Source organism: Podarcis pityusensis, assembly GCF_964106645.2.
Source record: "Podarcis pityusensis genome assembly, chromosome: 10".
Taxonomy (NCBI): Eukaryota; Metazoa; Chordata; class Lepidosauria; order Squamata; family Lacertidae; genus Podarcis; species Podarcis pityusensis.
In genome coordinates, this window is record NC_138035.1 from 51537750 (window position 1) to 52114465 (window position 576716).

General features: G+C 41.7%; 3 protein-coding genes and 2 long non-coding RNA genes across 11 annotated transcripts in view; 3 read left to right on the plus strand and 2 right to left on the minus strand.

Annotated features, from left to right (window-relative positions):
- Positions 1 to 130765: 130765 nt before the first annotated feature.
- On the plus strand, positions 130766 to 211254 carry LOC308486084. Its single transcript, XR_013990932.1, has 5 exons — positions 130766 to 130825; positions 139345 to 139443; positions 167158 to 167284; positions 210429 to 210875; positions 211150 to 211254. It is a non-coding gene; the product is annotated as an uncharacterized lncRNA (long non-coding RNA).
- On the minus strand, positions 203213 to 454317 carry PDZRN4 (PDZ domain containing ring finger 4; the record flags this gene model as incomplete). 5 transcript variants are annotated; one of them, XM_081022321.1, is made up of 10 exons in its annotated part: positions 203213 to 205399; positions 211309 to 211425; positions 215529 to 215630; positions 222732 to 222794; positions 225381 to 225479; positions 246242 to 246344; positions 247638 to 247891; positions 427008 to 427100; positions 429258 to 429344; positions 454184 to 454317. In XM_081022321.1, 10 exons carry the CDS (start codon positions 454286 to 454288, stop codon positions 203873 to 203875), a joined length of 2550 nt encoding a protein of 849 aa, XP_080878447.1. In that variant the 3' UTR covers positions 203213 to 203872. The 5 variants fall into 5 exon arrangements, with proteins under 5 accessions (XP_080878447.1, XP_080878446.1, XP_080878450.1 ...); XM_081022320.1 differs by lacking the exon at positions 454184 to 454317 and adding an exon at positions 433923 to 434567; XM_081022324.1 differs by lacking the exons at positions 429258 to 429344; positions 454184 to 454317 and adding an exon at positions 428329 to 428522.
- On the plus strand, positions 222079 to 237080 carry LOC308486096. The gene is made up of 4 exons (XR_013990948.1): positions 222079 to 222296; positions 222955 to 223069; positions 226212 to 226353; positions 236865 to 237080. It is a non-coding gene; the product is annotated as an uncharacterized lncRNA (long non-coding RNA).
- A 10417-nt stretch (positions 454318 to 464734) lies between the features above and the next one.
- Positions 464735 to 576716, minus strand: part of CNTN1 (contactin 1) — a 172544-nt gene continuing 60562 nt past the window's right edge. For 2 of the 3 annotated variants that reach the window (XM_081022319.1, XM_081022318.1), the window contains exons 2-25: positions 518277 to 518391; positions 516433 to 516465; positions 515491 to 515526; positions 509305 to 509431; positions 506871 to 507049; positions 503624 to 503719; positions 501622 to 501828; positions 500594 to 500690; positions 498096 to 498277; positions 497569 to 497693; positions 495627 to 495744; positions 494755 to 494905; positions 493290 to 493417; positions 491559 to 491734; positions 486297 to 486417; positions 484595 to 484753; positions 483053 to 483202; positions 479753 to 479823; positions 475664 to 475898; positions 472650 to 472753; positions 471688 to 471874; positions 471133 to 471245; positions 469382 to 469538; positions 464735 to 467776 (exon numbers count right to left, since the gene is read on the minus strand). In XM_081022319.1, the coding sequence (XP_080878445.1) occupies positions 467697 to 467776; positions 469382 to 469538; positions 471133 to 471245; positions 471688 to 471874; positions 472650 to 472753; positions 475664 to 475898; positions 479753 to 479823; positions 483053 to 483202; positions 484595 to 484753; positions 486297 to 486417; positions 491559 to 491734; positions 493290 to 493417; positions 494755 to 494905; positions 495627 to 495744; positions 497569 to 497693; positions 498096 to 498277; positions 500594 to 500690; positions 501622 to 501828; positions 503624 to 503719; positions 506871 to 507049; positions 509305 to 509431; positions 515491 to 515526; positions 516433 to 516465; positions 518277 to 518337 (3093 nt within the window). In that variant the 5' untranslated portion in view covers positions 518338 to 518391 and the 3' untranslated portion in view covers positions 464735 to 467696. Of the gene's footprint in view, positions 467777 to 469381; positions 469539 to 471132; positions 471246 to 471687; positions 471875 to 472649; positions 472754 to 475663; positions 475899 to 479752; positions 479824 to 483052; positions 483203 to 484594; positions 484754 to 486296; positions 486418 to 491558; positions 491735 to 493289; positions 493418 to 494754; positions 494906 to 495626; positions 495745 to 497568; positions 497694 to 498095; positions 498278 to 500593; positions 500691 to 501621; positions 501829 to 503623; positions 503720 to 506870; positions 507050 to 509304; positions 509432 to 515490; positions 515527 to 516432; positions 516466 to 518276; positions 518392 to 556078; positions 556485 to 576716 lie in introns of those variants that run through there. The other variant, XM_081022317.1, reaches the window with a different exon arrangement.
- On the plus strand, positions 525853 to 530893 carry LOC308486058 (uncharacterized protein). Its single transcript, XM_081022403.1, has 2 exons — positions 525853 to 526536; positions 529921 to 530893. Exons 1-2 carry the CDS (start codon positions 525867 to 525869, stop codon positions 530493 to 530495), a joined length of 1245 nt encoding a protein of 414 aa, XP_080878529.1. The 5' UTR covers positions 525853 to 525866; the 3' UTR covers positions 530496 to 530893.

A 576716-nucleotide genomic window follows, 5' to 3' on the forward strand; every position in this document is an offset into this window, starting at 1 on the left:
TCCCTTGGCCAGTAAAGCGAGATGAGCGCTGCAACCCCAGAGTCGTCCGCGACTGGACCTAATGGTCAGGGTTCCCTTTAACTTTATAATGCAATAAGGTTGCATTTTCAGTAGCTGTGTTGTTGGAAATGATTGGACATCCCCGTGTCAGAAAAAAACACACTCTGAAAGCACCTATGTCTGGAAAGAAGGAGTTTCTCTCACCCCACCCCACACTGCATAGTACTCAAGGCTAAGATACTTTGACACCTGAGGCAACAAGCAAGCAAGCAAACAAACAAACCCCAAGCACTTTTCTCCCTTCCTGGTAGTAGAAATACAATAATAAAAATTTTAAAAATCTAAGTTTCCTGCCCTTTCATGACTTTCATAAGCAGCTGCCTGAGATAGCTGCCGAATGATAGGGCTGGCCATTCAACTCACTTTACTCCTAATTTATATCATATGTGTGGGTGGCCCTTACCATGATAGTTCACAGGAAGGGCATAATATATGTACTTTGTAAAGGTAAAGGTAAAGGGACCCCTGACAGTTAAGTCCAGTCGAGAACGACTCTGGGGTTGCGGCGCTCATCTCGCTTTACAGGCCGAGGGAGCCAGCATTTGTCTGCTTCTGCAGACAGTTTTTCCAGGTCATGTGGCCAGCATGACTAAGCCACTTCTGGCGAAACCAGAGCAGTGCATGGAAATGCTGTTTACCTTCCTGTTGGAGTGGTACCTATTAATCTACTTGCACTGCATGCTTTCGAACTGCTAGGTTGGCAGGAGCTGGGACCGAACAACAGGAGCTCACCCTGTCACGGGGATTCAAACCGCCAACCTTTCGATCGGCAAAAGGGACATGAGGGACAGCGCCACCCGCGTCCCTCGTGTACTTTGTACCACCATTGTTTTCCTTTGTTTCTCCCCCTTTGCAAATTGAAGCAATTGTTGATTTCTACTATGTCATAAGTGTAAATGATCTCAACTGCTTTCATTTTGTGAAGTGTTAAGATCACCTGTGATAGATTTGCTGAAATCACCTGCGCCATTGATTGCCCTTTAATTAGAAGCTATTGTTAGTGCCCAAACCACATGGAAGCATAGGATGCAACCAGGCTTTGTCAATACTTCAGCTATTGTTTTGGTGACCATATAACTACTGCAGAAACATACATCAAAATGCTTCTAAATTAGAGAAAGGCGATGAAGCACAATGTGATTATGATGCAGTCCTCTTGAAAATGGCTGACCAATGTAATACGCAATTTGATGTCCTGAAATGGTCTCTATTTCTTGAACTGTATAAAAATTGATGCCCTGATTCCAAAGGCATTAGAAACTTTGCTTTGGGTATTTGCTGCTGCATGCTGGCACTGAAAGCATCAATTGGCTTGCTTCCATATCAAAATGAAATTTATGCAATTAGTTCTGTACAGCCAACAGCACAATAGAGATTCCTTCATCCCACCATAAATGTACCGTGCACTTTACACACCACTTGCTGAACATGGGCAGCAGATGGCACCATTCCTCCCTGTCTTTCAGGGCTGAGAATAAATCCATATTGTATTAGCAGAGCTTTTCAAACCAACACTACAGACCTTTCAATAGTGCTTCCTAAGCTAGTGGAACAATTGAAGTCACACATTTGGAATAACACTTTGTTAACTGTTCTCGTTTGCTTTATGGGACATAAAATCTGCACAATCCTTCTGCAAATGAAGGTGACTTTTTCAATGCAGCCAGAATCTCCATCAATTGAATATTTGATTTTCTGGATTTACAATTTTACTCTTGTAGTTTCAGTAATAATTCTGGGATGTAACAACCACCTTTGGTTTAAGAGCAGAGTCAAGGATATTACATATTCTCCTGTACTCCAAACGGTGTAGAAATTGTGCAGTAATGCTCCAGCCACAGCCTGCATACCATTATGAGCAAAGGTGTCTGTACACTGTCGAAGGCTATGCACACACCCCTGTTTGTTTTGCATCCAGTGTGCTCCCACTCCTGTACACTGGTTTGGGGCATTAGGCACAATCTATATCTATCCTGTTATTTCTTGTGAAATTCTGCATTTTGCTGTGTTCCCCCCTAATCTAGCTTCCATCTGAATTGAGAAAAAGAATAACCTAGATGCATTTTAAGCCAGCAATGTGAAAATGCCCTTTGCAGTGCTCACTTACAACCTTCGGCTTTGTATATCCAATTTTGCCATGGCCTTCCAGCCTCCATTTTCTTCTGCAAGATGAGGGTGGCAGTGAAGTTCTCAGGGACGGCCCTACCAATAAGCAGAGAGAGGCAGCTGCCTCAGGTGGCAGATGATCCAGGGCAGGGAGTGGCAGGAAAGTACTGGAAGAGAGAGTTGTGTGTGTCTTTTTTGGCATTTAATGGCAGGAATGAATGGGTTAGCAGCTGCATCTTATTCATATTACTGTGGTTTATTGCTTTACTATTTTAACATGTCCACTGACTTGAGATTAATTGTAATAGAAAGTCTGTAGATGCAGTAGTAGCAGTAGCAGTAGTAGTAGTAGTAGTAGTAGTAGTAGTACCCTCCAACCTAGCTTGCTGTTCCCAGATGCACCATTAAATGCTATTGTTATTGTTGTAAAATTCACATTTTAGTCCTGTTGACTTCAGGATATGAAATTGGCGTGGACATCATCTTATCCTTTGTCTCAGATTGCAAAATGCTTTGGGTTGGCTCTTAATATTTTGCACATATTTCTTTAATAAAACTTGCCTGCAGTGGCATGGCTTGCTCTTTGGAGGAAAGAATGCAAGAGCCGGGCAGATGCGACCCCCTCATCGCAATTCAGTGACTCCAATATTAAGCGGCTGTATCAATATGACGGAGTTGCTTCTTTGAGATTGGTGAAGGGGCAAGAAATTGTGAAACATTGAGGTGGCAAAATGAATAATAAGTCAGGGAAGAGATTGGATACAGCAGTTAGGAACTGGATCGAATGAAAAGATAAAATCCACAACTAATTGGTATAATGACCAGTTTTTGGATGAAGGGAGTCGGGAATAGACTCTGAAGAGGGTGGTAGAAACATGGTGAGCACTGGGATTCCTGCATCTTCTACCTGTCACTGCGTTTCTGTTTCACTGTGCATTGCATCCTTGCTCCACTGGGCAGCCTGATTTTATCAGATAATGCCATTTCACCAACAAACTCAGTTACATCTACCACACAGCTGCCACTGAATATGTGGGATGTGACCTAAGTTGTAGCAAGTGCTGATTCTTACAGGTTTGTGGTGGCTGCCTTCACGTCCTTGCCCGGATCTGCGCTTGTTATTAGTGCCTGGGTTGGATATAGCTGTTGCAGGATTGTCTTGATTGTTAGCTGTATGTTTTATTCCTTCTGTCTGAAGTACTCTTCATTTTTTAAAAATTGTGTCCTACAATCGGATCACCTAGCAATGAAGGGCAGCTGAAATAATAATAATAATAATAATAATAATAATAATAATAATAATATATACCCCACCCATCTGGCTGGGTCCCCCCAGCCACTCTGGGAAGCTCCCAACAGAATTTTAAAAACATGATAAAAGATCAAACATTTAAAATTTCCCTAAACAGGGTTGCCTTCAAATGTCTTCTAAAAGTCAGATAGTTGTTTATTTCCTTGACATCTGATGGGAGGGCATTCCACAGGGCGGGCTCCGCTACCAAGAAGGCCCTCTGCCTGGTTCCCTGTAACCTCACTTCTCACAGGGAGAGAACAGCCAGAAGGCCCTCAGCGTTGGACCTCAGTGTCTGGGCTGAACGATGGGAGTGGAGACGCTCCTTCAGGTATACTGGGCCGAGGCCATTTAGGGCTTTAAAGGTCAGCACCAAGACATTCTATCTCCATTTGTCCCCACTATGACATTAAAGGAACCAGTTCTGTGCAATCCTGAGGCTCAAAGGAGAAACATGCAGTGTCCAGTCCAAGTCAACACAGAGAGAAGAAAAGAACGGGACAAAGGACAGCTCCAAGGAGGCTTTGCTGGCTAAAGCCATCTCCTCTGAAGGCAGATTCAAAAAATATCTTCTCTGCAGGAAGCTAGACCCAATTGTAACTTTATGTAGGCTGGCCAGACCTAGTGTGTAGTAAATGTCACTCTTCTGGAGAAGCTGAATGTGTAGTGAAAGGCCCTCATTTTATTTTGCAGTGCTCTGCTCCTGTGTGGTTGGCAGATCCTCTGAGTCAGAGGATGGCGATGGAGCTGAGTCCTCTGTCTGGAAGGGCTCCATAAAAGACACTAGCAGTTCTCCCCACAAGAAAGTACCTTGGCTCTCATTCTCCTTGGATTCCTCCATCATGCACCAGAAGCCACACACCCTCTCCAGGTTGTGGTTCATGACAAGGGGTATTCAAACCGATTCAAAAGCACCCCTCAGTTGCAAATTCGCTTTAAAAAGAAGAAGACGTACCACTTCCAGAACAATAGGTTTAAACAGAAAACCTCACTAAATGACAAGGAAAACCTCACATCTCCCTTCAAATCAGAAACAGGTATGATGCACACCGAAATTTGGCTAACTTGTGTTCATCCTCTAAGAGTGTCTCCATACTGGGATCACAAATCAGTATACATTTTATAAGCAATTGAATTTTCACAGATATAAGTGGTGCTTCATGATTTCTTTGTACTGAGTGCTAACAGTGTTGCAAAATGAAACGTGCACAGTTAAAAAAATTATTTTATAGATGTCTGCCTAAAGTTGTTGATGGCAGCATGCCTTTATCATAATTTTCTTGGTCAAGGAGTGTCTGGAATCCTCTTTTGGCATTTTTGACTTAGATAAGAAAGCGAGAGGTAGCACAACATTTCCGAAGCTCTTCACCATTTTTTCAAATTAATACACAAAGCTACAAAATAGCATACATAAATATATAATACATTACATGCATATGTAATACACATCTTGTGAATATTTCCCAGGAAAAAATAAATAAGTAAAGAAGCAAGAACTACATAATATCACCATCCATTATAATCCCTTTGATCTACAACATCAAGCTAAGTTGCCAATTATTTATTAATATTCATTAGATTCATTAATTGTAAACAGTGAATAAGGGCAAATATTGTGTTGGAACTTGTCACTTCACAACATGACAAAAGCTCGCAAAATCTTACTTTTGACTAACAAACCTAAGAATAATTTGCTAAGCCAATAAACCTAAGCACCCAACAACAGCCCCATGGTACAGCTTTTCTAGTGAATTGGGGCTGCAGGGGAAGAAGGATGCTGGTATTTGTAAACAGCGTGAGCTTTCCAAAAAATCATATTCCATTATCACCAAGGCATAAAACATCTAACAAAAAAAAGATGAAGTGGAATCTATGGAATCCAAAGCACAGCTCAGCTCTTTTTGAATTCACTTATACGAAGAGGAGGCATGGCTTTTATATTGCGAAGACATGGTTCTGAAGGCAACATTCTGTTTCAGAATACGGAATATTCTGAAACAGACTTTCTTGCTGAATTCATTGTATTTCAAGCAACAGATGCCATTTAACAATATAAAGAACAACACCCCCAAAACATATAAAGCAGGCAGGAGGGAGCCAGTAACAAAGAGGAGGCAATAGATACTGGAGCCAGTGACTGATTAAGATGAAGTTGCAAAGAGAACGCCAGCAGAGTATAGGCAACTGGAAGCAAGACTAATGGGAATTACTGTATTTTTCTCTCTATAGGATGCACCAGAACATAAGACGCACCTAGTTTTTGGAGGAGGAAAACAAGAAAAAAAATATTCTGAATTTCAGAAGCTAGAACAACAAGAGGGATTGCTGCGCAGCGAAAGCAGTGATCCTTCTTGCTGTTCTGGCTTCTGGGATAGCTGCGCAGCCTGCATTCGCTCCATAAGACGCGCACACATTTCCCCTTACTTTTTAGGAGGGAAAATGTGAGTCTTATAGAGCAAAACATATGGTATTCCTGTAGCAACCCTCCAGCCCTCTCTAGCTGGACCTTGGAACTTTCCCAAGGCCGCACTATCTCCTAAAGCCTCAGAACGTTTTCCTAGGCCATGATCCTCACCGGCCCTTCTCCATGCTCTCCTCAAGCACTTTTACTTGATTAGAATGTGTCCCTGAACCCACGGGCAGAGGAAGAGGGGGGCAGGGGGAGCGCACTGCCCCAGGAAGCGTGATCCCAGTGGGGTTCCATCATGACTAACCCCTGCCCATGCTGGGCGCCCCGCCCCCACAGGTGGTGCACCACGCCCCCAGAACGCAATGCCCTGCCCCTGCAGGTGGCACGCAACGCCCCCGGGACGCACGCCATGCCCCTTTGGGTGGCGCACCCCACCCCGGGACGCACGCCAGCCCCGTCCCTGCCTGCTCTCCGCCCCCGGTGCTGGAGCATGAAGCTCCACCACTGCCTGAGCCGCCATCATGCCACTTGCTTGCCTGAATGGAGAATGTGTCTGTAAAAGCCTCTGGCTTTTGCCTGGCTAGAATGCAACTACAAAGGTAAGAGTTGCACATATTACCCTGCCCACTTTTGCCTTTGGCCCTGCCCAGTGTCCACTGCCAGCAGGCTGCCCATGGGGGTAGGGGGCTCTTGAGCTGCAAAATGTCCCCAACCCCTGCTACTTGGCCTTAGCATCATTGCTTTTCCTGTCTGCTCCATCTCCAGTCCCCCCTCCCCCCTTTCTACTTGTTTGGGAGTTTCCCCTCAGCGAGCACCGCACAGTGTCAGAATGAATGTTCGTTTTGGAAATCAAACCGCAAGCAAGCGTTTCCTTCCCTCATCGTAAGCATAAAAGGGGTGGTTTTATAATCTAGGAACACACATGCTTGATAGCAACTTTTAAATTATATCAGCAGCATTCACACTGTATTAGCAAAACCCCTGTCATTAGAAAATTGTATTTTGTAAGAGGGTTGGTAATAGGATACAAAAGATACTAATATGATTAGGGGATGATAATAGGATTTTTTGTTCATACCAATGGTTTTATTCTGCCCCAGCAAAGTTGATTTCCCTAATATGATATGATAGAATGGTAAACAGGCACAGACCCTTCAGTATGCTGTGTCAAAACTGGGGTTAGGAAAGTTAGCAAGCTTGTACTTTTTAAATTCACTCTAAAACTCTCCATGATTATAGCGCTTCTTTATGCCCACAACACAGTTTGCCCTATGACATTCAGCAGATATATGTCATGCCTAGCTCTGACCAGGTACCAGGGGATGAACCAGACACCCCACATGTGGAGAACCTTAAGCATCAGGCAGGGTCCCCTGAAACAAGTGCTGAGGACCCCTTTTCAGTAAGCATCACTGTCCCCATCTGTGCTGCCTCACCGGCTACATACGACCACTCTTGTGTATTTTAACCATTCTCATTTTATAAACCTGAGCTGACTGACTTCTGTGCTTCATTGCCTGCATTCCAGATTGGCTGGCACTTCCTCATAGCTAGAGTTGATGATAAAAGCAAAAGCAGAAACTACTGGATGTACTGTGGACTCCTTTGGTTATTACATTTCCCTGTCCTTGGGATTGAAAACCTGGCTAGGGCCATAGTCCACAATATGCCCATAGATGCCTCAACTGGTATTGTAAGACGGGTTTTCTGCCTATACAAATTTTCAAAGTGTGAGCAGAAAAACGTAACACTGGGGGGAAATTCCTATTAAAAAAGTAAGCCTGACTATACTGAATCTAATCTCAGGTGTGAATAAATATGCGTATTCATCGAATGTCAGAATTATGAGCAGTGAGGGAAAACATGCCAAGAATGTCATTCTAATAAGTTAAACTCAGTAGAATCCTTCTATCACTTTTTTTTACTCTTCTGGTAGTGATGATATGATATGAAATATACTGTTGCCAATACTGTATCTTGTCAGTCTCTCTGTTTTCTTATAAATTATGATGCTACTCTGTAAAAATTGCTAATCAGACCCCTGTCTGATGTGACAAACATTACAATTTTACCTGTCAGCAACTATTTGCAGCGATGGCTTCAAATTTTACTTGAGTGGGAGAACATGCAGTCTGATGAAAACTGAAATAGAGTAGAAATATATTAGAAAATGTCAAAATCTCTACTCCAAGGGGAGCCCTCAGATACCCAGAATAACCCTTACACCAGAGCACATCTTCTTGTCACAGTGACTCCTGTTTAGTGTATTTAGATCTCCTTTAGTTCTGTCTTCGCTTAAAATTGCTCTCTCCCAAACCAACTTTTCCTAGTGGAAAAAAGAGGACTGTTTACTTACTTGCATTTGTGTGTAATGTGAACTGAGGCCCGAAAACAGTTTGGGAGCATTTTCCACAGTGTGTAAAATGTACTTTGCTTAGCCTGGGTAAAATTATTTGCGGTTGTTGTTTTCACTTTATTTTCACCTGTTAGCTGGACATTTTTGAGTGGGGCCTTTCGGATACTCTTAGACTACCGTTTCTGTAATCACTGTCCATTGAGAAGGCTAGCTAGAGGTGATGGAAGTAGCTGAACAACTTCTGGAAGACTTGAGGTTCTCAACCCATGGTATACAGCAAGTAACCATAGCTCTCCAGAGGTAACTCTCATTATCTGCTGCCTGGTTCTTTTAACCAGGGACTTCTGCATGCAAACGTGGGATTTGTCACCAGGCATCCAACATAGCCGGCAGATCATCCCTTCTCACAGGAGTTGTGGTTACTCCCTAACATTTTGAAGTGAGTGCTGTTCAGCTACAGAGTGTTTACCTCCTCTGAATGTTTTTAACTTTTCCACAAAGCCCATGAAGAATATAGTGTCTCGACTGGCAGCAACGATAATCATGATGATGTGGAGGCTGTAAATTTTGACTCAACTAGAAAATGGTATTGTTATTACATCTTCCTTGGATATTATTCATACCCATGGTTTATGCAATTAGAATTTTAACCGTCTGTCCTGATGATGTAATAAACCAGGGAAAAAAGCTTAACTGGCTTATGACTTCATTAACGCAAAGAGCTATAATAGCAACTTTGCAATCAGAATACTTATTTTTCCCCCCTGTTGGTGATTGTTAGACAGAAGAAAGCTACTTGCAGTGTTTTCTGCCTATTTTTCATAGCTTATTGTCAATACATCCCAGCTAATGCTTTGCTTTGGAAAATCTAAAAAAAAAAACAGTAACAAAATTGGAGTTTTAAAATATCAGATCCCCCTTTAATTCGTTTTTAAATGCTCCTTAACAACAGCTTAGGCCCTAAAGAGGGAAACGGGCAAACAAAAAATTTACCTGTCAAACCAGTGTCTGCACATGGATGACATGGTAGAAAACTGTCACTGATTTCTGGGAAATAACTGACCGCCTCCAGATGACAAACCCATCATTGACTGATTAATATGTCCTGGTGCAATCTGAAATGTCAAAATGGGAAACAGCACTGGGATATTCTATTACTTCATTGACAAAAGTTCAGATGAACACTATTACGACGATGCTCACAGAGAATTATGTAGGGTTTCAGGGAGTATCGGTCGTGCTGTTTTTCATTCCCCCCCCCCCATGCAGTTGCTGATACACTGATTCTGTCTTTTGCTATTAAAAGTGAATGCTAAAAGAATTTACTTTCTGTAGACTTAAAAAGAAAATGACGGGGTAATTTCTGAGTACCACCCACTGAAATCAATGGACTTAAGTTAGTCATGTACATTGATTTCAGCGGGTCTGCTCTTGAGCATGACAAACATTGGATGAAAACCATTATACTTTATTATAACATAATAATATATGGAGTACAGATATTCAAAAGTTATATAGAGAAACATTAATGCAACCGAGTACAAAAATATTTGGAAAATAGGTGCACTAAGAGCAATATCAATGAACACAAAGGCAATCAATGTGAAAAAAACACACTTCAAAATCCTTTTTTGGGAAAGCACTAGAAAGATGCTCAATGTATTTTTCCCCTCCCAATCACTTTACACATACTGTATAATGTCCAAAGCACAGCTAAACAATGTGATGAGAGATTTGCATTATTTTGTCTGGTCATCTGACCAATCACTTGGAAAGAAACATCACTATTTCTCAGATTTCACAATGTGGGAAATGAGAACGATGCATTTACCAGGCTGACAATGTTTCTTCTTCAGATCGTTGCAGAATCAAGTGATGACCTGAATGTGTGAATGCACTAGGATAGGTAGAACTTTAAAAACACTTTTGAATATTGCATCACTGCAGGCACAATAGCCAGGAGCCAAATGACTGCAACAAAACCCATGTACCTAGGTGATTTGGGGGTTTGAGTTTCTTGAACAGCAGCCTCCACACCATGTTGTGACTATCATTATTAAGAAACCTCATGAAAATCCATCAGCATTTTACCTGAAATTTCTTCATATAAAAACTTTTTGGGTATGCAGTTTTGGATAATACACACCTTTTTTCCAAGCAATTTCCCCAAATTCAATGCATTTTTATAGCTTCTTTTCACAGCTATTTTTCTAGAAAAAGAGGTGCCAGAACACACCATTAAAGCCTTCCTTGTTCTCTTATAATTGCAATGGCACCCATCTGATAGGTGCCGGAAACTGAGTTCTGGTGAGTTCTGGCTGGAAAAAAAAAAGCCCTGGTTATTTTCACTATTAATTTTTTATTCACACTTCCTCTAATATATGCATTTTTGTAGATATCGGTTGGAGAAGTGCACCACAAAGTTCAGAGAAGTCTGAATTTCAAAGGATGGCTATTTTTAGGTTCTTGTATTTTTCTGGAAAGTGCGAATTCGATAGAGTCGACTTTAAATGCCAACTAAATCAAATTTCTCTCCTACCCCTTCTCTTGTCAGATGCTGCCCCAAGATTCTCTTTGTTAGTGAGATCTGTAATCAGAAATCACAAACTAGAAATTTGCAACAGGAAGAAGAAACGTTCTTGTAAAGCAGAGGTGTATTTAAGTATTTTATAAATCAGCTGGAAAACACTACGCTTTATTTATTGTCATTTTAGAATATATCTGAATGTTTCATTATAGATATTTCTCTAAAGATCAAGGCACTTCAACCCATCCTGGGGGGGGGGGGGACACACCCCTCAAAGGGTTTCCATGAATGTCCTGATTAACAGGAGAAGAGAAATGTAAGTTTGCAATCATCTGCTTGAGTTGGGTCTCTAAGGATGGGATTGGGAGTCGAACTGGAACACGATTTTAAAGTTTCTCCTTGGGAATAGCCACACATATTTTGTAGGAGGTTTACAAAAGTGAATAAATTAGGCATAATCTTTTCTGAAGAAGAGACTAGTCAAGAAAAGAGCATAGGTTTGCAGTGGTGTCATGGTAACATAAGTATATTCAGCTCAGAATGTTTTAAACAAAAGCCAATGTATTCTCCATGGCTTAAAACTCTAACTTTCAAATTTACTTATGGTTGTTGGGTAGCCATTTCAGCTAGGGCAGGGGTCTGCAACCAGCGGCTCCGGAGCCGCATGTGGCTCTTTTACACCTTTGCCGCGGCTCTGGGGCGGATACCAGCAAGGGGAGGAGGCGCATTGTGCGCCCTGACACTCCCCACTGTGGCGGGCGCTGTACTGGCTGTGACATCGCATGAGGGCGGTGCGTGCGTTAGTCACGCACCGTTCCGACGTCACCTTCCCGCCCGCCCGCCTGCTACATTGTAAGGGGCATGTACGCTGGTCACTGCATTGAAAGGGGGCATGTACGCTGGTCACTGTTTTGAAGGGGAGTGAAGAACACACACACACACAAAGGTAACTTGTTAATTTAACGTTTATTTCTAAGAGGAGTAGTAATTCTGAGGGGTCAAACAAAGAAATAATAAAAAAGTTACAAAAAAGTTATTTTTATAATGACGAGTTTTGCGGCTCCCAGTTTTTTTTCCCTTCGGAAACGGGTCCAAGTGGCTCTTTTTGTCTTAAAGGTTGCAGACCCCTGAGCTAGGGAATCATCACCACACCCACAGAGTGCTCAGATAATTTCACATACAATTTAGTACAATGCATCGTTATAATAAATCAGTAATTTTTATGGTAACCCTGTAAAGTGTGTCCACATTACAGAGGGTGGTCTGAAAGACAGTGGTTTGCCTAAAGCCCCTAGGCTGTGATTTTAATCAAACATACATGGGAGCTCACCCAATTGAACATAGTAGGGACTTGTTTTAAGTAAACATGCTAACTTGATTGATAACACTGTCTGGCTGAAATCCTATCCACACTCACATGGCAGCATGGTTTAGACTACCATGTCAATGAAGTACTCTTTCAAGACTTTGTGGAATACGGCAGGTGAACAGAAAGTCATGGTTCTAAAAGTCCTGTTGTTATATCTGACTTACTGGTATGATCAGCAGAATTAACATACTGAAAATTCCAACCATCCTTTCCATTTCTAGTCAAAGCTATGCTCTGAGCAATGGTTGGAATAATTCTGAGGAATGGGTAACTATTGGAGAGAGAGGTTTGGAAGAGAGATTCTTACTCTCTTGTAGCAGAGTTAGCACAAAGGAGATTGCTCCAAGCACATTTAAACTTGGTTAGATTTACATCTACCCTCACCCACCTTTAAACAAACGTTCCTCTTGAAAATACTTAGGCTAGAATAAATCACAGATACTTAGCTTTGCAAATAAGTGAATATTTTACTCACAGTTTTGACAGATGTTACAGCAATCAAGTCTCCATCCACTGACAGTAAAACAAAGATGGAAAAAAGGTTCCAAATGACATAAAAAGAAAATTACTTTGTTTCTTTACAAAAAGGAACATGCAGTCTTTGGGTTAGCAAAAATGCAGGCTATAAAACCTCCCTTTTGGAGAGATTCAGTTCCCTTGGTTTTTAATATGAATTTAATGCTACACTGTACTATGGGGATAGGGCAGGATGGTCTAGAAATATGAAAGAAATAACAGTTATATTCAATAATCATTTTCTTGTTATCCAGAAATAATTAAATTTGTGAAAGCAACCTTAATGTTCTTCAGATTATACAAGAGCATAAACAATGTAAATTCTCTAAGGCCCCATCAATCAAATTTGTGTTATGGCTTTCTTTCCTTTTTACCCCTTGGAGTCCAAGTGCCTTCTCTCCCACCTCGTTTTATCTGTCACAAGTGATACAAGTTACAAGGTGACCTGTAAGAATTGAACAGGACGTGGAAGAGATAGCTTAGGACAAACTAAGGATCATAATGGAATTACTCTACATGCTTTGTATGTGGCACACCTGAATCCAATTAGGACCGAGAGGTGGTGAGAAACATGGAGCCACAATCCTTGCTGGCTAACTAAACAGTAACAACAAACATTCATGCTGCAAAGCTTCTTGATCTTTCAAGGAGGTAGAAAACTGTGTTCCACCTTTCCAAGCAGGAGGCAGCTAGTTGTCAGAAACAATTCTGCAATGGGCAATGTTTCCTGCAAATGTTTAATTACAATGGGATGGGGCCTAAATTGTCCTTATTAACAGGAACCTCTCTTAAGAGTTCAAGGCAGCCAAGACTTTTTCATACTGGCGAATCACTCTCTTTGAAATACTCTGTACTTAGAGAGCAGGGGAAACGGCTATTAGAAATCACTGTAATAGCTTTTATGAAAGCTATGGCTAATTTAGAGCCCAATTAAATCCAGAAATCCAATTATTTCTGAATAACATAATTACAAGAAAGTAAGTAGCATTGTAAGTACCAAGCAGCTATTATGGGAGACGCTTTAATCTGTTGTGAACTGGTATGGGGATGTGTGTGCAATTGCGTGAATAGTCCTTGCACATTTTGGGTTGCTTCCCCATGGTGCATCAAAGGAATGAAAACCCCTTGTTTTGTTCTTCTGCATATGTCGTTAATGCTTTCTTGAAAGCAAATGGAAAGTAAATAAAGCAAATGACTTTGGAATAAATAATCCTTAAAGCAAGCCCTGAAGGATAAGAACCAATGAAGATGGAGGTGTAATAACAATGAGGAATAATAAAAATGGGTAATATCCCCACATACAAAAGGTTAATTGCCATAGAAAAAATGTACTGGTCTCTTTTGACTCCCTCAGGCATTCAATATTATGCAGATAGGAGAAGCATAATGTTGTTGTACAATTGAAACCTTCTCTGCCAAACAGCCACTGCAAGGAATAATGCAGGGAAAAATCATCCGGTAATACTAGAATGCGTCTGTACATTTTTAGCATTTGGAAATAGATATTTGCAGTGATCACAACTGGAACCATAGCTAATGACCAACAGAGGCAAATAACTAGACAAAAAGTTTGCATATACTTGTACATACACCTTGTACACAACTACAAGAAGAACCTGAATGGGCAAGTAGGTCATGAATGGCTTACAGGGGATATGAAATCACACCCCCTCTTTCTCCCAGACACATGAATTGGAAGATATTCTGTAAATAGAAAACACATGTAGCTTACCAGCTGTTCTAGAAGCTGGCTTACCATAATATTGGCTGACTGATTAAGTTCTGGCTGAACCTAAACTCAGCCTATGGGATTTGCCCCTGCTGAATGAAGTGGGGAAATCAGAATTTGATCCTTAATGACCAGGTTGTTTTTTTTAAATACTCTTATTGGGTTTTAGTCACCAAATCTTAGGTTCTTTTGAGGGTTGTAAGATAATATTCAAAACACAGGAAAAGGAAAATAGCACTCAGAATTAATATAATTATTAAAAGAGTAAGATCTCATACATTATAACTTAAATGGAGCAGGTTTCACACATATTGCCATTTATGTCCTAGTTTCCTCTCTAATTCAGAACTTTATGTTTTGTAGATGAGGGACAGTGACTTACCAGAGTGTTGCGGATCGAGGGGATTTGAGTTTGGGTCACTTAGATCCAAATCAAATCAGTTTATCATGCAGCGGTTGACTCTTGCCCAGCCAAGACTTGTCACAAGAACAGATCGGGTTGAAATAAGAACATGGGTGCTGCAAGGTTATCTCTGTAATGTGTCTCTCAACTAGACTTCTATCTCCACACCGCTTGATGAAGCCCAAGGTCATCGAAGCTAAAAGATTTTGTCTGTTTCTTAAAAGAGATCTGAATTATGAGCACTTTAAAAGCTATCTGTACAGAGTTGACAGGAGGAATTTACGATTTCAATTCTCAAAACATGATAAAAGAAATGAAATAAAGTTGGAACTTTGAAGTATAAATTAAGCAAAGAAAGTGCTTATCTCCTGGAAGGATATAAGGGGCTATCTATTTGGCATGCTTGGGCATACCGTCTTTTGTTTTATATGTGTTGAGAAATAATTGCCCTGGAGGGACTCCGACATGTGAAATGTAGGCATTGGTTAGACATATTGATTATTAGAATGGCAGTCAACAGTAAAAAAAATTAGAAGAATAACCTGCTAAGGTCTGTTTAGGAACACAAGTCATGACACTAATTGGAAACAATTTAATCACTAGAAAGATATTTCCGAGTCTTGACAGCCACCTCTGACCATATCAGAAAGGTCAATAAATGACTGAAGAAAAGAGTCAAAGAAAAGTTTGCACAAATGAAATGAATGAATTGTCTCACAGTCATGTGGCAAGGATCACCAGCTTAGATGGTTTTGAAAGTCATCGACACCATCCCTTCTGAGTGTCCTCACCAGCGCTGTAGACCTCAGGATGTCCCCTGGTATTCAGGGGAAGTAGGGGCAATGAAACAGTCTGGGCAGGTAACCAGAGCACATATGGAAGTTTATCATGAACCTGACCAAATACAGTGGTACCTTGGTTCTCGAACGGCTTAGTTGTTGAACAAATCAGCTCCTGAACGCTGCAAACCCAGAATTAAATGTTCTGGTTTATGAAAGTTTTTCAGAAGCCAAACATCGGAGCGGCTTCCGCTTGAGTGCAGGAAACTCCTGCAGCCAATTTGAAGCCACACCTTGATTTTCAAACAGTTTCGGGAGTCGAACCATGGTACCACTGTATACATTTTTAATAAGGTAAAAGGTAAAGGACCCCTGGATGGTTAAGTCCAGTCAAAGGCAACTATGGGGTTGCGGTGCTCATCTCGCTTTCAGGCTGAGGGAGCTGGTGTTTGTTCACAGACAGTTTTCCGGGTCATGTGGCCAGCATGACTAAATTGCTACTGGCACACGGAGGACCATGACGAATGCCAAAGCGGATGGAAACATCGTTTACCTTCCCACCGCAGCGGTACCTATTTATCTACTTGCACTGCTTTCGAACTGCTAGGTCGGCAGGAGCTGGGACAGAGCAACGGGAGCTCACCCCGTCGTAGGGATTCGAACCGCTAACCTTTCAATCAGCAAGGCCAAGAAGCTCAGTGGTTTAGACCACAGCGCCACCCACGTCCCTAACATTTTTAATAATACCATGCCTCATGTGTATTGGTGAGAGCAGAAAAGAAGGCTCACTTTGCTGACTCGATTGCAACCTCAAGCAACTCTCTGGCATAGATGTTCGTACGGTTTGCTAATGTATGCCCCAGTGACGGGCACATCTATGCCCCCCCCGAGGAATGAAACATTCTCAGCCACCACACCTGCTCAGCCAATCAGTATCTAAGGCTTTGCCACCACAAATGCAATACAGTAAATATTAATTTGGCAATGGCATGGCAATTAAAATATTTAAGGTATAATCAAACCTTGTCTGATTACAAAAAACGTGTCTATAAAAATACAAATTAACATAGATTAGCTAGCGTTGAAGTGAATACTAACTGGTATAAAACTGATTTAAATGCAAAATATATAAAACCACATCATAACACTTCCTGTCCCAGCAAGGAGTATTTTGGTTTCAGTTGTATCAATCATAGCTCACTTTTTAGCTAAAGCTTGGCTACAGCACCATTTTAAACAGGTTCTCTTGCCCTATATGTGCCCATTTCACTACTTCAGCCTGTGATACAGTGTGACAGCACCTATTCTCTGGGGATCCCTCAGGATGAATACCCAGGCATGTAATTTTATTATGTATATTTATCTTTTAAAGTAATGAATACTTTCTGCTATTATTCAAACTGCTCAGATACTTTTATTAATATTATTAAGTGGCGAACATATAGACTAACCCTACCAAAGAAAAGTTGTTTCTTTCAAGGCATATTCTGAGTGCCTGGGACAAATTTACTGCCTCCCTCTTCCCCAACAACTGTCTCAAAATCAAGTTGTAAGAACTAATTTTGGTGTGAAGTACAACTCGACAGTCAGTGCTTTAGTAAATCAAACCTGCTTGTAAAACATCCACAACAGCCTAAAAATGATGTCCTTTTCCACATGACTGCTACTGCCATGGAGTCTCCAGGGCAAGGATGAAAGAAGCTAGATTTGAATTTAAGCAAGCAAATCAAGCCAATTGGCTTAGAATTATGATGGTTGATCTTCTAATGCATATTCAGAATATGCTGAAAAGAAAGAATGAAATTTAATTGTACCATAAAGCTGTTGGGAGAAAATATATTGTTGAATTTCAAATAGGATAACACTACTTCAGCGCAGATAATCTGCAGAGGGCTTTTATTTTATTTTAGAAACTTGTGTTTCATCTTAATGGTATATAACTGTACAAAAATGGGGGGGGGGGGAGAGGAGAAACCCTGGAACTGAAAAGAAAGTTGAGCTGCAGTTAATAATAAATAATTGCAGGCCAAATTAATTTCAGGCAGAGGTGGCCAACCTCTCTTTTTTGGGCCCAAGGACTGCATTTACCCTGCAGAAGCTGCTTGTCTGTGGTAGATGTGACCACCTCACACACGCACCCATCCTTTTACATGTGGAAACACATAGCCCTTTCCCCTTTTGCAGATCTATGCAGTTCAGCTGACGATGGAGGTTATCGCTGCCTTGCAGTGTAGTGAATGTGGCTTGTCTTTTTATGAGATGTGCCTGGTCTGTAATAGAAATGCTCCCCTCCTCTTCTTGGGTGTGGCTCCCTTTATGGTTCAATAAGAACTAGTGAAATATACTTGGAGTCAAGAGTGGATTTCATGCTCTTTGCTCAGCTCATAGTGGTGAGGAGGAATGGAAGTTCCTCCAGAATGTCTGCTTTATATACATTATTTACACAATGGGCCCCACGTGATTGGCTAATTCCGGGATTCACCTGTAGGCCAATCAGGTTGCGGATTCACTTCCACCTGGAGCTGAATTGGGTGGCTCCTGTGGACCACTCAGACTGCTGAATTCTGGACCCTATTGTTCTAGGACCAATCAGACTGCTGCATTCTGAATTCTATTGTTCTAGGACCAATCAGACTGCTGCATTCTGAATCCTATTGTTCTAGGACCAATCAGGCTGCTGCCTTTTGGATCCTATTCAACTCAGTACATAACATAGCTGGAACCTTATTCTTACCTCTACAGAAAGCTCTAGCTACTATGCTGAGTTGTTGATCTGTTGTCCACAAATTAATGAAGCCATTGAAGTTTTCCTGACTTCTGCTGCTTCCTGATATTAGGGCACAATGCGAGCACCCTTAAGCATACTACACTTTACAAAGAACATTTGAGGAAGTTGGGTTTGTTTGGCCTGGAGAAGTTTGGGTCCTATCATCTGGAGCAGAAGAAAACATACTTGCTTCATCTTCCATGACAAAGCCCTTCAGATATTTGAAGATGGCTATCGTATTACCTCTCAGTCTTCTCCAGGCTAAACATGCTCCTTCAAGCATTCCTCACAAGACTTGGTTTCCAGACCCTTTGTCATACTGGCCGCCCCCCATATGGAAGGCCCACAACTCTTCTCTACCTCAGTAGAAAGAGGACATCTAATAATAATAATAATAAATAATAAAATTTTATTTATAGCCTGCCCTCCCCAGCCGAAGCTGGGCTCAGAGTGGCTAACAACAATAAAAGTAACACAGTTAACATAAAATCACAATCAGTTAATTGAAATGCATTGTAAAATCAATTCATTCAAAAATCAATTCAAAATCAATTTAACGGCAACCATTGGGCTAGAGTTCTGTGAGGATTACCAAAGGAGGGGGTCAGACTGTGCCTTGGCCAAAGGCCTGGTGGAACAGCTCTGTCTTACAGGCCCTGCGGAAAGATGTCAAATCCCGCAGAGCCCTAGTCTCTTGTGACAGAGCATTCCACCGAAAAAGCCCTGGCTCTGATTGAGGCCAGCCTAACCTCCCTGTGGCCTGGGATCTCCAAGATGTTTTTATTTGAAGACCGTAAGGTCCTCCATGGGACATACCAGGAGAGGCGGTCCTGTAGGTACGAGGGTCCTAGGCCTACAGTCTTTAGAAAGGAGCACAGAAACCTGTGCCATCCAAGCACAAACTAAACACCTGAGACGAATGCTTAGCATCTGTTGCTACCAAGCATGCTTAAAGCTTCAGTAGTTTGCAATTTAGAACTGCACCCTGAGGCTAAAAAATGTTTACAGTGGGAAAACAAGGCACAGTATTTGTAAAACAACTCCAAGCCTGCTGCAGAGTGAAAAACGCCATGGCAGAGTTGAGGCAATTCATCAAAAACAAAAGCACTACCTCAGTCATAAAATGGGGGAGGAGGGTGACAAAAGAAAGTTAACCCCTTCCCCAAAAGAAAGGGTTGGAAAATGCAGTGGTACAAAGAGGATGGCTGCAAAATTATCCTGTGTTTTCTAGCAAAGCAGCTATCTTGCTGGAACTTGCTACATACCTGGCTGGACATCAGGGAATATAAAATCTTGCAGGTGGTAATGGGAGTCTGTCAAAATGTGTAACCTTTCACTAGTAGTAACCATGAGTTGCAAAATTCAAGAAGGTTAGTTGCGTATAAAAGGGATGGAGCTATCTTTCAGGGTTTTTTTTGGGGGGGGACACAATGTTCCATGGGTGCCCACAACACCAAAAATGTACTTGATTCCTCGTCCGGTGTATATACTGTGACTACCCTCTTCCCCCTATTCCCACCACTTCCTGGCTTGAGTCTTACTGTACATCCCAGGGGTATATTTAGTCCTTGATTTTGCATTAATCCCAGCCTGTCCCATAGGCTTCTCTTACAGATGGGCATTCATTGCAGGGCCTGTTGATTTAATCATTGTGGTTTTTCTTGCTCACAACACCGAGCTGAAGGCAGAAGGCCAGACATGTCCGTTCAACTGTTTGCTTGCATGCAGGTCGATATGTTGGAATTCAGATATGTTTCAAGAAAGGCAAAAACTCCTGCTGTGGCAACTGGTTGGATTAAGGAGGCATAAAAGGCACAAATGCAAGCTTCCATTGGCCAGTGTGCTGATGGCAGAAACATTCAGACATGACTGCTTCAATCTTTTCCAAAGGAGAATGGGTTAAGGTTTAGTCTAAGATCTTCCTTCACAAGAAATGGAAGTCTAATGGAAAGATACCCAAAGTGAACAGTCTTGATGTCAAGCCACCTCTTTTCATCTCCCTCAGCGAAGAAAACACCTGCAATCCACATTTCTCTTGATGTTCGCCAAATTCCCACCAGGCTAAGGGTCAGTAGAAAATGGCATGTGTCAGCCATGATCTATAGAAGATATATCAAAGGCATGCCTGCAGAAGAGGAATAACCTGCTGAGCAGGAGAATAACTTAACCAGCCGTGTTTTGAAGGCTGCCTATATACAGAGCTCATATTAAATATCCTTTTCAGTGCCGATCAGAATTATATGCTTTTTCTTTGATCCGCTTTGAAACTCTTAAATGGACATTGCATATGTTGGGCTTGAGTTAGTAAGTGAGAGTGCAGAGTCCCATATAGTCTGTGCTGACAGGAGTGCATAGCCATGTACGCAGGAGCATAAGGAGACACGGGAAGGAATGGAAGATCTGTACAGGTTCCCCACTTCGGATGCACACAGCCTGTTTGCTTCTCCAGAGTTTCTTCCATTCATTACACAATGTGCATCCTAATTGACTAATGCTTATAGAACAAAGCTATCTAATTTTGAGCTGAAAAGTTCAAGGCACTGTATTGAGAATCCCCCCCTGACTTTTCCAGTGGTTAATTACTTGCATTGAAAAATGCTTTCCACATTTCTCAGTTGGTTTGAGGGGGTCCAGGCTGCATTCATGGGTTCACTGGCACCCCGTCAGATTAGACAGAACCATAGGAATCCATTAATTTTCTTAATAAAAGGCTTTTCTCTTGAGGAAGGCACTAGGATATTTTAGAAATAAACGCTCCCCACAATATGCCATGCAGTTTTTTTAAATGAAATGTTGTGACATTCAATAATTTTCTCTTTGCTATTGAACTCACTGATGTATTGGAAACATCCAGACTGGTTAAACTGCTCAGTACAAAGAGTGGCTTAGAATAATATCACGAACAGGAAGTTGGTAATAAATCTACATATTATTGTTTAATATGGTGTTTGCAAGTCTTCAAACTCATTGGCTGTGCTACAGCTGCTTGATCTTTGTAGAAAGGTTCAGATGGCTATTACTCTTTCCTCACACATTGTCCCAGTTTGCACATAGTGCTAAAAATGTATATATATTACAACAAACTTTATGTACATACCTCTAACAGTTTATGAAACATATCTGTTTCTTCCTTTGTGAAACTGAGATTCACAATGCAATCATTTTCTGTTTATTTTTGAAAGATGCTTCCTTGCATAAGAGATCAATTCTATTTAGTTTTATTTGGTAACTGGCTGAAATTGTACTTAAGCAAATGGTACCATTGAAATTTCCTATTATCCTTTAAAGACCAGGACAAGGTCTCACTCCCTGGCACAAAGCACTATTCATTATTTTACCCACCCTCCAAAAAAGAGAACGAGAGAGAATAAAAGTGTTTGTTATAAAAGAGAGGTTAGTCCATTCTGATCACCTTTTAAATGCAAAGCATATTAATGGGAAATTAGAGGTTAAATTTCTAGACTATCTTGCTAAGCTTCTTATTTTTTTAATCTACTGTCAAGAAGATTACTGACCTCCCATTTGATTCAGCCCAAAAGTTAGAACATTGAATAATAAAATTTCAGACCTCTTAGTCACACATGAAGCTTTTTATTCAGAGAGGAGAGCTGGTGCAAGCATGTGCTTAGCCTAAGAAATGAAGAGCTTTATTAAGCAGCAAGCGGGTTGTAACTTGGCTTCTCTAAATGAAGAAATCTGGCTATGCAAATGATGACACTGGCTGAAAATGTAATTTATTTAACTCTGACGGAGGCAGGCAAGTTATGCCGGGGAAATAGGAGGGAATGACTAATATAGAGGGGTAGAAGCCAAGCAGAAAGCCATGATGTAACAACTATCACAAGGACTGCAAGCAATATTGCTCATACCCAGACAACTCTTAGACTTGTGGACACTCCAAATACCTCTATTTTCCAGGGAAAGTCCCGGATTTATATAAGTAGTCCCGGTTTCTGATTTGATCCCGGAATGTCCCGCTTTTCCTTAGGATGTCCCTATTTCCATTGGACAAATTATGGAGGGTATGGAGTTATGCAACCCCTTAGCCAAGGAGATAAATAATTATACAACCTTTAGAAGACATCTGAAGGCAGCCCTGTATAGGGATTAAAAAAAAAAGTTTAAGATTTTATTATGTTTCTATGTATGTTGGAGATGCGGGTGGCGCTGTGGGTTAAACCACTGAGCCTAGGACTTGCCGATCAGAAGGTGGGCGGTTCGAATCCCTGCGACGGGGTGAGCTCCCATTGCTCGGTCCCTGCTCCTGCCAACCTAGCAGTTCGAAAGCATGTCAAAGTGCAAGTAGCTAAATAGGTACTGCTCCGGCGGGAAGGTAAACAGTGTTTCCATGCGCTGCTCTGGTTTGCCAGAAGAGGCTTAGTCATGCTGGCCACATGACCCGGAAGCTGTACGCTGGCTCCCTCGGCCAATAAAGTGAGATGAGCACCGCAACCCCAGAGTTGGTCACGACTGGACCTAATGGTCAGGGGTCCCTTTACCTTTTATGTATGTTGGAAGCCACCAAGAGTGGCTGGGGCAACCCAGTCAGATGGGAGGGCATAACAACAACAGCAACAACAACAACAACATCCCTATTTTCATCAGAGAAATGTTGGAGGGTATGAATTTGCTTGCCCTGAGACACCACACCCTTTGCTGTCTGCTGTACCTCTGCCTTCATCAGGGCATGGCAGCCTGGAAAGAAGGAATAAAAAAACGCTTCATCCCCCATTCTAGCAGGCCAACATACCACAAGCAGATTGGTCCAGAGACAGTGGCTCTATAAAGTCTTGGGGTTTACTCAGACTGGGGCGTTTAAATTCTAAAGGGTTTGTTTTATCATTATTGGGAAAGTGAAAAACAAAGTGAAGTATATCTCTGTTTGTAGTTAGCAGTTGGAAGTGGCTGACATGGTACCACAGAGTTCCCCACCACCCCAAACTTTGGTGTCGCTGTCGCTCACCTGGATTGAGTGGGGCAGGGCAGGAGTGTGGTCAGAGCTGCGCCCCAGTGGACCCAATAGAGCACTCCTGGTGGTGTGCTCGTACCGTCCCAACCTTGCTACCACCCTGTCTTGTTTGCACCTTTTATGGTGGTGGTAGTGGTGGGAATGTTCTTATAAGGCAGCTTCCAATAATATATTCCTAAAACCAATTTATAAAGATATACAGTTAAAAACTAAAAACACCCAGCCGTGATAAAAGTGAACCATGGCAGGCAGCAATACCATCGAAACATTAAATTTGCACTCAGCCCAATAAAACAGCAACACAGTAACAGCCCAATTAAAACCCTTGAAATTATGAAAAAGAGGCAGTAAACAATGTTTTCAGTGCCCACATAAAAGACCTGTTACTTTATGCTACTTGTTTAATAAATTTAAATAAACCAATGGCCAATCTTTAAGCAGGCACTTATATATAAAATCTTGCTGGCTTCTTAATCTGTTATGTACTAGATATGGCTGTGACGATTATGTGAGTAAATTGTTATACAGGTTGGTCATTGACCTGGTCTTAGTGGAATAACAGAGTTGGTCAGACTCTTAACATTTTCTTTCAATGTATGTATGTTGGCAGGACCACGTTTCCTCAGAAGTAATCCATCGAGGCCTGGATATCAGTAGTGGCAGGCTGAAAGAAAAAGTGGGAAGCATTGGAACCAAAAGTAGATAGGGCTGGAACCAAAGTTGGGGGCACCCCCTTTAATCTCTCTGAGGAGGCTCAGCAAACTCTTGGGTTGGGGTGTTGTTTAGCGGGTTGTGAGAGGGCGGGTGTTGCTGCTATTGGTATTATTATTTTTGAATATTTTAGATCTTATGATGTATGTGGAAATGGTTCAGTTTGGTTGTATGCTGTTTGATGTTTTATGTATTGCTTATGACTGTTTTTGTTATGTAATCCCCCCCCCCCCCATGTTGCAAGCCGCCTCGAGCATGGTTTCAACTATGGAAAGGCGGCACACAAATATAAACGATGCATGTATGTATTTATTCTTACAGGACCTCTGTTCATGCATCAGAGCACACATGGAATTTGCAGTGTAAATCCAAAGAAGTAAGAAAGACTTAATTGATCTGAGATATTATGAACAGTGCAATTTCCATCAGGGATGCATATCTGTGTTTCATAGAGGGGAGTTATGCTTAGTTGAAAACACATCATATATCACCTTTTGTTCTATGTCTAAAGTAAAAACATAAAAATCTAACCTTGATGTGCGGTGCAATTACAGTTGCCCCATGTACTTTCAGAAATGGTCCTGAGTGTTGTGCCCATAAATATAGACTATATTATTGCAGCCAGAGGTTTTATTTTAGGGTACTTTGGGTGCTGTGTGTATTATAGCTTCCTGAGAAGCTTCCATTTATGAAAGGTGGTGTCAAACCCCCTGTATTTTTCAAATTAAAGCAAATCCTTCCCTTGCCAGCAACTCTATTAACTGATCTTTATGAGTCTCTGAGGTGTTCCATGGCTTTCACAGCTTTGATGCAAAAGATGAATCTGAAAAGTGTATTAAGGACAAGGAGAACAAGTGAGAGATACTTTGGCGAGACCAATCAGATCACTGACTCTACAGAGCTAGTGCTTGCCCCTCTGAGACATTACCGCATAAATGCTTGGAGACAGAACTGAAGTTTTACAACATAACTCTCTGCATATCCCACAGATATCAATGGGAAATGCTCCCTGATAAGTTTGCATAGGTTGACAGCCTTGCAGCATACTCATATGAGAAGACTCTTCTCAGAAATAAGACCCACTGAGAACAACAGGTCTTATACCCAAGTAAGTGGGTCTAGGATTGTAGTCTTAATGGCCCAAGTTTATTAACCATTCTTTCTTGAGTTGCATTGAGCTAATATTCACATCTCACCCCTTGTGGTAAAAAAGGTAAAAGACCCCTGGATGGTTAAGTCCAGTCAAAAGCCACTATGGGGTTGTGGCGTTTATCTTGTTTTCAGGCTGAGGGAGCCAGCATTTGTCCACAAACAGCTTTCCAGGTCATGTGGCCAGCATGACTAAACTGCTTCTGGTGCAACGGAACACCGTGACAGAAGCCAGAGCACATGGAAACGCCGTTTACTTTCCCGCTGCAGTGGTGCCTATTTAACTACTTGCACTGGCGTGCTTTCAAACTGCTAGGTTGGCAGGAGCTGGGACAGAGCAACGGGAGCTCACTCTGTCATGGGGATTTGAACCGCCAACCTTCTGATCAGCAAGCCCAAGAGGCTCCATGGTTTAGACCACAGCGTCACCCGTGTCCCTCCCCTGTGGAATATGTAGAGAGCCTTGTGAGATTTCACTGGAACCAGCTGCTTCTCGCTTCTCTGGTGGCAGTGGGGGCCAGGGGCAGGCAGTGCCCATCCCAGCGAGATCAGTGAGATCTCACAAAGCTCTTACGAGAGCTTGCTGGAAGCCACAACAGCTTCTCCCCGCTTCTCCAGCAGCGGCAAGCAAGTGGCACTGCCCAGAACTCAATCATTCCATACCACCAAAGCATGCACAATCCTAACTGGACTGTTTTGGAGAGGTTTATTTTCTAAATATCTTTCCTATTTTTGCATAGCTTGCTGTTATCCCAAGCATGCTGGCACCTCCTTCTTGTCTATGGGCGTCCGAGGAAAAAGCAGGTATTTTCCTTCCCAGGATCCCCTTGTTACATGGCCTGCAGACTGAACATTTCTCTATTGGCGTGTTGACAGTTCCCTGTCAGCCTGAAGGGCGAGGATAATCTGAGGCACACTCTGGTACCGCTGGTCTGCAAAATTGAAAACGAGCTCCTGGAACATACTAAGAAAAGAATTTGTCACTAAGTTTGAAAATAATTTCAAATTCAATTAAATTTTTAAAAAGGCCATTCTGTTTAGAATTTCATCTTTGTGAGGTTATCAGTGTTTACTTTGGATCTTTTAAAATAATTGAAGGGCTAGATGAATCCCTCTTGTCATTAACTGTTGGGTTTTTATGCACATTAAGTGCATTTAGCTAAATTGAAATATATCTTTTAAACTGCTGAGTGGTTTATATTTGGAAACAGCTGCCAAGCATGGCTCAAAATCTCCTTTTCCTCGCATTTTATGATCTTGACAATGTTGGTAATGGAGATTCTTTGTACTGCCACTGACATCTTAATGGGTGCAGTAACAGGACCGCTGCTGGAGGAAGTATATGGGCCTGACTTTCACATCTGTAATGATATGGTAATGTGAGCCATTACAACGTCAGCCATAGTTTATTGACATAACGGCTGATGATTATGAGAGCTTTACAATAGCCTTGCAAGCATGATAACTCTGTTTCTTGAAATAAAGTAAAACATACCCCAGAGAAATAGCAAAAGTTCTGGCATCTTAAAGCTTCACCTAAGGCAATTAAGCCAATCACAGCTCCCAGAATTCACCAGCAGTCTCCATCACTGAGGCTCTTTCTGGTATAACAGATTGATCAAGGGGTCATGGTAATAAGCAATTGAACATTCCCAACAATGTATTATTATCCACCCTAGAAATAACATAGTAGTAGTAGTAGTAGTAGTAGTAGTAGTAGTAGTAGTAATATTTATACCCTGCCCATCCGGCTGGGTTTCCCCAGGCACTCTGGGCAGCTCCCAACAAAATATTAAAAACATGATAAAACATCAAACATTAAAAAATTCCCTATACAGGGTTGCTTTCAGATGTCTTCTAAAAGTCAGATAATTGTTTATTTCTTTGACATCTGATGGGAGGGTGTTCCACAGGGTGGGTGCCACTACTGAGAAGGCCCTCAGTAACCTCACTTCTCACAGGGAGAGAACTGCCAGAAGGCCCTCGGAGCTGGACCTCAATGTCCGGGCTGAATGAAGGAGGTGGAGACGCTCCTTCAGGTATACTGGGCCAAGGCCGTTTAGGGCTTTAATGGTCAGCACCAACACTTTAAATTGTGCTCAGAATTGTACTGCCATAGGAATCTGCTTATGCCAAATAAGTCCATTGATAAATCTAGCTCAATACTGTTGACACTGATGGACTGAAACTCTTTCAGATTTAAGAAAGGGGTCAGCAAACTTTTTCAGCAGGGGGCTGGTCCACTGTCCCTCAGACCTTGTGGGGGGCTGGACTATATTTTGAAAAAAATATATGAATGAATTCCTATGCCCCACAAATAACCGAGATATGCATTTAAAATAAAAGCACACATTCTACTCATGTAAAAGCACGCTGTTTCCCGGACCACCTGTGGGCCAGATTTAGAAGGCGATTGGGTCGGATCCAGCCCTCGGACCTTAGTTTGCCTACCCATGATTTAAGAGATGGGACACTCCCATCTCGGACTCTTGCATGCAAAACAGATACTCTACCCCTGAGCTATGACCAGGAAATCCCCCCCCCCAGCTGGAACCCACCAGAACTCCATTGCAGCACCTCTCAGGTGGGCACCATTGCCATTATAAGAGAACAAGAGTTCATAGTGAGTTCCGGCACCTCTTTTTCTAGAAAAATAGCACTGGATATGACCCTTTCCAAAGAGCAGGATCGTAGAAATAATAAGGCAAGATTTGGTTTAAGAACATTCACATTCATCAAGGGGATTATGTCTATTGACTGGGAAATGTGCACATTTCCCCTCTGTGGAAGGATTGTGAGCACATTCTTAATGTGACCAGGTGAATTTGCAATGGTTGGTTACTAGGCACATGAACCACTCAACTTGCACTCCCCTTAATAGGCTTGCCAACTCTAGGGGGCCGAGGTGTCATTGGCCCCCTTGATATTTATTTGAAGGGGGCCTGGCCTCCTCGATGCAGACGGGCCCCTGTGTGCATTATGCTCATCATGCATTGCACGTCGCAGCTTCAGTGTCTGGCTCTGCCAGAGTCCTCAGCCTCCTCCTCTGCGTCCCAGGCTCCCTCAATCTTGGGAGCAGCCTGCCACCTTAATCTATATGCGGTGGGGAATCTCTTTGTGTTACAGCAAAAGAAGAGACATTAAGATTCTTTTTAGCAGACATTTTTTAAAAGAGAGGGGATGGAGGGAATGTGAGCTAAGGGGGAGTTTGAAGGGGAGTAGATTGTGAACAAAAGCACATATGTTTTGTGGGTAATGGCTTTAAGGGGAAGATATACAGTGGTACCTCGGGTTAAGTACTTAATTCATTCCGGAGGTCCGTTCTTAACCTGAAACTGTTCTTAACCTGAAGACCACTTTAGCTAATGGGGCCTCCTGTTGCTGCTGCGCCACCGGAGCACGATTTCTGTTCTCATCCTGAAGCAAAGTTCTTAACCTGAGGTACTATTTCTGGGTTAGCGGAATCTGTAACCTGAAGCGTATGTAATCCAAGGTACCACTGTAGTACTAGTATCTTAGGGCCAGACACCGTTCAAGTGAAGAAGCATAGTAATCAAGACCAGCCAATTATTTGGGCACCTGTGGCAGAAAATCCACAAGTGCCTCTTGCTCTCCCTCATAGTAAAAGGGCAACAATAGTGAATAATTAAATAATGAATAACTAGCTGTGCTTTCTAACACTGAAATCACCTGTCTGAGGCAGTTCCCTCACTCTGCTTAGGGGTTAGGGTAGCCCTGCACCCCCCCTCACACCCCTCAATCAAGGACAATCCCATCAGTGCAAGTTTATTATCCTTAATTTCCCTAGTGCTGTGGAGCTATTAGACAGATAAGAACCAATAGCCCTGATATTGTGACCAAATTTTGCATGATGGTTCCTGAGATCAAGGAGCAGATTTTCATCTATGGTTGGAACAGTTGGATGCCATTTTGAATCAAAGTGGCAGACTTGACTCCAAACTACACTCATTTTTTTGGTTTCTGAGAATTCCCAAGAAACACTGGGTATGAGGCAACCACTATAATATAAAATGTGGCTTATAAATCTTCGGAGAGAAATAGTCTTCTTCTTCACAATCCTTAGCTGTCCATCTGTACAATCAGAAATGATTCTACAGCTTTACATTTTCTTACAAGGATCAAAATGAAATACGAACAGACACTGTTACGAAGGACTATCCTGTATGGATTTTGTAAGAGTTAATTAATGGTCATGACATCAAAATATCTACCCTCAAATCCCTCTCTTGAGCATATTAAGTTCAGGAGCACTATTTAAAGACAGCTTATTTCTTCTTCTTTAAGTATGGAGTTACCCACTGGAACGGGACGTGGGTGGCGCTGTGGGTTAAACCACAGAGCCTAGGACTTGCTGATCAGAAGGTTGGCGGTTCGAATCCCCACGACGGGGTGAGCTCCCGTTGCTCGGTCCCTGCTCCTGCCAACCTAGCAGTTCGAAAGCACGTTAAAGTGCAAGTAGATAAGTAGGCACCGCTCCGGCAGGAAGGTAAACGGCGTTTCCATGCGCTGCTCTGGCTCGCCAGAAGTGGCTTAGCCATGCTGGCCACACGACCCGGAAGCTGTACGCCGGCTCCCTCAGCCAATAAAGCGAGATGAACACCGCAACCCCAGATTCGGTCACGACTGGACCTAATGGTCAGGGGTCCCTTTACCTTTTTACCCACTGGAAAGATGCTCAAAAAGTCCATAGCTGAATGGGTAGATGACTGCACATCTCCCTCTTATTTTCTGTTCCCAGTTGTCTTTTTCCCACAGACCTTTCCTTTGGTACCTGATGTATGTATGCCTCTTTCTTTGCACCTCCTTTCCATCTCCTTTCCTAAGACTAGTAGCTAATAGCCATGACAATTAAAGGCCATTAGAAATCCATCAATCTGCATAAAGTCTGATAATTTATTTACTTGATAGAATACCCTCAAGAGCTTTGGGAGAAAGAGTGGGGTACAAATTTCGTTAATGAAGGGACAACACATTAGCAATTCCATTGCAGTATTCCATTGATACAATGCTCAACAACAACAATTTTAAAACAAAACAAATGATTATATCGAGAGAATCAATATCCAAGCATTTGTTGGATGCTATTGAACTCCAACTCCCATCAGCCTCAGCCAGAATGGCAAATGGTCCGAAATTATGGGAGCTTTAACCCAAAATATATGAAAGGTACCAGGCTGAGAAGGCTATCATAAATGAATAGTAGTTCAGAACCTCACTTGAATAACAACACACAAAATGCTGTGTTCTGTCTAATTTTTCAAAATCCATAGCTTATAAGATTAACCTGGGGAAACAGCTTAAAATATATGTTTCCATTTCAGTAATGATGTTAACCTTGAAACCAGTCATTAGCATGGTTAGTGGTAGGTTTGTAAAAAGCAGCCCTAGGCAAAGAGCTCAAAGAAATTCACTTGACTGATAGAAAGGACGAATTTGTCAAGGATTATTGATAGGACCTTCATGGAGTAAGCCAGCCTTTATTTCAAGGGAAAAAATGTTGTTGCTAAGGACAAAAAAGAAGAGAGGAACTGGCATTTTAATAGAAATGTGTGATTTCAGATTATATCTGAAGAGATATTATAGATATTTGCTGTCTACCCTGCAAGGCACTTGTGCTGGTGGAGTACATTTGGCTGCTGCCATTTATTAGCTTGCAAATATTTAGGTGCATCCCATGGTCCCCTTCCATTTTCCACAAAGACCTTCAGCCCAGTGAAGCCCCTACAAAGAATGGGGGAAGGCTTTTTTCAACAGAACTGCTGCCACTGTAACACCCTACAATTCCTGAAAACCCATGGATAAAGTTTGGGGGACCCTCTGGAACTATGTGGGAGAGGGCATAGAGGAGTGCCAAAGCAGTAAGGGGGAAATTGGTGAAACTTGCTCCCCCCCCAATTCTATTTGTGGGCTTCTGCTGTGCTAAAGGTTCTCTCGTTAATGAAAGTTAATGAGTCGCCTTTTCTTATCACACTCTGGTTACCATAACAGTTCTGTGACAGCAGTTATGCCAGTCATATCTTGAACACACACACCATAAGCACCCTGCTTCAGTGGTGTATCATGGGTTAGCCGCAGGGGTGGTTGCCCCGGGGCAGAAAATAGTTAGGGGTGCAAAATGTCAACAGCCGGTGCTGTCTCAATACAGCTGTGTTCTTCTGTCGCTGGGCTCCGTTTCGCTTCTCTCTAGACAACAGAATGACTCTTCTCTTCTTATCTCTGTGGCTGCGATCTCCTGGGTGACACGAACTAGGTAGTTGAATGCGCATGTGTACTGTCTGTTTCCCACCCACCTGCCATCCGCACAGCCCTGAGTGCTGGCAACCCACGCTATGCCACTGCCCTGCTTGTCTCCTATGGGGTTTACAGGGTGAAATCCAACCAGTGCCCCTGGACAAGCAGAATGGACTTCTGCGTGTGCAATGGGATCTCAGCTTCCTCTTCTTGCCTCTGTGTGCCCCCAAAGTCTGCTCCTGAGGGTTGGGATACCCTCTGGAGCATATGCAGTAGTGGATGTGGGGGCAGGAGAGAGAGGGGAAATTCCAAAATGCTCTTGCCAAGCATTGAATTTCACCCAGAGGCATTTATAACTCCCTGGCACATCTCTGCCACATACATGGAATAAATATCAGTATATAGATGACAAACTGTGAATAATCACTTACAAAAAGAACATTTACTTGAATTGGAAGTCTTAAGGTTAAACATATATGGCTTTTTGCTCTGGCTATTATTGATAGGCCAGAGCTCTCTCCAGAGGCCTGGACTGATGGACTGTATTGAAAAGTTTTGGTAGGCACAGCTTTCCATTAGATTTTCCTTCTTCTTTTCTGTGTGGTGCGTTCCTAACTCACAGCTTTCAATTTTTTTTATTGGACAGACATTTCAAAGATGTGACTATCCATTTCTGGTAAATGCTATCCAGTGTCACATATTTTAAATGGTTGTTACTGGATTGCATTTACCAGAGAATATAACTTTAGGAAAATATATTGTCCTGACATAAAAAATGGCTGTTTTCCTCTCTCATGCGCAAAGAGTTTGAATAAACAGTTAAAGTGTCTACTTGGAAGTGGGTTCAATCATTTAGCAAGCAGATAAATAATGGGACAGTCACCCTATTAGAATTAGAGTATTATAGCTACACTTTCTTTTGTGCAGGGATAGTCTATTTTTCATTAATGCAGAGCACCAAATTGAGCCCGAAAAAATTAGCATTGTTCTCCAAAGAAGAAGCTTTATTGACTTACTTGTTAATAGTTTGTTTGCATGAATAATTCACCATCTACATGCTATATCTCTATTTTAAATGTATTACAAAGAATATATTAGACAGAGATTGACCTCCACTGTGGTTAACATCAGAATTTATTGTTCCTGGAAGCTACAGATATATTGACTTAGAAGCAAAGCCTTGAGCTTCAATTAAGGTTGATACAGTATTAGCAGAAGGACCCAAGATTTGTTTTTTTCTAACCTTTATGATGAGGTATCCTTGCCTCATCTTCTATTAGGGATGGGCGAATTTGTCAATTTTGGATTCTCTCAGTGTCTAATATTTCTAAGGCTTATGTTCAGTTTAACTTATGTCCTTGTCAGTTCACTAGTTTATGTTTTTAAAAAGTTCTGAAATTTTATCAGCATTTTACTGGACATTTCTTCTAACAGACATATTTTTGTATGTAATTTTGCCCAATACGCCCATTTTTGAATGCAGGTTAAGCTTCTATAATACAGTGTGTTTCGGTACATTATTTTACCAGTAACTGCATTCTAACGAACACTTCCCTCCAATATATGCATTTTTAAACATATTTTTTTTTCTTGGATAACTTTGTTGCAAAATTGGGAGCAGTGCAAATTTTGATGGATGGCTTCATTCTGTTTCAGGAAGTGCAGATGAAATGTGTTTACATTACAGCACAGACCAAACTGAATTTCTTCCTCACTCTTATCCTCTCTTGTTTAGCAGTGTGAATATGACTGAAATTGCAGGCCCCAATTTTACATGCATTTGGTCCCTTTGTGCGGTTTCGATGCCTTTGAGACATTTGACCCCTCTCTGTTGTAGTCTTATTATGAATTGACCTTTCTCTTTTTCAGCCTGCAAAATATGTGTTTCCTTTTATTTAAAAGACTGTTATTTTCTTTACAGAATTATGCCTTTGCTGTTTGCTTCTTTCTAGACCTTCGCACTGTAGGTAATTCCTCACAATAAAGCGTATGATTAAAAGAGGATATTTGGTACCTTATCACCACGCTTTCCCTGTAAGGTCAAGGGGAAGTTCAGATAGAAGATTTCTGACACAGCCTGGGTACCTTGCTCTTTCCGCAAGCTGTTCCTGCTTTTGTTTTCTCTTAACATCTGTCCATTAAAGAGGATCTCGCACATCTCCACCTGCACCCTAGTTTGCAGAAATGTCCTTTCAGGCTCTCTCTGCCATTTCCACACACTGTATTTTGCAACAGAGCAACAATTAGCGATACGACTCCGGTGTGAGCTGCTATTTTCAATTTGTGCTTCACAAACGTATGCTCGCTTTTATCCCTGAAACATAGCAATTCTCTTTGCTGCTGCTGCTGCTGCTGCTGCTGGAGCTGTTGCTGGAAGGAAGTGCCCCCAAACAGAGAAGGAGCAAGGAACTGACAGTAGGCATCCAGGCATCTATGTGAACAAGTGTTTTGGGGTCTTGAGAAGCTATTCATAGAAGGGTGGGGGTGGGAGGCATGTGGAAATACCCACTCTAATTAAGACACACACAAAATGTGGAAGTCTTGTTAACAGTTAGCAAAGAGTTCACAAATCTAACAAGGGAAAGCACCGATTTGAAGATGGGAAATGACAGGTGTTTGAATAGTTCTGCAAGCTACGAATAGTTGGCTGCAGGCAAAAATTTCCACAAATACAGTATGCAGAAAACGCTTCTCTACATCAAGCCAGGTCTATGCAGACAAAGAAAAAGATTATGTGCAAGCAACTGAGGGGGAGACGAAAAAGAATAACTGAAAGGGGACAAATAAACCTTTTGTGAAATTGTTGCTGGAACAGCACAGACATTTCTTGGCGCACGTGCATAAATCATTTGGGGCGGGCAGAAATCTATTTCAGATTATACCAATTGCACAGTTGTGTTAAGAACCGTGAAGGCCTGCCTTCAAAGTTGGCGAGCATCGTTTTATCAATGATCCTACGATAATTAAAGATTTGCAGTGGGATCAAGTTTTTTAAAAGGAGAAGTTAAGCTGGTGATTAAAAGACATGAGAGTGGGTTGCAGGAGAGAGTATCAACCACTTGTCAAACATCCAAAGGTGTGACACCTGGAGTAGGTCCTACAGTGAAGATCTCAATACATGAGCAGGTTCATATGGTACAAAGATGATCCTTCAGGCAACCAGGTTCCATGTACAGCTCTAAAACAGGAGTAGCTAATGGGGTGGTTGCTGGGCTGCAGCTACCCAGTGTGGTGTAGTGGTTAAGAGCAGTAGACTCATAATCTGGTGAACTGGTTCGCTTCCCCGCTCCTCCACATGCAGCTGCTGGGTGACCTTGGGCTAGTCACACTTCTCTGAAGTCTCTCAGCCTCACTCACCTCACATAGTGTTTGTTGTGGGGGAGGAAGGGAAAGGAGAATGTTAGCTGCTTTGAGAATCCTTTGGGTAGTGATAAAGGGGGATATCAAATCCAAACTCCTCCTCCTCCTCCTCCTCCTCCTCCTCCTCCTCCTCCTCCTCCTCCTCTTCTTCTTCTTCCAATTTCCCTTTACCATTGGTCATGCTGACTGGGTTTGATGGGAGTGGTGGTTGTCTAACAACAGCTCCAGGGCACCACACTGCCTACCCTTGCTCTAAACATCAGCACTTTGAATTGTGCTGAAGATTGTTAGGATGTTCTCAAACGCTAGTCAAAGCACTCTAACAGCCATATTCTGGACTAACTCAAGCTTCCAACAATAGGGCTGCCATATGTCCAGGTTTTCCCGGACCGGGATTGAAAAGGCGGAATTGACACCTGGGGGGTAATTTCTGAAAGGCGACACTTAGTCTTGGAACTTAGGCAAGTCAGTCGAAAAATTGCTTTTTGTTGGCGTTTTTGTAAAAAAAGAAAGAAAAGCTGAACAACTTTAGGGTTTGTCTAAAAAAAGCTGAACAATTTTGGGGGGTGTCCTGGTCTTTACTTTTTGAAACATGGCAACCCTATAACAAGTCATCAAAGGCAGTCAGTGAGAAGTTGTCAAAGGCATAGCAGTAATTAACAGTGAAATCCCATGTATGTGAAACCCACTTATTCTCAAGGAAGCATGTTTAGGACAGTCACCTAAGTCTGAAAGCGTGAATGACAAGGGCAGAATTCTGTTGTTGACAGAAAAAGAGGCTGGCGGTTCTGTTTAGAAACCCACAACAAATGCTCTTGATATACAGTGTTTTCATTTGCATATTGAACCTGAATGCATCTAAAGGTGGACCTTAAAATCATGCTAAATCTTGAGCCACAACAAAATCTTCATGCCCCTAAAATCTAATGGAGATCCTTCTATGGTGAAGTTGTTTGCTAGTTGTAACCACTTCATCGGCAGTGCTTCTCAAACTTTCTTATTCTTCCATGAACAGCTTGAAAATGGGCTGAGGGTCTTAGAGGACCAACTTAAGGATTTTTCTGCCTGTTCTAATAATTGTAATGCACTCTACTAGATGCTGGGTGATTTAATTGTATTTTTATTGCTTCTTTTCTTTCTTATATATTATTTTATTGTACCACAAGTTGAATTCCATACAATTCAAATTGCAATAAAATATAGTAAAGATCAAAAGGAATATTTAAAGCGATGAATGCGCTTTCTCCCACCTTCAGCTACAAATCCGCATGCATGCTCCAGAACACCTGAATGAAGCTTGTGCATCACTGGTGGTCTGTGGACTCCAGTTTAGGAATCCCTGATATACAGCAAATCATAAAAGGCAGAATTCCTGTTCTTGCTGTTTGTTGTTGGGAGATGGCAGTGCAGACAGGAGGCAGCTCATTTGGAAGGATGCAAACATGTGGCTACTGAATGGATAGATGGCTTTGGTGTCCTGATGATGTCACCAAAGGTACATAGCCAATCAGCCAATTTTATTTTTTTTTAATCTCATGTAAGCCCATCATTTAATAAAAATAAAATAAATAAATCATGTTAGCCCATCATGTGATATATCATATTAAAGTCCATGAAGTTCTGAGGAGATCAGTATTTTTAGTTTTGAAATATCTCATTCTGGACTGAGTTTTTAAGGTTTTTGTGTAGTCCGGCAAGGCCCAAATTGTCGTTTTTTAAAAAAAAAAATTCAAACCCACATAACTAAAAAACGGGATGAAATAAATCAATTAAAATTTTAGATTTAAACTTAGTTTTGATCATTCAGCAAGTATACAAAATATTAAGAAAATTTGATGGCATGAGGTAAAAAAAAAAAAGGATCGTTTGTTAGGGAATGAGTCAGCAAGGTATTGCTTGCATTGGCACTTCCTAATCATGACAGATAATGAAAGAAATTCTCCTCCATGCTTGTTCAATCTGAAATGGTGTCCAGCTAGCAAAGTTCCTCACTGATCCCCTGGCGCTGGGTATGCAGATATTCCTGCTGCCATTATGTTTTCTGCACGAAATCTTCTTCCACATCATGCGACTCACACAAGTAGGCTACCTGTTCCTGCACTTGTTGTTAATGCTAATTGGCCCTAAGTTTTAAAAGCCAGCAGGCAAATAAAACAATGCTATGACATTTCAAGATTCCAGTGTTGTTTCCAACAGGGACATGAGAATGACTTATGGCTGGAATTCATAACCATTGCATCCTTGAAAAACGCAATGAATAATCTTGGTGATTACTCTGTTGTGTACATCTTTCGTCTTTTAACGTTGCTCCTGACAGACCGGCATCTCTCCTAATGTTCCTACTAGTGGTGCTCATTAATTACTACACAGAGAGTACTTTGTACATTTCTGTTAAATGTCAACAACAAAGGTGTTTAGATAGAAATGTTGTAATGTTGTGATGTTGCTGCCACCAATTCATAGCTTCAACTCTGCTTGATTAACAGTCTAATTTTTGAGCTTTCTATACCTGCAAATAAATTCTTTTTAAAGCTGTAGTAACTGATCTGGCACTATGATGTAATAAACAATGACATTATACTGCTCTTTTGTGATTGTTATGTTCAAGCAGTCTAGAAAGAGATGGTGGCAAATATGCTGATGACTGGATTATTAGAAAGATTTGACTTGAAAAAGAGAACATCAGCTTAGCTGTCATCCAGCATAGCTATTGAGGGATACATTTCGGATTCATGTTTAAATTGCATAATGGACGCTTACCCCTTCCACTGGGTAGGAGGTTGTTGTGGATTCTCACACTTGGTCACCATCCCGGGGCAGTAAAAGATGGAATGCACATGGCCAGGTGGCCATTGAGGGAATTCGCCTTGGTTGCCTGGGGAGATGGTTCAAGTTCCCGCCAGCTGCTACAGTTCAAATTGGTCAATGAGTGGCCTCCTTGGAGGTAGGAACCTCACTGGCTGAAAGGGCATGGCTGCATGCATGCCCTGGCACCTGATGGGGCATAAAAGCCAGCAGTGCCTTCATTCCATGATGGAGTGGAATGGAGATAGAATGATCTATCTCCATTGCCTCTAGTTTCTGGTCATTCCAAGTGGGAAGAGCACTGTTGCACCCAGATCCTGTCTGCGGGCTTTCCATAGGCATCCAGTAGGTCATTGTGAGAACAGGATACTGGACTAAATGGGCTTTTGGCCTGATCCAGTAGGGCTTTTCTTGTGTTCTTATGTTCACCCGTATCTACTCCAAAAGGACCAAGACATTTGCATTTCCAACAACAACTAAGCAGCACTAGATATTCTGTAGTGCTGGGAATGGGAAACTCAAAGGGGAGAAGATCCCCTATGAATGTGTTTATTATTAATTTGTTTAGATAACTCTTGCACCACTTTACAGTTTTGGGGAGAAAAAATATATTTAAGACCTCAAATACAACATTACAAAATGCCAGATTAGAACCTTACAAATGAAAATCTGATTAAAAAATGCAATAGAGACCCACATTTAAAGGAGGACAACCTGGAGCTAGCCTTGATATAGGAACTTGGACAGTGGTATTTTTCTAGAAATATATGAGCTGGAACTCGCCATGAACGCCTCCCTTGTTCTCTTATAATGGCAATGGCGCCCAGCTGAGAGGTGCCGGAACTGAGTTCCAGCGAGTTCTGGCTGAAAAAAAGCCCTGGACTTGGGAGCTGTGTGTAACATGGTGGCCCTTGAATAAGGAAGCGGAAGCCTGTTTTGGCCAACATAGTGGACCTGGGAACCTTTAGAGAAGTAAAATATTGTAATGGGCCCTGAGCTAATGAGCCTGCAAAATCAAACTTGTAACATTCATCCACTTGACTGTGTCTGGATAACTCATTCTGTCCCTTCACAAAAGTTGAGGAACAGAGCCCCAGGTGACCTGGGAGAGGCATGAATTACTCTTTACTGACAGTTGGCTTCACGTCAGTTCCATCAAATTGTGACAGGCGCTGTGTTGGAAGTTGATTGTAGGACTGAGGCACCTCTGAATGAGGCAGGTTGGGGCAGTGCAAAAGTGCCAGAAGGTTGCCTATGGAGATAACAAATGTGAATGCCTTTGACTACAACCGTGACTCAATGCTGCAGGGTGTCAGAAGACATGCCATTTATGTCCCTCAAGTTGGAAGCTGGCCTGATGATAGCACTGGCTAATATGTAGCAGACGTTGTTAGCTATTGGTCGTTAGTTTCCTTGTCCCTGTGAGGCTATTGAGCACCTCTACACTTAACTGAAATGCCTAAGTCTATTAGAGAATATCATTCAAGATATGCCACAGTCTCTCTGGATATTTGCTGTAGTCTCTCCTAGGGAAGCAGCTGAAGCAGGAATCTCTATATGAGACTACAGGGACAATTTTGGCTTCTGGCCTGACATAAAAGCTAGGGAAATTCTAGTACCTGCAGTTTTGGGCTTCTTACAGTGCAGGATGTCATGATAGATTGTCAGTGTCTTGGTTATAATGGATACGTCTGAGCTGAGCATACTCAGCCTGCTTTTAAGCATCTGGTTTAATTGCTTCTATCATGCACTCAGCTTGTGGTATATCATGTGTTTCTCTGAGCTGATGGCACTCGCAGAATCAGGCAACTACCGCCACAAGCCATTATTTCCAGTTGTTTTCTTAGACATAGATTTCATCAGGCGTACATCTCCTTTTGGATCTTTTATTCTTTTGCTGAATATTTCACCAGCATTGTGATCACTTGCTCAGATGCACCCACTGTGAATGCCATATGGTAGGGTGGTGAGGAACTCAGCTGCCATAAACCCCAGTTGCCAACAGGCCAACAGTCAGAGATGGTGGAAGTTGGGAAACCAGCATTATTTGGAGGGACATAAGCTCTTCATTCTGGTGCTCTTTTCATAGTGCTAAGAGGAATCCTGGGATAGGGTGCTGTGTGCATGTCATAATTTTGCAGTAGTACAAGAAAAACTACAGGGGAAGTCATCAGAATTTGGATCTGCTTTGCACAGGATTTAATTTTAATTTTTCTTTGTTTGGAGTACACAAAGTTCTGAATATGATCATGTGTGGATGACCAGGAGGAACATTTAGCTGCAAAGGAAATAACAGCAGCAACTATTTTTATATAATATATTATGATTATTCATGTTGTTATTATTTTCATTGTCACCAGTGACATTTGGAACCCCACTTTTCCTTCTAATAGTTCAAGCTGCGTACATGGCTCTCTCTTATGTGTTTTCTCTCAAGAATCCTCTGTTGCAGGCAATTGGTTCAGTCACACAGCTTCGTGGTGGTGTCTCGATGCAGGGGCGTAGTGTGGGGGGTGGGGTTGTTGTCCAGAGCACAAAATTGTTACGAGCATAAAATCTAAACACTTGGTGCTGCCTCGATACAGCTGAGCGCTTCTGTTGTTGGGCTCCGTTGAAAATGGCTTCACCATGCTAACCAGGAAATGACCTCTCCAGACAATGGAACAACTCTTCTTTTCTTATCTCTGTGGCTGCAAACTCCTGGGTGGTGTGGATGCCGTTAAGCAATTAAATGCTCATGTGTACTTCATCTGTTTCCCACCCAAACTTCAGGACATCCCCAGGCACAGGCAATCTGTGCTATGCCACCATCTGGTTGTCTTCTTTCCTAGACTGCACACACACCATACTCATAAAGCACACCCTCCCCCAAAGAACTCTAGGAACTGTAGTTTGTTAAGAGTGCAGGGAATAGCAAGGGGTAAACAGCGGGTGGCGCTGTGGTCTAAACCACTAAGCCGCTTGGGCTTCCTGATCAGAAAGTCGGCGGTTCGATTCCCCGCAACGGGGTGAGCTCCTGTTGCTCAGTCCCAGCTCCTGTCAACCTAGCTGTTCGAAAGCACGCCAAAAGTGCAAGTAGATAAATAGGTACCGCTGCAGCGGGAAGGTCAACAGTGTTTCTGTGCGCTGTTCTGGTTTTGGTGTTCCACTGAGCCAGAAGCGGCTTAGTCATGCTGGCCACATGACCCGAAAAACTGTCTGTGGACAAACGCCAGCTCCCTTGGCCTGTAAAGCGAGATGCGTGCCACAACCCCATAGTCATCTGCCACTGGACTTAACTGTCAGGGGCCCTTTACCTTTTTAAACAAAAAAATCTCTCTCTATATGTGCACACACACACACACACACACACTTTAACTGTATGTTGTATATGAAGATCACAACATGGCTCTGAACTGAATTTTCACTCCATCTACATTTCTATCCATATGAGATGCTAAAAGAGCAGTTGCTCCCTTCCACCGTCAAAACTCTGTCCTAAGTTCTACATCTCCAGCAGAGGGAGTAGTCCTTTGTCACCACTCCACATTAACTGGATTAATTTATTATCATCCGTGATAAATGCCGTTGTTTCTTGTTTCGACACCTAGATGTGGCTCATGATACCTCTGTGCAAAAACACCCCCAGGGTACGATCAAATCGATGGCAATATAACATAACATGAATCACAGTTTACAGGCGGGGGGCGGGCAGGGATGAAAGTAGCCTCAGGTCTAAAGTTTTTAAAGAAACCTTAGCAAGTGAACCTATGACAATGTTGGGATGGGTTTTTTTTTCCTTCAGAAATTCTTTTAGCACTAACTCACAAGGCTTTTCTTATAAATAAGCTATTAGAAACACCACTACTGTGTTTGTAATAGAAATGCTCACTGATCCTTGACTGTAGAGGTATCATGGCACTTTTGAAATAAATTCCATCCTTATCTAAAGTTGCTCCAACCCAGAGGGTCCTTGTGCAGGAAACGGCTCTGCTACATCCAAGAAGTTTGCTGAATGCAAGAGGTTGTTTCTCTCTATATATATTCACTTCAGTGTCAAGGATTACTCTGCACCAAGACTGGCTCATTCATCAAGGCAGAATGAGTAGTACAATTTAAGAAGCGCATACCATCTTTGAAGTAGCATGTAAATCCAGAGTCCTGTAGGGCATCTGGTATAGCGAATTTCCCACTAGACCTGTGAATGCACTCCAGAATCATTTGATATTGCACAGCGATTGGGGTGCACTCTGTCAGTTTGCATTTCTTAGTGCAGAAAGTATTGAACAGATGTGTTCTTTCCTATTCTACTTAGTTCAAGAGGGTTCTGGAAGCTTTCTGTGTGAAAGAAACAAACGGAAGGTTCATGATGTTTGGGTTATTCCTTCAGAGAAGCTGAGTACAGCTGGCTTAAACTGGTCATGTTATAGCTTTCTGTCCAGGTCATGCTGACTATAATAGTGAGGCCAGAAGGAGCCTAGGTTTCACTCTCTCTCTCTCTCTTTCTGTCTCTCTTTTATTTTGGTGTGGTGATCTATATATAGTGTTAAGGTTTTAGTCTTATTGTAAGTTATTGTAAGTTTAAGTTAAGTCTGCGGCAACTGGATTTCTTATGGACAGTGCCAATCCTGAATGTATTGGATTTGTGACCATTATGCTCATTGGCCTTCAGTAGCAGTAAAGCTCTGCTGGATGAAAGACAATTGCCTCTGGTTTATTTTTGGGGAATCCTGCAACATGTTTAAGTTTTTACTGTGCTAACTAAACATTGGAATCTACTCTGGATCAATATTGAGTAGAATTTCAATGACACACTCTTCAGCCATGGATGGGACGTCTAAGGAGAAAGGCAAAAACACCTGCTTTGAACAACACACCTGTGCACTGCAAATACGTAGCTTCTCCTGGTGTTGTCGTGGATGCAAAAGCCATAATACCACCCATGGATGTTAAACGAAGGTCATTTCCATGCCATCCATCTATCTGGCTGTGGAAATTTCTGATGGCCCAGAGGAATGAGGCAAATCCAATATCACACTGGAAGGACACCACTTTCTGACACTATGGCTTGTATTCAATGTAGCACTAAAGGTGAGCTTGCATCAATGCAAGGATGCACTATGCTTCCTCAAAATCTGGTCTGGGGATTCCTCCAGCCTCCAGCTCAGATTCAGAGGCAGCATAGGGCATGCTTAATGGGAGGAGAGGAGGAAATTCCCATTGCACTATTAGGAATCTTTGTTCAGGCTTCCACTGGCTCAATGGTTTGGTTGAATATGGCCCTCTGGTTCACAAGTCCACAACTGAGGTATGAGACAAATAATCCCACAATGCCCTTGTTATGGTAGAGTGAGAAGACACCCTCTAGTCGGGAAGCTAGAGGAGAACTTTATTGCTTCAGAGCAATCCTGCAACACATCCCTGATACAGCTACCTCAGACGCCATCTAGTGACTAAACTACATAATGACACTATCCACACAATTGCCTCCTCATTTGTTTTGTAGCACTACTTTGAAATTGTTTTGAAGTTCTTTTTCTCCCACAACTATTCCAGGGAGACCTTCCCAGAAATCAAACATCAAGCAATGCCTATTCCCTCAAATAAATGCAGGCATTATGGTATGATTTTAACCTTGAAGGGAACGGGCTGACTTACAGGACGCCAGAGTTGTTTTACATAGCATTGTCATTAGGAAGTCTCTTGAGCAGAAGCCCTTGGGAAATGGTGCTGAACCAGTCAGCAGTAACTGCTATTCACAAGTGGTTTTCAGGGAGAGATGCAAATAAAGATGACTGCAGTAATGAGTATTATACCACTCCTAGGAATAATACCATGAACAAACATAGAGGTCAGCATACGGAGTCTGGAAAGAAAGACTCCCACTAGTATCACAGAAAACATAGCTGGAGTCTTAAAAAGTAAAGCCAGGCAGACAAACAAGGATGAACTGTTAATGAGTTCCCCTGTTCCTACAATAAATTACGCATTCTCAACTGAAGATCAGTGGTACAGTGTACATTAACAGTTTTCTTTTTACAAAATAAGTTGAAGAGGCACCTCTTCAAATCATCAGAGATCAAGTTCAAAGGAAAAGCAAGCTGTAGTTCAGTACGGTGGTACCTCGGGTTACATACGCTTCAGGTTACAGAATCTGCTAACCCAGAAATAGTACCTCGGGTTAAGAACTTTGCTTCAGGAGGAGAACAGAAATTGTGCTCTGGTGGCACAGCGGCAGCGGAAGGCCCCATTAGCTAAAGTGGTGCTTCAGGTTAAGAACAGTTTCAGGTTAAGAACGGACCTCCAGAACGAATTAAGTACTTAACCCGAGGTACCACTGTACTCTCTCCAACATGTTCAATTTCAGCTAACACCTTTAAAAATAAAATAAAAAACTATTTAATCATTTTTTCAATAATAACAACCACAAAACACACATACAACAAAAACCGCAATAACACTAATAATACAATTTAACATTACAAATTTGAGTATTGATATACCTATGACTACACCTTTTAATCAATATTTCCCCACCTCTCATCCCCCTACTTCCCACCACCGTCTGCCTTATCGCTTAAATATTCCTTCCAGATTTCTTCATATTTATCCATTCTTAATTTGCGTTGACATGCAATTTGTTCATATGTGGCTAGTCTGTCCATATTGTCAATCCATGTGCTCAATGGAATCTTTTTGCGGCTCTTCCAATTAATCAGAACAAGTTTTTTTGCTTCTAATATGGCACGGTACATCCATTTTTTTGGACTCCTTTTAATCTCCCACGTTTCTGGTATATAATTTAGAATTAAATTCAATTCCCCTAAATAACAATTTCTTTTTATTATTCTTGCTCTATATATCTTCACCTCACACCAAAATGATCTTATCATCGGGCAGTTAATCATAATTTCAGCTAACACCTTGCAGGAAACACACACACAAACACACACCACCTCCACCATCACAACTTGTTGTCAGTCAAGAGATGGCCTTCTTCTGTCCTGACTTTAGGCCCATGCCCTTCAACAATTCTCCAATGAAAATAGGGATGTCCTATTCAACAACAATTTTATTATTTATACTTTATTATATATGGGTTATTGGCACAACCCAGTCAGATGGAATCCTGTGCATTTGAATGGCTTCTTCCTCCCATATTAACCTGCCCATTCATTGAGAAAAACTTCTTCAGGTGATCTCCACAATGGGGCATTAGGCAGTTTGCTTGGTTGTGATGCTCCACTTCTGGAACACATTCACCAAGGAAGCTCACTTTGGAACCTATCCCATTTTCCTTTAGGTACCAGGATTAATTCATTTTTAATGTGTGTTGTCCCTGTTATATCTAGTTCTATTTCTCTTTACTTTTTTTTTTTTTTGCTTTATCTCTTTAATTCAAGCGTCTTAGGATAATTGATTGGAAAGGTGATGTTCAGATATGCTAAGTAAACAAATACTATGGCTTGGATTCAACATAGTGCACTGGGGCTGTCCTTCCTCTCATCCCATTGCACCTTCCCCCAAATCCACTCTGGAGGGTCAGGAAACCCTAGAACAGTGTGGAGGAGGGAGATTGTTCTGTCCAGCAAGCAGAAATGTTTCTGCCAACAGAATGATCCGAACAGCATGATGTTGAATTCCTCCCTATGTTTACCAATGTAATCATCTGGTAGGAGAGACCTAAATTGCTTTAAATTTCTGTTTGGAAAGACACCTGGAGGTATTGCACATGGTCCGTTCCAACAGGGAAGCCGTATGCCTGCCGAAGTTTGATTTAAGCAACAGCAATAAAACCCCAAACATTTTCTAAGTATTAATGAGAGTCTCGGACTTGTTAAAAGCCTGAGGTAGAACCTTAGGCCATTAACCCCAGCTGGCCGTTAAACCTTAAGAAATGCCCAGGGCTTAGGTCATTACAATTATTCTGAGTCTCCCGCATCCACCCCCTGAAACTCTTCCATTTAATACTTCAGTCTCAGCAATGTTATTCTTTCAGCTTGCCTATTTGTCTTGTTTATATTAGTGTCACTGTAAGGAATGATGGAATAGTCCACAAAGTTTGAAATGTAGTCTACATCTGAAAGAAAGTAAAACTCAGGGAAAGTTTGTATTTACAGGCATGGATGGATTGCAGCCTGATAATGTGCCAATTTGTTCACATGCCACATTTGGGTTCAAAAAGTACAAGGTCAAATCAGCAATGTTGATTCAAGACTAGGCAAAATGGACTGTCTTAGGAAAGTGGGAGGTCACATCAAAAATATCTATAGCTAATGCTTCCCCCAGTTATCAAAAGTCTGCTTTGAAGGAGAGACAATTGGAAGGGATTGTAGAGTCATAGTAGCCCTGTTCTTTGTCCATTTGACTGAATACATATGGTGGGATTGGGGTTACACTGGCTGGCCCCAACCTCAGCCTCTACATAGGGAACCCTCAGTTTGAGGAGCCACATTCCCTTCTGAACCGTATTCCAGGGGACACATGCTGGGGGAAGGGCTAGGCAAGAGGCAAAAGCAGACAGAGCAACAAATACGAATTTTACCTTTCTCTGCTGGACTAGTTTCTGGACACACACCTTTCACCTAGGTGAGCAAGAAGTGTGATCAGAGATCAATGACAGATTCCAGCCAGGCAAAAACTAGGAGGGTGCAAAGCAGGGACTGTGAGGGCTGTGTGGCCTCTGGATGTGGGCTCTGATTGCATAATGGCATGTATATAGGGCCCCTGCTCACTATCCGTATAGTTAAAGCTATGGTTTTTCCAGTAGTGATGTATGGAAGCGAGAGCTGGACCATAAAGAAGGCTGATCGCTGAAGAATTGATTCTTTTGAATTATGGTGCTGGAGGAGACTCTTGAGAGTCCCATGGACTGCAAGAAGATCAAACCTATCCATTCTTAAGGAAATCAGCTCTGAGTGCTCACTGGAAGGACAGATCGTGAAGCTGAGGCTCCAATCCCTTGGCCACCTCATGAGAAGAGAAGACTCCCTGGAAAAGACCCTGATGTTGGGAAAGATGGAGGGCACAAGGAGAAGGGGACGACAGAGGACAAGATGGTTGGACAGTGTTCTCGAAGCTACCAGCATGAGTTTGACCAAACTGCGGGAGGCAGTGGAAGACAGGAGTGCCTGGTGTGCTCTGGTCCATGGGGTCACGAAGAGTCGGACACGACTAAACGACTAAACAACAACACCACCACTCACGATCAGGCCCTTGGCTTAGCCAGTGTTGGTGATAACATCTCAACTTCACCCAATTGGGTGCATTTCAGGAGGGTCACCTGACATGATCGTGCTCCACGCTGTACTGTCAATGTGTGAAGAAGAATATAAGAAGAGGGCTACAATCTGTTCTGCTACATGATTGCAGAAGAAAGTGTGCAAGCAAGTTAGTAATGTGAAATTCTAAACCAGTTTCCAAGACAGATTTAACAAAAACCAAAAAACTTTTCTTCCACCCTTTTACCCATTGTCAGACCAGGAATACTGTTCACAAACACAAGTGGGTGTAAGGTATGTTTCAGCTTTTGGAAACAAAAAAGATTCCTGCTGCATTCAACTTGCCGCATTCTACGACCAAACCATACCAAAGACCAAAAATGTCCACTTTGCACATTAGCAATCTAAACCCCCAGCTGATATTTTTTAAAGCTCAGCATGAAAGCTGAATTGTGAGACTTTTCTTGCTTGCTTTTGTTCACTTGTGGTCACTTTATAAAGCAATAAAACAAATAAAAAATTCAGCACCATGTTTTAATTCTTCCACTCATTTCTTGATTCTTGTTTCATACCATGGCTTCTTTCCCTCAGACGCTGCCCCACTAAGCCTTTCTTTGATTCAGAGGCTTTGGCAATTTTATTTTTTTGAATGCCCTGGTTTGACATATCTGTCCCTGACTTTGAATTCTGTAAATAATAGAGCATATCTGCCAATTCAAAGCCTTTCAACCCTAAATATACCATATTCTTTCAGTGTCTGAAATACCCAAAGGATTTTTCTGAGAGAAATCTTTCCATATCTGTACTAAAAGAATCGCTTTAGGCCCTCAAGGTAGCATGTCTAGACAAGCAATAAACTACCTAATGTGCCTTTATAAAGTTAATTAAAATGAATTTTACCAAAGGGCTCAGATTAACCATGGCCAATACATATTAGTGCATATGGCAAGCAGTGTCTCTTGGCCTCAGCGGTATAGCACACTAATGAAAACCAAGTTGCATCATTGGGGAAGATATTGACTATTTAATTTCTAACCAAGCATGTTGCCTATCATGAAACTGTGGAAGCTGTTTGAATATGCTCACATGTGATTTATGTATATTGATTGGATTAAAGAGGCAGCTTGTTCAAACATCATTCCTACTATCACAGCTTTTCAATGCAGAATAGGCTTAATGTAAGGAATAGCACAAAATGTTCTGTGTGTACATGAGGTGCCCATAATGTGCTTTGCTGCACTTACCACCCTAGATCTGGTAAATGTAATTTGATACACACACATATATGATTGTCACATTTGACAACATGTGTGTTTTCTGCTGTTTCTTGGGTGCAACAATTTAAGCTCTGGGCACTACAATATAAGAAGAGTATTCACCAGCTGGAACATATGCAGAGGAGAATGACCAAGATGATAAAGGGTCTGGAAATCAAGTCTAATGAGGGATGGCTGAAGGAATTGGGTATGTTAAGCCTTGAAAAGAGGAGACCTAGAGGAGCTATGATAGCCATCTTCAGATATCTAAAAGGCTGTCAAATGGAGGAGGGAGCAAGCTGGCATTCTCCTGCTCTGGATGGTAGGACTTGAACCAATGGATCCATGTTACAACAAATGAGATTCCAATGAAACATCAGGAAGCATTTCCTGACAGTAAGAGCTGTTTGATAGTGGAACGGGCTCCTTTGGGAGGAGGTTGGATAGCTATTTGTCATGGATGCTTTAGCTGAGTTTCCTGCATTGCAAGGGGTTGGGCTAGATGACTAGAAGCTGGTTCCTGTGCTTCTTGAATTATGTCAGAGGCCTCGGTGGAGGCCTTGTGGCAGAAGAAGCCTCATCACAGCATTGGCTGTGGCCTTGGTCTTGCCATGACATTGAAGGAGGAAGCGGGACTTCCGTGATTGACACCAGAAGCTGGGGAGACTTCTGTCAGTCCAAGATATCCTGCTCAAAACAGGACATTTGGCAGGTTTGCCTAACTTGCTCGCCCCTTCTCCTGGGTCACTCTCCTACCCACCTGCCTCCGCTGCCAGTCCCTGACACCAGCCATCCAACATGACTGGAAGTCATCCAACCTCATATCTAGTTTGGTTCAACAACCAACAGCAGGAGAAGACCATGATCATGGCCACAAGACTCCTTAATGCACACACTTAATGAGGTTGTTGATTTTAAATAAGAACCTGAACAATTTACCTCTGATACCTTGTTATGTCCAGACCTGTAAATAAGCCTTTGGAAAATCTCTAAAAATAATAATCAGCCATTATTCTTTCTTGAGCTAGAAGTAATCTTGAGCAACAGTGAATGCTTTGCTTTTGAATTTATTCCCTATATTATTCTTTATTTTCCTCCTGTCAGAATTAGTCCATATTGTCCCTTAAACTAAGAATAGCTTTCCTTTCACACAGTGCATGATTTCAGTAAAATCTCCCCATTCATCCTCGGTCTTGATTTTTAGCATTTCCATTATGGAGTATTATTTCCTGTTGTGGTTTTTCAGCTCTTTGAGAGAAGGCACGTTTTAACAGCCCCTTTGTTTAGGGGAGGAAAAAAAATAATAGAAAAAGAACCCAGCAATCACAAATCTTCAAGTGTGTTTAGTAAGCTTCTTCTTTAATTTTTTTCCTCAGTTCACTGTTTACCACCTGTGGGTTTTCTTCATTTCTAGAAGACGCTATTATCTCAAATGGCCTATTTCTAATTGTGATGGATTTAATTGCTTGGATACAAAAGTCTGTTGCTAGCTGGACAAATTTAGAAAGAGAGGCTACCAGGGTACACATGTCTTGGGATGAAATGGGAATTCTGCTTATTGCTTCTGTCCTTAACGACAGTGGATGTCACCAGGTTTATGAGACCATTTCTGGAATTATTGTCCCCTTAAGAAGTATTTCAATTCTGGACCATCTCGGTGGGAGATCTCCATAAAAAACCTTCCTTCCACCATATCTTTTCCCATTCTGTACTTTATTTGAAATGTGTGGTGTCACAGCAGCAACTTTGCCGCCAGCCACTGCTGCTTCGACTAGTTTTGGAAGCTGACAACAAAAGCACATATGCCAATATTTCTTGATTTAGGAAAAAAAGAAGACAAAATGCAAGCAGAAGGGGCTGTGTTGAAATCTCACCAGCCAGACTGAAGCACTTCTAACAACAAAAATGTTCAAATATGGATGCACACCAAGAGTATAAGTGCCAAGTTCAGCTTCACTACGGCTTGTATATTATTATTATTATTATTGTTATTATTATTATTATTTATTATTTTCATTTCTGTAGCACTTTATATTTAAAGGGGGAAAAAATCTCAAAGCAGTTTACAACCCATTAAGACATCCAGTAAAACAAATTCAAGCTTCAAGGAAAATATTTCAATTCCTTCTTCTGAGTGATTTGCTTTCCTCAGTTGCTAGCCTGGCACCCTGAGATCTCCATATGATCACAACTGGATCTGCACCAGTCGCAAAACACGCCTGGCATCTGGCTAATTTCTAACACTGCCCCTGAGATAAGATCACTTCGAGCTGCCTCTTTGAGACTGAATTTTATTCTTATCCTACTCATTCAGGCCACCAGCGGTTCAGTTTGTCTTCAGCTGATTCCGAAAGTGCTAGCTAGAGAAAAACAGGGTGGTGTGTGGAAGAGAAAGGAGATACAGTGGTACCTCAGGTTAAGTACTTAATTTGTTCCGGAGGTCTGTTCTTAACCTGAAACTGTTCTTAGCCTGAAGCACCACTTTAGCTAATGGGGCCTCCTGCTGGCGCTGAGCAGCCGGAGCACGATTTCTGTTCTCATCCTGAAGCAAAGTTCTTAACCTGAAGCACTATTTCTGGGTCTGTAACCCGAAGTGTATGTAACCTGAAGCGTATGTAACCCGAGGTACCACTGTATTGGGCTGAGTGCCTCTACACCTGAGGGCTCCTTAGGTGAACAAGAGCTTTGACTCCAAAGTAAAGCTAACTTGGCTCATTTACCTTACATTTGAACAAAACCAGGTGATTACCCAAGGATCTCTGTGGAGTATATATGCAGCGTGTACATCATTAAAAAAAGAGATCTCTTGTTTTCATACATCACAAGGCATGTGTGAAATACTCTTGGCACTAATGGTTGCAATATGTGTCGAAATAGTTCTCAGCTGTGCCACATCTCAAAGCGGTTTTAAAATCTTCCACAACACGCACGTAACACCCTGCTCAAAAAGAGCAAGCACGTTCATTATAATGGTGCCAACTGAGGATGGAGAACATTCACCGCCTTGAAACAGACAGCGTCCAATGGACCCACATCAAAGCCTTGTGCAGCATTAAGCCATAATTTACCTGGCACAGTTGTGGAGGTGCTGAGATGGACCGAGACGATTCGCTCATATTCTAGACTAAAAAAACCCAGTCTTCCTGAACCACTGGGAATCTTTCCATATTGGCATCCAGGGGAGTTCAACACATGGAGGTGAGCAATCAGTGAAACTCATAATAATGCTGCTGCTATGAAACCCCAAGACGGAACATAATCCAAGCTAGTAAATCCTCTGTTTGAGAACAGCAATTCTTGTTTATGAGCTCTTTAGAAATTCTATTTATCAGCAGAAGGCTGCTTGCTGGACTCTTTGTGTTGCTGTTTATTAGAGTATGATCTGATAATGCCTTTGTCCAGCTTTAATTATGCAAGATTCTGCTCCCCACCCCACAAATAAAAACAGACAGTAATTGATAGTGGTTTTTTCATTGTTTTGGATGGGGCTTTATCATCTTGCTGGGGATCAAGAGAAAACACAGTTAACTGCCTTTGTCATGCATAACAAATACAACCAGTTCCAGCCGCAAACATAGACTTCTCCCCATCTTTCTCTTCCCTTCCATCTTTTTTTTTTCTCTCTCTCTTTCTTCATTTTTTTACAAGGATCTCCTGGTGGTTTAGATAAGCTGTTGATTGTATTAATTTTGTTATCAAAACCAGTAAGGTAACTGCACCTTCTAATTCAGTGATTTATTATCCTTTGTCAGCTAGGTAGAGATGGCCTTTGATAGCAGGAGAGAAAGAGGTAGAAAACTGTGGCAGACCCTTTCTGTTTTCATTGGGGGTTTGGACAACCATTTATTTTGCTTAAATTTGCAAACAACAACTTTAAGAAGCAATATGAGGTGGGTTTTTTTTTTGTTTTTTTAAAAAGAATTTTGGTAAAACTCCTTTCATTTCAGATAGTTGTATTACAGACTTTGGAGATTCCAAAGAGGAACTTCTATGACCGCTTCCCAGAAACATACATGCTTGTGTGCGCATTGATGTAAATACTTGTCAGGCTTTGAGGAATCTGAATCCTCCCATGGTAGCAGCCAAGAAGCAGAGAAACAATAAAAATTCTTACCATGTAATTTATTAATATTCACAGAGAGAGAGAAAGGGATACAGTCTTCCCTAAATAATGTCTTTGCTCCAAGTCCCACCCTGCCATGTCTCTCCTGTTCTATGTCACCCCTGCGTCGGCTACTTTGAGCTTTCTGCCTCTGAGCTCTCTGTTCTACTACCCTCAATGCTCGCCTGGTCCTGGGAGAGGGGGGTGGGGTCAGGAATGCTTTCCAAGGACACTAATTCTCCAATTCTGTCAGCTGTCTCTCCCCTGGTGCTTCTTCTTCCTGCTGTTCCTCTTCCAATGTTTCCCAGCTTCTCCCCTCTGCAGCCTCTGAACTATGCCCTTCTGCAAACCACTGTTCTAAATCTATACTGTCATCCTGTTCTTGGGAAAGTGCAGGAGAAGGGGGGTGGGGGTGGCTCCCACCATTCCTTCTCAGTCCAGCCCCTGACATCACTGCAAGTTTGTTGTATTGGATGACAGACAAGAAGAGATGACCACAGGAAATTGGTGAGATCCACTGCTCAAATTTTCAGTTGAAAATTATAGATTTAGGGCACAATCTTAAACTCCTGAATTTAGGAGGACTTATTTCTAAGTAGACGTAGTTCACAGAACACAAGGACCTATTGGAGGGGTAACTGTGACCTCGATGCTGAAGTGAGTGTGTGTAGAAGCATTCAAAGTCTAAGGAACCATGGAAGCTATACCTCCCTTGCATTTTTGCACCTGAGACACTGGCATGGCAGCACTGAAGGTCTAATGGAGGTCCCATAGGATGCACTTTCACCACATCCAGCTTGTAAGTTGGGATGTGAAAGGGAAAAGGATAGGCAGCATTGGGAAAGGCTAACATCTGGCTAGGCTTGCTACAAATTGGGCCTGAACTTTGGCGAGGACATGACTTGTTATGGGCTCAGGGTTCTGAACTGGGAAATCCATTTCTGAAACTTTCAGATTGAAACTTTGGCACATTTGTGAACCAAAAACTTTAAACCACTTGGGACTAAAACCATCTTTTTAGAACTGTCTTCTGTATGAAACGTTATTTGTCACAAGTGGTTTTTTTTAAAATGAAGTATTGTTTTTCCAGAATCTTTAGTTCTTTAAGGTACCATCTGTGCCTTATCTGTAAAAGGGGGGGGGGGGAGTCCACTCTTCACTGATGGATGCTGTATAAATATTATGGTCAGGGGTGAATTCCAAGGTTAAACAGGGAAGGTGATATATACTCGTTTGATGAAAGGGGCAGACGTTTGTGTTCAGATCAAGCCCATGTGCAATTGGGCTGTGATTAGTCACAGTCCATTCAAAGGGCATACATGACACTGACAAATATTTCCAATGACAAATGCCTAAAGCATAAAATAGACACTGGCGATACTTGGCATGCTGACCTCTGTCCATTCAGAGCCATATTTGACCTCTTAAAATAATGAAAAGTTCTGAAAAATTGTTCATATATTGAAGAGCAATGGAGGGTACAAAGCTACAAGATTATGATGAAATCATCCATTATCTTGAAATTTCGTTCTAGCCAAGTAAGTGTTAGGACAATATGGACATGAGATGTCTTTCTGAAGGCAGCCCTGTATAGGGAAGCTTTTAATGTTTGCCGTTTTACTATGTTTTTAATATGTGCTGTAAGCCACCCACAGTGGCTGGGGAAACCCAACTAGATGGGTGGGATATAAATAATAAAATTATTATTTTGGCATTCATCATGCACGCTTTTGACCCCTGCACTGCAAAACTGGCCGGACCAATTTTACTTACCATGAGAAAAACACACTGCTTGTTTAACAATATATTTGCATAACTCACAGGTGCTTGAGTAAAAGGAAATGTTTATTGCTTTTAACCTTTTCTTCACAAATTCACATCACAACAATGCACACAGCAACAAAACACCCCCCCTTGCTCCATGACCTACAACATTTCCAAATTTAGCAAGGAAATATGAAACGAGATCAAAGAGCAACTCAGAATGAAGAGAAGGATGCCTGGGCATAAGATGAAGCAAGCAAAACATCATTCCAGGCTCTTGCCCTTCTTCATAGAATGATAGACTTGTAGAGTTGGAAGGGCTTCTCATCTAGTTCAACCCCGTGCAATGGAGGAATTTCAACACATGGTCCTCAATCCAGTTTGAAACCATACTGGATCCTGCTTAGCTTTGCAAATGCACTAGCAGTTTTATTGCTGCACCACTAGGAGGTCATATACAGTTTGAACTTCTGATAGGTCACTAGTGCTAAGTTGTTCATGTTTAACATGGATGATTTCAGTAACCACTCACAAACATTTTACTGTATCTGTAAGATTTTCCACAGTGAAACAAAGAACCAAAACATTTAACCGCTGAACACCATTTTGGGCAGAGTGGCAACAGTTCTCCCTTCTCTTGTACTGCCATCTTCATAAACAGGATGCAAAATGCACACTGTTTTACAACCCATGGCATTAGAGTCTTGCTACTGAGGCATGTTGTGATTTGCAATAATTTAGACAGCTGTTTGCACTTTGAATCTTTTTTGCATGTACACACATACCTCAAAGATAAAATCAATAAAGTGTGTACAGCCATAAATCAGTCTCCCCCCCCATTCTTCCACAATGCAGTGGTACCTTGGTTTACAACCATAATCCGTTCCAGAGGTCCGTTTGTAAACCAAAACAGGTTGTAACCCAAGGCACGCTTTCGCCAATGGGGCCTCCAAATTTTGTTTGTTCATAATAATAAAAAAATGGGTTGTAATTCAAAAAAAGGTTGCAAACCGGGACATGGACTTCTGGGTTTGATGTGTTTGTGATCCAAAACGTATGCAAACCAAGATGTATGCAAACCAAGGTACCACTGTATTTCAAAGAAGGACCTGGCATTTGTAATCAGAACTAGGTTCCAACGCAGTTGATGCAACACTATTGGTGCTGCTTCTCATACTTAAAATGAACCACATAGGGAAGGAATGCGACTCTTCCCTACCTGACGTATTTTAAGACTCTTGACTGAGTCTTGCGGCACTTTAAAAGACTAACATATTTAATATGGCATCAGCTTGTTCTGGCTGGAATCTGCTGCGTTGAAAGTTCATGCCACGATAGCAGCCTAAAGAGAATCCAAGCCTGAGCTGCAAACGAATCTGAACTTGCTGCTGCTCTGGTTTCCCCTGTCCAACTTCTGATGTCATAAGGCATCAAGTGATGGGCAGGCAGGCAAGGTTGGAGCTCAACCAGATTGGGGGTGGCAAATGGTGGGCTTAGTTAGGCCTATTGACTGGAGGTTCACCACCGATGATGAGAGAGAGATCATGTGTATAGATAAGTTTGCTGCTAAGAGCAGCTGCAGACACTCAGTGCAGTTCAGCATTTTTGTTTAGACCTCATTTAGCTCTGTATATAGTTGTGTATTATAGTTGTAGATAGAATAAAGAAGATATACTACAGAGCTGCTCTCCGAGTCGTTTATGCTCTGCTATACTCTGCTATACTCTGCTGTGTGACGACTGTCTTCTTGTGGAAGTGAATCCGGTGCTCACAACTCTAAGCTGTGAGTCCACAGCACTTTGACCTGTTCCTGTGCAGAAGGTGGTCTCTGGAAGTGCTACCCAGCTCGCCTAGCCCAGTCGGGGCTGAGTGGATGAGTCCAGTTAGTGACACTGGCTCAGGGGCGGTGCTGACAGATGTATAGCTTCCTTCAGCCAAATAATTCTGCACATAGGGTGGACGGTGTGGAGAAAATAAATGGCCCCTTCAGATGCAGAGCGTTTCATGAAGGTACTTCACACAAATCTAGTAAATGGCAAAACTGCATGAAAAGAGATTCATTATAGGTATTATTTACACTTGAGACACTTCGCTTTTTTAAAAATAAAAATAAAAATAAAATAGGCCCAGCTCAGGGTTGAGATACCTGATGAATTTAACGAATAGAGGCTTCTCTTAACCCAGTTATCTATTTCTGAGCCTCTGGTACATGTTGCTATCACACTTTTCAAGCTTATCCCCCTGACTGTAAGAAAACAGAGCGGACATGGTACATTGGGCTAGAAACTTTTGTCCTCATCTAAAATTCATTCATTCAAAAGGTAGAAGCAAATAGCAAAAATGAGCACAGATGCTCTTTGCTAGCAACTGATGGAATTTTCAAGACGAGCTTTAAATAATTTATGAGCTTTACCGAAGAGATTTTGTTTGTTTGTTTGTTTGTTTGCTGGCTGGTAAAGGTGGTACTATCTATTAATGGCATCGCCTTTCCTTCCCCCAAGGTATTCGTTCGATATCTGACATTTTGTTTTGTGCCGGCTTGCATGGCACAGAAGAGACAGTTGCGGGGAATTCTTTTTTTCAATCGCCATTATTTAATGATTATAAATTTGCATTAGTGGAGTTTCGTCACCGATGGCACTGTGAGCCTCCGAAAGATAAGGAATCGCAGCTGCATCTGGCCACTTACCCTGCAAAGGGCTAAAACTCAATGGTGGAGCACACACTTTGTACATCATTGGTCCCAGGGTCAACGCCTGCCTTTTCCAGGTACGATGGACACCTGCCTGAAACCCTGGACAGCCGCTACCAGCCAGTGCTGAGGCAATACTGAAGTAAATGGTGTGATGCTGTGTAAGGCAGCTTCCTATATTCCACCCAAAATAAATACTCATTTTATTTAAAATGTTACATATAATCCCGCACGCTGTCCAAAGTGAAGAATGTGTAAAGGCTGTAATCTTACTCCTACAGAAATCAACGGCAAAAATCCATTTATTTAAATAGACAAGGAATTCAGGTCAAAGCACAGACCCTCCAGGAATCCCTATTTTCCAAGGACAGTCCCGTATTTACAGAAGCCATTCCGGTTTCTGATTTGAACCCAATATGTCCCACTTTTCCTTAGGATGTTCCTATTTTCATTAGAGAAATGTTGGAGGGTATGGAGTTATGTAACCCCCGAGCCGAGGAGATAAGTAACTATACAACCTTTAGAAGACATCTGGAGGCAGCTCTGTATGGGGAAGTATTTTAATGTTTAATGTTTTATTATGCTTTTATATATGTTGGAAGCCGCCCAGAGTGGCTGGGGCAACCAGTCAGATAGGCGTGGTATAAATAATAAAATGGTTGTTGTTGTTGTTGTTGTTGTTGAATAGGACGTCCCTATTTCCGTTGGGGAAATGTTGGAGGGTATGAGGATGTGCTACAGAATCATGTCCATTATTGTGTGATCTGATTCATGAGATGGTTAAATCTGCTGAGAGGGGAGATGGTCTTTCTAAATGAGGATTGCTAGCCCTGTGCTTTCTGTAATGAGTGATGCTGACAGGCTGTCCTGAATAAGAATAAGAGGGGGATCCTAGACTATGGTGAATTTTTTTGTTTGTGAACAGAATGGCCTGAAGGGATAACCATATGTCAGAACCTGAGGAAGCAAACACCGCTTTCGTTTTGCCATAATTCGCAAGGCGCATAGGGGCGTTTGTAGCAAACAGCAGCAGAGGGTGAAGCCCCCAAATCATACCCATGGAGCCTCTGACTGCTCTGTTCATTTCTTTCTAAGGAGATGACACAATCTCTCCAGGTGTGTGTGTGTGTGTGTGTTTGAGGGAAGTTTGAATGGATGTGATAAAAGAAAAGCAATTACAGTGGGTCAAGAAGCTACTCTTGTGAAATGTTAAAACAGTTGGGAATCTCTTTATCCCCTTCCTAATCACAATTGAATTCATTTAATGTTTTTTTTTAAAAGAAACTCTAACCCCTGACATGGACGATCATTTAATTCTTCAAATATGTGTCTAATGAAAGGTTTGGCTGGCAATAAATCCTTTCAGAAAGGACGGAGATGTACGTAGGACAGAGAATGGAAGATTAAAGCAGCGCAGGAAAAACTACAGAATTGATAACAATGAGGGTTACACTTAGCTTACGTTTGTTAGCAAAGAGAGCTGGAATATATGAGAACGGTGTTCATTCCTTTCCCGGTGGCATTTTGCAAAATGTGGCTTATGATTAAAGGGGAAAAGGTTTTATGCTGCTCCTTTCTGTTCTCCCTAGAGGTATGCCTGCATTTAATCATATTTTTTTACAGAAAGTAAAAGTCACAGAATTCTAGAGGAGTGAGCAGGGGAAAGAGACAAAGAACAGTATGAGGAATATCTGAAAGATGGAAGAGAGGGCTAATCAGAAGGATTACATTTTTATCTAAAGATTGTTCCTTCCATGTACATCCCACTTTCCTTTTCCTATGGCTAAAATTTACTGTTCATATATAACTAACCAGGCATTTTAATTTAAGCCTCTTTACCCAAATATTCTGAACTGATTCAGTCTCAATGATAGTCAAATAGTGCAGAAGCATGTGAAGTGAGCATTCTGATTTTTCATTAAGATCTATCTAGACATGCTCACAGGAGGTTGCAGGTTCATCATCTACATTTAGGGTTGCCACACGACTGGAATTTCCCAGATGCATAACTAGAATAATGCAATTGAAAGCAGTGTCCGGGTGGAAAACGGCTAAATGTCCAGGAAAATCCAATGTTGGCAGTGTCGTTTTTTGCTGATTTCCCTCAAAAATAACTCAAAAACATCCACTTTCTTTACAATTTTGCACAAAAAACTCAACAGCTTTTCCGTCTAGATTTTCACTTTTTGAAATATGGCAACCCTAAACTAGACTCACTGCCACTGTGCTTTTTTAGGATCTGAAAAGCAGCAACAGAAGGAGATTGAATGCAGTGATTTCTTATGGAGGTGAGAGCTTCTTTGAAAGCATGGATCATTGCTACCTGCAAAGGCTCTGTGTATGCCTTGAAGTGCACAAGAGGCTCTATAATTTGTACCCCGTCCATCTAACTGTTGGGATACTGCCAGGGAGATAGCGTCCATCTGAGCCCCAAGCCGGCTGCCGGACGTCCATCGATCTCTGTAGCCACGCAGATCCAGCAATTAGCGACACGAAGCCTTAGAAATAGACTGCCACATTCCAGGCTCGTGCACATCATTTATCAGCAGAAACACAGCCAGAAAGCTTGCACCGCAGAGGAGCAGAAGAGCATATTTACAGACTTTATTTAGCGATGAACAGAACAAAGAAAAACATGACCGTTCTGAGTCAGCATCTCGACTGACTGAAATCGAAAGGAAACAGCAAGCATAAACATCCTGAGAACAGGACATGCGCAGACTCTGTTACTCACAAAGCCTGCTCCCTTTTAAGGTGGAACGGAAATATCCTAACATCCTCCCCCTTTCCGTGTAACCTGTAGTACCTGTGGTTCAACCCAATTGCAACCTTTGTACATAAACCTTAAGTTGTTCTCTGTTAACAACCTTAGACAACAGATCAGCAGGGATTTCATTTCCTGGCATGTAGGACACCTGAATCAGTCCTTTCTGAATACACTCCCTTGCACGATGTAGCTTAATCTGCAAGTACTTGGTTCTTTGCTTGCAACTCTCGGAGTTCAGCAAAGCCAAACAAGATCTATTGTCTTGATACACTTGTACAGGACATTTCACAGAAACCCCGATGTCCTTAAACAGTTGCATCAACCATTCACAATCCATGAGTGAAAATGACAGGGCATTGAGTTCTGCTTCACAGGAACTTAGGCTCACTGTCGTCTGCTTCTTGCACAACCAGTCAAACAGGCAGTGGTTGTACATGTAGCATACTCCAGAAGTGCTTGTACCATCCGTGGTGTCACTTCCAAAACTTGCATCAGCAAAGATTTCAAGACCTCCAGTCTTCTGACTGGTGAACCTCAGCCTGTAGTGCATAGTCCCTTTCAAATAGCGGGCTATGCGCTTCAGAGCTTTCCAATCCTGAACCGTAGGATTGTTGGCATGTCTGCTAAGCAGATTACAGCTTACAGCTATGTCAGGTCTTGAACATCTGGCAATGAAATTCAGCTTGCCTAGAATGCATCTGTACAGCGTTGTGTCAGAAAACGCTTCAGCAGTACTGTCTACCTGGTAACCTGTCACCATCGGTGTGTCTGCTGGGTTTGCATCAACCAAATTCAACCTGGTTAACACATCAGCAATTTTCTGTGTTTGGTGTACCAGAAAATTACCTGCTTGGTCCTTCTCCACCTGCAGAGAAAGATAGTTGGATACCTCACCAAGATCCTTCATGTCAAAGTGCTCCTTCAGCTGAGCTAGGGTGCTTTGGTAGAAAGCCTGATTCTTCCAAAACATCAGAAGATCATCAACAAAACATAAACAATACAGTTTGTTTTGCCCCTCCTCCTTGACAAACACACATGGATCAGCTTTGCCCTGGTGAAAACCTAGAGAAAGCAATGTCTCAGTGAGTTTTGTGTTCCAACACCTGGCACTCTGCTTAAGACCATATAAGGATTTCCGTAGTTTACAGACCATTCCCTTCTGTATCTCCATCCCATCAGGTGGAAGCATAAACAGCTCCTCCCCCAAAATCCCGTACAAAAACGCTGTATCAATGTCATGGTGGGAAACATGCAGTTTCTCCTCCGCAGCGACCTTGAGCATCAGCCGAATGCTCTCATATTTGACTGTGGGTGAGTAGGTCTCGTGGTAATCCTGTCCTGGTACCTGTGAAAAACCTCTGGCAACCAATCTGGCTTTGTGTCTGACAACCTTGCCATTCTGGTCTGTCTTGGCCTTGAAGACCCATTTGCTGCCAACCAGTCTCATTCCTGGGACTACCGGTACCAGTTCCCAAGTTTGGTTCCTGTTCAAGGAATCAACTTCAGCCTTCATGGCATTAAGCCAAGGCTCAGCATCTTTAGAGGTTAACTCCTGAACCTCTTTGAAGCTTGAAGGTTCCCACATCTTCTCTGAGCTACTAAGAACAGCAGTTGCTGTCTTAGCAAACTCATCAGCAAATCTCTTTGGAGGTCTGCCTTTGGTCGCCCTTTCAGACCTACGTACTAGACGCAAGTCTTCTGGACTCATCTCCTCCTTCTTAGGAGAAAATTGACCAATGGTGAACATTGGTTCTTCCAGTTCATTGTCAGACGCATCAGATGGTCTGACTGAGGCCTTTGCGCTCTGGTAGTCTGCTGTGTCATCACTGTCACTGACACCAGCAGCAGCACCGCCCACTGAACTGGAATCCGAACTCTGATCATCATCATCATCCTCATCATCATCATCCTCATCCTCAGCAGCTTCCTCAGCTTTAGCTGCTTGCTTGACATCACCTTCATCCTCCTCTGGGTAACTCTGGAAAATTCCCACATTTTCCCCCCACTTAGGATTGTACTCAACACTCCTTGTGAACTTAATGGACTTAGAGTTAGTCATCCATACCCTGTATGCACCTTTTTCGTACCCCATGAACAAACCATGTGCCCCACGCTTCCCAAGCTTGTTGGTTTGTGGGGTGCGTACCCACATGTCAGAACCAAAAATTTTCATGTGCTTGATGTTGGGCTTTTTGCCAAACATCTTCTCATAGGGGGTACAGCCAATGGGTGATGACAATCTGCGATTAAAGGAGTAAACCAAATTCCCCAAAGCTTCCCCCCAAAACTTATCAGGGAGATTGGCATCATGCAACAAGGTTTTCATTCCTTGCAGCAATGTCTGATTTGCTCGCTCCGCAAACCCATTCATCCATGGCGATCTGGGCGTTGACATGTCATGCTGGATTCCCTTCTCAGTCAGGAAAGCTTCAAACTGCTGAGAAGTGAACTCCCCGCCTCGATCGGTAAACAAACAGGCGATACGTTTACCGTGCACATTCTCCAACCAAGCACAGAATGCCTTAAACTTCGGAAACGCTTGCGATTTCTGTTCGAGCAAAAACACATGAATGTACCTGGAAAAAGAATCAATTAGAACCATGAAGTACCTTGCTCCTCCTAAAGAGGGCGTAAGTGGACCAACCAGGTCCGCATGCACTAGCTGGTAGGGCTTGGAAGCCTGCCTGCTAGATTCCTTGCCTTTTGGAGCAACCTTCACCTTGTTCTCTGCACAAGATACACATTTCATGTGAAATTTACAGGGTTTGATGTTCAAACCCTCAACCACATCTGGCATCTTGGCCAGTGCCTTCCAAGAGAGATGACCAAACTTTCGATGCGCATCGTGAATGCAACCTGCATGAAGAACTTTGTTAGTTTGAGCAACACAACAAGAATCATCATTAGACACAACAGCAGTGTCCTCATAAGTTATATGGAACAAACCATCCATAAACTTTGCATGCAAATAGTCCTCTTTGCCTTTACTGATGACACAGACGCTCCTCTTGAAGGAAATCTGAAAACCACGCCCAGTAAGCTGTGGGACACTTAGCAAATTGCTTGCAGCGCCTGGAACATAAAGTACACCGCTGATGGTTGTGTGCAAACTTGCAAGTTTCACAGTCCCTTCTCCTGCGATTTGCAACGTCCTTCCGTCAGCCAGGTGGATCTCACCTTCCTGAGGCTTGAAGGAGATGAACAGGTGGCGATCCTTCGTGACGTGGCGGGTCGCACCTGAATCGACAATAAATCTGCCTATGGCTGTTGGAGCAGTCTTTACAGCAAGCAAACCCTTGTTTTTCACCGGCGTGGGCTTTTGCAGCTTGCCCCCCTGGTGCTCCTGGCCACCAGACGTGCCTTTAGCCTTTGGTGAAGCTGTGCCAGCAAACATAGCCTTGCTTTCCACTGGCGTGGGCTTTTGCAGCTTACCCCCCTGCTTCTGGTCAGCAGACGTGCCTTTAGCCTTTGGTGAAGCTGTGCCAGCAAACAACGCTTTGTTTTTCCCTGGCGCGGGCTCTTCACCCTCCCTCTGCTTCTGGCAATCTGCAGGCATCTGTCTTTGTTTACCTCTGGTCTTCCGGCCTCTGCAAAGACGATGACCTTGGTTCCCACGAGAAACAGAGCTCTCAGCTGCCGACTCCTTGGCTCCCCCTGGAGGCTGGAATGCTGCCTGGGATGACGTGACGGTCAGCTCCCCCTGCAGCTTGCAACCGGTGCCCTCAGCATCCCTGCATTCACTCGCATTCTGGGAAACAGCTAGGACCTCCGATGCAGTCAAACTCTGGGCTGGGATGACTGGCTTGTGAGCTTTCATCAAAGCATTCCACATCCCACGTGCAGTCAGACTGCCAGCAAGCGTCTTTATTTCCTCCAGAGAGACGGACAAGACGATTACGTCAATCGCCTTCGAATTAGCGGCCCTCCATCTATCTGTCAGAGGAACTGGAGGGGCTTCAGACACAGTATGCCACACTCCAAACTGACGCAGCAAAGATTCACACCATTTTGCCCAGGTTTCATAATTCTGCCCATGTAACTTAGGGCAGTGAGTGGCCTCTGAAGCTTGGAAAAACTCCATTTCAGCTTTTCCTTTGAGCCGGGAGTCTCTTATGCCTTCAAAGACTTCGTTATCTTGGCAGCTCATTAATCACGAACTCTCTGGCTTGGCTCCCAGAGCCATTAATCTGCCGGAGTTCCAAAAGCTCCTTCCGAGGTAAACAGAGAAAAACCTCTCTTTCGCTTTTGACATACCTCTCAGACGCAGTCTGTTGCAGCTTTACTCTCCTGTAGGTGCTGTGAATCTGGGCCCGAAACCTTGTTGTTGGGATACTGCCAGGGAGATAGCGTCCATCTGAGCCCCAAGCCGGCTGCCGGACGTCCATCGATCTCTGTAGCCATGCAGATCCAGCAATTAGCGACACGAAGCCTTAGAAATAGACTGCCACATTCCAGGCTCGTGCACATCCTTTATCAGCAGAAACACAGTCAGAAAGCTTGCACCGCAGAAGAGCAGAAGAGCATATTTACAGACTTTATTTAGCGATGAACAGAACAAAGAAAAACATGACCGTTCTGAGTCAGCATCTCGACTGACTGAAATCGAAAGGAAACAGCAAGCATAAACATCCTGTGAACAGGACATGCGCAGACTCTGTTACTCACAAAGCCTGCTCCCTTTTAAGGTGGAACGGAAATATCCTAACACTAACTGGGTTGCTCCAGCCACTCTGGGCAGCTTCCAGCAAATATAAAAGCATAACGAAACATCAAGCATTCCATCCCTGCTATAGAACCATTTCCTGGCTAAAAAATTATGAAAAATGAAGAAATTCCAGATTTTGCATGAAGTTAGCCTGGCAAACTGGTGTAAGGGCACACTATACATACTTTTCCTGAATACTGTCTGAGCTGAGTCCGTACTTGTCACAATATGCTCAGGTTTAATGTCCTTAAAGGAGCTGCAACTCAATATTGCCCACATATCCAAGGAATATTCTTGGTAAAGAATACTCATCACATAATATTTCATGAGAATTTAGTCTGGTAGGTCATTTCTACTTCTTCTTCGCAATGTCTGCAAATATTGACTAGATTGGCGTGAACAGCCACCTTGCTCCAATTTTATTTTTAATTAATAATTTCACAATACTTAAGACTGATCTCTAAAGAGGAGCATGACTGAGTCAAAATGGAACTTAACATTCATGGATACGTCTCAAAATTATGTGACCAGCTCTTGAGATGCTTTTCCTTATTAAGACCCCCCTCCCCTCAATCTTAATCTAATAGAAACTTAATCAAATCGTAGAAGCTTTCTCTTTCATAATATTGAACCATCTTATCTCACATTGATATTCACACACAGCTCTCATTAACAGTAATGGCAGTAACATGAAGATATCAGGGGAACAATATAATTCCTTAAATGATAGCACTTCGAGTTCTAAACAGATGAGACTATTAGCAGAATATATGTGCTTTTCTTCATATTCCTGCTTTGCGATTGTGGAACATGGGCATATTCCTTCCTAGGATCTAGTCATTTCTCTGCTCTGTATGTCAGTACATCTGATTAGCGATCAGATATGAAGAATTTCCAAAAGCTAAATAAAAAGGAAAGCTCCTCTGTTAATATAGATGGAGAATAGTTGTTTACCTATCTAACCAGCCCGTTGGGCTGGGTGGCTTACAGGCAGCTAGTGGGATGCTTTAAGAATAGCTGAAATGTAATCCCAGCACGACGCTCCATTGAACAGCTGGAAAGAAGCATTCTGCGCCAGCTGCAGCTTCTGGACTGTCTTCAACGGTAGCACCACATAAACAGCATTGCAGTAGTCCAAACATGGCATTATGAGACCATGGGTTATTGACGTCAAGCTATCCTGGTCCAGAAATAGCCACAGATGACACACAACTGAAGCTGGGCATAGGTACTCCTTGTTGCTGGATTTCCAGTGACTGCTTGGAATCAAAACAAAAAAATTCCTTCCAGTAGCACCTTAAAGACCAACTAAGTTAGTTCTTGGTATGAGCTTTCGTGTGCAAGCACACTTCTTCAGATACACTGAAACAGAAGTTGCCAGACCCTTCTATATGCTTGGAATCAAGGAGCCCTCTCAAGCTATGAACCTGTTCTTTGATGGGTATCCAGAGCAGGCTGTCTGCCTAATTCCCAAACTCACTGTGGTTAGGTGACTAACATGCTATAATTCAGAAACCCATGCAGGACTAGCTATTGCAGAAAAATATATATTAAAGCATACCTTCAGCAGTGTGTGATGGAGGAAGCTCAGGCAGTGGCGTAGCGTGGGTTGTCAGCACCCGGGGCAAGGCAAGTAATTTATGCCCCCTAACCCATGGATTTGCGCCCCATAACCAGTGGATTTGCGCCCCCTAACCCTAACCCCCAGATGTTGCGCCCGGTGCGGCCGGCCCCCCCTGCACCCCCCACGCTACGCCACTGAGCTCAGGCAGTGTTCTTTAAGGTGATACAAACCCTGTTTTTCCATTACTGTCCCTGTCATTGAAATCGCAGGGAGTGTGAGACAGACCTCTGCCTGCTAGCTACCCCATCCCCACCCCACTATCCCTCTGTCCATGCATTGAAGGAAGATCTGAAGAGGAGGCCCTGCTGTATTCACACTGGCTCATCCTGATGTAAAACTCTGTGCAGAGGCTCAATCCTTTTGGGGGACGGAGGGAGCCAATATGTGTAAAGCAGTGTCCCCTCTTCAGATCTTCTGCCCCAACATGTGAGGCAGGACTAGTAGGTTGGGAAAGAGGAGTGAATCTTTGGAAGCATGGCCAGATTTAGATGAAGAGAGGCCCTAGGCTACTCCACTTGTGAGGACCCTGCCCATCCCCCACCCTCACAACTAGAAGAAAATGGAAGAGTGTTATAAACAAAATTGAGTGAAGCCAAGGATGACGACGGGCATTTAAAATTATGCAATTCACAATTTCTCCTCTATTATTATTGTTAAACACCATGGTGATTTTTAAAAATGCATAAAATTAACACTGAAAAACTTTTGCAATAACTGAACTTTGTAAACCTTTTGAGACCTGGGCAGGCTGGGTCTTCCTATTATATACCTGCTGGGATTGACAAGGCATCTAACCTGCACCTGAATCCTATAGGTCTCCTGACGAGTGCTTTGGTCTGCCCACCAGATACCAGGCACTCTATTATTCAAATTAGGCCCCAGTGTTTTTGTTACAATCCCCTTCTCAATTAAGTAATCAATTCTAATCTAGAATTTAAATTCTCAAAACTTTCCTATTTGTTAATTCGAGCAAGTAAACTATTGTTCTCACTTCATTACAAACAGTATTTCTACTTGCAACACACTTGAGCAAAAGTGCTCCTCTTCCTTTCACAGATATTTTGTTGCCATTTGCAACTGTAGCTGCCTCTGATTAGTTATCATTCAACTCTTGGGGTAAATAATTAGCATCACACATCATGTGCATGGAAGTTGCCGAACCAATTAACCAACTAGAAGGATGACTGTTAATAGCACCAGTTCTACTATAATTTGATATTGCTGGATAGTTCTGATGAACTGCAAGAGCATTTTTAGTTTGCTTTCTGTTGCCACCCTAGAACTTTTCTTTATCAGTGCCACTTTGTTTTGTACGATTCCTTGCAAATGAAGGAAAACAACCTTTCTGCTTGTATATGTTGATAATATAATTTTGGTTACTGAGGACAAACAAGATTATACAAAAACAAGATTTGGTACAGGCCTGGCCAGGACATAGGCGCCATGACTGTGACAAAGGTAACCTGTGTGCTTGCTTGCTTGCTTGCTTGCTTGCTTGCTTGCTTGCTTGCTTAAAAGCTGTTGGGAACTTCAAGGTCCCTGCTCTCTCTTATGGTCTTTGTACTGGACCTAGAGACTCCAATAGAGAGCATTCCATGTCAAGAAGGAGGGCAAGTGGGCACTCTATCAAATGACAGGGCAGGAGTTACACGGAGCCTTTTCACTGGTGGTGCCCATTGTATGCTTCACTCTTCCCAGACCTGCTCTCTTTTGGCCTCTATTTTGGAGCTTTATAATTTAGGAAGACTTTGGAAGAACTGGTTGACAAGTCTTAGCAGTCACTGACATATGAGCAGATTTTATTTGCTGCTATTCTGGGCTTCTGGTGCACCAGGGTTTACACCAGAGTAACAGAATTGGCCAGGATGCCAGAAGGGATACAATTTACGAGCTTTCTCCATTATCTGCACAGCAGAGGGTGTTCAGTGCAAAGGCTGAGCTGAAGCATTCCCTGCTGGTTACCTGCTTTCAGCAATAGGGGTTGCTGTTTGGTAGTACCCAATTGGTTAGCTGTCAGATTCTAGAGCTCCCTATTGGTGGCTCTTAGGTAATTCACAAAATACAGAGTCCATTCATAAAACACAGTGTTCATTCATAAAGCAGTAACATAAATCTCCATTGCTACATATTGGGTGTATATTTCAGTGGTTGAACGTACAGGTTTATGGCCATGCTGTAGTGTAGTGCTTATGAGACTGTGAATAAAAGGTGGCTGGGCTCATTGTCTCAGGGTTTGTGGGGAGGGGGGAAGAGGTGAAAAAACTGATTTCCAATAAGTGCCCCCCTTATTTCCATAACAAGTCCTTGAGTCTGTACTCTGAATAGTGACACCAGGAACCTAGAAGGTGCAGGGCTTGTCAGTCCAACCCCTGCACAGTCTCATCAGGGCTGACCTTAAGACAGTTGGAGCAATTTGGCCAAATTGGGCCCCGCAGGCTGCTCCTAAGGGGCCCCCCACACCAGGGCAAGCTAGATGGATTTTATTTATATCTGTAAGATTTTGTAGACTTTGACTGTGAACTGGGGCCCTACAAAAAAAAATATTCAAGTTGCACCCCACTGCTTCAAATTGAGCCCCACTGGCTAGCCCTGAGTCTAATAGTTGCTGGGCCTGAGATGCCCTGCCCTCACATGAAGTCTTGGGTTTACAATTTTGGGAAAGGGGAGACTGCCCGCTGGGGAGCAGGCAGGCTGATGAGGCCCCCTAGATTTAGAGGCCCTAGGCTTCAGCCTACTTAGCCTATACATAAATCCAGCGCTGCTTGGAAGGAGGTTCTGCAAGGTTGCTACAGAAAAAAGTATGGCTGTAAATACAACTTTGTTTCAAGCAAAAATCAGATTAAAAGAAAACAGTATTCCTTGGGAGATGGAACTGCACATTCTAGGATAGCAGTGCTAATTAACCTAGATTCTAAAATAACTATAATAAGGACAGAGTATATGAACTTTGAGCTGTGTAGCTGGAAAAGGCCTTGCAATGTTGAAACTTAGAGGAATTCAGATGGGAGTCTGAAAGGTGATGCAAGGATTTTGCAATCTCAAAAACTTTCCAAGTTGGTTTTATGGTCCAGAGAATACCTATAGCCAAGACTGTGCTATGTAATCAAACCACTAAGTTGAGACTATAAAAACTGTAGAGAGAAACCATAATTGGGCAAAGATATATGTAGCACCCCAAGGAGCTGTGTGGAGCTTCATCATCGTCCTGCTCCACCATCTCTCTATGCTACAAGACTAGCCACCTATTAGAGGAACGATCTCTACAGAGCATGTTTGAATACAACTGAGATCTTCTGACTAAATGAAATTAATAAATGCTTTTGCAAACTGGTACCAGTGCATTGGTCTCTGTGCATGATACCCACTTGCATTCATGGCAAGTGCAATGTGGTGCAGAAGGTCAAACCCCTTCTCCCCCTTCTTCCAATGGTCTACTGCGCTAAGCAATAAATACAAACTAGAGATGAAAAACAGAGAAAATATAGACATCAGATGAGGCCGAAAATTATGCATAACGGTGATTGCCAATAAAAATCAATAACCAGTGGAGTTAATACAATATAATAATTGACTATCATAAAACCATTCAACTGTGTTAAATTAGTAGGTAGGCAAAGTATGATGTTACCAGAGGCCAAAGGGACTAGGAGCAATATAATGACAACCTTTTCGCCGTTAAATACCATGGTTTTAAATAAATATGCTATAAAAGGAAAGCAGAGCCTGCCAGTTCAGCATCGGATATCAGGGGTGCTTTCCCAGCCATCTGCCATAATTTGGGTTACTTTGGCAAGAGTTGCAGAATGACACGAAAAGTGCAAGAAACAGTTTACCAAGCAACTTCTTGCATGCACAGAGCCCTCTTAATGGAAAACACCTATTTGGCCCCATCTGTGTAGCCAGAATCCAGAATCTTTGGGGCTTTGATGATGTAGATGTGAGTGGGCTTCACAAAATAAATTAAGATAGAATGGGAAAACCTAGCAGTACAGCAGCAAAGTCCATTGTTGACCTGAAAACCCTGACTGAGTGTATATGGGCAAGTATACTTAGAGAGGATTATCTCTGTCTGATAGCCCATTGAGCAGTGTATCAATCTGCTTAGCATATCATTTCCTAATTTGACAGGATACCTGTCAACATTTTGCTCATTTTTTCATTTGACACTTAAATTCATCCTGGTTGATCTGGAAAAAAACCTTGAATATTTAGGTCCAAGGTATGAATCATTTACTTCTAGTGATCCTTTGCGGACTCAATCATTATTATGATCATGATGACAACAGCGACTCCTATTTCTTCATTGATAACCATCACATCGGCCAAGAATGTCTGGGCAAATGGACAGAAGCAACTGCATCACAGATCCCTTTAACAGGATACCCTATTTCTGGAGGGAACGTGAAGGTACTGTCAGTATCTTCAGCTCACAGGCAGAGGTACCTGGCCTCCCCCAAGGCAATTGAGCGAGATACTGGATGACCTCTCCGCTGCGTCTCCCGGCAGGCTAGGTCATAAACCCGGCGATTCTTCTCATTAGTCGTGAGAAGAACACACCCTCTGCTTCTTTGCTTCTCTCCCCCTCCCTGCATTCTCCCAGGGAGGAGAAATGAGACAGACAGGAGTCCTTTCTACATGTTTTATTCCTGTCACTCAACAGTACATAGAAATGTGACTGTTCCCTTCAGACTCCATCAGAAGAGTCACAACACCTCCCCTGTACTTCCAGCACAGATCATATGACACACTGAGCTAACATCCGGTGCTCAGTACAGAGAATAGGCTCCACCTTTTCTCCAACAGTACATCTGCAAACCTGTTTTGCATTCCAGCCATCTGGAGCTGGCTTTTGCCTTGGTGCTTTTTCCCAACATCCTCCCCCAAAAGCATCAATTGGCAAAACATGATCCAGAGAAGAGAACAAACAGTTGTTATCCATATAACAGTCCCCTGTTGTTTCAGTTCCACCCTTGGAACTCCCCACCACTGGTTTCACCAGTGTACCTCTCTGGTTGTCTGGTTTCCAAGGAATGAGTGCTTCTGCATTACCTTGGCTAGCTACCCTCTGTTGTGTCTTTGTCTCTGACTTAGACACTGCTTCTACTTGCTTTGAGTTGTTAACAATAGCAACACATGCAACAGCTAAGTTAGCAAACTCTTTTGAGTACCTCTTTGGTGGTACACCCTTTGTAACTCTCTCAGACCTGCGTATGAGGTTCTGATCATCTGTGCTCACTGGTTCAACCTTTGGACTCTGTTGAGAACCAGTAGCAATCAGTGGTTCTTCCTTCATCTGTGAAGGTCTATCCATTGTGTGAGATTTTCTCTCAATGACTGTTACAACTGAACTCTCTGAGCTATCACTGTCATCGTCAGTACCACTGTAATCTGTGACATCAGAAAAATCATCATCATCATCTGAATCATTTCCTGTGGGAAATGTCTGTACTATCCGCTCTTGCTTTGGAGCACTCTCTAGGAACTTTGTGAGAATCACCTGACCAGATTCAGACAAAATTACTCTGTAGAGACCCTTTTCATAACCCACAAAAATGCCTCTGGCATTCTTTACTCCACCTGGAGCTTCTGTTCTCACATGAGACCCGAAAACCTTAAAATAGGCAACAGAAGGTTTTCTATTGAACAGCTTCTCAAAAGGAGAACATCCCAACTCTGTTGAGACCTTTCTCAACCACACATGAAGATAGGACGCTAGCGATTCGGCCCAATATTCATGTGGCAAATGTGAACTCAGCAATTGCGCATTCATCCCCTTTTGCAATTCTTTGTTCACTCTAACACAGACCCCCCTGTTCCACGCTTCTTGCGAAACTGCAACTTTGTGGTCTATCCCTTTTCCATCCAGGAACTTCTGAAACTTCTGTAACAGAAAAATTTGCTTCTCATCTGTGAAAAGACAATCAATGTTAGCATCATGCATATTTTTAACCTTGTCACAAAACTCCTGAAACTTTTCTAAAGTTTCTTGCGGTTTCTCCATCACATAAACCCAAGAATAATTAGTGAAACAATCCACACACAAAAGGTAATATTTTGCATTGCCCCTAGATGGTTCTAGAGGACCAATCACATCAGCATACACCCGCTGAAATGCTCTGTCGACCTTCTTGGTCTTGGTCACCTTCCTGGTGCTCACACTGGTCACACCTGCAAGAGAGATTTCGTTAGAAACAGAAGAATTACATTTCATGTAATCACTTTGATCAAAAGTCAACAAATACAGTCCATCTTTCTCTTTGGCAGTAAGAAACAGTTCTCCATCTTTGTAGATCTTGCAGCTTTTAGCATCATAGGACAGTTTCAGTCCTTTCTTTGCAATCTGCGACACACTCAGCAGATTAAATCTCAGTTCTGGAACCAGGTAAACATCACTTATAGTCAAGTTCAGACTCTCAAGATACACAGTCCCAATTCCGGTTGCTTCCAGCTCTTGACCGTTGGCCTGTTTCACAGTGAAGCTTTGCTTCCTCAACGTCGAAAATAGTCCTCTGTGCGGGCACAAATGTTTTGTACAGCCCGTGTCGATTATGAACGAGTTCCCAACATCTGGCATGGTTCCTTTCGCCATCATAGCCTTTGCAGGTTTCACCTGGCACTTGGTACGGCTTTTGCCTGACGCCTCAGGCTTCGTAGAGCTGCTCTTTGCTCCTCTTGACTGGCACGGCTTCTTACAGTTTCGCTGTAGATGCCCAGTCTGTCCACAATTGTAGCATCGGACAGCACTCAATGCTACACCATGCTCCCTAGTAGCATCAGCAGTGGGGGAATTAGAACTCTGTTCTTCCCTCCCCCTGTCTTTTTCTTCCAGTGCAGCAAGTCTGTCGTGTTCATTCAGGACCACAGCACAAACTCTCTCCGCGGTCAGCTGCGCGGCCGGTAGGGAACCAAGCTGACTGGCAACAACCTTGTAGGTGCGGCTAAGGCTGTTTATCATCATGAAGCAAAACACTTCCTCCTGAAGACGGAAATTGCGTTCCACCATCTGTTGACGCAGAAACTTCATTTCTGTCAGGTGCGCTTGAACATCTCCATCAGGCGCAAGTCTCAGATTGGTCAATTTCTCAAAATACAGCAACGCTAAAGAACCAGCATCTCTCTGATGCGTTGTACGCAGCGTGTCCCAAACCTCTTTCGCATTTTCTAAATGCTGAACATGCACCAACTGATCATCTGAGACACACAGAATTATAGCAGTCCTGGCCCTTACATTCTGTGACTCCCAACCTCTGGTTGGTGCTGCAGGGATGGGGTGTTCAATTACATCAAAAAGCCTCTGATTCTGCAGCAGGGCCTTCATCTTTACAGACCAAGATGAATAATTGTCATTGGTTAAGGGAGGTGGGCAAGGCAAACCTCCCCCTTTCTTGGCATCCATCTTGAAGCCAAGCCTCCAGCTCACACTGTCAAACAAACTGTAAAATCCAACAGTTGTTTTTTTCTTTTCTCACGCAGCAAACTGCAAGTTGTTTACGGTCTTTTGCACCTGGCAGCTAAACTCTGGCTGCTATTGAAAGTCCCTTCCAAGGGCACGTGAACTTGTAGCCAAAACACTCTCTGGTTTTGTTTCGCTTTCCCAGGCTTACACTCACAGTCCAGCCCCTTTGCCAGTAACTTTCCAACTTTCCGTTACTTAGCAACAATGCATTTCAATAGGACATCTTATCTTAACCACAAGAATTTGTGGAATGCAGGCCTCTTCTCCCGGAGCTGTATTTTTCCAAAACGCAGCTCCCCGTGAACCAGTGAATTAATCGAACTGCGTTCACACTTTTAGCCCGAAATGCAGCATACCTTGAACTTTGTTGCTCTGGAAAACACCTCTTCTTTCCACCAGCTGTTTGTTGAGCCTCTGGCTTTTCTCAGACGCTTGCCTTCTCCCTTGGAGCAGAGGAGGACAATCCACCAGCCTCTCATGCAGATGTCCGATGAATCGCAACCATCCGAAGGCTGCCATATTACAGTATCTTCAGCTCACAGGCAGAGGTACCTGGCCTCCCCCAAGGCAATTGAGCGAGATACTGGATGACCTCTCCGCTGCGTCTCCCGGCAGGCTAGGTCATAAACCCGGCGATTCTTCTCATTAGTCGTGAGAAGAACACACCCTCTGCTTCTTTGCTTCTCTCCCCCTCCCTGCATTCTCCCAGGGAGGAGAAATGAGACAGACAGGAGTCCTTTCTACATGTTTTATTCCTGTCACTCAACAGTACATAGAAATGTGACTGTTCCCTTCAGACTCCATCAGAAGAGTCACAACACCTCCCCTGTACTTCCAGCACAGATCATATGACACACTGAGCTAACATCCGGTGCTCAGTACAGAGAATAGGCTCCACCTTTTCTCCAACAGTACATCTGCAAACCTGTTTTGCATTCCAGCCATCTGGAGCTGGCTTTTGCCTTGGTGCTTTTTCCCAACAGGTACAACCCCTCCCCAATCCAACCAAGACTAAGGTTGCCCAATGCCTAAACTGCCGAAGTTGTGAAGATTGCTATGAGGTAGGCAAAACCTCCAGGTCATAGCCAAGTTGCCTGATAGGCAAATTCCTACCCAGCCCTGAAAATACAGCAACGGCCGTTGCCATGGCAAAGTCAATTCAATGAACAAATGCAAAATTACAGGTGTAGGTGGGTGGGTTGATCAGATGAGGAAGAGCTGGGTGCTGGTGACTGGCGTGGGCTGAATTCAGATCCCCTGGAAGCGGACCTGAGGGAAGCCTGATTGTTCCCTGGGGCCCACCCCTTGAGAGCCCAGACCTCCACACCAGCCTGCCATCGGCCAATCCAGTAAGCTGACATGGAGTAGGATTTCAAGCCAGGAGCGTGAGCCGAAGCTCACACTCCAGCAGGAACAGCCCTGCATCGTTGGCAGGGAGAAGGCACAGGCCATCCCACAAAGCCACCACACCCCTAAAAGGGGGTAAGCCGACTTAGCTGTCATGGCTCACAGTCATTCAAAGCATTATATTCAATGGATGGATGGATGAATTCATGAAAACACTGGAGATTGTTCCACTACCCTCTCACCCACCCAGCAAAAGAAGTACTTCTGGGGACTGCTATTGATATGTTCAGCCTGAACAGAGAGTCAATATTATTACTGCTACATTCCTTTGTTGCCAGTTGTGAACTTCCAAAATCGTCCCAGTATTATGGCTTGAGGACTGTAGCAAGGAAATCTAGACAGACCAAAAGAAAAAGATAAATGAATCTGCGGGATCAGACTAAGGGCTTGTCTAGTCCAGCATCTGTAAAATCTTAAAATCGGGTTTTTTAAAAAGTTTTTGTTTGAAAAGGAAAACAGAAAAGGAAAGGGAGCATGCGGTGCTGTAAAATCTAATAACCCAGTAACTTTCCTTTATCTGCATGCATTGAATGACACTGATCAGGTGCCTTTGCCCCGCTATTCTGTTGAGGCTGGCAGCAAATGTCACTGTTATGGGACTGGTGAATACTTGAGTCTGACAGGCTGGCCAGTGACAAAGATTTATTACCTAGTTTATCTAACAGATGGAATGCTGCCCAGTAGCGACAAGTGAGGGTTCTGAGGCTCGGTGTTATGACCAAAGTAATGGGATAATTCTCCCGAATGCAAACATAATTTTGGGCAAAGTAAATAAATATGCAGAAGTAGCTCCAGAGGAACAGTTCAGACACCAGGGTCATTCTGTGTATTTCAAAATGACTTATTCATGTAGATGCATGAACATTTCTCCTGGGTGCAAGAGAGTCATTTCTTCAACTACCTATCCAACTACCTATCTTCCTATCTTCCTTCACCAGGTATAAGTCAAAAGCACACCACCTATTTACCACAGTCCCTTTGAGGCCTCTGTGCAAGAAGCTTGCAAAGAAGAGATACATATGCAGCAAATGTCAAAGGTGTGTGTATGTGACAGAAAGAGGTGGGCAGGGGGAGAGAGACCAGACACAGGTGTGTGTGTGTGTGTGTGTGTGTGTGTGTGTGTGTGTGTGTGTGTAAGGGTATCAGGGGGTTGCTCGAGAGCAATCAGGCAAATGCCTCCCTCATCAGCTGTAAAGCCTTGTTATTGGTGCCAAAAAAACCTTCACCATGCAGAGCTCCACTATTCTGTGGCTGGCTCATTCACTGGCAGAATCTGAGAGTGGGCGCTCCTTAAACCTTCCCCAGCAGAGTAGTTTCTTGACACCCAGTCTGCGCTTCCCCTCTCTGCACGGAAGCCTACTGCGCAAAGAGGGCGTGGGTAACGGAGGACCTCTCTCCTCTCCACTTTGCTCAGGCAAGGTGTCCTGGCAGCACCTCGCCTCCCCCGAGCCCTGCAGTTCCTCTCCGCTTGAGACGTGGTTACTCTCCTCCGCTGAGGAGGTGCTGCTTCCCATGATCTTTGGGGGCTCTCTGTAATCCATCCGGCTTTGCTTCTGAGCCAATGGCAGTTCCCTGACAGTCTCTCTCTCTCTCTCTCTCTCTCTCTCTCTCTCTCTGTGTGTGTGTGTGTGTTTTCCAAACTAAGGAATTCACAGAGACTGAGTGTTGTAAGTGCATGTTCCAGCCTCTCCTCTCTCACATTTCACATGTCACAATCAAAAGCTTAAGGACATAAGCAGTTCATACGGATTGGGCCTTCTTCATGCAAAGCAAATTCTCTACCACTGAGCTATGAGAAGTTATGGCTTAGCCACACATGCAAAGGATTGCACTGTGTGTATACTTTGTCCATAGATGCTTCCCTCACCTTCTCTTGGCAATTTTAGAGAGGTTGTAGGAATGGTTCTCCTCACTAATGCAAGCTCCCCCCCCTTTTTTTTGCAGCATCTGCAAAAGATCATTTGCATCAAAATGCTAGCCTGTATTTAATTCAGATTTACCTCTTCCATGGGAAATCTGGCCAGTTAAAACAAAAACCTGCTGCCCACGATTGTAGGTGATATCTGAACAATCTGTTTGCAATATTAAACACCCGTTTAGAAGCTATACACGTTACTAGAACTTGGCACACCTATATCCAAAGAGGTTGGGTTTTCCTCATCTGTTCCTTTTCAGGTAAACGTGGATCAAACGAGATGATTATTGTGGCACAAATATCACAAAGCTAAACAGAAAACTTTTTTCAAAACAAAACATTTTTTATTTAGAAGATGGAAATACCAACAACCACGGCACTTTTGAGAAATACATTTCTATTTATAGCATCAGCATCTGCGCAAAGTTGGAAAATAAAATACTTGTTTCCTCCTGTTCCTGTAAATACCCCAGTGATGGAACAGAGTAGTTTCTAACCTTGCACATTACAGAGCAATGCTGTATGTTAGTTGCTTTCAGCAATGTAAGCTGGCTAGAGGGGGACTTCAGTGTAATATATTTTTGGACACTTGCTTCCCTGTTTTTCAGTCCACAAATACCACAATATTCAGTTGGGTGTGATGCTTTTCAGTAACGTGGATGCCTTGCATCCAATCTTTCTCTAACCTACTTTGAAACATAATCCTATGGTGAAATAAAGGATGCTCACATCCTGTGACATTTGTTTGTAAAGCTGACATTATTGCGTTGAATTTAACATATATATTGCTGTCCATAAGGTGGAGCATGAATGCTCTGGCAATACTCCTTTGCTTGTCTCCTCTTTCTCATGTGACTCCATAAAACTGCAACACAGAACAAAAGGATTGCCTCTCAGCCTTCAGCCCAGCCACCCATTTCTTCCAGATAAAATTATTAACAATAGGCTGGGAGGAACTGCAGATCAACAGCATGTCTGTGCTGATCCCACAGCAGTTAGTCCAGTTCTGAGAGTCTGGTTCTTCCAAACCTCAGTGCCTAGAGTACCCAAAAGGAATTTTCCCAAGAGAAAAAAGAAAGTTTCCTATAGGGCAAAATATGGCCTATAGGGTTCTAAGGCTCTGTACACACTATAGACAAAGTCACACAACTACTTCTGTACATATTGATGGAGGATGCAAGGTGTATTTCTTTTTTCCACCACAGGCCCAGAGCCTACTGAACTTGGCCCAAATACACAGAGGTCCATTCCAGTTGCCTGAAATATGCATAGTGGCTGCATTAGTTTTGTCTGGTTTCTCCTTCTGGTCGGAGTGTCAATTGCCTCCCTGAACTTCAGGAGCAGCTTTGGATATGAGGAAGGGGCTAAGCAGTTTACGTAAAGCAGTACAGTGGTACCTCGGGTTACATATGCTTCAGGTTACATACGCTTCAGGTTACAGACTCCGCTAACCCAGAAATAGTACCACGGGTAAAGAACTTTGCTTCAGGAGGAGAACAGAAATTGCACGGCGGGGGCACGGCAGCAGCGGGAGGCCCCATTAGCTAAAGTGGTGCTTCAGGTTAAGAACAGTTTCAGGTTAAGAACAGACCTCCGGAACGAATTAAGTACATAACCAGAGGTACCACTGTATAGCCTATAGGGTACTAAGGCTCTGTACACACTATAGCTCTGAAGCTCATTTGAAGCGCATTTTTATCCTCAAAGAATTCTGGACTTGTTGCTCTGAATTCTAACTCTGTGAGGGGTAAACTACAGTGCCCAGAATTCTTTGGGGGAAAAGAATGGGCTTTGAATAGGCTTTAAAGATATAGTGTGTACACGGCCTTCAAGTCCTTTCACCTGAGGAGCTAGCATGAAGAAGAATTATACTTGAAGACATCCACAGAGATATGCAAATAGATGCACACTGTCTCCCACAGAGTTTGGCCCCATCCCTGTATGATGGTATGAATGATGTTATGTGTTCTGTCTCGTTCTCTTTTCGTTTGTAGCTCTGCAATATTTATGATGTGGTAATGCCCAGAAAATCCCAGCCACGGTACCACTATAAATTAAATAGTATTGAGCAGTATTGACTACATTTCCCATTCTACACTAAGGTTTTAGAACAGAAGGTAATTTGTTGTTGTTTCCCCACCCACCCCTTCCCTACAGAGTCTCCACAGACTCTGGGAATGCTATGCACTCATTAATAATGGGGCAGGAGACTACTGGTAAGTGGAGTGACTGTTTGATCAATGCGGTAGTCACTGGTGTGAGCTCTGAAACAATTCTTCCACTGACATTTAGAAACTGCACTATTGAGACGAGGGTTCTTGGGAGCACTTGCTTTTACTCAGCTCCAAATGTGGCATAAAACTCTTAATAGAAGCTCTGCAAGTTCAACTTCTCCAGCCCCACGTGTACCAAAATATAATTGCGTGTAAATCATGTGTAAAACATATAGAGTTATGGAATGGGAAGGAACCTGAGAATCTCCTTCCCCACCAGAGACTGAAACCTTCATGTAGGCTTACTTTGAATGGTTGCTCTCCACTGTTTTGTCTTTTTGCACCATAACCTGAAAAAAATAAGAGCCACAGGGGTCTTTCCCCCCCAGCTTCCACACAATTAATGTCTGAGTCCTACTCCTAATGTTGTGCACCCTAGCAGCCTCACCCCGCCTCTCTAATGTCCACACATTGGTGATGATATCTGAAAAGGAGATGTCTGTATATACAGCTATATGTATAAAGCATTCCCAAACCCTCCGACATTTCTCCGATGAAAATAGGGATGTGCTATTCCATGATGATGATGATAAAGATGGTGATGATGATGATGATATCCTACTCATCTGACTGGATTGTCCCAGCCACTCTGAGTGGCTTCCAACATATATAAAAACATAATAAAACATTAAACATTAAAAAGCTTCCCTATATAGGCCTGCCTTCAGATGTCTTCTAAAGCTTGCATAGTTACTTCTCTCCTTGGCTTGGGGGTTACATAATTCCATACCCTCCAACATTTCTCTGATGAAAATAGGGACGTCCTAAGGAAAAGCAGGACATACTGGGTTCAAGTCAACCGGAATGGCTTCTGTAAATCCAGGACTGTCCTTGGAAAACAGGGACACCTGGAGGGTCTGTGCTTTGCCCTGAATTCCTTGTCTATTTAAATAAATGGATTTTTGCCGTTGATTTCTGTAGGAGTAAGATTACACCCTTTACACATTCTTCAGTTTGGACAGTGTGCAGGATTATATGTAAAATGAGTATTTATTTTGGGTGGAATATAGGAAGCTGCCTTACACAAAAACCAGGACTGTCCCTGGAAAATAGGGACGCTTGGAGGGGGAATCAAGGGTGTATTCGGATGAAACCAGAGCCTTTCTGTTCACAACCAAGGTTATGGATCCACCACAAACAGGTTTATCTATAACTCCAGACTTGGGCTTCAGTGAAGCAGTATCATGCCCCCATTGCCAGGTCAGGCTGTCGAATAAATCCTGCCACTCCTCCAAAAGAGGAAGCAAAGAAAGCACCGCAGTACAAGGTCCTTCCAAGGAAGAGCAGAATGGTTAGTCAAGTGCCGAACATCTCACTGCACAGTCAGCAGTGGGTGTAAATTCTAATGCTGGTGGTCGACTTGTTTTTACAGGCTTTGGGTGAAGAAACTGCAGAGCATGTAGCTGTTAATAAGAAGCACTATAATGGATTAATAATTTACGTGCCATGTGAGGTAATAGTCTGAGGGCATCCAGACTAAAAGAAGAGAGGGGACATGCCTTCCACTTGTCTTACACCACAAGAACTGTGTAACTGCTATTACATAAAATTAGATTGTTCTTCCAATGTAATAGCAATTAAATATATGGTCCCTTGCCATGACAAGTCATTCGACCCCAGAGAAAAGACCTCACTATATAATTTGATATTGTAGTAGTGAGGCCTGAGTAGGCAGTGTGGAGAAGCCCTGGAGAAAATCTCGTGAGGGGGAATGTTTTGACAACGTTAGGCCTTCTCTCTGTAGTTTATCACCACAGCAACCATGTAAGTCATATTGCTGCCTTCCACAAATAGAAGCCTCTTCGCAGAAATGCCACATTACTTTCTGTAGCCAGAGCCTCTGAAATTGAGCTCCAAATTGGAAAATGTGATTCTTTAGCAAAGACCAGCTTTCAGGGTGTATCCCAGTCTCTAAACCTACCTCCAGTTTTGTCATCTGAGCTTGAGGAAAGTTGGCTGTTGGTGCAAGGGCTTCCGATTTCCTCCACCTGGCTCCTCTATCTAAAACTGTAGTCCTAACACTTGTCTACTCAGATAGTAAGCTCCACTGAGACTCAAATAAGTGTGTGCAGGATTGCAGCCTAAATAAACAGGAGGAGAGAAAAAGATCCCTTGCCTCTCCAGTTGATTCACAGCCATAATGGCCTTGATGTCGGCATTACAAGTATTAATAAGGGTTCAGGGTTTGCCCAAGCTATAGCGAACAATATGCAAGGTATGTAAATATTAATCTATTTTGTTCTGTATGGGCAAGACTGCATATTATACACGCACGGCATTGCACTTGATCACTTTGAAAACATCATTAAGCCAAGCAGTAGTCCCACCCCCCCACCCCCCACCCCCAGTTTGTGAAATAACTCCCTGAAAAGACTCTGCTTTCTATTCATTGAATGTGGCAGTTCCCACCACATTGTAAATGATCACATTATATGCAGCATCTTAATGCTGTGCAGAATGTAGATGCCAGGGAGGATAATGAATAGGGCAATTGGTGAACCAAATTACATTTCCTACGTAAAGCCCTGATCAGCCCTAGTTAGCATACTCATAAGTAAAGAGTTAGTTATGGGAAGGGTGCTGGTGATTAAACGAAAGGAGAAGCCCATCTGTTTCAGAAAGCGGAAGGCATGGTAATAAATGGCGGCCTTGGACAGAAATCCCAGTGGGCAGAAGTGGGTTCTGTGGAAACTCTGTTGAATGAGAGTCATAATTTTGTTTGTTATTAATAGCTCTTTACTGTTTCAGAGCTGTTTATACATGCAATCCGGCATTTCTTCCCATCTGTTTCCTACTAATCTGCAGCGTCTTGCTGGATCCTGTCAGTTTCTAGATACTGCATAGATTAATGGTTGGCACAGACATTTTAAAGTGGTGAAATGTGGGGTGAGTGGATGTGAGATGAATTTTCCCTTCCTTGGACACATACGGAAATAGCCCTGTGATAGTTTCTCTATGTACCCTGAACTCAATTTTTCATACTACCATAAAGGTGTAGGTCATAAAGTTACCGTAAAGCTGTAGAACGAATAGTTGCCCAGGAGAATGTAGCATCCTAGTAAAAACTGGGACCTGAGTAATCCAGAACACATGAAGCATTAACACAGTCATTTCCATTTCAGCAGTGGTGCAGTGGAAGGGGAATGGAAAGGAGCACAGCTTGAGGATTTGTGGTTTTTTTCCAGAACAGGAAGAAGAAGAGGAGGAGGAGGAGGAGGAGGAGTTTGGACTTGATACCCCACCTTTCACTCCCCTTAAGGAGTCTCAAAGCGGCTAACAATCTCCTTTCCCTTCCTCCCCCACAACAAACACTCTGTGAGGTGAGTGAGGCTGAGAGACTTCAGAGAAGTGTGACTAGCCCAAGGTCACCCAGCAGCTGCATGTGGAGGAGTGGGGAAGCGAACCTGGTTCACCAGATTACGAGTCCACCGCTCTTAACCACTACACCACACTCATGATGTTATCTGCTGGAGTGCCCAGGTGAAATTGACATTAATGCTCCTTGGCCAGTGAATGAAGTGAAATTGAGGTTTTTCAAGGCCTTTTCTCTTCTTACAGGGTTTCTAACTTACTCTTTGAAAGATTGTCTTGCATTTCTAACTCAAATATGAAAGCTACATTTCAGCTGTCTGGAGTTCTTTTGTTCAAGCTCAATGTGTTTAACCTATGCAGTCAGAGGAAAGTGTGACTGAACTCAATGGAAGTTATTTCTCAATAACCTTTCTTCGGTTTGTAGTAACGCAACGAAAAAGTTGAGTCTTTAGGACTCAGCAGGACTCCTTCTTGAAAGATTAACTGTTCTTCCTGTTGGAAATCCTGGATTCCAAGACTGGGGCAAGTAATCTTTGGAAAGAGAGCCCCAGCAGAGATTTAACATGGCAAAATACGTGGCAACGAAAAGTGTGGGAATATAAGCTGCAAAACCTTTATAATGTGCCCTTCCCAAAGTATTCCATTTCCCCAGCACACATATAGACCACATGTTTGGTAAGTTATAAAACGGTATAGGAAAATGCTAATTTCAGACTCCAGTCTTTTTTGAAACAAAAAGGCTGGTTAAAGTCATGCAGCTGGAGGAAGTAGCTCAGAGTTCATCACACACCAAATTCACATGTAGACTGATTACAACAAAAGGCTTGGTTGCTCTGGCAGTAACTCCTTTGTGCATTAATTAGACTCAAGAATATTGGTTATATGAGGCAGGTTACCATATACTTCATTTTTGGCGTAATATTTCTTTACATAGTTGCTGGTAGTTTTGGATTAAGAACATAAGAGCCTGCTGGATCAGACCAATGGCCTATCTAGTCCATCATCCGTCTCTCAAAATGGCCAACCAAATTCCTGTGGGAAACCCACAAGAAGAACTTGTGGCACAAAAACACTCTTCCCTTCGGTGGTATCTAGCAACTGCCTAGGGACATGGTTATGTGGCTTGGAATGTCGCAATGGAGGGTTGTCACGAAGAGCTTCTGAACTTCTAAATGTACCACTACACTGCATTTGACCCAAGTGAAATGATTTAAAAAAAAATCAAACTTGGTTCATTCCTTTTCTTAAAAGCTACTAAATCACTGGGTGACTCCAAATTCTAGTTTAGTGAAAGAGGGAGGAAAACATTATCCATCTATCTGCACCATTAATTACTCCATAAATCTATATCATGCCCCACTTTTTAGTTATCTTTCCTCTTCTAAAAGCCCCAAATGCTTTACCTTTCCCATGTAGATATCCACCATTATGTAATTGGTTCTTCTGAAATCCGCTTGACTCTACATTTATCAGCAATATCAGTTTCTAAAAGATATTTTGAGTAGGGTTTTATAGCTATAATGTAGTCATGAGAAGCCGTTATAAATCCTTCTGTCCAAGGTTAATTGATACTGTTGCTATTGTTACTGCTACTGTTACTTGTCATTAGAAGGCAGAATCCTCAAGAGATGACTCTGTTGACTACCGTTACTTATCCCTGAACTGAAATCAGTTGACCACAATGACAATTAATTGACTTCCGTTTGTTGAAGAAGCATGTTTGCAGAAAGAGATCTGCATTGAGTGTTTCTTAAATCAGAATACGTTTAGAAATACACTGCTGATTTTGTGGCATCCCCCTCGTTTCCATGGTAATGGGCACATCTGTGGATCTACATTTAACTGAACTGGAATCTGAAGTTGGGTTGCAAGGCAGAATGTTTTTAATCAAATGCAAATATCTAACATTGAGATAGAGGGGTGCTATCTCTCTCTCTCTCTCTCTCTCTCTCTCTCTCTCTCTGTGTGTGTGTGTGTGTGAAAGAGAGAGAGAGAGAGAGAGAGAGATGACTGTTTAGCCATTCCTAAATGCAGGTGCTCCATAGAGCCTGAATAGCTTCACTCCTGATGCCAGGATCCTTTCTTGACAGTCTTCATCTTATGTCAGGATCCTTTCTTGAATTACCTAAATATTTAAGAGTCTAATTCTGAACAAATTCAAGCTTTGTCCTTGCTCCCCATTATTGCACTTTTGTAGGAAGGCATCAAAGCCTTCTGCATTTTCTATCCTCGTTGGAACACTGGAGTAGCAAACCAATTCAAAGGGGTTTTTTTAACCTTCAGAAAAGCATTTCTATCTCTAGTGTGGCACCTTGTTAGTGGTTTTAGGAGAGAGAAAAAGTCTCCAATAATAGTGCCAAACCAGAGGGAGAAATGATGCTCATCAAAGGTAAAAAGAGAGTGGTAGACCACCAAAGATGGCTTTGTGGGCTCGGTTTATCCCCCTGATCTAGTGTCTTATGCATATTTATCAGTATTTAGTATGTTCACCATTTGAGGCTAGCAAAACGGGACATTTCTCAAAACAATGGGCCAAATAAGGTGTGTTTCCATTTATGCAATTGACAACTAAATGATTTTTTTAAAATGTACACAGTACGTCTAGGGATTGGTACCCTGATGTGTGGGTAAGGGCTTTAACCCTCTGCTTCCCATAGGAGAGGGCCCCGATCTGCATCAAGATGCCTATTGACTTTTATTTATTTTTTAACAAAAGTGGGTGGGAAATAAATAAATAAATAAATAAATAAAATTAAAATTATTACGTATTATCATTCAGAAAAATGTTATTATGACTAGTTGGGCCCAAAGTTATAATGTTGTTAGGTAAAGTGTAATAGCTAAAATTGAATAGCTATTTGATCAACAGGACAAATACTGAGGTATTTGCAAATACTGGGGTGAAAGAAATTGTTTGACCCAAAAGCTGATAAGTGGAAAGGGAGACAAAAGTATCAAACTGGTGCTTCAGGAGCTCTAGAAAATACAGTAATAGTGTTGTGAACTGGCAGGTCAGCGGGGAGGAGGAAGAGGTTTCCTGGTGGGGTGGGGCTAGCCAGGACTGGGACACACCGGGACAAGCGGGGGATGAGGAAGGAAGTTCTCACAGGCTGATGGAGAATGGCAAGGGGATGGAGATCAGTGCACAGGAACCAGAGCAGCAGAACCCATCACCAGAGCCAGAGGGGCCCCAGTCTCCATAAACACAACAGGCTCTGAGGTATAGGGAGCAGGAGGAAGGGTGCTCCAGGAAGCTGAGGCAGGCAAGGAACCTCAAGCCTAGCAAATTCGCTGGCCAGGTGGATCTCATTAGCTCAGGGAGGAGGCGTGTGATTGCTCAGTTGAACTAGGCTTGGAACAGGTGAGGGTCATCTGCCTCATCAAGCCCAGATGCGGCAATTAGCAGGCAAAGTGCAAAAGGGAAGCAGAGCTGAGGTGCTATTACTGTTCAACTGCCTGTGTTGATCGACTTTGACTTACATGTTCCTGGATTGCCACAGAACTGTGCTTTGGGTTTGACTCTGGACTGTGTCCTGACTGCTGGACTTTGGACTTGGCTACTTGGTTTGATGCTGGACCTCATTTCCTGACCTCCGGACTTTGGACTTTGCCTGTGTGGATTCATCCCTCAGACTTGGCATACTGACTTGCTGCCAGGTAGGCCCAGGGACAAATAGCAATTTATACAAAATTACCCATGGACTTAAATCATACATCACATTCACAATCATGAAATCACAGCAAAACAAAAGTAAGGGGCTCATGCATTTCCATTTGCTCCACCACTTTCCTCTGGGAAAACCCATGATTTAGAGCTGAATCCAAACAAAGGGGTTTTCTGTGGGGTGCTGCTTGTTTTGATTTAGTGATAAAAGGTGTGTTTTTCAGAGGAAGGCATTGGAGCAAAGGTGCAACAGCTCAGAAAGCAGGGGAGAAGCAGAAAGCAAGGGACAAAATGCCTAGGAAGCACAGGACAGGTGGGAAACCACTCAGACCTGTGGTTTCTGGGACAATCTGAAGTGTGGCTGAGCCCTTGGACTTAATCCACATTACATATAATAATAATACATAATAAAAATTATTTATTGGTTGTTAACACTTCCTGTATATCATCCATATCACAGTGGACTTTTATATATTTGTAGTTAAATTTCCCATACTGCTCAGCTTGTTTGGTGCTGCTCCCTTTTTTTGGGTTTTCCTTGGCCGAAGATTGGTCAAGTGGATAAGAAGAAAACTGAAAGATGCTGGCCTCTTAGCTGAATCCCCAAGACTGTCCTCAGATTTAGCTGTTTCCTGCCTTCCTCTAACCTAGAGCCTGTTTTTGGTGGCTATTGTCAATGTCAAGTGTATTGCAAATGCTTCACAGCAAAATGGCCAGAACACTCAATGTTAGAAGAAATCAGAGAAGTAGCAGCCACAAGGAAGGTAGAGGGGCCATTGAATGCAAGGAGATGGGAGGCAGAAGGACATCAGGATGGTGGTCCCTCCTGTTAGTGTTCGGATGTGTAAATAAAAAATACAAATAGAAGTTCCTCTATGCAATGCTGAGTTGGAATTTAGTTTGTATGGCAAGATATATGGGGTAGCTCTCCTTTCGCAATTCTGTGAATCTGCCCTAGTGGAAGAAACAGCTTGTTGCTGTATAGTGTGAAGATTCAGAGCCTTCATTTGCCTCAGAAACAAATCTTGGTCTATGGAGAAATCTGCAAATTTGTAAGTAGTGTGAAATGAGGATCACAGGACGATACATTTTTCTTTTTTGCCATCTGTCAGGGGTTCAGGAGCAGAGGCAAGGGCAAGGGAGGAAACAGAGAGCGAGGGAGAGGAGGCAGAAGAAAAGATGAGTGATGACGACGACCCGAGATCTCCGAGTCTTTCCAGTGAATCAGAAGATTCACAGAAAGGAGCACCAGTGGCCAGGGCAAGGGGGGAGCCTAGGGGGACACCCCAGGAAGATAGAGCCAGAGGGGACTCAGAGGGGAGCAGTTGGAAATCGGGACCAGCGTCACCGCCAGAGAGCAGGGAAGAGGAAGGGCGCCAGGGATCAAGCGCTGGCAGCTCACAACAGGGGGGAGGGCACGAGTCAGGAGTGGCCACACCTCCATCGGGGAGCGAAGAAACGGTCAGACGGAAGGTGGAAGGTTGGGCGCGCGTGCCAAGTTCAAATGCACAGGAAGGTGGCGCAGTAGGCAGCCCGGAAAGGGAGCCAGGTCCTAAAGCCCGCCGAAAGGAGGGAGAAGAGTCAGGGGGGTCAGCGTCAGCGTCAGAGGAATCCCGGAAGGAAGAGACCCCGGGGGGCAGAGGGACCCAGAGAAGAACAGTCAGGCGGAAAAGGTGGAGCAAGGCTAGGATATTAAGTTGGTGTACAAGGGGCGGAGACTCAGATGGAGCTTCGCCGATCTAACCATGAGACGTAGAGTTGCACGCAGCAGCTTGAGAATGGAAACTGTAACTCAATAAAGACTTTTATTTAATGATCGCTGGCTAGCGTGATCCTCTGTGAGCTAGGATCTGGAAGCAGCTCTGACAGTAAGCTCCATCCCTAGATTGTGGGCATCTATGTCCTCGCGGAGAGGAGAGAAAGCGGGTGCCTACTAGCGAGCTCACGAACGGCAGACAACATGACGGCCGAACAGCAGATAGTGGAACTCAGAGAAGCAGTGACACGACTGAATGCCGAGGCTCTTGCATCCAGGAAGAGAGAGGAGGACGCAGCTGCCGCCTACAGGGATCTCCAGGTCAGGTTGGAAGTGCTTACGAAGCAAGGGCAACTGACACCCAAACCGGAGGGGATTGGGTTGGGGAGACGAACAGGCGGTCTGGTCTCTCACTTCGATGGGAATTTGCAACAGTACCCCAACTTTAGAGCAGATGTAATGTGTGCACTGCAACTGCTGAACAAAGACTTTAGAGATGAGCAAGAGAAGGTGGGATTCATCATGTCCCATTTGCATGGAGATGCTAAAGCATGGCTGCGCAATTTGTGGAGAGATAAGGATCCGGCGCTCCAAAATGCGGATGCCTTTATTAAAGCGATGGATGGGTGCTTTTTATCAAGCATTGACGTGGATCTTGCTCGGCAGGAGATACATGGACTGAAGCAAGGGAGGGCCAGCGTAAGGCAGTACCATGCCCGCTTTTTCGCTTTGGTCAGTGCCCTGGAATGGGACAGAGATTCGGCTCCTGTAAGAGACCTGTTTTGGGAGGGATTGCACGGCTCGGTTAAAGATGAAATTGCGAGGGGGGAGAGACCCCGGACCACGCAGGAGATCGTTCAGAGGGCGCTGGCGGTGGGGGTGCGGCTGGAAGGACGTCCGTGGAGCAGGGACGAAGGGCGTGGAGGGCGCGAACCAGCCAGGGGCTCCTCCTTCCTTCCCAGAGAAGCAGCGCGTGCGCAATCCACGCCTCCGCCAGGAGGAGGAGCGGAACCTATGGAGGTTGGAGGTGCAAGGGCTCAGTCAGCAGCCAGAGCCCTAGCACCGGCAGCAGTGAAAGCGAAGCCTCCTAGAGGGAACAGGAAGTGTTACATCTGCGACGATCCACAGCATATGGCGAAAGAGTGTCCCCAGAGGCTCCACAAGCACACTGCAGCCTCAGCAATGGTAACTGCAGCAACGCAGCAAGGACAACCACAGCAGGGAAACGAAGGAGTCTGGTTGGAGGAAGAGGCACTGGGGCCCAGCCAGACGTGTCAGTGAAGCAGTCCCCAGAGATTTTACAGCCCATGGACCCCCTCCCGCCCAAACCGGTAGTGAAGCTCACCGCGTCGCTCCAGCTGCCCAATGGAATCACCATGGACGTGCCAATCACCATTGACTCCGGAAGCAATGCGGACTTTATAGGGCAGGACTTTGTCGACCGGCACGCTATACAGTTGCTGCCTGCCACGCTGCCCCTGCAGGTTGTCACGGTGGATGGCAGGGAGCTGCTAGGGGGGCAAGTGGTGAAGCAGACGCCACCAATGGTGATGCGACTTGGGAATCACAGGGAAATCATCAGCTTCAATGTCACTCAACTATCGGACACGCCCATTGTATTGGGCATGAGTTGGCTGGACAAGCACAGCCCGACGCTGGCTTGGTACCAGAGGCAGCTGACCTTCGGCTCTTCCTTTTGCGCTGAACACTGCATCGTGCCCAGGCAGGAAGGAGGGGAAGAGGAGTCACAGCTGCAGCTAGGCACGCTGCAAGCGGTTCCCCACAAGTACGCAGAATTTTTGGAGGTTTTCTGCGAGAAAGAGGCAGACAGGCTACCCCCCCACAGACCATATGACTGCAAAATTGACCTGCTGCCAGGGGCGGCGCTGCCCAAAGGGAAGCTGTATTCCATGTCTGAGGACGAACTGCAGGAACTCAAAGAGTTCATAGATCATAATTTGGAGCGCGGTTTCATCCGAGAGTCCGAGGCAGTGGGGGGCAGTCCGGTATTCTTTGTTAAGAAGCGGGACACGCCCCAAAAAAGACTTGTAGTGGACTTTCGCATCTTGAACAGTGTGACCAAGCCATCGGACTTCCCCATGCCCCGAATCGACGACCTCCTCGCAAAGGTACGGAAGGGCAGAGTGTTCACCAAGTTGGACCTGCGAGGGGCATACAACCTCATTCGCATGCGGGAGGGAGATGAGTGGAAGACAGCCATGTTCACGCCCCTGGGCACCTACGAATATAGAGTTATGCCTTTTGGATTGCAAAATGGCTCCCACGTTTTTCAAGCTTTCATGCATCACGTGTTGGCGGGGCTCCTCTACAAGACGTGCGTCTGTTTCTTGGATGACATCCTGATCTTTTCGGAATCGCAGCAGGAGCATGACAGACACGTCAAGGAAGTGCTGAGCAGGCTACAGCAACATAGGCTTTACGCCAAGCTGGAGAAGTGCCAATTCGACGTGACCGAGGTGGATTTCCTGGGCTACAAGTTGTCTGATAAAGGGCTCGCCATGGACAGCGCCAAGGTCCGAGCAGTGTTGGATTGGAAAAGCCCACGCAACCGGAAGGAGGTCCAACGGTTTGTCGGCTTCGCGAACTTCTATCGCAAGTTTATCAAAGGCTTTGCGATGCAGACAGCGGCCATCACGGACACGCTCAGCTCCAAGAAAAAGAAGTTCATCTGGACAGAGCAGGCGGAGCAGTCCTTTCAGGCACTCAAGCGTCTCTTCGCGTCGGAAGAGCAGCTGCTTCATGTCAACCCCAGCAGGCCGATGAGGGTGGAGACAGACGCTTCGGACAGAGCCGTGGGAGCAGTCCTGCTGCAGAAAGACCCGCAGGGGGTTTGGAGGCCGGGAGCGTTTTACTCAAGGAAGCTCAGCAAGTCCGAACAGAACTACACCATCTGGGACAGGGAGTTGCTGGCCATTCATGCAGCGTTCAAAGCGTGGAGGCACTTCCTGATCGGCGCCAAGCACACGGTGCAGGTCTGCACGGACCACAAGAATCTAGAGCACTGGCGCACGGCACAGTTCCTGAACCAGAGGCAGATACGTTGGGCTGAGTTCTTTGCGAATTTCGACTTCCGAATAGAGTATGTCCCGGGGGACACCAACATCATGGCGGATGCTCTCTCCCGTAAGCCACAGTATCTGGAGGAGGCAACGCCAGCGGCCGCCATGCACATCTTCGCACCGACAGTGTGGGCGTGCGCGGCGGCAACAGTTGACCTGGATGCGGTGCGACGAGCGTTGCAGGATGACTCCTTCGCGCAAGCAAAGATGGCAGAGGTGCACAGGGGCACGGCAGCGACCGACGAGTTCCAGCTGCGAGATGGTTTGCTCATCCGTAAAGGGGCCATCTACGTGCCGGGAGACGAACTTCGCGCCAAGGTACTGCAGCAGCTGCACGACGCGCCCACTGCCGGGCACTTTGGCAAGGAGAAGACGGTGGAATTAGTAGCCAGAGACTTCTGGTGGCCCGGAATGAGAGGGGAAGTCGCGGACTACGTGGCGAGGTGTGACACCTGCCAGAGGGCCAAACCAGTGCACAGACCGCCGGCCGGACTGCTGGAACCGCTGCAAACTCCGTTCGAGCCATGGGAGAGAGTGGCCCTGGACTTTGTCACGGATCTGCCCAGCTCGAGGGGCAAGACGGCTGTGCTGGTGGTGGTGGATTTGTTCTCCAAGATGGCACATTTCATTCCGTGTGCGAAGGTGGCCACGGCGGAACAAACCGCCAAACTGTTCATAGACCACGTGTTCAAGGTTCACGGTCTGCCGCGGTCTATTCTGTCCGACCGAGGGCGACAGTTCATCTCAAACTTCTGGCAGAGGCTGATGGGCTTCCTGAACGTCAAGATCAACCTGGCGTCGGCTAGACACCCGCAGACCAACGGGCAAGCGGAGCGGGTCAATGCCATCATGCAGCAGTACCTGAGATGTTATGCGAATCAACAGCCTGCGACGTGGGTGGATTACCTGCCTCTCGCCGAGTTCGCCTACAACAACACGAAGCACGTGTCCACGGGGGTCACGCCGTTCTTCGCCAACAACGGGAGGCACCCTAGAACCTTCCCGGGACTGGAAAGAATGGGGGAGGGGGAGCCGCAGACAGCAGATGCGTTCGCGTCGGAGTTGCAGGAGGTCCACGATCAGCTGCGGCGGCACCTGGAGCTGGCTAAACACGCATACAAGGTACAAGCGGACAAACACAGAAGGGTTGGTGAAGAGATCCATGTGGGAGACTGGGTCTGGTTAGCAGCCCACGCAGTGCCGGCCAGGTCGTTGGCGAAGAAGAAACTAGGGCATAAACAACTGGGGCCCTACCAAGTCGACGAACAGGTCAACCCGGTGGCTTTCAGGCTGGCTCTTCCGGAGGGTTCCAGAATGCATCCGGTGTTCCACAGATCGGTGCTCACTCCCTACAAGGCACCTCACAGGTTTCAGGAACCAGGAACGGCACCGGGTCCGCTCCGAGAGAGAACCGGGCAAGGGGGAGTGGCACAGGAGGAGCGCATCAACGAAGTCACGGAGATTTTGGACTCCAGATGGGGGGAAGAGGGGGTAGAATACCTTCTCGCCAAGGAGGGCACCCCGGCCAGTGCCAACAGCTGGGTGCCGGGCTACGCTTTAGACGAACCTCTGCTCAAAGAAGAGTTTCATGCCCTCTTCCCACATAGGCCAATGCCAGCAGACTTTTTCGACGACTGGCTTTTCACGCCCACGCTTTCAGCCAGCACATTCCGGGGGTTCGACTCGGACGAGGAACCGACACGAGACGCCCGTTCCCCAGAGGGGTCACCCTCGGGATCTGCTTCAGAACCCTCGTATTGGTGGGATGATCGACCAGAGGAGCAGTTCCGCAGAAGGTGGCTGGAGGGTCCAGGACGAGCAACGTCTCCAGAAGGCAACGAGGGAGAGACGGACATGGACGTTTTCGGGGACGACCCGGGTTTCGAGCACGGCGGCACAGAGATGGAAGCGGAGGTGACCGTCGTCAACGAGAGCAGGGAGGAAGAACCGGAAGACTTCGGATGGCGGCCCGCCACGGGAAGCGAACTGTATCCGACATTCGTCCCCCTGACACGGCAGCACCCAGATCCCGCACCGGAAGGAGGGGAGGGGGGAAGAGGGGGCTTCGAGGGGGGGATGGATGTCAGGGGTTCAGGAGCAGAGGCAAGGGCAAGGGAGGAAACAGAGAGCGAGGGAGAGGAGGCAGAAGAAAAGATGAGTGATGACGACGACCCGAGATCTCCGAGTCTTTCCAGTGAATCAGAAGATTCACAGAAAGGAGCACCAGTGGCCAGGGCAAGGGGGGAGCCTAGGGGGACACCCCAGGAAGATAGAGCCAGAGGGGACTCAGAGGGGAGCAGTTGGAAATCGGGACCAGCGTCACCGCCAGAGAGCAGGGAAGAGGAAGGGCGCCAGGGATCAAGCGCTGGCAGCTCACAACAGGGGGGAGGGCACGAGTCAGGAGTGGCCACACCTCCATCGGGGAGCGAAGAAACGGTCAGACGGAAGGTGGAAGGTTGGGCGCGCGTGCCAAGTTCAAATGCACAGGAAGGTGGCGCAGTAGGCAGCCCGGAAAGGGAGCCAGGTCCTAAAGCCCGCCGAAAGGAGGGAGAAGAGTCAGGGGGGTCAGCGTCAGCGTCAGAGGAATCCCGGAAGGAAGAGACCCCGGGGGGCAGAGGGACCCAGAGAAGAACAGTCAGGCGGAAAAGGTGGAGCAAGGCTAGGATATTAAGTTGGTGTACAAGGGGCGGAGACTCAGATGGAGCTTCGCCGATCTAACCATGAGACGTAGAGTTGCACGCAGCAGCTTGAGAATGGAAACTGTAACTCAATAAAGACTTTTATTTAATGATCGCTGGCTAGCGTGATCCTCTGTGAGCTAGGATCTGGAAGCAGCTCTGACACCATCCTTTGGCAATGTCAATTTCACTGTGTGACTGAGAAATATAGGTTAAATGGCAATATTCTGGTTCTTTCATTCTCTTTTCTGGGTAGTGAGATATTGGCTGAAGACACTTTCCTTGTGCCCATGAGCTACATCTACAATAGTGTTTTACAGTAACAAAGAAGACTATGAGGTTAGCAGATATCATGATTATAGCTAAAGCAAGCCAGCAGCCATATAATTAAACTGCCACTTTTAAAATATGCTCTCCATCTACATTTCTTTTCCATTTGAAAGCTTAATTCAGATGCTAAGAATTAATTTAAAATTATGTCTTCTGCATCAGTTTCCTTTTGCTCTTGGAAACTAATTTTGCTAAATAAAATATTGCAAAAGCAATATGGAATCCTAAATGCTCCACTGTGTAGCATGACTTTATGACTTTGTTCTTATAGTTCTGCAAATTCTGCCTTGTGTCTATAGTGCCAGCTTTATTCCTTCTTATCCCAGGAAGTCATTTTCTTCGGATCTCACTTATATTAGCTATAGTTTTGTAGGAATAGGTCTATTGAAGATGCTGCAGAGCAAAGCTATTAATAAACTTGGATACATGCACATATTCTCAATTATTATGGAATAAATATAATATGCAAACTAAAAGGCTACATTTGGAAGAAAAATCCAACAGCTGCTCCTGAAAAGGAAAGACAGTAAACCAAAAAGGGAGGTATTCCTGAAAATAGCCATGCCTTTTAAAGATTTTAATCTCGACAAACCCTTTACTTCTTCAGGGTTGCTTATGACAGAATTTTAAAAAGAGCTGCATTGCTGTAGCTGAGGGCTTCACTCCTAAAGACAGGACTATAGCAGCAGGCAAATATTATACTTGGCAGATTCAGTCTTACTTTATTATTATATATTTTCTAGATCGTTGGTATTCTAAGTTAATTAATGTCACCTTTGTTCATTTAAAAAGGAGAGTTGCCTTGCTGGCTTTTGCAAGATTTGACATCTTATCTAGGTTGCTAATACATTTAGTTATTAATACCATAGAACACTTTTAAAAAACACTCCTCCCCCCAATTTGCTATTAAACATTTATCTTGCTTTTGTCTTGGAGCCGAATTCTTCTTGGGAGAATGAAAATAGGCTTTATTCATTTCAGTTCTGCCTTGCACAGCCTTAGTTACACAAGTGGTCCCCTATGAGATCCTATCCTGATCTTTTTGAACTCAACAGAGGGAAATAAAACCACTTGATTTCAGTGAGAGGTCCTCTGGGGCTATTCAGCGAGGTGGGGATTGAAGGATCATCCTCTTACTGTGAACTGTTAATTTCTGGTTATGGTTGTATTTGTACACCAATGGATTTAGTTAAGAATTAAGGCGTCATCATTGCTGTTAATCTTTGCAAAATTTTAGGAATATCAATTTAAATATTTGCTGGATTCAAGCCAATTTGACTGCAGGCACCGTTTCCTCCTTTCCTTATATATTCCTCCTGGTCTTATACCTTGATCCATTAGGGAAAATCTGTGCATGGACATTTTACCAGTTAGTTTGTGTGTGTGTGTGTGTGTGTGTGTGTGTGTGTGTGTGTAATGATTGTAGATACGCATCTGTGCCACGACCCACATTCAGATGGGAAGCATCCCATGTCATCCCCATTAGACCTGCCACATGTGAATAGGGAAACGGGTACCATCTTGTCTTGTAAGACAGATGAGAATGTGCATCTCCAACTAGTACTCTTCTGCTACTAGACAGAGAGACCGCTTACTGTGACAGTGGCAACAGTTGTGACTCAACGCAGCTGCCAGTAAGCTGAGCGTGGGAAGTAATTGCCTCGTGTGGCTGGCTGACATTGGCTCTGGTCTGGGCTGGCAGGATTTCCCACCAAGAATTTATGATGGAAAGTTTTGCTTCAATGTATATTCATTTCTTTAAAAGCAATTACACACTGGCAGAATCGTTTTTGCCCATGTCCATACCTTTTGCTTTTAAAACCTACAGTGATTAGTGCCGTTGACCTTGATCTCCACTCAGGCTCCGCCCCTCAGCTTGCCCCTGATAGGGCAATTTTGAACTCCCAACCAGGGAGGCGATTCAACGGTCAGATACCATGGTGGTCATTTTGTCCTTCAGGGGTCTGAGGGGATGCCACCCTGGGCCGCAACTGCCACACATCTTCCCATGGCCATTGTGGTTGCATTTGTGAAAGTTTAAATGGAAGAGGAGATAAAAGTAAGACTGTGTACATAGCATGATGGATCAGATGCAAGTTCTATACAAAAAGAGTTAAAAGAAAATACAATTCAAATCTACCCAAAATATTGTAATGTCAAAAATAGTTTTTATGGTGGTTAGGCAGATTTTGGTAATGTGAAGAAAAATAATTGCTCCCACCTCTAGGGGGAAATAATAATAATAATAATAATAATAATAATAATAATAATAATTATATCCTGCCCATCTGGCTGAGTTTCCCCAGCCACTCTGGGCAGCTTCCAATCGAGTGTGAAAAACAATACAGCATTAAATATTATAAACTTCCTTAACAGGGCTGCCTTCAGATGTCTTCTAAAGATAAGATAGCTACTTATTTCCTTCACATCTGAAGGGAGGGCGTTCCACAGGGCAGGTGCCACTACCAAGAAGGCCCTCTGTCTGGTTCCCTGTAACCTCACTTCTCACAATGAGGGAACCACCAGAAGGCCCTCGGCGCTGGATCTCAGTGTCCGGGCTGAACGATGGGGGTGGAGACACACCTTCAGGTATACAGGACTGAGGCTGTTTAGGGCTTTAAAGGTCAGCACCAACACTTTGAATTGTGCTCGGAAACATACTGGGAGCCAATGCAGATCTCTCAGGATCGGTGTTATGTGGTCCCGGCGGCCACTCCCAGTCACCAGTCTAGCTGCCACATTCTGGATTAAATGCAGTTTCTGGGTCACCTTCAAAGGTAGCCCCACGTAGAGCGCATTGCAGTAGTCCAAGCGGGAGATAACTACAGCATGCACCACTCTGGCAAGACAGTCCGCAGGCAGGTAGGGTCTCAGCCTGCGTACCAGATGGAGCTGGTAGACAGCTGCCCTGGACACAGAATTAACCTGCGCCTCCATGGACAGCTGTGAGTCCAAAATGACTCCAGGGGCACAGTTACCCCATTCAGGACCAGGGAGTCCCCCACACCAGCCCGCCCCCTGTCCCCCAAAAACAGTACTTCTGTCTTGTCAGGATTCAACCTCAATCTGTTGGCTGCCATCCATCCTCCAACCGCCTCCAGACACTCACACAGGACCTTCACTGCCTTCACTGGTTCTGATTTAAAAGAGAGGTAGAGCTGGGTGTCATCTGCATACTGATGAACACCCAGCCCAAACCCCCTGATTATCTCTCCCAGCGGCTTCATATACCGGTAGATATTAAAAAGCATGGGGGAGAGGGCGGAACCCTGAGGCACCCCACAAGTGAGAGCCCAGGGGTCTGAACACTCATCCCCCAACACCACTTTCTTGACACGGCCCAGGAGGAAGGAGCGGAACCACTGTATAACAGTGCCCCCAGCTCCGAGCCCCACCATGAAAGAACAGTTTTCAGGACTTACCTATTGCCAAACGAAGCATTTATTGATACAAAAAGTATAGTGATTCACAGGAATTACTATTCCAAAAGTGAAAAGAGCACATTGTGACTTTAGGACTGTAGCCTGTTAATACATAATGCTGGAAATGTAAATTCAGAGATTACCCCAGGCATAAAATATTATACATTCAGAATAAACACCACTGGGTGATTAGCTCCCATCCTGAAAGCAAATAAGTCATCTTGTCTTTTAATTAGCAATTGATCATATTTATGATTTAATAACTGCTCCTATGAGGGGGGAAAATTAGCTATCCTTACTATAATTCGATCTTTCCTTCCTTCTGGAAATACCCTCCTTAGGAAATTAAAAAGCATAGGTCAGTGCTTCATAAGGATTGCATTGTATTATTTGCTGACACTTCCCTTAGAAAGAAAAAGTGAATAACCCTCTACTCTTCTAGTCTCATTGACCACAATGGCTTTGTCCATAATGGATGACCCTACATAGCCGTAGAAACCTTATTAAAGTATATTTTAACGATTGCACCAGAGATGTGAGTGCCCTGCTAACAAATTGAAATGTCAGGTACGCTGTGACCCTCAAATAATATTAAAGCTCCCATTGAAATGCTTACCTGAGGTATTATGCTGTGACAATACATCAGTTCAGTTCCTGGTACTGTTAAAATTATTATGTGGAATGTTGCAGATTGAATCCTCTCAGCAAAGGAGAGGGGTTTTTTTGTTGTTTATGTTTTAAATAGACTGAGTAAAAATGAGATGTTGTCAGAGAACCTTATGATGAACCCACTTCATTAACTCTGAGAACCATTTTGAGAAAGAGAAGGAGTGAAACGTTGATTGATACTCACTCAGGCATGTCATTTTGTAAAGAGAAAGAAGTAACATCCAAATCTGGATGAACAGCCCTTTCTCTTTTTGTTTTAAATGGATGATTTTATTACATAAGCCATAAGCTTCTCATACAAGATGTGGAAGCTTCCACTTTGTTCCCGGGTTGCCACAAAAGACTTTTTTCATCATTACTTTTAAACTGCTCCCCTGATGCTTTTATGTGGAGAGTGGGGCAGTTATTACTTCTCTGGCAATGCTACTTGCAATGAGAAATATCAATGAAAAACTCATAATCATAATCATAGCAGGCCCAAACCAAAATAACAATGATAAGCAATAATAATAAAAACAAAAAAAAATGCATTTTTCTTCTTTAGCCCTGGCTCCTCTCTGAATCATTTTAATGCAAGAATGGCGACGGTATTCATGCATTCAGTCTGCCACAGTAATTGCAACTTAAATTAGTATCTCATCTGTAGATTTACTCATAGGGTTAGAGGTATATAACGTGATCTATCCTGTGCCTTTTCATTATAAAGTTTAATAGAGGATAGAACTTCACTGGTTTAGCATAGAAAGGCATTGCTCTGGCTTCAGCAGATTTTGTAGTGTGGTATACTTTCATTTCGTAGTGCCATCTAGGAGGCTAGTCAAATCAAAGCCATGCTCTGTAGCTGTCACCTCATTTTCAAGAAGTGCCAGCACCTTCCATGCAGTGATAAATTATTATGAGAGTAAGATAAAACTGGAGTTTTATTTAGGTCACATTTACTTGCAAATTTTTTGCCACTCCAAAATGGAACGCTTCTACGTGGCAGTGTGCCTGTGCTGTTTTCAATGGAGTAGATTAGTCTGACGATTACTCTGGCAAGGGCCTCTTATGCCCTATTCCTAGAGCTCAGGGTTCACGATCGCCCCTCATCCCAACACACACAGCTTAACTAGTATGACAGGAAAGCATCAGGAATCACAAGACAGAGAAGCCAGTAGGAGAACACTTCAGTCTCCCAGTTCAATACAGGATATCAAAACAGCTGTCTTAAGAATTTCAGAATTTCAGAAATAGACTTGAAAAGAAGTTGCTGAATTACAACTTACTACTAAACTGACGCGGGTGGCGCTGTGGGTTAAACCACAGAGCCTAGGACTTGCTGATCAGAAGGTCGGCGGTTCGAATCCCTGCAACGGGGTGAGCTCCCGTTGCTCAGTCCCTGCTCCTGCCAACCTAGCAGTTCGAAAGCACATCAAAGTGCAAGTAGATAAATAGGTACCGCTCTGGCGGGAAGGTAAACGGCATTTCCATGTGCTGCTCTGGTTCGCCAGAAGCGGCTTAGTCATGCTGGCCACATGACCTGGAAGCTGTCTGCAGACAAACGCTGGCTCCCTCGGCCCATAGAGCGAGATGAGAGCCGCAACCCCAGAGTCGGTCACGACTGGACCTAATGGTCAGGGGTACCTTTACCTTTACCTTTACTAAACTGAAAACTATGGAGAGACCTGGTCTGAATACATATGCATACATATGTCTCATTACATATGCTAAAGCTATTTTTGGTCATCTGCATACTATCCCTTGCTTTCTCCTGTAGGACTAATTGCAGTCATTAAGTCATCAACAGGTTCACCATACCCAATCACCCATCTCCTACTACCCTTCTGAGAAAAACCCCACCCTACCCTCCTACTATATATAGGGGTCTGGTGACTTCTGTTTCAGTGTATCTGAAGAAGTGTGCATGCACATGAAAGCTTATACCCAGAACAAACTTAGTTGGTCTCTAAGGTGCTACTGGACAATTTTTTATTTTTTAAAAATTTATTTCAATCGCCCCTTTACTACGGTCAATATTTTTTGTTTCCACCTTGCAAAGCCTGCCCTGAGTTTAGAATTCCACTATGTTCATAGATGAGATGGATGTGGAGTGATAGAGCATGTGCCTTGATTGCAGAAGTTCTCATGTTCAATCCTCAACATCTTGGGTAGAGGTGGGAATGACTCTTGGCCATAATCTTGCCATCAGTTGATGCAGACAATCTTGAACTAGACAGACCCAGCATCAGAAAGCTTCCTAGGAGCGCTGTGGGTCTTAGACAGAACACTTGCAACACAAATAATGTGCTGACATGAGTAACAGCACCATATGTCTTTGAACTGGGATTAACCCAGTTAACAAGGTAAATAAGACACCTCTCTGTTCTCCTTTGGATGCCATACTTTGAGGAAGGGCTTTTGCTGAGTGTCAGAACATCTGTCATCGTGAGGTTAAAATGGGGGCAGGGCAAGAGGCAAGCTCTTTGGAGGGAAAATGTGATATAGATTCAATAAATCTATGCATGCCCTTGGTGGTGGGTGGGTGGGGGGGAAGAAAGTGATGCCTTTCATCCTCACCTTTAAAATAAACATGGGGTTCATTTTCAAGGAAATGAAGACAAAAAACAAACAAATAGGAGGTTTATCCCCCCCATCCCAACACACACAGCTAAACTATAGTATGACAGGAAAGCTACAGCCAATATATTACCATGAAGTGTGAGATGTGCTTGGATAGGGGAAGAGCAGTGCTTGAAGAAACAATTGCCCCCACAGGAAATTTTGGCATGCCTCAAAATATGTTATTCCTATTTGATGGAGACCATCAGCATATTCAACACGAGGCTCCATAGAGTCATAAATCGGCAATTACTGGAGCAAATACTGACTTAGCAAAATTTCCACTGGTGATTTGGAAGTGAAACTTCTTTGTCCAGCTTTGTTCCCTTGAGCTGTTCATTTTCTCGTTTTAATGATAATTATTGAATATCTATACTCATTGGTAGACATTACCTTACAAATGCTGAACGCGCCATGTTATGGTGCATTAAAGTGCTGATTCTCCCACCTCCCCCTCTGCTGAATTTGATATAGTATAATTGTCTTGGCTTGTTAAAACTGATTCAAAATGAAAAATGGAGACAAGCACTTGTTTAGAACACATAAGGATTTTAGCTGAGAAATGTAGTTTTTGGTATTTGCAGTGTATGTGATTTTTTTTTTTTTTAACTTGGTACTGCAGAATCAGAACAGAGGTGGAAGGCCTTTGTCTTTCTTCCTGGCTTGTGGGTTTCCTGAAGAAAAAATGTGGGGAGAAAGGTTGAGGATGCATTAGTTGCCTCTAGCATGCTGCCTCAAGCATCTCTCAGGCTCTCTATTGCCTCCTCAGATAGTCTTGCCTACCGGGAACCAACAGGAGATAGCTCCCATTCATTCTTCTTATAGTTTACCTACCTGGATTGTTGGCAAATGTAAAGAGTCCATATCCTTCTCAGTATGTTCTGAGATGTCATGCTTCACTACAAGGAAGTCTTTTTCAGTCTGACATTGCTGTACCTGATTGGTGGGTTCTCTCCCCTCTGCCCTGAGGACAAGGAATAAGATGAGCCTGTTCCCCTCTTAAATGTGTTGCTTCTTTGGACATATTTTTGCTGTACAGTGGTACCTCTGGTTACGTACTTAATTCCTTCCGGAGGTCCGTTCTTTTTTTTTTTTTTAAATAAAAGTTTTTTATTTATACAACAAAAAAACCCAAATACCAAATTACACACAAATTACAAAAATAACCTGTCAGGGAACTGACATCGGAGCGAGAGGCGAAGGGGAGACTCCTAGATGATGCTGGAGAAGGACCCAGCAGCAGGGGGAGAAATAGCTCAGTGGAGGGGGAAGCATTTAAGCGCAACACCAGGGATAAAGGTGGGCAGATGGGGGAATCGGAGAGAGGGCTCCAGGACTCTTCACTGGAACTCAGTGAGGAGGGGACAGGTCCTCCGCTACCCACGCCCTCCCTGCGCAGAAGACTCCCGTGCAGTGAGAGGAGGAGGAGACTGGGTGTCAGACAACTTTTATGTTGGAAGAGGTTCAAGAAACGCCCACTGACGGATTCTGCCAGTGACTGAGCCAGTCACAATTAGAAAGGGCTGTGCAGTCAGAAAGGTTTAACAAGGCAAATTAGCCTAGAGAGGCACCAGTTTACGCACGAGTAACTCATACTCATCACATAACCATAGACACATAATTTCTTAGCAAACAATAAAACATCTATTGGTCTTAACACTAAAGACCCAACCTCCCGTCTATTCCATATTTCAAATTCATATTACTTATTGCCAATACACTTTTTTTTTCATAATTAAACTTATTCTCAATAAATCTAATTTCTTATATCTACCTTGCAACTATTACTGAAGTTCCTCGAATGCTGCAACAGAATTTAAACTACTATATTTATTTTTCAGATATTCTTTGAAAACCTCCCATTTAGAAACAAATTCCTGTTTTGATTTATTCTTTATTTTTTCTGATAAACCATCTAATTCGGCATATTCTGTCAGCTTTTGGATCTAATCTTGTATAGAGGGGATTTCATTACTCTTCCATTTTGCTGCGATCAAAACTCTTGCTGCCGTCGTCGCATATAAAAAGATACCCTTCCTCTTTTGTGGAATATCCAAATCTGTTATTCCCAGGAGGTAGGCCTCTGGTTTTTCATTGAAAGAGATCTTTAGTATTTTTTGCAGTTCTGCATGTATATTCTCCCAGAATACCTGTATTTTCCTACATATCCACCACATACGGTAGAATGTTCCTGAGTCTCCGCATCTCCAACAATTACTTGACACATTTTTATACATTTTTGAAAGTTTCCATGGTGTTAGATACCATCGATGTTGCATTTTTTGAAAGTTCTCTCTAATCATGTAACAATTTGTGAATTTCCAATTGATCTTCCATAAATTTTCCCATTGGGTCATGGTTATTGAATGGCCAAAATCCTGGGACCACCTCACCATTGCCACTGTTACCGGAGGTCCGTTCTTAACCTGAAACTGTTCTTAACCTGAATCACCACTTTAGCTAATGGGGCCTTCCGCTGCTGCTGCGCGATTTCTGTTCTCATCCTGAAGCAAAGTTCTTAACCCGAGGTACTATTTCTGGGTTAGTGGAGTCTGTAACCTGAAGCGTATGTAACCCGAGGTACCACTGTATTGGAACTCATGGGTGATCTGTGTGTCTTGGAGCCTTTGTTTAGGGCTGTATAGCCAAAATCGAGTGAATAGTTTTGCATATTTTGTTACACTACCTTTTCAAATTTCTTTCTTTTCTTTAATCTTGATGGAATCTCTTAATTAGGAACTGGGGTCTGACTGTGTGCTTTAACACCCCAATGTTTATCTCCTACATTCTAGTTCACTTGTCCATCCAGGCTGCATGCTTTAGTCTAGACAGCTGTTTCCAACTTGGTGCCCAGATTATCCCTGGACATTGGACATGCTGGTTAGGGCTGAAGGGAGTTGTGACACACCAGGTTGGGGAAGTCTGTGTTGTATGTGTGGAGGAAAACCTTAGAATGTGTTGGTTTCCAAAAATAGACCAGAGGCAATTGTACTTCATCCAGCAGAGCTTTACTTGTGCTGAAGACAAATGGGCACAATGGTCATAAATCCAAATACATTCATGGTTGGCACGGTCCATAAAAATCCAGTTGCAGCACTTACAAAAACTTATAAACTTAACTCTTAATAAGACTGAAACTTAACACTAAGCATACTATGTACAGAACACTATACCAGAAGAAAGAGAAATAGGAAGTAAAACCCACACTCCTTCTGGCCTCACTATTATAGTCAGCATGACCTTAATTGAGAACTAGTTCAAACCAGCTTCCCAGAAGGTATAACCCAAACAATCATGACCCTTCTGCCTGCTTCTCTCACACAGAGAAGCTTCTAGTAGCTTATAGAATCCTCTTGTATTAATTGGAATAGGAAAGATCTCCATACATCAGATCAATACTTTCTGCACTAAGAAATGCAAACTGACAGTCTGGTATGGTATCTAGAGCACAGTTGTGTTTGTCAGAGTTGCTCCTTCCAAAGTAATGAATGCACAGAGCTTGGGATTCATCCCAGGGTGCACCGAGGGGGTGGCAGCTGGAAAATTGGAGGGAAGCATAGCATGCTGACTCAGGTGAGATCTGATGGGCAGTTAGTCTGATCCAGAAGAGCGCTTCTTAACTTTCTTTCCCAAGGCTCCCAAGGGACGGCCAAAACTGAAATGCCTGATGGCTGCTTCTATATGTTAAATTCAGGAGACCAATAGAAAGGTGGCTTAAGTCTCTACTCCCTCTTTGGAAAGTCAACAAAGTCTAAACCCAAGGACTGTATTTAGCTTGACCCCCCCCCCCCCCATTTTAGAAGGGATTAGGCTTGGAAGTCATTGTTCTGCTTTAATTGCAGGAATAATTATTATGAAGCAAGACTTGTTGGGATTTCCTCCTTTTAAAGTTTTCATTTTCAGAATAACAAATGCCAATCAATAGGTAAGCAAATCAATAAGAGTTAAAACTTGAAGACAGGGGAAAATGGAGATAGCAGAAGAATGTCTTGAGATAATCCCCCTCCTTATTTCATAGCCAATATAAGCAGAATAATGAAAAGATTCTCCAGAGGGAAGGAAGTGGGTTTTGTTTTGTTTTACTTTCTAGGCCAGTACGGTGCTCTTTATCTCTTTTTAAATCATCTTTCACTATAAAGAATATGGAATCAGTTCTGTTGACAAGATTCAGGCTTGGAATTGTCTCATAGAATATGCATTCATTGCAAGGACCTCACTTTTCCCAGTCTTTGTATGATTTCACCTTGGCATGCAACAAAATGTCAATATTTTAATATATGTATAGCTCAGGCCTTACTAGGTGCACCATAGCCAAGTTAAGTCATATAGCCTAAATTTTTTGTCTTGGATTCAGCTGCTCAGTATAGAGGGAGAAAGAATATTGAGTGTGTCATGGAATGCTTAAAGAGCACACTATTCAAGATACAAGACAAGAACTGTATTGTCTCTTTGAAACAAAAATGGGGGAGCAAGAGAAAAGTCCTGACTCCACCCACAGCCTGGTGCAAAGGGGTTTTGGATTCCACCCTTTGTCTAGTTGCAGCAGGTGGCTAAACTATATAATGACAGTAGCCGCATAGAGTCCACTTACAATGCAAAATAATTGCTTGTGGAAAGTGAGAGATTAATGAATGTGCCTGACATGATTAAAAGTCATCACATCAGACCAGGAAATTCTGTTGTGATCATATAGGGTGGACATACAGGAATGGGGCTTACGCAGGGAAGTTTAACCCCAGTACATTCAAAATCATGTAAGTAATGTGCTATAGTATTATGTGCTATACTCCTGTATAGTTAGGTTTCTTGAAAATATGCTTACAACAAGTGTTTGGAGTATGTAGCTATGGCTATTTGACTAATATAGAAGATTTTTTATGACAATTGTATTTGGTTGTCCTGTTTCCCATGGATCAAAGCTGATAGAAAATTGCACCTGTAATGATAAAAAGTCAGTATATATACTTTATTCTAACTATACTCTTTTCCAAATTAGTTATTATCACTATTAATTAATTGCTGGTTAGATAATTAATGTCCCATAATCCCAAACTGCTGGTAATGAATGGTTTCATGGGAATCAGTGCTTAATGAAAGCTACTCTACCTATCCCTTGGTAGTTTGTGTAGGCAACCATTTTACTGTCTATTTCAAAGGCACTAAAACTCAATTATTGTGAATATTAACAAAGCCTTTAAGTGGGGTAAAATGTACAACACTTTTTCTGGTGATATACTGCTCTTCCTTTGGGGAGGGTATTAATATATAGTTTTGACTGACAACCAGAAGTATACCTTAAAACTGCTAAACAGGCTGAGTCAGAAGATGTAGTGGTGTGTGTGTGTGTCTGCTTTTAGCTCCTTGGGGAGGGGGTTGTTCTTTCAAATTTAGCCACATCCAACACCTGAACTTTATTGATTTATCATCATCATCATCACTTTTAATTTGTATACCGCCTTTCTATCTTACAATACTCAAGGCGGTTTACAAGCTGATTTTAGATGGCTTTCAAGAGAAGTGTGAACTATTAGTTTGACCTGATGAGGCTGTTTCCTAGTACAGTCAAATCTCTAATGTCTGCCTCTACGTGCGTCCATTTTGCCCAACGTCCGTGGCAAACCCGGAAGTAACCAGCGGGATTGCCACCATTCGGACATGCGCAGAAGTGGGCAATCGCCACCTGCGCACAACGGTGCCTTTCTCAGTGACCTGTTTCAACCTCCAGACAGACCTCCGGAACAGATTATTGTCACAGGTAGAGGTTCCACTGTATATAAATCCCAAAGAATCTTCTGTCGTAACTCACTCATTCCATTGCTTAGATGAGCTTTGCAAACTGCTGAACAAACCTGCAAAGAGAACATTCAGTTTTGTTCTTGCATGCATACACTCCCCCCCCCCAATGTTATAAAAAGCATTGCCAAGTGAACATGGACGTTGTGGTATGTTTGGCTGGTGGCACTTCTTCAGTAATGTCCCAGGTCACTGTCAGGAGTTCAGCCTACACTTGAGTAGGACCCTGGTAGAGAAACATGCCAGACTGGCATGTTCTCTCCCTCCTGGTCAATCGTTTGGGAGCTTCAAAAGCTTTCTTCAGCCCAAACATCGCAGCGACCGATGCCAACTGACACCAGCACACTTATGGATCTGCAGAGTTTGCGCATCATGCATAACAGACCTCAGCAACTCAGCATTTTGGCTAATCTACTTTTACGTATAAACACACACGGAGCACTGCAACATGGCTCCCTCTCTCTCTAGCATCAGACAGCAAAAAGAGAAAAAGAACAAAAGACAATAGTCCCACTCCACGGAACACAGTAATACAAACATCCTGTCTCCGTCACTTCCCACTCTGTGGAGTCAAAACATATACCGTCATGTGATAGACAAAAATCCCATGACTGCAGTCATGGAGCAGGAATTCTAACAGTCACTTCAGGACACACCTCACGGGTAGCAGCCTAGGAGTCACTATGTAGTGGCTGCTTCCACCCATGCCTGGTAACATTAGTAAGCCAAGCATACTCGTATGGGCAGTGTCACCAGCATAGTTGCTTCCACTGGCCATGTTGCTAATTCTACCAACAGCAGTTCGCACACGGAATGGATCTCTGGTGCTGCTGTTGCCAGATCAGTTTACTAATATGCAAGTCTGTGCTTGTTGATATGCCATCCTTTCATGTGTGTTCGTGGGGGTTGGGGGGACAATAATCTTTTGACTAAAAGGGAATGCTTTTAGGACTCCAGTGAACCACTGTTGCAATACCTCATTAAAATTAATCACCAGTTACTTTCCACCAAATGAATCCTGCCCTGCTCGTAGGATATTTGTTCTCATGACTGTCCTAGGGAGATTATTCCAAGCTTCTCTTCGGTAATGATAAGCTGCGTCTTCTGATCTTGAGCCTAAATGTATCAATAGACAGCTTATACCCATATGATCTTTCACCCCTTTCTCTTTTAATCCAAATTGCTTTGTGTGAATAAAAATGTGCACAGTTGCATATTAAGGCTTGCAGAGCTGAACTTGCACTATACCTCCATCCAGAGATGTGCACCTATTTATATTAAGTAAATGGCTCCGTCATTTGTCTTCCAGAGGCGCTTCTCCTTTCATTTACGGTCACTCTTGATTAATTTTGGCTGAATATATCCATCCCGTTGCACTTTTAGCTTCCGCCAAAGAGAAATCTAAAGGCAGTGTTTGAAAAGGAAGCCCTGTGTACAAGCAGATGGTAAAACCTCGGATGAAATTAAAAATCAAAATTAGTAAAATTAAAAACCATTTTTCACTGTCAGAGGAAAATTGTAGGGTCATCACACAGTGGAGCTGGTCTGTGCGCTCCTTTGGGCATTCCTGCTTTCACTCAAACACATTTTGGGCCACCAAAGTATATTTCTTTAATTTACAATGAAGGTCTACCATCTGTGAACATTTGGACTTCATCTTGCTATATTGGTTGGGCAAATGGTACATAGTCTGTTTTAATTGCGCCTGGTTTAAGTACCAGAGCAATGAACAGACAGTTCTGTGTGCAATTTCCTATCTAGTTCACACAGTACACTTTAACATAGGCTTGTACTTGTACCATTTTTTGTTGTTGTTCTTATTTTATATCCAGCAAACTAGTCAGGTTCTGTGCTACTGGCAATCAATTTATTAAGGATTTGGTCAAAAGCACCACATTCAGGCAGCGTTCATACCTCTTTGCAAAAACAGCCAGCCATACAGAGCCTGCCATCCTGTTTTCCATGTTGGTGGCAGAGGAAACAACAGGTAATTAATCAAAAAAAGGCTTAACCTGACATGGGTTAAATGTGCCTTATCAGTTAATTTGAATGAAGATCTCCAGAGTTAAAAATGCAAGCACCTCATCATAGCATCCAGTACAATTTGCCGAACAGATGCAGTCGCCCATGACAGCCGGTTAGTCAGCCTCTACTTTAAAATGTCAAATTAAGCACATCACACAATTTACCTAGGCAACTTGTTCCTTCTCGCTTTCTCAAGATGGAAACGGTCTATCACACAGACAAGATAAATCTGCTCTTGTACACGGCAGACCCATTTGATAATTCACTTCATTAGTGGGTGCAACTCTCGGTTTGAATTGGAGAGCTGAGACTATGAAGTTCTTCGCTCTAGCCCTCTGCCCATGAACTAGACTATGTCACTGCTGCAGGTACCCCCTTCCTTTTTCCTGCTGCAACACGAGAAGGGCAGCTGCCACCACAAGCCACATTACAGAACAAGAGCACTGAGGAGGCTAAGACCCCTGGGAAATGTACTTGCCCTGGGCCTTGGCCCATGTTCACCCTGAAGTTGATGCTGTCTTATGAGCACTAAAAGAGTGCTCTTTTCATTGGCTCCAGAGTTTGGCGAGGCCTTGGGCAACGTTACTCCCTGCTTTCCTCTCCATCACTACCCATTTGCTTGATCTCTGTCTCTGGGCCCAGTCTGAAACTGCTGTCCGAAAGGAGAAGAGGAGGGGAGACTGCTATATATTTTCCATGCACTTGTCACTGCTTTCAGGCTTGAAGAAGGCAGGGGAACAGACAGAGGAATAGCATAGCTAAGAACTTTGCAGTTTCAGCTGTGCCCAGGGCTGCAAACCCAACCCATTTTGCCAGCTGTGCTGCCACTAATAGGCTTTCAGAGACTTACACTACTTATGTTTATTTGGTTTTATGTTTTCAAGATAATCCATTAAGAGAGTATATTTTGTGACTGTCAGGGAACTGCCATCAGCTCAGAGGCGAGAGGTGGAAGAGCAGTTGTGTTACAGGGATCTTGCGAAGCAGTTCTTCCTCTGGTGAGGAGGGAAGCCCCGCCTCCAGTGGGGAAGGGGCGCAGGGATCAGAAGATGCTAGGGAGAGCCTCAACACCGAGCCTGAGCAAAGCGGAGGGGAGGCAAGCCCCCTTTGCCAGTGCCCACGTTTGGGCGCAGAGAGGGGAGGAGAAGGATGGGAGGCACAAGGCTGTTATGCTGGGGAAGGTATAAGGACCGCCCACTCCCAGATTCTGCTAGCGACTGAGCAGACATGGACTTGCGACACTCTGCACTGTAAGATAGTTTGTACAGATAATAAAGCCTGGAAAAGACAGGTTGGAGTCTTGCCTGCTTGCTCTCAAGCAACCACACCAGCAGCTGACAGTGACTTTCAGAGATCATAAGTTTTCTATTTATGTGATTTCAAATATTTCATATTATATAGAGAGTGTATATTGATATCATATAATTGTATTTGGTCATCGTGTTGCCTTGGATATTACCGACTAATAGATTAAGGCAATGCTTTTTTCTGGGGGGTACGTAGGGGTGCGCATACCCCCCAAACGTTTGTAATTTTTTTTATTTTTGTCCATTTACTGTATTTATTTCCCCCGATTTGAACTATAAAATGGTGGTTATCTTGAGTCTTTGGAAAAAAAGCATTGGATCAGGGAAAGTTATAGTCAGTTGGGAATAAAACTAGAGGCCTCATAGCTTAGAGGTGTTCCTTGTGACATCACTGGAAGCACAATGAGACCCAAAGTTCAGAACAAGCATGAATTTAAAACAAGCTAAATTGGGCCCAATTTGAACTTACCTGGGATAGGAAGGTCTAATTTGAGCTAAGTCCAAGAAGCTTCCTAGTCACTGTTTTAAACTGCACAGTGTGGCAGTTACTATCGCTTGGGGCAGAACTACACTCATGGTTTTTAACGTTAAGGAATGGTTTTCATAACGTAGATGGACACATGACGCCCTACTTTTAACATTCATAGTGCGTTATTAAAATGTGACACCAGAGAGCACTGCAGAGCAACCAGCAGCAGGGAGACAGCATTTTGATGGAGCAAACAAAGGTCAGAAACACTTTTAATTTACGAGTACGCCCTGTGACGTTTTAGAACGATATATCTAATAGCGTACTAATAACGTTAAACAGGCCAGTGTAGATCCAGCCTTGGTCTGTATTCGTGGAGATCAACACCTAACATTTTGAGAGATGGTTAGCATTTAAAAACTTGGAACTTTTTAGAAATCATGAAGTAATGAGGGGAACTATATTGTCAACCACAATCACTACAAAAGTTCAGAAGAATTTCACTACACTTCAGTTTCTTCTCCAGGGTCCCTTCCAACTCTAAAATGTTAATGATTTTATGGAAAGAATTTGGATTTTCAAAATAAATTGGACTCCTAAATTGGAAGAATTATTGCAGTAAAAGAAACTTTAACAAAATCAAGCCCTGCAGTCAAAAAGCCACTAAGGTTGACAAAATTTGGATTTAAACTCAGCTTGAGTGCCTTACCTCACCTCAAAACTTTGGGAATTTCTGTGAATTTCCAAAGCGGCTACTTCTGAAAAACAATAAATATATAGACTCGTATGTTGACCGTGGCCATTTTTATTGGGTTTTGGAGGGGGCATTGAATGAATACAAAGGAAGTATTAGAAGTGCATGGTGATATATCTATATGTTGTCTGTTAATCTGATATAAATTGAAAGAAAGAAAATTTAACTTGCGTTTCTCTTGTAATGGTGGAAAGGAGGGAACATTCTTTAGGGTTGAGATTCTCTATCTAATAATGTTTGAGAGCTAGTGTGATGTTGTGGTTACAGTGTTGGGCTAGGACCTTGCAGACCAGAGTTCAAATCCCTGCTTAGCCATAAAGCTCATGCCTCATCTTACTGTCTAGCGGACCTCACAGTGTTGTTGTAATCTGGGAGAACCATGTGCTGCTCTACCTTGGTCTTCTCAGAAGAAAGCTGGAGTAGAAACGCAACAGTAAATTAAATATTTCTACGTAGGAAAAACCCAAAGTAACTCCAAAATCTATCCATCTCCTCCCCCCCCCCTTCCAATATCAAACCAATTATCTTAATGCGCTTCGTGTAAAAGGTAGTGCTCAGCTCATTTTAATGCAATACTAAACATATTTTGAATCTATCTTGGTGAAATGCTTTAATTAACTAAACCATTTCTTTCTGGACCCCTGTGTACTTGGTGCAAATTAATGGCACTCAGCATGCCCATTCTCTCAGCCTTACTGAAGCTCGCAGCCCCTGAATCCTATCTCCCATTCCACACACCTTCCATTTGCACAAATGATTAACTACCTTAAGAACTCGTTCTGCCCCTCCCCCAATGGATCTGAATGCTCTTATGTACTATAAAGCAAAAGGCGGTCGGAATGCAGCAGCGCACACTATTTCCAATTGATTCAGTGATTCCATTCCAATCATGCTAGTTCTAAGTCTTCGTGCCATATTGGCTACAGACAAAAGGCATATTTATTTGTCATACCAAAAAAGTAGGAGATAAGAGAACAAGTGTATCTGTAGCTGCACTACCAAATAAATTAGAGTCGCTATGAAATCTTGTCTAGTTTTGCAGTTCAAGGGGAAATTTTCATATTTGGCTCCTTGTTTTGATAGGGCATGTTAAGAAGCGATCTGCAGAATACTGTGGAGCGCATCCTTCTGAATTTTAATGAGGAACAGAAAGTGTAACAGAGACATTATTTTTTTTTAAAAAAATTGAATGTACATTCTAGCCAGTGGAGATTTTGTCTGAAGATTTTGCTTGGGGAGTTCAAAACAAAACCCTAATTGTCCTGCTTTTGTTTCACCATATTCAGGTGCTTTCCCATAATGGAATAGAGATTTGGTTATTTTTCAGCAAAGTAATTCTGTTCATCATTTCTTTGCCTTTTCCTTTTTGCAAGATGGAAGCATGTAAAAAAGAGCAAAAGAAATGAAATTACACTTTAAGATCATCTTCTTACATATTTCGATGTCAACCCGTCATTCACTCCCATCCAACTTCCCCAATACTCCACTTAACAAGTTCAGGTGGTGGTAAGGAGGGCTCCCAAACTCTGTCATTGCAGTCAACCTCCTTGCGCTGAGCATGGAAGCATCTAGGGTTGCCAAGAACCATGGGAAATGAAACCCCCATGCTTACCATTATCCACAACACTGCCGTGAGCATGTCCTAAGCAGCTAGGGATGGACATATCTGCCAATTTCAGTTTCTCTCAAAAAAATTCCTATCTTCAGTTCAGTATAGACTCAGCTACACTAGTAAAGAAAATGTGTTTTATATGCGTTATAACACCATGACAACAGATGGCGCTGTGGAGTCCTGTCTTTCGCCCACGTGATTTTCCACTTTGAAGTTTACAACATGTTTTCCTGAAATGCTTTTGTGTGTGTGTCTAGATCCAGCCTTTGTTACTCCATCAGCTTGTGTGTGTTTTTGCACCCACAAAAAAATTGTCAGCATTTTAATGCACTTTTATAAACTTTTATCATCTAAACCTCTTACTTGCCTTTTCTCTAAACTAAAAAGTCCCAAAGGTTCCAGAGAAAAGGCAAGGAAGTGGCGGCATGAAAGGTGTCTATAAAATTATGCATTGCATGGAGAAGGTGCAGGGAGCAAGGGTGATGCGCGAGGAGACATTCGGATCGGGGTCGGCTCTTGTGCTCACACACCCTCTAGACACACCCTCACACAATCCTGTGAATGCCTGAATAGAACTCATTAATGAAGGTGACTGGCTCAATGGCATTTGTATTTCTTTGGTTGATGATATATAAAAACAGACAACTTATAAACCAGAGTGCTTTTCCTTTTTTCAAGCGACTGAAAGCTAAGACAGAAAAACTTGTCACTGTGGTGTGCAGGGGAAAAACCCAAAGAGCTTTTGGAATGAATGGCAGAGTTAAAAAAAAATAACAAAAAAGGTCTTCTAATATGTTGCCTAAAAACTTAAGGGCTTATCCCCAATATTCATGTGAGGTTGATTAAACAAGAAGCCTTGAAACTCCCCTTGGTTCTCATTAATGTCATTGACAGAGTTGATTGAGCTCAACAGTAGCTCCATTTATGTAGACAAAAGCGCACTTGTAATTAGCTTGGGGTTTTTCCATGGCCAATTCATATTCAGTACAGTGGTACCTCGGGTTAAGAACTTAATTCATTCTGGAGGTCTGTTCTTAACCTGAAACTATTCTTAACCTGAAGTACCACTTTAGCTAATGGGGCCTCCTGCTGCCGCCGCGCCACCAGAGCACAATTTCTGTTCTCATCCTGAAGCAAAGTTCTTAACCCGAGGTACTATTTCTGGGTTAGCGGAGTCTGTAACCTGAAGCGTCTGTAACCCGAGGTACCACTGTACTGGCTTCAGGCTCTATATGTTACCATGAACAAGTTCCTAGCACTGTCCAGGTATGTTGGGAACCATGGGGACCACATTTCCTGTAAGTTCCGGGGGCCCTGGCCAGTGTAGAACACAGAGGAGCCTGGGAACATATAGAGCTTCCCATGCCTTCTCCATTATTCAGCAATTCATGTGGGTGGTGGCAGTGAAAACCCATGCCTGCATTGGATGTAGTTTTCACTTAACTAACTATACTGTGTAGCAGCAGTACTTTGCTGTCTGAACAAGTGGCCAGCCTGGTGGGAACATGCCACAGAGCTTCCTTCCCAACCCCAGGGTTACTGCTACTTACGTGGATGGTGTGGGACAAAGCAGGGTGGCACTCAGGATTGGGTTGAATGGGTACACTGACAGAGCCAATCTGGTGTTTCTGCCAGTGCACCCACACAGCCCTGACCTCACCATTGCCCGGCTGTAGCCCTGCACCTTCCCAGAAACCAGCAACTGTGGTGTCAAAAGGGTGGCTCCATTTTGCTGCCCCACAACCCTGGCTGCTCCTTCCTACCTATGTTTCTTGTTCCCTCCAGTGCTGACTGATCTTCCCTCCCCAGACTTATGGATAGGTCTCTTCCTCAGCTGCTCTGGAAGAATGAAGGAACCTAACAGGGACTCAGCAAAGTGCTGCTCAGTACAGTTTGCTTCTTTGAATGAGTGTATGGCAGTGCGGATGTTCTTGCTAGGAATGCTGGATAACCTAAAGTGAAAATGGGCACTTGGAAAGATGTTAGTAGCTGCTGCATGCATTGGCAGCTGTTGGGGAGGATGGAAGCATGATTACAGACTGCTGGTAATCTTCATCGCTCATGCTCCCTTTAATAATGTGTGAATTGGCCCTTACAGATCCGCTTTGAGTGCCAAAATGCCGAAGCCAGTAGCGTGTAGAAAATCGCCACGCAGATGAACTCGGTTAAAGCTCAGGGGTGTGAAGATACATGGTTGTAGAAAACAGAAAAGTCAGCTCAGGGCAAAAGCATAGGTCAGGTTATTTTATTTGCTGCAGCACTGCCCTTAAAGAAAAATTAAAGAACGTAGTCTTCCTTTCAAGCGACACATAACACATTCCTCTTTCCCTTTTATGAAAAAATATCTGGCAAGGGTATAACTTTCAAGTGACGATTGTAGCCTGACCTGATTGATTTGGATAATAGACTTTAGAAGTCTTTCTGTGATAGATGATTCCTTAAATCTTTATCCCTTTCCTTGACAAGAAATGCCAGACGGTTGCCAATCAATAATCAGTCACTTTGAATATAGCCATTCACTGAACCGGTAGCGGCACTGCCATTCCTTTACTAATATCTATGGCTATTGAGGTTTCAGTTCTGAAGTCTCCAAAGCTTTATGAAGCCAGTGTTAGTACGGTGAATGACTTCCACAATGAACACCAGGCTATGCATGACCCGAAGAAAAGATGATGGCAAGAAGACTGCTTTGCAACACTCGACCCTTTTTATCTTAATTTTTTATATATTTTTTAAATTTTTGCTGCTATGAATTAATATGGATTTCCTTTTGGAATATGCTGGATGCAGTACTATTTGGGAGAGAAATCTTTTTGATGATGATTGCTATATATTAACCACCTTCCATCTATGTCCCAAGGCTTTGTACAAAATATAACAACAGCTAAAACACTGTTACAGAACTAAGAGTATGAGTTTTAAAACAATAAAGAATGGACACCTGTGTCAGAGACCTATTCATCCGGCTGAGAAACAACAACAATAACAACAATTATTTATACCCCACCCATCTGACTGGGTTTCCCCAGCCACTCTGGGTGGCTCCCAACAGAATTAAAAGCACAATAAAACAACAAACATTAAAAACATCCCTAAACAGGGCTGCCTTCAGATGTCTTCTCAGAGTCAGATAGTTATTTCTTTGACAACTGATGGGAGGGCGTGCCACAGGGAGGGCACCACTGCCGAGAAGGCCCTCTGCCTGGTTCCCTGTAACCCCACTTCTTGCAGGGAGGGAACCGCCAGGCGGCCCTCAGAGCCGGACCTCAATGTCCAGGCTGAAAGATGGGGGTCGAGACGCTCCTTCAGGGAAAACTTGATGGAACAAAAATGTCTTCAATTGTTTCCTGAAAGTGCAGATAGTGAGTGCCCTTTTTGTATCTCAACAGGGATGCTGTTCCACAGAACAAGGGCAGCCACGCCAATATATCTGAAATTCTAAGGAGAAACTCATTTGAGGAACACAGTGACCAATTAGGTATATAAGGGGTTCCACTCCTAGCCCCCGCACTTCGGCAGAATATGCAAAAGTATGCCCCGCCCCCTGTTCTACTCTCTTCTGGGTCCAAAAGGACCCATGTGTTGCTGGTCACGCATCAGCTGCATGTGCCTAAAATGGTTGCCGACTGTATTACACTCCATGATGCTGAATGTGGCATGTCATGGGACCATAGAAAAGGGATAGGAATAAATATTTTCATCTCTTTCTCTGACCATGCTCTAGGAGATAATAAGGACATAAATTGAAGTTAACCAACATGGAGCCCTTTGTCATTTGACATAAGACCCCTTCCTTTCCCCCCTTTTTTCTTGAAAAAAAGGCATCCTAATAATACTCAGAGTCCCTTCCCCGTGAGCAAGTCCCTGGCAGATGCTTTATTGTTGTCTGTTGTTTTTCCTCTGGGGCTGTACATTAGGTTAAAATATCACAAATAGCTGCTATTAAAGTGTGAATCACAGCAGCTGTAATTTTTCATGACAGCCAAAGGAAATGTGACATGTTGAGGAAGCCCCTGCCACTGATACTAATGCTCAGATCTTCAGGCAAGTGTTTAATGACATACTCAGTATGCTGTGCAAACTTCCCTATCTACCCAACAAAAGGTTACTGCTAGAGTGCTATAAATATTTGGAAATGTCACTACACAATGGCGAAGGAGGGCTCTTTATTGCTTGATGAGTAAAGACAAGGTGACAACTGGATTCCTTCCCTGTTGCCATCCCATCCTTTTCAGCTTAGTTTTATATATCATATAATTTTATTGATCGATTTGTTAACATTTATGGGTCACCCGTAAATCAGTGCTCTTTGGGTGATGAAATAATTAAAACAATTGAAAACACAAATCAAATAAGACGCTAAACAAATAACAATAGATAAAGGGGTGCGAATCATACAAAACAAAACAGCTGTATCAGAGAAGAGATTAACAGGCAAGTAATCTAGTGTTAAGAGTTTGGTGGAGGGGCAGGCTCACCATAGATATTGTAAAGATCTAGAATTTGAGTGCCAATTTATGTTACTTAAATGGGCAACAGCAACACGCCAGCTAACAGAATATTTGGAGACATTCAAAGCAAAGTGGCTTATACCAAAATGCACTTCTGACATTATGAGCCAAATATATCTTCATTTGTCACAAAATGCAATCTAACAATGAAATAGATGGCACACTTTATAATTAAGTGTAGGTACATTTGCACAAAAGACAGAATCCAGTGAACTATTATAGCATTATTAAGTAAAACTGAGCCATACTATGCAGAAGGAAGCAGTAGTGTCCTTTGAAAAGAAACACAAAAAAACACCAGACAACTCCCAACAGGATGATTCTCTACTTTCAGCTAAGCTCAAGAGACAAGGATTGGCAGACATTTGAGAATTACTGTCTGAAATAACTTCATTGGAATGTGCGATGCAAGGACCTTGCCTGGGAACCATAATAAAAGATAATGACTGAAGCTGAAGCAGCTTTAAACAAACATTCAAAAGGTACTTACTGAAGCAGACAAGAGTCTTCAGGTGTTTGAAGACAAGGAACTAAAAAATGGATGATCTAAAGAACATAGAAAGAAATCCTAACACAAGACTGAAACACCCCTGGAAATGACAGATAGGAGACAGATATACTAAGGCTTTGCTTTGAGGCAAAGAAAGAACTGGCAGTATATATAGAGAGAAAATGCATTAACAGTTTGTGTTGCTTAGGCTGTGAAATATTTGTGCTTCGCATATAGCTTCTATAGTTGGCCTAACTTATTTTGGCTAGCTGCTACTCTGATGAAAATGGCACAATTTATGTAAGCTGTGTCACAACCCTACACAGGATTTAGGCTAGAAGGTTGCAAACTGATGTGTGGGTTTTTATGTGGGTGTGATGAACTCCATATTAGTCCAACGCAATGGGAAGACTCCAGCGTTGATGATTTGAGGTCCGTTCCTTAGTCAATGTCACATGAAGACACACTTTTATGACTATGTATTGTTCATCAAAAAGAGAGAACCTATTAAGCTGCTCCCACTAGTTGTAAAGAGAACACAAGACAGCATGGCAGAAGCATCCTTGCATTTCCACATTTCTTTTGTTCCATTGCTGCCTCTGGTCAAACGAGTTTTGTAGGCTTTTGAAGCACAACTAAAGCAGAAGTGATGGTGGGATGTTTGCACACCATAAGCAATGATGTCTCTATGATGCCGACAACAATCTGAAAAACGACCATCTGTCTCCAGCTGTAGTTGGTTTCAGGATTAAGTGGGCAGTTAGCTCCACAGTTTATCCTTTGTCTCTAGCAACCCTAGAATGGAACGAATGGAAGTTGCAAACATCAGAAATGTGTGTATGTTTGTATATGACTCTATTCCTAGTTCTGGTGAGGGTGGCTAAGAGAAGTTTTACAGAAAGAAATTTTGCTTTCACTTGTGCTAAGAATTACTGAAATTTCTGGAGAATGCGTCTTGTTGCATACATAGGTGTTCATCCTGTACATAAGCAGGACACAATTTACCTTTAGATGGCTCTGCTTTCCCATCCAAAGGAAACTAACTAGCCTGGACCAGGGTTGACCACCTAGGTGAGTACTTAAAATGTGAGGCAATTAACCAACAGAAGATGATCTGGGGTAATAGCAACATCCTCAACCAGCTGGAAGCTTCATGGAAAAAAATGACCTCAACACAGAGAGAAGACGTTGGAAGGGAAAGAAGAACAAAGATGTTGCTGCTTAAAGGAATAATCAGTTCCCAAGCTCCCAGTTTCACGTCTAATACTAAAATCAATGGCAGCTCATATTTCATTGATTTTAAACCCAACAAAGATAGATTTGATCATGTATGTCCCTGTGGATTACAGTTACTGCTATGTTTGCCAATATGTTTCTTTATAGGCCACTCTCTCTGTTGCCACAGTTCATTAGTGTTGGCCAGCTATGATTTATTCAAGGCTGCCAATTAGCAGCTATTTTGCAGAGTTTCAAGGAAGAAGGCTGGCTCTCAACAGAGGGTATAGTTGCAGTGTTCGTGTCCTCTGGTATACAGAAAATGTATCTTAGGCTGAAATGAATGACATCAAAGGAATATTTGAGAATGGACTCAGAAATGGTAAATCCCTTTTATGAATGTTGTATTGTTAGAGATTAATGGTGACTTTGAATGGCCTGTTAAGCAAAGAAGAGGATTTGCAATAGCCATGAAATGATGTCTCATAGGAACACAGAAATCTGCCTTATACCAGGTCAGACAATTTGTCCATCCAGCTCAGGATTGTCTTTTTTTTTAAACAGGGGCTCTGGCCAGAGTTCTTTTCCGTCACCTGCTCCCTGATCTCTTTTCCAAGATCATTCCAAGGATTTGAAACTGGGAGCTTCTGCCAAACATGTGCTGTACCATTGAGTTATGATTCTTCTCTTTTCTTACAGTAGGACATAATGTAATTTCTCTGCTTTAGGTGTAGCTGGATGATTCAACCAGTTCTTTTTAGGGACTGATCTGGCAATTCCAGTTCTGATTCTAATTTTTCCAACCAGTTCTCCATATTTCAGCAGCAATTTGCAGTTTTTTAAAAAAATCCTCATAAAAATTCTTAGTGAGTATTTTTTCCTATTAAACACTTTTTGTATGCAATGTTGACTACAGTGGTACCTCGGGTTAAGTACTTAATTCGTTCCGGAGGTCCGTTTTTAACCTGAAACTGTTCTTAACCCGAAGCACCACTTTAGCTAATGGGGCCTCCTCCTCCTGCTGCTGCTGCTGCTGCGCCACCGGAGCACAATTTCTGTTCTCATCCTAAAGCAAAGTTCTTAACCTGAGGTACTATTTCTGGGTTAGCGGAGTCTGTAACCTGAAGTGTGTGTAACCTGAAGCGTATGTAACCCGAGGTACCACTGTAATGTATACCTTTTTGCAAGCAACGTCTCCTAACACAACACATTATTCTATGTTATTTTAAGAATTATATTGATTTTTATACACATTCCCCCTCTAATGTATGCATTTTCATACACGTTATTGGATTGCAAAATTCAGATAAGTGCAAATTTTGAAAGATGACTACAGTGGTGCCTCGCAAGATGAAATGAATCCGTTCCGCGAGTCTCTTTGTCTTGCGGTTTTTTCGTCTTGCGAAGCACGGCTATTAGCGGCTTAGCGGCTATTAGCGACTATTAGCGGCTTAGCGGCTATTAACGGCTATTAACGGCTTAGTGGCTTTAAGAAAAAGGAAACAAACTCGCAAGAACTCGCAAGACGTTTCGTCTTGCGAAGCAAGCCCATAGGGAAATTCGTCTTGCGGAACGACTCAAAAAACGCTAAACCCTTTCGTCTAGCGAGTTTTTCGTCTTGCGAGGCATTCGTCTTGCGGGGCACCACTGTATATGTTTTTTTGTTTCTCATATTGTTTCAGAAGCTGTGAATTTGATAGATTCAGCTTTAAATGTGAACTGAATCAAATTTCTCTCCCACCCCCATTACAAATATTACCTGCCCTCTGCACAAGTCAAGGAGCATGGCCAGAACTGACACACGCAGAAATATAGGGAACTGGCACCTTTGAAAGTGGGAAATACCTTACATATTCAAAAAGCAAAGGTTTTCCAGATGCAAGAATGAATTGTGTTTTTGACAGAAAAAATGTGCACCACTATCAGAAATGTTTTTTGGGGGGAAGCCCATGATGGTCTTTAAATTGGAAACTGAGTTTGGGGTGGGTTTCATTGGCAAATGATAGAATGTGATTGTGTCATATATTCAGCAGGCATCTGCATTAGCTTAAAGTAAACGCCTATGAAAAAGTTATATTGTCCTACATTTTATTTTATCCCAAATCTATAAGGTAATCAGCATTGCCAGCCCAACCCTGAGCAGTAATTAAAGTGCTCCCCCGAGATGATGTGTTGTTTTTTTTAAAAAAAACAAATTGGACAAGCAAACCCACGAATGTTCAGTGAAGAGGCAATGAATAATGTACTTCCCCAGTATATGTAAGAGAGTAATATTTAAGTACAGGTAATTAAATAAAAAATGTTTCAGGCCCCTGAGGAATGATGGTAAGAAGATACCACTTATGCCAAGTGTGACAAAAAGTGATTACAGAGTCTAAATGAGCTCCAAGTACTAAAAATGTGTAATTTCCAAACTATGGCATAAACCTCTTTAATTTAATATGGAAGACCAATGTAATTACTTCTACAAATGGGCAATTTCTTTGGCTTTCTCAGTCCATTATGTTGACACTAGGTTTCTCAATCTCTTTTTTTTAGTTTTCTACACATGAATAAAATAACACTCCAGAATCACATTGCTATTCCATGCTGATACAATGTGGGGAGTGCTGGTCTATTCTTTTGAGGCAGGGATGAGGAACCCATGGCCCTCCAGGTATCATCGCATTCTTATTTCCCATCTACCACAGCTAGCACAACCAATGCTCAGGGGTGATATGAGCTGTAATCTGGAAGCCCATATTTGACCTATCTCTACTCAAAGGACTGTCTTGTACATTCCAATCATGCAGTACCATCTTGAGGGTGAATAAGGAAAGCGCATAAGTGTCCTTGGACTCCTTTTTCACCAAAATAGTCCACTCGGATAGTAAAGATGCTCATCACTCACTAGTCCATAGCTCAGGTCCTGAGGCCAACACAAGAGCCTTCATTGTTAAAATACAGTGAAAAGCTTCTCCGTAATTTTACTATTCAACTGGAATGCTTTTTGGAATGCTCTCCAAAGCGACGCCCAAATTGCCATTAAATACTTAGACCTTCCAGCGCCTGGCTGCTTTACAAAACCAAAAATGGCTCCCCCTTTCTGTTATTATTTTAATAAGAAAAACTTCCACTAATAAAATGCAAGTGATAAAAAACTCAATCAGTTTTATATATACACACTGTAACCTCAAATAAAATGTAGATCAAATGGAGATAATTGAGTTCACGTAGGTCTTGAGACATATAAAGGCTGTGAGTTGCTCAGTGCTTTTATGTTAATTAAATTATTAACTCATTAGAGAAGCTTGACACATAAAAAGGATCATTATTGTACAGATACACTCACTCATACAGATAGCCAGTCGACACATGGCAAGTACTTTCTGAAACTGCTTTACCAATAGTTCAGTGTCTTTGATCTCAACACTGTACATAGTATTTGAAAATATAGTACAGGAGAAAAAGGACTCAGAATAGTCATTTTGTCCTTTGTTAATAGATTTTCTGGGCAATTAAGGCGTTATCCTCTGCCTCGTACACTTTGTAGTCTCTTTGTATTTCATTCCGATAAATAGTCTTTGATTATTATTTTTGAGTCTATTCTAGGTTAAATTGTTAGAATAAGTTGCTATATAAGACTTGGGTGACAAGAATAATGAACTGAGCATTTCCCAGTATATCTTCTCTGTGTTAAATATGTTGTTGTTTAGTCGTTTAGTCGTGTCCACTCTTCGTGACTCCATGGACCAGAGCATGCCAGGCACTCCTGTTTTCCACTGCCTCCCGCAGTTTGGTCAAACTCATGCTGGTAGCTTTGAGAATACCGTCCAACCATCTTGTCCTTCTGGCGGTTCCCTCATTGTGAAAAGTGAGGTTACAGGGAACCAGGCAGAGGGTCTTCTCGGTAGTGGCACCCACCCTGTAGAACACCCTCCCTTCAGATGTGAAGGAAATAAGCAGCTATCCTATCTTTAAAAGACATCTGAAGGCTGTTCAAAGAAGTTTTTAAAATTTAATGCTGTACTGTTTTTAACACTTGATTGGGAGCCACCCAGAGTGGCTGGGGAAACTCAGCCAGATGGGCGGGGTATAAATAATAAATTATTATTATTTATTATTATTATTATTTACATGGGTTCAGAAAACAACTCAATTCATTTAAACTGAAGTAAGGAACTGATATCAATGTAACATTAATACCCTAACTCTACAAAACAAACCCATTTTTTGAAGTCACAAGAGCAGGTTAATTACTGTTTCACTAATAATGGGCAAAGTTGTTAGAGACATGCTAAGTTTTCTGGAGAGGTAGGGTTCAGGGAGGAATTCTCAATGGACGTGGCAACAGCCCTGGAAAACTGTGAAGCAACTACCCTGGGAGATTCAAAGGAACTCTCAATTGTAAAACTGCTGACTTGCAACTTAGCAAGAAGTTCAGTCCCAACACCTGTAGCATTACCAAGATGATGGTGGGTTTCTTGTTTTTATCTCACTACAGGTGGAATACCAGGATGCATGTGTTATCATTATCAACACTCGTTTGTGGATGGTTAATGGGTTTATTGCACTTTTTGTACTTCATTTTCTTCTGCCTTCACCGTTTACATCCCCCCCCCTCGCACTTGTGTGTATATCCCTGCCAACATAGGATAACACTTCATTCATCTGATGAAATGAACTGTAGTCTATGACAGCTTATGTTAATCTTTGTTGTCGCCGGCCCCTACCCCCCGGTCTAGCTGCTCTATGTTTGATCAAAGATCAGATTGGGTGGGGGAGACACATCATAAAATGGTTCTAGACCATGTTCTGCCTCTACTGAGGAAGTCGCTTGATTTTAAAGGGGAGAGAATGAATCAGATCAAAGTGCCACCTGACTCTTGAATATCTAAGTTCTTTCATCCTTAAAGTAATTGTGCGAAAGTGCTAAAGCAGTGCCACGATGTGCTGTTCTGTCTTGTAAGAAAATTACTCCAAGTGCCTATAGCATATATTATTTCCTTGCAACTAAATGAAATGAAAGAAATACTGGCAGAAATGGTCTGATGTCTTTGAAAATTCATTTTGTCCATTAACTACTAGCAAGACTTGCATTTCTATAACTGACTTCTTATAAGGGAGCTCAATTGTGAAAAACGTCTTCAGTCCTTGTGTTACAGTTTGATTCCCCCCCCCCCTTACTTTTTTTAAAGGCAGTGTGTGTCTTTTTGAAGCTTTGAAGACAGAATGGTTCAGACATCCACTCAGAACTAGGTTTTCGGGAGCTAGTCTTGAAAGAGCTTGCTAACAGTAGTTACGCTCTGAAAGCTAGTAACATTGATGGCAATGTCCTGATAAAGAATTCCACCCCAGACTCACCATTATTTGACTAGGCATGAATTTCTGCACTGTTCAGCTTCCCAATGCTACAAACTAGCATTGGTATTGGAGAATATGGAGGTGGAAGGGTAGAGAGAGACAGAAAGAAAAGAAGCAAGAGGAGGGAGGGGGAAACTCAGTAAAAGGAATAGCTGTAGCCATAAATGTGATGAATGGCTTGCTAGAAACTACATTAAATAGCAGCAATATCAGTTCCAAGATGAGATCTGCAACATTCTTATTGCCAGGCTATGTGGCTGAATGATTCACTGTATGCTCACTTTTCATGGTCATCTTTTAATGGTATGTCCTGTGTCACTAGTCATTTGCACTTGTACTGCAGAAGACTCATGTGCTACTGCCTACCATTCCATCACACATTTCTCATTTGCCAGAGTATTATTAAGGGATGGGAAAGAAAATTAGGAATCTGACTGGTTGGGCCTCCTGTTCCTTCCACTAACAGTGGATTTATTCTCCACCTTTTATCTAGCCTGGCATTGAGCTCTCAAGTCCTTCTGCCAATGAAATTACTTTTCTCAATTTTCCTCCTGCACATTACAATCTCACTGTATCACGAGTTTTCGGTTGGCAGAGGCAGGCATTTACAACACAGCAAACCAGAAACATCACCCTGCGGGTGTAATTTCTGCTGTCTTAATAGGGGTAATGCTTACAGTTTTGAGCTTAGTGACTTTAGAAATCAGCTTCCTAAGCTAGCTACACATTTTGGTTCAGCCATATTGGGAGTACTGTGGGTAGCTCTGATCACAGAAAGGATATTGTAGAGCTGGAAAAGATACAAAAAAAACCCTAAAATGACCCTAGGAAATGCCTTTGTGACCAGGAAAGGTTAAAGAGGTTGGGGCTTTTTAGTTTCGAGGAAAATAATTATTAAGGGGGAGGTGACAAAACTGTTTGGTGTGGAAAAAGTGATAGAGATTTATTTTTTCCTCTAGCTCTTATAATATTAGAACTTGGGATCATCAGTACTGAGAGCTGCCCTGTAAAATCAGTGCAGAAATCAAAGATTTCAATGACATTGGGATTGGACACACATGTGCCCCCCCCCCCTGTAAAAATGGAGGCAGAAGAACAGAAGCCAATGAGAGCTGAGCATGCTCAGTGGGCATGGAATGAATTTAGGAGGTGAAGGAGACAGAAAATCAGAAGTATGGGAGTGGAATAGTTGGAATTCTGACCTGAAGCACTGCATCTGTTTTGATATATATCTCAAACTATCACATCTAGTTCTGTTCCTACCTAATTCTTTGACCTTGACAATGCTTTATTGTTTCAAAGTACTGTTAGGTCTGCACTTTCATTAAAAGTCACTAGGGGACATACAACCCAGAAAGGTCTTGGTTAACTTTCAGATGAAATCATATTTAAGGCCACCTCCATTCATTCCTACATGTTTAAATAAAATACATTTGCATCTCATGGCTCTGATAACAGCTACTGAATAGAGTGAATAATTATATCGAGGCATTTTTGATTGCTTGTGTTGTTGAAGATTGCCCAGTAAATCAGCTGACTCTTCCTCCGCCCTCCCCTGATTGCAAGCTATATGGGTATTGTTTGGCCTCCAAGTTCTATTTTTGAAACTTAACTTGGCCGCAGTTACTTGGAATTCAGTGCATTTAGCCACCTTCTCTAAAGCCAAACATTGCTCGCAAAAAAAAGCAACTTGAAAGTTTGCCATAAGGGCTGTGAAATTTCTAGCCTGCTTCACTGGAACCAGGACACTTAAAATTAGTACTCTGTTAACACTATGCTCTTTTAAAAATTCATCTTGATTTACAGCTTTAAGCCAAATCTCTTCTTTCTTTTGCCTAGGAAAGCTCTCCAGTATATTAAGCAGAGATTTGCCACAGTCCTCTTATCTGTGCTGTGATTCCGGAAACCAAAGTTGTTCTATGTAAAGGCCCTGCATTTTGTTTAATAATATACTGTTATAGCTTGAACTATTTTTTCTTACCATGGGAACCTATTAAAGGCAAGGTATAGATTTTCTGATAGCCAATAGCTGGCCATTTTCAGACATTCTAATTTCATCGGCCTTGTATAGGGAAGCTTTTTAAAGTGTAATGTTTTATTGTGTTTTTATATATGTTGGAGGGACGCGGGTGGTGCTGTGGGTTAAACCACAGAGCCTAGGACTTGCCTATCATAAGGTCGGTGGGTTGAATCCCCACAACGGGGTGAGCTCCTGTTGCTCGGTCCCTGCTTCTGCCAACCTAACAGTTCGAAAGCACATCAAGTGCAAGTAGATAAATAGGTACCGCTCCGGCGGGAAGGTAAACGGCGTTTCCGTGCGCTGCTCTGGTTCGCCAGAAGCGGCTTAGTCATGCTGGCCACATGACCCGGAAGCTGTACGCCTGCTCCCTCGACCAATAAAGCGAGATGAGCGCCGCAACCCCAGAGACGGCCACGACTGGACCTAATGGTCAGGGGTCCCTTTACCTTTATATATGTTGGAAGCAGCCCAGAGTGGCTGGGGCAACCTAGTCAGATGGGTGGGGTACAATTATAATCATCATCATGTTCACCAAATTATCCAGGTTTCTTTCAGGGAAGGCATGGTCAATTTGTATGACTGGTAGTAGTAGTAGTAGTAATAATAATTAATAATAATAAATAGTAAAAATTATTACTTATACCCTGCCCATCTGGCCGGGCCTCCCCAGCCACTCTGGGCGGCTTCCAACAGGATATTAAAAACACAATAAAATAAGGCAAGGCAAGTCAATCAAATTTTAAAGGAGGTCATGATCCAGGCAAAGTGAAACATTTTTTATTTGTGTGTTTGTGTTTAATCTCTCCTGAGTGATCAGCAATACTTTAAAAGGATTGTGCTTCAAATGTATAGACTGAATTTCAACCTTTCCCATTGGTCAGGGTCTAAATTCACAACCACCTTACAATTTGCCATAAACAATTGTAAATTGTGGGTAATTCACTAAATAGCAGAACAATAATGCTCAATGAATAATGACTGTGTTTTAACAAATTCTTTGGCATAGAAAAATGAGGGAACACTACTGAAATTTATTTTTAAAATATTAGCAGCACAGAGAGGAACAAAATTGACTCTCAGGAAGAAGGCAAAAATCCGCAATCAGCTAATGAAAGTGATAGGTAGCAATTTAACATTGTACAAAATGAAGCACTAACTTCTATAACGTATCTACACCTTCTGGGACACATTGCAGCTGGGGCCAATGGCATAACTAGATTTATACAAGGATCCTCTAACTACAGGATAGAATTATTGGTAAGTCTCCAGCAGTTACCCCTCTTCTTAGAAACATACCTTTGAATACCACCTCTGAATACCAGATATAGTCTGGGGCATCTCGCCTTGTTGAAGCAACCGATTGGCCATTGTTGGCAGACAAAATGTTGAAGCAAGTAAACCATTGGTCAAACCTATCCTAGGAATCCTGCTTAAAATTTAAAAAATCTATTAGATCCACACACTGCAAGGTTATATTTAAATGAGAAAGACCATCCAGGAATTGATAAAAAGCATTTGATTGGATTTTAATAACGAAAAACCCAGACAGCCCAAACCTAAGATGTAAAGAGTAAGCATAAGAGCCAACTCCTAGGGGCCGTGGGGTTTTGGCACCAGTAAAATATTTGAGGGGGCCCCCATTGATTGGCACCAGTGTATTGCACTGTGTCATGTGATCAGTTATGTGGGGCAGGGCTTACCTGGGTCCCCACAATATTTTATTCAAGCTGGCACTCCTCAGAATATGGAACAATTCTGCAAGGTCCAGCAAACTAGAATGCATGCTTTTTCTTTAAGCACTTGACTCAAAAGGCTGCAGTTCTTTGATGATGAACTGTACCGCACCCACTGAAGAAACCTGTCAGCGGTTACCTCTCCTTCTGTGATGTAATGATAAGTTGTCTGTTGTTCTGATAAAATATTTTGACACCTGAAATTTAGAAGCTTGTCAGAACTCTGTGTGTTGGCACAGAGGTTTCTTCTTAACTGCAAATGCCACAAAACACTGTGGAAATCTCCTATATATTTGTGTAGCATTGGGCTGCCTTTAAAAAAGCGCCACCTAGTTAAGGAAATTTACCTCTCTCATGTGAGACCTTCTGTGAGATTACTGCACTGCAATGGCCTATGATACATCAGGGGGTCTAGCATGATCTGCCAGTGATGACAGGCCAGTACATGATTAGAAATCCTCTATCTCCGTAAACCATATGGCAGATGATAGAAAAGCACTTTAAAAAACACACAACTGTTTCTTAAAGATGTTCTTTTCCTGGTGCTCCTCTCTAATCTTTGACCTGATCTGCAAGAAAGGATCATTCTGGTTGCCTTCCTGAGAGGTTTCTGTGAGTCACACTAAGGTGCTTGCAATCCATCAAATGCCTACACAATAGTGTCTGTACAATATTTAGCTTGCAGATCTGCATATATCTGAAATAGTTTAAAAGTTATAGAATTTAGGGGAAGGGGGTAGTACTCTCATTTTCTAGGATTCAACAGCACCAGAATCATATATCCAAAAGTTTATTCAAAATCATACAAGAATAAGAGAGGGAATAACACACAATTTTTTTGCAACACTTTTATTAAAAACACACAATCTGCACTGGAAAATGTAGCACTATTAAAATAGTTGGACCGATTAACATAAACAATAGCAATTTATAATTGTGTGCATAGCCATTTGCTAATCCGGTCATCTATCGTATTGTTGCTAGATAATCTTTGAAGAAAATAAATTGTTAACACAGCTCAAAGGATTGCTGGATTTTTCCAATCCTTTGTTTCTATGTCTGTCTGTCTTACTTTGTATTCCAATAGCACAATCTCAGGAATATCCATGACACATTGTTCTGATAATTAAAAGCTATTTCTTGTCCCCAACCGATCCATTTCACTGTGAGTGTGTTAACATGAAACATTACCCAGCTCTGAGGTCTGGATATTGATTACTTCCAACTGTACATCTGCTAATACGTTGGGTTGTTTTTTTTTTTAGTAGAATAGATAAATGTGTTTACCCCAACACAAAGATATATATATATATATCCTACTTTCATAGCCAAGAGATACGAGAGAGAAAGAGAAAGAGATCTACAGGAGGTTTAATTGTCCCATTCCACTTATTTCTTTACCTCCACCTTTGAATCAACAAGTTCCAAGCCAAAACCCTTTGCCACTGTTTTTATGAAGGGCAAATTGTTGTTTGGAAGTAAAACAAACAGCAACACTTTTTATAAAAAAACCCAAACTTTTAAAACAACAATGCAACAACAACTGAAAGATAATAATCAGATGGAGAAGTTGATACGGCTATTTTGCTGGTTGTTAAAAGAGTTTATAATACATTAAACTGACTCCAAGGGGTTTAATTTTCCAGTGCTTTTACAACCACCAACCTTTCTTATTGAGAAGGTCAATAGGCACAATATGAAGTCTTGTAAATCACAGCCTCACTATGCCTGTAATATCTAATGTGACCCTATTCACACATCTTAAAAATTATAAAGCCCAGCAAATGCTGTATATCAAACAAATAAATCAGGTGCCATAAATATAGGCTTCCTTTTAGTTCTAGACAGAATAATTCGCCCACATTTCCCATGTTTGAAATTGTTTTTCGGCTTCTCCAGCAAGTCCCCTTCTTGGTATTCAGAAAGCAGACCTCCTGCATTTAATCTTTTAAAACACTTAATAGGACCAAAGCTGCCTGAAAGCAGTTTCTTTTAAAGAAATGACCTCACTTAAGTCCTTAATGAGTACAAACATGAAAGAAATGAAACAATTACATCGCAATCATTCTTAATATTTGATTTTAAATGTTATCATTTAAAACTGTGGTATCCATCGAAAGGAAAAGAGTAATGGCAATTAAAGTACAAGGGTGACCTAATTTTCTATTCCACTGTCTCAGGTATAATATTTTATGTCTTACATTTATAAGAGATTCTTTGTATGCAGACGCCAAGCGATACAAGAACACCGGCCTTTTTATGTGGATCAGTTCAGGGAATTAACTCCCCCCCTCTGCCATTTGTTTGAGCCACAGCTGCTGCCACTTGTGTTGTAAATCTTCTGTTATAGTATTCAGAGTAAACTTCATACTTGGCTGAAGGAAATCAGACAATATAAGAGCTTGCTAACATTCTAAAAAATACATTGGTGAGGGACCTAGTACAAGGCCACACATCCCCGTGTTTTTTTTGTGGTGGTACAGAATCTGCTAGAAGGCCTGTGGCCATTTTATAGCGCTAATGATGTGTTTCATGGAATATATTTCCCCTTCTCTCAGCCAAGCTTTAGTGCCTTACAGTAAAGAACCAGAACAAACCATACTGAAATAAATGAGGTTTGACTTGCTAATATAGCTTAAGGATGAGTTTGATAGTTCTACGACTGTTTTAAGAGAAATTAATCCACTGAGGTACGATATTTGTTTTATATGCCTAAAGTTTCCAGATTAAAACTTTGTTACCCTCTATTAAGGACTGGTTCCTTCCATTTCCTACTCCTTATCAGGTCCATCCATCCGTTTTTCTGTTCCCCTGACCTACTGGTCTCTCTGCAAACAAATACTACCCTCTCTCAAATATTACCCTCTTTCTCCATTTTCCTATCCCAAATAGTTTCTTCCTTTGTTATTCTTTTGGCTGCAGATGGTGATGGAAATGAGCACATTCTGCTGATACTAAAGCTACACACTTCTGAATGCAGCATTGGAGAAGCAATGGGATGCAATACAGAGGGTATTTCCCCATCTCTTCCTCCACTACAGTGGTACCTCGGGTTACATATGCTTCAGGTTACAGACTCCGCTAACCCAGAAATAGTACCTCGGGTTAAGAACTTTGCTTCAGAATGAGAACAGAAATCGTGCTCCAGTGGCACGGCAGCAGCAGGAGGCCTCATTAGCTAAAGTGGTGCTTCAGGTTAAGAACAGTTTTAGGTTAAGAACGGACCTCCGGAACGAATTAAGTACTTAACCTGAGGTACCACTGTATTGATTATCTTCAAAAGAGCTCAGGACTCCAGCCCCTTGTGTGGAAAGGGAAATTTCAGTAAGTGTAGCTTGCATGACTATTTATTTATTTCATAAATATATCTACATTTTGATTGCTTAACCTCATCCCCCCCCCCCGCTGCCCTGCCAACAATGCCTCCTAAAATCCACTCTTCTACACAACTTATTAAAGACTCAGGAGCCAAGAGCTCTTTTGTATCAAGCCATCATATGTACAAAGTCATACTCCAGTCTAATCATAAGGGACAGGGCTGAGAAACTTCCATCAGCCCCAGCTAACCATCGCCACGGGTCAAGGATCATGGGAACAGCAGTCCAGCAACATCTGAAGAACCACAGGTTCCTCAACTCTGTTTTATGGCATGTGCTCTGCAGTCAAAAACAGATGTGAGTTATGAACTACCAGCAGCACTTCCATTTCACTTAGATTCAGGCTCCATTCAGAAGGCACTTTATTCAGTCTTCCTGTTTCCCTAACTGTTGATTTCCACACTATGTGATCTTTCACATGACATAAACACCACTTCTGGAAGTCTAGTGGAACCCAGCAGAAGTTCAGTGCTAATTTCCATGTTACTTGTTTCCAGAAAAGAGATCTGTTTGCAACTCTGTGAACTTGGTTTCCATACAATCTCACATCTCGGCACTGACCAGACCCAGTGGACCCATAAGGCCCTTAACTTTCTTAGCTGTGGACAGGCTGTGTGTCTTCAAGTTTTAACATGTAACAAACAAACAAACAAACACCCTCCTGGCTGTGCTGTCTGCTGGAGGCACAGCCAGCTTTTATGCCTGACTGGCAGGCCCCATGGAAGACTGGCTCTGCCAGGTCTACTACCAGAGCATTACTCACCCAACAGTGCCCTAATTGGCACAGACAAATGTTAAATTTTGGTGGGCGATTCTGCCAGTCCCTGCGGCTGTCCAGCACCAATACTGACATTGGCCAACCACGAGGGCTGATAGCGCTCCTTCTTCACTACCCGGAAACCACACTGGGAAATCACCACCACTTTCTGAGTTACGGTAAGCAGTCTTAACATGTCAAAAAAAATAAATAAATTGTAACTATAGCATCCTGCTTTGCTTTGCTTTGCTTAACTGTACAGTAAAGGATGAATCCATAGCTAAATTTTGGAACAAATTATTATTTTATTACAATAGCAACCTAAGCCTAATGGATCACACAATATCTTTGAATGCTTTCATATGAAAAGCCAAGAATAATAAATAAGCTTATAGAATGCTATTTATCTCATCTGACTATATGAACTATGAAGGTAACTTCCAAAACGCTTCTCTTTTCAAATCCGTGTTTTCCTTTGCTGCATTTTTGCATAGATATACTTCATAAATATGATTACAATTTTCTCTCTGATACACTTTCAATTTACTATTTATATTGGCCATATATTGAATATCAGTGTCACATCAACTACAGAGTGACTGGATAAAGAAGGTCGTAGAAGTAGCCATTATTTTCATTTTTTAATTTGCTTTCCACCGCCATGAAATTTTATAAGCTTAATATTCTTTTAAATTATCCTTTCTGCACCCATACACGAGGGATATGTATGTGACTTTGAATGACATTTGCAGTTTAGAAACACACAGGTTGGTATCTAAAATTCCCAGCTCCTGAGGGAACCCAGAGAAAAAGCAATATTCCCACAATGGGAAAGGAACACATATAGTAAGGTTAATTAGATAATTCAAAAAAATGCTTACCTGCCTGGGCTGACCTGCCATCTCTCCCATCTCAAAGCAATGACTAGAAGGATAATAAATGTTAAAATAAGTTTGTTGCTTAGAAAATGCTGTATTGGCTGACCGTAATTGTCTTTAGGAGCAATCCTCAGAAGTTTAATCAAAGTGTAACATGCCAAAGGATTATTGGTACACTCACAAATATACTACAGCATAAGCTTTCATGGACCACAGTCTGCTTAATTAAAAGCATGAAGTGCTATCTCGAGTTGCGACTGGGAGTGGGAATTGTAAACTGGGCGGTTTAAAGGAAAACGGAATGCTGATTTTCTGTATTTCATTTCCCTCTGACTTCCCCATTTAAATAAGCAGCTAGTATGGTAAATACTGGGAGAATAACCACAATCTTAATGACCACCCAGCTTTTATAAAACAAAGCCATACACCAGAGGCAGATTTAGGACAGTATGATTGGTTCCGCTGCACTGGGTGCTGAGTGTAGGGAGCACAGCATGGTGTCGCAACTATGACATAGTGAATTAAGCAGAACGGAGGGCGAGAGGTGGGTTCGTATTTTGGCCTTGAACAGGGTGCTGCTGAAATTTTAAAGACCAAAGTCTGCCCCTGCATACCCATCTGCTTGTAAGTACAATGGTACCCCTGGTTAAGGACTTAATTCGTTCCAGAGGTCCATTCTTAACCTGAAACTGTTCTTAACCTGAGGTACTACTTTAGCTAATGGGGCCTCCTGCTGCCGCTGCAGTGCGATTTCGGTTCTCATCCTGAAGCAGAGTTCTTTACCCGAGGTACTATTTCTGGGTTAGCGGAGTCTGTAACCTGAAGTGTTTGTAACCCGAGGTACCACTGTATCCCCAATGAGTTCAATAGGATAGAATTCTAAGTAGAAGTGCAGCCTTATTTTACTGAGCTGAGGTGTAGCACCACATTTTAAAATCACCTCATGAGGAGATGTAAAAATGAGAGACTGTTCAAACATGAAGCTTGGTGCTTCTCTACATAACCACTATAAGGAGAAGGCAGCCTTAAGCCCACAAATAGGGTGACGGAGGAAAGTTGGCAGTGAGGGCGCAGGTGAAAGAGAAGCTTTTCTGAAGCCTCCTCAACCATTTTCACAAGGGACAAATTTGTAATTACACATTCGCTGTATGCAAATTGAATGGAGGGAAATGGCAAGCGGAATATCAATTTTTAACATGGATTTTTTTTTTTTGGGGGGGGGTATTAATTCTCTAGACTAGATTAAAACAGAAGTAATACACCCCAGTATGCCCATAGTGTCATTTTGTGAGATTGTATTCAGTCTTACCCATAATCTTAGCAAAAAAAAAGAGAGAAGGAACCGTGTCAGGTTATTCGTTATGCTTCAAAATCCCTTGGGATAGAAAGATTGGGAGGGAGATAAAAGTGTGCTGAGGATACCACTGAAGGCCTACTTCAGACACTTACTGGCTCATCAATCCTTTTGTGTGGTGGAGGAAACAAGTGCCTCTTTCTACCACATACCTAAATTACATGTCATACAGACCCTTCATAAAGCAACTTATCAGTATGAAGCCCTAATTTGCACAAAAGAAGAAGAGAGGGAGATCATGACAGGGAACACATACACACAGAGCCTTTTTTCTAGCTAAAGGGGGGGGTGATTTGTAATTATTTCAAACAAGTAGATTCCAATAAGGCATTGAAATGTGGCTGGCATATATGAAAGAAATAGCCAATTATCTCAAAGGTATGTGGTACGAGGGAACAAAAGCTGTGAAATTTGCATCTTTCAGACTCCTTGTTTATACAGCTGTAAGCAAAAGACAGATGTGCAAAGGAAAGGTTGTTTTCTCTGAGGATCAGAAAATATAACATGGTAAACCTCACCTGTGTTTTATGGCTGACTTTCTGGGGAAACAGGCAAAGGGGTCTTTAAAAATGTAGGCCACAGATCTTAAAGGTGCTGAAAGTCATTATATTTTAGTAGGACCAAATATGCTGTGGAATTTAAGGTTCCCAGCCGTCCTTCATTCTACAGGGATGTCCCTTTTTGCCAAGTCATGACATCTCCACAGAATATAACAAATGTCCCTTATTACCACACTCCCAAGTTCCAGGGCAGCTTATTAAAATTTTGTCACCCTCTAGAGTGAAACTCAAGCTGGCTCCCTTATGTGAAAAAAGCACTAGCAGCTCAGACGTGAAATGGATTGCCTCATATTTTGCTAGCAAAGTTAGATCTCTGAAAGACTTGAACCCAACTGAACAGCATCTTGCACTTTGCAGCTGAAGAGACCTTACTTTTTTCCCTAAGGAGTTAAGCAGTTCTTATCCTGATATTTCAATGTGCAGATATACAAAAAACATAATACATACCCTGCTGAGGTGGCCTAGATTGGACCAAAACTCATCAATGGGATGAGCTCTTAGCCATTAACAGCTGGAGCCAGTCTGAAAAATCATGGAAGTTGATGTGAATGCTTAGGCTTGACATACATCAGGAAAATTCCTGACATGTTTTGGTTTTGGGGTGTAAAAATGGATTTCTCTTTTAAAAAATTGGTGGGTTTCTTTAAAAAAGCTCAACAACTTTGCAGGTATCAGGAATTTTACTTTTTTAAATGTGGCAACCCTATGAATGCCTATCTTTGGCTGCTTCGAATGATGATATGTGCCTGCAGTCACCTTACATCCCCTTGCTTTCTCTTGGCCTTCAGGCCTAGGTAAAACTCTGCAGTACCAGGTCTGAGCTAATGGTCTCAAGCTGAGGATGCTCAGCCAATGTCTTCCCTTTTTTGTGCAGCCTGTTTAGATGCCCTTATGAGGAGAATGCAGAGGCCAACTTAATCAAAGCTCCCAAAATGAAACATCCAACCCAAACCAAAGTAGTTTGTGCTACTATATGTCAGCTGACTTCTTCTGAAACAACTCCCTTAAATGGCCAAATGCTTTCTTTTTCACCTTTGGCTGGAACTCAAGTTGAAAAACAAGGGTAGACTGTACATTGATGTCAGTATTGTGGGTAGTAGAGGCAAAATCACCCATTCCATTGGTATGATGCCATTACTTTGAGAGGTAGTCTTTATGGGTTGGTTTAAGCTACCTAATTCATATCTCCAGAAAGTTGCCCTACTCCCATTTTGACTGCTGCTTCTATTGTTTCTGACTCTTGCTTTAACACCTGCTTCACTTTTTAGCCTGAGATAGGACCTTCCACCAGACAACATCAAGCCTCTGAACTTAAGGAGAAAAACACTGGGACACTGAAACAGATAGGCCAGACTGGTTCACCGAGCAGGGAGGCATCAGGAAAGATATGTTCTGTCTCTTTTCTAATACTACGCACAAAAACACTCACTGTGAAGAGGCGGGGGAAGAACTAAAATTATGACAGATGGGATTTCCTCCCTCGTAAATCATTCTAAAATCAGAGTACACTTTTCAGAACCCATCAATTGGATAGTAAATTTCAGGGGGGAATTTAGGATGAGGGGAATGCATTTTATTAGTGTTAGGAGTTTGTGAGTGCTAGACATTTCTAAATTCCTGGAATCAGTAAGTGTTAGAATTTAATCAAGGCTTGGGGTGTTAAAACTGGCTGCCAGACCCGTGTGTATCAAGCTGTGTACTAGACACTTCTAATCCCCTAGAATCAGCAAGTGTCAAAACCCAATTGAGCCAGGCTAGCCTCTTGTATTGAGGTGATAAACTGGGTGATGAGCCATTAAGACAACAAAGGGTGAAAGGAACTTGGTGTGATAGGTAAAATGAACATGGCCCCTCCCTCAACAGATAAAGCTTGACTGTGAGAGAAGCAAGACCCTCTTGGAGTGTTAATGCCACGAACTCCTCCCTTGCGAGCTGAGGCTTTATGTATGTGTAAATAAACCATAACTCTTAGATACCACGGTCTTCACTGTACCTCATTTCCAAAAGGAACACTAACCCTGGGTAAAGTGCACTTGGAACCCCTAAATTCTTGCACCACTTGGAGAATGGAGTGTCGTGCAACAATATGTATTTAAGTCATATACATATATATACAGTGGTACCTCGCAAGACAAATGCCTCGCAAGACGGAAAACTTGCAAAACGAAAGGGTTTTTGGTTTTTTGAGTTGCTTTGCAAGACGATTTTCCCTATGGGCTTGCTTCGCAAGACGGAAACGTCTTGCAAGTTTGTTTCCTTTTTCTTAAAACCGTTAATACAGTTGCGACTTGACTTCGAGGAGCAACTCATAGAACGCGGTGTGGTAGCCTTTTTTGAGGTTTTTGAGGACTTTGGTGATTTTTGAAGCTTTTCCAAAACTCTCCCGACACCGTGCTTCGCAAGACGAAGAAAACCGCAAGACGAAAAAACTCGCGGAACGAATTAATTTCGTCTTGCGAGGCACCACTGTAATCAGATGGCATTTCTGTTTCACGCATTTCCACTGACTTTTACTGTACATCAACAAACATGGGATGTATGTGGGTAATGCTGCAGAAGCAAAAATGGTGCTCTGTATTTGCCAAATAATAATAATAATAATAATAATAATAATAATTTATTATTTATACCCCGCCCATCTGGCTGGGTTTCCCCAGCCACTCTGGGCGGCTTCCAAAAGAATATTAAAATACAATGATACATCAAACATTAAAAGCTTCCCTAAACAGGGCTGCCTTCAGATGTCTTCTAAAAGTCTGGTAGTTGTTGTTCTCTTTGACATCTGGTGGGAGGGCGTTCCACAGGGAGGGCGCCACTACCGAGAAGGCCCTCTGCCTGGTTCCCTGTAACTTGGCTTCTCGTAGTGAGGGAACCACCAGAAGGCCCTCGGTGCTGGACCTCAGTGTCCGGGTAGAACGATGGAGGTGGAGACGCTCCTTCAGGTATACTGGACCGAGGCCGTTTAGGGCTTTAAAGGTCAGCACCAACACTTTGAATTGTGCTCGGAAACGTACTGGTGCCAATATCTCTCCTTTCTCTCACTTGCTGCATTTTAATTGAAACTATAAGGTCAAGTCAACAAGACTGAAACTGGTGCATATTTTATGTGCCCAAGATACTCATATTCATCTTCTTTTTCTTAAGAAAAAACAAGAATACTTTTTCACCCCCTCTGAACTATGCATGCCAATATATGGACATATTTAGCAAAGTGCCCTTGGGAAATGAAAGAACATGTGAAACTCATTTTTTATTTTCCAGTAAACTTCACAACACTCTCTGTGATTCCATCCTTTCGATGGATTTCTAGTTTATCTTATGTGTGAGAAATGACCTTCTAACCTATGTGTGACAGTTGTTTGGCTTTTATTAAGTGCCTTGTTCACTAGCAACGTTGGGGCATTACTCATATATATTTGTGTGTGCTACCTCAGTAAGCTATGGAGAATTATTTTTATATTGTTAAATGCAGTCTCTGGCTGCATGCCGCTTAAACATGGCTGGTGTCAGGGAGAAAGCTTGCCAATTTAGTTTTCAGATGGGTCTGAAAGACAGCTTGGATTTTCCCTCTATATGTGAATTTGTGAACATCTTCAATTTCTTTCTTTGGAAGTACAGCACTATAGAAGACACACACACAAACACACAGCAATCTCAACCTTACAGCTGAGGGTGCTTTAGGAGGTGGTGTTAGGGCTGATGGCAGAATGCTCGTTACATGGTGGGCATTTTCCCAGTGTGCCAGTAGAACGTTCCATTGCCTTAGATATTCTGCCTGCAAAACAGGAGAGAAATAAGGTGGGCATGGATGCAGCACATCTAAAGCCTCTCTCCATTTCTCAGACATGCAGACAGAAATGGTGCAACTCTAGCAGTCAGTGGGAGGAAAAAACTGCTGTGCTGCACCTCCTGTCGTGGCTACAGCGAAATAGAGTGATAGATCTGGTGGTTGCTCCATAGATCTGGGGTATCTCCTCCCTTTGGCATAAACACAAGTTAGGAGTACTCTTGGCATTATCTATTAAGACTCAGTATTATACTTCACTGAAAGCTACCCTGTGAGGGCAACACTCAACAGCCCTTTCACAATCTCCAACATCTATCCGATGAAAGTAGGGACGTCCCATTCCATGATGATAATTTTACTATTTATATCCCACACATCTTATTGGGTTGCCCTAGCACTCTGGGCAGCTTCCAACAGACATAAAAACCATAATAAAACATTAAACATTAAAAAAAAACCTTCCATATACAGGATTGTCTTCAGATGGCTTGGGGGTTGGATAACTCCATACCCGCCATCATTTCTCCAATGGAAATAGGGACATCCTAAGAAAAAGCGGGATATTCCAGGATCAAAACAAAAACTGGGACAGCTTCTCTAAATCACGGACATCCCTGGTATATAGGGACCCTTGGAGGGTCTTCCCTTTGATGCTGTCAACCATTCTTTGGCATTAGAAGAGAAGTAAGCTCTGTGTGGTTTATAATGAAAGCCAATATTAGCCTGTAGTCCTGTACTGTCACTGGGGTTTACTTCTGGGCAGGCATGCATAAGATGGAACTGTTGAAGTTGTTTTGAAGTAATTGTTATTACCATCTCACTTTACTGATTTAACAAAGGAAAACATTTCTAAAAAGCGTCCAGTATTAGCAATATTCCAGACAATGCAAGTTGTAAATTTATAATTTTGTTCTTCAAAAATAATAGCTCTAAAAAAAGCTGACAGGTTACTCTGATTTGCATATCAATTTATTTTCCAAATGAGGCTTATATAGTATTTTCCAGTTTTGTTTCACAGTTGTGCACAAATCGCACTAGACGTTGTGTGCCTGACTCAGAGCATCCCTCTGGCCATTCAGCATGTGAATCAGTATTCTGATCCATGGTTCCATTTATGTTCTCATGTTCAGATGGAGTTACTGCACAAAAAGAATTCCGAATTCAGTTCAGTGGAAGAAGGAACCTTGAAGCTCTTTACTGACACAGAGACAGCCCTACAGAAAGGAGAGGTAGGTGTGCATGTTGGAGCCACCACACATAGAATGAAAACAGTTCAGCAACCTCATAGACCAGCCTCATACCCAGCACTGCCCTTCCCACATTGAGCATATTTAACTGAACGTGCTTTGAAGACCCCTCATGATTGGAAACCCAATTACAAGGAGGCTGTTCAGACAAATAATCATAGAAACCCCCTTCAGACCTTCTTGCCCAGCGTGGGAAAGCTGGTACAGTCAGGTCAAATGAGTGAAGAGATATTGGGAGCAAAGCTGACACTCCCAGCCGAGTGAGAACCTGAACAGGACTCGCAGATCTGGGTGACGACGGTTTGTTTATTAGCGAGGTTCTGTTAAGCTCCTTAGCACAGTATTTTCCTAGGCCAAGGTAAGACTAACGGTTCTAGATGCTGGACTGTTAAGGACAGCACAGGCGACCCCTCCCCACTTAAGGGGGCTACGTTGTGGGGCCCTTGTGCATAAGTAAAATTGTGTAAAGTGGGGTGCATCCTCCAAGCACCCTTTCAATGTCTTCTACGCTGCTCTCTCTTCAATCCACACCAAAAATACTGTATCCAAAAATATCCACAGCTAGAACTGAAACTCTGGAGCTGGCAGGAGGCTGGAGGACATGTGGGGAATTGGCTATTGCTGCTGTGCTTCCCTGCACATCAGCTGTTAGGCGGGGAGGCTGAGCAGCGTAAACAAAGCCCCACTGCATCTCTGGTCACTTTGGGGCTTCCTCTGCCCTCATTGACGTACTCTTTGGACTCCATGGAGGGTCTGCTCATGAGCCATGAGGACTCTCCAGCTCTCTCCCGCCATTTCCGACTTTGAGTTGAATTATTTATTTCCCAGCGCTGCGTGCATACAAGTCAATTCCACGTAAGTGTGGGGAGGTCTGTACACCGTTAAGTCAATGTGACTGAAAACAATCCACCCACTTAACACGTAGTAAGTTCCATTAAACCTAGTGAGACTTTCCTTCTGAGTAAATGTGCTCATGATTGAACTGTTTGCCTTTTGCTTCCCGTATTTGACTACTGGGAGAAGGGAGCCCTAATAGCGCCAGTACTAAATGAATGCAGCGTAATCTCTTCTTCACTTATTATGTTTTAATTTCAAGAAATAAGATAAATGTGTGCTAATTCAAGTTCCTCTACAGGAGGGGGAAAAAAGAGCATGTGGAAATCTCCATTAAAGACTCCCAACTAACTGCTTCCCACACCTGCAAGAGATTTCAAAGACATAAATTAGATTGAGCCCAGCATCAGCTTTGTAATATTCAGCTCTTTGTGCATCTGATAGGAAATCAGATTGCAAGTCCTTCCAGGAGAGTGCATTAAAGGTGACAGAACAAAGCTCTTGTGGAGGCCTCGTGAAACAAAGACAATACTGAGTATTAATTCAGTGTCCATTTTGATTCCTTGCACTCAGAGGGAAAATGAGGATTGAGTGACAGCTTTATTTAGTAAGTCATAGGCTGCTGAAAATTTCATGAAAAGATGCAACTTGCATGCAAAACAGGAAGGCTTGTTATTAGCAGCCCCTGATAAGGTACAGTAAAAAGAGAGAGAAGTGAATAATTCTCATTAGATGTCACCTGTTAAACAGCATGAAATATAAATTAGCTGCAAATCTGATCTACATAAAACGGGCTTTGTGTTTGTGGTAGGAACCTTATCAGACCATCTTTCATTGACATGAGGACTTTTTTGTTGTATTTTTCTGCCCTTAGTTTGGAATAATAATAGTTGCAGTGTTTGTTGTGCTCCTGTTTGGTGACAAAGATTGCATTATAAATTTTTAGAGGGGTTTTTTGTCCATATTTGCTTCTTATGTGTTCCTTTACATTTTTGTACCTTCCCTTTAAAAATCTAAGAAGTGACTACTAAAGTCTCATGTAGGGTTGTCAAATAGGTATCCAGGAAATTCATTCTGGGTAGGGTTGCCATATGTCTGGATATTCCAATGATGGAATTAGTGTCCAGGGGAATTTCAGGAAATTGGCACAATGTCCAGGCTTTTTATTTTTTACTTCTTGAAATCCGGCAACCCTATTTTTGACTTTAAGGCTACATGCACCATATATTTAAAGCACATGATTTCCCCCAAAGAATAATGAGAACTCTAGTTTACCCCTCACACAGCTACATTTCCCAGCACCCTTAACAAACTACAGTTCCTGAGGGAAGTCATGTGCTTTAAAGGTATGGTGGGTAGGCAGCTGAGGTGTGGGACAACAGCTATCTAAGCCAAACTGACTTGATTTATTTAGTGCTCTGTGGTTGTAAGATACAGTGGTGCCCCGCAAGACGAATGCCTTGCAAGACGAAAAACTCGCTAGACGAAAGAGTTTTCCGTTTTTTGAGTCGTTCCGCAAGACGAATTTCCCTATGGGCTTGCTTCGCAAGACGAAACGTCTTGCGAGTTCGTTTCCTTTTTCTTAAAGCCACTAAGCCGTTAATAGCCGCTAAGCCGCTAATAGCCGCTAAGCCGCTAATAGCCGTGCTTCGCAAGACGAAAAAACCACAAGATGAAGAGACTCGCGGAACGGATTAATTTCGTCTTGCGAGGCACCACTGTATGTGATTGTCACAAAGCATGAGAGTCTCTATATGATACCCATAAATGAGAATTTTATGTCATGCTGAAACATTGTGCCTGGTTTGTGCCTTGCACTGGGGATAGAGTACAAACATATGGACCACTGAGGTCATCAGTGACCAAAAGATCAGCTCATTCTGAAAATGATCCAGTGTTATTTGCAGAGTGATGATCTGCATCAATTGCATTAGCAGCCTTCTGTGCCTTTGGATTCCTGTAGTGAGATGGCCTGATAAATTTCTGAGATGGTGATCTTTGTGATCTGCCACAGCTTGACACATTTACAACAAATACTTCTTTTGTCTGCTCAATGAGGATATTGTCGGGGAGAGGCAGGGCTGAAGCCAGGGTTTCCCCATCAGAAGCTTACTCGTCATTTTTGCTGGGCAGGCATCCATTTGTTGAGTGTGTACCTCTGCCTTCACGTAAGTGCAAGCAGTGTGTAGCAGTTTAGGGAGGAGCAAATTTCAATCCCTAGAAATTATGTTCCTGGGGCATCCTTGAAATATCTGAGCTTGTGTCTCGCTGTCAATATTTGAATTCACGGGAAGCAGCTAGGCTTCTCAAACGTGCATGAAACTCATCCATACGTTCCTCCAGCTTTTGCCTGGCCTGGTGGAACTTATAACCTCAAAATCAATATTTTTCTTTGGAGAAAAATGCTTTGTCAGTGCCTCCTTTACACTGATAATCATAATCACCTCCTGCAGCTGGTAAAGCTATCAAACACTTGTTCTCCAGCTTAGTGCAGAAAAAGTACACACTTTTTAATACTGTGGTCTATCTCCATAGCACAGAAGAAAATTTCTAGTCATTCATTTACCCCCACAGTTGTATGGGAATCATGAGCAACAAATGAGGAAAGGTTGGGAGAGCAGCCATAGTAGGTCTAGTTTTCTCTTTTCAGTTTTAAACATAGCAGGAAGGTGAAGTAACAACACTCACACACTTACACTATCAACAGGCATTCAGAGGTTTTTGCCTGTGAAATAGTCGTCAGCCAGTATCCAGAAGTCTCTCATCACAATTGTAAGATGTACTCTTGGCACAAAGGATGGTGACCAAAATATTCTATTTATAAACTGAAGCAAATATTGGGCATGATGAAAAGCCACCTGAAATCTATGTTCTCAGTTCCATTTTGACCTGCTTTCCAGAGCTTGTGTGTTAGATCTGGACTGGAACTGCTCCTGACCCTGGTGAACTAGAACACATAAACACAAAACATGGACTAGGCCCCTCCACATTACAGTGGTCAGGAATACAATGGTACCTCCGGTTGTGGACGGGATCTGTTCTGGAGGTTCGGTCGGATCCTGAGGTTTCTGCAACCTGAGGACCGCTTCTGCGCATGTGCAGAAGTGGTCTACTGCTAAGTTCCGGCACCTCTCAGGTGGGCACCATTGCCATTCTAAGAGAACAAGGAAGGCGTTCATAGTGAGTTCTGACACCTCTTTTTCTAGAAAAATAGCACTGGCTATATCACACATTTGTATGCATCACAGTACTGGCAGTTTTCTTTTCATCCCCAGTGCAGAATTTGCTTTCCCCCCTCAGCTTCACATGCAGTGTTTCTCAACCTTGGGTCCCCAGATGTTGTTGGACTACAACTCCCATCATCCCTGAGCTCTGGCCTTGCTAGCTAAGGATAATGGGAGTTGTAGTTCAACAACATCTGGGGACCCAAGGTTGAGAAAATCTGATAAGATTTTCAGAGCTGTCCATCACAACCCGAAGTGCTCTTCAATTCTGTTAGGATTTTTTCCCTAAAATAGTATGATATGCTGACAGTAACAGGTGGCTCTCGTAATCTCAGTTCTGTATTTCACATGGTAGAATTTAGAGATGCAAATAGCCCAAGGTTGATGTTCAGTTCTTTATAAATCTGCAGTCCACTGTACCTAACAACATAGAGCAGTTTGGCCCTTCTGCACCTCACGGCTCAACTCATTCTGCACCCATGATCTAAAACATGTGGCTTTCTGTAGTCTGACCTCAGTAACTGCAGGCATCCTATCGACACAGTCTGCTGCCTGCTCAGGATCAACACAGAACACCTATCAACCACGGAGCTATACTCAGGTTCAACTCAGAAAAAAGTGAACAGAATGAAAATACCTTCAAAAACATGGAGTGGGCATGGTTCTTTAGAAAACAGGAAGTCTAACTTGGATGCCATCATTTCAAGGTTGACCAAAAAAAAAATCATTGTATAGCACATGCCTTTAGTATTAGGGTTATTAATTTTTAACAAAAAATGTGGGACTTTTATATTCATAGTATCAAAATTAGGGTCACTGCACATGATGTGTCATTGCACGAATCCTTATGAGTGCCTGGATGTGCCCATAACCCTGTGGCTGCACATGCAGGTGTATCTGTGATCTGCTTCCATCTGTTTTCCCTGTCATCTTCCTTTTCTTGGGGAAGAATAAAAAGCCCTCTTATTTTTGCAGTTGGGTGTTTTTGTTAAGGTGAAAAACCAATGGATCATCATTCACCAAAAGGCTTAAATATCTGCTGAGTTTTCTTTCCTGGACATGTTTATTGTCCGTAAGGTTGGGTTGCAGCTATTGTGCATGTTGGAAGGAGGCGGTTATGTTAAAAAAAATATCAATAAACGAGCGACATGAGCAAAAAGATAAATGCTGCATTATTTAATGCTTTTATTTAATATTGATTTTCTTTATAGTGATCATAGCTGGAGCTTATGGTTATAACTGCTTTTTACAACGTGGGCATCTTGTATGAAATAAAAATATTTGATGACACAAGGCTTATCACTGGATAGTGTACACGAGGGGCTTTGTTAACCACCCTGAGTTTTTGCCTCAAGCTGTGTAACTTCTTCAAAGATATTAATTTCATATGTTAATGTCTGTATAATCAAAGGGTCTTATTTACAGACTGGGACTCGCTTAATTTGCACTCTATGCTTACCAGCAAAATTTTTACATGTTTCAGGCATTAAATATACAACTTTGTCACTTGATCACAAAGCTTTTTCTCTACAATAATGGTCAACCAGTGAGCTATGGGAATACGAACACACTAATCATAAAACAGCTAATGTTGGAAAACTATTCAGGTAAAGGATACAGACGTTAACCTTCTGTTGCTTGATACGTACATGCATACTGTAAATTAATACAATGAATTCTCATTCAAAAGTAATTATATATCAGTGAAGTACATACATGCTCTTCAGGCATTTTACTCACGCATAAAAGCAACATATTGAGGAGGGAGAGGTATGCTAAGCTCTGAAATCAGTCCACACAAATTTGAGTGTGAACTTGCAAGCCAAGGCTTCATCTGACCCCAACCCACCTAGTAGAATAAGGACACCATACAATGACTTTGGATCTCCTGAGATAGGAAACCTCCTGTGCTTGTGAAGGCTCTCCTCTTCAGAAGTTCACACTCCAACTCATGGAAAGTAACAGGACAACAGATTAAGACACTCATATCCACTCTCTCTGTTTGTGTGTTGCTTTTACAAGTGAATAGAATGCCTGAAGACTTGAATCTTTGCAATAAAACGGGTGTTCAGTGACTACAACATTCACCTTGTATCCGTAACGTTTGGAAGCAGTCAGATCTATTTTGGATCTGCTCAGTGTCCAATACAATTTGTTATGTGTGTTTTGATCTGATCTGTTAAATCAGAAGGTCTCTCTCTCTCTCTCTCATACACACCCCAGTGATTACAATGGGGAACCTAAGAATGACTATATAGCCTTTCTTTCCTGTGGGTGATTTTTGCAAGCAAAGGAGCTTCTCCAGAGTATACTTTTGATTTTACATTAATAAAAAACTTTAGAAATATGTATTAGGCAGATCCAGTCAAAGGCTTTCATGCAGGAAACTTTAAAGTCCCCACTTTCATTTTTCTGGACTTTATTAGCAAAACCAGAAAGAGCATAAGCTGTGAGATGAGCTAATCTTGCCACTGGGCAATGAGAGTATAAGGCTGCAGGCTTGTGATGCTCACTTCTTTTTCATGTTCAGGGGCCAACAATTTGCCTGGAATATTTCTCAGTAGATATGTGTCTGTCTGTTAAACTTTGTGATTTCTGCAAAGCCAACCCTTCTGATGGGATGAAGCTTGGCAAATTTCAGAAAGATGGGTACAGTGGTTCTCCACAAGGGCAGACTTTACAATTGGGGTGAGGGTTAGTAAGCACATTCCCTCCCCTAGTTTTTTTGTGGGCAATTGGTGTGAAAAATGGGAACATGAGGAAAGTGCCCCCTGGATACTAAACTTGTCAAAGTTCAGACAAATAGATCCAGAAGCTATTGTGCTAGGTTATTTTACCCTCATTATAAATTGGAATAGTCAGGTTTTTTCCCCCTCACTGACCTCGCTTCTCTAACACATACAACCATGGTTTGTCATTAAGACTCAACTGAAGCCAGTTATATGTAAGGCTACACAGGTGTTTTTGTCACCTATGATGTCTTATCAACTTTGAACCTATAATTTCAAATACTAAGTTACAACCAAACCATGGCTATCATTGGTGCAGACGTATAATGACAAACCTGGTTAATGCTATGATGCAAAAGGGGTATGTATAGGAATTTACAAGTGAGATAATCCAGAAATCCATTTTTTATTCATATTGGCCAATAGATCCCAAGCTAGCTAAATATTCCGTTTTTTGAACACTGATTAAGTGTATAAGCAAATCCATAGTTAAAATGAGGAGTGAGTATATAAATATTTAGCTCTGTCAGCAGCTGAAATAGGAACTGCTCACATTTTAGTTTTGTGAAATAATACATATTCAACCTAAAAAAGCAAACCTAAAAAAGGATGCTCTGGCTAGCAATGTAAGAAATACAACTTTGTCCTATCCCGGTAACTAAAGAGTTTCTGAAAAATAATGGAATGAAGTGGCTTTATTTTTATTATTTTTTTAAGAGGAAAGAAGTCTTTCCTTGGGCTATTATAATGAAGAAAAAGTGTTCCAAATGTGAACTAATGAAGTACTAAGTAATGAATATTTAATTTGTATAATTTACTGAAGTGTGCCACAGAATCAGAGCTCCATTCTTCACAAACATAACGTTCATTAGGCCCATAGTGTAGCCTGCCTGCAATTATTACTATTTTTTCCTCCTGGACTATTGCAATAAATAAAAGCCGCAAACTGAGAGGGAGGGGATAGAAATCCTGGAAAGTACAGGAGGCAAATAGCAACGAAGGACTGTGGTGTCCACCAAAAAGAAGTAAACTACCTGTTTTCACTCATAATAGAAAAGGGATAAGCAGGCAAAAGAGCATGAAGAAAAATAGAAAAGGTAATAGAGGCTTAGCTTAGCAGGCTTTTTGCCCGTCAGTGAAAACATTATTAAATTAGCTTCGCTGATGGAAGGAATCTCACCAAAACAGAACAGTATGATGACTTGGTGTGAGATTGTAGCAGTATTGATGGCGGGGAGATAAGTGCTACCAAAACTGTGCAGAATAAACACATCAGACTGAGGCGATCATATTTTTCATGTGATGTGATGTGAATTTTAATATAAGCATGGAGGAAAATGAACATCTAAATAGCACAAGATGCCCATGAACAAAGGGGCAAGCTCCCATAGGCTGCAGCTGGAATGGTAAATATCAAGCATTCTTCTTCTTTTTCTTATATTGAAAAGAATTGTGTTCTGTCATGCAAGAAATGCCTTGCTTCCCAAGCACAGATCCAAGCAGAATGTTGTATATTTGCATGATGGAAGCTCGCATATTTTAAGCAGAATCAAGACAAGAGGGATAAGCTGATGAAAGCCAACTCTTCATAAATTCATTTCACATGACAGGAGAGACAGTAGCAGGAAGTAGTTAGGTTGTTAAACCGTGGGCACCCAAATTCAAACGCCCTCCAACACAGCCATGAAGTTCATTGGGCAAATCCTAGGATAATCACTTCCTCTCAGCTTCACCTACCTCACAGGGTTGTTGTCAGGATTCAAATGGGCTGGGAGGGAAGGTGGGATTTACATCTAACAAAATAAAAATGAAATGTCTGTTCCTGGTAAGGCAATTTTCTTTTTCTTTCTTTAGTTAATTGCAATGTTTATAAGCCATAGCTTATATACCATATAAACCTCCATAGCCTCCAACATTTGTCCAGTGAAAATAGGGACACGCTATTCCAACATAAAAAGCATAATAAAACATTAAACATTTTAAAACTTTCCTATACTGTACAGGGCTGCCTTCAGATGTCTTCTAAAGGTTGTGTAGTTACTTATATTCTTGGCTCGGCAGCGTTGCATAACTCTATACCCTCCAATACTTTTCCGTTGAAAAAAGAGACGTCCTAAGGAAAAGAAGGACATTCAGGATCAAAACTGAAACAGGGATGACTTCTGTAAATTCAGAAATGTCCTTGGAAAATACAGGTAGAGACATTTGGAGGGTCTGCTCTACATTCAGAGAGTGCCCAAGCAGTGCATACTTTCCTTTCCCTGCAAAGGTGCGCCCAGGTTATCTGAAGTTGCAGCCTCACCGAGCTAATAACTTGCATTTCTTAGCAAAATATTCTGCCAGTGACCTGTTCTCTGAATACCTGATGCAATGTGACCTGGGAGGAAAAACAGCAGGCAGGCTTGTCCTTGCTTTTCAATCAATTTATCCAGCTTGGGCTTTGCAGTTTCCCCTTCCCTCATGCAAATCTCCCTATCTTTTTTATTATTTCCATAACTCACTGTTTGAGTTATTGGAAATGATTAATATGCACAGGTAGAGGGGGTTGCTCTAGGCAATTATGATCTGTCAAAAGATGATGCCAGGCAGTATTTTAGCATAGTTTCCAAAAGGGAGTGAGAAAATAAAGAACAATTGTCAGGAAATCTGGGTGTTTTATGTGGGTTGTGTGTGTCCCCGCACCCCCGCTGTCTGTAGTTGAAAATGAGGAACCGTAATGTTGGAACTCTGACACTGGGAGGCCTCAATTACCATAAGAACTACTGATGCCTAAGGCTGGCACAGTAATCTAATAAGGTATTAAGAAGAACATGATTTTGACAAATTATATATTCTAGGGGTGTAAATAGGCATCACACTGTGTGCTGCGTTTCGTCTCCCGTGTCCCTGAATGAAAGGGTAAAATTGCCCTTGCTATGGGTCACACTCATCAATTTGCATTCCTTTTCTCAGTGCCGTAAGTTAGCAAAAGTGCTCCGTCTGGAACCATTTTTGGACAGCTGGCAAGCACAGTCTATGGAGATGCCCCCTGCCTGTCTGCTGTAACTCCTGCCCATTTCAAGACAGAATGGGCAGCTAGTTGTACATCATCCAAAAGGATCGGCCTTGGCAGCTTCAGGTATCAACATATAAAGAGCCTGGCAGGGTTCTGAACCGAAAGTCACTCCGTTTAACAAGCCATTTGCTGGAAGCAGCAGGAGGCAGGTTATTTTCTGAGCAGGAAAGGAGGCCGTGAGTTCTTTAGTGCATTATCTCAACTGTTCTGGAGAATCTATTTAGGTTACAGGATGCAAAAGCATGAGAGCTGAGAAACCACTGGCGAAAACACAGATCAACTGTAATAGCAAGTCACTGATTCTAAGCCTCTTCACATGGAAGTTAGTCCTATCAAAGCAAGCATATTAGGAAACACTTTTAGGAAATGCCAACTGGTCACACATTTACAGAGCATCTTAGCATCAAAATAGATATTGTTACAAAAATTGGGCACCGCCCCCAAACACTGCCGAGCTAAGGCAAGATTCCATGGGGGTTCCAGGCATTCACCCAAAGTCTGTGTTCCTTTGAGAATCAAGGTATAGTGGAGGCTGTTATAGCTTTACGAAATGTGATCAATTCACATATTTACACCTGACTTTGGGTGAAAGGAGTCCAGATCTTACGGCGTGGTCATCTCAAGAGGGGGTTGTTTCCCACAGCAGTGCAGCCCTGGAGTCCAAGTCATCTTTCCCAGCCTGCCTTCAGCCAGCCTACCCAAGATGGATCTCTGTCTTTGAGAACTCTCTTCCCATCATATCTCTCTCTCTCTCTCTCTCTCTCTCTCTCTCTCTCTCTCTCTCTCTCTCTCTCTCGTATACACACACACACACACACACACAAAACTTGGCAACCTTCTGTCTGCCCAGGTCAAAGGATGAAGGATTCCTCTTAGATGGGCAATCAACACCTTTTGTCATGTTAACACCTCTTTCCCAGGTGAGGCTCTGGCTTGGAAAGGAACCCTAGCCTGTATTTTTCCACTGCCCTGGAATCTTCCCATCAATACTCCAAATATTAACTAGATTCTGACATTCATTGATTTCTTGTGTTTAGCCTCCCTTTCATAACAATATGTTTCATGATTTAACATATCATAGGATGTATGCAAGCAACCATGCATGTTCTTTCTGTTCCGAGTAAGATATCATTTACTCATGTATGTTTTGTTATAAGAGAACTCAGTGCTTCCAGTTTAGCACCTAAGTAAAAATGCTATTCAATTAACAAACACCACCCCCCTTTGGGTTTAACATACTGTGTTAAGGGCTTTCCATATTTACTCAAGCTCCAAAAATGTCACAACACTTACAGCTATAAAGGGCTTAACAAGTACATTATTTAGTTAACGCTTGTATGATATGATACAGAGCCAATGTGGTGTAGTGGTTAAGAGTGGTAGAGGTAATCTGGTGAACCAGGTTCACGTCTCCGCTCCGCCACATGCAGCTGCTGGGTGACCTTGGGCTAGTCACACTTCTCTGAAGTCTCTCAGCCCCACTCACCTCACAGAGTGTTTGTTGTGGGGGAGGAAGGGAAAGGAGAATGTTAGCCACTTTGAGACTCCTTTAGGTAGTGATAAAGCAGGATATCAAATCCAAAACAGTACTTCTTCTCTTCTATCCTGTGGTTAGTTCCAGTTTCACCACTACCTTGCGTCTGGATGACGGTCAATAGCAAAGTGAGTGACCCAAGTCCAGGTTTCGTATGTTCACTAGGATCGACATATAGACAATCCCTGTGAAGTGGGATCAATTGGAAAATTGGAGCCCTGGGAAGAGGAATAAAGATCTTCTAACAACTCTCAGCACCCTTAACAAACTACAGCTCCCAGAATTATTTGGGAATAGCCATGATGGCTCAGAGTGGTATCATAGTGCTTTAAATGTGTGGCATGAATGTGGCCTCCACCACTTATTGAAAGGACCAATACATCTGCCCTTTGTTTCCTACTCTCTCTTCCATTTCCCTGCCTTTATTTTCTCTTTTTGTTCCCTGTAGACATGACTGTCCTATGGGCATTTCCTAATTCTTCTTATGGGCTTCATTCCAAGTCTGATCTCCACTGGATAAGCATGATCAGTTGCTGCAGTTAATGATACATGTAAATTACCATTAGCAGCTTTTAGAGTTGACGCTTGGGTGAGAACAACAGGGACCTCTCTGTTGAGCCACTCAGAATGCTACAAAGCATGTCCCCTGCATGCATTTTGAGTTTGAAATACATTCTTCAACAAGAGAAATCAGAAGCTTTATATGAAAAAAATGAATTCTTGTAAACTCCTGCAATGGATCAGGAGATACTAACATGAATGAGCAAGTAGTTCTCTGCAAAGACTAACTTGAACTGTATTCTATGTGCCCTTTATTATTCCTGAAGCTGGTAATACAACAAAACAAACTGACTGATTTCTGTTAGGCATGCATTCAACCTTTTCAGCATAGTGTAAGAAAGAATATGGTGTCTGCGGTCCATGTCAAAGATGTAGAATCAGCATGAAATGAGCACCAGCCCAGACATCTCTGCTGGTGCATGGAAGCACTGGAAACACTTTCCAAAGGAGGATTTCTGTACTTCTTGCTCAGCTTCCATGTAGACATGCAGAGAGAAAATGTTCTTCTGTATTGCTACAAACCTCCATCTTAAAATGCAGTGCTCATTTTCAGACATTTAAAAACATATGGCTATTGCTCTAGCCCACAACCACAGTTAAGATGCATTGAAAGAGCAAGGAATGAGGTAGAATGTTTCTCGAAAGGATTGTTATCCTAGACACAACCATCCTTTCAAATTCGCATTTCCCCCAATGTTTCATTGCAGTTCTCTAACCAAATAATGTGTACAAAAATCTACGAAGGAAGGTTCATAAAAATGCATATATTCGCATGAAAATATCAAACAAAAATGCATCGTATTAGGTAAATTTGCTTTTAAGAAATGGGTATATGAGCCAAAGTTGCTCACAGTGTATATTAGGATAAGTGTGTAGAAAAATGCCAATGACTTTTCCAGAGAATGCTTTTTTAAAAAAATTAAAAATTGCAAACTCATGTAGAACTGGGGTGAATTGAAAAGAGTGGGAAATTGAGAAATTCACAGATTCACAGATTCTCCCATCCCCACCAGTGTGAGTGCATAACAATGAAATAACAGAGCAAGTAGAAGGAAGAAGTATTGGAAAGGAAACAGCATGACTAGACTTGAGGCAGAAAAGCTAGATTCTATCTACTGACGCTATCTACTGTTGATATTCACATGAATATCAACTGCAGTCTGTAGATCCTTTATTTATTTATTTATTTGAGACCATTTCAGTTGCTGCACTGCATGTTTGAAACAGTCCATGAACGTAGTTGAACCGCAAAGCAATTGAGTGTTGGTGTTTATAGGCACAGAAGGTTTTCTCTCAAGGGAAGGATAATATCAAATGATATGTTTTTGGCAAGATGACAACCACCAGCATCTGAAATGATAACATAAGAACAACAACATTAAAAATGACTTGGTACTTGTATGTTCCGTATATTCCAGTATCTCTCTCTCCACCCGCCACACTGTCCCATCTATTAATGCTTCTAGTTTGCTATGGTGTCATGTTTCTCATATGTAGCTTAGAACTACCTATTCCAATGATAAATTATTAACTTTGATACAAGTTAATCCTTTCAATGTCACCTCTTGCTGCATTATTAGAAAATTCTGTCTTGTCAATTTCGAATCCAGGGGGTTGGTGGGGGGAAATAACCATAGATTTTGAGTAAAACTGCCATCAATGCAGAATATCCCAAGAGTAATTTCCATAGGAATAACAAAGTGTTTTTAATCTTCCTATCAATATTAGACTTATTCAACTTATTCTTATCATTTTTATGCATATTCCCTCTTCCTGGGAGAATTTTTCTCCCTCCAATCTAGCTTTTTCATTTGATGGAATTATCATTCCTTCTGCACCTCCCCTGCTGTTTCATATCAGCACTGAATATTTGTTAAGTACAGTCAAATTAATGCATTTTTTAACCTGGCTTATGAAAAATGTTTGCTTATTCAGCAAATGGAGCTAAAGATGTAAATTATGAAATGATAAAGCATAAGGCTGCCACAACTTTAGGCCCCAATTCTGTATGGAGATAACTGCTGCAAACTGCGGCTCAAGAATAAGGAACAATAAAACATGTTTATTACCTGTACAAAACACTCAGCATCACACAAGATGGAAGCCCAGCTGGTTGGTAATTTTTAGAGATCTCTGATTTTTGTTTCAGATGTTCCCAAAACAATGCATTAAAAATCGAGACATTTATAATTTGCTGGTCTGTTTGCTTGAAATGCTGTCCCTGTGACCATTTACACTTCACACTGTCTCTCAGTTCCCCTATTCACACACATAAATGCACACACACAAATACGCTTACTAATCAGAAAAATTATTCACATGCAAGTTCTCTCACATAACACTTGCGCCACTTTTTATCAAATACCCTCTTTCACAATATTTGACAGAAAAAGGAGATCGTTTCCTTTTCTGTTCAATCTTAACAGCACACATTCCCATCTGTAACTAGGCTTTATATACTGAGTTTTTAAAGTTCAGAGCGCCAATCATAAACATTTAATAACACCTTAACTAGAAAGTGTGTCAAAGCACAACAAACTAAAATGGTAGGTCTTATTGGCAATTATGTACAGAGGTTCCAAACACTTGTATTTTCCTTGGCCTGTATTTACAGTGGTTTTCTTTTCTTTTCTTTTGCTGAGTTTATCAGGGGGACAAGAGGGGTATAAATGAGCAAAGTTCATATATGTATTCAGTGCTTTAACTTGATATCTCAGCAACTTCTCTATAGCTATAGGAACTGCTGTACAATATTATTCAAAGATGCCTTTGGCATCTCATTTAGATAGCTAGATAGATGATAGATAGATAGATAGATAGATAGATAGATAGATAGATGATAGATAGATAGATAGATAGATAGATAGATGATAGATAGATAATCTGGTTGTAGATAATCTGCCCCTGAAAATCATCAGAACTCCCATTTCCAGGGTAAAGCAACCCCATCTGTTTTTACTGTGCCACATGCCATAGCTGGTTAATTTTATATGCCAAGTTTAGGACTTCAAAAACATTAGCTGGATCGAACAAAAAGATAGTTGAAACTATGAGCTCCATTAGGGACCTAGCTGGAGGCTTCATGTATACCTCCATGCCAGAAACCAAGCTCCCATGTAGCTGTCCTGTTGCTGCCTCAGACAGTTTGTGTGACATCTCCATCCTCTAAAGTTCCAAGATGAACAGATGGATATAAATCTCATAAACTCTTGTTGAGGCTAAAATTTAAAATATGCACCAAAAATGATAAACAAGCAAGCCATCTCCTTTGTATGCAAGTATATAAAGATGGATATTGTGATGATTTCCACAAATGGGGGACACACACACACGCTTTCTCTCTCTCAGGACTCCAACACCCATAAATATCCAGCTATTTTCTCTGAATGTGTGAAAGGAACGGTGTTTCTCCTTCACTGTTTTATTGTTTTAAACACAGAAAGCTAAAACGCTGCTACGGTTGTCATGCCGTGGTGACAATGCTTTATCAAGAGCAACTGAAAGGCAGAGCTGTTTGCATGTCAGTAAAGGATGCTGCGTGATTACAGCTGGCATGGTTGTAAATACTGCCAATAGACGTTTGCCCTAAGTTCGCATATGTAATGGAGCAGCATCATAGTTCATGAGGCCAGAGGAGAGACCTGAGAATGAATGCTCATAATACAGTTCTTGAGGCTAAGCATTAGTTTAGCTTTGTAATAGGCAGCTAGCTACGTTATACTGAGCCAGATCAGGAATTCATCTAGTTTAGTACTGTCTACGCTGATTGACAGCTGCTCTCTCTGGGTCTTTCCCAGCCCTGCTACTTTTAACGTGAAATGCCTGGAATTGCACAAAGTGTGTACTCTATTACTGAGCTGCGGCCCTCCTTCTAAAAAGAAGATGCAAAGACTATCGTACTCCTCCAAATGCCAGCCCTGAACCATAGAAAGAACTCAGGTTTCAGAGGTGTTAGTTACCATAGGTCTTCCCTCTGCTGATCGTAGGCTGGCAATGCTACCTTCAGTATAGGGCCAGGTGGTGATATTTCAGGTGGAGGGGATCAAAAGTGATTTAAGAATTACAGCAATTCTTTTCAGATGATTGTGCTTGGATAAATTCTGGATTTTAAAAGCAAGCACCGTATTGATTTGTTGCAGATTATTTATTAATACTTCATAATACCTGCATTTCCCCCCTTTTTCATCTATGAGCAAAAATGACTTGAAACCCATGAAGCTCACTTGGGCTATGTTCACATTCGTGGCTTAAAACTAGAGCAAGGTCATTTCCCCCTGCTGTGTTCAAGTGCCATTTACACACCAAAGAGGAGGCAAGGATTACCTAATTTGTTTTCTCTGTGCCTGCAAGCCACTTGTGTGGCGAGGCCCCGGGCCCCGTGGTTCCCTTAGATAATAAACACATGGACATGAATGTTTAGGTTCATGGAATAAAATAGGCCATAACTTTATTGGTTATAGATGTGAGCAGTTTGGCTTAGGCATTGGGTGAAACTGGACTATATCCTGACTCCTGTCCGTCTGCAGGGAGTCTCATAAGGGTAACCCACCGGTAGGGGGAGCCCTATGATATACATCAAATTGGGGCACCCCCAGGGTCCCTGATAGGGTCGTGGCATGGCCCTAGCCCATGCCCAGGCTTTGGACAGAATCCACACCCCTGGGTCCCTTTAACGGGATACCCTTAACGAGGGGGGGGGGTGCAGGCGGAGGCAACAACCTCTCCTCCCATAAACAAGGCTTACCCAGTGCCTAACCTTACAAAGTTGTGACGATTGCTACAAGGTAGGTGAAAACCAAATAGCTGGTGCCAATTTGCCAAGTGGAAAAATTCCTACCTGGACCCAGCAATATGGCGGCCGACATTAGTCCATAGCAAGGCCTTTGTCAAGCAAGGCCTAAAAAGAGGGCGGGTGGGCTGGAAGATCCAGTGCGGAGGCGGAAGAAGAAGAAGAAGAAGCAGGAGGAGGAGGAGGAGGAGGAGGAGGAGGAGGAGGAGGAGGAGGAGTTTGAATTTGATATCCCACTTTATCACTAACCTAAGGAGTCTCAAAGCGGCTAACAATCTCCTTTCCCTTCCTCCCCCACAACAAACACTCTGTGAGGTGAGTGGGGCTGAGAGACTTCAGAGAAGTGTGACTGGCCCAAGGTCACCCAGCAGCCGCATGTGGAGGAGCGGAGACGCGAACCCGGTTCCCCAGATTATGAATCTACCGCTCTTAACCACTACACCACACTGGTCGCCCCCCAGCCGCGCTACCATTTAAACAGCATTATTATTATTATTATTATTATTATTATTATCATCATCCTGGAGTTTTGATGCAGTAAAAAAAAAGTAAAATGCTACATGGGGACATAGGAGCAGTGTTTCACCAATACAGCAGCATAAAAACGATTAAAAATTAAGCAATAAAAAAGACAAGGTAATAAATCATTACAAATGTAAAACGTAGGATGTGTCCATCTACATTATCAAAACCTTTTCTTAATGTTAAAAACCATGACTGTAGATCCACCAATTAACTACTACAAGAAATGGCCCTTCATGACTTTTTAAAATTAAAACATGCAACAGTCAATCTATACCCTTCATCCATACAGATAATTAGGGTGTCAATATTTTGGGTGTTATACAGATACCAGGGAGATAATTTATATATACAGTAGAATGCTGCCTCATCCTTTGTCTTATTCAACAAACAAAAGTAAAAAGTATGGCTTCCTTAAATTAGTCCCACCCCTCTCTTCAGAGTATGCTTTTTCACATTCTAGACCTCCTGCACATAATACTTCTCTTCACTGTCAGTTTCAGGCCTTTCTCCTTTCTCAACCTGTGACCACCATCACAGGATATTTGTGTCACCTGCTTGGCTTCAGCTGAGTTGAAATACAAAATAGAGAGTAAGAAACTTAAAGCTGAGATGACACAAAGGCAGAGCAGAGAATGTACTGAGGTAAATGTGAAGCATAATTGATTTAATTCACACAGAAATGAAAATGTATGTTTATTAATGAAGGTTTAAAATGTGAATGCCTAAATATTTATTGGTGAAAAGGTTTAACATGGAGCTTTTCTATGGGGCTATATTAAAGCAAAGGAGAGCACTCTGAGCTCTTGCTGAGATAATGATTAATTTACTGATTGTTGTTCTCTGGTAACATGTGAGTGTTGTAACCTTAGATGATGAAGGTATTGGGTTGCAAGTATATATTTTGAAGGGAGTTGCCATTGAGTCTTTGTCTCCCAAACTTCATGGACTGAAGATATAAATGAAGCTCTCCTGAAGGGAGGGTAAGGCAATAAAGGCTGGAATGTAAGCTGTGGAGAGAGAGCTTTGCTTATAGGTCTGTTTGGATTATTTCATATTTTCTAAGATGCTGAGCCTGTGCTGGACAGCACAAGACATAGTATGGATATTTTTGATGCACATTAGCTGTTTTAATTCTGTGAGAAAGTTAGTTCAGCCAGTAAAAGTTTGAATAATATTTTTAAGGGTCTGGACAATTCTTCAGTTGCAAAAGGAGTCAGTTTCCATGCATGGTGCAATATTAATAACAGTAAATGCATATGGGAACTTCAAGATAACTTGAACCTGTCCAAGTACAGTGAACTCACCTAGCAAGGAGAAATATGCTAATGTGAGAGAAGCTGAAAGCTTCTGTGTGCATTCTAAAAAAAGAAGAAAGTTTCTTTCTTTCTGATTTCACAAGTCTATGGACAAAAATGGGTCAAAGGACTGCCTTACACAAAATACATTGCCCTGTGAACCTTACATTGAAGGCTGGTGTCTCAAGTACATTTAAAAATATATGCAGTCAGTGGCACAATGCTAGTCCCAGCTAATTCTTTTGTGATATCTGTAAAGGCAGTGTTGAGGGGGTCAGATATGATTTTCTAGACGTCTGATTTTATATGGAGATGACTATCATCATACATCCCCTTTTGTATTTCTTTATCTGCCCTGTCCAGTTATGATGTGATGGCTGGATGAATAAGATGTCATTGATTTCTTGCTAATCTCACTTGCTCCTCAAAATTGTATCACTTCCATTTTGACATTTCTTCAGAGTATGCACACATTCTGTGCTTCTTCAATTCACTACTACATATTACTATCCTTTTGGTAGCTTTGCTAATACTTTCCTGTCCTGTGATGATCATTTATCATGTTTATTTACCGGCTTTTAAATTCCAAGGGAGTTGGTTTTATGCAGTTTTTAATTTACACATGTGGCTCTGTATTAGCATGTTTGCCTGTTTTAATTGCCAGACATTCTTAGCCAATATCAGCCACAAGCAGCATGGTCAGTGGTCAGGATTTATGGGAGTTCAGTAGTATCACACTGGGTATCCATGATCTTGGCTAATATAGAAAAGTGGTCAACAATTTATACAATTGCAGTGGATAAAGTGGCTGCCACAGCAGGATTAGGGATTTGGCAAGATGTCTTAGAAGCCTTGCTGAGTACATTGTGATTTGCTCAAGCCAGACATCAACTGTGTTTGTTCTAGTCAGTGCTTCAACATACAGTGGTGCCCCGCAAGACGAATGCCTTGCAAGACGAAAAACTCGCTAGACGAAAGGGTTTTGCGTTTTTTGAGCCGCTTTGCAAGACGAATTTCCCTATGGGCTTGCTTCGCAAGACGAAAAACGGAAATGTCTTGCAAGATTGTTTCCTTTTTCTTAACACCGTTAATACAGTTGCGACTTGACTTCGACGAGCAACTCATAGAACGCGGTGTGGTAGCCTTTTTTGAGGTTTTTGAAGACTTTGTTGATTTTTGAAGCTTTTCCAAAACTTCTTTTGCAGCCATTTGGTAAGTTAAACTTTTAAAACTTTTTTTGGGGGGGGTTGGATTTTGGGTTGGGGTGTTTGGAATTCAAGGACTTGGTGTTGGGGAGGGGTTTGCAAGAATCTGGAAGCTTGTGTGTGTTTTTTTCTGCATTTTTATGATTTTCTGTGACCATTGGGCCACTGTGCTGTTTTTTTTAAAAAATTCTGGATTTGAATTTCTGTGTGGTGGGTGGCTGGGGGAACAGTTGAGGAGGGGGTTCTTCAGCAAGAAGCAAAGAGTGGAAGAGGAACCTTCTTCGAGTTGTCCCCCAGAGTCTTAGAAAATGTACTGTACACTTTGTTGATTTTTAAATATTTTTCTGTCATGTTTAGAAACTTAATTTATTGTTCCTTCAATTTTTGAAATGCTCTTTACAGTATGTGTGACTTTAAAGAGCACTTAATAAACTCTTGTTGTACCAAATTTGGCTTTGTTTGGACTTTTTTGACCATAGGAACGCATTAATTGAATTTCAATGCATTCCTATGGGATTTCGTGCTTCGCAAGACGAAAAATTCGCTAGACAAAAAAACTCGCGGAACGAATTAATTTCGTCTTGCGAGGCACCACTGTATGTCCAAAAGAGTAGGTATACATCGTCTTGCTTAGTCACATCTGAATGTTTTCATGTTTTATGCCTGTGGTGCATAGAGACTTTTCAAGGCCTGACTCAAAGTAAGTAAAGGTAAAGGGACCCCTGACTGTTAGGTCCAGTCGTGGCCGACTCTGGGGTTGTGGCACTCATCTCTCCTTATTGGCCGAGGGAGCCGACGTACAGCTTCCGGGACATGTGGCCAGCATGACTAAGCCGCTTCTGGTGAACCAGAGCAGCGCACAGAAACATCTTTTACCTTCCTGCTGGAGCAGTACCTATTTATCTACTTGCACTTTGACGTGCTTTCGATCTGCTAGGTTGGCAGGAGCTGGGACCAAGCAACGGGAGCTCACCCCGTCGCAGGGATTCAAACCGCCGGCCTTCTGATCGGCAAGTCCTAGGCTCTGTGGTTTAACCCACAGCGCCACCCGCGTCCTTTCCTGGAGTAGCACATTCCAAATGAGAAATCTTTGTCAGAGGTGCCAAAGTTTTCTCCTGTCAGCAAAGGATGGGACAAGTGTTGGAAACTTAACAGCAGGGATGCAAAACCTCTATGTTCATTTTTTTATCATATTATGTTCCTGATCAGTTTCCCCCAGTAAAGTATTGTCAGTTTCCTATCTCTCTGGCCTCCATCTGTATTATTCAAATGACTCTGCTAACAAGTTCATTTTAACTTGAAAAAGGGGGATGGTTTTTGTCCCAGGAGCTGATCCTTTAGGGCCAAATACCTGGAAAGCATCTTTTTCCGAACAGGGATGAAGATGCTGTGATGATGCCACAAGCTGGGGGAGGGTGTTTTTGGCTCCAGAGAGAGCAGGCAGTGCTGTCATTGCTACATCAGTTTCAAGAGAAAGGACAAAGGACGTTGTTATGTTTCTGCATAACAGGATGCCAGCCTGTGTGACATGGGCTATTTCTGAACAGATTTTGATGCGACCCCTTTTCAGATTATTGAGCATGTGGCATTTCTAAAAATGTTCAGCTAGGTTGTAAAAATGAAAATAATAGCAGTCAAGGTGTGGTGGCCATTTTGGCATTTCCTAGAGGAACATAGAACCCAAATAAACATAGCTCAGATAAACTAAGCACGTTAAAAAAACAAAGCATACTAATTCTGCTTGTGGTGTTTGTCTGTCAAAAATTCTACACTGCCAATATTGAGGAAAAACGCTGTCTATTTATTTATTTGTCACCTGATAGCTTCTAGGCAACTTACATTCAGGGTAAAAAAGTTAAAAACATAATGTCCATCAATAATGAACAAGGAAAAAACAACAAGCCCAGAATATCAAATGATAATTAAAAACTACCACGATGGGAGAAAACACACCTATTTGAGTTTTTAATGAACCACTTGCTAAGCATTCAAGACTCTTCAGAACAAAGTGGGGTGGGGGGAGGAAAGCTGGAACCCAGATAGGATGGCAAGAAGGCAACCAAACCAAGTGACAGATCGCAATCCCAGTGAATCAAACAATATGTAAATGGAGATAATCAAGAAGGATAACAGGAATGTGCGATCAAAGCAAAACACTCCCACCTATGCTCTTATACGAGTACATTAGCGCCAGGCAACTGCAATAAAAGAGCCCAACAAATGTAACTTAGAATCAAAGAATATGACACCAAAGGAAAGCATGCATAATGAAGTCAGAAATCATCTTGAAGTACAATGACTAAGGCACCAGTAATTACAAATTTCCAAAATCCAAGGACTTATTAAAATATATTGAGATAAACAATAAACAATATTTTATTAAGCACATTTAATAACACACATTTGGGTTCGTAGCAAGCACAGGACAAGTATAATTTAGTTAGCTCTGAAATAACATGGAGGGTTACATTTAGCATGAACCATATATGTATGTTACAAACAATAAACCACTAAAACCATCTGAGCTCTTCTGATTACCAAACAATGACAAAAAGGGCTACCTTTCTAGTAATATACTCGTCCTCTCCCTTCATACGCAATTATAACACCCATCCATTTACCAAGTACAGTAAATGCGTGAGAAGTAGAAGCATAGAAACTTTCTTAACTCCACCTTAATATTTACAATAAAACACATCCTGACAAAGAGATTCTTTTCATCCTTCATCACAAGGGCACATTCTTCCAATGAGTCCAGATAGATCAGGCCTCCATTGATGCTCCTGGCAGAGAATTGCAGCATGCCAGCCTAAAACCTTGGTTGATGCTCAAAGCAGCTGCCTAGTAAAACAAAGCACGGAGTGCCATAACTGGTCTCTGGGTTTTTCTACTTCCCCAGCCCCAAAACCAATGAAGTAGAGCTGGACTAGGAAACTTGATGGGCTAAGAAGATGCACAAACAGACACAACAAAAAGTATCTTCAGGTACCCTAAAAGGTAACAGACATCAAAGAAAGGAACCAGTGGAGTTGTTGGACTGTAAGGAATATGCAGTCACAAAATTAAAAGATGCCTGCTTCTTGGGAGAAAAGTGATGACAAACGTAGACAGCACCTTAAAAAGTAGAGACATCACCTTTCTGACAAAGGTCCGTATAGTTAAAGCTATGGTTTTCCCAGTAGTGATGTATGGAAGTGAGAGCGGGACCATAAAGAAGGCTGATGGCTGAAGAATTGGTGCTTTTGAATTATGGTGCTGGAGGAGACTCTTGAGAGTCCCATGGACTGCAAGAAGATCATTTTTTTAAAAAATAATATTTATTACTTTTTTAACATTTCCAACACAACACTACAAACAAAAAAAGAAAAAAGAAAAAACAGAAAAAACAATGCAAATACAATACAAAAACGCTACATGGACTAACAAAACAAACAAAAACAAGCAAAAACAATTTAAAAACACCTCAAACATTTTCAATATCTTATATTTCATTCACTTATTTCCAGCGACCTCCTCCCACCTCCCTTTTTGTATTCCACTTCTATTATTTGTTTCAGCAATTCCTTTCCATCTTACTGTGTTTTCTGTTCTATAATTATCTTAACACATTCTTGCCATACTTTTCCTTTAATTTTCTATTAATCTATTTATACTTAATTCCTTATGACATTTCTGCTGAAGCCATATAATTTCATTCCAACATTTTTCTAACATTCCTTAATTTTACAATATTTCTATAAATAGTCTTTAAACTTTTTCCAATCTTCTTCCACCGACTCTTCACCTTGGTCTCAGATCTTGCCAGTCATTTCTGCCAATTCCATATAGTCCATCAACTTCATCTGCCATTGTCCAACGCTTCAGTGTTTTCAAAAAGCAACCATTCTCTCAACCAGCAAAAAGCAGATGGTTCACAGCAAAGTTTACAGGTCTGGCAGGGCAGGTCCACCTCCTTCTTTGGCATCCATCAATACCTTAAATTTTACTCGAGGCTTCCGGCCCTGCCAAACAACTCTAGGAGCATCCCTCTGCCACCTCCTGAAACCCTCCATCCCATCCAAAGCTTGCAATGTTTGAAACAAAAGCAACATCCCCAGCAACACAGCAGCCCTCATCCCCACCACAATAACTCAGCCCAACAGTAACAACTTCTAATTTGTCCATATTTCCAAATCCCCCTTCTCTTCAAGGACTGCAAGAAGATCAAACCTATCCATTCTGAAGGAAATCAGCCCTGAGTGTTCACTGGAAGGACAGATCCTGAAGCTGAGGCTCCAATGCTTTTACCACCTCATGAGAAGAGAAGACTCCCTGGATAAGACCCTGATGTTGGGAAAGATTGAGGGTGCAAGGAGAAGGGGACGACAGAGGACGAGATGGTTGGACAGTGTTCTTGAAGCGACTAACATGAATTTGACCAAACTGTAGTGGAAGACAGGAGTGCCTGGCATGCTCTGGTCCATGGGGTCATGAAGAGTCGGACACGACTAAAAACTAAACAACAACAACACAGGAATATGGAGGGTGGAAAATATCAGCAGAGTATATTTAAGATAGGATCTAGTTAATAGGATGTGGAAATGCAATGGTTGAACTGGAAAGTCCCAGTGGAAAAAAAAATAGATCTCTGGTACTCTTGCTGTGATTCCTTTAAGGAGGCTTTCATGGGAGGCCTTGGATGAAATGTGCTGTGGGAAGGCTTACTAATGTATAGCACACCAATGTAATTTATTAACTAACAGTGGATGCTTACAGTAAATCAATTAGCAGTGAATGGGAAACTGACACCTTTGCTTAAAACCACAGTGAGAGTGAGAAATGGATGTAATTTGGCACCTGACCCATCTCTCCTTAGAAGCAGTAATGACAAAGGCATTAGAGGCAATGAATGCTGAAGTTAATAGAAGTCAGTGGTTTGTAATTTAAGCCATGCAGATGATATAGGATTAATGGTGAAGCCTAGTCTACAGCTGCAAGACCTTCACAAGTAAGCGCAAACTATAAATTTGGACTCAGAATAAATATATAAAGCTGACTAACCAGGCTCTGGGACATGGATGGCGCTGTGGGTTAAACCACAGAGCCTAGGGCTTGCTGATCAGAAGGTCGGCGGTTCGAATCCCCGTGACAGGGTGAGCTCCCGTTGCTCGGTCCCTGCTCCTGCCCACCTAGCAGTTCAAAAGCACGTCTAAGCGCAAGTAGATAAATAGGTACTGCTCCGGCGGGAAGGTAAACGGCATTTCTGTGCGCTGCTCTGGTTCGCCAGAAGCGGCTTAGTCATGCTGGCCACATGACGCCGGCTCCCTCGGCCAATAAAGCGAGATAAGCGCCGCAACCCCAGAGTCGGTCACAACTGGACCTAATGGTCAGGGGCCCCTTTACCTTTACCTTAACCAGATTCTGCCTATGGATACTCCTCAGTAGCTGGCAGAATAGCTCAGTGGTAGATAGAGCATTGCATGCAGAAGACCATCTCCTCAGATAGGGTTGGGAATGCCTCCTGTGCAAAACCCTGGAGACCTGATGTCGATCAGTGTAGACAAAACTAGCTGGCTTGACCAGTGGTCTGACATAGTACAGTATAAGTATTCCAAATAGAAAACACCGTATTGCGCACCCTCCAACATTCCTCAGATGAAAATAAGGACATTCTATTCTACATCACTATCCTGGTCAAGGAACCACACAAAACTGCAGTATTTTAAGCTTAGAACATTTTGAATTTATGTATTGCATATAGGGAAGCCTAGGGGGAAAAGAAAACCCCAAATCAATAAATATAACTAACTTTCTCTCTGTGTGTGTGTGTCTGGAGACTATGTGGCGCCTATATGATTTTCAATAGTAAATAAATATTGCAAAATCACAAAAATGAGGACTACCTATCCAGGCATTTGGATAGATAACTGTTTTTCGCACCACACTTCCATCCATTCCTTTGCTTTTGCTGGCCAAAAAATGATGTGAGCTACTTTTATTTGTTTATTGTTGTTGTTGTTGTTATGTAGAAATGTAATAAATGCAAAATTGGGGAACAGAGCTATGTGAATTGCAAATTGAAGATTTAAGAGTGAGCAGGATTATTCTTAATCATTGCCAGTAGAACTCCTAGTGTTGCTGGACCCTGAAAGGCCAAGATTTGTAAAAAAACTATTATTATTAAATAATTTTTTATTAAGCAAACTGGTGTATGAACTGGGCTGCCTCACTCAGTGCTTCTCCTGCAATACAATATTTAAACTAGAAAAGAAAAGACAAAGCAGGAGGAGGTGGTGGAATAGAGAGCAAACAAATAGCAATGTGAAATTCTGCACATATTGGCTTTCAGCTGAGACAGACTTGTAAATCTCCTTCTGACATACCTGGAATCGTTGCCATATGAACTGGAGTCTGGGATGCAGCTGTGGCAATGTGTAGGCTCTGTACCAGATGGGGACTTGGCTAAGGGCTTTATATCTCGCCACCACTTGGCAAGTACACTTGCATCTCTGAGGTCACCATGCCCAAACCATTGATTCTGGAGAAGTGCTGGAACAGTCTCATGGACATCAGAGGAGCTTTGAAACAATTCCAAATTGTTATGCTTTCCGAAGTATAAAGTCTTAAAAAAAAAAAAGTACTAAGAGTGAAATAAAGCATGTCGTATGAAAAGGCACATTTTCTGCACTGCTGAATGTCACATTCCTGTGTAGATTTTATACGGGGTCTCTTGGACAATGGCCATAGAAAGCCAGAAGATGGAAATAGACTATCATCTTACCTGCACACAACACGGAGCAATATTCTCCTGACCACTAGGATGAGAGACAGCACCCTGAGATAGTTGGCTGTTGATTGGCTTATACAATTGGCTTACCGAGGAATTGTCCTAACATATGGTAAATTTAAGTTACCACTTAGCAAATGGTAGTCTGCATCCTGCCAGGAAGTCAATAAAGGATGGCTTAATCCCAGTGATTCTTGATATAAATGAGGTATCTGATATTTGAACCTTTAAAATACTGCATTAAAAGAAATTTCCTGGTTTCTTGAGTTCTCTGGAGTAAAGTTTTTTTTTTAATGGCCTTGATAATATTTCCACATATCATTGTATCATAGTTATTTATTTGAACATGGCTTTCATTCACACAGTATGATTTATGATGCAAAAAATGTAGTTTACAGTGGTTCTCCAGTACATGGATTTCAGTGGTTCTGCCATCATCCCTGGCCATTGACTGATGAGAATTGGGGTCCAACATCTGCAAAACCTCGGGTTCCTCACCCTACTTTGCACGCAGTGCACTCCATTGAAGTTAATGGGGTTACACAGTGTATAGAATTGTGTTGTTAATTCACTGAATACTCAGTCCAGTGCCTCAGGCAAAATTCAACTGTTACTTTAATTCATTTTTTATCATTTAAAATAATAATAATTCTTGAAACTAGATGTGGTATAGTTTTACAGTTTAATCATTTTATTACTTGCAAAAGGGATTTTAAAAGCAATTCAATCCAAAATGGAATACATTTGACTGAAAAGAAAAACAGAGCCAGATGAATAACTGAAACCCTCTATAAAGGAAATTAGGGGCTGTTACTGATAACTGGATGAGATTTATAAGCTGGGAGGAAACTATCAGGAGGGGGAGAAAGATAAATAATCCTCAGGTGGAACCATTAAGTAAAGATCAATTGTGACAATTGCAGACCAGCTTCCCAAAGCCTTGGCGCTATATTGCCTTTCTCCATATTAATTAAAGATAGTCAACAATTACAGCATTCAGTTGTTTGAAAAGAATCTTTATACTTCCATTTCTGCAAATACGGCTGCTCTGAATTATATTACATTTGGGGTTTTCTTTCTTTCTTGCCCCCCCCTTAAACATCAGTTACATTGGGAACTTTCTTTGCACAAAATCAGGCGGCTCCCTCTGATTCTGAATTGTCTTCTCCACCTCCCCAGGGATACCTGCCATGAACATTGTTCACAAGGGGCTATCTCCAGAGATGCTTTTTTGGTTCAGGCAGCGGCAGAGATGAGAAAGGGATGGGAAACTTTCCACCCTTGAACCTCCTTCTACTCATTTAAGGTAAGACCCAGACCAATGTGATTTGCCTCCTATATTCCCAACCTGTCCTCTTCTCTCTGAAACTGAGAGCCATTCACTTATCTTCAGATCTAAAGCAAAGTTCTTAGATTAGAGCACTCACATGTAAAACAGATTTCATCCCTTTGGTATCTGTGGGAATAAGCCATTTAAAATGCCTTCCCACACGCTGAGTCTCAGGAACACATCTATTGCTGCTGTAAGGTGCATTGCCACAGAAGAGCATTGACATTAGATGCTGAGGAGGTTCTGTTTGCATCAATTAATCTGTTGCCTCATTTACATCTTGGAAGTCATTCAACAAGCAATGAACATGCATGTGAAAACTGGCTCTGAAGGGTCACTGGTTTCAAAGCCTTCAACAGTTTCTGAACATACCATGCCTGCATAGAGAAACGCTGGCCTGATCTTCATATGCCAAAGAGTCTATAAGTCTAGAAATGGGTGCCTATGACTTGCAGTTTTACTACACATGTGTGCGACCCTTTCATATCTTTAGGCTTATGCCAAAAGGTCAAAAGATAGAGCTAGCAGGGCATGCTATGTTGGAGAGGATGCCAGCAGTGCATCCCCTCCACAAGAGGGTTCGGATGCCTGCAGGATCAAAGGGGAGAGGTGGTCATTGAGATGATGTCTGGCTCCAATTCCCAGCAGCCCTAGCTAGCATTGCCAATGGTCAAGGATGATGGGAGTTAACAGTCCAACAGCTTATGAAAGGGAACAGATTCCCCACACATGGTGCATAGAGTTGCTATAATATTCTAATTAGAAGTGGAAATTTTGTATTTTGTGGTCTTGACACAGCAACCAATAGACCCTACCATTTGCTAACAGATCAAGTCTTAGGTTCAAGGTAGAAGAAATTCAGTCTTAGACTATTGTTGCTGCAAAGATTATAGCTAAAGAAGCCAGAGTGTACATCTTTAAAAGCCTCAATAACAGATTTCCAAGTCCTGAAATGCAAAAATGCAACCCTTTTCCTTTCCTGTCTGCCTGTCGTTTTTGGGGTTTTTTTTTGAACAATCAAGTTAAACCTCTTATGAGCTGAAATCCCTTTCATAAAGCATTAGATGTTTGCTCTGAAGTTTGGATTAATGTGATTGTTACCATATTGTGTTTTTTTTAAATCATTTGCATTCTTATTTTTATCCCCAAATGCTTCCTTGCACATTTCAGCATCTCACGTGGATGATATATTTACTATGTTTGGCAGATGTTAAAATGTTTGTTATGGTCCGATGCAGATTAGCAGGTTTCATTTTACTGTCATGTTCCTTTTCTACGTTGGAATACAACAGTTTTTATTTTCCATTACAAGAAAAAGTCAATCATACCAGGAAGAAGTTTCCCCACATCATGCATAAATTTCCATATAGTACTTAGAAATGAATTTTAATGCATATGTTATTTCCATTTCATGTTCCATTTAAGAGCATGGAAACTATAATCACGGAGTTGTCTTGATTAATTTTTACTGAAATACGTATAAATTGTCATAAATACCAATTTGTACTTTGTTGTGCATTCTAATGCATTCCCCCCAGCTCCATTTGCATCAGTAAATATTTCCTGCCTTTAAAAGCCTGTCTTCTGTATAAGTGAAAAAAAGAAATTTCACTCATCCAAGTGCTTTCATGTATTGCCTTCTGCTCTGCTCATGGAAGAAAACAACGGGAGACACTTGCATTCATTATAATAGAGGGCAGTGACTAAACAGCACTGGCTAATAGTTGGATGTTACAGCCTTTCTATGTCCTGCATGTATCCCTCTTAAAATTAAACTTTCTGAAGGCTGAAAAAGTGCTAACCAGGGATGACTGGTGCTCACTGGGACTGGTGGGGTGTAAGCCTGGGAGACCAGCCAAGCCTACCTCACATGAGGATTAAATGAGGAGGGCAAGGAACATGTATGCTAGCTTGACCTCCTTGGAGGAAAAAGGGGAGATCTAAAGGCAGTAAATAAATTAAGCAATGGGGAAATAGTACCTGCCATAGAACATAGTCAGGCACCTGTTTACCTGAATGTTGGCTCTTTGTATGATCACCTTGGCTCAGAAGTCTCCATTTTGCCCAGAAAGAATCTAGAATAGGGGATGCAGAGGTGGTGCCTGTTGGATGTTGTGTGCTACAACTCCCATCATCCCTGACCATTGGTCATGCTGTCAGGGCTGATGGGAGTTCTAGCAAATAAGAACAGAATGCTTGTGTAGTTCCTATGGACTCCTGGTGTTTGAAATGGAAAATGGATCCCTCCATGCTTGTGTGGGAAGCCTTGAATTCACAAATGCATGGTCTCCTCCATCTCCCGAGTCAATATATAGGAGTTAGGTTCAACGTATGTGCTGGAAGCAAGTTTGTGCATGTGCTTACAACTGGGGACCAGTCACAGAAAGGCTTCTGTTCACGTTGTAGCAGAATATAGTAGGAATTTCACTTCAGACCTTTATGCTCCATACACAAGTGTCGTAAGAGGAGCTGGACATGGGGAGCAGGGCTGGTGTACATGCCCAACCCACCTCCCCACTTTAAGTCAAAATGTGTTCATTCAGATGCCTGCCTAGGGCTCAAAATGATGCTGTATTCCTATTAATTGGCTATTCAAACCCCTGAGGACTTGAGTGCCCTCTTGAATACCGCAATATACAGTACACAATTAGAATCAAACACATGCCTCCACCTTTGTCAATAAGGACAATCACCTTTCTTTTGTTCACCTTTAAAGCATCCTTCCCCAAACCACTCTCCATAGATGGTGCGTGGTTTTTATGCCCATTTAGCACGCATGATTTAGCTCAGTTGTATACAATGACACGTTTGAATGCTAAGATCTGATCACAATAATGGGCTCTCTCTCTCTCACTCACACACACACACACACACACACACACACACACAAAATTCATTGAAGGACATACCTTTTTTCTGGCACATAATCTTAAAAATGCTCATTACCTAAATGCTGGCCACTCATGCCAGTGCAGCCAGGTATAGACATAGTGTAGATTTTTTGAATTATCATTTATTTCTGAGAAGATCCTGACCCTGTGTTGGACAGCACAAGACATTGTAGAGATGTTTTATATGCATCATTTGATGCTTTTGTTACGTTTTCAAGAGTCCTGCAAGTAAAGTTTGAATAATATTTTAATGTGTCTGGACAATGTTTTATTTCCAAAAGGAGGTAGTTCTTCTGTATCCAGTTGCTTCAAACTGCAGGATATTAATATCTGCAATAGATACTGTGTGATGAACTTCTGCAGCTGTATTGTGATAGTTCACAGGTGGCACTTGCAGTGTATGGTCTTGCTTTAAATGGAAGGGTGAACAGGATAGCCATTTTGTGCGTTCCAGTGCGATAATTCTCTGACTGAATAGTTCCAAGTTACATTTCACAAATTAGCAGTAATTCCAGATTATTCTTATTTTTTACTAAGGCTGAAAAAAGGAAATGGAAGCCAATTATACCTCATTGATGGGTGTTCCTGTATGAAAAGCTATGGTTGTTGTGCTTACACTAAATGTTTAAATGTACATCTGAAAATGTATCCTACATTTGGAGCAAAATCCACATCAAGTCTAAGGAGATATTCTAATTCCAAGGGGTGAAGGGGAGAAACACATTACCAATTTAGTTGCTACTATTCTGAGCCCTGGAGGCTTAATGTATTCCACCGTAATGGTGCATTTTCACTATATTAGTTAAGATTGGCAGCACTTTCATCATGTTCTCATTATTATCTGAAGGTGGCAGATTTTGTGTATCATAACATTGCCATAAAAATATGCTTTTGGCTCCAAACTGAATAAGGATTGCCCTTAGAGCATAATAATTTTATAAAATTACAGGTGAAGGTAGTCCACTGGTTTCAAGTAATTTCCATGCAAAAATATGAATGGCTTTGGTGCATTTTGGGATCATTTCCTCCAAATATATATGGGAACATAGGCAACAGACAAAGAAGGAGTAGTTTATGTCTAAGTTTATACATAGCAAAGGAAAGGGGTTGTAAGTAGGGTGCCAATGATGATGATCTTGAAATTAACAAAAAATAAATAAAAACCCAGCAGAGCTGAGATGTTCAATATGAAAGTGACTTAATGACATTCTTCAATCAGATTTGTTTGCATGGATCCCTGTGGCTGATAGATTTTAAAGTATGTCATGGGTTTGCATTTCCCCTGTTTTCGCAGCTTGGGCCACAAATGTAATGCTGTTTTAACCCGAGGGGAAAACAAGACCCTTCTGATTAGATTAACGGTGTCCAGCATTAACTGGAGATATGTCAGCATTTGGAAAAGATACAGAAAACTCAGAGGGTATGCAGAGGTTAGGAAATAAGCCCTGGATAGGTCCATGAAAACTGCACTCGACATACTGAAAGGAAGTATAGCCTTATTTAGGCATCCTAATTCTTCTCGTGATGAAAGGGCACTATTGAGATAGCTTTCTTTCTTTTTCTAAGAAACATTTTGGCAATCTGTATCCTGCTTAATTGCAGTAGTCTCTAATCAGTTGCTAGTCAAAGCAATGAAGATAAAAATCAGTTAAAACTGTGAAATCAGTTAAAATGCCTACTGATATAAAAGAGTCTTCAGCAGGTGATGGAAATTCAACAGGGAGGAGGTCTGTCTGACCTCAACTGGATCGGAATGCCATAAAATAGGGCCCATGCGACTGAATATGCAGCTGCTGGTGTCTACGAACCATGCATTTGAGCCATAGGATACTATTAGCAATGTCTTCTCTGAGTATCTCACTGATCAGACAGGGATACAATGAGTCAGACAGTCATTGAGTCAGCCAGTGTGGTGTAGTGGTTAAGAGCGGTAGTCTCGTAATCTGGGAAACCGGGTTTGCGTCTCTGCTCCTCCACATGCAGCTGCTGGGTGACCTTGGGCCAGGCACACTTCTTTGAAGTCTCTCAGCCCCACTCACCTCACAGAGTGTTTGTTGTGGGGGAGGAAGGGAAAGGAGAATGTTAGCCGCTTTGAGACTCCTTAAAGGGAGTGAAAGGCGGGATATCAAATCCAAACTCTTCTTCTTCTTCTTCTTAAGGTATCCTGGACCCAAGTTGTTTAGGGCCTTCTAAACTACTACAAGAAACCTGACCTAGTCACATATGAGCAGCCAGTGCAAGCTTTTTAGCACTGGGGTTATGTGCTGGCAAGAGCCCACCCCCCTAAACCATCTGTTCTGTTGCTGGCATCTGTTTGTATCAAGAGAGAATGGAGGAGTGCGCCTTCGGGGGTCAAGTCAAACCATTCGGAGGTTACAGCGCCTGCTGAGTCTGATACAGGAGAGACATGTTTTATGGCTGGTAGGGCAGATGAAGGTGTCCAGCTTTGCTGCTGAAGGTGCACCGTGGCATTTCTTCTGTCTGCGTTCTTCCCAGAAGTCATTCCTCCTTTGGTCACTGCTGTGGATGCACAGCCTGACTGTCTCCAGGCACTGTGATTGTCTGCAAGGGATTTCCATACGGTAGGGTTAACGTTGGCAGCCTTCTTGTCACATTTGCAGACATCTTTGTAATGCAGAATTGATTTGTCAACAGCAGGGGGTGGACTTTGGTAATCTTTCATACTATGCAGCCCTGTGTGAGTGCAAAATTTGGCACCCCCTAATTGATCTTCTCAATTGTGGATCTTCTTAATTTTGCACCCCCTGGGCAGGAAAACTGCCCACACCATCTTAAATCCATGCTGCTTTTGGGAAGAAAGCAATAATGTGGAATAGAAAGCTGAAATGCATCCAAAATACAAAACAAAATCTCTCCTGGATGAGACTAATGGTCCATCGGTCCAGCACTCCGTGTCCCACTGTGGTCAACCAGAGGGTCCTCTGGGAACCAATAGTTCTCTCTTGTAGTCGATTCCCAGCCTCTGTTATTCATTTCCGTAGTGCCTCTGAACTGAGAAGTTGCATATAGCTAATGTGATTGGCAGCCATTGATTGTCTCATTCTCTATTAATTTGTCTAACCTCCAAAATAAGTATCAACTGATGGCCATTATACATCTTGTAGTAGTGAGTTCCATAAATTAATGGCATGGTGAGTGAAGATGCACATCTTTTTGACTGCTTTGAAACCCTTGCAATCAAAGACATGGCCTAACAAGAGAGAGAGATGTCAGTTTAGAATAATTCCCTTCAAAGTGGAGCTTATTGCTTAACCCCAACCATGGGTCTTCCTTGATTCTCTGTGTTTAGTACAATGTTGCTTTATTCCCATGAAAACCCTACTGAGTTTTGCAGTGTTTACCTCCCCATAAGCATGCTTCGGATTACAGACTTATTCAGTATGCCTATGATTCCCCCTACAGTGGGACTAATAGAGTCTATTAAAAGACTGCTGAAAAGGAAGTTAGCACACAATCCATTGGGTATTTTACTAATGCTCCACTGAAATTAATGATGATATTAGTGGGGATATTGTAAAAGTATATTAAAATTAGGATGGATATGAAGCAAGAGAGAGATTTGTTCAGTATTTGTGTTCCCGTTTTACCCCTTTGCAATATGGTCTGTAAACTTTATTGTATGTACCAGGCCCTAGGACAAACCTTGTACCTTTTTATCAGAAATGGATACCAGTGTTTTGAACAGTTCAAAACACAGGCATAGAGAGTTTCCCAGGTTCTGCTTTCTAAACTTTCTTTCTTTCATGACTCACTTGTACCTCAAAGATTTGTCTGTTTCTCAAGAACAAAACATTATTATTTGAAGGCTGCAAGCCTGACAGGGTTCAAACTGCAGCTTCTTGAACTGGATACCAACACAGTGCCTGTCTCCTGGTGGGCTTTAGTTTTTATTTTGAGTTGCACCTCTCGAGCATTTCAATTACAGCCCACAGCACCATGACTATGTGAATTCTTGTGCTAAATTTAATCAAGTGCTCCTCCAAGGTGGAAAAGAACATATCTTTGGAATTAATGGAAGGAGACAAATGAAATCAGTCCCCAGGATCTTAGTTCTGTCCATTCACAGCCAAAGGATGTCCCAGAGCAAAGACCTTCAGCAGCAAGTGAAGCCTGAAGACTGATAATGTAAAAACTTAAAATCGCAAGGTATGAAATCTATGAAAAATGGTACACTTCATCTGGGCTGTAGAATCAACAAGAATCTAATAAAGTTAATCAGATCATCACCATTCAAGTGCACATCAATTTGAATTGTTTCTCCATTATGAAGTGCTTGTCTGTAAATTATTGCAGAGAAAGCCATTTTCAAATTAATGTTGGAGCCATTAGAAAATACAAAGGGCATTTTCATTAATTAGAGACAGCTTTCTCTCCTCTCTTTTCATCATTACCTTTGCTACCCAGAATCAGTTTAGTGCTCAGATTTATTGACATATGTGATTCAGTGGCAGTATTTGTTTAGAGTTCATCCTATACCTGGTGGGATAAACTCATTAAGTGTAAATGAATAGTTATGTAGTCATCATCTGAAATGAGTCGGCACAGTCTTCTGAAGTCATTATGAAGCACCTGAACACAGCTGGAGCAAAAGACCCTGTGAAGGTTATAGCTTCACTCCAAGTTTAACCAACATTTATGCCCATTATTGTCACAGAATATAATATTGGTGAAAGAAAATAGGATCTTCATTTTATTAGAGGTTGGAGTTCTTCCATTCTGTGGACATGAAGATTCCCAGTAGCAAGAAATTAGCGGGTGTGGACAGTGCTAGAAACTCAGATATATAAGCTAGACGTCAAATGGCTCCTTAAACCAAAGTTTGTTTGTTGTTTAGTCGTTTAGTTGTGTCCGACTCTTCATGACCCCATGGACCAGAGCACGCCAGGCACTTCTGTCTTCCACTGCCTCCCACAGTTTGGTCAGACTCATGTTTGTAGCTTCGAGAACACTGTCTAACCATCTCATCCTCTGTCGCCCCCTTCTTCTTGTGCCCTCAATCTTTCCCAACATCAGGGTTCTTTTCCAGGGAGTCTTCTCTTCTCATGAGGTGGCCAAAGTATTGGAGCCTCAGCTTCACGATCTGTCCTTCCAGTGAGAACTCAGGGCTGATTTCCTTAAGAATGGATACGTTTGATCTTCTTGCAGTCCATGGGACTCTCAAGAGTCTCCTCCAGCACCATAATTCAAAAGCATCAATTCTTCGGCGATCAGCCTTCTTTATGGTCCAGCTCTCACTTCCATACATCACTACTGGGAAAACCATGGCTTTTACTATACGGACCTTTGTTGGCAAGGTAATGTCTCTGCTTTTTAAGATGCTGTCTAGGTTTGCCATCGCCTTTCTCCCAAGGAGCAGGTGTCTTTTAATTTCGTGACTGCTGTCACAATCTGCAGTGATCATGGAGCCCAAGAAAGTAAAATCTCTCACTGCCTCCATTTCTTCCCCTTCTATTTGCCAGGAGGTGATGGGCCCAGTGGCCATGATCTTCGTTTTTTTGATGTTGAGCTTCAGACCATATTTTGCGCTCTCCTCTTTCACCCTCATTAAAAGGTTCTTTAATTCCTCCTCACTTTCTGCCATCAAGGTTGTGACATCTGCATATCTGAGGTTGTTGATATTTCTTCCGGCGATCTTAATTCCAGCTTGGGATTCATCCAGCCCAGCCTTTCGCATGATGAATTCTGCATATAAGTTAAATAAGCAGGGAGACAATATACAGTCTTGCCGTACTCCTTTCCCAATTTTGAACCAATCAGTTGTTCCATATCCAGTTCCAACTGTAGCTTCTTGTCCCACATAGAGATTTCTCAGGAGACAGATGAGGTGATCAGCACTCCCATTTCTTTAAGAACTTGCCATAGTTTGCTGTGGTCGACACAGTCAAAGGCTTTTGCATAGTCAATGAAGCAGAAGTAGATGTCTTTCTGGAACTCTCTAGCTTTCTCCATAATCCAGCGCATGTTTGCAATTTGGTCTCTGGTTCCTCTGCCCCTTCGAAATCCAGCTTGCACTTCTGGGAGTTCTCGGTCCACATACTGCTTAAGCCTGCCTTGTAGAATTTTAAGCATAACCTTGCTAGCGTGTAAAATGAGTGCAATTGTGCGGTAGTTGGAGCATTCTTTGGCACTGCCCTTCTTTGGGATTGGGATGTAGACTGATCTTCTCCAATCCTCTGGCCACTGCTAAGTTTTCCAAATTTGCTGGCATATTGAGTGTAGCACCTTAACAGCATCATCTTTTAAAATTTTAAATAGTTCAGCTGGAATATCATCACTTCCACTGGCCTTGTTATTAGCAGTGCTTTCTAAGGCCCATTTGACTTCACTCTCCAGGATGTCTGGCTCAAGGTCAGCAACCACACTACCTGGGGTATACGAGACATCCATTTCTTTCTGGTATAGTTCCTCTGTGTATTCTTGCCACCTCTTCTTGATGTCTTCTGCTTCTGTTAGGTCCTTTCCACTTTTGTCTTTTATTGTGTCTTTTATTATGGTAATGTTTGTACGAAAATTTCCTTTCATATCTCCAATTTTCTTGAACAGATCTCTGGTTTTCCCCATTCTATTGTTTTCCTCTATTTCTTTGCATTGCTCGTTTAAGAAGGCCTTCTTGTCCCTCCTTGCAATTTTTTTGAAATCTGCATTCAATTTCCTGTATCTTTCACTATCTCCCTCGCATTTTGCTTGCCGTCTCTCCCCCGCTATTTGTAAGGCCTCGTTGGACAGCCACTTTGCTTTCTTGCATTTCCTTTTCATTGGGATGGTTTTAGTTGCTGCCTCCTGTATAATGTTACGAGCCTCCATCCATAGTTCTTCAGGCACTCTGTCCAGCAAATCTAAATCCTTAAACCTGTTCCTCACTTCCACTGTGTATTCATAAGGGATTTGACTTAGATTGTATCTTACTGGCCCAGTGGTTTTTCCTACTTTCTTCAGTTTAAGCTTGAATTTTGCTATAAGAAGCTGATGATCTGAGCCACAGTCAGCTCCAGGTCTTGTTTTTGCTGACTGTATAGAGCTTCTCCATCTTTGGCTGCAGAGAATATAATCTGATTTCGATGCTGCCCATCTGGTGATGTCCATGTGTAGAGTCGTCTCTTGTGTTATTGGAAAAGAGTGTTTGTGATGACCAGCTTGTTCTCTTGGCAGAACTCTATTAGCCTTTGCCCTGCTTCGTTTTGAACTCCAAGGCCAAACTTGCCAGTTGTTCCTTTTATCTCTTGACTCCCTACTTTAGCATTCCAATCCCCTATAATGAGAAGAACATCCTTCTTTGGTGTCATTTCTATAAGGTGTTGTAAGTCTTCCTAGAATTGGTCAATTTCAGTTTCTTCAGCACCAGTGGTTGGTGCATAAACTTGGATTACTGTGATGTTAAAAGGTCTGCCTTGGATTCGTATCGAGATCATTCTATCATTTTTGAGATTGCATCCCAGTACAGCTTTCGCCACTCTTTTGTTGACAATGAGGGCCACTCCATTTCTTTTACGGGTTTCTTGCCCACAGTAGTAGATATGATGGTCGTCCGAACTGAATTTGCCCATTCCTGTCCATTTTAGTTCACTGATGCCCAGGATGGCAATATTTATTCTTGCCATCTCATTTTTGACCACCTCCAACTTACCCAGGTTCATGGTTCTTATATTCCAGGTTCCTATGAAATATTTTTCTTTACAGCATTGGACTTTCCTTTCGCTTCCAGGCATATCCGCAACTGAGCGTCCTTTCGGCTTTGGCCCAGCCGCTTCATCAGCTCTGAATCTACTTGTACTTGTCCTCCGCTCTTCCTCAGTAGCATGTTGGACGCCTTCCGACCTGAGGGGCTCATCTTCCAGCGTCATAACTTTTATATGCCTGTTGTCTTTGTCCATGGAGTTTTCTTGGCAGGTATACTGGAGTGGCTTGCCGGTTCCTGCTCCAGGTGGATCACGTTTGGTCAAAACTCTCCACTATGACCTGTCCATCTTGGGTGGCCCTGCACGGCATAGCTCACAGCTTCTCTGAGTTATTCAAGCCCCTTCGCCACGACAAGGCAGTGATCCATGAAAGGTCACTGTAAACCAAAGTTATAGTTGCCAAAACGGAATTCATAGCTTTGGGGCTAGATGGCCCTAAATTCACATTTTTCAATACAACTTTATGGTTCCTGAAATCCGTTCTGATTGTGCAGAGAAAATATCATGGATAGAATTCTACAGGATGTGCTGTTAGTGTGTGAAAACAGTCACTATCCAAGGATCCCCAGGCACACACCTCCAGATGGTGGAGACATCAGGCACCATCCTGGTGCCTGGGCATCTTCAGTTGGTTGCAAGTGGCCAATAGTGGCAAATTTTGAACGGGTGTGGATGCTTCTCAACAAACCGCACATTGTCAAACAGGATTGGCATTGTCAAAGAGTGCAGAAAAATTTGTTTAGTCCAGAAAGTTAAGAACAGGAGATGCATATATAGCTTCCCTTTCTAGATACGTATGGGGAAGCTGAAGCTCTCCATTTGTTTTTGAACTTGAAGTCTCATCATCCCTGACCCTCAGCCATTCTGGTTTGGGCTGATGGACATCCAACAGCATCTTGAGGGCCGCAAGTTCCATTGTTGTTGCAGATATATGGTGGGCGGACCCATGTGTGACCAATCTTGCCCTATTCAAGCAGAGAACATGTGGGGGAAATTGAGGGGTGGTGGTGGTCTAAGTGTTGTTGGTGTCAGCTCCACCACCAATAGCCCTTCCTTCCTGACTGCACCACAACTTCCTGTGTTGAGTGGGTATGTCTGAAGAGGGACTTTTCACGCATTCAGCTGAAGCACTTACACTCATTCCAATCAGTGGTGCCCTGTGTGATGCCCAGATTCAGTGCTCTTCTGCCTCTCATGCTCCAGTCGCACTGCTGGAAGGATACTGTAAGCCAGGCACGTCCAACAGGTAGAGCACTGAACATTTGTGGTAGATTACTGGCTCCCCCCAAAGAAGCTCAACAACTTTTGCTGCCCTAAACTTTGACCTGAACCCCCCAAAAGGGGGTAGATCACTGCCAGTTTTTAACTCTGTGAGTAGATTACAGTCCCTTGGGAGTTGGCCATCTGCTGTAAGCACAATGAAAAAGACATACTCTCTGCTTTTTTCTCAAACAAACAAACAAACAAACAATGCTTCATAAGTGAGATGTCACGGCAAACTTTAAGAGGAATGACATCGAATTCCATATTTGCATTTGAGAGTTTTATGCTATGATCCTAAATAAAATATGGGGGGAAATGCTGCACAACAGAGACAGGAGCAGGATAAGCTAGTATCAGGCTACTCAAGCAAGCTTTGGAATAGATGATGCCAAGAGGCCCCTGACTCTAATAGAATCAACAGTTTTTTACCAGTGTTCTCATAACCTGTTCCACATAATTCAGTTTTCCACAGACTATTCTAAGCAATGAAGCCTTGGATCAGGTCATAGATGATGCCACCATCTGTTGTTTCAGAAACCAATGTCATCATCATTACTCTCTTGTTAATGACACACAGTCTTGGGGTAGTCAAGAAGGCCTTCTCTTCTGTTCCCCACCCATTACACCAATGTGCCAGTGTGTCTGTCTATCTATCTATCTATCTATCTATCATCTATCTATCTATCTATCTATCTATCTATCTATCTATCGATGAAAAATTATGGCACAGAGATGTTTAATGCAACTTACAAATGTGGCAAAGGAATATGACCTCCGCTACCATTGCATCAATTTCCAATCTGTGATAGTGGTATGAAGTGTGAAACTTTGTAGCCATTATTAGCTGTTCGTAGCAAATCGTTTCACTTCAAACAGGATGGAGAACAAAATGTTCTCGGTCTTTGTTTGTTTGTTTACATATTTGAGTGGTATTCAACTATGTTTTCCTCAGGAAATTAATGGGCATGGCTAAGTTAGGACCATTAATTTCAGTGGAGTAAAAGTTAATACCACACACAAGTTCAATCTCAAACCCTCAATAGTCATTTTGTCCTATACTAGTGACTAACAAATTCAGATTTATTTATTTAAAAAAACCCATAATATTAAAAATGTTACTTTTTTAAATGTTTGCTCTGGTGCGGAGCAATGGTGGTATGGGTCAGGGCAGGCCCCTGCAGAGGTAGGGGGCTGCTGGCTACATGGATTTAGGTTGCCATGCCAAGGACCAGAGTCCCACCCCAGACCTCAGACAAGGTCTGCCCAGGCCTGGTTCAGAGAGCAAAATGTGGAGCCACCTTAGGATAAGTACTGCAGCAAAGCCACAACTATATGCATGATTGTGGAAGTTCCAGTTTCATTCTTTATTGTTTCTGGAAAGATGATATACAGTATACCATCAAGTGCTCAAAACTGCCACCTCTTGATTGCATAATCTTGTCATTTTGCACAGCCTTTTTTTTTTTTTTTTTTTGATAAACACTTAATAATAATAATAATAATCACAATATCCTTTAGCACTGAAAAACCACAGAGGTTAATAGTCTTCCAGAATCTCTATTAAAGGTGACATAGTGAGCAGTGCAAATATGGTATAATGCCTGTCTTTGCATTTATTTGCAAATATGTACAGATATGCTCCATGCAAATTAATCCTCCGCTGCATTATAGGGAAGGAATCATGTTGTGTGGTCAAAAGGGTGGGGTAGAGGTAATCTGATTTAAGCACAGCATGTAAAAATTAATTGAAAGTCAGAACTCCATAGTGTTTATTATAAAGTAATTTCACACCAGCTCAGGATTAATAGGTGATTACTATGTTAATTGAATGGCAGCATGCTTTAGTAAAATACAATGAATTGTTTTTTTTAAGCCCTGTATTTTATCTGGGGGATTTGGTTGTGGTTCTGTAAAAAAAATAATTATTTTCTTCTTTTCCTTTAAGAAAACTGTTTGAAATTATTTTGGTGATAACCAGGTATTCTGCAAAGCTATGTAACATGGCTCACGTGCAAGCCTGCCTGCCAATTTCCTCTTCAGGGGACTATGCTTTGTCCATGGGCTTGTCCCTGAAAGGAAAAACCCTTCCGTAAACCTCCGGTTGGTTTATTTGGGCACGCTGACTGCTGTGGAGAGGGAAATGGAGGTCATCCAAGAAAAAAAATGTTAGTTTTCCTCACCTTGTTGCTCTCCTTGACGGTATGATATTGATGATGATGGTGATGTTGTTGATGATGATTAAATTATACCCCACCCATCTGGCTGGGTTTCCCCAGCCACTCTGGGCGGCTTCCAACAGAATATTAAAAACACAATAAAACACCAAACATTAAAAACTTCCCTTAACAGGGCTGCCTTCATATGTCTTCTAAAAGCCAGATAGTTGTTTATTTCCTTGACATCTGATGGGAGGGTGTTCCACAGGGCAGGCACCACTACCAAGAAGGCCGTCTGCCTGGTTCCTTGTAACCCCACTTCTCGCAGGGAGGGAACTGGGGGTGGAGATGCTCCTTCAGGTTTTCTGGGCTGAGGCTGTTTAGGGCTTTAAAAGTCAGCACCAACACTTTGAATTGTGCTTGGAAACTGTGATGGGACGATGAGCTGCTTGTGCGTAAAATCCGAGTGCCTCAGAGTTTGGTCAAGTTTGCAAACCTCTGTCTGTAACGGAGCCCCTTAAACATGGCTCTGTCAGTCGCTTGCAGATTCCGACAGTGGTTGCTTTCGGAATCGCTTCCAACATAAAAGCTCCTTAACGGAAACACGTCTTCTGGACTCTCTGCGTGACAGTTTCCGGCGAGGAGTGGGTGTCCCTACAGGAGGTCCTGAAACCTCCCCACTGTTTTCGCTGGAAGTGTCTCGGAGCCATCCCTCCTGCTCACTTTCCCTCAGCTCAGCTCTTCTCCCCCTACTGGTTCCCTCTTCAGCTGCTGAGTCTCTCCCAACCTGTGTGAGCCCTTCCACCTCCCTTCCTTCCGATGGCAGTTCCCTGACATCCACCTCCCCTCCAGGGCCCCCTTCACCCCCTCCCGCCCCCTCCTCTATGGGCGGTGAGGAGGCAAAACCCCGGAAGGAACTTCCTTCACCTTCCGATGTCTCGAACACTTCTCTCCACCTGTTGCGGTTCCTGGTCTCGAAGTACTCCTCCTCCTCAGAGTCCATCTCCCCTTCCCCTTCCGAATCCATGAATCCTTCCAACTCCTCCTCCTCATCGGTGGTCCCAAAGTATTCCCTCCGGAACCTCTCCACAGGCTGAGGTTTCCTTGGGAACCTTTGATGGAACGTTTCTATCAATACCTCGTCATTGATATCTTCTGCCATTACCCAAGTGTTTTCCGACTCCGGTTCTCCTTCCCACGCTACCAAATACTCCACCTGATCCCCCTTCCACCTGGCGTCGAGGATTTCTGCCACATGGCTGCTGCATTCCCTTTCTTCTATGATCGGTCCCCGAGTGGACATCCCTTCTCGTCCCCCCTCATACGGTGACAGTAACGACCTGTGAAATACTGGGTGCAGTTTCATGTGGTTGGGTAATCGGAGCCTGAAAGCCACTGGGTTGACTTGTTGAATGACCTCAAAGGGACCCAACCTCCTGGGTCTTAATTTCTTACAACCTCCTTTGAACGGCAACCCTTGGGTTGACAGCCACACCCGATCTCCCACCCTTATGGTTTCACCTTCCCTTCGGTTCTTGTCTGCCTGCCTCTTGTATTCTTCCTTTGCCCTTTCTAAGTTGAGTTGGAGCTGACAATGGATTGCTTCCATTTCTTCTACAAAATGCTCGGCTGCCGGGATGCTCCATCTCTCCCCTCCTCCCCCTGGGAATGCCCTGGGATGACACCCATAATTAGCCAAGAAGGGGCTCATCCCTGTGGACACATTCTCTGCATTGTTGTAGGCAAATTCCGCCAGCGCCAACTTCTCTACCCAGTCATTCTCTCTGTCATTGACATAACACCTCAGGTATTGCTGGAGGACACCGTTTGCTCTTTCCGCCTGCCCGTTGGTTTCAGGGTGCCGGGCAGTCGAAAAGTTGACCTCCACCTGCAGTAAGCTCATGAGCTTCCTCCAGAACCTGGAAGTAAATTGTTTCCCCCTGTCTGAGACCACCCTCAATGGCACCCCGTGCAACCTAAAAATGTGTTCTACAAATAACTTCGCTGTCTCTTCCGCCGTGACTGCATGCGAACAGGCTACAAAGTGGCACATCTTTGTCAGTAGGTCTACCACCACCATGATGGCTGTTTTCCCCTTGGACTTCGGCAGATCAGTCATAAAATCTATCGACACTGCCTCCCAAGGTCGTTCTGGGGTTGGTAAGGGTTCTAATAGCCCCGCCGGCGCCCGCCTCTCCCCTTTGGCTCGCTGGCATTGCTCACACCCTCTTACATACTCCCGTACATCTTCCCTCACCTTAGGCCACCAAAATTCCCTGGTGACCAACCACATGGTTTTGTGTTGTCCAAAATGCCCCGCCGTGGGGCTGTCGTGCAACTGCTTGAGTACCCTCCCCCTTAAGTCTCCTTCGGGGATATACAGTGCCCCTTTGTAATACAACGCTCCATTTCTTTCCTCAAAACCCCCTGGTTCCTCTCCCTCACCCCTAAGACCTCTGAGCTTATTCTGGGCATATTCATCATTCTCTGTTTCCTCTACCAGTTCTCTTTGCCCCACCAATGCCGCCCCACACACCCAGCGGTCCTCTGGGATGACATGTCTCTCTTCGGGTCCCCCCTCCCCTTCCAAATATTCAGGTTTGCGTGAGAGAGCGTCCGCCCTAACATTTTCTGGACCTGGCACATAACAGATTTCAAAGTGAAATTTGGAGAACTCCTGGGCCCATCGCACTTGCCGTTGGTTGAGCACTCGTGCCGTTCTCCAATACTCTAAGTTCTTGTGGTCCGTGCACACTTGCACCTTATGTTGTGCCCCAATTAATAAATGCCTCCATCTCCTGAACACTTCATGAATGGCAAGTAGTTCTCGGTCATACACCGTGTAGTTCCTCTCAGATTTGTTCAGCTTTCGCGAAAAAAAGGCACACGGTCTCCACTCTGACTCCTCCTTCCCAGGCTGCAAAAGCACCGCCTCCACAGCCCGGTCTGATGCGTCCGTCTCCACTCGCATCGGTTTTTGTAAATCCGCATGCAGGAGCTGTTCTTCCGAAGCGAACGCCCTTTTCAGTTCCTCAAAAGCTCGCTCCGCCTCCGCCGTCCAAACGAATTTCCTCTTACTGCTGAGACAGTCCGTAATGGGAGCCGTCAAGTGGGCAAAATTTCTGATGAACTTCCGATAGAAGTTTCCAAATCCAAGGAATCTTTGCACATCCTTCCTTGTTTTCGGTGTTTTCCATTCCAGTACCGCTTGGACCTTGCCAGGATCCATGGCCAATCCCTTGTCCGACAAGCGGTACCCCAGGAATTCCACCTCCTTGGCATGAAACTGACACTTCTCTAGCTTCACCCACAGCTGATTGGCTTGCAGTCTGCCCAACACTTCCCTGACGTCTTTTACATGCTGCTCCTCAGTCTCTGAATATACTAACACGTCATCTAAGAAGGCCACACAATTCTTGTAAAGCAAAGGCCCCAGGACGTGGTTCATAAACGATTGAAAGCACGCGGAGCCTCCTTGTAGGCCGAAGGGCATAACTAAATATTCAAATGCCCCCAAAGGGGTGAACATGGTGGTTTTCCATTCATCCCCCTTCCTTATTCGTATCAGGTTGTACGCCCCCCTCAGGTCCAGTTTAGTAAAAATCTTTCCCTTCCTGACCCTTGTCAAAATGTCATCAATTCTGGGCATTGGGAAAGTCACTGGTTCTGACACTGCATTTAAGGCCCTGAAGTCCACTACAAGCCTGGGTTTGTCCGTGTTTTTTTTGTCCACAAAAAACACTGGGCTGCCCCCCACCGCCCTGGACTCTCTGATGAACCCTCTCTTCAGGTTCTTGTCAATGAACTCCTTTAGCTCCTGCATCTCTCTGTCTGACATGGCGTACAGCTTGCCTACAGGGAGCTGTGCCCCAGGGAGTAAATTGATTTGACAGTCAAAGGGCCTATGTGGGGGTAGTTTGTCTGCCTCCCTCTCGCTGAAGACGTTGCTCAGGTCGGCGTATTGTTGGGGAACCTTCCCCTTCTCCGTTACTTCCGTCCCTGCTAGAGTGGCTCTGGCCCCTCCTTGAGCCTCCCGCTCTTTGCAGTGTTCTAGACAATGTGCTGACCCAAAGGAGACCACTCTCTGATGCCAGCCCACTAGCGGATCATGTAACGCTAGCCAGCTCATCCCCAAAATAATGGGAGCTCCTCCCAAGGTAGCCACATTAAACGCTATTAGCTCAGTGTGTCTTGCTACCCTCATTATCATTGGGACGGTCTGCTGGCTGACTTCTCCTCCCAGCAGCTCCCTTCCATCGATCGTGGTCACCTGCAAAGGGTTACTTAAAGGGATAGTCTGTATCTGGTGCTCAGCAGCAAACTCCTTACTCATGAAATTGCAGGAGCTGCCTGAGTCCAATAGCGCCTTTATCTTTAGTGGGTGTCCGTTAGGCAGCTCTAGTAACACCTCTATCACTAGGGCGGGTTTAGGAGGTTCCGGCGTGGGCACTTTCACTGCTCTTTGGCCTGGCTGCTGTGCCCCGACGGTGGCAGCCAGGCGTTGGCTTTTACTTGCTCCGGTACCTTTTCCTCCCTCTCCCCAACAGCTCCCGCCATTCCTTGCCATTCCTTTCTTTGGGGGCAGACTCTGGCAAAATGACCTGGCTGTTGGCAGAGATAACATTTCTTGGCGCCCTTTCCCTCCTTCTTCCGCTCTTCACTGGGCTTTGAAACTGCGCGCACGCTGTTCCAATTTCCATCGGCTCTCCCGGCGGGAACGGTGGCTCTGGAATCTCTGGAATGCGAAGCTCCCTCCAACGTTCCCCCTTCCCTTCCCGCCTCTCCAAGGCTCTCGCCTCTTGGCGCGCTCCTATGGTCAGCGCTGATTTGGTCAGCTGGTCCATAGACTCCGCCCTGGGCGCCCGGGAAAGTTCATCCTTTACCGCCGAAGCAAGCCCTTCTTCAAAGAGCATTTGAATGGGTTCCGCCGATAGATCCCACCCCAATTTATGGATCAACATGGTAAACTCAGTCCAGTACTCACGCACAGATCGGCTCCCCTGTTTGCACGCCATTAACTGTCTGTGTACCACTCCCTGCTCAATATCGCTGGAAAACATCAAATCCATAGCACGAAAAAACTTCCTCGTATCCTTCAGGATGTCATTGTTTGTTGCCATCAGGGGCCTCACCCAGTCTTTCGCCCCCTTTTCGAGATGCCCAATCACAAAAGCCACCCGCGATTCCTCGTCGGGAAAGTCATCAAACTGCAGATTAAGGGCATATTGCATCTCTGTCCTAAAGGCATGATAGTCCTTGGCCTCCCCCCCAAACTTCTGCACCAATCCTGGCAACTTTCTGGCGAGCGGGGTGGTTTTCCCCTTCTCTGCATCTTGAGCCCTCCTCTCCTCGAGCCTCGCCGTCTGCAGCGCTAGCTGGACCTCCAACGCCCGGTACCTTTCCTCCAGGCTTGGACCAGCTCCAGCTCCTGCTTCTCCGGTTCCGGCTGGGTTGCTCATGATGCCTTCTCCTGCACAAACTGCTCACAGAGACTGTCGGAATGCTGTGATGGGACGATGAGCTGCTTGTGCGTAAAATCCAAGTCCCTCAGAGTTTGGTCAAGTTTGCAAACCTCTGTCTGTAACGGAGCCCCTTAAACATGGCTCTGTCAGTCGCTTGCAGATTCCGACAGTGGTTGCTTTCGGAATCGCTTCCAACATAAAAGCTCCTTAACGGAAACACGTCTTCTGGACTCTCTGCGTGACAGTTTCCGGCGAGGAGTGGGTGTCCCTACAGGAGGTCCTGAAACCTCCCCACTGTTTTCGCTGGAAGTGTCTCGGAGCCATCCCTCCTGCTCACTTTCCCTCAGCTCAGCTCTTCTCCCCCTACTGGTTCCCTCTTCAGCTGCTGAGTCTCTCCCAACCTGTGTGAGCCCTTCCACCTCCCTTCCTTCCGATGGCAGTTCCCTGACAGAAACATACTGGAAGCCAATGTAGGTTTTTCAGGACCGGTGTTATATGGTCTCTGCGGCCGCTCCCAGTCACCAGTCTAGCTGCCACATTCTGGATTAATTGTAGTTTCTGGGTCACCTTCAAAGGTAGCCCCACGTAGAGTGCATTGCAGTAGTGCTGTGATGCCAAATGGTTCAAACACATCTGCCCTCGCTTAAGCTCAGCGAGTTGGAGCTGGACGACCTTGGGGGGCTCTAGTAGATGGGGGAGCCAAAAAGGGGACCCCAAGAATTGTCTGAACTGGTGAGCTAGGAGTAAGGAGTTGGATCAAGAAGAGGGCTCCAGTCAGGTGACAGAGAAGTGTTCTGCTCTTGTGATATAGGATGCCTCTAGCCAAACACCTCCTAGAGTCGAACTGCTACTGCAAGTCCTTCTGTCAGTGAGGAGCCCTCCCCTTCTGGAGAGGGGACTGGGAGTCAGTGCTGATTCCACCTCTGTCACCTGGGAAATGGAGATGCCAATGCAAAGAAATACCATTGGCTCAACTCACTTGAAGGCAGGGCTTTTTTCGGCCGGAGTTCACTGGAGCTCAGCTCTGGCACCTCTTTCTCTGGAAAAATAGCACTGCTTGAAGGAGTGCCCAAGAGCTGTGTCTCAAAGGGAAGAGGCGTGGGTCCCTGTCAGATCAATGTCTTAGCTTGCACTTAGCCATGCGTTTCATTTCCTGTGCCTTGTAACCCTCACCTTGCTTATGTAGCCATTCACACGTTTGTGTGTGTGTGGTTTTTTTGGGAAGAAATAGGGCTGCAAGTTTGAGTTCTATGTCCGGCGGTGAGGGCCAAGACAATAGCATCCTTCCACGTTGGTTGTAACTTTGTCACACTGACTACAGTGGTACCTCGGGTTACATACGCTTCAGGTTACATATGCTTCATGTAACAGACTCCGTTAACCCAAAAAGATTACCTCAGGTTAAGAACTTTGCTTCAGGATGAGAACAGAAATCACGCAGCAGCGGCGCAGCGGCAGCAGGAGGCCCCATTAGCTAAAGTGGTGCGTCAGGTTAAGAACAGTTTCAGGTTAAGAACGGACCTCCAGAATGTATTAAGTACTTAACCTGAGGTACCACTGTATAGGGAATGTGTCATAAGCAGTTGAGGTTTCCACTTGAAAAGGATGTAGCAAGAGTTCCCACAGATCTAAACATGCCAATCAAAACTTCATGTTTGATGCCACATGGAGTGAAATAGGATAGTTGCTGCCTCATTTCTGATTTTGCCTAATGTTGAGAAGTGTTACGTAGGGAGCGGTTCGCTCCACAAGTTTTTCCCAGCTGACAAAAGTGCAAGTGTAGAATGAGGACATGCGTATGATCTTTTTTATTAGCTAAATAAAAATGGCCTCCGCTAATGGCCCGTTATAATATAAACCAAGTATGTATGTTAAAAACAAAGTAATGCAACTACAACCTAATGAAGCAGACTGCCTTACTGGAGGGAAACAGAATAGCGAGGCACAGCTGGGATCTGAAAATGAGAAACTGCAAAGTTATTTGTGGAAAGAAAAAATGGAATCTCTTCTGCAGCCTGATGGAAGAGTTGATAGGGAGTGCGACCTTTGGGCTCACCTTTCCTCTGGAAAATGTTGCAGCCCAGACTGGGCTATTTGAAATACCACTATTGAAATATGTTAATTCCATCACTGCACTGCCACAAATGCTGAGCACGATCCCTCCAACTTTTTCTCTGAGAGACACAGGACTTTCAGACATACATACTTCTTTCTAAGTATTTTAGAGGGCAACAAGGAAAGAAAATAAGAGGCAAGGGAAGTAAAGAAAGCAAACCTAGATTTTATATTTGTGGGTAATTACAGGATGGAATACAACCACATAAGAAATAAGTATTTATATTTGAAATATTCCAGTTACAAAGTAAAGGGCTAGGATGGATCAAAACGTTGTATAAAATCCCCCTGGTGCTGATGTGCGATTTGGCATGGACAAGTTCCTTATCAGAGTGAAAGATCAATGTAACAATTTGAATGTGTAGCAGTGGAGTAGAGGCAAATGACCAGTTCTGTGTTTTGAGCTACATGCTACAGGCTGGCTTTCCATGTGAATGAGCAGCCACTGTGGACAGCCATTTACATCACCCTTTATGCCACTGTTTGCTCATGTGCATTGGGCCTAAACAGTTGGATTAAGAGAGGGCAAATGCTGAATTATTCACATAGAGACGATGAGGTGTGAGCTGATGCCATCATGAAGAGTGCATCATTCACTGCTTGACTTGCCCTTGGTCTTCTTAAGTTATATAAGTTGTGGTTGAAGTAACTTCATGGTATGGGGTAGGAACTCAAGTGAGAGTGCAAGGAAAAAGTTTACCTATATCACATTTCAGTTAGGAGTTGTAGTTATTTATTTTGTTTAAAAACATTCCTAGACAATGGGACATCGGTGGCGGAGTGGTCTAAACCACTGAGCCTCTTGGGCTTGCTAACCTAAGGTCGGCAGTTTGAGTCTATGTAATGCGTTGAGCTCCCGTTTTTTGTCACAGCTTCTGCCAACCTAGCAGTTTGAAAGCATGCCAGTGCAAGTAGATAAACAGGTTCTGCTATGGCAGGAAGGTAAATGGCATTTCCATGAGCTCTGGTTTCTGTCATGGTGTTCTGTTGCACCAGAAGCTGTTTAGTCATGCTGGCCATATGACCTGGAAAGCTCAGCCTGAAAGCAGAAATGAGTGCCACACCCCATAGTCGATTTCGACTGGACTTAAACATCCAGGGGTCCCTTAGCTTTTACCTAGACAATATCCTAAAGTTGCTTAAAAGAGTATGTTAATACAATCACAATAAAACATATTGGTATAATAGAAAATAACCTGAAGTATATTTAAAAACTGGCATCAATGGTTGGGGTTCAACGGTACTTACTCAGGCTGCTAATCTGACATCACTGGCATTAATTTCATTGAATTCACTGAGGACATACGTCATCAACAAGAGAATGGGAGAAGATAAATATAGCACAATTGACCCTTGGCTTGCTAAACCACCCTGGGAACTTGCTGAAAAGCTGGGCATAGCTCAAATAAATAAACAAACCCCACTTAGTGGTATTCATTGTGCTTTTAAACACAACACCATATAATCTTATATAAATATCAGTCTCCTTTTCAAGAGATTAACTTGAAGAGGAGATCCCTTCAGGCAGGAGATCCCATGGAAACACGCAGTATGTCTGTATAACAGAAATCTGGTTGAATGAAGGGGAAGGTATAAATGTCCTCAGGATTTTCAGTGCAGTACTTGAAGGGTAAGAAGGAGAAACAGCTGTGGTTTATTAGGATAGCATCTCCCTAATTAAGTGTCCTGTCCAAGAGTATTGTTGAGTAGGAATTTGAGACAGAATTAGGGTTCTGTAACATACCACCCACTGCCTATCTCCTGGTCCGAGATGGCAGAGCTGGGTTTGGGGTGATGTTGAGGAAACCGGAGGTTTAGAATTTGGGGATGCCACGTTTGGAGTGACTTGGTATTTCATGGCCACCAGGCCACCTATGGGATTTTCTCAAATTATATTGGGCCCAACGCATGTGGCAGAACTGGTCTTCTGTACAGTATGCCTGCATCTTACGCTGGAGTTCGGTTCCAACGGCAGCATGTCTACATCAAAGTCATGTATGGTCAAAAGCTGTGTTACCCACCGCTATCCAGCCTGCCTTCCACGAAGCAGTGAGAAAGGGCTCTTTTTTGTGCCTGGCACTGCATGGGGTCCTTTAACACAGCAGAAACATGTGCTCTCAAGCATCAGGGTTGTGGAACCTCAAGCCTTCCAGACCTCTCTGCCTGACCTTCAGAACACTCACTAGGCTACACACCTTTCTCCCAAGTGTTTCCCAAATGTTGTCACCTGGCGGGAAGGTGTCCTTTAACTCTGATAATGCCTCTTGCTTGTCTGGATAAAGTATACAGAGGTGGTGTGTGTGTGCAAGCTAGGCTACTGTACAAAGGTAAAATTTGCCTTCATTGCTTCTCCCTTTTGCCCCCAACACACCACTGACATGTGGATTTTGGAAGGTTATGCAAAAGGGAAAGTGACCATCAGGTTAGAAATCTTTCCCCACTCACACAACTTCCTTGGATGTTTGCGAAGAAAATGTTAAAATGAAGGTTGAACAGGCAGAGCTCAAGAGAGTGGGCTTGAAAACCTTTGATTCTGCTGGCTCAAACGCAGAAGTGTGCATATCTTTTGATGTCGTCATCAGCTGACGAACACACATTGGTGAATGGGAACCTAGGAATCCCAGAGAAATGAGCAACATTTCCTTAGCTTCAAGACACTCTGATAGGAGGAAACGAAACAAAAAGCAGCCCATGGAGAGGGGAGGTTTGGTATGCAAGGGAATTTCATGAATAGGATGTGGTGCCTTGGTGTTCACCAAAGGCTACCAGCCAGGCATTTATTAGAGATGTTTCCCCAGCTCTTTTCGTCTAGCACTGGGAAGATAGGAATGCTATCAGTTTGACATTTCTGTCAGAACTGGTATTTGAACCACTGGATGATTCTGACAAATGCCATTGCTGTCATCTGCTATTCAGTTTTAATTATGTCTGACTGACGCTTTCAATGGTAGCAGGAAGAAAACTTAATTAGCTGCTGTGAAGGCTGATCTACAGGGCTGGAGGACTTCAAGCAGCTTTGGAGGAGACACCTTAAGAGTATCACCATTTCACAATCTGATTAGACCTAGAAGAAGGATTAATTGTCCTACGCGTGGAGGTTTATTTTTATATTATTCTCTGGAAAGACTTTAATAGGAATATACGTCAACAGGAAACACAGATTCTGCAGCTTAACGTGTCAGAGCAGCTGCAAATTTGAGTTGCAAAGTACCTTAGTTCACAAGGAACTGCTGCGCTAGCATGTTAGACGAGTCCAAAACTAATGTTAAGGGTGCAAAGGAAAAATATTATATGCTCAAGGGAACATCCGGCAAATGAACATCTGTTACCTTAAAGAGAAACATGCACACCTTCAGCAGCAAATCTGCAAGCACCACACAATTCGAAACCCCTGAAAAGCAGGTATTTTCCTAACCTGTCACACGCTGTATGAATAACCAGTTTGAAAAGGCTGTACTAAGGATTTATACCACCTATCAGTGTCTGCCATCAAGTTGTTAATATGCCTACAGATCCGTATTAGTAAGGGGCAGTGAAAATATGCTTATAGGATGCAATTGAAAATTAATTGTGTTTCTACTGCTGGCTGCAGATTCCCTGTGACCATGGCCTAGGAGTCACACACAACAGACAGGCTGGTAAACCTGAATGCTAGTGTGAATTCATACTGCTTTATATATATTTTAATGGAGTCACTATAGGAAATAGATGTCAGGAAGGGTTCCAGGCAAGACTTCTCTCTAGAGCTGGCCCAAGACATGTTGTCCCAGTCCCCCTACATACCATTCAATGCATGGAAACTACACTGGAACTTACTTGAACCCTGGGAAGAGAGCAACCATGTGCCATTGCTCTTGAGGTTGGCAGTGCAGAGTAGGGTTCACTGGGAAGCCCATGTCCTCTCTGCCTGCACAAATGCTGCAGTGCAGCAGAGGCGGTGCTAGCATGCGTTATGAGAGCCAAGCAATGCACGGGCATGTGTGATGCTTTCTGGACTGTGTGGCCTGGGCTGGCTGTTGCTCTGCTTCCCCCAACAGGAAAGAGAGGTTAGAGGCAAGAAAACCAACTAGCCGAGCTGGGACAGTACTGCAGACTGTCTCAGGAACTCACACACGACACTATCTAGTAATAACACCCACAACATAACTGGCTGTGTTTAACTACATGATGTCTTTATACATCATATAAACATACCTCTTTTCACACTATCAAATTAAGTAGAAGCAATTAAAGACCAACATTTTGAACAGGAAATACAAATAGGTCAGTTCTTATATACGTAATGTCCAAATAGAAGCTTTTTTGTGTTCTACATATGTCTTTACGAATACAAGTGTCAGACGCGACAACTTTAAGAAGCAGTACTTGCAGAAAATGAACTTTGTAATGTTCCACTTATGCCTTTGCAAAGTATAGTTGTTGTATGCAGTTGCTGTACACAGGTATCAGACGAAAGATACAAAAGATCGTAACATATCAGAGACATGGAACATGTGATACAAAATATGAGTATGCACGGCTGACAAAGTGTGTTCTCCTTCATGGAGAGCACGTGTTGCGGTGGGGGCCACCAGGACACTCCAAAGTTGGGGGCGAGCTAATTGTTCGTTGGCCACTGATGCGATTGGGGCTTCCCTTGTTGTTGGGAAGAAGTTAATGTTGCCATTTGTTGATTGACAGCCAGAAATGCTAAAACTCCTTGCACGAGGCTAGGGCTTCCTCTTTTCGACCGTGCATCGGATTGCCCGTCCCCCCCTCCTTAGAATTAGGGTTGTTCGCTTTGACCTTGCTATGCCTGTCATGGGGTCGTCTGCTCTTGGGGCAGGGGCCTGGTAGGAATTTTGTCCATCTGGCTGATTGGCTGGGGCCATTTGGTTTTTGCCTACTGCGTAGCAAATCGTCACAACTTGTAAGGTTGCGGTTAGGCATTGGTTTATGGTTTGGTTGGTTGAGGGGAAGTGGTTGAGTGCCTGCCCTTGGTAGGTTGAGTGCCTGCCCCTCTAATGCTGCTGCTGCAAGGGATTCCGTTAAAGGAATTGGGGGCTAACTATTGCTTGTCCACTCTGTCAAGGGGGCTCGGGCCATAGCAATGAGCTCCTGGTTGCATTTGGGGTGAGGGCAGGTTCCCTGCTCCGTTGCTACCCCCAAGTGTATTCCCCTATTCTGACTTTCGCATCGTGCGGAATGTCAGTCTGTCCCCCATGGTGGGGGCAGATAGTCGCAACCAATGCCTAAGCAACCACTCACAAATTTGTATTTCAATAAAGTTGTGGGCAAAATTATGCCAAAAATCTTAAACAAAAAATTCTGTGTGATGTGTGAGTTATTGGGGTGGCCCTGGGGACCTCGACACGCAAAGCCCAGCAGGGCGAAACAAGGTATTATTCTGGGAATCCTTGCCTTAGGTTCTTTCGTCCGATACCTGCATACAGCAGCTGCATACAACAACTAAACTTTGCAAAGGCATATGTGGAACATTACAAAGAAAAAGTTCATTTTCTGCAAGTACAGCTTCTTAAAGTTGTCGCGTCTGACACTTGTATTCGTAAAGACATACGCGGAACACAAAAAAGCTTCTATTTGGACATTACGTATATAAGAACTGATCTATTTGTATTTCCTGTTCAAAATGTTGGTCTTTAATTGCTTCCACTTAATTTGATAATGTGAAATGAGGTATGTTTATATGATGTATAAAGAATTCATATAGTTAAACATAGCCAGTTATATTGTGGGTGTTATTGTCACTGTCTCAGGAAGACAGAGACAGCTTTTGGAGGTAGACCAGGAGGAAAAGATTCAGGCACAGCCCTCTCTATCTCGTGCTTAAGGCAGCCACCTCATTTTGTTAGCTGGTAGGGCTGGCTCTGGGATGCGGGTGGCGCTGTGGGTTAACCCATGGAGCCTAGGACTTGCTGATCAGAAGGTCGGCGGTTCGAATCCCCGCAACAGGGTGAGCTCTCGTTCCTCGGTCCCTGCCTGCCAACCTAGCAGTTCGAAAGCACGTCAAAGTGCAAGTAGATAAATAAGTACCGCTCTGGTGGGAAGGTAAATGGCGTTTCTGTTCAGTGCTCTGGTTCGCCAGAAGCGGCTTAGTCATGCTGGCCACATGACCCGGAAGCTGTATGCCGGCTCCCTCAGCCAATAAAGCGAGATGAGCGCCGTAACCCGAGAGTCAGCCATGACTGGACCTAATGGTCAGGGGTCCCTCTACCTTTACCTTACGGGCTGGTTCTGCAACACTCCATTAATAATAATAAAAAGAATATAGAGGGATTTGTTGATTTTGTAATGGGCAACAATCAGCTCTGTCCACAGGCTAGAATGAATTCCAAGAGAGATAAATACTACCTGTCTCACACAGGGTTTCTCAATTGGATAAATGGGACTTTAGCATGAGTGTCCACTTGTCAGGGCTTTAGTTTTGCTTTCAATGTAGCTGTTGTTTTCAATAAATCAAAGGTAATAAGAATACTTTTTCTGGGCAAAACATTTTTGTTAGGAAAGTGTACTGTAAGAATTTGCCGTGAGATTGTCAGACAAAATGTTGCTTGGAAAAGTTTCCTTGCCCTCTTTCCCCCCTCCTCACCTCCAAAAAAAGGGCCTCATTTCTGTTTCCTATCGAGTAGTTGTAAATTACATACTGGAACAAGATTGCCATTCACCATTCCACCCAGCCCTAGCCTGGGTGGAATACCCTAGCCTGGGGCCGAATAGCGGAGGTTGACTAAATTGCTTGTTGTGGCTTTCTGACTTTAAGCAAATGCCCCTACACAGCTCCACTTCAACATACATATTCAATAGCTACCGAGAAGAAGGAATTGTGAAACTTTGGTGAGATGGGCATTCATTCTTGTTGAACATATAAAAGTGAGCCAAAGCTGAACACCTTCCACATTCTCTATTACTACCCTGTGAAATATGCTGGCTTTTAATTTTTGGAGAACTGTTTTAAGCAACATGTTTTGCATTTTTTTTTAAAAAAAAAAATATGATCCCACCCTCCAGAAAAAGGTTAGTTCCAGCTTTTGAAAGCTCAACAGATAGGTCATTAAATAGCAACTCATTTTTCACCATTCACTGTGATTTTAGGACTATCTCCAATCAACATATGCTTGTCTGTTATCAAGGTGCAACAGTGTAAAAGAAGACCCTTTGTCTTATCAGTGGGGAAATGGTGTTGCTTTAGAAGCCACACTTGAAATTCAATGGTGCAACATGTAAATATGAAACCTTTATAATAAAATGATACAGACGACATAGAAGTATATAAAAAATAGTTAGCAGGATGAATAATTCACTAACTATTGCATGGTATAAGTCACTAACTAATGTGCGTTGCCTGCCATTTAATAGTGGATATATCTGAAGAAATATGGAAATTGGAATAGTTTAATAACTTTCTATATGAAAGATGATGAGACTGCCTAAATGATTAAAAGGGAGATATGTTATAATGAACTAAAGCCACTCGAGTGTAAGGTAATTTTAATTCAAACCTCCATCTGCTTATGTATAATTAAGACTCATTTAACAAGTTAATGCCTAACAGAGAGAACTGATAAGTTTGGTATTAAAGAGCTTAAGAGAAGTAAATTAAACTGTCGAGTTGGAGGAGCTCTCATTTTAATTTCCTACACCTGAACCTCAACCAAATCTTCTAAGGGGGCATTTCTTGACTCTGCCTAGGCAGCCAAGTAGTAAACCTGAAAAGAACGTAAGGGAACTAAAGCCAACTCTCTTTTTTGAATTCTTGATACTAGGGTCTCGTTTGGAAGGCTGAGGGAATTTTTGCCAACATGAATATTTATTTAGCCCAAACTGCTCACTGCCATAGCATCTATATGACATTAAGAAGATACTTTGCATGCTGTCAAAATATTTATACATTGCAGATCTTGCCAGAGGGGTTAAATAAGCTAAAAAATATGGATTTCTTTGAAGTGCAAAAAAAGGAAAAAAGAAGCAGGAGATTTTGAATTCTATGATATTCCCACTGCCTAAATTTATTTTGTTCTTTCCACATACATCAAGGAAGTCCAGCAGTTAAATCCATGGCTCTTTTCCCATTTCTATTATACAATTTTAAATATGCCATTTTGTTTAAATTATATTTTCTTTTGAATCTACTGTAGGGATGGGCATTTCTTAAAATTCACCCCACTGCTTAAAGTTCTCCCCACCTTTTAAAGTTGTCAGCACAGCCAGCCTTGCTGCTAGCACTGAACATGTCTTTTGTAAAGTATTTGCAAAGCAGGTCTGAGCCTTCACTGCTGGGTGGTTATCTCTGCCTGAATTAAGACAAAAGATCCAGTTGCTGACAAGCAGAGGCAGCAAAATGAAAGGACTGCAAAGTCTGCATGGTTAAATAATACTTGCAGGTTCTTAAGTGTTGGCTCTGCCTAGGGCCGATAAAGATTCATAGGGATAAGTAGAGTTTGCCCCTGGAATAAAGACACAAGAAACATGTTCGGGGGTTTTAAACGAGCAACAGCTTTATTTAACTACTAGGCACTGCTGCCTCTGCTCATGTTGTTCACCAGCCCCATCCTGCTTTGCACTTTCTTACTCAGCAGCCTGCAATGCTGCTGAGATGAAAATGGCAGCCCTGATAACACAGCAGCAACTGAGCAGTATGGTTTCTGGAGAGCTGTTGTGGCCTGCCCTGGCTATTCCTCTGCTACATGTCTGGTCCAGCCACCTGTGCGACTTTCTTGCTCGCCCACCTGCCTGCTGTTCTGTCATCAGGCTGCAGTTGGTGTGGCCACCTATCACAGACCCTCCAAGTGTCCCTATTTTCCAGGGACAGTCCTGGATTTACAGAAGCTGTCCTGGTTTCTTGATTTGATCCCACAGCACCTGACTTTTCCTTAAAGGTAAAGGGACCCCTGACCATTAGGTCCAGTCGTGACCAACTCTGGGGTTGCGGCGCTCATCTCGCTTTATTGGCCGAGGGAGCCGGCGTACAGCTTCCGGGTCATGTGGCCAGCATGACTAAGCTGCTTCTGGCGAAACGCTGTTTACCTTCCCACCAGAGCGGTACCTATTGATCTACTTGCACTTTGACATGCTTTCGAACTTCTAGGTTGGCAGGAGCAGGGACCGAGCAATGGGAGCTCACCCCGTCATGGGGCTTCAAACCACCGACCTTCTGATCAGCAAGTCCTAGGCTCTGTGGTTTAGACCACTGTGCCACCCGCGTCCCATGACTTTTCCTTAGGGCATTCCTATTTTCACTGGAAAAATGTTGGAGGGTATGGAGTTAGGCGACCCCCGAGCCAAGGAGATAAGTAACCATACAACCTTTAGAAGAAATATGAAGGCAGCCCTGTATAGGGAAGTTTTTTTAAAAAAAAATGTTTAATGTTTTATTATGTTTTTATGTATGTTGGTGGGTGGTGGTTTCAAACAGAGTCCCCAAGTATGTCTCTAGCACCCTGTGTTAACATGCCTTAGGCAGCAAAATGTGTTAGGCTGACTTTGCAGGTATTAGTGGAGTTAGTGCCTCCTATTCTCAGCTGGTGCCCAAGTGCATTCTGAGACTGGCATTGAATATCGCTGATAAGAGCACTACCAGAAGAGATGTGCTCTCCCTTGTCTGTCTTCCATGGCAGGTCATCCACCACAAAAGCAATGCAGTTTCTGAAAGCCAGACTAGACTGGATCCAGATAATTTATCACATACATGCTAAGTGATGCTTATAGGAAGCCATTCGCAATCTCATGGGTCTATTTTACTAGTCTTCTTTGACTAGAAGTTGTTAGATACGATGGCCAAGGTCTGAACATGCAGATGGCAATTTGCGCTGCTCCAGCCACCCTAGTCATATCGGCGGGATGCATAAACAGCTTTAAAACATGTAGTTTAGCTTTAAAATATGGAGATCTAATCCTCATAATGCTTTTTTTCTCTGCAGCATAAATTTAAGGCTTCAGTCTGAAGTATGGCAAATTTTAAAATTCTGGGTCCAATTATTTTAGCTTTACTGTTAGCAAAGGTTACTAAATGTGCTATTAATAATAAGAATAGTAAGTAGATACACTTCTTTACCATGCTCTGCAGTCCCAAAGGCTCCCAGAACAGCTTTCAGATCAATTAAAAAAAGGCAGGTTTACAATCTAAAAGACATGACAAAAAGCAAACAAAGGGGGGGAAAGGGCTGCGTACACACCATACATTTAAAGCACATGAATCCCTCCAAAGAATCCTGGGAATTACCGTATTTTTCGCCCTATAGGACGCACCAGCCCATAGGACACACCTAGTTTTCAGGGGGGGGGGGAAATCAAGGAAAAAAATATGATTCCCCCTCCAGCAGCTCTGGGAGCAGTGGACAGGCTGCACGCAGCCTGTGCGCTACTCCAAGACCTTCTCCCGCAAAAGCCCACAGGAGCCGTGCGCGACTCCTGCGGGCTTTTCGACCAGGAGGGAGAAGGGACTGAAACGGCCAGTCAGTCCCTTCTCCCTCCTCGGGGAAAAGCCCCCAAGAGCGGCGCGCTCTTTAAAGGCTGCACAGCTCCTGCGGGCTTTTCTACAAGGTGGGGGAATTCCCCCACCTCGTAGAAAAGCCAGCAGAAGCTGCGCAGCCCCTTCAAAGAGCGCACGGCTTCTGCGGGAGGTGGGGGAATTCCCCCACCTCGTAGAAAAGCCAGCAGAAGCCGCGCAGCCCCTTTAAAGAGTGTGCGGCTTTTGCCTGCTTTTGCGGGAGGTGGGGGAATTCCCCCATCTCCCGCAAAAGCCCACAGGAGCGAGAAGGGACTGACTCCGCCAGTCAGTCCCTTCTCCCTCCTTGGGGAAAAGCCCCCAAGAGCAGCGTGCTCTTTAAAGAGCGTGCGGCTCCTGCGGGCTTTTTGACCCAGATTGTGCCCCCCATCCTCTGGGGCTGGCGATGGGGGAAGCGCTGCTTTCCCCCACCACCAGCCTCAAAGAGCAGACTCTCCTGGCTTCAGCGGAAGCAACACGAAGCCTCCGGAGCGCAGGCTTTAGAGGCTTTGCGTTGCTATCACTGAAGCCAAGGAGCCTGCATTCGCCCCGTACGACGCACACACATTTCCCCTTCATTTTTGGAGGGGGAAAAGTGTATCTTATAGGGTGAAAAATACGGTAGTTTGTTGAGGGCATTGTAGCTATATGGGGGATAAACTACAGTTCCCAGGATTCTTGTGCTTTCAATGTATGGTATGTATGCAGCCAGGCATGGGAAGGGAAAATGCACAGAGATAAAAATGCACTCAGGCACCGGCTTTTCATATAATAATGGAACAGGAACAGTTTGCATAGCCTGTCTAAGCTGGCCCAAGACATTTTGTGGTATGAAGCAAAGACCAAGTTTCCTGCTCTCCCCAATTTCATGTACAGAAGCCCACTGGGTTGGCTGTTGAATCTTACTTCTACCTTGGCAGCAAGGTATAATTATCCAGTGCAGGGCTAGTTTGAGAGGTGCACAACAGGCCAGTGGCTTACATATAGCTCTGATCTCCAGTGGAGAGGAATGTCGGGGGAGGGGGAGCTAAGGGCAAACAGCTGTGTGTTTGTACGCTGCTCACCATCATCTGCTGCCTGAGGCACATGTCTCATTTTGCCTGGTGGCAGAGCTGTTCGTATAGCCTGATGGAATGGCTGCTGCTAGGTGACAGTCGAGGGAGATCCAAAGGCAGCTGGTCTCTCAACAGAGCTAGTCCTACATCTTTAGAAACAGAAACCGGAGAGCAATACCAAGAAGCGGCCTCCATGGCCTAAGTCTGCAACTTCAGACAGTTATTAATCAGGTACTTTCATTTCATCCAGATGGAGCCTGAAACATGCTGTGTCTGCATGTTTCTTTGCTCTTTGGCAAGAGTTTGGGGTCTCTGAACAGGGATTTTTAATATATTTTTTTACTAAAAAAAAACCAACCCCCTTAATTGCTGAAAATATAATATTCCTCAAATCTGTTTTTTGTTAACTACACGAAATGAAGAGCTTTTAACTTGGCAATCAATTGTCTTCATCTAAGAGATATTAATGAGACCCCTTCCCAACATGCTGGGCTTAAAGCAACTGCCTTCTTTTGCTATAGCCCAAATTTTATGTTGCATTTTTTAAAATAAAAAACAACAACAATCAACATTAAATAAATTAGAAGCAGACCAATAAAACCTACATGGCAGAGAACTACTTAACATATATATGTTCTTGATTAGCCAGCTGGAAGGTAAAACCCCAACAAAAATACAAAGTGTAAGAAAAATATTGGCATGAAGATTCCTGCATGAAAAATGCCTTTTGTCTATGCAAGGCAGTTGTTTTCCCCATGTAAATGTTGACAAGTAAAAACACACCAGTAAAAGTATCTCAGATTGCTAGTTCTTAGTAGAAAAAAAGTTTCTGGTGAATTTTCCAGTACAATCCTATACATGTCTATGCATACGTTAAGTCTCACTGAATGGGGCTTACTCCCATGTACATAGGAGAGCAGCAGCTGTGGGAAAAGGCAACTTCCCTGTGTGGGATCACTAGGACAGGAAGTGAAAATAAACTGCTCCTATCATATTGCCATTACACAAAACTATGGTGCAACTGTACTTGAAATACTGTGTGCAGTTCTAATTGAACCACCTAAAAAAGTATATTGAAAACGCAACCAAAATGATCAAGGGGATGGAGTAAATGAGGAAAGTTTACAGCATTTGGGACTTTTTAGTTTAGAGCAGGGTTTCCCAAACTTGGGGTCTCCAGCTGTTTCTGGACTACAACGCCCATCATCGCTGACCACTGGACCTGCTAGCTAAGGATGATGGGAGTTGTAGTCCAACAACAGTTGGAGACCCAAGTTTGGGAAACCCAGGTTTAGAGAAAAGGCAAGGAAGAGGTTACAGGGTAGAAGTTTATAAGATTATGCACGGCATGTAGAAAGTGGATCCAACGAAGCTGAATGTTGGAAGATTCAGGACAAATGAAAAAGTACTTATTCACGCAACACATATTTAATATGGAACTCGCTCCAACAGGAGGCAGTGAGGGCCACCAACTTGGATGGCTCTAAAAGAAGATTAGACAAATTGATGGAGGACAAGGCTATCAATGGCTAGTAGGCACAATGACTAGGTTCTACTTCCACTCACAGAGCCTCTGAATGCCAGTTGTTGGGAGTTGCAAGGAGGCAAGGTGTGGTTGAGGTGCTTGCATCTGGTTGGTCACTTGTGAGAACATGATACTATACTAGATGGGCCATTGGCCTGATTCAGCAGGCTTGGCTTACTTTCTTAGTAGGGTTGCATCCTAAGTCTAGCAGGTGGTTTAACATGGCGGCAGGTGGCTAAGCAGGTAAGCTGCACGTTTAATGTGCATTTTTCACTTTCATTTTTTTTTAAAAAAAGCATGGACTTAGATGCCTTTGAGTTAAACTCTTGAAATCAGAAAGATGGCTTAGAAGTAAAAGAGTGCTGCCTCAATATTTTATATGCTTTTTGCTTTGTTTTGTTTTGATCTTAAGACATTAGTAATTCTTTAACAGTAGCCCAGAGAACTGACACGTCTTGTGCAGTTTGTTTCAAGGCAATCTTTTCCCAAGCAACTGGTGTCAATTTTTAATGCTGAACACAGCATTTTAAGCATGAAAACCTGTTAAAAGAGAAAAAGACATGACACATTTCATGTTTCCATTGATCTCACAGGGAAAAATAAAAGTGCTTTTTTGCAACCGAAAACCAATTTTCTTCCAGGAAGGGATAGAAGGGGCAAAAAAAATGTTATTCAACTGGAAAGCATATCACATTATTTTCCCAAACATATCTCAATTACATATTTATGACTATTTATTATCCACCAACATTGCAGAATGAAGTTTTGCCTGGTGTGATAAAAGTTTGCTACAGTTATTGCCTTCATTTTCTGATTGCTTTGGGCTCATTACTTGTACAGGCTGAATATTAAGTCTGCCAATAATGATAGCAGAATTGTATTATTTTATTATGGTTTAGCACTCCTACCTCACTTCTCATTTTTTTCATTAATAAATTAAGGATTTACAGGCCTAGAAAAACTATATGCACTGTTTCATATACTACACAACAACTGTAGGTTGAGTACCGAGTCCACAATCACCAGAAGCAACAACTGACCCTTTTTCTGATGCGAAACTAACTACTGGGGCTCCTGCCTTAAAATAATCTGCCCAACCCAGCAATGTTATAGAAAATCTGCTGAAAAACTAGAAGAGAGTAAATAAGCATTCATAGGAATGCTCATAAACTAGTTCACATATTTGACATTTTAAGCAGAGTTCTCAAATATCACGTATGCAAGTGGAATTTAAATTAAAATCAAAGGAGCCCTTGATCATTTTTCTTAAAGATAAGAAATAATTTATTTCTCTTCAGTCTTCACAAATACCACATATCACCTAGCTACACAACCAATGCCATTAACATATCACTGAAGAGTTTCTTACCAACACTTTACTTGGACAAAGACAATTGCAATTTAAAAATTACTGTACAATGTGCTGTTGGATAAATGCAGTTCTTGAGCTTCATGAGGAGATGTGGCATGTGGTTTAGAAACAGACAGAACATACAATGTTAAAAAATTTAAACTGCCAAAAAGCAAGAGTAAGGTAGAAAGGATTTTGTTTTGGCATTGTAGTTTTAGTAAAGTATTAAAAAAGAAATCTAGAGGAAAAGACTCGGTTTTTAACTTCCAGTACATAAAATTGGATACGAAAGTAATCAGTTCCTCCTTTTTAAGTTTTGCTTTTTCCTTAAAATAGAAATCAATATTATGAATATATTGCAGAGTAAAGAAAGACTGCAAAATTACCAGTTAACGAAAATACTATTGTATGAAAAACCAAATGTAAATTTACCAAGTAATTTGCTTACAAAAAAGATCAAACTATAAACAGTCACAAAATATATAAAAAAATGCCACTTTGAACGAGGCAATTGTACTCTACCGAAACTGGTAGTAGACTTTTTTTCCCTTCCAGAATAGACATATTCATACTGTAGTAACCGATAAAAAAGCATTGTGTACTTTTGTGTCATCCGGAGATTTAGCACCATGTGTCATAAGTTCCTGGATAGTCATCCAGTTGTCCAAGATCTTCTTGTTCCTCTTTTTCATCATCTTTTTGTGACTGAGTTCAATGATGTTAATTTCCTTTTTGCCCTCACTGCTGCTTTGAGGGCTCTCTTTAAGACACTCTAGTCTGCTACGCATCATGTATTCCCGCCGCCGCCTCTGCTCCTTGGCTCGCACCAGGTGCTGCTTCCGTTCCTCTTTGCTCCAGTAACGACCCATCTTCATTTCGCTCATTGTATCATCATCCGTCGTCATCCCGCTGCGCTCCTCTTTAATCTTTAAGGCACGTTCCTTCAGGATTCTGTCTCTTACAGGTCTTTTGGTGATATACCTCGTCCCGTCGCTCCTTATTTTCACTTTCCACTCCATCTTGGGCTCCGTACACTTCTGCGAATCTTTGCACATGTTCACTAGGCTGAGCTGGCTCTGGGCATATTCCACAGCAGATTTCTGCTGTATCAGCTGCATATAGCTTTGATAATGCTTAGCGTGTGCAGGGATATTCCCATACCTGTATGAGGAGCCGTGGTATGGGGACAAATAAGGAATCTGCTCGGGGCTCTGCCTTTCTTGCTCTGTCGATTTGCTACTTTCTGAAACCGTTTCCTTCTCCTCAACAGAACTGTTTTGTTCAGCAGCTTTGGTTTTGTTTGGCGTTGTCTCCCTGCCACTCTGCCTCGAAGACAACTGGTTAGCCACAATGGTACTCCTGAGGTTTTTCCTATTGGTGATGCTAATCATCCGCTGGAGAGAACTGTCAGGGGATCGCTCCACGTTCAACGGAGTGCTTCTGCAGCTCTCTGCTGTGTTGTAAGCGCTGGAACTGTCTTTGTCCGATTTCTCTGGGTGCTCTATGATGTCGTCCAGTTTCCCCCCTGGAAGGTCTATACTGGTGTTATAATTCCTAAACGTACCACCCTGCAGTGCCCAAATGTCTCCGTACTGGTCTTTCACTTTTTGAAGCCGGTGAGCCTGCATGATGCTCTGACACTCAAGCTCAATGTTCCTCAGTTCCTCATTGAGCAGCTGCAGCTCATGCTCCACCCCGTCCTTTTTCCTTCGGTTGCACTCTATGGTACTGCTTGAGTAATACAAGTCATACTCGCCGTGCTTTCGGATCTTACACTTGAGTTCCAGCAGCTGGCGAAACCTTTCGCAGTCCTCCTCCTGGTTGCCAACAAAATCAGACTCAATGTATTCCCCAGACACTACGCTCTTGTTGCACTGGAGCTCGAGGCTTCCCAGAGTGTCCGGGCTCTGTCTCGGTTCCTGCTGGGTCTCTGGGGTCGGCTTTTTCTGCTCTTCTGGTGCGTTTTCTTGCTCTGAGCTCTCGTCGTTGCGCTGGCTTTCGTCGGTGGGACCCACTCCACTGTCTTTCTCATTGTTGTTAGATGATGAGGTAGCAGTATCTGTTGTGCCGTCTTCCTCTTCGTGCTTTTTGGGCTATAAAATCAAAACGGCCCACAATTAATCTTTATCGCAGGTATTAAATTAAATATCTTAAATCAAGTTCTCTTCTCTGTAGTCACGCCCACCCTGTGGAACGCCCTCCCATCAGATGTCAAACAGGTAAACTACACAACTTTCTGAAGACACCTGAAGGCAGCCCTGTATAGTGAATTTTTTTTAAAAAATGTTTTATTGTGTTTTTATAAATGCTAATACCCAGGGCAACCCAGTCAGATGGGTGGGGTACAAATGAATAAATTTATTATTATTATTTTATTGGACTGCTGGCAGCATACTTGTGGAAATGAACATGCTCCTGTGCAAAAGGGAGAGAGAGAGTTTTGAATTTGGAACAGGAATAACTGCATTTAAACCCTGGCTCAGTTATGGGTTTACTCAGACAAATCACATTGTCTTAGCCTTTGTTCTTCTTTCTGTATATCATGTGAATAATAGCAATCTAAGTTAAAGAGTTGCTACGATGACCAAAAAACCCCCCAACTGATTGACATGGACATTTCCATCAACATGCCTTGAATGCAGCCCTTCAGACCACTTCTCCAAGCCACTCCTAAAACCACACTCCCTCTTCCCAGGCCAAAGCCCTCACCAGCCCTGCTCCATGGCCTCCTTTAATGCTGCCAACTTGCTACAGGGCCTAGTCCAAAGTATTGGTACTAACAAATAAGGCCTATACAGCTCAGGATTAGGTTACTTAACAGGCCACCTTTTGCTTTATATACCCTAGCATCTGCAATCTGCAGAAGAGCTTCTTCTGCAAGTTCCAAACATCTCAGAAGCCTGCTGTACAGTAATATAACAGTTAACAAGGCCAGTGGGGTATGGGGGAAAAACCCCAGCATAGAATATTGTAGGTGGATAGTATTTTCTGTGTTAGTTACTATCAGGGCTTTTTTTTCCAACCAGAACTTGCTGGAACTCAGTTCTGGCACCTCTCAGGTGAGTGCCATTGCCATTCTAAGAGAAAGAGGAAGGTGTTCATGGTGAGTTTCGGTACCTCTTTTTCTAGAAAAATAGCACTGGTTGCTGTGTTTTATTATAATAACATATATAAACATTTTTTTCTACCCTATCAACCACTCTGGGAACATAAATAACTACAGGGCATACAGGTCAGTGAAAAGAAAACTGTGCTAGGAGATATTTGAACTTGGATGTGCATTCAATGCATGTTCATGTTCTGTATATTCCTCTCTCCACTTAGCTTGTGCAAGACTGCATATCCAGCTGCCAAATATATATACATTTACATATACTGTGGTACCTCGGGTTAAGAACTTAATTCGTTCTGGAGGTCCGTTCTTAACCTGAAACTGTTCTTAACCTGAGGTACCACTTTAGCTAATGGGGCCTTCCTCTGCTGCCATGCCACCACCATGCGATTTCTGTTCTCATCCTGAAGCAAAGTTCTTAACCCGAGGTACTATTTCTGGGTTAGTGGAGTTTGTAACCTGAAGCGTCTGTAACCGGAGGTACCACTGTACATACATACATGTGTGTGTCTGTATTGCACTGGCAGAATAAAGCCCAGAAAGGTTTGAAATAACCTGTACCAGCCAAACAACATCAACAACAACCCTTAACAGAAATTGACCCTGGTGGATTACCACTGCCTTATCCCTATTGATGAATTTCAAATTATACTAGGAATGCCATCCACAGTGATGGGAATACTATTTGTACCTTGGGTGCTATTATAACAGATATTTGTGTTCACACTGGCTCTGTACCAGTAGAAACTGGCACCATGATGTGCTCTGCTAAGAAGCACGTCTATTTCAAATGCTAGCTATAATTGTGGCATGCAGTTGGCAGTAATTTTGTATAGCTGACTCGGGTGTCATAGGCTGAGGGCCCAATAAGGTAGTTTGTCTGCCAAATTTGTAGAGGATGTATTTGTCATTGGTGGTTGCCAGTCCAGATAATGTGTTTTTTACACACACACACACACACAACAACAACAATGGGAGGTATCTCTTGCTCTCATCTGCTGCACTCCTAATGATTTTGTAGGAAATTGCTGATAGAGGGGATTATATGTGTCACTGTATTTTCCCTTGGAAAACATCTAGTTAAACTCTAGTCTCCCATATAGTTAAAACAAAATGGTCTGCCTTCTTTGGCCATTATGTCAAACATTTTTGTGGATCCCTTTTAACTCACCCTCCATTAACTGCACCTATTTATTTCACCTCTAATGCTAACAGCATTATGTGTCAGAGCAGTGAAGAGGGGCATGTTTTCTCCCACTCGGCCCACCACAACTAAACAGTAAAGTCATTTTGTCCCATTTCCCTGACACAATTTTCATCCAAAGAGTGCGTAGTCTATTTACAATAAATCTAAGTGCACACAGCACCAGGCAAATGTGCTTTCTCCTTTAAGAGGTGTAATTACACAATTAAGCATAATGGCTAGTAATAATAAAACACGATGTGGGAAAATATAGGGTACGCATAACCGGAAACAAAACTCTATGAGGCTACACTGTTAGTAATTGCTATTTTCCCTCTACCTAGACAGACAATGATGGACAAGGCAGGGGAATTAGTGACATACACATAAAGCCTCATTATTACCTTCAAGAGCACAAGCCTACCAGCTAGTCTTTTATGCACAGTTGTTAGAATAAATTGATGCCAATAGGTCACAACAGTTAGAATAAAAGCAATTAAAGTGTGTTGGAGTGTAAACTAAACTAAAAATGAAATCAAAAAGTTGACGGAAGGGTGTACCTGGCCAGTTCTGAGCCACTGCATTGATGCCTTAGTGTGTCTGTCATTAGGATTCTCAATGAGTGCTTGACAGATACCCATGTGTTTGCTGATATTATAGCTGAGCTATAATTCTAATGTTCTCTCCCATGTTGTCCAATTTTCAGCAAGCAAGAGTGTTAAAGTTTCTAAAATGAGAATGGTAGAATCTAAAGTTTGCCTTAAGACATGGCCTTTGGCCTGTTTACCACTATGAGGAATACACTATGTGTATGATAAATGGTTCATATATATCCCTATACAGTGGTGCCCCGCAAGACGATTGCCTCGCAAGACGAAAAACTTGCTAGACGAAAGAGTTTTCCGTTTTTTGAGTCGTTCCGTAAGACGAATTTCCCTATGGGCTTGCTTCGCAAGACTTGCGAGTTCTTGCGAGTTTGTTTCCTTTTTCTTAAAGCCGCTAAGCCGTTAATAGCCGCTAAGCTGCTAATAGCCGTGCTTCGTAAGACGAAAAAACCGCAAGACAAAGAGACTCGCGGAACGGATTAATTTCGTCTTGCGAGGCACCACTGTATCTGTAAGTTCTAGGGCTCAGCCTTGATATTAGCCTGTTGGAGACTTGTCCCACACTGACCCACAGTTGTCTATCATACATAAGACTCTCTCCCTCCAGATGTCTCAGTTCACAGTTGTTGATTCTATACTGTGACTACATTTTGAAGTCAACAATTAATGAGAAGATCCAGATGAAATCTGCTGTATAGATCCTAGCCCAACCACAACCATTGCTCAGCTTGAACTTGATACATCAGAGGCAATTTGTTAAATACCTGTCAATCTTTGGGATTAAAAGTGTTCCACATTGCACTGACCCACATTGCTCATTGCTGCTGGGCATGAAGGAAAGTGACCTGCACAGTTTGGCTTTGCCCTGCCCATCACTGCTATGCAGTCCCCAACAGATTACCTCTGAGAGAATGCTGCCCTCAAAGGGGAAAAAAGGGGTTATCCCAGCCCTGATTCTGTTTCTCGTGCTGGGCAAGCTACAGTTTTCCTGAATTTCCACACAAACATGCTATGACCAATCTTAGAGAGCACTTGAGGAAGCTGCTTTTTAAAAAGGCATTGTTAACTTCAACTACATTTTAAAAAACAACAACCCTGTTGCCAAGGGGTGTAAAAAGAACAACAGGGTAAATATGCATTCCAGGGTTAAGGTCCGCCTCTTATCTGGCAAGCATTGGTGTGAATGTGACGCAGTAAGATTGAATAACAAGAGCTATGTCTTACAGTGTAACCGGTTGATTCCTTTCTTTGTTCAAAATGAACAATTTCAGCACAGAACATGTCATATTAATTGTTCTTTATGGGTGCAAATCTCAATGCTTCATGTCACTAATTAACCCACATTATGAAGGTTTGTGGGAGAATGCAGAACTGAAAGAGAAAAAGTGCCTTTGATTAAGCTAATAGGATTTGGGTGAACTGACTCTAATTCAGCAGTATTTATTACCACAGAGAAGACATGAGCTAGTCCCACCACTGCCTTTATTAATCTCTATGCAGGATCTTTCAAGAAGATTAAAAGCACTACACGGTCACTAGCCAATCTTAAGCATCATTTTATTTAGCTTATTTACCCTGTTCTATAGCCTCAAGAAGCTCTAAAATGGCTTGCAAAATATTCTCACAATAAAATCTAATTCAAGTCCAGTATCGGGAACAACAGCAACCCTGTGCTTATATGGAGCCACGTTTACTTTTTCTTCTTCTGCCCTCACCCTTGGTCTTTCCTTGTCTTAGGACCCTCGTACCTATGGGACCGCCTCTCCTGGTATGCCCCACGGAGGACCTTAAGGTCCATAAATAGCAACACCCTAGAGGTCCCAGGCCCTAAGGAATTTAGATTAGCCTCAACCAGAACCAGGGCCTTCTCAACACTAGCTCCGGCTTGGTGGAATGCTCTGTCTCATGAGACCAGGGCCCTGCGGGATTTGATTTCTTTCTGTAGGGCCTGTAAGACAGAGTTGTTCTGCCTGGCCTTTGGCTCAGAATCAATTTGATTCCCTCCCCCTCTTTCTTTTTTCCTTTCTCCTCCTGTGATGAGGCTGCATTTTAATGTTTTAATGTTGTATTTTAATCTTGTTTTTTAAGTTGTATTTTAATCAATTTGTTTTTATTATTGGTTGTTAGCCGCCCTGAGCCCGGTCTTGGCTGGGGAGGGTGGGGTATAAATACTTTTATTATTATTATTATTATTATTATTATTATTATTATTTCTCTACTAGGCAAGAGCTCTCATTGAAGACACCAGAGGTGAAGGGATGGGGACAGGAAACCAAACCAAACCTCACTCGGCAAGTCTTCCCATACTGGCACCAGCTGTCACTGAAGACTTCTGAGGCAAAGGAATGGGACCAAACAACTGAAACTTGCTCACCCCCATGATATCCAGTCCTGTGTGTGTGGAAATCAGTCTTGGTTCTGAGCTTTTTTTGTGTGTGAGGTGGTGGAATATATCAGGGGAGATATGTGCTTAGTGGCTGGAGAGATGGAATGCGCAAATGCTGAGTAAAACAAAGAGAAGAAAAATGTTTGTGACTTGGCAGGGCATTGCTTAGGAAGGAGGGGAGTGGGCAAACCAAATTAATCTGGTGGGAAAGTAAAATAATAGGAATGCAAAAATGTATTAAAATTCTGACCTTCCTCCTCCTCACGTTTCGTCTTATACAGTGGTGCCTCGCAAGACGAAATTAATCCGTTCCGCGAGTCTCTTCGTCTTGCGGTTTTTTCGTCTTGCGAAGCACGGCTATTAGCGGCTTAGCGGCTATTAGCGGCTTAAAGAAAAAGGAAACAAACTCGCAAGAACTCGCAAGACGTTTCGTCTTGCGAAGCAAGCCCATAGGGAAATTCGTCTTGCGGAACGACTCAAAAAACGCTAAACCCTTTCGTCTAGCAAGTTTTTCGTCTTGCGAGGCATTCGTCTTGCGGGGCACCACTGTACTGCAGATAGATCCCCCCCTCATTTGTCACTATTTGTGGAATGTTAATGGCAATGCTCTACCGAAGCCTAGGAATAAAATTTCTAAATTTATAATTTTGATTCCTTTTTTATTAAAAACGTAAACCTAGTAACATTTCAGACACTGCATTCTGTGTCAAGCCTACCTGCTCCACTTCATTGCCTGCGTATTGCACTGCTTCATTATGCGGTTCTTCCAACATTTCCAAGTTTAACTCCTCTATGAATTCGTTCCTTTCATCATCCAGCCATCCTTCTTCCAGCTGTAAAGAATATATTAGTACATTACTTTCGGTTAGTGGGGAATGCATGCTAAAATAAGGTAAACCCAAATGGCAATGCCTGACTACTTCTTTTTTTAACATAATGACTCTCTTTGGAATACTGTGGTCTTGGAGCTCATCTCTCAAAAAGGCAGGGGGGGGGAAATGATCATTAAAAAAATTGGACTCTTAGGCCTTTTATCCCTTTTTGAAACATATCACCGATTTTCTCTCATAATGAGGAGGCTTGCATGCACAGAACATCATTTCCTTTCAAAATGTGCAGAAGGCATACTGCATAATACCGAAGCTGTCATGTTCTTTACTTCTAAGGGTACCAGCTTAAAAGAATCCAGAGATACTAATATACGGCCATGAGACAATTGGCTTCTTTCTCCCTAACAACCTCCACCCCAGTGTTATGCCTCACCGCCTGAACCTCAACAACATCCTCATTGTGTATTTCAATCACATTTGTCTTATTGATTTCTCAGGTAAACTTCCAGTAGCAGCAGCAGCAGCAGCAGCTACAACCACAACAACTACAACAACAAAAGAGTAATTGATTGACAATGTGCCTTTAAGGCATGTTTTGTTTTCCAGCTGTTCCTTAGGGATGCGTTTCAAAAAAATAAATAAATAAATCAGGAAGTACTACTTTAAAATATGTTGGTGAACTAACTTGCCTGAAACAGAATGAAGCCAATTCTGGGCAATTTAACCCAGAGCATTTTCTGTGTGCATCTGAGTAAACTTTTCTGTATAGAAAACTGGGGGGGGGGGGGGGATACATATAGTAGGAAAGAGGAATACTAGAAGAAGAAGAAGAAGAAGAAGAAGAGTTTGGATTTGATATCCCGCCTTTCACTCCCTTTAAGGAGTCTCAAAGCGGCTAACATTCTCCTTTCCCTTCCTCCCCCACAACAAACACTCTGTGAGGTGAGTGGGGCTGAGAGACTTCAGAGAAGTGTGACTGGCCCAAGGTCACCCAGCAGTTGCATGTGGAGGAGAGGAGACTCGAACCCGGTTCCCCAGATTACGAGACTACCGCTCTTAACCACTACACCACACTGGCTCTCTATTGACTAGTGTCAATATTCTTCATATCAATTGGATAAGTTGAAAGAGTTTTTGGTAAATAAATCCAGCCATCCTTGCTGGATTCAGAAGTAGACACTCAGGAGTTAGATTGTCCCTGTTTCAAGTTCAGGGCATGGATATAAGGTAAAGGGTAAAGGGACCCCTGACCATTAGGTCCAGTCGTGACCAACTCTGGGGTTGTGGCGCTCATATCGCTTTACTGGCCGAGGGAGCCGGTGTACAGCTTCCGGGTCATGTGGCCAGCATGACTAAGCCGCTTCTGGCGAATCAGAGCAGCGCACAGAAATGCCGTTTAACTTCCCACCGGAGTGGTACCTATTTATCTACTTGCACTTTGATGTGCTTTTGAACTGCTAGGCTGGCAGGAGCAGGGACTGAACAACAGGAGCTCACCCCGTCGCAGGGATTCGAACCGCTGACCTTCTGATCGGCAAGTCCTAGGCTCTGTGGTTTAACCCACAGTGCCACCCACGTCCCTCCAGGGCATGGATATTAGACAAGAATTGTAATGGATATCAGATTAATCATATTTACTACTGGTTGCTTCCTATTTGTCAGGAACTACTTTGTTAACAACAGTTTTATTCTACTAGATCCTTAATGTGCCTTAACTTGCTTTTTTATTTTACTGAAAGAAAACCTAAAGCATGTAGAGACATGGGACACATTTCCTGTTTTTTTAATCGTTAGTTCAGATGAACATAATCAGAATAGGGCAATTTCCAATCTCTACGTCTAACCCTCTATACCCATAACTTTCATTGTATTGTCACTGAATGGTGAATGATAGCTTGGGAAGAATAATAGGAAAATATGTAGCTGACTTACTCATAATACTCTTGTCTTAGATTAGGCAAGAATATCTTAATGATTATTATATAAAGATTGGTGGGGGTTTTTCTTTGCTAAAATACATGTATGAGAAAATGAAAATTTACAATACTGCAAAAAAAGAGAAAGGATACTCTCAATGATGGCCCTCCTTCAAAACATCGATCTAGAACATCGTTTCTATGTCAAAGATTGTAATTACTAATTACCTACAAATCTGAGCTCACAGGCAAATATAGAAATTCAAAACAGCAATATTTTATAAGGATTATATACATGTATATATTTACAGTGCTTATATTCAGAGGTTAGCTTTTTAACAGCACTATCCTATGAATGTCTACTCAAATGTAAGCTCCACCGAGTTTTGTGGGACTTACTCCCAGGTATGTGTGCATAGGATTGCAGCCTAAGTCAGTGTTTGACTTCAGACAATGCAAGTACAATGCAAGTACTTAGTCACATGCTTAATTTAGGGTGTAGTTCTATACACACTTAAGCTACACTGAGAGGATGGTCTAAGACCACCCAGAGAACTTCATGGCTGAATTGGGATTTAAACATGGGTCTCCCCAGCCCTAGTCCAATACTCTAACCATTACACCACATCAAAAGTGCTTCTAGATCCCACTCCTGGCAGAATTAGCATGGTTGAAACAGTAACTGTAACAGGATGTGCAGTCCCATTGCGGGAATTTAGAGCTACTTTTGTTATTTTGTATCAACCACAACCGTTATTTTGTATCAACCACAACCATGATGGCCATGCAAATTTTGCTAGCAATAAGCAAGGGCTGAAACGGGTGATTTGCACTTGGCTGTAAATTGTATATCCATAAAACACTATGTCTGGATGTGTCATTGCTGTACTTTCTCGGTCACTTCTGTGCCTTGATAATTTCTGTGCCTAACCAAGAAGCTTGGAAACCAATGCCTTCCAGATATGCTTTGCAAATTAGGATAACATCTTTTCTTTTCCCTTGACCGTTTTATCCACACAAGAGAGGCAAGAAGAGACTAATGCTAGGCCCCAGGTAGTCATTGTTTGTTGTACAACTGAATCCCGAAAGACAGATGCATCACTGATATAAAACCCCTTAAGAGCCTATAAGCAGAATGTTTCAGCAAGCCATTTATAGTTTCAGAAAGTTATCTAAGCCTACAAGAGCCACAGCCAAGCTACATAAACCTGAGGTGAATTGCTTTCCTCTGCCATACTATACAGCTGCTTTTATCAGCACCATTTAGAATGTATAAGACTATAAAGGAAATATATGCTTCGAACTGTGATCCTCTATAACTACACTAGTCAAAGGAAGGCTTTCAGGTGACACTGAATTACATTTATTCAATGTAATTTATAGAGATTGTGCGGTTACCAGTGCTGAAAAATATCAGATCAATAACACAAGAAACAAGTGGCAATATAACCAACTTTGCCTGAACCAAAGACAGATGGATACAATAGGGGCAACAGAACGTCCTTTTTGCTTTGTAGCAGGATATAAAAGGAAGTACAACTAGGTGTTTTTCTTCAACTATTCTCCCTCCTCCTTTTAGGAATCTGCATACTAACTCTGCCTTCCAAAATATGGAAACATTTTCACAAAGCAGAAGAACCGTTTTCCGTCAATGAATGATGGTTATTCATATTTGCTACAGACCTTCAAAAATACGATTCGTTCTAAACTGTGCATGAACATGATATTGTAATTCCAGTGTACAGTTTAATACTTGGTTTGCGGTGTGGTGAAACTTCCTTGTACTTATAAATATTCTGGAAATATGACATGGAAATCAGAAAAGCAGCCCATATTGGAATTTCAGACCAACTTATATCATATGAAAAATCAACATGCATTTTCTGCTACATATGGGCAATTTCAATATTTCTTTGTGTTTGGTTGTGTATTTTACTAGACAATCAGCTGCATTCTTATAGGTACGTATGATTTTAAAGACTCATTCAGCTAGTACAGTGGTATTCAAGCTCCCTTTAACTTTGCATCTGCAACTACAAAACAGTAAAGACCATCTATTCTCATTTTCTCCATTCTGACAGGAACTTCTGCATTGTCATTTCCCCGCCAGCTGTTCATTATCTGCGGATGGCAGTGAATGTATGTGCCCTGCGAAACACCCTCATTCTCAATGCATCTATTTACTCTAACCTGCATCTCTGGTCTTGCTACCAGCAGCACAATTTTCTTGCATTCGTCGCTGGAGAGCAATGCCACTGCCTCCTCCCGGTTCTGGACATCTTGGCCATTTATCTATAAAACAAATGAAAGTGGCACATTAGTTTCCATTTCCACAGCGCAACACACAATATAGAGCAAATATCAGCTCATTTGTGGCAAATGTATGGACAATGAAGCTCACACAATGGGCTCATCTTCAGCCCCCTCAGTGGTAAGTGCCTTCACTCAATTATGCGCTTACTGTAAGAGCCATATCGATCGTTGAAGGATGGCGGACATCAGAGGAAGCAGTTATGTTCATAAATGTCCAACCTGCGCCCTGGCAACATACATCTAGCAACACAATTAACCAGCCCTTGACAGGTGACGTTCATCTTTCTCTGTTCAGAGTAATGGAAGTGTCAGTCTGAGATAATAGTGCTGGTGGAAGCAAGACTGGTAATACTACAGCTGAAATCAGTCATACTGGAAGCTTAGAGAGAGCCAATTAGAGGTCTACAGCATTATCTCTCACCAGGCAATACTTACAGGCCACTGCTGATTGCTGTTTCATTTAATCATTTGATATTTGTGCGTGCGCCCGAACACACATGGACAGACACACACACACTGGGTGCCAAAATTCATACTAGAGGCTGCAAATCCCATACACCCTTACTCAGGAGAAAACCCTGTTGAACACATTGGGACTTCTGAGCAATCATGTATGCTGTGCACACTTAAAAGTGAATCTTCAGTTGTTGCTTTTTAACTTTCCAAGCACAACTTTGTGATAATGCCAAACAGTAGCCTGTGTTAACTATTTCTTAATGGGTTTGGCAGCAAATCCAGGGACCAGATGAACAACATACAAAATTGCTCATCTTTGAAATTCAAACCATTCTTCTTATGTGAGCATTAGCAGAGAAAATTGCAGTATCTTTATGCAGCGCAGCCAACCTTTTCCCATATCTTATCTTTCCATTTGCTTTTTTCATGAGCCTTTTTCAAGGTGTATTCCCTCACATGATCATGTGATGGGGGCAGGTGGGTATAGTCCCCCTCCACTGCACCACTACTGCTTTTCCCACAGTCATCCAATGCGCAGAGGCAACAGTGACACACACTTAAAAGACTAGAGCTAGGGAACATGCCACTTTGCTTCCAGATGTGCAGTGGTGATTATGGAGGGGGAAAGAATGCCTGAACAGAGTTACAGTCATGGCGGGGAGAAAAAGAAAAAAAATAATACATGAAACATTTAGGACATCTGAAACTGAAATTTGCAAATTTAATTTTGGATTAATTGGGAGGTGCCAATGTAGGGCTCTCCAGTTGTTCTTGGGCTGCAACCCCCATCTTCCCTGACCACTGGACAAACTGACTGGGGCTGACAGAAGTTGGAATCCAACAACATATGGAAGGCAACATGCCAACTACCCCTGACCTGCATTAACGCATCAAACATAAAGTGGCTGGTTGTAAGAATAATTTTGGACAAAATATATATCTCATCTCAAACCTCCAGGTGTTTGTATATGAAGTCACCTGTGTACATGAACTCTCAAGTCAGCATTACAATCTTCTGTTCAGTTCAGAGAAACTGAAGAACAAATCAGCAGCGTATGAAATTAAGAAGCTAATTGCCTTTTAATAACTCATAAATTTATTGTATGAATGCTTTAAAATATATCATATTTTTCCATGTATAAGATGCCCCCATGTATATGGGGACTCAAAATTAAGAAAACACCCCTCAGCACTACCCGTATATAAGACGAGCCCCAATTTTAAACCTATTTTTTTTGGTAAAAAACCCATAGTCTTATACATGGAAAAATACAGAAAATATATTTACTGCAACTTCCTTAATTGTGTATGGATTCAAAGGAGTTAAAGTATCTTGAAAGGGACCTCAACATTTTCACTTTATGGTTGCAACCAAAATCTATGAAAAATGTTTTAGAAACAGTTTTAAATTTTGTTTTATATCTATTGCATATTGGCTAGGGGATATTTAAATAAGGTGATTAATAAATGGAATGCATAAATGAGCGAGTGAATTAATAAATAAACAGGGATCTTCCCCCCACCTGCTGACTAGCTATGGAGGAGAGGGGCTCTTTTATGCTTTCGTTTTTTCTCTCCTACGGATTAGCTATGACTTGCCTGCCATACTTCCTGAATTCCAGTATAATCAAAATGTTTAAAATAATTTGTGATGTTTAAAATAAAATGTGATGCTTGCTGCAGCTTTCAGTTATCTCGGTTCATTTGCCTCTTTTCTCCTGCCCCTGTTGCCAATGCCTGCATTCAGAAAATACTGCAAAAATGGAATCTTGATGCAATTGTGCATAAGACTGCATGAGTAAGACTACCTTGGTGTGGCATTTCATCAACAAACAGAAATGCACATGGTGCATTTTGGAGGAACGGTGCACAAGAAGCCCCTAGGCAGAAAGCACACTCTAACAATGACATTAAGTTTGCTTTCTTGCAGTGTTTTTCTACTGTGAACTTATCAGCAACAAGGATGAGCAAGAGGGCACAAATGAACTGGAGGAGGAAGGCCTGGCTCCAGATTCTTTTTTGTGGGGAAGGAAGGGAAAGGCATCATGGGCAGTTTGCCACCAATGGGCCACTGTAAGTGCCAAACAATCTCCGCTACAGTTCCTTGGTCCCTCTTCTGTTGTATCTTGCAGCCTTGCCCATCCCTCAAAGCAGTGATGGTGCTGTAATGGACCCATGAATTGAGCAGCTTCACTTGGCTGCTGGCCAGAGCTAGGAAATTCTGTAACTGAGCATGCAGGAGAGTAGCAGGGCAGCAGTTTCAGGCATCATCAAAGGACTCCAACGGAAGTGGGCCCTACCGACACTGTGCCTGGGAGGAACTGAAACCCCCACATGCACTGCATAATTAAAAAGTTGGAAAACAAAAATGGAACAATGGCAAATCCCAAGTATGTAAGTCCTCCTTTGACACAAGGCCACATAATTTGGAACTCCGGTATCCAAAGAGAAATTCAGATGGCAGATGTTCTACTGCGGCAGACTTTGTGTCACTATTGTCAGCTCAATATTGTCTGCACTGACTGTCAGTAGCTCTCCAGGGGGTCAGGCAGGGTTATCTCCAAGCCATCCATGAAGATGCCAAGGATGGAACATGGGACGTTCTGCATGCAAAGCAGATGCTCTACTAGTGAATAGCCATTCCTCGAGGACGTTTTGGAAGCGCCCATGACTACAATGGGTTGTGTACTACAGCCATAATCCTGTGAAATAACTATGTAAAAATCCAACAACTATATATTTCATCATGTTGGAATGGCTGCATAAGTGAATAGTAATGGCAGTTTACAGTGGTACCTCGGGTTACATATGCTTCAGGTTACAGACTCCGCTAACCCAGGAATAGTACCTCGGGTTAAGAACTTTGCTTCAGGATGAGAACAGAAGTCGTGCTCCAGCGGTGCGGTGGCAGCGGGAGGCCCCCTTAGCTAAAGTGGTGCTTCAGGTTAAGAACAGTTTCAGGTTAAGAACGGACCTCCAGAACGAATTAAGTATTTAACCCGAGGTACCGCTGTATTTGGAAAATTAGACAAACACAAGGAAGCAGTTCAGCATCCTGAGAATTTGGCCTGCAGAATGCTGCCTTTTAAAATAATTCTTTTCACATAAACCTAGTATAATAAAATTGTCAGATTCCCTTGCTCTGAGTTATCTCATCCATAAGAATGGGTACTGAGCCAGCACATTGTCCAATATGAAAGGAGAATCCTAACCACAACTCATTTTCTGTTAAACTTAATGATCAGATTCCAACTCATATATCACATTGCCACACACATAGAAGCATAGAACCAGAGAACAGTAGAGTTGGAAGAGCTCCCCAAGGGTTATCTAGTCCACCCTCTGCAATGCAGGAATCTCAACTAAAGCATCCGTGACAGATTGTCATCCAACCTCTGCTTAAAAACCTCCAAGGAAGGAGAATCCACTACCTTCCCAGGGAATCTGTTCCACTGTCAAACAACCCTTACCGTCAGAAAGTTCTTAATAATAATAATAATAATAATAATAATAATAATAATATATTTATACCCCACCCATCTGGCTGGGTTTCCCCAATCACTCTGGGCGGCTTCCAACAAAACACTAAAATTCAATAACCTATTAAACATGTTTAGTCAGAATATCATTTCCTGCAACTTGAACCCATTGGTTCAGATCCTACTCTCCAGAGAAGAAAACAAGCTTGTTCCATCTTCCATGTGACAGCCCTTTAGATATTTGAAGATGACTGTCATATCTCCTCTCATTCTCCTCTTTTCCAGGCTAAACATACCCAGTTCTCTCAACCGTTCCTCATAAGGCTTGCTTTCCAGACCCTTTATCATCATGGTTGCCTTCCTCTGCACATGTTCCAGCCTGTCAGTATCATCCTTAAATTGTAGTACTCTAGGTGTGGTCTGACCAAGGCAGAATAGAGTGGTACTGTTACTTCCCTTGATTGGGACACTATGCTATCTTAAATCCCAATTCTATCTTCTGCAGCATTAGCTATCCCTCCTAGTCTGGTGTCATCTGCAATTTTATATCATGGGTATCACAAATATTGGACATAATTCTTATGGATTAGTTAACAACATTGCAAAGAGAACACTGAACCGAAATAAGAAATGTTTTATATGACATGGTCCAATTTTATTGAGTATATGCAATCTATTGAACATGGCTTCTGTCTATCAGCTTCTCATGGGGCACTGTGGAGAATTCTTAGAACTGCTAGCATATTGGCAAAGCTAAGTAGGGTCCGCTATGATTTAAATTTGCACATATTTTTGTATACCACTTAGCAAGTTTTTCAAATATTAAGCAGTTCAGAAATGGTTTAAAATATAAATAAGTAATATTTTCTTGAACCAGAACAACCTGCCTTTGACTGGAGCAGAAATGGGCTACCTAAGCATCAGGTTTTTTTGCTTTTATCACAGTGTACACAGAACTAAAAATGCCCATAACATCAATTTTTGTTCTTTTTTTATCATTTTCAAAAAACGGTTCAGTGTTCAGATCTGTTACATGGCTCATTACTTTTTAGTCCATCTCTGCAAATTCATATCAGTCCAACATCTAGTCAAAGTAAGGTAATGCAATATGAGAATTCCCTCCCTTCCCCCCATCATATGATGTGTGCACTGCAAAAAAGAAAAAGAAAATAAAAAATCATATCCCCCAATATACAAAGAAATAAAATAATATATCCTTGCAGAAGCCCTCACACTGAAACACGACTTATTATATGCCTGCAAAGCAAGGACCGTCTTAGCCAGGCAGCTTGTAGATCCTATTGTGTTCCAGAGATTTGTTTGATTCTCAGAACTGATAGCAGAGTAAGAAGTAAAGCTATGTTTCCCAGCAAAGATGTTTCCTGAGGAAATGAAAGACCTGGTGGGATAGAATCAGATTGATCTTGTAACAGCCAGCAGGCTCTCAGGAAGGCTGAATTAATGCCTAGCAGTTGCAGGGTTGTTTGTACAGAAGCAACCTGCTACTATCAACAAGTATCACTGGACAACAAAAGGAAAACTGCACAAATTGCATAAAAGGGATAATTGGTTCATGCACGTGTGAACTTGCTTCAGTCCCCGTGCTGGGGAAGCAGCGGCCATGGACAGGAATGGAAAGTCTTAGGTTACTAGGGAAGGGATGCTTGATTTCATATTTTTTTGACAACAGATGCTGCCACTAACATGCATTATAGGTCCCACCCCTATCTACTTTCCATCTTCTAATGTTGTTATGCATTGGCTGAACACAGCAATGCCATGCTGGGCATTTTCTTCAGAATTTCCACTGGACTTGAAAAAGGCTCACTGGGAAGAAATGTGGTCTTAAGTTTCTGTTCTGTAGAGTATGGTAGGAGCTCTTCCAGGCTTTTCCTGGGCCTCCATAGTTTCTATTAAAATCGTATTTTTTACTCAGAAAGCCCTGGCAATATGAGTCCACCATGCCTGACTCTTCCTTCCTTCTCCTCCCTCCTCTGAAGCACTTCTCTCCATTGTATGCTCCCTTCTCTGAGCATCCATTAGCCCCAGACCCAGTGCTGTGGCTTCCTCAGTCAGCCATCATGTGCTGATGATGTTACCTCCAGGAGATGGCAGCTAAAAATGAATAGAATGACTTCCACTGCCATTCTATTTATATTGTTATACTTTTTTTTGGGGGGGGGGGAAGAAACCCCTCCTAAACTCAAGAAATTAATGAATGCCAGAATCTAGCTAATATTAGGGATATGAATGGAAAATACAAGTTGCAGAAGTGCGCCAGCCAGGGAAGGAATCCCTGGGCTGGCTTCTGCAAACATGTCTGACCAGGGTAGTTAAGAGCAAAGCCATTAAGAGACAAAGGTGCTGATTGCTGATCATTATCACATCATAGGAAGGGTCTCAGATCTGTGAAAAACAGGGGTTGCCAAGGTGACATGGAGGGGTGTGAGGTGACAGGGGAAAGTGTCATTTTACAGTAGGCCTGGATTTTTGGTGAGAGGTGTGCTGGGAAGAAGGGCGAGGACAAAGTCTAGTCCTCTAGGAGCTCCTGGGCAAGCCAGAACTCCATGTGGGGACTGGAGGTCAGAACCATAGTGGAGGAGGAGACTGTACCACAAGACCCGGAGCCATGACGGACTGACGAGAGGGGCAATGAGAGACACTATTGGGGTATAATGTCCTGTACCCCCTCCATTGCAAACTTCCAGGTGTAAATATGTGTTAATGAACCATATTTCTTAAAGGTGCTATCCTCCACAGCGCCCCAATCTTCCCAACAGAGAAACAGCCCCAGGGGAGTGCCTGGAACCCCCTGGAATCTTGCACCGCTCATGAAGATTGGGGTGGTGTGATACAATATTTATAGACTGCATTAATCAATAACAAATCCTATAAGCAGTTAACATAAAACAATGTAAAATATGCATAAGCAAATAGCAATAAAATAAATGTTTGAAAACAAGAAGACATAACATTTTCAAAAAAACAGAAAAAGATAAAACCAGCCGTCATAAAACAAATACTAAAATCACATATTTGGGTGTACGTACCTTAACAAGAATTTGCCTGCCTAATATTCTACAGAAACAATGGACTGTACATTTTTTAAGAACCGTAGTGAGAAAGCATGCTCGTAGTTACTTACTTGCAAAATTCTATCTCCTTCCCGGATCCGTCCATCTCGGGCAGCGATACTGTTTGGATCAACCTACATGAGGTGGAAATGCCATAGTTAGTTCTAAAATAAGTTTTCATTTAACATATGTTTAAGGGGCGGTGTGTAGGTTTTTTCAGATTAGTACTTCTTTGGGAAAGGGGCAACCAAGAATTTCTTTTCAGCTCTTGTAAAGCCAAGGTATAAATTTCAGAATTCATGGATATGGGAAGGCACCAGAAAACCCTTGCCAGTTTGCCAGGGACGATTGCACCCAGCACAGGATGCCAGGCAACAGAAGTCTCCTTTCCCCTGCAGTGTTCAAGCAGGTAAGAAACAGGAGAGACTCCCAGGGCCTCTTACCTACTCCATATGCCACACAAAAGAAAGATGACCCTGCGTCTCTCCCAAGCCCTCTCAGTATGCCAGATAACTCAGGGAAAGGAAGGGGATTGACAAGTAAACCAAATCACCATTAACGGAACCCTAGATGTGGGGAAATGAGAGGAGTTGGAGCTTGATAATGCTCAGGAGAGACTGGATGTGTTAAAAAGTTCATATCCTTTATAAAATGTTTTGCATGGCATCTTTACCTATCAAGCTAGACTTCTTATATCACAAACAAAAGTAAGAAGAAGAAAAGCCATTACAATATATGATTTACCTTTCTTCAACACTGATACAATATACTAAATGGTTGGTTTACGTAGTTAAATTTTGCTTTAACCTAAATATATCTTGAAGGCTCCATTAAAGGTTTATCAGAGTTGCAAAACTGTTCCTTGACTAATGGCCACCCTTTCCTTGATGGATATCTGAAGCCATTTATTTTTCCTTGCCATTCCTTTTTGCAGCAAAGCCTCCCTAAGCACTCGGCTTGCAAGTTACATCTTATAAAGATGACAATACCTCCCCCTCCCAAGCAGGTCTTATTTTCATATCGTGTGTTGTTGGAGAGAAAATGTTGTGGAAATATTTAATCTGGTATGGAAAGAGAGCAATTGCAGCCACTCAAATGAAGGGAAAGGCAGAACGGTTCAAAACAGAGCTAAGGAGAGCACTTTTTAAAATTCAAAGACAGATAAAACCAGCAGATCTCTTTTAAATCTTTGCAAACTAGTAAGAAACCTATACTGTAGGCTTCTCTGTTACCTAACTGACCTCAGCTGCTGAAGTATGATGGGATCTTTATGGGCTTCAAAAACAACCAGAAGTTTTTAATACTATCAGTACTAAAGGCCTAGGGACGGATAGTCTGTACACCAATTTTAGGAAACAAGCTAAAAATGGGAGTAAATAATGCTATAAAAGCACCGTCCAGCAGCTAGGCTGCATTTGTAAATATTTTATATTTTTATTTGTTATATTTATACATCACTCTTCCTCCGGGGATCTCCAAGCAGTCTGCATACATTCTACAGGTAGCAATCTTGACCCTTGTCAGGACCAAACCCTCATGGTTTCAGCATATGAACTGAATATGCCTTCGGACCAAATATTTTCACCAGATATAGATTACAGATCTAACTTCAAAACAGTACTTTCTACTCCTTGGGAAAGGGGAAGGGGCAGTGCCTGGGAGGGGAGATCTGGTCCTTGGAAAAAAAAGTCCTAGATTTCATTGAAGCACATTTCTTGGAGCTCTCTGATGTTCTGCAGTTTTGAACTACTTGGTGATGTGTCCAATCATTGTCCATAGGCTTCTGGGTGACAGGAGAAATACAACTTCTGACTAAAATGAATGTCCCACCCCCCCCCCCAAAAAAATCCTCCAATGGTTCTAAAGAACTCTAATGAGATAAGAGACAGAGAGTCCTTGTTAACTAAGGTATGCACTTGAGTAAGTACTTCAGGAAGGATGCTGAAAGGCAGCAAATAAACAGGAAATGCTCCAAGACAGCATGAATGTAGAAGTTAGAGACACAGAGGAAGCATAAAAAGAATGCATATGGCAAGGCAATTTTATTGCAGTGCAATAAAAAAAAATATTGATTGGAATGGCACCAGTGGACAGAGTCAACAATTTTGTATAGGGGTAGTTCATGCAAATGGTATGGACCAGAAAAGCAAGCAAGCAAGCAAGCAAGCAAGCAAGCAAGCAAGCAAGCAGAAGTTTGGTGAATCTTGTAAACTCTGTAAGTATGGCATGTAGCAGAATTATTGTTTTAATTTGTGGAATGGAGCCAGTCTCTTCCCAGTAATCACAGCTACTCTGGTTCTGGAGTGAGATTAAAGGGAATAAATCCTATAAACTTCAAGGAGTAAGAAAAGGATCACCAGGCAAGTCAGAAAGCCGAGGGAATAAACTCTGGAATGAAGGGGCAAGTGGGAGGCAGGCAGAAAAAGATGTCAAGGAGCTGCAGGTTCTCTCAAAGAGTCCAGTTAACAGTACTAAGACAATGTTTCACCTAACTTTTTAAGCAACATCCTGACTTTTCAGGCAATTCGCTTCATGGTAATGTTGCATTTGACACATTTACGTTAAACAAACTTGCCTGCAATGACAATTATATTACTTGGGCGGCATAATTTAGGCAGTTTGCTAACAGTTTGCATTTGAAAATTGACAGAATTCTGGTAGTCAGGCTACAGAAATGCTTATTCTACTTCCCCTTTACCACCCCCCTCACAGAACTTTACCTCACTGATATAAATTCCTGTGTCTTCCTCGTCATCCGTGCGGTAGCAGACAGTCAAGCCCAGCTTTTCCTGGCTGCTAACACGACAAAGTTCAACTTCCTGCACAAAAAATAAAAAACGTAGCACAGTGAGGTGCTTATTTTGAGACTAAAGTCTGTTGCGGATACAATACTTTACATTGCTCTATAAGGGCATACAAAGTCTTCCAGTCACCTTACCCCAATTACTTGATTCAAGATCGAATACTTCTGGTAGTAGTGAAAGCTATTTTCATTTAGTATTGCCCTGCTCCAATTTTCACAGTAAAAGCACTCTTTCCCCAAATAAACTAAAGTGGGAAGCCATTAAGCAAAATTTGGCATGCCTTCAGGGGTGCCAAAATCGAGAACGAGAGGCTGACAATATATCACACAGTCATTTTACTTCTGTCAAGCCAACTATTGATTTATGGGTCAGGGGAAAGACAAAGTATTCATCCATCAATCAGTCAATCTCATATGATTGTCAGCCTTCCATCAGCCACATAAACCATAAGCCAGAATCAGAGTTACCTGCCAAATCACATAAAGAACACAGTCTATTCTTAGGTCCAATATAAATAATAAATAATAATTGGCAACTTAATTCATTTCATGTGGTAGGTTTGTCCCTGAAGTTACAAGATATTAGAGTTCCTTAGCTATTAAATTATTCACAAAAACATTTAACACACTTAATGAACATGAAGTTAGAAGATACCTATAACCGAATGTAAACTAGGAATGTAGGAAGTTGCCTTATACTGAGCCAGACCATTGGTCCATCCTGCACTGACTTGTAACTGTTCTCTAGGGTTTCAGGCAAGGGACATTCCCAGCCCCACCAGGAGATGCCAGAGATTGAACCTTCTGCATGCAAATCATATGCTCTGCCACCAAACAACCAGCCTTCCCCTAAATTTGATGCCTGACTGCACCAGTGTCTTGAACTTAAGGTAGGCAAGTTGACCCCTCACGACATCCTACACCAACTTTGTGCCTCCCTGAGGTTGGCTTACAATGCCCTTCACCATCAACCAACACAACTTGATGGAAGCTGTAGTCTAAATGTGGATGAAGGTTACCCTACAGAAAGCCTACGTGTATGAGTGTCTCAACAGAGATGCTGTCAGACAATTCATTACAAGACATTCCTTTACACATACACACACAATTTTATTTGTATGCTGCCTTTTCACTGTTTAAACCATGCTCAAGGCAACCTACACCATGAAAGAAATACATAATTACAATATAACAAAAGTAGTCATAAACAAGAAATAAAACATTAAAAATACACAATCAAACTGAACAAGTTCCACATATATGACCACAAGATCTAAAATAAAGATACCAAAAAACCCACAAAAGAAACAACCCTCCCTGAAGCAAAACACCCCAGCTCAAGAGACTGTTCAGCAGCATCGGGTTTTGCAGCTGGAGTCACTCAGGGCCCTGCCCTCGCAGGCCAGGTGGCAGCTTTTTGTGGGGCAGGGGGTGAGGGAAAGGGGAGAGCCAATTCAGTTCATAGAATGATTTAGGTATCACAAAAGTAAGAAACTATCCAATATGTTTCATAGCTCACCTACTTTTTCCTTCCAATGCATTGTCTACTCTGAACACTTGGTAGTTTGCTTGTTTTTTGCAATTGTTTATGTGTGGGTGTAAGTATGTAAAAGTGTACAGTGGTAGCTTGGTTCTCAAACGCCTTGGTACTCAAACAACTTGGAACCCAAGCACTGCAAACCTGGAAGTAAGTGTTCCGGTTTATGAACTTTTTTTGGAAGCTGAACGTGCTCCGTTTTGAGTGTTACGCTTTCAATCTGAATGCCACACTTCCATTTTAAGTGTTATGCTGAGGTCTGTCTGTTTTTGCTGTTTATTTTGCGTTTTTGTTTTTGCAGCTCTTTTTTGTGACTGTGTGGAACCCAGTTCAGCTATTGATTGCTTGATTTTGTGACTGCAGTGCATTGTTTACTGCTTTCATTTTATGGAACAATGGTCTCGTTAGATAGTAAAATTCATGTTAAATTGCTGTTTTAGGAGTTGTTTTTAAAAGTCTGGAATGAGTTAATCCATTTTGCACTACTTTCTATGGGAAAGTGTGCCTTGGTTTTGGAATGCTTTGGTTTTGGAATGGACTTCCAGAGCGGATTAAGTTTGAGAAGCAAGGCACCACTGTATGTGAATAGTGTCTTTCACAGATGGGAAGATGTGCAAATAAAAATACAGCACACTACCACCTTTTCTCAGAAAACACACCCCACACTCCTGTGCTTCGATGTGTTTGCTATTTAACCTCCTCCTCCTCCTCCTCCTCCTTCTTCAAATACTAGCTATAGGCCACTCTTCCTCCCTGGAGTTCAGAGGTCAGAATGCCATACATGGAGTTATTCTATTGTATCTTCACATAAACAAAACAAGGTAGGTTAAGATAAATTATAGTGGCTTCCCCCCACATTACAGCTAGGCAGGGATGTGCCTGATGTTGTTCCTTTAAAAAGGGAAAGGATCCTTGACAGTTAAGTCCAGTTGCGAACGGCTCTGTGGTTGCAGCGCTCATCTCACTTTACTGGCCGAGGGAGCTGACGTTTGTCCACAGACAGTTTTTCCGGGTCATATGGCTAGTATGACTAAGCCACGAAACCAGAGCAGCTCATGGAAACGCCGTTTACCTTCACGCTGGAGCAGTACCTATTTATCTACTTTGACATGCTTTCGAACTGCTAGGTAGGCAAGAGCTGGGACCGAGCAACGGGAGCTCACCCCATCATGGGGATTCAAACCTGCCGACCTTCCGATCAACAAGCCCAAGATACCACAGCGCCACCCACATCCCGTTGTTGTTCCTTTACCAGCACACTATTCAAAAAACAACATTGGTCCTCATCTTTTCTAGGGTTGGGTTCAAGAATATGACTTTCTGCATTTATAAACGTAGTTCCATGAATATAATGTTCTCAGTATTTTGCCACAGAAATGACCTTTTAGAACAATTAATTAAATGACAATGACTCATACTGTGAAGGATGAGAAACTAGGTAAAGGTCATCTTTTCCTTCTGAGTTGGAAAAGTGCGTTCAGCAGAAGAGGTTATACTCTCAAAGGATAGGAGAAGAGGTTAAATTGCTCATCCTCCAGGGTGATGGAATAGTGGGCTGGGGAATACAACCTTCCATTACCAGGTTAAAAGTCGTTATTCCCTCCAGCAACTAGGTTAATACTGCAATTTCTTCAGGTGATAGAAGAGTAGGTTATAAATGTCACCCACTGTGTTAAAACTTTTCTTTGACTTACTCCCTGGAAGAAAGAAAGAAAAGATTAACTCCTTGAAAGAAAAAAGGTTTAAGTGCAATTGTTTGGAATTCTGCAAAAGTTTGCTAGAGAGCCACTATAGGAATCTTTAACCTGTATGTGAACGTATATATGTTAAAAGTCATAATTTTCACACAGAGAGCAAATCACTAGTTATAAAATTATTGCAGCGTTTTCCTTGGTTGGAAAAAACAAACCAACACACACTGTGATGGGACGATGAGCTGCTTGTGTGTAAAATCCTAGTCCCTCAGAGTTTGGTCAAGTTTGCAAACCTCTGTCTGTAACGGAGCCCCTTAAACATGGCTCCGTCAGTCGCTGGCAGATTCCGACAGTGGTTGCTTTCGGAATCGCTTCCAACATAAAAGCTCCTTAACGGAAACACGTCTTCTGGACTCTCTGCGTGACAGTTTCCGGCGAGGAGTGGGTGTCCCTACAGGAGGTCCTGAAACCTCCCCACTGTTTTCGCTGGAAGTGTCTCTGAGCCATCCCTCCAGCTCCCTTTCCCTCAGCCCAGCTCCTCTCCCCCTACTGGTTCCCTCTTCAGCTGCTGAGTCTCTCCCAACCTGTGTGAGCCCTTTCACTTCCCTTCCTTCCGATGGCAGTTCCCTGACATCCACCTCCCCTCCAGGGCCCCCTTCATCCCCTCTCGCCCCCTCCTCTACGGGCGGTGAGGAGGCAAAACCCCGGAATGAACTTCCTTCATCTTCCGATGTCCCGAACACTTCTCTCCACCTGTTGCGGTTCCTGGTCTCGAAGTACTCCTCCTCCTCAGAGTCCATCTCCCCTTCCCCTTCCGATTCCGAGAATCCTTCCAACTCCTCCTCCTCATCGGTGGTCCCAAAGTATTCCCTCCGGAACCTCTCCACAGGCTGAGGTTTCCTTGGGAACCTTTGATGGAACGTTTCTATCAATACCTCGTCATTGATATCTTCTGCCATTACCCAAGTGTTTTCTGACTCCGGTTCTCCTTCCCACGCTACCAAATACTCCACCTGATCCCCCTTCCATCTGGCGTCGAGGATTTCTGCCACATGGCTGCTGCATTCCCTTTCTTCTATGACCGGTCCCCGAGTGGCCATCCCTTCTCGTCCCCCCTCATACGGTGACAGTAACGACCTGTGAAATACTGGGTGCAGTTTCATGTGGTTGGGTAACCGGAGCCTGAAAGCCACTGGGTTGACCTGTTGAATGACCTCAAAGGGACCCAATCTCCTGGGTCTTAATTTCTTACAACCTCCTTTGAACGGCAACCCTTGGGTTGACAGCCACACCCTATCTCCCACCCTTATGGTTTCACCTTCCCTTCGGTTCTTGTCTGCCTGCCTCTTGTATTCTTCCTTCGCCCTTTCTAAGTTGAGTTGGAGCTGACGATGGATTGCTTCCATTTCTTCTACAAAATGCTCGGCTGCCGGGACACCCCATCTCTCCCCTTCTCCCCCTGGGAAAGCCCTGGGATGACACCCATAATTAGCCAAGAAGGGGCTCATCCCTGTGGACACATTCTCGGCATTGTTGTAGGCAAATTCCGCCAGCGCCAACTTTTCTACCCAGTCATTCTCTCTGTCATTGACATAACACCTCAGGTATTGCTGGAGGACCCCGTTTGCTCTTTCCGCCTGCCCGTTGGTTTCAGGGTGCCGGGCAGTCGAAAAGTTGACCTCCACCTGCAGTAAGCTCATGAGCTTCCTCCAGAACCTGGAAGTAAATTGTTTTCCTCGGTCTGAGACCACCCTCAATGGCACCCCGTGCAACCTAAAAATGTGTTCTACAAATAACTTCGCTGTCTCTTCCGCCGTGACTGCATGCGAGCAGGCTACAAAGTGGCACATCTTTGTTAGTAGGTCTACCACCACCATGATGGCTGTTTTCCCCTTGGACTTCGGCAGATCAGTCATAAAATCTATCGACACTGCCTCCCAAGGTCGTTCTGGGGTTGGTAAGGGTTCTAATAGCCCCGCCGGTGCCCGCCTCTCCCCTTTGGCTCGCTGGCATTGCTCACACCCTCTTACATACTCCCGTACATCTTCCCTCACCTTAGGCCACCAAAATTCCCTGGTGACCAACCACATGGTTTTGTGTTGTCCAAAATGCCCCGCCGTGGGGCTGTCGTGCAACTGCTTGAGTACCCTCCCCCTTAAGTCTCCTTCAGGGATATACAGTGCCCCTTTGTAATACAAAGCTCCATTTCTTTCCTCGAAACCCCCTGGTTCCTCTCCCTCACCCCTAAGACCTCTGAGCTTATTCTGGGCGTATTCATCATTCTCTGTTTCCTCTACCAGTTCTCTTTGTCCCACCAATGCCGCCCCACACACCCAGCGGTCCTCTGGAATGACATGTCTCTCTTCGGGTGCTCCCTCCTCCTCCAAATATTCAGGTTTGCGTGAGAGAGCGTCCGCCCTAATGTTCTCTGGGCCTGGCACGTAACAAATCTCAAAGTTAAATTTGGAGAACTCCTGGGCCCATCTCACTTGCCGTTGGTTGAGCACTCGTGCCGTCCTCCAATACTCTAGGTTCTTGTGGTCAGTGCACACTTGCACCTTATGTTGTGCGCCAATTAGCAGGTGCCTCCATCTCCGGAACGCCTCATGAATGGCTAGTAGTTCTCGGTCATACACCGTGTAGTTCCTCTCGGATTTGTTCAGCTTTCGCGAAAAAAAGGCACACGGTCTCCACTCTGACTCCTCCTTCCCTGGCTGCAGAAGCACCGCCCCAATCGCTCTGTCTGATGCGTCAGTTTCCACTCTCATCGGTTTTTGTAAATCCACATGCAGGAGTTGTTGTTCCGAGGCGAAGGCCCTTTTTAGTTCCTCAAATGCTCGCTCCGCCTCCTCAGTCCAAACGAACTTCTTCTTACTGCTGAGACAGTCCGTAATGGGCGCCGTCAGGTGGGCAAAGTTTCGGATGAACTTACGATAGAAGTTCCCAAATCCTAGGAACCTCTGCACATCCTTCCTTGTTTTGGGTGTTTTCCATTCCAGCACCGCCTGGACCTTGCCGGGATCCATGGCCAATCCCTTGTCTGACAGGCGATACCCCAGGAATTCCACCTCCTTGGTATGAAACTGACACTTCTCCAGTTTCACCCACAGCTGGTTGGCTTGCAGCCTGCTCAACACTTCTCTGACGTCTCTCACATGCTGCTCCTCATTCTCAGAATACACCAACACGTCGTCTAAGAAGGCCACACAATTCTTGTAAAGCAAAGGCCCCAGGACGTGGTTCATAAACGATTGAAAGCACGCGGAGCCTCCTTGTAGGCCGAAGGGCATAACTAAATATTCAAATGCCCCCAAAGGGGTGAACATGGTGGTTTTCCATTCATCCCCCTTCCTTATTCGTATCAGGTTGTACGCCCCCCTTAGGTCCAGTTTAGTAAAAATCTTTCCCTTCCTGACCCTTGTCAAAATGTCGTCAATCCTGGGCATAGGGAAAGCCACTGGTTCTGACACTGCATTTAAGGCCCTGAAGTCACACACAAGCCTCGGCTTGTTCGTGTTTTTTTTTATCCACAAAAAACACTGGGCTGCCCCCCACCGCCCTGGACTCTCTGATGAACCCTCTCTTCAGGTTCTTGTCAATGAACTCTCTTAGCTCCTGCATCTCTCTGTCTGACATGGCGTACAGCTTGCCTACAGGGAGCTGTGCCCCAGGGAGTAAATTGATTTGACAGTCAAAGGGTCTATGCGGGGGTAATTGGTCAGCTTCCCTTTCGCTGAAGACGTCGCGGAGATCTGCGTATTGTCGTGGTACCTTCACGTTCTCCGTTACTTCAGTCCCTGCTAGGGTGGCTTGGGTCCCTGCCAAACCCTTTCCCTCTTTGCAGTGTTCTAAGCAATGTGCTGAACCAAAAGAAACCACTCTCTGATGCCAGCCCACCAGCGGATCATGTAACGCTAGCCAGCTCATCCCCAATATAATGGGAGCTCCTCCCAAGGTGGCCACATTAAACGCTATCAGTTCGGTGTGCCTTGCCACCTTCATTATCATTGGGACGGTCTGCAAGCTGACTTCTCCTCCCAACAGCTCCCTGCCATCGATCGTGGTCACCTGCAGGGGGTTGCTTAAAGGGATCGTCTGTATCTGGTGTTCAGCTGCAAACTCTTTGCTCATGAAATTGCAGGAGCTGCCTGAGTCCAACAGCGCCTTTATCTTTAGAGGGTGTCCGTTTGGCAGCTCTAGCGCCACTTCTATCACTAGGGCGGGTTTAGGAGGTTCTGGCGTGGGCACTTTCACTGCTCTTTGGCCTGACTGCTGTGCCCCGACGGTGGCAGCCAGGCGTTGGCTTTTACTTGCTTCGGTATTTCTTCCTCTCTTCCCTCCACAGCTCCTACCATCCCTTGCCATTCCTTCCTCTGGGGGCAGACTCTGGCAAAGTGACCTGGCTGTTGGCAGAGATAGCATTTCCGGGCGCCTTTTCCTTCCTTCTTTCCCCCCTCACTGGGCTTTGAAACTGCGCGCGCGCGCGCTGTTCCGATTTCCATCGGCTCTGCCGGCGGGAAAGTTGGCTCTGGAATGTCTGGAATGCGGAACTCCTTCCAACGTTCCCCCTTCCCTTCCCGCCTCTCCAATGCTCTCGCCTCCTGGCGCGCTCCTATGGTCAGCGCTGATTTGGTCAGCTGGTCCATAGACTCCGCCCTGGGCGCCCGGGAAAGTTCGTCTTTCACAGCCGAAGAAAGCCCTTCTTCAAAAAGCATTTGAATGGGTTCCGCCGATAGATCCCACCCCAATTTATGGATCAACATGGTGAATTCAGTCCAGTACTCACGGACAGATCGGCTACCCTGTTTGCAAGCCATTAACTGTCTGCGGACCACTCCCTGTTCAATATCGCTGGAAAACATCAGATCCATGGCGCGAAAGAACTTCATCGTGTCCTTTAGGACGTCACTATTCGCTGCCATCAGGGGTCTAACCCAGTCTCTCGCCCCCTTTTCAAGATGCCCAATCACGAAAGCCACTCTTGATTCCTCGTCAGGGAATTCATCAAACTGCAGATTGAGGGCATATTGCATCTCTGTCCGAAAGCCATGATAGTCTTTGGGCTCCCCCCCAAACTTCTGCACCAATCCTGGTACCTTTCTGACGAGCTGGGTGTCTTTCCCCTTTTTGTCTGCATCCTGAGCCCTCCTCTCCTCAAGCCTCGCCGTCTGCAGCGCTAGCTGGACCTCCAACACCCGGTACCTTTCTTCCAGGCTTGGACCCGCTCCAGCTCCTGCTTCTCCGGTTCCGGCTGGGTTGCTCATGATGCCTTCTCCTGCACAAGCTGCTCACGAAGACTGTCGGAATGCTGTGATGGGACGATGAGCTGCTTGTGTGTAAAATCCTAGTCCCTCAGAGTTTGGTCAAGTTTGCAAACCTCTGTCTGTAACGGAGCCCCTTAAACATGGCTCCGTCAGTCGCTGGCAGATTCCGACAGTGGTTGCTTTCGGAATCGCTTCCAACATAAAAGCTCCTTAACGGAAACACGTCTTCTGGACTCTCTGCGTGACAGTTTCCGGCGAGGAGTGGGTGTCCCTACAGGAGGTCCTGAAACCTCCCCACTGTTTTCGCTGGAAGTGTCTCTGAGCCATCCCTCCAGCTCCCTTTCCCTCAGCCCAGCTCCTCTCCCCCTACTGGTTCCCTCTTCAGCTGCTGAGTCTCTCCCAACCTGTGTGAGCCCTTTCACTTCCCTTCCTTCCGATGGCAGTTCCCTGACACACACATATCCCTATTTTAAAACTGAACCACTCTCAATTGACTTATTACCTTAATTTTCTGATTGGGACTTGGCATGGGAACAGGATTCGCCACACTAATTTAGTCCTTTTGTTCTATGTTTCAAACAAAGTAAGGATAGACATATGGAGAACTATTTATGTGGCTTGATATAGACTCTGCTTAGACTGAAAATACCCGGAAATATGTAGGTAATAAATAAATACCGGAAAACACCCATTAGTGTATTGGAAGGATGTTAACCGAAAACCAATAATGAGCTTTGCTTGTGCTTCTAAGAAATGGAGACGAAAGAACATCTGCATTATTTTTGTCTTGCCCTTATCAGAGCTAAATCTTTAGAGTATATTTTGTGGGGAATATCTTTATGACCTCTGCTTCTTAGAGTTGTTCATTTGCTAACTTATGAGATGTCAATGGACACGACTCACACATTTTTACACCTATTTTCCCACAGTCACAAAAGCTAGAATCTTGCTTGTAAGAAAAGAACACTAGCATTGATGCTGAATTCCGCACACGGTGCAAAATTTCATGCTTTCTTTCCTTCACCTTCTTCGCTTGTGCAGATCAAGGAATATACATGCAGCAATGCTGAATCCTATCTCTTCAGTTCCACCATGGCTGCCCATCTCTATTCTGTGCATAGGAAATGCATTAAATTCAGCCCCACTGTATTTGCAGTAAACTAAAATATTCATTTCAGTCAATTAGCAGACACGGGATGTCTCTTGTTTTCATAAATATTCTTCCCTATGGCAAATGGAAGGCCCACACATGTCAATGCCATTATGTATAATACATGGAGTTTGAGACTGCAAGACGCCCAAGAAAGTATTGTCACAACAAACTACCCTATCCTTTCAGAACTACTGTCTCTACTAAAGCACCAAGTCAATTTCCTTTATGTATTAATAGTTAGGAAACATAAACATAACAGATGGCTACAGCAGAAGACTTGGGGGGGGGGGACCTGTTGGGGGAAGAAACACCTTCTCTCTGCCTTCAAACTAACTAGGTTGCTGGGGCAAGAATTGTAGCACCACTATTACTGTTGCTACTACCACAATTTGTAAGAGTTTGAAGTGGTACAAATGGATTTCCTACCACAGTTATATGCAGCATTAGCTAATACAAGCAATGGCTATCTAATCAGGCTACCTGCAAAAGTTACTCATGTCACTCTTCATATAGTACTAAATATATGTATTTCATAACAAATGACAATCTGTATCCATCCCCCCCCCAACCTGGTACCCTCCAGATGTTCCCAACTACAACAGCCATTATCCCTAACTGTAGGTCGTGCTGGTTGGGCTGATGGCAATTGGTGGCAACCACATCTGAAGGGCATCAGGTTGGAGAAGATCTAGACACTGAAAACAGTAACATGAAGTGGCTCTTATTTCGTAATAGACATGCATAGGAATGTGCTATAAGTCCCATTGAGTCCAATGGGGATTATTCCCAGGCAAGACAATTTTATTGGGGGGCAGCAGGGATAAAGCATTTTTTTGGAAATGTTTCAAAAGCTACATATTGTGATTCTGCCACAGTATATGCATGAAGCATTACTATACTGATGCAAATGCAAGAAACCAACTTTAGACTTTATACAGAGTTAATGCCAAGGTTCCATTTCTTTCCTTAATCAAGAATCATGTTTATATTTCCAAATTTCTTATATGTTTAGTTAAGTTTATGAACACTGACCTCCACTCCTTTCTAAAAGCAGCACTGAACTCCTATTCCTTAGACATTTTCATTGTGGGAGGTAATGAACATCTTAGGATTTTATCAGCATCCATTCCAGTTACCCCTTGAGCTTTTCTAGTTTGCAGAATTTACAGCCTATCGTGCCAAAACGTCTACAGAGAATTGGCAAAGTTCAAGATTTCTCTTTTAAAGCCACTGAAATTCTTCACTTGTGAAAACAACTTAACGTAATAGTCCTCCTTTCCCTCTCCAACGTTCCCAGAGTGTTATGATATGCAGATTTCACATCAGCAATGCATCTGCGGCTATTTGGATGGAAATAGAAAAGCTATGGAGCAAGACAACCTCAATGTAAACAAGCTGGAGCTGCTGGCAGTTGTGCATTTAACAAAATAAAATTGCATTCCCCACTGTATTTCCACTTATCAATTTTGACAGAAGACCATTCTGGCTTCTCATATACAGAATTGAAAAGGACAAATCGCACTGGATGCCAATTTCCCCCAGAATTGATTTGGTTGTTATCTTACCAAAAAGAAGTGGAGAGTTATCTCTATTTCACATGGTACAGGTAAGACAAAGATCCAGGGATTTCTCCCTTCATAGTATATGTACCTTTTAATCCCCAACTCCCAATGCTTGTCTCATTGAATTTTCAGTGTCTCAGTGATTCCAGCAAGCAATTTCTCAGACATCTTTATCCTGTTTTCAAACTCAGGTTACCAAGGTGGGGAGTAGAAGGAGCATGAAACCCAAACCCCCATTCATCCCTGGCCACTGAAATAATGAACCAGACAGAGGCAGTCTTCAGTCAGTTTTTCAAGGGATGCATAATGCTGTTCTGCAAGCTGGAAGGGCCTTCAGAGAAGTGAGTGGGGGTAATATTGATATGGGATTGTTGAACTGTGTATTAATAAAAATCCTGGAAAGATAATGTAAGTCTGGATTTTTTGTGTCAACTAAGAAATCTCCAAGGTCACTTGAGATGCTTAAAAGAGCGCTAAAGTAAGTTGAGTAACAGAGAAGGGAATGAGCCAAACGCAGCTGGTCTCTCAACAGAGCAGATGGAGCAGCTCTGCAATCCCATCTCTTCCTTCTGCATCTATATACTTTTTCAGCATACAAGTCTTGAGCTTACACTGTCTCTGCAGATTCTTCAGGGAGTATGCCTCATAAGTAAGCCAAAGAGGAAGAAACAATTTATTAAGGATTAAAGACTTCCTGGCTGCAGAAATCTCAGCAGCTGTCAGCACACCCTTCAGTAAGTTACAACTACTGTAACTACTTCAGAATCTTCTATGTTTTCCGGTTGTGTATTTCCAAACCCTTGCTGGAAAATGACGTCCTGATCAAAGCACTGTTTTCTTCACAAAATAAGATGCTTCAGTTTATTAGGAGGATGTTTAAGCTCCCTCAAGAATGATGGGTCCTCTAATTTTGACTAATATAAAACCAGCTTTTCTTTTCATACTTCACAGTTTCTACAAGCAAGAGGGGAGCCCCAGCTGATGTCAAGAACAGCTCTGCTGGATGAGGCAAATATCCATCTCACCCAGCACTAATTCTCACACTGGCTAACCTGATGCCTCTAGGAAGCCCACAAGTATGAGTTCAGCATTGTATTTTAATATTTTGTTGGGAGCTGCCCAGAGTGGCTGGGGAAACCCGCCTATTATTATTATTATTATTATTATTATTATTACATCAGAGCAATAAGGCAAACCCACAAGTGAAGAAACTCAATAAACAACAATAGCAAGTGTGATGGTAGAAAACCAGCAGCAGTCTGGAGTTATCCAGTGTATTGTTCAGAATGGCACATGTATACTACTGTCTCCTGTGGTGTAGTGGTTAAGAGTGGTAGACTCATAATCTGGGGAACTGGGTTCGCGTCTCCTCTCCTTCAAATGCAGCTGCTGGGCGACCTTGGACTAGTCACACTTCTCTGAAGTCTCTCAGCCCCACTCACCTCACAGAGTGTTTGTTGTGTGGGAGGAAGGGAAAGGAGAATGTTAGCTGCTTTGAGACTCCTTAGGGTAGTGATAAAGCGGGATATCAAATCCAAACTCCTGGATGGAAGTTGTGGGTGTGTGCTTGGTGCACACATCCAGGGGGACATGATAGCCACCTGATAGCTTGGTGCCATTCTAGAGGCCAGAACACCATAAGGGAAAACACATGTTTCAGAAACATTTGGGGAAAGTTGTCGTGCACAGGTGTTTATATGCTAGTGCTAGAAGCCCTGAACCAAGATGAGTAACTTGGAATGCTTGGTGCTCTTAAAGGAGAACATAGATACAGTGGGCATAATGATAATTTGGTTGAACATGGTTATATCTGGACAAAAGCTCCATAGAAAGGGCATGAAAAAGCATACTGCATGTTGAAAAGGATGTTGATTCAAAATAACTAGAAATATGAAAAGGGGAAGCCCACAGCCAGATTCACTGTGGTTTAGGTTTAGTAAATTGCTATTTAATAAATCACTTCAAAAAGTCCTGAAATGATTTACAATCATAGACTAAGGAAATGCATGCTCTGATCACAACAAAGAGGTAAATTTTCTAGATACTCTACGTGGCAATGCTCTAGAACTGTTGGTCATACTATCAACCAGAGGACAGACAACCCTGGACCTAATCTTAAATGGTGTCCAAAGTGTTGCTGAACCGAATGACCGTAGTATTATGAAACATAAATCATAAGTGAACAATTGCCAAGGTAATTCAACAGAGTGACAATTGACATAAAAAAAGAAGCTTCTGCAAAGTGAGGGGATTGGTAAGCAGTAAGTTGAAAGGCAAAGTCAAGAGGGTCAAATCTCTTCAAAAACCACAATAATAGTTCAGCTTGAATGTATACCACAGTTCAGGAAAGGTACCACCAAGACCAAGACAATGCCAGCATGATAAATGAGCAGAGTCAAGGAAGCTGTTAGAGACAATAAGGCTTCTTTCAGAAAATGGAAGTATTGTCCAAATGAGGGGAACAAAAAGCAACACAACCGTGGAAAAAGAAATACAAGCAAACAATAAGGAATGAGGGAAAAGAAATGGGAAAAAAGGGAAAATGTTTCTTGAAAGCAACAACACTTATTAAAATAGTAGAAGCAGGAAACCAGCTAAGGTTGTAGCCAACAAAGCTGTCCCATTGGTGCAAGGACTTCCACTAGCACAACAGGGCTCCCCTCACCTGTGGTCCCCAAATCTATTTTGGAGTAGATTTGGGAAATGCATGGGGAATGAGGTGAGAGAAGAGGGAGAGGAAGCCCTGCTGAACAGCCAGAGGTCCCTCCTGGAAAGTGGCCAATATAACAATTTTTAAAAGGCACCCAGGGTTAGGGCCACAGCTCAGTGGCAGAGCATCCGGTTTGCATGCAGAAGGTTTCAGCTTTAATCCCTGGCAGGGCTGGGAGAGACTTGCTTGCAACCCTGGAAGGCTATGGGCAGTCAGTGTAGAGTCACAGATAATGCTAAGCTAAATGGATCAATGGTCTATCTCAGCACAAGGCACCCAAATGTAAGGGTTGCATTAAAATGAAGACTTTCACTCCAAGAGCTGTACTTTTGTATATAATGATAATATTTAGTTTCACAGATGGTTGCTGTGGTTGCTGCCCCATCATTTCAGATTAACTGAATGTCAGCATGTCATAATTAGACTTCACCAGTTTCCCCCTGCATAATAGTGGAAGTCATAATTTAGTTTTGTTATGGGTTCATCCTCCTCCTCCTCATATTACTATTGTATACTTTGCTGAGCAAACATCGCTGTTGCTTCTTTTGGCTCAGGAAGTAAGGGGAGAGATTTATTTATCGCATCATCATATTTTTCAGCAGATAGCCACCCAATCAAGATGCAGGCAATACAACAGATGTGCCGGCATATGTTCAGAGGAACATTCATCTAGCCATCAGAATACACAACTGCATTTTGAAAATTGCCACAGTTGCTGCAGTTCCACACATCTGAGCATTTGTTAGCTAAAACTCTGTGAAAACTATTTTGGCATGTTAATTAAAGTCAAGTTGCAGAGCAGAGCGCTTGCATGCTAGACATCTGTTGGAAATCTGCTTATTTGCCTGAATTGCAGTTTAGGGCTCTTGCATATGCCAAATGCTGATAAAACACCAGGCTAATGACCATTTCAATCTTTACTGCCTCTATGCAGAGGTCACTGAAAAATGTTTTCTATGTGGCAGAGGTCGGCATGGCAGTTCATATGATTTTTATAGCACTTGACAGGCTAGCTAACTGCTCAGGGCTAGCAGGAATCACTGTGGCACTGAATGGCCATGAATGAAGGAGGAGAAGGATAAGGAGAAGGATAAGGATAAGGAGAAGGATAAGGAGAAGGGTAAGGATAAGGATAAGGAGAAAACAGCAGGCAGTAACTGATGTGGCAGTGCAGACACCAAGGAATAGTGTCTCCAGTACATGCAGCTAATCCAGTGATACCTGCAATGCAAGAATCTCCAGTACATGCAGCTAATCCAGTGATACCTGTAATGCAAGAATCTCCCCTTATTTTTATGCCCAAACACCTGGAGTAAACCTCCCACTCACAATTCAATTGCTATGTGATCCCATGTTTACTGGAATTCACATGCCAGAAAAATTGGCTCCCTCTTGAACCAATTCAAAAGCCTCTTTTAAGGCAGACTGAAAATATGACTTTGAAATATGATGTGCATTTCTGAAACATTTCTTGAACAGTTGCGTGTTATGTAGAGAATACATGATGATGTGATGCATTAGCATCCATATAAACCTACAGAAGTGGATGATTTATATCAGCTCATTCACAAAAGGAGAGAAAATTGCAGGAACCTTCTGCATGGAAAAAAACACAAACGAATAAAAGGTAGCATAGCCATGCCAAACAACAAGCTCACTTTTCTTCATTTCCTTAGGGGTGGGGTGGGAGCCATAATGTGTGACATTAATGCATAAATTTTATTTATCTTCCAAGTGAAATGAGGAGTAGGCCTGTACTTGTTTTATGAAACAAAATGAAAATCACCAGCTTGATGTATTCCCTACTCTATTGTTAACACCAACAGGATGATTAGCGATAACATTGATAGATTTACCTATGTCAGCTTTGTGTCCTTTTTGCTTCCTCCCTAGTGATACCCCTGAGTTAGGGACACAATTGAAGTCCATAAATTGGGATATTCATTACCAGTGACAGCTACAGATGATGGCAATCTCATCTGCTCTGAATGCCAGCCTTTCCCCCCTAAATGATGAGCACTTCTAAATAGACGTAAAGATTAAGAATAAACAAGCATGACAGAAACTGACTTGATATCCTGATTCACCTCAGTGATCCACTTATGTCTAGATTAGATAACAAAAAATAAAAAATAAAAAAATACAAGGAAGTGTGATTTAGAAGTTAGAATAACTGATACGATATTGGCTTGCCATCCCGATTACCAACTTCCTCTATGACCTTAGACAGATAGTTTAACCAAGTTTGTCCATTTCTGGCCCACTTAAGACATGACTAATAATACACAAGTGCATTACAACATGGCATTGCCCTCTCTTAATGTTTGTAAAATGCATTTGCGTTTAAAAAAATGGGGGACAGATAAAGCTTTATTACAGTACAGTACCAAGAATAATGAATACGTGTATTTATAGTCCCAATCAAGGTAATCCTATGAGCTGCTTCCCTGGCATAGCAGTCCATACCAACAAGCGCAAGGCCCTGAGAGCTGTTGTGAGCTGATGTTTTCCCCTATGAGCAACATTGGTAGCCAGAGTATTGATGCATTGACATCAGTGATCACTATCATTCTCCCCGGCCACAATGGGAATATTTCCTCTTCCATTACAAACCAGCAAGACATGCACAAAATGACTTCTTCTATTTGTGAAATGGGACACGCCAAAGAAGTTTTTGGGTGAAGCAGAGGGGCATGCAGGGGGAAGAAGGAATTTACTAAAATTGCATCACCCCATTTCACACATGGGAACATCCCATTGGTGTGGCTTTGCTTATCCATTGGATTCAACCCACTGTGTTTTCACCACACAGCCCAATTCCCACACTCTCCCCGTACTCTCTATATAGATCCGTTTGTCCTCTATACTAGTCTTCTGTCCCTTCAAATGTTCCAGATATAATTGCAATGGAAAATTATAACCCTCTTCATGACTTTGACTGTTCTAGGCTATAACAAATATATCTTTTATTAGGACTGTGGTTAGAGAGCACAATATTTCTTCAAGGCCTTTATTTTAAATTATTTCTCGTGGCCGCTGAATTTGGAATCTGACTTTTACTTCCTCAGGGCTCCTTCTGATTTATATCAAGTTTGGGGCAAGGGAGGGGGGAATGACCTCAGCTGGATATAAAGGAAGGGACTGAAATTTTAACGACTACAAGCATAAATGTTTTCTACAGTGATCTACTGTACGGTTGTGATATTCGGGACTGCAGACAAACAGAGCAATCCTATAGTTCGGATCAAAGGCAGAGCTGGACAGTTTGTTTATCACTGGAAACTTCATTGAAAATATAATTCAAAGACTTAAGGGTGAGCAACAGATGTTCTTTTCCAGGGTGCAGGCACACAGGCAATCAACGGATTCAAGTTATAGGAAACGAGAGTCCATCGAAATATTAGGAAGAACTTTCTGACAGGTTCTGAACTTTCTGCAGAGCCCCATGCAGTGGCAGAGCTTCATGATCTGGCACCGGGTGGTGGAGAGCAGGCGGGGCGGGGCTGGCGTGTGTCCTGGGACGTGGCGCACTGTCTGCAGGGGCGTGGCATGCATCCTGGGGCGGAGGGCACACTGCCTGCAGGGGCGTGGCGCCTGTCCTGGGGGCGTGGCACCCTGCGCAGGCAGGGGGCAACCATGATGGCACCCTACCGGGATTGTGCTGCCGGGGGCGGTGCGCTCCCCTGCACTCCTCTGCCAGTGGCCCCATGCTATATTATGCTACACAGTAGTTACAACCCAGCACTGCACATTTTAAAATAACAGATGAGGAATGGACACCATGGCACACAGCAACTGGCATTGTCAAGAGTCTGTTCCTACAATGGTTATTAGCTACCTTGTCCTTAAAATAACTGAGTTGTGTAAAGTGTGGCAAACATAACCCCAAAGTGTGTGACATGGTCTCTGAGCCTTATGCGTGACACCCTGATGCACAAAAAATCCAGAGACACAATTGTCAATGGTAAAAAATTCCAAAGTTAAATTCTGACCAGTATTCAGGGGTAGGTCATGTTAGGTGCAAAAGATCAAACACATGAGGTTAAATTGATTGAAAGAAGTTCATCTTTGGAGCAAGAAAGTTCAATGGGGGGTGGGGAGTTCCAATAGTTCATTGAAACTTAGTTTCAGATTTAAGAACCAAGATTCAAATGTGGCCCACTAATAAATAAAAAAATGGACTTTAGTACCGCTACAGTAAGTTCTTTCAGCAAAAAATTAGTGTGTGTGGTGTAGAAATGCATAGCTTTTAAGCATGCACGAAACATAGCCATACTTACAAAACTAATAGTAATATTTGCAAAGGGTTGGCTAGAGGCTATCAGAGCTCTGAAGGGAGCTGTTACAGGCTATCAGTTTAGTAATCCTTGTGTTTAAAAAGTCCCTAAATATGGCTTTACAAGATAGACAAATCTGTTTTGGTCTAGTGGGCAAATAAGCCATGTGTTGAAAAGACTCTAAATATGCATTCACAAGATAGACAGATCTGTTACAGTCTATTGGGTCCATCATTGGCTTTTTGAAAGGCCCTAAATACTTACATAGAACATATTCTTGCTAGACCACCAACAAAAAAATGAAGGGGAATTCGGGAGGGGTTGAATAAATCTGAAAATATCTAATTTAGCAGTTAACTCCGCCGTCACGAATACCTTATTTGAATGAGACAATTTGCCTGTTTCGTGTGATAGATTTGCGAGTAGTTTTGGGTTGTTCTGGAAGCCTCCCTCGCACCCTGTTATTCTGTTCTAACCTGCACTAAATCTCTAATCAGAAAGTGAAACCTGAGACCACAGGGAGGGCATGTCTGCATGAGGTATGCCCTGTGCCCCGACAAAAGTATATAGTCTTCAGAACATTCACTGCCTACGAGCCACGTAGCATCTAATTTCAGTATGCCCCCAACCTCTGACTGTTTTGCATCGCTGCTGATATAGCTCTGATCACTGGAAGTCCACAGGCGAGAATTTAGGTGCAGGGCACTCCACTATGCCATATGATTCAGACTTTTTCTCGTATTTCCATCTTGCATGTAGACGTGAGTTTGATCCAGTTTTACCACTGATCCCAACAGACTTTAGATCAGGCTGATAGTGGATAACACAGTGGTGACTCATAGTGCGGTATGTGTGCAAAGCTGTGTGAATAAAATGTTGCCTCCTTATTATCATAACCGAGATTATTTTTAACACGAAGCCAAGTACAGTGGCTTTGTTCCATCCTATGCCACAGGAATTGCCTTTCCTATCTGGATCTGACCGAATGGAGACTGTCCACTTCTTCGGGAACATATCTTTCTTCTCATTGCAAACTAGACAGCTCCTTTCCTATTTAAATTTCATGTGAAACATGCTCTATTTTAGTCAATCAGTGGGTTTGCCTTGGGCTACTGAATCATAGCTGACAGCAAATTAATGACTAGGAGGGTGTGATTAGTAGATATTACCGACTACTGAACACCTACCTGCTCATTTACCACTGTCATAATACTTATACTGGCTATTATTATTGATTAATAATAGTCATGAAGAGGACATGATTCTACAGTGCTAATCTCTTTATATATACACATACAATCAGACTGCATTTTAGTATTTGTAACATTCCCATCACACAAATAATTGTATCACACATAAGCTTTCACACAACCACTTACTCAGTAAACAAGCTAGTATATTAACCAGGAATTTAGTAGCTTTTTCTTCGCAAGACTAGTTTTCTTTTTTTTGGGGGGGGGGATGAATTTTCTTACCAATCCCTCAATAATTTATTAGAACAGTGCAAATAAATTTTATCCTAGGTAAGCTTGGTGAGCCAACATTATTTCATTTTCCTTTGTCCTATGGGAAGAATTGCAGACTTCCCTAGCCTTGTCTCAATAATGGGGGGGGGGGGGAGAGTGCCATTAAAGATCCCCATTTGCCTTTTTGTCAAAGCTTCAACTACTCTGTTTAGTTTCCAAATATCAAGCAAGGTTTCATTACATGTCCTGAAGGCAGACCAAATATAATAAAGACAAACAGGGTTTTTTGTGGCCGTTTTTTAATCCCAAGTGCTATTGAATGGAAGCTATCTAATGGGAAAAAAAAAAATTCTGTTTGCAACTTAAAGCCCATACAAAGCCTGAACATAATATATTCCTAAAAGGGTACACTTGGTCTTTTGCCACTATGCTAAAATAAAGGTAAACATCTAATGGCTGTCAAATAAAGAGAACCTTTAGATTTTGAAATGAAAATCTAACAAAGGACCAACATTTCTAAAAGTGTGCTATTATTTGGGGAAATGATACATCACAGTTTTTCAATAGCCTCTCAACAGATAGAATAAATACACAATAGATAAGATACTCATGGCACCACATACAATTTGTTCTCATTGTACTCCATTGGGGAATCATAATGTAAAAGAAATAGACAAAGAATCTCTCATTTTACAGCACGGGCCTTGATCTGCAAAGTCCAGGTTCCACGATCCTACAAGATCAAGCTAGGGAAACAGCAGAACGTTTCTCCCTTTCCTCCCTTTGAAAATGAGCAATTAGACCTTTCTAATGCACTCATAGGAAAGGACGCAGCATAAAACTAGCACAGCTTAACAATTTGACATGAGAACCATGTGGCGCATTTAATCAGCCTTGTGAACCCACAATCTGATGCCCATCAATGTTCTGCTTTCATTCATACTGTTTCAGACCCAGGGGCATATCTGACTGAGACATTGTACAGGTGTGACGGAGGCCAGAGTGAGCTTTGTTATTTTATTTTAAATTATGTCTTTCGAAGGCATTTGACTGCAGATGTGCAAAAACTATACTGTAAAGGGGATGGGGGTGGGGAGCTGTACCAATGGTCTTACCTCGTACTCAAAGTCCTCGGTTCTATCTACATCTGCAGGCAGACTGGAAAGGTATTCATTACCTTCGTAAAATTCATGTTCAACTGGATGAAGAGAATGGCAGCTATGTGGAACAACATAGAACAAAAAGAGCAGGTTAGGCACTTAAAACCAGATTTTTTAAATTTTTGAAGTCCTCAAAAAACCCCAGCTCTGTAGCTTAAAAAAAATATATTGTACAGCATATTATTTAGAAGAGCCTGAGATTTGAAATAGACCCATGAAGATCTTCAGGCTGTCCGAACCTCTTAAAATAGGCTGGACAGAAATAATACAGCAAACTGTAGTGTTGCTTCAAATACAGAGATATTCAAACAGTTTGGGCAAATCTTTGATCGAATGCATTCAAAACGGAATTATTGGAGACACCCAATAAAATTCTGGGCATTCAAGGAGGCAGCTCTGGCTTGAGATAACCATTTCTGTCTTGAAAACAAAGATGCAACAAAACAGAACAGAAATCCCAGAAGTCACTGATACAGTGTGGTACCTGAGAATGGAGAAAGCCAACAGCCTTGTCCGAGATTTGCCTGAACACACAAGGGGTTAAACGTAGTAAAAGCACATGGGTGCACAGGTAAGATTCACCCTGGTGTCCCCAGGCATGAGGCTCCCTCTCAGACCTTTGCACATTGATGACACAGGGTTCTTGATCAAGCAGACTTCCAACCACCTCTAGTCCATTTCAAAGCTTTGCAATAAACTCTACACACATTTGGCTGCTCAAGCTTTGGCCAAACACTTGAACAGGACTAAAGCCAGCATTGTAGCGGACGTTTTATTTTTTTCTCAGTAGAAGAGTTCCAAATTCATGCAGAACCTAGAAACACACAGATCTGCATAAGAAGAGCCCTACTAGATCAGTTCAAAGGCTCACCAGTTCTAGCAACCTGTTCTCCACGCTGGCTAAGAAGATGCTTTGATGCATGAGACAATAGCCTCTTCTGTGTCCTAATGCAACTGTATTCAGCCCCACACTACACCGGAAAAACCTATCCTCCATAAATTTGTCTGACCCACAATGGATTATGGGTTTCCAAGTCATTACAGGGCACTTTTCTTAAGATTTTATTTATTTGAATAATTCCAATACTGCTTTATTTTTTAAAAAATAAATAAATAAATAAAGTGGTTTACAACCTGAATTAAAGCATCACATAAAGCATTACAAAATGTCAAAATAAAACATTGCAGTTGAAAATGGGGGCTGCAGCCCCCTGTCCATGAATCTCCTAGTTTACTGAAATCAATGAACTTCAGAACAGCCAGCTTCTGCCTAGGAGTTCCAGTCTTGTTTTGGTAGTGATCATTTGTTGCATTGGTTCCCGGGGCCGCAGAAACAAATCCTACATCATACCTGTCAGAAAGCAGGAAGGGGCAGATATCCGGTACCGGAGGCGTGGTTGGTCTTAGCTTGGCCAGAGCCATGATGTGCTCGAACGTAATATCTGTCTGTGTGCAAGCATCCATGAGCCGAACATCCTGTGAGCTCCCAGGTGTTTTGATGAGAGGTGCTCTCCGAAGGACTTGGACTACAATGGGCTCTTTTGCATTCCGAAAAGCCTCCACGGCCTCTTCATGGGTGGCTTTGGAAAGATCCTTCCCATTGACCTAAGACAAAACAAATGTCACCCAGCTTTAGCATTAAAGAAAGGATATCAGAAGCAGAATGTTGTGATTTATCTAATCTTTTATCAACGTTTATATAATCTTTAACCATAACTCTTCTGTGACGCCAAAGCAAGACGGAAGACAAATGTTAGATAGCAAACAAAATCCTGTTACGGCTTTTCTATAATATATAGAGCGACTCCCAAATATTATTCTCCTGGAAATAGAAAGAAGCAGAGAAAATAAAAAGTACATGTTTGTTGCATCCTTTAAAAAATACATCTAGGGAAAAGAATGTAAGAGAAATGGATTATCCACCCTGCCTTGTATTAGTGATTTACTGTTAAAGGGTGGAAATGAGCATTGCATGAGTTGACATCAGCTCAGGCAACAGGATTTCATCTTCCTCTCTACCTCCTTGCAGCACCCATGCCCCAAAATCTGCTCTAGAGGGTCCTCTCCAGGGGCTGCAGGGAGAATATAGGAAATGTACACACAGTGTTAGATACAATCGAAGATAACAGATATACGTACATACTTGGGTATATAAGAAGCAAGCTGCAGCAGCAACAGCAGCAGCCAGATTATTAGTGGCAAAAAATTGGAAAAGAGGAAAAACACCACAAATATCAGAATGGAGAGCTAAAAACTGTGAATTTGCCAAGATGGCAAAATTAATAGCAACAATTAGGGGCTGCTCAAATCAAAAACTTAATGAAGAGTGGGAGTGCGTAAAGGAATATATAGAAAGATTAAGTTTTAGAGCCTAAATTTAATATCCAATAGGCAAACCATGCAAGGAGACAAGACGTTACTATAATATATATGGAATAATAAACATAAATTTTGGTTAACACAATGAGGAATAATGTTGTGTAAAGAAGATCACACATGGGTGAAGGGGAGTAATGGGTATGTGGGGAGTGAAGAATTTGGTACTACTGAAAACATATGAGATATGCTCTTGACTGTATTTGGGTTATCATTGTAAAACCTTCTGATGTTGAGACTGTATAAAATTGTCTTCAAATAATAATAAAAAAGAAGCAAGCTAAGAAATACACTCTTAGTGGACAATGTAATGTAGCATTGTTACATTAATGTTTAATCACAGGCAAAATAAATAAATAAAATTAGTAATCCCCTTTTATGATTGTAAACCAAAACCAAAAGAGCACAGCAGCAGAATGTAGAACCAACTACTAGGTTGAAAAAGCTGCTGCAAGGAAGAAATCTAACTTGCTAATGACTACACAAGAAGTATTTCACTTCACAATTAAATTTGCTCTCCCTCAACATTTCTTTTTTACCTCAAAGTTGGGGCGGGGCTGGGGGGGGATCCCATGACCTTTAGAATGCTTCCATCCTCATATGATTTCCTTGGAGGATGTAAAGCACTGAGGACACAACCATCTTCTTTTAATCATCATTTGAAGTTCATCAACACTGTTAGTTATTCTGACTAAAGGTCACCCATTTTAGAAATCCTGCCAATTTTGGCAAAAAAGAAAAGAAAAGATACACGCAGTATATAATGGCAGTTAACATCTCCTCAATGAATATTAAAAAATATATATATATTATATTATTATTATTATTGCTATGCATATGGAGTTTGCAATACACTTCTTTGCTCCTAGCATGAAAAGTGTCTTTTTTACCTGGTAGCAAATCTCACCACAATGTGTTCCCATTAAGAGTTACCTTTGGGGAAAGGAAAGGCGTCAGCACATGCCTCAGACCCCCTATGTCTCTTACACTGACTTTTTCATGCTTTTGGTGTGTGCTCTACTTTACACAAAAACATTCACTGGAAAAGAAAAGTGCCAATTTGCCTGGTTTCTGTGCTCAAAGCAGGTGGGCAGACTGCACAGCCCATTATGGCGCCTCTCATTTGCACAAACCAGTAGAAATATCGGATTGCCTGGAGCATGTGCTGTGGACATCAGATGTGCTGATGTAACACTGGTCTAAGGCATCTAGCATTTTCAAGGGATTCCTATATCAGGGACCCTGAAGCACCAGTTGCCTATATTATTATAGGACAGGTAGACAGGGGTACAGCAAAAGGAGAAAGGCCTTTTAAGGTAAGCAGCCTGGCAAATGGATAAAACCTCTTAGTGGTAGTTGCAAAATGCAGAATCCTGCAGTTAGTTACTTGCTGCAGATGATTGCCCTCGTCCAGTGAAACAAGTGCTCATCTCTAGTCATATAAGGGTCTAGGTTGTCTAGCTTAAAAATCAAAGTGTTGGCTCTCCAACTTATGAATTCATAGCACCGGCAACACAACTGGTGTATGCAGTGCTCTTTTTTATCAGCCAGAGTGTGCCAGAGTGAAGTTCTGGCATCACTCAGGTGCGCAACATTGCAGACTGGTGCTCCACTCCATCCACTTCTTGCCTTTATATACTTCTGAGAAGCCCAAAATGAACATTTCAAGTCAAAATGGAAGCTGGCCAGCATGTGAAAGTCTACACCTCTTCTTCTTCTTTAGATCTATGACTCCACCTAGCTCCTAGCTGCGATTGGTCAAGCTATGGTGCAGGGCCAATTCATATTTCCTTTTCTTCAATTTGTCTCCTGTGTAGTGGTAGCAGGCTTTAAGCTTTCCAGCTGGGCCTCTACCACTACACTTGCACACATTTGCACGAGGGCCATTCCAGGCTGCCTTAGCCATCCGCCTGAATCTAAAAGAACGAGGGAGGTGGGGATGCATTTATCTGACCTGCACCAGAACCAAAGACGACTGCCAAACCAGATACAGAGACAGCTTGTCGTAGTTTTTAGAACCTCCACCAGTGGTGAACACAGCTGTTGTCAAACCAGCATCTGTTCAGGGCTGCCCCGAGTTGCCCGGCAACTTACCGTAACAACTTCATGATGGGTTCTGGCAACTATTTTTCTTGAAAGAAAGCACTGGGTGTATCACTCAAAACATGTGCAGAGAGGGCTTTAATGCTGCCTGCAGGCCTGCCCTTTGCACCCTCATTTTGTCCCAAAACTGCTTTTTCTCCCATTTTAGGGCTTCTTCCATCACCTTTCCATCTACATGGATAAACAGCACTGGGAGCAGGATGAAAACATTGCCTATGATTACCTTTCTGAGCTAGGGATTCATCATCTCTCCAAGACTGCTTCTCAGAGCATAAAGAACTGCCCTTGAAGAATTCACACATTTAGAAATGGAGTTTGAAAATTTTAAGTAAAAATAATTTAAGTGCCAACAGATACTAAAAAGTAAGACAGTCCCTGCCCACAGGCTCACAATCTAATAGACATGATATGAAATGAAAAAAGGAATGGAGAAGGAAGAGGAAAGCAAGCACCTATTCATTCTCTGGCCAATGGATGGGGCTAGGTTGGTCTCTTTCTTGCTAAGATTTACTGCAGACTATATAATTTTCGGGTATGTTTTGTGAAAAAGAACACCTTGTTTCTAGAATGTTTTCACATCCCCCCCCCCCCCAAATAGAATCCAGGAGGCCGAGGATACATATGTTGTTAAAGATTTAAGTCAGGTCAATGGTGGGGCAGGTGGCTGCTTAGAAAGCGCAAGTACCTCACCTTGAATTCCATAGGTAGAATGCAGGATATAACTGTAATCAATTAATAAAGAGCATAAAAATATTGGCTTCTGCGGTTGGTCTCTTTGGTCTCAACAAAAGAGGTTGGGATACATTTGTTGGAGCAGATGGGCTAATTAATCCATAAGCAACTTGTGAATGTTAAGTAAAGAGCATATCTCCCCACATAGAAACCATATTACTGCCTTGTTTAATAAAGCTTCTGTTTAATGAACACTCTTCGCCTTTTGGATAAACTGTGAAATCTGGGCCACTTGTCAAAAAGTTCCCCAGAGTGGCTGGTGGCCGCTGCTTGGAAAGGAGCCATCCCCCTTTGATTATCTCTCTAAACCCAGCCACATGCATAAATTTATCAATATCAGAAAACAAGAAAACAGGGGGTTCTTTTTGTCTTTGATGCACACACATGCACATGCTAGCTCTAGCAACCAACTGGCCCTGGCCCACTGCCATTCCCAAAGGCAGTCAAACCATATCTTTGGCAAGCACACAAGCACATTTGTGAAATGAAGCACAGGGAAGGAAGAGGAGATATAAATAGATGATATAAAGGGCAGGAAGTAAAATGACTATCCAGTGCTATCCTAATGATAAATTGTGGTTCCAATGTCAAACCCATAACAACCTCAACAAATTTGTGTTGGTTTCTGTCTTGTTTTTAGACTGCAAGAGGCCCACTCTTCTTGTTGTTTTGCTGTGTTGAGTTTGGCTCAGTGTTGCCAAAAGCAAACTGTCTCTTTAAGAAAAGTGCTTCTTCGTTTGCTATTGTATATTACAGGTACTTGCAACATGCTTTATTAGTGCAAGGCCATGGTAGTTATAAAAATAAAACACAAACTGCAATAAATATGAAAGCAGCCGCAACAGAAGCAAGTAAGAGAACAAATACAGCTTCAGGATTTGTTTGTTTGTTTGTTTGTTTGTTTTTTGAAAACACCCTAAAAGATGACATTAAGAAACCTGGGCAAAAAACAAAACAAAACACCTTGCTTCCCCAAAGCCAACAAATCACAGTTAGCCAAACCTCACTGGCAAAATTCCATGGCAGGGACACGTTAGTGTACACTCCACTTTGAGATTCTATCTAGCCAGTACTACATATGCTGACACACAACAAGCAACTATCTTATCCTTGGGATAAATCAGTTTGACTTGAAGATTGTCTTCAACCTGAAGAGTTGTGGCCATAGCTCAGTGATGTAGCCATAAGGTCCTTGTTTCAATGGCTTGCTGGTCAGCAGAGACAATAGTTATCTAGAAGAACCAATGGAAGATCCTCATGTTTCCTAGGCCTCCAGTTCCATCCATAAGAGTTAAGCAGAAGAGAGCAATTATAATAATAAAAAAGGGAATCCGCTGGATATTGTCAACACTAACAAGAATATGTATATGACCAAGCATCATGGTTCTTCCAGTTGTATCAACAACTAAAGTGTTGCCTGAGAGAAAGCTTTCATTACCTGTGAAATTTACCTGCACAAAGGGAACAGTAGACCCTCCAAGTGTATCTATTTTCCAGGGATAGTCCTGGATTTACAGAAGCCATCCTGGTTTCTGATTGGATCCCAGAAGGTCCTGCTTTTCCTTAGGAGATGTTGGAGGGTATGGAGAAATGCAACACACGAACCAAGGAGATAATTAACTTTTATATATGTTGGAAGCTGCCCAGAGTGACTGAAGCAACCCAGTCAGATCAGCAGGGTATTATTATTATTATTATTATTATTATTATTATTATTATTATTGAATAGGATGTCCCTATTTTCATTGGAGAAAAGTTGGAGGGTATGGAACAGCATGATATTCAGGAGTGCCTATCCAGACTGGAGAAAACATGTAAAGTATGCAAATCACCCGGCTCTATCACTATTCCTATTTATATACATATATCTTTCTGTAGGGGTTCCCCATTTTTCCAAGTTCACTAGCTTATCACACCAGATGTCCTGTCAAAACAGCCACTGTTCAAGAATTCTGGTTGTATCAGACTGTATTGGGAGCACTGCCATGCTGTCACCAAACATAATGGGGTGTCAGGAAACTGGAATAAATGTAGAATCTGCATATATCACATCCGGATGATAATCCACATTTCTAGGCTTTCCCAGATGGTGGTTTAATGAGCCCAGAGTGTATTTAATATGCAAATTGCATGTTATATTGACCAACTGATTTTTAATTACTGTAATTCTGCCTTATGGTGATATGAATTCAGCTAGCTCTAATACACATAAAATATATGGATTTATCATTTAGCATAATTAGAATTTCTCAGTCAATTATTACAAACTTAAAAATGCTTTATTTTGCTTGGCAATTTACTGGCCCACATATTACGTAGCCATTGTGAAATATGTTGTATATAGTGGTGTTTTCATAGGTAAGGGGGAAGATGGCTGAATTTGGATGACTATTTCCATGTAAGTTTCCACTTTCCTTGTTTTACACCAAACATCATATTTCAGTTTCATTCATAAGAAAAGCAACGATTTCCTTAGTGAATAACCATACTGCTAGCTGCTTTAAATGCTACATTAGATCAAATTAGACATGTTCAACTTACCTATAATAAATGCCATCTTGTGTGTTATTTATAGGCCCCAACACTTCCTCAGAAACATCTTTCTTTAAAAAAATGGAGGAGGGAAAGAGAAAAGGGGGGGGGGGAGACCCACAAGCTGTACGGCAAGGACTATATGAGCCATATGAATGGGCAACTTATCATTGTCATCACAATTCATCCTGTACCAGTGCTTGAAACTCCAGGTCTTCTCTGAGCTGAGCAGTTTAAAAAGATAGATGGTTGCCTTCTGGCTAATTGTGGGAGTTCTTTCATTACTATAAAAAGTCTTTTTATATCTCAAGTGACTTTATAAGCAGTGAATAATGAGACTTAAAAGTCTTTCAAAAAAGGAGTCCGCTGATCAAATGCTAGAGTAACTTATGGGCATGGTGACCTTTTTACTCATTGAGTTACTTCAAACTGCTGCTGTTGGCACATTATTAAAATTATCCATTTATGGAGTGCAGTAAGGCATGAGGCAGCTCCCCCCCCCCCCATTCTTTCTTAAGAGTTATATCCACTTCAGGAATCAGCTCAAAAGAAAACCTGATGTAGCTACCTACAGCCACACATCACCCATTTTGCTGACATGAAACAACACAGAAAAGACTCAGACATCTCCTAACAGCTGGGCAAGATCACTTGGCACCAAGACTAGCTTAGTCTGCCAGCTTTGGCAGTCTAATCCTAAGAGGTAGCGCTTTACTAGCTGTGAGCATATCCACGCCTAGTGATACTCTGTCATGTTCAGCAAGGCTCCTGGAGCAGTAGATACATCTGTCACTGCTGTCACTGTTCCCCCTGGCCGTGTCAGGACCAGGAAAGTGCCAGGAAAATCTATTCCAACACACAAAGCAACACAAAAAATATCTACAAGGGAATCTAATGCAACTCTGCTACAGCCTCATAGCTAAGAGCCCAAGTGTTATCGAGTCTACATGTGTCCCCGATCACATTGACATGTGTGTAAACATGTTATTGCCTGAGACACATGATATTTTGAAATCTTGGGCATGGCACAGAGAAGTTTCACTGTGCTTTAACTGCTAGATGAGATTAGCAAAAGATTGTTGAATTCCCATCTGGGTACAGAAGAAATTCATTTATTATTACACACACTGCCAAGAAGGGACAGGAGAATAAAAATAGTTGTGGAGCTTGAATCACTAGAATGGTTGAAGGAAATAAAATTGTTACAGGAAACAACACACAAGGACAGATTTCCTCAATCCCATGCTGAATGAATTGGCAGTTTATACTTTGCTGGTGTCTGTGATAGAGATTCACAGAGGTGGCACATATTCCTGTTGTCAAATAAGAAATGGGGAGGGGTAATAGGGGTCTAATAGGCTGCCATGGAGGTCTCAATGCAACAGGCTAATGCAAATAGCAGGGGTTTGGGCTATGTGGGCGGGGGGGGGGGGGGAGAAAGCAAGATCTTGGAAAAGGAACAGACAATGAGAAACAGAAGAGCTGAAATGCTTCTAATTTCCTATTCCTCCTAGAGAGCAGAGAATTTCTGAAGTTTCACAATGACCTGAGATTCTGGGGTCACAAGCTGCATAATGAGGCTCTATAAGTAGCTAGGCATGAGTCTCTGAATGCAAGCTGCAGTCTACCTTTCAATATTTGTATTCTGTTCTTCATCCAGGGAATCCCGTCTGGAGAGGAACTGGATTCAAGTCCCTTGAAATACAGTTCAACTCTGCGAACTTTGTTCAAAGGTAGACAAATTCCCTTAAGGGGGAACATGTGGCTTTGTGCCTCTGAATGGTGTCTGACTGGCCGATAGAAAACAACAGACATGGAGGAGAGGCAAGGCAATGAGGTAGACAAAGTGAGGAAGGGGGCTAGCTGTAGTTGGGACAATCTACCCTAGGAATTATTATTTAAAATAACTTCATTTATCTTTAAAATAACTTCATTTATCAATCACTTCCCATGAGACATCCGAAAGCAATTTACAATACAGCAATATATAAATTTCAAGTACTAAATTCTGTACTATTATTCCTGATGTATAAAAATTGGTTTAGATTCCATGATCATAGAGCAAAGTGGTCCCTTGGGAAAACAAGGTTACAGCCAATACGTTCTACTCTGAGAAGACCTATTGAAATGATGCCTATTCATTTCAAGGGATCTATGCTGTATATGACTAACTTTGGATACAACGAAGTTGAGACAGAGGCTAAAGGTAGGAGAAGATTTCATAACAAATTATTGGTATGCTAAACAACCAGAGGTTGGGTGCATTAAGTTTCCCACCAGGAGGACAGGTGGTCTTTGGGAGTAACCATGAGGGTTGTGAGCCAATTCAGATAGGTATCCTAAGTATTTTTGGTCTTGACTGCAGACCTGTTCCCACCAGAGCAAATTACCGTATTTTTTGCTCTATAAGACACACCAGACCACAAGACGCACCTAGTTTTTGGAGGAGGAAAACAAGAAAAAAAAATATTCTGAATCTCTGAAGCCAGAACAGCAAGAGGGATCGCTGTGCAGTGAAAGCAGCAATCCCTCTTGCTGTTCTGGCTTCTGTGATAGCTGCGCAGCCTGCATTCGCTTCATAAGACGCACACACATTTCCCCTTACTTTTTAGGAGGGAAAAAGTGAGTCTTATAGAGCAAAAAATACGGTACTTCTCAAAACTGAAGAACCATACTTCTGTTGGCAGGGGGCACTTGGACACATCCAGAGTTCTTGCTCTATAAAGGCAATAATAATTATAATAATAATTTATTATTTTCCCAGCCACTCTGGGCAGCTCCCAACTGAATATTAAAAACACAATACAGCATTGGTTTGTCTCCTATTAATGAGACTAGCTGATGTACCCCAAGGTTTGCTTCTTCTGTCATGCTTAAATAAAGAGCTCATGCTCTGCACTGTCACCTGCAGAATGAAGTTAAAGAAAACAAGGAATTAAGGGGTATGATCAGAATGCCAGTCAGACTGAGCCTTGGGGTGACATGAGATGTGAGTTAGAAATTACCGAGTTGAAATTTCAGCTGGGACATGAACACCTTTTACTTCAAGAGGAATAGCTGAACTAAGGGCAAAAGTGACAAATGATCTTGTAGCAAGTTAAGAATTAATATATTATATGATAAGTTTTCATAGTATAAACTGAATCTTACTGTATCTTTAATATGGGCATACAAATAATGGCTAGACTAACAGGATTGTCATAAATTATACTGAGATATAAAATGCATGTGAACTGATTTGAGCACTTAGAAAAAGTATGATATAAATATAAGTCATATTCTAATGGTCCATGGCTATTTTATTTATTTATTTTTTTAATGCAGACCCAATTCACATACCGTACTGGCATGTGGAAGATGTGGGTTGATGCTGAAACCAAGCCAACATCAATCAATAGTTCACCAGAATGCTGCCTAATGTGGACAGACCAGTAGCATAGTAAATGTAGCTTGAATTACCTTGAAATCACACAACCATTTTACCAAATGCTGAACTCTGAAAGTATCTGTATAACCCATGCTTCCTATATGCTGATCTGATCATGTGTCTAAGTTTGTTCTGGGTATAAGCTTTTGTAGAAGAAGTGTGCATGCACACAAAAGCTTATACCCAGAACAAACTTAGTTGGTCACTAAGGTGCTACTGGACAATTTGTTTATTTATTTTTTACTGCGTCAGACCAACACGGCTACCTACCTGGATCTTTTTGAAAGCAATTCAGCAAAACATATGCCGAAGTACTACTGTGATTTGCTCACAGTAGACGTTATGCCATTTGGCCATGTTTTCCCAATAAGTATAAATTATTGGGGAGCAATAATCATTTGCCCATGTCAATGCTAGACTATGGCTACCAAGTTTGGGGCCTGCTGGCAAGTCATACCAGGTAAAATGCAGAAGTAGGGGATGCCAGAGACTGGCTGGCTGGAGGATAAGAAGAGGGACTGGAAGGAGACGACTGTAGAAAGAAGAATCAAATGTCAATATAAGGCTTTGAGGATGAATCTGAGTGCTGCATGACTCTCTCCTATTGTGTATGTTGGATTTGAATTTTCAGAACTCTGGAGCACTGCATATAAGTTTTATTATACATACATATTAGATACTTTTTAAATAAAATTGTCATTTATAAAATTTCATCCAAGTTGCTTTGAGGGTAAAACATACACAAACTCACTCCCCACTAGCTCCACTTCCCTTGTGTATCATGTACTGATTGTGAAGAATAGTTGTGGGAAACATGCTTCCACCAATAAGATGCATCTTCCCTGAACAATCAGCTGCTCAGTGGACAATGTAATTTTGAATTCGCAGCACAGAGAAGGGCAATCGAAAAACAGAGGCTCCTAGAAGAAGAGAAATGTCTCGTGCAGGTTTGAAATGGCACTGCAAAATCTAAGCAAATACTCTGCACCTGAGGAGAAGGAGAAGTCTATAAATCATTCTCGACAATCAATTCTGCTATTTGATTTTGCCCTGACACTTGTTGGGCTTAGTCACTGACATGGAACTGCTGTAAAAAGGCCAGGCCACCAGGGAAATCTGGCAACCTCAACATCTGAAAGTGTACTAGATGACCTCCTGCCTTCATCCCTCTTAGTACTATTTTTCATCCTTAGCATAATAATATGCTGTCTTCCCGGCAGGATCTTCTCTTTTCATCATTGTTGCAAAAGCGGAAAATGCAAGGTGGAAACAACAGCTAGAAATCTGGTTCTTACATCTGGGTTGTATTATAATAAAATGGTGGAGAGGGGTCATTGCTCCTTGGGTGAAGCACCATGCTTTATGTAAGAAGGTCCCAGGTTCATTTTCCAGCATCTTCAGGTAGCAGGGCACTTGCTGGAGTGCCACTGCTGGTTATATGAGACACTCTTAGGCTAGATGGATCAATAAACAGTCTACAGAAAGCAACTTTATTTGTACACAGTACACGCTATCCCAAGTGTGTCTTTTGTTATTGCAAAAAGCCTAGAATTGAGAGCGTAGTTAGGTAGAGATAGTGAGCTAATAACAAGACTTTCCCCCCCAGATCAAACACACACAATGCAAATACATTAACCAGCAGGGGCTCCTGTCTCATTACAATAGCCTGTAACTTCCTGCTGGTTAATGTATTGTATTGCAAGTGTTTGAAGTGAAATTGAGGTGTTAGTCCTCTAAGTGCCTAGAAAAAGTCTGAAAAACCATAAGAATATGAATATTTACTTCTAAAGACTCCCACGGATACGTTTCTATGAGAAATGTCTCAAGTCTATTTTCGTGCAGAACATGAATCAATGCCTTTTACTCTGCTTTAAAAGAATTTACTTCAAACACATACTTAATTTTCATTGTAGCTGATATAGCTTTATAAGTTAGTTTTCTTATTATATGGTTACTGAAGAAGATTCCTAAATAATTTTCAGACATACTGCACTCATCAAAAATGACAACATGCTATGTCAAAGTACCACTTGACTATGCGTGTGTGAGCTTCAGGGGGGGGGGAAGCCTTTGGTTTGTTTATTAATGATTCAAATGCGAAGAGTCTTTGTAGACTCTGCAGAACTACTGCCTTTCAAAATGTCTTACAAAAAATAAACGATAATTTAAATTTCATCAGTTCATGCTTCCTAGCAGGTCCCTGCTTCTAGACTTTCTCAGGGCCCAATGACATGGGGTTTGGTATCTATGTTCCAAAATATATTTAGTACTGTAGAACAGGAACGGCCAATTGATGATCAAGGGGGCTGCAACCAGACTCGCTTTGATTTTTCCTAAGTGCTCTCCCATAACTGCAAGATACTCTCATTTTCCAGCAAAGTACTTCCTGGAACTAAGAAGCAATGCCACACAACACAATCACAAAAAAGCATCGAAATGGGAGGCACATGCTGAGAAAGTTCATGTGGTTCTTTTTCTTATCGACATAATTCCTCTTTGTCTCACAGGCAGCCTCTCATATCATAAGCCAATGGACACCTGCAAGGTTGAAAGCTGCATTATGTCCCCCTTGTGCACAGCTTTTAACCAAGCCAGTGTTGTGGCTGGAAGAATAATACAGTCATACCTTGGTTCTCGAACGGAATCCATTCCAGAGGTCCATTTGACTTCTGAAAATGTTCAAAAACCAAGGCACGGCTTCTGATTGGCTGCAGGAGCTTTCTGCACTCAATCGGAAGCCGTGGAAGCCTCATCGGACGTTCAGCTTCCCAAAAAAGTTCTCAGACTGGAACACTCATTTCCATGTTTGCAGTATTCAGGAGCCAAAACGTTTGAGTCACAAGGCATCCGAAAACCAAGGTATGACTGTACATGAGCCAAGTATGCACTGTTTTTGATCTACTGTTGCCTGTCTTTTTGGCAAATGGCAGGTTGCTCCAGAGACAGAGAAGTCTCTGGGGTGATCTCCCACTTCCCAATAGGAAGGATGCCTAGCCTGTGAGATAAGAAACAATGCAACTCTCATCTAAACAGCTTCACTTTTGCAAATTATGAACTTTGGGGAGATGGATAGGCCAGGGAGAATCTGTTCCTCCAGGTTTCTTATCCGTGCTCTAAAAGCAAGGCAGCGCCTGTTCTATGCACCACATGGATGGTCAAGACCAGAACTGTAAAAACAAGGTTCAGTCCTGTTCTTTACACGTGTAACTTATGTCACCTTTAAATAAAACCTTACAGTATTTTAATTTCATTTATTGCTTTCATTCAGCTTCTTCTTCCCAAGGGAAGTATCATCAACTAAACCAGTTAATTAATTCAATAAAGTCCCCCCCAGACTTAATGTGCCCACACCATGTCTCTGTACTTGGCCTTCTTTGCACAGTGCTTCTCAGTGGTGTGTTTTCTGCAAGACAGCAGAGACAGGCCAGCCAGGTATCCACTTATTCACTGGAAGTTGGTTAAAAGCTGGATCTTAATGTCCAGTGTGGGAAGGATTCTCTAGTCTGTAGCTATTTTCCTGTTACCGTACCTGAGTTCTCCACTCACCCCCAACACTTCTTTGAAGAAACAGAATGAATTATCCTTTGAACAATATATTTCAACAATTTATATATTGTTTAACACCAAAGTTTCTAAAGTTTCAGTGAAGAATAATGTTACAAAAGATATATACTGGATAAATTCTGTTAAAAATAGCAATGAAATTAGAAAAGTTAACTTTAAATGCATGCTGATTTTTTTTTTTTTTAATGTCTTCACCAAAGCAACTGAAGTTTACCAAGGAGGGGGCCTGCCTGACCCCAGCCAGGAGGGAGTTCCAAATAATTGGGCCCACACTGTTTAATGCACGCTTCCTGGTGGATGTAAGATTTGTATCTGAGCCATATGGGGCCACTAACAGCAACTGCACTGAAGATCTCAATGACTGGGCAGGGAAATAAGGCAATCAAGTGGTCCTTAAGGTATCCTACAATAAACTTGCACCTGGCCCTGGTAGCATATGGTAAGCCACTGCAAGCTCTGGAGCACCTGGTTTATGTGTTGGTGGTAGTCTGTCTTCACCAACTGTCTAGCTGCAGCATTTTGTACCAGCTGGAGCTTCTGAACCATGCCTGAGGGGAGTCTCATATGGTAGCAATGAGAATGGTTGCATGGTATGCTTTCAGCAGGTAAGGCAAGGCCTTCACCTACCTGGTGCCCTCCAGATATTCTGGGCTACAACTGCCAGCATTCCTGACCCTTGGGCAATGGTAGCTGGGGTACTGATGGCACTTGTGGTACAAAACACCTGGAAAGCACCAGGGGGTGAGGAAGGGTGGTCAAAAGGTTTGCTTATGGGTACACTTAATATACAGTGGTACCTCGGGTTACAAATGCTTCAGGTTACAGACGCTTCAGGTTACAGATTCCGCTAACCCAGAAATAGTACCTTGGGTTAAGAACTTTGCTTCAGGATGAGAATAGAAATCGTGCTCTGGCGGCGGCGCGGCAGCAGTGGGAGGCCCCATTAGCTAAAGTGGTGCTTCAGGTTAAGAACAGTTTCGGATTAAGAACAGACTTCCGGAACAAATTAAGTTCTTAACCCGAGGTACCACTGGACACAGGTGGGGTGTTTTTTGTTTTTTTAAAAAAGCAATTTATATTGAAGAGCACATATAACCTTTTAAAAAATACCTTGTAGGAACTATAGCAATGCTGTAAACTTAGAACAAAGGGCCACCTCATTTTTGAAATAAAGACATTTGTGGCTCTAGCATGTACTTTTAAAAGTATTTACATTTTGTTTATAAGAATAGGTATTTGGTGTGTTGAACCAGTAAACTGGTTTCAAATGCAGGTGGTCTTGAGAAGGGGTCAGCAAACTTTTTTAGCAGGCGGCTGGTCCACTGTCCCTCAGACCTTGTGGGGGGCCAGACTATATTTTGGGGGGGGGGAATAAAAAATGAACGAATTCCTATGCCCCACAAATATCCCAGAGATGCATTTTAAATAAAACCACACGTTCTACTCATGCGAAAACACCAGGCAGGCCCCACAAATAACCCGGAGATGCATTTTAAATAAAAGGGCACATTCTACTAATGGAAAAACACGCGGATTCCAGAAAGGGAGCAAGGTTCTGCAGAAAATTACTTTGGCGATCCCACCTGCCATTGAACCTAATATGTTTTGCCTATACACAATTTTAGTTTAGGCAGGATCCCCAGAACGTAACCCCTACACAAGTTGCAGGCTTACTGTAATTGTATGTGGTCAGAAACATGCTGTGTGCAAATGGCATTAGAGAAAGGGATGCTCTTATCCCAGCATAACTAATGCTACTTCTGATTAGGTTGTTTTTCAGAGGCAAAAAAAATGTGGGCCTTAATCCAGGTGGAGGACTGGGCCAAATGGAACAAAACATTTTAAATGCAAGTTTCCCACTTCACATGGTTTTTGGAATACAGCCTTACTGTAGATTTAAAGAAAATGCAGGCCAAGTTTGCAATTATTGCTTTAGGAGCTTCAAAGAGGATATGTGATCAAGCTCTTCTCACAGTTGAACATTTTAGATGGTAGGTAGCCTGTTTCTGATTAAATATACACACACAAGTATACAAACACTGATCGAATGTTTTCTTGGGAAATCAACCCTGTTTTAAGGTCTGCACCGGAATGAAAAACAACACTACAGGCAATCTCCTATCATGCACTTATTGCAGCAGAAATAGTGTTCAGGGCATAATCATAAATCAGTACCGATTCCTGGCTGACTCTACATCAAAGCTATATCTACTATCTGCACAAATACTTGCAAGGAAGTGTAGGAGATAGAGAAGTAAAGCAAAGCAGGTGAGAAACAATGTTGTCTCATAATGTAAATAGCAATATGAGACAAAGTCAGGGGTCCCAAGGATTCAGGTTAACATCTCTTCTGCACCAGACCCTGACAAGTCAGCATTGATCTTACCAGCTGCAACCCATTCTTCAGAGCTACCAGGTGATTATTCCGGAATATAGAATAAGGGGAGAAGCTCCCACTCACTGGATCATCACCTTGTCATGGCGAGTGGGCTTGAATGTTCGTATGACCCTTGTGAATGAAGCTGTCGGGAATCTCGTATTCCCAGCAGGGTCACCCAAGGCGGTAAGGTCAAAGGGAAGGAGCTAGACAAAGAATGATCCAAGAAGTTCTCAACGGCAGAACAGGCGGATGATAACAAGCGGCATGTTACAACGGCTGTGAAGGCTGATGAAGGCTGCAGCAGATAGGAATCTATCGGTTTGTCGTGACTACTTCATGCCATCAGAACAGAGCCCTACTGCGAAGACTGTGCGTTGGTCAGCGTGCACTGATCTACACACATAAAACAAATTCACGCACAGGCGTCTTCCAAAAACCCAACCCAAACCCCAAGAGTCCCATGGCGATCGGCAAATGGTAACGGGGGCAGGATCGTAAAATCGGGAATCCCCTAGTCATGAACTGGCACATGGGTGGTGGATACAGAATCAGTCATTCTGACTCGATGAACGAGGCAGTTGAGCAGCTTGGCAGCTGCATCCATGACTGAGCAGCCCTTTTTAAGATCCACTCTGCTCACCCTGAAAAGGGGGAGGGGCTAGAAAAGGTGCCCTAAACATAGTCTGCCTCCCCTTTTCCCTGACTGGATTACCGCACCCAGTGGGGTCACCACCTAGCAGTCGTAAAAGACAATTAGTCACTTACGGCCACACTGTAGTCACTTATGGACTCATTGTTAAAACCGTGTTTATGGAAGACAATCTTACTCAGCTACGAGTGATCACCAAGAAGATTCTGGAATATAGAATAAGGGGAGAAGCATACGGAGTTTCTTCTCGCATTCACAGAAGTATTAGGGAGTTGTGATGGGCACTTCCCAGCTACCCTGGGCCCCGTGTTATCTGAGGGTATGGTGTTACCAGCTAACAGAGTGCAACCCTTTACAGAATAGCTGCCACGGGACAAAGGGTTAATTATTCCCACAAGGGTGCCCCTTTTCAAACAGCCTCCAGATTCCCCTGGAGCTTCTTAAGGTAGCAAGGCATTATAGCTTTGAAGTGTGATCATTTGCTTATTTTGAGAGACCACATCAGGTTTATGATGCAGGACCTAAAGTTTCCTACAACAGGGAAATAATGAGTTTTAAGAGAATGGTATACATTGCAAAAGTTACAGAAAACCAATATATTTCCTTTGGAGCAAATCTGCAAACACTATCTGCTTTCCCTGGACTAAATAGTCCCTCAGCTCAGCTCTCAGATGTTCCAAACTTACAAAGCTTTTCTTTAGTATGCTGAGCTCCACCTGGAACCAAAAAAACTTCTAGGATGGCTGCCTGTTGATATTGACACCCACTGTCAATCACAGGCTCCACCCAGTGAGCCACGGGAATTTGTAAAGACCCTTAGTCAGAGATGAGCAATCTCTGACATAGGTAATGGAGATTTCCCTACCTTGATATTTGAACCTTATAGTATTCGCCAGGTTCCCAGGTTAAGCGTCTAATCCCCCAAACAAAAAGGAATAAATATACATTTCCATACAAGTAAAACATAGTATCATAGAACTGTAGAGTTGGAAGGGACCCTAAGAGTCATTTAGTCCAATCCCCTGCAAAGCAGGAATCTCAACTAAAGCATCCATGGCAGATGACCAACCATCCATCTTCTGCTTAAAAACCTCCAATCAAAGAGAGTCCACCACTTTCTGAGGCAGTCCATTTCATTCTTGAACAGCTTTTACTGTCATAAAGTTCTTCCCAACGTTTCATCTCCTTTCTTGAACCTTGAAGCTATTGTTTCAAGTCCTACCCTCTGGAGTGGAGGAGAAAACAACCTTGCTCCCATGTGACAGCCCTTTCAATTTTTGAAGATGGCTATCATATCTCCTCTCCATTACCTCTTTACCATACCAAAAATACCCAGTTCTCTCAACCATTCCTCATAAGGCTTAATTTCCAGAACCTTGATCATCTTGGCTGCCTTCCTCTGCACATGTTCTCGTTTGTCAATATCTAGAAATGGACACAGTACTCCAGATGCGGTCTGACCAAGGCAGAATAGAGTGGTACTATTATTTTTCATGATAAGGATCAGGGCTTTTTTCCAGATGGATCTCCGTTCCAGCACCTCTCAAGTACACACCATTGCCTTTGTAAGAGAACAAGGGAGGTAATCATGGTGAGTTCTGGTACCTCTTTTTCTAGAAAATAGGACTGATCAAGACACTCTCATTAAAATGTGTCGGGATTATACAATAGTCAGAAGACAGCGACTAATAAAGTATTATGTAAGAGACAATAAGTAATCTGTTCCTTCTTAGTTGACCTGATTCTCCATAGGGTGAAAAAATTAAAACCACAGTCCATTTAATATCGGTTTTAAAGATATAAATGAAGTCCATTGTTATGGTGTGTTATGGTCTTTGCTAGCCATACTCAGAACTGCCTGAGTCAGCTACCAGGCAATGTGCTTGTAGTTTTCAGTTCCACATTACAAACAGCAGCCTGCTGCATGGTTTTTCCCACCATAAACCATTTTATATTAAAGTTCTTCTTTGTTGATGTAACCTCTGTGTGTTCTCTTCTTCATGATCCTTTTCAATCACCACACCTACTGCTCTTCTACAGCCATTAAAAAATAGCTTTAACAAGGACATGGAAAACTGAGTTTTATTGGAACAAGACAAATTATGATTTATTTGCATTATTTACTTTGAAAACAATTCATTAATAACTCCACATACATTATTAAAATGATACAAAGTTATCTCCAGTTCATCAAACAAAGCAAAACAAAACACTTAAAAATAATAATATCAGACTGTGGGAAAGGTTATGGTCAAAACCAAAATTTAAACATTGGTTGTTGCTGTTCATACCTCTTTATCAATAGTGCATTATTGTATTCCAATATATCTCTTTCTTTCTTTGGCGATTACTCGTAGCTGATTAAGATTGTCTTCCGTAAGCACAGTTTTAACAATGAGTCCGTAGGTGACTGTGGAGGCCAATTCTGGACCCACATGTCCTTCCACAGTGGAGACATTGGTTCCCGGGCGGGAGTTGATCACAGTGTGGATTTGCCAAGTGTGCCTTCCTCTTAGCGCATTTCTCCCTTGCGTTCTGAGTTCCAGTGTCTTCAAAGTCCATGACACCTTTGGTAAAGGCTGTTCTCCAACTAGAGTGCTTGCAGGCCAGTGTTTCCCAGTTGTAGGTGTTTATACTACATTTTTTTAGATTTGCCTTGAGATAGTCTTTAAACCTCTTTGTTGACCACCAGCATTACGCTTTCCATTTTTAAGTTCAGAATAGAGTAGTTGCTTTGGAAGACGATAATCAGGCATCAGCACAACATGACCAGTCCAACAAAGTTGATGTTGAAGAATCATTGCTTCAATACTGGTGATGCTGAGGACAGAACCACAAGTTTTATATGGAAATATGTGGGTGTGAAAAAAGTCTAATGGCTGCTTTTGCTAGGTATCATCCCTAGACAGACTGCTTTTCCTAGGCAGCTTCAGTTGGGAGGGAACAATTTGTAGCACAAAGTCACCACTCATTTCTCCTCTCGAAATCACTCCCTCAGCTTTTTTTCTGTCCTGCAACAGGTTTTCAAACACATGTGAAGGACAATGTCCACTTGAACCCTGCAGGGGAAATCATCTGGAGAATCTGTGGTCCTCCATATGATCTTCACACTCCTGTCTCAGTGACGCCTACGCTGGCTTGGTCATTGTCCACAGAATGGAAGATGACAGGATCCCCAAGGATGTGCTCTACAGGGAGCTGGCTTCAGGCACCAGGCCCATTGCCAGACCAGCTCTGCATTCAAAGATGTCTACAAATGTTTCATTAAGGCTGGCAACATCAACCCTGCCCTGTGGCAAGTTTGGAGACAAGACAGTCGGGTCATGTATCCATAACTGGAACCAGATGAGGAATGGCCACTGGGAGGAGCACAGACAGAAGAAACCTGCAGCAACACAACCGGACGCCTTCACCTGCCCTAGCTACAACAAAATATGTACCTCCGATATTGGTCTCTACAGCCACAGCAGGCACTGCAACCTTCCAACAATCTGACTTCACCCACAAAGGTGCACTCTTCCATTGTGCCCTGAGACAGACGGATGCCAACAACTCCCATCACTCTGAATATCAGCTATGCTGGCTGGGGCTAATGAGAGCCACGCAATATCTCCCTGATGTCCCCCTGGTTTAGTGGCATCAATTTGGAGCTCAGAAGCGACAAGAAGGTGAAAGGGATAAGCATACCTCTCCCTGCTCTGCCTTGTGCCTTGCTTGTACACATTTTTGACTAGGAGCTAGTGAATACATATACATTTTTTTATCTTAAGAACAAATCTCAGCGTTAGTTCTTATTTATTGAGACATGGTGTAGACAAATGTTTCCCGGTGCCTTAATGTGTTCATAGAAGTTAGCTCAAAATTGTTTAATTCTTTCAAAGTAATATTTTTCAGGCTATTAATCTGGCAAGTGGATTATTGCCCTTGGGTATTTCATGGAAAAAATAAAATTGAAAAGAGATAAGGTGTTTCATTAAAATAGCTGTTGTTCTGCATGAGCAAACGCTGATATTTCTTCCATAATATATTAGATTTCTGAACATTAAGACTTTCTAAAGCATCTCTGTGGATATGCTCAGCTGTAACTGTTCCTTCTAAGCTGTTATGGTCAGCTATATCAATCGTCTGTGAATTTAGAAGGGTGTAGACAAAAGACAGCAATGAGTCAGTGTCTTAAAATTGCTCATAGACTTGTGGAACAGTTACAGATATTCAACTAAAATTGCTCAAAATGAACATATTTATTGTAGTCAGTCAACTCTATCTGTACAGGATAGATTAGTTTCCCCCTTTAAGACACTGAAATGAAGGTTGGATGTTTAGTGCACATACACAGCACAGGGGCTAAGAAACAAAAATGCAGGTCACATATATATTTGCTGCTTATCATCTTGCTGTACCTGCTTGCCACAGTCAGCCCACATGGTTGTGTCACAGTTCACCTCTCACTATGGCAGACTATAGACAAATCTATACTGATGAGTTATAACATTAAAAATGTGTTTAAAAATGTGACACCAGAGTGTGCTGGAAAGCAGTGATCTTTTGCCAATGGGAAATTGCACTGGGAGATTTTTTATAGCTTTTTTTAAATATAAAAAATAACGTTTTCCAGATCACCGTAGATCCAGCCTATAATAAATATCTATACAGATAGGCTTATTACTCAGTTCTAAAACTGGTCTGATAGGTTCTATTTAAATTCACTCACAATACCAATCAGTTCAATGACTGTATTCCTTCTGGACTAGTTTGGTCCTCACTCTGCACTCAGCTCTTATCTGTGGCTCCTAGAAGCTGTCAGCATGCCACAGTGGCCACACCCCGGGAAACAGCTTTGACTGTGCAGCTAAACCAGGTGAGGGCAACCTGTGAGTCCCAAACCCTCAGTGAGTTAGGGACCTCCCCCTGCATGTGAAGACAGGCTCTGGTGGATTGAGCGGATGAGACCAATAGTGGGTCTAACCATCAAGAAGGTGGTTTCTGCATGTGCTGTAGAGGGAAGTGAGGGGAAGATGGGGTTCATCAACCTGCGAAGGCAGCCCAGCTAGGAGAAGGAAAACTCTGACCCTAAATTTCTTCTGCCTTGTGGGATATCTTTGGGAGAAGAAAAGGCTAAGGAGTAAATCTTACAAAAAGCCGCAGTGGAGTCCCTAAGATTGTTGGATGGCATCTTGTAAGCTTCTTTCTAGCAACTCCTACAGCTAAACTGGTCTCAAACATTGTTCTGCTTTCCTTTAGGAAAGGGGGAAGTAGACGGATATAGTTAACATTTGTTTCCTTTAGATCATGGATGCAGCTTAATCCCAAACTTCAGTTTCACTGATATAATGGAGAAAGCTTAGGGACGGTTTTACATTTTGCCAATTTCCTTTTTTGGGTCCTATACAAAGCCCATCAGCTGAAGACTTGACTCCCTTCCAGAGAGTCTTCTTGCAACTGTCGGGCAAACATAAGAACCATTTTGGTCAGAAATATATTTGCAACATTCTCTGGTGAATTCTTATATCACAATGCACCCCAGATATTAGATTTCTTTAATCACTCATCCTATGATAGGACTAACTAAAACCTTGTTTTAAAAATATGCATATAACAGAACAAAGCTAAATACACACCAAGAACAGATAGTGTCTACTAAGTTCATGTTGGCAGTTTTTTTTATTTTACCCACCATTTATCACTGGAATGAACTTGCATGTGGTTGCCAAATTTACTCACAATTGGGGGGGGGGGGAGAGCATCGTAGTGCTTGGTCACCAGTTGGCACACACAGTTGGCACCACAGATGGACCTGGCTCCCAGATGTAGCTTCTGGAGAAAATAAAATCTGCAAAGACTAATTCCCAGATGATACAAGCTTAGCACAGCTACTGCAGGCTTAGCTGGAAAGATGCTTCCTTTTTGGCTCGGGAGCTGCAGTCTGGAAGCCACCTGAGTCCCCATTCTGAAGTTCATCTTCTGTAATATAAGTATTGCACCATCAAGTCTGTCTAGGGTTTGGTTATGTGGATCTATTTGTTGTGTCACTGACATATAACTTCTGTTGGCATTCTTAACCACTATAGTGTCATATACATCTTAAAAAAAATAAAAATAAACCAGGATATACACTTTCAATTGCAGGCAATCCCCTTTGTTGGTGGTGTGGAATTTCACATGCCCTGCTTCATTCATCTGTATCAGAATTGAAGTCTACAATGGCTTCTGGAGAGCTGAAAGAACCATAAATAGGATTTCTGTTGATATGCCTTACACAGCAAGAGCATATAATTCATAATTAATTATGTCCAGTGATGTAGTATGCTATGAACCTTGTAGAGAGAGGCAGAAGTGATCACTTGTGCATCTAAATGTCTGCAGAAGAGAGAATATTCTCCTGGAGGTCCATTTATGAATGACTTATGCAAAATCAAAATATAAGATGCAGTTAGAGTAGGCAGAGGCAACCTTCTCTAAGGAGGGAAATTATATTACAGTCCCATTTGACTTAACATTCCCAGAAGGTGGTTCAGAAGGACTGTTGCTCATCCCCTGGTTGTTGGTCTGTGGGGTTTCTGAAGCCTCTGTTTTGTCCCCCATGCTTTTTACCATCTACATGAAACCAAGGAGATGTCACCCCTAGGTTGCAAGTTGGGAGTTATCAATGTTTTTTTGAAACCTAGCTCTCTCCTTTCCTGCTAATGCCAAGGAGGTTACAGAACCTCTGAATGATCTCTATGGAACATGAATACAATGTGGATTCGATGTGACTAACAAGCTGAAGCTCATTCCAGAAAAGGCAGAGGTAGTACTGGTGGTTGGTAAGCTGATGGAGGGCTGGAGTACATTCTGTATTAATCGGGATCTTACCTATGAAGCCCTAAACAGGATATCTGAAAGACAACTTCCACCCATATGAACTTGTCCATAAGTCGCAATAATTGTTGAAGCCCCTGCTTTTTGTCCTGCTACCTGAAGAGGTTTGGGTGTGAACTCTAGACATGGCCTCCTCTCTGGTAACAATCTCATTAAGGAGTCCGAAAAGAAGTTAGACTTGTTTCATCTCTGATTGTTTTCAGGTGAGTAGTAATTATTTCATCTGGCTTTCAAAGGTGTTGAATTAGAATACTGAAGGTGTTTTTGTGTGTGTGTGTGGAGTGTGTGGGTGTGTCTTTGCTTTTAACAAACCTGTGAATCCCCCACCAATAAAATATTTTTAATATAGAGGAGTGTATACAAAAGGTGAGATTCATTTTGGTGACATCAGGTGTTGACTTGCAGAGTTTTACCCAATGAGTTTATGCAGCCTTTGTATGAAAATCTCATCACTCAGATTTCTTTTTGCATTCAGTGAAAAAAAATACCACAATATATCACATTTAATATTTCCTGTTTCCATTTTTATGAATTTATTTATTCTACTTGTAAAGATGGAGGGAATAATTACAGCATATGGAGGTTAATGGGAGAGAGTATACCTTCACACACTAAAGAAAGTAATCCCTATGGATCTCAAACAAATGATATTCTGAGGAGTCTCTAAAACTGCTATATGAATGCTGATAACAGTAAAAATAATAATATTAACATCAACAATGGGATTCATAACTCTATGTTAACTACCAAAAAGTGCAAGAGCTGCTGGAATACACCTCTGTTGTGGAGTGTAAGCAGAATTTGACTGAGCTTCTGGGTCTAAGAATGGACAAAGAAAGAGTTAATTTATTAGTGTATCTACAGAAAGACCGATCCATTTCTCCTTTCTGGTTTCCACTATGGAAGTGTAGTTAGAATGCCTGGACATGCCTCAAAATTTGCTTTATATGAATTTTGGTCAACTCAAGGTATGATATACTGGAAACAATTTAATATGCTTATTTGTAATTAATACTGGTGCAGTGAAGATCTGTTTGCATTATTGTTAGAGAGACCAGCCTTTTATGGATCTATTAGGTTAATCAGGTCTCTTGGAAGTTACACCTTTTTCAGTTCTTCCTATGAGTAACAAGTATTTTTTATTTTTTCTATGTTGACACCACCTTTTCTTGTTTATCACCCCCTACCCACAGAACAGTCCCAATCTCCTATAGTTCAGCATCCATTGTTTATGACTGAAGACTATTTTCCCACACCTCATAACTGTTTCCATTACCTTCCCCAAACATCTTTTGAATATTGGAATATTCTAGACAGTACGATTTTTGTTGATGAGAACGAGCCATGAAACGTGCACCCAAGCAACTCTAGTAAAACAAGTCAAAAGGCATACCAACTCTTGGCAATAGTTTGTCCTCTTTCTACAGATGTCTCTTTGGAATGAATAATATAGCTTCTTGATGATGCTGTTTTTGCTGTGTTTGGCAGGTATGCTTGCACGTCTGCCTCATCAGAACAATTAACATCTGAGGCCCTTGGAAATAATTTTCAACAGATAAAACAATCATGCCAAGTCCGGGTAAAAGCTCTCCACTGTTCCATATCTACACAAATTGCCTTCCATTCAGATGGTTTTTATGTACATTTAATCACTAAAGATTAATTAGGAAGCATGCAGAAGGCAGCAAAATACTGAAGAGCTAACTTCAGTTTAAGTGTGTATGCAGCTAACTTGTGGTTTTTTAAGAACAATTTTAATTAAAATACTGGAAAAATCACCCAGCTGAAAATATTAGGAGCTTTGGGATGGGCTTAGCATAGCTAATTAATTGTATATTTAATCAAAGCAGCCTTTGGCTGTAATTAATAATCTGTTTTCCTCTGGTAATAAATATAGTGGTTCTGAGAAACAGAATATGTAATTTGCAAAATGCCAGATGTACAGAATATTGGTACTGAAAAGGATTAGCCCACCTCAAGCTTTGGAGTCAAGATTGTTTCACTGTTAAATAATTAACACTGTTTTGATAAATCAGTTTTAAACATCCTGTTAGAGCAGCAGCTTACAAAACAGATTCTCTGGAATCCTTTGACTGCTGTCAAGAGACATCACCAGAGAAGCAACAAGCTGTTTGTGGCCAATCCTAAGGAGAACCTATGAAACTAATGGCCTATTTATTATGCCTCAAAGAAGCAGAAGAAGATGACTAGTAGATTTCTATAGCCTCCGTTTGGATCAAAGGCTTGAACACACCAGTAGCTTAAAAGAAGCAGGCATAGGTCATGATTCTAGGATTTGAAAAAAACAACCAATAGCTAAGAATCTTACATATTCCTGCACTGCAGGGGGTTGGACTAGATGATCCTCAGCGTTCCTTCCAACTCTACAATTCTATGATTCTTAAAAATTTACTTAGGTATGACTCCATGCATGTTACCTAGAAATAAGGCACACACACACACACACACACACACAGTTCCTGGATAAGGGTAGATTTTGACCCTAGGCTCCAAAAAGCATGGAAATGTATCAGCACACTTAGCTTAATCAGTAGAGATGCTGTACTGAATTGATGTTTCATGCTCACGGTTAGCCTATATGACTTAGGCTTACAATAACCATCCCACTTTTGGCCTTGTTTGGACATGCAGCTAAGTCAGGCTGCATCATGGAACTGGGCTGGGCTGGGGTTCTTTCATGGTAGTAGGGGGAAACAACAGCTTGCCATAGCCATTCATAGAATTGGATACTCTGCTTAGAAAGTCCTCTTAATTAGATTGTGTTGACAGTCCAGTAGACACATGTTTGGTGGATGCAGTGTCAGGGACTGGCTGGATGAGGAAGAGTGGTGGGAGTAGCCCTCCAAGGAGGACATGGAAGAGGAGGGCCTGGACCCCAGACTGTGGTGATGGGACACTGGAGAGCAGTCTGGAGAAAGGATGAGCGGGGAGGTGCTAGAAGCAAGAGGTTTGAGCAATCAAGGAGGGGTCAGGAGAAGGAAGGCCTTTCAGGACAAGGCCGGAAGCTGAGAGTCTCAGTGTGAGCACAGACTCAGAGAGGAATCAGATGTTGCCCCTGCTACTCAACAGCAGGACAGTCCCAGTCCTGCTGGCTCTCATCCCCCACTGACACCCCGCTAGAGAAGAGTCCTGCATGTTGCTGAGCAATGGGCCAGAGAGGCCCTGAGGAGAATACCCCTCGATGCAGCCTTGGTAGGGTCTGCTTGGTAGGGATCCAGTGTGAAAGGCTAGTGGTCAGTTTCAGCAACATCTCATACGGATTAAGATGAACCAGAGGACTCTACTTTGTTGTCATTTTCTGTTAACAAAAAGCTAATTGCATTCCATGCCTCCCCTGCTTTCCTGCCCTATGGATGACCTGGGCTCACTTGACAGCCCCTTGACAGGCAGGGAATGCTGCTGCTGCATTTATTCTCTTCTCTTGAAAGGTGGAAGAGGGTTTAAGCCACTGAAAATTGAGGCTATGGAAATTAAAAGCTTTTCATCCCAACTGTTTCCAGATGTGTAGCAGCAAAAAGGGACTTATACTGCCATAGCTTCAACAGGACCCCATGATCAACAAGTCCATTTTGATAAATAACCACCCACAATCTTGCTGTAACTAATTACAGTAATATGCCTAGCATGTAAGCTCATATTGACAACAGTTGCTTCTAGAATACTTTCATTACCATATATTTTAATGCAGGGGTTATTCTGATGCAGTCTTTCTTGTTCCCAGTTCTAAACACATTGTGATAGCTACTGATTATATCCATCTACCCCAATCCATCTTTCTTTATTATCATTCTCAGTATAAAACACATCAGACAGTGTTATTTATGATGAGTGCATACTGCTTTAAAATATTTCCTATAACAGCAAAATATGTCTTAATCCATACTTAGTAGAGTGACATTTCCCTTTTCGCTGTTCCCTTCATAATATCTGTGTTTACAGGTGCCCTTTCTAAGTAGACCGAAGCTGCAACAGATGTCAGTTGTATCAGAGAATTGCAGGAAAAAACAAGAGCATTTATAAAGCTCACATGTGCATCATAGTATTTTAGGTGAGCCACAAAATTTGGCTGGGTATATTTTCATAACTATCTGGTATGGAGTATTAACAATGACATTAACATTTTTAACACAGGCATCTAAGAGACAGCACAGAAACCTTGTGTTTCCAGAATAATTTTTGTCTCTCAGTCAGCTGTTTGAAATCAGCGAATTGGTGGTAGTAGTGGGAAAGAGATCAATAGCACATGGCCATAACAACAAGGCTATACGAGAGAGAGAAAAGGAATGTGTGGCCCAGTGCAAGTATATGTGCAACACACAGCTTTTGAATTAAACCACCAGGAACTAGGTATATTTGATTAGTTGCTTTCAGGAGACACATCAGAATCACGGACTAATGCTTTAATAAGGGCCCTCTTTTTTGTGAGATAAAAGGAACTAGCAATTGTGATGTTGTAATTCACAAATTCTCACTGTGCTGGCCTTTGACAAGCACCATTAATAGTCATTATGTAACTACTTTCTGAATTCACATATATCCAAAATAGTCCTCCTTGTTGCAAGATCTAGGGAGCTTGAGACCAAGCAATGACAACAGAAGGATTCTAATATTGGTTTGATGGGGGGGGGGGGAGTTTGCATACAAATAGCATGCTATCCAACAGTTCTACAAATTTTGCACCCTAGCTCTCAAAGACAGAAATATGCTTGGATGCTGCAGACTTCTGTACTTTCTAAGGATATGTGATATTTAAGAGTATTAGATCTTCTGAAGTTGTCTGGCATGGCAAGAATCCAAAGACATCTTACGTGTTTCCTTCCTTTGAGGGATGTATAACATATTAGACAGTGCCTGCACCCTTCTTTCTTTTCTATTTTTCCTTCTTCTTTCTCTTTTATCTACTGAGATGCTTTGTTGTTCTTTGTCAACTACAAAAGATAAATGATAAATCATAGTGGAAGCCTCCTCAGCTATTCCTTATTTTAAAGGATACCTTAAATTTTCCTGAGGGGGAAAATCATGGCAGCTTAAAATATTTGGAGTGACTAAGTAAATGGTAACAGAAGTAATGGTGAAAACAGACAGACATATACAGAAGTGGCTTTAATACGTGCTTCCTTAGCATTTATTTTCAGGACAAGGAATGTGTGTTCAAATGTATTGCTTCCTTCATCCTGGCACCTTCATTACATGTCTACTTGGCCTCTGTCTTTATCCAAAAAGAAAGTGATGCCCAACCTGGTGATAACAGAATAAATGATGTAAGGATGGAGCTGCAGCCCAAGATAGGAAAAGAGGAGGTAAAGGAACAGATAATTCAACAGTTAAGTCTATGAGCGCTTAGAGAAGGATGCTTTGATTATTAAGACTCAGCATGGGTTACTCTTTTGAGTCATGCCAGATGGATCTCATCTTTTTTTTGATGGAGTTACAAGCTTGGTGGATTGGGGGAATGCTCTGGACATAGTGTATCTTGATTACAGGAAGGCTGCAATATATATTCTGCAATATGAAATTCTGCATGTGATACTCCTGCGAGGAAGCTGGTAAAATGTAGGTTGAACAAGATAGCTGTTATGTGGATTTGTAGCCAAACTGACCAAACCCAAAGAGTACTTATTAATGGTTCCTCTTCGTCATGGAAAAAAGTGACAAGTGAGGTGATGCAGGGTTCTGTCCTGGGCCCATTGTTGTTCAACTTCTTTATAAATGACTTGGATGAAAGAATTGAGGGGATACTCATCAAATTTGCAGATAACACCAAACTGGGAGGAGTAGCTAATGCCGCAGAAGACAGAATTTGGATTCAAAATTACCTTAACAGATTGGAAAACTGGGCTCAAACTAACAAAATGAATTTTAATAGGGACAAATGGAAGGTTCTACACTTAGGCAAGAAAAACCAGCTGCACAAATATAAGGTGGGGGACACCTGGCTTACTAGTAGGACATGTGAAAATGATCTAGGGGTCTTAGTGGACCACAAGCTTAACATGAGTCAACAGTGTGATGCAGCAGCAAAAAAAGCTAATGTTATTCTAGGCTGCATCAACAGAAGTATAGTGTCAAAAAAAGTAATAGTACCACTCTATTCTGCCTTGGTCAGACCATACGTGGAATACTGTGTCCAGTTTAAGAAGGATGTTGACAAGGTGGTGTTGACTATTTGCAGTTTAGTAGCACTGCAGAGAGCTTGCTGGGGAGACCATGCATTAAAAAGGGACTCAAAAATAACTTAAACAAGGTTTTAATAACAAAAACAAAAACTCCTTATACACTAAATACATCAACAACAAACCAGACCCAACCACCAACCCATCCCCCAGGGTAATGGGAGAGCTAGGTGCTGCTCCTTATATACTATACCCAATTGCTGACACAGCTTGATTAACACAACTCAGCAGCACCTGCTATGTTTCACAGCTGTAAAGCCGGGTCTCGTTATTTTGCTCTGGCCCTTGCTCTGGTCCCTTAAAGACATACACATCGGGTGGAACAATGATGAACCTTCACATTTAAAGAAACCATTCAACAGGTGGAACGTGTGCAGAGGAGGGAGACCAAGATGATCAAGGGTCTGGAAACCAAGCCATATGAGGAATGGTTGAAGGAGCTGGATATGTTTAGCCTAGAAAAGAGAAGGCTGAAAGGAGATAGTCATCTTCAAATATCTGAAGCGCTGTCATATGGAAGATGGAGCAAGCTTGTTTTCTTCTGCTCTGGAGAGTAGGACTCAAACCAATTTACAAGAAAGGAGATTCAAACTAAACATCAGGTAGAACTTTCTGACAGGAAGAGCTGTTCGACAGTGGACCCGACTCCCATGAGAGGTGGGAGGTGTAGGTTTTTATGTGATCTTTGGATGAAGGGCAATATACAAATTTAATAAATAAAAATATACAGGCCCATGCATATGCAGGTAACCCATATCAATAATGACTTAAGCCAAATAAATATATTATAAAGGTCGATTGGAATTTCATTAATGAAAGTGAATGGGCTGATCCATTCAGCAAGATATTCCAGTCCTGCTCTTCCAAGTGTTTAGATATGGCCTTACAGAGTTTGCCTTTTTTAGCCTGTAGATGGGTATGACCTCTTTAACCCAGACAAAAAAGTGATCTTGCTCCAGAAGAGATGCAACTTCTTAAATAGAAACAACATATCCTGTTGATTATAAGAACCTACTGACCCCTTTTGAATATCAAATGTTCCCAGTGCTCCTGAAACACCATGGAGAAGTGTTGATCATGTTCCATCAAAATAACTTGGTTAATCTGACAACTCTTATAGTGGGTCACAATGACCCTCTCTTATGTGATACCCACATATATATTGCATACCACTGTATTATTGAAAAGTGGTATAGAAATTTATTCAGTGAATAAATATCAATATTATTAACCCCCAAACTTTGTATTGTTGTCCATTCATTAAATATATGGCAATCGTCATGATACCTTTCTTTATATTTTCTGACAAGGAGAAGAGATGAACTGCAAAAAGTTCACTGTATTCTGTGTCTATCACTATAAATGTGTAGGACAATAACTTTCCAAAACTGCATGCAATTCATTCCAAAGGTCAGAGATTGCTTTAGGCCTTGGCAGACAGAATTCTATTGATTTTTGTGGAACTGAAAAATCAAGAAATGATAGTAGGCACAACATAATGCAAACAACAGGATAGGAACTACTATAAAGACAATACCCTAAAATCAGAGAATGACTTTTGGGAGTATATGCTAGTATTTTTATGGCAGAAAGAATTTTTATGCTAGTATTTTTATGGCAGAAAGAAGAAATAGAAAATAAAAATAAAATAATATAGAGATAGAGCAGTGCTTCCCAAGCCTTCCCCACCCAACCACTTGAAAATTGCTGATCGACTTGGTGAACCACCTAATAACATTTCTGCCTGTTCTAGAAATAGCAGTGTGCTAAGCCAGATACTGTATGTTTTTAATTGCATCTTTACAGCCATGCCATGGAACTGCTGAATGCAGCTCACAGACCGCTGGTAGTCTGCAGATCAGTGTTTCAGAACCCCTGGGCTAGAGTGTTTCTTCCTGTCCAGAGCACAGCACTCACTTTTATATAGCTCCCTTTCCTGATTTGAAGAGTATGCAGTGCCATGTCTCCTGGAAAAGAGCCAGAGTTACAGCTGGATCCTGCAGTGGGAGCTGTCCAGCACAAATAGGCTGGATTTCAGTCACAGCCACATCCTTGCCAACTCTAGAAGCCAACAAGCTGAGCAAAAAGCTTGTGCTTGGTAGGTCCGGGTGATGTTTGTGTCTCTGTTCCAAGCTTTTTGTTGCTTGCCATCTGTGATTCTACTTTTTCTCTCTGAATCACGCATTCTCACAGAGTATTTCCTTCTCAGCAGTGTAAGGGTTAGTGACTGCTACCTATTTGTGCTACCCACAAGCACACAAGCGCCTCCCCATCCTTCCTTCCTTCACTACCATGTGGAATGACTGGATTGGGCAGACTAGTCACTCCAAGTACTACTTGGGATGGAATGATAATGCTAGTTTGTTTCAGTATGGCTAATATTTCTCCTGGGAGAGTTTAACATGCAGTGACATATTTTCAAACAATGCTATGTCCAGGAACCATAAGAATCTGGGATGGGTGAGAATTAAAAAAATTAAATGTAGTGTGGTTTCATATTTGGTCTAAAATTCTTACATATGTATACTTACAGAGACCAAGAGGTGATTATACACCATCACTACATGAGCATGTCAGGGATAATAGGTCCCTCACAGCTCATTTGTCTACAACCTAAGTACCTGCGTCTTTCTTTAATCTTTTTGCTGCCACCAATTTCATCAGAATGCTTCAGAACTTCTTAAAAACATGGTCAAGCTTGGTCATGAGATGGACTTTGCCATGAGAGAATGGATAAATTTAACCTGGGTTTATTAATGGGGTTTTAAATACATATGGGGAAACTGACAGACATATAGGGGACATACCTAACCCTTCAAGGGATACCGTACAGAAAAAAGATAGCCTTTAGTGGAAGCCATGTTTTCTTTCCTCCAAACAAATTTCTTGGGATTGATGGCATGGCATATCACTTCTAGGGCCATTTGAAGACCCACTGAGCTGTGGCAGTTTTGACTCACAAGTGAGGTGTGGACCAGGTGAGTTCACTTGGAATTTGGATCAAGCAAATTCCCTGAACATTTCTACTTGTGACCTGGCAGGAATCATGTGGGACCACTTGACCAGATAAATTCGCACCTCTGGTATCATGTTAGGCCAACTGGGCTTGAGACCCAGATGTGAAATCACTTCTGCAGGGTTGGCAATCAGCATCTCCATGTGATCACAGCTGAGCCAGAAACCTGGTCCCACATATTTCCAGAGGTGGTTCACGCACCTTTGTAAATTGGCACTCCAAATGTAACCCTTTGGGAATTAAAAATACGCAACTGGCAATCAGTTTGGGGCTTCACACTTTCAATGCTTAATGCCTTAGAACATCCAAAATGCAAACAAAGCACACTGGCCCTTATTTGTTGTTGTTTAGTCGTTTAGTAGTGTCTGACTCTTCGTGACCCCATGGACCAGAGCACGCCAGGCACGCCTGTCTTCCACTGCCTCCCACAGTTTAGTCAAACTCATGTTGGTAGCTTCGAGAACACTGTCCAACCATCTCGTCCTCTGTTATCCCCTTCTCCTTGTGCCCTCCATCTTTCCCAACATCAGGGTCTTTTCCAGGGAGTCTTCTCTTCTCATGAGGTGGCCAAAGTATTGGAGCCTCAGCTTCAGGATCTGTCCTTCCAGTGAGCACTCAGGGCTGATTTCCTTAAGAATGGATGTGTTTGATCTTCTTGCAGTCCATGGGACTCTCAAGAGTCTCCTCCAGCACCATCATTCAAAAGCATCAATTCTTCGGCAATCAGCCTTCTTTATGGTCCAACTCTCACTTCCATACATCACTACTGGGAAAACCATAGTTTAACTATACGGGTATGAGCAATGCCGTGCAGGGCCACCCAAGACGGACAGGTCATAGTGGAGAGTTTTGACTAAACGTGATCTTCCTGGATCAGGAACTGGCAAACCACTCCAGTATCCCTGCCAAGAAAACTCCATGGACAAAAACTGGCCCTTATAACAATATTAAAAATCTCATACAAAAGTAGATTACAGCTATAGACCAAACTTGTATTTTAAACTCTGTTATAGCCAGCTATTTACTGCATTCCCAAATGCATTAGTGCTCATCACACTCAATCTCTGCAAGGGGAGAGTATTTGCTCATGTTAACTGGTACTTTACTGGTACTGGTACTTTTTTCAAGCACAATGCTTTTCACAGAAATGACTGAAAGCCTTACAAAAGTATGGACCATTAATGGTTTATATTACTTGAAACGATGAAAAATTGCAAAAGATCTGTACCATTTATGAATACTTATGTACATATAACGCAGAAGGAAGCAAAATATAGCAAATTTCTCATTTTTCTCCCCGCCCCCCGTCCCACCACCAAACAAAAGAACAAGAGCATATCGCATATCTGTTTAGGAATGAAACCTTTCAGACTAGCCATTTTAACCACACCAATTAGATATAATTTTCAGTTTGCCAACACCAGCTTTGACTAAAATCTGTGGAGTTCACAGCTTTCTGTTTCTACACAAACATGATGCTGGTTGCTTAGATACTATGTGCCTTAGGTGTTTGCATATTATTTATTTAACTCTTTTCAAGAGCATTTCACAGAGTTTGTATTCTTCACACTAATTTAAACATAATCAAATACACTCGGCATTCAATACAAATTCTCAAAAAAAGACACACTTGCTGTCATCTCGTATCCTAGACCTAAGAACTTAGGAATGCACTCCTAACTAGGAGAATGCTTCTGCTCAGTTCAAGCTACGTCAAGTCGATCTGCACTGCAGTGGATCATATTATGCATGAGACATCTACAGGCATTTTCAGTATTTTTAAAGGGTCAAAATCTATTTTTAAAGGGTCACCCATAGGGCAATATAAATTAAATATTAATTATCTGGAGAAGATTCTAATATGATGCATCCCAGGTAGATCTGGCTTAGCCTTGATAAGGTGATTACCGTACAGATATCTGATCATCTCACATCACATAGGCATTTACAGACATGGACCATCAGAAGTCCCTGGATATTAGACAATGGCTGAATCACAAAGACCTGGGTTTTCGGGTTTGGGGAACCAGCCCTTGACAGGTGGTTCTACCCACCCCATCCTTACATTCAGGACAGAGAAATACAATACTTCCTCATAATATGCATAATTAAGTTATGGGGTTCACTCGCATAAAATATTGAGATGGCTGATGGTTCAGAAAGTAGATTAATCATTATTTTGACTATGTATCACCAGCTTCCAGCCACAGCAATTAAATGGAACCTCCCATTTCAAACCTATATACTCAGAATATTAGTTGTTAGGGAACAAACAGAAAGGGAGTGGCTCTTGCCTTCATGGTCTACTTGTGGGTTTATCAGAATCATCTAGCTGACTCCTATTGGAAATAGGATACTGTGCAAGATGGAGTAAAGTTGGAAAATCCAGCAGGGATTTTCTTATATCCTCTATCTAGCTGTATGAAGGACCTATAATCACGTGAGCAAGCCACCGGACTTTTACTGAGGCAGACATAGTTATCAGAGATGGAGGAGTGATGAAAATAATATTTCATTGTTGCTTTGGTGAGTCGAATCAAAATGTACATGTGGACATCTGATTCAACTTGGACCCAGCAGTTATTGCAGAACTCATGTCTGAAAAGTCATTAGTAACATCTAGCTGTGCTTGCTCACAGCAATTCCAGCTGCTTTGTATTAGGATGGATGCAAATGGACTTTAGAGAGGTACAGGCAACAAGCTATGTTCTTGAACCTTTCCCATATTAACTGATGAAACTTTGCCAAGACCATGGCCCCTTGCTGGAGGTCAACTCTTAATCCTTTCAGAGAAAGGAAGTTTCAATCAGTGTCGAAGGATATAATGATCAACAATATCTCAAGAATGATGAAATATTATTCATTCTTCTACTCTTGAATAAGATTATGAAGTGGGCGTCTCTGCTCCAGACAGTCTTACATACATTCTCTCCATACATACAGTCTGATAATTTTCTGGATATGTTTCAAACTCTGCTTTCATTCATGTTAGAAGGCCATGTCAGTAGTTCTGGTAGTTCCTTAGAGTGAAATAGGTAACATGGCTCCTTTGATTCTCATTTTCCATATACTGCCAGGCCCAGATACAAATATGCCACTAATTTTTATGTAACAAATTCTGCCTCTCTGCCATATGACCCACCAGATGTCTGACAATAGCCTCCTACAACCTGGTGGCCTCCAGATGTTTTGGGCTACAATCCCCAGCTAGCATTTGACTTGTGGTATGAAACATCTGGAGGACACCAGATTGGAGGAGGCTGGTTTACAGAATAATCCAAAACACCATAACATTGCAGACAAAGTCACATTAAAAAGACAAGCAGCAGCAAACAAAACAAAACAAAAACAGCCCATGACAGGGCTGTGAGGGCAGTGGTGGCCCCTCCACTTTGTAAAGCCCCCCCCTGGAGGGGGGTTAGGGTTCCTCCTTAAGACAATTACCTCAAAATATTATCTAAGCAACAGCTTGAACCATCCTGCTTTCAAAGTGGTTGTTGACCTTTTTCCAATTTAATCAACGAAGACAGAGATTTCAAACATTATTCATTAACTGCAAACCAAGGCATTCGATTCAATCTTCTTCAACAGATGGAAATTAGTAATAGACTTCCTCTACCGATATTGATATTGGACAGTGTATCAAATCACATTACACATTTCACATACTGTGTCAGTTTTCTGTTTCCACAACTTCATGTCCATTTGAAATTACAATTATTTCCTGCTCTAGTTCTGTGTATGACCATTCTGAATGCAGAATTTCAGTATTTGCTGCCAGTTAATATTTGCCAACCCATAGAAATCACAATGTGAATTTGAACATGTTGGTGACTTGTTGGTAGTTCACCACACCTCAACCAGTGTGATGCAGCAGCAGAGCATGAGGAGACCCAGGCAGAGTCTACAGAGATTTCCTGCTCCCAGCAGAACAGCGTCCTCCAGAGTCCCCAGTAAAGGGGAAAACTGCTTTCCCACACAAGTTCAAAGCAACAAAGTGTTTATGGTCTCCAGACACAAGACAAAGCCAGACACTGTTCTCTACCATATACAGTTCTTCTGGTCTTGAAGTAAAGATACATATGTACAGAGAGATCCACCAACACTATCACCATGCTAGCCAAGGCTGCTGTGTAAAACCCACGGCCTCTTCCGCTGACTCTTATAGATTCAGAGTCTGATCCTGACCACAAAGAGGACAAAACACAAGACAAGACATTATGAAAGCCATGTCCTAGAGATTATTATGCCCATCTCTACATTCCTGAGCCAATGGGAAAGCGAATGACTCAGCAAGTTATACACTCGACCTTGCTGGTGTTGCTGTGGTGGAACTGGCACTCTTATCTCTGAACATCCAGACAGTGAGGATGTGCTCCCCAAGCCATGGGGCCAAGCACTGTTCACATGACCAACCTGTATTTGGAAATCATAGCAGAGAATCACTCTCAAAATGTATTATGAAGCACACTCCACCTATGACCAAATGATATCACATGAAGTCACTAATTTGTGTAGTTCCACTGGAAGCATAAGGAGCACCATTTAGTCTTTGTCACTCACACTGAACAGTTACAAACCACAGACAGTTAAAATACATGTTTGTGGTAGTATAACAGATGAATCTCATTGTTTCAAAGTGCTTCCCATGTCTTCAGCTCCATATTGCTTTCTCACAGGTTCCAAAAGGCATGGGAAAGTATGTTCATGTGCGGTTCTGTTCCATTCCGAGTGAATTCAAACCCTGGGTCCAATAACCACATCAAGAGGTCATGAATGTAATATAATTGGTTACCTGCCAGGTAAAGTCATGGCTAAAGGCAGGTGTGTGCAGCCAAGAAATAAAACTTTTTCATAAGAAACTTACCAGAAGAAGTAGTTTATAAAAAGGGTTCTTACCTGAAAAACATAATAGAAAACAAAATTTTAGTATTTTCATATATATTTCTTTTAGACTTTGAATAACTATTGCAGAATTTGAAATATTCACTGCACTATATGAGCTACTGAACAAAAGAGGCCATTTTTTATTGTAAATCTGTGGAAAGGAGCCCTTTATTTATTAAAAGCCTGCACATGTTAACCACTGTAGAAATTGTAACTGAAAATGAAATGATTCTTTTCTTTTCTTTTTTCATTTAAGGACAAGTGCATCACTGTGTCACTGATGTCCAAACCAAAATTAAGGAAATAAGTTTGCCACCTGGCAACCTGGTCATTTCTTTCCATTCTTTTTTCCCCATAAACATGTGCCAACATTTCTTGTAGACATTTTCACCTTCAAATCTTGGTGCAGACCTGCCCACTAATAACCATAATGAAACATGCTTTATGTGAGAGCCTGTTCATTTATTTTCATTCCCGTGAGTGCCTTCAGAAGCCAGTGTTGCAATCATGGCTATTTACTATTTAATTCCCAGCCAAATTTATGGCCAAATTGAAAAATGGATGCAGGTTGCCTGATGCAGGATGCTATTGTACGAAGTGTCCTCACGGAATCATTACACTTGCATTAATCTTTAATCTACAATTAAACAATCAGTTCTATGTAAAAGTTAACAGAAAATTGATCTATGAATGTATACTAGATGATGTATCTTAATTTGTGAGTATGGTGGCAAAGGGATGGATGGATGCAGGGATGAAGAAGTTGATAATTTAGAGAAGAATTCATCATTAGTCTTAGGGTCAGCAAAAGGTTACGCAGGGAACAAAATGTTTATTACCAGGCTACATCCATTCTGCACATTTCCAGTACTTAGCAGGTTTATCTTTTTTCCTTCCATGGGTTGGGGAACACATGGGGGAAGAGAATACAATGGACGAAGGCACAGTTTAACTGATAAATCTGGTTTGGCAGGAAATGCAACCTGCTTTGAATCTGCTTTTGTTCAATTAAGAGCCCAGCTTCCAGCTCCAGCAGATGCTTAATTGGTGGCTGAGGCTGCCAGGCAGGCACCAGCACTACAATCATTAACAGGTAGTTTGAAGCCATTAAGGTGCTCTTGCTTGTCAATTTTCTTCCCATCCACCACTGTCATAAACCACCTTCCTCCTGGAGGCAGCCTGTCTCAATCAGAGGAGCTACATGCAGCTGAAAGCTCTGCCTCAATTCCAAGGCTTTGTGAGTTATTAAATTTGGACCTAGGTTTTCAAATGTAGAGGGCACGTGACGGGCCATTCTTGCCGCTCAACATGGCACCAAAAGGCAACAACAACAGACAACCACAAGAACCTCTGCCAGGGAGATCTGACACAAATTCCTTAATTAAATCTTAGTAACAAAGAAGGCACAAACACCTGCTTTTCACCCAACTCTTCATATGGCTGAGAAACTAGAATCATAGAATTGTACACTTGGAAAGGACCACAGGGGTAATCTAATCCTGCAATACAGGAATCTTTCATACAATGTGGTGCTTGAACCCATCACCCTGAGACTCATGCTCTAACAACTGATGTCTTGTGCTCTAACAACTGAGCTAGTTATTGTATAAGGAGTCAGCACAAGCAAACAGTCTTGTGATCCTTGGATGAAGGGCGACATATAAATGTAATAAATAAAAGCATCATTTCACATAATTATAATGACTATAATGCACCATGATCATTAGAGAAAAGAGAAAGAAATAAGCAGCAAACTATGAAAACTTTCAGTTCACAGATCTGGATAGTATTCTGACCTCAATATCCTATGCCTCTTTCAAAACGAAATCAGTAACTTATATCTTACAGTGGATTAGCAGAAGTTGTTTTTGTGCTGCTAAACAAGTAATGGTGGTGCATTTGCTTTTCAGTGTACTTTCCTTTTTCAGCAGCTCCTTATATGACAGTTATTCACAAAGAGACTCATGGTCAGATACAGCTGTCCTGGATTGATCTTTGACTCTAGAGGCCCAGGTGACCTCAGCAGCTAAGCCCTCAGCAGCTTTTTACCAGTTTTGGCTGGTAAATCCACTATAGCTGTTTCTGGACCGGGATAGCCAGACTATGGTCAACGATGTGCTGGTAACCTCCAGGCTGGATTATGACAATATGCTCCATGTGAGGTTGGTCCAGAAGTTGCAGCTGGTGCAAAATGCAGTGTGGCTTGATTGCTCACCGAGGCATGATATCACCATGTTGCACCACTGCTGGAAGAATTGCACTGGCTGCCAATTAACCACTTGGCTAGGTTCAAGGTGCTGGATTTGTTGCATTAAAAATGTCTAAAATTTAAAAGATAAGGGAACAATGAGGCCTTAGAGTATAGGGCAGCTATATGGCCTGCTTTGACAAAGGTCAGTCCTCTACTTGAAGGACTGCCTTGTAAAGTTTTAAAGATCAAGAATCATAATAAGGGGAAAGGCAACCATGAATCAGTCAGCATTTGGGCAGCATAGAATCATAAAATTGTAGAGTCCAACCCTATAGAATCTAGTCCAACCCCAGGAATATCAACACAAACTAATTAGACACACAGGTCATAGTCTTCCCCACTATGGTGTAATTACTACTTCAATTATGAAGAAGTGTGCATGCACACAAAATCTCATACCAATAACAAACCCAGTTGGTCTCTAAGGTGCTACTGGAAGAAATTTTTTTATTTTGGTTCGACTGCGGCAGACCAACACGGCTATCTACCTGTAAGTACTTCGATTATAGTACTTATTTTGATATTTGCACATATATGCATATAAATGAACATACACAGCTTTTATATTGCCCATTTCCTTTCTTGACAATATAGATGGCCATCTAGATACCTTTTTATTTCACATTTTCCCCATGATCTTCCTAATGTTCTCATTTTTTAAAGCCTTTGCTGCATACACAGCGTGTAAAGCTACATTTCGCTACCCTATCATTTAACTGTGCAAAGAACGCACTGCCATTTACCAATTACTGCCTACAAATCAATCTAGACAAACATGCACTAATTGAGGACACAGAGGTAAAAGGCATGTGTTCATTAGAAGTACAGAAGATCTGGAAAATCGATTAAATATATATTGTTAAGAAGTTAACCAATGATAAGAGTCATTACTGTACCATGCTTTGCTTGCACAGCTGATTCTTGGCTGAAGCTCATGGTTAGTGAGGAGACAGCTTAACTGTGAACCTGGGTTCAGATGACATGCTAAGCCAACCCTTGGGCTTAGCTTAGTGTGCCACAGGAATTAAAAAGAGGAGCAGAAAAGCAGAGGTGAGCTTCCCTCCAAGAGACTGAACATTTGTGCAGTCCCAGTAAGACACAGATATCTTATCAGCACTGAATCAACTGCTGGTTGTATGTATTTGTAGATGTTGCACCTGCTGAAACTGCAGCATTCACACATCTACTAAAGGACTAGGAACATGCCCTCCTTTAAAACTGGCCATCTTAGTCCTAGCTTGTTCCCTTTTGGTCCTTCCAGTTTTTTTAAAAATATGATGGCTAAAAATGCTGATTCAATCTGTTTTCTTTTGGTGGTCAGAAATATTACCTCATTCTTTCTACCAATACAGCTAGCATTGCATGACAGAAACAAAATGTACAACGGCCGTATGGTTATCAGTTCTCTCAAAAAATCCAGATGGGCTTAATAACATGTTAGGGTACGAATAAGGCATGCTATAAAAACACACACTACCACTGTTCTATGCTGCAAACAATGGGTTATTTATGCTGTTATTAAGAATAAAGATTGTGTAATAAGGACAATGTGGACACTTAAGCAAATATTGTACTTCCTGTAAAATAAATAAAGGAAAGGGAGAAATTGGGCAATTTCTTTAAAATGCACATTTTAAAAACACAACTAGAATTGTACCAATTGTACCAAAACAGCTGTATTAAAGTTATAATATCGTTGCAGAACAGGGGGAAAAAAACAAACTGAAGGAAGTTGAGATTGAAACTACCAGCTTAAAGTAATAGATTGCTCCAGAAACTCAAGTTGTTCTTGTTACTGGAGTGATACATGTTTAGACATGACACTCAATACTAATTTAAGTTATTTAAACCTGCTTTAGGCAAAGCAATTAATGCTTTAATGTGAAGCTGCCTAAATGCCTCAATACTCAAATGAAAAGGAAGATAAAACCTTCCAGACAAGGCCTGAGAATTCGTAATGAGCAAATCTTATCACAGAGTTCACACTGGATAGAATTGTTTCCAGCAGTCCCTGTGGCTTCCAATTTATAAAGAAAAAAAATTAGTCTTACGGGTCCTTGGGAAAACAAGTGATCAATACAGCATACCACCTTGCTAAATGATATTTGGTAGATATAGGACTCTACCAAATAGCTAATACAATGTTTGCTATATCAGAGTGGTGAAACAAACTCATATTTCTAATGGACTTATCTTTTCCCTGAAACTAAACCTAGTATTTTCTCAGTTTCTTCAACATCTGAAACAGCATCTATAAAGCCCTATAGCTGGCCTTCTGCATAAGGAAAAAAACAAGCAAACAGATGCTGGATGGATCTTCTTTATGCACAGTTCATAAGCAAGGGCAGGTGTGTGGGCTACATGGCATGTGGAACAGCAACTCTGGATGCCAGCCATAGTCTACTCTTGTCTCCTTTGGTATTGGCGCAGAACACATAGCCATGTGGCCATCAGCCTGAACATCTTATCCCCCCCACCCCCAAACACCTGTGCCAGCTGGAAAACATATGACGCTTCAGTATTTCAGAACTAGCTGGCTTAACAAGGGTTATTATTTCATAGCTTCTCACTCTCTTAGCCATCCTGAAACAACATATGCTTAGGTGGATTCTGAAAGGTGCCATTATATGACACAGCCATGCACACTGAATCTGCCTCATGTGCTGTTCATTAGCTTGTTACTTTTCTTCACTAGCACATTTTCTCTCTCTTCCTGGTGGTATATCTTCCTTTTATTTCCTCTACGACTATGGTTGATTATGATTATTTTAACGATGTAATCTACCATAGCTCAGCGGTACGAGTATCTGCCTTGCATGCACAAGGTCTCCAGTTCAATTCCTGGTGTTTTCAGGTAGGGCTGGGAATAAAACCCGGGAGAGAGGTTACCAGTCAGTGTAGACAATACACTGTGCCAAATGGACCAATGGTCTGAGTCGGTTAAAAGGCAGCCTGCCATGTTTCTGTGTAATGCAACAGTAAATATAAAAGAGAATTGATGCAAGCATCCTAATTCCTGCCACCTCTGATTAATGACACCTTTCCTAGGTTGGTAGAAAGAAAGAAAGAAAGAAAGAAAGAAAGAAAGAAAGAAAGAAAGAAAGCTTTGGCTTTCCATTCTTTCCCCATTGTACATGTTGCTAAAATACTGCTAAAAACAATCTTGTTTAGGCAAGTTTCCCTAGATGCTTAGAAAGTTAGGTTGTTTTAATCTGTTTTAGTATTCTAACTTTTGTAATATTTTGAGGGTGGCTGTAACTTTTTCTTGGCGTTTTAATCATTTTGTAAATTGCTTTGAGGGCATTGCTTTACAAACAAGCAATGTATAAATTTTACATAAGCAAATAATATTGCGCTTGTTGGTGATTTTTAAAGAATTCAATGAAGAAGTATCAGGTACAAAGTCTACAAATGCCCCTTAACCCATCATTATGCCTAGATGCTCATGTTGCCTTAGTATGTTGATATACCTCTTTAGCTGATTTGCCAGCTGTAGCCTCTTCCTAGAAATCAGAGACCCTGCTTCCATTCCACATGCCATAGTGACTTCTGAACTTTATTACTGAAATGCACTATCTATATTTTTCAACACACTGAATTAGCATCAGTATGCTTACTCCATTAGACATCTTTCTAATTTCTTCTTGGCAAATATAAAATATTGTGAGCTGTTTCTACTCTTTTATCCAGAACACTTTTTGAAACACCACATCTAATTCACTGGGGAATGTATAGGTTCACATGTTGGACAAATTTCAAATTACATTGCACAGGTTTTGATTTAGGAAAGGAAAAAGTCCAAGCCTTCACTTTCAGGTGGAGGAATCTCATGTGAGAACAGAAGCATGCAGACAACAGCTTCTACCAAGACAATGAGTAAAGGAAAAATAAAAGAGGGAGAGAAAGCAATGAAATGTGAAGAGTGCAGCCTGGGAAGAATGGTAAGAGAGCAGGAAACCTGCTAAAGATGAAAAGGAGATAACTTAATTTCATGCCAAATAAAACTACTCTTAAACTTATGCTTTATGAGTCTTTTTCTTTATTATAATTGCAAAGTTTGAGGAACTACCTTGCACCCTTATTTATCCCCTTTCATCCAAAATTTAACGATTGTTCCAGCAGCAGTTTGCCATCTACATCTAAAACATAATATATCAAGGTATTTCCCCTCCCCTTAAATTTGCTTTAATGCAGTTACATTGCCACATTGGGGTCCTTACTCCTTTGGAATGCTTTACATCAATAGATGGTATCAGAAAATGCATATGTGATTATGACCACATACTTATATATTAATGTGTGTGTGTGTGTGTGTGTGTGTGTGGTATACGTATGTGTGTACACACACACACACACACACACACACACAGTATGTATGTATGGCGGTTGCAGTAAATACCCTGAAGCCATGACATAATTTTTTCAGCAGGACTCCAGAGTGAAATTTACTTCAAAATATATGCGGCATCACATCTGTAAATTGCAGCTCACTCTATTCCTAAGCTTGTCAATGAGAGTGGAACAGCAGGTGGTCATTTGTGCTATAGCTACGTTTCCACATGCTGTACAAAATCCTGAGAGATATTTCAGCAAGAGCACCACTGGAAAAAAGGGTTTTGCAATCAAACTAAACTGGTTAAGAGAAACAACTCCCATTTATCACATACAACTGAGAGATAAAAAGTGCTCTCTGCAATTTTCTAACCCTATGCTCCTAGATAAAGAAGGCTGTAACCTATTTTCCTTTGTCAGGGTTATACCAAACTCTAAAGGGAAATTCACACACAAAATGTGAGTGAGAGGAGAATCTACTGGTACTGGCATTAATGTGTGGAGATATAACCTCAGATGCAAGCTTAGTGTTATCAGACCACCACACCTGAATGCAGCATTTGAACAGAGCGCTCAGTTGTTATACACAGAAGTTTGGATCCATATGAACTGGAACAGTATTCTACATGCACACTAGCTAGCCGTTGTTACTGCCGAAAGCGGTCCCTGGAGATCCTCTCCTGATTTGTGAAATGGTTCAGGGATATGTAGCCAGAAAGCAAAAGTTGCTACTTTACCCCAGGCTTCGTCCATGAGTGGAAGACTCAGAACGAAAGACTGGTTTTTAAAAGGATTTAAATTTGGGAACTTCTTCATTCTCTTTCCAGGGACTCAGTGTAGATTCCTTCTTCTTCCTAAGTATGCAACTATCTGAGGACCCATTCTGATAGAATAGTGGTGGTTGGAATCAGCTGCAATACTATTCTCCTTCTAAGAGAAGTACAGTGATACCTCAGGTTAAGTACATAATTCGCTCCAGAGGTCCGTTCTTAACCTGAAACTGTTCTTAACCTGAAGCACCACTTTAGCTAATGGGGCCTCCTGTTGCTGCCGCACTGCGGGAGCCCGATTTCTGTTCTCATCCTGAAGCAAAGTTCTTAACCTAAAGCACTATTTCTGGGTTAGCGGAGTCTTTAACCTGAAGCATATGTAACCTGAAGCGTATGTAACCTGAGGTACCACTGTATGGCTGTCCCGGGCTCTCCTTCCCCATGCTCACTTCTGGTCTCTCCATTTGGATCTCTGTCTCCCCTCTGTTCCTCCAGCACTGAAGATAAAATTAATGTTGAGGCTAGCTGTGGTGTCAAACATTATACCAGGGATGCCTCTGGTGGCTGTGTAGCAAAACGGACAGAACAAGTGTCTTACATATAAATAACCGTAACTGTTTCTCAACAGTGGCATAAAGCAAGAATGGGGAACCTATGGCTTCCCAGATGTGGTCGGGCTCCAGCTCCCATCAGCCACATTCAGCATGACAAATTGTCAAGATTTAAGGGAGTTGTAGTCCCAACTGTATTAGGAGCACCACATCCCTAGTATAAAGAAACAACCTCAGAGAACTTTTACCATAAGTGGCATAATTCAAACTTAAGGGAGCAACAGAGATATTTAGGGGGGAAACTAGCCTTTTTATGGGAAGGTAAGGACAGAGCCTAGGACTTGCCGATCAGAAGATTGGTGGTTCGAATCCCCGCAACGGGGTGAGCTCCCGTTGCTCGGTCCCAGCTCCTGCCAACCTAGCAGTTCGAAAGCACGTCAAAGTGCAAGTAGATAAATAGGTACCGCTCCAGCGGGAAGGTAAACAGCGTTTCCGTGCGCTGCTCTGGTTCGCCAGAAGCGGCTTAGTCATGCTGGCCACATGACCCAGAAGCTGTATGCCGGCTCCCTCGGCCAATAAAGCGAGATGAGCGCCGCAACCCCAGAGTCGGTCATGACTGGACCTAATGGTCAGGGGTCCCTTTACCTTTACCTTTAAGGATGGTAGGCAGTACAGGAATAGGGAGCCTGTGTCCCTCCATGTGCTAGACTGCAATGCCCACCATTGGCCATGCTGACTAGGGCTTTATGGGAGTTGGAGATCAACAATATCTGCAGGGATACTGCTTCCTCATCCTTGATACAGTGGATGCAAGACTAGTTTCCTGTAGCAGTGAGTTTGGGGCTGCTTACTGCTTGAAAATACCTTGTCTACCTTCAAAACATGACCTGAATTGGGAGTGGGGGGGTGTAGGGAGATTATAAATTAAATACCATATTTTTTGCTCTATAAGACTCACTTTTTCCCTTCTAAAAAGTAAGGGGAAATGTGTGTGTGTCTTATGGAGTGAATGCAGGCTGCGCAGCTAGCACAGAAGCCAGAACAGCAAGAGGGATTGCTGCTTTCACTGTGCAGCAATCCCTCTTGCTGTTCTGGCTTCTGAGATTCAGAATATTTTTTTTCTTGTTTTCCTCCTCCAAAAACTAGGTGCGTCTTGTGGTCTGGTGCGTCTTATAGAGCGAAAAATACGGTATGTTTGTTTCTTCCCTATTTGTCTCCTTAGTTTTCAGGATAATATATTGTAAATTTATGCAACTATCACATGCATAGATAATCAACGACCAGTTTTCCGTGTGCTTTTTTTAATTCTAAGAGTACGTGAAACAGATCACAGATCTGGTAGTAGATCATAACTTTGTTGAAACTGCAGCCTGCAGGTGTCTCTGGGTAAGGAGTTTTTATATTCATGGTGTGTGGAGCACACCAGAGTTGGATTAGACCTAGCCCAAAGTATGCTCTAGCTGTGTAATCCATCTGTTTCATTAAAAGTGAGGAAATTAACTTCATGGTTTAAGGTTTCATAGGTTTATGCAGTTAAGAACACAGCACAGTACAGAAGTCACTTATTTACAAGAATCACAACAGAACTAAAAGAATAAAAATGCTAATAAAATGTCCAGGAATTATGTTCAGTGTAATACCCCTGTATAATGGTAGACTTCTATGTTTCTTAGTTTGAAAGTGGCTTATGATTGGCTGAGAACTGATATATTTTGCATTTGTATGAATGACATTGTTGTTTAGTCGTTTAGTCGTGTCCGACTCTTCGTGACCCCATGGACCAGAGCACGCCAGGCACTTCTGTCTTCATGAATGACATTATAAATCCCCAATTAAAAATATTACATAGTATGTGTGTCAGTCAGCTTTGTTACAGGTTTCAGGGTCTGTGGGTTTTGCAAAATGAAGAACATTTGTTCACAAAACAAGTGATATCTCACTGAGTTCAGGGGAAAATATCTAACAAATAAAATTATTTCTTTAAATATCACCCTTCTGTTTCGTTTTGTCCCCCCCATGTACATTTCAAACATGACAACAAATAAAATCCTATGTATACTGTTAGGTGTCATTGCAATTATATCTCTAATATTTGTAGTTAATACTACATTTTGCCACTGGGAGCAAAGCTACTTTGCACTGCAATGCAAATGACTACATTCATCATAAGAGCTTTGTTAGTTGTTCTTTGTGTTCCTTATCATTCCTTTCCAAAAGCCCACTTCTTCTGCAGCAAGCACAGAGGTGTGTCAACAGCAGTCTCAGCCACTGTAAAAAGCGTCCTTATCAGAAAGAACAGGGTGCAGTGGGAATGACCTGCCAAGTCACAGAATCCACTCTCATCTTCCTAACCCTTTTGTGCAAAGCGTGGCTTTTTGTCCTCAATGATGTGATCTGCCTTTCGAAATAGCACAGGGCACACAGAGCCTCTTAAGCATCTAAAAGGACAATGCAAAATGTGGTCTGTTTTGAAAACTTTGCAGTTGTTATCCATATATCTTTACACACACACACACACAGAGAGAGAGAGAGAGAGAGAGAGAGCGAGAGAGAGAACACAATATGAATAGGTTTCCAGGCTTTAAATGAAATCAGAAAGGAATTAAAGAAATCTCAGTGATAGCCATCTGATTAGCAAATACCATGATTATACCAATGATTTTAGGTAGGGCTTGGCAGGCCAATACATGAGCCACAATCCTGTGTGTGTAGAGACCAGGATGAGGAGATAAGTTATTAAAACTGTGCAACGTGCCAAGTGTTCCACTACTGTTGTTCTCAGAAAAAATAAATAATGTGGTGTGTGTGCGTGTGTGCGTGCAGAGATAGTGAGGAAGAATGAATTGCTGGATGTGCATAGGGAAGGTGTGAAGGACTTTTCACATCTCAGATTGCCTAGTTGTGTCAAAGGACATTTAGGATAGCAATGGGCACCTTGTATGGTGGCACCCTGCCAATAGGTGGGGCACCATAAAGGTATGCTTCAAACCATTTTGCACTTGGCTCTCTGGCAGGATGGTGCCCTAAATCTTGAATTGCTTATCGGAGGTCAGCATGCTCTCCTGTACTGTAAGAGGACAGTCTTTCAGTGTTCTTACTGCAGATGAACCCATCTGACATTATTCCACTGTCAATTTAACGTAATACCAATATATCTTCCCCAAGAAAACATGAAAATGTTTTAGATCCTACATCAGGTGTAGAAATGACTCTAATAAAAAGACAGATAAGCACAGAATCTAGATAATCACCAGTTTTATCCACTGCAACATGGTTTTTTAATTTTAATTATAACGGAGAATACATGCAACATGTAATACCAGCAGATGCATGATATAACACAGTTAACAGTTTGGAAATATTAGTGTATCTCAAATGCTATTTCCAGCAGCCCAACAATTGCATCACTTTTAAATTCTTGCCAGCTGAAGTATTTGTGACTTTTTAGTCTAGAAAGGAAAACATGATCAGGAAGGCATGGTAATATGTTTATTGAATTTTGCATTGTCTCTAAACTGTCTACAAACCGATTGCAAAAGTCCACAGTGTTAACCAAAGTAACATACATGCTTCTAGTAATTTGTTATTGACTCAGAATAATTTTACATATTCTGTTGTCAGCATGTTTCACATTTTAATAGCAGTAGCCAAACATCTAGCTGTTTTTTTGTTTGCTTGTTTTGTAAAACAAGGCCTGGCATCTTCCAACAGATAACTGCCATAAAACCCCAAATACATTCCTGTGTAAGATTCAGACAGTAGGTAAATAAGCTCTTTATGCAAACCACTGTAGAATTGCACTGGGGAAACATATTTGAATACGTTGCCCCACTTCCTCAGACCCACATGGACACTGATATTCTGCAGCAGAATTATCACCATACAGCCCATAATTTTTTGTGTGGAAGAGTACCCCCTGCTGCCATCACACACAATACTAGAATCTGTGATCACCCAGTAAAATTGATTGGGAAAAGGAGAGACAGAAATATAAACCAAAATTAACATAATTGCCACAAAATGGCTTAGGGGGTTATTCAAGTTCATGGAAGATAGGTAAAGGTAAAGGACCCCTGGACGGTTAAGTCCAGTCAAAGATGACTATGGGGTTGCGGAGCTCATGTCGCTTTGAGGCCGAGGGAGCTGGCGTTTGTCCACAGACAGCTTTCTGGGTCATGTGGCCAGCATGACTAAACCGCTTCTGGCGCAATGGAACACCATGACAGAAACCAGAGTGCACGGAAATGCTGTTTACCTCCCTGCCGCAGCAGTACCTATTTATCCACTTGCACTGGTGTGCTTTCGAACTGCTAGGTTGGCAGGAACTGGGACAGAACAACAGGAGCTCACCCTCTCTTGGAGATTTGAACAGCCGACCTTCTCATCGGCAAGCCCAAGAGGCTCAGTGGTTTAGACCACAGTGCCACCTTCTAGCACTCACGGCTTCTAGCACTTCTAGATAGACCTTCTAGCACTCATGGCTTGATGGAAGTTCCATGTTCAGAGGGAGCATATTTCTGAAGAACACATACTGATGAGCAGTCATGGGTGTGTGTATGTGCGACCTACGTGCCCTGCTTGTGAGCTGCCCATCAGTAACTAAATAGTCAGTGTGGGACACGGGATACTAGACTATATGAATAATAGGCCAGATCTATCTACATTCTTCTTCTACCTGTGAAAACGCCTTATCAAAGGTCTTAAGCCACTCTGGTTCTGCTATAAAATACAACTGCAAAATGCGGATTTCACTAATTTGTCATGATGTTTTTGACACACCTTTGCAAGTGGATAGCTGATTGAGGTGTCTGTTAAGGTCAAAGCAAAGGGAGCATAACACCTTCATAGAGGACAGGAGAGATCAGGACAGCGCCAAGGGCTTTTATTGCTTAGGGAGTCAGAGATGTCAGCTGACAGCAGGTGCCATTTGTCTGGCAGGAGTTAGAGAAGCCTTGCCTTGTCAGGGGTCAATCAGTAGTAGAGCCATGCCAGGTTTCAGGGGCATAGGGCCTCTCTGGCTCTCTTCACCACTAGTTTTGGTGACAGTTCAAATGTCTGAATGGTAATTGTTATTGAATAAAGGTTTTAACTCGTTTAAATCCACTTAAGGCACCTCATTACTATCTGCAAATAGCTTACCTCTTATGATCTGTTCCTCTTAATTTTAGAATAGTTTTTTTGTTTGTTTCTTTTTAGTTTTTAATAGTCTGCATTATTTTATACTGCATTTTGTTGTATTTTTTGTGAGCTGCCCAAAGAACGTACAGTGTAGTTGCATAAAGAATTAACTGATAAGTAATTATTACAAGTGTAGACATCCCTTTTTAGAGACTTTCAGAATGGGATTTGCTGCATTAAGGTAGAATGTGAGAATGCCACTGATCATCTCCCTCCAAGACCTCCAAGTCAAAATGCTTTGTATCATGAAATAAAACAATTCTCATGATATATTTCAAGGAATCCAGATGACAGGAATTTTTTTGGACTTGATAGAAATGAAGATCTACAATATGTTTTAGTGGAGTAATATTAAAAACTGATAGTTGGTGGAACAATTATACTGAAAAAAGGAAAACAGCATGAACAAAGATGTTAACAATTGCAGCTGCTTGGTCAACATAGCAAACTCTGGGGAAGAGGAAAAAGAATAACCACTAGCCAGCAGTTTGGCAATACATACGGAAGACTATATTTCACTACGGAGTGGTCAAAGAAACAAATCCATATTGATTGTGCCCTTGCCCAATGAAAAAGTAATATTTTAGCAAGATGACACAACACAGAATCACAGCATAAAGACATACAGTCCCATTACAAGATGTACTGAGTGCATAATTAACCATTGCTAATACTTAGTGAAGCATTTGAAAAGGAGAGAAATTTATTCAAGTGGGGTGTAAACTATTCACCAAGCTGCCAGAATTATATAAATGAAAATGTCAGAATGAAAGCATGCACCAGGCGAGCTATGTTTATGACCCCCTGCCAAAAGATGTATAAATAGGAGGGGAAATTACCACTCATTCACTTGGGGCTAATGAAGCAGAACTAAGATCACATGCACACCATCACTCAAGAGCAAGACATTTGCAACTTCTCAATTTCATATGGAGCTGCCTTGTTCAAGTCACATACCCTGTAACAATGGTCATTATTTTCCTCTCTTGGTTCTGTTTCACCAGTAAGTTGTAATTGTTCTGGAAGTTTCATTTTTCTCAAGCTAATGTTCATTTAATGTGCATTCATTCCACGTCTGTGAATGCCATTTGAAAGGGATTTATGATTTCTCCTATCCTTCACAGTGTGGTGTAGTGGTTAAGAGTGGTGGACTCGTAATCTGGTGAACCGGGTTCGCTTCCCTGCTCCTCCACATGCAGCTGCTGGGTGACCTTGGGCTAGTCACACTTCTTTGAAGTCTCTCAGCCCCACTCACCTCACAGAGTGTTTGTTGTGGGGGAGGAAGGGAAAGGAGAATGTTAGCCACTTTGAGACTCCTTCGGGTAGTGATAAAGCTGGATATCAAATCCAAACTCTTCTTCTACTACTACTACTCACGTGATGGAAGCTCCACACAACCAAATGGTTGTGCTTCTGTGCTGTTGGCTCAGTCACAGATGTCACATGGTTTTTCCTGGCTCCAATCCAACATCTATGTCTTAAGTGTGGACCTCAGCATTGGTAAAGCATATGTATGCAGGCTTACTGGGAACTGGGGAGATCTCTTACTCTAGGCTTCACAAATGCAAATGTCCATTGTCTAACACAGGGGTTGTCAACCTGGTTCCTACTGCCCACTAGTGGGTGTTTCAGGTGTCTAGGTGGGCAGTAGGGGGTTCTACGGCACAAGCTGAATCCTCCTTCCATTGAGCACTGGTGGGAGGTAAGGAAATCCTACCATCAAGAAAGATGCATTAGTGGGCAGTAGGTATAAAAAGGTTGACTACCCCTGGTCTAACACATGAATGCCATGGGCGGAGCCAGGTAAATTCATACAATCTGAGACGTGGGGCCAGTGTTGTAGCCATGCTGCCTTCTTCTGGCATCGAGATCCTCCTCAGTCCCATCAATCCCATTTGATATGCCACACCAAACAGATTAGGGGAGTTACATCTGCCCCAGACCAGATTAGGTCTGTGGAGCTCAGAGTAATATAGATCAAGTCCTTTGGAACTCAGGCACTAAGGTTCAGTTGTAGAGCACATACCTGTCCCTGTCAGGGGAAAAGGTGGGATATTATTATTATTATTATTGATAATACTAATACTAATACTAATACTCAGTTTTCATCTAAGGCAGCCTGAATTGCTTGCCTGATGACTATTCCGCTCAATTCCATTTTCAGAAATGTGAGCCAAAGGGCAAGAAGTTAAGGGTTTAGTTATTGATTAGCCTCTTTGATGGGGACTTGCCTAAGCTCCATACCTGTAGTGGTGCCTTTATGACTTTTCATAACTGTGGTGCTTTTATTAGGGTTTAGTATAATTTTACTAGATTTAGATTCTACTGTAACACATTAACCTGTGCTCTGCCTGGCATTACTTATATCGTGGCTCTGCTCCAGTGATAGTATGTCCTTGTGGAATAGGAGGAGGGCTATTTAAATACCTTTCAATCATTACTATATGTTAACTACTGGTGATATTTCACTGAATGTTTTGTAGTTGGTCTTCTTCTGGAAATAGAATTGTTTTGGATTCTGGAGACAGAATTGTTTTGGATCTGTGAGACTTGATATTGTAGCAACTTGGAAATGTGTTTAGGATGCCTGGGGAGGAAGATCTATCCTTAGCAAAGTAAGACTATTAGCATTAGATGGACTGGGGGTATTATGGCGGTCAAGGGATATTTCAGTTGTGGATGAGCCATATAAGGGGCAGGTGCAATAGACATCTGCACACTGCTGCCCTTTCTGGTCTATCCTCTGAATACAACAACATTGGTGGCCACTCTATAATCGCAACAAGCCTGGAGATGGGGCTTTTTAATGTCAAATCAGATACTGAGAAAAAGAAACAGCTATGTATGGCTTCATGCAAGAAAATGCTGACCTGGTACTGCAACCAAGCTCTGGCTCAATTAAGAGGAGAAAATAAATCTCCCTCAGATGTCTCTGCAAGGTTTCTAAGTCAAACACCAATGAATGAAATACTACTTTTCCACCACCAGTTCACCTGATCAATGTCAGCTAGCAGAACTGTTGTGCACAACTGGTTGATCCAAGTAGCCCCAGAAGACCAACTTTTTGAATATTTAGGAACATACTGTTAATAGTTTGCATTACATCTTGCAGATGAAATTGTTTGTGCCCACTCCTACTTAGATGGAAGACTCTGAAACACAGGCGATTTGATTATATCACGCCAATTTTGCATTGATTGTACTGGTTACTGATTGGTTTCCAGGCACTATTTAAACTGCTAATAGTAGCCTTTAATATCCTGAGTGGTTTTGAACCAGGTTAGTTGAAGAACAACCTATCCATATATGAATCTTTCCATGCTTTAAGATTGACTTCAGAGACCCTGGTCTCAGGGCTGCTACTAAGGTTCGTCCAGTTGGCAAGCACCAAGGACAGGGAATATTTAGTGCTGACCTCACACATGAATTTCTTCTTCTAAGAACTCCACCTGGCCCCCTCTCCGGTGGTCTGTGAGCAGACCCAAAATACTTCCACCAGCATTGTATCTTTTAAAATTTTGCTGGCTCCTTGTTTTAATTTTTGTCTTCTGCTGTTTCATTTATGTTATTTGTCAATTATTTCATTTTTTATCATTTTAATTTTAAGTCACTTTGGTAAGTCTTGCTCTCAAATGTGGGGAAGAAATATATTGAATAAATAAAACATATTTGCATACAAATTATGACAGCTTCAATTGTTGCCATCCTCCATTGCTAAAGGATGTCAGATAGAAGGTTGAGAAGGATTTTGCCTGAGATCTAAGAGAGCCATCATCAGTCTAAGTAAACAGTAGATAGGCCAATGGCATGACTACAGCACAAGAAATATTTACATGTTCGTATATACTAAAAAATGTGCATTGGACTGCCTCACATGTGTTCAATCCCCAAATCATCTTTTTTTAAGCATTCTCATTTCTTTAATGTGTTGTTAAAGAAAGCCATAATGTTCATATTGGTTTTTTGATGGTGATGTTAGTACAATTAAATATCAAAACATAAGAGAATGTCTCTATTGGCTAAAGGACTTTGTAATGGGCAATCAGTAGGCTTATTTCCAAAAGCAAGTGTAATTAAGGACTGCATTCTTAAACAAAGGGGCACTTTCACTGCCTGCAGGTTCATTTGTATTTCAATTTGGAACAATTCTCTGTTAGCCAAGACAAAATTATATGGAGTTTATAACAAGTCATTCATGTTTTTATAATTAACCATACTGAAATGACACAAACATTTATTATTTCCAGCATATTCTCAAGTAAAATGACATCATTTGCTTGCATCAAGGGGGAGTCTCTATATTCATGAAGCATGCTATAAAAAGTACCATTGCTGCTGAAAAAGACCCAAGAAAATTGTCCATTGTGTATGTTTTTAGGGAACTATATAATTTTTAATACTCAAATCCATTTCTAAGTGTTTTAGGATTACCTATTTCTTCACGAGGTAAGAGACCCCAGAAAAGCCACTACAAGGTCACCCTTGGAAGAGAGGACATCAAAACATTCAACGTCTGTAACATACATTTAGTTACAAATATATAAGGAGTATGGGAGAATAGGGTGTGCCATTTTAAGGAGTGAAACTTACTTTTTGCAAATTTCTTCAGTAATCAGTCTTAAAGATATGTTTTTGGGTGTAACGAATTCAAATTTGCTATTTTTTTGTGATTCGACAACATGCTGCTTGGTAAATCTATGTTTGATTGAAAGGCGCATGAACTGCCCCCAGAAAACCAAAGAATTTGAATTTTACCTTCTGAAAATGTCAGGCAAACCTATAAAATGTTAGTTTCAATTGCATAAAACACCTCATACTAAGCATACAACATTACCTTGTAATCATAAAACATTAGAAAGTAATGACAGCAGTTACTAAGAAATTTAAACAACAAATTTCATCAAGTCTTGCCTTAATTCGTTCTTGGACATCAGCTGCCGATTTGCTTCTTGGCCTCTGATGTAGCCCTCATATTTCTCACATGTTTACACCCTGCCAGCTGCCTCTGGGACTTGTTTCACACACCTCTCTATGGTATAGATGGAGAATGATAGGGCCACTGTGGAACTTGCATGGCCTTGTCAATGAACTTCTTTACTGTAGTAAAGTTGACATGTCAAAGGAGCCATGGGCTCATCAATGAACTTCTTTATTTCCACTGTAGTAAGTTTACATGTCAAAGGAGGTCCATGTACCCCATCAGACCAGTCTATTAGCTCCAATAGGGATGAAGCCCCTCAAATCAACAACCTTTTGACAACCAGCTTTCCTCTCCTCACTGTCACCTGAGCACAAGAGTGTCCGGATTATCATTGCGCTGAATGCATACAATGCTGAGTGCTGGATGGTTAGCAAAACAGCATTCACTGGAGCCTTTTGCAGCCTAACTTGCTGCAGCTGCAATACACAGCAGTACACACTTGTCTGAGCATATTCATCATAATCGGAGGCCTGGCTACATGGTCTGCTACCCTGTGAAGTGCAACAGCTGACAACATGTATCAGGGCTTTTCAGCGTTTGTCTCCAGGATCTTAAATTCTGCTCCCTGGGACTTTGTGTCAGGAACAGCTAGATCTGCCAGCAGCTCTCTTCTATGGCGAACTGTAGGTGGCAGCTTCTCAACGAAGATTGATTGATTGATTTATAAATGGGATGGGGAACCTGTGGCTAATCAGATGTTGTTGGACTTAGACTGCCACCAGCCTTAATCACCATGTTCCAATGGTCAGGGAGTCAAGGGACTTGGAGTCCAATAACACCAAATTAAACAATCACAATTAAAAATATCTTAATAACAACAACAGGGTAAGACGAATATGATCAAAACCAAAATACTTAAAATGTAGATGACCAAATAGACTATGGCCTCTAGAAATAACTACTCAAAACTAATTATGCTTGTAAATGGTTCGGTAGCCAGTGTAGATATTTTTCTTGCTCCCAGACCTAATCACTAGTTAGCTGCTTAGATACTTTATGCAATGAGGAATGACAGAAACACTTTAATGATTTACACCTTTTAGAAAGTCTTTTAGAAAGACTTATCACTAAGGAGCTTCACACTAAAAACTGCAACAGTATGCATATAATTAGAATGAAGTACCGTAAAACACATGCAGCTTGAGAGAGAATCAACCAGGGCTGGCTACAGCTACAGGGCTTTCAGGCGGAAAAGAAGCATTATTTTTTTGTGACAAAGTGGCAATAACATGCCTATCTCCCCTACTCCTTCCCCTGGGCTCCCAGGTCCAAATGGACATATTGGACCAGAACTGTAAGAACCAGAGACATGTTCTTAATTTTTTTAAAAGGCTCCCAATGGAAGGCTATCACCCACTTCACTTTAAAAATAGTTCAACACTTCCTTTTTTTTTGACATCACTTGGAACTGCAATGCAAGTTTTGTATCCTTGGAGTAGAATATAATAAACAACTGTGGTTGTAAGGACATCTTCATATGAGCAAAGGCTGCCTAACCAGCAGCAAAGCTGAACTAAATTATTGTCTGGAACTTTGGCAGAAACAGAATGAAAAACAACTTTGGGATTGAGAAGCAAGTTAAACAAGGTATTGGGGGGGAAACAAGGAAAAAAAGGCTCAAGTTCACATGATATCAAGTTCAACCATATACAAAACACACAAACGAAACACACACAAACACAAAATCCCACCCCCAAGTAGTTTTGAAAACTATGACTGGAATTCAGAGATTAAAGAACATGGATCACTTCAGTTTCTATACACATGACAAGGCTTACCTAAGTCTTGGTTTTATCAGAACTCTGCTTACTACAATGGAGATCACTTTCTAGCATTGTCCCTGAAACTATTTGTCAAGTGGCATGGAGGACTATGATCAGAAAGGAGACCCTCAACGCCCTACCACAACTTCAAATACAAAAACTCCCTACACAGTGGTTGAGTTCAGATATAATACAAAGCTAGGGTTTAATGCAGGGATGAGGAATACTTTTGAGCCTGAGGGCTACATTCCCTAGAGCAGGCTTCCTGAAACTCAGCCCTCCAGATGTTTTTGAGACTACAATTCCCATCATCCCTGGCCACTGGTCCTGCTAGCTAGGGATCGTGGGAGTTGTAGGCCAAAAACATCTGGAGGGCCGAGTTTGAGGAAGCCTGCCCTAGAGGGTAACCTTCTGGGGGGGGGGGTCACATGATAGCAGTGGGTGGGCCAATGGATGCAGCTCTCACGTACAGTAGGCTAGAGTCCAGACACACAAAATAGGAGGTTTGTACACATACAGGGAAGAGAGAGCCCTGTTAGAACTTCCAGTGTGGCAGCAATTGCTCATCTTGTGCAATTACATGCAAAACGTACAATTATCATAGGGATGATGGAGTTCCCCCTTATTGTCCATTTTCATTCTCGATTTCTGGGCACAACCTGAATGTAAGTTGAGGGGGAAGTCTATTAATCTCTTGCTGTTTTAAAAGGCAACAGCATAGGCAAATAGGCACATCTCTACCCAACTCATCCAAGTAACTGGTATCTGATTCTCATTTTACTTTTCGCACTAAGGATTTGAATGTGTGATCCTTTAAAATACACATGACCAGGGACAAAATCCTTTCCTAATCACCACTCAAATGTATTTTAAAGAAAGAACTGTTGAAAAATAGTGTATGTACACTTTACATCTGATGTTTGTGAATGAATGCAAACACTTAAGTGAGAATTGGCCCTGACAGGTTTGTGAGTATTGGACTTTAAAGTCCTGTCATTGTGTCCCAAGAAAAATATTAATGTTGCACTTTACAGGTGCCATATACACCACCAGCAAAACAGATGCAGAATTGTGTCTATTGTTAATTGTGATGAATCAGTTATTGATTAAATAAATAGTAATAACTGCTTAGCCTACTGTATATATCACCAGAAAGTCTCATTTGCTCCTTTAAAATGTAGGATCAATTGAAGGGCACATTTTTCTTCTCTTTGTTCTTTCCCATCAATTTTAATGGGTGCAGAACATCAGTCACATCTAATATAATGAGACAAGAAGATGGATGGGTACATTTGAAGATACCAGTCACTGGACAGAAAACATCCTGAAGTAGTGAGTGTTGTAACATAGGTTCAACATTGCAGCCTGGACAATAGGTGAAACTACAATGTATAATTTGGTATTCTCATACAGCAAAATCCATTTTCTGCCACTATTCATCATGCCCCATTTTAAGTCTTTCAAAGGCATTTTTTTTCTATTGAACATGGTCAAGTAACAATTTTTAATCCAAGAAAGTGAATAAAGCCAGGAACAACGAGGTCATATGGAGATAAATGGTAAAAATATACTAGGTACAAAGAAAAAAGCAACAGCTTTGGCTAAGAAAGTTTCCAACACTTGTATAGCACACTTCTGGAATTAAAAAAGCACCATACTTAAAGAGCAAATAACCAAAAATGGTAATGCATGACATTTTTCTTCACCAAGACTAAAATCTTCCTAAGCAAGATTTTCAGTCTAATCTGTGGAAAATAGGTCTCCAATTTCAAATCTAGCAACTAAAATCTGCACATCAAACTACTACTACTACTACTACTACTACTACTAATATATTTATACCCCACCCATCTGGCTAGGTTTCCCCAGCCATTCTGGGAGACTCCCAACAGAATATTAAAAACACAATAAAATATCAAATATTAAAAACTTCCCTAAACAGGGCTGCCTTCAGATGTCTTCTAAAAGTCAGATAGTTGTTTATTTCCTTGACATCTGATGGGAGAGAGTTCCACAGAGCAGGCACCACTACCGAGAAGGCCCTCTGCCTGGTTCCCTGTAACCTCACTTCTCGCAGTGAGGGAACCACCAGAAAGCCCTTGGAAAGTGGAATACTAACCACAAAGTGAAATGCTACCATTTTAGCACTATTATACAATGTTACAACAAAACAAAACAAAACAAAACAAGCATTATCACTGGGATGCATTATTCGTATTCAGTAATTTCTTATTTTGTTTGTTGAATTTCCCCCCCCCCCATACTACTAATAAAATGCAATAAAATTCATAGAAATTAAACACACAGGGCTGTATCCAATGCTGTCCATGCATGAGCAGACTTCCATTCGTGCAACAAAACTTCATCTTCCTCTCATTCTTCCTGCACCCCCACCCTTCAGCACCCTCAAAATATGGTCCAGAAAGTTGGGGGGACAACTCTCCAGAAACTCCAGGATAGAAGGTGGAGTGGGGGGCTGCAGGAGGAAGCAGTGACAACTGTTTGCCCTCCTTTTCTGTGGACACGTTTGCTGGATGAAAACCTCTTCTGTGTATCACGGGTGTTAATTTTGTATTTCATACATTGTTGTTACATGCCCTGAGCCCTTGGGAAACAGGTGGGCAGAATCTATATTTTAGGACAGTTTGTAGTGTGAGATGTGAGCAGAATTCACAGCGGAACAACTGGATAGGAAGGTGCTTGGTTCTCATTGGCTGAATTCACTGGGAGGCATGATCAGGTTTATTTCATACTCACTTCACTTTTTCCAATGTAAGTGAATGGTTGCACTTTGCAAATTCATTGGTCAAACTCTTCCCTCAACGTCTGACAGTAGGAGGCCACATTCTAGGTAAGGTGGGGCGGGGGAATCCTTTACAGAATTCAACATGTTGCTATATTCAGAGTGCATAGGGATGCCCAGCACATCTCAAATGTGGAATAAGCCAGTACTAGCTCTGGTCATGCTCTGACATGAGTCATTTTGCTGATATTATTATAATTTATTGAATTCGTTAATTGCTTTATCTTGCCCAGGAAAATGCAAAGCAATTTACAACCAAACGAACAGACAACCCCCCCCCCCATCACATAGATGCATTAAAAACAAGAGGAAAAAAGAAATACATTTAAAAAAAAATCCCACCCACTTCTAAAAGGCCACATATAATTAAATGTCAATGGCCTGGTTATAGAGAAAAAGCTTTTGTCTGGTGCAGTTGGTACCTAAGTGTGTATGTGTGTGTTACATACCGGTATACTCTCTTCTCAATAGGTTATCAACCAAGGCACTACCACCAAATAGTGGGACCAAGTGAAGGACAAACAAGTATAGTCAAATAGGTTCTCTTTCAGCACACTTGCTGTAGTTGATAAGACCAATCTGGTTGCAAATGTAATTTAAAGGTTCATCACTAATCATTCATGGAGGTACTTCAGTCCAGTTGCAATATCTGGGATCACTTGCTGTAAACGGCATTTGTTTGTTGTCTGTCTCCTAATCCTGTAACTTCCCATGCTTCAATGCTAATCATGATGTCTCTCATGGGACAGCAATTAATCTTTAAGAATGAAATTGTTTTCCAGATTCCCCAAGTAATCTCCTCATGACTCCGGTATTTCTTCTGCTAGTTTTCCATATGGGGCCTATAGAGTTCTTATTGATGCAAGTTCCTGCACTACTTAAATATGTAAAGCTAATCACTCTTGGATCTGACCATTAGGACATCAGAACATGGTCTAAAGAATGAAGATATGAATCCAGTCAACTGTCAGGAAAGGAAGAAGCGGTTGTTTCCCCAAGGGTTCTGTAACCTCTTTCCACCACCCTGTACTCTTCCTCCTACAGTGGACTGCAATCTGTGAGACAAAAGAGAGCACACTGGCTGTCTCCAACTTCCATTTGTTGCAATGACAAATCCATGGAAGGCCTTTTTACTGCAGCAGCACCCATCCTGAATTAACAGAGAAGAAAGAAGACATAGCAGAGGCACACTGTTGTCCTCTCATGGTGTTGTAGAGAGCATCCAGGTTAACGTTCTTAGGATTTAATCACCAAAATGGGAAGCGTATCATGGCTTGAAGGCTTGCAATCAATTTCACCTTCAATTCGTAGATGGTTTGACTAATATGAACATCCTCCAATTTATTTCTAATTGGCCACAGAGACTATTGGTTTGCTGGTTTAGGCACAATAGGAATCTATAGTTTCTGCAATCTAAGTTCAGAAGTAGGAATTGCAGCATGCCAGGTGAGGAGACAGGAAGAGGATGAGATGACATATGTTCCTAAGATCCTCCTCTGTTCATGCGGATGATGTCAAAACAAATCTGAACCACCTGAGAGAGATACCAAAATCCATTGATTTCATAATTGCCTCCCTTTGCCTCTGAATAGATAAAGAATATTAGCAGTACGTAGTGTAAAAACCTATCTAGGCTGCATGAGGAAAAGTTTGCGAAGACTTTCTTGTTCCAGCAAGCTTTCGAGAACTGACATTTTAAGAAAAGGGCTGGTGCTGTGATGTTTTTTATTGGAATTATCTGTATCCTTAAAAGGTCTTTAAATCTTTTGATTTTATTAGTACTTAACTGTTTATTTAATGATGGTCTTTTCTATGTTTTTAGCTATTTTATTTTACTTGTAAACCCCCTTGAGTTCTGGCCTGGAACAAAGGTGGGATATAAATAAATAAAATGATGATGATACAGTAATAACAATTCTCTATGTGATCTACAGGTTCTTTTTAGTTGTAAATAAATCAAGTGCTCTATTTCATTGAAATATAACACTTTAAAATTATAGCAAGTAATTAAAAAGGACTTTTGTTTAGGAAATATCTGAAAAATAAACAAGAAACTTGATTTAAGCACTGACTTAAGCTGGCTAGAAATAAATTATCGAGACAGACAGAGAACAACAGATGAAAGGTTTTTTAGAAAACTATGAAAAACATTACATTGATAAAGCGCATGGCAATAGGTAACTTCATTCTGCTACAATGTCATACAACAACCACCATTAACAAACTATTTAGGCCTACTGAATAAGAAGTAGAAATTCAGTATTTTTCTTTACATGATGATAATCACTCATATACGAAAGCTTCTGATTGTAATTCCCAAGTATATAGTTCATTTGCCAAGTAATGTTTGTTCAGTGTACTGTATAGGAAATGTACAAAGATGAATGAATGTACTGCAATTAAGCTAGACTGTAAAATAGAGGAATTTATCTTACCATTCAGTTTGCTATACTTTGAACATTAGATTTCTAGGATAAAGAACAACCAAGAGTATTGTGGCAACAGTGTTAACGACATATGTTTTCATAGGTTAGACAGCAAGTCAGCTAAAAGTGAGAACATGCAAGACTATAGTGCAATATGTTTACACAAAAGTAAGAACAATTAAGTTCAACAGGAGTTTAAAAAGGTAAAGGACCCCTGACAGTTAAGTCCTGTCGCAAACGACTCTGGGGTTGCGGCACTCATCTCGCTTTACTGGCCGAGGGAGCCGATGTTTGTCCACAGACAGTTTTTCCGGGTCATGTGGCCAGCATGACTAAGCCGCTTCTGGCGAAACCAGAGCAGCGCACAGAAACACCGTTTACCTTCCCCACCAGAGTGTTACCTATTTATCTACTTGCACTTTGATGTGCTTTCGAACTGCTAGGTTGGCAGGAGCTGGGACCGAACAATGGGAGCTCACCCCATTGCGGGGATGTGAACCGTGACCTTCCGATCGGCAAGCTCAAGGCTCATTGGTTTACACCACAGCGCCACCCACGTCCTCTTCACAGGAGTTACTCCCAGGTAAATATGTGCTCTTTTGGCACAAAGAAAAGGTTATAACACGGCGAACCTTCCATTGGCCATATTCCAAGGATGGGCAGGGCCAAAGGCTGAACTGAGGAGGAAGTGGGCAAGGTCATAGACAAAACAAAAATATGAATAAATAACAGCAGACAGGCATGCATTCAGGTAGGCACACACACAGGTAGGCAGAGATCCTTCTGCCTGATCTTTAAGAATAAAAATAGCATTTCACCCCCACACACCCAAGAGCTGGAGTGGGTGGAAATGCCATTTTAACTCTTAGTGATCAGCACTTCACTTATCTTAGTGCTGTGGGAGTACAGCACTATGAGCAGAGATAAATCTCTGCCTGCTACATTTTACTATCGAAGAGTGGGCAGAGGTTTGTCTCTGATTTCAGTGCTAAGCTGCACAGCTTCAGGATAAGATATTATCCGATCTCTGCTCACAGCACTGTGATGCTTAGCACTAAGATCAGATGTAAGATATCCCTTGTCTCAGCACTTAGACTGGACATAACAGATCTATGCCCCAGATGTCAAGTGACTAACAGGGGGCAGGGTATGATTTTCCCCAAACAGCCTCATGAGGCATGCCAGGTCTGTGCGCCACAGGGTTTCCCACAGCTGACGTATAGGATTTCAGGCTCCCAGGTTAGGTGACAAAAAATTCAGAGGCACAAAGTGTTTCTCTACTACCCCCCAAGCAAATATCAAGGCAGAACTACATATTACAAGCGGAATTAAAGCAGCATCAGAAAGGGGTAATATTGAGAAGCAAAAGGGTGGTGGCAGAAGGTCTCAACTGTCGTCTTGCAACCCTGTTACTTCAGCACAAATTGTTCCCAAGTTTCCCTCCTCCAACTGGAGTTACAGATGCACGTTTACTCCTGCAAACATTTGTTAAAGGACTCTGTGGTACAAGAAGCAGCCAGGGTGATTTAAAGTGGAGGAGCACATTCTTTCCATGCTGCTACTGTCTTCACCACCTCCCAGAGTAACTTTTGTTATGTGTGTATATGTAGAATGTGAAGCTCTAGTCTTGGAATAATTATGCTTAGCTGTCTTCCCACCTGAAAACGGAAGGCACTGTGGTTGCAAAAAATTTTGCAGGACCCTCTGCTGCTACACAATAATGTTGTGCAACCTACCGCTGCTGCTGTCCACCCCATATGTTGTACCCCAATACTTCTTACTGCTCCCTTTCCTTTATTGCTATGTTCTGTCAGAGAAACACAGTGCAGCTCTACTTTAGCTACATGTATACTTTTGGCTACATTCATTTGGATGAATCTGAATCGAATAGTGAACTGAACACAGTGACAAACATGGAGTGGAATTAGTTCCTTTTTGAACATGCTGATCTATAACTAGTTCCTTTTTCAAATAAACCTTCCAAGCTCTGTATGGCCCTACTCACATCTTGCTTTGGCTCAGTTCTGCCCCACAACCCAATGACTTTCTTTGTGGCTCTATGGCCCTTCATGGAAGAAGTTTATCCACTAATGCTTTGGCATGAGAACAAACAGAGTTAAGCTGTAGCTGCTATAGAGCCATGCAGCAGGTACTTCTCTAGTTAGACAAAACAGAAGCTATAGTAACAGGGGAAAGGCAGAATAATAGGAAAAGGCACCTAGCACCATGAATGCTGCCTGTACATTCCTGATGAAAAAATGTGTGATTAAAAAGAAGGGTTTCACTTTATGGGAAATGGGACTGATGAACCAGCACAGGCAAGGATGATAGCCAAGGTAGCTAAGAGCCCATACAATTCGGGGACGCAGAAGGAGCTGTGGTCTAAACCACCGAGCCTCTTGGACTTGCCGATTGGAAGGTCAGCGGTTCGAATCCTTGCAACGGGGTGAGCTCCCATTGCTCTGTCCCAACTCCTGCCAACCTAGCAGTTCAAAAGCACACCAGTGCAAGTAGATAAATAGGTACCACTGTGGCAGGAAGGTAAACGCGTTTGCATGCGCTCTGGTGTCCGTCATGGTTTAGTCATGCTGGCCACATGACCTGGAAAGCTGTCTGCGGACAAACGTCGACTCCCTTGGCCTGAAGGCCTGAAAGTGAGATGAGCGCTGCAACCCCATAGTCGCCTTTGACTGGACTTAACCATCCAGAGGTCCTTTACCTTTTTACCTTTACCTGATAGCCAAGGTAGCTAAGAGCCCACACAACAGGGTCAATCCAAGACATAAAGATTAGGATCAGGCAGCCAGGAACTAGTTGAGAAATCTGTGGGACCTCAGCTTTGAATCTTTTGACATATCACTAACTTTTAGGGTGCTTTGGGCAGCCCTGTTTGTGAAAGGGTACAAAATTGTTTGCAGAATGGAAGAAATATATTGGATGGAAGAAAACACAACCCTGCTAGTGAGGCAGTCAAATTACATTCTCCCTCCTGATCAACCACACTTATTGGAAGGTGTGTTTGGGACAAAATGTGGAGAGGGATGTACATTCTGAATGAATTGAGACTAAAGCAATTTGGCTAAAAATTATCTGCAACTGGGTTTACTTCCAACCATCTGCCTGGCTTTACTTTCAACGGGATGCATATTTTGAGGCATATTCAAATACACAGCCTCCTCATTGACATTCTCACTCAACTAGGCATGCATAAATGGTATGTGACTAGAGTTAGCTAGATCAGGATGAAAGGCTGGACACACAGCTTTGGTAGACAATGAAACTTCCAATACAGTGTGGCAACATAGAAGTATTTCCACGTTTCCTAGGCAACAGGGGGAACATTTGCTCTCTACTACCATACAGACTGAAAATAATAGGAGTGTTTTCATTTACCTTCAGTGATGTCATAAAAGCAACCAAACCTTACTGGCTATATGACACCATGATATCATTATGTTCATTACGTGATCCCTGAATGGCTAAAATTGTGCTATGAATTAGACAGAATCCCAGAATTGGCAACATATTAGGGCTGTGGTGCAAAAAACAAACAAACACAAAGCACCTCTCAGATGGGAGTTTTCTCAACAGGGTTTGAAAAGCAGACTTTTAATCAAATCATAAATTGACCTTTGTGAAAATTCTGCATAATGCTCATTTTGACAACTATGCTCACCACATTTAACCTAATGTCATATTAATGAACTATTTCCAGCTGCAAATTGTTTAGTAAATGCTTATTGTGCATTTCTCACATCAACTTTGAATCCTTATTCCTATTTTATAGATGTAAAACTAAAGGGGGCATCGGTTATCCAAGACCATACTCTATGGCAGAGTTTGGAACTGAAACCAAGTCCTTCAGATACAAGTCCACAGACTTGGACATACAGTTGTAAGAAAGAGAATGTGGAAAAAAACAGAACTGCTTTCTTGCAAATAATACAGCTCACATTAGTCTCATGGCAATATTAGCATTTTTGTTTTTGTATAGCAGAATGGAACATTCTTTTGTGACAGCAGTTGCTAGCGGGGAACACTTCTCTAAAATATGCTTGATTTGACATGTGATCATAGAGCTGCATATATACTGGAGCAAAAACAGAAACTAACTCAAAGATCCACATAGTAACAGCTAGAAAAAGGCATAACACTACAGTACTGCTTTCTTTAAAAGCCTTTATCAGTGACATTTCCCCCACAATCCAGAATGCAAAAAGCTGGAGGTTTGCCTGTATACTGCTCTCCTGGAAGACTCACACAGATTCTTCCAGGGATTATACCTTATCAGGTAAATACCAGGGTTAAAGTGAAAGTGGTAATTCATTTCCCTCCTCTGTCATTTCTTTATCATGAAAGCTGCAACCTCTGGCAGAGGAGGAAACAAACAAGTAAGAGGATGAATACCTCTGGAATCCCCCAACAATGGCAGACACTTTTGCATGCTTAAAAAGCTTTAGTATTCAGTGTCAACTTCAAGCAAATTTCACAAAAATGTACTTAACATATCCCCTAGCTCCAATGTAGTTAAGATATTCCTTATGAAATTCAGACGGAGGCTTGATCTGTTTTCTTATAGCATGGTCTGGCTTCTTTGATCTGCAGTACTGTAATCTACTGAGCTATTTACATTTTGTATTTTTAAAGGTCTCTTTGGCTACTTGCAGTCGGAAGGGAGGAGGATGGGAGGAGAGAAGTGCTACTTTCCTATTCCCTATCTTGCAACTGTCAGGGAAAAAAAGCAATGATGGAATTACTTCTAAACTGAAGGAAAGTGTTCCACCTAGAGTCCATTTTCTGAGCTGAAAGCAACTGACAGGTTATCTGCCTTCGGATGCTATTTTTAGTATTTGGGAAGTACTTGATTCTTTGTGGGGGGAAGATGGTATTAAAAAGAAGCAGAAATATTGTCCCTGGTTATAATTGACAATGTTAATCTTCTTTTTCCCCTCCATGGTGATAAAAAAGTCATTTTTATATTTAATTAATGCAGGGGATCGTTTTGGAAACTGGCTAATGAGGCTCTGATCACATTACCATGAAAATGTGCATTAACTCTGCAACTGAGGAGGATGTTTCATGTGTAGAGAATCCACTTTGTAATTAGTCCACTGTGAAATGAATCATGTCAGGAAGAATTTGAAGGGGGGGAAATAGAAGAAAAACAGTAGGCAATGGGTACTTAGTCACTGCTGTGCCAACAGACCACCAACATTCTACACTGTTTTGTCCTCAATCCTTAGCTCGTCATCTACAGCGCAGTCAAAAACTGGAAGTGTTCAGCCTCTGTCAACAGTGACATGCCAAAGCATGGGAAAATTACAAAGAGGAAGAGAACAGATGCTGAGGCACTAAACTTTCATCTGCCAGATCTCCAGAGCAAAAGCCAAATCAAAACGAAATCCACACAATTCAAACCTGGGTGCAATAGGACTTGTGCAAAATTACAGGCTAATAGGGTAACATTTATTTCCTTCATCTCTCCCTTCTTATTCTAAATGCACAAGCCCGTGTTATCGGATTACAGAAATATTCCTGCTGTTGGGACACAGACTTAAGTAAGCACATGATAAATCAAGCTCTCTGACTAATATTGAGGAACAGTACAAAGGACAGAGTAACGACCGATAAAAGCATCCTTTAAAATCAGGCAGCTCAACCCCTATTCAAAACGAGAGAAAGAAAAATAGCTCTGATAATTTACTGTTAAACAAAACAGTCATTTCTAATTAAAAAGAGCTATCTCTATAGCCTTGGTAGCACATGCTAAGCCATAAAACTTCCTCCAGTAAACTTCTTGAAAACACTTGAGACCCAAGTGCTGGCAAATCCTACCTGTTAAATCCTAACAGCTGCAAAAGTGTCATCTGTGTAACTGATAGAAAATCCACTTACCAAATCTAAAGATGCACATTACGATATGGTTCAATGATAACGCATGTCTCTGGCTGAGAATTTGGCAAAAAAAGATGTGCAGCAATTTTTAAAAGAAACACACAGGGAGTCAAATATGCAATCACACACACACACACCAAAACACAAAATCAACACCCCCTCATTTTCACCAAGTGCTTTGCAAACAGCACAAAATTACAGAGCTTCTTACAAAAACCTTCTGCACTCACCTGGGAAACTTCATAAAGCAGTTTGTAGTGTTCCTCCCTCTTTTGAAAACTGCACAAATTGCAACCCATTCTAGTAAGAAATAATGAAAGAGCGAGGCTTCTAATTTCCCAAGGACTGAGAGGCAAATGCACTGACAGGGAAGCACCCTCCAGACTTGACTACTGTTTTTCATCAGTCTCTCCGGTGCAGGAACACAGACACGCCACTGTTAGCTGGAAGCACAAGCCAGGGTAGTGTGTGTAAGCAGCAGCATGCTCTTCTTCTTCTTCCCCAAGTATCTTACACTCACGTATACACACAGACATACACAGAGTTTCATCTCAGTTCGCAGCAACACTCCCCCTGTCTCTGCATCAGTGCACATGACTACACAGATTCCAGCTCATGAATATTAATAGAGCCTCATTGATTATTTATGACAGAACGTGTTAGCAGGGAGGGGTGTCATAGCTGCCGCTGATAACAGATGAATATTTACTAATTAAGAAGCAAATGTACTGTGGTTAAACAAAATACACGTGCCGCTAACACTTTTGTTTATTAAAGGTGGAGCTCGTAAGGGGTACCTTTTTCAAACAACAGCAACAACATTTGCCCTTTACCTTTAGGATCAAAGGGATAATATGCATGAGTAGTTTGGGGAAAACATTTTTGGGTTAGGACAGCTCTCCAGCATGGGCAATACAATTATGGCACTTGTTTTCAAGTACATGTTTATTATCCCCCCCCCCCCAACTTAATGGGGGAAAAAATGGTTATTTTTCTTAACAGCTGAACCAAGCAAGACAGAAAAAAGAAAATAAATCCAGATGGTTGTACTACATTCTTTATTTGCGTAGTAGTATCAGATCTGCCAAAATACTAAAATTAGAAGGAAGTGTGTTCTAACATTCTGCAATACATAGATGTACCACTTCTAGCATTTATAACTCACTTGCTCGTGAAGATCTCAATGTCCTCTTCTATTTACAGTATTTTAATTCACTCTGCATATATGTGTATCAAACATGCACATATATAATAATACATATATCCAAATCTTGTACCATTATCTCCAGTACATTCATTTGGAAGCAGCACCCATTGATTTTAGTGGAATGTACTTCTATCAATCTGAAAGATTGCACGGTCACCTGTAAAAGAGCCTATGGAAACTTGTCTTCCATGCATGGTTTGCTCGCCTGGATGCAGAGCTGCATGCGAATTATGAGGGGGAGGAATCCCATCAATACTTTTGCAATTCAGTGGTATAAATGCTATTGTGTCATATGTGCATCACTACTAAGATAGTTGATACTGTCACCTTTGATCAGCTGTATGGATTTGAGAGATGGCCTTATAAGCACCTTCTTTCCTTCTGTCTTCAACAGGTGATCAATGCAGTTAAAAGCTGGTTTGGGGGGGTTGTTTTTTTTTAAAGAAAAATCTGTTCGCTAGTAGTGAAGATCTTTGGACTGGGCCCAATGGAGCTGTAATGGCGGTGCAGAAATGGGGGTGGGGTGGGGGAAATAACCTGAAAGTTAATTTCTGCTGAAATCAATGTGGCTTCCTTACATGCAACTTTAAAAAAAAGAATTGGGGTGCTAGATAAATAACTCTCCTAATCAATTTGCACAATGGGGCATAAATTTTTGAATAACCAGGGATGGAAATATAACTTTAATGTGAACATGAATTAAAGTAATTATGTATATGATCTTTATTTTTAAATATTAAAAAGCTTCTGTAAGAGCTTGCCACAAAGCCTAATTTTGCCATTTGTCAATTAGCTTTTTATAGCTCTATGGTTCTCTCTATTCGCATAAAAACAAGGACACATTTAAATGAAACTTAGATCTTTAAAAAAGTGCAAATTCATCACATTTAAATCCAATCCCAATGTCATATGTTATACAGAATGCAGCTCATAAGTGTACGTCTTAAAAAATAAATTCACATCATGTTAAAAATCTGGTCCTTTTCCATGACTTCTTTTGTTTAAAACCAGTGCTATCTGACACATTCACTAATTAAATATAGCTGGCTCTTGTTCTGAAAAGTCTTAAACTTAATGGGATGCCAGGTGGACTCTGGTGCAAAAAATAATTACTTTATAGCCAATGAAATCAGTCAAGTTAATCTTGACATTGGCTCCTAATATGCTTAATTGATAAAGTACTGCAGGGTTTTGTTTTGTTTTTTTTGTTTTTCAAAAAGTGCTTTGTAAAATGTGTGGGGTTTTTTAAAAAATCAATACTAGGAAATGATCCTAATGAGTACTAATTGTTAACAAATTGGCTTTGCATCTAGCAGCACCTCAAACACCACCAATGCAGCATGGAAAGCAGACCCACAGCCATACACTGCTTATCATTCCTTTCCCCTGAGATGTAATAATCCGATTTTCTGGGCCTTGATTTTAACCTAACTGGCTGGATCAAAGCCAGGGAGGGCAACCTATTTAGAAACAGCTTCACTGATGTCAATGTGGCATCACGGGTGTCAATATGGCACATGTAAGTACCACTATACAAATAATAAATGAACCTACGATCAGCTAAAAATGAAATTTCACCTGCCCAATAAATAAACTTAAAAGCTCATAGAAATAACTGCATGTTTTAGGTATGTATGTGTCAAACCATGCAAGACAGAAGCTGTGCCAGCTCTAAGCGTCAAGAATAAAATATGAAATTTCCCTCTGGGCCACATGTTCCCAAAGAAAGGTTGCCCCATAATCTTTATTTTAAGGAACGTGTAGATAGAACATCACGGGACGAGGGTGGCGCTGTGGGTTAAACCACAGAGCCTAGGACTTGCCGATCAAAAGGTGGGTGGTTCGAATCCCCACGGCGGGGTGAGCTCCTGTTGCTCGGTCCCTGTTCCTGCCAACCTAGCAGTTCGAAAGCACGTCAAAGTGCAAGTAGATAAATAGGTATCGCTCCGGCAGGAAGGTAAACGGTGTTTCCGTGCGCTGCTCTGGTTCGCCAGAAGCGGCTTAGTCATGCTGGCCACATGACCCGGAAGCTGTACGCCTGCTCCCTCGGCCAATAAAGCGAGATGAGCACCGCAACCCCAGAGCCGGCCACGACTGGACCTAATGGTCAGGGGTCCCTTTACCATTTTAGATAGAACATCACAGTCCAATAGAGCATGATTGGTCACAGGAAGGAACTTTTTGAATGCCACGGGCACAACTGACTCTGAGTGCAGGGCCAAAGCTCACAAAGAGAAATTCCGCTCACCTGGACTGTGGGCAGCAATTACGGTGCAGCTCACCTCCATCGCTAGGGCTCCTTTCTCTGCTTCCAATGGCTGATGGTTGAAGCTGTGGCCTCTCCCACCAGCCAGTGGGGTGGGAGCAGTTTTTAATTTAGCCCGCCAATGAAATTTACTCATCATGGGTGGGCTCAGGAGCCTGGCACAGTTGAGATGGAGCTGAATGAAGAATCCTGCAGGGTCTTCATTCTGGTCTGCTTCCCAGGCATAAATTAAGCCCACCACCGAGGTGTTTCTGTCCATACACCCAGAAGGGGGTGAGAGGCCACAGCTCTCCTCAAGGCGGTGAGTAGAATGTTGTATTATTTTATTGTTGTTAGCCACCCTGAGCCCGGCTTCGGCTGGGGAGGGCAGGATATAAAAAAAAAAATATTATTATTATTATTTCTTATTATGGGCTGCTCCTATTTGATGTGTGTCACACGGCAGTCCTATCCCAGGATCAACTCCCAGGTTAGCAGTCAGCAGGCAAGCTGACTGATTCTAGAAACACCCAGTGCCTGAGCCAAAACTCACATCTGTAATCCATAAAGTTGTGGCCTATTATAATCCAAGAAGTTGTCCTGAGATTCCTTTCCTTCGGCTATCATGGCACCCCAGCGGCAGGCTCACTGTGCCTGGGCACACAACTGTGCTTAACTTACAGCAGCTGTCCCATTCTCTTATTTATTTGTACAGTGGTACCTCAGGTTACAAAGGCTTCAGGTTACAGACGCTTCAGGTTACAGACTCCGCTAACCCAGAAATAGTACCTCGGGTTAAGAACCTTGCTTCAGGATGAGAACAGAAATCGCATGGCGGCAGCAAGAGGCCCCATTAGCTAAAGTGGTACCTCAGGTTAAGAACAGTTTCAGGTTAAGAACGGACCTCCAGAACGAATTACGTTCTTAACCCAAAGTACCACTGTATAGCACTCTTCAATTAAAAATGTGTAAGATAGTCCACAATTATTTATAACCCCCCACAAAAAATACCAATGTAACAGTTAGGAACAATATAAGGTAGTTCTAAAAACTATCATGGCAGGATTTAAAAACAAAAAAACAAAAAACAAAAAACCCCAGCAAATATTAAGAGCTTCAGAAAAGAAACAAACATGACACTTAACAGGTATAGGATAGGTACTAAGTGAAGCTGCATTTTGCACTAGATGCAGGTTTTGACTAGGCATCAGAAACATAATGTGCAGTGCAGCAATCCAATATTGTGGTTATCAGAGCACAAATTACTGTGGCCAGCTTATCCCTGCCTGGATAGGCTGCCTACTATGACCTTGAAATGGTGAAGGGCACTCCATGCCACTCAGGCCACTTGTGGTGCCAAGAGACAACAGTAGATCCAGAAAGACCCCAAAACTACAGGCCCACTTATTCAGAGGGAGTGTGACCCCATTGGCACCATTTACATATACTAAATTTTTTCTCCTCTAATGCTTGAAATATTATTTGGAATATAAAACACGAGGGCATAGAACTTACTTGTGCTACTACCACTATTAACTTCCTCCTCCCCCCCCACCCCCCATGGGTGAATCCAACTAAGTTCTGTTCAGAGCAGACCAACTGAAATGGGACCAAGTTAGTCATGTCCATAGCTGTCAACATTTCCCTTTTTTAAAGGGAAATTCCCTTATTCCGAATAGGATTCCTCGCAAGAAAAGATAAAAGTTGACAGCTATGGTCATGTCCACTAATTTCAATGGGTCATATGACTAGCACTGGATGTAACCCAATTATTTCACTCAGTTTTCATTATGTCTGTACCTGTTTCATTTGAGCTGCTTCCAACTTGACAAATCTCTTACCAATAAAACACATGTGAGGGAAAGATACTGTAAACTTTCCATAGATCCATATGTACACAATATGGAAATTTGCAGCTGGTTGGGGCTACCTAATTTGTGCATTTCATGAATATGGAAAACACAACCGATACGTGTTGGGACCAACTTGGGTTATCCTCCATGGAAATGCTTTTCATGCAGGAATTTCATCACGTAGGGATGAAATTTGTTATGTAGGAATACTTCCTGTAGGCATCTGATGAGCCACTGTGAGAATAGAATGCTAGACGGAGCTTTTGGCCTGATGCAGAATAACTTTTCTTATGTTTTGTTCTTATGTTCTTAAGCGGCCTTTCAATTCTGACATATGTGCTCCATTCATTTATCTACCCTTGGCTTATACAAAGCAGAGGTTTTGTTTTCTATTTACAGATGTCTAATCGGCTGAGGATCCAAGTCTGAGAAAAATTATTTCTTAAAGAAAAATATTGTATGATATTCTGAGGTTCATCAAAGATGCTGTTTTCATTACATGTATGCTCAAAGCTACTAATCCACTTATGTAAGGATGCAAACACTGAGGCGTATCATAATTGGATTAAAGATTACATTGAAAATACTGCATTTTAACAAGTCCTTTCCTTTCCTTTTACAAAAGATATTAAAACACAATCAACCACTTTGTATTCAATATGCAATTCGAAGAGGAATGAATTATTCAACAAGCTTCCTGATTGAGCAATTTCTTCTCTACGTCACCTCTAATGTGATGTCACCTCAAAGGTCCATCAAAGCATAGAGGCAAACTAAGAACCAGCTAAGAAAAGCACTAAAACTCCTGAAGGATAAAATTTAATTGCTTTTTTAATGCAGAAAGTGGTTTTAACCCCAACAAAAAAGTGAATTTCTTATGTACTAAGCAGCAGTGGCTTATTCTGTCATGTTTGCAGTCAAAATGATGAGGCGGCTTGTACTTCTTGAATAATTCTGATTATGTTTTATTACACTGTATATCTTGAACACATTTACTCCTGTAGAAACACTGTCATTGTTCAGCCCAATCTTTTGAAGGCTTACTTGGAAGTCCCGTTTGTTTTATACAGTATAACCAATTGTTTATGAGACCAAGTTTTAACCTCCTGATTTACATGTGGCCATTATTTAATTGCCTTTAAAATCTGATATATTTCATATTTCAACTCTTTTTTCAAAAAAACGTGATAGCAAATATATTTTTTAAAAAGATTGCTACTTCCATAAACATTAAAACTGATTATTTTTTTTTGAATTTTGATGCCCCTCTTTTGAAGTATAATGCTCTTAACTGAAGTCTTAACTGAGCTATGTACACTTTTGTTCAAATAGGCAGTTAATTATTACATGTGGCCTCAAATGAAGAAACATAGATGAAGGCACCTGTTTGTTTATAGAAAGGGTACTACTGCATGCCTCACTCTTATATATTCACCTGGTTTGCACGTTACAGTCATCCAAACCATGGGTTAGCTGAATGTGCAGGCTTCTGAGGAGAAGACCATGACCACTTTGATCTTCCCTGGGGTTTTTGGGCAGCAGCTAAGCCATGATTTGGCTTAGTGTATCATCTGACCTGGGATCACAGTATCTCCTCTTTAACCATGATCTTTAGCTAAGGTACATCCTAGGGTTCACTTAGGGTGAAGGAGGAAAGGCCTTAACAACACTCTAAAGCAAATCTTGTCTTAGCTGGCATCCCACACTGACCAAAATAGAAATGGCTGCAAATCCATGGTGTTTAAATACAAGAGTATATCATTAAATTATAAATGGAATTATGATCATTTCTGACTGCAGGCTGGAACATTATTATATACAGACTTCTATGTATTCAGATCTAGAGAATAGGCATGTGGACAGGAAAAAATGGTTTTAAATACAGTGCTTTCGATAGCTGCCTCAGCTTGGGAACTGGACAACATTGTGCTTCATTTTGGGTCTGAGGTAAATCCTTGCTTTACTTCATATTCTGAAGCTTCATATGACCTGGCAATGAACTATAATGGGGAACTCAACAAATGTCCACAGCTTTTTCCTTTTCTGACAGAAGTTGATGGCATTTGCCAGCTTCATACTCTGTTCTGAAGGGATGACACCCCTAATGTTTCAGATATATAGTCCAAGAGGTTAGACACAAAGAGCAATAAAAAAATATGTTTAAAAATAGGATGCAAGAGGTTGAATTTTAGGAAATTTTTGGTCTGGATAGAAATAAGGGCATGTCATATAAGCAGAATGCAACCAACAACTCGACAAGCCTCTGTGAATGTTGCTGTTGCTGCTAAGAGACAGTCAACTGGCAAAGACGAGTGAAAGCAGTGAAAGAGTTTCTGATACGTCAATTTAATTTCTCTCCTATTGTGACTGGAGTGCTGTTCCAAAACCAATCCTTGCCTGGGTGCTACTAGTGCTGTCCCTCTCTACTTCCCCCATGGCTGGCATTTTCCTTTTATGGAGAGCTTATGGGAGGTTAAAAAATGTGTCAAACCTGGCTTGCTAAAGGAAATAAGGCAACCACAGGAGGCAGGTCTGAAGCTTTGGAACCAGCCTGCTTCAGTCTGGACAGGTTTCCCTTGATTTCGAGGGAATCCAAGTTATCGCCAAAGCAGGCTGCTTTGCCTCAGAACTGGTGCTTCATCCAAAGTTAGTTCAAAGTCCTAACAGAGATTTCAATAAGCAGCTTATCTTTCATATTTACCTTTTACAAACATCTTCATATCATGCAGATATTATGCAGCTCTGTTCAGATGAGAACTTTTAGAAGTGGGGGAGTATCTCAGATATAATATTAAAGCAACTGATTTTCTCTTTAAGGGGCACCTCTGTATGGATGACTGAATACCTGAGAAACTAGATCACTATTCTCTGCATTTTGGCCACTGACGACAATGTGAGCACATCTGGAGCAATGATGTACTTATTCCTGCCCTCCTTAATACTAGCTAAAGTGCCAACCAATGGCTATGGCCAGTTAGCAACCAATGCACAATAGCATATTGTATGGTACCATTATCTATCTATCTATCTATCTATCTATCTATCTATCTATCTATCCAAAAAGCTTCCCAGCTGGCTACTATTTCCTTCAGGAGCAGGGCAGCTGAAAAGGGACCCATCCAGTTATACAAGATGAAAAACGATAAACTTCAAAACTGCTTAAATACTAAAGACTCAGAAACAAGCCCAAACTTTAAGCAGGTTACACAGAGCAGACCCTGGAAGTTTAGGATTATGTGGCAAAGGTTTCTTTGTGCATGCAGAGACATGTATGTGCTTTCAAACAGATAATCCCACAGTATGAATAATCCAAAGTGTTTTTTGCCAGATGCCTTCTTTATGGCCTTTGGCTTCCTAATGTGGGCGCAGCCCTGAGGATTTTTATTTTTATTTTACATTGTCTGGGGTGTGTGTGTGTGCTTTATATAGGTAATTGTGAAATTATATTTTTAAAAGATAGCGTTAGTAATCATAACAATTGTAACAGAACTCTACAAAAGAAATTGGCACTGGAAGAATAATTTGATGACATCATAAAAGCCTTATAGCTAATTTTTAATAATAATTATTATTTATTTCTTTCATTTCTATCCTGTCTTTCTTCCACTGCAGGGCCCAAGGTGGCCCACAAGGTGAATTAAAAACAGATACAGCTAAATAAAACCTACCAATAAATTATAAATATATGTGTGTATTTTTAAAAAATTAAGTAAGTTATATTAAAACCAGCACTGAAGCAAAACAACTTGAAACACTGCAATGGACTTCCTTAGCTTGAAAGTTCCAAACTGTCTCTGAGTGGCAAGCGGGAGAGTGGAGGGGGGTTAACAAAATGTAATTTGCTTGCCAAAATATAGGAACACCAAGGACACTGCCAAGTCTTTGAGAGCCTTCAATAGACACCAAGTGTAAGAGCATTTTAAGACATGCCCTTCCTCTTAGATACACCAATACTACTGCCAACTCTTTGAGAGGCTTCAGCAGACACTCATATTTCAACACAAACAGTCTAGATCTCGGGTTAAAGGGAAATAAAAACATTCTGTTCTTTCATGCCTGGTTATGACTTTTTGTCACTTTAAAACTAATATGACACGGTATATAGGGCTGCAAGACAAAATTCGGTTTCCAGCTAATAACTGAATAGGATGATGGATGGATGAGAGGCACAGTGCAATACAGCGGAGAGGAACTGTGCAAACAGTTTAAGTATCTTGACAGCTGGCTAGTTTGATTTAAAATTACAATTTGAACGGAAATCAACTCTTATTTCTTGATGGTCATTAAAAAAGAATTATGTGTGCCATTCATTTTGTTGTCGTCAACAAAAACATCCTGCAATGATCAAAGACTAATCTATCTCCTTCTACAAAATCCTCACAGCAGTAAAGGTTTGCTTCGTACACTATGTGGTTTTTTTCCTCAAAACCCTCATCACTGCCAGTGCACCTGCTTTCCAGAAGATCATTAGGTATAAATCCCAATGTACTCCAATCAACCTTGCTTTAGTTACCCTGCCGTCTGCTCTAGAAGAAAATTAATGTTATTAGACTCTTTTTTCCTCTTTCAAGATTGGCTGGTGTTTGGTTACTGTGCCAGCTGTCTAAGAGGTGCTGAGGTCTGTTCTACACTGACCCATCTTATTGTCTGGGCATCGCCCAAGTCCCAACATGCGAGCACTAAAACCGCAACTAAAGCCTGCACCAGCTGTTTAACTATTGTACAGGTACTTAGAGGGATTACAGCATTCTAAACCACAAGCTTGGCAGCGGATACTCAGCCATCAAAGAAGAGCTGTGCTGGCTCTTCCCACTAAGGCGCAACAGTGAAGCTGGGGCAAACGTACACAGAAAGCAGAAGAAGTCATAAGAAAGAAGAATTCACGTGGAGGCTCATAGGCTACAAATGGTGAAATCCCAATTGAAAAATACTTTTTGCTTTAATTAGAATTTCCCGTGAAAGGCAGAAATTAGCATAGCAAAGTTTGCTTCATTTCTGAACCAAACAATAGATCATGAATCTCTTTTCTCTCCTACTGAAACAAAGCCTTGTTGAGTTCAGAAGGGGGAATTTGTTACAGTCCAGTACTTCTAAGGCCAGGCATTTGCCAACGGTTGATTTCAGAGAGCAGAAGTTTGATTCATATCTACACCATATCTTGGGCATCCCGCCACCAATCTAACTTTTTCTCTTCAGCACTTCTGCCTCCAGCTCAAGGTTACTGCAATAATACTTCTTCTGTTTGCCATCTTTGTATTCTGCAATGAAATTGCTTCCTTTCATACACTGTTACGGACAAAATATAGCCACCAGGAAATACAGTAATCAAACTCAGACACCCAATACAAAGGATGATAACAGAAGGCTTATTAATACTCTTCATCAATTCTTTTTGGATTTTTGGGATTTTCAACTTTTAAAATACAAACTCGAAAGTAATGTAAAGAAGCCTGAAGGAAGAATTGTTGCCAGTCTATGAATTTACAAAGGCTACAAAACATGCTACAATAAACTTATCGAGTTTATTTCAGTATTGCATTTCCATTAACAACAAAAGTAGAACAAATACCAAAACAATTTATGTGGGATGCTGGTCATTTCAAATTTAGACATCTTACAACAGATACTGTCTGCCCAAAGATTTTCCCTGTTGATTTCAAGAAATTCTTCAGTTAAAAAGAGTTTTTACACTTATTCTCCAGTGTCTCCCTGTTGTCAATACCATTCATAAATAAATATGAGTCATAGCTGAGAAAAGAAGCAAGCCAGGAAAAGAGGAAATTCTCTCAGAGAGCCCTCTTTGAAATTCCATGTTGACTGTTCTTATTGAATTATGTTAGGGGGAAACTCATATATAGATAGGCAGGCAGGTGAAACTCTTTGTTGTTGTTGTTGTTGTTGTTGCCTTTTCTAGGCAACAAAATGCTATATTGCCAATGCAAAATGCAAGTTTGAGATGGTATTCTCATAACAAGGAAACTATTACCGCAATAGTTATAGGCACCTGCTGACTGTGCTATTGTATTTTTAAAACTGATTTTATCATAGATTAATGTTGGGGGCGTGGGTAGCGCTGTGGGTTAAACCACAGAGCCTAGGACTTGCTGATCAGAAGGTCGGCAGTTCGAATCCCTGCAATGGGATGAGCTCCCGTTGCTCGGTCCCAGCTCCTGCCAACCTAGCAGTTCGAAAGCATGTCAAAGTGCTAGTAGATAAATAGGAACCGCTCCGGCGTTTCCGTGCGCTGCTCTGGTTCACCAGAAGCGGCTTAGTCATGCTGGCCACATGACCCGGAAGCTGTCTGCGGACAAATGCCAGCTCCCTCGGCCCATAGAGCGAGATGAGCGCCGCAACCCCAGAGTCGGTCACGACTGGACCTAATGGCCAGGGATACCTTTACCTTTACCTTTAATGTTGGGGGCTTTGGGGCCGAAAAGCAGTATGTGAACATAAAAAGCACAACATAACATAGGAACAGTAATATGAAAGAACCCCTCATTTGACCATCCTTCTTCCCCCCCCCCAAAAAAAACTTACCATGTCAGAAAGAAGGCAAATTTATCTGTGCCTAAAAAATGTGTGTGTGTGTAGTGGATTCACAATAAAGCTGCACATAAATAGCTTATTGACATGGGGGAGGGGAAGTTCACCGAATTGGGGAAGGGCTGTAAGTTCAGTTTGCGTCATGTGAGACAATAAGATTTTGGGAGGGTGGGATTTAGTTATCAGAGAATAAAAACTCAGAAATGTGTATGCCACAGTTTTATATGTTTTATATGTAAAAGGAGAACTAAAATTGCATAAGTGGTTTATAAATTATATTTAAAAGGTTCTGTAGTCTTTCCTTTGTTTGTACAGACTCGGAGGAAGAGGAAGGACCAAAAAATTCAAACAGAAGAGGATCATTCCTCCACACACACCCCACTTGCCAAAAGGCCATTCTTTACGTGTAAACCAACTAAGCTGAATCGGTTTGATTTCCAATGTGCTCTTTCTTTCTTTCTTTTTCTTTCTGGACACTGGAGTTATATAGGTAAAGGTAAAGGATCCTGGGACGGTTAAGTCCAGTCAAAGGCGACTATGGAGTGTGGCGCTCATCTTGCTTCAGGCCGAGGAAGCCGGCTTTTGTCCACAGACAGCTTTCCATGTCATGTGGCCAGCATGACTAAACCACTACTGGCGCACAGAGGACCGTGATGAGTGCCAGAGAGCATGGAAACACCATATACTTTCCTGCCACAGCAGTACCTATTTATCTACTTGCACTGGTGTGCTTTCGAACTGCTCAGTTGACAGGAGCTGGGACAGAGCAATGGGAGCTCACTCCATTGTGCGGATTTGAACTGCTGACCTTCCAATCAGCAAGCCCAAGAGCCTCAGTGGTTTAGAGCACTGCGCCACCCATGTCCCCTTGGAGTTATATACGGTATATCAGCCTAACTCAACAAAATCTGTACTATAAATCCTATCATGTGGGACAAATCTGCCAAGATCTTGATCATCAAAACAAATTAACAGTCAAACGTGACATATGTAGCATATACTATATACAAGATATATTAGCACTAAACAAAACAGGTTGTAGCTCTGTTAGGGCTGCTGTGTCAACCAATGCATTTTCAAACAATATTTGGGGGTGCATAAAATGAGCCACTGAAAATAAGGATCTAAAGAAGTCTAGCATTCTGAAGAACAGCTTGCCATGATTATTCCCCCCCCCCCGTCGCCTTTTGCTGGCCATTGCTCCACGCATTTTTTGCAGCTTACCCTTGGCCCAATAATTGCACCCAGACCAAAGCTGGACACCAATTAAAGCACAGCTAGCAAATCCGAATCTTCCATAGTACCTAAAGCATTTGAATTGGTTCATTTTAAAACCATTTTCAGTCTATTGTCTTGCCATATTAGAGAACACTCTATACATTGAATCATTTACTTTATGGAAGAATAAAACACTAAAGATTGGCCTTTCCTTCCAACAATGAGTACTAACTAAATCACTAACTCATAATTAAGAGGAAGCGTAACTTTCCAAAATCCTGAAAAATACGCCTCTCTCGATATCTGGGTAAGATGCAAATTTGCTTAAAAGCATATGATTAACTGATTGAAAGGCAGATGATTAATCAACTAAAGCATATTTAATCGGTTGGTGGCCCTGGTTAATAGAGGAGTAAGAAAGGGGACCAGATGGGATGGTAGAAGGGAAGAGAAATCAGTCTGAGGCATGAAGAAAGGAATGTGGGAAATGGTGCAATGACTGAGGGGCTGAGAAGGATGAGGTGCTGGAGAGAAGACTAATGAAGTACTTGTGATGAGGACAAGAATGAGGAGGAGAGGCTCAGGGAGGGAAATGGGATGAGAGAGCCCAGACAAACTGTGGGAGGGGGGAGAAAATATGTGAGGAAATGAAGTAAGTCACCAAGGTGAAATATAGCAAAATTACAGCGTGCTCTGCCCAGAGTGAGGCCTGCTATTTGCTTGACATCTCTCCTACTTCCACTCCAGGAAAGTAGTAGAACCAGAAATTGTACTCAGTCTTGGTGGGCTACCATACATAGCTAGGGGGATTGGTGGGTTACAAGATGCACAGGCCTTGAACAACTGGAGAGAAAGAACAAGCTCAAGGGTACAAGGCATGCCAACAGTCTAATCCTAGTGAAGACTTCGTGACAGGTCCTCAGGAGGACATCTAGTCATTGAATGCTCAGCAGTTAATCTTTCCAGGATACTCGTGGTTTTAAACACAAGCCTGGAACAGCTGTGTCTATTGTACCGCAGAGCACAAATAAGCCAGAATAACTCTGTCACAGGTTTAATTGATTTTTTTTTTGTCTTTCATGCCACTTCAGAAGTCATCCTGATCAATGCTACTTCACACTCTCCCGTCCAAGTTTTACTGCTCTAGGCTCTGACCAAAAATAGATTCATCAGACAAACACCAAGGGAGGCAATAATATATCTTGTGCAGAACACTGGGGCTGTCACATTACAACTCCCCTCTTTCCCCTCTTCTGTTGCATTGAGCGAGGGGAAGAGGGAAGCTGGATTCATGGTTTTAAAAGAAGCACTAGTGGTGGAAATGGATGTTGTGTATTTATCCACTCATATTAAGTATGGAACAGGCAGGCTCTGTGCGTGCTCCCTGTAGTGCTTTTGCAAATTTGTTTCCCTTCCATCTTCCAGCAGATGACAGAAAGTAGCAGTTACTAACAAATGCTGTTTGGGGGTGCGGAGCACAAGATCTAAACAATAAATAATATACGTCTCTATATTTCTCAGTATTCATATACCTCCCTGAACACCTTGACAAAGGTAAATATCATTATCCCCGGAAGACAACAGGGGAAGTAATGAAGGTGCTGAAACCTAAAGGCCAGATCAACATGCTTCTGTGATAGCCTGAAATGCAGTCAATTGCAGCAAAATTTATTCCACCCTATTACACCAAACAAAAAAAATTCAGAGCCATTTCTTTGAGTTTAAAAAAGGGGAAAGGGGCAGTTGGACTGCACACAGATAATATTTTGATATGCAACACATCTTCACTTCTACTTGTGTGGCAACAAACATATGGCTATTTACTTGCAAATCCTTATGATCATTCTACTTGTCAATGTTAAGACCGCCAAAAGGATTTAAGCACACAGGCAGCATCAGAAGAAAAAAACTAAAAGCACCACCAACAACATAGTTTCAAAATGAAACACATACAATCTGAGCATCAGAGCTGGGAAAAGAAACCCTGTTTAATTAATAGTCCTGGACAAATAAAAAGATCTTCCGGTGCCAGAAGGACATCAGCATCATGGTCAGGCTAATCATTCTGGGGAAGGCACTCTATAACCTGAGCACCACAACAGAAAAGGCCCTTTCCCCATCACCCTCACAAAAACCCTGTGGAATAAACTGAGCTGGAAGAGAGCAACTGGCTCAAAGGCCAGCCAGTGAGCTTCATGGGTGAGTGGGAATTTGAACCCAACTCTCCTTGCTCTGTTGTCTAACATTACATCACACTGGTTCAGTTTAAGCATCACATATACCCTTACATATATGCCACCATCAGAAACTCATCTTATTACAAAAAATATTCAACTGAAATCAGATCTAAGGCTCAGCCTGGATATGACACGAGAGCTCTGTGTTTGGAGCTCATGATATGATTTTCTACCTCACAAAGCAAACATGTGGAAGTGTAAATTTGGATACAATTTGCATACTTTTATCTCCCTGCTCACACTGCTATTAGCCAAGGAGGAAAATACAAGCTTGGTGTAAGAGCTTAATTCTGTATATTTTTCTGTCTTCGGCTAATGCAGGAGTGCAAGCTAAATCACGGAATCAGCACAGTGACAAAATACTAAAGCACATTTCCCACATGCTATGGTCCCAATGCAAAATGAGCTCATCATGTCGGTCTTTTGAGGAAGTAAAACCAAAGCTTGCATACTACATCTTGTTTGTGTCCAGTTTTGTCTGAGCTTGAGGCTTATGATAGAAGCAGAGAGCAGACAGGAGGAACAGGACCTTGGACAGCTCCAAGAAACCCTGCTAAATCATCTTCAGCCACAGAAGATTAGGTCTATGCATGGAGGTCCTGAAGCGTTATGTAGATTGGCCAGACATGCAATGTGGTAGGCTATGTCTTCCTGGAGGCAACCAGCTGGATGATTATAGGGCCCTCACATGGCATTTAGTATGACTTTTGCAAGGCTGCAAAGATAGAGGGCCTACAGACAGCTCATCCTTTGAGACAGAGAACAGTGGTAGAGCTTTGTCCACCATCTGAGAGGGCCCTGATCAAGGCACATGTGGTTCTCTCTCCCCTCTCCCAATGACGTAGCCTGAATCTGGTTCTCATCAGAGTCCTCTGCCACACACTGCAAGCTCCTTGGGCCATGACACCTTGACCCCAAGTTGCACATAAAATCTAAGGCCAATAATGAAATGGTCCAACCAGAAGGTTGTTGTTCAGGACTTTATTGATCATGTAACCTCTGTCACCCACAGGCCTACTTTGATGGCTTCCAAGAAAAAAATAAGATAGGACGTTCTGTGACCGAACTTAATTTTACAAAAAGTGATTTCTGAAGTGCCCTTCTATTTGTAATTCCCCTCCTCAGGGTAAAATGAGGCATAGAAATGAGGGAAGAAAGGAATTCCTTTTAAAAATCTTCAGAGACACAAATGATGTGATCCTACTAAATAATTTCTGTAAGATAAAAATTTCCCCTTGCACCTAAAAAATAAAATAAAAATTATAGCATCCCTATAATTTCTCACTTGGAAAATCTTTCATTCTGGCCTGCTGTCAATTCCAGTTCTTTCCTGTCTGAGTAAATCTCCTAAACCTTGCTTCATACATTCAGTTCCTATTGACATATATTCAGTTCCTATTGAGCTCAAAATGCTGTGAAATGAATTCTCAACCTTCATAAGTCTTCAAATTGCAAACCCAACTGGGACAGCTATTAAATGAAGCATGCAAACAAATATTACTTCAGCAACAAAAAATATGGTTTCTGGCAGCACTTCTTAAGGTTCCATCAACAGGCGGCTCTGCACCGACTCAGGTTATGGCCTTTTTTGTGGTGGCATCTCGTTTATGAAATCTCCTCCTTTTTCGAGTTATGGTTGTGTCCCTCACTGATCTTTCAGCATCACCTCGAAACCTATCTTTTCGCACAGACATTTGTGGAAGGACTGTAAGCCTAGGCAGGACTATTAATATGCTTGCTGCCAAATTGTTTTAATGTTTATTTATTTAACAGGATTCATATATCATTGTAAAATCCTCTAAGCAGTTTACATATGCTTTAATCTTCTTTAATTTAATGTTAGCATTGTTTAACTTTTGCCATTTGTACACCACCCTGAGATCACACAGCATGAAGGATGGTCAAAAAGTACCATATTATTATTATTATTATTATTATTATTTTGAAGCTGAATTCCAGTACCTCCTGAGCAACACAGCCTGTATGACACAGTGTAAGGCGAAATCAGCGCTATACCTCGCAAATCAATATTTGCCTACTCGAGAAAAGGGATAGGAAAAAGCTTGACCTTAGAGCAGAGTTCAAGAGGAGTCAATTAATTGTTTTGTTTGTTTATGTTAATTGCCTTAATATAACATTACAAAACTACTAATTTTCAAAATCATTGAATGTTCTGAAGTACTAGTTTAATTTTATAAGGTTTTTGCATTCTCTCATGCAGAATCGTGAATAATGATTGAACCACTCAACATACTACTTAACTCAGATTTAGAATCCTGGCAAAAAAGAAAAAGAAAAAGAAAAGAAAAAAGACTAGTTCACACTGTTATCATAGGATACTGGGAATTAAGATATACCTGATGAGTGCCAATTTGGAAATGATCACTTTGCTTCTGCACTTGAAAGTCTGATTTCAAATGTATAATTCCAGTAAAAATACTTAGCTTATCTTTGTGAAATAAGTACTCCACACAGTCTACCTTAAATAATTCCCACTTTAGTTTACAGTGCTTTGAAAAAAAAAATCTTCCTTTCTGAAAATATTACCAGCTCATGTTTTCCTCTAAACATCTAAGGACTGCCAAGACAATTACAAAATTATATTTGCCTGGGTACTTAACCAAGAGCTCCATCACGAAAAACCATATGAATAAACTCCTGACTCCTGTGAAATAACTGTTTGTAAAGTCACTGGGCGCATGTTTTAGGAATTTTAATTACAGTTCTGATTGCTTTACATTCAAAACACAACATTCAGGTAATACAGCCTTTATGATGATAAGCAGTTTAATTAGCAACGTAAGATAAGACAAAAATGCCTTTTAAAGTTATTGAATTTGTTCATGCTGGTCATGTGATAACTTTAGCACACAGTTTCCCTTGGTAGTCTAAAAATGTGAAATGCTAATTCTTCCTCAACCTTTGTTTCCATACACTGTAACAACTGCTTTTTATGCCAATGGGTTCGCTCCCTGTTGTGTGTGTCAACACCACACTTATAATTAGATTGCAAATCTCAGCCTGTCTTTAATCTTTTTGCCAGTCCAAACAAATAAGTTCTGCTTCATACACCTCCACTGGCAGAACAGTGCAAGACAAGACGCAAATGTTGCATTCTGCCAATAGTGTGCTTACCCCTTTCAAACAAACTGTCTCAGAGGATAGCCATTGATTTCCTCGTTATTATGAACATGAAATTATTGAATGACAGATGATAGAGTGTTAGGTCCTACAAGTATATTCCCAAATGAGTTATCTAGCCAACGTTGTCATAGCAACAGTGCTGTTTGACAGAGCTTATATGACAAAGAACTCTCTTCTCAGGACTGCTACAAAACAACACAGTGCTTTTTTTTGTTTGTTTACTTTGTACCCAAATCTGCAAATGGTGGAGCAGGGGCACTAAATCTGCAAATGGTGCAGAAGAGCGCCTGAACATAGCCTATCTAAACCAGAGGCAATGGGTGGTTGCAGGTCAGTAAGCTTTCCAACAGAGGGCTATGCTCAAAAGTGGACAACTGTACTATTAACCAAGCTTGTTAATTCCCTAAAGTTAAATTAAAATATGAGACAGCACCAAGTCTACAGGGAATACATGTTGTGCACTGCAATACACAACTGACAGAAGAATTGGCAGGCAATGATCACATGTCACCCGTCACTTGCACCATGATGCATTAGTTAATTCCTTGCACACATTGCAAATGTGCCACAGGGACAACTTCTCATTCAACCTGAACTCTGCATTAGCTGACAAAAAGGTGCTTGTATATATGTATTGTTGTACGTCAACCCAATCTCTGGTGCAAGATTCCAGGGGTTCCAGGCACTTACCAGGGTTTGGTTTCCTTGGAATGAGGGGCAGCAGTGTGGTGTATTTAGGATATACTGTTTCTTTACACATCTATACAACCTGAGCCTACGATGGAGGGGCTCACAGCATTAACACCTCAAGAGGGTCTTGTTTTCCCCAGAGCCACAGCCTTGGATTCAAACAGGAATCAGGCATAGCTCTGTCTCTCACAACTGCCCAGCCTGCAGCTTCTAGCTCTCTCTTACACACAGCTCTCAGCTCTGCCCTTTGTCTTTCTAGCTACCAATCAGATGAAGGGAGGGAGGCCCACTCATTTGTGTTCTGGCACAGAGCCACTTCGTTTGTTCCCTTTGTTACTTAGAGAGCCACCAGCAAAAACTTATCTGGCTTTTCCAACAATGTGAAAGCTTGCTTAGGTTTTAACCCTTGCTGGATCCAGGGATTAGAAGGGACTTGGACATACAGTCTATCCCTCACCCTAAACTCACAACAGTATTTGTGACTCAGCAATTCTTGTTTTCATGCAATGTATGTAAGGAACTTGGGAACTCATTGGATGAAGGGCCCAATAAATATGGCATCAGAATAATGTTCTATTATTCCTTCAAGACATACAACTAAATCTGCCCCAAAGTTCCACCCTATCTACCTCCACAGATATAGCTAGGGGCCTCCACAACAGACCTGGCTCCCCACTGGTGGCGTTCTTCTCTGATACAGGCACCTCTGTCATTTTCTAATCTCCCCAGGCAACAGATTTGGGGGGTCAGGATTGCTCTGTAAATTTTTAAAGATAACCTTCATTGTCAGAAGGATGGATGATTGCTAATATTTTCTTTCCTAGCAGCTTGGTAATATGGAATATTAGCACATTCTCCTGCCATAGCTGTCTTCGCCCAGCAGGCAACTACCAGTGCAATCAATTATCAAACTTATTGCAACATTTCTTTATATTGAACCCGTCTATACCTTTCCTTTGGTTTTGCTTTGCAAATTACAACTGGAGTTAAGGGGACACAGCCTTGTCGTATTTTACAGCTCTGTGGCTTTTTATGGAGTGATACTGTTTTTTACGCAGCAGTACAGCTAACTAATTTTGTTTCACTTTGATGTTTATGGTCACACACAAGGCCAGTTTGCTGACTCTGAGGAAGACTCAGTGATAAAGAAAGAACTAATTGAGAATTAAGAATACAAATATGTAAGAAGCAGACCAAAGTAATATCTAGTCAAGAATTTTGTATCCCTCAGTGGCCAACCAGGCATCTACAAGAAGTCCCATCAGCAGACTTCTCTCCTGTTGTTTCCCGGTGGCAGGCATTGATCCTGGAGGCAACAGACAGGTTTTGGCCTTTTTAGTGGTGGCACCCACATTGGAATGAAATTAATACCCTCAATATGGCCCCAGTGGGTTTTTTAGGCAGGGGGTTGCTCTACTGTAAAATAAATCCAAGGCTTGAAATTCTCTTATACTTCAGTAACAAATTTTGGGGTTGGAGGAAATATCCACCGGATTACACTGGCTTTTGACCCACAAACAGGCTGAATGTCTTTTGTCACTTGCTTAAACTATTTATACTGCTTATGATATATTTGATCTAATTTGTAAGTACTGATCGTTCCTGAGTTAGTGACTGAATTGTCCACCATCCCTGTGTGAGATGTGGAGATGGGGTATGTGAGCCTGTGAACACACCGATTTTTTTCCACATACACACCCTTTGAACAGTTTGGGCATTTCCCCCAATTATATATATCCCTGCTCTAGAAATCACTGTTGCAATGCTCTGAAAAGCAAGGAATGTTCATGGAGCGGCATGCCCTTTAGTAATTCATCAAGGGGCAAACTTTTGCCAGAGATGAAAGCAATGCAATCTTAAACACGTTCACTCAGAAGTAAGTCCCAACGTGATTTATAGTGCAATCTAATACATGTCTGCTCAGAAGTAAACCCCACAGGAACATAGGAAAATGCCTTAACCAGAGTCAGTCCATCAGAAAGTATTGTCTATACATTGACTGGCGGCATCTTTCCAGGGTTTCAGGCAAGGGAGAGTCCCACACCCACCTAGAAGGGACTAATCCAGATGCTTTCTGCATGCAAAGCAGATGCTCTACCACTGAACTGGTACTCCCTGGTGCAGAATTTGGCAGCCAGGTTGCTCACTAGGGTAAGGCAGTTTCAGCATATAACACTGATCCTAGCTTGACTGTATTGGCTACCAATTAGTTTCCACGCCCAATTCAAACAGCTCAGGACCACAATACCTCAAGGACCACCTCTTCCCATATGAGCCAACCAGGACCCTGTGACCATAATCTGAGGTTCTTCTTTGTGTGTCTCCTCCACAAGAGGTCTGAAAGGTGGCAAGACGGGAATGGGCCTAGTCTTCAGTGGCTCTCTATTTGTGGAATACTCTCCCCAGGGAGGCTCACCTGGCGCCTTCATTAAACACCTTTAGGTACCAGGCAATTTTTTTTTAACAAGGCCTTTAGCTGATTAACATTCTATGTGTTTGTGGAAGCAGGGAATATTGGTTTGATTTTGTCTTTGTTATTGTTTTTATTATGTATTTCATGTTCTCATTTTTTTATTTTTACGTTGTGATCTAACCTGTGATATTCAGATGATGGGCGGTATACAACTTTAATAAATAATAATACCCTTCCATTACATTCAGTAGGGCTTTACTCCAAAGTAAGGGGGTATAGGATAGCAGCCTTATTGTCTGTTAATGTGTGCTTAGTACATGAAACATTTCCTTAGTCATTAACATAACAATTAAAGCCTGCAGGCCTAGTTCTATGTTAAAACCTAGGCTTGGCAAAAAAAATATGTGGCAACTGGCAACTGGTCTCTCTTGGAAACAGCGATGGCTCAGAGGAACAGAGGAAGATAAGGCTGCAATGAACTAACTAGGCAGGTTTGGTAGATGCTTTCAGGTATATAACATTTAACCTATATAATACTTGCTATGGTTCTTTTTTGGGGGGAGGGGGTTCCCCATTAAGCAACATCTGCTTTAGTAGCACTTTTACACAGCACTACCAATTAGAATAGGCTTTCAGTGCCTGCTTGGGTAAGTTGTTTTGTAAGATACAATAAACAAAGCACTGAGAGCATACTGAGAAACCAGGGTTTATACAGTGCCATTACCACCATTGTCATATTTCCACCTCCATTTCTCTTACTATGAATAGAGCTACAAACGTTTTAGGACTACGTGACAGTCCCAGAGAAATGGGAGAACATATGTAGAATATTTTCAAATGGAAAAGATTTTTCTTAAAAAAATAATCCTGAATTTCTAAAGTGTGTCTTCTGTTCAAAGTGTCCCCTTGATGCTTACGCAGCTGCGGCGCTAACCATTTAGCACAGATTACTCACCCATAGACGATAATAAGGCACTGCTGCATGTATATTAGTCAACAATTTCATATAAAACCCAATTACATGTTTTCTGTATCATTCCCTGACTACCCACTAAAATTCTGCTGATATTAACCCATCCAAAGGCATTTCATGGACTGGGAACAAATATAATATCCATTATAGCCTAATCTACGCCTCCTGTCCTGTCTAAGTTAAATGCACAAGAGGGACTGGAAATCTGCAGCAAAACTGCAGATTCAGTAGCAACAAGAAACAAAAGAGTGTGCATCTGTGCACAGCTGTTTTGCTCTGTGGAGAAATCATTTTGTTTCTGGGGTCAAGCTCTATTTTAAAAATGTATAAAGGGGTTTAAACATAGTTAAATGTAAAGGGTTAACCGTCGGTAAACGGTTGTGACTTTCTGCTGGGAGCAGTGGAGATACAGGGGGCAAGATCAGCAGGGGACTGGCAGCTAAATTGCTGTTGTTTTTAATGTGTCAAACCAGGGATAGTTCAGTGAGGGGGGCTTCTGTCTGTATATATACAGAAACCATGGCATCAGAAATTATAGCTGGTCAGTTGATGGTAGGGAAGAAGAGTTTGGATTTGATATCCCGCTTTATCACTACCCGAAGGAGTCTCAAAGCGGCTAACATTCTCCTTTCCCTTCTTCCCCCACAACAAACACTCTGTGAGGTGAGTGGGGCTGAGAGACTTCAAAGAAGTGTGACTGGCCCAAGGTCACCCAGCAGCTGCATGTGGAGGAACGGAGATGCGAACCCGGTTCCCCAGATTACGAGTCCACCGCTCTCAACCACTACACCACACTGGCTCTCATGGATGGTGGTAAGGTGAATAATAATAATAATAATAATAATAACAACAACAACAATAAATTTTATTTATATCCCGCCCTCCCCAGCCGAAGCCGGGCTCAGGGCGGCTAACAACAATCAAATAATCAAACAATCAAATAATCCAACATTCTAAAAACATTTCATTATAAAAATTAATTAAAATCAAATTAATGGCAACCGTTGAGCAAAATTCTGTGCAGGTTGCCAGAGGAGGGAGTCAGGCTGGGCCCTGACCAAAGGCCTGGTGGAACAACTCTGTCTTGCAGGCCTTGCGGAAAGATGTCAGGTCCTGCAGGGCCCTAGTCTCTTGTGACAGAGTGTTCCACCAGATCGGAGCTGCAGCCGAGAAAGCCCTGGCTCTAGTTGAGGCCAGCCTAACCTCTCTGAGGCCTGGGACCTTCAGGATGTTTTTATTTGCGGACCGTAGGTTCCTCTGTGGGGCATACCAGGAGAGGCGGTCCCGTAGGTACGAGGGTCCTAGGCTGTATAGGGCTTTAAAGGTTAAAACCAGCACCTTAAACCTGATCCGGTACTCCAACGGGAGCCAGTGCAGCTGGTATAGTACCGGATGAATGTGATCTCGCAGCGAAGATCCCATAAGGAGTCTCGCCGCGGCATTCTGCACCCGCTGGAGTTTCTGGGTCAGTCTCAAGGGTAGCCCTACGTAGAGCGAGTTACAATAATCCAGTCTGGAGGTGACCGTCGCGTGGATCACAGTGGCTAGGTCAGGGCGAGAGAGATAAGGGGCCAACTGCTTAGCTTGGGGGAGATGAAAAAATGCCGCCTTTGTTATAGCTGTAATCTGCGCCTCCATAGAGAGGGAGGTATCGAAGATTACACCCAAACTCTTAACGGACGGTGCTGGCACTAACTGCACCCCCGCAAGAGATGGGAGTTTTCCCCCCAATCCCATATCGTCCCGTCCCAGCCAGAGGACCTCTGTCTTCGAAGGATTTAACTTCAACCGGCTTCCACGTAACCATCCAGGCACAGCTTCCAAACATCTGGTCAGTGTGTCTGGGGCTGAGTCAGGATGGCCATCCTTCAACAGATAGAGTTGGGTGTCATCGGCATACTGATGGCAACCCAGCCCAAAACTCCGGACAAGCTGGGCGAGGGGGCGCATAAAGATGTTAAAAAGCATCGGGGAGAGTATCGCACCCTGAGGCACTCCACACACCAAGGAGTGGTGCGATGACAATTCCCCCCCCCCAAGCGCCACCCTCTGTCCCCGACCAGAGAGAAACGAGCGCAGCCATTGAAGGACTGTGCCCTGGATCCCCACGTCGGCAAGGCGGTGGTCCAGGAGTTTATGATCGACCATGTCAAAGGCTGCTGACAGGTCTAGAAGAATCAGCAGCCCCGACCCGCCTCGATCCAGCTGCCTGCGGAGATCATCTGTTAGGGCGACCAGAGCCGTCTCGGTCCCATGACCAGCGCGGAAGCCGGACTGGAATGGATCATCATCATTATTATTTCTAACCAGTAGGCTGCTATAATCATGAAAACCAGCACGGTCCCTTCCAATATTATTTTTTAACAAATATTTCCAGTTGCCAGGGTGGTTAACATCATATGCTAAAACATACCAATTAAAATTGACTCAGTAAAGAAGTACAACCACTACAGTGCTATCTAAAGAGCTTTTGAGGGGCCATGGGGAACTGTAATGCGGCATGCCTGGCAGACAAAGATAGAGATACTCCTCTGCACCACTCCAAGACAGGCCCAAGATAGTTCAAATTGCCTGGTGGATACCAGATGCTGGGTGGGACTTGTGACCCGCTTTTAAAGATGATGGTATCTGAAGTAGCCCTTTCCTTTCAGATTGCTTCTTACACAAACAATGGTCTCAGCTTGTCCCAGCCTCTGCTCATCTGCTTTTTCTAACCATTCCAGTTTAATATCTTGGTGCACAAGAATGAACTGGAGAGCTTCCAACAGTTGACTTTAAAGACCTTTCCATATCTAAATCTCAGAAATTCCACTGAAGCTGCTGGCATCAGATGTCAATGGGAAGGGGGGGGGGATGAAGTCTCCTAACTGTTAGAATTTTAGCTCTACCGTGGTCTACAAATTATTTACATTAAAATACTTTGCATAAATAAGGTTCAGTCCAGTCTGTTCTGACCCAGTACTGCTCCACCCCTCTACACATCTACCAAGTGTGCTATTTCATTGAATACCTGAAACAAATCCGTGTGGCTTGAGTGCATCCCTTACCATCCTATTCACACAACTTGGAAGGATGTAGTCAGACATTTATACAGGCATAGCAATTTAAAAATCTATCCTGAATTAAATAACTATGAAATTAAGTAATATGGCTTTACACTTAGCTTGTGGCCAATGAAATTCATTACTATTACATGTCTGTTCAATGTTCTATTATGTAGTAAACTGGTAAGATTCAGGCCAACTCATACAAAACTAGTGTCCCAGTCATTTGAAACAACTCCATTTCATCTCTAGCTTCCTTGGTGGCAGCATAAGGAAGACCCATTTTTCAACAAAAGCTTGGAAATGGCTTTGGAAAGGTTTATGTAAGGAGAATAAAATAATATACTGTTCTATCAGGAACAGGAGTGTGTATATCTTTAATTCACTTCAACACACTATGGAAGATTCTATGAATTTTCCAGCTGACAGGTTTCTTAACAGGGCAGCTTTTAAAGTATATTGACAATGGACTGCAGTGTCAAGACTGCACAGAGTGGCTCCTTTTAGAACCACTACCCAATGCATTGGATGCGGGTGGCGCTGTGGGTTAAACTTGCTGATCAGAAGGTCGGGGGTTCGAATCCCCGCAACGGGGTGAGTTCCCGTTGCTCGGTCCCTGCTCCTGCCAACCTAGCAGTTCGAAAGCACGTCAAAGTGCAAGTAGATGAATAGGTACCGCTCTGGCGGGAAGGTAAACAGCGTTTCCATGCGATGCTCTGGTTCGCTAGAAGTGGCTTAGTCATGCTGGCCACATGACCCAGAAGCTGTATGCCGGCTCCCTTGGCCAATAAAGCAAGATGAGCACCGCAACCCCAGAGTTGGCCATGACTGGACCTATTGGTCAGGGGTCCCTTTAGCTTTACCCAATGCATTTTCTTTTCTTTAACAATATTTATAAACAGCTTAACGTTTAAAATCTTTAGGCAGGGTACAAAACTGCAAACAGTAATACAGTAAAACACGAAGATAAGAACAGAGCTCAAGCCATAACAATCAAATCTTACAGGTCAAGAGGGACCTGGGGTGGAAAGAGACATCTTTACAAGATTTCCAAAGCAACTGATGTAAGCAGTGGCGTAGCATGGGGGCAGCAAAGGAGCAATGGCCCAGGGCACAAGCCATGGATGACTTGCTAAGTCAAAACTTGGCTTAGCTCAGTGTGGCAGTATAAAGGACTGGGGAAGAGCAAATCTACTTCAAGCTCCTCTCCAGAGCCCAAACATTTACACAATCACAGTATGCCAAAATTTGACTTCCCGTGTCATGCAAACCACACCACAGAGAGTCTATGCTCATTCAAGTATGAATGTGTAGGAACCTTGAACACAAAGATTCCACTGCTCCAAGCATTTGGTTCTACATTGGATGACAGTTTGCTCATGGCTTTCAATGACACTGCGTAAGCTTTTCCCCCCACAATGGATGAACCAACCCCAGCAATAAATTAGGCTTGCTTTCTCAGCTGTTCCACAACCATTTTTCTTCCTTCAATCCTGCTTTTAAAAATTACTCCATTCTGTGAGCAATTAAGCTGGGCATTGCCTCCCTTCCCCCTCCCTGTAAGACTTGTCAATCCTATTAGACCAAAGTCTAATTAAGGGTGGGAAAGTGGTTGTTTTATCTGCCAAATGAAAATAATTTAGTGCAAGTTAATGAGGATGGGCACAGAACTGATTAGTCATTTTGATTCCTGCTTGTTACAGTGGCAGAAATTACTTACTCAAAGGTATAGCAATATCAGCAGTCTTTTTCACACATTATGTAAACAAAGAGTGCTTTTTCCTTCATGATAAATTTAAACATGAACATATTTATAACCCCACAATAATATACCGGTAGCATACAAAACTAATAACCAATGGTCAGCCATGAATACAAAATTTTCATTCAGAAATAGTAATACAAGCATGCAATTTTCTTCATATAAAAATCACATTCCATTGTTTTCTCCTTTACCCACTCAACTTTCCAACAATAGCTAGTTTTTCTTAATTACCCATGTGTGACTTCAGTTTTCTATAGTCACCACTTTGGTTCCTTCCATTAATACTCCAATTAATATTGTTGCCACAAGAAAGATGCCTGCTGCTCTGTCACCAGTGAATGCCTCTAATTGCAGGGATATTATATATATATTTTTTTAATAGAAATTTATTGGGTTTTACAATAGCAATACACATAATAAACAATGTAACATATATCTTGACATAATTTCACATTTTCTTTGGACTTCCTCACATCTCCCGCTCCCACTTTCATCGTTATAGCATTTTGTCAGCAATTTATTATCTTATTTGCAATCTTATATCCCTTCTATGCTTCATAATCTTCTACTTCTCAAAAAGAGTTATATTTTCTCAATCTCACTTATTTTCTTAAAGTCATCTAAGTTTAGTGGTGCTCAGTTATATTGATCTAGCATCCTGTTTAGCATTCACTCAACTTGCAATGTTTTTGTAAATAGTTCTTAAATTTCTTCCAATCCTCCTCAGTCCTCTCTTCTCCCAGGTCTCGAATTCTGCTGGTCATCTCGGCCAGTTCCATGTAGTCTATCAGTTGCATCTGCCATTCTTCCAGTGTGGGTAGATCTTGAGCTTTCCAATGCTTTGTGAGTAGTATCCTTGCTGCTGTTGTTGCATACATAAAAAATGTCTGGTCCTTCTTTACCACCCCTTGGCCGACAATACCCAAAAGAAAGGCCTCTGGTTTCTTAGTGAAGGTATATTTAAATACCTTTTTCAGTTCATTATAAATCATTTCCCAGAACGCCTTCACTTTAGGGCAAGTCCACCAGAGGTGGAAGAATGTTCCTTCACACTCTTTACATTTCCAACACTTATTGTCAGTCAGGTGGTAAATTTTTGCAAGTTTGACTGGGGTCATATACCATCTATATATCATTTTCATTACATTTTCTTTCAAAGCGTTACATGCGGTAAATTTCAATCCAGTACTCCACAACCTTTCCCAGTCCTCAAACATAATGTTATGCCCAATGTCCTGCGCCCACCTTATCATAGCCGATTTAACCATTTCGTCTTGTGTGTTCCATTTTAACAGCAAGTTATACATCCTTGAAAGTACCTTACTCTTAGGTTCTAACAATTCTGTTTCTATTTTCGATTTCTCCACCTGGAACCCTAATTTCTTGTCATTTTTAAAAACTTCTTTAATCTGAGCGTAATGTAACCAGTCTCGCACTTTATCCTTCATTTTCTCCAAACTCTGCAGTTTCCCATTGTCTAATTGCAGGGATATTATAGAGCACTTTTTTCTCCATAGTGCTTTCAGCAGAGCATTTCTCAGTGGATCCATGGTTCTTGGCCTCTATCTGTCTATCTATCTACTGATTGAATTTCATACCCACCTTTCACCATAAAGTCCCTGAGTCGTTAAAACAATATAAAAATACAGCAATACCTTGGTTCTTGAAGAGAATGTGTTCCAGGAGTCCATTTGACACCTGGAATCATTCAAAAACCAAGGTGCAGCTTCCAATTGGCTGAGGAACATCCTGCAGCCAATCAGAAGCCGAAGAAGCCATGCCAGATATCCAGCTTCCAAAAATAGTTCAAAAACCAGAACACTCACTTCCGGGTTTCAATCATTCGGGAGCTGGTTTGTTCGGGAGTCAAGGTGTTTGAGATCCAAGGTACAACTGTACAGTACTTAATGATCAGTTAAAACAATATGCAATCAGAAGGATATGGTGAGTCTGAAAAAAATATGTTGGGTGTCAAAGGCCAGGGTAAAGAAGTGTGGAAGCTATATAATGATTATGCCAGACACACCTCTTTAAGGAGGAATTTAGAGGCTGCCACAGAGAAAGCTCTCTTCCAGGCTGCCATTCCTTGCTTTTTCAAGGGAGAGGGAACTACCAAGAGGGCTGCCTATATTGATCTTAACATCCAAGAGGCAACCTGTGCCACTGTTTCAAAACATGGGTTAATAAGATCTAAATGGATCCCAGGCCAGTAACTTGGCTGCTGCATTTTGACCCAGCTGGTGCTTCCAAGCCATCTTCAAGGAAAGTTCAACACACGTTAACTGGAGCCGTATGACCTATGTGTGTTAGCATTTTTTTACAACACACAAAAATACATCAATACTGGAATAAAGAACTATCCTGACACTCTTGTACCTTCAAAAATAGCAGTTCGTATCAGCAGAATTGTATGGTGCACAAAGAAAAGTAGTCCAGAATGGAAGTAGCCTGAAATATAACAATAACTAGGGCTGCAACTCTACTTTTTCATTGGCCTTTGCGCCACATCCTTGACCAGTAGTTTAATTAACATGAAGCACTTCATTCATTCATCCATAAATTCATTCCATTTACACTCTACTTTACAAAATATTTCAGCAGATCAACAATTAAATTCAACACAGAAATCTCATTCAAAATCACCACAATGCACAAAAAAGCAATAAAAACATCATGCCAACACTGTCAAACGAACAGTGGCCTTGATACCCAAATGCCAGGTTTTAACGTGGCATCTAAATGACAGCAGTGTAGGTGCCAATTAAATTACTTGGGGGACAGCATTCCAGATTTAGAGCATCACAACTGAAAAAGCTCACCCACAAATTACTGCCAAGTATGCAGTTCCCAATGGCAGGCATTAAAGAGGGTCTTACCCCTAGAATTTCTATTCCCAGGTGGATATATACAGGGAGAGATAAACCCTGAATCTCAAGTAATTCAGAGTTTTATACATCAAACCTTTAGAGAACCAGTGTAACACAGTTCTAACTAGAGATTCCGCACAAAAGACAGACTACACAATTTCCAGTCTTCAGGGGGAGCCCTACATTTTGATAACGTGCATTATTGTGATCCAAGCAGGAGGTGGGCAGACCATGTATCACTGTTGCCAAGCTCTCCCTCTCCAGGAACAGTTGGGTAAAAGAACTCTGAACCATTGAAAATACCCGTGTTTCCATGGATAAGGTGGTATCAAGGAGCATGCCCAGACCACACAACTCATCTGTCAAAGGAAGTTCAGTCCTATCAAGAACAAGGCATTCATCTAATTCCCAGACCTGGGAACCACCAAGCCACACTATCTTCTTTTTTCAGCTTCTTCTTTTTCCTTCACTTTCATCCAACCCATCACCAGACAACCAATCCATAGCCTGGCCAGCCTCACCTGACTCTGATAACAAGGAGGAATAGAGATACTGCAAGGAAGAATAATGATCTCGAGTCACAACTCCAGTCCACTTTCTACACTGCTCCAAAAGATAGCATCTGAACCTATGGGTTCAACACAAGAAACCTGTCCCTACTGAACATTAGATCAAACATTAGGAAAAACACCAGACAGGCTCCCTTGAGAACTCTTTGTTAGAGATTTTTAAAGCAGAGACTGCTTAGGGAAGGACAGATCCTGAAGCTGAGGCTCCAATACTTTGGCCACATCGAAAGAAAAGAAGACTCCCTGGAAAAGACCCTGATGTTGGGAAAGATGGAGGGCACAAGGAGAAGGGGACGACAGAGGACGAGATGGTTGGACAGTGTTCTCTCGAAGCTCCCAGCATGAGTTTGACCAAACTGTGGGAGGCAGTGAAAAACAGGAGTGCCTGGCGTGCTCTGGTCCATGGGGTCACAAAGAGTCAGACACGACTAAACAACAACAACAACAGGGATACTACCGCAGTGGAGTTCCTGTACTGGCAGAACTGGACTTGGAGTAGATGGTCTTTGAGTTCCTTACATCTTTATGATATTAATGATGCATTTTGTTCCTAACAGAAGCAATGTTATGCTGAGTCTCTCAACACATATTAAGGTTAGGAAATAAAACCTTAGAAAGAAGATCTGTGCACATGAAGTGCTAACAAAGAAAGCAGTACAGCCATCAGGGTTGATGAACCTCAGGTTTGTTTGTTTCTCCCTATTCATATGACTTTACATTATGAAAGTTGACTGCAGGCAGTTCCCCCCACCCCTCTAAATATTATTTAGTGAAAAAGAAAAGAAAAAAGAATATTGTGGGCTCAAGCTCCATGTTAACCTCTTCTCTTTTGTTTTCTTGCTTCCCCGTTACTACTTATATGGGGCCTTTTTTTTTTATTTAACAAAAATGTGATAACATTTAAATTTTTAAAAAACAATTAAGCAGCTTAAATAAAATAGTATAACTTTTTCAAATGAAAATAAAAACAGCAGGCATGACAAAATTGTCAAAATATTAGATAAAATCACAAGTCTGGGTAGGCTTGCTGAAACAGTAAAGTTTTTAACAGGTGTTCAAAAATGTACAATGGAACTATTGTGATATTCATAGGGAGGAAGATCCAGAGCATCAGTAACGCCACACTAAAACATTGATTCCTTTTGAGTGCAGAATGGGCACTTGTAAAAGTGCAAGTTGTGTTCAAAAGTGACAATGTTATCATCACCCAAGAGAGAAATCCTTAAGAGATTGGGTAGGCTCCTACTGACAAAAGGTTCTGATGATTTTTGATGTGCTTTATGTTTCTGCCATTTCAGAGGCTAGAACACATATCTCTACTCTACAGTAATGTCATAGATCTTTAATTCTAAGTAGTATACCTAAAGCATTTTGCAACTGAATTGTCTGTAATATGATTTGAAGCGGACCCTTCTCCAGGGCCTTCTCATCTTCCTCACTTGTTTGTTCTGACCTTGACATTGATTTAATTAGAACCGATTTGCCAGTCATGCACAGCACAAAGTCAGTCTCTTTACGTTGGTGAACAGGCCCCATCCAGTTAGTAATGATTTAGCAAAACTATAGAAAGTGAGGCACATTTCAAGTTGCTAGGGCACTTGACTTGAGGAATCTTTTATTTTCTATTATGGCTTTCAATAAATGGCAAATGAAGCAGATCCATAATATATATACTGGCAAATAAGGAACCTGAATATGGTTCAGCAGTGTGAATTTATTTAATCAGTCCCTCAGTGGAGGGCAAATCTCAAGTTTGCTCAAGCAGTCTTCGCTACCCGGGTTAGTATGTCAGCTCCTTTACACCTAGAGAGAACAGAGGGCAGCACGCAACTGGCATCACGTGTTTGTCACACATTGCGCTCTGGGAGAGAAGGACTTGTTAAGATTGTCAAGTACCATTCACAAATTTATGCCTAGGAAGTCTCTCCTGGAAGAGAACCAAATAACTCATACTTTTTGAAAATTGCTTATGACAGCTTTTCAGTCTGCTTCAGGCTGGCTCTCAATAATGATTTGTATTTTCATATACTCCTCATACATTAAGAAATTTACACCTGTCAGGCCCTGACAGAGCGTCTCCATCCCTAACCTTTTCAGGGAGGTGGAGTGGGAAAGAAATGTTCACTTGCAGACATTATCCAAATAAGTTTCTATCAGAAGTACCAGTGACATAACAGGTGGAAGAATAAGAAATATGGAGCAGACCTGTTTAGAATTTTAATAAGACAGCGAGGTCTGTACTATTATAAAAGGGATGGAAATTACTACACTGATCCCTGACACCTCAAATTGAATGTCACGCCCATAGGCTAATAATAATGGAAAGGCATGAATACTGTGCTATGAAACTTGCATTCTCCTTTCTTTTTGAAAACCATGCTAAAGTTCAAAGGAAGAGTTGCAGTTAAAAAGAGATCCTTTATAAATTAATAGTTACATGGCTCTTATTATTATGTTTGCTTCCAAATGCACATGAAGACCATGTGCAAAATGGAAACGAATAGACAAGGATGCTGAATCCCAAGAGACATTACTCAAGTAGTAAGAGCTGGATGGAGTTTTGGTTGGTTGGTTGGTTGGTTGGTTGGTTTTTAAAAGCAAACACTAATGCTAATAGGGCAAGGCCTTCTTGAGACAAATTATGCACCTGATTAATGCCATGGTTAATTGCAATGAAATGGATTGCAAGAGGATCTGCTCAGAAACAAAGCAAAGGTGGAGCTGGCTGTGCCCTCTTCTTTTCAGGAGGACATAACTGAGTCTGGCCTGGTACCTATCCGTGTCCTTGTGTAATGAGTAGGATAAAATCCAGGTACCTCAACCCATCATGGAAGAAGTGAGCTTCAGCCAGGGTTGGCAACTGACCCAAGTTTAAAAGGGCAGTTGTGGTGGAGAGGATAATAGGAAACGAATTCCCCAAAAGAGAAACACATCAAACACAACAGCGTACAACTTTGGATAAGTGGTTTTTTTAAAAATAATATACAAGGACTTTGTGCATCTGACTGTTAATAATAGCAGTACAAAGTCACAAAATAGACACATGAAAAACCCTTTACTTGACCAAAAAACACACCTATGTATTTCCATAAAGAGCAAGTTCAGCACTGGCAGATGGGCAGTCACTGAACCCATTTCTGCAAAATCTTCATTAGGAGCTAAGTGATTTCCCTCAGCATTAAGATATTACATTATACTTAAGCAAATCTTCCTCACATATATACAGACCCATTTCAGATATGTCTAATGAAGTTATAAGTTTAATTGTACATAAAATGCTGTTTTTGATTGCATTGCATTTAAATTGTTGTAAAAGAAGCTTTAGGCATATAGCCAGTATTTTTCCACCACCGGGTGTGTTAAGCTGCCTTGTGACTGATGCCACCGCATGCAAAGGGGTTGAGCGGGCTTGTGACTGCATCACAAGTTTTAGGTCTCATCATTCAAAAGGAAACCTGAGCACCTGCCTGTGTGTATATATAACGAGGCTACTTGCAAAGCAGAGACACACACGTAACCAGATGCCAGCATGCAGAGGAAAGAGAGAGGTGCAGTATGTAATTTTAGCAGAGAAGTTACATTTTAGTAAATATGTTTAGAACTTCATGCTGGAATCAGTGTGAGCAAAGTCTGTAAGACCAATGCATTGCTAATAGGCAATGTAGCATTTTGTTGTTTCGTACTAGTTATTTGTTTGTAACTAAATGTTTAAAAACCAAGTTCTGCAAGCAAACTTATTTAAAATCTATTTCTTGTAGCAAAGAGGATTCATTTCTACAAAAGAGTCAGATCAGAGACTTTCTGTTGGCACTATTTTTAACAATGTCCTCAGCCCAACAAATAGTTTGTCCAATAGTTTATTGGAGTGAGAACAGCAACAAGCCTGATCGCTTCCTCTGTGTTTTAGGTATGTTTGATATGTGTGCGACTGCGCACACGCGCATCACGCTGAACCCACAAGTGACCCAAAAGTGTCACAGAAACATCACAAAAAGGGTCAGAATGAGGCAGGGACAGAACAAAGTGTTTGTGGGCTTTGTTATGGTGTTTCAAATATACACAATTTCACTTAATCGCATGGTACCTTGGAATGTAAACACTGCAAAAATTGGGAGTTGCCTGCATGTTGTTCAACATGTTTTATCTCAGTATGTTGACAATGGTTTGAAAATGAAATTTAAATATGATAAAACAGGCCTGTAGTAGATTAGGCTACTGTAAATATATTCAGCAGCATATAAATATTGAGAATGCTTGAATGTTTAACATTTACTTTGAAACTTAGTTGCCCATTTATCTGGTATAAGAGCTCCATTCACAGTAAATCTTGATAACCAATACTGTCTCACATTGGATCATGACTGATGATAGTGTCACAATAACTATCTATTGGCCACTTCCTGCCACCTTCAATTGTCTGTCCATTTCCTTCAGAAAATCTGAAGAACTCAGTAATGAATTATCCACCTTCAGCAACCAGTGTTATAATGTCCTTTTGTAAACTTATTAATGTCTAAAAAAATAATAATACATGCCAGTGTTGTGTGTGCTAGAAGGAATAAAGCAGATATGGTTTTGAAAATGCAATAAGAATTAAAAATGTAAAGGACCAAAACAAACTGATCCTTTTTAAAGTTCTAGCCAATTTAAACAAATTAATCCTAGAATAAAAATACTGCAGCTAGGAGTAGGGCAAAACCTCAAAGCCTTACTTAAAAGTCAGCTTTTCATATCTTGTCAGATGGCAAAGATTCAGCTTCTTTATTTGTTATTTCAAGAAAAAAGTAAAATAAGATCTAAATAATAAAATGGAAACTCATTTTAACTTGAAATCATTATCACCCTGAACATTCCTACTAACACCTTAATTCCCACATCCCTAGGGAACTGCTTCGAGTTTTCACTTGAAAACTCTAAGTGCTCCTAAGGTAGCTGAACTGATATCAAAGTAGGAGAAACTGTGAGCTGGTTAATAAAGGGCAGTTAGAGAGACAGACTTTCATCACTGGAACAGAGTCACTTGAACACATTTTCAAAAGTCCAAGCTAGAGGCAACTTTCTTCAGTATTGTGTGCTGGCTCGGAAATAATAACTGTTTCCCTTGGGTTGAAACTCAGTGAATGTGGTGCATACAAAATATAGCCACAAATTAGAAACACACTGACAGTGATCCCCTGTGCACATTTACTCAGATTGAAATCGTATTTTGTTCAATGGGGGTTTATTCGCAAGTATACATAGGATTGGAGCTTATGAGTCTTACAAACTACTATGGTATCTGAAGAAGTGTGCATGCACACAAAAGCTTATACCAAGAACAAACTTAATTGGTCTCTAAGGTGCTATTGGGCAATTTTATATATATATTTGACTGCATCTGACAAACACGGCTACCTACCTGAATTTACAAACTATAAGGTAGCCTCAGAAATAAAGATTAAACATAACAATGAATGTAGATTTCTTTTTAATAAAATTACTATCAACTTTTAAAGTTGAACAGCGACTAAAGGAATCTAATCTTTGTCAATTCTGATATGAACTGATCTAATTGGCACCTCTCAAAACATAGCCTATTTGCCAGTTTTTACAATTCCTGAATGTTCTAGCCCGATTCTTGGTTCAAAAAGTGTATCAAAATACATTAAGAAATGCACCATCTTGTGAAAAAAATACTACAGACATGGGACACAATGAACTTAGGAGTAAAAGTGTGGAAGTGTTGTGTGGTGGTTAGAGCATTGGACTACGTCTGTGGAGACCCACTCATCCATGATGCTCACATCATGTGTCCTTGGACCAGTCACTTCTCTCAGCCTAACCTGCTTCAAGGGTTATTACAAGGATAAAATGGGGAAGGAGGGAAACTGATGTACATCACCTTGAATTCCTAGGGCAAGGAGGTTGCATGCCCTCAAAAATGAACAGAAGGACTAAGCATTTAACACATGGGCATTTAGTACATTCTGCCATTCCAACCCCATGCTTTCTTCTAATGAACTAAGAATTCAAAATGGGAAAGGTAAGAGCAATAAATCAGACTGCTGATAGTTAGAAAAACAAAGGCTGTGGCTGTGATGGAACCAATACACTTTTGGGGTGTTAATGCTGTCAACCCCTCCATCGTAGGCTCAGACTGTATATATGTGTAAAGAAACCATATAACTTGAAGACACCACAGTCTCCACTGTCCCTAGTTCCAGGAAACTATGCCTGGAACCCCTGGAATCTCACCCTGCTTGGAGATGGTCTGGTGTGTTGCAATACTGTGGGATCAAAGAGCAAAAGAATGCTACAGTCCAATTCCATGTTTCATTGCACAGCGGCTATAAAGAAACACAGAACTGAATGGCTCTCAACATCACAGGGAAATGTAGGAGAAACAACAGTAATCAACACTTTTATGTTAGCATCCAAGACTATTTAAGAAGCTACTGTATACTGTTTCTCCAGTTATCAAAGCTGTGGACATAACAATCGAAAATGATGTAATTGAATAGCAGCATGGCCCATGGCATGCCACAGCATATGATTTACATTGCTTCCTATGTACATAAAAATGGAAAAGGTTGTCACACTATGTACAGTGGTGCCTCGCAAGACGAAATTAATCCGTTCCGCGAGTGTCTTCGTCTAGCGGTTTTTTCGTCTTGCGAAGCAACCCTATTAGCGGTTTAACGGATTAGCGCTATTAGCGGTTTAGCGGCTATTAAAGGCTTAGCGGATTAGCTGCTAAAAGGCTATTAAAGGCTTAGCAGCTTAGATAAAGGGGGGGAAAAGTGAAAAAAAAATCTCAAGACTCGCAAGACATTTTCGTCTTGCGAAGCAAGCCCATAGGGGAATTCGTCCTGCGAAGCAACTCCAAAACGGAAAACCCTTTCGTCTAGCGGTTTTTCCGTCTTGCGAGGCATTCGTCTTGCGGGGCACCACTGTAGTTCACATGCTTGCCAATTGGTGACCATGGCATTTGCAGGGTGAGGAACAGCAGACTGGACTGGGCAACTTGTTTAATGGAAGGAGGGAAGCCCTTCACACAGCAGTTGAACAAGCTATTGGGGTAGGGTTAGGACAAGAGGGGCATGATGTGGGGGTCAGGGAAGGGGTGGCTGAGGGGCAAAAGGAGAGGTCTAGTCAGATGTAGGCAGAGTTGGCAAGAGAAGAAAGCAGGGACAGCAGCCCTAGTACAAAATACTAGGAGAGTTATATAAAATGGAAATGCATTTTACAAAATTTATACACCACTTGATTGTAAATGAAGCCTCTAAGCAATTTTGCAAAAAAACCCACAACCAACACAAACCATTAGAAATCATAAAATCATACAAATCATTATTTGAAATACCGTATTTTTCGCCCCATAGGATGCACCAGCCCATAAGGTGCACCTAGTTTTTTCAGGGGGAAATAAAGGGGGGAAAATCCCACCGCTTGCGGAGAGCTGCGTGAAGCTGGAAGCCTGGGGCGCGTTGAGCTCAGTGCGCCCCAGGCTTCAGCATGCAGGCAACTCTCCACAAGCCGTGGGAGCCCAGCGCCGGGCTCCCACGGCTTGCGGAGAGCTGCGCGAAGCCTGGAGAGTGAGAGGGGTCGGTGCGCACCGACCCCTCTCGCTCTCCAGGCTTCAGCGAAAGCCTGCATTCGGCCCATAGGATGCACACACATTTCCCCTTCATTTTTGGAGGGGAAAAAGTGCATCCTATAGGGCGAAAAATATGGTAGGTCAACATGGGAATTTAAGGTGGGTCCATATAAAAACCAAATAAACAGAAACCCTCTCTAGCATTCCAGTTACTATTTTGCAAGTGGATTGTGTATAAAATCTCAAAAGGCTAAATGTTTAATCTCTTCAGTACAGAGTAGCCAGTAGGTAGCCTAAGCAAATATTTGCATTCATTTAGACATACTCAGGTTTGTAAGCAATTTTACAGCACTGCTGCTTAGGAATAATACTTAGGAATAATACTTAACTATTATTCTCTTAGAGATCAATAAGTGGTTTGATGACTGGGTTTTCTTTTTTAAGCAACACAAATTGTCAAGCACAAATGATTGTTATTCAAGTTAATACTTGATTTTGCTATAAACCAAGATTTTTACTGCAATTCATCCACTCAGAGATTTACCACCCTGTTTTTATAACAATTGTGAAGCATAAAACAACTAAATTATTAGACCTCTTTAATCTTTTTAATATTCTAGTTTATTACACAGTGCCTCCTGTTGCACATTACAATGATCTGTCATGCTCAGCACTTTCAAACATAGGCTCAGTTTAAAAGAGAATGAAGAGGATAACAGAATGTGTGATCAACCATTCATTTTAGAAAATTCATTTTCCTTTCGGGGCAATAGTTTTTGTACAGTTCTGCCATGAATTCCACTGGGGACTGAAGGAGATCTATGATATGCATCAAGGCAGCTCTCTCTCTCTTTATTTGGGAAAAAGGATTCAAGACCATGTAAGCTCCCAAGGTAAAGGCAATGGAAGTATACAAGAGCACAGTTTGATTTAGCAGAGGGACTGAAATTCTTGGTGGTAAAAGGTCACTCCAGTTCTAAAGACAGTCGAATCAATCCCATTAACAAAAGGCTCTTCTGCCGCTGCCAGCAACATATTGTGATGGAGATAAACCTGTCTCCTTTGAATTTGAGCAACTGAACACATCCACCTCAAGTTGGAAAGAAGTAACTAACACCAAAACGTCAAATGGTATTTTAGCCGCCACCTTTATTAACAGCATGCTAATGAAATCAATAACATGTTAATAGAATCCAAACATACAATAGAGTTTATAAAAGAGTACACACTCTAAAGCAGTGAGAACAAAAGGGAAGGAAGCCACACAGACAGGAAATATAATTAATAGGAAATATAATGCAAGGTTGCCTGGACGAGGACAAACTAAAACATTTGCCGTAACTGGCTGAGAACGTATGTGTTTAAGGGTCCCTAAAATCATAGAGAGAGAAAGCAAGGGAAGACAGGCAATGTAATGGGTAAGAGTTTGCAGTGGGATACAAGTTCAAAGCTGGCACAAAGCACGTTTAATAAAGAGAGAGATAGCTGGGGCATTCAGATTTATTTATTTATTTGATGGGGGGGGTCACACTGCTCGTTTAAAATTGGCTCCAAAGAATGTCATGTCTCTCACATAACTGCTTTCTTTAAGACAGGGACAGAAGAGCATAACTAGTAAAAGAAGGGCCATTGCCGGAACAAAGCCACATGAAGCTGGATTAATAAGCAATGCAGGGGAACAGAAGAAGCCATAAGGAAATGGGGGAGAGGTTCAATTTTCCTTTCAAGACTGAGAATGATTAATAACTGGGTTTATTTACACATAATATTTTTCAGGTAGCAAGCCAACCAATATACAGTGCACTGAGACAATGTCAATGACATGCATAGTGGGCACCTGTCCACACCTAAGTAAATGGGTAACTTTTTCACCATCATTTACTACAGGGACAAGGAATCTGCGGCTCTCCAGATGTTGCTGGATGATCACTCCTATCACTCTGTAGCTGGCTGGGATGATGAGAATTGTGGTCCAACAGCTGGGAGGCCACAAGTTCCGCACCTCCACTTTACTCCTATTAATGTATGATCTCACACTGTTTAAGAGGAACAAGTGGGGCTTCTGTTATGTTTATTTTTGTTCATATTTGTGAGATTTTAGAGCAACCTCCAGTTATTCTACGCTGCATCGATAGATGCATAGTGTCCAGAGTAGAGTGGAGTAGGCAAAAAAAATCAAGCACCCCAAAATTAGGGCGCGCTCAAAAATTCTTACTCAACCACGTTTTGCAACTGCTCAAGAGTGGAACAGTGGGATACCATTGCAAAGCAGAGAAGAAAGCCTCAGGGGAGGTGCAAGCTCACTCCTACAAGGCTGTTGGCTTGAAACAGGCCACGTATGGAGGAGAAGATGCCTCTCCGTCAAGTGCGCCACATTGTCCCCGCGACTGAGGGGGCTGGGGATATGCAACACAAGGGGCATGTCAGTCCATACGCCCTGTGGCTTGCACACTTCTCTACTGTCCCCCGAAACAGAAGGAATGCAACAACAGGTCAGCAGGTCAACGCTCCATTCCTATTGTTTACATTTTCCCTTTTGAGTAAAATTGTTATAGAGGTGGACAACATTTTGGAAACCTTTGGGGGAAAGCGTATTTCTGAAGTTTGATGGCTCATAACACCACTTTTCTTTTAGCAATACCATAAAATTATATATCAATTGAAAGAAAATTGAATGAAGAATGCAATGCAACAAAGTTTGTTCAATTATCTGTATTCTATCAAAAGTTATAGCCAAATAATCAGAAAAAGGAAGCATAAGGCTGCTCGACATCCCTGTGGAGCAGTGTTGTGGGCAGGCTATGCACTCTCCCTGTGCAAAGAGGGGGCGTGGCAGTCCCCCTGCATCATAGGGGAGTCCCGGTCATGTCACGCCCCCATCCTATAGTTGGTTCAATTCCAGTGCCTAAGCCAATACCACTCACATTCTGTAACCAATAAAGTTATGGCCTTAATTTGCCCATTAACTTAAAATACTGGTGTCTATGTGTTTCATTATTCAACAGATGGGGGAGGGGTCGGGGCCTTGACACACAACTTGCTTAGGATGATATGTAGTAGCTTTCCTTCAACTGAATGTAGCCAATGAGCATGAGTGTTTAGCGAGCCAATCAGGTGTTATGAGTCGTCAAACCTCGGAAATACACTTTTCCCAAAAGCTTTCCACCATTTTGGCCACTAGTGTATACTGTACGTACGTTGTGTGTGTAGGTCCCCAGGCCACCCCTCAAATAACTTCACACATAACACGTAATTTAGTTTTGGTTTTTGGGCACTATTTTGGCCACAACTTTATTAAAATACAAAATCAGTGAGTGGTTGTTTAGACATTGGTTATGACTATCTGTCCCCCCACCTGGGACAGAACTGACATCCCGAGGTCCGATCGGTAGCCAGTAGAAGAGAAAGTCAAACTGGGGGTCATTTGAGCTAAGCGTCGGACCCACGCCGCTCACCCCAGCAGCTCCCCGAAAACTTGCCGGCCCAGATCCTATGACAAGGATTCCCATGACAGGGATTGGGCGGCCCTGGTCCCATGACAGGGATTGGACGAAATCATGGCAAGCCCCAGGATTCCTTAACGGAATTCCCTTCAGCGCAATGGGAGGGGCAGGCACGGCCTATCCTGACCCCTCCACCACCAGCATATTATAACCAATGCCTAACCGCAACCTTACAAGTTGTGACAAATTGCTGAGTAGTAGGCAAAAACCAAATGGCACAGCCAATCACCAAATGGCAAAATTCCTACTAGGCCCCTGCGCCAAGGCAGACGACCCCATGACAGGCAAAGCAAGGTCAACCGGAAAAGAGGGCGGGCGGGCGGGTGATCCGATGCACTCTGCAAAGAGAAAGAGAAACCAGAGTGCACCAATATTTAAAGACTATGGTCCCACCCACCCAATTTGCAACATACAATTTGCCCCAGCAACCCGGTTATCCAATCACAATGCCAGGCAACAACTATTAACCTGCCTGGCAACAAGAGGCCTGGCCCGGTGGCCCACACCGCAACACGTGCTCTCATTTATTGGAGAACACGCTTTAGTACTGCACTGCTCTCATACAATGTCACTTTTGCAAAATTTGTCATATTTACACCACCAATTTGACAGCTTTCCACATTCTTTGTGTAACACATGCTGCAAAAGTATAGCTTGCTACTGACAAACATTTCAACAAATAAGGTCATGTGCACCTTTATTACTATTTTCTTACTATTGAGAAAGTGATTGTGCATACAGCTCTTTCGTCCAATTGTAATAGCAGCTCCTACCTTTCTCTCTCTGCTGCATTCATGCTCTGTCAAATCTGGTAATGCCCATTTTATTGCTAAAAATCTTACAAAAAGAAACAGGCTACCAAAAAAGGAAATATTATGGTCTATTCCATTAAACACGGTAAAACTTAAATCTAACATAAAAATAGGTCATCCAATTACATGGTAAAAGCATCACTTTTTCATTGTCCAGTACACAATATATTTACAGGAAAATTACCAGAAACCCCTCAGCTGTATCAGAACTCAACCTTATATTTAGATGCAGTCATATATTACTGCTGATAATGTGATGTCAGTGAATAGATTGGAATTTTTCACTGTCCTTTATCAAGATAAATTGTTCTGTCAATAGCAAATGGCTGCCAAGTATTAACACTCTGCACACTATATGACTTTTCATTCCAAGCAAAAATTGTATTTAATGCTTTTGCACAAAATCTATGGCCGTGACTATCCCTATTACCTATTTAACTACCTTTTAAAAGGAGGATTTATTTCTGCAAATTAGGACCTGGGTAACACGATGGTAACATGCATCATAAACTTTAAGTCAATACAAAGCAGGACACTTGCAGTTTGAATGGGGAAATACCTTACTCTCATCAGTTGGCCATCCAATAATATTATCAAGCTGTGGTGGGAGCAGCTGCTGAGAGCAGAACTTTATCTTGGCCTCCTTCCATCTACACTTCCATAGTGTCCCACAGTAGCAATTTCCTCACTGGCCTATTACTTTCAATAGGTATTCTAGTAATTGGCTATTTCACACTTGTAAGGCTTGAACTGGCAGAGTGCAAAGGCCAGGCAACCAGCCTGTCAGGGTCCAGCAAGCTGGCCATTCATCAATTATTATCATCTTTTTACCAGAACAAGAGTATGTTCTGAAACCTTGTTGGCTTAGATAAGCTTTGATGCCCATTGTAACTCAACCCCAAAATGCACTAACTCCTTATTTAAGGAACAAGGATGTTGCCAGGGAGTGACAAAGTATGTTTGTTAACTGGCACATGTTTGGAATTGGAAGGGGGAGACGTGTCAGAGAGAAGGGCTTTCATTCTTAAGAGGGTAACAGTTCCTGCTGGTTGCTGCAGCCGCCTGCTGCCATGCTCACCTAGCACTGTTCCCATTCTCAACAACCGTTGAGGTAAGATAAAAATAGTTTCCTCGAATATTCAAATGCAAAAATCAATATTCATGTAATTAATCTGGTGATCAGCCTGAACGGTGCTTGGCCTATTTTTATACTCCCCAAAGTGGAAAATGCTTGATGTTATTTGAAAGCTGAATGTAACCATGCAGATATTACACTAAACATCCCCGGAATGATTCCCTGTGTCCTTAACCTTGGTTATGTGTTTACACAATCAGCATTTGCAGTGAATTAATGATAATGAGGATTTCTCTTAATGAGGAACTGAAACTAGCTGATTAAGAAGAGGGAAACCTAGTAAGGTTAACCATGGCTTACTCTGAAGTTATTGTTATACTCACAGGGGTTAAGGCTGGGGGGAGGGAGAGGAGAACTCAAAATGGAGAGAGAGGCTCAAGGGTATGGAATATGTGAGTTTAAGAAGCTGCCTTAAGCTGAAAATACACCAGTACCAGTACCACTCACCAGGGTTTCAGACAGAAGTCTTCCCACCCATACCAGGAACTGAACTTGGGGCCTTTAGAGGGCACATGCTATATACCCTTCTCATTCTTGAAAGGCAATCCACATTCTCCCATACCATCTGCCCAGGACAGTGCTTATATCTATGACAATACAGTACTTGCACAGACTGTACTTACAACACAGTACTTGCACCTACCACTCATGCCATGAGTTAAACATGTAGCTAGACCGAGGCACCATTGACAAACCATCAGCATTTTGTTTTCTTTACCAAGCCACCATCTCTAGCCTCTTTGGGCCAAGAGGTCAAGTTAAAGTTGTATCACTCTGTTTCATTACTGGACTGTAACTGGAATTTCAGATGCGTAGCTAGTTCACTTATCAACAGGCATCCTGCTTGTTCTTTTTAATGCTACAATACCAGGTTTAGCAGTCAATACCGCTTTATTTGTGCTACAGGTCTAGTAGATACACAATATTTAAATACATTTGTCATGAATGTAAAAACAAAAAACATCATCTCACTGCACTGACCATATGTAGGACCGAAGCTACATTTCAATAAACAGTTGTCAGAGCAGAAGAATCTGAAAAGTTGTTCAGAGTTAATTTATCAGCATAATCACATTGGCTTTCTTTACACACTAAGGGAATCCCGCTTGTTTTAAGAAATCCTTTCTCCACTGTCTTGGATAACAGTTTGGACACAGTGTGCTAACTATGACCTTTATCTACTTAGCTTTAGCCAAAGTATCTAACGAATCCATGGCCCAGATGAGTGTTTATACTAAGAGAAAACACAAGCGAGGAACAGATTCCTCTTGACTGGCACACATTTAACCAGATGGCCCATGGTAGTCAATTGGACTACCTTACTAGTTGAGTAGGTTCGGGATTGCAGCCTTAGGTGCATATACACATACAGCAAGTGGCACATTAGCTATTTGCAAACATTGTGTTAAGGCTGTTCTGCACTGCAAGTATCTGCATGACTAACCTAAGAGTAACAGCAGAGGAGTTGTTATGACTTGGTGAAATTTGCTGGGGCTGCCTGGGGAGCTGCTTACTACTACACAATGTCACTTACTGATATGTGAATTGAGCCTTAGTCCTTGTTTTCTTTTCTTTTTTTACAAGTGATTGTACAACTGAGATCTAGTCTCTGCATTTTAAATTGGTTTTTCTAGAAGCCCATTCGGATAGTTTGTCACCTCAGTTGGCAGGAGATCTGGTCATCTACAAATAAACTGAGCATAAATGCAGATCCCGTAACCAACAAATTTTAAATTTGTCTACAGCCTGCATGAATAAAATTCCTAGTTCTTAAGGTGGGGGGAATATATGTGTACAGATATTGTAGTGATTTAGAAAGCTGTTAAGGGTTTTCAAAAATCAATCCCAAATTTTGAGGGAGCAGTACTATGGCTCTCAATAAATTTACCTGCAAATGGATCTAAGAGTTATGCACCCTTACTAGCTGAATAAATGACGTGACACTGAAGCATATCTAATTGTAATACATCACAAGATAATCTGTCAACCCCCAGTGCTCAAGCCCTGTCACCCTTCTTCATCCATTATTTATATGTATCCTTCATTGCCAATGAAATCCCTATGAAGTATAGTGCAAAATCTACAGCCTGTGGATGTGTCATTCTACCAATGTATTCCAGCAGTGTTTTTAATTTTTCTTCTTAACAGTGCAAGCCTATGCAGTAATGGTTAATCTCACAGAGAATTGGTTGTGATAGAAACAAATATGCCAGGGTCACAGAATCAGCAATCATTGTGCATTGGCCCAAAGCATTACCTTGTGCTTTTGGCCAGGTACAAAAGCACAGCCTTGCAAATTCTGCTGCCCAAGCTTTCCTTAATCATAGAACCATGTCTTTCCCCTCCTGTACACACTGCTACCAGCAGAAATGTGCAAGTGAATAGTTTTAGAAGCATCTGCTACAGTAATAGGAAATCTAACTAATGGACCATCAGAATTTTTTTCATTCTGAAGTTGCCAAAGATGTGTGAAGGGCAAATGACTGGTCAGATTTACATACAGCCATGATCCAAAAAGTCTCAGTTCATTAGCTGCTGCTGAAAAGGCTCTATCTGTTGTTGTTGTTGTTGTTGTTGTTGTTGTTGTTGGACCATCTTTGCTTCTTAACATGCTGCAAACTGTGGTGCTTTTCTTTTAGAGCTTAACCCATGCTGCTTTTTAAAACTAAAATAAAACCACATATTGCACTTTCAAAATAATCAAAAGGACTCTCGGTTGCTCAGAAGAGTCTGCAGAATAGCTCTATAAACAAAGCTGGAGCAGAACACACTTTTTACAAGGCATTTTGAGAGCTCAGCCAGAAACTCTTTCCTTTCTCATGAGGGGACAGTATCAACAGGGAAAAAATCCTGCTTCAGGCGTGCACTACTAAAACATTAAAGGTCCTATAAAATTAGGGGGTCATATTCTTCTTGCAGTCCAATTACAACATTTACTATTTGTCAATAAAGTTCCACATAAAACACTAACCTTCAGAAAGGCAGCTGCCCTTTGGTGGTGTGGCTTTATTTATGTTCCATAACTTTCTGGTCTCCAGGTTGCTGGTAAGGCATGTATATTAGTAAAGCGTCTCATACCTTCGCATAGCCTTTGTACCCATAAGACAAAGTATTTAAAATGAACCATAATAGCTCTTTACCAGATGAAACCAAATTTATAAACAATATAATGTACAAGTTTGTGTCAAGCTGCTGTGATACCAGTTTGAACAAACAGCAAAGCACTTCCCAGTTAATATGGTTTGCTTGTGTCAAACAGCCCCCATAGACTGAGTATCTATACTGCATTACCTCAGACACAAGTCTTTTCAAATGGGAGTAGTTCATGCCTTCAACTGAAAGTCAGCATTTCATAGGATACCGAATGGTGTACATGCATTCATAAATAAGTCCTTAGACCTTTATTGGCTGGCTTCTCCAGTGAGTCCTGGGCTCAATCTACACTGACCTGTTTAACGTTATTAGAACGATATTAGATACGTCGTTCTAAAACATCACAGGGTAAATAATAGCATTTTTTACCTTGTCTCCCCCCCCCCCTTTTTTTATTGAAACACTGTCTCCCTGCTGCTGGTTGCTTTGCAGTGTCCTCTGGTGTCACATTTTAATAATGCATGATGAACATTAAAAGTAGGATGTCATGTATCCATATACATTATCAAAACCCTTCCTTAACATTAAAAACTATGCGTGTAGATCTGACCCTGAACCTATGGATGGCCTTGGACTTTGATGACCTGGGGCTTTTGAAAGCATGCCAGAGGACTCTTATAAGGACCCAATTTAGACCATTTCCCAGGTGGCTGGAAGAACCACCAGTATTTTATTCCAGCCCTTCTGGCTGGGACACTGCCTTGCCACCATCCTCAAAGGGTGATTCCCCCACAGTAACTGTTTCCCCAGCATTACAGAATTCAGTAATTAAAAGTTCCACTTAACCACCCAGTCAGCTCTTCCAGAGTGGGGGAACCAACCACAATCCAAGTCTAGTCTGCCTATATTAAGGCTCCATTTGGCTCTAGCTTTGAGCAGAGACAATATATCCTATAGCTGTCTTAGCAAGCCTCCCTAGAGCTGGCTGCACTCTGTTTGACCAGGCACTACCAACTTCCCCTGAGTTCTAACAAAAGTGGACTTGGGCAAGCTTAGAGCTGACATCAGGGGCTGGCACTATGGGGTACCACCTGCCCACTGTGCGTCAGCAAGCAACAGGAATGGGGGGGACCCACAGCAGCTTCCTGCTTACTCATCTCCCCTTTCTTTTGCATCAGCAGTGGGAACTGAGCCTGAAGGTAGAGTGAAAAGGCAAGTAAACAATGGAAAGGAGGAGGAGGTTGCCTTAATGAGGTCATACAGCCCAAAGGTCACACAAAATCTGGACCCAGCACTGGGAAAGATACAATATTCCAGTCTTATTTAGATCTGGGCCTTTAATCACTGCCTTAATCCCGTTGTCTGCTGTTTGAAAAGCAAGAGACTTCAGGCCTTTGCTACTAATGTCCATGGTTCTTCTTAAATCTCCCTCGATGACACTGAACACACATTTCTTTCCTGTCTTCACATTATACTAGATCACACATTTCAAGAGAAATTTCCCCAGTTACATGCAAAGCAAGGAATATTCCTCTCCTAATGTCTGTCAACTGCAGTTTATTCTCTTTGCCCATCCATTCTTACTACTTGATGTGAGCTTTATTCTTCTCTTCCCATTCCCATTTTGTGCATAGTTACTAAGCCACTAACTTCACACACCCATTTTTTAAAATAGAAATTAACGAAAGTGCTGTGGGGCTTTGTTAGGTTTTTAAAGTAAAACAACACACTATCTTCTAACTGGGGGAGGGCAAATCCTTTGTGAAACAAAAAGGAATTCCATTTCCCCCAAAGACTAAAACAGAACTAAAAATTAAAGTTAATATGATAATGCTATAAGAAAATTGAGGAAAGCACTCTTCTGATTGCATTTCAAGGACTCTCTTGCTTAACTAGTTCCAAGAGTCCTTTTTCTGATCATAATAAAATTATTTGCCATATGGTTCAGATGCTTGTGCTACTCTTTCAATGAGGGGATTATGCATGAGATGTAATGCCTACTGTAGCTGCCGCCAAGCACACAGCTGGCTCAGATAATGCCAACAAATGGCTTCATCTATCTCAATGTCACATAGGAGCTGGTGCGATGCGAATCAGCCCGGAGTACAATTAAAATCTACATCATCTGTGAGAAAGGTGATGGAGGTTCTGACATCAGAGCTGTGCCAGATTCATCCTCTTTCCATTGCAACAGAAGAAACATGTTGCCCCTTTCACCCTGTCACACTAATGATGTGCTCAGCACATCCTTCCATGTGCTCATTAAAGACAGTAAATCAGGAAGATTCCTCTTTTAAAAACTTCACCTTTATCTGACATTCAGTAACAAGAACAATTTCTAAATTTAAGTGCCTTCCTTGTTCCTTCTCTCTGATAATGCCACTGAATCGTCCAAGTGGCATACAAATAGACTGCAGTTTATGATCCATAGGCCCCTATGACTATGACAGTGTGCAGGAATTTACTTGCATTTAGTCACAATAATAAAAATACGTTTGCACATTCATTTTGCTCCAAGAAGTCATATTTCTACTACAAACATACCCATGATTCACAGCAAACAAGTTCAACTCCAATCTCCTCTTTCCACCCTTTAATGTAAGGAGAGGGTCGTTTAATGATGTTCACTTACTGTCATATTTATCAAAAGGGAAAACCTACAAATATATTTTATAGGCATCTCAATGATTTTGCATAAATAAAAAATATAATAAAAACTGAAAGCAAGACAGGAAATAACTTCACATTTCAACATGTTTATAAGCTTTGAAAACTAAAAAAAAAAAAAAACATTTAAAGCCTTTATTTGTTTATTTTTAATGGTAAGCTTTTCTGTTGTGGCTGCCACTAGCCTTTGCAATTTTTTTTGCTAGAGATGGTGACTAGTCAGTCCAATGCTGCAACAGCATCAGGGCCATGAGAAGCAAAAGGCAATGATACCACCCAGAGGCAGAATGAAAAGAATTTCCAGAAGCAGCTTCAGGATAGTAGAAATGGATATGGGGCAAGGAAGCAGGGAGGTAAGTAGGTAAATATGATAGTAGCCTACCCTAGCCTGGTGCATACCGTAGAGATGCGTTGCTCAGAGTGAACTGTTTAAGGTGAGGTGTCATCAGCTCCATGGGTCACCTGACAGGCTGCTGATACAGTGGAGTTCAAATATATGAATTCAAGATAAGCATGCTTCTGTTAACAGCACAGAGAATTACAGGAAGCAGTATGGATGAGGCGGAGAGCACATTTTTTCAATGACAACATAGTGGTGAGACCTAACATCTTGACTATTTAAAAACAGAGATTAAAAGGAGGGAATACTAATGTCAGAAACACAGAAAGCTTAGAAATTATGAAAAATGAAAGCCATTTTCCCTAAACTTCAGCATATAAAATACAATAGGAAGCAGAGCCTGAAGTAAGGCTCAGTCATAGAAAGTGTCTGCTTGAAATTTTCCTCAGAAACAGGCCCTGCTTGTCCCCCTTTTCATCTTCCTGCTCCTGTGTCTCCAGTGGAAAGCAATTCCACACTTCTTCTTCAGTCCAGCAATCACCTGCAAACTAACTCTGGCCTTGATCGAGAGCCTGCAATCTTAATATTACAATGCCTTTTAGGACTGCTACAAATCCAGACAGACGATCTGCCCAGATACATGTAAAGCCTAACCAAAAGTGTCAACGGGGACAGATTGATAAATGTTGTTTCTTGATACACTTCCTGACCAAACAAAACAGAAATACATTTGTTTGGAATGGAGCAATTGTAGCAAGGCAATACATTACCCTCCTGCGGCTCACAAGGGAAAATACGGGGGACAGTATACGAAAGCTTGCAAATACTGTATGAAAGAGACCACAACTCAGATTACGTACACATGCTTTCCTCTCCAAAGCTTTTTAACAAGCAGAGGCTATCGTTAGGCTGTGGTTGAACTAATAGCCATAAAATAGAGAAGTATAGTTTGACCTTGACCTCAGACCATGCTACATGAAAAGATAAGGTTGCTTAAGTGTAGCTTCTCACTGATGAGCACTGAATTCTTTTACTTAACTTAAACATTCAATATTAAATTTGTCTATTAGTGGTGCAACTTCTAGCACATTTGCAAAGCTACGCAGGGTCAGGTATGGTTTCAAACTGGATGGGGCAATATGTGTTGAGATTCCTGCATTGAAGGGGGTTGGGACAGATCACACACACACACACACACACACACACACGGAGATCCCTTCCAACTCTTTGATTCTATGATTTTGTTGCATTCCAAGTCAACAGATCAAAATATGCAATGTAAATGTTTAATATGGTACCATACAATGAGACAAACCATTAGATCATTTTTTGTGCCTATTATCTACTGAATGCACAATCAGAAGCTAAATTTCATGCAGGCCACACACATCCCTCATGGAGAAACAATGAGAAAATGTGTTCATTAAAGCAAAGAAAAAACAGACATCCTGGAAAGAAAAAAAGCCATTCATTCTTCAATAATCCCAGTGAAAGTAATAAGCAAAATCAAATTTCTTAGAAACAGGGGCTGGAAGTATGATAGTGGCTGCATTCAGATGTTATTGTCCACAAATCTCTAAAGGTTAAACTATGATTTGGAGGACTGGGACTGAGACTTATGCATTTGCTCTTTCTCTTTCCTTCGGCATACTTCCTGATTGGTCAAACCATTGTTTTCTGTGTACAGTAGTCTAAACACAGAACTAATTTTTAATCTTCTAAACCATGGTTTGAAGGATTAGAAAACTTGACAGTCAGAATCAAACAGTTGAATATAGATCTAAATCAAGCATACACATTAAAATAGTCTGTATAAAAATATATGCCATTGTTTCTTCCTCTGATTCTGAGTATCATCTATTTGAAAATAAAAACTTGATGATAAAGATAGCTAGCATGTACAAAATTTGTGCCAATATTTGAAGTGGTGCTGTCTTTGTGTAGGAAAGGCATCACGCTATTTTGCTAATGTGTTCTAAATCTTTAATGTGTGCATGTTGTGAGTATATATTGCCTTTTCAGTCATTACAATTGTGTATGCTGCCACGCAATAAGTTCTCTTTGTTGTAACGCAATGTACTTCTTCAAGCTAATCTTCCAAAAACATGGCAATGAGGACCACCAGATTTAAATGTAAGTGGCTCTGTCATCAGACTCTTTCAGTACCACGCATTCCCACTCTACAACAAAAAGCACTTCCCTTGTTGAACCTTGGAAGGTATATTATTTATTTCACAGAGGATTAAAGATATTTAAATACAGTGGTACCTCAGGTTATATACGCTTTGGGTTACATACGCTTCAGGTTACAGACTCCGCTAACCCAGAAATAGTGCTTCAGGTTAAGAACTTTGCTTCAGGATGAGAACAGAAACAGTGCTCTGTCGGCACGGCGGCAGCAGGAGGCCCCATTAGCTAAAGTGGTGCTTCAGGTTGAGAACAGTTTCAGGTTAAGAACGGACCTCCAGAACGAATTAAGTACTTAACCCGAGGTACCACTGTATTGTTCCTTAAATTAGCCTTGCTTGAGTCAGTCTCACAATTTTTGCTGAACTTTTGTAACAGTGGTTAGTTCTGCTTATGCTCAGAGGTGGAGCAAAGTGGATGCGGTAGGTGCAGACCTCCCTGGGTGTCATTCCTGAGGGGGGGTGACATTGCTGCCCCACCCCCCAGCACAATTGGCAGGGGCGGCACACCCCCGGGACATGCACCCCTGGGACACTCGGTGCAGGCCGAGAACCCCTAGGACGCTCACCCCTCCCCCGCAGGCAACTAGTCCTGCCCCCGGATGCACGCCGCTCCAGGTGCCGGAGCAGCTAGCTCCGCCATTGCTTATGCTACCTTTTTCTAGTACAGTCATACCCTGGTTTTCGAACAGCTTAGTTCTTGAACGTTTTGGCTCTCAAATGCCACAAACCTGGAAGTGACTGTTCCAGCTTGTGAACTATTTTTGGAAGCTGAATGTCTGACGGGGCTGCTGATTGGCTGCAGGAGCTTCCTGCAGCTAATCGGAAGCTGCACTTTGGTTTTCCAAACGTTTTGGAAGTCGAAAGGACTTCCGGAACAGATTCTGTTCAACTTCCAAAGTATGACTGTAATTGCTTCTCTAGCAGAGCTGGCTGAAGAAATATGCAAGAGGCAAGACCAGCAACTACAAATCAAACATCTGAAGTTCAATAAAATATTTCCTGTAAGTAAGGACGCACTCTGTACTGAGACATGGTTTCAGTTGTGATAAAAACATGGCACATATGGGCAGTATTCAATGTCATGCCCATGGGTGCTTTGGGAGACCCTCTTCCTCTTCTCCACTCTGCTGCCCCCTGCCCACTCCCCATCTGCTGCCAAGGATATCCTTAACCCTCCAGAGCAGATTTTAAGGGTGCAGGGAGAACAGCAGCGGGAAGAGAGAAAACCCATCACACAAGTGCACTGATGCTATTGGATATCACTCTATGTGTTTTGTACTGCACATACAAGATCAACAACTATATAGTTGTTGGCTCAAACATCTGTGAAGTTTCAATAAATTATTAAAAAGGAGAAAGAGAAACTTGATGCAAGAGGAATGTTAAAAGATACATAAATGGCAATATGTTGTGCAACTGATTGCAAGCTATGAAACATTTTTTCTTGCTCATTTTCTATTGCAGCATGTTCTGGATGATTCCAAATTTAGAGCATGAATTGAAGTTTCAGCATGTTACAATTGAGATGTGCCTGAAGCCCATGCTGATCAAGATCCAAGATCAAGTCTGAAGGGGACTAATGCCAGAGCAGATCAGACTGGCTGGTTTCCCATGAGGAACAAAGAGGTGGTCCAGAAGACAAGGTTATGTGTCTTTTTACCAGGCCTGGGCACATCTCATGGTATGCTCACTACCATATTATGCTGCCTATGAGGCACATCATGTACAGATAATATCAAACACTAAAAATGCTTTAAAGTAGACCACAGAGCAAACCACACTTACTTGGAAATCACGTCTACTGAAGCCACAGTCCTTTCTCCCAAGAAAAGAGGTACAGAATAAGGACACCAAATACTTTTGATTATTATTATTTGTCATCTTCTGCATTTGTATATTACTAGATCCAGTTCCATATTCAAAATATTAACAAGGTCTCACCTAATATTCTTGAGAGAATATTGTCAGTTTTTAAAAAGTTTGAAAAGTACAATGAAATATAGTTCTTTTATTTTCAAGAGATAGAGAGACATTACACACACACACAGGTAATTAGATACAACACTCCATTTTCATGATGCAATTAACATTTTTCAAGCTATCTGGCACTGAAGGCATCTAAATTCCTTTGACCTATTATGTGCCTTTCAGCAGAATATGGATGGGGAAAGGTGTGGTTCAGGAGAAAAGCAATTGCAGGGGAATATGAAGCTTCAAAGTTAGAGTATACATTAAGTTTCCTCAAGATTAAATCCTTTTATAATATCACTTCCATATCTTAACTGTTCTGAAAATATGTAACAGGTTGATTTTCCTTCTTTAAACTCTAAACCCTTTCACAGTCTTTAGCATTTACTGTCCTTTTAAATAGTCCAGTTTGTTCAAATCAAATGAATAGGAATCTTGCTATTGTCCAGACTAATACATGGAATCCACTCACATGCCTGATTCATGGATTGCTTAATGGGCACAGGAACACCAGTGTCTACATCAGGTCAATCCCTTCCAAAACAGCTGCTTGATTCATTTAAACAGAGTTTCCTAATCTTCAAGAGCTCCTCAGTTCATTTGAATGAGATCTGGTAGTGCAAACACTATCTTGATAATTGGCGGAAACTTCTCAGCTCATGTTCTTTAAAGGAGAAACATACAGTGGTACCTCGGGTTACATACGCTTCAGGTTACATATGCTTCAGGTTACAGACTCCACTAACCCAGAAATAGTGCTTTAGGTTAAGAACTTTGCTTCAGGATAAGAACAGAAATCGTGCTCCGGCAGCGCAGCGGCAGCAGGAGGCCCCATTAGCTAAAGTGGTGCTTCAGGTTAAGAACAGTTTCAGGTTAAGAACGGACCTCCGGAACGAATTAAGTACTTAACCCGAGGTACCACTGTAAACTGTAGTAATTTAAAGCCTATTCTGGGGTTGCCAACCTTTTTCAGACCATCAGCACATTTCACATTTTGAGAAAGTGCTGTGGGCATTAGTCACAAAATTGCTGCAATGGAGCTCTTGGTATACGACAAAATTAGAGAGAGTACAGAAATTTCTACTCCTCATACTCCTCCTGCAAACAATCTCATGCTTGTGGTGGGAAGTCACCTTTGTCCTGCTGATTGTCATTGTGTAGATCACACATAATTGATTGCTCTCTCTCTCTAACACACATTGATGTTCTTGCTGTCTAAGAATAACAGGGAGCATTCCCCAGGATCAGGAAAAAATTCAAGGGGGCCACACTCCACTTACTCTCACACATGCACATACATCACACATACAGACAACAGATACATATACATCTACCCTCTCTCTGAGTCCAAGTGCACATCTCCCTCTCTTTCATACATTAATGGTGCAATGTGTCCTTTGTGATATTACACGAGTCACTTTTCTTGAACTTGTTGATATTAGGTTTATTTATAACATTCCTTGTTTGGGTGAGTGGGGTTTGCCTTGAATTGAATACAGACATTTTTGTTTTGTTTTGTTTTCAATTTGTATAGTACTATATATCATTAAAATATTTTTTGGACAGTATACGTTTTACGTTAGCTTCTATACATTCTATTGATCCCATTTCTTTTTCAACAAGTCTTTGGTTTTCTGGCATGTATTTCCTCTGCATCTTTCACAGATCACACATACGTATATTCCCCTTTCCTCCATCTCTCTCTCTCTCTCTCTCTCTCTCTCTCACACACACACACACACACAGAGAGAGAGAGAGAGAGCGCATATCTATCTTCTTCCTTCTCTGTGTCCAAGTGAATCTCTCTTAGTCTGTCTCTCACTCACTCTTCCACAGCCCACATTCAGAAAAGCCCCTCCATGGCTGAAATGCTCAACATTCCAGTTCTGAAAAATCCAAAGAAAACCAAATGAAAGAATACTCTCATATCCTTCTTTTGTTTTTATTTCAAATATGTTATGTTAGTATCAAATTATTTTTGTTGTTAAGAGCATGGTCAATTTATCATATTTAAGGTATTCTGTGAGTGTGCGTGTGTACATATGTGCACACATGTGCGCTCTGATGAAAAGTGGGGTGAAAGAATTAATACAGAGAGCAGTGAAAATATAATTTGTCAATAATATGTTAAGAAGCACTAGAAATAGAATGGAGTTCCATGATGTATTAGTACATTCTTTAAATACCATGTTTCTTTCCCCTTTCCTTAAGCAAGTCCTTCTATTATTTGCTTCTGCTCATACTGAACAACAGCTATTAGCAACGCTAACCAGTCCAAATGCACAGGTTAAATGCAGTTGAGGTTGAACATGAAATGGTTAAGAAATAATTTCTCTAATGTTCTCTAACAGAGGGGATGCTTCTGTGCTGCCCATCAATACAGCATCAATCACTGACTAACTGCTTCAGCAAGTCTAATCACAATATTCTCAAGCCAACTCCATGTGCTGTGCAGATAGCTAGAAGGATAATTCACACATTTTTACATTAAAACAATGTCAAGCAAAGATACAGATTAATTAAAACTTAATTAAAGCTACAGAATTTGGGGTATATTAAGTCTTTAATCTGAGGACAATGCAAAGATAATATTAATACTAAAAATGCCAAAAGCATTTCAATGCATAGTTGTTGTTTTTCCAGGAAACTGTTGGATGTTATAGCTAGAGCAAATGTAAATGACCCAACAGTCTTCAACATGCAGATGAGTAATATGTTCACATACATAGTACATTCCCAAATATTGACTGCATTGTAAGACCAGGACACATTGTCCACAAGAAAATGGGGAAAGGTTATGAGGAACCTTGCCTTATACAATGAATAGTATTAGTTTGTCTCATTTGCACCAAGGGGAACTAAGCATTGTGTTTGTTTTACATTTCTTTTACCATTTGTTTAATTTATCTCCACAGATAAATTAAACCCCAAATTATTATTTATCTCCCTACTTTTATATACATATTCTCTCGACCAACCTTTCTCTCAGCTCATAAACACACACCCTCCTTTATCACACTCAGACCACGAAGAGTACCATTTACCGAGAGCTACTTTTAAATATATAAAAATGAATACACAGTTTCCGTCTTCAACACAAATCCTTCAACTAGATACCCATCTCTTGTGCTGAATTCCCTAAGCAATATAATATGTACATATAAAATCTTCATTAAAATAGTGGTTAGCTGGTCACACAATCTCAACCAATCCAAAGCAATGCTATAATTTCAGTGACAAATGACTGAAAAAGAGAAAAATCACATCCTAGCATCGGTTCTTTCCCATCACCCCATGGAATTAAATCCAATCCCAGTTTGGCAAGTTATCTGTGGTGTGCAAGCCAGACACCATCCATTATATATCCACTGTGAGTGACAGCATGAATGGCAGCCTTTGCCAGTTAAAACCTTGATAAGGGATGGTGTCTGTGAAAAGTTTCTGCTCCAGAGAAACCTCCATTGTTGCAGCCATCAGTTCTGGCAGGACAATTGATAGTCGAGATAAGAAGCTGATGATGCTAAGGTTTTTGCATTAAAAAAAAAAAAAATCATGGCAAACTAATCAGTTCATCTGCATTTAGAGAGACATCCACTACTTTTTTTAAAAAAAAGCATTTACCATTCAAATGTGTTAGAATTAAGAATTGTTGGTTCCAAAGAATGAGACACAAAGATTACTGTGCCTACTTTGTATCTTAACATGTTAGAAAAAAAGGGGTCATTTTATAATTAGGGTGCTGCTGCCATGCTGGTAACATAATGTAGTTTTATTTGCCTTTGAAGATTTTAGTGCTGTTTCCATGAAGCTATAAATGTAAGAATGCCTTAGCAATTTTTTGAAGTAATGTCTCTTCTTAACAGGATCATTATTCCTATATGAGTCAGTACTGCACCATCTCTGCTGGATTAGCCTTGCCTAAGTGTAGTTCAATTAATTCAACCTTGTTCAATAACTGCTCCTATTCTTGAGCTGCTTTACACTTTATAAAAGGAGAACTCATCCCTTAAGTTATAAGAATCTGTACTTATTATACATTTCTTATTAGAATTGTATTTATAGAACTGTTTTAATTTTTGCACTGTACAGATATTGTATTGGGCATCAACATATACTGTCTATGCTCTGTGTTGGAAACTGCCTTGTGGTCCTGTGCCCCAAAGGGTGGTACATAAATTTAATGAATAATAATATAAATCTGTAAAGTATTGAAAGGCAATGTGAATATGTTAACCATTCCGAAAGTCCTCAATTCCACCAATGGATAGCTCATTTGGTTAGAGCGTGGTGCTAAGAATGCCAAGGTTACAGGTTCTATCCCCATATGGGAAAGCTGCATATTCCTGCATTAAAGGACTAGATGATCCTCAGGTTTACTTCCAACTTTACAATTCTGTGATTCTAAGTTCAATAAAACTTCCAAGCAACAGTGCAATTTATTAAATTTGCCATTATCAACAACAAAAATAAACAATAGTATAAAAAAAATTAGAATCATGACTAAATAAGGAAAAAAACAACCCTAAGCATTTTGTAAGGTGGATAGAGCATTCAAGGAGAGCTAGTGTCACCAGACATCTGCTGAAGCACATGAATTAGCAGGGAGCCCACAGCTGACTAGCAGAGCTCTCTGGCCCTGCTGCTTCATCTCTCGCCATTACTGCCTTCTCCTTGTCTAAAGTGAAAGCATCTGTGATTGAGTGAGTAAGCAAGGAGAAGGAGCAGCAGCACTTGGCCTTTCCCCCTAGGAAGAGGTGGGAATTGGCTCTAGAAACAAAGAGTGAGTGGGCAATGGTTGGGAGTAGGAAGTAGCATATGAGAGGGATATTGACTGAAAAACACCAAAATCTGTACTGGGCGCTGGATCTAAGTATTTCTAAGTATGTTGCGCTAGTCTCTTGTCATTTTTTACTTGAGAAGTTAAGATTGCATTGTGTGCGCACAAACATGCACACACCCCTTTGCTTTTTTCCTACATAGAGAAACAGAGCCAGAAAGATGCTACATGTTGAAATATTCATGTATAATACGGTTTGTGCCAATTCCAGCACTAGTTTCACACTGTGAGTTTGTTCTGAATGCACATCCCAACTGGCTGCTGGGATAGCTCAGTTGGTAGAGCATAGAATCATATGATTGTAGAGTTGGAATGGATGCCGAGGGTCATCTAGTCCAACCCCTTGCAATGCAGGAATTTTTGTCCAACATGGGGTTCAAACCCACAACCCTGAGATTAAGAGTCTCATGCTGGGATAGCTCAGTTGAGAGAGCTTGAGGCTCTTAATCTGAGGGTCATGTGTTTGGGCCCCATGTTGGACAAAAGATTCCTGCATTGCAGGGGGTTGGACTAGATGACCCTCATGGGACTCTTCCAACTCTACCATTCTACGAATCATTCTATGAATCATTATATGGTTGAAGAAAGCAATTCTGGGGAAAGATGCAGTTTACCACCTTCCATATCAGATGATAAACCATACAACCCAAAAGCACAAGCAGAACAGAGAAAGTCAGGTACTATTTCATTTCATACACATAATAGGGAGCAATTTGTGTAAACTGGTTGGGGGAGTGGTCTGCCACAGAGTGAAATGAAGTGTCCAATGTGGGCGTTTGTACAGTCTAAAAATGCTGGGATACCTGAAAAGTGGATCAGCTGGATCTGCAGCTAAACATATGATAACATTTTAGTGGCATTCTCAACAACCACTAGAAGCAGATAGTTCCGAATTAAGAAATCTTTGCACCAACACAACAGAGAAATGCCTGCTTATTACTATTCAGGACCATGGACAGAATCATGAAATGAGCACAGATACCATGGTCTGGTAGTGATTCAGGACTGAGCCTATTCAATTTATTGCTTCAGCAACCAAAATAAGTACTGTCTACTAATTGGGATCAGTGCTGCAGGGCAACTCTCCTGACACAAGTGTTGCTACTTAGTACTGGGGTGGGGTGAGCACCCATACAGCCCAAACTTTGACACTGGCCTGCCCCACCCCATCTCAGTAAGTAGCAATGACGTGAATGCCAGGAGGGTGCCACCACCCTACTGAAGGAAATGAACAACTATGCATTTAGCTAGGATTATAAAAGTAATCAACTAGCATGCTTCGAGGTACAAATGAATAAAGGAAGAGCATTTTACAGGAGTGATATGAATACGTAGTCACTGCCCAGAAAATACTTCACACAAGACAGATCAGGTATTGTGACAAATGCTACAAGTTTGGCTTTGAGAGGTAATACATTTTCCTCTGCATCATGAAGCCGAGTTCAGATTAAAACCACATTGTCTATGGAAGAATAGCTTTAAGGAAAGAACTGAGGGACAGAACTGTTAGCCAGTAATTACAGAGTCCTATGCTGTGAATTCTGGCAGTAATTATTCTAACATAATTCTTAACAGAGTCTATTAAAGAAGAGATGCCAAATTAGCAGTATGTTATTGCACAACAGAATAATGACTGCGGATATAATTTACTATCCCAAACTATGTAGGAGAATTGATTGCTGAAAACAGAGGATGTTTAATTAGAAATGGAAAACATCTGTATAGAGCCTTGTAAAACAGAGGTTTGATTTCAACTTCCAGATACTACCAAAAAAAATTAAGAGAGGTAGGCAGGAAACATTGCATACAATGTAAGAACATATTCTGAACACCTTTTTTCCCTGAAATACAGAATATGTGCGTTTGTGTTATTTTTCTTGCATTAAATGGTCACCCTCCCAGGCATGGCTAAGCTTCCCTGGGTCCATTTAAATGTCTTTACCAATTGTCCTATTGCCCTAGAAAATCAGTAAGGTCAATTGGCACAAGGAGCAATATACAATAAGACATTTGATGTGATAAATTAAAGCACTCAAAAAGAAAAGCATGAGCCGCCAATAAAACCCATACTATGTGGGTAAAGGTTAAGATGGGCAAAGGAGAACAGGGACCAAATTCAATTTCACTCTTGGACTAGATATTACAATAGCAGCCTGCTGCATTTCACAACCATTTTCTTTACACTCAAGAAGAAGAATAAATTATAATTTCCCATAAACCAAATTATGAAAAGCAAATGCTAACTAACTCACATCCATGGCCAAAGGTATGAGGATTTCTTGGCAAAACCTAATCTATACCTAATGATACTACTGCAAATTCATTCATAGCGACTTCTCATTAGTTTTAAGCCATGTAAAACAAGAAAGGCATTAAAATATTATTATTTTTCTTAAATTTCTGGCAAAGTAATGCTAAAATGTTTGAAACAACAGTTTAACTTTTGAGCCATTTTATTATTTAATGATCTTTTAGCAGTAGTTTGTCTTCATAATTCTTAGTAAATTGTATATATAAACATGATTACTAGGTAGCTGATTTATCTAGTAATCTCCACTCCCATTGTTCAGCCCAGACACTGAGGTCCAGACCAAGGGCTTTCTGGCGGTTCCCTCACTGCGAGAAGTGAGGTTACAGAGAACCAGGCAGAGGGCCTTCTTCGTAGTGGCGCCCGCCCTGTGGAACACCCTCCCATCAGATGTCAAGGAAATAAACAACTATTAGACTTTTAGAAGACGTCTGAAGGCAGCCCTGTTTTGGGAAGTTTTTAATGTTTGAAGTTTTATTCTGTTTTTAATGTTCTGTTGAAAGCCACCCAGAGTGGCTGGGGAAACCCAGCCAGATGGGCAGGGTAGAAATAATTATATTATTATTTTGGATACCACATAAAGTTGAGGAGCAAATAAAAAGGTAGTATAATTTGCACAACCTATAAACCAAAGATAATCACTTCTCATTCTTATTTATCAGCCATATGTGCCCATCTCTTAAAACTACATATAATGCTTTAATAGGATTGTTCAGAGCCTAGGACTTGTTGATCAGAAGGTTGGCTGTTCGAATCCCTGCAACGGGGTGAGCTCCCATTGCTCGGTCCCAGCTCCTGTCCACCTAGCATTTCGAAAGCACATCAAAGTGCAAGTAGATAAATAGGTACTACTCCGGCGGGAAGCTAACGGCGTTTCCGTGCACTGCTCTGGTTCGCCAGAAGTGGCTTGGTCATGCTGGCCACATGAGCCAGAAGCTGTACGCAGGCTCCCACAGCCAATAAAGCGAGATGAGCGCCACAACCCCAGAGTCGGTCACTTTACCTTTACCTAACTGGTTTTTATACTTGAAAACAGCTTAGAAGCATATTTTGGCATTAAATAGTATATGAACTAAAAATAAATAAATGATGGATACCATAACCTTTCAGAAGCTTTTCCATGTGGCTGCACTTGAAGATATGTTGGACCCACTTCATCAGCACTGAAGAACCAGTTCCATTTGGCTCCTCTCCTCCCTCAACTGTTTTCATTCAAGTTGATCATTATAACTTTGAGATCTGGAACCTAGCTTTGGTTCCTCTTCCTTCCTCATTCATTTTTCCTTTTGTGTTCTATTTTTTAGATTGCAAGTCTGAAGGCATGGAACATATTTTTAATTTATGTAAAGCACTTCCTAAAGTTCAGGTGGATTATTAATGATAAATAATAACAATTAGCCTGATGTAATTATTTCAGTTGAGCCTAACCTCTTGTGGGAAATGCAAAATATATAGGCCATAAAAGTGTTACCACTCTTTGCAAACAAGTTTCACACAGAATCAAGCCCTACCCAGGATAAAGATAGAGGAATTCTGCTCTGCCAATCTTTTATGACAGAGAATAATATGACATCATAATGGCTATATCAGCTGTAATAAAAAATGTATCCCCATGACAGATATTACCCGTAAGTGCATCATGTAAATAAATGATTCATGCAAGTACAATTACAAGGGTATGATGTGTATAAATGGGGGGGGGGGGAACAATCCCATGATATAGAGATGTAAAGGAAATCAAGCCAAAGCAGAATTAAAATGCCTTCTAGCTATATTTCCGACCCATTTTAGCGTATTTTATAATACATAACCCTTAAGCCATGTTAACAAACTGTTAATGGAAATCGACAAAAAATTTCCAAGCAGTTCAGAATACCACCCAACAGCTCTTTTCATCAGATTATGGCCCTGATTCAGAGAATTATATTGCACAGCAAAGTGTTGCAGCTGACTAGTGACATGTGGGTAATAAACCTTCAACTTTCAGAGACAGTATGTCTCTCTCAGTACAAGTTGCTAGCAAATGGTAACAAAAGTGGTCTGTTGTCTGCATGTCCTGCTGGCTGGATGGCTGCAAGCTGCTGGCTGGCTGCTGCGGAAACAGAATGGACTAGGTGGGCCTTTGGTCTGATGTAGCTGGGGTCTTCTTATGTCCTTATATGTAGACCAGGTAGGAGGAATCTTCAGCTCTCTAGGTGTTGCTGAACAACAACTCCCATCAGCCCCAGCCAGAATGGCCAATGGCAGGGGATGATGGGAGCTGTAGTTCAGCAACATCTGGAAGTCCAAAGGTTCCCCACACCTGATATTCATATATGCTACCTAGTATAACTAACAGCAGCTGGCATTATTCTGTTGTGCTGACCGTTATGGTACAAGCATAAACAGTTGCTTGTGCTAGGCCATACAGTGGTACCTCGGGTTACAAACGCTTCGGGTTACAAACACTTCAGGTTACAGACTCCGCTAACCCAGAAGTAGTACCTCGGGTTAAGAACTTTACTTCGGGATGAGAACAGAAATCACACAGTGGTGGCGCGGCGGCAGCGGGAGGCCCCATTAGCTAAAGTGGTACCTCAGGTTAAGAACAGTTTCAGGTTAAGAACGGACCTCCGGAACGAATTAAGTTCTTAACCAGAGGTAACAGTGTATAAGACAACATTCCATCTTTGTCAAGGGAATCAATAGGACATTGCATAAATGCTACTCTGACAAAGGTACAATAGGAATGACCATATGGGGCAAGACAACAGCCTTTACTGATTTGGTCAGAATCAAGTGTTTTTCTACCAACAACCTTTCACTGAGGCTATCTGCTGCAGCCAGAACTCAAGATTGGTCCCAGGGCAACGATATTCAACAACCAATGTGCTATTACTTAATGTAGCATCAGGGCTTTTTATTTAATATACTGTATGGTAACAGCACTCACCAAAATATTCGGATTTAGTTGGTGGCTAATTTTCATTTCCTATAGCAGAGTACATAGGACATTAGAAATCATTTTTTCAGATAGCAATCCACCATGCATGAAACTTCCACTCCGCCCTCTGTGCACAGAGAGGATGAATCTTAGCCAAACCTTTTAATTTAGAATAATTTGCTCATCTGCAATAATTTGAACTCTACGGGATGTATCCGTATGTATCTGTGCATAACCCTGCAACCTAACATTTTATCTGCAGTCACAAGTGAATAAAAAAGCAAACTGTACATTATGCCAGCATCTCATTTCTATAGCAAGTTCCTTCACACACTGAAGACCAGAAAGTAGCATGCACTGCTCTGTCCTCTTTTGAAAGACTAAGTATATTAGAAAGCTGCAGAGATCATAATTTTGCTTTGTACATCCGTAAAAAGACAAAAAATAAACAGAGAACCCAAAGACATTTCTAATTCATTTTGCACCTACCAAATTAGGCTAGCTAATGGCTGCAAAAAAACCAGACACTTAGGTTGTCATCAAATGCACACTTAGCTAGAAATGTGGGTGGGCTGGCCCTGTTTAAGGTCCCACAACATGCACCACTTTGCCTGAAGGATGAGATCAAAAAGTATAGAATCTTAATATCCAAAATAGGCTCCTTGAATCTAGTCCACTATATCTCCTCCTGCCCCATCTAAAATATACTCATTCAACTTTCGTTTGAAAGCCACTAGAGCAGGTGTAGTCAACCTTTTTATACCTACCGCCCACTAATGCATCTTTCTTGATGGTAAAATTTCCTTACCGCCCACCAGTGCTTGATGGAAGGAGGATTCAGCTTGTGCCGTAGAACCCCCTACCGCCCACCTAGAATCCTGAAACGCCAACTAGTGGGCAGTAGGGACCAGGTTGACAACCCCTGGTCTAGAGGAAGGAACAACTTTACTAGGCACAGGGTCCATTCCTCAGCAGCTCTGACCCTTAGTTATTTAATCTTATTCTAGATTAAGGCATGTCTGAGCTGTAACACCACCATTCAGCGGAAGCTGCTGCCCACTGAGCAGAGAAGAAGACAAAGGAGGCCAATAGTGGGTGGAGTCAGGACCAATGTCAGTAGAGCAAAAGCCAATGGCAGACAGAGCTAACTACTTTGGGTCTTGCCCCCATCATCCTCCCTACTGAATTATACAAATGTGACACTGAGACTAAGGAGCATGAGGCTAACAGTCAGTGCCACCCCCTGGACTGGTTTTAAGTAAAACCAGTGGGGTTTACTTAGGGCTGACATACGTCTGGTTTTTCCTGGACACATCTGGGATTCGGGCAGCAAAATGGTGTCCAGGCATGGGTTGTTGTTTTTTTGCTGAATCAGCAAAATGACCATGGAAACCCAGACGTATGGTAAGTAGGGCAAGGGAAGCCTTCGCAGTAAAAATGGAAAAATATGATAATTGTGCGACATATGAAGATATACTAGAAGTAGAAAATAATCAATTAAAAATCAAAAACTTTGAAGAATTGAAAAAAATCGGTTTGGACTGGTTACAGTATTATCACGTAAATGAGATCTTTAGATTAGACAAAAAATGGATTCGAAACACAGATATCAAAATTAGAGAAATAATTATTATCAAATAATAGGAAAATATTATTGAGAACGTATAGATTATTATTAGATTGGGAACTTCAGGATGAAGAAGTGAAAGAGGTTATGGTCAAATGGGTGCAAGATTTTGGATATCCTATTTTAATGAAAGATTGGGGAAAATTATGGAAAAGAGACCTAAAATTCATGTCATGTTATGAAAATTTTATGAAAATGATTTACAGGTGGTAACTGACCCCAATCAAATTGGCTAATATATATATAAATAATAAGAATACATGTTGGAGTGTAATCAGGGGGAACAAACCCTATTTCACATGTGGAGGACTTGTCCCAAAATTAAAAAATTCTGGAACATGATCTATGAAGAATTAAAGAAAATGCTCAGAGAAACATTCAGTAAAAGACCAGAGGCATTCTTACTGGGCATTTTAACAATAAACACCCCCAGAATAAGAACAACAAAAAAGTGTATTTCTTTATGCAACAACTGCGGCTAGAGTATTAATTGCTAAGTACTGGAAAGCAGAGCAGATCCTAACTAAAGCAGAGTGGCAAAAGAAACTATGTGAATATGTTGAATTAGCCAAAATGACTGAAGCAATAAGGAATCACTCAAGTTCAAGAGTGAAAAATGAATGGCATTGTTTTAAAAATTGTATGTTTAAACATGGTTCCCAAATCCAAACTTGTGTGCTTAGAGTAAATTTCACAGAATGAAAAGTAATTGGAGGAATTATTCTAGATAAAGAAATGGTTGAATGTATATTGGAACACAGTACAAAAAAAGAGGAAACAAAGAGAGAAGTTGTTACGAGGTAGAGGGGAGTTAAGAATCATAGAAAAATAGATGAATATGAATATGTAAGGAAAGAAAAATGGATTACAAATGTAATTGTAAAGAGAAAAGATGTTGCAAGATCTGTAAAGTTTTTAAATTGCAATTAAAAAAATATTTTTAAAAAATCCAAACCAACCAAACAAAAACACCTCAGGAACTTTGTCTGTATTTTAACTTTGGGGAATATGGCAACCCTAGTTTACTTAAAAGTAGGTAGGGGTGTATCGAGGGCAGACTGCTCACGGTGCTGCCACTCCATTTTTTTTTTTTAAAAGCAATTTATTGGGTTTTACAATAAAAGTAAACATAATAAACAATATAACATTAATCTTAACATATTTTCACATTTTCTTTGGACTTCCTCACATCTCCCGCTCCCACTTTCATCGTTATAACATTTTGTCAGCAATTTATCATCTTATTTAAATTCTTATATCCCTTCTATATTTCATAATCTTATAATTCTCGAAAGGAGCTAAATTTTCACAGTATTACTTATTTTCTTAAAAACTTCTAAATTTAGTGGTGCTCAATTATTTTAATCTAGCATCTTATTTAGCATTCACTCAAATTACAATGCTTTTGTAAATAGTTCTTAAATTTCTTCCAGTCCTCCTCAATCCTCTCTTCTCCCAGGTCACGGATTCTGCCAGTCATTTCAGCCAGTTCCATGTAGTCTATCAGTTGTATCTGCCATTCTTCCAGTGTGGGTAGATCTTGAGTTTTCCAATGTTTGGCAAGAAGTATCCTTGCTGCTGTTGTTGCATACATAAAAAATGTCTGGTCCTTCTTTGCCACCCCTTGGCCGACAATACCCAAAAGGAAAGCCTCTGGTTTCTTAGTGAAGGTATATTTAAATACCTTTTTCAATTCATTATAAATCATTTCCCAGAACGCCTTCACTTTAGGGCAAGTCCACCAGAGGTGGAAGAACGTTCCCTCACACTCTTTACATTTCCAACACTTATTATCAGACAGGTGGTAAATTTTTGCAAGTTTGACTGGGGTCATATACCATCTATAAATCATTTTCATTACATTTTCTTTCAGAGCGTTACATGCAGTAAATTTCAATCCATTACTCCACAACCTCTCCCAGTCCTCAAACATGATATTATGCCCAATGTCCTGTGCCCACCTTATCATAGCCGATTTAACCGTTTCATCTTGTGTATTCCATTTCAACAGCAAGTTATACATCCTTGAAAGTACCTTGATCTTTGGTTCTAACAATTCTGTTTCTAATTTCGATTTCTCCACCTGGAACCCTAGTTTCTTATCATTTTTAAAAACTTCTTTAATCTGAGCGTAATGTAACCAATCTCGCACTTTGTCTTTCATTTTCTCCAAACTCTGCAATTTCCAATTGTCTCCATCCTTTTTTAGTATTTCCCAATATTTTGGCCATTTAGCCTCCATATTGGGTCTTTTTCGGGCCTTGGCTTCCAAAGGTGAAAGCCACCTTGGTGTTTTATTTTCCAGCAAGTCTTTATATTTTGTCCAGACATTAAACAATGATTTTCTGACAATATGGTTCTTAAAGGCCTTATTTGCTTTAACCTTGTCATACCATAAATATGCATGCCATCCAAAGGCATTGTTAAACCCTTCCAAATCTAACACGTCAGTGTCTTCAAGAAGTAGCCAGTCTTTTAGCCAGCAGAACGCTGCGGCTTCATAATACAACTTTAAGTCTGGCAGGGCGAAGCCCCCTCTTTGTTTTGCATCGGTTAATATCTTAAACTTAATTCTGGGCTTTTTGCCCTGCCAGACAAACTTAGAAATGTCTCTCTGCCACTTCTGAAAGCACTCCGTTTTGTCCAAAACCTGAAGTGTTTGAAATAAAAACAACATCCTTGGCAATACATTCATCTTGATAGCAGCAATTCGGCCTAACAAAGAAAGTTTCAATTTTGACCAACTATCTAAGTCTCTCTTAATTTCTGTCCAGCATTTTTCATAATTGTCCTTAAATAGACTTAGATTTTTTACTGTTATGTTTACCCCTAGGTATTTTACTTTTTTAACCACATTAAGTTCCGTCTCATTCTGAAACCGTTCTGACTCTGTATCAGTCAAATTTTTCCCCAAAACCTTAGTTTTCTGTTTATTTAGTTTAAATCCAGCCACCCGACCAAAATCATTAATCAATTGTAATACTCTTTTCGTGCTGGGCTCTGGCTTCTGCAAGGTCAAAACCAGGTCATCTGCGAAAGCTTTTAATTTATATTGTTTCTGACCGACCTGAATTCCTTCCACCAACCGATCCCCTCTAATCATGTTCAATAGCACTTCCAGAACCGAAATAAATAACAAAGGGGAAATAGGGCAACCTTGTCGTGTCCCTTTTTCAATTTTAAACTCTTCTGTAACCACATTATTAACTATCAGTTTAGCTTTCTGTTCTGAATATATCGCCTCAATCCCATTCTCAAAACCCCGTCCCACTCCCATCTCTTTTAAATTTCCCATCATAAATTTCCAGGAGATATTGTCAAAGGCCTTCTCCGCGTCTATAAAGATTAGAACTGCTTTTGTATTTATATCTGTTTGCAAAAGTTCCAAAATGTCAATAATGTTCCTTGTATTAGCAAACAGATGTCTACCTGGGAGAAAGCCGGCCTGGTCCTTGTGAATTACTTCATTTAAAACTTTTTTAAATCTATTTGCCAAAATGTCTGCAAATATTTTGCAATCCACATTTAAAAGGGAGATGGGACGGTAGTTCTTAAGTTGTGTCTTTTCAGCTTCCGACTTTGGTATTAATGTGATGAACGCTTCCTTCCACGACTCCGGTGCCCTCTTCCCCTCCATAATTTCATTGCTGACCTCCATCAAAGGTTGTATCAGATAGTCTTTTAATGTCTTATAGTACTTGGAGGTCAGCCCATCTGGTCCTGGGGATTTGCCAAGTTGCATGTTCTGGATGGCTTGTTCGATCTCCTGTCGTGTTATTTTAGAATTCAGGATTGTCCTATTTTCTTGTGACAATTTAGATAGTCCGTTTTTTGCCAAAAATTGTTTAATCTCAACATCATCTTGCGGCCCTTGAGTGTATAATTTTTTGAAGTATCTCTGGAAACACTTTCTAATATCCACTGGATTCTGAATGTTTTTTCCGTCAACCTCTAAGTTTGTAACAGTATTTAATCTTTGTCTTCTCTTCAACTGCCAAGCTAGCAGTTTTCCACATTTATTCGCCGACTCAAACGTTTTTTGTTTCATTAATTTAACCTTCCATTCAATTTCCTGATTTATCAATTTAGAATATTGTGTTTGATAAAGTTTAATTTCTCTCAGAGTTGGCTGTGACTTCGGATTCACTCTTAGTTTCTTCTCTAGTTCTTTTATTTTATCCAGGATCTTATCTTTTTTCTCACTTTGTATTCTTTTCTTTACTGCATTCTGTTGTATCAAGAATCCCCTCATTACAGCTTTGCTTGCGTCCCAGATTATTCTTTTTTCCACCATATTATTCATGTTTATCTCAAAATAGTCCTTCAAAACTTTTTGGGCCTTCTTGGTAATTTCCTGATCTCTAAACAAATTGTCATTCATCTTCCATCTAAAGGATCCAGTTGGTAATAGTGTCATATCCATCTTTACTGCATTATGGTCGGAACAGGTCTTTGGGCAGATTTCCACTTTTCTGACCTTAGGTGCCAGGCCTCTAGAAATCCATATTTGGTCGATTCTTGTCCAGGTCAGTTGGGCTTCAGAAAAGAATGTTCCCTCTCTTCCTAGTGGGTTCTTTGTCCTCCAGATGTCAATCAAATCCATATTGTCTGTCATTTCAAAAAAGGTTTTAGGTAGTCTGCCGTCTTTTGTGACATTTTGACTTTGTGACTTGTCCATGTTAGTTGATACGACCCCATTCATATCTCCCATCATTATGATGTTGTTGTAGTCCAGATAATCCAGCATTGTGTCCTGCAGCTTCTTGTAAAATTCCGATTTCCCTTCGTTAGGTGCATAGATTCCTAATATCAACAATTTCTGTCCTTGATGTTGTATCTCAATTGCCAAAATTCTTCCATGTTCATCTTTAAATAAGAATTTAGGTGACAGGCTCTCTTTCGCATATATCACCACGCCTCTCTTCTTAACCTTGTCCGACGATATAAATTCCTGGCCCAATCTTTTATTTATTAACACTTTTCTGTGGAGCCTTGTCACATGTGTTTCCTGTAGGCAAATAATGTCCAATTGTTCTTTTTTTAATATATGAAATATTTTCTTCCTTTTTTCCGGAATGTTACAACCATTAATATTCCAGCTCAACAGTTGCAGAGACATCCTGAATTATCTGGTTATTTTTCAAGGGGTGGTATCTTGTTCTCAGGATCTTCAGGTTCCACAGGTGCTGGTGTTGGTACTGGCGTTGCCTCAGGCCCAGAAGGTAGTTCAATTCCTTTTTGAAGGTCCTCTCCGTATGTAGACAGGAATTTGTCTCTCTCTTCCAGTGATCTTACTTTGACCTTTCTCCCTCTAAAGGTAAAAGATATTCCTTGGGGAAATTCCCACCTGAATGGAATTGCGTTGCTCCTTAGTAGTTTAGCAAGTTCAGAATAGGCGGCTCTAAGATCCAGCAATTGTCTTGGGATATCTTTATAGATTTCAATTCTTCTATCCAAAACCTCCAGTGACTTTACGTAATGTAGGCCCAAAATCTTATCCCTTTCCTCCTTTGATCTCAATGTTATCAAACAGTCTCTGGGCCTCTCCTTCTTTATGAATCTTCCAAGTCTGAAAGCTGACACGATTTTAAAGTCCTTTTCTTCCAAATTCCAGAACTTGGAGAATTCTTTGGTCAAAAACTCAGTTAGATGTCCTTCTTCTGCCTCTTGTAATGATCTAATCCTCAAGTTATTCTCACGATTTCGCAGTTCTATCATAGAGAGATAAATCTGATGTTCCCCAACTTGTTTAGTGAGTGGTCTTACCTCTTGCTCTAAATTTTCTAATTTTTGTCTGGTATCCTCAGCCAATTTCCGATTTTCTGCTGAGGCCTCCGTTAACTGTCCAATTGCTTGTGTATTCTGTACCACTTGTGTAGTTAGTTTATTTAGACATTCTGTATTTTTGTCAATCTTTGCTGATTGCACATCTACTTTCTTGTCCAAAGCTTCCAATTTTTCAAAAATTTTGTCTAGAACAGAAACAGATACTCCTGAGGCCATATCTTCCAATTGTAGCTGCTCTGCTTCACCCTCTCCCTCTACTTCTGAGGGCAAAGTAGGTACAGATGATCTACGTGTCTGCGAGGCTGAGGTTAGAGTTGTTAAAGTTGTTTGTTTAGCTCTCCCTCTTTTTCTTGTGCCACTCATTCCAACGTTATCTGTCAGTCAAGGTCACACTGAGTTATTCCCATGGGAATGGAAAGGCCCAGAGCAAGCAAACAACAAGGGAATCGAAAGTAAAATGTACATGTAAAGTCACTGTTTTAATCCAATCCTCTAGAGGGAGCTTAAAATGTCATTCAGAGTCTAATTTAATGTCCAAGAACCTTCAAATACAAATGTTTAGCAGAGTTTATAAATGGTCACTTTGTTACAGACAGTGCTTATTTCTCTCCAAAAAGAATGTTTCAAATTTAAAAGGTCTCAATACCCTCAGATTGTTGCAAGTTCCAATATACAGTATCCAAATCTGCAGTACTGACAGCTCCCTTAGTGCTCAGGCAGCTCCTGACTCTGGGTTTCACCTTCTAATTTGTAATCCAATAAAAGGAGGAAAGTCAAGTGCAAGTAATAATCCCAAATCTTTAGCTTAAAGTCTTTACTTTAAGATGCAAGTTCAATAGATGCTTAGATCTGTAAAGCTTAGAATCTCTTTCATTCAGCCTCCACTCCTCCAGCTGATTGCTTTTTTCAAGTTCAATGGCTGTGGAAGACGGACTTCCTGTTTCCACGTCTCTCCGCTTTCAGCCAAGTTCAAGCCAATTTAGATTTTTCCTTTAAAGTCTCTAATTTCAAGTGATTCAGTCTTTTACTCACAAGTTAGTTGCTTTTCGTCCGAATCCGTAATTTGGCAGGAAAAGGGATCAGCGCTCACCGGCAGCAGCAGCGCGGCTTCGCTCCACAGGCTGTGAAGCAGCTCTCAGCGCCGCAACCCCCCTCCACGCTCCGGAGCCCCTTACGGGGTTCCTTTAGCGCTTGGAGGGTCGCTCAAGGCGCCCACCGAGCCTCAAGACCCCAGGCTCTTGCTGCCTGGGGTTTTCCAAAATGGGTCTCCGCTTCGCCGTAGCGGACGACCCGTTGCCTGCGGAGCCTCCTCTCCCGTTCAGAAGAGGACCGCCATTGCCGTTCGCGCCGCCCCCGGAAGTCACGGTGCTGCCACTCCAAACTGGCTTGTTGGAGCAAGAACCAACAATACACTTCTCTCCTTGCCCTTTATTTAACAAACCTATCTTGAAAGGAGGCTTCCTCGGGAAACGACACAAGGGAGACATATACAGATAGTGGCTATGTGATTTTCAGTGGCTGTGTAAACTATGCCATCTGGGACGAAGGCAGCAGAATCTGGTATGCAGTTAAAATGTGCTTAAAGCTTGCTTCTCCTTCCAGTCACTGGGAGCAGGTTTAGGAACATAAAATATTGTTCCTCAGTGCACGTCTATGATTTCTCTTATATAAAACAGTACAGCTGAAATGTAGGGTGCTTCCAGCTAGGTGATCGTCATGGGATTAGGGTTCCTCATGCATGCACATTTCTTGCAGCAGTATACAGTGTCATTGGTGCGCAGGTGGCGCTGTGGGTTAAACCACAGAGCCTAGGACTTGCCAATCAGAAGGTTGGCGGTTCGAATCCCCGCGACGGGTTGAGCTCCCGTTGCTCAGTCCCTGCTTCTGCCAACCTAGCAGATCGAAAGCACGTCAAAGTGCAATTAGATAAATAGGTACCGCTCCGGCGGGAAGGTAAATGGCTTTTCCGTGTGCTGCTCTGGTTCGCCAGAAGCGGCTTAGTCATGCTGGCCACATGACCCGGAAGCTGTCTGCGGACAAACGCCGGCTCCCTCGGCCAGTAAAGCGAGATGAGCACCGCAACCCCAGAGTTGGTCACGACTGGACCTAATGGTCAGGGGTCCCTTTACCTTTACCTTTGCGGTGTCATTGACATCAAAAGGCCAGCCCATACCCCCATCTTCCATTAATCCAGATTTTCTCTTCTTGGTCGAAATCCCATTTAAAAAAACAAACCTGTTGCCAATGACTAATTTGCAATACCATGCCCTCCTCTAGATGTACCCTCACCTTTATGGAAAACTAAAGTGCAGTACAGTACTTCTGATAATTTTGTGTGTGTGTGGACAAGGCAGGCTTGCCTACCACTTGACACCGAGTGAGTTTAAGCAGGCACCCAAGGCTTACCAGAGCAACTATTAATTGGAATTCTATTAAATAATGTTCTAACAGCAGTCTAGAGCAGACTATCATGCACATTTGCATTTTTGGAAATAATACATAATTTCAAAAATGCAAATGTGCTTGATCTGAGGCACCCATAACCCCCACCCCAATCTTCAGAAAGAATGTGGAAATTAGGTCTTAATAACTCAGATGCTGTTAAAGTTCCCAGAATATTGAAGCATTTATCTTTAAGAATTCCAGCAGTGTTTGCTAATTTCTTTTTAAAAGAATGTACATTGTTATAGCACAATATTTAAAAACATATATGCAAGCAGTCAAGCAACTGCATGTGTTAACAAATACAGTTCCATTAAAATTAGACATAGCCTATTAACTTAAAATCATGAAGGAGCATGGATAATACCTTCCCAGCTATTTTTCTTAATTGTTTACTTAAGGAGATGAATCACTAGATCTTGGGCAGTGAATCATTTGCAAACAGAGTTATGTAGGAGTTTTCACCCAAATGCCAAAAAAGGCACAAACATTCTGGTTGAGTGGGGCTGCTGAATCAATAGGCCAATTCAGTAAAAACATATTGACCAAATGTATCTGATTTGGAATCCTAATTGATGTGCAATGGGTACCAACACAATGGTTTTTGGGGGGAGGTGGGGGGTCTTTCAGGCATGTTGAGCCAAATGGGGGGGGGGAATGTAAGAGATATAAAATAATAATAATAATAATAATAATAATAATAATAATAATACCATCCCGCCCACTCTGGGCAGCTCCCAACAGAACACTAAAAACAGAATAAAACTTCAAACACTAAAAACTGCCCAAAGCAGGGCTGCCTTCAGATGTCTTCTAAAGGTCAGATAGTTGTTTATTTCCTTGACATCTGATGGGAGGGGGTTCCACAGGGTGGGTGCCACTACTGAGAAGGCCCTCTGCCTTCACTCAGAGAAAAGCATGCTCCCAGGTTTCTTGTGGTGTGGAATAAGCTTTGGCACTTTTCCCTTCTTAAACCACTATCTGGCATCACTATGCTATACCTCCTAAACCTGGACACATAGAATCCAGTTCTACTGTATTTACAAATGGAAAAGGAGACATACTTTTGCGCAAGCTCTCTTTAATTATCCTTAAAAGCCTGTAGCATGGATGAAGAGGCAATGCAAGTAATTGGGTCCAATATTTTAATTGGTCTTATAAATTGATGATGTTGTGTAATAGTTTATTCTGTTTTATGATATCTGTAACCTGCCCTGGGACTGCTGGTGAAATGCAGGCTTAGAAATGTAATAAATTAAATGATCTTGTGGTTAGACAGAATACTTAATCAATTTCAGGCTTCTGATTTAAAGCTATTATTACAGCCTTCAGATAAGAGAATAAAGAAATAGTAGTAGGCTGCAAAAGCAAATAAAGTAAACAGTAATTTCTAAGTGATTCTACACTGATCTCTACAAGAAGATTCAATAACTTACAAGCGGAATATCTTCCACTGACATACAACTATCATGGCACTCATATCATAGGGAAGATTCCCCAAGTGACCCTATTTTCCAGGGACAGTCCTGGATTTACAAAAGCCGGCCTGGTTTCTGTTTTGATCCCAGAATGTCCTGTTTTACCTCAGGATGTCCCTACTTTCATTGGATAAATGTTGGAGGGTATGGAGTTATGTGGCACCCGAGCTGATAAGTAACTGTACAACCTTTAGAAGACAACTGGAAGCAGCCATGTATAGGGAAGCTGTTTAACATTTAACGACTTATGTTTTAATATATGCTGGAAGATGCCCAGAGTGGCTTGGGCAACCCAGAGTATAAATAATAGGCAGGGCATAAATAATAAAATTGTTGTTGCTGTTGTTGCAGTGGTGGTGGTGTTGCTGTTGTTGAATAGGACGTCCTCATTTAATCAGAGAAATGTTGGGGGGTATGTACTCAGAACCATCCCATTGTATGTTGTGTGTTGGGAGGAGGGATAACTGAAATGGGGAAAATTCAATCAAAAGACGGAAAGTGTGTGTGTGCGGGGGTGTCTGTTGATTCCAGAAGGATTGAAGAAAACATATTCCATATTTGATAGGATGCTTAGGATCTTTCAGAGGGATAAACTGCTGCCTGAATGGTGATGTCAAAGGCCTAGTCATCTGATCAGAATAATTTGATCCTCAGCTAATTTTTAGTGGACCTTGTACCAGTGGCTAGAACAGGGTGGTCCTCCATACGCAGCTCTTGAGGCCTTTTTTGTCAGCCCTTGGCAACATCTGACGCTCCCCTAGCCCTCGCGCTGCCTTCCTAAACTTGGGTAAGCCAGACCCTGGGCTTTGGGAAGAAGGCATGAGGGCTGTGAGAGGATGGTTCATGCTCCAGGCATTTAGATTTGGGCTGTTTCCAAGTCATCCTGTGGAGCTGGTGTGCTAACTTTAAACAGAATCGACATGGGGATATGCTGCTCAGGACATGGCCCAAGCGCTTAGTGCAATTTCACCCACTTTTCCAAATTACACCAATAGAAATAAGAAATGAAGATGCAACTTTTTTAATAAACAAGAGAGAAAGGTGATCAGTTAGTACTCAGGCCAAATGGCTGCAATGAAGAAGGATGTACCAAAGTAATTCGCTTAGGAGATTAACATATTGAATAGAGACCAGTGTTCTCAAGTATCATCGCAATCCACTTGTAGATCAAGAACAAAATACTTAGCTTTCTGACGTGCATTGGATTAAATGCATCTGACGAAGTGGCCTGTAGTCCACAAAAGCTTAGTCTTATGCCATACATTTGGCATGAAAACAGGGACATTATATTGCTTTAGAATACAAAGTCCCAATTTTCTTGCAGAATGTTGAAGGGTATGTCATAATAAATTATTAGTCCTGAAGGTTAGACTAGACTTGTTTTAGCTTACCAACATATACCAAAGACAGTTTTACTTTCAAGCCAGTGATAGAAACTGAGATATGAAAGCTAGGAGCTAAATGACACCTTAAACCTAGGTTATGGGTGCAGCAACAGAATGTCTAGGCATGCTTTTTTTATATAACAAGAATACAAAGCTGAAAATGACTGGACTGCAGCTAAAAACTTACGTTCATTTTTCACATGGTCTTAGTCCTCAACTCAAGACTGTAAAAAGCAAAGCCACGCTTCCCCTGCCAGCCCCCCTAATATTCTTAAGAGGGTCTCTTCTCCAGTCTTCAGAGAGTGGCTGGAAGTGGGGAGGCAGAAAAAGGTCCTCCTTTCCTTCCACTGAGCAGTTTTAATCTGAAATCTTAGGCGCAGTTCTGCGCCCAGAGCTCAGAAACTGCTCACGCTAATGAAATTCCCTGTTGCAAAACGCACCTGGAACAATGGGAGTTTTGAATGCTGCTTTATGACATTGCCAGGAGGCCGATTCACCATTAAAAACTAGGATAGTTCAAAAGAAAACATATTAACTGGATAGCTCAGTTGGTTACAGAATGGTGCTGACAAGAGTGTGGTGCTGAGAAAGCCAAGGTTACAGGTTCGATCCCAGTATGGGCAGCTTCGAATTCCCACATTGCAGAGGGTTGAACTACTAGATGATCCTCAGGTTCCCTTTCCAACTCTACATTTTGATGATTCTATGACTGGAAGTTCCCCAAAGTGATTTCTCCACAGGGAAGACCGTCTCAAATGTTGCTAATCTCTGTGCTCAATTATGCGTGATATCAGCAGAACGAAACTCTAAAAGGTTTTTAGAACTGTCTGAATGGCACCTTTTCTCTTATTTACATCAATAGGTGGTAAACCAGACACAGCACTCATTAATGGGGGCGGGGGAGAATGAAGTGATTTGAAAGCATTTTAAGAGATTAAGGAAATGTAGCAATCTTTAGTAACTGTGTCTTTTGTTCTTTAATTTCAATAAAGAAGCATGTGAAGACATCTCCGGCACAAAATTTTGGCCCTTTTCTTTAGTTGACTATTGTGCTACACAACAGCAATCTAATCAGCCAAGTGTGGGTGGGAAATTGCTTCCAATCCAGCTGAAGTCTCAAGCACAGTTACTAGGAAGATCATTGTACTCAGAGGAATGAACTTCCAGGTAAACATATATGGTAGTTCACTGCAAGTGCAAGGGTTCTCGATCAGGTGTGACAATAAGCTCAGACCCTCCAAGTGTCCCTAATTTCCACGTACTGTCCCAGATTTACAGAAGCCTTCCAGGTATGCAACTGTGTAATGAACAGACATTAAAATATTTGCATATGGGAAAAGTCCATGCCAAGCAAGAAATTTCAGAAGGCAGGAGGACCTTTACAGAGGCTAATCTTTATGCCCATAAATATTTCACAGAAAATGTGGCAATCTGTTAAGTATTAAGAACTAAACTCATGCAGAACTTGATGAATTTCATTTAAAAAATGTAACTATCCCAAGCAACAGCCTGCATGCTATGAGGTATACAGAGCAAAGATGTAAGGCAAAGTTCCTCTTAGATTCTTCTCTTTCAAATAGAGAAAAACAAACATATTCCATTAAAAAGAATGAGTGAGAATCACCTCTGGATTCTTATTGCTTTCCTAGTCAGAATGATTCCTAACACATTCCCTTGATTGGATGCTACACCATACAGAGAAAGATTATATATTGTTATATTGTAAACTGCCCTGTGATCTTCAGATTGAGGGAGGTATGGAAATTTTAATAATAATAATAGTAATAGTCAAGTCAATACGCAAATGAGACGGATACTGATGGTACTGCAGCCAAAAGTGCCTACATGTTTCTCAGTTTAATCTCAATTTCACACTGAATAATACAGAGCCCCAAGAGACTCTCCAACAGAGGGCTCTTTTGAGTGGATGTGCAATTGCTAAAACAAGCAAAGCACCTAGGTGTATACACTCCAAATATTATTTTTAACCTATTAATATCACCTTATTGTGAATTATATCAAAGACCACTGATACATATAGATATAGGGTCCTCTTTCACAATTCCCCCCCTCCAAATTTCATTTATCAACATGACAACATCAGACTATTTTGCATTAATCATAATCACAATTTTACTTTTTTAATATATATAAAAAAGATTGTAGACAAAAAGGACCCAAAGTGTCGCTTACAAAAGTGGCCTTAGCCTTCTCCTTTGCTAAACAGCTTTTAGTAGCAGTATCACATGATTGTTCTGCGGCAACTAAAATGAATACCATAAGCAAAAACCAAGCAACTCTGCTCATATGCCTTTAATAAAACCTACAATTTATCTTTGCACATATGTCAAGGAAACCGAGTCACTCTAGTAGCCCTTTCGAATATCTGAACATAGGAGAAGCAATTCTACCTGTTGCTCCATCTCTACTGAGTCCTTTAAAGCTTCCTATAAAGCACAGGTAGCCTATGAAGGCTATACTTTGGAGTCAAGCCCAAATTGCAGTGCTTGGACAGATGGTGCCTTTTGATATTTTTTACATTTGCATGCAACAGGATCAACTTGTATAGCATCAGTCTGACTGCTGGATGTCCACCCATCATTTAATTAAGAGAAGACTGTCTATAAACCTAAAACTGGTGCAGTCCCTTGCCTAAAATGAGCTTGAACATCAGATCGTAAGCCATTCACACAGATTCCACACATTAAGGTTTCCTGATTCCAATGAACCAATTAATACACGTCATATTGAACACAGATGTAATAGCTCAAGCTACTAGAGTTCTGAGTGCTTTTGAATTTTTGTTACTTAATATTTCTTTAAAACATAGTACAGTGGTACCTCGGGTTAAGTACTTAATTCATTCCGGAGGTCCGTTCTTAACCTGAAACTGTTCTTAACCTGAAGCACCACTTTAGGTAATGGGGCCTCCCACTGTTGCCGCGCTGCTGGAGCACAATTTCTGTTCTCATCCTGAAGCAAAGTTCTTAACCCGAGGTACTATTTCTGGGTTAGCGGAGTCTGTAACCTGAAGCATATGTAACCCGAGGTACCACTGTATCCATATTTTATAACCTTCTTCTTGAATCTAGTGAGGTTCTCTGATTCCTGCTAAAGTATTCCGGGACCATGAATTTGATCATCCAGTATTGGAAGACAAATGAAATGCTATATGGCTGGGGGTGAAACCTTTTCAGCTCAAATAAAGCAAAACTCTCTTAAATTGATTCACAAATGGTGTATCACTCTGGAGAAATTGTAAAGACTCATGGGTAATGTTAAGTCTGACTGTTGGAGAAATTGCAGAGAGCTATGGATATTTATCCATTTATTGTGTTTTTGTCCAATAGTACAAACCTTTGGGTCAGTAGGGTTTTCAGTAATATCCTCCATCGTTGTTCAAGTGTTAAATTTGTTGGCTCACATGGGCTGATGGGAGTTGTAGTACAAAACATCAGAGAGGCACCAGATTGGGCCATTCTTCCAACTAAAGTTTCCCCAAAAGTGCAAACTGAAAATAAAAGTTCCATCATAGCTTGATTACAGATTTTTAGCCCTATTCAACTCAATGCAGTGGAGAACCATCTTTGTTCCTTGTTGAGTTCCTTCACATCAATGAAGGGAAAAGTTTGGCCAGGGAAAGCAAAGCTTTTGTTCTCACTAAAAAGAGGAGAGAATAAAGATTGTAGCCCAGCAGCAGGAAGCTGAACTAACAGCTTTCCTCCACCCAGAGAGCTTCAGAGCAGCTGAAATTTCAAAGCAATGCTTGAAAACTGTCGTTCTTAGTGGTATACCTTCAGCTACATAAAGTGTCTAATGCTGGCCTCTATGGAAGGCAATCAGAGGTTAAGGTACACAAAAGTATGAGATTATGACACAAGTTTATAACAAGCTGGCATTGCCAATTTAAACCTGTTTCTGCCTACTCTGCTTTATCACCATCTGGATAACTTGATAACAGTGATTAACTGATATAAATATATATGCACATATTATGTATTTTAAGGCAATGCAGTTTGGCTAAGGCAGCAGTTTTCAAGCGGATTTAAAAAAAAAAAAAAAAACCCAAGCAAGATGTAACAGTTTGTCCTGTTTTCCAACTATAACTGCATTCAGGAACTGTGTTCAGGTTGTCACTCAAAAACATTTTCATGGTGCCGCAGTACAACATATTTTCAAAAAGACTGACAGGGAGCCATATTGCAAATAGAGACACAAAACATCACAGAAGAGCTACAGTTCCAATTAGGGCAAAATCAGACACTCTAGGCAATAAAACAACAGGAGGCATCACAACATCAATACCTGAGAAACACTGCCACTTGTTATCTAACCATATCGCTCAGTAAAAACATTACCCAAGAGACCCTGAGCCAGTCTAAACACTTCAGAAACCACCCAGTGCCGTATGGCACGAGATTCTTTCATACCTCAAGAGTAAAAGTTAGCCAGAGCCCCCTGACAAACTAAAATGATTTATTATCACAAGGCAGAACTAATGCATTCTGCTTTACAACTCTCCTGGTAGTCTAGGAGAGACACTGCATTTATTACCTACAGTGCATAATGCCCATTGCAAAGCTCTGTATTATTCATAAGGCTAGCTTTTTTGCGCCATCATAATGCTGATAAATTATGAAAAAAATTGCATATTTTATTTCAATTTCTAGAATATTTTGATACACATATCAATACATCATGTTGCTGCAGGAGAAATAAGCATCACTGCTGACTGTTCTTGACATGCTGACCTCAATAAAAAACCAAAGGGCTGCTGAGATCATTCTGACTAATTTTATCATTTCACATAAAAGCTCAAGTCTTCCTCCTTTAATATTTGGAAAGGCGTATGTACAAACGTCAGGATTAAAGCATACAAGGGAAGTGAGGTGTTGGAATGGGGAAAGTCATTTTGAAATGCATCAAATTATATTTCCAAGTAATGGGCCTGAAGCCAAAGTTTTGGTTAATGAATTCAAATCAATATGTAAAATTCAGCAGCTCCCTCTTTTTAGGTTTGCTAACTACAATTTTCAAAATTGTATGTGTCCATCCCACTACATTGATGACAACACCTTGGAACTTTTCCTCTTCCTAGGCTGTTTAAGATGTTTTCCTTCTCCTATCTCAGATTGACTTGTTGATCCCCTGAAGTCACATATAAGGATCTCTAATATACACAAACATTTCTTATATACAAAATAATCCATTCCAAACAGAAGCCTTCCCCAGGGTTTCAAATTTGTGCAAAGGTTTACCCACAGATAAATTATGGCATGTGTTTCTACTACCTAGTGTAAGTAATGGAATATGCAATAAAGAGTACCTCTGAGCATGTAATGAGTTCATTTTCCTCAATAATTGCAGCTTATTTCCATTGCCTACCCTCTCCCAATTATACCTTTTAGGCCTATCAATGGCTATTAGCTATTACCAATGAAAGCAAAATGGAATCTCTGTGTCCATAGACAATGACTCTTGTCACACATAACACTAAGCTATTGTTTTGTTTTAACCATAGTTCATTTAAAGAAATCAAACACTGGAATTTTGGGTTTTATGGACTTTGGTTTAATCCCTTAAAATGCAATGTTTATGTCTTTAAAAGCCAAGAACAGCAACAGTAAAATATCACCTTTGAAGTCCAAGGAGCACATTGTGACTATTCCATTTTGTCCTCTCAGACACCTTGCAGAGAGAGTTTAGTGTCAAAGTGTGTGTGAATGACCCAAGGTAATATAGTCATGTTTACAGCTGAAAGTGTATTTTTACCCAGGTGTTCTTATTCTGGCCAACATGCTAAGATCTCTACCACATTGAGTCTCCATATGTGTGTAGAGATGCACTTAGAGATGAGGTAGTAGCTATGAGGGTATTGTGTGAATGTAGAAACCAAGAGTAGTTAGCTCTCAAACAAGTGTCTACAGGATTGCATCCATAACCACTGATTACCATCATTTATTATGCATTCGTTTAATTACAGTACTGTTATGCAGTCCCATTAAAAGTGTTTTCTGAGCAGCTCACAGCAATAAGGGATGGGGGGGGCAATAAACCTCAGCACAAACTGACCCACAGAATTTGGGAGCAGTTTGTGTTTTCCCTGTCACACAAAGCCCTGTCAGAGCAGGTCCCATCAATTCAGCCAGTCAGCTGCTGGGTGACATCCTAGATCACACTGGATGAGACCCTGGAGGGTGACCAAGATGATAAAAGGTTTGGAAACCAAGCCTTAAGAGAAATTGTTGACAGAGTTGGGTATGTTTAGGCTGGAGAAGAAATGACTAAGAGGTAACATGATAGCCATTTTCAAATATCTAAAGGGTTGTCTTATGGAAGATGGAGCATATGGAAGATTGAGAGGGTGGGACCCAACCCAATGGATTCAAATGACAAGAAAGGAGATTCCAACTAAGCATTGGGAAGAACTTTCTGACATTAAGAGCTGTTCCAACAGTGGAATAGACCACCTCAGAAGATGGTAGACTCTCCTTCATTGGAGGTCTTTAAGCAGAGGTTGGATGGCCATCTGTCATGGATTGTTCAGTGGTGATTCCTGCATTGCAATGGGTTGAACAAGATGACCCTTTGTGTCCCTCTACAATTCTATGGGGGGGGGAGAGTAGGGCATTCATTTCTGTTTGCAATGGTCAGCTGAGCTAAAGGAATTTCAGAAGCGGCAACTGGAACAAGGTATTCAGTGGCAAGTCAGGATCATGACAGCTGGGCAGCATCTCGACTCTTCTCACTGGAAGCCTCAAGCAGCTGGAGTTGGGCTAGCTATGAGGTCCAGAATTGACTCCTCTTTGTATCCATTGCTGCCGCTTTCCTGTTACTTGAGACAAGCTTTTCTCTCACACAGCATCAGGCAAATCAGTATTTGAGCCCTAGGGCTGCAATGGGGCAACTGCTGTAACAGCTGCCTTGCTTTTACCTTCCTCAAGAGGGCGCAATACCAAAACAGAGATGTCAAGTCAGGGAAGCAGCAGTGGGTGTCAGGCAGGAGGAAGGTGAAGGAAAAGGAAGAGGGCTTGGGTCTCTTGTTCTCTCTCCCCTCCCCGCCCCTGCCCCCCCCAGCATTAAACTTGCACCAGGCTTCTCAGCTACAGGTAAAGGTAAAGGGACCCCTGACCATAAGGTCCAGTCACAGACGACACTGGGGTTGCGGTGCTCATCTCGCTTTATTGGCCGAGGGAGCCGGTGTACAGCTTCTGGGCCATGTGGCCAGCATGACTAAGCTGCTTCTGGCGAACCAGAGCAGCACATGGAAACGCCGTTTACCTTCCCGCCAGAGCAGTATCTATTTAGCTACTTGCATTTTGACGTACTTTCGAACTGCTAGGTTGGAAGGAGCAGGGACCGAGCAATGGGAGCTCACCCTGTCACGGGGATTCGAACCGCCGACCTTCTGATCGGAAAGTCCTAGGCTCTGTGGTTTAACCCACAGCACCACCCGCATCCCATTCCTCAGCTACAAGTACAATACAATTTAATATTGTGCCTCCCAGTGCTTTAGGTGCTCTCTTGCTAAAACTGAGACTGTCTGCGATGAATTGCATTCCCTTTGAGCACAGTGCCTCCAGATCTGATCTTTGAAAAAGAACTACAAAACTGCTCTGATATTCCCATTTATATTCTGAATCACAACAGAGGTGCTGTGAAACAAAACCATAAATATGCTGCAGCTGAAGCAGAAAGGAGATGAATTTTTAGTCAAGATTTTATCTCCTCTAGCAAATGCCTTGTCAAAGCCTCCATCAGCTCTTTAATATTAGTGGGGCTTCAGAATCAAGGAAGTCCATTTAAAATTAACACAAACTTACACAGCTGGGGCTTTTTTCCAGACCTAACTAGTTTTCCCATAACAGTGAAAATAAGACATGTCACAGTCTTAAATATTACTACAAACATTGTTCCTAACACCTTATTCGATACACACAAACACACAACAACAACCCCAGGTGGTTAGTCCTGCTTTTGCAGATATAGAAATTAAGGCTGGGAAAGAGACTCACAAAGCCAAGGTCATCCACATAAGTGGTAATATTTCTTTAAGTTGCACTGAGTAATTATTGAGAAATGTAATGTAGGAAATTTAGATAATAACAGCAATGTCTCTCTCCACAAACCAAAACAAAATAATGTATTGCTGTCACAATGTTCACATGTATAGTATAAGTGAAATGTAAGTTTTATGGTAATCTGTTTGGTGAAAATACTACACAAATACTACCCAAATTCTAATACCATGATCTCACTTGAAGCTACCATGCCAGCATATATCTATGCCTTTCCAAAACTCAATGACCAGTGGAATTCACCTCAAAGGTGTGCTAGGGGAATCATTTTCCAACCCAACCCTTGTTCTAGACTGCTTAAAAAAACAGCTATTTGCCTGTCCATTAGAGCTGGCCCAGAATTAGAAATGGAATTAGAATCAGAATCGGAATTAGAATCACAAGTAACAGGGATCATTTAATCAGGAAAGCAGAGTGCCCATGGAAAGTACTCAAGGGAGCAACAAAGACGAAATTTGGACTTTTCAGGTAAGACAGTTGTATTTAGAAAACATAACCAGAAATAACACTGCTCACTATTACAGGCTGCCCCAGAAACGGAAGAGGGGGAATAGGGTGGGGAAAGTTTCCAGGCAACTGGGCATTAAACTGCTTCAGCATCTGGAAAGGGTCTAGCGGAAGAGGGGGGAGATTCAACGAGAAAGGCGAAGCTACTGGGGAAAAGAGTTAAGGGGATAAATATGTGATACCTGCCATTTCATGGATGTGTCCGAGACAAAAGGAGGGCGATCCAAAGTGCGATCCAAGAGGGCGATCCAAGAGGGATTAACAAACTTTAGGGATAAGGAAGCATAGGATTAGGAAGGAGGATTTCATTCAAACAGAGAATTGTGAAGCTTGTGGAGGAATCGCGAAAGACCTGAGGAACTTCTGATGCTCCAAACTAGTTGTAGGATTGTGTGCTGAAAGTCATATAAAATAACTGGGTGGTCCTGGATGAGTGCTTTCCAGGAGAACAAGCATAGAATTATTGTTGCTTACCATAGGTGCCAACTCCCCAAGGCCCTGGCACCCACAAATTTCGGTGTCAGGGCCATGCATACTTCATGGCACCCACAGCCACAGACACCCACGGTCGCGGGGCCAAGCTGGCACTCCTGTCGCTTACAAAGCAGTGGCAACTAGTACCTCTGATATAACACCCATTCTTTCAGTGTTCAGTTCAACAAGTTGGCACAGTGAGATTTTGATTAGATTAGAACCAGAGGAAGGTTTCAGGAAATCCCATGGTAGCTGAATAGTGAGGGTGGGGCATATTCCCTTGCCCATGCCAATAGAGAATTTCATAGGGAAGCTTTCAGGCTTGATCAGCTACACTTCTGCTATCTCACCCAATTTGGAGCTTATTGAGCCAAAGCAGCCATGAAGGAACAAACAAATGGTGACAGAATCCTGCTCTCCTGTAGAAACACAGAGAATATTACTTTCTTTATACATCCAGGAAGTGTGCATGCAATCCTTCAACCTTGATACTACAACTAGGGTTGCACTCATATAACTCAAGTAATCCACGCTGATCCCACAAGAAAGGAAGCGTGCTGGATTCTGTTCCCCACTTCCCCACCAACAGCTTTTTAATATGCTACAATGCAGACATTCAATAAGATCAAGGCTGTTATTATTTCCAAAACATGGATGCTTACACAAAATAGGGAACTCACAACCAGTATGGTGCAGAATTTCATTATTCAACAGGACAGTCAAGTCACATGATGATGATGATGATGATGATGATGATTTCCTCTAACCATCCCCTGCCATAGGGAGGATCAGATTAAAAATACTAGGACATTTTCCAGGCCCACATACTTCAGCTGGGATCACCAGACCTGATTCCTTGCCTGCCCTCTCAGTGCCTGCCAAAATGTGGGTTCACCTGGTGGCTATGCTGCTTGGGCCTCCAACCTCCCGCATTATGCTCATTTACAGCTTCCCCCCTTCCCCACTAATGTGACCACTTGGCTTCCTAACCCATTACAGCACTGCCGCTATTGGGCAAGCTAAGGTTGGGCAATATATGTGTTTTTCACCATCATGATATATCACCAGCTAAACGTCACAATATACTGATATATCACAATGCCTGAAATCAGGATGTAACTATGTAAAAGCGAATGGGGTAATCCTGGCAACTGCTATTACTTAGGGGTCCAAAACGGATACATTTTTTTTACTTCACTTTAACATATTGTTAACAACTGTTATTTTATAGTGCAACAGGGGCAGCAGCAGGACTCATGAGAAAAGTGATGACCGGCTTCACAGTTTTCCCCATCCTGTGATTTTCCTCCCCCCATAGCACACACACATTGTGATTTGCAATATAACAAATATTATGAAAGTATTATCACAATGTGGACTTCAAACCGACTTTGGATGATGTGTCGACACACTGGCCAGCTCTAACAGCTTTCCCCCACCCCTTTTCTCCATCCTCTCAAATGCCAGCAAACATCTCTGCTGCAACACATCTAATGAGCCAAGTAGCTATTCAGGTCCTGTCCCATTATGGCATAGTCACCAGATAAGCATAATAAGAAAAGAATATGCCTAGTTACTTTTTTCAACACACACACAAAAAATATAATATACAGTTGCCCATGGTAACAACATGTGAGATGCCTGAAAATCAGACTAAGAGCACAACCAGCAGCTTTTTCCCTTTTTAAACTCCCCAAGGCAGATCTTCAATCTACAACCCCATCTGCATGGTCAAGATGATGTTAATGGTGACCCAACAGATGGAAGAGAAGTGTGGGCAAAGAGACTCATGGAAGAATAGGATGAGAAGTGCAGTGGCCAATCGCACACACTGCATTAAAAAATGAAGAAAGATAAAAGCCATTGTTGGTCCAGGGCTTTTTCTCCGCTCTGAAATCCAAGGTTGAAGAAATGAAAGGATTATCTAAAAATCAGACTTTCCAAATGCATATGATTTAGCTTTTCAGATTAGTTACACACACACACACCTGTGCAATGTAGCTAAACCCAAAGGTCAAGGCAGTGGTGATAATGCAGATATTAACAGAATTTTAACATCCAACAGCATAAGAGTTTACTTGAGCACCTGAAATAAAGTTCTATAGACCAACAGGTTATTAAGTACATAGTTGTAAGTGCATTCTCAGTGTGTGTGTGTGTATATATATGTCCGTGTTGATTTTTGCCTTAGAAAATTACATTTCCAACAAACAGAAAATCCACAAAACAGTTCGAAATGTTGTTTTTTAATTTTTTCCACTTAGCCTGTGATATTCTGCCACCTGCTGGTAGAATTCTGAGTTGTAGCAAACAGAACTATCATTTCCATCCAATCATTTTCATGAATGTTTGGTGCCCTTGTCTTATGGTTGGTGGGTAACGTGTGTCTACAATGTCCAAAACAAGAGATAGAGAAAAACACTGGAAAAATATATAAAGCATAGATCAGAGGAAATATGAGAACAACATCAACTTTCTTCCTAAACTGGAACATGTGTGTTTTGCTTAAGACAGATCTAGGAAAGTCAGGCTTTATGTTGCTGCAGAGTTTTTTGTTTCTGTTTTTTTAAAAGGATGTGAGTAGGGGTCAGCCATTACTTCTTCATCTCAGAATGACCAGATACCAGTACAGAGCTGTAGACACTAATACTGTATGCAAGTTCCATCTTTAAATACACACCTCAAGACTTCAATATCCAACCCAGCTTTTTAAATAGGGGCTTCCCTATCCTGCTTTGTGCAACATCTCGCCTGATGCAGAATTCTGGTGAACTCAAAAGTCATGTATTATTTTCCAACATTTTGGTTGAGCCTAATAAATAAATTGCCTAAAGTCTAGGCACCGATTTTCCATTTCCATGTAAAAATATATTATGATGGTTCTTTGCAGAGACTGGTATGGAATTAAGTGCCACCAATATCTAGACCATGGGTCGGCAAACTAAGGCCCCGGGGCGGATCCGGCCCAATTGCCTTCTGGAGCCGGCCTGCGGATGGTCTAGGAATCACCGTGGGGATTGGCGTGGGGATTCTGATCGTTTGGGCTGCGCCATTCCCCCCCTTCCTCACACACACTGCAGCAGCGCCTCCTCCCTCCCTCCTCCTGGCTTCTCCCTACCCTGCCTGGAGGAGGAAGGGGGCTGGGCTTTGTTGAGCCGTGGTTGGCTGAGCGCCATTTTAAGCAGCCCCTCTCCAGAGCCAGCCCTTTCGTGCCACTCATCGTCCCTCCGCCACCGCCAGCCCCTGCCGCTCGCAAGGCACAGGAGACGCAGTTGGCTGAGCGCCATTTAAAGCAGAGCAGCCCCTCTTCGGAGCCAGCCCTTTCGCATCACTCATTGTCCCCTCCGCTGCTGCCGCCAGCCCCTGCCACTTGCAAGGCACAGGTAAGCAGCCACCAGGGCTCATCCAGTGCTGTGGAAAAGGGAGGAGAGAGTCGGTGTGGTTTTTGTTTTTCAAAATATAGCCCCCCCCCCAAGGTCTGAGGGACAGTGGACCGGCCCCCTGCAGAAAAAGTTTGCTGACCCCTGATCTAGATATCTGATAAGATACTGGGGAATTATATGGATCACATGTGCTGTCTTAGGAATTAACTCTTGAGAAAAGTATCACTGAAATCTCAATGTAGTAGAAAGCTGCACCCCTATAAAAAATGGGAGATAAAAAGTATTTCACCAAGCATTTCCCCAAAACTGAGCAACAAGCATTACAACTGGTAAAGGAAAACATTATTATGCATATAGTCAGGTGGCATCCAAGAAAGTTTTACATGTTTCTATTTTTAAAGAACTAAAGACTGAAAAGTGCAGTCAATAACATTAAATGTAAGAATTATGTACAAACTACAGTTTCCCAAAAATATGTCTAAATACAAAAACTGTCAGGCTAAATATAATTTCCAGACAATAGGCGTGATGGATCCAATCACTTTATAACATTAGCCTTCCAGCATGCTATGCATAGAGTTCCTTTCATAACCATCCATCCCCATTTCCTATTATTCAGACCCTGGAAAGGTAGTCCATTCTCAGTGAAATGTCACAGCTGTTTCACAGCAAACACAGCAGCAGATTAGGTCAAAAAGCAAAGAAAATAGCTTTTAGCACCTGAGGAATGTAACTAGGCAAAGTATAATTACCCACACTGGAATTTGGCCAGGACCCTGGGAATAAAACCCTCTCATCCCATGAAAATTGCTATGGGCTTTTAATTAGCACATAGGGTCAGGATCTTCATTTTACATTTAAACTGAAAAATGACGCCACCAACAATGCAGCGCTCTCTATAACTGACTGGTTAAGAATCCCCCTTAGGAGGGGGGAAATGTCATTTTCCACAAACAAACAAAATTTACAGCACAGAACTTAAGTGCACAACATCAAATTAAGTTAATTTTTCTCCGCATAATGACTTGCTAAACAACATCTTCGCATGAATCTTTTATAAATATATTTTCTAAGCCACCATCTCATTTGTATATGCCAGTATTAATTCAAACTCTACTTCAAAGCACTGTCAGCCTAATTAGAAAACAACACAAGCCTTATTCCTCTTCCAAACACATACACACACACCAAATGTTGCATTAAAAATACTCACCGCATAAAAAACACAGTAATAGTGAAGCATACTGTCGTAGATAACAGCAGTATAGGCATTTATATACCACAGTCCATTCTTAAGGAAATCAGCCCTGAGTGCTCACTGGAACGACAGATCGTGAAGCTGAGGCTCCAATACTTTGGCCACCTCATGAGAAGAGAAGACTCCCTGGAAAAGACCCTGATGTTGGGAAAGATGGAGGGCACAAGGAGAAGGGGACGACAGAGGACGAGAGGGTTGGAGAGTGTTCTCGAAGCTACCAGCATGAGTTTGACCAAACTGCGGGAGGCAGTGGAAGACAGAAGTGCCTGGCGTGCTCTGGTCCATGGGGTCACGAAGAGTCGGACACGACTAAACGACTAAACAACAACAATACCACAGTCGTTTTCAACTTAAGTTCTGGGAAGAAATGGAGTTCTTCAGAAGCTTAGCAGGACCAATGAGTTGGTCAGTAACGGCAGACAACCTTTACTGAAGACATTCTTCCATGTAACACACAGCTGCAGGAGTGTGTGGCCTTTTTTTCTAAAATACAGTTTACACATGAAAAATGAGGAAGCCAACAGACCTAGCCAGCGTCACATGTAAACTAGATTTTATCAAGAATACTCTGCATGTTTAAGAGCTCCATGACAGATAAATGTATGTGCAAAGTGTCCTTTAAAATAGAGAAAGATGAAAAAGTCATTGTTCTCTTGCATTTGTATAGTGCCCTTCCTTTGAAAAAATGCATGGGGCCCTCATTCTATCCTCACAACACAGTGAGATGTTAGACTAGAGATCTCAGAAACACCTTTTCTTTTTTTTTTACAAACATCTAATACTTATGAAGCATAGGATCACTACCCAGGATACAATGGGTTATATCCAATGTTAGCTCTGCTCAGTGTTGACCCCTTGGAATTAATGGGCATGGCTAACTTAAGTCCATTAATTTCAATGGGTGTACTTTGAGTAGAACTTAGTTGACAATAACTCAAAAATTATGCTTTCTGTACAACCAGTTTTTCAAAATATTCAGTGTTTCCTTAGAGAGGGAGTCAGCCTATGGTACTATGGTGTATTCACCACTGTAGCAAAGCAACTGTAGACCTAGTGAGTGCCTGCATCACTGGATGTCATGTGTTATGTATTCAGTGGTCTGTGTTTGCCTGAGCTTGAGTCTGGACTAAGGATTCTGAGCCCCCGTGTTCTTTTTTGGTACATGATATCCAATCACAGAACATTTCAGGATTTGGGCCTCTGCCATTGGCCCTTAAATTCTGAGTCATGATTCGCAGCTTGGAAGTTTAGACAGCCAATCACGTTGGTAGTGGGAGTGACCCAGGCCTTCAGAAATGTATATAAGCAGTTGCTTTGCCCCTGTTGTCCAGTTCTGTTAGTTCAATAAAGGTTCTTGCTGTTATCACTGTGTCTTGCCTCGTGGGAACCCACCTACACTTCATGTATAAGCTATTCTATGGTTTCTAAAAAAGAACCCCATTACTGGCAAGGAAGAATACAGGGAAAATATACAAGTGTTCAAAGTGTGTGAGCTCTTCTTTATAATTACACATGAACAGAAATGCACTCCAGAGCATCACGTGTTGTTGAAGCCCATCAGTCTTGCCCATCTGCTGCCATCTCCCTCTTCCCAACCCCTCTACTTCCTCTTCTGTTTCTCCTGATCCTTCTGGTAAAGTTAACAATGTGCACAGAAGCACATTATGTTGGGAGCTTCCTGCACCTGGAGCAGGAAATGACAAACGAAGTCTAGGAGGCAAGGACGGAATGAAGCAAAAACGACAAGCATTTAGTGTGCTAAAATAACTGTATGTCCTTTCAGCGGAGAAGATGGGTTTCTTGCATGGCTGAAAAAGCATTCTGACTGCTCTTTATTTCTGTCTTCTCCCTATGCAAACAAATCCATAGCATATCCAAACTGGCCTCAGATAGACAAAATAGAGAGAAGAAAAATTCACCAGAACTACAAATGGAAGTTGCAGAAGGGGAGAGAAAAAGAGGACAGAATTTCAATGTATATGAGAGGGGCTAGATATTAGTAATGAAATGGTTGATTTACCAGATTGTCAAAGATTCTACACATTTAGTTAACAAGTTGTAGATGAGATAGATTTGCTCAAGAAGCATTTACATTTATCATTTTATTTTTAGCAGGGGAAACTTAGTTTGTAAAATTCCATATAGTTCAGACCTCTAGTATACCTCTATTATACCTCCAGTATATACATTTGCATCCAATAGTAATGCCCTTAAAATTATCTGGGTTCAGTTCCCTGATTTTAATTTTGAAGGACAAATCAATTCAGGCATGCGGCAATTTCTGGTGGTATACTCCCATTTTTGTTAACACCTTTGGGACTATTTGCATGACTAAACATCACAGAGGTTATTAAAAACTTTCATGATTATGTTGCAGCTAGGACTAAACCATAGGTGGTACAGAAAAGCAAAAATATTATAAGAGCTCAAAACATTATTAATTGCTGAGCTATGTGTATAAGAGTTTACTACTATGTTTGCATATTATTGTATATATTCAAGTAACACGTCTTAAAAGGTCATTACACTTGCAATCTCTTAAATAGTTTCCAGATTTAATGCTCTTTTTGCCAGATGAATGACCCTTTTTGGCAAGCTTGTTATTGCTCAAGCAGGTTGATTAGATGTGTCCTAAAATCAATCTATACCACTTGTGAAGCACATTTCATGTAATAGGAATATGTTAATTAAGAAAGCACAAGTCTCCTAATAGCACACACTCTGAACTATGCCAAATCTGACTGAAGAGAAATCTCTTCACGGGTTTGTGACTTTTAATTAATAATTTAAACAACTATACAGAAGACCATCAAGAAATGGAAAAAATCTAATAATTTCCTTCCTGCAAATTCATTATGTTACAGATAATGATACTGAACATAATCACTTACAAAGGGATAGCTGTGTAAGTCGTATACAAAGAGACTTGTAACAGTTTAATGTCTAAGGGAGGTAGGTGTCTAACTAAACAGTTTTGCTAGCGCAAACCCTTGGGGGTTGCAGAACTTCTCACCCCCTAAATCTATTAGCTTTCATCAGCCCCATCAACCATGGACAGTGGCAACATCTAAAGGGCCAAAGGCTCTAGATAATCTGTATCATCCAAGAATGCCTACATGACCTGCCACAACCCTCTCTACCACTTCTCTAGAAAGAGAGGTATTTGCAACTGATAATTAATCCAAGCCAATGGGGCCAAGGATGGCTATTTCACCACCTGTTTCAAGATGATACATTCATGCAATGAACCAAACCATGCTCCAGACCAAACCAATCAGATCTCTTATGCTACATGTAATAAACTAAGAGTGATGAGGATGCAAGGGAGCATGAGCTCAGGTACAGAGCTGCAAGTACTTTGGCCACACCATCAAGTTGCCCATGAACAAAAAGTACATCACAGGGTGTGGCACTGAAAAACTTCCAACTGGAACTGCAATGGTGGAGTCAAGGTCTCTCTCCAAAGCAGAGCAACTTCATTCTCAAAATGAAGTTAGTCACAGTGGGTACTTGATGGCTACAGGGGTTTCCCCCCCACAATGGGAGTCAGCACTGTGGGTTATACAAAAGAGGTCCACTGGCCAAGCTACCTGAGGATGGAATGCAAGCTGCGAAACGTGCCTTCTTCGCCACCTGCACTGCTATAGGGTAGGCACAATTAGGTGCACTAACCAGTGTTTGGTCAACCTCAAGAGAGCCTTGCACTCTAGTCTCAATGCGAAATTGTATACAATTGTGTGGTTCCATATGTAGGTATGTTGGAGTGAGGGGCAGCTATGGAGCTCTTATAGTTCGGAATGAAGGGATCCATGGAGGTTTCAAACCATCAACATTCTAAGTCCATTGTGGATGCATCACAAGGGTAGAATACAGAGTTGCCTGGGTTGCTGGCTCCACCTGGGGTCATTTATCTGTTCCATGGGTAAGCACCTGTCTATATGTGGTGCCTTTGAAGCAAGACAGCTCATTTTTGGAAAGGGCTCGTTGACTATCTCTGTTTCTGGGCAGGCTATGTGGTGGGTGGGTGTTCCTGAATTCCATGGGCATGGCTGCTATTTTACCCTCCAAATGTTGCATTTCTTTAACATGATTTTTCCTCTTCCCACCAGTGTCAAAAATTGTTTCGATGGGGCCAAGTTTTCTCGTGGTGCAACAGCGGTGCATCTGCCTCCTGCTCTGTAACTGGCTCTGATTGCATTCATCCAACACTTCAATTTACTGTTATCAGTAGCCAGCTGTTTCTTATTTAGCCCTTGCACTGAACTATTCAATCCTACACTTCACAATTACTATAACGTACAAGACATTAACTCGGTTGTTGGCCAATCTTGAATACAAATGGAGAGCTAAACAAAATTGAAAATTGTAAGAAGTACTTGTCCAAATTGCAAGGATTCCTCGGAGATGATTTGCAGATTAAAAATTGTCAATATGCATGGTGGTTCTCTAGCAAAAATACTCCAAAGCAGCAACAGCTGCTTACTAAGGCCAACTGAAAATCACAAAGAACCAGGCAACTTTCAAGAAAATACTTCTCCAGAAAGAAATTTTTCATGCGTGTGGTGAGTGCGGAAGAAGGAGAGAAGCAGTATTACAAGGCATGATAAGGAAAGCCCAGTCTGTAGTTTGTAATAGATTTAAGACAGAAATGGGGAACCTGTAACCCTCTCACCATTGCTGACTGTTGGCCATGCAAGCTGGGGCTATTTGGAATTGAATTCCAACAACATCTAGAAAGCCACAAGGTGCTCTATCCCTGTTTTAAGAGGTCTTAGGGCTATCACTCTCTCTATAGCGCAAACTACTCACAATCTGGTTAAATGACCACTATCTTTTGAACCTGGCTTGCCATTTTGATGCAAAGGTATTAGTTGTATCAAAGATTCAGTTGTAAAAAGACATTCTACTACCAAGAGACTCTGAACTTGTTTCAGGGCATACCAATAGAAGTTTTTAATACTCGTGCATCAACTGCATAATCAGGAATATAGTACTAAATGTGGCTAGACTAGACCTATTCTTATTCATTTCATACAATGAGGCACTGTTTTAACTATTTCAAGCTCAAATACCATATTCTTCTGTGTATAAGACTATTTTTTCCTAATTTTTTGAAGTTTAAAATAAGGGGTCATCTTACACACGGATAGTGCATAGTGCATTTTCTTAATTTTGGGTTTAAAAAATTAGGGGTCGTCTTATACATGGGGGCGTCTTATAAACAGAAAATACGGTAATTGCAATCTTCTGATTACACCATAGTCAGATTCTATTGAAATAAATCCTATTGAACTAAAAGTCTGCTTCCTGCTGCATATATTTCTAAAACTTAAGTGAAAGTTCTGCTGTGTTTACTTGCAAGTTTAGGATGGTATAATTTCATGGGACAGGTATTGCTGCCTTCCTGAGCAAGTCTGAAATTTCTCACTCCAACAAGCTGTCTTATACTGCCCTCTAATGGATCAATTACATAACTGCAATATGTGCACCTGTATTTGTAGTAAAATCATAGAATCATAGTTGTAGAGTTAAAAGAGACCACAAGGGCCATCTAGTCCAACCCCCTGAAATGCAGAATTTTTTTGCCCAACCCACAACCCTAAAATTAAGTGCGTCATGCTCTACCATGTGAGCTATGCTCTCCCATCTATGCACCTGAACTGGTAAAACAATTTGTACAAATACACTTTAAAAACTGTCCCTTCTAGCTTTTCTTCATATCAGATTAACGGTGCAGTCAACAGAATTTAGTTGCAGGGGAAAGTGTGTATTTAATAGGGATATATATTTAAAAGTGTGTTTATCCAGACTGCCCCAAGTACACAAACGAACCACACATTTATTAGAGAACATTGGCTTCCGCTATTGTTATGAAGCACAACTAGGTGGAATATAATTGATGTTTCTAAGACCATCCACTCAAACATCTTTGCATTAAGAAAAACATGCAAGTGATCGGAGGGACTGTGCCTCAGTGGGGGAGCACTGGCCTTGTACAGGTTTAAGGCTATGGGGACGCGGGTGGCGCTGTGGGTTAAACCACAGAGCCTAGGACTTGCCAATCAGAAGGTCGGTGGTTCAAATCCCCGCGACAGGGTGAGCTCCCGTTGCTTGGTCCCTGCTCCTGCCAACTTAGCAGTTCAAAAGCACGTCAAAGTGCAAGTAGATAAATAGGTACCGCTCTGGCAGGAAGGTAAACGGCGTTTCCGTGCGCTGCTCTGGTTGGCCAGAAGCGGCTTAGTCATGCTGGCCACATGACCCGGAAGCTGTACGCTGGCTCCCTTGGTCAATAAAGCGAGATGAGCGCTGCAACCCCAGAGTCGGCCACGACTGGACCTGATGGTTAGGGGTCCCTTTATCTTTATACACACCAAACATCTGAAGCACATTTATCCCTCAAAGGGGCACTGTCGTTTTCTAAGGGTTGCTGGGAATTGTAACTCTGTGAGGGGTAAACTAACAGAGCCCAGAATATGCTTAGAATGTGCTTTAAAGGTATAGCATGTCAGCAGATCTAAACCCTGGGCATCTCTGGCCATTTTTCAGGAAGCAGGTGGGAGGGGGAATTGCCCATGAGGCCCTAGAAGCCTGTGCCAATCAGGGTGGATAATATTGGGCTAGATGAGGAAACAACTGAACTGATATAAGGTATCTCCCTATGTCCTTATGTGTGAATGGAAAAACACTGCCAATATTTAAGGGGAACTGTTTTCTGTTATTTCCCAAACAAACCCCCATAGATCCTTATTTATTTATTTATTTATTTATTTATTTAAAAAACAACCACCTGTTCACACTACCTGCTATCTAGTACTTTTTTAAAAAAGAAGAAGATGACAATGAAGCCTGGAGGTGCCAGAGACACAAGAACAAAAAAAGTGCCACACAAAAGAGTTTTGTAACTATTCTCAATTGTCACAAAAGCTTGCCTTCACACTATGCAAAGGATGATAAAATCAACAGTCATTAACCATGATCAAAAGTGTAACATAATGGCAGGTGCCATTTCAATTGCTTTTTTCAGAGACTACTGAAGATCTTTTTTCAACAAGTCTTTTAAGGAGAGGATTTTCTCCCATTCTGAATATTGGCTTTGAAATGGTTTTTACATATGCAATCTTGTGAAAATGAATTCTGCAGTTTGGCTATGTGCTGTCTGTCCACATTTTAGCTTCATTGACCAGTTCCTATAATTCCTCCCTGAAAGGGAGAAAAACTTATTTCTATCTTCTTTCTCCGCACCACAAATAACTTTATACACCTGTCTCTTGCTCCCTCCTCACTCGCCTTTCCCCCCCTAAAACTAAAAAGCTCCAAATGTTGCAACCTCTACTGATAAGTTGTTCCCATCCCATGATAACTGTGGTTTCCCATTTCTGAATGTTTCCCAGCTCTATAATATCCTTTTCGAGATGAGGAGGCCAGAACAGTACTCTGTACTCCATGTGTGATCTCACCGCAGATATGCATAATGGCATTATAGTACTAGCAGTTTTGTTCTTAATCTCTTTCCCAAGTTTCCTAGCATACAACAGCAGCTGCACACTGGCTCAACATCTTCAGTGAGCTAGCCACTGCTCCATATATATGAAATTAGGATTTCCTGCTCCAATGTGCATCAGCAGGAATCATAGGTTCATATCAGAATGTGCATGTACAATAAGGTTACCAGATTTTTTTCCAATGAATCCAGGGACATTTTTCAACTTCCTACTAAATAGGTGGATTTTGTCAGGGGACTGATTTGTAAATCCAGGGACTGTCCCCGGGAAACGGGGATGTCTGGTAACCTTAATGTACAAACAAATTACGCAAGAATTGCAGCTGCTTCAGTAGGTCAGCTTACCTTAAATGGTCAGGCAGCATTGAGGCTTGGCCATGGATCTGGTCAGCGATCCAGCAGCTGGCTAGGGAGGATTACAGGCCTGACTACTATGTTCTGAACAGAAAATATCCTTAAACTTTGAGAAAGATAACAGATTGTCCATTTGCATCTGCAATCCTACACCCTACTCATCAGGAAGCAAGTCCCATTGAACTCAATTAGACTCGCTTCTGAGTAGGCATGTATAGAATTGTGTTGTTAATTTACATATTGCTGGACAGGTGGAAGAAATCTCTGATCTACCGGTAGCTCCCTGACATATATGCACAGCATACCTCTCTCTTTCCCCTTCTCTCTGGACATGTTATGATTTTAGTGTATGCACTACATATAACTGCATTGCCTAACAAAACAGTACTATCTGAAGAACTTTATCTAAGAAGGACTGATGAAATGCAGCGAATTAACTTTTCAGACCTCTGTGAAAGTCAAAGTAAAGTTCCGTATACATTGGCAGAAAGCCTACATTCAAAATTGTGTCTTTCTTCACTTAATTCATCACCACCTGAGCATTCTTTTGTTTCGGCTCCCCTCATTATTTGAGGCAGCATACCCATCAACTCTTCTTCCATGTGTGGAACTTCATGCTTGTTTTCATTATTTTAAAGCTACTCTTTCCTTCAATAACCTTGCGACGTCCAACCTTATCTTTTTCAATCTTGCATGTATCCTAACACTAGGAAAGCAAGCGTGTGTGTTTTCCCCCCTGTGTGATATTTGCCGTAATGAAAAACAGTTGAGAGGTATGACTGGCAAGACTCCAGATTTATTATAATTGCATCTACAAATGTGAGGATCTACTAAAACGAAGCAGCTAGCTTCATAATAACTGGCATCTCTTCAGCTATCATAGAAAATAACAACTAACCAGCATCTTTCTTCATGGTAAACCAGTTAATATAGGCCATTTCCTGTTTCACACTTGCTGCTTAAAAAACAACAGATCTCTACTGTTCAAATCTGCAAGGTCTTTCAACATATGGACTAGAGCCAAATTCCTGTGCAGTGTAAACTACAGATGACTATATGAATGTCCCGACACAGTATATATATTTAAAGAATTACTTCCTCCTCTAGCAAACACACACTTTCCTCCTTCACTCTTGCTGCGTTTGGTTCAAATACAAATAAAAAAAATAGGATAAAGATTAATGTAAGCTACAGCTGAGCAATAATCTTTATTTAGGAAGATACCCAATGCTATAACTGTTGCTAATACAGAATGGGGAAAAGCAAAAATAAAATAGTAAAGCATGGAGCATTTAATTCCAGCACAAATCTGCAATCCAACAAAACCACTTGGACTGAACAAAAGAATGAGTTGTACATGCTTTCTATCCAAGACCTAACCTCGGATCCTAAACTCACTCAAGTAGGACACTGTACTATTGAATTGGGTCATTCTGTAACTTCTTGCCCCAGATTAGGACAATATGGAAAGGTTTTATTCAACCTTTTCACATGTTGGACTTCAGAGGTGTGGGACACCCTCACTTTTAATCCTACTTCCTTATATAATTCCAGGCTCAAGATAAATAAACAATATCTACTATTATTTCTAAAGCAGGACTCCATTGCCTGCATGACTCTTATGAAAACAACATGCCGCTTACAGAATCACAACTCTTGAAAGATTCAGGCATAGACATAGACTGACTACATAGCCCCCAGATTAACATAATCTTGAAAGATCCCGTGGTGCATGGCATAGCAACTAGAGTCCTAAAACCTTATCAATAGCTAGCTGTAGCAAGTACCCAGAAAGGCAGGGTCACTGTGATATAGTTGCTACCGGGTGGTGCTGTGGTCTAAACCACTGAGTCTCTTGGGCTTGCAGATCAGAAGGTTGGCAGTTCGAATCCCCACAACGGAGTGAGCTCCTGTTGCTCTGTCCTAGCTCCTGCCAAACTAGCAATTCGAAAGCATGCCAGTGCAAGTAGATAAATAGGCACTACTATGGCAGGAAGGTAAACAGCGTTTCCGTGCGCTCTGGTTTCCGTCACAGTGTTCCGTTGCACCAGAAGCGGTTTGGTCATGCTGGCCACATGACCCAGAAAGCTGTCTGTGGACAAACACCGGCTCCCTTGGCTTGAAAATGAGAAGAGCGCTGCAAACCCATAGTCGCCTTTGACTGGACTCTCAGTGGCTTAAAAGCTGATCCACTTGCCCCTTCAAGTCAGTGTCTGCTAGCTTTAAGAGAAATTCTTTGAAGGTGGCACACCGCTGGTTTTTAACCATGGTCCCACTAGCTCATACAGTAAGATTTGGCTCTGCCTTATGCTGGCGGGGTTGTAAGGTACAAGGAACATATTAGTGTTTGTGATCAGGGAGTAACTTATGTACACAAGTTCTCAAAGCGGGTTGTAATGGAGACTGGTATTATTGTTGGCAAACAAGTCACCTAGGATGCTAAGTTACGTATCTTATCCATCTCAATGGAGGAAATGCTGACCTTATTGTCAGAGCTGGAGTCTGATGCAGGTTAGCAAGAAAGGAAGCAAATCTCTGATGTCAGTGAAGTTAACTCTTTATTCAAGAAAACGAAATACAACTCAGCCTAATGGTCTCAGCAACCCTTCCCAGTATGACTTGCCCCTACGGAGCAGTTTGTCCACACCAGAACCAAACTCTCATCAGTAGCATGTTTCAGAGCTTGGTTAAAGTCTGACATCCCCTCTCTGCTGCTGTTTCTCTGATGCCCATTATACCCCCCCCCCCCAACTTCCAGTTTTACTCCAGTTAGGAAAATTAGTTACAAGGGGGGAGGGATGCATTAAAGATAGTTCTGATGCTTTAAACATTGAACCTGGACCCGGGCGCTATGTACAACACTGACCAGAGCAAAAAAACAAGCAAGGAAACCCAACCAACACCACCAACCCCCCCCATAAGTATCAGCTCTGTGAGACTCGTGAGATCAAGCGTACATCTTTTTTTTAAAAAGTATAACTTTACTTTCCTTGTCTAAGAAATAAAGCAGTGCCAAGTCCTCTTTGAAAATATATTACAAAGATGTGCATCTTAGCATAAGTTGAAGAGGTCAGGTTTACTGAAGCCTTTTGTTAACATGTTGGCAGCAAACTACTGCACCTGAGACATCTGAATAGAGTTTCAGTCATGTAAAAAAAGAGAGAGATGTAAATGGTACTGTATTACTGCCATTTCTTTTCAGCTACGGCACACTCTTCTTTAAATTATACTTGTTTTAACAGAACTTACTTTAAACAACGTCCTGCATTCCATAATGCGACAGCTATGTAGAACCCAGTAAATTACTTCAGACACCTAATCTTGGTTACTTTTATTTTTGAAACTGGCCTAAAAAGCCTATGTCTCAATATGCAGCATCAAAGACCTTCACTAATTTGCAAAAACAGCCAACTGGTGTGTCCTATGGTCCTCAAGTGACGCAATTCAATCTCCCACACCAGAAGCTACATTAACAAATGGAAATGCCTTCTGTTCTTGCAGCAGGATCTTTGGATTCAAGCCCACATAGCCATATCAGAATGCATTTCTGGGGAAATAAAATAAAAAAATTAGAAGGAAATTCATTATACCCAGCATTGAGAAAGTGGGTAAGATGTTTTTAATTCCTCTCTACTAGAATTCAAGGTCTCACAATGACATTGATTGGTGTTAGATTCAAGTTCCATGCCACAGGACTTCCCTTCATCTCCTGTCCCTACCCACCCCACTCCGCCCCAAATCTGTTCGAGGGTCCACTAACCCCTGGAGCAGATTCTGAGGGTGTGTGGAGGGCTGCAGGGGAGACGTTCCCTTGTGCAAGTAGAAAGAAGTCTGGTGAGCAAGCAGAACAGCAGTATTAAATACAACCCTTATTCTTCACTCAGTGAACAAATACATGAAATTCTTTGCTACAGCATGCGGTCATGGCCAGTATCTTAAGCTTTAAAAGAGATTTACACATATATTTACTAACATTTCATATATATATATATATATACACACACACATACACATATATATACATATATATGAAATGTTAGTAAAAGTTATGTTTGTATGCAGTCTGCAACCAAGTAAGCAAAATGGAAAACAGTGCTGTGTTTATCAGGAAACCACAAAGAACTTCATATTAAAAATAATTATGAGGCTTTGCAGAATGATCAACTTTATCTGTCGTGTATTAACAAGTGTCTACAACCTACAAGAATGTACCATGAAAGAGATACATGTCAGATTATGAATTGTTCAGAGTTCTCTATGTATCTTTAACTGAAGTTTAAATTGTAAACAAGCATCTAACCGCCGGCAAGGTGGCAGAAAATACATTTAAATCGGCAAAGGAATAGTGGGACTATTAGTACTAAGGATGCAAAACAAAGCATACACTGTAATTATTTTCTGCCCTGGTGCAATCCATTTTTCTTGCCCTCTAATCCCACTTTCAAAATTGGGAAAGGAGTACGGCAAGGCTGTATATTGTTTCCCTGCTTATTTAACTTATATGCAGAATTCATCATGCGAAAGGCTGGGCTGGATGAATCCCAAGCCGGAATTAAGATCGCCGGAAGAAATATCAACAACCTCAGATATGCAGATGACACAACCTTGATGGCAGAAAGTGAGGAGGAATTAAAGAACCTTTTAATGAGGGTGAAAGAGGAGAGCGCAAAATATGGTCTGAAGCTCAACATCAAAAAAACGAAGATCATGGCCACTGGTCCCATCACCTCCTGGCAAATAGAAGGGGAAGAATTGGAGGCAGTGAGAGATTTTACTTTCTTGGGCTCCATGATCACTGCAGATGGTGATAGCAGTCACGAAATTAAAAGACGCCTGCTCCTTGGGAGAAAGGCGATGGCAAACCTAGACAGCATATTAAAAAGCAGAGACATCACCTTGCCAACAAAGGTCCGTATAGTTAAAGCCATGGTTTTCCCAGTAGTAATGTATGGAAGTGAGAGCTGGACCATAAAGAAGGCTGATCGCAGAAGAACTGATGCTTTTAATTATGGTGCTGGAGGAGACTCTTGAGAGTCCCATGGACTGCAAGAAGATCAAATGCATCCATTCTTAAGGAAATTAGCCCTGGGTGCTCACTGGAAGGACAGATCATGAAGCTGAGGCTACAATACTTTGGCCACCTCATGAGAAGAGAAGACTCCCTGGAAAAGACCCTGATAACAGAGGGCACAAGGAGAAGGGGACGACAGAGGACGAGATGGTTGGACAGTGTTCTTGAAGCGACAAACATGAGTCTGACCAAGCTGCGGGAGGCAGTGGAAGACAGGGGTGCCTGGCGTGCTCTGGTCCATGGGGTCACGAAGAGTCGGACACGACTAAACGACTAAACAACAACAATCCCACTTAATGCAAAAGATTGATATGGACTTGGAATGCAATTGGTCCTTCAACAAGGTACTAATAAAATATGGAAGCTGAAGTAGCAAATTTAGCAGGTCATGTTGAGCTTATTTTTACCTTGAAGATATTCAAAGTCACAGATACCACCAATCTTACTACAGCCGATTCTGACATTGCACTGAAGTTGCTGCATATGCTGGAGCTGTGTGTGCATCAACGCACACAATTTCCTGCACCAAGTAGACTGTATTAACATAATTTACAGCATTTCTATAGATCGCCTGTAACAAAAAGTTCTCAGGGCAGTTCACAACATAAAACAAGTTAAAAATGCAGCAACAAGAGGAATGAAAGAAAACAATGCAACATCCTAAGGTCCTAAAAACTGGTAATAAGCTAATAAAGGTAAAAATAAATGTAAGAGGCCTAGGAAAATAATGCCCTGTGAAAATGTCTTTTAAACAGGAGCCACCTGGCACACCTTACTTGATGTGTATACAGGCAGCAACTGATTTGCGTGGGAATAACGTTCTGAGGCACCACGTGCTTATGTGAAATTGTCTATAATCGGAACACCCATTGCAAAAGTCTGTAAACACCCCTTTCTGCCCCCACCCCGTTCTGCCCCATTTTGTGACATTTTTTAGTCACTTCCAGGTTTGGTATGATGTGTGCATGTGTGGTGACACACATATCGGATGTGCCTAAAATGGTCTCTGCCTGTATCTGAAGATTTCAAGGTCCAGGTAAGTATATGTCCCAGGAGGCGGTTTTTCAGGTACCATCTTAAGCTATACAAAGGGCATTTATAGTTTTCACTTTATCGAAGTGCATTTCACAAAAACTTTAACATTCTTAGGGAAGAACACATTTTCACACATGCTCTCTCAGTAGCCTTTAACAAAGGCCAGTCGTGCTCTATTCATATACTCACAACACATATTCAACTATAGTTGTTAATGTATACAAACTCACAAAAACATGCACTAGAGTATAGCCTACTGTGTAGAACATATTTTACTAAACACACACACCTCTAACTCGACAAAAGAGAAAAACAATTTCATGATATCCTATTTTTCTCACAAGTATTTAGTCTTCTGTCTACGAGTCATTTTTGGCAGCTGCAAATGCCTCATTTTCTATAAAAAACTATGAAGTATTTCAGTGAAAACTAAATGTGAAGACACGTTAAGCATAGTAGTGATCATCATCAATAAGCCGTGAAATGAGGAACTTAATGTACATATTGCTTAAGTGGGATGAAGGGACAGGGAGAAAATGAGAAATTCTCTGTCCTAATTAACATTCTAACTCAAAATCCATTCTTATTTTTAAGCCACACACACAAAAAAACCTTTAAAAAATCCTATTTGAGTTCATTGCCTCTCCTTTGCTAACCTTTCAAGAAATTAACCAGAGCATACAGATGATGCCTTTCTGATCCAAACTGAGTTGTATCAGATATTGAAAATATGAAGGAAGGGAAAGATTTTAAAAATGTTCTGCAGTCAGTCAGTCTAACTATTGACCCAGAAATCTGGGATAGCTAATTAAAATTAACCTGGAGCATACAGGCACTGAGCTATGACTTTTCCTGCTGTATTGCCAGATCATTACTGTGACATGTGAATCGTAAGATGAATGCCTGCCACTGTTCAGCTGATTGAAAGAGGACTCAAAATGCCCTAGCTTTGCTCTCTGTTACAGGCAGATGAAGGAAAGGATGGTTAATCGCTTTTAATATTGCCCTTAGATGCAGAATTCAGCCTGTCTGGCACCATTCTTTGTAATTGCTGGGTCTATGCTAGTGCCTGGTCTCAGGACTTTCATTTTTCTTAAGAAATGTCAGAGCTTGTGCAGTCACTTTGGCAGATGGACGGCATCATTAACTGTGCTCTAATTATTTCATGGTAGAACAAATAATTTAACTAAAAGTAAAAATAAACCAGCACTCATTACATTTTAAGTCTGCTCAGACATTTAACCCCCATATCTCATAAAATGTAAAACCTATGTTGTTGGCATTATAAACTTCAACTGCAGAACAAAAACAGAATGCTCCTAAAACAGTGTTACATGCTTTTCTTCTGCTTTTACTGCTTGCAGAACCCTGTAGACACCAACAAAGCACAATCATTTTTATTTATTTCCTCTTTTGCTTAAAAATTTGAAATATAAATTGCAAAGGTGAATTAATTGGTCTGTTATTCAAAACAGAAAAACATGATGCCTGGGGTTAATTGGAATTCTAATCCAAAATACCTGCAGGATACCAGGTTGGAAAGACTGACCTATCCCTTTAAGCCAATGATGGGGAAACTGTGGCTCTCTGGATGTGGTTGGACTATAAGCCCCCTTGGCCACAGCATGGCTAACGATCAGGAATGATAGGAGAACAGTTAAGAAACATATTGAGGACCACAGGTTCTCTATCCCTGCCTTAAGCAAACACACACAAATTTACGGACACTCACGGAACAAAATGGAATAGGATGTGAAAGGCAACAATAACAGAGCTTTTCATAAAATTCATTCATGTAGTCTGATGATCAACCTGCCGACCTGTAGTTCTTGACATGCTATCATCCCTTATCCTTTGTACTGTAAATACAGTAAAATGTACATATTTAACATCCTTAACTGACTGTCTCACATGACTCTGTTATGACAGTGGTGGGTCTCATTAGTACTTCAAGGCAATTTTTGGAAAGTAGTGGGGCTGTGTCTATTACACTATAGAATGACCAGTGTATAATCAAAATAAGCAACATAATAATGAGCCATGCTTCACATGATCTCTTACTAGTACTCTTAAAAGCAAACATATATGGGGAGAACCATAAAAAACAAGAAGAAAACTATTTCTCATTCTCCACCCTCTTCCAGTATCTCAGAATTATGCCGATGTATAATTTGCTACGGGGGACGCGGATGGCACTGTGGTCTAAACCACAAAGCCTAGGGCTTGCTGGTCAGAAGGTCGGCGGTTCGAATCCCCATGACGGGGTGAGCTCCTGTTGTTCGGTCCCAGATCCTGCCCACCTAGCAGTTTGAAAGCACGTCAAAGTGCAAGTAGATAAATAGGTACCGCTGCAGCGGGAAGGTAAACAGTGTTTCCGTGCGCTGCTCTGGGTCGCCAGAAGTGGCTTAGTCATGCTGGCCACATGATCCGGAAACTGTCTGCGGACAAACGCCAGCTCCCTCGGCCTATAGAGCGAGATGAGCGCACAACCCCAGAGTCGTCCACGACTGGACCTAACAATCAGGGGTACCTTTACCTTTATAATTTGCTACAGCAGACTATATTTTCCCAGTTTAAAACTAACAGCATTTATGTATTTATTTATTTAGAAAAGCACAATGTGTGGCTAATTCAGACACACGATGGGCAACAAACAACTAAAGGAGGAGCACATCATCTTACAACCTAGACTAAGAATACATCCTGTCTCCTGAGCAGTGTTTGTCTCTTCATATTTGCCATATCAGCTATAGCCTAAGCCAAGGGGATTAAGCTACAGACTTTCAGAATGAAGGAATAGCAGTCACCTCTTAGCTCTTGTACAGCATGGAAATTTTTTTAATATTTTGGGGTGGCTTAACCACCAGCCAGGATTTCTTTCTTAGCTTGCAACTAGATAAAAGGTACCCATTTTAACAGCCTTCACTTGCTTGCTTGATTTTCCCACTTTCAGAGCTGCATCCAAAGAAATGCATTATTATGAAAGTTATCATATATATTTCAGGGGACGCGGGTGGCGCTGTGGGTAAAACCTCAGCGCCTAAGGCTTGCCGATCGCATGGTCGGCGGTTCGAATCCCCGCAGCGGGGTGAGCTCCCGTCGTTCGGTCCCAGCTCCTGCCCACCTAGCAGTTCGAAAGCACCCTTAAGTGCAAGTAGATAAATAGGTACCGCTTTATAGCGGGAAGGTAAACGGCGTTTCCGTGTGCTGCTCTGGTGCCGGTTCGCTGGAGCAGCTTCGTCATGCTGGCCACGTGACCCGGAAGTGCCTGCGGACAGCGCTGGCTCCCGGCCTCTTAAGTGAGATGAGCGCACAACCCTAGAGTCTGTCAAGAGTGGCCCGTACGGGCAGGGGTACCTTTACCTTTACCATATATATTTCACATTTATGCGAAGTTACGGAGAAACCAGTTGGGGGGGGGGGATCTGTAAAGAGACTACGATCAAGCCATCTAACCAGAAGATTTTAGAACTGACACTGTTGTATGTATAGCTTTTTTCATTTCATATTCAGTTTTTGCCACCTAGGGGGCAAATAAATTAACACTGAAATACATCTCCAAACATCACAGTTATAATACTGTACAGTCTACTGACAGCATCCTATGGGGGCAAAACCAAGTGCCAGGCAATTAAAAGTACAAAAGACAAGCAGATGACAAGAATTAAACTCATTAATTTCACACATAAAGCTCCAGTGAATGAAGTGTGAAAAAGCTTTTGACTTCTTGCCAATAAGAACATCAATTCCTCATTTTTCTTCTCTACAGAACTGCAGTTTCCACTCTCAGCAGGACTGGCATGGTATTTATCAGGGAGTATTTTACCAGGGAGAAAAACTTGTACTTCGAGCCCTGGGGAAAACAAATTATTTCTAGTTTAAGGCACAGTTATATTTCATAATCATCTACGGTGTGATGAAACAACTGTCTCCTTACAGAGAAAACTGTATCAGATTACAGACAGTTGGACTTTATTTTTCACATTTTAATTATCTATCCAGAAAATTCAAAAATAGTTGTCATTGTCAAACAAGGCACATTCGATGGGTAATATCTGGACATTATTCAGTATTTAATATGTTTAGTTTTAAATAAAAATAAACAGCAAAATTTATTTATTTGCAAGCAGTTTGAAAAGAAAACTAAAAGCAATAAAAAGATAGCAGAAAATTAAACGCCAAGAGAAATATCAGAAGTCCTGGGGTGAATTAACTGGCAGCAGCGTTCAATAGGGCTTACTCCCATGAATATAGGCTTGATAGGATTATACCCAACAAGTCCTGGAAATAATAGTATAAAAAGGAAGACTGCTAAATCTAAACCCAACTGCTATGCAGCAAGCAGGGCTAAAAAAAAGTCAGGGAATTGGATGGCTGGAGAGGAAGGCTATTCATGGCAAAAACTATCTAAGTTCTTTCTATCACTTCCTCGAGTTTAGAACGAGTACAGTGGTACCTCGGGCTACAGACACTTCAGGTTACAGACGCTTCAGGTTACAGACTTCACTAACCCAGAAATAGTACCTCGGGTTAAGAACTTTGCTTCAGGATGAGAATAGAAATCGCGTGGTGGCGGCATGGCAGCAGCGGGAGGCCCCATTAGCTAAAGTGTTACCTCAGGTTAAGAACAGTTTCAGGTTAAGAACGGACCTCCAGAACGAATTACAGTAAATTCTTAACCCGAGGTACCACTGTACAGTGAACCAAAGTGATGACGGAGGCCAGCATATCATGAGTTGCATGAGTTGAAATCACATTATCATTATCATCCACCCAAGTACATGCAAAATGACAAAACAGGGATGGATAGACAGCAATGCTCTTGCTAGTTTCAGTGCTTCTCTGCTGCATTAAAAATATATGCACTGACCATTCTTCCTAAGCTACTTGTCAAAAAGCTATAGAACAGTGCAGTCACTTTAGAAGGTTTTCTCAATCTGCACTGTTGTATCTACTGCATTGTTGCATCTACAGCAAGGAGGCCGGGGGGCGGGGGGCAGATTGGTTTCTTTCGAGCCTAACTGCCACACCAGTGGGGTAGAAAGGGGGCACAGCACACGGGGGGAGAGTTACTCTTCCCTAGCTGCAACACACACAAACACAAACAGCACTTGGTGATGTTTTCACACACAGAGAGATTTCAAAAATCCTCATCTTGCCACTGAAAAACTATGAAAAATGATAATGTTCAGCATATACGTCCATTCCTGAACTCCACTGCTGTATCCCAAGTCAGCAATATTCAAAGGGGAAAAACTGAACACACTTCAAGAGCTGTCAACTTAATACGAAACATATCTATCAACTACTCTTAATGTATTTATTCGCCTTTGGATGTCTTTTTTTTTTTTAAGGTATATACATGTAGCGATGCCGCAACTTAAGAATCATAAATAAATATAACATGGACACAGATTTCACAGCAGAGCTGTGTTGACTGTGTTTTAACTCACTATGTTTAAAGGTTCAAAATATGCCCTTGGTCTCCATTGTTACACCATAATGTCTAATACATTGAACAGTTTCAGCATCCAATGCTTCATGTTAACACATCACAGAAGCCCAGGATCATAATATCAAAGCAAGACCAGGACTGTGACTAAGTGAAGCCACCCAAAATGACTTGCATGAGTGAGCACTGTAGGCTGATTATGGAGGAAGCAATGCTAACCCAGTACGACAAAACACATCCCTACAAGCTTTCAAATTTTATTTTGAAACTGCCTCTGCCAATCAAAAAAGTAGTATGCAGCATATAGAAAATACTGACATAATTAAAAGCAGCAACCACAATGTGGCACTTGCAACAAGTTGCCCCATGTACAGAATCGAGCAACCCTTCACTGTTTAAAAGAATCTTCCAAACAAATATAAATCTTACCAATCAGTGTCTTGGAAATTGCCACATCCACACTTGTTAACAGTTTTAAAACACTTGCTTTAAAACACGAGCCCTATATTCCAAACAAAGTGCTTGATTAACCTGGAGGTAGACTGTATGAACTCTGTATTAATTTGTAATGTTTTGTTGGGTCTCTGGACCGTAATAAAGATTGATGATGATGATTCTTCAACATCAACTTTGTTGGACTGGTCATGTTGTGCAGAAGTCTGATTATCGTCTTCCAAAGCAATTACTCTATTCCGATCTTTAAAATGGTAAGTGCAATGCTGATGGTCAACAAAAGAGGTTCAAAGACTCTCTCAAGGCAAATTAAAAAAAAGGGTAGTATAAACACCGACAACTGGGAAACACTGGCCTGCGAGTGCTCCAATTGGAGAACAACCTTTACCAAAGGTGTCATGGGTTTTGAAGATACTCGAACTCAAGACGAAAGGGAGAAACATGCTAAGAGGAAGGCACACTTGGCAAACCCTCATCATGATCAGCTCCCACCCAGAAACCTACGTCCCCACTGTGGAAGGACATGTGGATCCAGATTTGGCCTCCACAGTCACTTACACACTCAGTTTTAAAACCGTGTTCATGGAAGACAATATTACTCGGCTATGAGTGATCACCAAAGAAGAAGAAGAAGAAGAACTACTCTTACCTCTAGGATCCTGTCATTCATTTGCATACCATCTGCTTGGTCAGCAGGCCCATTTTCCACAATTCTGGACACATAAATTCCTTCCTGATTGCCCTAGAGTTGAACATACACATTTTAAAGGCATATTTTTATAAAACATTAAAAAAACCTAAGGGGACAATTCTGTGGCAAGTTCTGACATCTTTGGTTCTCCCAGCATTAAGATCCCAATCCTACTTCAGCCAGCTCAGCTCCCAAATAGGGTGTTCTGGAGCAAGAGCAGGAAGCGGGGACTTAAGTTGGATCCTAATTCTGTTCAGCTCTGTCATGTGACATGGTAAAAAGTGTAGTGTAAATCAAACTCTTTTTTGTAGGCTTGTTTTCCCTCTGACCTGCTTGGGCCAGCTCAGCTGGCAGCCTAGATACTGAATGGGAGTTGCATCTGGTGCAACTCCACACCAGTTAATGCTAAATTCTTGACTACAGGATTGCTCCATAAATCCTGCAAATATCCAGATGAGATATACCAGTTTTTTGAAACACAACCACACAGAAGAGCTGTGAATCAAACTGACAGCCCTTGCCAACATTTTTACGTGGTTGCACAAAGGAATCCATTTCAGATTCAATGTTCAGATCTTAGTTTAGCTATTTGAAGCAGGCCACACTTTACAACAGACATTGACCAGTAAGAATCTTTAAGAGGAAACAGCTTTAAAATAAAAGGCATTGTTTTTCTTGAGGGGTGTCACTTGTCAAAATGTCTCTGCTTGTATTACCCTTGAAAATAAACATTAGTTGAACATTTAGGGGCATACAGTTGTTTTTATTCAAAGGAGACTGGAATCACTAAACCTCAGAGGATGAGGCCAGATACAAATCAATATCCTTATCTGTATACATTTCTGAGTGCCGCTTTTGTATTGCTTTAATTTGTCACCAGACAGCCGCATGGTCACATAAATGTTTCACACATAGGCCTGGTCATGCATTATTCTGCAGTCAAGAGAATAATGGCAGAAGGGCACTTGCTTAAGCATATAAGCAATGCTCAAGGATGGTTTTGACCATCACTGAGAGATTTAAGTCCTACACACACCCAAATGGAAAAATGCAACAGTAGGATATGGAAGAACAGTGTGCTTTGGGAGGAAGGGGAAACCATGGACCTGTGGCTTCCTAACCTCTGGGAGAGTGATAGACTTGTGGCAATTATACTTTACAGAGTTGTGCGGAGGTTGCCCTGGGTCATTTGACCCTTTTTAACGGTTCTCTTTTCTCCTAGAAAAACCACACAATGCTTGCTTTTAAAGTTTAAAAATAACATATGACTTTTACTTACTGTTACTTGCTCTTGTGAGATTGAATATACAAGAGAGGCAGGTGTTACTTATGTTACTGGAACGTATTTCCATGAATTTGTATCTGAGACTGACTGATATTTACAGATTGGCTGTGAGGCAGGTAGCAGCATAACACAACACACTTGCTGCTCTCACAGTCAGTTAAAACACATGAGCAGTGGATAACTGAAGTAACTGGGGGGAGGGGAATTGCCTCAGTATGCATATGACATCACAAGATTCTAAACTACAGGACAACTGAAAAAAACCTACCTCACTGCATAGATGACATCACAAGATTATATGCTACAGGATTAACCCTTTGCACAGTAGTTTAGATGCACCATTCCTACAAGACTGAACATCCAAATATGGGTCCAGCAGTTCGACCTACTGTCATTCCAGTCTGTTAGGTAAAGGTAAAGGTAAAGGACCCCTGGACGGTTAAGTCCAATCAGGCCTTAACTTTTCACTTTCAGGCCAAGGGAGTCAGCATTTGTCCACAGACAGCTTTCCAGGTCAGGTGGCCAGCATGACTAAACCGCTTCTGGTGCAACAGAACACCGTGACGGAAACCAAAGCGCATGGAAATGCCATTTACCTTTCTGCCACAGTGGTACCTATTTATCTACTTGCACTGGCATGCCTTCAAATTGCTAGGTTGGCAGGAGCTGGGACCGAACAATGGGAGCTCACCCCGTCGCACAGATTTGAACCACCAACCTTCTGATCAGCAAGTCCAAGAGGCTCAGTGGTTTAGACCACAGAACCACCCGCATCCCTTCTAGTCCATTACACCCTTCCCAACATTCTTTTAACTTGCCACCATGCATAATAAGCACAATTCTCATTTAAAATTTACAGTGTGCCTAGCAATTTATTTTATATATATATATATATATGGCACTGAATCATTCTTTCTATTTACCTGGTTAGCTTGTCCTCCAACAATATTAAATCCCAGGGTATTGTTTTCTCTGTGTAGCATGATGGTTAAGATCTTAGACTCTCTTTCCTAGAAAGAAAGACAAAAAAAGACTACTTATAAAACCTACTTAACAATATCCTACTGTGACTTTATAAATCAAACCATTTAAAACCTTGCTTGAGATCTCCAGGAGATCCTATTTTGAGAAGTGAGTCTTTCAAATTTATTCCACATGATGGATATTCTGTAGGTCAAACGGTTTGTGTGTACCAGCTCAATCTCTCCCGCGTGGTTTTTCTACGTGCCAATATCTGGAACTTTGGCAACAGCCTGGAGACAAAACACCACAGTGTCCAATCTCCATGGTGAAACTACATTTACATTACACAAAACATTTCATTGCAGGGAGCAGTTGAGAAAACAGACCTCATACAGAACAACATTTTGAAGTCAGTTATGTTCAGTACTAGGATAGTCAGTGGAAAAAGTACTTCTGAATGAAATACAGGTACTATACTAATGAGATAAGTGATTAGTAAGTAATTCAGTGCAATTGTTTTGTCATTATCACTTAAGATATCAGCTCCATATTCATTAGCAGTCAAATAAGTATGAATGGTTTTAAGCGCAGAGAACTATTACAATGTTCAGAATTTTTATGGCTATTACATGATGCTATTTTAAACATGGTGAGCGATGGGGAAAATCTCTTTGAAATACATGGTTCTAGATTCAAGTAGGTAGCTGTGTTGGTCTGACGCAGTAGAAATACATATTAAAAAAATTAAAAAATTGTCCAGTAGCACCTTAGAGACCAACTAAGTTTGTTCTTGGTATGTGCTTTTGTGTGCATGCACACTTCTTCAGATACAATTTTTTATATTTTTTATATATACTTCTACTGTGTCAGACCACACGGCTACCTACCTGAATCTAGAACCATGGAAGGCACCATACTGAGCCACATGAAATGGAAGTCCATCAACCGTATCTGAAAAAGTGTGCATGCACACAGAAGCTCATACCAAGAACAAACTTAGTTGGTCTCTAAGGTGCTACAATTTTTTTAAAAAAAATAATACATGATTATGCCAATTTAGTAGTTCAGTACCAGCATAACTTCTGTTCACTCAGTTTCAACAATCTTTGGGCTGTTGTATGCCAAAACAGCACAGTACTATATATATGTGAGGCACTTATAAACAAATGGTTTAAACTGATATTCGATACAGATGATAATAACAACAACACACATTTGTACAGTGGTGTTTTCATTGCATACTTTCTTTACTTGGTTTATCTGTTTTAATTTACATTACACCTCAGGAGCCCCTTTATGGCAAAAAATGCACATAAGAAGTGCTAAAATAAAAACAAATTTATTTTAGAAACAACAACACAGAACACTGTGTTATTGATTGAATGAGTAGTTTCTCTGAGGATCATAGTTTCCAGGAACACAAGAATCAGCCTTTTCTGTGGTGGCTCCCCATTTGTGGAATGCTCTGTGCATTCCTCTTCTTCTAGGCCTTTGGCTAATTAAATCATCTATGGTTTTTTTAAACTTGGGGAATATTGTTTTTGTTTGTTACTATGGCTCTGAGTGTGTGTGTGTGTGTGTGTGTGTGCACACGCATCCTGTGACCCTCAGATGAAGGGCGGTATAGAAATCTAATAAATACATATTTCAGTAATTATATATTGTAAAGAAGCTGCAGTGACAGTTGTGTTATTAAGTCAAAGAATTACAACATCTAACAACCCTATGGTATCATAAAGGTCAGTGAATAATGCTAGTTCTGAAGAGAGCAAGGCGGTTCAAATCATTCCTGCTGGTTGTTGCGTCCCAAAAGTAAGCAGCATTGCACAAAACTGTGAGTGGAGCTTAAATCACCACTCAGCAGCAAATAACATTTTCAGGAGTCCCTAAGGACCTTCCAAACTTGAAGATAAATAAAGAATGAAGACACGAGAAATTAAATCAAGGGCTGTCATGCACAACAAGCCTGTGTAAAGTCGCCTTAATCCGCTTGTTTATTTAATCAAAAGCAAATTATTCAATGCAGAAATCATGCTCTCAGGCTTAACAAAAAGGGCGATGATATCCAATCTGTGCCTCCGGAGAAGATTTTGAGAGGAGGGGCAGCACGGAGGCCTGTAGAGGCAAAGGAGAATCATTTTAGAATGACATCTTCCTCTTTCCACTGATAGATGCCTTCCATCAGAGGAGGAGATCACCTTTAGATTGTACAACTAAAGTAATAGAGAACCTGGAAGCAAGGCACGTTGAACTGTGTAATATGCAAAGTATCAGACTATTAGAAGTGCAACAATAAACTGCTGTTTGTTGAACCAAAAGCCACCTGTCATTCTCCAGCTTTTAAATAGCATACATAGCAAGAGTTTAGCAGAGTGGCTGGGACAACCCAGCCAGATGGGTGGGGTATAAATAAATTATTATTATTATTATTATTATTATCATTATTATTAGCAACTCTGGGTAGTATTCAACAAAGTTTTACTCAGGGCAGACACACTGAAATTAATAAATATGACCAAGTTACTAAATAACATCCAAAGAAACCAAACTAATTAGTATCCCAATGAGAACAATTAGTATCCCAATGAAAACAGCAAGTGACAGCAGAGCTCCATGAATCTGATTCTATTCCCTGTGCCTTTGCTTGTGCAGGAAAATGCCGTTGCATAGCTGCACAGTTGAGATCTGTCTATTACAGAATCAAGAACTCAGCAGAAATCAAAACGAAATGTCCTTCATTTCACAAGTCCCACAACAACAACTCAGCTTAAGAGGTACCACTGCCACTGGTTGCACCTCCTGGAAACAAGGCTCACGGCATACAATCAGGCTAAGAAGACCCTCTGGGGGGAAAGGGGGAGGGCCGGTACAGGCATTGCCTTTGTTCAGAGTCTCTGATCTGTATATAAAATGTGTTCCAAGCCAGAAGTATTCCTCTTAGCTTTTTCCAAAAAGCACCCCTAGTTTCAAGATGCTAGCAGTCCATGCGTTTTGTGATGGTACTGACACCTCTATTTTTGCTGCCCATGCCTATTATAAACTAGAACCCATGTCACTGTTATCAAGATATGGGATCCAGCACATTATTATTATTATTATTTTACCAAAAAAGCACTGCTGAGACCCAAACTGAACCACCAATTTATGGGACAAAGATTAGCAATGCTGCGAAAAAGCAACACAAGGAAAGCAATTTACCCAGCAGTAGTTTCAAAGAAAAAGGTTTGATTTAAAAAAAAAACAAGACTACAGCACCCAGCATCTGTTGCAATACCAGCTCCAAAGAGTGCATCTCTGATTATTTCCAGGATGGGTTCCTCTAACACTCAGCAAAGTAATCAAAGTCAATTTCTTCCACAATTCTTATACTGCCTTGAGTTGGGGGCATTTTCAACACTCACCTTCCGAAATTATATCAAGACTCCAGCCTTCCAACAAGTGACATTTTATGAACCAGGTACATACCTGACACTGAGATTAGAGAAAGATCATCATCATAAACTCAGATGCACCACTTTGCAAACCTCAGGCACTGATAGCAAGTTCTGGAGCCAAGCCTTGCAAGCCCCAGTTCAGGATTAAACCCTGCAGCAACAAGGCTTAGGCCTGTTGGGTTGCAAGCTCTCCTCTTTATGAATGCTGCACCTGCTGGCCTTCAGGTGACGGGGAGGGAGTAAAAACCTCAAACCAGATCCCCCTTATAAAACAAATTAAGCACCACCAGTTATTGAGGAGCAAGCTGAGAAGGGGCTGACAAGAGTTACTTCACCAAGGTGAGCTGCTGAGGAACAGGGCAGACCTGCAGGTCACCTCATACAATTGTAGAGCTGGAAGGGACCACAAGGATCATCTAGTCCAACCCCCTGTAATGCAGGAATCTTTTGCCCAACATGGGGCTTGAATCCATCACCCTGAGACATAGGAGCCAACTCCAATAAGTCAAGCCCCCCAAGTTGATGGGCACTGACCTTCAAATGGCGTGGGTGCACCCCATTATGTGATCGATAAGGCAGGGGACCCCATATTTTATTCAACTTGGCACCCTTGCCCCAAGATCACGAGTCAGGCTTTACGAAGTGAGCCATCTTCTTCCTCAAAGAGCTTTAGTGGATGGGACAAAAATAGTCATCCATCTTCCCACAGCAGCCACCTTGGCAGCCCAGCCGGCTATTTCCAAGAAGCCCGAACACAAGCTGAGCAGGAAGGCGACAGTCCTGCCCTGCCATTGCCCCCTATCCTGGTTCCGAGTTTTCAGAGATCCACTACCTCTGAATACGGTGGCTTCCTTTCGCCGCCACAGCCAAGACCAATCCTCCCCCGACCCGTCTCACCTGCGAACCTCCCCGCGTCAGCAAAACTGATGCAGCCGCTGAGTGTCGACTCCACCTGGCGCTTGGCAGAAGTCACAGCGCCCAGGACGGTCCGCTACAGCCTCCCTCAACCTGGCGCCCTCGGGGGGCTGCAACCTCCACCATCCCAGACGCGCCATTCATTGTCAGAGATGGTGGGACCTGCCTGAGAGGAAGGAAGGAAGGAAAGTCTATCCCTAAAGGGCCCTTTGCTCCGCCAGGAGCGCACAGCCTAACCCCCGCCCCCCGCCCCTAAAAAACAGCGCCCCTGCTCACCTCGGGGCCGTCGTGGCTGCCGCTGAGGTGACGGACGTACTGGCTGAACTTCTGCTTGTACCGGAGCGCCGCCAGCTGCACGTCGCTCTGCAGCGCCGCCAGCTGGCCGAGCAGCGCCGATTCGCTCTCGCGCCGCTGCTGCAGCCCGGCGCTGCCAGACCTCGCGCGCAAAACGCTGCTACTGCTGCGGCTCGCGCTGCCCTCGTCGCCGGCGCCAAAAGCTTCCTCCTCCTCGTCGTCGTCGTCGTCGTCCTCTTGCTGCTGCTGCCGCTCTTGAGGTCCTTCGCCGCCGCCGCCGCGCATGTGCAGCGCCTCGCGACGGCGGCACCTGCCCGGCGCGTAGGCGCAGCCCTCGACGTGCGCCGCCAGTTGGTGGAGCGGCACGCGCCGTCGGCAGCCGCGCGCCCGGTAGTCGCACTGGGCGGCCAGGCGCAGCACGAGGCTCCTCAGCGGCGCCACCCGGTGCAGCTCCTGGCGGGAGATGGGCCGGCAGCGCAAGGGGCACAGCCGGCGCCGCGCCGCCCAGGGCAGCAGGCAGCCGGCGCAGAAGACGTGGCCGCACGGCGTCGACAGCGGCTCCTCCAGCACCAGGCCGCACAGCCGGCACTGCAGCGCCGGGTCCACCGGGTCCGCGTCCAGACCCATGGCGGGAAACCCGGCGGCGGCGGCAGCGCCTCCTTCCCTCAGTGGCCGGTCTCTCGCTGCTGCTGCTGCTGCTGCTGCTGGCGGCGCTTGCGAGCCTGGGGTGAAGGCGGAGGAGCCGAGCGGAGAGGGGCTGGCGGACGAAGCGGAGCGAGGAAGGGAGAGAGGTCGCCGGTCGGAGTTTTGGTTTGAAGTTTGCAGCTGCTCGCCAGAGCTTCGGAGGCGGCCGTATTCTGCCGAATAGGCGCTCCCTCGCAATGGCTCTGCTCTTTCTCCCCTGTCATCACCTCCACCCTTCCGTTGCTGCTGCCGCTGGGGAGGAGGGGGAGGAGGCTGGCTCGCCCCGCTTTCGAGAGATGACAGACCAGCCCTCTTGTTTACATCCCACAAGCTCCAGAAATGAAGGCAGACGCCTCCCTGCCGGCAGAACATGTCCCTATGGTAAGGATAGAGATGGAAGAGGATGCACCTTGAAGGACTGATTGCATCAGGTTCTCCGGCCAGCTGATTTCTATGGCAAGGTTTGCTTTGCCATCAGAATCGCCACCCATGCCCTACCTGGCTCCAAAGAGTTTGCAGGCGCTTCCGAGTGTCTCTCCTCCCCAATTCTAACAGGAGTTCCCTGTGCTGCATTGGCAAAGGCTTTCGAAACTGCTTTGAAGGAAGAGCTTCAGTGCTTACTTTCAGCCAGGCCACTCGGCCACTATGCTATGCATAGTGAGTGATAAGGGCGGGTGGCGCTGTGGGTTAAACCACAGAGCCTAGGACTTGCCGATCAATCGGAAGGTCGGAGGTTCAAATCCTCGCAGCGGGGTCAGCTCCCGTTGCTCGGTCCCAGTTCGAAAGAACGTCAAAGTGCAAGTAGATAAATAGGTACCGCTCTGGTGGGAAGGTAAACGGCGTTTCCGTGCGCTGCTCTGGTTCGCAGGAAGCGGCTTAGTCATGCTGGCCACATGACCCGGAAGCTGTATGCCGGCTCCCTCGGCCAGTAAAGCAAGATTTTACCTTTACCTTTTACCTTTTAAGCCATTTCTAAACCCGCCCTGCTTGGAGTGTGCTCTGTCCCATCATTAATAAAATCATGTTTTCCTCTGGGCTTCCAGGCTGGGGTTGGCCACAGTACCACTGAGCACATGCAGAATTCCTTACCTGCACTGCTAGATAAGCACCAGGGATTAACAGAGGGCTTCCAGATCAGAAGCCAGATTGAGGCAAAAAAAAACCCATCATTATAGTAACAGATGAAGGCTGGTCAGACTACCCCACCTTTTTGTGGTTTTGGTTTGGATGATTTATTTGTTTTTAGCAAGTATTTGTCTCCCCCGCTTTGAGATAATCTGGCTGGGCTTTTTTTCCTGCCTGATCTCTTGTTTGTACAGTTTTCCAGCTGCACTTGGGACAGGAAACCAATTTGCTGAAAGGCTGAGGTTGGGAGCTTGTGTAGGCAGCACATCCTGATTGGAAAAGAGAGAGAGAGAGAGAGAGAGGAAGGGAAGGGCTGGTCTCTCTGCAACAGGAACCTGTGCCGCCTTCCATGCTGCTTTCTTCTGCTGGCCTGCTCCAGCAAAGCACACACCCTTCATTAGCAGGGTAGGACTTCTCTTTAAAGCCCACACGTGCACACTTATGTAAAGGCAATAGCCTGAAAACACACTGGGTTATTTAAGGCTGCATTGTGAAACTGGAACTAAAAACACAAAACTTCTGCCATCTTGTCCTCTGCCTCTGTGTTTCTCCTTTGGCTTGCTTTTCCTCTTTAGGGGGAATATAATTAGACAAGGTGTGATTTGAGCAAGAACCCGTGGCTCACCAAAGCATCATCCTAGAAGTTTATTGCAAGCATCAGCACTTAGGCTGTATGTTGAGCAACAGAGAATAGCTTGCCTATGATGATGCAAGCGCTCTCTCTCTCTCTCTCTCTCTCACACACACACACACACACACACACAACACCAAGAAAAGCTTGCTTGACAGAGGACAGGATGCTCAGACTGGGCTGAGCCTTGGTGCCTCTCCCTTTAGAACATTTATTTATTTATTTATTGAATTTATATCCCGCCCTATACCCAGAGGTCTCAGGGTGGCTCACAGAATAAACCCAGAACACAAAACCTCAAAACATGGGGTAGCCACCTTCTAAAGCAGGGGAGTGAGGGTAGTCAAGGCTGTGCCCTCCAGATGTTATTGAACTATATTGCCAATGACACCATGTTGGCTACCCCTGCTTCAGAAATTAAGAACAAGGATTATTGGGCCTTGTTTTTATATGACTGCTCCTCAGTCCTAAAGAATTGTATGATGATTTCAGGCACAGGTTTCTCTCTCACTCTTGCTCTCTTTCTCTCTCTCTCTCGCTCTGTGTGTGTGTGTCTGTGTGTGCACATGTTTGTTTTAATTTATGATCTGACAAAACTTAAAGGATATAGAAAAAATGCAGATATCATGCTAAAACAATGCACTGATTTGCAGCTCTATAAAAGGAAGGGGGAGCAAAAAAAAAGCAGAACGGCAAGTTTCAAACGCGTTATTTCGCAGAATCTAAATCATAACAATTACAAGCATAACAGGAGTCATAAGCAATAAAGACAATGTCAAAAGGTACACAAACTGAACAATTTCCACATAAATAATAAAATATAAAATCAATATACAAAGAATTAATATTGATAATGTCAGTAGTCCCCACCACCAACACAACCCACTAAACATTACTCCAGCCCAAGAGTCTGTTCAGCAACCTCAGCTTTTGTAGCTGAAGTCAAGTCAGGACACCCAAAGGACAACTGCTCCTTGGGAGCAGTTACATGCCAAGGCACAACAGCAACATGTTTGCTGCCTACATTCTGCATTACATATGCAAATAGTGCCCTTCCTGTTCCCACAGCAAGCATGTCTAGTGGGACGCATCACTTCAGGACTTCAGCTAAGTGTCAATGCTCCCAAGTACTGTATATATTATGAGTTTTGTTTTGTTTTATATTTTTGCCAGTGGGAACTTTTGAACATAAGAGGAGCTTGGTGGATCAGTCACTGACTTATCTAGTCCAGCATCCTGTTCTCAGGGCAGCCAACCAGATGCCAGTGGGAAGCCTGGAAGCAGAACCTAAGCTTAAGCACAGTTTCCAGCAATTGGTATTTGGATCACTACTGCCTCTGACGGGATGCAGAGCACAGCCATCATGGCTAGTAGCCATTGCAATGCTTTTATGTAAGCCACCACCTGGTGAATTTTCATGGCTTAAACAAAAAAAGTTCTATGATGGGTTGGAAAATTATTTTAAGTCTTGAGTAATCACAAACTTCAGCTGGTGGAAAGGACAGTGAAACAATTTGTTGCTGTTTGGATGCAAAGGGGAGGAGGAGGAGGAGAAAGAGTGTGTGTGTGTCAGCCAAAGGTTTCGCTAAAACGGGAAACTTTCTTTGTGGGGGGAAATCTGACACAGGATTAGTGGTTGTGTTGCTGCTTTAAGCATTTGCTTGCACACTTGTAAATAAGCAAATAATTGCAATTTAGGTAGGCACTGTGGCCAAAATCCAACACAGAGTAAGGCATGCTTAAGCCCATTTTGTTGGATGTTATCCCACAAGTCTCCAGTGTTTTTTCACTGCTAGGAAACAGATTCTATAAGGAGATTGGCACTGGATTCAAGGAAGTTGGGTGAGCAACACACACTTTTTTTGACTATCAAAATGCTTTGTGATGAGATTTGCAAAACTAATATACAGAACCTCTTGCGTGCGCTGTAAAAAGACGTTTGCTCACAGTTTCATTCATAAGGAAAAGCAAAAATGCTACACATCTCTCTTTAGAATCTCTACATCGAGGCAGCCAGTGTGTTGCCTTCTAACTGTTGTTGGGCTACAGTTCCTACCAGCTACAACCAGCATGGGCAATGGTCAAGGATGATTAGAATTGCAGTCCAACAACTTGTGGGCACCACATTGACTGATTCATTGTATGTAAAGGCCCTAGATATGCTCAAGTGCCTGAGGTCCACAATTGTGAAGGTCAGTTCTCTCCCTCACTCCACAACGTAACATCTGAAGGGTATGATAGCCCCCACAAGAATACAGAAGTTGGGCATCCCTGTCCCAAGTGTAGGGGAGGGGTAGGAAATATGGTTAATAAATGTCAGTCTACATTGCTTAGCCTCAGCCAAGGTCCTGCCACCCAGTTCCCGGAGCTATGAATCATTCAGTAATTAATGCCCTTCATACTTGGCTTCTTTGTACATCTGCGCTTCATATTTCACAGCCTCCACTAGGCTGTCTTCCACACATAATCTGTAGGACAAATTCCTTTTATTTCTCTCACACAGGCCATTTAGAACAGCATTCCTCAACAACTGCAACAGTAACTTCCCTTGATTAAACTCTCCCTGGAGAACTTGAGTGGGCGCTTTTTTTGCCTGGGTGCATATCTCGATGCTTAAAGGAACAGAGGTCAAAACAGTGGCCAGAATGCTCACTGGAGAACTGCACTGGGGGGGGGGGAGAGAATAATGTTTCAAGAGAGTAGGAGAGGATATTTTCACCTAAAATACCATTAAATAACCCGGTAGTTTGTTGCTCTTACAGAACCAGAGAGGAGGATAAGAAAAGCCACTATGTATGAACTTAGCACACCATTCATTTTTCACTCTCTTTCAAGGTCAGCAGCCTCCAGAATGTGGTACTGTGGGGTTACTAGTCATCACTGCCATCCAGGTGTGTGGGCATGAAAGGGGGGCGTTGTAGTTAACAGACTTCTGGAATGGAGGAAGCATCTGGTAGCTTACAGAAGGGTTAAGGCCCAGGTGAATTTGGATTGGCTTCCAAGTTAATATGATAAAAGCCACAGAATTCACTTCCAATTTTTTATAAAATCATAGAATGGGATTTCTGATACACGTCCATTTGCCATGTAGTCTAGCTTGACATGAAGATCACAATGCCAAACAAATCGCACCCTGAAAGTTGTGTCCAGAGCAGGTGCCAGGAGCAGGTCAGCAATAAATCACATAGAGTGAGTTAACTCTTTATTAGGTGAAACAATGTTGGCTCAGGAGTGCTAGGTGAATGTGCACAGCAACTCTTCTCAGTAGATATTGCCCCATGAGGCAGTTGAGACTAAAAGTTCCCACCTACCCACAGCTGCCTAAGTCTCCTCACATACACCTGTCCTTCCCAAGCAATCTGAGACTACGCTGATGTGTCTGTCTTTGCTCCTCCCTCTTCATACCTCCATACCTTCATACCTCTTCTGGTCCTAGGGATGAGAGTTTGTCTTAGCTTCCGCCTCTGATTCTAATTCTGGAATTCTCTTTGCTACAGATTCTCCCTGCTCACCTCTTCTGACATCTCCTCCTCCCAGGCTTCTCCCTCTTACCACTCAGGATTGTCCCACCACCAATCTCCAAGCTCTGAGCCTTTGACCCCAGCTGGTGCCTCCCACCATTCTTCTGTGTCCAATCAGTCCATGACAGTTGTGCCTTTACAACAGAGAATGTGTATAGCAAGCTCATTCTTTACAAAGTTAAAATTACTGGAGGAAGATCCAGTTGTGGGTTACTGCTGGGATTTTTTTTTTAATGTGCTGCTGAGAGTTTAGGAATGGAATGCAACCATTGGCCAATTCTTACACAGCCACTTCCTGATGGCTTTATCCTACAACACTCCAGAATAGGAAAACAGAAGCCATGAGGAAGAGTGTAGGATCACGTGGGAAGATTTTTTATTTCTATTTTTTTGCAGCATGTTGCCTATCTCAGTATATTCATTTTTCAGAACTGGCCTTTCCACATGCTAAGTGTGTCTTGAATAGGAATGCAATTCCACCAGTTTGCCATTAGAGGTTGCTGCCTAATCTGGTTTTAATAACCCAAAGTAGTTTGCATCTTTTGAAGTGCTTTTTCCTGCAACAAAAAAGTTAATAGTTGTAAAAACATTAACAGGATATAGACAAGGCAGCTGTATACATTGGAGAGGAGCAATGCGAAGTTCAACAGTGCTAGCAGTGAAATGTTGCCCCCTCCTATCTCTCTCACACACAAAGACATATTGCCTCCATTTACCCTAAAACATACTTGAGTGATTCAGAAAGCATTGTCAGTGTTATGTAGAGTTTGATTCAACACGAGCCTAATTTTTAGGGATTCGTAGGAAACGAGGCAGCAGAAAGGGAAAGCAAGCAGCCTTTTGGTAGTGCAGGCAATGGAATAAAACTCGTGAAACTGAAATATGTGAGTGGGGCCTGCAATAAAATGTTGCAGTGTGGAGTTCACCTGTTCAGGCTTCCAGCCATGCTATCTTCCAATATACTCTCTTCCATTCTACCTCTTATTTTTATGTCCCACCACCATAAAGGAAATTCAGCATTCCATAGCCATTGACCATACTTAAGTGCTCAGTCACTGAGTTATTTGGGTTTTTGTTCTTCCCTGTGTTGCCAATTCTAAATATTGTTAAATACATCTGTAAACCTTGTGGTTCTTCTGAGCTTAATGATATCTGCTGTGCTGCTGCTGCCATGCTGTCCCCATAAGCATAATGTTTTCCCCGAAACATTACTAATAGAGAGAATTATATAAACATGATAAAGGTTGATAAAATATATGTCTATTGCAACAAAGCACAATATCTGATGGGCTCATAGAGCATCATTTCAAAATGTTATAATGATAAGAGTACCTTGTTATAATACGTCCTTTCCTGACATGAATATAGTAAATAATTTCTGTCATGATAGAAACATCCCAAATTCTGTAGAACAAGTGCTCTGTAAAACATAGCCAGCCTCATGTTCTTTCTAGACACCACTCATGTTGTGCTATATTGTTTTTTTCCAACAGTAAATAAAAATTTCTTGGGACCAAACAAAACAAGACATTGGAAGATAATTGAACTGGTTCTCATGCATATATTATTTTAAGCAGCCCCCCACCCATTGTATTGGAGAAGTGGCTTGGGAGGAGGGGATATATAACACCCCAATACCTCTCTCACCCCAGCTACTCTTTGTCCCATAGGGAAAGCTGTTTGAGATCAGGAAAATGATGTAAGAAGCAAGGATTAGACATCATGTCTTCATGGCAGGGCTGTCCATCTTGAACCAGTAGTTAGGCCTGAAGAGCAAGGCAGCACCCAAGGACAAATTATGGGATACTCCCTTCTATCCAAATCTTTGGGGCTGGTGCTTTGAAAACACAGCAAAGCTCAGACCAAAAATATTGTCCCTAGGTACCCCATTAACAAAATCAAAGGCTGTCCAGAGTCCAGATTGTCACAGGAGGCAGAGAATCCATCTTCTAAATTGGGTAACTTTAGGCAGATGTTCAGGTTACCAGGCTTTTGCAGGATTAATGCATTTCATTGTGTATGTACAAAGCAGGTGTGAATTGTACCTTTCAAATTATGCAGCCTTAAAATTGTGCAATAGGTAGTTTTCTATATAAAGAACACATCAAAAAGAAAAAAGAAAAGCATGTTCAATGTTTGGAATGAAATAGGAAAATTAACACTAGTGGGATTGGTTTCCAAATACATGTGATTACAAAGATTATGGTTAGTTCCCGCCCCCGCCCCCAGGACTTGGCTGTAAGAAGCAAAGGCTCTTTTTTCAATTTTTCTTCTTCTTCAAAAAATCATTTAGTAAACATGTGCCCCCACCCCCAGTTACTCTCTGTATTGAGTCCTGGCACAATTGCATACACGGAGATTTGTGTGGCAGCCATTAAAACAGTATTCTGTGAATGACAAGTGGGTGACTCTGGATCTTTTGTTATATTTAGGCTGAAACTTGGGAGTAAGCTTGAATTTAATGGGATTTCGCTGTGGTCTAAACCACAGAGCCTAGGGCTTGCCGATCAGAAGGTCAACGGTTCAAATCCCCACGATGGGGTCAGCTCCCGTTGTTCGGTTCCTGCTCCTGCCAATCTAGCAGTTCGAAAGCACATCAAAGTGCAAGTAGATAAATAGGTACTGCTCCGGCGGGAAGGTAAACGGTGTTTCTGTGCACTGCTCTGGTTCGCCAGAAGCGGCTTAGTCATGTTGGCCACATGACCCGGAAGCTGTACACCGGCTTCCTTGGCCAGTAAAGTGAGATGAGCACCGCAACCACAGAGTCGTCCATGACTGGACCTAACGGTCAGGGGTCCCTTTACCTTTACTTTACAATAAGCATACACAGGATCATCTGACAAAATGCTTTACAGACAGACCACAAACAGCAGCAAAAAGTTCAAGCTCTTTCATAACAGCCACCAGAAGCAGTCATGTACGAAAGATTCTTAGGACAGACAATGCCAGGGATGGGGATGGACTTCTGCAGATATACCTGTGTGAGCTTTTCTCTGGCATCTAACTGACCAGAATACTCAGCTAGATGGGCCTTAAGCCTAATTCTGCAGGACAGTCTTTATGGGCAGTGCAGTGATTTTAATAGTTCTCTTGTAGCACCCTGCTTGTGGTTAACACTTAGCTGGAATGAAATATTCAACGCAGCAATAGAGAAATTAAAATAATAATTTATTTGTCAGACAAATAAATGAGAGACACAGTGGTATATGGATACCAAAGCTCTGCCCTTCCAGCCCTGATGGCCAGCACTTATATTTCCTCAGCCCAGCCCCCTTGCTCCTCCTTTGGTTGCCTCTGTCCAATCAGCCTGGTTGAAATTCCTATTGGCTGTTTGCTAGAACCAATCATAAAAGATACACCCATTTCCTATTACCTTTTATGGGAGACAAAGAGCTATATTTCCTTCTATCCATAAATGGCAGACAAGTAGCCATATATCTTACATTTGCCTCGACCAGGCACCTTAATTACCAGATAACCTTTTTGCCCTATTGCCCTATTCACTCCAAAACAGATGGCTAATTTATCTTAAACAGAGATCTTGGGTTCACCTTCTCACACACCATCAATGAAATAAGAATCTAACATAAGAATCTAACATTTCTTACTTTCTAAATCTTTTGCATAATTACATTTAAGCCAATATATTTCATACATTAACATAGATAGATTTTTTTAGAAGAAAAGGAACAGTTTCAAAGTAAAAAGGACTCAGTAAAACATCTTCGAAAGCAGCCTCTTTAGTTTACAACTCCTTTTCCTAGCCAGCTGCTGTTTCTATTAGCTCTTGCCCTTTAACCTTAGGAAGATGTGGCTCGAGTCTAATGGGAGGCACAGGGTATATTATCTGTTAAACAATAAATTTCACTATTTACCAACTCTTAATTATGTCTTTGCAGCTTGATTGTATTCTGTAATTTGTATGGTCAGTGTGACCTTTTGTTCCCAGCCTGTAATTTCCTTTTACAACCCTGAAGCACTGTTATAGATCAGAGGGGCCCTGTTTAGGAAGATAAACATCTGCCAAAGCACCCAGCCAGCTGCTTTATGCCTGGCATAAGAGATACAAACATTTACAAATATATTTTTAAGCTCATTTTAAAAATGCAGGCCTTGATCTGATGCCTCATTCTTAAGTATGAATTAGGGCAGATCCAAACCATACATTTAAAGCATGTTCCTTCCTCTAAAGAATCCTGGCAAACATAGTTTGATAAGAGTGCCATGAATTGTAGTTCTGAGGGGGGGGGGACTGCAGTTCCCATGATTCTTTGGGAGAAGTAATGCACATCAGATATGCTTTAAATATATGGTGTGCATTTGCCCTTGGTCAAATACTACTCTCTATACTTACTCCAGCACTGGAACTAGAAGTGGATTTTAGATTAAGGATTAAAGAAGTATCGCTCAACCTGTATTGGGGGTCTGTTTCCCAGTCCTATAAACTGTCATGTTAATACAGTAAAATGCTGTCTAGAACTGGACTAGATTTCAATGTAATTTTTTAAATTTAAAAAAGTTATAATAGCTCTGATAAAACATACTTACCTCTTTAACTGCTGCAAACACAGATGTTATTCAAAGTGTTAGGCAACAGTGTAACTGACTGTGTAGCAGTGGCGTAGCGTGGGTTGTCAGCACCCGGGGCAAGGCAAGTAATTTGCGCCCCCTAACCCGTGGATTTTTGTAGGGGCAGAGAGCTGCGAGTGCGAGCGCGCGCCCCCCCCAGATGTTGCGCCCGGTGCGGTCGGCCCCCCCTGCACCCCCCACGCTACGCCACTGCTGTGTAGGGAGAGAAACAAACATTTTGGTATTTCCTGAAATACCGGGAAAATAGCTTTGCCAATATTATAGAAGTTTTCCATGTTAAATCTCCACTGACAATATCCTCCCCCAACTTTGGGCTAGGGAAATGTAGGCCTTGGAACTTTTATCTGTTGGAAAGGTTGTAAAAAAAAAAATGGCACTTTACAAGCAAAATACCGAAAAGGCAACACACACAAAGACAAGCTCTTCCCTTCAGCAGCATCCCCCCCATCTCAATTCCAGCAGCAAAGGAAACAACCAAAGGATAGGAGGAAAGTGAGATACAACTTTGACAAGCAGGAACAAATGCAATTACACTCACCAAGGTTGCAATTGCATAGTCTCATTATGCTTCTAAAAAGACATGCATAGGATTGCAATGTCTAGAGTGTGGAGGGGCAAACTCTATGTCAAAGCTTCCCATGTCCTGCTGGCTCACTGTGGTCTGGGTGAGAGATGGGGTGCTCCTTTTTTATATAACTTTATTTGTTCTTTTTCCCCTTCCATGCCAGTCAATGGGAGGGAAATATGTCACTTCAAGGGTTGGCACAGCTGAAGGTGCCTCTTGGAGGCAGGTCAAGGAACTGAGGATTCTGCTGTGGATCCTCAGCTGCCCCAGTAATGCCCCCTCCTGCCCCCTCCTGGTCCAGTTGTGGACCTTTCCACAACTGGTCAAGAACGTGATGGACCTGCCTTTGTGCCAGCAGAAGAGCTTGGTTCCCTTTCAGCCAGGAGGTCCCAATGTAGATGTTTCTCAGAGCACATCCAACTAGCTGGCACCTACATAGTTTAGCTAGCTCTTCTTTGTAGAATGATGGTGGAAGACGGGGATGCTTTGAAGTACATATCTTCATATAGGCCTTTTCCATTTGAGAAAGTACAGATAGGGAAATTGTTTTGCCATTTCCCTGTCAGCCCATTTCCCCAGCCCTAGGTTCCCCTGGTAAAAGGTTGTCTGGACTTCATAAATGTCGTTCTATCGATAGAGATCATTTGCCTACACAAGCTACCCAAGATAAATATTTTGCAAGGCTTCAGAGCAGAATATGACAGATGGAAGAGATCAGCAGCTGCCTAGAGAGGTAGAAATGGGCAATTGCTTCCTGATCGCAGGAGAGGAGGATTACTAGTTTGCTTTTCTATGGTCAGTGGAAGGTGACTTCTTGAGGCAATGCAGAGTGGAAAGAATAGCTTGCTAAGTGGTTAGAGAAAGGTAGATTAGAAGACCTGGTTCTGTGGTTTACCAAAACTGGATAAATGTGTGGGCTTCCAGAGAGGAGTCCACAGGTGCTTTGCTTCTCCCTGGTCCTTTTTACTGAAACACTGTTCTAAGCTAAGTCAAGGTTTGGCTTACTGTGTTGTCCAAACCAGGACACTTGCTTCAGCTCTCTCCTCACTAATCATGAGCTGTGGCCAAGTTTTAGCCTCAGTTAGCCATAGTTTGGCTTACCATCTCATGAAAAACAGCTCAGTGCCTGAGGGATTTTATTTACAGTTTGCTGTTGTAAGGTTTCTCTGTCTTGCTTTAGGATTTGGTATTCTGGTCACTCCTGGTAGTTAAGACTCTTCCATAGGGGTAGAAAACTGTCCAGAATTTGGAAGAGAGCTTTTGGAACAGCACTGGCATAAATCTCAGCCCTGTAGCACTCAAAGACAAGTGTGCCAACATCCACAAAGACTTCAGGTCAATAGATGCTTCCCATGACTTGAGAAGGAAGGCCTGTGGTAGGTCAGCTGGTAGAGCATGAAATTCTTAATCTCAGGATTTGGGTCCCACATTGGACTAGATGACCCTCGTGGTCCCTTCCAACTCTATGATGCTATGAATACTTTCCCATCTGTAATCCACTCTGGATCAACAGAACTGTCAGATGTTGAGAGGCATACGCTGCTGCTTTTGCAGTACTAAAACAGGACCACATTTCAATGCTTTCTAATTAGTATTGTCATATCATCTTAGGCTCAATCTCAGAAAGCCAAAGGCCAGTGGGGTAGGGGTGTGGGAAGCAATGCAACAACATGACAACGTCTTGGGATTGAAATGGCTGCAACATTATTGATTACAGGTGTCAGTAGGCATTGGCATAGGCACTGGGTATGTATCCTGAATCAACTGCCTGATGACTTCATCAGAGTCGATCCTGGGTTGAGGATCCCCATGTGGTACACATCAAATAGAGGCAATCCCTCCAGGATGCCATTTGAGGAGTTCTATGGGTCATTAGCCCCCGTCTGGGCATTCAGCCAGAATCCTTCACCTTGGGCCCCTTTGCCAAGGTACTCTGATACTTTCATCGGGAAGAGGAGGGTAGGGCTCCTTTCCCGCCCCTCTGTTTAGACTAATGATTCAACCCAATGTCAGCAAATTGTGGCAGCTGCTGTGAGGTAGGCCAACCCTCCAAACCAGCCCAATTTGTCTGCAGGCAAATTTCTCCCCTGCCCCAGTGACCAAATAACTCCACAGCAAGGACATGTGCTGCCTGCTTACCTTTGGGCAGGGCCAAACATACAGGGTGGGCTGTTGCTGACTGCACAGCTGGTTTAGATTGACTGAGTGAAGCCAGGAAAGGGTAGACTTCAGCAGGTCTGCCATAAAGGAACTGCCTCCTAAATTGGCCATGATTGGCCCACTCAAATTTAACTTGAAGGAAAGTTCTGACACTCCCCATGGCCTGTATATTTTATCTCTAAAAGAGAGATACTTATCATGGTCTACCTGCCCCACTCCCAACTGTTTTAAAATTGACCCTTGTTTTTAAAATTGGGTCACATTTCACAAAGCCATCTGTACTTTCTACTGATAGGAATCAATTATGTTCTTGGCAAGTTCTGCAAAGTGCATGTGTTTCTGATCAACATTGCATCACCAAGGTGAATGGCTTTTTTTTTCTTTTCAAAATCTATGATAACCAGCAACCTAATATCTCACTTATTAAATTCTGCCAGTTCCTTTGCATTGAAACCAGTATATGGTGACCATTTTAAAATCTTTTTAGCTATGGGTGGCTTCCAGTGTTGTTAAATATTGTCACATCTGGCACCGTCCCATGTCAAAAATTCAAACACCCATTGTCAAAAATTAAATCAACTACCAAAGATGCAGAATACAGACATCTAATATCCAGCACATTTTTGAGCCTGCGGATTATATGCAAAGAACACCTGGTTCCATAGAACATCCCTATTGCCCTACTGATCTTGCATATTTTAACCAGACATTATGGAGGTTGTTTTCAGCCATGTGTGCTTCTCAAGCTGCTCTGAAAGGGATTAAGAAGAAGAGTTTGGATTTGATATCCCGCTTTATCACTACCCTAAGGAGTCTCAAAGCAGCTAACATTCTCCTTTCCCTTCCTCCCCCACAACAAACACTCTGTGAGGTGAGTGGGGCTGAGAGACTTCAAAGAAGTGTGACTAGCCCAAGGTCACCAAGCAGCTGCATGTGGAGGAGCGGGGACACGAACCCGGTTCACCAGATTACGAGTCTACCGCTCTTAACCACTACACCACACTGGCGTATATTAAGCAATATATGTATATATATAATGTGTGTGTGTGTGTGTGTGTGTGTATTTTTACCCCACCTTTTTCCCTGATGGGACTCAAGGCAGCTTACAGACAAAAACAAGAATCACTGGAAACATAGAACGTGAACCAAATTTCTCCTCCATCCTTTGACATAACTATCTACAGTTACAAGTGAGATTTAGAGCAGTGTCTGCCTAATGCATAGGTAGGCAAACTAAGGCCCGGGGGCCAGATCTGGCCCAATCACCTTCTAAATCCGGCCCACGGACGGTCTGGGAATCAGCGTGTTTTTACATGAGTAGAATGTGTCCTTTTATTTAAAATGCATCTCTGGGTTATTTGTGGGGCATAGGAATTCATTCATTTTCCCCCCGAAATATAGTCTGCTCCCCCACAAGGTCTAAGAGACAGTGGACCGGCCCCCTGCTGAAAAAGTTTGCTGACCCCTGGCCCTAATGGTCTTCTTGGAAGTGCATGGAAGTCACAATCCTCCTCCGGCAAAAGACAGGCTCTACTTCTCTGTTAGCCATTCCTTCCAAACCAATCCTGGATTTAGGCAAGAAAGGGAAGGGCAGGAATGTGGTCTTCAGTTACCAAATAGTAATACTATTTCTGGCTTTGCATGGATAGAGGGAAAAGCTCACATGTTTCCTAGAAACCATCAACATTTCTTTAGGGAAGCTCATTTCACACCCAGAGTACAACAGAAGCAGAAAACCATGAAGCTGAACGAGAGGGCTGCCCAAGGTTGAAAGCCAGGCATAAAGAGTGAGGTTTACTTTTATGTAGACACACACAGGATTGTGCTGCTAGTTAGTAAACTTAATGCAGACTTCCCCTGATTGTGGGTACTTGTAATGTACATTGGCAGCTTCAGCTGCATAGATTCTGTCTATTTCAGTAAACAGAGAAATCTGGGCTTGAGGTCCACTGCTCTGCCACTGACAGTCATCCATCTCTAAGGCACTGGCGAATCTGGAACTAACAGCAATGTAAGATACCATATCTGGCATATACCGTATTTTTCGTCCCATAGGATACTTCGTCCCATAGGACGCACCTAGTTTTTTGGGAGGGAAATAAAGGAAAAATTTTTTTCCTTTATTTCCCCCCCAAAACCAGGTCGGGGAACAGCGGGATGGCGGCACTGTGCCTCCCCGCTGTCCCCCGAGCTTGTGGGGCTGGCCGATGTCTGCCCGGCGCGCGGGGCGCTCTGCTTGAGGGCGCCCCGGGCAGCAGGCTGCTATCCGCAGCGCGGGGGAGCCCTGCGGGAACTCCCGCGGGCTCCCCAGGCTTGCTGATAGCTTCCTGAAGCCTGGAGAGCGAGAGGGGTCGGTGTGCACCGACCCCTCTCGCTCTCCAAGCTTCAGCGAAAGCCTGTATTTGCCCCATAGGACGCACACAGATTTCCCCTTCATTTTTTGAGGGGAAAAAGTGTGTCCTATAGGGCGAAAAATACAGTACATGTTGTCTAAATATTCCCTATGAGGCAGTTTTTCACTACCACAGACCTGGCATTTTGGAACTCAAATGAACATAGAAAGCCCCTTAACACCACATGTTAAACCAAAAGGTTTTGTTGTTGTCACAGTTCATTGACCACCTTAGTGTCTCACAGGGGGGCTTCTTACAGCATCTATTTGATCACTATCGGAAAGAAAATGCTGGATTAGATAGATGTTTAGACTGATTTAGCAGGACGGTCCTTATGTAGTTATGTATGAAGCATATCCTTTCCAAATGCTAATAAGGCAGGTGAAGTGAGTACACATTGCTCAATGCTATGTGTCATTGCTGATTTCAGGTGTGATATAGGACCCACAAGGAATTCTGCTTAAGAAGCTGATCCTGTGATATGGCTTCTTGGATAATAAACATTGTCTGAAATGTCGCAGGAACTGCAAGAAAAAACAAATCCTCTCACTCCCTCTGACTCATAGTTCCTAAACTTGGAGGTTTTGGAAAGACATTGGATCTGGAAGATATACTCCAAGTATTTTCTCCAATAATGTTTCTAGATTACCAGTTTTGTGCTTGGGTTTTTAAAAAGAAAGGAAAAAAAGGCTTGTTAAGAACAAAGACATTTACATCTGCACAAAGATACACCCTGAAAGAAGAAATCAAGGGTACAATCTTATACATATCGATTTCAATGGGACTTTCTTCTGAGAAGGCAAAACGTAGGATTGTAATGCATATTTCATGCTAAGTCAGGAATGGGGAATCTACTACCATCCAGATCTGGGCGGTTCAACCTCTCAGACAAAGTAGGCCTCAAAAAACAAACAAAAAACTGTTACATAGAACCTGTGGGTTAATATTATTAAATATACAAAATTAAAATATTTAATTGAATGTATTTTAAAATGCACAAATAATAGATTCAATATATTTATTTATTTATTAAACAGATGCTCTACATGTTGGTCTGCAACTCCTGTCACCATAGACCATGCTTGCTGGCGTTGATAGGAGTTGGGAGTATAACAACATTTGGTGGACCCAGGGACGGAGGAAAGGGGGTGCAGTAGGGGTGGTCCGCCCTGGGTGTCACCACTGAGGGGGGTGAGAAAATGCCAGGTGGCACTCAGCGCGGGGCCTGCAGCACTCCCGAGCCATGCATCTCTCATGGGAGTGATGCAGTGGCTTGGGCACCCACAAGTTCTGCTCTGCCCCAAATGGTCCGCCCACCACCTCCTCCTCAGCTATAGGGCGGCTGAGTGGAAGGAGGCAGGCAGACCCCTTGGAGGACCCACAGAGCGTCCTGCCCCAGCTTGCCTGCCCTGTGGGCGTCTGGCCCCACACCCCATGGGCAGCCGCCCCGGGCACCCAATCGGCTTGCTCTGCCACTGGGTGGGCCACAGGTTACCCATAACTGCTCTGTCGGCACATCTAGGCATAACAGGGAGAATAGTAATTAGGATTAATTGGGCTATCATTGGTTTCTAGCCATAATGGCTCTCTTCTCTGGCTCCACTGTTGGAGGAAGCATGTCTCTGAATAACAGTTGCTGACTTATTGTGACTTCACCATGTTTTGGCTCCACCACCCACAGATTCACCACACCTGGACCTGCAACTGACATACACACTTAAGGGGGGGCATTATGCAAATCATCCTAATAAGTGTGTTTCTCTGTTCACTGCTTTTGCATGATTCATTTATTTCAGTGGCACTTACTTGTGCAGGAGCCTTGCTGAGTGAATTGCGTCTGGAAATGTTAAATATATATTCCACTTTGACGTCAATAATGCTGAATGTTGGAAGATCAACCAACCATTCCAATATGTTCATTTGCAACTGCCATGAGTCCAGAAATTCCCACAACATTAGGCAAGGGCATAAAGAAGGGGGGGGGAAATCTAATATTTCAGAACTGAGTTGCTCATCACTTTAGCAAATCATAGGTGCCTTCAATGTAGTACTTATTTGAGCAAGGAAGCATTAATCATTCACACCACATAAATAAGGGACCTCACGTATGCAAGGCTATTCATCACAAAACAAACTGGCTTCGCATATTTTGCTGACTAGATAAGAGGTTTTGTCACACACATCAAAATAAGAACTTAAGTAAGGTGCTAAGATACTGAAGACCAAGTAAACCGTTTCTCATAAATGGCTGCATTTTAATCTACTACCATGAACATTTAACCACAATGACAATAATAGACAACCCATTTTCCTTTAGAAAGCAAGCAAGGAAAAAATAATGTTAATCTTTCTAGTGATACAACCAACAGGCTTAGAAACTCCTCCTTTACTTCCTTGCCCAGTTGTGGACCAAAATATTTTGCATCCTGAAATGGAGCCCAAATGGTTTCCCCCCCTCCCAATTAAGGCCAATACTTTAATATGTCTTGCTGCACCATTCATGCACCAATTCTGACTTCTAACTAATGCCCCAAGCTTCCTGAGTGGCGCTTCCTGATGCAAGTCCCTTCACCCAGTGCTTACCAACATGGAAGTCCAATATAGTCTATCTGTTTGTTTGTTTGTTTGTTTGTTTGTTTGCTGGCTATATTTATATCCCATCCATCCTCCAAAAGGAAATCCATAAAATGCCATAATTTATAATTAAAACATCTAAAAACTACAACACTGAAACAAACCACAGAGCACAACGCCCCAATACTAGAGTGACAAGATTCAGCAAAGCTTGTTGCTGGACTGCAGCCTTATCACTTCTCATACCAGCTTGGCTTTCGACCAGTGAAATTTGGTAAATTGGGAAGCAACAAAGGCAGAAGGGCGTGTCTATCCAGACTGTTAAGAAATATCAAAGTTTTTACTGAGCTGAAAGTTAGAACAATTATAATTAGCAATTGCAATTACGTGTCTTTATTGTTGTGCCAGCAAAAATAAATTATGCCTACTGCATGGTAGACTGACATATTAAAGGATGAATCATATAGAGATGTATGCCACTGAACTGAAGCATGTATTATAGTTATTTTCTGCAGTTTAAAATTAGGTGTTCTGGACTTAAATTCATGAGATACCACTCTGAGGAAAGTTGGCATGGGGTAAGATCTAGATGAGAAAGGAGGGAGAAAGCTGGTTGCCGGTAGAAACGTGTTGTTGTTTTTTTAAAATGCACCTTATGTCCTACCTATTTTTTTTTTAAAAAAGAAACTCCCTGTCATCAAGAAGTCCAATTTAAAAGACATTAAAAGATACCACAATCCTCATTTCTAACCCAAATAAGAATAAAAACATCCAGATTATTAAGTAAAAAGATCATCTCCTAAATTGTTGTTGTTGTTTACAGAACAGCCACCAGAAGTCACAGAACAGTTGGTCAATGGCACTTGTAGACACCCATGTTTTGACCAGCCACTTGAATCAATACCCTGATGGGCTGGACCTGGTGGACCTCACATGGCATTCGAGAGGGTGGGCCGCTACAGAAAAGCTCTAGCTCTGGTTTCACCACCAAGCTGTGCTTCATAGGCTTGGGGGAAAGACATGTGGTTGCATCTACCGCTGTGTGAGTGGAAGTCTGTTGTGCCAGAGGAATGGCAGCACTGGATACCAACCCAAATAAGTTTTGGGGTCCGAAGTTGAGAATCATAGGAAAGTGCCATCTTTCATTAGAGACCACCAGCAGCATTCCCTTCTCCTCAATGCAAGTAACATTTGTAGAGAAGCGCTTTTCATCAGGATTACAGGAGGAGCCAAAAGGATTCTGCTCCTTCTGTTCTCCCATCTGTTGAGATCCCAAATATTATCAACCCCCTCCCAAATGATTTCTCATACACACACACACACACACACACACATGCAAGTTAAATGCTGATATGCATTTAATAACACATTTAGTTTGACCCATAGACACTACCAGTCACTAGGGTACTGCGGGGAAAGTTCAGTTCGGTTAACTTTTTTTCCAAAACCACTAATAGCAACTTCATATAAAAAGGCCTAATTTAGATGAGTCATTCTGACTTTTCAGTTTAGCATATCATGATGGAAAAATACCTCACAATTATGTGGCCAAAGCTAGCATTATTTTTATGGTCACACTAATTTGGGCCATAAAATGGGCTTTGTTAAAACCCACACAACAGAAGGCTGTACCTATCAACAGTAAAAAAAATAAAAATTAAAAACATGAATGGGGTAGAAGAATCCAGGGACCGGCACATATGCATTTTTATACAAAGAGGAATCCATGAATGCCACCAGTATCACCATTATAGCTGCTGCATTTTGACCAAGTCACAATAATGAATTCTTAAAATAGTGCTCCCATGTGTTCCAAGTGCTTTGTATACATTATCTTGCTATAAACTTTATAACAACCCTTTGGTGCTTGTGCATTAGTCCCTACCAATTACATTGAAATGTATTGCATTTCTGTTTCAGTTCTCCTTTGTCACCTTTTACATCTGTGCCTATAAATGACCATTACAAATTGTATGCAAATATGTACAATCTCATCTTACCTGGAGGCAGAAACTCTGATCAGCACCTGGGAGCTCCCGTTTTTTACTTCCTACAGTGTTCCACTGCTGCAGGAAATTAAAATGGAGGCTTCCAGCCCTCTCCATTCAGTGCTGATTAAAGACTCACTTCAGCTGCGCTTCTTGTAGGGCATTCACAGTTCTCTGAGGAACACCTGATTGCTGCATAATCATTTTTATGCAGAGTAGGGAGAACTGGAGGCTATTTTCTGGAAGGAAAAAGAGACCCTTTCACCACTCATTCATCCAAGGGACCATCACATTCCTTAGCTGCTGTGCCTCTGTATTTCTGGATGTCTCTCAGGTCACAGTTGGGATGAACCTGAGATTTGATCCCCTTTCATCCCCAGACCAGGAGGAACCTCCTAGTAAACCACTTAAGCAGGGGGGAAATGATACAAGATTTCTCTCACCTTCCATTATAATCCTATAGCAAAATTATGCTTTCCAGAAAGTATTCCTTGTCTGAAACAGGCATGCTGCCTGAGGCCAAAAGTATGAACAGCTTGTTGTATTTCTCAGATTCCCCAGATTAATTAATAGGTTAATCAAACCTCTTATTTGCTCTCAAACGGAGGTTCTGGCCTTGTAAAAGCATGTAAAAACATGCAGAGCTTTATCTTGATATAATGTACCCTACCATACTGTACCATACCCACTATCATAGGGGTAAGGAGAAGAAGAAGGTTACTTAAATGCACAGGTGTGTAAAAGATTAGGATCTTTTATGCAGGTAAAGTTATGAGGAAGCTTTACAGGAGAAGTCACCATCTTCTTACAGTTCCTGACTTCTTTAGAACTTTAACCCCAATCATGCAAATTAAAATACTAAAACTATTCAGCCATATATTGCTTGGAGCTAAACTTATTTAGATTATTTTATTCCAGTCTGTGCCCCAAAGCAATGATTAAATGAAACACATAAATGTGTTTTGGATCCTTGATTTCCTGAGACGAGATTTCCATTGCTTTAAATCTGTCAGTGCAAGATTGTTGTAATGCCCCGACATTATGATTCTCTTTCTGGCATGAATTGGGGTTAATTAAGTCAGAATAGAATTGAAGTTTAATATTAAACTGGCAATACTTCTCCATTCTCTTAGGACTTGGCACAAAGAAAAAAAATGGGAATCGACTGAGTGTGAGATGAGGTTAAAGGAATGTTTATTAACTCAAATGGAAAATACTGTTTACTATAGAATCTTTTAGGTCACAATCCTATCCTTGAGTTACACTGGCTGAGGGGTTATAGCATATGGTGGGAGCCCTGATATGTGAGCATACGTTTCAGGGTTTCATCTTCATGCTAGGTAAAACCGATCACCTCTCATATAGCTGCCCAGCATGGAATTTGCAAGGGTGCAGAAGGTAATGGGTTGGAAAACCCATGAAATGCTCTGGTCGCTGCTGCTGATCATGTGGTGGGTCTTCCTTGAGGTGTGTTTGACAAATCCTGACTACTGTACCTGTTACATACCTGTCTGTGGATAGCAAAGGGAAACACAATGAGAGTAATAAGCAATGGTCAACAGCTGGAGCAGATCATCCCTGGATCTAGATGCATAAGAGTTGCTTGTGATGAGCTGAGATGGAAGATTGGTCACCACAAGCCATGCCATCAATAACCTTCATGGCACATAGACATTTTCTATCAAACTTTCACTTACAACAACCAGATTTATGGAGGTAATTTGCTTGAAGCAGAATACGGAAGAATGCAAATGTATGGAAACATGTTGCCTTAATTTAATGAAAGACAAGAGTTGGGCCATCAAAGGTGACTTTTTGGCAAATGGAATGGACTGATGGGGAAAGCATTCATTGATCTTTTGTTAGGCCCTCAATTATTCAGGAAACATTAGCTCATGTTTTCTTTGGCCCAATATGGGGGCTGGTGCATGAAGCTAAAATATATTTTCCCTAGCTGAGAGATGGGGAACCCGTGGCTCTGTTTTACCCCCCACTTGAGTGTTTCTGCCTTGCTTGAATGTGTCCCTGAACCTTGATAATACCTATTGTTTGCCTATATGGAGGATGGAGATATGCATGTATAGAAACTCCCAATTTTTGGATGCTTAAAGGGTAAGAGTCACATCTATTGTTCCACCTGCATTTGCGTATGACAATGTCTGTCACTGCCATGTGGCCCTCAGAAGGTTCCCCACAATGGAATAGAGTCCTCAGGCTAAATAAGATTCCTTGCCTCAGCTTAATACACAGGAGCTGTCTCTTGAATGGGGCACAGGCTAAGTTAAAACTTCCATTCTCTTGTCTTGTCTTAAAACAGAATATCACAGGTGTATCACTTTTGCTTCTTCAAACAAGCATATCAACCACTCCCACATTGCATGCTTCCATGCCAGGTGATGACATTCCACCTTTTTTCTTTATTATGTGCCAAAGTATGTAAGGGAGGAGGCACTGAGGTGTGTCAGCATGCCAACCCGAGAGTTTTTTAAGTACCGCAGGAGGTCGCAAACACGAGGCTCTAATAAATAATTCTTTGTTGACAGTTCAGAAATCAAAATGAATGAGCCGAAGTGGGAAGAGGTAACCTTTTGATGCATCTGGATTCCATCCAGTGCAATTAACACCACATAGATCATATTATTCACCTCAACTCATAAATCAGTGGAACAAGAATCATATTTTAAATACAGGCTTAAACATCATAACAACATAGCAGTAAAAATGAAGGATTGTTTAGAAAAGTTATTGCAGCTCCACGGATGAGTTGTTGAAGTTATCCGTCCAGATTCTTACACAATACTGGTACACATTAGAATAAAAGAATTTAGCTTGCTTGGCAGATTAATTACTTTCATTGTGGAATTGGGATGAATTACCAGGGTATCTAGCATGTCTGAAGCAAGTCTACCCACCTTATTGCTCAAATTATGGGGGGAAGACAGAGGAAATCTGCAAGCAAACATACCAAGAACTTCCTCAGAACTACAGTTATTCAGAGCACAAGTTATCTCAGCAGGGATTTGCCACTCAGATTGGTTACTAGGCTACAACCCCCCTGCAGTGGCTGTCTGTCTGTCTGTCTGTAAATAGCATTAACCCGTAGGTTGCTAACTGAATGATCCCTGCCATTGCATTTCCAACAAAGCTTTAGACTGCAGTCCTATGCAGTCCTATTGGGTGCAAGTGATAAGCCCTATTGCAGGCTTCCTCAGCCTCGGCCCTCCAGATGTTTTTGGCCTACAACTCCCATGATCCCTAGCTAGCAGGACCAGTGGTCAGGGATGATGGGAATTGTAGTCTCAAAACATTTGGAGGGCTGAGGTTGAGGAAGCCTGCCCTATTGGCTCAGTGGGACTTACTTTTGAGTAAACATGCAGAGGATTATACTGTTAAAATTTATGTAGAAGTGAAAGACCAGAGGAGCTGAACCTTGTGTGTTATTATGGATGCAGAAAAGGGGAAAGGAGAGTTGACAGACCTGTGTTGAAAGATAAGAGTAGGAACCAACAGGAACACACAGATTGTGACTCACTCTGGAGTGCTCAACAGAAGATTCACATCTGGAGAAATACCTGGCAGCCAGCCCTAGTAAGTCCTGGCCCTCAATAGATGATGACTAACCTTTTTATTGAATAAATCAATCGTCTTCTAAAAATAAAATTTTGCTCTCAGAGCCAAAATAGAAATTGAATGCATTACCCAGGTGCAGATAATGCGTACTAGTGTCTGTTACTGATGCTAATTTTGTTTTCAAGTGAGTCGGGTCCCATAAAGAAAGTTTAGTTGGAATGATTTAAAATGGATGGCACTGTTTAAAAACTGAAGTATCTTATCCTTCTTATTTCTCTTCTATCAATATGGGCAGTCACATTGTTGAAAACTTTCCTCTAATGAGTCTAATTTTAACAGAGCTCCTGCCAATGGAGTCTGATCCAGTCTTGGTAGCCACAGGCCAACTGAAGAGTCCCAACTTGGGTTCTATTTCTTGGTAATGCTAGAGTGTGACAAAGAGTTAAGGAGGGCAGAACTGGGACTTTTTAGGATGGACAGACAGAATCTTGAGAACCCCAAAATACTAATGTACATAACATTTCTTCATTTCAGAAGACTAATAGTATGCAATAGCAGTATTAACGAGTCTCAGGTCAGTTTCCCCCCCTTTACTACTAATTGATTCTAGTGGTGGGAAAACTGTTGCATTGGCAGATGGAAGTTCCCATCATCATCATCATCTGAAATATAAGTTTGAAGCACTTCCCGCACGTTGCAACTCCCATATTACAGCCATATTTTAAGACATGGTCACATAAGTGTTCATTTAGCACAACAAAATTCTTATCATAACTTTCTGCTCAAACATTGCACCTTGGTATGCAAACCAACCTCTGGTCTCTCAGAAAAGACACACCACTAGCTTCTATTTTTGTGTGTCAATAAATAATGCAAGTATTGAAACTGCCCTGATTAATAGAGCAAATTGCTGTTATCTGGTTTTTAAAGAAACAGTATTTCTTTAAAAAGAAAGCTACAGAGCGACTTAAATCATTGCAAGGCTGCAAGCTGTCAAATGACACATTTTTTTTCAGCAGGCATAGATATTTAGAGAATGAAAAATGGCAATATGTTACATTTTCAGGCAGTTACTTTGAGGATTCTTCTGCAAGTAAGATTGGAAAAAATAAGACAGTTGCAGTATATTTAAACAGAGGTCTTGAAGGGAAATTGAAATTCCCATGAGAAAATAGGGATTTGGATATTCCCACACATATGTGGACAGTGAAACATACCCAGTCGACACCATGAATGAAGACCACTACAGACTACACGTTTTTCACTGGAAGTCAATGGCATGAGAGCTACCATGAAACAATCTTCCCAGCCAAGGAGATTGCAGTAATAAGGCATAATGGGTCATGCTGTACTCCGATAAAAGGAGTATGTAGTCTAGCTTTCACCAGCCTGGTGCTCTCCAGATATTTTGAGCTACAACTTCCATCAGCCCTAGCCAATGTGCTTTCTGTAGTGGGTCACTTTCACTTTCAGGCTAAAGATCATCAGCCTTCCTTCTCCCTTTGTCTCACTGACAGGGAGGGTGCTCACCCCATATTCTCCTTCTGTTCTCGTTACCAAGCTGAGAACATTAGATGTGATGGATTGGGATGATTAAGAGAGGACAATCTAGCATGTGTCTGAAGCTCCCAGTTTAGTATCATCTCCATTCTCCTAATACAGTGGTACCTTGGTACTTAATTCGTTCTGGAGGTCCGTTCTTAACCTGAAACTGTTCTTAACCTGAAGCACCACTTTAGCTAATGGGGCTTTCTGCTGCCGCCGTGCTGCCGGAGCACGATTTCTGTTCTCATTCTGAAGCAAAGCTCTTAACCCGAGGTACTATTTCTGGGTTAGCGGAGTCTGTAACCTGAAGCGTATGTAACCTGAGGTACTACTGTATAGGGATCCAGCCATGTTCCTGAATATGGTCAAATCCTGAACCAGGATATATCATAATATTCCCAATAGTTTTTTTTCCAGTTCCTGTCTGTCAGGAATATCCAACTCCAACAAGAGTATAATCAGAGGGAGTGTAGATGTTCCTTTCAGATTGTGGGTTCCAGAAAGAGGGGAAAGAATCGTGAAGTAAATGCAACGTCCAATTGTGCAACAGTCAATTTTATCATTTGTAACATCTGGTCTGTTTCCATTTTGTGCATGTTGAAATGTATTTTTTCTTGACCAGATAGTTGAACTTAACCAGGCAAAACATATTGCAATTTGTAACAAAGATCAACCTCACTTCTTTTCCAAGTAGACCCATCTGAAGCACTCCTAATACATTTCAATCCCTATCCTTTTCCACTATCACCCTTTTGGCTTTTATAGGAATCTTCAGAGAGTATATCATGACCCATGGGAGTTCGCATAAAACACCCAGAGATCAACTTCTCATTTCAATGTGTTCACACCAAAAGATTCTCAGGTCCATCATCACTCTTGAGTAAACTAAATTACCTTACTTGCAATGGCATTTTTTTTTTTCTAGTGCTGTAGCTTTTGCCTGTATTTCATCTCTTAATTAATTTCTGAAATTTTAAAAGAAATAAATGTTAATGCATAATGTTCATACAATGCCGAGCAAGTCTGAGAATTATTAAAGCACCACAATGCTGCATGTTGCATGTAAAAACACATTTTGTAGCAAAGTTGGCATTCGAAAGATCTGGCCATATTCCAGCTGCCACATCCAAATTATATCTTTATCAGGATGGTGACTAAGACAAGACTTGAATGAGACATCTTTTAATTCTTCTTTATAATGCTCCCAAATAGGCTATTTATTTATGCTGTCAAATCTAGGAAGGTGTAGTTCCAATTAACAAGACACCCATCCTGTGCTCCAGGCAGCAACTATTAAAATTAATGAGCCCATAGCGAAAGGACATGATGGTCTTTGTAGCTACCCTGTTCAATGAGGCTAAGAGGGTGTTTTCCATTTTTGTTGTACTTGTTTTATATGAGTATGAGCAAATCATTGCATTTTTCTTCTTTAGTATATCATCTGTACAAGCCAGTATCTCTTTATTTGTACCAAGCATCATATTTAGGAGTCAAGTAAGCATACAGCCTTGGCATAGGCTGTACTTAAGAGATTTGGTCTAGGCATGTTCTTACCAACACCACAAAAATAGCAGTGGTAGCAAATTCCATTGTGATTCATAGCATCAAGTGTGTTACTTCCTTAGCTGAACTGGAAAACAATCAACCATATGAATCATATATAGGAGCAGCCAAATTGTGGAGATAGATTGGGGAGTACCTAAGGCATGATCCATATTCTCAAATGTATTTGATGCTATTCAGTGTTCTGTCACTGCATGCAAATCAGAGCATAATATATGAGTGTTGCTGGGTAGCTTGAGGAACTTAGATGTACAAGCCAAAGAGTCTATCAAGGCTGCAATCTTTGGCATTATGGAATAAACATCTTTGATGTTCAGTGGGGCTGATGAGTCACCTTTTTTAAGACAATAGTGCTACTTTGGCTTAACATATAACACAGAAGTCCAGGAAAATTAAAATGTCAAAAGTCATGCTCAAATTGCATAGCTGCTGCAACTTTGATGATGACCCTTCAGGAGATGTTTTCATTGCAATAATGCAGATAAAGTTGTAAAGCAACCACAAGGCACTGAGCCAAACTTCATTGGTACAGATGCACTTAAATCTTTCATGAATATGGAAAAGTCAATTGACCAAAAATATCTAAGGAGACAGCAAAGTTCACCAGAGACTTGGGTTTTACCTACTGTTTGAAAATTGTGGGGAGCACTGCTTATCTGTATGTATACTGCATTCATTTGCACCCAATGGCTGTCAGATTGGCATTATGTAGCAGAAACAAAATTCTCTGTTTCCTCACATTGCTTTTGAGTGCCCTAATCATGTCTCACCAAAACCATATTTATCAACTGCCTTGTGAGAACACTACTGTGATTGACCAAGTACAGGCATTTAAAGAGCTAGCTCCTTGGGCAAAGCTGGCCCAGCCATTGGGCCTCAGGCAGCAGACGCCCCCCCCCCCCCCCGGTGGCACACCCATGGGTTCCCTACTGCCCTTGGTGCTGATTTGGAGCAAGATCACATCCATTCTGGGCAAGATCTCACCCCAAATTGGAGTAATCTTGCCTGAAATGAACACTGACGGTGATGGTTCTTCTCTGCCAGTGGCAGTTGTGGAAGGTTGTGTGACTTACAACTAGAAAGCCTGCAAATGTTGTATTTTTTCTCGTAAATGAGTTGCTCCATTCCACGATCATTTTGGCTGCTGTTTTCCAGCTCAGCACTATTCCTTTTGACGTGAGATGACCATCATTGTACACAGTATTCCAAGTGTGGTTGCAACATATATTTGGCTACTGGCATTATGATGATACTCTGTTTTATTTTCACTTCCTTTCCTCATGATCTCTAGCATGGAATTTGCCTTTTCCCCAGCTGCTGCACACTAGGCAAAAAACTTTATTGAGCTGTGACCCCAGGGTCTCTGCCCTGGTCAGTCACCACCAGTTCAGACCTCATGAGGGTATAAATGTGAAATTAAGGTTCATTTAAACCTCCTCCTCAAAGCCCCTTCTATTAGATTACCAAGAATCACAGCACTATTATCATCAGTTTAGAAGCTCAAAGAATGCCATGATGTGCTGGAAGAAGGAGACAAAATGCAAAGCACATCCCAGGAACTTCTTAGCTGATGGCAAGACAGCATCTCTCTGCATCTGAAGGAACAGACCAGACCAGTTATAAGGCAACAATGCTAGCCCTTTTTTTTAGTTAAAAAAGGGAGAAATTCACCAAGAAAGCAATAGCTTCTAAGAAAAAGCAGAGAAAAGAAACATCCTGGTAGCCTTAAAATGCCAAGTTGCAGTTTTTAAGAAGCATTTGCTTATAGTGAAAATAACAGATCATAAACTACTGTTAAGAATGCCTCTGGGTGGGCTCAAATCCAATTTATCCTCCTTGTGATCCTTTGTAAAAAGGAGAGGGAGAGCATAATAATAAAATGATGAAAAGGATAAAAATTGTGGTTCAATTAACTTCCTTCCTCCTCAATAACTACAAAGGTTGATTTGTGTGTTAGTTAATCCAATGGCTGGGCAGAGACTTATATAGACTTGCATACAGATCATCCAAGGAATTAATTTGCCAGGAGGTGTGAAAATGGATTTATCCATTAACTCAGTTCTACAAGAATATCAAAATACCATTTTCAAGAGTAAGCAAGTGGAAGGCAGGAAATCTCACAATAGAAGGTATACAGAAAAACTTTACATTAATTCTAACTAAGTCCCTGTGCCAAGACTAGGTCTTTTTAGGAAGGAAAGATTGCCTGTATCACATTGCAGACACGTTTGCACCAATCCCTATTAATCAATCCATCAATTAATAACATTTATGAATTGCTTCCAGTGAAACTTCCCAAAGTGATTTAGCTACATTGCAGCAGGATTGTTGGAAATGAGCTAATCAGATATTGGATTTCATGATTATAATGCTACTGATAGCCTAGCTTGCTGAGCACATAGAAGAGTCCATTTCAAGTTGCTTCCTTTGCACAACTTGCCCTTGGCAACCTAGCCCTATCATCTAATGGCTGATTCTTCTTGTCTCCTCTGAATAGTTTCAGAGAGTGAAGGGTTAACCCATGTGAATCATTTTTACAGTTCACAGTTGTAGTGGACTAACAAATAGCACAAGGCAGATTCAGTTTTATTTGTTTACGGTAAAATGCAGCTCCTATAAAGCATATAGAAAGATTTTGCAACTACGCGAAGTTCCTCTTTCATTTCACCCAGTGAACATTGCAGGAAGGTCTAGTAATTGCTCACAACAACATTGGCTTCAATAGCTATTAGAAAGCAGAGTTGCCTACCTGTAGCTGTTACTCTCTGTGCAATCAGTCACATGTAGGTGAGGGCAAGCATGCAGATCACGAACTGGAACCTTCTAGAAGTTTTAGAACTAACTTTGTAAAGTTTAAACAAAACTCTTCATCACTTCATGACAACAGCTTCAAGTAGAGACTTGCAGAAAGGAAGGGACACAGAAAACAGCACTCAGGGGATAAATACCAGAACCAAACTGAATGAAAATGATTGTGATGAAGACTAGGGTTGTGCCACATATTTCCTTATTTCACACTGAATTGGAAGTAGGGCTGAACTGAAAACTCACTCTGAACTTTGGGGTCCTAGGGTGGTGAACTTTACTCATTCCTGTCACTTTCTGGCTCTTGTTTTCCAATGGCAACAGCAGGGCTGCTCCTGGTACACTGGCCCTTCTTGACAACCACCATTTTGGTTTCTCCATATCAATGGCACTATCAGTGATGTTACATCATACTTGAGCACCATTTATAGAGACAGTTCCGGGGACGGGGTGATGGTGAAAATGGTAACACTCGCTCGCAGATACAATTTCCTCCCAAGAATGCCTCTCATGTAGTGCCAATGAGGGTAACATTTCCATCTCCCTCCATAAATGTTCCTTTGAATGATTCTATGTGATAACATAGCACTGCTCACGGGTTGTTGTTTTTCATTTTCACTTCCTTTTTTCAATTTCAAATTCACATTTGAGTCATGCTAGTGATCCCACCTTCAGGGAATCATGTCTGGAACAAGACAGCTTGTGCTACATAGTAGATCTGATTTGGCTGTGTAATGACATCACTGAGGACATACAAAGCCAATCAGAAGTGAAGACAACGCTTCTGAAATATGACACACAGATAATACCAGGTCATGCAGTTAACAGGATGACATAGTAATAATACTTGGCAGATTAAATTCGACTATGCAATTGTTTCACTGAAGACCAGCAAAGCTAATTCAGAGTTAGGATAATACTTTCTAAATAGGAAACACTTTAGAGCAATCACTGGAAAATGGCGGAAGACCAGATGCACGGGTCTGAGGATATGAAATATGAAGTATGTTAATGAAAACCAGTGAGTTCTTATAGCTCAAGCCAAGCTAAAAAGCCATACAAAGGAGACTGACACTATAGTGTGAATATTTTTAGATATATTTGGTCATTGGGCATATCATTGTATGATTTCTCATCATTGTCTTTCTTTTCACTCAGTAATATTGTTGAAGCCATGATGCAACATTTCAATATTTGCACGTGGATATTTACTTTGATGGAGCAGTATTCAATAAATGTACATTTTTTAAAAAATGTCAATAAATTTGAAGTGGTGATATTTCTAAGCGTAATCTGTTAGACCTTTAATTAGAACAAAAGGGGTGTCAACTAATCCATAGATCCAGTGATGACAAAAAAACCAAACTTCTGAAGAACAAAACTTCTTTCTGTGGATTAGGTTCCTCCGATTCTCTTTCATAAACAAATCTATATAACCCTCTGGAAAAGTCAAATGACAATTGTTACATATAGAGTACCATTAATACATTTATTTAATTATAATTTATTTTTCAACCATAAAACGGACAGAGCATGGTCCTGGTCTACTCAATAGGAAAGAAAATGATAAAAAGTAACTTCTAAAAAAATCCAAAAAACACCAGTATCAAATAATACTAATATCAATATTGCCTGAAATACAAAGAAACAGCCAATGTGTCTATCTATATAAACTTTAATTAAGAACCTTGCATTGAAAAGCAGATGATACAGTATATAGTTAGCTGTGCTGACAACTGCTGGGAACTTAATGTCTGCATTAAATTTGTACAATTGTGTTGAACAATGTAAATCTGAGATTAGCTAATTAGCACGAAATGATGAAATTTAGCTCACCTGTGTTCCGGATTAAATTAAGTAAAGTGTGCTTTGATTTCCCGAATTCTCTTCATGCAAAAGTGATCTGGTTTTGTTCCTTATATCACGTTAGAAACGAAAAGGCAATCATGCAGTTTGGCAAAAGAAAAAAATAATAATTGTGTTTGTAGGTTACAAAAATATGAGTCACACACTGCATAAAAACCAAACCAAATTAAAACATATCACAGAAGGCTTCCAAGGTATTAGTTTCTTACGTATGAAGTCATCTTAGTTTCCTTAAAACAATTACATGATTTATGAAACTCAGCAGTGCTTGTGTAGCTTTTGAAATTCCTCTATAGACAAATTGTCATTTTCACCTGTTTTCTTTTTTAAAAAAAGTTTCAACTTGTAACAAAGAGTCAAAATTAAACTAAAACGGTATTATTGATATATATATATATATATTCATGTAGGGTCTAGGCTTTTAAAATGTAAATTTACAGTACAAAAAATCATACAAATTAAAGACAGGGTTGGGGGAAAAGTCTATTCTTGCTTCATTTAAATAGTATTAACATGGGCATCTACAGTACCAGTCCTAAAAAGTTAGAGTCTATCTCTAAAGCAGCTAGCAAGGCTGTGCTAATAAAATATGGTCAAAGCTTATAATTCTTGAAGCCTCAGACATTGCACGATTACTTGAGCCAGCTGAATCAGTATGCAGTGGATGGTGTTTGCCCACCCTAGCCCACCCACATTCACACCAAATTCCCAGCACACCATGAATTCTGAAAGAAATAGGCATTTCTTTTTAACAGCTTTAAATACAGCATAGAAACAGTCAGAACAAAGACATTCTATACCTCTTACGGAAGTCCCGGTTTTGAAAACATAAGTAATACTCAAAGCAGACAGAACAGTTGAGAACTATCTGAATTTTAATAACATCTTTCTATCTCCTGGGATCATTTAATAGGGAAAATCATGTTAGACCTTTACAACTCTTATTTACATCTCTAGGAAGTAGAACAATATTAATTTATTGGAAAATGCAAATCATTCTCCTAATGGTTGGCCTTCCCTAAAGTAAGGCAATATGTGTGTCACAAAAAAATAAATAGGATAACTTTTGTTATTTGCTATTTGTCTTTTCACTGCATATCCGATTTGTTATTATTGAAAATTATTTGAGCTTTTAAAGATCATTTTAAATACTTTTAACTATTTAAATATTGATCCAAATGTGGAATTGCTTTTCAAATTTCCATCATGCCATTATACTGGCTAGTAAAAAATAATTAGACTGTCTATAATGTTGGAATTTAAATTCTGAAATTCATGACAGAATTGGAATAATTCAAATTGTGACAGGAACATTTGGATACAATGAAATATTAAAAGTAAATTTGCTCATATAACTATTAATATTACTTACAGCAAAATAAACCTCTATATGACTGCAGAAATTCACACTTGGCTTGACTAGCATTATTTCTAAAAGACCGTGTCAATTTTAAATATCATTTTAAAATTAAGGTGCGGGAATATCCTTTACTGTTAATACTCGTACGAACTCCAAATCCATCTAAAATAAGATTCAACGCTATTGAACTTGGATTTCAGTGTTCTTCACCCACATTCAGTCACTTCAAGAAGAAAAGCGTTAAAAAAATGAGTGCAATGTTTTTGCTTTGACTGTGTCTCTAAAAACCTGAAAAGTCATAATTGATAGGGGCCATTCAAAAATATGCAGTACACAAAACAGATAGGATAGTACGGACAGACGTAGTTACTCCTACATATACCACATACAATCAACATTTCAATCTCTATTATGTTTTCACGATTTGTTATTAAAGTTAAAGCACCTATGTGTGGTGATTTTACTTTTACTGTACAGCCTATGTTATTGGATTTTAACACTGTAACTTGCCCCATTGGACCGAATCATGCAACTGCCGCAGATCAGCACAAGTGTTTTATAAGGCATAACTGGAACAAGTTAAAAATCATTCCTCAAACTTTCAAAAGTTGAGTTGCTTGATGAAGGAGTTCCTGCCTCAGTCTTTTTTTTTTCTTCTGAAATCCATGATTAAGTCAGGAGGATAATTTTCTTGAAAGTGTAATTTATTTGGCTTAGGATAGTGCCACAGGAATAATAATAAAAAAAAGAATTGACATCCTCTCAGGTTGGAAGGTCCTTTGAACTCAGTTGAGGACATGTTAAATCCAGCTACATTCAGAATTCCAGGTAGGCAAGGATGCCAATAGCAGACAGCAATAAACCAAGACAACTGGGTGATATTCCAGCAGCAATTCCTGTAAATGAAACAGATTTGGCTTTCATTAAGGGATAGCTATTTTGTTATATGCAAAACAAAATGGGATGCTCATCAAAATTCTTGACAAATATTTTCTGAAGCAATCAAGGTTGTGATCCAAAGTAAGGGTGTGGATTGATTTAATAACAAATTTAAAAAATAGAATGAATGGGAACAATTTGTTCATAAATTACTAATGAAGAAATCAATGCCATGTATGAATGCCAGAACTGTCCTATTTTTTGTTGTTCATTCTGAACTAATTTGGAGCCACTTTAGATTACATTTAGATTACATTGCAATTAGATGGCATGTACATTATTTAGGTGGCAATCTGATACACATGGCGGAATTGATGTCCGGGGGAAATTTCCGAAAGGCGGCGCAAGCTCAACAACTTTCGGGGTGTCCTGGTTTTTACTTTTTGAAATATGGCAACCCTTATTATAGGATCACACTGTTAGTTGCCAATAATATAGAGATACTTCTCTCTCTCTCTCTCTCTCTCTCTTTCAAGTTTGGCAACTTCAATTCTTTTGGAGAGAAGTTGAATACCTGAAATTTTAAGGGCAATTAGATGGAAAGGAAGTTCTAGGTAGGGGAGTAGTAGTTGGAAGGCAACAGGAAATTAAAAAAAATGAGTGGAAGTAATGAAAATGAATTAAATGATAAGGAAAAAAACAGCTATTTTAACCTATGGATAAATATCCAAATGAGTTTTTAAACTGTGGTTGTTGAAAGAAGCAGAGACAGCATTGAGGTGGACCAAAATCACATCCACACTTCTGATTTCACATGCCATTGTACTGCATTTGAGTAACATATGAATAGAGCTAGGCATTGCTTAAATACATAACAGGCAGCCAATATTGGTACCAGTAGGAGCTTTCTCCCTAAGGGTCCTAGGCATATGTTGGGTCTGTGTCTCCTGTCAAGTCTCAGTGCAGGGAATGAAGATATAAGCCTTCTCTTCCTGCACATTGCCTTTACAGTGAGAATTGAGCTCCCCAACCACTGTAATTTGTTAAGGGGCCCCTGAGTGCATGCAGAACCAACTTGCAAGCAGGAGGTCCTGTGTTGGATTTTCTTTACAGATGCTTCCCATGCATATTGAGTAGCAGAGTTAGAAAGAACCCAAAAACCATAGGATTAAGCAAAAGGGAACCTGACTTGCTCACAAGCTCACTGTAAGAGACTGTAGTGATTCAAGAAAACCAAGGGGCACATTCCAACTTATATAGAGAGTACAGCCTGTGGCACAGGACAGGTGAGTCAAGAGTAATCTTGTTTAGTTATTTATTTACTGGACACAATCCTTTTGTTAAGTATTAAAGGGACTGAGTAGAGGCTATGCAGTTTCCCAGCCTTGATAATAGTTCAGTTCCATTCCCTTATATGTTATTCTGCTACTTAATGGGGAAAAGGGTAAATGTAAAAAATCTGAAAAACAAGATCCGAACTTGATTCCAATGCAACCTATTTCTATATACTGATGAATTGTTGTTAGTATTTGTTCTGGAACAATTGTACTACAATGGCATGCACCTTGCAGAAAAATAATAATTCTGAAATAGAATTCAGGTGTATTTTAAAATCTACATACCTGGAATTTTTACTTGAGCTACTTCTCCATCTCCCCCTTCGCTGTGCACCCGAACTTCAACAACATATTGACCTTTAACAGGGGCTGGAACTTCTATATAATGTTTGCCAGTACTAAACAGTGTGCCATTAAACTGGCCATCTGGTCTATACAGCACCTTTCAGGGACAAAATATGACACGGTACAGGATGTAACTCCAGAGAATAAATCAAATGACAAAAAGGCAAGCTGTATCTTATTCTAGAAAAAGCATTAAATAAATAGCTACAAAATGAACATTTTTTTCCCATTCAACCGTAGAAAAATTAAATGCTGAAACACATAAAATAATTGACCTGATCCCCAGTTTAAACTATTATAGGCTTTTAGGGCAAACTAGATGTAATGTCAGGAGATCTATGATAGGCTTTCTGTGTGGTTTTTATGAACAGCAGATGCAAGCACATGTGTGAAAGACCATGTTTGTTTTATGAGTAGGAGAGTTTGGGTCAGAGCTGCAGTGCAGAATCAGGATCTTCTTAATATTCTTCCATCTGTGTCACGGTTTTCAAATCCTGCTGCTGGAGCTGCTATTTGCCTCTGATGGGAAAACTTACATGACATAAGGGGAATGGTTTAAAAAGCCTTCTCTGCACCATGAAGGTTTAAAGAAGAAATTCAACTTTAGCTAATCCAACCAGTCCAAAATTCATAACATATTATGAAGAAATGTGAGATAAATAATTATGAATGTTTTCATAAACCAGCATGATTTGCAGTCAAGATATATACCTTTAAGGTGTATTCAAAGCAATACTTTTTAAAAAATGAACAAAAACGGAACACATCTTGGGCACCTGGTGAGAGGGTATTGGCAAATTACCCCCACACTACAAGAATGTGTGCTTAAATGTTTTTTGTTGCTTGTATTCGGGAGGTCAATACAGATGGAAATGGGTTGAGATTCACGGGAACCCGAGATGATTACTAGCTCCACTCAACACAGAGTGAAAAGAGATGTTCTAGCAGGACAACCAATCTTTGACTTCCTTCTTACTGCCTTCATCATGGGTAAGTAAGTAGTAAGTAGTAAGCACTGGTGGTAGTGACACGAGACAGTTTCCAGAAGCTGGAGAGCCACTTCCACATCTGCCTCATCTGAGCAATAACTGAGAAGAAATCAGGACTGGTTCTCCATATCCTCCATGGATCACCTCTTTTTCTATGCTTCATGGACTGTGGTTCCTGATTCTTGCTTTTAGCTGGGAAAGCAAGTGTCCTAAGATACCCCAAGTCATCACCACCTTAACTGATGTCCAGAAGAGTCTACTCCACCCTTTTTAGTCACTGAAAAAAAAGGCAGCATGGTTTCTAGGCCTGGCTTGGTAATGAGAGCACAAATTACAATACAGGGTTGTGTTTTTGGCCATGGTTGATTTGCACACCTGTTTCAATGAGAAGAACTGTGGGGTAGAGAGATATGTACTTCTGAATTATGTAGCTTGTTTTCATATCATGCCAAGACTCATGCTCAGATAACAGTTTCTAGGAGTATGTAGACAGCATAACTAGCAAGGTAATACTAAAGTCAGTTTCAGGAGTTTTACTGAAGTATTCATATTAGGCTAACCAAGGTTAGCTGTTTATACATTCTGTTGTTGCTCCTTGAAGGTGTGGAATCTGATTGTAAGTCAATTAATAGACAAGTGAAATGATGAACTATATTTGCTAAATTACACAATGAGGGCAAAGTATCTCAATACAGATCTTACTTTATATCCTTTCACAGTAGATTCATTGGACTGTGACTTGACATGGTCCCATGTTATGATGTACTTCGAACCAGACCTTACAGAACTGATAATTCTTGGTCGCTGCCTTGGAGCTGGAAAATATTACATGACCTTTATTTCTGGTGTGTACAGGAAGATATTCCCCACCACCACCACCCCATCGCACATACACCATGAGAAAGTTACAGAGCAATCCAACTCCCTGATCCCCTGTTCTGGAATGGGTTTGGATGAGGTCGAGGTGTGCCTTCACTCAGCCATGCGCAGGTGAGCTCCATTGGAAATCCCGCTGGTGAGAGTGTTCCAATGTGGCCGGCTGAAGCTAATGCTGGGGGTATCAGCACTGACAGTAGCCAGTGGAAACCCCCAAAGAAAGCACAGAAATCCCTGATATATTTTGGGGTGGAGCTAGGCTGGCATAGAATCTGCTGGGTTCCAAACCACCTGTGCTTCTGTCATGTTACAGCATTGATCCAGGCCTCTTTGCCTGGATAACAGAAAGTAGGAAATCAGCAAATGAACCGCTTTACTTACGTGCTTTTTCTGTAATGAAAGCCAAACGGTTGCTGGGAGGTCCAACGCCTGCGAAGTTGAAAGCTGCCACATCTGCGTAGTAGTGTGTGTCAGGCTTCAGGTTTTCCAACCTCACTGAAAAATTCTGACTGCTCACTTGTACTTTATTTGCTTCTATTTCTCTCCCACGACTGGGCCAGTAGCGGATCTGTAAACATGAGACATGTGTTTATCTGAGAACAAGAATGAATTTCAAACAACAGTGCTCATCGCTTGACTGCCACTTGTTCCTAAAGCAATGATACATAAGGTCTGCAAACAGAAGAGCTCTCCAATTCCAGCTCAGATTTTGTAACAAAAGACACTGGTTCAGTTCTGGCAGTGCTCTGTGCATTTGGAAACATGTGCAGTGGCAAATTTTACTTAGCACAAGACTTTCGAACAAGAATTAGAAACTGGATAGCAGAGCAAGATATAATTAAACCTATACAGGAAATAGAAAATGAAAAGAATGGAGGGATGGGACAGTAGACTCATTTCAATAATTAAACTTGCTATCTCCTTTTTAAATTCAAAAGCTGTTTGTTTTTGCTTTTTTGTTACTTACTACTACCATGCAGAGGAGGAAAGCCCAGCTTGTAAGCTGACTGCATTATGAAGAGGGATTCTAAACTAGTCGTCCTAGTTCAGACTGGAAACAGGAGAAACCTCCCCTTCAAAATGGTAACAGAGAACAGCAACAGGACACCAATAAGCAATGGCCCAATGTTTTCAAAGTCCACAACGCATTCAACCAAGGGTTGCCAACCCTTTTTGGGCCAGTGAACTCATTTTTAATTTTGAGAGAGTGCAGTCGCAAAATAGCTGCTATTGTGTGTGTGACATAATACAAAATGGCTTCCACGGGGAGTATGGCAAAACATAGAATTATAGAGATGGTTCATTTTATGTACTTTAATTAATAATAAATATTTTCAGCTCACCTCATACCCTGTAATAGCTGGACTAAGAATATGCTGCCAAGAAACAGAGGCTTCTGTGGATGATCTGACTCTTACTTTCACATTTCTAGGTCTTTCAACAGGAGCTAGAAAAATGAGTAATACAATTCACTTCAAATGCTACAAGTGAGATATTCTACAAGCAATTCCTTGATTTACAATGAACTTGTAGCTACTTTGGCAGCTCTAAAGACCAACTGATTTAGAAGGTTGTAGCCGGAATCTCCATTAATGCACTGTTCTCAAAGGCAGCAGTGGGATAAACCTGGGATTGCCAACTTGTTTGGGACCAATGGATAAATTTTGAATTTTGATCAAGTGCTGGGTGCATGAATCACAAAGCAGCTGCTATTGGGGGAGGCAGTTGTCATAATACGAAGTGGCTGCCATGCCATAGTGCAAAATTAGAAAGATAGTCGCCGCCAACAACCTCATGATTACCCTTGGAAGTCACCTATGTCCTGCTGATAAAGACTGTGGATTTTACATACGGATTTTACACACACACACACACACACACACACACACACACACATGCACTGTGGTCACCTAATACCAACAGGGATCAATTCTCACTACCAGGAAAAATATCAGAGGTTAGCCACCCCTAACTTATATTGATGGTGCCTCCCCAATGGAATCAGCACCCTCCAAGCATTACAAAATACAGAAGTATAGAAAATACTGCTGCTGCTACTGCTGCTGCTACTACTACTGCTGCTGCTGCTGCTGCTGCTGCTAAGCAGCTCCTGGCATAGTTTTGCATAGGCGTTTGTAATTCTGTCAATGTTTCAGTGTTGTTTTTAATTTGTTTTTACTTAAATGATCTGTCTTGGGGTGTTCAAAAGGCAGCTAACAAATTTTTGCAAATCACTGAATCGAAAAACAAACACAAACAAATGCACAAACAACATATAAACTTTACAGAAGTTCTTCATTAATGCAGATAAGATTGTAGGATATCGTGGTACTTTCAGCATATAGCGTCTGAGGCACAGTGCTTAGAATACATCCTTAGACACAGACGCAAAGGTATCTGAACATACAACTTCCAGGCTGTCTTTCTGGCTGGATATGCCTTGCACACAACCATGTCCTCTATTACATTGCTTTGCAGACAGAATAAATACAGACATATAGTTTTGAACGTATGACCCTGAATGTTTCAGTAATAAACATTATCTTGTATATTTATTTAAGTATAGGGGGAAAATCATGATTAATTTATATAAGCAGTCAGATTTGTGAAAAGAAGACACATAGGACAGTCTACTGTCTACGAAAGATTTAATTTTTCGAGCACAGATCACTTCTGTTTTGGGGATTCTTAGCAACAAGTTGCAACAGACAAGGCACTGCTGCCTAAGCTCAGGAAACCTTTCATATATTTAATCTTCTAACTGGGCACCCAGTCAACTATACATCAAAACAGGGAAAAACAGTTACATATCTGTTGAAGGGCATTGAACAAAACCTAATCATCCTGTACGGAACGTTATTTTTTTTAAAATTAGCATTCAATGAGTGACAGCTACTAAAACAAATTCATAATTTTAATCAATTATCCACAGTTGCAAAGGCATGGCCCTCGTTACTAAAAACTAAGGCAGTCTGCCAGAAAAATGGTTTTTCACATGGTGATTACAGTCAGCGACTGGTGGCCTGATGGTCTGAAGCTTTTGAAGCATGCTTTCTTACTTCAGGATCTTCTCTTGAAGACACAGGATTATCAGAAGAAGACAAAATTTTCTGAGTTCAATTTTTACAAAGAGTTAATGTGAATTCCACAAAGTCATTCTTGGAACTTTCAGAACTTGAAGTACCCTTTTCAGATAACTACATGTAGTCTATAATCCTAGGAACCTTCATCTGGTCCTGGGGGCAGGTGTGTAACTTTTAGTTCCCGTCTTTCCAAAATATCCTGCAAGTATACATATAAAAGATTGGGCCTTGATTTATGTGTACAAATCCTCCAATTCCATGTGTCATTTTATGCTTTTATTTTATTGGTTTTTAGGCTGCATTTTTTGTTTTAATGGATATTGTTTTTATATCATACATAGTCTATACTGCTTAGAGTTTATAAATTCTTTTAAATAAATATAATAAACTATAAAGTGAAGTCACCCTTTATCTCTCTCTCTCTCTCTCTCTCTCTCTCTGCTGAGGCCTTTGTGGAATTCACATTAACTGTCTGTAAAATTTGTACCGGAAATTGTCAATCTTTAGGTACATGGAGAAAAATTTGTCAAAGCAGGGAGCTCACTTATATTTCTAGCGCAGTTGCAGATTCCAAAAGAGCGACTCTTCAAATATTAATAATGTAGGGCTGTTAATCGACCTTTTAATCTTCTATCCTGAAATAGATAAGCCTTTAATCTGATCCAGCAGTGCTATTTTTATGTTTTTATGTTATGTTCTTACAGTCTCTTAGCTTTCCAGGGACAATCACACGTGTGGAATTACATACACTTTTGGTTGGATATGCACTTTGTCATAGTTAAAGAAGATGCAATGCAATCAATGGGACTAAACCGAAGTCATCTAAGGATGATGATGTCTGGATCCAACCCTTAAGTTTTTCGAAAGCAGACCAGCAATTGTTCATTATATAAATTAGAATGAGGCTTATTATGGGTTGAAAGGTTAAGAAAATGTGATTTTAAAAGCATTTTGATGTCATAAATTTCAGGTGTCATTGTTGTGATAAACTTGCGAAGAAATGTATTAATAGAAATGTTTGAATTAATTTTTACCTAAAACAATGCTTTACTTAGATATATCCAAATTGGCTTAGAGCTAAAAAAACAAACACACAAATTACATGTTGCCTGTTAATTATCCAAAATGAGTATTCTGCTTGAATTTACGAAGTCTCTTGCATGAAAATGGAACCATGATCTCTTAAGTCTGAGATGGTCATGAATAGTCTTGACTGCCATTGTATTGATACAAACTCAATTCCCTGCTCCCCCCACTCTATGATTTCTACTTACCATCATCTGCTGAATAAATGATAGCAGTGAGGCTAAATGGTCCTTCTCCTTTGTTATTAAATGCTTTCACTTTTACTTGATATTTTGATGCAGGGATCATTGAGTCATCTTTATGGACATACCGGCCAGTGTCAGGCTGAGGAACTATAACTTTTTTCCACACAACTTGATCAAAGGGCTTGAAGGCTACTACATATCCAAAATTATTACCAAAGTGATATTCTCGTGGTAAAGGCTATTAAAAAAAAAAAGACAAAAGGTTGAGAATTATTTTTTGGACAAAGGAGAACTCACAAGCAAAATGCTATCATGTATCCCCAGGTCCTAACAGGAGGGTTTCAGTACAAGGTGTTTCAGCTAGCCTGAAACAGTTCAGAGCATGAGAGAAATCAGATTATTTCAGGAGGAGGAAACCAAAAAGTACTTCCTCCCACTTGTCCATATTGTGCTAAAGAACTCATATTCAGGGCTGGTTGCCAGAGCCCTGTGTGCTTTATTTTATGTGTTTCTTTATTTTAAATTGTTTTTTACCCACCCTTCATTGCAACAGTACTATCAGAGTAGAGTGCATAAAAGTTTAAAACAAAATATATAATACAATTTTACCATAAATATATCTTTTTTTCCCACTCAACCAGGTGCTGAAACATTAGTAACACCCACTAAACACTTGAAGGAAAATATGGTCTTCAGTGGGCCCTTAAAACTGATAGGAATTGGGGCCAGCCTTAACATAGAGGTCTTGGGTGCCTCTCAATATTAGGTCTGGGTTCGTTGCTCCTCTGATGGGTTTCAGCTCCAAGTGTTCTTAGCTATAACCATTTAGGGTATCAATAAATGCTACCTCTTTGTCATGACTGGAACGCATATGTAACCAAGTCTACGTGAGGGTAGTTGAAGTCACCCATTACTACATATCCTCTTTTGGATGCCTCCTTGATTTCATTCTTCATCTCAAGATCTCCCTAAGCATTTTGATCAGGAAGGTGACAGCACAATGCATCCTCAGTACTAATTTACTCTTGGGGCTTGGGTACCACCACCCACAGTGATTCAGTGGAGGAGTTTCCCCCCTTTGAGATTTCTAGCTTGCTGGGCTCAACACTGTCTTTGCTGTACAAAGTGATGCTGCCAGTACATCCTCGTCAGTCTTTTCTATAGAGTTTCTAGCCAGGTATAACCATGTCCCACTGGTTCTCTCTGTCCCACCAGGTTTCAATTGTGCCTACTATAACAAGGCTGTCCAAGTACTCCAGTTCACCTATCTTGGGCTTGGAGGCTTCTATCGTTAGTGTCTGTCTCTTCACATTTCTTTGGCACTTGTATTTCAGCCTCCCTGAAGTGCTAACCTATGCACTGTGCTCACAATGCTTTGTTCTCCACCACCATCTAAATTTTCCTCAGTTTTACAGTCTTCATTGCAGAGGGGAGATTTTGTTCCAAACCAGACCCTCTTCAACTCCTGCTGGCTTTCCTTCCTCAATTAATCTGTAAGTTAATATCATTTTTTTTACAGAAATCCCTCATTACAAGACAAGGCATCTCTACAATTCTGCCATGTCTGCAATTCAAAGGGATAAATGGATTTCTGCTGACATGCACACACACACACACAGAGTCTCCAGAAAGATTCAAGGAGACTTAAAGTCAGTAATAAAAACAAAGTAAGCCAAACATAATCCCTAAAATCCCAGCACACATTAACAAATGTTAGAGAGGAGGAAATCCATCCTTTGTAACCATAGAAGAGGGGGTGGCAAGACTGAAAATGTGTACTAACGTTAAGATCCAGCTTCTTAATCTAGTCCTCGAAAGGAGGAATGAGATAATAATTTGGAATCTGCATTAAGAAGGGGCAGTAGAATGGAAGTTTATATCCCTACTGCTCTAGCTCCTAAACATCTCACCTTTTGAGGCTTTATGAATCACAGCAAATTACCTAGGTGTGCCAACCTGCTATACATTTTGTTCGTATGCCGTAATTTATGAAATTATTGGACCGTTAAATGCAAAGTATGCAAACTTTTAGAGAACCATGCCATGACCTTATACAAACCTATCTATTTGCGCTGAGCCAGGCTGACATTAAAAACAAGATGCATTTACAACGTTACTTTTACATACATGCTAAAGGAATTACTGAGAAGGAAATCCTACCCACCCATTTTCCCGGTTTAAATGAGCCTCCCATTCCAGTACAGATGGGGAAAGCCTTCCATTAGCTGAGAGAAGTAATTGGGATATAAATCTATTTGGGCCTATGCTAAAGAACAAAGTGATCTTGTTTTGGTACTCTCTGATCTTGCATTAGTCACACCCCCCCCCCCCCGGCTATAATTTTAAAAAAGTTAGTCACAGCTGGAAGTTATCCAAATTTGCAGTGCCAACTTGGCTAGGGATATGGACATTTACATGCAGCAGAAGATGTGTCATCCCCCCCCCCCCACCTCCCAAAGGTTTCATGGTCTTAGGAGTGAACATTTGTCAATACTTTTAAGATACTTTAAAGTTTTTTGAACTTTGTTTTTAATAGACAACTTTTTACCCCAAATGAAAAGCAGACATCCGTAAAAATAATACTTTTGCAATTTTAAAATCACTGCACAAAGTGAATACAGAATGCTTGTTAAAGGTGAACAAGAGTAATATCTCTGCCTTATCTATATTTGCCCTTGCTGCTGCCTGAAGGAGCGTCTCCTCCCCCATCGTTCTGCCCGGACACTGAGGTCCAGTGCTGAGGGCCTTCTGGCGGTTTCCTCACTGCGAGAAGCCAAGTTACAGGGAACCAGGCAGAGGGCCTTCTCGGTAGTGGCACCCGCCCTGTGGAATGCCCTCCCACCAGATGTCAAAGAGAAGAACAACTACCAGACTTTTAGAAGACATCTGAAGGCAGCCCTCTTTAAGTAAAGGTAAAGGGACCCCTGACCATTAGGTCCAGTCGTGGCCAACTCTGGGGTTGCGACGCTCATCTCGCTTTATTGGCCGAGGGAGCCGGTGCACCACTTCCGGGTCATGTGGCCGGCATGACTAAGCCGCTTCTGGCGAACCAGAGCAGCACACAGAAACACCGTTTACCTTCCTGCCGGAGTGGTACCTATTTATCTACTTGGACTTTTGACGTGCTTTCGAACTGCTAGGTTGGCAGGAACAGGGACCGAGCAATGGGAGCTCACCCTTCTGATTGGCAAGTCCTAGGGTCTGTGGTTTAACCCACAGCGCCACCCGTGTCCGCAGCCCTCTTTAGGGAAGCTTTATATGTTTAACAGACCACTGTATTTTAATACTCTGTTGGAAGCCACCCAGAGTAGCTGGGGAAACCCAGCCAGATGGGCGGGGTATAAATAATAAATTCTATTCTATTCTGCTGCATACCAGGACAGAAAGGAGAAGGGGGAGGCAGCAGTGAGGTCAGTGTGGTGCAAACAAGTGCATGTTCTTGCCAGGGCATGCCCCTGCCCTTGCTGATCACCTGGCTTTGATCATCTGGCCTTGCTGAATGTGTATGGGTAAAACCCTCACTGGACATTCTGAGCTGGACAAGAACTCTGGGTAAATTGTGCCCTTATTCAAAATACAGCTGTGCATTAGGAGCTACATAAATCATACAGGCATGTCCAACTCCCAAGAGACTGCAATCTACTCCCAGTATAAAAAAACTGGCAATGATCCACCCATTGTCATTGGAGGGAGGAGGAGCGTGTGTGGGGTGGGTGGATTGCCCAGAGTTGTTGAGCTTTTGGGGGGGAGGATTGCACAGAGTTTTAAAGTGTTTTCCCCCATAACTTTTTGTACATGATAAGGATCCTATGATCTACCGGGATCAGCTGGGGATCTACCAGTAGGTCATGATCTACTGGTTGGACATCCCTAATATATAAGTTTCAAATATTGGCACTATTACTAATCTTAATCCATTTTATGCTTTATAACCTTTAAGGGGAGTTCCCAGAAAAGATTAAATGCATTTAACCCTTTTACAAAATCACCAAGACTATAACCAAAATTCACATGGCATCCACTTGTAATCTTAACACTACCACCCTTGGTTCAACATGTGAAGATTAAGAATAATTTTATTATTATACCTACCACCCAAGTTATTGTCAGCTCTCGATTGCTGCCACCCCCTCCTCCAACTTCAGAAGGAGCCACATTTGGAGCTAAAGAACAGAAAAAGAGAAATGTTTGCTCTGCTTTCATAAAATAAAATAAACCATTATTTAATCCCCCCTCTCATTAAGAATGCCATTGAGTCCATAAGGCCCACACAATTATAGTAATGATAGCCTGTAATTGCTGAGAAAGTCTTGGGACTTGCCAAATGAAAAGCAAACTCTGTTTCCAGAAGAAACATGACTGAATCTAGGTTTGGCTATAGCGTACAGTTTTTCTTGAACGTATACTGTAATTCAATTTTTGGTTGGGGGGGTGTTAATTAGACATTCAGAAGATTTATTGCTCTCACCTCAATAGTTTGTACTCATATACTTTAAGCACATACTTAAAATTTACATCCACGAGTAGCTTATGGTAATAAAACTACACAACTCAGAGTGTTAAAGAATATTCATAATTGCATTTATAATACTTAAACTGAAGTGCTAACAAGGACTGGTACATTTTCTCTATTATTTTACTTAATTCCCTCACTTGTCATATTTCCTCCTTTCTGCCATTCTCCAAACTATCAGAAGTACTTCTTTGGGAATCAATTCATCTTCCAAGTTTATACACTATATTTTAGACCTAAGCTCTTTTATTAAAACAACTGCTGAAAAAGGAAGTGTCAGCTACACTAGTCCTGTTTATTTGTTTAGATTTTGTTTTAGTTGGAAATACTTTTTCATTGAGGTTTACTTTCCTCTTTCAGTTGGCTTTCCTAGCTAATGCTTCCTTCATCCTTAAAACAGTGCCAGTTTCAACAGGGTACTGCCAGTTGTGGCTCTTTAGCAGTACAAATGCTTCACATTTATACTCCTGATATGCATTCATTCAAGACAATGGCCCAATATCTGGGCTGAAAGGCCAGCACAAAAGGATAATCTACTACTAATTTGCTGAAGAATGACATGCAGGCTTTTCTGTGCATTTCTGCAGTGACATATGACTTCCCAGAGAAATGCTGTTATCTCCTGCATACAGTCAAAGCAGCATGCATTATCTTCAACAATAAGGACAGAGCTAATTCTTCATGTAGAAGACACAGTTAAATAATATGTGTGTTGAAGGCCAAAGAATATGCACAACTGTGCACTGAGATCTAACATTAAGCATTTAGACAAAGCAGAATGTGTGCTATGGAGGATAAGGTCATGCCTTTGATACTGTTTTGAGAGCTTTCACTCATTTGTAAACCAGCATTATCTAGTACAACATGCAAAAACACTTTGGCATGTTTTCTTATGATCATAATGCAGAATTTGGTTAGTCCCCCCCCCCCCCCATATTGTTACACTGCCAAGCCAAGGCATATGCACCAACACACAACAACAGCTGCATTATGTTGCATTGTGAATATAAAAAGGGGAGATTAAAAACCATCTGAAGAGCTGTTTAGAATAATGCACCTCATCTATGACATCCATTTGCCAAAACCGAGACATCTGCATCTGTAAAGCTAAGATGTTCAGGGTATTAGTACTCTGTGAAGATTAGAGTACAAATGTCTAGCTGTTCAGCATATTACAACTCTAGGAGCTGGTTCGGCCATGCTTGCATATGATGGCTTGCATATGTAAATGATCATTACAAATAATGGATAAGAACGTAAGAACCCTGCTGGATCAGACCAAAAATCCATTCAGTCCAGCAACCTGTTCTCATAGTGGCTAACTAGATGAGCACGGGCAAGTCTGCAAGCAGGACCAAGCACAAAACCACTCTCCTCGTTTGTCTTTCCCGGAAGCTGGCATTCAAAAACATAGTGCTTCCAAAACTGGAGGTAGTAGTACAGTGGTACCTCGGGTTAAGTACTTAATTCGTTCCGGAGGTCTGTTCTTAACCTGAAACTGTTCTAAACCTGAAGCACCACTTTAGCTAATGGGGCCTCCCACTGCCACTGCTGTGTGATTTCTGTTCTCATCCTGAAGAAAATTCTTAACCCAAGGTACATTTCTGGGTTAGCGGAGTCTGTAATCTGAAGCGTATGTAACCTGAAGCGTATGTAACCCGAGGTACCACTGTACAGGGAACAGTCATTCTGCGTGCGACCAAGGCACACACACACTGTTTTCAGTCCCTGAAAGGGGTGTAACAGGAGTGTAACGGAGCAGGCACATAATGGGGTGGGGCAGGTTCTTACGCATCACTGATGCGTGCCATGACCTGGAAAGCAACCCCTGTGCAAAAGGATGGCCATGGATAGCTTTATTCCCCATAACTTAGCATAACTCTCTTTTACAGAAATCCAATTTGGTGGCCTTCACCACATTGTGTGGTAGTGAATTATGTGTTTATATGCATATCATACCTTACAGCACATTACACTGTCAGCCATCAAATGTGGAAAAACCAAGTGATGTTCAGGCAGGTGCTAACAGAAGTTTAATTTCAATAGGTACTCCTTACTGCTACTTAGTGGGAGGGATGAGGTGGTGGCAAGGTTGTAGCTGGGCAGGTGCATTGCTAGTAACATTTACTGACTCTGCCAGTGTATGCGCACAGCAATCCCCATTGCTATATGATATGATAGCGCCCAAAATTGTTCCAGAAAAGGTAAGCATTGAGTGCCTCTTGAAAACTTAAGGGAAGCGAATGGTAAATGGCAGCACTAAAGGAAAATTTAGAAAATTTCCACCTAGAAACAGTGGCTTGGTGTTCATATGGAAATTTTGAGGCTGTGGTCTGCTGGGGCTACTATTAGAACAGCTTCTTCTCCACTTTCAAAAACTTCATGATTGTGTGAACATTCACCGAATATAAGCACTAATATTTCCCTTCTTCTAAAATATCATGTGTTTTTAAGTTAAGCACCATCTATATAAAATTAAGTGCTGTAAAAAAGAAAAGAAAAGAAACAAATATGCTGTTTTGGTATGAGTAAGTGGTGATTTAGACAACCATTTCCCCCCTAACATGCACTGAGTTCTGCAGTCACCACATGGTGGAATTCAAGTGGGCCTAGTCTGGAAATGTATGTGACTGCAACTGTCTTTATACATTGGACTCCTTTGGGTAACCTCATTCAAAGTGAGTGCTTATTCCACACCACACAGAAACTGCAAAACATGATGCAGAATGCGAAAAAAAGAATAGTTTACCTGAATCCGAAGAAAACTTGCTCATTTTTGCAGCAAATGTGATAGTTACCTATTAAGTATTTTATACTACCATACTATTCTGGATTTCAAACTGGTAATTGAATCAGAGATGGCATTAGTGTGTACGTACAAGATCCCTCTGTTCGGATTTTCTGTGATGGCATACTAGGGTCTCCTTTCCCTAAAATATTAGTGGCCATTATCCGAAATTCATATTCCATCCATGGGATTAAATCAATCACCTTGGCTGACTCCACATTTCCATCAACAACTGGAGGGTCTAAATGAAAACAGAAAGATTATTTAATACACAGAAAAAGCAAACAACAGCAGCCAAGGTTGTGATGTTCACATTTCAGTTGCCACATGGACAGCCTCTCTTGTCAGTCCAATTATTTATGAAGGGCCTAGAAAACAAATGCAGTTGGGCAAGATCCCTGAAATGATACCATTCCAATGGTGTAGCCTGTCATATTTTAGAGACCATGGAGACATTTTTATGCAAACATAATTTCTATTCTACTTTCCAAAACACGCACAAGAAAAATAGAAAAGGAGCCACTTGAATCATTCAGCTACAGCTCTGTTTTTCCAATTAACATGGACACTAAACTTATTTCAGTAACATCAAGTGCATCAACATGATAAAAATGAACATCAAATCAAATCAAATCAAATCAGGGCCTCTTGACATATTCCATTGAGATATGTTGGAATTTGTTACATTTTCTAAACATTAAGTTGGGGTCAGTGTGTGCAAATGTGGCTGCCCTAGCAATACAAAACACTGCAATTACCATTGTGTGAATATGGTTTCTAAATGTATGTTACTGTATACTTATGCAGTGATTGCCATTGTGTCTGCAGAGGTATTCACTAGTGCCCACAGGGTTCCCTTCCCTCCTTTTGCTGAAATTAGGCTTGTAAGTAGCATTATATTGTAGCTAAAAGACCAGGTTGTAGCCATAGCATGTCCTTGGCTACAGTGGGTGTGGTGTGCCCACAACACTCTCACTGGTTTGCAATTATACCCATGGACACCAAAAGGTTTCTGGCCCTTACCCTAATATCACATTGACAGGAGTCCATGACCCTGAGGCATTCTACCCTAAAACACATTATATCATTTTTATAACAATACCTTTAGTACAGAAGAGCAAGAGACAGAAAGAGAGAGACAGATGGACAGAACATTTTCAGTATTGCCCACACTTTTTGTTCCTGAATTAGATAATAGTATCAAAAGATACTATGACTGCTTGCCAAGATGCAGAGCAACAACATTGACTTGATGGTTGAGACGTGACTTATTAAAGGTTCCTCTAATTTTGCAGTAGCAGGTCAGGACTGATTTCTGAGAGGAAATAGGGAGATTGTATTCTGCACAGAAGGTAAAATTCCACATCATTCTGTTGCTGAACTCCCTGCCTTTGCTAAACACCAGGATGCATATACCGGTATATTAATGCATAAAATGGAGCACAATTTAAAACCTAGAGACCAAGACTGTGAAAGTGATGCAGGCAAGTGTGTTACAGCACTACTTTAACTGCACAATATTTTTTTCTCTCTTTCACGCCAACCATTAAACAGCTTCTGTATTTTTTTTTAGTAATGTGTACCTACATTCAGTCTGGTAGGTATAGGTTAATCTTTCTAATATTACTCTTACCTGTTTTGGCATCCTTCCAGTACTCAGAAAGAAAAGTCCTTGACTGGATAGTGTAATTTGAAATAGGACTATGATTGTCTGTCCCACGGCTCCAAGTAAGAACTACAGATGTGTTTCTAATATCTTCCACTTTGAGTCCTCCTGGGGGGCCTGGAGGTCCTGAAAAACATTTCCATGAAAGATAATGACATGATCTAATCTAATATTGAATAGATAGGTATCAATAAAAGAAAAAATTTAAAGAAATGAATTGCATCCTCTTCATGGTTTGCAATAAATGTTCCACTGAGAGTTTTGTACAGAAATTCAGGGGTTGTTGCACATCTAAGGACTCAGTAACTAATACAATAAGCCTAATTAATAAAATTAGAGATGTTGTGGGACTTGATCTGAGCCTGGTCTAATTATGAACTCCCAGAGCTCTTAAACAGCTGAGCAGCACAACTCTGGGACCTCTGATGGACTCTGCAGTATATCAGACTTACGGAAAGGGAAGAGGAAGGACACAGAAAAATGTTCTTCCTCCCTGACGCCTCCTTGGCTGGAACCACTGCACAATTTGAATCAGGATAACTAAAGAGGGAGAAGGCCCTTTCATTTCCTAAGCTGCTTGGATGGGCTCAAGAAAGAAAATGACCTGATTTTCCCCCAGAAATAAATTTGCTCATTTCCTTATGAATCCAGAGGAAAGTTGGATTCTCAAGGGGCTGGAGCAGCTCCCCTATGAAGAAAGCCCATTTGGGCTCTTCATTTTAGAAAAAGAGCAAGTAACAGAGATACAGTGGTACCTTGGGTTAAGAACTTAATTTGTTCCGGAGGTCCGTTCTTAACCTGAAACTGTTCTTAACCTGAAGCACCACTTTAGCTAATGGGGCCTCCTCCTGCTGCTGCGCCATCGGAGCACGATTTCTGTTCTCATCCTGAAGCAAAGTTCTTAACCTGAGGTAATATTTCTGGGTTAGTGGAGTCTGTAACCTGAAGCGTATGTAACCTGAAGTACCACTGTACTTTACACAGTGCACAGCTTAACTATGGAATGTGCTCCCACAAAATGGAGTGAAGGCCCCCAACCTGGATAGCTTAGGAAAATTCACGAAGGCTAAGGCTTTCAATGGCTACTAGCCAGGATGGCAACCTCCATACTCTGAGGCAGTTTGAACACCAATTTTGGGTATCACTACTGGGGAGAGTGCTGTTGTACTCAGGTCCTGCTTTCAGGTTTCCCACAAGGATCTGGTTGACCTGCTGTGAGATCCAAATAGGATGCTTGACTAGACTGACCTGATGCAACAGTTCTTTTCCTAAGCTTTTAGGAGATCTCACTCATGCCCAAATAAAGCTGTAGGGCTCAAATTAAACGAAGATTGCCAAGGGGTGTAAAACCTTTATTCGCTCTTGTATGTTTTGAAAGATAGGCTTGAATTTCAAGAATGGGGTTCTCACCAGTGCTCCTCTGGTTCCTCTATGTTGTCAGGACACATTTAAATCCCTGTAATGCCCCAAATAAAGTTGTGCCCTGGTGTGAATTTGCTCTAGAGGCCATTCTGAGGGAGAAGATAGCTTTCCCCTTTTGGCGGCCACCATTTTAATAATAATTCTTTCTGAAATAGGGTGGAAATCCATGTCACACTATGATGACAGTTTCAGCAGTGCAAGTAGTTGACTCTGGCCCATAAATTTTATATTTAAACAAAAAAGTTACCTCTCACAACAAGATCAGCTGAAGCTGTAGCATTATCAACAATTGACTGAGCAACGCATGTGTATCTTCCAGCATGCCGTAGTTGGGCATTTTTTACTATAAGTTCACCGTTGTTTTTTATCTATGGAAGAGAGGAACGACAGAAGTCAGTAATCCTCCACTGAACTCATATTTTATGTTTACAGTTTACTGACCTATAATTATGTGCAATCAGTGCCCACATACTGAAAAGAAATACAGAAAATGATTATATTACCTGCCACAGACTTGAAAAAAACCATAAATATATGCATCATAGAATCATAGAGTTGGAAGTTGCCATGAGGGTCATACAGACCAACCCTCTGCAATGCAGGAATATTTTGTCCAACAAGGGTCTCAAACCCACAACCCTGAGATTAAGAGCCTCATGCTCTGCTGACTGAGCTGTATTTTAAAAAATGCATGAAAGATTTTACTGTCTAATGTAGGTCTTGACTGATGTGCAGAACATAATTCCATTTCATAATGTTTTAAAAAAAACCTTCTAAAATGATTTGCTTATAATCCCCCTTCTTTTCAGAATTCAATGTTTGAATACAGTGGTACCTTGGGTTAAGAACTTAATTCATTCTGGAGGTCCATTCTTAACCTGAAACTGTTCTTAACCTGAGGTACCACTTTAGCTAATGGGGCCTCCTGCTGCCGCTGTACTGCCGTTGTGCAATTTCTGTTGTCATCCTGAAACAAAGTTCTTAACCTGAGGTACTATTTCTGGGTTAGCGGAGTCTGTAACCTGAAGTGTCTGTAACCTGAGGTACCACTGTATTTGTCATACCGTGGAATGGGTGTCAGTTTTGGTTTTCTCAGTTTCTTGTTTACCCAATCTTAAATGTAGTTCTCCCCACATTTTGCAGCAATTCTTTTTGAAAAAATCATTCAAAACCCCAGTCAAACCGTGCTTGTTGAGGTCATAACTTGTACGTTCAACACAAGCACTCCTACGTGTCCTTTCTACTGATAACAGTCAAGACAGATCTCTGGGACTGAAGCTGCAAAAACAGCCTCCAGAACATAAGTGATGTGCCACTTGGGCAGAGTTTGAGCAACCACCTTTTACAGCCTACAGTATGGTTGTGATGGTGGAAAAGTAATACTCTTTTACTACCAGTACATCCACGTAGCATAGATCAATAGAAGAGTTCCAATTTGATGAAGGCCTGTATGTAGAAACCCCAAGGGTGATGATAATAAACTCTCAGTAAACCAGTGCAATTTATTTGCTAAGCATTTTATGGCCATATTTTGTTCACTTGTTTCTATTTGAAGTTCAAAGTGCTGCCTTTACTTATAAACATCTAAATAACCTGGCCAGAGGCATCCGAACAAACACTCTGCCTACTCTCAAGACAGAGGTCACAAACATGGTGTTCTCTAGATATTTTGGACTACAACTTCTGTTAGTTCCAGCCAGCATGGCCAATAGTCAAGGATTATGGGAGTTGCAATTCATAACATGTAGAAGGCACCATGTTGGCTACCCCTGTTTTAAAGCTAATGTTAGAAGCCTGGACCAGTTTCCCCTGCTTTGGAAGGTAAGGCAGATGACATCCAGGACTTTTTCTATGGTGGCATCCAGCCCATGAAACACACTCTCTACAAATATTCAGGTCATGTTGGCTTAGTTAGTCCAAACTGTTTTATTTTGCCAAGCATTTCAGGGAGGCTTGCTTGTTGCTCTTTATTGTTTATTTTTGTTTTTGTTCTTTATATATATGAATTTTATAGGGCCTTTTAAAAACTACATTTGATTTTTCTAATGGATTTTATACATTGTATGGCACCTATACCTTGATAATTAACAATATAATGATTGATAAAGCAGAATATAAATGTTTTAAATAAATAATACAACCTGCAATCTTGCCCTGCAATGCAGGGAATTCAAGGACTTCGATTCAGACTGATTTTTAAGCTCTGTTTTATGTAGAGCTGTGTTTTTCTATGTAATGTGTTTGTAGTTGTATTTAAAAAATATCAATCTTTACATTTAGTATCATATTCTATTTGGGTAGTTCACTGTCTAAAATAAAAAGTTATATCCTCAGGCCTAATTGAGTCCAATGACAAGCAATTAAAATCTAAGCCCAATTTCAACACTGTAAGCTGAAGGCAAGTTTCTTTGTAAATCTACTTTGCAGTTTATTAAGAAAATGTACTGAGATCAATTAACTGAGTTAAACATGTGTTCCTCTTTTAAAGTATTTCCATAAACTCCTCAATCACCCTCTTGAAATATATCTAGAGCACTTTCATATGTGGTAAAATGTTACAAGACAGTAACAACTGAATTCATATCATACCATCTTGACATGGTTAACATTTTACTGTCTTAATTCCCTTAATTCAATCCAGGTTGCTCATTCTATCCAGTATTGATTGGGGAGTCAGAAAGATAAGAACTCTTGAGAGGTGACTAAGAAATATTCACTGATGCTTGTTCACTGAGCCATTAGAAAATAGTATAAAGGAGTTGTCCTACAGGGTAGCAATAATATTTTGAGAGTTTTGGTTAATTAGTCTTGAAGGAAGCCAACCAATTTGCAAATAAAAATATTTTCCTGTACTGAAAACTGTATTTTACAGCATGTTTTTGAGGGAAGGGTGGGTGGGTCATTTAGTCACATATTTAATGCCAGCTTTCAGCAATAAAGATTTGTTTTAATGCATGCTGGAAAGAACTATACAAGGCACAATTATATGAATGTTGCCTTCAGTTGGATGCACCAATAAAGCATAGGGAAGACCCAATGCATCCCATATGGATATTGTTCATCTCTGTTACACACACTGAGATTCTATTAATTATTAGGAAAATGGGACCCATCTTATCATGTTGCCAGTTTGAACCAATATAACTAAAAAATCCTTGAGCTGCACGTTGTTCAATATTTGCTTTACACTTTGTCTAAAATACTGAATTGACCGATGGAAATAGTATGTAGCAGATACATTTTGTGTTGAAGCTCTGCAGCAGCACATTTGAGGGAAGAAAACATGCAATAATCTTCATATCTAGATGGCGCCAGTTTGCATATGAAATCTCTATGGAATCAAACATTTAGCGGTTTGTAATCAAGCTTTCCAGTGCTCCATGGGAACGTTGGTTCTCTAGAATAAAGCTTACAAAGCAAATAATGAGCATGGTCAGCAGCAAGTTTAAGCCTCAGCATAGAAAAGCATGCCCAGCTATGTTTTTACTGAAAACCTCAGCTTGGCTGGGTTACAAACTACAGGAAGAACTGAATCATGAACTGGAAATTTTGATGGCAGCTTTCAGATATGTTCCAAGTATACAAGCAATTTAGCACTCAGAATGCTCATCAAAGTTTTAAAGACCTACATTTAAAAAACAAACTATCAAAGCTGCTACTTTAAAATTGTGCAACTTATACACAAGAAGCTAATGTTTTCCTTTCTTATCTCTGACAATAGATGTTTTAGGCATGTCTTGCAGATTAGCAGGGAGTCTAGCGGCTGAGTCACTACTGTTTCTTGACAACTGAAAGTATGCCACTTAGCAGCAATTGCTTTTCAAAACAATAAAGACCAAATAACGCAAACAACTGACACTATTTTAGATGGCCACCTGCGTTTCTAATGGATGCAAATTAGTTTTAAGTTTCATTGTTGACTTTATGAAGTGAATACATAGATCAGTGCAACTATCTTAAACCCTCCCCCCATTAATTCCCCATATTCCTTACTTGAATATTAATATTATTGCAGCTACCAGAAAAAAGGATAATTGTGAACCACAACAAAGTCTGCCAAATATCTGGTATGCGTCATAAAGTTATGACACAAAATAGCCAACAGATATTTAATGTTATGATACTTAGTTGCTTAATCTTTTTGTCTCTATGGTAATCTCCAGTCTGATACTTTGATGCAACAGATTAATCTGCCCATGATTTCTGTTCCCATCCCTAACTGGGAACAGTAAACCTTATGCAAAGCTGCCATCTGGTGACCAGAGCCTGTAACTCCAAGATAGGGGGAAAGGGCTGTTGAAAAGAGAGAATTGTTATGGGTGGGAAGGACAAATTGGCAGCTGCTGAAAACCAGCTTTAAAACTACCAAGAGTGTTTGTCCAGAACTAAATATGGGCTGTAGGGATGTTGTTGTTTTTACATGAACTTGCAGGTGGTATGCTAGGATGATACACCCCCCCCCCCACTATTGCCACTATTCATGGGATTTGGAATGGGATACAAGAAACTGTGTCTTTATCGTATCACCTTCAACTCTGTCAGGATAGAACTATACACCATGAGGCAACTCATTGGAATGTTAATGGAAAGTAGAACCATTTGCAAGAAAGAATCATAGACAGGGAGTGCTTCAGCCTTCACACATGAACTAGTTCTCCCTTGAAAATGACGGTACCTATTTAATCTAGCCACACCTTCCAAGTTGGGCTCCAAGGTGGCCTGTGTAGCAAATGGGGGCCTTGTATCACATATATTAAACCAGAAATTATTGGGCAAAATAAGTCTTAAGATGTTGTGAATTTACTCATGCAACATTACTATTTTAATGAATAAATGGAAACAAATGGAAGGAGCGTAAGCTCTATGCAATATTACCAAAGAGGGAAAGTTACTGATGGATATCTAAAATAAGCAGGATTTAAAATATGGGAGTATGAGATGGCAAAACAACATTTCTAGGAAGAAGAATGCCACATTTCAGGATAGCTGTGCCCATTTTTCGTACAGGAGAAATCAGTATGACTTATTTTTTAGTATACTACATGGTTAGGATTGTGTTATAGATTATATCATTTACAACTGTCTTCTTTCTCAATTTATATTTTGTTGCTTTTCATAAAAACACAAAATAATAGTTAACTCCCAACAATGAAGGTAAGTGCCAGAGGCAATCACACTTGTAGACATCAGGAGTTAAACTTTTTCATAGTAGGAGCAGTGAAAAGTAGAAATGTCTTGGAATAGCTAATTCTGAAGCCTGAGTTCTGCTATCTTGTCGATAAACAATGCAGTTTCTACAAGATGCAACAATGTCATGTCCCCCTTTAATAGTAAACTCCTAGCTTGAAAAAGTTTACTAGTCCATGGAGGTGGCTTTTCTGCACCCCTTCTAAAATTAGTTCTCTTCCCTGCCCCACTGCCACAAAAAAATGGGGAAAAGAAGAAAATTGAAAAGTTATCACACAAACCATGCCTAATTCTACTGTGATAAAAATGTGCTGTATCTTACCATGATGGCCCTTTCATAATGTTCATTGTCTTTATCAATATCTATTGGATATCCATTGAGAAGCCAAATAAAAGTAAGGTCTAAAGATCGATCGTGCTCGGCGAGACACTGCATGGTAGCATTCCATCCAACTGTGACGTCAACATTGGTTGGTGCTAAAACAATCTTTGTAGCCGCTGTGCAGTTTAGGAGAGAAAGCAGAACATTAGCACATCAACAAAACAGTAGAAGTGCAACTAAACTTCTGCATCTGAAAACTTCACTATGGATTATTCTCACCATGACAACTGTAGTCCATTTCCAGACCTATTACATCCTGTTTCTGCTGAGGTCTCTCAATTGTAATGAAAAAAGATACTTACGGTGTTTTAGTAATGTTTTGGGCCTTGTTTAATTGGCAGTAAGACACACAGAGTTCTGTAAAACTTACTCCCGTGCAATTGTGCACAGGACTGCAGTCTTAAGATATAGATATAGATTAGATATAGATATAGATATAGATATAGATATAGATATAGATATAGATATAGATATAGATATAGATAGATATAGATATATACTACTATAATAATACGTATACAACCCTGCATACAATAGACAAATATTATTCTAGGAATAGCAGTAGAACAAAGAGGGATCTGAAACAGAGAGATGGTCCTTTTCCTATGACTTCAATAGAATTCAGAGTGAGTGTGGTGTAATCATAAACATTTGAGTCTAGGATCTGCAAGACTAGGGCTCAAATCTCCATTCAGCCATGAAGCTCACTAGGTGACCATTGTCCAGTCACTAGCCTAAGCTACCTCATAGGGCTGTTGTGGGGATAAAATAAGGGCTATGTAGGCCATCTGGGAAAAAGTTGGAATAAAAATATAATAAAAAGATGTAATCCATGTCAAATCCAGTATGTGCGCCAGAGAGCTTAACTTACAGCCCATGCAGTAAATTATGCCAATGTTGTCATGACCCACAACGTAAGGACCTTACAGTGCATGGCAAAGGTCTCTGATGAGGTTCAGGCTGCTTTCTTGTGGAGAGAACCTCTCAGTGCCTTATTTGGTCAAAGGACACAGCCCTGCCAGTTCTGACTCAGAGAACATAAATCTTTATCTCCCCAACTCACAGACTTCAAAGACCGCAAATTAAGGCAGATACTCCAGTGAACCTACATGTCTTGTGAACCAACATGAAGTCTGAGTTTGCTCTAGCTCCCTGCAGAGACAAGATCTTCTTCTAGCCACTTTAGGAGGAGAATCTTTCAGGCAACAGGACCCCCTTGGAGCTATCCAAGGTTCTGTTCTTATCTGCCTTTTGCACTGACCCGACTTGCCTTCACTAGACATTGCCTGCTTCCCCTGTGAGCCTCAAGCTCACAAATGTTGCTTTGTTGCGGGTGGAGGAGGAGTAGAGAGAGAGCATGTCTGCCACTCAATCTGTAACAAAAGTATCAGCTCAATTGCAATTTGTGTGAATTGTGTCATTTTTAATTGTGGCACCAATACTGTACAAATCACCTTTTAGAGAAGTTTGATTGCTATCTTGCTCAATACATTATAAATTATACTAAATAAATGCATTCTAAATTATTCTAATTTGACTTAGAAGTATTTATGTTGAACTGATTTGAATAAGACTCAAGGGCAGGCAGTAGTACACTAGCATTATTAAGTTTTTTGATCTGCTTCCATTGTGTCTTCTGATTTTAGTTGATAGGCAATAAACAACATTTACCTGTGGTCAAAAGCGTAGTAGTACTATTAGCTTTTCCTTTGTTATTTTCTACAAAACAGGTATAGTTGCCTGCATCAGCTGCTGTGACATTAATAATTTCCAGACTTCCATCATACCAAATCCGTATCCTATTGAAAGGGAAATTGTTAGGAAACATATAAGAAGAAACAATTTGATCACATGTTTAGTTGATCACATATTGGATTTTTTTTTTTAACTAGACTTAAATTAGTTTCTTACAATATATAACAACATCACATATAACGTAAAATGGCCTGCTCTAACCCAGAAGTTGGAGTTTAGGCAATACATTCAAAATAACATCCAAATAATGCAATAAGTTTCTGTCCCAGACAACCATTTGTATGGAAAGTGATACATAGCTTGTGTTAACCAATAAGTTTCCATAATGTGAGACTTGACTTAATATGAATGAATCTTGTACCAGTGAGCAGCTACTTTACTCTTCCTTTTGCATGAGCCAATGAACAAGCCAGGAAATCTTCCACTAACTAATGTTTCCCATTTTGTATGAATCAGAAGCTATGGTTTGAAGTTGACTGGCTCGTTCCAAAGCTGTTTGGATGAAACAGAAAGCTACACTCAGTGGGAAATATTCTGACTTGTTCATTAGTTAAAGTGAAGGGAGGAGTTAACCACAGTTTCCCATGGTGAACATCAATCCACATAACCTATCTGGTCAACATTAACTATGGCCAGTTTAAACTTCAACTTTAGAAATCATAGTTTTAAGCTAAACATTGTTAATACTAACCGTAGTTGGTCAGTTCAGACAATATGACAAGCTTCAGATAACCAAAAGATGAAGCAAATGATTCTGTGCAGAAGGATAGGAGTCCAGCAGGAGGCTGAACATTAGGAAGAAGACAACCCACTTGGAGGTGTCCTCCCTTGAGAAATGACTTTGAACTCCATCGTTATCTTATGGAGTTCAAAATGGAAATGCTGTAAAACCATTTGTAAAACAAACGACTTCCTCTGAGGCTTACACAAGAGCCCCTTTCATGTGCTACTCATGTGAAAGGGCTCCAGGCAATTAAAAAGAAGCAGAGTTACACCACTGGCCCAACCCAACATCATGCCTGTCCTCCTGGCTCCACCCCTGACCACTGCACATTGAGTATCTGGGGAGCTGTCTGTATCTATGGACCTCAAGACCTTTGTTTATTGTGCAAAGGTCATGGGGTGTGGAGGAAGAAGGATGGGTACAGCTGTACTTCCCTTTAATTGCACGGAGTACCTTCATACGACAGGGGGTAATGTGAATCACCAGGCTAAACAGAGTCTTTCATTCTATCCTGCTGGTGCTTCATCCCACCCCCTTTTTAGCTGCAGACAAGCAGCAATGCAGCTTGTCAAATTCCTGGTTGGTCTTTGTAACTGGCTGCACTTGAAATGGTGGATTCATGAGTTGTGCTGGCTGTGCTAACCAAATAATACTGACCGGGTTGAATTTCTAATAATTTCTGTTCCTCTACTCCATATGAGTTTTGGCCTAGGAGCTGCTCTAGGCTTACATTCAATTATAGCTTGACCTCCTTTAGCAGCCAAGACCTCTCTCTTCATGGGGCTGAATTCAAAGGTTGGGGCTAAAACTGCAGAAAAAACACACAAATATAAATACTTTTAGAAATTATGCTCTCATTTCAGATACTACCAGTGCAATACTACAATGTCTACCAGAAGATAGTCCCAATAAGATCAATGTGACTTAATCCCAGATGTATGATTGCTATCTAAATATGATGTTTTGCAGAATTAAGAAGATCTCATCTACCAGGTCTGTCAACTGTTTAAAGATGAGTTCAATCATCTGCCTTTTTACCAGATAATCAATTCATGAATCAATTAAATGTAAACATATTGCATATGAGCAAATCCTCGGTATAGGTTTTCCCCCCAGATATCAAAGGCAATATGAATTCAATAAACCAAAACTAGTATTCAGTGGTAGATAGCAAGGTAGTCTATTTTAAAAAAACTTTCCCATCCTTATTATAGTAACACACCAGAACTAAGATATACTTATTTTAACTCACAGCTGTGCAGACTCACTGATTAATCAACTAGAGCTTTGGTTGGCTACTCTAACCAATGAAGCTGAAGAAAGCTTCACACCTGCATTTACTGCTTTTTAAATTTTATTTCATTCCTGGACAAGATTACCAGGATTACCTACATAATAACAACACAATAAATACTTGAAATATAAATAAATTCAAACACGTAACAACAATAAAAGGTAAACTCACACATTATCTGTTTTATTTACTAGAAATGGTTTCAAATGACACAGAACATGATGTTTTCACTAACCGAGAACTTTCAGCTCAGCATTTGAATAAATCATTCCATGTATATTTTCTGCTACACATTGATACATGCCCTCATCTTCTTTCTTCAGGCTAGAAAATCTCAAGTCTCCTTTCCAATACTAAAAATGAAAGACAGAATAAATATATAATAGACACAAGGCAGCAGTGATGAACAAAAACTGCCTAAATTCCTTTGTGTCTGAAATAGGGACTGAAAATAAAACTGCCTATATAAAAGGCTACTATACAAAACTATGGTGCTACTGCACTTGGAATGCCATCTACAGTTCTGGTCATCACATTAAAAAAGAAGAAAAAGATATTGTAGAGCTGGAAAAGATTGAGAAAGAGGGAATGGTTCCCCCATAAGGAAAGGTTACAATATTTGGAGGATAGTGTTGTATAAAATGATGCATGGTGTAAAGAAAGTGGAGAAAGAGAAGTTCTTCTCCTTCAGCCATAATACTAGAACTAGGTACCATCCAATGAACTTGAATGTTGGACTATGGAGTTTGCTCCCAAAAGGTGTAGTCTACCAACTTGGAGGCTCTAAGAGAGACATTAGGAAAAGATAATACTATCGGTGGCTATTAGCCATGATGGTTATGTGATTCTATGATTCTGACGTTGAAAGCAGCATGCCTCTGAATACTAGTTGGTGGGGATCATATGGGAAGAGTTTTATTGCACTCAGGTGCCGCTTCTGGGCTTCCCTATGGCATCTGACTGGCCAATGAGAGAACAGGATGCAGGACTAAATGGACCTTTGGCCTGACCCAGCAACACTCTTCTTATGTTCTTAGTTTATGATGGTATTGCTAACCAATGCAGCAACAGTCACTGGATAAACAAAGGATACTCTAATTTCTATGCAAAGTCACAATCAACTTGTGCATGTATGAAACTTAGGGTGGATATAATGACCTCTTTCTCCCACTGCGGATATAACTATTTCAGACAATAGAGCTTTCATGAATTCTGTGTTGGACACACACTGGTAAAAGGTAAAGGACCCCTGGATGGTTAAGTCCAGTGAAAGATGGCTATGGGGTTGCGGCGCTCATCTCACTTTCAGGCCGGGGGAGCTGGCATTTGTCCACAGACAGCTTTCCAGGTCAACAGGTAAACTGCTTCTGGTGCAATGGAACACTGTGACAAAGTAGGTGCGTGGCTTAAATACTTGCAGCCGAAGTGACGGATATCTATTGGTTAATTATACAATAACCTTTGTTACTAAAATAAATATTATTTGATTCCTTTTCCTTTGTAAATTTTGCAATTGGAAATAATGCCCCAAAGGAAATGAAAACAAAGAGAATTTTCTAAGCTTTTAAAGAACACTCTAGTAGAATTAATTAAATTTCTATACTATCCCCCTTCATCCAAAGAAACACAAAATACATACCATAGTAACAAACAAACAAAAATATTCCCCAGTTTAAAATATTTTTACTTAGCCAAAGGCCTGGGGAAAGAGAGATGTTTTTGCCTGACACCTAAAGACATTTAACGAAGGCATCAAGCGAGCTTCTCTGGGGACAGCATTCCACAAGTGGGGAGCCACTACAGAAAAGGCCCGTTCTCATGTTGCCACCCTCTGGAACTCTCACTGAGAAGGCACACAAAGAAGGACCTCAAATGATGATTGCTGGGTCTAGGTCATATGGGGAGAGGTGATCTTTGAGCATTCAACAAAACATTCTCACAGCAATCAGGATATTTTTATTTCAGTTGCTCAAAATCAGGATTTGCATGAAAATGATGTCAATATAGCATTCCAGTATGTAGACTTTTGTTTTTTAAAAAAGTTTACAAATGTATTTGACACTTGGTAGCATTATTTATCAAAGACCATTCTTGGTTTATTTATGTGCTTTCTACTACCTTGGGAAAAAGGTAGTAGAACATGACATGACATGACTGTGGGCATAACCTAAGCCTACCGGTATTCCATTTTTCAGCCATCGCATTGTTGGAAGAGGCTTCCCTGCAGCTACACATGGCCAGTGGAATTCACTGCCTATATCTCTCTCTGTATCATTGATGTGCTCCACCCATTCTGGATACGCTGAAAGACAAAGAAAACACAACTCTTGCATTTCATGCATGTTCGAAACCAGTTGCGGGGGGGGGGGGGGAGGTAGCCAGAATCAAGCTAATTGCAGTTCAAACAAACCACAACCCCCCCTCCCCAAGTTTGGAGGTAACTATGAATTGTAGTTTGTTTAAAAGTGCATGATTACTCTCTTCTCCTGTGACATGGGGGAGGGGAGAATGCAAACCCAGGGCTTGCTATGGCTCATTTGCATAGCAGGAACCATATATACATATATATGAACCAACTCTACAACACACATTCTGGAAACAATTGCATGTTTCTGTACAGGTGAAAAGACCATGCAACCTAAAATAAGTCTAAAAAACCCATGTGACCCCTGCAATGCAATTTATGAAGAAGTGTCCCACCTACCTTGAACATAAACTTTTGCTGAATGCTTATCTTTTCCTCTATGATTTTCAGCTTCACATTCATAGGTTCCTTCATCTTCAAACTGAATGTTGTAGATCTTGAGGACTGCACCAGACATGCTTACTTCTGCACTGCTTGGCATGGGTTCAAGATACTTATTCCATCTTATCTCTGGAACAGGGCTTTGAGAAGAAGAAAAATGAGCCTATGTGAATAAAGTTTGGGTGCCCTTTGGTGGTCTTTTGTCATTCCTTCCCAAGCCTTCTGCCTCTGCTCTCCCCTTCTACTTACGGAACTACTTTCTCATACACCCACACCCAGTTGTTTTCTTTTTGCAAATTTATAGCTCACCTTTCTTCCACCATTGATTTTAAAATACATGAGGCTCCTATCCAGGCACAGACCAGTCCAAGACCTGCTTAGCTCCATCAAGCTGGCTGCATCATCTGCCTTCAGATCATACACCATGAACCAGAAATGGAGAACCTTTGGTTTTGGGATCAAACACAGTTCTTCAGGCCTCTTTGCCTGGCCCATGGGACTCTATCTATCTGTCACCCTCTGAACAACACCCCTCAACAGCAACACCCTCCTTGAGTGTTTTTGTCTGGCTGGAATATGCCCTTGATAACTTTTTTTTTTGGTTGGCTGGATGGAGGATAGAGATGCATGTGTGGGTATAAAGTAATTCACCTACTGTACAAAGACAAAATTCTCAGTTGATCTGCTCAGTTTTGCCTCTGATGCCACATAACAGTGGCAACCTGGCTCTCAGAATATTGCTCAAAAGGGAACACGGACTTGGGCTGATAAAGCGTCCCCATCCCTACTGTAAACCAACTGAGCCCTTAATTAGCTGTTAATTGACCCTTTACTTAGCTAATCCTCATATCGTCCTCACTCTCTTCACAGTCAATTCCTAATCACTTCCCCAGTCCCACACTGGGAACTACATGGATGGTGAAAAGCAGTCTATATACTTTATTAATTAAAAAACAACAACAACACCTTGCTTTGTCTGTGAAATGCAGATTGGGCAGACACTTGTGACTTTGGCATTTTGCACAATACTTAGATCATTGTTAAGGTTTGTCAAGCAGAAATGAGTTGCGTGTCAAGGCCCTGCACCCCCTCCCTTGATGAATAAAAACACGTGGACACATGTATTTTAGGTTAATGGGCTGAAAAAGGCCACAACTTTTATTGGTTACAGAATGTGAGTGGTATGGGCTTTTGGCATTGGACCCGAACCGACTATATCTGACTCCTGCCTGCCATGCAGGAAGCCTCACAAGGGTTAACCACCTGTAGGGGGAGCCCTGTTGATGTACATCAACTCGGAGCTCCCCCAGGGTCACCGGAAAGGTCGTGACATGGCCCTAGCCTCCACCTGGGCTTCAGACAGGAACCACGACCCCAGGATTCTTTTAACAGAATACCCTTAAAGGGGAGGGGTAGGTGATGGCCACAACGTCCCCTCCCATAAACCAAGCTTTTCCAATGCCTAACCACCAAACCTTACAAAGTTGTGATGATTTGCTACAAGGTAGGTGAAAACCAAGTGGCTGGTGCCAATCTGCCAAGTGGAAAAATTCCTACCAGGCCCCTTCAACAGGCAACCAACTGAAGTCCATAGCAAGGTCAAGGTGTCGAACGTGAGAAGAAAGGGCGGGAGGGCGAGAGATCCATGGAAGCCAGGAAGCAGAAGGAGGAGCTGCCAGCTGCATGTCAGCTTAAATGCAGCTAGCCCCCCCCCCCCAGCTGTATTGGCTGGCTGCGGTTGTGACGCACGCTGGGACTCCCCAGTGACGTGGGGTTTTTGCCATGCCCCCCACTGAGGGCAGGAAAGTGTGAGGCCTGTGGGCAACCCTGCCCCTCCCTGAAGAGGAGCGCCTTTGTTGAAATACTATATTGATTATTTCTCACATGAGGGGAACCTGGAGCTCCCTATTTTGAATAGAACAGCATACAACAACAAAAAAGACTGAACTGTACAAGAGCATAGGAATTAAAGTGTGTGTGAGAGTGAGTGAATGAGAAAGAAAGAAAGAGATAGAGATAGAGAGAGGCAGGCAGGGAGGGAGGGAGGGAGGGAGGGAGGGAGATGAGAGAGGAAGAAAAGTAATGGTGGCATTGTGGAGTCCAAATCCAAGTGTGGAATTTCAAATCCAAATAGAGGGGCCATTTTTTATTATGTATATTGCCATTTTCACCAAGGGCCGTTTTCTTCCATGGTTTTCAGTGAAATAGGATCTTTGGCCCATATCACACTGAAGATCAGGTAGATAAACATGGCTGACCACCTGAATCTATGTACAAAGCCACCTTGAGTGTGGCAGGGGAAGGGGGAAGTGTCCAAGAAGGGAGCACTTTGACCTCTCAACTGTCAGGTGCAGACATGAGGATTACATCTGACAGCGATCAGGGCTGATAAGCCAGGCCCAGTTTAGTCTACACAAACTGTGCCCATGTGTGGAACCAACTTCAAGCATACTTACTTTCCGAGGGCAAAACACTCCAGTGTTACATTCTGTCCTAAAAGTGCGTATGTCTCTTTGAAGCTCACTCTGATATCTGGAAGATAGCCTTTTGAACCTAACATGAAGAGAAATGCAAAACTAAAAACCAGTCTGTTGTAATCACAGGCAACCATTTAAAAACATGTTCTACTACATATTTACACCCGAAGTACCAGGATGGTATGAACAGCTAAACTCACTCTGTGTGAGTTTGACCATCTGCATGGGATCGATGGTTCCAATGTGTTTTTTTAAAGTATAGACATAATTTTTCAACATGATATGCAATATTTGGTTTACGTAAAAGAAGCATGAAGGAGTGTTGTGTAAGCTCTCTGATCAATCCCTTCATTGTGCAAAGCCTTGCCTTGTTGTGGGGTGAAGTTTTTCAGCAAACTCCATACCATGTCCCAGTTGTAATGTGATGCTTCAGAAAACACTAGTTGTATCTAACAGTGTAATGCCATGAGAACAGCAATAAAGGTAAAGGTAAAGGGACCCCTGACCATTAGGTCCAGTCATGACTGACTCGGGTTGTGGTGCTCATCTCGCTTTATTGGCCGCGGGAGCCGAAGTACAGCTTCCAGGTCATGTGGCCAGCATGACTAAGCCATTTCTGGCGAACCAGAGCAGCACACGGAAATGCCGTTTACCTTCCCGCCGGAGCGGTACCTATTTATCTACTTGCACTTTGACGTGCTTTCGAACTGCTAGGTTGGCAGGAGCTGGGACCGAACAACGGGAGCTCACCCTGTTGCAGGGATTCGAACTGCCGACCTTCCGATCGGCAAGTCCTTGGCTCTGTGGTTTAACCCACAGCGCCACCCGCGTCCCTTATGTGAAGCCAGTCACAAATGGCAATGCCTTGGAAGGAACTATACCAAATACATCTGTTTGTGTATTAGTTTCAATTGCACATAGCCAAAAAAATTTACTACACTAAGAATGTAATTGAAAAATAAACAACAGACAAACTGATGTATCTAATATTCTGGATAAATACTTACGATCTGCTTGAGGAATGAGTGGAATAAAACTGCTGAAAACACTCTTAGTGATTGAGTTGCTGGTCACAAAGCAAGAGTAGTTGCCTTTATCTGATGCTTCAACTTTAGCAATGTAGAGATTGCCATTTGTCTGTGAGACATACCGCCGTTTATCCAAAGTAATGAATTCTGGGAAATCATTCAGAACCCAGCGGTAACTCAGATCATCTGGAAAGGAAGGGAAAGTTTTTGTTGACATTTATACAAGGATCAGGTGTGTGCAGTTCTAGAAAGAATTTGTGCAAATACATGAATATAATGAGTTGCCTGACATGAGGTTAAATGGTTCTTATAGTCATTACTATTGAATTTGACTGACCAAAATTCTCCAGCATATCAGTTAGAGGTCTTGCCCTGATCTCCTAATATACGTTTAACCAGAGATGCTAGTGAATCGCACCTTAACCCTAACCCTAACCCTAACCTTAGTTGGGAAAAGCCAGGGATTGAATATGGTGCCTTCTGAAAGTAAAGCATGCGTTCTGCCACTGAACTTAGGGCATTTCCCTATGCAAAATGAATGTTTCAGTGACTTTTTGGCCAAAGTTGTGGAGCTTTCTTTGGGACAAAATTGAAAAGAAGAAGACCTTTTTGAGCTATTGGCAAAAGCGACATAGGTTGCCATACATTTCCCTAGATATTTTGCCAATTTCAACAACTTCTGACTGCAGTATTCCAGGTCTGTCCCAGGACGTAAGGTTTTCAGGGATTTGTTAAAGGATTAAAAAGACATTAAGAATCAGTGAGCGTAGAAAAAACCCCCAATGAGGGCTGCTCAGAACTTGAAAGATGGCTTTGAAGCACTTCATTATTTTACACCAAAATCTTCTGGGCTGAAAAGTTGTTCTAGCTTAAAAGGGGAAGGAGAAAGTCCTAATGAGCTGGCCTCTAGCTATCTGGTAGCTGGATTCTGCAACTTACAACCTATTTTATCTGTTATATTATTTAGCTAACACATTGCTGTCCTGCCTTCAATGCTGTTCACCTTGGTAGAGTTCTGAAAACACCCTTGCTTATTTCTCTAAATCAGGAGTGGGGGTCCTGTGATCCTCGAGATGTTAGGGGTCATTAGGAAAGGGTTTGGAAAACTAAACTGCCAATACCATAGTGTCAGTGTACATATCTGTGGCTAGAGCACACTTACTGTCCTGGTCATATCACAAGCTGCTTATACTTGACAGAGCATCTCATCCATTCTACTGGCCTGACTCTTTGCTGAAAGCAGGACCTGAGCACAACAGCACTCTCCCCACTTGTGATTCCCAACAACTATCACTTGGAGGCATACACTGCACCCAACAGTGGAAATGGGCAGGATCTTGTTTCCTGGCAGACAGTATCTGTGGCTGCTGGAAATAGTTATTGCAAGTTCCCCTTCTGGTTGCTTAGAGGAGAACATTAACCCAGTTGGAAGCTGTAATGCAGTATGACAATCCTGAAGTGCACATAGCCAAAGCTTTCGTTGGGTGCGCAGGGAATAGTGCTAATAGCTTGCCTCTACTCTCCGCCAAATGGCAAGATTGCTGGCTGTCACACCAGAGCCACCCGCTCTACACTTCAACTGCCTACCATTCCTCCCATCCGATTAGTTCAAATATACTTCCACTCAGGCTTTGTGCTGGCTTTATGCTAGGAGATAGCACAGTAAGCGCTCCAATTATGCCTGAAGCATGCTTGCCATTTGTGGGAATGTAAGCGCAAAAGTTCACCCAGCTTTATCAGCGAAAGCTTTTTAACAGCAACCAGATGCAGCCGCTCTTTAATCTGAAGAGAACCAACCTCTCTCTAAGGAACTAAAAAAAAGTAAAAGTCAAGCAGCGAGGTTGATCTGTGCTTCTCTTATTACAGGCTTTAAGCAGCTTATGTAGCTTATACCGTCATATTCAAAGTTAGGAATTTTGTAATCATATTAGTTTCTATCCTGTTCTTCCAATGAAAGCTGAAAAAATGTGGATTTAATTACCTGGATAATGAGGTGGAGGGTCACAGAGAAGGACAGCCCCAACGCCTTCCCGCACTTTTACTGCATGCCTCTCTTCAGGAGTAAATGGATATAAATCTATGCAAGACAATGTGCATGTATTATATAATTGTATTATATAATATGCAGCTAAAACTGCAGGTATAAACTCACCAAAGATGTGAAGCAGACATTTACAAAATAAGCATATATTCATTGGTAATTTACCACAATTTTTTCCACAAAAAAGAGTATGGTGGGTGTACAAGCCTTTATTCTATCATTCCATGGTGTAACAAAAAGGGTAGGCAGCAATTGTTAAAGGATTATTATTTTTATCTGTGTTCTATCATAGACAATGGAGAATGAATACAGGTGCAAGGCTACCTACTTGGAATCAGTATTTTCAAATCAGGAGTTTTCCTTTGGAACTGCTAGGGCCAAGATGCACACATAAACATGAGACAGCTTAGGAAAAAACAATGAAAGCTCGCATAAAGCTATCTGTCTCAGAAAACTTAAAGTTGTTTGCAAAATGCCAACAACATAGATTATTTGCATGGCCAGTTATATGAATAGCGTATAAGGCTCCTGGAACTATTAAGACACCCTAGGTATCTGCCTAGGGAAGTTCTTATAGAAGTATTGGACTGTATTGGGACACTCATGCAAAGTTGTAGAACCAGCAATGACGAGGGGGAAAGCAGGCAAGCAAAATGTAGCTGAAGAATTCATTGGGTCTAGTGTTGGTCTGAGGTGCAAGTGGAAAAACAAAGAAGAAGAAGTCCATCAGAACCTGGGTCTCAGAATTCACTGAAAGTTCACCTTGGAAACGGCAAGGTGAATTTCAGATCCCAGGCAGAGACTTACAGGTTGACATAAGAATGTATAGTTGGGCTGATTCCCTAGGCTAAGTTAGTCATAGATTCAGGCACAGTACATGAACAGGAGCTGTAAGGCTCAGGTGTTACCCTATACAGCAACTTTACCTTGGTCCAATGGATTTTTCTACAATATATGATGCTACGAATAACACTTAACAACAACCCTGTATTTAATAAATTCTCTGAACATTATTCCAACATTTCATTCATATTAAACTTTTGGGGTGCGGGTGGGGTAACTTATCATCGTTGGAAGGTGAGCTTACAAAAATCTGCACGGTACATGTGACAGACACATCTTTGAGCTATGATAATTTTTTGCAAATGTTACAGACCTATTTGAAAGCAGTACTACTCCCCAGCCTGATTTTATTTTAGTAATAATAAATGCCAAAGGGTATGTGTGCCTGCTTTAACAGCAACAGCGGGGATTACACTCATCTTTGCATTCCGATGAGCAAAAAACCGCTTTCATTCAAAAGTGGAGATGATAAACCTCTCAATACGAAAAACGTATTTTGAAACATTGTTTAATGCTATCCTCTCTTGAAGAGGATAAGCTTATGTTCCCATCTTTAAAGTGAATAATAAATAGACCATGATCCCATTTTTAGAAGTTATTAAATTATGCATCTATTTTATGTACTTGATCAACACAATTTCAAAATTCGCTGAGACAACATATCAGCACTTATCACGGAGCATACCAGTGTAATGCTTCAAGCCATGATATGGGAGGCAATGGACTCTCATATTACATGCAGATGTGCTGTCATAGATGTGTCAATGGAACAAAAGAATTCCAACGAGTTCTTTCCTTCACATAACAGATAATTCATTTAATAAAATTATTCAGGAAGAATAATTTCCTTTTTGGGGTGGGGTGGGGGAGGCTTACGTATATACATATTAAATACTAAACTCACAGTCTGTACTGGAGAGAAGACCAAAGCATAAGATGGGAATTATAGATTTTGCCCTAAAGTCCTAAAAGGCAGCATATTTCACACTAAGTTAATGTGTAATGAAAAATGGGTATTATTTCTGTTCGGGAATCAAGTACTGCTATTAGTCCTGCATAGTTTCATCCTTTCTCCAAAGCTGAACAACACTGAATGTGCAGAAAATGTTTGCATAAGGTTCTCTTATAATGACAGAAGTGTCTTCAGCAGGATTTCCTATCCAGGCTCAAGGATTAGAGATCTATCTTTAGCATATAGTGATGTGAACATTTTGACCTTCATTTAAACCTCTTGGCATCTCTGATTCAGCCACTTCCCCCTGAGTTCTCCGTCCTGTCCAATAACATTTCACATATCTAGGTTGCAATCCTAATCACATTTACCTGAGAGTAAACTCAATTGAATTCAATAGGATTTACTTCTGAGCATACAGGGTTAGGAATGTAGCCTAAAATACCCAAACTAGTTTTATCCTCTATAAGGTATGTGGGGTGTGTATGTCAATATGTCTGTACTTCAAGCTGTTGCATTGTTGTTAAAATGTCAGACATGACACATTATGGGACAACATAAGGCAAACCAAAAGAGAGAGAATTTCCTACCCCCAAAGTGCTTACAGTCTTCACAATGCAACTATTTTCTTGTAAACCACTCTGTTGCATTTTTATTGGTGTTGTATTTCTGTTTTATTTGATTCATTTTATTGGGAACTGCCTTCAGCAGCATAAGGCACAGCTCATTTGCTTGCGCCATCTTGTTAACTAAATAGATTTGTGTCTGTTTTCTTGCTGTGACACATTTGTACTTTGGATGACGGAGAACAATCTCTTAGATTGAAGTTTCTCAAACAGTGTCAGAACAGCACTCCATAAGATATATTCTCTCTCGTTCTCTGTATTGGTTGGTAACTAAAATCATGCGGGTTTGACAAGTACCTCAAGTTTTAACAACCCTGAAAAAGATGGTTGTCTCATTGGCTCTCATTTACTATCAGCCAATATATTGTAAAAAAAAAAGGGGGGGGGAAGGGGACTTCTCTTTGTTCAGTTCAGGGCTTGCCAATATAGCAGCCACAGGTGTACATGTACCTGCAGAGGACTTCCATGGGACCTAAATGGTTCCCTGTCCCAACCCCTCCTCCGCTGAAATTTAGGCTTGAAAGAAGCATTCTATTGTAGCCAACAGGGTTGTGGCTACAGTGTATGTGTTGCCTATGAAGAGCCTCCCCAAGCTAGAAGTTTAAAGACCTACACTCCTTGCACTCAGGGGCTAAAAACACAAACAATGAGAAACACTAAGGAACCCAACCTCCACCAGAAGAATACTGCCCCATTTTAACTGCTCAGGGTTCAGAGTGAACAAGTCAGCTATGTAATCCATGTTAAAAAAGTAAACATTTCTTACATCCAAAGTTTAGAGATGCTTCCCGGCTCCTTATAGTTCCATGTACATTGTATGCTAGGCAAACATACTTTCCTTCATCCCTTGATTTCTCAGGATTGTTGATTTCCAGGTTACCTCCCACCATACTGTGGTGCTCCTTTGCTGTTTTAATATCAATATCCCAGTTGTTACGTTGCCACCTATTGAGAGAGAAGGTATTTTATCACACACTAAAAGTAACAATATAATAACCTGGAAGCACACAAAAAGTCCTTCCAGATGGACAAATGTATTCCTTCTCAGAACTTGTGCCAGTAGTGATTATGGAACTCTTTCAGCCTGTAGCAGCCCCAGTTTTCAGTTAGCCCATGACAACTTGCAGCAGGTTTCTGCCAGCATGGTGAATATAAGATGCTGAATTTAATATGGTTAGGGTCTTGATGCTATCGAAACTATATTAAAACCAAGATTCTTTGTAATTAGCATGTACACAACCAGCTTACTCTGTGGCTCAAAGGCAGCAAAAGGCTAAATGAAAACTGTGTCTCTCAGATGCTTAAGCATTCATGCTTGACCTAGTATTTTGTAGTGCCTTGTGTGCTCTCTCTTATACAGCCGTGTGTGAGAAATATATGTAAATAGTTCACTTTGACCACCAGAGGGAGTGCCCACGCTTTTTCATATCCAATATCTCTAGCACAGCAAGCAAATTAGGGGCGAGGAATCTACGGCCCTCCATCAGGGCCAAGATGAGACTTGTAGTGTCTCTCAGGGAAGGCTCTGAATGAATGTTAAGTTTTCTCTCACACACACGATGCAGAGGAAGATAGTTTTGAAAAATAAATAAAAGGCACGCAACAGCTGCATTTGTATTGGACAAGCTGGAACAAGCCCCAGCAAGGGATCATGCTCAAGCAATCCCCTCTCCTTCCAGACAGTTGGGAAGAGGACTTTAGCTTCACATTAATAGAATCCCAGCTTGTTGTTATGCTTGAACCAGAGACCCTGGTTTAAAACAAAACTCGGGTAAGTTTCATAACAAACCAACTTCAAACCATGGGCTGTGCGAATCTGACCTGTTCAATTAACCAAAGCCTGTTGGAATCCAGGATCCCTGGTTCAAATGTAACAACAACACAGTGATCTTCAAAAGTGAACCTAAATGGTGCTGAAGTCCTCCTTCTGGCTGTTCAGAAGGAGAGGAGAATGTGTGAGACTGATGCTTTGTTTGAACTTATTCCAGCTCACCCAGATAGAGCTAAATTGTGGTTTAGCACTGTGTGTGAATATAGCTATTGACTTGTACAGAAAATTAGAAGTGGGGGAGGCAAACTCTTACAGGAATAAGCACAATCCTACCTTTCTAGGGTGGGGGTGGGGTGCGGGTGGCGCTGTGAGTTAAACCACAGAGCCTAGGACTTGCTGATCAGAAGGTCAGCGGTTCGAATCCCCGCAACGGGGTGAGCTCCCATTGCTCGGTCCCAGCTCCTGCCAACATAGCAGTTCGAAAGCACGTCAAAGTGCAAGTAGATAAATAGGTACTGCTCTGGCAGGGAGGTAAACAGCGTTTCCGTGTGCTGCTCTGGTTCGCCAGAAGCGGCTTAGTCATGCTGGCCACATGACCCGGAAGCTGTACTCTGGCTCCCTCGGCCAATAAAGTGAGATGAGCACCGCAACCCCAGAATTGGTCACGACTGGACCTAATGGTCAGGGGTCCCCTTTACCCTTTACCTTTCTAAGGAATCCTGGTGGAAGAAACTTCTGAGCATACATTACTAAATTGCTCTCTGAACATATGACTGCTATACTCCCTCATGCTTTTTTATTTCATTACTGTAGTTATTATGCAACAGAATGTTAAAATATCACTTAACATCCCTTTGTATGCCTCACAGTCTAGCCTCGTAGGGGGCTATGCCTGATGGGACTTGTAGTCCAAAGTATCTGTAGGGAACCAGGCTGGTGAAGACTGATCTAGCCACTGAAATCAGGCCAAATACAAATATCTTACAGCACTTGCGGCATCACTCAAGATTTTGATACATCTCCTGGAACTAACATAAGCCGATTCTGATCAAACTGACATTCAGTTGTGAGGTAGAGCTAAACTGAGTAGTACAGTTTAAGTTTGAATACGTTTTACACCTGTGGATGATGAACTTATCAGAGAGCAATGAGATAAACAGGCTATGGATTTAAAACTGCTCTTCACATATAGATTCATGCACACTAACAGCATTTCTCACAGGCAAAGTACTTTATCGACTTCTTCTCATTCACCTCCACACTTACTCTGTGGTTGCTATTATTCCTGTAAGGAACTGAATGGTTCTGAATTGTCCAAAGCTACCAAGGTCACCCATTGCAGTTGCATTTCCCAGACCAATATTTCCAAGATGGAAGTAAATAGCAACTCCTATACATTAGTACAAGTTAAGACTTTAACATATGTTACTTGTAAGTGGGAGCGGGGACTCCTCTGGCTCTGCAGTTCATTGAAACTCTTCCTTCTGGAGATTCTTCTGGGTAGACTGTATCAATGGGCTGTTCTTCAAAAATTGGTCCATACCCCTTTTGCTCATCTGAAAATATATGGCAAGTCAATTATAACCACCCTTTGAAAATATTTATTTACTGCATGTTGAGAATGCAGAGTTAAAATGACTACAAACCATTTTAGTAAGTCTGCATAGTAAGTACAACATCAACAGTTTAAATGCTACAGCTTCCCCTTTCACTACTACAATTATATCTTGTCCATATACCTACCATCGGGGGGGGGGGGGGGACCCTGTGAACTAGTTGCAATTTCCCTTAAGGCCACTGGCTCTCCTGCCAACTGGTGCCAAAGCTAGTGGAAGCGTTTATGACTTGTGCATCTGTCTGTTTGGAAGATACAGACGGATGAAATCTCCTCTGCAGTCCAGCAAATAGCCACCAGATGGTGATGACATCTGATGTCCTCTGGCTTGGGCCATTATATTCAGCAAAACTCAAGTTGAAAGGTTAGCTTCATTAGCTGTCTGCTTAGTTACCCAACACATGTTGCAACTAAACTGTGATTTGATTTTTCTGCTACCCTGCTTTTCAGGATAGTGGTGTCTACTCAGAACTCAATCCTGAAACCCACGTTTAAAATTAGAGCACAGCGAATGAATGAGTAAAAACAAAACAAAAGAACATATGCAAATGGCCTTGCTTCACTTTCAGATAACCTCACCTTCACAATAATGAAGGTTCCACCCATTTGAAGGTCCAAAACATCATCTTGAATTGACCCTGAAAGTGAATTTGCTAGTCCCTGAAGTTACACTACCACTCCTAGGACTCTGTTCCAGTTTACAGTCTGGCTGCCACAGTGCCACACTTTGAATCAGCTGCAATTTTCAGCTGCTTTTCAGGGGCAGCCCCCGGTATGACGTACTGCAGGAATCCAGCCTGGACATTACTGGAGAACCGATAATTTTGCAGTTTTGTAACTCTGTATGTATGTGAAGATCACTGTGCTTTACCACTGAAATGGTTCTTCTTCAACAGCAGCAAAAATGTAGAAATTTTTAAAAAGATTAGTCTTGTACTGGGTAATTTAGCTTAACTTCACTCTCTGCAATTGAGGGCCTTGAGGATTCAACTACAATAGTATTTCTAGCTTCCTGCTTAGAAAAGGAGAATTTTATTTTTTACATATTTTTGTTTTGCTTTACAAAATGTAGCTGGGTTACAATTTAAATATGAGAGGTTCTTGTGGGGAAAGAAGGAGTTCTTGAAACAACAACAACACAACACAACACAACACAACACTGTCAGCTGCTTTTTAACCATGCAAGGAAAAAGAAATGGGGACCTGAATCTTTTCCCAAGTTGGCATAAAAACAACTGGGGGTGGGTTTTGGAGGAAAAGTAGTAGAAAGGTTTTTTTTTAAAAAAGCTCACTCATCTGGACTTATGCAAACAGAATCATGAAACTACATATAATATATAGTTCTGTCCTTTCTAAGCTAGCACATCTCTATCTGGGCTGTACCCCAGTAGGTGACAGCTCACATTATTGACCGGTCCTCAAAATATATTTCTGGTAGAGCAGAAACTCAAAGTTAATCTAGTCTATGCTGATAGATAGATAGATGATAGATAGATGATAGACAGATGATAGATAGATAGATAGATAGATAGATAGATAGATAGATAGATGATAGATAGATAGGTAATGACCTTGCGACCTTTTTTCCTCCCCAGTGCAATGCACTTTTCGTGGTTAGTACCACAGAAACACTGCTGTTATGCCTGTAAGTTCCATTCAGCTTACATGTACATGCAATGTAAGCTGTGAAAAGAAATTCTAGCACAATCTTCACCTCACTATCTATAGGGGCAAACTATAATAAACTTCCTAGGAACTGCCCTGATCAACACAAGCTCAAAAAAATGATTATTTGCTGCTCTATTTTCTGTTTCTTACCCAGCAGCTGGATTTTCTCCTTGTGCATGTATAGCAAGCAGGGCAATGCTCACTGGATTTGGCCATTTTCTGGTTGCTTTTTTGCACTACTTCTAGCAGTGATTAGGCATTTATAGTAGCTTTGGGGAGGAAATACTGGTAACTGGAGAAAGAGGAGTGCATTCTCTAACCAAAGTTCTGCTTTGGCTGAAAAAGGATCTAGCTATTTGTTGTTGTTGGCATCTGTCTGCCAACGGGAAACGATGGAGTGTGCTTCTGGGGGTGAGGTCAAACTGCTGGAGAATCACAGCATTGCCTCACCAACATCAGTCTGCCCACAGCTAGCCAGTCAGCCCCCACCTGCCTGCCTTTGTCCTTACTATCAGTTTCCTCTTCTTTAGTCTCAGTGTTGCTCTTGCAGAATCAGCATGGAGGCAGGGGAGAGGAAAACCAGGTTTGCCTGTCACTGGCTATGATTCCACTTGTTGTTTGGGCTTCATGTGTTCCACCCCAACAGTCCCAATGGATGCCATAACTTTGTTATGATTGGTGGATTGCATTCTACTTATGCATTTAGGAAATTTGTCAGCAGCATATAAAAGAGAGGTGAGGAACTTCTTTGAGCATTCTAAAATGGCAGGTGTACCGTATTTTTCCATGTATAAGACTAGGTTTGTTTCCTAAAAAATAATGTCAAAAATTAGTGGGCATCTTATACACAGATACATCTCCCCCCATTTTCTTAAATCTGAGTCCCCCCAAATAGGGGGCTTATACATGGGGGCATCTTATAGATGGAAAAATATGGTACTATTTCAAGCAAATGGTGGGAGCCCCTCATTTTGTGTATGGATTTGTTTTAGTACTAACAAGGGTTCACACCAGATCTTTGTACTGAGAAGCTTCTAAGCCTTTATAAAAGCTGGAGTAGCATTATGTAAAAGACTGAAATAGATATATTTTTGTTACAAATAATTCCCATAGCCTGTGGCACCCCTCCCAAGCTGTGATCACAGTATAGCATTTAAATCATTTGGTTACTCACTTCTCCTTATTTTTCCTACTCCTTTCCTTCACAATAATATATCTATCAGAGAATGTGAAGCTGGTTGGTAACTAATAGCTTTGTACCCCAGACAGCACTTCCTGGGCTGCATAAAGAGGATCTTTCAACTGAATCTCGCCTCCCTTTGGACACTACATGCCAGTGATTAAGAAGATGTTTTCACTTGAAATGAGGCAGCACTTAAATTAGGTCACCTTAATTGAATGAATACAAATGATGTCCTGAGAAACCGTTTCCATTTTTTTTTTTTTAAATATATTTTCATCCGCTCTTTATTTATATTAGCCACTGCACTGAAATCAATTTGTTTCAGTAATTTTATGTTATGAGACCAATTATATCCAACGTTATAAGAGTAAATGCACCACTCAGGAGGCTTACAACAGATACACATCTTATTTTCATAAAGACAGTACCCAACAATTAAGGGGGGGTGGGGAGAGAGAGAGAGAGTCACTGGTTTTAACAACATCATTGTTGACCTCATAAAATAAAAAAGCAGCCAGGTCTCTAATAACAGTGAAAAGCAGTGAGATAAGAGGTTGCTTGCACTTCACAGGACAAAATATTCCACAATTTGAGTGCTGCCACTGAGATGGTCCTCCATCTCTCATCTCACTGAAACTTATTTAGAAATTTATTTAGAAATTTCTCTGAGGAATGTGCATAATGAAATCAATAAGATGACACATGCTTCAACCCTAGATGGGACACAGAGGAGGGCCTCACATGCTGATCTGATGGTTATGGGAGGATGTAATCCCTATGATAACTTTGCCCTAAGCTGTCTGGGGCTTTGAAGCAACCAGTGCAGCTGTCACAGCCGAAAACAAAATGGCAAATTAACAGATTTTAATTTTTCAAATAGATCAGCAGGAGAGGCCCACTGGCACCGGCAGAGGAAGGCTCTCGGGCACCTGGGGCAGCATGCCCAGGGATGGGGCAAACCGCCCATAGGGGCGGGGCAGGGTGCGGTGCCCATAGGGGCGGGATGCCTGGCTCCCTTAGGGATGGAACGGGGGGCACGGTGTCCTGTGTCGTCCCTATGTGTGTTGCAGTGTGCCCCATCCGCATGGGTGCTGAGCACCTCATGCCGTGCTTTCCCATGCCATCCCTAGGGATGAGACAGGGCGCACAGTGCCCATAGGGACAGGGTATGCAGTGGGGCCTCAGCCGCCCTACAGCTGGGGGGGAGGCAGCAGGCGGATAGCGTGGAGCCTGCGGGTGCCAAGATGTGTGGCTCATGTGCATTGCAGGCCCCGTGGTGACTAGTGCTGTCCACCATTTTGTCACCCCCGTGACCCCCTGGGGCAGACCGCACCCCATGCACCCCCCCTTCGTACGTCCCTGGCCACTGGTGTAGGCCCTTCTCAGCAATGGGTCCCCATTTGTGAAATGCTCTACCTGGTGTAGTGTCTCTGGAATAACTTTAAAACATTTCTGTTTACCGGGGCATTTGATGGCTAAAAGATACTGTCCCTGGCAACCTTGAACTACTTAGAAGTAAGGGTAAGGAACCAGGATGCCCACCTCCAAACTCTCAATGGTTCCTCAGTTTTTGCAAAAACTGATGCCAATTAGAATTTAAGCATATCCTCGTTGTTGTTTCTAAAAGAACCAAACACCTGCCTTTGGCAGACTTACAGGAATAAAAGAGAATATTCCAGTGTTTGGGAATATGGTTACAATTTAACAGACAGCATTATTTGCTATCCTTTAACTTTGGCAGGTGCCGTATTTGCTTCCAGGGGGTATTCTTGCAAAATACAGCAGTACTGGTAGGATACAATGGACATATATAATCACATAGTCTTTATATTTAGAGGCAATAATGTTTCATTCTTGCAAGCTGTGAATGTTGCCACATGTTATGTGCTTTGTGACAAAAATAGATAAAAATTCCAACCTCCATTTTACAATATCTATTTCCAAAGCAGTTGCCTTAGAAAAACTCCACACAGAATAAATTTTTTAAATTACAGTACATGTTCTTTTCATAAAGTAGATATTGCTCTATTCCAGGGGAGGGCAAAAGATAGATTTGGATCTATTAGTAAGAGCTCTAAGAGATTTGAAGTATATCAACAGGATTTCTGACTCTCAGTCATTCAATAACAGCAGGAACAAAATTACTCCAATCATACGGCATACCTGTCACCTGACCCGTTTTAAGCAGGGCATCCTGGAATCACAGAAGCCAATTCTGGTTTCTGTTTGAATTTGAGAGCTTGAGAGTTCTGCTGCTCCTCCTGATCCTTAGTCCTTCTGTGCTGGACTAAGCTAACCCATGGCTTGTCTTAATACAGGTATGAAGAACTGGATATAGCCATAAATGACAGATTGTTATCTTCCCAGATCCCTTATGGGCCCTATTTGACATGTGGGCAGAGCCATGCACCGGCCAATCACCAGACATCACAATGATATCTGGTGGTTTGTTTGTTTTTTGGTTTGTTTTTTGGCTGCAGGGGTCTTTAGGAGCCCCTTTCAAATCACTGGACAAGATGGAACTTTGGCAACTGTCAATCTCCAGTAGCATCTTTCAAAGCACTATCTTACCCAGTGCTTTTTTCAAGGCTTTGCAGCTATTCCCAATTGGCAGTGTGGCAGCATATGCAAAACACCTTTTGCCTGCGCCTTATATTTATATCTGCTCCACATATTGCATTATGTATGACATCAGGTAGCATGTAAGCTGTAGAATTCTGTCTTCTTGAGTCAGGTTGACACACATGCTTCTTCTTTCAGAGGACAGTAAATACTCAGGGCAGAATTCAACTAAGTTGTGTTCATGGAATGAGATTCTGTTTAATGTTCCCTGACAATTTTGGAAAATAGACAGTATCACTATTGTACCTATTTTTCTTGTTTCTGTATTTTTTGTTTCTAGTTTCATTGCCTATCTCTTAATTTCTGTTCTATTATTATTGCAAGCCACTTTGAGAACCATTATAGCTGAAGAGCAGCATACAAATATTTTAAATAAATCAACTATGTACACCAATTTATGTGGATCGTTTGTAGTTTGGTGGTGCATAAGCCATACGGTTATTTATTCAAGAATATACTTTCATACTCTTTTTATTCCTTAGTCTTGTTTTCAACTTAAGCAGAACATTTGAAGAGTAGCAGCTTACCTCTTACAAAGACTTTACTTCCATGGATGTCACGTACTGCAAGCAAAGTTGAAAGAGACAATTATTTCCCAAAAGGGTTTATGAAGCTTTCTTCATGAGAACTATTATTACATTAAAAAATGCCAAGAATGGTCTGCAGGAATGCAATGATTACTGTGTGATTTGGCAGTTGGTTCTATACTGAGTTGGTTCTTTACTAAGGGATGTGGGTGGCACTGTGGGTTAAACCACAGAGCCTAGGGCTTGCCGATCAGAAGGTCGGCGGTTCGAATCCCCGCAACGGGGTGAGCTCCCGTTGCTCGGTCCCTGCTCCTGCCAACCTAGCAGTTCGAAAGCACGTCAAAGTGCAAGTAGATAAATAGGTACCGCTCCGGCAGGAAGATAAACGGCGTTTCCGTGTGCTGCTCTGGTTCGAGATGAGCGCTGCAACCCCTGAGTCGGACACGACTGGACCTAATAGTCAGGGGTCCCTTTACCTTTACTCTATACTAACTATTACTCAAATGCTAGGACCTTCCCAGATACTATCTGTGCATTTTCAGACATTTCTAGAGCTAGGCAATTATTGTTTTTAAATTCAGAAAGGGATTCCATGGGTGCAGATCAGGGCCAGCCCAAGACATTTTGGCACCTGAGGTGAACCACAAAATGGTGCCCCCTCCCTGCCAGGGAAGAAGGAGTGAGTGAAGATCCACATCAGGAACAAGAGGGGAATAAAGATCTGCACTGGGATCCGCTGCCCCTGTGGATCTCACTTGCCTCACCTTGCCTCATGGGTGGGCCAGGTGCAGATATAAAAGGTGACCAGCTCTATTACTGAGATTTTGACCACCAGCACATAATTTTTGTCTCTCTCACGTCCCTCTGGCAGCTCAGGGACATGCGCATGCATCAATCTCTGCAGAAGCAAACCAAGAAATTCCTGCTTGTCATGTTACTCACCGGGAGTTCCTGCAGCACTTGAGCACCTCAGGCCTATTTTCAATGAAAGAAGAGTAAATGCTGAGTAACTTAAAATCAAATACTGTCTTTATTTTTTAAAAGGGGGAGGGATAAAATTAAAGTGACTGCTTTAATTTTCTCTTGCAATGGGGCAAGAGGGAGAAGGGATGGGAAGCATGAGAAAGAGACATGGTTTCTCCATGGCCTGCTAAAGCAGCAGTCAGTCCTACTGTTTTCAATAGTGCTAACTCCAAAGGTTGACTGTGCAAGGATTGCAGCCTAAATTCTTAGCCAGGCATAGGCAAACTCGGCCCTCCAGATAATTTGGGACTACACTTCCCATCATCCCTAGCTAACAGGACCAGTGGTCAGGGATGATGGGAATTGTAGTCCCAAAACATCTGGAGGGCCAAGTTTGCCTATGCCTGTTCTAAGCACAGGTATGGTTCTCAAATCCAAATATTGTTTCATTCAACCACAGTTTTTGGCTGAGATTCAAAGCTCTGTGCATGCATAGAGGTTTCTTAGATTCTTCCTGTTGGGGACAGCAGTTCACTTCTTCTCTGAAAAGATCCTTTAAAGAGCAGCAGCCAAAAGGCACAAACTATTATGACTGGGATGATAAATTGGTGTGTCACACTTTCTCTGCCGCTAAGCGTGTTAATTTTGGGTCCCAGGCTGAACAATGCAAATGATAAATATATCTACTTGCAAATGTTTATATTCAATTAGAAATATTAACCGAAGGAGAGAAAATTAGAGCTAAGTCTCCAAATCCATATTTCCAGATTGATCTGGAAGTTCACATTTTCAGAATAATTCCTTTCAGACTCTACTTTGCTAGTACTATGAATACTATCCTCCTCCTGCATCCTTGCCACATACTGTGTTGTTTCAAAGGGAACATATTTCAATCAAAGCAGTTATAAGAAATTACCAGAAGTGGTGACACTGGCTCTATAACTTCACTGGGAACAAATAACAGATCCTACAGTAATAATCTGCTTCTGCTTTTAAATATTTAAATGTTTAATTATATTATCTGCTACAAGTAATTCATGAGCATTTAAGACTTAAAACATTAGTCAATAAAGACAGCTCACTAATTTTCAAGGTCAAGTTTATCTTTGTTTCCTTCCCAGTTATAACAAAGAGCCTTGCAGCATTTTAATAATGAATGCCTCTGCTACAATATGTGCTTCTTTTTAGAGTTCATTTTAGATACAGGTAGTGGGCTCAAGTGCATGAAGACATAATGCCATAATAAATCTGATAGTCTTTGAGAAGCTACATATCTTTTTGATGTTTTTGCTGCAGCGGACCAACACAGCGACTCTTCTAAAAGCTGTTTTTGCCTTTGTGTATTTTGCAGAATTTGTTTATTCATAGGGTGGTTGTACTCAACAAAGCTTTACTCAGAATAAACCCATTGAGATAAATGAAGATGGCTAAGTTAGGACCATTAAAACATAGTTGAATACAACCCATAATAAATAAGCATTCTTGATTAGGCATTATTGCCTAATAAAAACAAAACAAAAATCACTATGAACTCATTTTATTACAGCCATATACCATTCCCCCCTCCCTTTCCTAGTTTGGCTTCCAATCCAAAGAAAATCAGGGATGAAATAGGAAAAAGCTGGGTCCTAATTAAGGCCACTTGGATTTTAGTACTTAATAAAAACAGAAAGACAAATGACACAAATTATGAAAGCAAAATGAAAATTAAATAACTTGCCAAGTGACAATAATTAAAGCTGTGTTTTGCTCTAGCTTCGTAGCTCAGATACCAATGGCATTACATTTACTGGTTAACTGATTAAATGCAGGGATCATCTTACCTGCCAGGCAGAAAATGGAACAGATTGCAGCAAAATGACTGGTCAAGGGCTGCAGCTTCATCTTCACAAGTATGCTTATTCTCAAGGACGCTGACCTTCAAATCATGGGAAATAGCTGATCATAAAAAAGAATAGAGAATAATAAATTCCATTGCATTAAAGACTTCTAAGATATGCTTATCTGCCCATAACCCAACATTTGGGGGCGACTTTGGAGCCAATGGATTAAAATGTTGTTAAATCTTGGAAACAGATAATTCTGGCATCAAATCTGAAATCACATTACCATGACATAAAAAGAATTAAAAAACAACAACCAGAATAGTATAACGCTGGTCAGTTGTTGGTCTTTCAGAAAGGGCATGTGAGATGGCAGCTTTCTTTTTCCTCTTGTACAGTGGTGCCTCGCAAGACGAAATTAATTCGTTCCGCAAGTCTCTTCGTCTTGCGAGTTTTTCGTCTTGCGATGCACGGTTTCCCATAGGAATGCATTGAAAATCAATTAATGCGTTCCTAGGGAAACCGCCTTCAGACCAGGTCCGGGGACAGTCTGTCCCCGGACCTCTTCTGAAGGCTGGGGGGGGGGGACAAGGGCTTTTCTTCCCACCCCCAGCATTTTAAAAAACCCCGGGACAGCGGAGGACTTCTCCGCTGTCCGGGCGATCTTAAAATGCTGGCGGGCGGCATTTTAAAATCGCCCCGGGACAGCGGAGGACTTCTCCGCTGTCCGGGGCAATTTAAAAGCCCCTGGGAAGGCGGGCAGGGGGGACAAAGACTTTCGCCCCCCGCCCGCCTTCAGAAGGTGTTCCCGCCCCCCGCCCCGCTTCGGAGCAGCGTTCCGAAGTGGGGCGGCTGGGGCAGGTGTTCCCCCGCCCCCCGCCCCGCTTCGGAACAGCGTTCCGAAGTGGGGCGGCTGGGGCAGGTGTTCCCGCCCCCCACCCCGCTTCGGAACAGCGTTCCGAAGTGGGGCGGCTGGGGCAGGTGTTCCCGCCCCCCCGCCCCGCTTCAGAGCACTGGGAGAAGCGATCTCCCCGCAGCCCCTTGCTTCAAAAGAGGTCCGGGGGCAGCGGGAAGCGCTTCCCACTGTCCCCGGACCTGGGGCTGCGGGGAGAAGATCACTTCTCCCCGCCGCCCCTTGCTTCAAAAGAGAAGACCCGCTGTCCCCGGGGCAAGCTTCGTTTTGCGAAGCAAGCCCATAGGGAAATTCGTCTTGCGAGGCAACTCGAAAACGAAAAAACCTTTCGTTTTGCGAGTTTTTCGTCTCGCGAGGCGTTCGTCTTGCAGGGTACCACTGTACTTCACAGAACAATAAGGTGCTATTAAAATTATTTGAACTGGCCAAAAAAATCTTCCCTGTGATTACGTTAGCCTAGTATGTGGCTATTAATTCTACATCTGCTTAAAAAACATTTGCACAATGGCAGTTAATGTGGAGGTGTAAATACATGGATGTGTCCACACTCTTAGTAATGGAGTCAGAGAAGAAGGATAAAGACAAGGAAGAGGATAAACAACAAGGAAAGATTAAATGGGAGTGACAGAACTTTGACTAATTGGCTTCTTAGTTTTTTCACTTACATGGCTATAGAAATGCAGCAGCAGTTGGAGAGGTATAGGGTGCTCCTGAAATATTGGGTAGGTCTGCACACAGCACACTTTGATCTGACCCATAGCTCCAACCCAAGGGCCCCTAATCCGGGTGACCCACCCTGGGCCAACCTGGGGATCTCCCATCCAAATCTGGACCCAAATTAGTTCAGGGTAGGGCTAATGTTTAATAAAGTTTTTTTATGTTAGAAAAGGGACAAGTGGGAAGAAACCAGAGCAATCAGGTCAAGGTATGAGAAAAGAGTCCCAGTCAAGTTAAAGGAGAAATATTTTTAAGTGCTGGCATTCCACTTGAGCAAGGAGAAAGCAGTTCATTTCATTGATTGGTTTAAGTTCGGGTTCTGGATCACTTATCAGGGTCCTCACCACCGACTTATTTCAAGCAGTCTTAAGTGAATTGGGGGCATGGAATGGCTAGTGAGGGGAAAAATAGAAAGGAAGTGCTTGATGGCTGGGTAACAGGACCTTTTGATGATCCTCCAACGACATCAAAGGCGGTGATAGAGTTTAGATTTATTCATCACCTTTTATACCTACAGATAATTTGGTAAGTATTGCTATCCAATGTGAAAGTGAGCTTTGCTTTGTTTCATATACTTCCCTTGACAGCACCATATGTGCAGTGTGGTGGAAGATGGTATTTCATGAGTAAATGTCATGTAAAATTTGCTTTTTTCAAATGAGCCTTTGAACTTTCACCTCCTATCAAAGGTAAGTTCTATATTGACAGGGAACTGTCCTGTTTGATTTCTTGTGCTGCCTTCCTCAAGTAGGTTGTCAAGCAGTGAACTAGGCTGGCTAATGTCAATCATTATTTGGACACTTTTTGCATCCCAGGGTTACAGGTTTTGAGCACTGAGAGCTGCTCAGGAACAAATCTGCAGTACTGGCAGATAATTCGGGGTTTCCTTTGGCAGAGTGTGAAACAAATGAAAACCCATCCAGGCCAATGAAAATCAAGTGGTTGACCAAGGACCCAATCATGATGCATCTCACAGGAGAAGGATAATGTGAAATAAATCCATGTATGATGTTCTGAGTTTCTTTGGAACAATGACATAATTTCAAATACCCACTATTACAAAGTACTTTTTATGAAAATTGCTTTCACAAACTCTTGCAAATAAGATGTTGAAATCCTACATCTACAGATTATTCTAAGGGTCTCAAAGCAAGGTCATAGCATAACACTTTACACATACAAAAACCCAACACAACTTTTCCCTACGAGGACAACTCAGTAGGAGATTCTTTTTTCTAGACGGCATGTTTCCTAGCAACTCTTGAACAGGGTGCCTTTTAAAAACCCGTCACTTGCTTCTGTTGGGAATGCTTTAAAAAATCTCTTTCATCCAATGAATAAACAATACAAATTAGACCAGAAGGCAGCTGCAAGATAGAAGGGAAGAACAATCCAGGTCTCTAGTTGATTTGCAGTACTAGTATTTGTGACTTGGTTTTAAACCTTAATGCATTTGTACTTTCTAGACTTCTTATTTAATTAATAGTTTGACCTCTTTCTCCCTTCCTTATCATTCTCTAGCCATTCTCTTCCTGAGCTACAAGTCCTATGAAGAAAGGGGTCAATAGATATGGAAGGATTTATTAGCTTCTACAATGCCTATACAAAATCATGAATCTTGAGCAGCATTTCTTTTTGGAATACTTTAAAACTGCATTTTGTTTGTTTGTTTTGATGCTGCTTTGACAGAAAATAACAAAAATGTGGATTCTGCAAGTCAGATGCAAATATACTATACTCTATTTTTAATTGTCAAGCAGAATCAATTTAAAATTCCTTACCAACATTTTATGCTCAGGTTATTCAAGTGATTATCTAAAAAGATGTCAATTTACAGAAAACTGCAGAGGTATCATTAAACAATTAGAAAAGAGTGCTGTGTATTGCATCAAGAAGACTTGGGTAGCTCACCTCAGTTACCGTTGAAAGTTTAAGCAAAATTCATAAGGATACAATCCACTATTAAACATCTACATCGAGAATATTGCACATAGCACTTAACTCCAGGGGTTGATGAAAATATAGGATCACTTTAAGGACTGTTTTTAGGGTAGAGCTATGTGGTACATATAGACAACAATACACTCATAGATGCAATAGCTGCTCCAGTTTTCCTTAATTTTACTTTTTATAAGACCTCTTCATCTATAATCAATGGGTTCACATGTGTCTGAAAAAATTAGAGACACACTTAATGGCTTCTACACTCATGAGAGATTCGTTTATGACACCTATCAGTAATAAAAATGGGATCAGCGTCCATGTCTTTATGTTGCCTTATAGTAGACTATAGGAAGAATGAATAGATTGTACAGATCTATACAATCACCATGTGAATGCTCCCCTCTCTCACACACAGAGCAGTTTGTTGTCACCTGGAGATTTGCTATTAATTTCAACTATGTAGTCATTTATCTACAAAAGGTCACAGATGTGGAACATATAACAATTTAACTTATTACAATAGTTTTTATTGAATTGTACACCAGCTCTATGGACAAAGTTAAGATGCACCAGCATGCACAGATTTTTGTGCAAGTTGAAGAATATATCTGAGAAGTGAGGCAGTAGACGCCTTATATGATACCAAGGATAGATAATACCTCCTTTCTCTTTCCATTTTTTGTATTCTACACATGTCTGCAGTGTGAGCACATTTGGGGGTTGGGTTTTTTTTTTTTTTTTTTTTTTGCTTTTGCAAATCACTAATCTAGAAGATCCCAATCCTAATTCATTCTTAGATATTTTTTGATTAAGAGGTTTATTTAGTTATTTAAAAACATACAGATCGCTGTATCATAAAAAATATGTATCACAGTGGCTTACAATATAAAAACATAAAACGAAACAGTAACACCATAAAATGTTTAAAACTGGTTAAAAGAAAAAAGAAATTAAAAACAATAGACCATTGTGGAGAAGGTACTTTTAATTGCCTGCATAGGCCTGGTAGAATAGAAAGGTTTTCAGCAGGCATTTAAAAGTTGGCACATAAGGTGCCCACTGAATCTCTATTGGCAGTGTTTCACAGGACTGGGCACATGACACTAAAAGCTTGGTTTCACGTTGTTGTCAAACGAGCCTCACCAACTTGGGTAATGACCAAAGATGCTCCTGCAAATGATCTTCAGTGTTCGAGCTGGAATATAAGGCTTCAGGCAATCCTTGAGATTTCCTGGGCCCAAATTATTCAAGGCTTTGCAAATCAACCCAAGGACCTTGAACCTGACTTGGTAGCAGATGGGTAGGCAATGTGGTTATGTTTTAACAATGGTGTCATATGTTCTTGACCAGAAGCTGCCATCAGCAATCTAGCCATCAGCTGGAACTTCTGAACCAGACCCAAGGGCAGCCCCACATAAAGCACATAGCAGTAGCGTAGCCAAGAAGTTTCCAGTTCATGGACTGCAGTGCTCAGGCAATCCCTGTACAGGGACTGCCATAGTTGGCAAACCCAGATGAAGCTGGTAAAAGGCATTCCTAGCCACAGAGGACACTTGGACCTCTAGTAACAAACATGCACACCTGAGTACCCCCCCAAACTATGCACTTAGTCCTTCAGAGGGACTGCAGCCCCATCCAAAACAGGCAACTTGCCAATTTCCTGAACACAGGAATCACAGACTCAAAGAGCCCCCATGTTCCCAGTTTATTGGTGTTCCTCCAGTCCACCACTGCATCCAGACATTAGTACAAAGCTTTCAGTCTCTCCTGATTCAGATGTTATGGAGAAGTAGAGCCAAGTGTCATCAGCATACTGGTGTGCCCTTGCTCCAAAATGCTTAATAACTGCACCCACTTTGTTTAGATATAAATCTATATAATAAAATATATAAATAAACCCAACCTTGAAATGAATATGGTATATCTGAGAGTCAGAATTCAAGCTGTGATTTGCCACCCATATAAATTGGGCTGCATATCTATCACATATATTGAAGTCCAGTCATTTAAATATTTGCCACACATAGCTTCACAACAAGTTTTATGACCTGGATGTGTCAGTTGTCATTACCAAAGAAAAATTCATGCAGGGGCAGATATTAGTGTTTTGAAAGAGTGATCTCATTCTATCAAACTTGTGTTAGTTCCATTATGATTATTTATATAATTAACACTACGATTGCAAAATAATGTAGCTCATCTTGTTGGTCTACCACTGTCTTCAAGACTTCTCACTTATATAGTTTCATTGTCATAATTGGTTGCTTCAGTTCAAAGATAAACGTAAAACTACTTATGTAAGTTGGTGACAATCACTATTTCTTGTCAGAGTGAATTCCATCATTTAGCTAGTTTAACTAACTTGGGAACATTTCAGTGGAACGGCTGCAAGTAGAACTTAAACTGCACTGTGATTTCCACAGCCATCCAATTATGAGAATGAGAAGCACACTGTGAATCACATATTAAATTTACTTGACAATTCTTGAGATTTTGGGTAAATTTCAAATATTACTGTCATCAGAGTGGCTTTGAAGGTCGACACTGGCCAAGGAACCATGAATATGAGGATGAAATTTGGTACTTCTTCATGAACAGTCAATTCTGACCTCCAAAAACATTAAGAATTGGCAATAAAGCGTGTTCTCATTAAAGGAGAGCACGTGTTGCGGCTGGGGCTAGGCAAAGCACCCTGTAGTTGCCAGGCAAAATTGAAGGAAAGGGCCTGGCAAGGATTGGTGATGGTGTTGCTGGGGCAATTTGTATGTTGCCACTTTGGGGGTGGAGATCAGAGGATATTTAAGGAAGGCCCACAGAGAGTTGCTTTCTCTTTCGCTGTGGGCATCGGATCGAACACAGCTAAAGACCGGTTGTATAAATCTATATCTCATTCCTCATTTTCTCCTATTTTATTTTATTTATTTATTTGATCTTGGCCTTTTGTGTTTATCTCCCCAAAGTCTACCCCCCCCTTCTTTAATTTATTTTCCAGGTTCTTTGTCTTTAGTTTTCAATTTTTATTTGTTTTTGTTCTGACTCTTGTTTCCATTTTACTAGCCTTCCCCCCCCAACTTTCCTCGTGGGCTTTTGGTCCCGTGGGGCTGCTGGGGGTGGCCGGGAGGGGGGGGCGGACCCTAGGCCTTTCGGCCCGGTTCGTAGCCGAGGCGCCGGGGACGGGGCTGGTTGACCTTCGGGCCCTCGGAGCTTTACCATTCCCCCCCCCCACTTCGTAGGGTTACTAGAGAAAAAAGCGGGTGCTTACCGTAGTCCTCCCCTGGCCTCTCACGGCGGCGGCCCCCTTTTCGCGCGCTTCGGCGCGCTCTTACTAGCCGGGGCGGGCCGGCTGGCGCGGAGGCTCCGCGCAGGCGCCGTTGGAGCCGCCGATTCGCACGCGGCGCTCGGCGCTTGCTTATTCGGCCCTGTTCGGGCCGGGCTTGGGGAGGCTTAGTCAAGCCTTTCCCCTCTTGGCCCGGGTATAGCGGGGAGTGCCTGGGGGAGCTGGGGGAGGCCGTGGGACGTGCCTTGGGCTCGGGGCCTATTTGGGCACCCCCCCCACCCGGCTCCGAGCGGTAGCTGCTTTTGCTTCGGCGCCTGCGGCCTGCGGAGTTGGGCCGTTTTAGGCTGCGGGGGGGCCCTCCTCGGACGTTCCAGCTTTAGCCGGTGGCGCTTAGCGCGCACAGCGGCTTTGGTGGTTGGAGGCCTGCTTGCGGCCTGCTTTGGGCATTGGGGGAGGCCTTCTGCCTGAAGTCAGTTGGGAGGCCTCCATTTTGGGGAATTTTGGCGGGAGCGCCATTTTCTACTGCCTCCTCATTGCGTGCTGGCCTCTAGTGGCCGTTTATTGAAACGCAGCTATACCATTGGCCTTGATTACTGGCTGCGCCACCTGCTGGTGAGCCATATAGTTGCACCTATCGGGATTGATTGTTTTTCAGGCTGATTGACTATTCATTATAACAAAGAGCACTGGTGTAGCCTTGCATTAATTCTATTATTTGTCTTTTTTACTAGTAGCAGGTATGGCTCCAAAGAAGAAGGTGTCACGGAGGCTTGATCTCGCTTCCTCAGCGAAGCGGCCCATAAAAGGCCCGTCCCAAGCTTTGTGTTCTCCAGTGCCACAGCGATCTTTGAGACGCCTTCAGTCCATGGTCACTGGCTTGGCCAGTGACCCAGTGGTGTTAGCACGTGTTGAGGCTGAAATGGATGGTTTGATTCAACGCTGCTCGACTCCGACGACTTCTTCTGCTAGTCCAGCTCCGCCTGTTGACGCACCTCCTTCGGTGTCATCTTCGGCTGAAGATGAGGGGGAGGATTTGTTAGCTGGGGGTCTTTCGCGTACTAATCAATTGTCCCAGTCGTCGGTCTCACCTGTCTCCCAGGCTGCAGCGCCAAGGGTACGGGGCGGCCCCAGGGGTCCGACCAGGCGGAGGTCATCCGCCCGGATTCGGGCGGCACGGGGTTCAGTTGTACAGTCCTCATCAGTGGTGAGGTCTGTTCCTGGTCATTCACCTGTAGTCTCTTCTCAGTCAGTTCCAGGCGTTGTGCTGCAAGGCGACGCATCTGAGTCTTCGGTGGAGGACAGCCTTCCTCTCCCTCCAAAGTCCTCTTCTGGTGGGCTCCGTCGCCGGAAAAAGAGTTCCAAGAAGCGTGCTAAGAGGAGACGGAGAGACACCTCATCCTCTTCCGCAGGTACTTCGTCTCAAACCTCCAGTAGTGATGAGGAAGCTTCGCTTTCGCTATACTGGGGCTTTGGGGAGACATCGGGACTTCCAAAATGGGCTTGGGAGCGGAGGGCAAACTCTCACAGGGCAAAGTATGGGGCGGTGCAGGACTGTCTGGAAGGGGTCCTCATGCCTGATGTGAAAGTTTCCACCAACTCAGCTAGGGATATTATACCAGGTGCCCACTTGACTACAAAGCTGCGATCTAGGATTCTGGATGGCCGTTACATTGATATATTTAGCTTGGCACCCCCTCAGGAGTGTCAGGACTCCCAGGATAGAGGTTTGGCAGCCACGAAAAAGAGGGTGGTTTTGCCAAAGGTTGAAAGGACCTTCGAGCGATGGCTGGATAGTTTCCAGGTGTTCGCTGGAATGGTGGCAGCGGCCTACCCACGGAGGTCCATGCATTTATGGGTTTATTTGTCCATAGTTCGCTCAGCATTTACGATGGCTGGAGCGTCTGCTGCGATTTCTTATGATGAGAATTTCAGACGCAGGGCTGCCAAGATCCCCACTGCCCGCTGGGACCGAAAGGATTTAGATGTATGGACCACTTATGTGGCTCCACGTATTGACAATAAGATCCCTGAATCGCAAAAAACTAGGATTGTGCCAGCTAAGACGGGTCGCAAGTTCTTTTGTTGGGATTTTAACAAAGGAACCTGTCAGCGCCAATTCTGCAGATATTCTCATAGTTGTGAGAAGTGTTCAGGGAACCATCCAGCTTCTGCCTGTGCAGGGGTTCGACGGCCCTTTCGGAAGGGGTGGGGCTCACAGCAGCCCCCGAAAGCCGCGCCCCAGGCTGCAGCCGCCGGTGCAGGAAAATAGTGTACTTTCCTCCTTAGCTCATACCCCGGTTAGGCTACAGCCGTTGTTGTCATTGTTACAGTTATACCCTCTTAGCATCTTATTTGCGTGACGGTTTTTCCCTGGGTTTTCGAATCCCAGTGGCGGCAAATCCTGTAGCTAGAAACCCTTCAAACCAGAAGTCTGTGAAGGATATGCCTGACGTGGCGCGTAAGAAAATTGGGAAAGAACTGGCTCTACGCCGTATGGCAGGCCCTTTTGCCGTTCCACCCTTTCCTAATCTGCATATTTCACCCTTAGGTATGGTTCCTAAAAAAGCTCCGGGGGAATTTCGCCTGATACACAACCTTTCACACCCTAGGGGCACATCAGTAAATGATGTTATTCCCCCGGAGCTTTGTTCGGTGAAGTATGCCTCGCTTGATCAAGCGATCAAAATGATAAGAAAATTTGGACAGGGTGCCCTGCTAGCCAAATGTGACATTGAGTCTGCATTTCGGCTGCTTCCAATTCATCCTGATGACTTCTGGTTGCTGGGATTTCAGTTCGACGGGGAATTTTACTTTGATAAGGCCATGCCCATGGGCTGCTCGGTAGCCTGTGCGGCCTTCGAGTGTTTTAGTTCATTTCTGGACTGGGCTCTGCGCAAAAGAACTGGTTTGGGCGGAGTCACTCATTATTTGGATGGTTTTTTATTGGCCTCAGCTAGCGATACGGGGAATTGCGTGGTGTTGCTGCAGGCCTTTGCTGCCTTAACCGAGGAACTGGGCGTGCCGTTAGCTGCGGAGAAAACTGAAGGTCCTTCTACGCAGCTGACTTACCTGGGTATTTCGTTGGATACGGTGGCGCAAACTTCCAGTTTGCCGGCGGATAAGATACTCACGCTGAAGGGCGTCATCGCTGAACTCATTCCCATGAAAAAAGTTACTCTGCGGCAGCTGCAGTCCTTGCTGGGCCACCTAAACTTTGCTTGCAGGGTGATCGCCCCAGGGCGACCTTTCTGTTCCCGCTTGGCCAGGCTTATGTCAGGTTTGAGGTCCCCGAGGCATAGGGTGCGCCTGTCAGCTCAGGTGCGTGCTGACCTTCGTATTTGGTTGGAATTCCTGGAGGAATTCAATGGGGTGTCTCTTTGGCAGGACACCTTGAACCTTTATACCGATTTTCAGGTGCACTCTGATGCTGCGGGGTCGTTGGGTTTTGGTTTGTATTGGGATGGCAGGTGGTGTGCCGAGCGTTGGCCTTCAGCTTGGCGTGGGGAAGCTATAACTCGGGACTTAACTTTTCTTGAGTTTTTTCCCATTGTAGTGGCAGTCCATTTATGGGTCGAGCATTTCAGGGACCGTCGTGTATGTTTTTGGACTGATAACCTGGCGGTGGTGAACGTGCTAGCCAAGCAGTCTTCACGATCACCTAGGGTATCAGCCCTGCTGAGGGTCTTTGTTTTGCATTGCTTACGTTTTAACATTGTATTTTCTGCTCGTTTTGTTCCTGGAGTGTCTAACGAGATTGCTGATGCTCTGTCCCGTTTTCAGATGCAGCGGTTCAGGTCCCTGGCGCCAGTGGCTCGAGACCGTCCGGAATTTTTCCCGGATCATCTCTGGAACCTTGGCAGCACTTAGTTTTACAGGGAGTAGCTGCATCTATTGCCCCCTCCACATTGAGGTCCTATAAGAAGGCTTGGACCGATTTTTTGCATTTCACTGGGCAATCCGTGGTAGGGGGAACATGCACACCTCATTCTACTGCACAGGTGCTCCAATATTTGGCGCATCTATTTCAGATGCGGAGGGCAGCCAGGACGCTGAGATTGCATGCGGCTGCAATTTCCTTCTTTAGCAAAGTTTATTTTAATAATGATCCATGTGGGAAGTTCGTGGTGCGCAAGGCTTTGGAGGGGTGGGGGAGGCTTTGCCCCTCCAGACCAGCTACAAGGAGGCCTATAACGTTTGGATTGTTGACCAGGATGCGAAGTAAACTAAAGGGCATCTGTTGGTCCAGGTTTGAGGCGCGGTTATTTTCCGCAGCCTATTCGTTAGCCTTTTTTGGAGCCCTGAGGGTTGGGGAGGTGGTGTGTGAACCTAAGCAGGATGGAGGTTCGAGAGGTTTGTTGCTGCAGGACGTGAGCTTGTCTCAGTCAGAATTGCAGATCCTTGTCAGGAGTTCCAAAACTGATCAACTGGGTAGAGGGGCAGTTATTCGGCTCCCAGCAACTGGGCTAGGGGGCCCTTGCCCAGTCAAGGATCTCCAGAAATATATGGCGTTGCGGCCTCCTGGGGGAGGGGCCCTGTTCATTCATGAAGATGGGCGTCCATTGGCACGCCATCAATTCACTGGTGTTTTGCGCAGGGTCGTTGCTGCTTGTGACCATGCAGCCTCTGAGTTTGCTCCGCATTCCTTCAGGATTGGGGCTGCAACAACAGCCGCCCATTGGGGCTTGTCGGCAAGGAGGATTAAAGACCTGGGTCGCTGGAAGTCGGACGCATATAAGGGTTATGTGCGGAAATGGTGTTGATCTCGTGTACTCACATCTTTTGTTTTACCCTAGGTCTACCCACTGTCCGGGTTTGGATAGTGGGGCACAGTATTGTGCATTGGGCCGCTTGCAGAGCTCGGCAATCTGAACTGGGAGTTGGCCTCGGCCTTCCGCAGCACGTGCGAGTGTCCTGGATCTCCAGAAGGGGGATGCGGTGGAAGGAGTTCTTACCGCTAATGCAGAGGCGTGTTCTTCTGGAGGGCCCCCCTACGGCGATTGTGGTGCAGCTTGGGGAAAATGATATGGTTTCTTTTTCCTGTTATGTTTTACGTGCTGTTATTTTGCAGGATTTGAGGGACCTGGCGGCCTTGGTGCCCGCTACTAAGCTAATTTGGTCACAGTTGCTTCAGCGTTGCATCTGGAGGGGTAGTCCCTGCCCTGCGGCCACCGAAAGGGTGCGAAAGCGTATTAATTCAGCTGCGAGCAAGCTGGTGTCTGATCTGGGTGGGCTTGTGATTCCCCACCCAGATATTAATGTTAAAGCCACTGATTGCTACAGGTTTGATGGGGTTCATCTTACCTCTGTTGGGAATGATGTATGGTTGAGGTCAGTGGTGGCTAAGTTGAGAGTGTGTTTAGGTTTGTGAGTGGTTGGCGGTGAGCGTAAGGGCTCAGGTGGCGGTTAGGCATTGGTTTAAATTGGTTGGTGGAGGGGTATGGATTGGCTGTGCCTGCCCCTCAGGTGATGCTGCTGCACGGGAATTCCGTTAAAGGAATTCAGGGGCTTACCATCCTTTCGTCCAAACCCCTGGAATCGGGTTTGGGCCGTGTAAGCCCCTAGGAGCATGTGGGGAGAAGCTGAGGGTCTGTGTCGCAGCTCCAGTTATCCCCTGATCTTGTTCCTCCACACTGGCTTTCGCTGGAATCCGGAAGTCAGTGCTGTCCCCATGGCGGGGGGACAGCTAGTCTTAACCAATGCCTAAGCAACCACTCACAATTTTGTATGATAATAAAGTTGTGGCCAAAAAATTATGCCAAAAACCTTAAACAAAAATTATGTGTGAAGTGTGAGTTATTTGGGATAAGGGTGTTTTGGGGGACCTCAGCACGCAAATGCTATCCACTGAATTTCTGACATATTTCATAACATTTAGCACAGTTTAACATGATTATTTTTTAAAAAAAACATAGTTTATTTATTCCACAAGCCCTACATTTTAAACTAGAGTTTAAATGTCATTCCTAAATATTTTAACTCGAATATGCAGTAGAAAACCCTGACTCTATAAAAAGACTTACACATATATGATGAAATAGCCATAAAGCAATAGAAACCACAGATAGCATGCCAACTTTTCAGGTTAGTTCTCATGTTAAGTGATAATAAATGACTGAATAATATATGACCCAAAATGTGCTGGCTTGTGGAAAAACAGTTTAATATTAGAAGATGCATACTATGCTGTGTTCTGGATGGTGGAAAAGTCCAGCACAGGGGTAGGTATTGTTCACTTCCAAGCAAATGTCAAGTTCTGCTTGCCAAGCCAATTTCAGAACACCAGGACAGTTATCCAAACATTGTTGTTCCTTTTATGCTGGTGGCAAACTTCCTGTGTCATGAAAGCATCCAGGGGCAGCTCAGTTCCAACACATCACTGTGCCAAAACAGTTTGTCCCACTTACAGTAAGCAGTAGCAAACCAAGTCACACACGTCAGCTTCCTTTTCTGTTAAAGGTTTTGCCTTAGAAGTTCTATTTTCTACTTCCCTTTACCTGCACAAAAGACAGTTCCCCATCATAGACTTAGACATTTGTAGTTTCTCCATCCCAACCTAAAAAGTTTTTAAAACCTTTTAGGAAATATATGTGTGTTCAGTATCTTGAAACAAGATATGCAAGTCCCTATATGCAAACATGATTTATTTTCTTATTGTTTAATCAACCATTGGTCACAATAATAACACATATTTGTACAATATTTAATGAACTGATAAAAATCACAGGAAATGTAGAGAGGTAGCAGTTAAGATTGTTTAAAGGTAAAGGGACCCCTGACCATGAGGTCCAGTCACGAATGACTCTGGCGTTGGGGCGCTCATCTCGCTTTCCTGGCCGAGGGAGCCGGCGTACAGCTTCCGGGTCATGTGGCCAGCATGACTAAGCCGCTTCTGGTGAATCAGAACAGTGCACGGAAACGCCATTTACCTTCCCACCGGAGTGGTATCTATTTATCTACTTGCACTTTGACGTGCTTTCAAACTGCTAGGTTGGCAGGAGTAGGGACCAAGCAACGGGAGCTCAACCTGTCGCAGGGATTCAAACCACTGACCTTCTGATCAGCAAGCCCTAGGCTCTGTGGTTTAGACTACAGTGCCACCTGCTGTGTTTAGGGCCATTCAAAAGGTATTAATGTTGTGAAAATTAGCAACATAGGGTATCCTTATATGTATAATTAAAAATCAGATCAATGAAGAAAGAAAATTTGCAGTAATATCAACATATGATCGTTCATTCAAATATTATGTAAGTGAAAACCATTTCTTCTCAAATTTTTCTTGCTGTTCTTTTACCCTGATACAATTAATAGGATCCATTATTATTGCTCTAAGCCTTGTCCTTAAGTCATATATCCTGTGTAGAAATTATCCTTACCACAGTAAAGAGTAATCACTCTAGCCCATTTTAATGAACACTAAATAACCAAATATTGTTAGTAACAAACGTTCCAGTATCACAGGTTGAGGTAATAGCATAACTATGATATGGGTATTGCAAAATATAAAAAAAACAGCATTAATGTTGGGGGGGACGGGGACATTCTGAGAAAACACTGTTGACTTGTTCAAATGTAATGCTAAATCATAATTTAACACCATATGAATAAACCTGCTCGAGCCTTGGCATCAAGTGCACTGTAGTGTAACACTAACCTGTGTTTGCCATAGTGTCTGACAATAAGTCCTCTATTTCTCATTTTGTCTGAACTAGGACTTTCTGGTCTGATTGCTTAAACTGCAAAGGAAGGAGTAAAGGGACTTATGAAGCAGAGATGAGGACTACCATTTTATCATCTATTTGGGGCTGTGTCCTGGTCATGGATAAAATAAGGTGCTTTGATAGATGCATCAAGCCCCAGCATCATTCTTCAGAAATTTTCCATCAGTGGATTCTGACCAGGAACAATTGGGGACTGCCAGGATGGCATGCTTGGAATTCTCACTCGCTGGATCATCACCTTGTCATGGTGAGTGGGCTTGCACATTCCTATGACCCTTGTGAGTGAAGCTGTCGCGAGTATCGTACTCCCAGCAGGGTCACCCAATGCGGTAAAGTCAAAGGGGAGGAGCTAGACAAAGAATGTTCCAAGAAGTCCTCGACGGCAGAATAGGTGGAAGATAACCCACGGTATGTTACAACGGCTGTAACATACAAAGGCGGATGAAGTCAGCAGCAGATAATAATCTACCAGTCATTGTGATACTCATGCCATTGGAATAGAGCCTTACTGTGAAGACGGTGCATTGGTCAGCGTGCACTGACCTACACACATAAAACAAATTCAGGCACAGGTGTCTTTCAAAACTGCGACCCAAACCCAAAATCAAAAACGTGCCATGGCAATTGGCAAATGGTAACGGGGGCAGGACAGTGAAATCTGGAAGACCTTGTCATGAACTGGCACATAGGTGGTGGATACAGATTCAGTCGTTCTGACTCAAGGAATGAATTTTAACACAATAGTTGGGCAAGATTTGGATCTGTGGCCTGGGGCTATTGGGAAAGAAGAAATTGGCAACAGCAACCAGAACATAATCTTACTTTTCACTAGATGTGCAGCACACTACCTTGTTATTACCAACACACTCTTGACAAAATACAAATTTAAAACCTCATGTAGGCAGCCTCGGTCAAACCACTGGCATCTCTTAGACTATGTAATTGTCCAAGCTGAAGATCGCCATGATGTGCTCCTTACCAGAGCTATGACAAGTGGCAATGACTGCTGGACAGATCACTGATTAATATGTTCCAAGATGGCTATCAAGGTTAGACCTCAACAAAGGTTTCAAGGAACGAAACCAAGGTGCAAAATGAGCACTCAAGCCCTTCAAGATCCTATTAAGTGGGATGGCTTCCAAATGACTCTTAAGGACTATCTGCTTTTGGAGTTCCCTGATAACATCATGGAACACTGGACCTAGCTAAAAACATCCATTATTGCAGCCTCTGAACAAACTATTGGATACCAAACCAAGAAACACCAGGATGACAGTGAGATTGAATGCATTATCGACAAGAAAAGGAAGACCTTTCAGATCTGGCAAAGAGATAGAAACTGTGCCACTAAGAAGAAAACATATGCCAAAGCTAAGGCTGAGGTTCAAAGAAGAACCAGAGAACTAAAGAACACCTGGTGGATAAAAAAGCTCAAGAGATCCAGCACGTAGCCAACACTCATGATTCACAAAGTTTCTTTAAAGCCACAAAGATCATCTACAGGCCAATACCTCATGGCAAATGCCCCCTATGCTCAGCAGACAGTACCACACTTCTAAAAGATAAAAAAGCTATTGCACTGTGCTGGAAAGAACTTAACCAGTATCTCCTTAACTGTGACTCCCCTGTAGCTGCTGAGGTCCTCTCACAAATTCTGCAAAAACAAATTAGAGATGAGCTTGCAGTATCTCCAAATCTGGGAGAGTTGTGCACAGATATTAACCAAACGAAAAACACAAAGCCAGTGGACCTGATGGGATACCTGCTGAAGTCTTTGAAGTGGGTGGAATTGAATTTATACAACAACTTCACAAGCTCATCAAAAAAATCTGGGAGAGCGAGGAAATCCTAGCAGACTTTTGGGATGCCAAAATTATCAATATTTTTTAAAAAGGTGATAGAACAGATTGTGGAAACTATCGAAGCATCTCTTTATTAGCTGCGGCCGGCAACATTCTTGCAAGGATCTTAGCAAACCATCTCCTAACAATATCTAGGGGGACAGTGGGCCTGATTTTCACAACTCAACCCTCCATGATAATATGGCAGCAACAATCACAGATAACAATGGCTCTCAAAGTGAACCATTCACAGTGGGATCAGGTGTTAAACACAGTTGTCTTATCGCCCCAACTCTATTTATGATTTTCATTGCCATGATCCTACACTTTGTCAAAGGGAAACTCCCCTCCGGAGTAGAAATCATACATTGAACAGATGGAAAGCTCTTTAATCTGAGTAGGCTGAAAGCAAAGAGTAAGGTTACCGTAACTTCTGTCATAGAGCTTCAGTATGCTGATGACAACGTAGTGTGTGCACACTCAGAGGATGTCCTCCAAACCATCCTAAGTATCTTTGCAGAAGCTCAAAGTTTGGCCTATTGCTCAACATCCAAAAAACCAAAGTGCTGCACCAACAAATACAAAACAACCCCTCTGCAGTGCCACAAATCCAACTCAATGTTATAACATTGGAAATTGTCAATCACTTCTCATATCTGGCCTACCATAAAGGCCAACACTGATGCCAAAATCCAGCATCGCCTGAGCTCTGCGAGTGCAGCTTTCTCACAATTGAAGTGCAGAGCATTTGAGGACTGGGACATTAACAGGGAAACCAAAATGCTTGTTTACAAAGCTATTATACTACCACTTATAAATGCCATCTCCAACTCCTTGAAAGATTCCATCAGCAATGTCTCCAAAAAAATTTACACATCACTTGAAAAGATAGGCGAACTAATGCCAGTGTACTAGAAAAAGCAAAGATCACCAGTGTCAAAGCAATTATTCTTCAACATCAACTTTGATGGACTGGTCATGTTGTTCGGATGCCTGATTATCGTCTTCCAAAGCAACTACTCTATTCTGAACTTAAAAATGGAAAGCGTAATGCTAGTGGTCAACAAAAGAGGTTAAAGACTCTCTCAAGGCAAATCTAAAAAAATGTAGTATAAACACCGACAATTAGGAAACACTGGCCTGCAAGCGCTCCAACTGGAGAAGAGCCCTTACCAAAGCTGTCATGGGTTTTGAAGACGTTTGAACTCAGGACGTAAGGGAGAAAGGTGCTAAGAGGAAGGCACATTTGGCAAACCCTCACAGTGATCAATTCTAAGCCAGAAAACTATGTCCCCACTGTGGAAGGACATGTGGATCCAGAATTGGCCTCCAAAGTCACTTACAGACTCACTGTTAAGGTTGTGTTCATGGAAGACAATCTTACTTGGCTATGAGTGATCATAGAAGAAGAACAAGCAGCAGCTTGGAACTGCTTCAAGAGTGCTTGGAGCTTACAGATGAGGATTTGAATAAGATGACGTCAATGGCCTGGCAGATATTGCTCACAGTGAGAAATGTTTGCCTTTTGGAGATTAGGAGACAGTTGCTCCATCTGTTATTTTTCTTCTGCACATCTAAACAAAGTACAGTCCATTTACCAAACCTCCATTAACACTACATTCACACAGAACTTGTTAGTTTGGTATTGGTGTGTGTATTGCCCCAAAATCCATTTATAGTCCTTTGAATAATCTAGTCCCTTTTGGGGAATACTGCATTTATATTCAGAAGTGAAACTGCTCATAGCTTTATTTGCTCTACTTGCAGGCCTGGCCCCAAACATTTGGGAACCTGAGCTGAATCAGAAAATGGTGTCCCCTGTCCAGCAAAGAAAAAGGGGGGTGAGTGAAGATCTACATCAGAAACAAGGGGAAGGGAATCACATCAACCAACAGTTGAAGTGGGAATCAGAGGACATTGCAAGAAGGAAAGGGGCACACTCTGAATCACAATGGATGGGTGCAGAAGAGCACAGGAGACCTTAGAGTACAGTCCCCACCATTTCCTCCCCTAGAGTTGGGAGGAGACCAACAGTGCCTCCTATTTGACAAGAGATGGAGGGGGCAGGACTGCTGACGAGGTGGTAGATCCAGTCTCCAAGGAGTGCACCACAGCTATTGCTGCCACTACAGTGGCAGCAGCAGGTGATACATTCCTAGGAGGCCAGTACTTCCACCCTGTGGATTCTGCTGACCGAGGCAGTTGCCTCACCTTGTCTCATGTGTGGGCTGGCCCTGCCTTCTTGCACAGGGTAATAAAAGATCCCAAACTCAATTTTGGTGGAGTTATTTTTGACTAAGGAAGTGAAAGCAGGTATTTTATGAGATACAGTGGTACCTCAGGTTACAGACGCTGCTAACCCAGAAATAGTACCTCGGGTTAAGAACTTTGCTTCAGGATGAGAACAGAAATCGTGTGGCGGCGGTGCAGCGGCAGTGGGAGGCCCCATTAGCTAAAGTGGTACCTCAGGTTAACAACAGTTTCAGGTTAAGAATGGACCTCCAGAACGAATTAAGTTCTTAACCCGAGGTACCACTGTATTGGGAAGGCAATTTTAACAAATAGGGTGTTAGGGGAGGGGTAGTACCACTGGTGGGGGACAAGTCATGCTCCTTCTGGGGTAGTTTGTCCACCTTTGGTCCCCGCTCTGCATTCAGCTCTCACCTGTGGCTCCTAGATGCTGTCAGCAAGTGACAGTGACCACACCCCAGAAACAGTTTATACTGGTTGGCTAAACCAGGTGAGGGTAGCCAATGAGTCTCAAACCCTTGCTGGGTTAGGGACTTCCCTGCATACAAAGATGGGTTCTGGTGGGTTGAGTGGATGAGACCAATAGTGGGTCCAACAGTCAAGAAGACGGTTTCTGCATGTACTGTAGAGGGAATTGAGGGGCTAATGGGTTTTGTCAACCTGGGAAGGTAGCCCACCTAGGAGAAGGAAAATGCTGTTACTAAATCTCCACTGCCTTGTGAGATATGTTTTAAAAAGAAGGCTAAACCAAAGTGGAGTCCCTAACATGGTTTGATGGCACTTTTTATGACTTCTGGCAACTCCTGCAGCCCAACTGGTGCCAAATGTATTGCTCTGCTTTCCTTTTGACCACATCAGTGAGGCTAGGAGGGGAGTCTTGTTTGTCTGGGGAGCCCAGGACCTCTGTACACACTGCCCAAGCTTGCGCCCCAGGGAGGTGCCAGGTGCTGCTAACACAGCAGTTTGATTTCACCCCTGGAGGCACACTCCATTGTGTCTTAAGATGCCAACAACAAATGTTAACAAAGCCAAAAAGAGAAAGCATTCCAACTACACTGAACCTGATGTAACCATTTAGAAAGGACACAAGCCCTGTTCATGCAATCACATGAGAGACAAAGCAAGTACCCACTCATTGGCCTGCTCCTACCTGCTCTTCATGCATTTTAAGTGGATGAGCCAAGAGGAAGCCATTGAGCAGGACCTCATTCTCCCATTAAGTGATTGTAATCACATGAGGGGCTAATACCTAAATAGGGGTACACTGCCTGTGTCATCCATAATATGACTGAATGAAAGAACAACTGTACTATATTCTGTACAGTATAGTACAGAATCTAACTCTAATAAGATTAAAACTAGCTTAAAGTTTGAATATGACAGAAAATCGGTCTGGAGATTAACCATGAGTATTTTAATATCACAGCAGTATAAAATGGGAGGGTTTTTTTAAAGAAGCCATTATAAAATGGCACTGATCTGTAACACTTCAAGACCATGATTTGAGAATGCATGCATTAAAAGATGGAAGGAGATTCAATATACATTTCTCAAGCTTGAGATCTTTTAAGCTGCATTTCCCTGCCATGATTTAAATATATATATACACACACACACACACACACACACACACACATACATATATTGCCACTATTCAGAAAGCTGCTGCTAACACTATTCCCACCGATGCTATTATCTGCAGGTTGGTTGAGATCTGCAACATTTATAAAGGCAGAGCTTTGAAGTCTGAGCACTGGCAGCTCCTAGCTCTACCTCCTGAGATATGTCTAGAAATATGTCTTGAAGCAAGTTTACTACGAACATTTCTTCCTTTTATACTGGGAGTAGTTCTTGATATCACTGGCTACCATAGGGAACCAGAGAGGGGAGCTGGAAATGTGCCCACTCCAGACCACAAGACGAAACCTAGTTTTTGGAGGAGGAAAACAAGAAAAAAAATATTCTGAATCTCAGAAGCCAGAACAGCAAGAGGGATCGCTGTGCAGTGAAAGCAGCAATCCCTCTTGCTGTTCTGGCTTCTGTGATAGCTGTGCAGCCTGCATTCGCTCCATAAGACGCAGACACATTTCCCCTTACTTTTTAGGAGGGAAAAAGTGAGTCTTATAGAGCAAAAAATACGGTAAACAGCTCTTTCAGAATGCACTGTTCTCCTTTAATTTTGTTTAAATTAAAAAATATATAAAATCACCAGGCAACTGTGCATTACTAAAACTGTTTGGTTGGCATGACACACCATGCCAAGGAAAATCCCTCTCAACTTGTAGGTGATTCATGTGGCAAATATGAACACATGAACCTGTCTTATGTGCAGACAAAGTATATCTAGGCCAGTACTGTCAACTCTGGTTGGCAGTGGCAGCAGCTTACCAACGACTCCAGATATTTTTCCTAGTCATAAATCCTAGGAGTAGTTCCAGGTTTAAAGCAGCCCTATGCCCTCCACAGGCCCCCCTCCAGCACTGTTGTCCCTCCCCAGCTGAGAGCAAGCAGCTCCAAGTCACCATTTAAAAATTCCTGTCCAAAATAGTGGTGCCATTTTAGTGTCTCACAATGCCCCAGCATGGGCTGCTTAAGGCATGGGGGTGCATTACAATGGCATCTTATAATGAACCTAGAATATGTGTCAACAAGGGTAAGCCCTGTTGGGGTTCTAGCAGCTGCCCAAGGGTGGCAGATCAAGTGCAAGTTTTACGCATTAGCTAGAAGAATTAAAATCTATTAAATAAGTAAAGATACTAAGGCAGTTGATGTTGGTATCTGCACTCCTCTTGCTAACCTGGAACTGTTATGCCAGAGATTGGACCAAGAACCTTCTCCATGCAGAGCCTATATCCTACTTGTCAGCTGTAGCTCTGCATGCATGTTTTGGGACAAATGGAATATCTCCAATTTTTCATGTATCCACTTGGGTGAAGTTAGGTGGAAAATGTAATTTTTCCATTCAGAGCTCCAGATATTAACCTAATGATAAATATACCGCTTCAAATATATATATTGGCCCTAGCAATGTTTCAGGGATTTTGGAAACATGCTGTTTTCTGAAACCAATGCTGTTGATCAACTGCTAAATAAATCATATTAATCTTACCACTCATCAACTGCATCCCCAGAATTGCAGAGAAGTCCTTGATCTCTTAAAAGTCTTGTTTACTTCAGTAGAAACAACTGGTGTTTATGGAATACTATCAGGATTCTGTTTACCATAACAATGCAGAGCAATCTGAGTGAGAAGATTAGCTCCTTAATAATATCTCTGGAATTATAGCATCTACTTTAAGAAACTAAATGGTAGAAAAAATAGGCTGATATAGAAAGAAAGTTATCAGATATTATTTATGTTTTTATATTTTGTGTAAATAAAATATAAATGAACTACAGTAGGGATATCCTGCCACAAAATTATTTGTGATGCACAGAAACCACTTTTAAATTATGAAAGATGCACGAAAACTCATATCATCTCAGCTTCCTTTTTATTATATTGTGTAATCATAATTGAAAGCATAATGATTATTTGCTCTGCACTTGTTTATGAACTACTGCTACTCAAATTACATTCTCAAAAAAATAATAATCAACAAATATGCTCCTCAAAAATAGAAAGCATTATGGAAGAAAATAATGTTTTCTGTTTCAATTAGATCAGGCTTCCTCAACCTCAGTCCTCCAGATGTTTTTGGCCTACAACTCCCATGATCCCTAGCTAGCAGGACCAGTGGTCAGGGATGATGGGAATTGTAGTCTCAAAACATCTGGAGGGCCGAGGTTGAGGAAGCCTGAATTAGATATTCCTTTAGCATTTAATTATGCAAAGCAAAGCAATGGAATGTCAGGATCCCTTCCAGTTCTTTTTGTTATAAAATGGCTCAGCTTATCTGTTAGCAAACTGTTCTACTCTGGCCTGTGCTTTTGCAACACTTTAGGATTACATTTGTTAAACTATGGAGAGTTTTGTAGGGGATCCTGCCTAGGGCAGAGGACTGGACTTAATGGCTTTCTGGACCGGAGTGCACTGTTTGCTTAGTCCATTTGACTTCCAGAATATAAAGACAACTATATGCTTTAAGCATGTTTTGAATCCAGTCAGTGGAGTGTACAAATTATCCTTGCAAGTCTGAAAAGCAAAGATGCAACAAAAAGAGCAATGACTGCAGAGCATTGTCCCAGGATAGTCCTTATGTAAACTTAGTGGCCACTGGATGTCACTGTAGCAAAGAAAGTATGCTTCAACACACACACACTTACTAGGCTGAAAAGATTCAAATAGCAAAGTTCCTGCTTTACTGTATTTCTTAAAAGTGTGGGGGGGGGAGATGTTCTAAGTTTCACCTTCGGATGCAATTTTTAAAAGAATTTTTCGTTCATATTTCCCATTTCCTCTCCCTTTGGGCACTGGAGGCAGGGGAAATTGGTTTCAAAGGAGAAAATTGGTGGGGTTTCAGTATGGTTAATATTGCCATCTCAAATTGGCTGTAGATTATTTATTACCTTCCACACATATGTCTCAAGGGGTGTATAAGATACAACACATTAAAATAGCACAGAAAACAACAACAACAAACTGAAATCCAAGTGCTGTAAGACTAAGAACAGTGCCAATCTATTGGGTCTAAAATAGAAATAAGAAGCTATATTACAATTGCAACTGTAGATTTAATATTGTTTTCTGAATTCTCTTTGCCCAATAAGTAATTCTAATCTAAAGCATTCAAAGTACTGAGGTGAATTTATGTTCTAGTGCACAACAAGTTGGAAAATAGGGGTGTTGGGTTCCTATTGAGGATATTCGGTGAGCTAACATGACAGTGATGTGGGTTTGGGAATAGAGTGATAATTTGGTGATATTATGGCAGCGGATGAAGCTGTATTGTAACTTTTGAATAAATGCTCTTTTAAAAAAGAAAGAAAAGAAAATAGGGGTGTCAGAAGTACTTAAATACCAACAACAGCTACTTTGTAGTTATAGATAATTCAGGACTTTGTGATGGTCCACAAGGTGGTCCATAAACAGCAAACCTCTAAGGTAGGGAGACAGATACTTCTCCCAACTGACAGTACCTTTTTTCATTTTTGTGTGTGTGATGTGGAAAAAAAATAATTTCTTTGTTAAGCACAATATCATGTCCATTCACTTCACGTTGTACAGCATGTGCTAGACAGAGCGGTAGAGAGAAGTACAATGCAAGGGCAAAACGTTAATATTTATCCGTAAGGCTATAATGCTATTTTGTAATCATACTTGCAAGCGGATAAGCTATTCGTCATATTTGTGACATAATGTACGTTAAATAACCAGAGATTAAAATCCAGGATATTTTGGTAAATTTGTTCCTTGACCCTTATAATGCATTTAGTAACAGTAAACACTATATCAAAAGACAACTACATTTCACTGTCTTTAAACTTCACAATTTAAAGATGAGGCCACAAGCTTCGCTTTACATTAACCTGTGAATAACACTATTTCATTTGTATTGATGGACCTAAAAGGTTGTAGAAACTGAGAATCTGAGTTACAGTTCTGTGCACTGTAACTGGAAGTTGAGTCTCGGTGCAATCAGTGTGATGTAAAGCAAGTGTGTTCATGGTCAGTGTGCTACTTACAATTTACAGCAGGGATGGGGAACTCCTGGAAGTTGTGATTTTAACTCCCATCAGCCCCAGCTACCATGACCAATGGTCACGTATGATCAGCGGCGTAGCGTGGGTTGTCAGCACCCGGGGCAAGGCAAGTAATTTGCACCCCCTAACCCGGGGCAAGGCAAGTAATTTGCGCCCCCTAACCCCTAACCTGCCGCCGCTGCCAGCTTCTTCTTGCTGCTGCCTGGGCTGGTCTGGTGTGGTTCTCTCCCGCGCTCAGCGCTGCGCTGGGCGGCTGCTGCACTGTCCCTCCCCCAGATAGTCCCTCGCTCTCTCTCCGCACCGCACGCCTGGCACCCACCCCCTCCACAGTGGGCGGCGACCCAGTGGCTCGGATCGGATTCGCACAGCCAGCACTGCAGTGAGAGAGAGTGAGTGAGCCAGGTAGGGGCAGAGAGCTGCGAGTGCGAGTGCGCCCCCCCCCAGATGTTGCGCCCGGTGCGGCCGGCCCCCCTGCACCCCCCACGCTACGCCACTGCGTATGATGGGCACTATAGTCCAGCAATACCTGGGGGAAGTGTTATTTTTCTAGAAAAAGAGGTGCAAGAACTCACCATTAATGTCTCCCTTGTTTTCTTATAATGGCAATGGCACCCACCTGAGAGGTGCTGGAACTGAGTTCCAGTGAGTTCTGGCTGAAAAAAGCTCTATCATAATTCTCCCATCCCTAATGTACAGACAGGCAGTTCTATGTGGGGTTCAGTGTTTCATGCTGCAAATTCAGTTAATAGTTTTATATCCCTCCCATCCTTGAATAAGGGCTTGCAACAATAGTATGCAAAAAAACTATCACTATAATAAATTGTTAGTATAGTGGTACCTTGGGTTAAGAACTTAATTTGTTCTGGAGGTCCATTCTTAACTTGAAACTGTTCTTAACCTGAGGTATCACTTTAGCTAATGGGGCCTCCCACTGTCGCCATGCTGCTACTGCACAATTTCTGTTCTCATCCTGAAGCAAAGTTCTTAACCCGAGGTACTATTTATGGGTTAGCGGAGATTGTAACCTGAAGCGTCTGTAACCTGAAGCATCTGTAACCCAAGGTACCACTGCAGTAGTAGTAGTAGTAGTAGACAACCGATGAGAGTTAGAAAATCATTGTAATAATGTGGTAAACAATAGTCATGTCTCATTTCCTTGAGGGTTCCGGAGAAATTATTTTGTCTCTCCTATGTTGCATTTTCCTGTTTGGAATGATCTTGCGGCCTGGTAGAGGGATTCAAGCACACAAACCTCTGGCCACTGGCAAGGAATCTAGTAAGGAAGCCTCTTGCATATGGTTAGGTCATATCAAGTCATGTGACAAGGCTTGGGAAAGCTTCTGTGCCAGGCTTGCTTTGTAACTCTGGGTGACAGAACAGAGTAAGCTTACTGCCATACGTTGACAAAACTGACAGCTTCGCTTTGTGTTCCAGTTTTGCTTTACCTTCCTGACACCTTACCAACTTGGTAGATTTTCTTACTCATAGCTGAAATTTTAAAATGCAGTACATGTCAATTGTCTGCCTTCCAGTTGCTAATGCAGCAAATCACAAGAGACACTATCTGAGCAATTACCAGCACCTATTTACAGTGGTACTTCGGGTTAAGAACTTAATTTGTTCTGGAGGTCCGTTCTTAACCTGCAACTGTTCTTAACCCGAGGTACCACTTTAGCTAATGGGGCCTCCCGCTGCCGCCACACAATTTCTGTTCTCATCCTGAAGCAAAGTTCTTAACCTGAGGTACTATTTCTGGGTTAGCGGAGTCTGTAACCTGAAGCATCTGTAACCTGAAGCGTCTGTAACCCGAGGTACCACTGTATAGTCATATGAAATTGTAAAAAAAAGCAATGAAGAAATGGTGGTGCTTCAACCACAAGTATATATAGAAATCCCCACTTTGTTCACAATGGGACCTTTTGCAGACATGACATCTTGAAGCCATCTCTACAACACTGAACCCCTGAGTCAGATTTACAAAACAGAAAAGTACTATCCAAAACATTATCCTTCAGATTGCACTTTTGTGTTAGCTACCAGGCTGCATGCAAAAACTCCATTAAGTACAAAGTGGCAAGATAAAAGTTTCTTCACAATGAGTACACACAGTGAAGTGATCGCATCAACTGATGAAACGAAGATTTGGTCCTTTACAGTGTCAGGATGAGAGACCACCACGAAAAGATATGCAAGTTGTTCTGTACCTGCCAGAGGAGAGTATGGTATACTATAACAAATAGTTATAATCATTTATCCAAATAGTTTTTGTTTTCAAAAAGATCCCAGTCATGCAGAGTTTAGCTTGAGGCTTTAACAGTACTTCACCACACTGAATTTTTGGTCTGACTCAGCTATGCATGCCTTTAGTCTATTCAGTATTCCTATTAGTAAGCTTTTGTACTCCAGAGGGCTGCTGATAGAGGGGCAATGCCCACAAAAAAGGAGAAGAAGATGTGTTGTGAAGAAATTAAATGAGAAACATAAAAAATATTATTTGAGTTGATTAAATTGAATGCAATTCAACTGTAAGAGGTAAGCAATCACATATTGCCCTGCTTATTACTGTTTATTTTCTACTAGCTATTCATTGTCCTATTATCATAATCTAAATGTGTTTCTCTGCCATAAAGTAATGCTGTTATTGATGCTTAATAAAGTTTAAATGCCGTGTAAATTTGTTTTCCAGTGGCAACATAGATAGGTTACACAACCTTTCATTCACATGACCTTTCATTCAGAAGACCTGGTGACAACTTCAAATTGTTTCCTGCATTGGCTCCCTATCTTTGCCATGCACAGGATCCAGCTACAGTGGAACCTTTGTCCTTGAACACCTTGGTAATCGAACATTTCAGCTCCCAAATGACAAAAACCCAGAAGTAAGTGTTTTCATATGTTTTTCGGAAGCTGAACATCCGATGCAGTTCTTGGCTATTGTTTCCAGGGTGCCTGTGCCAATCGGAAGCCTATGGCTTGGTTTTTGAACGTTTCGGAAGTCGAACGGACTTCTGGAACAGATTATATTCGAGAACCAAGGTACTACTGTATTATTGTTTTGAATAGCATTACATTGTCTCACATAATTTCAGAGGAATCCAGAAGAAACTCTTTCTCATCTACATCCTTTTGTGACCTGGATTGATTGGAAAGGTCCACTGTGTGGGCCAAACTACTACTGGGAGAAAGAAAAACATTCTTTGACAGAACCATTATTTTATATGAAAAAAACTACCAAAGTCACATGGGGCCCCAAACACATGGAAGCTGTTCCCATGCCACTTTAGTTTACAAGTGAACTGGTTTGTCATTTACCATATTTTTTTAATAAAATATGACTCCTATTAATATGCTGCTGTTACCTCATCAACAACAGAATTCTAGTTTTAGATATAAAGTTCATACATTTACCTCCCTGCCTACTCATTAGGTTTTTCCACCTTTCTTTTTTAAAGAACAAAACTAAAACATGCCAGCAATGTTTAGGTTTGCTTCACATTATGAAGAGAATTTCTGTGTGAGGTAAGCCTCAGGGGACTACTGACTTCAGTCTCAGTGATAGGTGCAGCCAAATGTGTAATGTACCACAAAGCAGCTTATGTGCTGTATTTTCACAAAAGACAGAAGCTGGTATGTAAAGTCAGTTTTGATAGGCAATTTCTTAGAAAGAATGACTCTGGACAAGCAGAAAACATAAACAGAATATTCTAGCCAGAGCCAGTCTACAGATGAGGTGGGTTGGAGCAGCCACCTCAGGTGGTGGAAATGCCAAGAGTTGGCTCCCGCTCCCATCCCACTGCTTCTGCCACCACCAAAGGAGCTCCACTTTGCCACTGGTCTCTCCCCGCCCCTAGGGGCTGAGGGAAACCAGGACCAAAGTTATTTGAAATGCCCCTGTCAGGTGCTGGTGTGGTTGCTCGAGAGCAAACAGGCAAGACCCCAACCTGTCTTTTCCAGACTGTATTATCTGTACAAACTATTTACAGTGCAGAGTGTCGCAAGTCCATGTCTGCTCAGTCGCTAGCAGAATCTGGGAGTGGGCAGTCCTTATACCTTCCCCAGCATAACAGCCATGTGACCCCCATCCTTCTCCTCCCCTCTCTGCGCCCAAACCTACTGCGCAGAGTGAGCGCTGGCAAAGGGGGACTTGCCTCCCCTCCGCTTTGCTCAGGCTTGGTGTTGAGGCTCTGCCTAGCATCTTCTGATCTCTGCACCCCCTCCCCACTGGAGGTGGGGCTTCTCTCCTTGCCAGAGGAAGTACTGCTTCGCAAGATCTTCGGAGGCTCCCTGTAACACAACTGCCCTTCCATCTCTCGCCTCTGAGCTGATGGCAGTTCCCTGACAGCCCCCTTCTCACTGAGTTTTGGATTCCCTTGAAGGAAAGCCATTGCAGAGCCTCACATGCCCCCCATTGCAGGAGCGGCAGTAGGACGTTTTGCCTCAGGTGCAAAAATGTCTTGAACCACCCCAGATTCTAGTCTCACCTTATATTATCTATTCCCTTAACACATTCTCTTAAATCAGGGCATACTATTGGTTCCCTAAGACATAAAAACCAAGTACAGTGGACCCGCAAAACCACAAAGGTAACTTTACAAAAGAAAAAAACACAAAAATCTTTTAAAGTTAATAAAGTGTCAATATTGGAGATCTAAAATGCAAAGGCACTGGCATTTTTAATTATGAGTACAATCTTCAATCTGTTTAAATTGATAGGCTAATGAACTAAAGCCTTACTTGATTAAAACTGGTGGTAGCCATTTTTAACTGGTAAAAGGGAAAGTGGAAAGACTGCTTGATAAGGGCATATGCTTTATTATTCTGTGCAGTGTATCAGAAAATGAGAAAAGATTGCACTCTCATCTAACAATGAACAGTAACAAATCTGACATTTCATGCTTCTTGAAATATTCTCAGAAAAGCACCTACACTGAGGTTTTGATAATATGCAAATTCATTTAAATTAGTTAAAGCAACTGATTAAGTCTGTCATCAAATCAGTCAGGAATCTTCTTATCAATGTGTGTTTTTTTCATGTCTCGAAATAATTTCTACTGTCTCATTCTTGGGCTATTATTATTTCAACAGCTTTACATCAGTACGTGCTATTTTTAAAAATCAAACTCCACTCTTAGCATCACAATAATTACACTAAATTCCAATAGCTTCTGATTAAAATCAGATTTCCATGCAGTAGAGTTTTTTGAGGTACAGATAACTGTTTATGCCATCATGACAATTTAATGCCACATTTCCTCTTTAGAGAAAAATGAAGTGTTAGATCAAACCACATTATTATCTGCTCTAGTAAAGCCTGTAGAATGGAAACAAAAAATAAGACATGGATTCCTGTAAAGCATCTGAGTTGTGCTGAGACTTACAGGAAGAGAAGGTCATCAGAATTGTAATTAAATTAGGCTCTGATTTTAATAGCCGAACATACATGGAGTTGTTATACAAGCACAGCCTAAACATATAGCTTCCCTTTTTCTGTCTGCCTTCCATTTTTAGCCACATTCACACCTAATGCTAAATAATCATTTAACACTCTATGCACAACTTGGGAAGATCCAGAACAAAGTCTCAGGGTCTTGTGGTCTCACATAGCCAGACTCTACCAGTGCTTAGTTCACTTCTTCTTGCTGGAAGAGAAGGTACAATTACTGGAGGCCTGCCTCTTTACACTTGACTTGAAGTTAAGGATAAATGCCACTGGGTGACAGAGTAAAGGAGCGACTGCCTCTGTCTTCACCCAAAAGGAAAGCTGTGCCTAACCTGGTCGTAACAGAAGAAATGACGTAAGAAGGGAGCTGCAGCCCAAGATAGGAAAAGAGCTGGTAAGGAAACACCTAGCTACTTTAAATGTATTCAAATATCCAGGGCCTGATGAGCTGCAGCAAGGGTATTAAAGGAGCTTGCAGATGTAATCTCAAAACCTCTGTCTATAATCTTGTATAATTTTTGGAAAACAGGTGAGGTCCCTGTGAACTGGAGATGGGCAAATGTTTCCCCCATCTTCAAAAGGGAGGGAGAAGACCTAGGTAACTCCCAACTGGTCAGTTTGATGTCAATACCAGGAAAGGTCCTAGGGCAAATAATTAAATAGTTGGTCTGTGACCACTTAGAAAAGGATGCTGTGATTACTAAGACCCAGCATGGGTAACAAGGGGTGAGGTGACCCCCTGGGTCTGTTACACTATTTTAGAATATCTCAGAAGTGGGATTGTTAAGAGAGTGGGTAACTGAGGGAAAGTGCCCCTCACTCATGAACCAGGGTATTAATCTGTGTAGAAAGCTGCGTTGTGTTAAAAGTATTTAACTGTCATAACTAAGTAACAGAAGCTGAAGCATAACGACTAATTTTGAGTAAAGAGGGGTTGAGAGAAGCCGTGACGATAACACTGTGCCTAAGCCTGAGACATCTTACAGTGAGTTAAAGTAAGTTACCGTATTTTTCGCTCTATAACACGCACCCAACCATAACACGCACGTAGTTTTTAGAGGAGGAAAATCCGTAGGCATGCCACCCGTAGGCATTCCCTCCATAACACGCACAGACATATCCCTTTACTTTCTAGGAGGAAAAAAGTGAGTGTTATGGTGCAAAAAATACGGTAACTTCTACCCAAAAGAATGCATTTCCTGACACACTTCGTGACACACACAAACTTCTTTTTGTTTAATAAAACTTTTCTTCTTTTTCAATCATTTTCTGCCTGAGACTCTAATCACTAAGTTTTCGCTCACACAAGTCCCCCACATGATAGCCCGTGGTAAATTGTGATACTTGGTGTAGTTGGTGTGCAGTGAGGTGTGTGTGCTATAATTAATTGGGGCCAGTTAGCGGGGTGAGTCCACCACACTATTAATTGGTGGTAAGCAGTGGATCCACTACACGAGGTCTGAACTGGCAGCACTAACTCAGAAAGAGTTCTTGGAGCCATGGTTGGATAGCTAAACGAAAGCATAAACTCTGTGTGTTTTGATTTCCAAGCTAATGGAAAAATTCTTCTTACGGGTCTAACCTTACTCTTCTGGCAAGCACATTGGTCAAAAAAAGAGCATGAGGCATACAGAATGCAAATTTGCTTCTTATAACAGTTTTTACATTCTGAAAATCCAAACAATATCTTCAAGAACATGAAAAGTCAGCATTAAACAGCAACTAGTAAACTCCTTTCTGGCCTTGGCCCCATTCTGGACAGTTCCTGATTATTACAAATCTGAGATAACCCAGAAATGTTATATATTTACAGTGCTAAAGGGGTCAAGTAAAAGTAGCCTTTGTCAGGTGTATGAGATTGCAACAGATGCTGCATGAAGAAAATATTGTGAAAAGTCACCTTGAAAAGCATTGAAACACAGCATTTATCTTCAGGAGGGAGGGTAAATGGGGGAACGAGATGACGTTTGCTGCACACAGAGAGGAATGGTTGGAAGAATGTTCTTTTTATGCTTGTCTCTATTTTTAAACCCATATTGCCATTTTTAACTCACCCATCTTTAGGGTGGGTGAGCAGGTTTTAGCAGGCTTTTACTTTACTTATTTAAATTGGCACATGCAACAGATTGGTCCTCATTCGGTCACCGAAAATCAGCAACTCCAGGTCAGAGATTGAAGGTTAATTTATTTGTAAGTGTCAATCCTGAAGATATCAGCACGAGAAAAGTTAAAAGAAAGGGCACCCTAGCTTAATTGCTCTAGTCTAAGGTAACACTTTATGCTTCTCATTTTTCTCACATTGGTTTTGGGAGCAGCTCTGACTCTGACGACCATAATCTTGATTTTTCAGATCAGGCTTGATACCAGTTTGTCAACAGATTATTTCTGGCTGCCATCATCATTCAGATAGGCCCTCCCTGCAGAAATAGTAAGAAAAGGATTTTCTTTGCCATATGGACTAGTATTATCTCAGACACCCCTACCCTTCCCTTCAATGCAAAGTGAAGGAATGCTAATTAAACACTCCAGGTGTAAATTAATGCACCCTTGATGTTTTATTTTTACATTTTCGCTCAGGCATAAAATAACGAGCCACGTTTTCTTCATTCAGAAGAATCAAGACTTTCAATCTAATTCCTATGCAAATGTGATGTTGCATTGGAATGAGTCCTTCACCATTTCTAAATTCTGAAACATGAATATTCTGAATACTCAGAGAGTTGCATCTGAAATACCTTCTTTGCTACATCCCCAAATGAATAGCTTATTTGGGAAATGCCTGCAGGTGCAACTGCCTAAGCTCCACAAGTTTTAATTTTTGGCTATATTGCAGGCTCCTCTTGTGAAATGCAGCATCACAGCATGAACATTCCACTTTTAGCAATACTAATGAACTGTAAAAAAAAAACCTCACATACATAATACATACAATTATATGCAAGGGATTAAGGCATGAATTCTTACTTAGTATTCATTACATATAATGAGGTAGCCTTAAATAATCTAAGATTAATTTACCCCATGCAAGCCCTATTTCCAAAGAAAAGTAGCACATGATCATTATAAAAACAAGAGCATTTCATTACATTCTGAGCATAGTAACCGGACACAATTAAAATTATGTTATCTGATTTAAGGTAGGAAATTAAGTGCACTTCGAAGATTAGACCGCTGTGTATTGCATAGTTGTGTTGCAGTGTTTGAGCAGAGGTATAATATGAGCTGTATAGACACCAGGACTCCTAGATGGTGTTTGGCAGGATGGTTGGGAAGGGAAAATAAAGTTAGCATTCAGGGCTGAAGGCAGCCCTGTTTAGGGAAGTTTTTCGATGTTTAATGCTGTACTGTGTTTTTAATATTTGGTTGGGAGCCGCCTGGAGTGGCTGGGGAAACCCAGTCAGATGGGCAGGGTATAAATAATAAATTAACATTATCATTATTATAGTTTCAGGCCAGCTTTATTTATTCGATTTTTAAACCTACTAGTCACTCTTCATCCAAAGTGTCTATAAGCAACTTACATGGGGGAATATATATATGTAAATATAGTACCATAGGGTGAGGGGAAAGTTACATACAACATCCATATTCTTTACAACCTAATGGAAAACAGAAACAAAAAAACATCTCCCACATTATAGTGACAGAAAACATTAGCAGCACACTAACGATAAACAAAACAATACTCCCACCCACTAACCAGCAGATAAAAATAGAAACTCAACAGCAACACTCCCCTACCTAGCACAAGAATCATTCACACCAGCATGTTAACATTTATTTATTGCAGTATTCCTAAACCACCAAGCCATTGAAAATATATAAAGGCAGTGTACAATGTAAGCAGTAAAGCATCATAAAAATGACCACCAGTGAATTAAACAGTCCTTGTTTAGCACCATAAGGGAGTTAAAAGAAAAGCACTATGTTTGTTTCAATATTATTTCCATCAAAGGAGTCCAATACTAGGAGAAGCTAAACTCCAGCTGTTGTTTCACTACAATTCCCATCATCCCTGACCAACAGAGATGTTGGCTGGGGATGATAAGAGCTGAAGCCATGGACATCTGTTTCCTTGTGTCTGCTTTATGAAATGGTCTGCCTCCCTCACAATGGAGACTTGGATCCAAGAGGAGGTCTTGAGCAGTAGCTCATTGCTGAGAATGTTGTATTTAGTTATTTATTTAAAATTTAATAAATAAATATATGTTTCATTCTAACACTATGCCTCATTGGCACTAGTATATCTAACAAAAATCTTAACAAAATCTGAATACCCAACAGAGATACAGAGTTGTTGTTTTTTTGCATTAAAAAATTGTACCATTTTCTATCGTGATAATTAGCTAGCGTGCTATATCTAAACCAGGGGTCAGCAAACTTTTTCAGCAGGGGGCTGGTCCACTGTCCCTCAGACATGGGGGTTGGGGTGGGGCGGACAATATTTTGAAGGGGAAAAATGAACGAATTCCCATGCCCCACAAATAACCCAGAGATGCATTTTAAATAAAAGGACACATTCTACTCATGTAAAAACACATGATTCCCAGACTGTCCGCAGGCCAGATTTAGAAGGTGATTGGGCTGGATTCGGCTCCCGGGCCTTTGTTTGCCTACCCATGCTCTAAACATAATCGAGATGTGGGGTGTGGGCTGCTCAAGGCATGGACCAAGCACTTTCCCCCCAAATTAAGCCAACAATTTTATGTATTGCTTATCACTTTTTTCTTTCTTCTATTCCTGAAATAGTCTCTAGTTACTCTGCTTCAGTTTGGCAGCAAAAAGGATTATAGGCACAAAACATCACCAAGAAATGGGGAATGTATGTTCAGATGGTTTCTGAATTTGTCTTAGTCAGGGGAAAATCCATTGCACACAGCTGGTATCTGCTCAGGCCTTTCCTACCGACATATTTTCAGTCATGTCCATTGTGTTGGCCAAGTAGCTTTCAATATGGCCCCAATTTCCCACATGTCATTTCCTGATAGACTGCACAGCTAGGAAAGTTTTAAGTATGGGCCGTCCTTTAGCTATTACCTATGGTTTATATTACCTTCCCTTGGAAAATGCTGTAGAAAATAAAACTGCATTATGACCCAGAACTGTCAGTTTTTTGCCCCAAATGCAAGTCTGTGGGGGGGAAAATGACAAAAGCAGCAAACAGTTTAACTAATATGTTCCCCTTTATTTACTATTATTGTGTCAGCACTGTGTAGTCATGTTACTTTAGTTTGCCCAACAGGATGACGTCTTTTCACTTAACATTTGAAGATAACACAGCCAGGGGAGTGTTAGAAACCACCGCTTTTAATTTAAGATACTATTTAAGCTGGTGAGAATTTCTTGGGCTTACCTTCTTCCACACATTTCTCCCCTACTCCCTTTCTCTGTAAACAATTCTCTGCAAGAGCTGCTGAATAATATATTGCCAGCAGTCAAGCAAGCATTGCCTGAAATGATCTCAGTGACTCAGCATAGAAGAGGCCTTCAAAACACAAGCAAGTAATTCTTTTTCACAAAAGCTGCATGTCACCAACCTCTCAAGTTGGCTCAAAAACCCAATGTGGAAAAGAGACAAATGAACACATTATCTAAAGGTTATATTCATCAATATGGCCAAGTTGCGATATTAATTAAAGCAAGGCAGAACAAGTCCCAGACTTGGGTTCTCTTACAGAATCCTGACTGCAACTACCATAAAGCCATTGCTCTGCTTATTAGGGACTATGTAGGGCACAACATGATGTGAAATACTCGTTTTTATGGAGAAATTCTCCATAAAGCATACTGATTAATAAAAAATATATAATCTGTATTTCTACAGATCTGTATGCAGCTTACCCCTGGAAACTTTTTAATGTCACAGCATAGCTTTAGAACATGTGAATTAAAAGAAGAGACAGCTCCAGAGCATGTGCAACGAGGTGTAGGAGATGACCCAATCAGGAATCAGAGTTTTTATCAGAAGAAGGTGGAGGTAGAGGAGAAAGGCTGTAGTTCTGCTATGTTTTTAATGGGAGAAGAGCTCTACTTGGCAAGAAACTTCATATGGGGGGGCAGGGCGGGGAGACGTTCTGCCAAAGATAAACCCAAAGATTTGCCTTTGTGCAGAAGAGTGGACAGCAGCATTGCTGTTAATAGAAAATGCTCTACGTTGAACATACAGTACTGGGTTTGAGGCAGCGGTGAAATATGAGACAAGTAGTTGGATATGTAGAACTGGATAAGAGGAAGATTTGGGGATTGAAAGGCAGAACCAAATGTCATTAGCATATAGGCAACACTGAAAGCCATGGGATCTGACTATTATTATTTATTAAATTAGATCTCAGGGCGGTTCACAATTTAAAATTGATAAGGTCACCCTGTGGCAATGTGTAGAGGCAAAGCAAGAGGGAGATGAACAACACCAATTCCCCCTATGGAATCACTGAATAAGTGATCATACTGGCAGGAAGAGTATTAGTTAAGGACACAAATACTGAAATCTAGGGCATGAAAGCAATTGAGCAGGCGAGAGTCATCAGTTGTATCAAAGGTGGTAGAGAGGACAAGGATGATGAAGATACTTTTGGATGGGGAAACAGAGGTTCTTATGAATAACTTCCACTGGAGTGCAGAAGTAGAAACCATGTTGGATAAACTGGGAAAAAGAAAGTCAGTGGAGCAGAAATAATAAAAAAAGCATCCTCCAGAAATTTGAAGGCAACAGGTAGAGGAGAAAACAGGCAGAAGTTGGAGCTGCAGGGTGATTTTTAATTTCTCAAGGTATTTAAAGCTTTGTATTATTATTATGAGTGAAATAATGGTGTGTTTGCATACATTTAAGGAAGAGCTAGATGAGAGATTTGATTTATGATGTGGATAGGAATAATAATGACACAGCTAATGCCAACCAGGAGATGGGATAAGACAAATTCTTATTTTGTTGCCACCACTTTGGGAGATAACAAATTTAGGAACAGACTATAAATTCTTAAATAAATATAATTTATTATTCAAACCCGATGACCAGGTATCTAGCAACAGTGTCAACAAACATCCCAGTAATTCAGATCACACAACAGAAAATTTAAAAAAAGTAATTAGTTGTCATAATAGCCTTTTTTTTAAAAAAAACTAACTACATGTCAAGATAGGTAACATTTCCATCTTTTAAATGGTAAATACATATTTCTATGCATGATGGATTATTGAGTACTGAAATATCAGTCTAGGTCATTCCCTTGCTAATCCTACAAATTCAATTATATATAAATGAATGGTTTTGAAAAATACACCTGCCTTTCAGTAGTTGTTATAAAGAGCAATATAAATGGATATATGAATTATTCCCATTTACTAGCAAACACATCACATCACTGTTATAATTATCATATGTGCTATTGTCATGCAATACTGTAGCAGACAATTTCATACCTATTTCATATTTCTTCCAAAGAATCCACCAGAAAGAGATATATCATGCTTTAAAATCATCAGTCAAAGCTATTTATTCTGAACCAGTTCAAACATATGCATTCCTTTCATGCTATTCTGTTCAGACTTTTAGCCAGTTCGAACATCATTGCAAGCCATTTTGACATCAGATTCTCAGAGCTCACCTAGTGTCTACACTAAAAGCAAAAAATACAGCAGTACAGGCACTGCTACTGAAATCATGATATGCCAATGTCATTATCCTGCATGGGTTGGTGATGAGTAGATCATTTTTCCCTATTGATTTTGCTCTACAGGACTGCCCCTCCCCATGATACAGTCATCAACAGCAAACACAGACTGACCATAAACACATATTTTAGAAAGAAAGAGGCAGAGTGCCACACTGCAGTCACCATTCAGACGCCTATAGCATAATAAGCCATTTTCAGAAAGTAACTCAGTCCTTCACATTCACAAACAATAGCTGTCTGAAAAACCTGACTCTGCATTCTGATACGGAGATCTGATCTGAAAGAGCGTTGCAAACCCTGCCTCACCACAAGCCAGTATCGGCACATTCTACCTTTCTAAATTGTCATATTTTGTAGGGATATAAACATATATATGTATATATTACCTTAGATGAAGACTTCCCTTTTGCCTTTTTGTCCATCACAAGTATCTCAAGTTTATATTTTTAAACGCACACACAAGGGTTGCACCAATAAACTTCAAGCATCCTCTCCTGCGGCAGAAAGCATATTAAAAAGAGAGAGGGAGAGAGAGAGGAGATTTCAAGCTGTGACCTCAGAGCAAAGAACAGCCGTTATCTCTCCGCCAACCTTCTGCAGAAAAAGACGAGACAGCAGGGAAACTGGCTTTCTTGATGGCTGCAACACTTTCAAATCAAGCATTCTGCACACTGTAAGCTCAAGGATTTATATCTTCTTAAACAGGCCGGTCCCACATAGCCTTGCCCTGTGCTCCTGGCAATATGAAGCATTTCACTGCAGTCACTTTCTGGAAAAAGATCATCCCATCATGTTGAGATCTTTGCCTCTCAGCACAGAGACTAAAACAATGGGCACAATATGCATAATATGCTCACTAAAATATCTGGTGCACTTCCTGCAGGCAGCATTGCAGCCAGTAATGGGAATATATTGATCAGCTCACTAAAATAATCAAGATGAGGCACTGACTCACTGCAGCAAACAGTTGTTCCACCCAGACTCAGATGCAGATCCAGTTTTCTATCCCTACAGCATCCTTATGGAAATGAGAGGCCAACATGCATGGAATGGTATATTTATATTTTCGCCTCACCATCTGGGATCTATTACTCTCTCTCTCAGAGGAAAAAATGCTGATCAACTGCTTTCTGCTGCTCCCACTTTGTTTATTCCAAGTACTGACTCTAAACTACACAAGATATATGTATGATTCAATTAATGAAAGCCTCACAGTTTAACATTTGTGTTAAGGGCTTTTCATGTTCACTCATGCTTCAGAATTACAGCTGTTAAGGGCCATGACCATAATAGAAGCATTATGCAGGCAATATAGGTATGGCATAGTTGGTATGGAATATGTATTGGTATGGTATGTTGTTAGATCCAACTTTTCTGCTGAGAGATGGACCTAAATCCCAAATTTGTTCAGTCACTGAAACAGCCACAGAATATTAACAAAAGCTATCATTTCTAACTATAGGCTAGAGAATCACCTCTCCTTCGTATTTCTGATCATAAAGATGGAATGCAATTCATCCAACTCACCCTTAACATAGGCCAAAGACTGTGGCCCTATAATTCCCTTGTCCAACGTTACCGCATAGCAGCCTCCAGGAATCACAAAGCATAGTCATAAACATCAAACTATATTTTGTTTTCTACTTCAAACCTTTCAGGAATACTTCACGGTAATGAGTTGCCCTTTCACTGAATACTTTGAAAACCACCTTAAACTATTCCTTTCCCCATCAGACTGACAGTAACTAGTGAAAGATCAGTCGTGTTTTATCCCCCTTTTATTTCTAAATAGTCCACTCCCAGCAATCCCACCTTGAAAGAGAACAGAATATCATAGCCCTTACATATATTCATTTGGGTTAGATTATAGTTTGGGATGGGATTCTAAGAGTGTATATTCTTTGTAAAACATGGTTTGTAATGGTGTTTCATGTATTTCTGAAAAAACCACCAGATCATCATCATGAGACTGATCATTATGCAGGATGATGAAGGAACTTACTTCTCTTCCAGTTCAGTTCAACCGACTACTAAAATGAGTGGTATGAAAAAGAGAACAAATATATTATTGGGAACACAGGAAGCTGTTTGGAATTGTCTACTTTCCAAGCTTTCCAAGATTTCAGGCTGGGTTCTCTACCAGTTTTACCTGAAGATGTTGGGGATTGAACCAAGACCCTTTGGCACGCAAAGCAGATTCCACACTGAGCTATCACCCATGCTTTAACAAGTAAGAGTGGCAAGAGTATGGGAAGAATAGAGGTGGTATGGAGGGAACAATCCATCGCACCTTCACACCAAACCCTCTTGATGGTAAACTTCAATGTATTTATATAAACCTGGCACTTCAGCAACAGAGCCCATGTATTTTCCTACAAATCATACAACAAACTACAGCTTTAAATTATGACCAAAAGATTCATATCATTATGTCTCTAGAGCCATACATGAAATCCTCCTATATAGTGGGGTAGGACAGCTGAAAATAATGCCAATATATTTCACTTACGGCAACCAATGCACCCCTTTGGTTTCAGATAGTACATGGGTAGATGAGTCTAAAAAGTCCGAGAAAAAAAATTTCATGGCCCTCTAGTAGCTATGGTGGCTCATTTACCAGAAGTAATGTGTTTAGCGTTAACTCTGGAAGTGCTTACTCGATTCTGACCAAACTAAGCCTCCAAGGGCACAACATACATCAGGAGGTTTAGTTGGGTCAGAATCAAGTAAGCACTTCCAGAGTTAACTCTAAATACATTACTTCTGGTAAATGAGCCACCATAGTTGCTAGAGGGCTATACTATCTATATTTCAGCTCCCCTACCCCACTTGTAAGTTCTAGGAAGGTAGGCGAACTAATGCCCGTGTACCAGAAGAAGCAAAGATCACCAGTGTCAAAGTAATGATTCTTCAACATCAACTTCGTTGGACTGGTCATGTTGTGCGGATGCCTGATTATCATCTTCCAAAGCAACTACTCTATTCCAAACTGAAAAATGGAAAGTTAATGCTAGTGGTCAATAAAAGAAGATTAAAGACTCTCTCAAGGCAAAAAAAATGTAGTATAAACACTGACAACTGGGAAACACTAGTCTGCAAGTGCTCCAATTGGAGAACAGCCTTTACCAACAGTGTCATGGACTTTGAAGAAGCTTGAACTCAAGACGAAAGAGAGAAACGTGCTAAGAGGAAGTCACATTTGGCAAACCCTCACCGTGATCAACTAGCTGGTTTGGACAACAACCTATGATGCCTAGGACTGATGGAAGTTGCAGCCTGAAAGATCTGGAAGGCACCTGGTTGGCAAAAGCCTGTCTTAAATTAGTAAATATTTACAACAATAGAACCAGAAGCTACAGGTATGTATAATGTGGAGAAAAATCAATTCTGATTTTCTCCACAATATTTACTTAGAGATCCTTTTATAAATGATATCAAAAATCCTATACTCCCTAGCAGAAAATTGCAGCAGAGATGACAGTCTATCTTGATTCGGCTGAGGAGGAAGAGAAAATTAAAAATTCAGTGTTCCCAAACAGAAAATAAAGCTCCTGTGCATTATTAAGAGATGCTAGCTAAAATGGGTATCACGTCAAACGCCAATAGGTTTCCATTTTAATAATGCTTAAAGATAAATTGTGACAACCACAAAATTACTGCAAAAGTAAAATATACCCAACACAACCTTAAAAAATGAGTAAGACAGTAGCCAATTGTGTTTTAAGATTCAATATTTATGCTTTTCTTCTCTGAAATCACTTGCCTTGTTTGACAGACTCCTATTTTGACTTAAAGAGGGGAAATGCTGCATTTGTCCACTGCTAGGTTTTTTTATTTTTTGAGTAAAGCAATTTTAGATAAATGTTACTAGAATTGCACTAAATAGTATCTAGTAAAAAAAGGAAAAAAACCCAAGCAAACAAAATACATGAAAACTAGAATGAAGGAATGTCGCACATTCCAATAGTAGTTTTAAAAAAGATGCTCAAATGGCAATTAATCACAATCGCTCCACTTGTTGGAACAATGAGAAACAGCAACTGCTCCTTATCAACTCTATGCAGTATGACAGCAACAGCTTCCTGTCAGCTAAACACAGCATGATGTGTATAAAATATAAGAGATGTCTCAGGAAATGCAGGTCAATTAGTGAGTTGCAAATACCATAATATTGGTTTTGACGCAGAATATCCACCCTTTATTATTGGAGAACCAAAATCAAAATGGGCATTGTGAAATAAACTTTTTTAAATTGAGGTTTATCTTTTTGTTTTTAAAGGGGGGGTTCTGGTTAAATTAAAACATTAGGAGCATGTAGCTATTTTGCATTGAAGGAAAACTTTTCCTTCTTTGCAACTTGACCCTTATTCCCTCCCCTCCTTTATTTTCTTTTCCTTGTTAATTACCAGTATTTGGTTCCTACTATGTATAAAAGCACACTATTCTCTATCTTCTTGAGATTGGTTGTTCCTTTTTGTGTTTTATACTTATAAATAAACAGACATTGTAAAGATACTAACAAAATTTATCCAGTAGTCTATGCTTGCAAGGAACCTAATCAAGGAATTTGGACTGTAGAAGATCTCACATCTGCATTGTTTCTGCACAACAGCCAGATTTATTACAGTTTACCATCCAAATTTATCTTCAGTTATTGGGGTGCTGAATCATTAGCAACCCAGCTTTCTCCAGTTTTTGAGTTGGACTTCGTTCCCACTGCTATGCCTGCAGTTCACCACACTTTGAGATTTTATATTCATTTGCCCCCCTACTAGCAGATTACTGATTCATATTAGTGCATTAATTATTATTATTATTATTATTATTATTATTATTATTATTATTATTAAAAAATACAACATAACAAGGAATCTTAATGTGAGAGTTTTGGGTCATATGTGTTTATATAAGTATTGGAAAGGTGAAAGAGAAGACACAAATCAAAAACTGTAGCAAATATGCATGAGGCAAAGTGAAGCAATTTGTCTCGAGTGGCAGACCTGACCCCCCTCCGTCCCCCATTGTTGCAATGCTGCCAGCCCTGCCAGGGCTTCACCCGTGCCATCAGCACAGTGCCATTATCCTTAACACTGCGCCTGCTACACCCTTGCCACTGTGTTGTGGCAGCAGTGTGGGCGCAGCTTCAGGCCAGGGTGCAGCTGTGATGGTTGGGTTGGTGGCAGCACAGACACAATGGCAGGGGCAGGGAGTGGGTAGGACCCATATCAGTGAAGTGGGGCAGCATTGTGCAGGGGGGGGGTCACTTCCTGGCCACTTCCAAAAGTAATATTAGAAGCTCTACAAGTCAAATGCAGAGGAGAGCCCATCCTACAGGATCTGGTCCAGCATTCCACCCCAACACAGTTTCTTACTACAGTGGTACCTCGGGTTACAGAAGCTTCAGGTTACAGACTCCACTAACCCAGAAATAGTACCTTGGGTTAAGAACTTTGCTTCAGGATGAGAACAGAAATTGCATGGCGGCGGCGGAGTGGCAGCAGCGGGAGGCCCCATTAGCTAAAGTGGTGCCTCAGGTTAAGGACAGTTTCAGGTTAAGAACGGACCTCCAGAATGAATTAAGTTCTTAACCCGAGGTACCACTGTATAGCATTTACACTGGTACATATCAGAGAGCCATATTTATATATACACATTGCAAACCTGAATTGAAATGTTTCTGTTCTTATGAACATGGTTCACTGAAAGCATCATGTGATCAGTGGAGGGGAGCTAAAAATATGCATGCTTTGAGATTTTACACGTTTAACCATCGCAGAATGATAAATATAAGTACAGTATAGCCTTTCATTATCAGTGGTCAGTTAGATGAAAATACTAAAACTAAATGAACCGCAGAAAGACTGCTGCAGAAAGACTTAATTTCAGATAAGCAGAATACAATTATCTGGTATACAGAGTGATATCTGGCATAAATCAGTGACATCATTACATCCTCCCTTCAAAGCGAAGAAGACCGGCGCCAAAGTAAAGGGAAATTATTGGGCTTTCGGAGACTGCAAATAGATGTGGGAGTCTGAATCCTTTGGAATGTTCAAGGGTACAAGACTATTAAATATTACGGCATGCCGGGAAACCTGCTGCAAATAGCATCCAGAGAAATGAACCAAATTTATTTATTATTTATTTGTGAATTAACAAGGGGCTCCAGCATGTTGCCATGAGTCTGACACCAGGTTCTGATGGTATATTGATGCATAAAAACCTATGTTAATTTCCCACATTTGCCCCTCCTGTATAAGAATGGCACTCAAGCAGTAAAATCTTTGCATATACAGATAGGAAGCAGAGCTGCTAGCTTGCCTGTAGAAGTTGAAAGCAATTGTGAGACATGAAAAGGCTGTTTCCGCCCCCCCCCCAATATTCTGCATAGAAACAGAATGTACCAGAAAACAGGTCTGCAGGAGGAAGTGCAGAATATAAATAAGATTGACTCAGTTTCTGCATGAGAAGAAACTGTCCAAAACACCTCTAAGAAACAGTAGACCAGAACAGGCCTACCTGGACATCACTATTCTGCTTTCTTAGCAAATGTAAATCGTTTGTCTCTCCTAGACTTTAGAAGCAGCATCTAGAGAAGGCTTGGAACAAGATTTGAAAACTGCAAAGTATTTCATCAAAAGATATAAGCATCACTGCTCACATCAAATATGCAGGGTTCTAAATCTCACCAGGCCCTTCCATGAGTAAATACGGCTCCCTGCTTCAGACATTTGTCCTCTACGAGCTGGGAAAGTGACAGGGATGGTGACAGAGGGTGGAGCTTAGCATGCCAACTCCCACTCATTTTACATGAAATCAGATAGCAGAATGCTGAAACAAGGCTATAATCTATTCAGCAGGTGGCACTGAACATAATTGTATCTGAGGAGTCAGGAGTTTCCTGTTACTGTTCTTGTTGAAGATTAGTAATTACCTATCTCCCTGTCTGGTGTGTCTTCCGAGTCTTCCATGACACCTGCTGGATGTTCATCAAGAAGTCAATCAGAATACCATCTATGTAAAGTAGCAGGGATTATGCTTTCTGAACTCTCCTTTGCTGCACATCCCACTATCCAAAGCTTTCTTTATTTGTCCTCTCTTAAACAAGCAGTTCTGATCTTGTCTTCTTTCTCTTTGCACAAAAGACACATATTTCACAACCCTACGGCTGAACCCTCACTATGCTCCACAAAAGTTCTGTTGGCCTTTCTGGGATGTTTGTGCTTGGCTCTGTGGTTTCTCAGGGCAATGGTACAGCTTTCCCAGTCAATAGCCATGAGCTGCCTCATTTGGAACCTGCTGCCTTATCTATCAGAAGTGGAGTTTGACAGAATTTCAACTGTACTGAAAGGCCTTTTTGTTCACTTAGGCTGCTGAACGCACATTATTTTGTTTTCGTTCTCTGTTGTTCTTTGTTCTGGTGAGTTTAGTGTCCCAAGCCAACAAATTTGCTAAGGGGGAAAAACAGCAGTGTTTCAATCTTGCTTTTATCATGTCTGTACCATCCTATTAGGTACATGCATCTAAATTCACAATGAATGTGGAGAAAACAGTTGTTTTGTTGACTATATTGGATTCATGGTTCCAAATATAGGTAATGATCCTGTATGAGTGCAATACATGTACATAAACTTTCTGGAAGCCCTCTAAAAAGCTACAATCAATAATCTTTCTGCAAAACTCTTGCCCTAAGACACTTAGTGATGGCGGTCTCGCTGAGTTTTGACATTCCTTGGCTCAGAATGTGAACTTCAGCTTCTGGTAATGCTCAGTTTATGATTCTTTCCTCTCTCCCAAGGTTCTTTTCCGTCTTAGATTTTGATTCCGATGCAAGTCATAGAACAGGAGTAGAAACCCTTTCTTAGCCTAAGGACCATATTTCCTCCTGGCAAGCTTCTGGGAACCACATGCTAGTATTGGGGCAGGACCAGACACGAAAGAGAGAAGAGCAATAAATTTGAACTTTGCCTTTGTACAGGAGGCTAGTTTTACCACATTCACAAATGTCTTCCAGCCAGGAAAGCATTATCAAAATTCAAAGGACCCGTTCCAGCTAGGCAAAAACCATCAAGGAGGATGCAAAGCAGGACTGGTGAGGGGTCTGACTCAGGAGGGTATGTGTGCTGGGGAGATTCCTATGGGCCAGACAGAAAGCCCTGGAGTATCAAATGTTGCCCCCAGGCCTAGGGTTCCCTATTCCTCCTACAGAATAACTATTGAGGTGGTGGAAGATAACTCAATGAAGCTGTTGCCGTGACCCAGTGTGTGCCAGCTTGCTGTTCCTGTGGCATTTGTGAGATGATGAACTGTGCTGGTTGCAAGTTGATTGTTGACTGCACCAACACTAGGACTGTAAGAGGAAGGTGAAACTTTAGAAAATGTGCTTTTTCTCTGGAATCTGTAGAAAGCAAACAGAAGCCAGGAAGGCAGAGTTCTTCTCAGGTGACACGGTTAAAATAACTTATTGAAGTTTGGTACACCACGACTGAAGAGTCACGGCTGTGCTGGATAAATAAATAATGGATGTAAATGTAAGAGAGTAGAAAGTGCTCATTTAATTTTAAAGAAAACATAAAGCCATAAATAAATTTAGGCTATAAATGAAAAGGTAAGGGTGGGAGGGAGGGAGGGAGGGAGGGAGGGGATGAATGAAATTCTCGAACAGTCTGACAAAAGACTGTAATGGAAAAAACAAAACACAAATTGATTAGTGAATTCAGAGGTTGATAAATGTATGAGAAACAGTGAATTACAGTATTATAAATTTGATGCCCTAATCATCTACAGAATGACTAAACAGTTCTTCCTGCAGACTTTTATAAATTAGTATTCTGTAGCAGTAATAGACAATGAAGGCTATTGGAAAAGCAAATATTTCCCCCTCAAAAAAGTATGTGCAGACCTAGGCTAACCAGTGTGGGGGTGGTGTCAGGGACCGTGCTGAGGAGGGCTGCACTGAGGAGGAATGGTGGGAGCCTCCCCTCCCCCTCCCCCTGCTCCAGATCCTGAATCTTCCCAGGAGCAGGAGGACAGTATAGATTTGGAACAGTGGTTTGCAGAGGGACATAGCTCAGAAGGCAGAAGCTGGGAAATACTGGATGGGGAACAGCTAGGAGAAGAAACACTGGAAGACAGAGGGTTAACAGATTCACAGTCTCGGGACAGCATTCACCCCACTTCTCCAAAGTCACAGAGAGCTCAGAAATTGGCAGAGCAGAAAGCACAGAGGGTACAAGCTCAGCTTACAAGACGTAAAAGTGATGTAGATTAATAGGGACAGAAGGAGGTGGGATCCTTAATTAGGAGCACCGCCATTCTAGCAGGTGTGTTCTTTGTTCTATTGCTGTGATTATTAAAGTTTCTAACTGGTAAGAAGACTCCTTTTCCTTTGTTCTGCTTATCTACTGCCACGGGGGAGGAAGTCGATTCCCTTAGCCTGACAGGTGGGAAGAAAGCTCAAAAAACCAGATTGTCTTTTTTTCTGTAGACAAATCAATCTAACCACCAGTTAGAAATATGGCTACAGCTAATTTGCATACATTGTTTCATGTCACCACTACTTTCAACACTGAACAACAGATGGTAGATACGTTGGATTCAAATGGGTGAGTGTATAAACTGGGATGCATATCTGACCCAAAGAAAGCCAGTGCTGAAAGAGTTGTAAGGAAAACTGGTCGTCTCAAATCCACAGACAGGAACAATTGTGCAAGCACACAACCATAGAATAAGCTAATTAATACAAGGTACACTTTCAGGCTAAAGACTAAGAAGCTTATTTCTGAACACTCTCTCTACCTAAATGGCATTGATCTAAGTGATATTATCAAATACATTTAGCCCCAATGCATTTAAGTCATTGAGCTCTCAAATAACTTTCTATAGTATATACTCAGTCTGTAGCTGAATTTGTTCAATATCCAGATGCTATTTGTAGACTTAACAGCTGTTGGTGGGATCCAGTGAGTTCCCAATTTCCTCCGCACCTCCCAAAGCAAACCACCTATTGTACTTATCAGCTTCAATAAGAAATGTCCAGGTTTTAAAAATAAACTTTGCATGTAACTGTTTCCTTGGAAAAGTTATTGTCTCTCCAAATTGCTGTCAAGTTTGTTGATACTGTGTTACCAAGACATCAGTTACATTGTCATGATGAAATGATACCTGGCTGGGCTGTTACAGAATTTGCAGTCTGATGAAATATTGCTACAATGTAAATTAGCCTTTTGGGGAAAACATCAATAAATATGGCCTGCAATAAGAAAAGGACACATAGGGGAGATACAGTCAACAGTTTGACCACACCTGGTATGCAGCAACATCTCCCTTAGTGCTTGGAAGGATGATACATATCTTTAAATTGATGCAGGGATCACTGCAAGGTAGATATATGGCTCAGAGTGACTAAGAGATAACATTATGAACAAGTTATGCAAGAATTGCTGCAAAGCTTTGTCCAGTAGATGTGTCTTGCCTTGTAAAATTAGAGAGAAGTATCTATGTCAATATGTGACAGCATGAACAGAGAGACTTGCACTACTTTAAAGACTTCCCTATTAGTCTCTAAAGTGTCACAATATTCTTTGTTGTTTTGTAATTAACCAAGCACTGGCCCTATGAAAGCCTTCATGTTGATGCAGATGCATTTTAAAAAACCAACCGTTAACTCACACACATAGCTCTTAGATCATGATTAAAAACAGAATGCAATTAAACATTTCCTTAACTACTTGAATCCTGGCTGTTTTGTGGTTTGGTAAATTAAGATATCACTGCAGGGAATGCACCAGCTCATGATGATTTTCTAAAAGCATGTGTACGTGGTTGGCTGGATTGTAGCCTAAATATTTAGTTCCTTGGAACACCCAAAACTTTTATGAGATAGCTCATATTATTGAGCTTTTGGTGATAGCTCTCTTCAAAAGAACAACTTTATTAATGAATTTATTTCTATTTATAATGTCATGAAGAAAGATTAAACAAAAACTCAAAGGAAACAGTCAAGGCAAACAGCAATTCTCAGAGATTTCATCATTCATTTCAATAGAGGGATGAGATCCGTCCATGCTGATATAAATCAGGTTCTTTCCTTAAAGTAAATGGAAAGGGTTTTCCAAGCGGTGCTATAATGTGGAAGATTTGGAAATATCACACATCACAAGAAAACAAAGGGTGTGTAATGCAAATTTGGAATACAGCGGATTAAGAATATCATACAAAGATGTCTCCCACATCTATGAGTTAGATGAGTAGAGCACATTCATGTTTGCAATTTATGAGCTTTAACCTTATGAGCTTTAAATTTATGGGATTAACCTCAAATATAGCCTGTTTATACGTACTTTTTAAAAAGTTACATCTACAATCATGGTTATATGAAAACTTCCACATATTCCTACAATACATATGCCACGTATGTCATGGAGTCAATCTTTATTGGCTTCGTTTTTAATTTTGCCACAACTCCTTGGGCTATTTCTCTAGGAAAGGCTACTAGTAAACTTTAGAATAAAGTAAAATCAAGTAGCCAGCAAGGACGACTTGCCTATGTATTTTTGGAAATACATAGCATGCCGGACAGTATATGTCTGAAATTGAACCAACAGTGGTAGCATGAATACTTCCATAATCTATTTCACCTAAATTCATTCTTCTTCATTAGTTCCACACAATTATGAAATTAGAGCATCATAAAAATATGAATGCTATTCTACTAAATTCTAATATATTAGACTCATTGAAATTAATCAACATAGCTAAGTTAGGTGTGTTAATTTCACTGGGTCTGCTCTGCATAAAATCAGCTGAATACCAATCACCATGCTTATATTCTAGCTAAGGTTAGTTGTAAATACATCACACCAATAAGACTTAGTCACAGCTACCTTTAGCAGGAAACTAACTACACATTTAATGTTTGAAATTTAATGTTTGAAATTCAAACTTTTTCTCTTCTATTTAAACTGTACTTTTCAAAGATCCAGATGAAGATCTACAGTATGTATTCGCATTCCTACACTGCGTTAATAAACTGCATTGTAATTGGTGCAAGTGAACAGTCATCCATGAATATTCATGTAGACAGATACACATAAACTGCAACAGATTTCAACTTTTACAGATGCAATTTTACATTCTACATGTCATTTTTACAAGCATTTAATTTATTCACATCTTAAGCAATATTCAAGTTTCTCTTATAGCATCCAAATCCTGTTCATGTTTACCCAGAAGTACACCCCACTGAGGTCAATATGACCTGTTCTCTATTAAAGGTCTATAGCCATAAGCAAATATTTGTATTCTGTTTATGACCCAAATACTGTTATGGCTATATTGGCATTTCCACACAATGAATCATAGGAACATAAAAACTGCCTTAAATTACACAAATCAGTGCTAGCTACAAATAAACATCATGTGGGATGCACAAGAGAGACAGAATTCTATAGCTGAATCTGCTATCAAGCTACAAATCAGTGTGTGTCTGTAGAGTATGAGTACAACTCACATAGAGAAAATCTGCCTCAAAAGCAATTATCAGTAGATCCATCCTTAATTTATACATGGGTTGGCTTCCAACTCCTGATATATGGAATTCATAACATATGTTTGCTCATAATTCTAAGTCTCAACTCCATTATGACCATAATTGACTAGCCAAGCTATGTTTGAATGTCAGTGAGAAATTCAATATATTAAGTCAGGTAATGCATGACAGAAAATAGTAAAGGAGAAAGCACTGTGTCTGCAAATAAAATTACTGTAAATGCACTGTTGCTTTAACAGGTCCCTGTAGCAGAAAATAAAAATGTCAGAAGTGTGTGTGGGGGGGTGAGATTCCCACTCTGATATGAGGAATCTTCATTTTCAATCCAAATTACATAGAACAAGTCAACAGCTTGCAGGTGCTTGCAGAGCACAGCAACAGTTACTTATGATTTATGCTAGTCAGCCAAACCAAATACTGCAGGTGAAAGCAGAAACAAGTTCCTAATGAATCTGAGGAAATGTGTTCATTACTCCACATACAGTCGCCACTGACAGTATCCCATCAGATGTAAAGCTATTAAATCAAGCCACATCAAAAAGAGATTTGCTTATAGATATATGTGCACCAACCATTTTTAGTTAAACTGTGGCAATCCCCGCAAAGAAAGTGGCAAAAATTTCTCAGTGTTTCACTGACAGCTATAGGGTTAAGAAAGCCTGAGGATGAATGAGGAATGGTTCACTTATATTTCTCCTCTGATGAAGTTGTAGAGTGTTTTTCCCATCCACTATCAATATAGCTTTTAGATAGTTACTGGAACTTCTTGAGAGCAAAGCAAAGTCAAATTCTGGCTAATTTATAGCATACCTCCTAAGCAGTCTCATGGGATCTAACACATGACAATGTTACACAATTGTGTTATTATCGAATTTTCCATCATCTTAGAAGAAATGGATTTCTATTTATTCTTTACATGAGTAATTCTGTAAAACACTGTTGTTATATTGTTCAAAGATAACACTGAAAGCAGCAGGAGAGAGGCAATTGAGTAATTTATCTCTCTTGAGAGGAATAAGACACGATTGGTCTCTCTGTACTGGCTGGCACAAATACTTCAACATCAATCTACTATTTGGAAACAAAGTGTCTTTTATACTTTGTTTATGCCTTTTGCAAGGATACATCTGAAAGTTTTTGGACTACAGAAACAGGTTCGCCTACAAAGGAACCGAGAAGTAAAGCAGTCCCCATTTGCCTAATTTTATTATAACCATTTTTGTTTGTGTATACCCAAAATACTTTCATATTGTTGTTGTCTGACTCTTCATGACCCCATGGACCAGAGCACGCCAGGCACTCCTGTCTTCCACTGACTCCCGCAGTTTGGTCAAACTCATATATTCATGTATGAATATATTCATATATATTCATATATTCAAACCTTAAAGAATGAATTGGAATATGTGAAAATATCTTCAGAGACTTGGAAGTGGTGTGCTTCAACTGTTATTGCATGTGAAATTTTATTCAATAGCATGGTCTATGGCAGGGGTTTTTTTTCCAGCAGGAACTCAGTTACTGCAACTTTCAGGTAGGTGCCATTGCCATTATAAGAGAACAAGGTGAGTTCTAGCACCTCTTTTTATAGAAAATTAGCACTGGTCTTACAATTGTGTGGAATTGTAAGCTCTGAGTGGTACTCAGAGAAAACCCAAATAGCTTCCAACAAATGTTTGGATAGAGTCCACAACAATGAGAGCATATTCTTCCTCCTCTCCCCACTCTTCACATGAAGGAGAAAGGGATAACCAGAATGGAGTTTCACTGGCCCTTATATAAAGCTGATTGGAAGAAGATGCAGAACAGACAAAAGAAAGTACTTTTCCACACAGTGTATAAGCTCTCTGTGGAATTTGCCACCGCAAGAGTCTACAATACATATGCACAGTAGCAATTCAAAAATATGTTTCATGGTGTCCATTTTAACCCCCGAACTTATCGTCAACTTTGTTACACATAAAGTAGATTTTGTATTGCTATTTTACAGTTGAATGAAACCAACATTGTGTGTGTTCAAATCAGTATCACCCTAGTTGCTCTTTGAAACCAGCTTCAGTGCAGATTATCACTGTGGCATTGACAAGGGGCTTTGCAGGCTATTCAGTGGGCCTGCAAACCCCACTTTTGGCAAGGAGCTGCATCACCCACAGCTGACTTCATATATGATGTCAGGTTAAGGCGGGTAGCTGAGGTTTGGCTGGAACAGCTTCAAGAGTGAAATGAAGATTGTCAAGCCTAATTAGGCTTGCAGACTGGAATTTTTACACTGCTGCATTAGGCTCTCATAAAAACATTTCAGTTTTGGTGGGTAGTTAAGCTGCAGCTGAGTGTGGTTTGTTCTACTCTAACTTATGGGTGAGCTGGGAGTCTGGTGGACCTTGAGAAAGAACTCGGTAGCTGAGAGGGTGGATGTGTCTGAATTAAAATGAATTGATATATTACCTATATATTAGTAACTTTTTATTATTGTAACATTTTATATGTAACTGTCTATTTTTATAATATTTCATTTAAGTAGTCTGTTGTTGCTTCTGTTTTCTTAGAGATATTTTTAATATATTAAGCAGTATAGAAATTGAATCATCATCAATCAACTTATGCTATTTATTGTTATTGCCTTACTTATGTGTTGATTTTTTTTTACTATCAATAGACCTTTGGTTTAATTAGCTTTGCATCCATATAGATATGAATGGAATTATTCTTTCCAATGAAAGAAGTTTCCAACAATATATCCAATAGATTGATTTCCCAGACAGGTGTGACCACTGTATCACCTACCTTGAGCACCAAAAACACATGAAATCATACTGTTGCTGCTGGAAGATTAAAGTGCCTGTGTTTGACATGTCATAAGTTACAGAAGTGTACTCTAAAAGAAGAGTGGCTATTACCCAAGCTAGGATTAAACTCTGTGATGAATAGTGTTTAGAAAGCTACAAATATGGTGGCTACATCTAGGAATGATACATAGTAGGGAAAGTTCAATATATTAAAATAGCAAAATCTTGACATCCCCCTTAAGATGCTTTTGTTGACAGAAAAAAAAAGAGGTGATCAGAAAACAGAAAGTGGGGGAGATAACCTCAGAACAACTCCCTAATAAACGAGATAAGTAAAGAGAAATCAAGTTCCTCAATCCCCTATTTAACATCAGTAATAAGGAATGCAAAATTTCCCATATTTTACATGTTTTAAATTTCCTTCTATAACTCTAGTGGTCCTAATTATTCATTTAGTAAATCGACTTCATGGAAATATTAAACACTGACACAGCAGTAAAGGGGTTAGTTGCAAGGACTATTTGTTTAATTAGAAGTTTAAGCATGAACAGACAACAATTCAAGACACAATGGGAAAGAGATCTTGGTGTGACAATTGAGAAACAAAAACAAGATATATTGTGCTTTTCAGTGAAAAGAGTATTGTTAAGTTTGCCGGTGTAAGAGGCACTACATAAGTTACTGTTTCAATGGTATCTGACACCCACTAGGCTGAATAAGATGTTTTCAATAACACAATTTAAATGTTAGAAGCGTAGCATTCATCATACAGATGTCATCAATATTTGGTGGGAATGTCAGATATGTCATAATTATTGAATTCACATTTTAACAACCAATACAGACACTGCAGGATACAGCACGAGTTTTAAAGCAGAATAACTTTATAGAAAATATTCTGAACTTTATAGATTCTGAACAGCTGTGCATCTTTAATAAGGAATCTATTTATGCAAAAATTGTCTGGGCACAACATTAGGGAAAAATAAAGCCCCCATCAAAAAAAGGAATTATTTTTTAAATGTATTGAAGAAGCCAGGATACACAGGATAAAGTGATATTCCCTTCAAAAAAATCATATAGCTGGTAGTCAGGCTTGCTTTCTAAAATAGAGGAATGCTAACTGTCGCTTATGAATGCCAAACAATCCTTTTATTTATCTTCCCCAACCCATTTTTCCTCCATAGAATTATCTTTGAATTATAATTTTTTTAAAAAATAAAATGTCATTTTGCTTGGCATTTTTAAACACTCGTTTAAATGTACAGTGGATTAAAACAAGGAGAAAGTAAGGAATGCTCATAAACAGGCATCACACACAAAAATAAAAAAGCCCCTTTCACTGAGTTTTGTTTTGCATGATGGCCATTAACCATCATTATTATCAATCTAAGGGATGTGCTTGTTTTTCATGACTGCTTATTAAGCATTCATTTTCCTCTTTTTATTTTTTTAAAAAATAGAACTTTCAGGATTTATTGATGTCAAAGTCAAAGGATTGTTTGTTTATTTATTCACTTACTCTTTTTATTTTTATTTAAACTATATATAAATACCAAAGCTACCTAAGAGGTGTACATAAAAATTTAAAAGTATACAATACATAAAAATTTAAAAGCATACAATGGATAAAATTTATTCAAAAACCAATTCACTTTATTTAAATGCCAGCTAAAATAGAAAGGCCTTTGTCAGGTGCCTGAAGTTCAGTAGAGCTATTTCCCTCAACAGCTATTCCCCTTACTGAGCTACAATTCCCAGATTTTCATGGGAAGTGGGCTAAACAGTTAAACCGTTCTGATAATGTAAGGGCCATTGCACTTAATTCTACAAAATGAAGTACAAATGGATTTCCAAGCAACTACTAGAATCCCTGTGTAAATTGAGAAGTGCGACCCATTTTGATAATATTGTATACTCCACGTTGCATCAACACCATGAGGAGTTGGATAAAGAAGTCGGATAAGGAACATATGTTTTACTAGATTCAGTATCTTTTCACCAGAAATACCAAGATTGCTTTGGATGCTTACAAGAAGAAAAAAAGCTTAATGTCACATCTGAATCTATCAGAGAACTCTAAATGGCAGTAGACAAGCAGAGACACATTAATTTGTCATTTCTTAGCACCAATTAGTAATTAAATGGTTGGTTTAGGGGCTAATTGAATTTTCCATGTGCTGCTTAGCATCACTTCAAAGCCATTATGGGATTTAAAATACAGACCCATGTCGTATTTTCAGATGCCTGAAGATATGCAAGCAATTTTAGAAGACCGATCTTTTTGTCAAGGTGGCTGCTAAACCATAGTTTAGCACAACAAGGTCAAGACATAACGATTTACAGGTTTTCACATCCCCACCTCCCTTCTCCTCCACCATGGCCATGAGACATTGGGAAGCTTTTCCTTCCTGTAACCATTAACCATTTTTTTACAGTGTCCCTAAACTCTAAATAATGTTGATTATGGTTTGCTTAAACAAGTCAGCTTCTTAAGAACAGATAAGAGTTCTAGCCCATCTAGTCCAGCATCTTGTTCTCACCATGGCCAACCAGATGCCTTTGGGAAGTCCATAAGCAGGAGCTGAGCACAACAGCTGTCTCCCCGGAAGTAGCTGTATATCTTAGCTATTCTGGCTAGTAACCACTAGCCTCACACTCCATTGCCCATGGGCTTAAGCTGATTTATTTCCAAAGAACCATAGTTAAAATTGGCCACCGTATTTTGGTTTTGGACAACAGGGCAAACAGGGCAATTAATCTAAACCAGAAAAAACCCCAGAAATCCTTCATGCATATGCATCTAATTCTCATCAGGCTAAACAAGGGATGTCAAAATCAGCTTCATTTGCTGTCACATTGACATTACATATCCAAATTTTACTGAGTGCATGATGGTGTCACTGTTACTAGAAAGAAGGTACACTGGAAACAAAAACACACACACAAAACAACATGACAAAAGCCACAGCTGATTAAGACTACAAACAGCAACAAACTAGTGTTATACAAATATGGTTTTATATATCATTCAGGTAACATTTTATCCATCTTAAAAGCTCCCTTTTGGACCAAAAATATTCATTATGAACATCTGGCATTGTCCTACGATTAATGCATCTTTCCTCATAAAATTACGATTCATTGTAGTTTACCCTGCTTTGATTGAAAGTATTTTGTGATTTAGACTATGAACTACAGCCAGCCCCTATCTGATTTAAGCTACCAAGTTGTAAATTAATATGGTGCCACATAGTGATCCTAATGGTATTGAATTATCTGAATCTTTTATATAATGGGTGGAAAACCAAATAAGAGATACACTCGGTTAAAATTCAAAAAGAACTATGTGAAAGGGAGTTCAGATGTCTCTGATCGAACACACTGAATCTAGATAACCCCTACTGCAAAAAGGCCCTGTTAGACAAATGTGCTATGAAGTCTTTCTGCTTATTTGTTGTTTAGTTTATTCGACTTCTAGCCCATCATACCTCAGGGGTTCATGAAAATCAACAGGTTTTTTTTTTACCCTGTCCCTATTCTTAATCCAAAAATGAGTGTGAATTAGTGTATAAAACATCACCAATACCCTGTGGGATAGCTCAGTTGGTAGAGCACGAGACTCTTAATCTCAGGGTCATGGGTTGAACCCCACATTGGGTAAAAAGAGTCCTGCATTGCAGGGGGCTGGACAAAATGATGCTTGTGGTCTCTTCCAACTCTACATTTCTGTGATTCTACGGTTCTATGAAACTTGACCCACCAATTTAATGAGACTTTTCACTTCCATGAAAGTGGTAGCCATTTCTCCTGATTCTTTGGAACATGCAGGGGTGTTGACTCTTCCCAGGGCTTCTTTTCATCTGGAACTCACCAGAACTCAGTTCCAGACCATTGCCATTATAAGAGAACAAGGAAGGTGTTTGTGGTGAGTTCCGGCACTTTCCCCCCCTTGAAAAATAGCACCGACTCATCCTATAATCATAATCACTATGAAGCTGGCCAAGGGGAGCATGAATCTTCCTCCTTTTAACTTTTAAAACCCAATCCTTGTGTGTTCTGCAGCCTCCCTTGCCAGCATATTCACTGGAAAGCACAGAGTGGTCATTAAATCATGATCTCTTCCTACATGCATTCCATGTACACATGCTAGATGAGGGGTGGGGAGTGTCTGCAGTGTGCTAGAGGGAATCTTTTAAAGTTCAAAGAAAGAACACTCACATCCCCTGGACACACTGCGGATAACGTTGCTGGATTCCTATCAGGCTCAGACAGCATGGACAGTGATCAGGGGATGATCGGGCCTGTAGTCCAACAACATCTGTAGGGCCGATATTAATAAGTAGTTTCCTGACAGATAAATATACATTTTTCTAAGTCTTCAATTTAAACTTTTCCAGATTTCTTTCTAGAAGTTACACTCTCATTATTACTAGAGGGGGGGAAACGATTGACTTTGCAGTGCTTCTTTCCTGGTTCTTTTTTTACATCAGTTTTATTATTTGGGTCAACATTCAGAAAGAGGTAGACAAGACATGATGAGTACATAAGCATATAGAAGAATCTTAAATGTATGAATTACAGTGGAACCTCGGGTTGTGGACATAATCTGTGACAGAGGCATGTCCATAACCCGCAGCGTTCGCATCCTGAAGCATCGCATCTGCGCAGGCGCTGGCGCGATTTGGCGCTACTGTGCATGCGCGAGCAGCGAAACATGGAAGTAACCCGTTCTGGTACTTCCGGGTTTCCCATGGTCCACAACCCGAAAACATGTAATCTGAAGTGTCCGCAACATGAGGTATGACTGTATGAATAAATCTATCTCTTCAAAGTGGTCAGGAGAAGATGATTTATTCACTCAAGGACTATCCTTTATAAACTTAAATCTCTCCCAAGTCAAGAAAAAAAATCTATTTCAATCAGCTACATGCTGGGAACAGATGATTTATGTAGCCGTTTCCAAAGATTTCTTCTCAAAGGTAAACTAATAAAAAAGGAAAATCAGATTACAGTCTATGATGGGGTGGATTTTTATTAGAAAATATACTACCTTGTTGTCCAGTATTATCTTTGTAATATTGTCTAATGCTGCAAGCTTTACAGATCAAGATAACAGGTAGCAAAAGAGAATAGAATAGTTTTGGGTGTGTCACTGTCCCCATGGAGATTCCACTGCAATTAGTTGCCAGATAGCTGCACATCTATTGAGAAGTCACCACGTGGTTAAAGAACTGGACCACAATTCTCATATTTCTATTGAATGGCTTCCTGGAAGAGCAGGCAAGGACAATCACCTTCTGTAACTATGACATCAGGAGACAACTTCATGAAGCTGTCAGATGACAGTGCCCTTTCCAAGGGGCTCACTGCAAACCCCACGGCCACATTTTTTCTGTGTACAATTACACAAGAGGTGACATCACACCACCACTTCCAGGGCCTTTTTTTAGACAAAAGTTTTCAACAAACACAGTAAGGGCCACACTTTCTAGTTACTGGGATATTTGGTGGTTTAAAAGAAAGATATTATGAGGAAAGTCCTTGGACTACCCTGTAAGTTCTTCAGATCAATTTCAATCTGTTAAGAGCAGGTAGCTTTTATTAGGATTTTTCCTATAATTTCTACATGGAGTTGGGATGGGATAGACTTGCTGGTAGTGGGCCAGATCAAGGCTGTTTCATCCA

Excerpts from the sequence above, each read along its gene's own strand:
- LOC308486058 (XM_081022403.1), top strand. The coding sequence starts at position 525,867 with ATGGCTCCAAAGAAGAAGGTGTCACGGAGGCTTGATCTCGCTTCCTCA. Across the intron at positions 526,537-529,920 it reads CACCTCATCCTCTTCCGCAG|GTCTACCCACTGTCCGGGTT; the intron begins GTACTTCGTCTC and ends GTTTTACCCTAG.